This window comes from Tachypleus tridentatus, chromosome 11 (assembly GCF_004210375.1).
Source record: "Tachypleus tridentatus isolate NWPU-2018 chromosome 11, ASM421037v1, whole genome shotgun sequence".
NCBI lineage: Eukaryota > Metazoa > Arthropoda > Merostomata > Xiphosura > Limulidae > Tachypleus > Tachypleus tridentatus.
Window position 1 is genome coordinate 35,666,292 of NC_134835.1, and position 508,030 is coordinate 36,174,321.

Below are 508,030 nucleotides of genomic sequence, written 5' to 3' on the forward strand. Positions count from 1 at the left end.
TTTACGCACTCTTGTCTGTGGCAACAGTTGAGGAATTGTTCGTCTTTAAAGAATTAACACTTAACGTTTTGAGGCTAAGAACTAAAGAATGGATGCATCGCTTTCGTCAGGACTCATCTGGTTGTGTGTTTTAAAAAATATATATCTTATTCATAGGTTTGACCAAATGGCGTGAGCACTTATAAATAATACATATAATATTAAAGGTGTAGCGACACAACGTATCGTGAAGCCGTAATACGACTGTATCACTACATCGCTCCATACGATACAATTTTTCATAAAATTTGGCAACCATTCAATAAACGTTTTAAATCTTTTGTACAAAACAAGAACATAATTTCTAATCAAGTATTTTTGCTAAAAATTAATAATTTAATAAAGGAAGATGGATGTTGAATACTACATGTTGTCTTGTTTTATTAGAACATTACAGGCAAAGAATTTGTTTGTTTGTTTTGAATTTCGCGCAAAGCTACTCGAGGGCTATCTGCGCTAGCCGTCCCTAATTTAGCAGTGTAAAACTAGAGGGAAGGCAGCTAGTCATCACAACCCACCGCCAACTCTTGGGCTACTCTTATACCAATGAATAGTGGGATTGACCGTAACATTATAACACCCCCACAGCTGAAAATGCGGGCATGTTTGGTGCTACCGGGATTCGAACCCGTGACCCCAGATTACGAGTCGAACGTCTTAACACGCTTGGCCATGCCGGGCCCCTCACATGCAAAGAAACAACAAATTAGCAATAAAAAATAGACTTTTTTATTTTACTTCTCTTGCCAGCTGCCATTTAGTTTACCAAGCCTAAAAATTAAAAAAAAAAACACTGTAAAGTGTGAAGTACTTAAATAAGGTAATGTAGAGATTATAAATTACAGACACGAGTGTCACACTTTGTAACAAGTCGTTGGTAAAACTTTTGTATCTAGATACGTATCCTATCGTAACATCAGTGCCTAAATTCAGGACGGCTGGTATGGGTTAACCTGAAGATGACCTGAGAAGGTCGAAACGTTGTTCTCCGCTTAATTAGTAAAAGTGTTAATACCCATACCAGCCGTCCTGAGATACATTTTTACCTCAAGTGGGTTTCTCATAATGATGAATGCCTAGATTTGTATCGTATTGATTACTGTGATGAGATACGCACCCCTAATAAATAAATATATATGTATACATCCAAAACGCCTAATACATATGACAGATGACCACTCGTACTTTTTTCGGTTAGTGTACATACGCTCTGCAACAGAGTTCGGCAATCATTACACACAATGGTTTTTATTGTTAATTCTTTGCGTAATGCATTACGTTCGTGTATATTGTATGATACGCCTTCTCCAAAGCTAGACTTTGGAAGAAAATTTTGAAATTATGCGAAATGTTGTCACAAAATAGCACCAAAGTTACCTCGAAATGTTCATGTGTATGCGTGAAGTCATCTTCAAAAGGTTCGAAAATGTTTTTCAAAAGATAAACCGTTATATTCAGTATAACGGTGAAAAATCTTTATTTGACTAAACTTATTTCTCTTCTAAAAAATAAAACATATGGAGTATATCAAAATGATTCATTCAACAATAAATGACATTAAGTAAAAAATTTGAGTGCAAAAGCACCGAAACGTTACGTAATTATATTTAACGATATTAGGTTTATTAATACTAGATGGCACGCCTGTCGCAGCGTAACGTGACATATAATGACGATACAAAGTGCTTGTTGATCTTCTGTGAGCCTAAGAATGGTAAGAGCGCAGAGATATCTAGGACGTAAGTTGTTTCACTGCGACCTCTATCGTACTAGCAAGGATAGATGTGTTTAGGCTTAATGAAATATGTATATATACTCGATACCATTAGTAGAACGAAGGTTAGGCGCCAATGCATCGATTTTGTTTTCTTTAATGATGTTTAATTTTTAGATGAGTAATTGTGACACATCTGTAATAAATTCAGCATTCTGTATGTGTGATAGATCAGGTTCAAATATTTCTTATACGGGATTATGGAACACAGACTCTCTTGAAATAAACGTGTAGTGTGAGGAACTATATTTGAATAGTCATTTATAACCCGAATCTTTGTTTAAAGCTGTCCTTAAAAGATGTTTATTATGCACCATAAAAATGTTATATTTAAGTTCAACTTCGAGAGACAATTTTTAAGCAGGTATTTCTCATGAATTATTTTAAAAGATCTGTTTCTCAACTTAAGCAGATGTTCCTGTTGTTGGTAAGGGACTATATTTAACCGAGCGTTTTCGATAATATCTTAATGAAGATAATTCTAATGTAACACCTACTGAATATTAACTTTATGGAAATATTCCTGACACAGGATCCTTTGAGTATTTACCTTAAAACAGATTTTATTGATGTAAAATCTTACATTCCCATAGAGGAACCATTGACGTATCAACTTTAGTAAGATATGCTTAAGTCAGCTATTTCTTGTAGGAATACAGTATTGTAAAAAATTATGGAATCACTGAATGAAATGAGTATAGAATGTAAATATTGTAATATTGCTCCCCCCCCCTCCGCCCATTGTTTGCTAATTAAATGAATCAGAGTATACTCACATGTTTACAATTTATGTTGTGGTTTTGCCATGACAGTATAGTGCATATAAAAATGCGGTCAGTCATACTTTTCCCAACAGAAGTGTTGAGAAGGCACTTATAGTTCCAAAAATTAAGATTCCATTTTAACAAAAAAAAAAATGTATAAGTCAAAGTTTGGGCTGATGAAGGCTGCTTAATGGAAAAGATTGAGGTGGAATTTCAGTAGACTCAGTATAAAAACTCAAGAAATTACGTAGAAGAAAAAAGCCTCTCTTTAAAAGTGACATTAAGTAGCTCAGAGTATGTATGTTCTTAACATGATACGTGACAATCTAGAAGATGTCCTTTAAATGGCCAAATAGTAAGTAGAGATGTGAACATTACCTTCAGAGCAATAACATACACAGTAATGAGAAAGTAGTCTCAGTGTATCTCCACAAAAGCAAACGTTAAGAGGAAACAAGCCTGAAATGGGAAGAGCTAAACTGGAAGAGAATAACTTTTACTGATGCATCCAATTTAAAAATTTTTGGGAACAATAAAAAATAGTCTCTTAGATAGAAGAGAAGAGAACCTGAATGACGATCAGCGTACATTATCTACAGTGAATACTATGAGCAAATGATGTGGAGATCTACACAAAACTGATGGCATCCTGACTGCTGACTGGTACAAGCAGAAATGAGATCCGATGGTCAAGACAGCGATCTCAGTCATGCAGCAAAAAATGGTTGAACGATACCTAGAAAGAAAAAATAGCAAGGTCAAACGGCAATTGGACAAATAAATTGAATAACGGGAACTATTTAAGACCATTTGGGAAAGTATTTTATAACTATATATTGCCAAACTTATATTAGCATGAAAATTATATGTTAGTGGTGAGGCGCAAAGTTATACCGTGAGTTAATTGTGCTCTGCCTACCACGGGTATCGAAACCCGATTTTTAAAGACGTAACTTCCAAGAATTATTTCTGAGCCATGTACTGATCTGTTTAAAACAAACACGTATTACTTATGCATCATACAACTTGATGACGTTTATTTTGTATTTTCTGTAATAATGTATTGTATAAAAGATAACTTGCTTACTTTTCTTCATTTTATACGTTTCTATGATTAACTTCAATACCTGTTATTTTCTTAGTGCAAAGCTACACAATGGATTACTTGTATGCTGCCCATCGAGGGTAACTGAACACCGTATGCTTGCGTTATAAGCCCGTAGACTTGCTGCTGGTCCACCAGGGGGCAATTACAGTCCTTGTCAGTTTTTTTTGTTTTTTTTTAGAGAAGTGGATATCCTGGCGGAAAAAAATAAATGTCTACGGCTAGTCCAACTGATGATTGATTTTATTGTCTTTTTTTTAAATATGCGTTACTGTTACAAACTATTTAATGCCTTTTTTGATAACGAATTTATGAAAGTAACTTAATTTAGTAGGAAATATGACGTTTATAGCAGAACAATAAAACTGCAAGTGTTCGTATATGTATTCAGAACTTCTTCAGAGAAATGTACTAATCACGATTCGCTTATATTAACTATATAAGTCTAAAAATTCGAGAAGAGCGCCAATCAGAGTCCTTGCGTTAATTCACGTGCTTGGCTAGACCGCCGTAGTTTAGTGAAAGGTGCGAACATTTCTGATCCAGCGAGCATCTTGTGCAACCACAATGTTTCTCTGTGCCATCTTTATTTAGGTAACTAGAATAACCGTTGTCATGGTGACCGTGAGTGGATAGGCTAAGAGCAAACACGAAAAGCCAGAAGGCTAGTCGTTTCCTTTACATGCAGCAATCTTCAGTCTTCATGTCCAGTCAGAGGACTGATCAATTACCCTTTCCTTATAACGGCTGTGTGTTATTTCCTCGTTTGAACCCATACATATATGGGCTGTCTCTCTTGCAGCCTTACAATGTAAAGTACTCCGCGACAACCCTGTCCCAGCTTGGGTTTCGGGGTGGTATCCAGTCGAAGTCTTCTTCTATATATGATGCTATAACAGACAGTAGAGCCGTCATCAGTATGAGAAATGAACAGCCCATGTTGGCTCCCCAACTTCAGCCGAAATACAAATTAATGGTTCATTCTCCAAAGCCGACGGGGTCCGAGTCGTCTAGTCCTCTGCTTGTTTCTTGCCCGTCCACCCCAGAAGGATGCATAGAACATCCAAGTACTTACGAGGATAGCAGGAACTACTCAGGTAAAAATTTGTATGTTGAAAAGATAACTTTAATCTTGAAATCTTGAATAAAAAATAGACAAATAAAAAAGAAATCTGGTTAATCAACTATACCTATATGTATATATATAAAACTGACCTTACAAAACGTTTTCCTTTCTTTCGTAAACGTATAAATACAAAGCGAACAGAGAATACTTATGAATTTATTCTTTGTATTATCAAATGTTAATGTTTCTATATTTCTAGCAAATATATATTTTGAACGACAGAGCGAGGACTTGAAAACAGTGTAGAATTACGTTTGTTCAAAGTGAAATGAAACCTTCGTTTCGTCCATGACTAACGTTAGTTAGAAAATACCTTTTAGTGACAATGTTTGCTGTTAACCGTAAAGCTACACAAGGAACTATCTGTACTCTGCCCGCCACGGGCATTGAAACCCAATTTTTATCGCTAAACCGCCGCTTGAGGGCACATCTTTCAGTACTAGTATAAAGAACGTCATCTAGACGAGTTTAGTATTTTAACACATTATGTTTGCTTGTTTTGAAATTTTGTGCAAAGCTACTCGAGGGCTATCTGCGCTAGCCGTCCCTAATTTAGTGGTGTAAGACTAGAGGGTAGGCAGCTAGTCATCACCACCCACCGCCAACTTTTGGGCTACTCTTTTACCAACGAATAGTGGGATTGACTCTGAAATTATAACGCCCCCACGGTTGAAAGGGCGAGCATGTTTGGTGTGACGGGGATTCGAACCCATGACCCTCGGATTATGAGTCGAACGCCTTAACCCACCTGGCCATGCCGGGCCAACATGTTATGAAAAAGCAGTTGAAGAAAATGGTTTTCTCAATAAGTCAATAACACTTCACGTTTTAATATTCTTAACCATAATGATTTAATGATAGATATTTAATATAGCAAATTTTCATGTAAGCTAGTTATAATAAGAATATATAGGGAACTACAGCAAGTGTACAATTATTTTTATAAGAAAATGCAACTAAAATGTTGAAAAGTTCAGGTATTTATGAAAGTCAGTGTTAAAATTAGGATTTGAGATCACATTTGAACAAGTATCGTCGAATGCGTTATAATAACACGAAAGTTTAGATATTTTTCTATTGTCTAATAAAAGATATAACAAATTAACAACAAGGGGGCACTTTTTGTCCACCCCCTGTATATGTAACAAAACCACAAATCAGACTCACTTGTGGATACAATAACAAAACTACAAGTCAAACTCACTTGTGGATACAATAACAATATATTAGAATATCAGACTATTCTCTTTTTTTCACCTCCATTAATTTTTTCAACTGCTCAAACGTTTATATTTCCCTTTTTAAATTAAAATCTTATTTTAATTATATTTGTTATTGTTATCATTAAAAAAAAAACGCAGTTTATTTATTCTATAATTTCATGACTTCATAATTCCTATTGACTTTAAACAACCAGTTATTCTGTTCTCTGACTTCTACCTATTCAAATTAGGGCTAAAATTTATAAAATATTTTTATCGAAAAATAAACTTTCATGTTTTACATTCCATGCTCAAAAAAAAAGAAAATGTAAAAACATGGTTCTCTTACAATTTTGGTTTTTCAAAATATATTCATAAAAATGTTTGCTTGCAATTACTAGGCTTTTTTTTTTGGAATATCTAACATGGAATTTATCCAGGAAAACGAGGAATGTATGGTCTCATATAACGTAACGTCAACCAAAACAACAACGGGGAATATAAGTGAATTTATTTTTAATCTTAAATCACCAGTTTCATCAATATAGAGTTCACCCCAACTTGGTCCGGCATGATCAAGCGTGTTAAGGCGTGCGACTCGTAATCTAAGGGTCGCGGGTTCGCATCACGGTCGCGCCAAACATGCTCCCCTTTCAGCCGTGGGGGCATTATAATGTTACGGTTAATCCCACTATTCGTTGGTAAAAGAGTAGCCCAAGAGTTGGCGGTGGGTGGTGATGACTAGCTGCCTTCCCTCTAGTCTTACACTGCTAAATTAGGAACGGTTAGCGCAGATAGCCCTCGAGTAGCTTTGTGTGAAATTCCAAAAACAAACAAGACAATATTCTAGTAATTAAAGTCTTTACAAACTTTGTGTATTTTATTACAAACACAAGAAAGAGTAAAGATATCTTTCAACACCAACATTCATAATAAAGGAAAATGGGATTGACCGTAACATTATAACGTCCCCACGGCTGGGAGGGCGAGCATGTTTGGCGCGACGGGGATGCGAACCCACGACCCTCAGACTACGAGTCGCACGCCTTAACACACTTGGCCATGCCAGGCCCTTCTTGTTTTAATTGTGTATTAATAAATAAAATATCAGTGTGTATATTTGAACAATGAGCCACGACAAAAGGTATAATATTAGATTGATGAATAATTCGTGAGCGTTTTTAAATCATTTCATTCGAGCATTACATGCAAGGCTATACAATACTTCAATGCATGAACACATTACACCCAAAACATTTATTATGATACTTTATTTCATGTAATACCTAGGTATATAGTATGCATTGTTTTAAACGAAATTGCAAGAAATTAAATGCGAAAAGCAGATGGTGTCGAAAATGCTTGATTTTGTCCACTTGACATTCCATTTAATAAGCTGAAAATGAAAGCAAAAATTAAAGACATATGAAAATCAAACACACCATCTATTAGAGCAAAAAATTATCTACCAAATGACATGAAATATTTTGCGAAAGCGTTTCATTTATGAATATATTTTTTAACTTGAAAAAACGCTCACGAATTATTCCTCAACCCAATATTTTCGTTAGATTCACAAACTCTCTATTTAATTTTTTATTATTTTTAAATGTTATTCTTGTTAAGACAATTATATTATTTTATACAGTTACCTCATTTCTTTCAAATAAATGCGTTCTGCATCCATGTACTAACTCTATTAACAAAGTGCTTTTCAGCAAGTTACGACTTTAAGAAACAAAATATGACGTCATCCGCCAGCAGACCATCTAACAAAGCTAGTGTTTTCATTTAACTCGAATAATAAATAGTACACTTAAAACCAAGGTCTACTAATAGTACATCTGAAAGCTTCAAACGTTGAAGGGCAAGCAGACGTACAGAATACATACTTATGGTCTTTTCTCAGTAATGTTTATTTAGTCTAAAAGAACTACACATTTTTATTCTCAACTTTCAGTCCTACAACAAAACTGCTTTCGACGATTACCACCGAAGTCCAATATTATTTAAAACAGAAAATTAAACAAGAAACTGTTGTGTTTGATAATGTTTTCATAAATATGTCCCATAAAATTAACCAGAGAAAATGGATATAAAAATTAAATATGACAGTTGGGTAAAGAACTAGCTTACATTCAACCTCTTATCAAACTGAACTTGTAACCACAATGTCAAAATACTTTTATCGGTATAGATGCACAAAGGATATTATTGTTTTTATTCATTATTCTGTGATCAGACGGCGTTGCAGTGAAAAATATGTAATATATTGACTAATAGTTTAGTCATTAAATTAATACACTATACAACATCCCAAAACACATCCTTAAAACCACTTATTATAGCAAAATTTGTACTCAGTTATGCTGTTATTTGCGCAAAATTGCTCAAGAGACAAGTAGCCATCGCGGGAAATGAACCCTACATTTTAGCACTAAAGCTGTCTTCTGAGTCACCGGGGGGACATATAATTTTATATTTTGTGTAATGAATTTAATAATATATATCTATTTTAAAATCTATGTTTAAATGTTTATTGCAAAAGTTCTGCCCGTTCTATAAATGTGCAGAAGATTCTTGAGAGTGAGAATCAACAATATACGCTTTACATTATTGCCAGCTGAACTTTCGAAAACCTCACCTTAAAGTTCATAAATCAACCGCCAAGAGACAGTTTTCAAAATATTGTTGGTTTGATACAGTAGGTATACTGTAAGCCTCGCAAGATAAAACTGTGATAAAACTTATTAATTGAGAAACTACAGATATTTGACTTGGAACGTTTACAGATTTCGAACATTACAGACCATTTAATTTCAATGAATTAACTTCTAACGTTCGTATTTCTCAGAGGACTTTAGATATCTTCGTCGGTAAGTGGCGTAAGGCCAGCCATAAATAGAGAACTAGCTAGCTTAAGCGAAGTGTTTCAGTATCAACTCAAAATTAATTCGCTCATCGTGACCGTTGATAAAATTTGCAGTTTCAGACCAGGTAGAAGACCCAGTATTATTTGTAAGTTTTAAACCTTTTGTATACAAACCATTATTTATAATAACCGTATTGTTGTTTGTATATTAAGATATATTTGTGTTAAGAAAGAAAATTGTGTGTATCAGTCTTGCTAACAGTTGCCATAAATCTGATACATATCGACATTCAATTGGCTTCTACATTAAAACTAAAATTTCAGGCAATTTCAAATTTTAATACTTAACATAACAAAACACAGATTCGTCGGAAATAAATTATAATAGATATTAAGTGTCGTTGTCGTTGTTCTGCAGCAGTGAAACAAATAACTGTTCGTTTATTTGAAATAAAAATTATTTGAAGAAACATAAATAGCAACAACAACTTTCTCTAATTCTACATTTTAGATCGCAACAGCCTTATTTTGTACTTTTTCGCTAGTATAGAATAGTTCGCGAATATTTAAAGTTTCTAGTTAGAGGTATTTATGAATTTAATTTCAAGTAATACGTTTATGTTAGTTCTACAAACTTTTAATGGAAGAATTAGATACACTGCTGAAATGGAATAAAACTTTCAAACTTTCAGTAAGTGGCCTGGCATGGTCAGGTGGTTAAGGCACTCGACTCGTAATCTGAGGATAGCGGGTTCGAATCCCCGTCACACCAAACATGCTCGCCCTCCCAGCCGTGGACGCGTTATTATGTGACGGTAAATTCCACTATTCGTTGGTAAAAGAGTAGCCCAAGAGTTGGTGGTGGGTGGTGATGACTAGCTGTTTTCCCTCTAGTATTAGAGTGCTAAATAAGGGACGGCTAGCGAAGATAGCCCTCAAGTGGCTTCGCGCGAAATTCAAAACAAACCAAACAAACTTAATAAATGAGTCCTCGTGTAGACGCTTACGATTATTTTTATTTATTTTTCTAATGTATGTACAGCTTAACTTCTAAGTGCTTATACTGAACGTTTTTACGCCCTTTTCACCAGTTTCTTCCTCATGGTTAATGTCCAGTCAGATGCTCACTGCACGTCAAAAGTCTAACCTGTTGCCACCAGGTGGAGCTTCTGGTCATCTAAGGCTCAACGATGACAGCCCTCTTTCGCACTCATCATCAGGCTCCAAAGTTGGTGAAAATGGTCAATTGTGTATGTCCAAAAGGAAAGAACGACGAAGACGGACAGCTTTCACGAGCGAGCAGTTACTACAACTGGAAAAAGAATTTTACGCCAAGAAGTATCTGTCACTCACAGAGCGATCCCAGATTGCCAGATCGCTCCGACTCAGTGAAGTTCAGGTGAAAATTTGGTTTCAGAACAGACGTGCCAAATGGAAGAGAGTTAAAGCCGGGCTTGCGTCAGGTCGTCCAGTGTGTAACCGTGATGTCACAAAAATCGTAGTGCCCATCCCGGTGCACGTAAACCGAATGGTAATCCGAAGCCAATACCAACAGCTAGAGAAGTCCTCGACAAGGTAAGGAATGTTGAGGAACAGTTCACATTGTGTACAAAACTCACGGACCAACTGGTTTACTGGACAGATTAACGGTATATAACACAGATGAATCTTCACTGTTTTACTGGACAGATTAACGATATATAACACAGATGAATCTTCACTGTTTTACTGGACAGACTAACGGCATATAATGTAAATGAATCTTCTACTAAACGAATGGAAACTTACTTAAAGTGATTTTTTTACAGAGCTAATGATGTATTTTATGGAGTAAATATTTAACAGTATGCTATAAAGATTGAAACCTGTATTAAATTTCTATCGACAGGTCAACCCAATCATGACACATATCTGACCTCTGTGACCATTATTAATTGTTTTCTTTTTTAGTTTTATGTGTACAGTGTCATGGAATATATTGGTAACGCAAAGCTCATGAGTCTAACGATCTAATCCCTCTAATACAGTCATAATGTATTTCTAAATATACTAAAGTATCTGAATCAACAGGAACAAAACTACAATATATGTGTTCGAACACTTTTCTTGGTCTGTCTTTTCCACAGCATGAAAAACCGCAGGCTGTCGTCATCTCTGGAAGATCACAAACATTCCTGACTGGCTGACAGAAATAAAGTATTGTAGAACGAAGAGTTTACAACAGTTTCACTAGCTTTGCTATGACCTTATTTCATCATCTTATTCCGCTTTCTTGTATTAAAATAGACCCACAGTTAAAGAAATCCTCGATCAGTCTCTGGTTTAAAAGAAAAACTCCCACTTTTAGAAGGTTCTGTCGGTATTCATAAATGTGTTTTGTTTTAGTATCATAAGAAAACCGACTTCGACGAAAGTGCTGATACATACTCTAAAGTAAACAACTGTTTGTTTTGAATTTTGCGCAAAGCTATAAGAGGACTATCTGCGCTAGCCGTCCGTAATTTAGCAGCGTAAGACTAGTGGCAAGGCAGCTAGTCATCACCATCCACCGCCAACTCTTGGGCTACTCTTTTACCAACACATAGTGGGATTGACCGTGACGTTATAACGCCCCCACGGCTGAAAGGGCGAGCATGTTTGGTGCGACGGGGATTCGGACCCGCGACGCTCAAATTACGAGTCAAGTGCCTTAACCACCTGGCCATGCCGGGCCAAAGTAAAGAAATTAAGATATTTTATTAGATAAACAACAATGGGTGTGCTATGATTGGCGCCCTCATTGTCAAATAAATTTATTTCGGAAAATAATTTTATTTTTCACCAGCACCATAACCATAAGCAGTTTTCGAATGAGATCAAATTTGGGTTTCAAGCTATATCTTCCAGTTATATGTGTGTGTCAGTAAGTGAAGCAAAAATAACAAGAAAAAAAAAGGACCATGACCTCTATGTCTTCAGAGCTAGTTATGGTCACGTCTTTAACCTCCAATTGTTGTCCTATATCTGAATGTTAAACGCAATACATTTTTCAGATTTGATAACTCTACAATTTTCTCTTCTTGAATTGTTCATCAAAAAGCGTAACAAAATGTATTATCTACAAAAAACACCAGGCGGTGAATAACGCAATTGTCAACGTATGAAATGTAAAACAGGATTCTTCATTATTGCACAATCAACGAGTTTAGATTTTAATGTAAAGTAGCACAATTTGACCCAAAATAAAATAGACCTATGTTAGTACGTACGTTTGCGTGATGTTTTATTCACAAAGTGATTTGTGACGTGTGCTGAGACTGGTTCCGAAAAAAAAAAAGCCCAGAAATTTAAGTCGCTGTTATGAAAATATCAGTTCCTTCCAGACATATAAATTTTTTTTATTTTTTTTAATAAAGACAAAAACTGCCGTTTTTCAACAGTGCGTTAGGTCAGACGTTCTCAAATTTTCTTAGGACTAGATCGCCAGAACATTTCCTACCGATTAGGCTCTCCACCTAACTAATTCATAAATGCTGTGTACTTTATCGGTACTCTTCATTTGAAATGCTTACTACGCTCTCCCTACACTATTTTGCAGCCGACAGAATGGAAACCCCTGCATTGGATAACTTAGATTTGCACATCAGTTCACTAGAAATGCACAATACGTGATGAAGTGCAAATAAATAAATCCACTGCTATAGTTTTCAGGAACCACAGGCCTGGCATAGTTTGCTGTACCCAACTTATTATTTACGAACCACAGGCCTGGAATGGCCTGCTGTGTTCTGCTGTTGTCTTTACAAACCACAGGCATGGCATGGCCTGCTGCAGTCTTCAGCAACCAAAGACCGGGCATGGCCTGCTGTGCTCTGCTGTAGTGTTCAGGAACCACAGGCTTCACATGGCCTGCTGTGTTCTGATATAGTCTTCACGAACCACAGGCCTGGCATGGCCTACTGGTTAGGATGCTCTACTCCCAAACTGTTGATCGCGGGTTCGAATCACCTTCACCAAACATACTCACCCCCTTCAGCCTTGAGGGCGTTATAATATTTCAATAAATTCCACTATTCGTTGGTAAAAAGAGTAGCCCAAAAGTTGTTGGTGGGTGGTGATGACTAGCTGCCTTCCCTCTAGTCTTAAAGTGCTAAATTAGGGATGGCTAGCGTAGACAGCCCTCGTGAAGTTCTGCGCGAAATTAAAAAAAAAAATTTAATGTTCTAATTTTTCTACTTCATCTGTTTTAAGCTTTTCCAGATTAAACTTTTATAAATTAATTCTTTTATACTGAACAGTAACCTATTCCCAATAGCTAGGAATATATGCAAGCCTGCTGCAAAAAAAGAAAGAAAAAAAGGCACGTACTGGGGGTTCATTAGCAGTTTGCATGTTCGGGCTGTTAATCTAAATATTCATTGTTCCTGCCCGTTGCGGTGAAAACTCGCTTCTCACTGTGAAGCTGTGAATGAATTGTAACTTGATGTGAAATTCTGCTGTTCTATTATATTGTCCCAAGTGTTTATTGTGAGTGATGTTGACCAGCTATATTCACTCTAGTCTATCAATTTAAAATTAAGACAGCTAGAGCATGCTAGAAGCAGTCTTTACGTAGCTTTGCATGAATATTGGAGATAAACTCACAAACTGTCTCTGTAATAAGGTTAGGCATTCCTTCGAACATTTCATGTTTTGCTCATTGGTTGAACCTGTCATGTGATCCATATTTCGCACATATCGTGGTGAAAACATTTATCTTTACCCTGGTTTATCAATTTTTAGCTTTTATTTAGAATATATAAGGTAAATAATAACACAACTAGAATATAGACAGGGGCGTAGATCCTGGGGGATATACATCCCCCCCTTCATTTTAGGTGCGGGGTATGGTGCATACAATCCCCCCCCTACAGTTTGGTCTGTCGAATTGTTTTATTGCATCACAGGCCTACAAATTGTGTGTTTGTTCTTGTGATTCTTACCAATCGAATTACATAATTAGGCCTAGATGTAGGCATTTTTCTTAATATAGGCGTACTTCTAGGCCTAAGTTTACATGCAAATATTGTGGCAAAAAGATTACTCTGTGACTGCACGTTTACAGCTTTCAGGTTCACGTAATCAGAGATTACCAATCTGCAAATTGAACAGTCCACATAAAAAAATGGGGTTGCAAAAATCATCACCCCCCCATCGGGTGTAAAAAATCTACGCCCCTGAATATAGATGTCTCTGTGTAAAAGTTTAGGGTGTTGTGAATGAAATATCCATTCTATAAAAATATTTGGTAGCAGTGGTTGGGTGGCAAGCTTATGTATATATATATTTCTGTATACGAAATTACTGAAGTGAATAACATTTATGTTGAATGTAAACTTAGAGACGGATTACGGGAAAATATATATAAAAATAGCGTGAAGCTGTGTGTAATCTTGTAAAATAAACTATACAGTTCTACGGATGAGATCCGAGACCTTGTACGTATTTGTTATACCCCCCCCCAAGAGTTTTCCCCAGCAAATGACCATATAACACAGTCCTTCGGTTGGACCTCACAGTTGACTAAACGTCTATCAATTATCCGAAACTGTTGGAGGTGGAACTTTTCTCCTCGAAAATCTCGTTACCGCCACGACTGTCACCTCCCGGTCAAGCTGACACGTTAGGATAAATCTTCCAGTGAGAAAATTGGCCGTCGTTTAGGGAGAGAAAGTGTCACACTTAACTTCTGTAATCATTAGCCTCTCGAGGATAGTCGTTACGAAAAGGGCGGCTATTTCCCGCGTATCGTTATCACAGTACTTGGCAGTTGTTTCACGTAAAAATTGCAATACATCAACCTGACAGGTGTGCGTTTATCGTATCGTTCCCCAACACCCATGAACTCAATACTGATACTCTTTTTTATTTTTTAATGTGAGTGAAATTTTTGTCGGCCAAACCTGTTCAGAGAGAAACCAACTACATTCGATTTAGCGGTCAAGAAGCCAATGCTTAAGAAAGCTTATTTTTAGAAACATTTGACATATAGTATTTATTCCTTTCTATCACTCCAAAGACAGTGATTTACCATAACTGCTTTTAATCGTATCGCGTATTTAGATGTTCCAAGTTTTATAGTTTTAAGTGTTTTTAATTATGAATTTTACTTTTCAACACGTTTAAAAAAAACATACAAAAACTGCACGGTAAGCCTGATGAACATACAAAAACTGCACGGTAAGCCTGATGGACGATTAACTCCGGTACAACTGTATTGTTTATTGATAACTGTGTTGTATAACCAGAAAACCAAATAAATAAATACAAACTTGTAAGTTAAGCGATAATAAAAAAAAATGCCGAGATTACAGAAGTAAAAACACGAGAAAAGCGAATATCATATTTAAAGATGTGAAGTCATAAGAAAGTGAAGTGTTTCTGTCTTAAACGTGTGAAGTCATAAAGAAATGAAGTTTTTCTGTCTTAAATGATTGAAGCCTTAAAAAATGAAGTGTTTCCGTCTTAAAGGGGTGAAGTCATAAGGAAATGAAGTGTTCCTGTCTTAAAGAATTGAAGCCATAAGAAAGTGAAGTGTTTCTGTCTTAAAGGGGTGAAGTCATAAGGAAACGAAGTGTTATATTTAAATAGGTAAAGTCACTCTAAAAGGGAGTGTCTGGTTTAAATGGATAAAGACATAACAACAAGAGAGATGACCTTGAATCCATTCATCTGATTTTCCTATGTATTGTTTTGTTTAAAAAGGTACAAGATATATTTGCTATTCCAAGGAAGTTTCACCTGTGTACTTTATATTCACCGCCATATTTTCCAGTAAGTTTCACCTGTGTACTTTATATTCACCGCCATATTTCTCAGTGTATTCCTAGTGAAATAAAATGATACAATTTAAATAAAATTAGCTATCTATCGTGTTGATAACAAATTCTAGTAAAATATTTTCGTTACCACACTCACTAACATGTAGACAATCATAGATGAAATCCTTTTCGAGCAGTTTTTACTCTTGTCGCCAGACACCGCCTACACAAATAGCGTGACTTATTTAAGATATTGTGTTTGTTTGTTTTGGAATTTCGCACAAAGCTACTCGAGGGCTATCTGTGCTAGCCGTCCCTAATTTAGCAGTGTAAGACTAGAGGGAAGGCAGCTAGTCATCACCACCCACCGCCAACTCTGGGGCTACTCTTTTACCAATGAATAGTGGGATTGACCGTCACATTATAACGCCCCCACGGCTGGGAGAGCGAGCATGTTTGGCGCGACTCGGGCGCGAACCCGCGACCCTCAGATTACGAAGCGCACGCCTTAACGCGCTAGGCCATGCCAGGCCAAGATATTGTGTAGCACGTTATTGGTCAATTTAGGCCTTGATCTTCTAAGGACGATTTAGATATCAAGTTCAGTTCTTCCTGGTAAAGTTATATTCATATCTTTATTGCGAATTGACCACTCAAAGCACTTTAATTAGTAATTCATATTTCCTCCATTATAACAAAGAATCACCTTTTTAATTTTCTTGAGGCTTTCAAAAATATGTTGGAAAATATTTACAGTTGATTTGTTTGTTTGTTTTTGAATTTCGTGCAAAGCTACTCGAGGGCTCTCTGCGATAGCCGTCCCTAATGTAGCATTGAAGACTAGGGGGAATGCAGCTAGTCATCACCACCAACTCTTAGGTTACTCTTTTACCAACGAATAGTGGAATTAACCTTAACATTATAACGAGCCCCACAGCTGAAAGGGCGAGCATGTTTGGTGCCACCGGGATTTGAACCCGCGACCCTCGGATTACGAGTCGAACGCCTTAACCTACTTTGCCATGCTGGGTCGTTTTATAGTTGATTTGGAAAACTCGTACACATTAATGGACAACTAACTTTTCGGATAGTTAAAACATAGTGTAGAAATAATTATTATATAGGATGTAATTTTTTATATTTAATATATACATATTAAACAATATAAAGGATCTATAACATGGAAGCTATCTTTAAAACTTTGTGAGAAACAAATATAAATGTAAAAATAGATATAAAACTGAAATCAGTTTTTAAACTGTTAGACATATAAATAGTATAGTGCAAGATCTTATTTGTCTGATGTTAATTACAAACAAACATATTTACTTTTATTTTCAAATAAATCAGTCGATAATTAAAATCTTTCACATATTTTTACACAAAAGTTGGGACGCTTATAAGACTGGTTTGTTTTGAAGTTCGCGCAAAGCTACATGAGGGCTCTTTGCCCAAAGCGTCCCTGATTTAGAAGTGTAAGACTAGAGGGAAGGCAGCTGGTCATCATCACCCACCGCCAATTTTTAGGCTACTCTTTTACCAACTCATTTTTACATTATAATGCTCCCACGAATAAAAGGGCAAACATCTTTGGTATCACCGGGATTCGAACCCGCAACTGTCAGATTATGCATCGAGTGCCTTAACTGCTGGCGATGCTAGACTTCCACTTATCAAAAATAGAAACACAATTTATCGAGTTTCATGAAGTTTACATAATTTTGTAATTATTTGGCAGATATATGTGTAGTTATAATTATTATAATCTCGTGGCTTAATTTAGTTTTATTCGTAATTTAGTTTATGTAAAACCAGCACGACGTTTGCAGGTAAAATAAGTAACGTGTTTCCTTGATCAATATCTGTCAAAATTCTCAAACACAAAGATACTTATTCGTTTGTCAGGATCCACCAAGTAGCTCTAGAGAACGTATACTCACAAACAATATCGATTATCACGGCAATAATATGCTGCAAAAAGTTACCTCTCAGAATCGTAAACTATTTGTGTCTGATAAGCACGTGCATTTTACGAGCTTTTTTTTACCCCACCAAAACGAGTTATTTTGTATCAGTTCAGTTATATTTCGTATGAATAAGCTCACTACTTTGTTGAGAGTGATGGGTGTGGCCCACTGATTACTTTTTATGCGGTCAACATTGTTTGTAATTAGTGGGTACTGACTGGGCCGTACAGACCATGTGTCACTCAAGGTGCTGGCTAGGTTAAAAATACCAAATACCTTCGTTTCTTCTTTACGCAGTATGATTTATACCAGACAATGAATTCATAGCTTCAACATATCAGGTCCCCCGCTGTAAGTCTATAGATTTACAACGCTAAAATCAGGGGTTCGATTTCCCTCGGTGGACTCAGCAGATAGCCCGATGTGGCTTTGCTATAAGAAAACACACTCGGCATGTCAGCATTTGTACAGAACTTCTGGAATACCTTGATGCTTGAAATCTACCACAGGGCGTTCAGGGTTGGATTCATATCTCTTCAATTTTCGTCATAAACATTAAGAAATATATATTAAATTAAACTCATGATGTTTGAGTTGTGAAGTACAATACAGTAAGCGTTTTTTCCCTTAAAAAAAAAGAGTGGTTGTCAAGGAAACTTATAACTTATAGAGCCAAATAATCTATAGAAGTGTCAGCAAGTTTCGAGTAACAGTATCTTCTACAATTATGGCACTTTTCAGAAATATTTGGATAACCCCTTATTTCATGATGTCGTTAGAAATATATACCTGAACTTTATATATATAAGCAGCATAACAAATATTTAATTTTTCTCACTTGCTTATCCATGAAATGATTGAAAATTTCCAAGTACAAATTGTTATCTACACAAAGTATGTATTAAATTATAGGTCAAAGCATGGAGGAACTAATACGTGGCGCCATCTATTCGCTAAAATAAAAGTGCAAGCCCATTCCAAATTAAAATCTTATACTTAATTTCTAGTAATTCAAGAACACAACCTGGCTTTTCTAAAGATTAAAATTCAGAAACGTGGCAACATATAATTGTTAATACACAAAAGTGCGAACTGCAAGAAAGAGGCTTTAACAACCGAAATGGAGAAAGTCGTTTCGAAACGAAAAACGCTCAGCAAGGGTTATTATTTGATTCACACTATTAGCGTTAGGGTTAGCACAGTTTATAAAGAAGATTGAGATTCGTAATATCAGTTTGATTGTGAATTGTAATTGAACGCTTATTTTTTATAGTTTTCGTTTGTTATATAAATTATAACGTCACGTAGACTCATGTATAAAGTTATCCATTTAGTGTCGCCCAATTTAAATTGAAAATACCTTGAATCACGTATCGTGAAACTAAAATTGCATTGTAATTAATATGTTGATACAATCAAAACATTATTAAACACACAAATATGATTTGCATGCATATCCAGTGATGTATATAGACTTCTAAATAAAATTACCGGTAAACTGAATTTGCCAAGTAAAATAAAAAATAAATAAATAAAACGGTACATCACAGAGATATCTGAGCTCTTAGTGTTCACTAGATCACCGATGTGTTTTGTTGTTTTTTTCGGAAATAAGCAGTGGAAACTATCACGTGTTTTTTTGTTTTTTGTTTTGGAAACACGCAGTAAGAGCTATCACTGTAATCCACACTGGAAATCATTGACTTTTCTTGACAGGTAGCGAGATTTAGTTCTTTAGAAAAGACGATTATGTGCCATGGTTACTCAAGTCGTATTTTCTTCATCCTGGTGTTTACATATGGTTGAATATTAAGACTTCACTCGCGGTAGCAGATTGAAAAACAGACACGAAAATCGTAACTCTGAGATTAGTGCTGAGAAAAGGTTAGGTGTAAAAGTTTAATACACGATTGTAATATTTTTGTTTATAATAGTTTTTTGGTTTTATTTGTTACAGTAGTGTAATATATTATGTAGAACATTTTTCTAGCCAGGTTTTCGTAAGAATCGAATAAAAACATAACGTACAACTTCAGTTGGTGTCATTTTAAATTGCAATTGTATTTAAATTTAGTTATAAGATATATCGTTAAATTCGGTGATACGACAATTTTGTTTGTTGAGAGAAAGAACAAACCTGTCGTTATATTTAATTTCGAGTAATCAATAACACAACCTGGCTTTTCTAAACCAAGGATATTTGAGGTACAAAGTACGAGATAGTCATTAATTTTTCCCTTAAAAAAAACAAAAAACAGTGTTAGCAAGCAAACTTATAGAGCCAAATACTAGAAGTGTCAGCAAGTTTCGAGTATCAGTGTTTTCTATAATTATGGTACTTTTCAGTGACCTTTTTATTCACGATGTTCGTTCTTTAATTTATTTTCGCGCATAGCTACACGAGGGCTATCTGCGCTAGCCGTCCCTAATTTAGCAGTGTAAGACTAGAGGGAATGCAGCTAGTCATCACCACCCACCGCCAACTCTTTTACCAACAAATAGTGGGATAGATCGTTACTTTATAACGTCCCCACGGCTGAAAGGGCGAGCATGTTTGGTGAGACGGGGATTAGAACCCGCGATCCTCGGATTACAAGTCAAACGCCTTAACCCACCTGGCCATACCGGGCCTTTTCATGATGTCGGTAAAAATACTAAGATATGTACCCAAACTTTATATAAACACTATATAGAGAAAAAGATAGCTAAATAATAAATATGATTTACTTTATCAGATCTCTGGTTTTTATTTAGAAGTACAATAAACGTACTATTTTCAACTACTATTGCAAACAATTAAGAAACAAAAGAGATGAAAATGTCTTAGGAATTTTGATAAAGTTAGATTTCCTTGTGATATTATGTGATTAGTATCAGATTTCCTGTGATAACAACACCACAAGAAAAGTGCTAAACGTTAAGAGTAGAATTTAAAACTGTAACCCTACTTAGAAAAGCAGTACAAGGAAATCCTGTCGGTTTGTTTGTTTTTTTTTAATCTCGCGCAAAGCTACTCGAGGGCTATCTGCGCTAGCTGTCCCTAATTTAGCAGTGTAAGTCTAGAGGGAATGCAGCTAGTCATCACCACCCACCGAGCATATCGGTGCCGTGGGGGTGTTATAAAGCGACAGTCAATCCCACTATTTGTTGGTAAAAGAATATCCCAAGAGTTGGCGGTGGGTGGTGATGAGTAGCCGTCTTCCTCTAGTCTTACATTATTAAATTAGGAACGGCTAGCGCAGATAACCCTCGAGTAGCTATGCGCGAAATTCAAAAACAAACAAACAATGGCTACTTTCAGGGTGTTACGTAACTTAACAACACCAATATTCCTGAATTCTAGGAGGTTGATGTAGTATAGAGTAACATTTTTCGTGATTACAAGCGACCAGAAACCAAATAAGTAGGCCGAACAAACTTATTAAGATAAAAAAAAAACACGTAATGTCGCTGTTATACCTATTGTGTCGTGAAGAAAGTCATGTCAAGAGATCTGATGTTTAACTTGTCATCTGTTTCTAACAAACAGAAGAAATATTAAAATGAAGTATATACATATATCAGGCAAATATTTGTGTGTACGTGTTCTGAAGCAAAGCCACATTGGGCATTCTACTGTATCCACTACGAGGGATTTGACCTCAGATTTTAGCGTGTTAAATCCGCAGACTGACCGTTGCTCCATTAGGGGACATAAATTGATATTTAACATTTTAGGTAATTTTTAAATAAAACAATCTACGTAGTAATCTGCATATTTTACTTAACAAATCTTTGAGAAAAATAATTATTTTTATTCAGATTTCGTAGTATAACTTGGCCAGAAATTCTGCGTTTCATTTTTTGCGCAAAGTGTGACTGAGAAGTTTAGCTGTAAATTTAAGGATTGGTGGTTTTTGTCCCTTTGTCTCGTAAACGCTTCGAGGTCACGAAAGCGTGCGTTTTTCTTATGGTAAAGCCACGTTAGGCGCTCTGCTGAGTCCATCGAGGAGAATCGAACCCCTGATTTTAGCGTTATAAATCCGTAGACTTACCGATGTACCAGCGGGGGACGCCACGAAAGCACTGTTGGATTGATGTTCAAATTGCACATTTCGGTGTGAGAACAGTTGACTGTAGACGCTGTAGAATAGTAGCTGCTTTCATAACTACCAGTTTAGAACTAGTAACGGCTATGTGCAGATAGTTCCTGTGTAAATTTGCGCAAGAAATCTAAAACAAACAAATGTTATAATTTGCAGAGTTTTTGTTTTGAATTAAGCACAAAGGTACACAATGGGCATATCTGTGCTCTGCCCACCACGGGTATCGAAACCCGGTTTTTAGCGTTGTAAGTCCGCAGACATACCGCTGAGCCACTGGGGAGAGGGGGCAATTTGCAGAGACTAACACTGATATAACTAATTAGGCCTATTATCTTTAGTTATATACCCTCTCTAGTACTATATCCCATCCATTATATGAATGAAACAAGCCGATAGAACTTACTTCTGAAAAACGCTGAGTCTTTACCTAATATTTCAGTTGTGTAAAAGTATAATCTTCTTTGTTCTATCTTAATGACTGTTGCGGTTGCCGTTGCGAAACGTAACTAAATACTTCTTCTCCAGTTTTTTGTTTTTTTTTAATTTCTGAAAGACCACAATTCTACTCGTTAGATTCGTCCCAGAAATTAGACAAGGTTATAAATTATAGTTTTCGAGAACTGGCAACACTATTGATGTTTAGCAGGAATAGAATTCGTTAATTACATGTTCACTGCATTTTACTTTCAAACACAGCATTTAGAAATTTTCCACGATAAAACACGTATATATACATATCACTGTTGTTAGATATATAACACGCGCATGTGCAACTTCAAATAAAGCATATAATCTGTGTACATCCTCATACTTACAAACAAATACATTAATATTTATTGTTAACCATAAAATATAATTTGTATTAAGTTCTACATTTACAGAGTGCATAACATACCTTTTACGCTTGTAAATATGTTTTAGACAACCTTAAAAGTTATTATTAATTTAAATTTTAAATCTAATGTATTCATGGTCGAATTACCCATTGAGTTTACTGGGTCCTTAAAGGAGTTCTGATGAACATCCATTTGCGTTTTCGTTCACAATCCTACATGAATACATTTATTTTACAAATTCACCAAAAATGTTTTTAATCGAGTTTTATATCTTAAATAGTATAAAAGCCTGTAAAAAGTGACGGGAAACCAAAGTTTACCAAATCTGAATCCTCCAGTATGTGTTTGCAGATTTGTTTCTGTAAACAGACATTAGTAAAATAAAGAGCCCTCTAGCTTTGGAAAGCCAAAGTATATCATGAGCAATTTTCCTTTACTTTAAGAGTGTCTTTTCCCAACATTCACTGAATACTTATTTTTAATTGCGTTATTACAATAGTTTGGTTTTGTTTGTAAATTTCGCGCAAAGCTACACGCGGGTTATCTGCGTTAGCCGTCCGTAATTTAGCAATGTAAAACCACCCACCGCCAACTCTTGGGCTACTATTTTACCAACAAATAGTCACCTTATAACACCCCCACGGCTGAAAGGGCAAACATCTTTGGTGTGACAGGGATTCGAACCAGTAACCCTCAGTTTACGAGTCGAACGCCTTAACCACTTGGCCATTCCGGGCCCATGTAGATGTAGCTACCCAACAAATACCACAGCCGTGCTTGCATACGGTAATATTTGCAGTATGATGTTTTTACCAAGATAACTAATTACTTGTTTTTCAGCAGATTTGGTAATAAAATGGCTGGATCTTCAATAAACCTCCACGGCTGAAAGAGCAAACATATTTGGTGTGATGGGGATTCGAATTCGCGACCCTCGGATTACGAGCAGAGTGCCTTAACCACCTGGCCGTGCCGGGCCCCTAAACTGTGAAAGAGCTAATATCAGAAGTCTGAAGTGGCCTGTTGGTTACAACGTTCAATTCATAATCTGCAGATGGTGTTATCGAATGCAGGCGCCGAAAATGCTCTTTCAACTGTGAGCGCGTTATAATGTTATAATTAATCCCACTGTTCATTGAAAGAGATTTTTTTTTTTAGTTGTTAAGCGCAATGCTACACAAACGACTATCCTGCTTTGCCTATTGTGGGTTCCGAAACCCGGTTTTTACCTTTTATAAGCCCTCAAGACTCGCCGCTGAGGCAATGGATGAATGTGAGAAAATTGATCTAGAGTAGCCCAAGAGTTGGCGGTGGGGACTCTCGTTCAGTTGCTTTCAGTTCAGTTACAGTTCTGCCATAAATCAACCGCTAATTTCAGTTATTTTTGTTGTTTTTATTTTTCCTTAAAACGACTAATTTTTTTGAATCACTCAAAACTAACCATGTCAGTGTCTGATAAATTAATGTTTATCATGCTAATACTTGATTTTGTGACGTAATAATATGTGTATGTATACATTGTTTTGTTTGACACACCAACAGTCTATGACTTTTAATATATAGTTGTATAAAGTTGTGAATATAAGAGTTCATCAACATTAGTATGTGGGCCAAGAGTATACAGTATCCAGTGGTAATACATCCTATTGAATACGTTGTATTGAAACTAAATACGGGAAAAATAAAATAGCTTTGAAACAGGTTTTAGGCTGGTACTATAAGGACTGTAGTAAATATTCTACAGAAATATAAATAAATAAAAGTAGCTAAGGTAACTTGTTATACCAGTGTTTAGTTATTGTTTACTAAGAGGTAATTTTTAAAAAATCTGAGCTGTGAGATTTAAAACAGTCGACATTTTCATACGTGACAATGTATGCGACCCCAAACACCACAGTTATTGTGCAACTATAAATCCAACTTTAATAGGAATCGTTTCCCAAACGTTTCTCGCGTTCACGTAATTTGATAGACAAGTCTGAAATGTCTGAAAGATGCAAGTTTCGAAAATGTGGTTGGTTGGTTGGTTGGTTGATTTATTGTCTTATGGCACAAAGCAGCTAGGCTATCTGCGCCAAACGTCCGATAAAAAGGTAAAAGTAAATTTAGTAAAATTCACAAAAGGAAATTAAGGTAAAACAAAACAAAGTTAAAATAAATAAATAACTAGCATAAAACCAATGCTTACATCTAGTCTACAACGTCAAGAGAAAAACTACAGTAATTCAAGTTGTAAAGGACTTTCTGTAGCGTGACTGTAATAATCATAACTCACCAGGAAGACTAACAGGTAAGTACAAAAACCACGGTCAGTCACCTGAAGTTGATCTTTCCAGTTCTGGTTTCGAGTTATTTGACATTATGGTCATTGTCAAAATGTAAAGTAATAAAAGTTCTAAAAGACTTGTAGCAAAATTTTAATAACAACTTGCCAGGATGACTAACAGGCAGTTCAAACAGTAGCATTAGTCACCTGAAGTTGGTCTTTCCAGTTCTGGTTTCAAGTTACTTAATGTTACAGCCAGTTTCTAATTTCAAACTACGGCCTGGCATGGCCAAGCGCGTAAGGCGTGCGACTCGTAATCCGAGGGTCGCGGGTTCGCGCCCGCGTCGCGCTAAACATGCTCGCCCTCCCAGCCGTGGGGGTGTATATTGTGACGGTCAATCCCACTATTCGTTGGTAAAAGAGTAGCCCAAGAGTTGGCGGTGGGTGGTGATAACTAGCTGCCTCCCCTCTAGTCTTACACTGCTAAATTAGGGACGGCTAGCACAGATAGCCCTCGAGTAGCTTTGTGCGAAATTCCAAAACAACAACAACAATTTCAAACTGAACTAGATGAACCGTGATTTTTAAAATGGAGCCACATTAAAAAGGTGTAATGTATAAATTAAAAAACTTAAATGGCATTAAAGAAACTAAAAACATTACCAAGATGGAGAGTGTCACCATCACCAATAACACTGTCTAACGTCATGGACAAACCTTGGGACAGAACACGTTTAAAATGGTGCCGTCGTTGTGAATCATAACGATGACAATAAATTAAAATGTGGCTTACAGTGATCTGAGTGTTACACAAACTACACACTGGTGCATAAGTTCCAGATAAAAGAAAACGATGAGTTAAAAAACTGTGATCAATGCGTAGTCTAGTTAGAACAACTTCATCTTTCTGATCATTATGGAAGTTAGACGGCCAAAGTCCAATAGAGGGTTTTATTTGAAAAAGCTTGATTTCACATTGTTCAATCCAAGTGGACTGACAATTGGCACGGACCCGAGCCTTCAATATAGGATCATAGTCCATGTATGGAACAGGCACAGCAGTGATAGTGCCAGAGCAGATAAATTTAGCTGCGATGTCAGCAAGCTCGTTCCCACGAATACCAACGTGGTCCGGTATCCAGAAAAACTGGAAAGAAGTGAATGTTAAAGAGAAATGGGCCAGTAGGTTTTGAATATCAGCGAGAACAAGGTGTGAACCAACATGAAGGACCAGCAGAGAACTAAGCAAGTCAGTATAAATAGTGCAGTTTGAGAACTGCTTAGCTTCTATATGATCAAGGACAAAAGAAATGACGTACAATTCAGCAGTGAACACAGAAGCTGTTGAGGGAATTCTTCACGCAACCACCCAGCCACAACAAACCATGGCAGAGCCATCTGTATAAACAGGAATGGAAGGATAGTTCGAAAGATATTCAGCAAATAGCACACAGTATTTCCAATCAGGAGTGTCTACTTTTCTCAGATGACTTAAAGATAAGTCACAATTGGGGACTGTTAGAAGCCATGGTGGGATGGGCTGACCAGTGGATACAGCAATGTTATCGAAGAACAGACCCAATTCAGCTAACTGCGCCTGGATACGAAGGCCAAAAGGAGCAATGGCAGACTGTCTGGTCTGAAAAATTATGGCCCATCGAGGAAAGAAAACACAACCCCAGATGGGATGCTTTGGTAAGGAACGAAGTTTCGAAGCATATAGTAAAGATAGTTGCAAACAGCAGAGGTACAAAGAAGGTTCATTAGACTCTATGTATAAGCTCTGAACTGGGGAAGTGCAGAAAGACGCAGTGCATAACTGAAGTTCTTGATGATGAATAGGGTCCAGTATCTTTAAGGCTGAGGGTCTGGCAGAACCATAGACCAGTGATCCATAGTCGAGCACAATATATCTTTAACATAGAACGTCGATCCACTCCCAAAGTGGTCGTAGAGAGGACACGGAGGATGTTCAGTGCTCTTGTACATTTGACCCGTAGCTGTTTGATGTGTGGTATAAAGGTCAGCTTATGGTCAAATATAAGCTCCAAAAACTTAGTCTCATAGACAACAGGCACCAAAACTTCACCGATTCAAAGGTCAGGATCAACGTGAATACCACGTTGGTGGCAAAAGTGCATGCAAACGTTTTTAAAGAGAGAGAAATTAAAGCCATATGTTGTGGTCCACTTGAGTAAATGATTGAGGGCATTCTGTAGCTGCCGCTCAATATACCTCATGTTCGACGACTGACACGAGATGTGAAAGTCGTCGACATAGAGCCCGTTTGCGACAGTGAGAGGGAGTTGTTCAGAGATGGCATTAATTTTTATACTGTAAAGTGTAACACTCAAAACACAGCCCTGAGGGACTCCAAGTTCCTGTAGAAAAGAACGGAAAAGTGTCGAACCCACATGAACTTAGAATCTCCTGTCCATGAAATTTAAAAAAAAATCAGCAAATAGTCATGTAACCCACATATATGGAGGTCTCGCAAAATGCCATACCTCCACGTTGTGTCATAAGCCTTTTTAATGTCAAAGAATATTGATACAAGATGTTGTCATTTGATAAAGTCTTTTCTGATGGATGATTCATGTCGATTCAGGTGGTCCATGGTGGAGCACTGTCGTCGGAAACCACACTGGGTGGGCAAGAGGAGGTTGTTTGATTCAAAGAACAAAACAAGACGAGTATTAACCATCCTCTCTAAGGTCTTACAGAGACAGCTCGTCAAAGCAATTGGACGGTAGTTTGAAGGAATCTTGGGATCCTTCCCAGGCTTGGAGAAAGGAAAGACAATAGCCTGGCGCTGGGCATCAGGAAAAACATTCTCCCGCCAAATCGAGTTAAAAACAACCAGAAGGATAGCAAAGAAGCAGGAGATAAATGGTGAAGCATCTCATAATGTATATCATCAGGTCCAACAGATGTACTGTCAGACCAATGAAGGGCGAGTTTGAGTTCCACCAGTGTAAAGAGACGATTATGGTCACAGAGACAATCAGCTCGAAAGGAAAGAGGTAACTGCTCTGCCTGAGTCTTGATGGCTAAGAAGGTGGAAGAAGAGGCAGAAGTGCTAGATACCCGGCAAAAGCTTCCACCTAAAGTATCGGCGATGCTCTGGACATCAGAGAGTAAGATGGAGAGGGGGACAGAATTGTAGTGCTCACTGACTTTTCGAATCTTGTCCCAAATGACTTTTGAACTGGTGGTAGAAAATATGCTGGTTGTAAACTTAATCCAAGATTCCTTCTGGCTTTGACGTCTAACCCATCGAACATGTGCACGGGTCCGCTGGAAAGTGATGCAGTTCGAGAGTGTGGGATATCTACGGAAAGTATCCAAGGCTCGTTTTTGTGCCTTCCGTGCCACGTGACCGGCAGGATTCCACAATGGATGAGGATATAGTGGAAAACGTGTCGAGGTTTCAGAAATACATTGAGCAGCTGCTTGTATAATAAGTCAGTTACTGCTGCCACACAGTCGTCTGGCAGACAATGGCAGGATCAAGTTCTGCAAGAGCAGTTGAAGAGGGCCAGTTTGCTTGATCCAGCTTCCGCTGGGGCACGCGGGTCGGAAGGCATCGACCACAACCAGTTTCTCTCAAGATTATAGGAAAATGATCACTGCCTCGTGGATTATTGTTAATCCTCCATGGAAAATTGGAAAATAATAAAGAGGAACAAATTGAGAGATCAACAGCAGTAAAGGACTGACTAGGTGCATGGAAATAAGTAGAAGAACCAGAATTGAAATGAAAAAGGTTGTAATCAGAGAGCATACGGTCTACAGAGCGACCCCTCCTATCAATATCAGCACTTCCCCAGAGAGGTTGATGTCCATTAAATTCCTCCAGAATTAAAAAAAAAGGAGATGGCAACTGTTCAATGAGAGAATCAAGGTCTGATTGATCATGTTTCTCTCCAGCCAACAGGTAGAGAGAGCAGTGATGGTATGACCCAAGGAAACACGGATGGCTATGGCCTCCAAGGGTGTGTCGAGTGGCAAAGACAGGGTGGACACATGCTGATTAACCAACAGTGCCACCCCTCAGGTTTCAGAAATGTTTCCTGTAAGGAGAGACAAACAGGATGGTAGGAAGCAATCAGTGTTTTGATATAATCTTGATTAGAATGTAAACCTTGACAGTTCCATTGTATCAGGGTGGCCATTTTATTTACATGTAGACGGATTGGGCGGAGAACCCTTCTGTTTACGACCACGACTTTTTCCTTACTTTCCTTATTCGAGGGAGGTCTATCGACCTCCATGGATCCTGCCCTGGGTCGATTGGGCAGGTTTTTGCTGTTGAAAGGGGATTTCAGAAACTGAGAAAGGGGATGAATGATTGTTTTGCACCTTAGGGTGAGAGAGAAGATGGATCCGAGGAAATTCCTGTACCTGGAACCAAAGGATGTGGATCTTGGAGTTTGGTGGAACGTATATAAGGGTCAGAGATAGGTGTTAAAGTTGATTCATTAACTTTTTTAACCATGGAGATCAAAAGACTAATCATTTGTTTGGAGAATGATTCTTTAGGGGCACAGAGAGATCTGTCTGCACTCCTACACTAGCTGTGGAAAGAAGTGCAGCAGCATAGTCCGAGATGAAGCAATTTTCGATCCTCAGGATAGGTAATGTTATGAATCGTTTTCAAACGCTGCACCTCTTTTTCTTCCAACCATTTAGGGCAAGAACAAAAGTAGAACGAGTGAGAGCCATTGCAATTGATGCAATGAGGGTCTGTTTCATACTCGTAGGCATCATGGTCCTTACCACTGCAATGAGCACACGTCAAGGAACCACGACATGACGTCTTCGAGTGACCGAACCATTGACACTTGAAACATTGGAGAGGGTTAGAAATGTATGGCTGTACCCTGCAATTAAGATAACCTGCCTTGATGGTGGCAGACGGACAAGGTGACATAAATGTCAGAATGAGGGCATTGGTCGGCACCATAATTTCATCTTTGCGAGTGGAGATACGCCTCACTGCAGAAACTCTTTGGGTTGAGAAACCAGCGAGAATCTCCGACTCTGGGATGTTCTTCAAATCCATCTCAACAATAACTCCTCGTGATGAATTCAAAGTAGTATGAGGTGTAACCTCTATAGGTATATCCCCAATAGCCTTTGAATGCAACAGGAGTTCATTGTGTTGAGATTTGAATGTTTCCACCAATATGTCACCAGATCGAAGCTTTTTACTGACTTTGGAGAGCCAGCAAGTCCATTTTGAATGAAAAAGGGAGACATTTGCCATAAAGGTTTGTCTGAAAGTGAGTGCAATATAAGAAAATGAGGTACAAATGGTGCAGATGGTGAGGATTGCTGCTCAGAATCTTCAAGACGCGGTCGTTTACCTATAAGACTGTTTTTTCACTATTTTATTAAGATTATTAATTAGAGTATCCATAATAAAGAAAGGAAATTTCGATGCCCCCTGACCCCAACCACCATGGAGCCCTTCGAAGGGATGCACTACAATGTCAAACAAGGACACTGCAGCAACCCCATGGTTTCGTGAGCGCTATACCCAAACATCAGCATCAGACACAAAGTTCACAACACCTGTTGAAAACGTCCAATACTGGTCCGAGTGGACCAACCGATTGACTCAAGGGGAACCACCCCAAGGCCGCCCGTCTACAGGAATTCAAGGCCACAATGGTGTGTTAGGGATGGATCCCTCAACCATCAGGATCCTCTCCTCCCTTCACAGGTTGCCACGCACGGTAAACACGTGGGTGGATGTTTACATCCCAGAGGAGGTAAACTGAAAGAACAGAACCTTCCCTGGGAGGTGCCCTCACCACGTACAGAAATCCACATCGAGGTATCTAAAATGTGACGTAGAGAATAAATCAAACCTGGGAAGACTATAAAACCAGATAAATGGTCCTACGGCCCGACATAGTCAGGTGGTTAGGGCATTGGACTCGTAATCTGAGGGTCGTGGGTTTGAATCCCCGTCATACCAAACATGCTCGCCCTTTCAGTAGTGAGGGCATTATAATGTGACGGTCAATCCAACTATTCGTTAGTAAAAGAGTTGCCCAAGAGTTGACGGTGTGTGGTGACGACCAGCTGCCTTCCCTCTAGTTTTACACTACTAAATTAGGGACGGCTAGTGCAGATAGCCTTCGTATAGTTTTGCGCAAATTTCGAAAACAAACAGTTGGTGCATATTCGAGAATAAAAAACTTGTACATTCTCAAAATCACTGTGTAAGCCATTGATGTATCCCTCCATCCGATCTGTTTGTTGTTTCGTTATTAAGAATAAACACGCACAAAGGACTATTTGTGCCTGCACTCCTTCCACCACGGATATTGAAACCTGGTTTATAGCGAAACATGTCCGCAGACTGTACCACTGGGGTACCTTCACCACGCCCTTTATGATATAGTTAAAGAGAATGTTAGGACTACAAGCTGAAAACTTGCATCATATGTCACTTGAATATACCCGACTGAAATGTGTTCCAAACTGGATATTATAGGCTGAAATTAGTAGCTATTTCAACTTTCACATTTCATACACGTACAATAAGTTTCTCTTGTAACCACTTATTTACAATGTGTAAGTAATCCATGGTGGGGATGACACATTAACGTGTGAGCTTACATATAAAGTATGTGTACGGAAGAAACACTTGAGTAGTTGTTTTTATCTGATTTGCAAATCAATTGGAATAACTTATATTTTGGGAGCGCCATCTATTCTTCGTCATATACTAGGAAATAGGTGAGCCTGTTGTGAAAATATCCTGGTGTTAAAATACATCGACGTGTTTAACTAGTTTACTTACTAGCACGATTTCCTTCATGACGCCGTCCCTCAAACTTATCATCATTAAAAGTATACGAGATTATTTATTTGTTCTTCTAGATCCACGTCAGAAAATTCATGTAATACCCTTCCATTTACATCAATAATTAAGTAATTAGCATATTTCCATATTGCATCACATTCTAACTGATTACTATATTATAGAAAAAGACCCAACTCCTATAAAGACACTTGAGAAAGAATCACCTTGAAAATCGTATTTATATAAACCTGATGACATATTTATACTAACATTTGGCCGACAGAGGGCGTTTGTATCAATAGCTTTGGTGTATCTATATGCTTTCTTATTTAATTACTTACCCAGCTGAAGTGTATGTTGTATATCAATCATTACGTATACACATTTGTTTTTAAACCTACCAACCAAGTGTGTACATAAGTTAGGGATGTCATGACCGAGGCCAACTGTAGGAACCCTTAGCATACAAAATTACAATACTCTTATAACACGAAAGTGATCTTAATGTTTTGTTGGTTTTCAATTTCGCGTAAAGCTACACGAGGGCATTCTGCGCTAGCCATACCTAATTTAGCAGTGTAAGACTAGATGGAAAGCAGTTAGTCATCACCACCCACTGCCAACTCTTGGGCTACTCTTTTACCAATGAATGACTAAGTGGGATTGACAGTCACATTACAACGTCCCCACGGCTGAAAGAGCGAGCATATTTGGGGTGACGATGATTTGAACCCGCGACCCTCGTATTACGAGTTGAGTGCCTTAACCACCTAGCCATGACCCTAAAGAAGAAAGATCCACATTTTGAAAACGACCAGTTATAAGGTTTCGAATGTTTGTATTAAACTGATATTTTAACCTACGAATCGGACTCCGGGTAAGTGTTGTAGCTTTACGCAGAATACGACTTCAAAGGTTTTTGTGCTCCTTACATGCATATAAAATATAATAAAAATATCAACAAAACCCACTAAAAAGCAAGTTTTTGAGAATTTTATTAAGTTCTTTTTAATACAAATGAAGCATTTCGTTAATACTTTTCCAAAAACTATTTAATATTTATTATTGTGGAGTAATATTATGTGAACTGTCCCTTGGTAACTGAGCGGAACGTTTCACACCTTATAAAGCTAAAATTCGAGATTAGATCCATGCGGAAAATACATTTTGGGTACCCATATTGTGCAACATTGTGTTAAAATAAACACTGAAAACAGTTACGTAAGTTTAATTCGCAATTTTCAAGTTTCTTATCTATATTACAAAGTTTTCTCTTAAAGTCACAGTTCATTATCACTTTTTTTTTTATAAATTAATAAGTTTCAGATACAGGTTTACTAATATAATTAAAGTAATTATATTTTTACGCACGCTACTCGCAGATTTGTCAGAACAGCTTTCTATAATCGGCAATTAACGTCATGCACGAGTAGAGTTTTGGGTAAACAAACGGGATGCTTTATGATTCTTTTCTTCTAAAATATTTTGTAAATTTAGTGACATTAGCTCTATAGCAAAATAAGCATCTATAGTGTGCTTAGCATTTAAATTAACCAATTTAATTAAATCTTAATCATCAAAATTAAAAATTATCTTAAAATCACATATCATCCCTCAGAGATCATGACATAACGCCCTCTAGCAATCAACGCAGCCATATTGGTTAAGCCACACACACATACTTTATTGTAAATCGACTAGATGACAACACTGAAGATTTTTCCAAGCAGAAGAACTAGAATAAATACAAAACATATATTACAACAAGTTAAATCAATCCTTTTAGAATTGGCCAATTAGATACCCTTCTTTTTTTGCTTGTTTGTTGTTGTTGTTTTAGACATTTTTCACCGTGCTTCTAATTGCATGCGGTCGTGTGACGAAAATACACGTACTTTTCCTTGCTCTTTCCAGCAGTCTTGTAAAGTTGTGTGTCCACTCGGATCCACAAGGGTGGCTGGGCTTTCCTCGGAGGAAATCTTTGCATGATCTGCGCCATCTTGGACATCATCTGTTGGTTCAGACGAGATGGGCGTTTTTGTCGAGAGAACTGGGTTGTCTAGAATTCCGGACCGACGACGCTGCCTTTCTTTGTATCGTCCAGATCTTGACACTGACATCTGATTCCTCTGTCGATCAAAAGACGGGGAACCTTTTGAATGATTAGGGTCCTCACCGTTTCTTTTTCCATTCATTTCAGAACAGTTACCCAAGTGGTCCTTATGGGTCTTTTGCTTGGACTCCCAAAACTTCCAAAATGACATCTTAGTAGAACTGCCGAAATATCTTCACTCCTATATAGGAAACCGCGAATTAACAATTATATACCTTCAGTGTATAATCAAAATTAAAACACTTTGTAATCTTGAAACGTTAAGACATATTCCCTATTAATCGTATAGTTAGTTATATTTACGTTAATAAAAACTGTCTTTGACACGGAGGTTTCTTTTCACAGTTTCATAATATATTGATAATATTTACCCTTGAAACTCGTGTATCAGATGAAACCATCACTTGCACACATACATTCGTCATATTATCGAGCCTTTCCACTCGGTTTCAAATAAAATTCCCTAGTACATCTTGCCAAGGTCGTTCAAAATGCACACTAATTTAAATAACAAATACTGTCGTAGTTAGTACTGATTTCACAACTTCGAAAGATCAGCTCATAAACGTAACTTTTCTGAGGAGGTGCATTATTTTATTTATTCATCTGCAAGCGCAGTTTATCTTCAAACCAATTACCAACCGCTAAAAAGTTTCTCGTGCATTCCTCCACGTAAAACGCTTGAAATTTGTAACTATACGTTGAAGCGTTTATCACAGATCCACTTATAAAACTGACGGTACATTTCGCACCAATACGATAATAAATCGTCTACTGTTCACCGGGTTGGATAATAAAGTCCAGTCTTCCTGCACCAATGATTAAAATGCTGTCGCAACCTGGTACCGGAGTAACGTCCTCGGCGAGCGATATATATTGTCACGCTTTATATCTATATTATATATACACGTACCTTATTGAATACACACCAGGTGACGACACTGACGGTTTTTCATGCAGCGGAACTTGAGTAACTATAAATCGTGTACATTCAGAAGGTTTCTCTAGAACGGAAAATTCCAGACCAATTGTTTAATTTCTCGTGTAACAAAACCGGGGGGCGGGGTTTAGTTTTGCTTCTGATTTTTCCGGTACAGAAGGATGTAGAAAATCGGAAGAGAACAATTATAGCAGCCGTACGTTGTTCACCAGAGCCCAGGATTCCTCGTGAATCACGTGCTTCTTTATCCTGCTTCACAAAGTTGACTTTGATGCCACATCAAGTGTACATACGGGTAACAAAACGTCACAAGTGTATTAAGCCTGGAATTAACCTATTTCGACACGTACAACGTTATACAAGATAAAAAAAATGCGTAGAGAAAATACAACTAATCTGGCTTGACGTGGCCAGGCGTAATTTCATTCGGCGAAAATGGGTTGTCCAAGAATAATACAAATAATCAAAATCTCTTAATTTTAGCAAATGTCACATTCGACATAAATCTCATTTATCTAACGTCTCATCCGTTCGTCTTTTCTGAGTTAACCTCAACTGTCCAACCTTGAAACAATTCGTTTAAGTTTCTGTAAATCAAAACTGTCATTGATTCTTCGAACTTTTTTTAAGTTTTATTTTTCTACGGGAAATATATTGGTACATAAAGTATGATGCGGCAAAAGTATGTCCCTGCAGTTAAAGGGGCAGGACAAAATTGGTCTCGAATCATTACTACAATTACAGAGAAGTAACTGTAAGGGACTATTTTTTTATGCGGAGGGGGGCACATTTTGCAGTTGCGCCACTGCTTCCCGATTACATTTCTCACATATTAAACCGCGCTTTTTCGATTTGCTCCCTGTAGCACAGCGGAAAGTCTGCGGATTTACAACGCTAGATACCGGTTTTCGATACCCGTTGTAGACAGAGAACAGATAGCCCAATGTGTCGGTTTGTACTTAACTTCAAATATCATCACCGACTGTGCAATAAACAAAAGGTTATCTGTACTGTGTCCACATAGAGCCATCGAGTACGGATTTTAGCGTTACAAGCCCTTAAACTTGCAGTTTTAATCCAGTGATTCAGCTGTTTGTAGGGGTATAACGCTAAAATCAAGTTTCGATACCTGTGGTGAACATAGCACAGATAGCCAATTGTCTACCTTTGTGCTTAACTGCAAACTTCTCTCTCATAGGCACATCAGGTGGACCCGACTGCACTAAGTATCAATAACCTACTTTAAATCTGTACATATACGTGTGTGTTTCTCTTATAGCAAAGCCACATTAGGCTATCTGCTGAGTCCACCGAGAGGGGAATCGAACCCCCGATTTTAGCATTGTAAATCCGTAGACTTACCGCTGTACTAGCGGGGGCTGTAGATATATATTCTGTAAAATACATTCCTTTACAAAGTATCTTATATTGCTATCTAACAATAATAATTTATGTTGAAACCTTTAAATAATATTTTTTAAAAGAAAAAAAAAAACAACACGAATGAAACTTTTCATGTACAAAAGTCAGTTTTCCATATAACTGTTTCATTAAATTATTATTCCATATGACAACATTGTGGCAATTTCATCATCGAATGTTTCAGAAGTTTCGCGCAACGTTACGCAAAAGTATTTACTTTCCTAATTTTTCCACTGATAGAATAGAGAGACGTCAGCCGGTCAACAACAACACCTGGTTGACTTTTGTCTGAGCTAATAATACGATATCACTGTCCATCTAAAATATTTAATACAAAGTGCGAATTACATTTTCGTAAATCACCCGATTTACATACACTCCAATGAAATGACAGAGAGCCGGATTAACCACTTACAGCCAACCACCTAGGATTAAAATAACTGTCTTCCTAAATCATGACTTTTATCAACAACAAACTGATAACGAAACTCACCTATACTAAAACCAACATCACAAAACCAGATACTCTCGTTCACCTTGTCTCGCACTAGGCCTGTGCGTTCTCGAACAGGGCACTTCACCACAATAAAATTTGGTTGTAATTAAGTATAAAGCTACACAATGAATTATCTGTGCTCTGCCCACCACAGGTATCGAAACCTGGTTTCTAACGTTGTATATCTGCACACAACCTGGGAACCACCCAAATAAAAAGGATAAACATTTCTTTACAAAACGGTAAAATCATATAACAATAAAATGAAACTTTATTGCAATATAAAACAAAAAATATTCATTTAAAAATGTACGCATACCGTTTTTTAATAATTGCAATTGAAATACAAAACTCGGTTGAAACAGTTTTGGCGAAGGTTCACAAATGTGAACGAAGATCACAGTTCGATTTTTCTCTGGGAATCCTTTAGGACAAGAATCCAGTTACGGTAGATTTGTTTCTTCTTAATTACGAACTCACACAATGGACTATATGAACTGTGCCTACTACGAGCATCGAAACCCGTTTATTAGTGTTACAAGCCTTCAGACTCACTGCTCAGCCACTAAGAGCACTAAATTAGAGTGACGGCTGAAACAATACGAGGGCCACTCAAGACTTTCCCTTTTATCAAACGTTTGCACAATGTTTCCGAAAGATAGTATGAAACACTGGACCCACAGAAACGAAAAGTGACCATCTCGGTACGTTTCGCTCTTTTAAATAAATTAATTTTAAAATCAACACCTAGACAGTAGATAAAATACGGTTGTTGTGAATGTGCTTTATGGTCACTATAAGAAAAACCAATATACCAGTGATTACAGACACCAACAAGCATGTTCGATACTTTTCACTATGATATAGGTCCAGCTTATCTCTTCTTGGTTGTGTTCTGGGTTACTGACATGGAGTGGAATTCTCCTAAACTAGTATAAACCAAACAACACAAGTTGATTAAAGTGTAGATTCAACTCGATCTTCCCTGATCTGAAAGATTAAACGAATTTCGGAATATTAAGTTTACTTACTAGACACCTACATTAACACTAAATAAATCTTCAAATGCTTCATTGTGTAAACCAAACAACAACTGTCCGAAACAATGCATGTGTACCTTTAAATGTAATATACCATCTTTGGATAATAGTTCTAAACAAAAGATGTCGAAATTTTGCAATGAGCTGTGACTAGCGGAAACATTGAATAACTCGTCGGATCAAAAAGTGTGAGTCACCGGTGCAGGTGTTGTTGACATGAGACGGTAATTGTACCATTTACTACTACCAAGCAGACAAAGGCACGAACTCCTACATTTCCTCGTGCGTTCTGTTCCAACCTGTCATCTACTCCCGTGTAACGAATGTCGATACGAGAATTAAAAACTACTACTAGTAGTGTTAGCTTGACAACAACAACTTTCAGAAAAACAGAAATTATCCCTAACAAGAAACTAGATGCCACCATTTAGACGGCAGGTGTAAACTCACAATCAACAAACGTCTGACGTAATAGTTACCAGGGCTTTTGTTAACTAGATTTGGCTCAATGAATGTTACTGATAATGCAATTGTGCTAATATTATTCCGTTCATACGACTCCCAGTTTATAGAATTACAACACTAAAATCTGGAGATTCGAATCGCCGCGCTGGACAGAGCGCAAACAGTTTATTGTATGAATTCGCGCTATAACAGTCAATGTAACGGAGAGGGCGCGCAAGTCTTTTGTTCGTGTCTGTCACGTGTGGTTGGTCGCACAGTTGAGAAGAATCGATTCGTGCACACGACCTTTTGCAGTTTTTATTGCTATCCGCACGTGTTGTTTAACGTTTGAGATAGTGAGAGATAGTTTTTTCGGTGTAGCTTAACCTCTCCAAACCTCTCTGACGCATTGCTCCATTTATCTAAAATATGTAACAAATTATATGCAAGTCAACCAGTCATAACAGTGAGTGATTTTTAGACTAAATAACGTAAATTTCACAAACAAAAGTTTAACGAAGATAAACCTAAAGAACGCATGTATTTTAGTAAATTAACTAAACGCATCAGTCACCAAACAATATTAACCTAATCATAGGCCTACCGCGAACCAATACGAGAGTAACCGCAACCATCATTCTTACACGCTTTAAACAACAGCTGAATGGTTACTATTAACCACAGGAGTGGCAGCTAGCCAACACCACTGGCTGTAATAATAATAATAATAAAAGGCTGTGTATGGTTCCACCATCAAACGATGCGACTTACAGTAATACCCAGTGGTAGTAGCCTGGTGAATGACGTTAGGGATCCCTAAACTGAAATACCACATAACAGAGTGAAAGACAGAGTCAAAAGCTCGTATTCCAGTGGTGGAGATCCATGAAAATTAGTTCTGTTACTAATAGAAAAGGTCGAAGCAGAATGCTCAAACTAGTCAAAAGTAATATTGAACAATTCAGAGTATTTTTAGTTTCGCAAAAAGCTACACGAGGGCTATCTGCGCTAACTTTGCCTAATTTAGCAGACTACAGGGAAGGCAGCTAATCGTCACCACCATTGCCAACTTTGGGCTACTCTGTTACCAATGAATAGTGAGACTGACCAAAACCTATAACGTGCGCATGGCTGAAAGGGCAAGCATGTTTTGTGCGACAGGGATTCAAACCCTTCAATCTCAGATTACAAGTCGAGTGCCCTAACCACCTGGTCATGCCAAACCTATGCTTGCATGGAAACCAAGAAAGTCAAATGACAATTAATTCAGCCAAATTGTGAGGGCATAATACAGAAAAGTTTTAATAATATTCCACTTTTTTTTTCTTATAGTAAAGCCACAACTGCTTCCAAGAAAGGGTATCAAAACCCTGATTGTAACATTGTAAATATGAAGATTTACTACTGGGCAACTGGGAGAACTAAAAATATATGTTGATAAACTTATGCAAGCATGATAAACTAAACTGCTTTGTTTAAAACAAACATAAAATATTAATCTATCAGTTTATTCACTAGTATTTTCTGTAATAATGAATTGTGCTGATGATAAACTGACAATTTCATTACAAGTTATTCACTGTAATTCCTGTAATTGCATCACCTATTCAATTCCATACCCGTTTATAGTATCATGGATGAATTTTAGTTTATGTAGAAAAAAACTGGGAAAATTGAGATATACTGAAAAAAATAAAATGTATATATACATGACACATACAATTAATTCCAGTTTCTTTCATCCATTCTACTTTCCTTAAACTGAATTCATATGGTTTATATTTAACGTTGATACAAGTAGGTACTTCTTACAGCTTTAATTTAACTTCAATGTAAATATTTATTGTGGTTATTTCAATGCACAGAAGAGCTTGCTTGTTTGTTTTTTGAATTTCATGCAAAGCTACTCGAGGGCTATCTGCATTAGCCGTCCCTAATTTAGCAGTGCAAGACTAGAGGGAAGGCAGCTAGTCATCACCACCCCCTGCCAACTCTTGGGCTACTCTTTTACCAATGAATAGTGGGATTGACCATCACATTATAATGCCCCCATGGCTGAAAGGGCAAGCATATTGGTGCGACGGAGATTTGAACCCGCAACCCTCGGATTATGAGTCGAACGCCTTAACCCCACCTGGCCGTGTCAGGCCTCACAGAAGAGTTGAAGTGATACTATGCAGAGAATGTAATATATTACAAGCTATAAACAGAATATGTTGCTTTAATAATCCACAACCTTCATAAGGTAACACAAATCACCTGGCATCATAGTGTATCACCACTTAGTCACACCATACACCTATCTTTGTAGTGTTGCACACTGACTGTTCGTGTATCCACGAAAGTGAAGGATAAAAATTTTTTTAATCATGTTTGGCACAAACATTTATTATATTCACTTAGTAACCACAAACAAGATTACAAGAAATATGGAACAAAAGTACAAGAACAGAACTGACAGTGTTGAAAATCTCAACTCTTTGGTGTGGCTCCAGTTCTATTCAATTTGAAATTTTACAAAGGATAAAAAGTACAAAAAAAAAACTTGGCAAGTTTTAAATTTTCAAACATTTTTCTTTCTTTACTGCTACAGTACTGTAGGAAACAAACACAAATTACGGTTTAAACAGAATGCTATTCTAAATTCTACAAATACTACATTATCAACACATCTACTTTCTGTGAGGTAAATTTTGTCAAAAGAATTAAATGTATTGTTGAGATTTAAAGACAGTATTTTTACTTTTGAAACCAACAGTCTAGTTGTAATTCAAATGCACCAAATAAATAAATGTTAATCCAATCTGTAATAAAAAAAAAACTCCTTCCCAACTCCAAACTTTTTAGTCATTTTCCTAAACATTTCTATTACACTTAATTTGCTTCATAAAAACCTTTGCACAATTTCAAACTTTTTTTTTTACAAGGGGTAACACATCTGTAAAACCTTTGATATATATATAAATATAAAATTGTAAAAACACAAATTAAATGTTATGTTTATTTACAAAGATAGTATTGTATTCCTAAACTGCTAGCATTAATATCATCTATTCTATTTCACAAATTATATACAATTTATTGTTTAGTAGAAATGTTTTATTAAATTTTTGATAGGGTATATGGGCAATTACTTCAATCTGTTAAACCATAAAATTTAAATAGCACCTCACTGTTTCTGACAAATTATTACATTCACTTCTGACACAACCTTCAGGTAGACATTGAGTTGTTACTGGTGCTGAAAGATTAGGTGAATAATTCTATTAATTCCATTAATAAAATAAATTTATATATTGTATTCATAGAAAAGCAGTAACCTACATGTTACTTTAAAACAAACACCTGGTAATATCCCCATCCAGTAAGATTATAAACCCTTTTTACATTCATTTTCATGACAAGTTGAAATAACATCAACCTCTCGAGGACAAACAAATTTGCTTACCCCATCTCGTAGTTCATACTGACACAACAAACCCTGGTTCACAGAGTACTTTCATAATATTACTTTCACCATGATTCTTAAGATTTTCATACAGGTGTTCAAACCATACATAAAATTGTAATATTAACATTATCACTGACAATTACAAGAATATGTCACTGCAAGGTATGAAAAAATGTTTCAACTTAGCAAAGATACTTTTCATATCTCAACTGCACAGACTATTTCACTAATAATAGCTAATTCAACAGAATATTCTATTATACAGGGTGTCCTTATAGATTGACCACTTTTTTGTGTACAACTAAAATCCAACACTGTCTTTTAGGAATGATTATTTCATTGTCCTTAATATTCAAAATAATGTCCTTGGAGGCTAGCTACCTCTAAAATTTATAGTTAAATGAAACAGTTCTTGAAGACTATTAGACATCTTCTTGTCTACAGCTAAACTAAAATATATCTACATCTTGAGCCAAATTCAACACAATGTCCAGTCTGGTTATTCTCATGTCTATCCCTAATTCAGCAAAATCTTTCTATGGACCAGCCATTTTACTGTCTACTGATAAACTCAATACATTTATCTCTTTTGATCTAACCACTTGATACAATACTACTACTACTGGTAATTCCAAAGTGTGTTTCCCTCTAGACTAATCACCTCCATTATCTATAAGATAGATACAATAAAATATTTGTGTGGGTTGGTCAACTCCCTGCCAACAGCTAAGTTCAACAATTTGAACATTTTATTATGTTTAAATTCAACATTTCCAAATAACTTAACCGAACTAATAAATAAAGTTCATTCTAATGGTATTCCTTTATAGATTCACAATTATGCAATCTATAATTCAATTAAAAAGAATCCACTTAAGAACTGGCCATCGTAGTTTAAAGCCAACACGTACGTCACTGTTTTCTCACAATCAAAAACTTTCTAGAAAGAATGGCAAACATATAAAATGTAATTTTTTCCCATGTTTACAACAAATATTTAACATAAACCCTACTTTATAAACATTCTGAAGACCTGAAAGATACTGATTTGAATTACAAAATGAAACTTTTCAATAGGTATGTTTAAACGTATTATGTGATATTTTGAAAGTGAAGGTCGTCTAACTAAATCTGCTAGTTTTGACATTTCACTCACGGCTACTTCATAAATTTTATTATTAATTACAGACTTTAGATGAAAATTCAAGACCAAAAGGAGCCTATTAAACAAAGGATTTCTTAAAATTCTTAAATGTAAAGCATGTATGCTTGATTTTGGTTATAATTTACCACATATGCTTAGAGAAAACCAGAATCAGATGAAACATGGAGAAAAATAAGTACTGTTTTTGTCCTACTTTTGATTAAGTTTCACCTCAATCCAAAGAATAAAAACTATAATAAAAAAAATGCTTAGTAAGTCAAATTCACAGGGGCCATAGTAAGTTCAGTAAGCTGTAAAGATTATTATAACATCAAATTTGTGTGTGTGTGTGTGTGTGTGTGTGTGAGAATTATGTTTTTAGTTAAACAGGTTAGTATAGTTATAAATTTCTACATAATTAAATGGCTGGTAGATGCTCCAGAGTTAAAACAGTTTTGAATTTCTATATGAAAAAGTATTTGATCCAAGCTATATATTCTGGCAGCAAAATGGAAAACTTTCTCTGTGCCAACATTGCAGTTTTGTAACAATTTCTTATTTTGAGTCCATATATTCACATAAACTACCAGGTGATGCCACTTGTGAAATAGTCACTTCATCTTCTCCAATCTTCTTTGAGTAGATGGTGACACAATTCCTCAATTAATAATTCATTTCAAATGACAAGCCAAACAAATATTATAAAAATATTTAAGTAACTAAAAGCATTTCACTGTTCACATACTATTGTGAATTGCCAAAACAAAGCCACCACGAAATAAAGTTTATAACAGGAAAAGGTGTTAACATGATATATTTTACAAGAAACGTCCTGAAAGTCACTGACAGTTTAATAATTGAGTTTCTTGGTGGTGAGAAACCAATTTGAAATAAAAGTGCATCTCAGAACAAGTGGTATGGGTGTTTGTTGCAAACTGACCGGTATGTGGTACTGTCTAGGATTTTGTGAATAATTTGAGAATAGAAACTAAACACAAGTTGGCTTTGGGTGATGAGTGCCTTGGCAGGTACAAGTCCTTTAGCACAAAAATTGTGACAAACCTTGGTAGAGGCAAGAGAGTTCTCACCAGTTAAGTCTTAACATATGACTTCTCCTTCAGAAAGCTACTCTGATAGTTACTGAAACAGATTATTAATAACTTGTGATTAAGTCATTAAGACAAGGACTTTCATTACAGATTTACACCTAACTACGTTATTTATCACAGGTAGAAAAAATCGTTCCAGTTGAAACAACAGACGTTTGATGGTCCATGGAGATAAGTACATCAACCTCTTGCAAAGAAGCTGGAAATATACTTGTACAACTAATGCTAATGGTAGCAAAATAAAAGTCTGTTGAAAAGTCAGTGCTATCAGATGATAGATATCTTTATCCAACTTCAAAAATGTCTTGATTGGAGGCTTACATCTCCGATAGTTATGAAATTGCCAGTTCAGAAAAAAAGAGATATACACTATTATACAGGAATATAAGGCTACTGGCTAGAATTATCTTTTCATGCTTTGTCAGGACATGATATAGTAGCATATCATACTACCACTGATAAAGTAACTATGTTAAAACAGTCTGCATGATGGGTACTCTCTCTTTCTCTAATGGATAACATCACTACTAACACATCCATCATCACTGAACAGACAACCAAAGACATGACCGCATGTTATGAACAACAACAACAGAAAATGTCAAAAACCATTGGCAACAAAGAATGTCACAGACACTAGGCTATTTTGTCACCAATGACAAGTAGCCTCTGTTGAAAATGTAAAGATAGTCCAATTTGTATGCATTTAGAAACATGTTCTTGATTAAAACTAAGCAACAACTGAGCTAGTACAGTTTGGATGAGTACATAACGACAATTCCTACAACTTGCCAGTGAATATTACACTTGGCCATCCATATATTTTAAAATCAATCAAATGCACATGTGACGACACTACACCTTGTAAGTGTCTCAGATACAGCTGTAGTAGTGCAGAAACGTGATATTCTGTTCAATGTCTAGGAGGAGTGGGCTGTTGTAGTAACTTGACAAAATTCGTTTGTTTTGAATTTTGCGCAAAGCTACTCAAGGGCTATCTGCACTAGCTGTCCCTAATTTAGCAGTGCAAGACTAGAGGAAAAGGCAGCTAGTCATCATCATCCACTGCCAACTGTTGGGCTACTCTTTTACCAACGAATAGTGGGATTGACTGTCACATTATAACGCCCCAACAGCTGAAAGGGCAAGCATGTTTGGTGCGACCGTGATTCAAACCCGCGACCCTCGGATCACAGGTCAAACGCCTTAACACACTTGGCTATGCGGGGCCCAATTGACAAAATCAGTATGACACTTAACTGAAGAGACATTTTTATGTGACAACATCTGTAAATATTAACTTCAACAGATACCATTCATTAACAGAACCACCACTCTACTTAATTTTAACAATGCCAGCTAAAGTTCGGACACAGAGAAAGGTGAAGCTTCAAAACATCCAAATACTGAACTCAGAGTATTATTAATTAGGCAGTGTCATCAAACGAATGGTCCTGAGATACTGAATACACAAAAAGTATTAAACAGATACTAAACCTAACTTCACCACAATACTCCTCAACTAGCATATTATTATAATCTTGAACTTATAAACAAAACTATGTGTCTGGTGCAAGATGATAGCAACATACTGGTAGATGGTTGTAAAATATTTTATCATCTTGCTTTGGTAACAAGTGTAAAATATAAACAAAAAAAAAACAAAAACAATGACACTGATTTAACAGTCATTCCTACATTAGCGTACTTTAATATTTATAACCTGCAGTTGTCTTATTTCTTTTATCTGTTTAAAACTTTCTTACAAAGCTATACAAATGCCTATTGCAACTTTAGCATTCCTACTTTTGAGCTGGTAAAATACAGACGTCAGTTAGCAAATACTACCAACCATCAAACTTGGGGTATTATCTGCATGAATAGTAGTAATTAACTGTCATTTTCACAGCACCCCTACAGCAGTGAAAAGTAACACTGATTTTTTTTGGCAAAAAGACACAAACTGTGAGCCCTTAGATTTACAGTCTGCACAACTATTAGGCTGTGCCCAGTTCATTCTTTGTTGTTATTAAAAGTTATGTGCAAAAGTATTAACATTACTGATGGCTGCATGTGTATATACATCCATGTACACTGTTGCATCTGATAAGATAAATAAATAAATATGTGGTCTTGTTGTTCAGCCACATAAATCTTTACTTATTTAAGTAATAATAATAATAATAATAATTTCAAGAAAAGAAGGAAAACTAAAACACTAGTTACCATATGTTTTTCAACACATCTACATAAGCTACAATAAGTTAATGGTACTTCAAACTATGATTAACCCAAAGCAACTAAATCTTAAAGATGTTAGCAGTAATCTATGATCAGTAATTTGTCACTTTTGTGGAACCATTAAAAAGAGCTTTACCATTCCCATGAGTTTCAGACTTTCCATAAACATAGAAGAATGTACATACTACATTTTAATGCCTAAAACATTACAAACTACAAAAGAAATATTTAAACAAATGAACATTAGACAAAAAAATAAAACGTTCACACTCGGAGATTTTATCCTCAACTTCTCCGGATTGAAAATTTCAGATCAAGGAAAGCTAAAAACAAGTATCATCTCGGCTAATGTACGAGTTTCCACACCAGTGTGATCTATGCACATGTGTACACATCCACACTTACAAACACTAATTTTTATGTAAGACATAATCAAATCACTGAAACATAAATTCTTCGGTTATCAATTTGGTCAGACTTGAATACTTCCTTATTCGTTCAATCAAAATGTTTTCTATTTTCTTCCTAAAGCATAACTAAGTTCAACTACCACACTAATTAAGAAATTCCTCAACATTTATGTCGAAAAGCTAATACAAATATGTTATAATGGAAAAAAGATATATGTTAGAAATATACAGAAGAATAATAAAACAAAACTGGGTGTAACAGATCTATTCTGTACAAGAAAATGTCACACCTTTGTGTGAGAGCAGTACCATACAGATCACAGTTTAAAACCAAGCACCAAAGAAAATGTATACAGTTGTTTACAATCTAATATTTATGCTTAAAGAATGTTCTTCCAGAAGACACTTCAGGAATAGATTGACTTGGTTATTGTAGTTCAACTACCAATCAAAACACTTACAGTTCATGATTGCTTCTAAATCATAAAAGAACAGAAATGGATACCTCAAAAGCTTGGAATGTGATTATATTTGGTTAAGTTTGAGATTTATCATCCGTGTTCATGAATAAACGATACATTAAATTATTCTTCACGAACATATGGTAGCAAAAAAGCACCACTGTAGAATACATATGTAAAATATATGAAAATAAGTATTCAGTAATGTACAAATATCTATAAATATCACTCTTTCAACAAGAGATAAACCAAAACTAACACATTCTGGTTTACTATACAGTTAAATAAATGCCAACAGAAGCAATTCCAATTCACTTTAACAAATTAATGTAATGTATACAGATTATGTATATAAAAACCATAATTATAAAATAATCATATTAAAATACTTTAAACAATTATAATATTTTACACTTGCCAGTTTCTTAACAAGCAGATTACTGACCATGAAAAGAAAACAAGATTAGCTGACATAAACCACAGACAAGCTCATAATTAAATTATTTATTATATTGTTAACACCTTCTACCTGTAGTTCTGTAGTTTTTCATGGAATAATTTACTTATTGTATCTTAACTACTAAAACATCATTGTATAATTTTTCCATTACACACCCACATCTCCCTAACATTGTGGGACCAAATATACACAAAGAAAATTACTTTCCTTAAAACTGCTTGTGGGAAGATAATTTACTGTAGTTTTCTCAATCCAGTTGAAACTTTTCATAATTGTAAAAATGATTCAATATCATTTTAACTTCACGTTTTTTTAAACTATCAATACAATACTTTCTGCACTATTGTAAGTGCCAAAAAATAACAGATATTTTTATATTCTAAAATGCTCAAAATCTTTGTGTGTTATAGTCATGCCTTATAAAAAAAAAAAGGCTGATCAGAAACATCCCATTCAAAAACAGTTCTCTTAATCAATGAATTAAAGATTTTGAGTCCAACATTTCACAAGAAACTAAAATATTTTTATGCTTTTTGCCACTGAATATTTTCTACACTAATTTCAAAATGAATCAAATGTTAGGAAGAGTAAAACAAATAAACCTAACCTGATCAATAACAACATTTTCATGAATTTTCTATTAATCTCTTCTTTTGAGTTTAATTGTAAATATATGAAAACTTTACCTGTTGAATAAGAAAAAGGTTTGCAACTTTTCATTCTTAATGAACAAACAATTTGAAGAAATTTCCCAAATTCATTAATTACAATCACTTTATACAAACATAAAATGTCTAAGTTATAATCACTAATTTCAAACAAAATACAGGTACATAACTATATTATGTGATACATTATTTGTAGTAATCACTATATAAACACAGCACCTGAGTTACATTTCATTAATTGGAATGAATAAACAGTAACATAATTCTAAACCTAACATGTTTCACAGGTAACAGTTTTTCCTTGTTTCTTGAGAAACTAATTTGTTCAGTCATTCAAATAAGTATACAATGTGTGTACTCAACTGTGTTCTGTAAGAGTTAACAAATGGAGAATTTGTAACCAGCATCTTTACTCAGTACAGAACTTAAAATGTAACTAGCTCCCAAAGACTTCAAATACAACTGTTATGTTTGGATAATAATAATAATGATTCTTTACATTCTCTAGAATATTTTTTTATAATTGATGCAGATTTTTTAAAAATTCTCACACTACAGATATTTTGAATGGACCTATCCCATTCTTCTGTGCATAATTAGGGATCCTGGATATACTTGATGTATAAACTGCAAATGATATTCAAAATTAAGATAATTTTTCACCATTTTCTACTCACCATACACACAACAGCATGAATGATCTTTGGGAACTGAAATTGTTTTAAAAAATAAAACATGCTGTGAGAAAGAAATCTATCAAGAGATATGTTATTGGATCCAAGACGTGGACATTTGTCCAACTACTTTATCTTTTGCTATGGAACTTAAAATTCTATAGAGCCATTAACATTCAGAAATTTATAAAAACAAGTTAACTCTATGGCAATATGTGTGTCATTGCATCACATCACAATAAAACTAACATATAATTCTTTACAACTTCCAAGTAAGAATGAGTTCACAGCAGCACTTCATACCACTTTTTGTTGTATGCCATTGTCAACACGTTCCAGATCCGATACAATGACTGGATTACAACATATGAAGCATTAACTTCATTAACAAGACATCAAGTTTACTAGCTTCAACAAACTTTGTTGTCAGTCCTACTGTAATGTAGGGCCACACTTATCCAATGAGACCAACATTGCCTTTCATTCAATATCAGAGCTAATCAGGCTCACCTCATTACAAGATACACATTATTATGTAGAAATGCTAATTACAATATCCATTTACAAACCACTGGGTCTAGTTATTCATTTTAAAGTTTTTATACATTCTAATGCTATGTAATATCACACCTATTATCTAAAAAGGTATTACACTTTGTAGGCTGGTACATTCTGTATCATTAGATAAAATGTAATCTGTTTTGATAATTATTTTCCAAAAACAGATTAAATTAAGCTAACTGAAAAATAATTTAAATATCCTATTATTTATATTACAGTGGCTTAAAAATTCATTAACTATACAAATGTTTACTCATTTAATAAGGTGTATGAGCTAAACCTAAACCTACTAATTAGTCAGCTCATGAGTACAGGATGTTGAAGCCTTTACAGTGCCTTGTGGTTTGTATTAAAATTAGAGATTTTCTTAAAGTATTTTATAGAATGGCTAAACTGCTATAACCAAGCTCCCAGAATTAAAGAATAAGAAACACATCTTCAGCCTTCTTCCAAACGATGTTTAGCCCAGGCTACATCAAGTTTCTTTATAAAAAAATCATAATATTCATGTATCAGACTTTATTCTTCAGCACAGTACTCGACTCTTCTGGTATTATCACAAAATTTGAACAGATGTCAACATAAGAAAAAACACCAAAAACTTTATATTTCTTACCTTGAATATGATATGATTTAGTCTTACAATCCCATGACTCTTATAATCAAATTTTGAAGGAGGGGTTAACAAACAGAAAAGAGGGTAAATATTAAAATCTAGGAAGCACCATTAGATTTCTTTTAACCATATTCAAAGAGAACCCTTTGGTGGGAAATAAGAATCTCAATGACAAGACTTTCTTGGTGCCAGGCAGCAAGTTGTCCAGGCTGAGCAATTAAATCAGGTGTTCGCATCAAAGACGGACAAAACACAGTACTCAGGTTGTGTGGAGTCATCAAGTTTTGTTTCTGCTTTTCAGTTACTCTAAGATACAGAAAATGTGATGAAAAATATTAATATTTTCTTGTCCAATGACATATGAAATAGATTTCTACTTTCTCATGCCATTCAAATTTTCTTAATATGACAAAGGTTTTTTGGAACTAGTTGTAAAAATTCACTTGCTGACTATATACACTTACATTTAGATACATTTTTTCTTTTGTCAATTCCAAAGTTCAAAATATTAAATTTGTAAAACATAAAAATGAACATGGTTAAATTAGTACTTGGTCCTCATTAAAAAAAACATTTTTCAAAAAAAAACTTTTTATTAGTTAACCCATTCATAACAGTCTTGGTATAAAATACAAATTTTCATAAACACTTTGCACACTAAGTTTTTATACTATAACTTTGAATGCAGTATGTGTACCTTCACAAACTTTGGTGGACTTTTAATAAACATTAAAAGTATTTTGTACACAGAAAAATCATATTTTTAATGAAGTATATTTACTGAAGATTTGTTTGTGAAAAGTTTCTTTACTAGTCTGAGTGTAAAGTGATTTCATGTTATGATTAAGAAAACTGTTATTTGTTTCAAAAATCTCAAATATTTCAGTAATCTTTGAAACCTCCTAAATACATTTCAAATGTTTTTTTTCAATAAAACTTTATATTTTATCCATTATTTTCTCTACCTTAACTCCATATGGGATTAATTGATTTAACAGACCTTGTAACCACCATAAAAAAATTAAGAGATAAGTATAAGCTATGCTTTTATATATATATATTCCAGAAGGACCACATGACATGAAAATACAAATGTTTGGCCTAAATAACTTGAATCTCTTAATAATATATTTTGTATATATTTATTATTTTTCTTACATTAATCTTTTGGCCATGCCTGGCTAATATTACAGAAGTTATAATGAAGTAGTGCATATGCATTCACCTTACCATATCCACGAATACAAGACTGTGTTTTACAAAGTGAACTGTTTTGGCTGTGTTTTATTGGACTAGTGTTTCTAAAACAGTCATATTTAAGTTATAATACATTATATGTGTACATACATTATTACTATTTACAAATAAATTAAATATATTTATTATTAAAAATTGTATTTTCTAGCAACAATAACCTTTGTACTAATTTGCTGCTTCCTGTAGCTATCCGAGACTTAAAATTTTGCATGTAGAGAGTGTGAAATGATACAAACTTTTACAGTTATTATAAATACATTTGAAATAGCCAAAAAGTCATATTTATTACACAGAAGTCCATGATAATTTATCAAGCTGAGTAACTAAGCTGTATTTGGGTCTAAAAGAATATGGAATTTTGTACAGACTAAAGATTCAACCCACCTCCTTGAAATCTGGATTTTAAACGAGTTAACATCATGATATTTCAAAATGGCTGAGAAAGCCACTAGGTGGATATTCATATACAAAAGTAAGTAGACCTAAGGGACAATTCCCAATAATCAAAAGAAGTGCATGGGGCCACTGTATTTGATTCAGTACAAAAGTAATGCCTCAGCAAACAGAAAAGACAGGAGGTTTGTATTTTATATTCTAGTCTGCCAATACTGGTATTTTGAGTTTCCAATTCATAAGAAACTACAAGTTTTGCATTTGGGCATCACAAACAAAAATCAATATTCACATGTTTTTTTTTCTTTAATTTACTTTTAAAATAAGAAACTAATCTATCATACTAAAATCTGAATTATAATCTACAATTTGATACCAAATGTATTATAATAGATTCATAAAATAATAGTAGAATAAGATTTTGGATGGGAGTCAACAAATGTGATAACAAGGCCTTTAACCCATGACCCGTGTCAACAGGGTTAAGGAATTGGCATCAATGAAAATAATGTTAATTTACTTTTCCTATGTCTTTCATAACTTCTTATTCCCAGTTTCATCTGGTTATATGTAGCTTATACACTAAATCTACTAGCCCAAGAGCATTTTAATGAAGCAAACAACATTGCTGACACATGACATTTCACTACAAAATCTATAAACGACACACATATAGAATAATTTATTCATACAATGTTGAAATTCTTTTTTTTTTTCTATCCTCACTTTAACACACACAAACACTTCCTGGTTGCTAGAAAAATAATATGAAAAACAAAGAAGTTAAAAACAAGTACTAAGTAAACAAGCTATTAATTTACCTGTTTAAGTGTACCAGCAGATACTTCAGAGTCTGGTAGTGAGCTGGTGGTAGTTTATTAATAGCTTCTCTTAACCCTTCAAGCCTACCTTCTAGAGTTTGTTGTCCTGGAAAGAAAAAAATCATTTACAATCGTCACTTAAATTACCCTTCTCAGCATGGTTGATCAACAAAGATTGTTCTTTAGACTAGTTTATTCTGTTGTCTGGTGGGACAACCATAAGTTTTTGGAGTTGCAGTGCTAAAATCTGTTTTTTTTTATTCCTCTCAGTGGGCACGGCAGATAGCCCATTTATTATAAGAAATAGACACACTTGAGCCTATTTTAATCTTATAAGAAAGCGATTCATGAATTAATTGTTTTTTTAACCAAATACCATCTACGGACACTGTCTGTGGATCCCATAGTAACAGTAATAAAGATATTTTTCCACCAAAGGGTATTCCAAGTGCTCACATCTAGACTGTGGATATATACAAATTAAGTATTATTTTACATATAATATACAGAAAATAATCTTGGGCATTGCTTAATATCTGTTTTCATTAGTAATGTACAGTTCCTCAAAAGATGTTTTATATTTCTAAGGTCTATATTATTCACTGGATCATCAAATTTTGTCAAACTGGTAAATAATAGTCTTCTAGCAGTTATATTCCAATACTGAAACAGAATTGGTGGTTTGTTTCCAATTTCATGAAAAACTATTTAGGGGTATCTGAGCTTGTCATTCCTCATACAGCAGTGGTAGACAAAGAGAGAAGGTAGCCAGTCAACTGTCAACTCTTGGGTTACTCTTTTACCAACAAAGACTAGAATAGACTGTTACATTATAACACCCCACAGCTAAATGGGCGAGTATGTTTAGTGATGATCCAAATGGACATGTGACCCACAGGTTGTGAATCAATTATCCTAACCACCAGGCCATGTCATGCCCAACTTTTTTCTAGTAAGACAAAATAGATCTAATACAAAAGATTGAGTACAATATATTAAAATACTCCTCTTATACTTCATCTGAAAACTTTATATCTTGACAATGGTCCTGCAGTGCAGTATAATTTATATTATACATCCAAAGCACACCACTCCTCTCTAAGAGCTTTCCATAATGCATCTTAGTGTATGAGGATAATAGTGTCTGAGGGTCCATTTTAATAATAAGATTGGACAGAAACCTACAACTGCTGTGTCTGGTGCCTTAAAATGTATGTTTTTGTATGGATCAGCATGATACCTATCTCATTCTCCAGCTGCTTGAAGTACATAATTGAACAAATATGTCATGGAAGTAACTCATGTACATGCTGTGATTTGTACCCCTTCATGAAACACAGATCCTTCTTAATTATGTTGTGTACTGTTACCTGATGCACACGAACAACTTCTACTACTGACTGTGTTCCTGGATTCTCCCCTGCTATAAAACACCACACTTTGCTTACCACAGTTCAGGTATGATTTGCAGGTCTTTTTCTAGATGGTCCCCCTAGTGTCACCAGTTAATCCACATGCCTCTGTTGTCCAGTGCCATAAACCATACATCAAAAACTAAAGCAAAGTGCATCTACATATATAAATCAATTAACTTGGCACCACAACATAGTTTATAATTAAAATATTCATACTAACTAATGTTTAATTTCAAATAGATCCATAATCTGTCCTCTAGTGTCACATATCTGCACTCCAAATTGCTTAATTTAAATTTACTTTCTATTTTATACAATTTTTTTGTGCATCCAACTAATTACAAATACTGCAGACACCAAAAAAAAAAACAAATATATATTTGTACAAATATATATATATATATATACTTATATATATATGTATATATAAGAAATTAAATCCACACAACACAACCATCCAATGTAATACTCTATCAAAAATATGCAAATAATTCTTTCCGACATTGCGAATGGCTTATTTATATTCCATAAAAAGAACAGACGTTTTTTTTTTACAAGATTCCTTATAAGATTTATGTTTCATTGTAATACTCTTAAGTATATATTTAGCCTCTCATTCAGTGTTTGAAATTTGGTGTTTAACTTCGAGCAGCTAACAGAACTTTTTAGCCTATTAATAGCAATGCTAAAAAAAAAATAATTAAATTATACTAGTTTCAGGACATCTTATTCTAGTGTTTGAAATATTTTTTTGTATTATAAAATACATATTTCATAATTTCATAGGAAATTTTACTGATTTAGTGAACAACCAACATAGTACAAAAAAGTATGTAGCCAGTTGTTGTCAAAAGCAAAGCAGTCCAGACATAAATATTAAATTTTTCATTTCTTTTATACATATTAAAACAAAATAATTACTACATAAAAACTTAAACTTGTTAGGTTAGATAAGAAAACTTAAATTAAAAACAAATATGTTAAAATGTCTTGTAATATTCAATATTCTACTTCAAGGCAGCTATGCACACATAACTTGGCCTTATTGTAACTTGTTTATTTATACCAGGCAATCCTACTGTAATAAATGGTTATTCACACACTCCAAGATAATCTAAGAAAAGCTGTGAAGGAATAAAAATAAAGACGTGAAATGGCTTGTAGCTTATATAATTACAATTATTTATTCTAGTAACTTATTATAATGTGTAGTCATTCTAGAAAGAAAAAAGATACTTAAGATTTTATTCAGCATTTCATTTCACCCTATGCAAACTAAATACAAAACTTTATGACAAAGAGAAGTATCTTCATGACTTGCATGACCACAACCTTGCACTATGACTGACTTTGCAAAGGCTTCAAAATTCACAGACAAATCTTAAACAGAAATATTTCATTAAAATCTTTTGTTTATTCACAACAGACTTCCCAAAGATCCACTTAGTAAAATCAGAATTAAACATTAATATATACAATTAACTGATGCTCATTGAAAGAAAGTTAAGTACAAGGTGTGTCCTGGTCTTAGAATTTCAATATCCCCACCATGAACATATCTTTACAATATGAATGCACGTGCATTTTGTGTTGGAAAGAACTGTTGCACGGTATTTCTGAAAGAGATTAATTTTTTATAACGTTAACAGTATATACAAAGTACTAAACAATGACAAATTGTTGTTCTGACATGTGTCGTTCTAATGAGGCCTTGTGTCAATCACCACTTGCTGAACTGCATATCCAAAACCACCTTGATACACCTATTATGCCCTCCAAGGAAGACCTATAAATCTTACAACTGTTTTGTACTTGATGCACTAATGTTAAGCACTGGCCAGTTATTGTCTAAATTCAATGGTGAAACCTACTTTTCAAATATTTCTTTCTGGATGTGTCACTTGAACAAACTTCAAGTGTTAGATATAACTAAATTATTCAGAAAAAGATGAAAGATAAATTCATTACTTACTAACACCATTCATGAACAAAGGGTAGGTATCAAAGGTAATCAGAGGAATAGGTAAAAGACGGAAAAATAGCTTTAGGACTCCAGTAATAACATGAATATCTTCATAGGTACCAGGACTTATGTCTGCATGCAAGCCATCTATTGGAAACAAGAGTTTTATATAATTTACAAGATAAAAGTTGGAATACTTTTTAAAAAATCTTTGTTACAACAAAGTATGCATAAAACTGTTGAGACATAAAACATGAAAGAAATGCAAAGAAAGATCATGAATAACACGTCCTGAATGAAAAGATAAATTTAAGAGAAATTAATATTGGATCCTAATTTACAGTTTTGGTCTAAATATGATCATATCTTGGTCCTAAACTATATTTATATCTCACCTTTTTCAAAGCTCATTCTAACAGCCTCAACTTCATCACTAAATCCTGAGATCCTATACAATCCTTCAGCCTCTAAACCTATTTATTATTACATAAGAATTAGTTTCCTGAATACTTATAATATAACTCACAATGAAAGGCCCAAGTTTAAGATTTTTTTTTATTTACCTGTTATGGTCAGTAAAATAATTTTAACCTCAATTTTTTATAGAAAAGAAACAAATAATGTTCTCCCTTTTTATTTATCTTAAAAACTTCCAGCAAGATAAACAAGTTTTTTCTCCATGACCATGATTCAACTAAAACTAATAACACAGGGTTCTGATGACTTTATTGTCTTAAAATTTTTACATGTTCTACAATAAATCCTATATGCTAAGTGTGAAAATGACATCTAATTTTCCAATCATGCAAAGATTTTTCACAGAAGGTCTTGTAAACTCTGACATAAACAAATCGTTTTCATTGAAACTGGGTCTAATGCTGTTTTAAAATGTTGACAACCATTTGCTACAGACTTCACTAGACCAATCATGACATGAGACTTATTGATTGTTCTACAACACAAACAACAATAAAAAATGTTCATTGTGGTCAACAAAATAATTTGACCGAAGCGAGAATTATTTTTCTTCGCAATTTCTAAACAATCTTTACATAATAGAAAAAAATGAATATTATTTTTTAAATCTGTGTAGTTGAATTATGTAAAATTTATTACTAAAATCAAAACTTTTATGAAGTTTAAATTTGCCATTTTCTCATTGCAAAATCTGATTTATTCCTTAACCTAAGACATTTTACTTAAATTAAATTTTTCATCACAGATTTCTATTCCATATTTTCAAAGCAGTGATTTTACAAACTTTTTTTTTACAATTCCTTTTTATCCTTTGCTTAATTTAAAATTATATCTTATTCATTTTGAAAAAAAATTCACAAAAAACACTTCCTCCAGAGAATGTCTCCAAAACTTAAACATAAATACACATAAAACTATTTTCAGCCAAAGTACAATTATAAACAACTGCTAATTAGAATACGTCCAGACAAAACACAACACCAATTTGTAAATAAATCAACAAGAAGTTCAAACTATGCTTTAAAGAACAATCAGCCAAGGTAACCTACAGCTAAACAAAAATATCAACAACATGTTAAAAATTCAACAGTTATAACTATCTAAAAATATAATTTTCAACCTCTGCTTTCAATCTCCTTGATGCACATGTCAACAACAAATGGGCGAGGGGTGTTGTGGGCTTTGACTAGTGTTGTAAGATCAATTCCAAAGACTCTCTTGATGTACTTCAAGTCTGGTAGGCAATCATTTGGGATCTTTTCAGAACATTTTCGATGAGCACTAAAACCACAATCTGAAAAAAAAAATAAATCTAACTGTAATGTTAAGAATATATCTTTGGTCCAAGAATAAATACAGCTTTTGAGATAATAGCTTCTCATACAAGCTAACATTATGAATTTATTGTGCACATGTATAAATCTGTAATCAAAACATACATGATAAAGTGATGAAGTGACTAAAAAAACAGAATGATACCACTTTCCAGAAGGTGAAATATGTAAGGTTATATAATTTTAAACTTATCCATTTAATTATTAAGTTCCCTTAAGCACTGTTTTGTTATTGCATAATGCCTGGAAATACTGGTACAAGTTTTTCAACCATACCCAGGCAGAAATGATTTTTATATGTCAGGAAGTTGTAAAGGGTCAGAAAAAAATTAACACTTCCACGCTAGTGAGTCACCATAAATAGAATTAAAAAATCTCAAAAGATTATATCCCAGATGGGGTCATGGTCCAAGTTCTGCAATGGAGAGTAAGTTAACCCCCTTCACATACACACCCCTAATGAACATTACCTGCAGAAAAGAAATAAATCATCAGTGATATTTCATTCACTATTCCCTCTACAATAAACTCCCATTTCATCAAATTACAGTCCTTCAATACTGCTTGGGAGATTAAGCCAAAGGTAGTGACAGAATGCAAAAACAATGCAGGATTTGATGTAAAAGACTTTCCATCAAATTCTGTATGTCATTGCATAAATAATCAATAACTTTACATTGAGAATTATCTCTCACACTTTGTCTTTGTTGTGTTACTGATACAGGCAAAAACTGATATATGTGAATAATATACATGCATGCCATAGTAGTGAGCACAGTTCATTTAATTTTTCACAGTTTTGTTTTCATGTAAAGAAAGAAAATGTGCATTTTTGCACGTATGCATTTTATCCAAAGCAGTGCATATTGGAAAGCACATGTTGAAGCCATGAAGCAGAGATAATTCTATCCTTCCACCTCTATGTTGCAAGCTGAACTTTCAAGACACACTCAATAAAAAAAAACAACCCTTGGTTCTACTTCAAAACCGACTTCTGTCAAGGCTAGTTCCCATACTGAGAAAGATACATCAGAATTTGCTTAAGCATTTAGATGCTTGCAACAAAGAGTAGTTGCACTTCTCTTATCATATTAGCAGGTCCAAGTTACAGTGAACCATTGTACTTTAATACATTATACTTTGTTTTAAATATATTTCTACAATTTTGGGACAGATCACATTGTTATAATAAGTTCAATAAAACTAGCACTGACTGAAAATACATTTTAGCAAATTTTTTCTTTGATGGACATGATAAAAGTAATGTATGATTATATCTAGTACAGTTAATATTATAACTTATTTCCAAATCTCAAGCAACAACAATTAATGACTGGCTAAAATATTCATAACTTCATAATTATAACTATCAAGTAGTATACTGTTTGATAAAACTGCAATCAAAAGAAATCTGTCCAATGTAAAAGGTTTGACTGTCAATGAAAATGGTGAAAGGATAAAAAAAACCAAAAGGAAACTATGCAAGCTTTGTAGGTGAATGTTTAAAAGCTCACCTTGGTAGCACCCAAAAAGATAGTGTTAGCACTTCATACACTTATTTGTAATTTCATTAAAAGTAAATAATTTATACCAAAGTAATATATAAAATCTGTTCCTTTATGTTTGCCTAGCAATCTAAGAAAACATGTAATATGAGTAATATTTTTTGTTCTTCACTTGAATTACTCATTTTTCTATGTATCTCTTTCCCAGAATGAATATGCAGTCATTGTCACTGTACAGGACACAGTCAACACTTCATGGAAAAATATGGAGTTATAACCTACTGAACACATAAGCAGTACCCTGCACTATGTGGCTAAGTAGTCTGTATATCATACTGGTGCCACAAAATGTTTCCGGAAAGGTAAATTATTTTATGTTTTATTAAATAATTATGAATAAAAGGACCTTCCTCGAGATGAAAGGTTACCTACCACCTCTAGAAGAGGTAACTATAACAAAAGAGCATTGTAAATGAACAAGTTACTATCCATGGTCCTAATAAGTACTGTCCCATTTTTATTACAGTTCCAAGTTTTCTATTCATATAATAAAGGTGTTCTGCACAAGTATACTTTAAGAAAGAAATCAGTTAAACTACATTTATCTACACTAATTATTTAAAAGTTCTGTTAATCTGAATAAGCTTTTGTATAACATTTCAACTGCTAGCCAACTGTGTTTCTTCTTCTGTTTCATTATTTTCTGTAATTCTCAACTCTTTGTAATAATTCATCTTTACACCATCTGTTTATATTTTATGAGCATGTACCATAGTATTTTACATACGTTGCTAATATAGTGACAATACATCTTTGAAATATGTTAATTATTCTGTACCATGACTAGAGATCTTATACAAACTTTGGAAGGAAAGTGAGGTTCCATATTTAAGTCCAAATAGTCTTACATAAATGTTGTACATTATCATAGATAGAAAATATTCTGCAGTATTTAATAAAAAGCATAAAAATGATCTTTATTATCTCAGTAAAATGTGTTGCATATAAAATTCTCTTAAAGAGGCAAGATGCATCATGATATTTGTAACATACACAGTTTTGTAATAAGTTAGTTACAAATTTTTTATTACTATCTTTAAAACATTACCACAAACATAATAAAGCACATATAAAGTAAGATGTCTAAAGTTTATGGTAACATAACTTTAGATCTATGGTCTACAAATAAAGGTCTTGACTTATATAATTAACGAAACTTAAAAAAAAAAAAAATGGAAAAAACAAATATAAATCTTTGTACCAATACTTGCTACTTCAAATGGGAAATAATATTCACAAATTACTAAAACTGCCACTTATTAAAAGGCATTTCAGATACATTTATAAAGCAATATATTTTCACTAAATACACCAGCATTTGACACACTTTAGCAATTAGGAGAATTGATTTATTTCCCTTTTCATATCATGCACCAGATGGCTCAGTGGTAACCTTGACAGCTTACAATAATAAAAACAAAGTAAAAAAAGTAAAGGTAGCTCATTGTATAACTTTTGTACTTAAACACAAATAAAACACTTTCTTCTCTAAGGGAACTTCCACTATTTATCACTGAACAAATTCCCAACCAGGGGTGGATTTAAGCCAAAATGCCTAATCGGCTAAAACAAAATAGGACCCAGCAGGTTCTATTCATACCAATATTATAAGCCAATCAAAAGCAAATGGAGGTTGTCAGTCCAAAGAAGGGCCCAGTAAGCTTTAGTTGACTGTTAAGTCTGCCCATTTCCAACTTACAAATAGCTTAGTTACCTGCTGCATGAACTTAGTTAAAATCATTTACATAATTTTACTGAACTATGTGAACTATCAGATGTGAATCAGTTATTAGTTGGTTAAGTCAAGAAGGTAGTAAAATGGACATTGATTTGCTTACAAGATTTTATAAACCTAAAATATTTTGTGGTTGTATACAATTAGTTAATTAGTATTAACTGCTGATCAGAGTAAGCTCACAGCAAAACTAAAAAATAAAGCTGCCAGTCAAATCATACATTTCTTGTTATAAAGATTAGAATACATCACTTGAGTACTTTTGCTGTTAACAATATTTTTATACATAATTCCAATAATAGCTTAGAAGCTTCAGTCAGCTTAGGAAATTTTGGTTAGCCATAAATACATGTTAGTAACAATGCAAAATAATCTAATAATAGAAGTATACTAACAATAAGTTACATTAAAAAGTAATGACATTCTTTATACTAAATACTGTTAATGAAAGCAACAATAGGTATATAATATAGTATATCTTGCCTGAGGAATATGAACACACTGACTGTTGATTTGAACTACTACTATAGAAATAAATTTATTTGAAAAATATATTCAACATTTTTCTCAAATTCTGCCTAACATTACAAAAGAGTGATATCTGATAATATATTAAATATTAATGTTTAAAACTATAGTGAGTTAGTAGCAGTAATTTTCATAAGACAACCAAAATCTGATGTTTATAAAGATAAAAAAAAATACAAACTATCCATGAAAATATAAAAATGTTAAATACAGAAAACAGCATGTTAAACATAAGTGGTGTATCTAAAACATTAACACCCATACTTTAACCACTCCTAGCTACAAGAAGTAATATGTAACATTAAATCTCTTGTAAAAGCCCAAAACATGAAAACCTCTAGAAACTATAAAGATTTAAAAAATTATAACACTCGTTAATATAACAAAGATTATTAAAAAGCAATGTAACTAAAGACATAAAATCATATTACGTACATAATGTTGTTAACACTAACTATATACTATAACAAATAAGAGGTAAAAACCAGTAACGGTCAATAGACGAAATAGGTCAGTTCACTACTAGCCTAAAGAATTTTAAGAAATTAAAGTGAAAATTTTTAAAAGGTTGGGATACTCTGTAAAACTTCAAAACCCATAATATGTAGTCAGAATATCACCAAATTGAATTTCCTACTGAATTAAATGACTTGTGTTTAAAATGTGTAATAAGAAACATCATTTCTGGAAAATAAAGTAGGTTTACAAGCTCTATTCACAAGATCTGATAATGATGAACAAATTCTATTACATCTAATACAGTGATAGTAGTAAATATTGTAACATAGCTTATTTGGAATACTGGTGTTTGGAATGAAAAATTTATAAATTGAAAGTTGATGCTGGTATCTAAATCCAGATGCTGTACTCTGTTTCTAGTAGCAGATTTTTTCCCTAGTGTGAGTTCTGGTAGATAGATTTCTTCTATGTCTAGAAAACCTCATTAATGTGATAAAATAATATCATTAATATATTTATAAGCACAATGTGCAAAGCTTTAATATGGTCCTTCTCAGTAAAGCTTGTAATGTATGCAAATTCTAATCTCATTAATACAGACCTGTGTCTGTTTGAAAACATGATAAACAATTTGCATAAATGTATTAAAGTAAAATAAAATAGTAATAACTTTGGTGATTGTCACAGACAAAATGCAGTTGTATTTTACCCAAATAGTAAAATAACCTTGAAACTATTGATAAAAGTACTTCAATTTGTTTTTATCAAAAGGAAGACCAGTGCAAAAGTTACCGAGATCCAATTTCACTATTATAACACCTTTAAAGCCATAAGTTCTCTCTTTAATAACATTAGTTTTTCTTTAAACATTCTTTAATGGATTTCAGACAATTTCTTATCAAAAATGGTAAATCCTTTATTATAGTATGTTTAAGCCCACCAATAACCCGGTAATTGTATGATGTCTTAGGTAATTTGTGAACCCAAAACTTTTTAGCTGTAACATACTTTAACTGAATGTATATCAAAGTCTAATAAAAGTTTTAATATATTTATTTTACTGTCTATATTTGTTTTATGTATTTATTAACTTTTTACCAAAATGTTTTAATGTAAAACAAATTAAGATAATGTTAGCTACTTCATAAGTGAGAGTGAAGATTTATCTACTATACAAATAACTAAATGCTCAGTAACCTCTTTGTTACCCACATGTTCATTGTTTGTTGGTTTTGCTATAGATTGTTTATATACAGTATTAACAGTATTCATTGCTGTTATTAGTTCATTTCTTTAAGGATATTATTCATTTATTGATTATGTCTAACTTTACTTGTCCAGTTTCTAAACTGAAGTACTTTTTCACTACCTCTGTTTGTGTAAAACTTTACTGAGTGACATAGTAATGAGTTGTTTAAAATTAATGTTTGGATATTCCCAGATTATTAGCTGTAAATCTCCATCAGTGAATGAAATATAAAAAATCATATATTACTGATTTGACTGAACACTATTTTACACATCTTTCCCAGCCTTGATAATGATTTCCAAATTCTATGGTTTTCTGGGTTCTTCAGAACCTCTGAAGATTCTGGAGGTTCTTATAAAGAATCAAGCAAGTAGTGATACAACAGAAAATGAAAAAAATTACTTTTATTACACACACCTTCACACTTGACACCTTGAGCAATAATCCCCCACATGAAGTTGCCACACAGGTCACACCAAGGTAGCCCTTTGAAATTATGGGTCTAAATATAAAAAGAGTATAAACAAAATTATAATATGTTTCTGTAAACTAAGATTCAGCAATAAGTAATTCATACCTGAGCAATAAAAGTTCATTAAGTTCAGAAATAAAAAGTAACTCTCCAATAAATGAGTAAACGAAGCACACGATTCTCTAAACAGTAAAATAGGTCATATCAACCTTACAAAAGAACACTACAGACAAAAAATTTACTACTTAAAAACTGATGGCTCTCAGTACCAGCTAAACTTCATTGTATTACAGTAGATGTCAAATAAAAAGATAAATAAATACTCAACCACTTTTAAAATGAAAATTCTACTAAAGTTACTTTCCTTAAGCAATAATTCTAGATACTTTGTATCACTTAGCAATTCACATACAATATAAGACAAATAGATTGAAGGATTAGGAGAAAAAAGTGATTATTAACATATATTCAAATATTTTGTACAACTATGCCAACATAAATTCATCAGCTACCTTAAAGTTGTGAGTCTTCTCGAAGCGATGGACATCGATGTCACCTTCTACTGAATCTTCTTGAGAGAATATACCACTCTGAAAAAGAAACAAAACACACAATATTGTACACAACTATATTACATAAGCTGCAGACTTTAAAAAATCCTATTACTTCTTTACCCTATTCTTTCTTCACATAAGAAAGTCAATGAACGGATTAAGTTTGTGAAAGTCAAATGTTTCATTAGAGATGCCTTATGTCCTTGTGAGTTTTAAACACTGTACCTACAAATATTTAATGTTGCTTTACTTCACAATATAATTAAGATCATTTTTCTTTTCTTTCACTCAATTTTCTTTTATAAAACTACTATTAACACGGAAACAAAAACAACAAATCACGTATACATAACTAAGAGTTTTCCTTGTACTTACATCATCAGCAGGCCTGTCATACTCGTGAATGGATCGTGTACTGTTGCTTTCTTGGCTGGAAATACTTGATCGTTTCCTAATTCTCATTTTACGCATTTTCTGTTGATAAGAGTTCAACGTCATGTAGGGACTTTCTTCATATTTGATCTGAGCACACATCATAGATATATACTCTGCAGCATTGTATTCTAGGTAAAGCGTGATGAGTCCATCAGCAACTAAATCCTGCACTGTATCGAATCTTTTCTCACCCACGTAATGTTTTCCATCATAGTAGAGACGAAAATTCTTAGTGGCTGCCAGAAACCTAAGCACACGTATTAAATAAAACTCAAACAACAAATACATAAAAAAAATTAATAAACAATTTCAAAGCACATTAGTTAAGTACAGAACAAGACATACCTACGAATGGATACACAAGTTTCATGTCAGACCCTATTTTCTTGAACTCACAATACTAAAGTGTAATTGCAAAACTGACAAAATTAAAAGGATAACCTCAGCAATAAGTTTCACACAAATGAAATGCACATAAGACATTTTCAAAGTTTTCAAACTTTAAGCTTTCAAGTAGGAAATTTCTAATTGCCATTGTAAAAGCCTTGTATAGTACAACTTTAAGAATGGCTAATATAATGACTGGCATTAGTTGTATGTCAATTACTAATTACCAGTTCTCTGCAGATAAAACTAAGAAACATTTTGTTAACATGTGCCTTTAACCTACTCTACACTATCCTAACCAGTTTTGAATGTCATTTCAAAAACAAATTTTCTGATGTATTAAGAACCATGCAAACTACAGAAATACAAGTTTCCATCCTTCTCAGGCATTTTATAAACAAACATCATGAGAGGTTTTAATTTTGCTCTCAGTAGGGATTGAGCTTACATAGACAATCAGATTTTAATGACTAACAGGAAAAATAGATTCTCATGTTTTCATGGAGAGTCAGTATTAGCAGCCTTAACAAAGGTCTGACAAAAATCAAGGAGTGAAATAAAAAAAATGAAAACATTTCTTAACTCTATTTATTATTAATAAAAGTAACTAAAAATGTAAAAAATAGAAGTTTAGATTAGATAAGATTAAATTAGGTAATATAAATAAACATAATGATAATAAGGTTTACTTACAATTACTACTAACAGCTTGCAAGTGGCACAAGCTTCATGTAACTGGATTAGTGTAAAATTTGGTTCATGTTACCATATACTTTAATTAGAAACACCAAAGTAAATTAAGTGACAAGTGCTGAGTTTTTCAACTGTTGAACATCACTGCAATCAACAACAATCACTCTTGTTAATGTTTATCATAAAAAAAAATTCTTACACTGTAGTTTACTCAGATATTAAGTTTTTCTTTAAGTGGAGGAACCTCTTCAAGATAAACCAAAGTATTTGCTGTAGGGTTGTCTTGATTAGTTCACTTACAATAGCATTTTTGTTGCATAGTATGTCTTAATTTTAAGGACCGTACAACCATTTAAACAAAGAAAACTAATACATGCATCAAGGATCAAATGTCATACCTTATGCTAAGGGTATACTGTCTAGTCACCACATTTAATAAGGATCAAGCATTGTACCTCATGCTAAGGGTATACTGTCTAGTCACATTTAATAAGGATCAAGCGTCGTACCTCATGCTAAGGGTATACTGCCTAGTCACCACATTTAATAAGGATCAAGCGTCGTACCTCATGTTAAGGGTATACTGTCTAGTCACCACATTTAATAAGGATCAAGCATCGTACCTCATGCTAAGGGTATACTGCCTAGTCACCACATTTAATAAGGATCAAGCGTCGTACCTCATGCTAAGGGTATACTGCCTAGTCACCACATTTAATAAGGATCAAGCGTCATACCTCATGCTAAGGGTATACTGCCTAGTCACCACATTTAATAAGGATCAAGCATCGTACCTCATGCTAAGGGTATACTGCCTAGTCACCACATTTAATAAGGATCAAGTGTCGTACCTCATGTTAACGGTATGTTGCTCAGTTTACATGTTCAATAAGGATCAAACATCTCACCACATCATGTTAAGGATCAAGCATCGTATACTGCCTTCACCACATTTAATAAGCTCAGTTTACATGTTCAATAAGGATCAAACATCTCACCACATGTTAATGGTATGTTGCTCAGTTTACACATGTAATAAGGATCAAACGTCGTACCTCATGCTAAGGGTATACTGCCCAGGAGCCCTGAGACTTTCCCGCACTAAATAACAACCATCACACTCTTGAAGCAGCCAGTCTGTTTCAGATCTAGAGATCATCCCATGAAACCTGAAATATCATTCTTCTATCAGTATATAAGCAAACTTTGTAATAAAATCAATAAATACAGTCAAGGTATTAGAAAAACAGGGATTTAAATATAAATTATGTAGAATCTAAAAAAAAATGCATACCATGAATACACGCATAACTAAAAAGTGTATACATCTGTATTTCAATTAGTGATGATAAGCAAGGAAATAAACACTACATACACAGGTTGCCCGCTCACTGATTCAGAGAATCCACTTTCACTTATGCTTAATCTATGACTGGTTTGTCAATATTGAGTTGGCTGTCTAAACAGACAGTTATCAGATAAATGAGTAAAACTGGCAGAGTAATTAAAGAGCAAAGTAAATGACAGGTTTCAATTCTATGACCTGCAACTTGCAAGTCGTGTACCTTAACCACTAGGACAATTACCTACGAACATCAATTACTGTCACACAGAATAAGTGATTAATAAAATCATGACCATTTCCATCAGTGTAATGAAAATAATAACAATTGGTGTTCCCAGCTGTTACTGTCTTCTATTAGTACAACTGAACCCATTAGTTCATTTTCAGTTAAGAATTCTCAGCATAATCAATAAATGGCAAACTCATGAAAATAATCAACTAATCAAAATTACTAACACTGATTATTACTATTTTCAATTATTCCAAACATCCAAGCCTCACGGGAGAATAACTTAGATAACCGAGATGCACTTAATGATTAATCAATTAACAAATTCCATTAATCTTATTTCAATGTTCAATATAAAAAAGTTATAATAGGGAAACACTCATTAAAACTGGCTTTAAAAAGAATGTTGATTTACAAACAGTGAAGCAGGGACTTACTCTCGTCCATAATGAGGAGGTCGATGTGGAACCTAACACCAAGCAAATAAACAAAGAATTACACATCAAATAACCTAAGGGAACATCCAAGTCAACAGTAAATATTTTATATATATTAGAGTTAAATAGCTTACTTTTTTCTAAAATAAAACACAAAGGACTAAAAATTTATAACTGTCATCAACTGTAACTAATTTTAACATGTTACAATAACTTTAAAATTTAGATTTTGTAAGTATTAATTGAAAATGTAATGAATTTGAGTATATCTGTAACCTCTAACAGTTAATGACAAAACTAAGTTTGGAAGCCATAAGAAGTGACTTAGTACCAATGCAAGTTTTAGCTTGAATGTCAAGAATTGTTTTGTGAATTTTCACATACAAATCAGGTGTTTCAAAAACAAAAAAGGAGAAACACACATCACCTGATCCACTGTTGCATATTTTCAGTAATTATTTATAATTATTTCTTTTACCTATAACATGCAAAAAAAAAAAATTAATTTTATGAACTGGAAATACATAATCTTTACATCCGAAGAGGAGTACAGAACAAGTTACATTTAGAACATTTTACACAATACTGTTGTAGATAAAACATTAAAGTATTATCACTAATGTGCATCTAAAGAATGCAATTATGCAAAAACAACAACAACAAAAAAGTTCATCATGAGAGAAACTAGTTTTTAGAAAAATTAGATTACTAATTAATTCATTACTATAATTAAAAATAAACTTATTTGATGAAAATAATTTAACTGATATAACCGATTCACACATTTCTTTTTTTCCTACTGTTACATTTGCAAATACACAATACAAAAGTCGAAATAAGCACACATTCAGCTGTTGTAGGCCAAGAATAAACTCAGAAAGCTGAGTTTTCTGACAACTAATATTAAAATAATGTCACAGAAAATATATATTATTTCTTCATAACTATTATCTGTAAGAATGCTTACCTCACGTGAGCATACGATACGTTTTGGAGTCGGAGCTTGTTGCTGAAGCTGGTATACTATAAACAGACCACAGATTTTTTTTTACTTGAACTTATGGATATCTACTTACATACAAATTTTATCCAAATTTTGAAAAAATAAGTGCCATTTATGAAAATTCAAAATGAATCTGCAAGATATATATTTTCTTTCAAGTCTGAGGAAATACACTGTGTTTATACATTTTATAATCCTTACAGAAATTAGGGAAAAATAACTAAATGTTTACCATCATATATCTAAGCTTGAGACTTGATTGCCACAACTTATACATAAAAAAATTTGATTGTATCATACACAAAATGAGGTCTGTTAGAAAAGCTAAATATTTAAATAGTTTTGTTGCAGTCAAGTTATTGGTATCTCAAATTAAGAGTAGTTTTCAAACAGTAGTGAAGAAAACATTTTATTACCCTAATGCAGAAATATGTAACTACTAGAAACACAGAAAAACATAACTTGATCCTACAAGTTCCATAATAAAAATGAGTTATTTAACATCTGATTTCCATTTTATCTCTCTCAGAATTTTCTAACATCAAATATAGATTGCTGCAGTTTTCAACAAAATGCTAACAATATACCTGAAAACAAAAATCTTATATTTAATCCTCCTATGTTTTTAATTAACTATAGTATCAATAGGTTTGTCAAACCCAATCATTTCATAACTAACTTTCATGGGCTGATGGGCATGTTTATAACAAACACAAAGAACAAATTCTCCTCTACATAAATCTTGCAAGTCATGTATAGTTTTCCAACCATTAATCAGCAAAATTTATGTTCCCAATGCCAAAAAAAAATTTTTTACAGCTTGTTCAAAGAGCTGAATAAAATAGTTTTTTTGACATTCTATTCTATTGTTTTATATGTTTTTCTATGTTCTAAAATGTGTGTTTGAAAGTTACGTGAATTCCTTTTTGGACATCTAAACGTATGAAACTCAATAAAGTTTACAGAAGAATAGCTGAAACAAAGCCAGGTATGCAGAAAATATATTTTACACCTTTGTTCTTCTGTATATATTTTATTTACTACTGTATATTTTTTTAACAAAAGTAGCTGAAATGTAACTATTTTAAACTTTTCAGTATAAACTAATGAAACTTTCGCAACACATTTACCATTTTTGGATCATGAGCTATCCATAAGATATGACATCCAAACACATTGTTTAAGAAAGCTCTATGGTAAACCTCTAATAGGTTTCCACTGCTGTTTATTGATTTTGAAGTGAGAATTAATATCATACCACATGTAAAATTCAGCAATAAAACCATACAATTAAAATAAAACAATCATGAAAACTGTGAAGATAAATAACTTTGAACTATCTGAACAACACTGGAAACAACATATGAGAAAAAAAATGGTATTTTCTTTCATATTTTCAACTTTTCATTTTACTATACTTTGACAATTTCTCTACAGTTAGAGTTGGGTTAGAGAAAATATTAAGCTTTACTCCCCCACAAGAATCATTTTTACTCTAACTGAATCAGTAAAGGCTTCAGAAGTTTATAGATAAATTTTCTGTAGAAATACTTTTTACTTAGAATTTTAATTTTGGGGTACAACTAACTTTTAACGTTTACTAAAAGCTTTCTAAATTTTAGGAAGACACAGGAGTTCAGTGTTAGAGTAAAAGTTAATACATATAACATTATGTGGTTGATGAACTTAACCAAGCCTATTAACAAATGTTTAATCAATGGGTATTATCACAAAAAATTTCATTTTACTCCAAACTTTATTAGCTCACAATTAATTTTTTCTGACCACTTCAATTAATAGAATAGTACAAAAATATCATAAAAATAATAATACAATGAAACCAACCACCTGATCCCCTGTTAACTGCCTGTATGTTTCTCTGGTATTTGGCAAAGAGCCCTCTGTTCTGAATAGTTACATATAGTTAAGGTCTGAACTATGCCTTGTTATGCATACTTGAAAACTCTTTATACAGCATACAAAATAAACACATGTATGCTAATTGAACTTATCATGCAATAACCACTTAACCTATATAAGCAACTTTAAGAAAATACCTACAATTCTTCAATCTTAGAGTAATTTTAGTACTAGATGCTACGTGTTTTTAAAGAAAACTGTGAACACACAAAAAAAAATTAGATAGTTTACAAACATACAAAAGCTAACTAATATTTTTTAATATTTATTGTACTGTTAATCTGTACTATTTGTTTTGGAACTTATAGTTGATATCAATTGGACTTTATGTGCATGCCTACTGAACTGAAACCATATTCTAGACTTAATGTCTACAGTAATTCAGAATTTAATATTTGTATCTTCAAGAAATTTTACAAGCTTTTAGTAAACATTACAAATCTGTGTGTTGTAAACCAAAAATATATTTTACCACAAATTATTTTAATTAAGATTTATCTACAGATTTACAGAGCCAGTCTGAGTCGAATTCTGACTAGTATGAATGGAAGGTAATTTTCATATCAAGAATAAATATATTTTTTTTATAGTACAGTTTCCATATTTCATTAGCATATCCTGTAAAACCTCTTACATCAATATCAAAACTTTAATCTCAGTAAAGTGTATATTTTATATTTTCCCTATTTTAACGTCAAATGTAGCAAAATCAGCTGCTTGAAGTAAAATGGAAGGTTTAACAAAAATACAAAATAAAATGAATAATATTTTATTAGAATGACTGCTGACAATTACACAATTCTTTATCCAAACAACCTTACATCAAATCTTTTCACATCCACTTTCTTTAAATTTTACAGTTTTATTGCTGTACTTCTAACCCAATAAAAATCTGGCCTTTCCTATAGTTAGAAAAGTAGGTAAATAATCGATGAACAAATAGAGCAAGAAATGTTCTTTAAGATTTTCAATACTGTATATTTAGATATGATTGTAGAGATTCAAATTTGAAGACTAACTACAATAACTTTTTTTTCTTAACTGTAATCCATATGATACATGCAAGACTTGATAAAGACAGTTCATTTTTTGAGGCATCCATTTAACAAACTGTATGAAGTTCTGAAACAGCTATTTGTGGGAAAAGATTTATTTCCAGAGAATGCTTCTTCTTATAAAAATGAGACCCTATCACGTACAAAATTTAAGGTCCAAGTACCTTAAAAAAAAACAGGAAGTCAAAGTACGATATTCCTTGTTTTTCACGCATATTTTTTATTTACTGTTTCAAAACTAAAATATAAAAATTAGCAACTTATTATGTTAAATAACATTAGATTAGGTAAGTTAATGAAAACAATAATAATTCTTCATGAGGTGTGCTCACAAGAAGTTCTTACACATTTCTGAATGATTTGCAACTTGTAGGTGGGGTTTCTTAGTTAGACAGTATCAAAATAATTTCAGCAGAAATAGGTGTAGACTGTTATGAGTCTTAAGTTATTTAGGATAAACTGCAGTTTTTGGTAACAAAACAATCTAAAGTCATTCTAGAAACAAAAAAAAAAAGACAAGAAACTATTTTAATCATTTTTACTCAGTTGGTAATTTACCATATAGCATTACATTTTTTTTCCCTTCTTTTTAGAGAATTACCAGCCTTAGTTTCATTACCATTAGTAAAAACTGAATTTATCATCAAATTATAGAACACTTACTTATCAATCAAATGTTAAGTATTTCATATTTTCAAAAAACTCAAACAGTTTCAAAATATTAATTGGGCTCTCAAATAAAATCTGTGGAAATCTATGGCTGAGCACAAGTTGGTCACACTGAATGTTAGTACAAGATACTTAACTTTCATAATTTATAGTTACAATAGCTAATTAAACTTGTAAAAATAATATTTTAATATAAAAATTCTGTAATAATTACAACATTACTCACTGAAACAGTATGTCTAATACTTGGTCAATGAAATTACATTAATATAATGAGAAAAATTATTAATCTACAACCAAGCCAAGTTGCTGTCTATATAAAAGACCATATATATGCAAGTAAACTACATAATGCAGTCTTACTAAATGTTCTGGTTATAATTTTATACTTCTAAAAAGCTGTTGTAACAAGTCTTACTTGTTCAAATTAGGTTTTTTGTAATATAATGCAATACAAAAGATTTTCCACAGCTACAAGCATCCTTTTAAAAAAAAAATGTATACAAGTATCCACAAGTTACAGGTACTTAATTAACTTTGTTAGCCCACAGTGCCCAGCTGAAAACTGTGATTATGTTGATATAAAACTGTACAGTTATTTTTATTACTTATTCTCTAAGGTTTCATACCTTTTAAGATAAAGCTATGATAATTAAGTTTTATATCACAGAATATATTATCTATATTACCATTATTTTAACTCAGTTAATACTTATCTAGGTTAATTTATGGCTGTATAATCAACCCAGATTAATTCAAAATCCTACATTATATTCTTTCATATAAAAAATACTAAACATACAGTTATAGTGGTACACAGCTGTATTTTAAAAAATTGACATGTACAGTAATCTCAAAAATAAAATTTAATCAGTCAGGAATGATAAGTTGCAGTGTTGTTAATTTGATACGATAACAAGACTTTCTAGTTTTATTCAAATTCACTATGTAATGATTTTCAAACTTTATAAAATAAAGTTATAATTATCAAACATTTTGTTTAAAAAATAAATATACATTATTTTAATTCTTAAACTGACTTTAAATTTAGAAGAATATCCAAAATATTAGGTTCTTACTTTGGGTAAGTATGTATTTGTCTAATAAGTAAAATGAATTAAGATTATTTGTTTCTCTTGTTTGTTCAAACAGCTTTTGAGTAATTACAAAGTTATGATATTTAAGGTTCTAATACTGTCGTAAACAGGCTTATGAATGTATAAAACAATAATGAATTTTCTGGAATAATAACTATGTAAAAGTTTAAACAGTATCGTTGTAACAGGTAAATAAATTTTTCATTATTTCTTAATGTTCAAAAATACACAATTTTAAAATATCCAACATCACTATACTACTGCCAATGTACACAATGTCTGGTTATTACACATTGGGGATTGTAGCTGAAGCATTACTATACATGTCATCTCAGTTAACCTGAAATAATGTTGCCTCAAAAGACAGATAGTAATTTTGATGCAACATGCAAATAAGAATTAATAGTTGAAAACAGATTTTTAGAAAGCACCTGTTTAAAAAATGCAACTTTCTTTAAGTGCAAGCACGACCTCTATAAAACAGGGAAAATTTTAATCTGGCATGAATGTAAATAAACTTTGTTTTACTTGTACAAAGTATATTTACATTATCACATAAGAACAATGCAATATTCTAGTTTATGTAAATACATGGAAAACTAAACATTTAAACAACTGTTTTTCAAGCTCAGCATATAAAATATATGTCTTTTCACATTAAAAATAAGGTAAACAGCAGCACTGACAAAATTTAAGTATGTAATATTTATATGTCCATATAATAAAATTTAGGACACTTACAATAAGACTTCCAAAGCTGGGGAAAGTCATCTATCCTATCTGGTCTTCTTTCCTCACCTAGATCAGAAAACAAGCTTTAATTGCACACGTGCTACTAATTAAACGTAAAAAAAAAGTACACTTAGCTATAGCCCATTTGTAACTCTAGCTAAAGAATACTATGATGTAACTTTACAAGCACTTGCAGAGAGTCAGTCAGCAAAAGACAATAAGTGATTGCTGTGAACTTACACATGTGAAGGATTTGTGAACAAATATTAATTTTAAACAGCATTACTTATAATCTACAGAATTTCAGACTTTGAACATAGTCTCAAATAAAATGATAACCATATGGTCTTCCTACCTAACAAAAAATATTGAACAAGGACAGTTATTATAACGATATAATGAAACTAGCCTTCTTTCCTGCTTAACATAAATGCTATTTATAAAAGAGATATTTGTAAGTACAATATACAGTAAAGTGTATATTATTTATGTTCTCATAGCTTTTGCTTATGCATATTATATCATTATAAAAATTACTGTTATAATATCAACTCTGACATTACATGATGTTCGCTATTTCCTGTGATATGTTATGAAAAATTTAAATAATTTACTGAAATCTTGTGTATAATCAAAATAAAAAATAACCATCTATAAAAAGGCATACATGTAGCATTAAATAAATATGGAAATCTCACATAGTCGTGTATATCGTTACCTTAAACACAAATCACGAAAAGCATAAATCAAATATACAGTTTAGAAATAACCATATTTTAGTCTTCTTTTCAATGACAAAGCAACTTTATAAACAATTTGACACACTACTTGTAAAATGTTTGCCACAAATTTAGATACTACTGCTTAGTTGAAATACTTTCTCATAATAACTAATAACCAGCAATGTCTCCTTTTACAGTAAGCAGATATTCTAAAAGATATTCATGCAAAATTATTCTTTAAATCCATCTTTCTGTGCATTCTCTTTCCTTGAATTAATAGCAACTCAGTTATTTCTTCTTCACAGCAGTTTAAAGACATTTTCTTTCCTTGAATTAGAACAAGACAATTATTGTTCTCTAGATAGACCTAAATCAACCTTTGTGATTTTTTAATTGCTAACCAACTCTCTGCAGATGTGCAAGTAATGTACTCATAATTTTGTTGTCACAGAGACTAGAATATCTTGTTGAGTATAACTTAAGAAAACATAAATTAATGTGTATACATTCGTACGCTAATATTTCTTTAATGGACAGACAGCATAAGTTTTAATTTTAAGTTAATAATAAATCAGAATGCAATGATGTATGTGCAAACATATGAGATACTAGTGCTAGATCACACTAGTGTAACTGCAAGGAACCAACTTAAAATGTTTCTTCCAGAAATGGGAAAGTATTAGCAAATACTCATTTCCACTGTCATATTAAAAAATACTAAAAAAAAAATCACATAATATATGGCTTACAAGCTAACAACAGCTCACTACTAGCTGTAACAGGATGCTTCTAAAAAAGGTCTAAGCCATTAGTGCAAGTCAAATTGATTCAATAACTCAACAGTCCAGCCATGATGATATATTACCTTAAGCTCAACTCTGTACTGTATGCTTATCCTTTTATTCTCTTCAGCAAGATACCTAAAGTAATGTACTGTCATTCACATATTCCCAGATGAAACAAATACTTAATTGAGGGAATATAGAGAAAAGAATAATGAAATTAGGACATCTGTTCACATAACACTGTACAAACTATTATATTTAATAAGTCTCTGTTATTTTAAACAGTTCAAATAATTTGGATGTAGTGACTTAAACTTAATATTACAAATCACCATTTTTAATGCTCATCACATAAATTTCATCCATAATCCAGTCTTTATGAATTATGTATGTATGATATAAAATTAAAGAGTTCGTGGAAATTGATAAAATTTCTTATTCTCTCAAGGTAGGCAAGACTAAAATTGATGTTCTAATGCCACATCATTAATGTATGCCATTTGAATATGGTCACATCAAGTCTCTATTCCAGTTCCAGTGATATTACTACTTTTACTAATAGAATGCTACAGACATGGTAAAGCAGTATTAGTTTTCGTTGTTTTTTTTTAACTTACCTGCCTGACATAAATAATACGCCATCTTCAAGTTTAACTTTGTTTCCTTGTTTGAACGCTTGAATTTGAATATATTAGAATGAACAGACTGTTCTTTAACCTTTTAAGTTTCACTGTCTTAGGCCTGACATTAGTATAAATACAAAACACTACACAGTCAATGCTGTTAGTAATAGCAGTTCATAATCATAAAATCAGATTATTCTGCGACAGTACTTGGTCAGTGTTCCTTCAGCAATTACAAGACAAAACATTCATACGTGCTCGAGTTTTAAAAAAAAATTCATCTACATACATTTCACTTTCAGTAAAAGCGTACAGCGGCTCTGTAAACCGTTAAAATTTACAGAACCAACCTATCGTTGAGAGAACGTAATAATGTTAAGTCGGCGTTACTGCCGTTAATTCCTATACAAAAAGTAAAAGTGAATCTGAACAACGTTTTGTCATTACTCGAACTTCGATGAGAGAAGGGCGACTAGGCCTTAAGTTAAATTTTAATAAACTATTTAAACTCACTTGACCATTAAATACGATATACTTTAATGCCCTTCTATGAGATGTCAATAACATTTACAAGTTACTTCACTGGTGCTTAAATCTACTCTGACTATAAATATTTTTGAGGTTTGGAAAAAGTAAATTATGAAATTCCAGCGTTATCTTTACAACCATAACACAGCACGCTACTCTCGTACACAGTACGAATTGTAACATTAAATTTAGGAGATTATTTTTCACTGATAACTAAGATCCATTAATATTTAATATTTATATAATAAAACTAAGATATATTACGTAGAGGTTATAAGTGAAAGATAAACCTAATTTTATTCATAAAGTAAGTTCGAATTGAAAACCTAGATTTCACCTGAGCGCTCTCTACATAGAGGAATAAGAGGTTCGATTTTTAAACTCAAAACACTATTTTTAAGTAGTTATTTGCTCAATAAATAACAAAGTAGTCGTTGAAGAGCGCAATCAATAAAAATTGCAAAAACTAAACATTTTAGTTTTATATAAACTCAAAGTCGAGTGTGTGTGTAACTTTATGTAGAAAAGCCACTTCGGCCTAGCTGCTGTGTCCACCTAGGATAATCGAGCCCAGACCTGTCCCAGACATTTCTATTAATGACGAAGTTGCAGTAATGAAATATTGTGTATTGTGTTAATAAAGATACATTTTGGAGAAACGGGACATTGTTGTACCTATGGTAATAGAAATGATAAAGTTTGCTTAATTATATCTAATCAAAAATACCTTAAATACGAAAAAAAGTTGCGGCCAAAAACACGTTGCGTGCGACTAAAAGGAACAAAATCAAAATGGCGACTAAACTGGTAGTTACACTTATAGCATTAATAATAATTTTACAAACATTCATTCATTAGTTAGCTAGGCCACGTTTATCTTCAACTTGAAGCATGATGGAGGGTAAAACAAAGTACATGGCCTAGTTAACTAATGAATGGATATTTATTGTAAAATTATTTTCGGTGCTATAAGTGTGGTTACCATTTTGCTGCTAGTTTTATTTCATTCCTTTAAGTTGCACGCTAAATTCTCTTTTGCTCACACCTTTCTTCCACATCTAGTAACTAACACTAGCTTTGGGATCGCAATCCTATTATTCAGAATAGACTTATACTTTACAGAATCGACCAGATTATTTAAAATGTGTAGTGGTAGTTTTCTTCTCTAAAACACTATTAAAAAAAAAAACCTTTATAATATTGCCATGGAATCTAGATTAACAGTTTCTTGTCATCACGCAAATGTACACCCTTATCAAGTATCATTACGCGGATTGCTTCAGCTGATATCACATGATGCTAAGCATTCTTTTATTAGAATAATTTCATAAAATTTAGCAAATTTATCTTTAAAAGTTGGCAATAAGTGATAGCTGTCTACCGCATGACTCTTTTGAAAACTTGAGCTAGACACTGCTAATCTAGTTTGTCTTACTTAGCAAGTACTTATGTATTTGCATGTGATTTCATCCTATAGTTTGCTGCTCGAAATTAACCGTCTTTAATCCGATTGATAAAAATCTAAAAACATATTCTCTCAGGTGAAGCTGTAGTAAAAATTTTAGATTAATAGCTCACATGAATTTTCGCGTTGGCATGCGCAAAAGTTTGGTCAAAACTAAGTGGTTTTTTGTTGAATGACATTGCAAATGTGGCTTGTATTTAGACCAAGTTTAACACCTAATTGTATGTTATAAAAATCCATCAGTTTACCAAATTTCACTTTTTTTTTTGTAAAAGTGAAGTATGTTTTTCTATCAAGTAAAGTTTTTGTACTCTCGGTGCAAAGAGAAAAAAAATTTCAGTCAAAATTCAAGATTTTATATCTTCGTATTTCTTAATGAATTACTTTGAAATTTGATATGTAAAGTAATAATTCAGTAATATGCATCTACTGGCAATATGTTAAAATTTGGATTGCCATAGTCCAAGCTACAGAAAGTTGAAAATCGCTAAATTATTACTCCTGTTAATACCAACACAATGTGTCCTGCAGGTTATTTTGGCTGCACGACACACTATCGTGTATCTTGATTGTTTTGTTACTTGACTTTAAAGTAATGTCAAATAAAACATTTGTCCATTAGATTTCACTTTTACGTGAGCGCTTACAATAGAGGGAAGTTAATATTATCACTGAGCATTGATTTTTATCAAGTCGATCTTAAATCTAGAAATTGCAATTAGATCTATATGTTTAGAAAACATATCTTGTTTTTACTTGTAATTCAAAATTTTTAATTTGTGATAAATCGTAGGCTGTTTTTCTTGTTCTGTTTTCTTCAGTGTAAAGCTACACAATGGCCTATCTGCGCTCTCTCCATCACAGTCAATCACATCGCTGACTCATTACGGGACTTTTTGAAAATAAAACTCGCAAGTAATTTACATATGTGGATTTTATAAGAGCACAAATAAAATATAACAGTTAGTTTTTTTAGTAAACATATTTTAATTGAGAAATACATAAGATAAAACATGATGTTATAACTTACATATGAATTTCATTAACAACTGTATGTAGACTTTTCTTTCAATTTATATACAAGTTTATGGAATAATAAAATTTAACTTACGGACGACTCATTTTGTTAAAACGCTAGTTGTTGTTTTCATATGTGTGTGTGCGTGTTTTTATTATAGCAAAGCCACATCGAGGGAAATTGAACCTTTTATTGTAACGTTGTAAATCTGAAGTCTTACTGTTTTTATACACAATTCTTTTAAAGACTGTTTCGTTTTGCATGTTAGTTTAAAATTCGGTTTGTTTTATTTTTTACTATTTTTTTTTCCTTTCATACCCATCGCAGTAATTTGAATACTAAATTTTTAAATAATCACAAATATTTTTAAAAATTGTTCTCGAGTAAGTAATATTTGGATTTATCGTAATTTCTACACAGTGAAGAAAAACACATGCGCACTTCAGTATATGTGAGCGGTTAATTTACATACTTAAAACGCTAAAATTATAAGTTCGATTTTTCACGGTTGACAGAGAGCAACTGACCTGTGACGTAGCTTGGTACTAACAAACCGCACACAGTTAGAGTAACAAAGTGAATTTTATCAACATTGTATCTTTATTTAACTCAAAAATCTTCATTGTAATTGAGTTTGCAAATGCAAAATTCAAAACCACATTTATAGCTTGTGTTTGATGGCCGCAGTAACACAAATGTAATGTTACCTTACACTGTATTTTCCACTGCAACAAGGACCTGGCAGTTAAGGTGTCGACTCGCAGTTTGTGAGTCGTCGTTTCAACCGTGTAAGAATTATAATGTAATGATCAATCTTTCTATTCGTTGGTAAAATAATAGCCTGAAAAATAGCAACACAAAATTAGTTATTGTGGCAGGTAGCCGTTGTAGCTTTACCTAAAACCAAGAAACAAACAAACCATCGTAACAAGCTTCTGCGAAGGACAGTGAGTAAATCCTATAACACAATTCACACAGATCGTCTAATGTGAATGCCAACATCCATGTTTAGGCAAATCAAAGGAATAAAAGTTCATTGAAATTGCATCGAATAACTTGACAGATATGTGGTAGAATGAGATAACTGGGATTCGTTTTCTTCGTCTATCTTTCTCATGAAAGTAACCATTGATTCCTTGATGTGATTAAAAGCTCTTGAACATTAATTTATGAGCCTTGGCCAACTTCAATTCCTTTATTTTTTTAACAGTACTAGAAGATATGCTCAGCTCGGTCACAATAAAGATTTAGGTTAAAAGATTCTTTTTCGTGAAGGTAACTTTTATTTTACAGATGAGAGTATTTCTCTAGACTGGGCCGAAATATGGTTTTGAGCTCACTGATGTTTCAGGCATTCTGATAAGCGATTATTTCCGCTTCTAAGTGTTGTATTCTCTGGATCTACATCGCGTAATAATATCACTGTGCGGATACTTTCTCCAGCTGTATGTTTCTTCTTGGCGGTATTTTGTTGTGGAATTATCATTAAAATATGTCGATCCTACTTCAAAGAAAGTATGTTGTTTTTGTGTGTGAATGTAAACCAGGTATGCTAAACTTGTCATCCTTTGCGTTACAACTGGCATCTTCTACCACAAACCATTGTATCAGCATATACAAATTTGCAAATAAGGCACTATTAACCCTTTATTTGTGACAACGTAATATTATAAAATGAGCGAGCTCAAATGTTTCCTGAAACTTGGTCTAAAATAATCATTGTAACGAATCATTCTGTTTAAACCGAATTGTTAACAAAAGTGTTGAGATTAAAAACAACAACAAAAATCCACTGGCTGACTTAGCCAACATTTCAAAAATACTCCGATCCCACTTCAAAGAAAGTATGTTATTTTTGTGTGTGAATGTAAACCACATGTAGAAACTGTGTTAATTTTGTATGAATGTAAACCACATGTAGAAACTGTGTTAATTTTGTATGAATGTAAACCACATGTAGAAACTGTGTTAATTTTGTATGAATGTAAACCACATGTAGAAACTGTGTTAATTTTGTATGAATGTAAACCACATGTAGAAACTGTGTTAATTTTGTATGAATGTAAACCACATGTAGAAACTGTGTTAATTTTGTATGAATGTAAACCACATGTAGAAACTGTGTTATTTTTGTGTGTGAATGTAAACCACATGTAGAAACTGTGTTAATTTTGTATGAATGTAAACCACATGTAGAAACTGTGTTAATTTTGTATGAATGTAAACCACATGTAGAAACTGTGTTAATTTTGTATGAATGTAAACCACATGTAGAAACTGTGTTAATTTTGTATGAATGTAAACCACATGTAGAAACTGTGTTAATTTTGTATGAATGTAAACCACATGTAGAAACTGTGTTAATTTTGTATGAATGTAAACCACATGTAGAAACTGTGTTAATTTTGTATGAATGTAAACCACATGTAGAAACTGTGTTAATTTTGTATGAATGTAAACCACATGTAGAAACTGTGTTAATTTTGTGTGAATGTAAACCACATGTAGAAACTGTGTTAATTTTGTATGAATGTAAACCACATGTAGAAACTGTGTTAATTTTGTATGAATGTAAACCACATGTAGAAACTGTGTTAATTTTGTATGAATGTAAACCACATGTAGAAACTGTGTTAATTTTGTATGAATGTAAACCACATGTAGAAACTGTGTTAATTTTGTATGAATGTAAACCACATGTAGAAACTGTGTTAATTTTGTGTGAATGTAAACCACATGTAGAAACTGTGTTAATTTTGTATGAATGTAAACCACATGTAGAAACTGTGTTAATTTTGTATGAATGTAAACCACATGTAGAAACTGTGTTAATTTTGTATGAATGTAAACCACATGTAGAAACTGTGTTAATTTTGTTGATGTAAACCACATGAATGTAAACCACATGTAGAAACTGTGTTAATTTTGTATGAATGTAAACCACATGTAGAAACTGTGTTAATTTTGTATGAATGTAAACCACATGTAGAAACTGTGTTAATTTTGTATGAATGTAAACCACATGTAGAAATGAATGTAAACTGTGTTAATTTTGTATGAATGTAAACCACATGTAGAAACTGTGTTAATTTTGTATGAATGTAAACCACATGTAGAAACTGTGTTAATTTTGTATGAATGTAAACCACATGTAGAAACTGTGTTAATTTTGTATGAATGTAAACCACATGTAGAAACTGTGTTAATTTTGTATGAATGTAAACCACATGTAGAAACTGTGTTAATTTTGTATGAATGTAAACCACATGTAGAAACTGTGTTAATTTTATGAATGTAAACCACATGAATGTAAATGAATGTAAACCACATGTAGAAACTGTGTTAATTTTGTATGAATGTAAACCACATGTAGAAACTGTGTTAATTTTGTATGAATGTAAACCACATGTAGAAACTGTGTTAATTTTGTATGAATGTAAACCACATGTAGAAACTGTGTTAATTTTGTATGAATGTAAACCACATGTAGAAACTGTGTTAATTTTGTATGAATGTAAACCACATGTAGAAACTGTGTTAATTTTGTATGAATGTAAACCACATGTAGAAACTGTGTTAATTTTGTATGAATGTAAACCACATGTAGAAACTGTGTTAATTTTGTATGAATGTAAACCACATGTAGAAACTGTGTTAATTTTGTATGAATGTAAACCACATGTAGAAACTGTGTTAATTTTGTATGAATGTAAACCACATGTAGAAACTGTGTTAATTTTGTATGAATGTAAACCACATGTGAAACTGTGTTAATTTTGTATGAATGTAAACCACATGTAGAAACTGTGTTAATTTTGTATGAATGTAAACCACATGTAGAAACTGTGTTAATTTTGTATGAATGTAAACCACATGTAGAAACTGTGTTAATTTTGTATGAATGTAAACCACATGTAGAAACTGTGTTAATTTTGTATGAATGTAAACCACATGTAGAAACTGTGTTAATTTTGTATGAATGTAAACCACATGTAGAAACTGTGTTAATTTTGTATGAATGTAAACCACATGTAGAAACTGTGTTAATTTTGTGTGAATGTAAACCACATGTAGAAACTGTGTTAATTTTGTATGAATGTAAACCACATGTAGAAACTGTGTTAATTTTGTATGAATGTAAACCACATGTAGAAACTGTGTTAATTTTGTATGAATGTAAACCACATGTAGAAACTGTGTTAATTTTGTATGAATGTAAACCACATGTAGAAACTGTGTTAATTTGTGTTAATTTTGAAATGTAAACCACATGTAGAAACTGTGTTTTGTATGATTTTGTATGAATGTAAACCACATGTAAACTGTGTTAATTTTGTGTAGTAAACTGTAGAAACTGTAATTTTTGTATGAATGTAAACCACATGTAGAAACTGTGTTAATTTTGTATGAATGTAAACCACATGTAGAAACTGTGTTAATTTTGTATGAATGTAAACCACATGTAGAAACTGTGTTAATTTTGTATGAATGTAAACCACATGTAGAAACTGTGTTAATTTTGTATGAATGTAAACCACATGTAGAAACTGTGTTAATTTTGTATGAATGTAAACCACATGTAGAAACTGTGTTAATTTTATATGAATGTAAAACTGTGTTATGTAGAAACTGTAGAAACTGTAATTTTGTATGAATGTAAACCACATGTAGAAACTGTGTTAATTTTGTATGAATGTAAACCACATGTAGAAACTGTGTTAATTTTGTGTGAATGTAAACCACATGTAGAAACTGTGTTAATTTTGTATGAATGTAAACCACATGTAGAAACTGTGTTAATTTTGTGTGAATGTAAACCACATGTAGAAACTGTGTTAATTTTGTATGAATGTAAACCACATGTAGAAACTGTGTTAATTTTATATGAATGTAAACCACATGTAGAAACTGTGTTAATTTTGTATGAATGTAAACCACATGTAGAAACTGTGTTAATTTTGTATGAATGTAAACCACATGTAGAAACTGTGTTAATTTTGTGTGAATGTAAACCACATGTAGAAACTGTGTTAATTTTGTATGAATGTAAACCACATGTAGAAACTGTGTTATTTTTGTATGAATGTAAACCGAGTGTTTATACTTGTCGTGTCTTCTTTCCTTCTCATGCTCGGTATGGCCAAGTGTGTTAAGGCGTTCGACTCATAATTCGAGCGTCGCGGGTTCGAATCCCGGTCGTACCAAACATGCTTGCTCTTTCAGCCTTGGAAGAGTTATAATGTGATAGTTAATCTCACTATTCGTTGATAAAAGAGCAGCTGAGGAGTTGGCGGTGGGTGGTGATGACTAACTGCCTTTCCTCTGGTCTTATACTACCAAATTAGGCACGGCTAGTGCAGATAGCCCTCGAGTTCTTTGTGCGAAAATAAGCAAACAACCTTTCATCTCATTTTAAGCCTTTGTTGCGTAGAGTTAAGAAGAAAATTGTTAAATTATTTCTCTAAAATACTATTTTGAATTAAACATTAGTTAGTGCATAAGTATTGTTTGTTTCAATATGTGTCTGTAAAATTCAAATAAACACGAAAGCTGAAAAGTATTTATGTTGAGGATTATTATCGTTCCGACTGGTAGACAAAATCTTTCACATTTTCTTTCAAAAATTTTACCGTTTATCTAGTTGAATGTTTATAAGCCTTACACTATCAATAAAAATAATCAGGTTTAAACAATCCTTCAACAATGAAGTTAATTTTTTTTTAAGTGTTTAATTCTAAATAAGTTGTTGTGGCAAGATTTGGTGATTTATAATTAGGTCGGTTAAAGTTGCGTCAGCTACTGCGGTTAAACAAGGGACTATAGTTAAGTTGCCAGATTTTGGAAAATATGAGTAAAATTTTCAAAATTTGTTATACTGATATAAATATATCATAAAGATATTATAAAGATAGAATTTTTATAACCTAGGTCAATGAGTTTATTTCAATCTTTGAAGCTTCAATTTTAAACCAGGATTAGATACTCTGTTATTTTGAAATGCAAATTAGATTAGGATAGTAATCGTTGATCATGAAACACACACAAAAATGGCAATGCTTTAAGCTGTTCAGAGAAATCTGTTAGTGTGTTATTTTTATTTTTCATTTAATTTTTTTTCTTCTTTACTTTGGAGAGCAATCTCCTTCCCACAACTGTTTACAGAGAGTGAAGGGCGATATAGATGTGGGACTTTATGGGCACCCACATGTTGCTCACCTCATTTCTATCTCCATTACTTTAATTTCTATTGCTATTCCTTTATTTTTTCTTTATCTCATGCCTGGCATGGCCAAGCGCGTAAGGCGTGTGACTCGTAATCCGAGGGTCGCGGGTTCGCGCCCGCGTCGCGCTAAACATGCTCGCCCTCCCAGCCGTGGGGGCGTTATAATGTGACGGTCAATCCCACTATTCGTTGGTAAAAGAGTAGCCCAAGAGTTGGCGGTGGGTGGTGATGACTAGCTGCCTTCCCTCTAGTCTTACACTGCTAAATTAGGGACGGCTAGCACAGATAGCCCTCGAGTAGCTTTGTGCGAAATTCAAAAACAAACAAACTTTATCTCATTTCTTAGGGCCCGGCCAAACGTGTTAAGGCGTGCGACTCGTAATCTGAGGGTCGCGGGTTCGCATCCCTGTCGCGCTAAACATGCTCACCCTTTCAGCCCCAGGTGGTGATGACTAGCTGCTAAATTAGGGCCGACTAGCATAGATAGCCCTCGAGTAGCTTTGTGCGAAATTCAAAAACAAACAAACAATCTCATTTCTTTATGTGAGAGTGAGAGATGGTGTATACCTACCGCAATGTGGGTCCTACTTCCGCAGTCACCTCCAAAACCCATGGTACATTTTATATCCCCACATCTTAGGCTGTACCTTGAGATCCTTTCAAATGATTCAATGTTTTTCATGTTTTAATTTTGTATCGGCTTGTTTTTGGTTATAACAAACTAATATAATTAGTCAGAGGTTTGGATTTGCTGTTTCCAACGCAGTCCTTCCTTTCGATTTGTTTTATTTTACTTAATTCTGAAATATTAATGCCCTCTTTACATTCGCCAAGTGAGACTATTGAGTTGTATCGTTTTTATTACTAAATTTTGGTGAAATAATTAGAATTTCAGTTATTTAAAGGAAAGAACAGGTGACCGAAAGAATCATCAACTGATATCAAAGCACGGTTCCTTTCTCTGTTAAAACCAGTACAAAAACAAGAAAGGTAAAATCACGTTACTAACAGAAGAATTACAAAAAAGGAGATTATGTGATATAACAGTGATATGGATATTTTATTTTACTCACCAACGCTTCAAACCATATGCGTAGTATACGACATCGAATCGCATAAAACTGCTTATAATGTTGCTAACATAACCCTTTTTAACCACAAATTAGTATGGTAAACAGAGCATTGTAATAGTATAATTTTCGTATCAAATACTGACAACGTAAATTGTTGTTTCGCAAATGATACTACAGAAAATATGATGTCAAGGTAATTCAAATTCTAATATAAATAGTAATAATATTTTGTTACCTGTGAAGACAAGCAGCGCCGTTGGTGTGTTTATTTATAAAACTTATGTTGTATCAAACTAATTAGTATTAATCAAACAACGAGCTGGTTCTGTTGATTGTAAAATATATGTTCACACGTGACTTTTATACGGATTTTTTTTCAAAAACAGATAAGCATTTATCGATGCTTTACGAAATTGTGAACCTTAAAGTGTTGTAAATAAAAATATATGATACTTATATAATCTCTACAGTACTGCCTAATCTGTCGCCTGTCAATCGACCTGATGAACTTTGGCTTATTATTGGCACTGAATGTGGCACCTACAATATGCTTGACAAGTTAAAACATAATTTCTTTTGTTTTCACTCGTGGGTTCTCACAATCACTGATATGGTTTTACCCTATTCAGGCTGTGGTTGTTTGATCCGTGTCATGAAGATGAAACCTAGTTTGCTGGTTCGTCAGTTTTTGTGAATGATACAAAATTTATTCAAACAACAGTAACAAAAATTCCAAGATAAAAATAAATTACTAACTTATCATAAATATGTAATCAGTATTGAAATTTACAAATAAAACAAATAACGTTGTGTAATTCATTTTTGCCCTAAATATTTGTTATGTCAGTTGTTTAAGTCAAATAGATAATTACTGCAATCCGGTTGTTTAACGGCAACAGTTGTTCCTAATATAGTTTTTATGCCGTTAACACTGTAGTTGTTTAGCCTGTTTCGAGAACAAGAGGGTCCCGGCGTGGCCAGGTGGTAAGGGCGCTCGATTCTTAATCTGAGAGTCATGGGTTCGAATCCTTGTCACATTATAATGTTTCCACGGCTGAAAGATCGAGCATGTTTGGTGTGAATGGAATTCGAACTGCGAACGTAGCTAGTCTTACATTGGTAAATTAGGGACGGCTAGACAGATAATCCTCGTGCAGCTTTGCGCGAAATTAACACAAATAAATGAGAAAAAGAAAATTAGTTCGTTGGTTCGCAAGTTCTTGCAAATCATAGTAAAGTCAATTGAAAGATTAATAAAATAAATAAATAAAATTAATTAAATAATAATGAAACAAATAAACAGTGTTAGAAGATAGAAATAGGTTAATATTGTATTATTAATTCTACATTAAACTTTTAATCCGTGCACAAAAATCCTCATCGGCACTGACCTTATCAAATGAGGCCCGGCATGGCCAAGCGCGTTAAAGCGTGCAACTCGTAATCTGAGGTCGCGGGTTCGCATCCCCGTCGCGCCAAACATGCTCGGCCTTTCAGCCGTGGGAGCGTTATAATGTGACGGTCAATCCCACTATTCGTTGCTAAAAGAGTAGCCCAAGAGTTGGCTGTTGGTAGTGATAACTAGCTGCCTTCTCTCTAGTCTTACACTGCTAAATTAGGGACGGCTAGCACAGATAGCCCTCGAGTAGCTTTGTGCGAAATTCCAAAACAAACAAACTTTATCTTATTTATTAGGGCCCGGCCAAACGTGTTAAGGCGTGCGACTCGTAATCTGAGGGTAGCGGGTTCGCATCCCCGTCGCGCCAAACACTACGAAACATTTCGAAATCGTCTTATTAAATGAGGTAATGTTACCTAATTATCTAGTAAAACTGTTTTTCCTATTTTGAAGTTAAGCACAAAACTACACATAGAGTTACCTGTGCTCTGCACACCACAGGTATCGAAACCTGGATTTTAGCGCTATCAGTCGACAGACATAAAACTGTGCTAATGGGGAGTATAGTAAAACTACAATGGCTTGTAAATCAAGGCACCGTTAAATTGTATTCTACCTGTATGGTTTAATATACTATGAAAAAACGAAAGTTACTGTACAACTATGTAAAGAAATTTTATTCAATTTGAAAGACCTCATAAATGCAAAGGTTGTGTCGTTACAAAAAATAATAACATTAAATTATAAACCTATTTAGGAATGGAACTTCAAAATATTGAAAACACACAGTAAACAATTGATTTCTTATCTACATGAAATGTAATTTGAGTTTTTGCAGTTTGATACAAAATATCGAGTTTCATAAACACAAAGGAAAGGCCCCCCCCGCTAGCACAACGGTATGTCTCCGGATTAACAACGCTAAAATCAGGGGTACGATGCCTCTCGGTGGGCTGAGCAGATAGCTCGATGTGGCTTTGCTAAAAGAAAAACACACAAAGGAAAGGATTTCTTATTCTTGACGATTTTGTCTGCTTTCCTGATAATTTTCAAGACACCTCACAATTCTTAGATTCGATTTGTTATTTCCTATGGATGGAAATAGGAATAACAAATCTGCTAATACAAACTGTGCTAATACACGTTAGTGCTCTACGATAAAGCTGAAAAAATACGTTGGGAAAGCCCCCCAGTGGCACATCCGTACGTCTGCGGACTTACAACGCTGGATCGGCATGTCCAAGTGGTTGAGGCACTCGGCTTGTAATCAGAGGGTCGCGGGTTCTAATCCCCGTCACACCAAACATGTTCGCCATCTTAATCGTAGGGGTGTCGTAATGTAACAGTAAATCCCACTATTCATTGGTAAAAGAGTAGCCCAAGAGTTAGCGGTGGGATGATGACTAGCTGCCTTCTCTCTAGTCTTACACTGCTAAATTAAGGACGGATAGCACAGATAGCCCTCGTGTAGCTCGCGAAAGTTAAAAACAACGCTAGAAGCCGGGTTTCGATACCCGTAGTGAGCAGAGCACAAACAGCCCGTTGTTCAGTTTTGTGTATAATTACAAAGCAACAGAACATCGGTAAAATAAAATGTATCAACTTTAAACTGCTCCACGTAATTTAAAAACTCTTACAACACTTTAATGACAGATTAACATCAAAGTAGTGAAGGACGATAAGTGAGTTGAGACTCCTATTTGTTCAGGAAAAAAAAGAAAATTCTTCAATAATACCGAATGAGTACATGTTGTGATTTTTTAAAGTACTGTATTAATGTCGTGCATTTCTTAGGAAATCTATTTTTAAGCAAACAAAAGATCCTCTAAGAAAGTCAGCACATGAGTGTTTGTTTTTTGAATTTCGCGCAAAGCAAAACGAGGGCTATCTGCACTATCCGACCCTAATTTACCAATGTAAGACTAGCGGGAAGGCAGCTAGTCATCACCACCCACTGCTAACTCTCGAGCGACACTTATGCCAACGAATAATGAGATTGAGCGTTACATCATAACGCGCCCACGACAAAGATGGCTGGTGTGATGGGGGTTCAAAACTGCAACCCTCAGATTACGAGGGGAGCACCCTAACCACTTGGCCATGCCGGGCCCAACGCATGAGTGACGAAACAAGTTCATCTTCATAAATAACCACTATTTTTCATCAGTTAGTACGGTTTGCACTCAGATTTGTATACCATTAACATCTGAACATAAATGTGTAGCCAAACTGTCGCCCTTGAAACATGTTCTTTAATGAAAAAAGTGCAGATTTGAAAGAGCATTTTGAGTGAATTGGCTCCTTGAATAGGCATAAAGTTTTCCAAATGGTCGAAATGCTTGTTGTTTGTTGTTGTTGTTTTGTAGTAAGCACAAAAATACACAATGGGCTATCTGTGCTCTGCCCACCACGGGTATCGAAACCCGGTTTTAACGTTGTAAGTCCGCAGGCATATCGCTGAGCCACTGTGGGGTAAAGTACTTCACACATTCATCGTAAACTAGCTTAACAATAACCACACTGTTACTTTCCATGGTTAAATAAAAGTTGTACATTATTTATTAGCCGGCTCGGCATGGCCAAGTGGTTAACGCACTCGATTCGTAATCCGAGGGTCGCGATTTCGAATCCGCGTCACACCAAACATGCTTGTCCTTTCAACCGTCGGTGTGTTATAACGTGACGCTCAATCCCACTATTCGTTGGTAAAAGAGTAGCCCAAGCGTTGGCGGTGGGTAGTGATGACTAGCCGCTTTCCCTCTAGTCTTACACTGCTAAATTACGGACGGTTAGCACAGATAGCCCGCTTGTAGCTTTGCGCGAAATTTAAAACCAAACCTTTATTAGCTTTTTGATAAATACGTAAAATCCAAAAGTTGCGACATCACACGACACGTTCCATTTTAAGACAACTGTAAGAAAATACTTGCTAATATAATTTTATTAATAAAACTGACTAATGGTACGATTACATTACCAGTTTGTGTATGATTTGAAAATTACAAAAATTTAATCTCATACAACCAGACTTAAAATTATATATTTTTAGAAACGTAAAGTGATTGATATGTTACATAATTCACATTAAACACAAAAACACCTTATATATTTATTGATATATCCAAATCAGTTTGTAACCAATCAGCACTCTTCTTTCTCTCCTTTAAAAATGTTTTTCAATGAAACAGCAAGTCTACGGACTTGTACAACTAAAATGTGGGGATTAGATTCCTCACAGTAGACACGGTACAGTAGCACAACGAGATTTTGTTCTCAAACAAACATTTCTTAAGATGAATTATAAATAACTTAAGTTTGATTGCTAAGCCTATGTTTAAAAGAAAAACTTTGTTCTAGCTTACGAGGAATTTCTTCTCCTACTGCTCAAAGTTAATATGGTTTAGGTTTTAAGTGCTCGAACATGTAAATCAGATTGAGCTACAGAGCTAAAATGAAGACAAAAACTACATAACTATCAAACTATTATGATATGCTCAGGGTAAATGAAAATTACTTTTTATCAATAATACTCATGCATATAACCCTATGGTAAGTGGGTATAAATGCAATTCACTCTCTGAACAAGCAATAGATTGTCATTTCTCTTTTCCAGCACTTCAAGGTTTAAAAGTAATTATAAAACTAATCACATGTTACACCTCCGAATCGTCATTCTTTGCTTCGTCGATTTCAGCTTGTAATTCTTCAGGCTTTCTGAGATCAATTGCAAACTTTCTGGGTCTCTTTAGAAAACCTTTCTTCTTGGATGTCTCGCTGAAAGCTCGAAAAGCTTCAGCCAAGGTCATTGTGAGCTCTCGAGCGCTTTCTTGCTTGTCGCACACATAGGCGTGGCATTCAAAGGGATGATTTCGGAAGACATCTTTAGTATCGTGAACAATTATCATGGCAAAAACTCGAGTATACACCAAATCTTGAACACCATATGATATCGAATCAATCGGATAAGTATTATTATTAAAATTAGAATTTTTGTTTTGAGGCATTGCGCTAACTGTCACACCATCTAAAGATACCTCTAGTTGAATCAAAGGCAGAAGTGTATTGAACTGATTTGCACGCGAAGCTGCAACCATGTCGTCCACCGGTTTTCGAGTATTCTTGATTCCCCAAAGACCACGAGCATCACGCTTTCCTAGATACTTAACAATAAAGGTGCGAGGAAGTTTTACACCTTGTTCATCAAAGCTTTCGCTGTTGGTTGTTGACAATTTTGATTTCACTGAACTGTTGTCCACAGACCTGGAGCTGATGGAAGTTTTGTTAGACTTCTGGCCGCTAGGAAGTTTATCTGTTGAATATTTGGCTGCACGATCTTTCGAATCATTTATCAAACCAAAATCATCGTGTGAATCTACACAGTGATTGTGTTCATAAGATTCCATCTTTAGAAATTATAAGTTAAAAGTTTCTACAATTTAACAGTCAAATTTTAATTTGATAAGCAGACGGTCCTAGACTTCCCTAAGCTGAACTACTTCAAAATGGCGTTCACATATTGTTGAAACTTCAAGCATTAGCTAATAAAATTGTAGATAAGGTGTTATCACAAAAGAATGCATGTTTACGAACTTTGACCCTCCAGCGCCAGTGCAGCTAGTAATAGTGATATCGATGTCCTTAAGTTGTTCTGTTCTCACTTCGATTTTTTTCCCTCAAACACTAGTTACTTCTACCAGCGAATAGATGGCTCTTGAGATGCATATTAGTTTTCGAATTTGGTTGCCAAAAAGTATTTACGATTGGCTTAATAAAATATTAAGCACGTATTTGTTATCTCTGTTCTCGTCCTCTAACTACCGCGTTTTGCATAATATCAAACTTTAAACTGGTTCTTGTGAGTTTTTTGATAATTCTCCATTATATATCTTAATCACACCACTATCAACAATAATAATATTTTACAAGACGGTACCAGATCTTTTCTACCTGGATCAAACCCATTTTGAAGCGTGATACCTTTACACTCAGGGGCGTTATGCAGGTAATTTGTTTTGTTTGTTTGTCTTTGGTTTTTGGAGGCGTGGGGAGTATTTTTGTTATCAGTGGTGGGTTACCAATAATAATCATACAAATAATAATAATTAGGGTATATTTTACTTTAATGTTATTAAATTTCAACTGTTAATTTTTGTTAGCTTATTGGTTTCTGATACAGAAAAATATTTTGAAAATAATTAATCAAATGTTTGTGCATGGATTTAGCGTTATTAGAATAGTATCTGGAAAGCACATGAGAGGCTTGTACCCCTCTGTAGCATAGTGGCACGATTATCCTGGTCACTCTTTAATCTTGGGATAAAAAATTAACAAAACACTCTATACTACCTACGTGTCTCCCGTTCCCTTCCACAACAGAATTATTTAGGTGTGGGGTTAAGGTTCACTCAAGTATTTTATAATGCTACAGTGATGACCAATAGCATTGAATAAAATGAAACATTTTTACTCTGTAGTAAATTTTAAAGATAAAATCATATCTAACCATTAAGCCTAAGAAAAGTGATTGACCCTTCGTTTTGTGTTCTGGGCTGCAAATAGAACGATCTAAAGCTCGAGAAGTGATGATTTGAAATCTTTCGCTCTTATAGTTACTGGCGCGTTATAAATGTGACAGTCCATTCACCATTCGGTTCACAGAACTGAGCAAAGCGTTGTAGCAGCGGGTACTGCTGACTGCCTTCTGTCCTTCTGGTCAATATTTTAAACAAGGACGGCTATACTTCGTCCTTATGAATCCCAGGTTAAAAATTTCAATTTAACTTCCAAAGCCTAAGAAATACCAATCAAAATACCCACGACAGTTAATATAAAAGCCTTAACCACACATATTTTAGACACAGAAAGAATAAGAATACAATAAACAGAAACACATATTATGTGTGTTTGTGTGAGTGCAGTGTGGCGTTTCCGAATTTATTTTGTTTTAGAATATCAACAGGCTTAAGTGCTAAAGATCGAGTTATATATAAGTACAAACAATAGACCAGCGCAACTCCACATTTTCAAAAAAGCAAAGAAACATAATTTTATAATGAATATTTTTAGACATAGATTAAAAAAAAGACTCTGGAGCTAAGTTTCTTGAACCCGAGACCACAGCTAACAAGGCCAATATTTTAACCACTGAATTACCCAAAAGTACAACCAATAAATCAGCACATCTATTTATTTTTGAAAAAAAAACAAAAAAAAACACTCCAGAACTGAGACTTAGACTCAGGGCCTCTAGCTAACAAGATCAGCATTTACTCATTGAGTTACCAAGGCGTACAAATAATAAACTAGCACATCTTCGCTTTTCTCTAAAAACAATTAATAATAATAATAAAATAGAAACCCTACAACCCGAGCGCTTTCGAAAGGTCCACCTTTCTATCAAGACTTCTTGAACCTATGTGTTTTTCTGACATCATGAACAATTAATAATAGTTATTTTAAGTGAAAAATGACCTCATGTCCGAAACTTGGACTCAGAACTTCTGGTTAACAATGCCAATGCTCTGATCATTAAACTACTCGGCAATACAAAAGGTGGCTAAAGCACTGACCTTGATTGCCAAATATCCAAAAAATAAATGAGTCCAAGTCTCAGTCCTGGAGTCTTTTCTTAATTTAAAAATATTTATTGTTATTTGTTATGACATAAAAATATGACCATGAATTCCTCTTTAAAAAAAGTATCTTACTAAAAAAAATATAAAATCAAAGAAGTATCTATTTGTTTTAGGCCCGGCATGGCCTAGGGCGTAAGGCGTGCGACTCGTAATCAGAGGGTCGCGGGTTCGCGCCCGCTTCGCGCCAAACATGCTCGCCCTCCCAGCCGTGAGGGCGTTATAATGTGACGGTCAATCCCACTATTCGTTGGTAAAAGAGTATCCCAAGAGTTGGCGGTGGGTGGTGATGACTAGCTGCCTTCCCTCTAGTCTTACATTGCTAAATTAGGGACGGCTAGCACAGATAGCCCTCGAGTAGCTTTGTGCGAAATTCCAAAACAAACAAACAAACAAATCTATCTGTTATTCCTTTTGTTAAGATATAGGCCTGGCATGGCCAGGTGGTTTAAGGTGTTCGACTCGTAATCTGAGGGTCGCGGGTTCGAATCCCCGTCTCACCAAACATGTTCGTCCTTTAAGCCGTGGCGGGGTTATAACGTGACGATCAATCCCACTATTCGTTGGTAAAAGAGTAGCCCAAGAGTTGAGGGTGGGTGGTGATGACTAGCTGCCTACCCTCTAGTCTTATAGTGCTAAATTAGGGACGGCTAGCGCAGATAGCTCTCAAGTAGCTTTGCATGAAATTAAAAAAACAAACAAGCAACAAAACAAGACATTTGACGTACCCCAAATATGTACTAAAAATCTTTAGGCACAAAACATAAGATAATAAACACAATAGGACACCTGCTTGTTCGTGAAGGGTATCTTATGAGTGGTTAGCTTAATCATTAAAACTAGAAATTTATTTTATAGTTGATAAATGGGTTATTTGAAATTTTGCTTTTTACATATACATCAGTGCTATTCTTGTTTCCTCGTGTATAATTGCAGGTATTTGCAATGTACTGGTTTGATGGTTATTGTGACAGGTGTTGTCAAGTGTGAAAAAATAAGAGTTGCTAGAATTCATAACATTGTTTATATATTTAAATGACGGTTTTATCTATTCTCAACCTCAATCCTCACTAAAAAAAGATTCAGATCAGAATCGCTTTTCGAGATTAACATATTAAAAGTGGGTGAAACTAGAACCTGTGAAGAGTTCTAAGTAATTCAAAATTGGTTCATGGGATTCATACTAATTGTGAGAACCTGAATATAAGCATATATATTTATTTTTGATATTTATAAAATAATAACATTGAATATATAGTGGTTTTCATTCACAAATTTAACATATTTACTGTTTTATTATTGTTCTTTTAAACTGTCCAGTGAAAATAATTCAAAGTCCAGGCCGCTTGAAAATCACAAATTAGCACAGATTATTTAAGAAATTTCAACACTTCTACACTGTCGTAAACTGTTGTGAGCTTACGTTACAAATAGCGTTCAAACCTCTCCAGCCAACGTAAATTAAAATAAACTTCCTTGCACAACGTAATTCAATAACCGCAATAGTTAACATACAGATTGATTCACTATATTATCTTGAAAAATTATTTCTCATTAATTATATGTTCTATATGCTTCACAGAACCTTGTATTTATAATTTAGTTTCGAATATACGAGTAATCTCTGCGCCACGTCTTTATAGACTTTTCTAAATGTTCTATAGGTTTATGTGATTGAGGGATTAAACGTTTTGATCTGTCCTTGTTAAGACCCGCATCTCGCACTGACGTTTAAATTACAACATTAAAAGTGTTTCTTATACCACTTACACTCATTATAGAGCCTGTAGATTCCTTGAACTGAGATAAAATATACAGAATAAGAAAGTGTGAAAGAAAGGAAAGATGAAGGAACTATTATGTGGATTGTAAAAGGAAATATAATCATTTATTCATAAAGTAATAATGTTAGGATAATTGTTAATATTATCATTAAATACTGGCTTAGCGAGATACATTTAATTCTTGTAGGCCTATCTATTCACTAACAGCTCTTTATTTGTTTTAATAATAATGTAAGCAAAATTGTTAGTGTAATCAGTAAATACTAACCTGGATAGATGCTTTTGAATCCCTGTAGGTCATAGTTCGTTAATTGATTTAATAATTATATCAGCATAATTTTAATCTTATCGGGAAACATTGGTCTAACGAGATGCCTTCGAATTCCTAGAGGCCTATCTCTTAACTCGTAGTTTAATTGTTTTAAGAACGAATATGACAAGGAAATTGAAAGCCGTATCCAATATCAACTTTTCCTCAATAGTATGACGCTTCTATTGGCGATTTAGAATAGTATTTAGTATCTATAATTCTATAATACATATTTATCTATAAATGTAGACACCCATGATTATTCTTATCTTTGGACCTCTTCGGAAGAGTTTTTGTTGGTTTTTTTTCAGTATTCACGCAAAACTATACATGGGCGATTTGTGCTAGACATTTCTAATTTTGAACTGATAGAGAGCAGAGAAAAAAAAATTAGTCGACAGTACCCACCACAAATTATTGTGTTACATTAACTGAATAAAGAAATTTGAGTGTGACTCTTATAACGAACCCACAGCCCCAAAGTGCAGAACGTATTTTTATCCTCGAACCCACCAGGTCCACAATTTGGCGTGTCAACTATTGGGCCACACCCAGTGCTCACCTGAGCACTTTAGTAATTTGGATAACACTCTCTAAAATTGATGTCTCGTAACTACATGTCTGGGATAATTGTAACATGGGATTTATTATTCAACGTGAATGTATACAACTACTTATTTTTGCGATACGAACGCGATAAATGCACAAAACTCAAATTTTAATTTTTTTGATTTGGTTATTATAATTTATTCACTTAGTATTATTCATTCAAAAAGTCAATTTTAATCGATTTTGTTTGTCTTGATGCTGAAGTATCTAGCAAAGTGAAAAAAGGCATTTTTCTAGAGACGCTAATCCATGAGTTTCGCTTTCAAACTAAGTCTAATGGGTTTGGAAAATTTTGGCTGTTATCCAGAATAAATATTATCCTAGTTTAGGCATATGTCCGTGAGTAAACTAAGATAACTATAACAGCGTCCTACACGAAACACCAAAATAATTTTTAACGAACTTCTGCTGACACAGCGTTATGGTTTAAGCATTCTTATAAAGCAGTTGGCCCTCTTTACTCAGTTTACTTTAGGGACCAATCCAAAATTTCAGTATTTTAATTCCATGCCACTGAGCTATCAGAAGGGCTCTAGTATTTTAAGTAACGTGCTTTGTTTCAAGTGCTATCAATAATAAATTCAACCGGATGTTGTGACTTCATAATTCTGCGGCCCAGCATGACCAAGCGTGTTAAGGCGTTCGACTCGTGATCCCAGGGTCGAGGGTTCGAATCCCGGTCGCACCAAAACATGCTCACCCTTTAAGCCGTGGGGGCGTCATAATGTGATGATCAATCCCACTATTCGTTGATAAAAGAGTAGCCCAAGAGTTGACGGTGGGTGGTAATGACTAGCTGCCTTCACTCTAGTCTTACACTGCTAAATTAGGGACGACTAGTACAGATAGCCTTCGTGTAGCATTGCATGAAAATTCAAAAACAAACTAAATATTAATGGCATTAATCATTATTTTATTCTAAGGCTAATAAATCATCCAGGATTTTTATCAAGAAATTATTTATTCATAAGTATTTAATATTCGTGGTGGTTTGAATCCATTTTATTTCATCGTACAGTCGCCTCAATTAACTTCGGAATGTAATTAAAAAAAAGATAAATTTTTAACATATACGTAGTTTTAATATTTATTTTGCGCTGGTAACGAGAGTGTAACAAAACTTAAAACTCATGAGTAATCAGAATATTCACTTTCAATCTGGTCATTGGTCTTCCTCTCATTTTAATATTTTCTATTCATTCTGGAGTATCGAACTAGGAAATACGCTCAAATTAATACAGTGTACGTTTTACGTAATATTGGAATAACTTGGTGTCAACATAAAACTAAAAAAAGTACATTTCAATGAATGAATTAGAAGTAATTAAAGTAATTAATTCGAAAATTTAAAAAAAAATCACTCTGGAAACAGATTTTATTTGTAGAGAATTGTAATCCCGGCATGGCCATGTGGTAAAGATACACGACTCGTAAGCTAAGGGTCGCGGGTTCGAATCCCCGTCACACCAAATATGCTCGCCCTTTTATCCGTGGGGGTGTTATAATGTGACGGTCAATTCCACTATTCATTAGTAAAAGAGTAGCCCAAGAGTTGGCAGTGAGAGGTGATAACATTCTGCCTTCCTTCTAGTCTTACACTGCTAAATTAGGGACGGCTAGAGCGGATAGCCCTCGAGTAGCTTTGCGCGAAATTAAAAACAAACAGAGAATTGCATGTCTAAATTTTCAGTGTTTCTTGTGTTCTTACAAGAATATAGTTTAAATAAACGAGAGGTGTTCGGTTTGGAAATGCGTGAAAAGATGTTTACACTAATCATCCTTTCGTGTCAATAACTGTTCGATTTATAGGTCTTATACAGAGGGTTTAGTACGTTATATTAACATTATTTTGAACATACAAATGAAAGAGTCACGCCCCATGTATAGTCGCCATGTTACCTTGTGTGCCATAATTACATTATAACATCGTTTAACGTTTCATAAGTGGCGTGGTGCTGCCTACAGTTGATCGATTTTAGTAAGAGCACGTAACAACCATTTTCAACGCACAATATTCTGGCATTCCGGTCATAAAGATGTATTCACCTTGAATATGTAAACGTTTATACTTAATGGCATTGGATAACAAAGGAATAGAATCAACTTGGAATCGCACGACCATCCAGAAAGAAACTTACAAGAAGGTGCACTTAATCTGAGATAAGGAGAGTGCGGCGTTTTTAACAGATGAGGATCCATGAATACAGCTTTCAGCGGTAAAAATCGTCTACGTAATCAAGGCAATAGCACAGAATATAATCAAGAAAGATCTTTATCTGGTTACGAGACCAACAGATTAAGGATTTAAGAAGATAACGCTTCCAGTCATGTGTCCCATTCAATTGTCGCGTACCTCGAGCAGCAGGAAAATGACTAGTATTCATTCTGTTCTATAAGAAAACATGCTGGTCAAATTGCCTTTAGATTTCTGTGTAATTGGACTGTTGAAGCGTGTGTTGGGAAACCGTTACTGTTGTAAATTAGACAGACTATGATAGCCAACAGGGAGGAAGAGGGCGCTTTATATGTGACAGTCTTGCAACACATTCTTTTGCAATTGAAAATATGTTCCAGAACTGTCATTAAGATGCATGGTTACAGATAGAACGTGACCGAACTTGGTGATATGAACTGTGGCAACAGGGTGAAGTTCAGAAATTAGTTTAATATAACGTACCAAACCTCCGGATAATTTTCGTATTACGAAATTAACTGAAGTCTGAGTGTACACGTACTTTTGAAGTATCTGTCAGTACATACATATATATATACACTGCATATCCAAAAGTATGTGGGCACCCGACCATCACACCCATACGTGCTGGTTGAATATCTCATTCCAAAACCATGGGCATTAATATAAAGTTGGTTCCCTCCTTTGCTGCTATAACAGCCTCTACTCTTCTAGAAAGGCTTTTCACAAGATTTTGAAACATGTTTGCGGGGATTCGCTCCAATTCAGCCACAAGAGCATTAGTGAGGTCGAGCACTAATGTCGGATAAGAAGGCCTGGCTCGCAGTCGGCGTTCCAATTCATCCCAAAGGTGTTCGATAGAGTTGATGTCAAGGTTTTGTGCAGGCCAGTCACGTTTTTCCACACCATCCTCGGCAAACCATGTCTTTATGAACCTCGCTTTGTGCACAGGAGCATTGTCATGCTGAAACAAAAAAGGGCCTTCCCCAAACTGTTGCCACAAAGTTGGAAGCACACAATTCTCTAGAACGTTATTGTAAGCTGTGATATTAAGATTTCCCTTCATTGAGACTAAAGAGCCCAGCCACCAAACCATGAAAATCAGCCCCAGACCATTATTTCTCCTCCACAAAACTTTATCGCTGGCACTACACATTCCGGCAGGTAGCGTTCTCTTGGCATCCACCAAACCCAGATCCATGCATCAGACTGCCAGATAGTGAAACGTGATTCATCGCTCCAGAGAAAGCATTTCCACTGCTACAAAGTTCAATGATGATGTGCTTTACTCCAGCTGGTGCATGATGATCTTAGGCTTGTGTGCGGCTGCTCGACCACGAAAACCTGTCTCATGTGAAGCTCCCGACGAACAGTTCTGTGCTTGCGTTGCTTCCAGTCAGTTTGGAACTCGGAAGTGAGTGTTCCAACTGTAGACAGACGATTTTTACGCGCCACGTGTTTCAGTATTCGACGGTCCCGTTTTGTGAGCTTGCTTAGCCTACCGCTTCGTGGCTGAGCTGTTGTTCAGCTTTCCAACAAGTCAGTTCTTCAACTGTCTACCTTGCTAGAGCTTTTCTGGTCAACTGTAAGTGCTGTTATTGTGAAGTGGAAACGTAGCATCCTGTGACAGTGCCACGTTGAAAGTCACTGAGCTCTTCAGTAAGACCCATTCTACTGCCAATGTTCGTTTATGGAGATTGCATGACCGTATGTTTGATTTTATGCACCTGTTAGCAATGGATGTGGCTGAAATAGCCAAACCCACCAATTAGAAGGGGTGTCCACATACTTTTGGCCATGTAGTGTATATATATATATATATGTAGCATTTGGTACAAGGCAAAATCAAATATTTCACAGGCGTATATAAATCATCAAAAAATTAAATCAAAAGTAAATACTACATTAACATATAACACGATTCTGGTATCGTGAATGTTCAAAATTTAATCATTCTTAATGTGCATTAAGCATTAAGCGTTTTATTAACATATTACTCTTGTTAGTGTTTCCTATTAGAGTGATTAACGATATAACTTGGACGTGGTTTCTACAACGGCTTCTTGGTCATCAGAGAATTCTCTCCCAAATTATCAGTTAAGATAGTATACATTTTCAGCTTATCCGCATGACCAGGAATTGTTGGATTCCACAACGGCTTCTTGGTCATCAGAGACTTCTCTCCCAAATTCTTAGTTGAGATAGTATACATTTTCAGCTTATCCGCATGACCAGGAATTGTTGGATTCCACAATGGATTCTTGATCTCCAGATAATTCTCTCCCAAATTCTTAAGTGAGATAGTATACATTTTCAGCTTCTGCGCATAGTCAAGAGTTGTTGGTGGAAATAGCGGGGTAAGCTTGACTGTTGGAACATTGTTAGACTGTTACAATAGAAACGTAAATGACCATGAACAAGAGATCCTCTAGCGGTTTGTACAGGTACACACATGTGGAACATCTAGTTATGATGAACCAGACAATAAAAACTGTAGTTCACTGCAATGAAGTTAAAATGAAAACATTATATTCCTTAAAACGCTCTAAATGGATGTTATTAAAGCTGCTTTTAATTAATGATTTTGAAATAACTTGCACGTATTTCATAGAATACAATTTTTATGAACGTAAAAATTTGCTTTTAAGTTAGTTTAAAAATAACCGTGAGAATGATCTTCACAGGTAAAACTAGAAGCACTAAACAGAAGAGCAGCGCCATCTGGTAGAGGATAACCACGGTGTACGTTACCTTGATTTTTTTTTTCCATCTCATGCACCCCTCCCACAGTGACTCAACGGTGATTGGAGAGGTTTATAACACCAAAACCCGGGTTTCAATAACTTTGGTGTAAACCACCACAAATAGTCCTTTTCACAGCTATACGCTTAACAACAAACAAACAAAACTCCCTGATGCAAAACTGCGAAGTACCTTCGTGATGACAAGAAACCCACTTGAAGGTAAAATGTTTCTCAAGACGGCTGCTATGTGCATTAACACTTTTATCAAAATAAAGTAGAGAACGACATTTCGACCTTCTTAGGCCATCTCCAGGTTAACAAAGAGAGTTTGCAACATGTGCCCAGCAACGGTCAGTTGCAAATTCTCTTTGTTAACCTGAAGATGACCTAAGAAGGTCCAAACGTTGCTCTCTATTCTATATTAATACACCTACCAGCCATCTTGCGAAGCACCTTGTTATGTAAATAGCGACACCACTCGATATAACTTATTTATTTATTCACTTACGTAATCATATAAAATTTATCTGTACACGAAAGTATTGACTCACAACTTGTTTCACCAAACGTTTGCATCATCAGTGTATATTTTTAACAAACCATAATATACCGGCTATATTTATCAGTAGATGTTTGTGTACAGTGCACCATTTTCTTCGTGTAATTTTGTACCATACAACGTAGATCAGAAGTCACGTATTGTTAAATAAACACGTTTCTTCTACTTAAACTGATAAACGTTTATAACAAGAATCATGTTGATCCCGTAACGTTGCTCTTCTGATAACACCTTCTACAATATCAATTACAGCGATTTTATTCACTTGTTTGATTTCTCACTTGTGGCATGGTGGTATGTTCTGTGGGCTTACAAATCTACAAACCGGGGTCCGATGTCTGTGGTGGGCAGAGTACCAGAGTACAGATAGCTTTCTACATAATTCCAAATAAACAAAAGGTTTTTAAAATGTTATTTTCCAACATGACCGTTTAAACTTCACATAAGTAGCATTATTAGGCTGTTTTTCTAAATATACGTTCAGTTTTAAAATTTATTAAGTGGTTTTATAGATATATTTCTCTCTACCCATCCGTGTTTGGTTTGTTTCAAATTTCGCGCAAAGCTACACGACGGCTATCTGCGCTAGCCGTCCATAAAATAGCAGTGTAAGACTAGAGGGAAGGCAGCTAGCTAGTCACCACCACCCACCGCCAACTCTTTGGCTACTCTTTTACCGACGAATAGTGGGATTGACCCTCATATTATAACGCCCCCACGGCTGAAAGGGCAAGCGTGTTTGGTGTGACGGGGATTCGAATTTGCGAACCTCAGATTACAAGTGTAGCGCCCTAACCACCTGGCCATACAGGCCGCCTGCTGTAGAAGACGTTTCGTTAGTTTCCGTCTTGCGTTTTCCAATTCAACTAAGTTTCACCTTTTTTTATATAATTTGGCTTGATAAGGTATTACTTTCACTATCCAGAGATATTATACATGCATTATTTTGTCCCATTCGTGAGTAAATAAATTCGTGTATTTATACACGATGTACGGGTAGGTTTCACAGACAAAATAAATTAATTGTAGAAGAATATTTACTACATTACCGCTCGTGTTACGTGTTAAAAAGACAATCTGAAATTCTTTTACTTATGTATTAGATTGTCCAGAAATAAATGCCGTTTTTGAACTGCAAAGTTTGGAAAAGTATAAACCAGTGTTGTGAGACATGCTTTAATCAAAGTAAGCACCATTTGCTTCAACACGCTTTTGCCAACGTGTAATGATACTGTATACCGTTTTTATTCGTTTATAAGACGATTCGCTTATAAGACGGGTCCCAACTTCACCTGAGAGATTGTCGATATTCTGTTTAGACTCGTTTATAAGACGAAGGAAGGAAAGCAGGTAACGAGAGAAAAGTGAAAAAAAATGGAAATTAATAGAAACCTAATTTTGGGTTTCGTATACGATATTTCGATTTCAGATTAGAAGGAGAAAAATAGAAGAGATAGAAAAGTGAAAATAAATGAATAAATCCAAACTCGGTGTTCAAGCGTTTAATGGAATTTCATCAACTATTTTATTTACTGTATGATAAATATTCATATTTAAAACACATAACAAAGAACAATCTAACGCACAAAACTTATCACAACATATTTCAGTATCAAAGTACGTTTATGCTAACTTTTAAACCACATTTCTTCAAAGTATTAAAAGAGTTTACGCAAACTGCACTTTAATAGAACACAGCAAATCAGTATGCAAGTTATGAAATTCAAAAGCCTTCAAATTATTTGTTGTCGCTATCTCCAAACAGTTCATAAAACTGCTCCTCGGACAATCCATCATCGTAGAGGTCACATTCCTCCGTGTTCTCCACAATCACAGATCTAATAATAACAAGATAGCTCACTTCCCTATTTTCACTGTCTGAAATATCTGCACAGTTCTGAGTGAACTAAATTTATTTTCTATGTCTGTAGACCTCGCCTATAAGACGGGCCCCCCCCAATTTAGGCCCGAAATCTCGAGGAAAAATCCCCGTCTTATAAGCGACTAAACACGGTATGTCCCTGCTGTAGAAATCAGTTTCTATAGTCACTGAACTCCCTGAAAGCTTCTTCTGCAGCTGTCTGGTTTTGAAAGCGTTTATTATTCAAGAAGCTGTCAAAGTGCTTGCAAAAATGAAAATCTGTAGAGGAAAGGTCTGGGGAATAAGGTGGATGAGGCAGAACCTCGATCCCCAATTCGTTCAATTTTTGGAGCATCATCCTTGGCAGGTCTCATAACACCGATTTTGTTGATCTTCCGTCAGCTCATGCGGGTCTCGGCATGGTCAGGTGGGTTAAGGCGTTCGACTCGTAATCCGAGAGTCGCGAGTTCGAATCCCCGTCGCACCAAACATGCTCGCATTTTCAGCCGTGGGGGTGTTATAATGTTACGATCAATCCCACTATTCGTTGGTAAAAGAGTAGCTAAAGAGTTGACGGTGGGTGGTGATGACTGGCTGCCTTCCCTTTATTCTTACACTGCTAATTAGGGACGGCAAGCGCAGGTAGCCCTCGTGTAGCTTTGTGCAAAATTCAAAATATAAAAAAACTCATGCGGAACCCACTTATCCAACTTCGTCTTTCCAATCGCACTCAGGTGGCTGACAATGCTTGATTTGCTCGTGCCTAGCTTTTCTGAAAGCTAACCTACTATTTTGTGAGGTTCTGTCTCAACTGCTTCCCTTAATGTGTTTTCATATAAAGATGGCTTTCTTCCATGACCTTCGTGGTCTTCAAGACTTTCATCTTCATGTTGAAACCTTTATAACCAACGCTGAACTATATGTTCAGTAACAGATCCATGGTCGAATGCCTGGTTGATTTTCCGTGTAGTTTTGGTAACTTTTTGCCCAAGTTTGAAATCGTAGAGGGAAATCAAACGAAAGTCTTTCTTGCCCATGCTGCCTTGGGGGTTGCAGAACTTACACTAGGTAGAGTTGAAACAGCTAATAATTTGTTTGTTTGTTTGTTTCGAATTTCGCGCAAAGCTACTCGAGGGCTATCTGCGCTAGCCGTCCCTAATTTAGCAGTGTAAAACTAGAGGGAAGGCAGCTAGTCATCACCACCCACCGCCAACTCTTGGACTACTCTTTTACCAACAAATAGTGGGACTGACCGTAACATTATAACGCCCCATGGCTGAAAGGACGAGCATGTTTGGTGCGACCGGGATTCGAACCTGCGACCCTCGGATTACGAGTCGAATTACTTAACACACTTGACAATGCTGGGCCAAAGCAAATAATTAAGACACCTTGTAAGTGACAAACGTTGGATTAAACCAACCAACCAATGATAAGGTACTCAATATTCAACTTTATACGTCATCGTGAGAATTCCAACATTTATTTCTGGACAATCTAATCTTTTTGAAAAACAAACACTAACTACTGAAAAAGGAAGTAAACTGAGCTGATGTAATTACAGATAGGCTTAAAGAGATCATCTCTAAGTATAAGAAAAAGCTTTATTTATGGTGGAAAATACTGTATGTTTCACCAGAACATTAGTCTGTCTTTTTTTCCTTAAGCTTATAGATCACCGTTTGTTTGCCTGTTATTAAATACTAACTAAAAATAAAAATATGGTCCCTCAATACGTGAATGTTATTTTTTCTTAATTAAAAATATAACGATTTAAAAGGGTTTGTGTATTTTGTTATGCTGTTGTTTTGAATTAAGCACAAAGCTACACAATGAGCTATATGTGCTCTGCCCACCACGGGCATCGAAACCCGGATTTTAGCGTTGTAAGTCTGCAGACATACCGCTGAGCCATTGGGGGGGAGCATTTTGTTATGCACCAAACTCCACAATGGGAGTATCTGTATTGTGAATACCTTGGAAAATTTACCCTAATTTTTGCATTGTTTAGCCTCAAGTCTACCGTTGAATCATTAAGGGAGTGGAATCTCGACAAATGTTTTTTGTAATGTATTGTGCCAGGAAAATAATGATAAAACAATTTTAATTTTGTGTGTATGTGGTGTTCTCCATTAAACAAAATGAATGAAACCCTTTTTTAAGCTCAATGAAAAGAACATGAAATATTATTTGACAAATATCTCATCCACTCAAGACCGTGTTGTTCTCACGTACTTTATTTTTAACATTTAAATGTAATATTAACTCATATAAGTTTCATAAGTTCAAAAACTTTGTCATTCTAATATATTTCGATTTTTAACATCAAGATCTTTCAAAAATATGGTTTAGATTATAGCGGAAATTTCTCTCTTTGAAACATCACACAAATGCAGCCGAAAACTAGATTTTTTTATAGAAAAAAAAAATTATAGGCCACAGTAACAAATCACTAGCGTTCTGAGTTTATGTACAGTCACACTAAAACATCAGCACAGAATCTTTCACGTACAGCTCAACTGCTGAGAAGGAAAAATGAGCTGATAAGAAAAACACAATATTATGCTACATTATTTAATAATATTCCTGTATTTAGTTTTTTAAGAAAACAGGAAGGAAGTGTAATTTTTGTTCCTACATTTGTTCGTAATATTCTTGTCCTTAGGTTTCGATTTACAGATCATATACTAGTATGATTATCAGTGGAAGCAACAGTGTATTGTATGTTATTACAAAATAATTAGCAGTGAGGCTAAAACGTTTTTGTAACTTAGCATACCTAATATAATTAACAAACGAATATATTATGCGACTCGCAGCTAAAAATACAAAAAAATAAACGACGCAGTACATTAATAATAACTAATTAAAGTAAATATAGCGTTTATACAACAACCACGGGAAGCTGGAAACCCGGCTTCTAACTAGTTCAGGCCTTTAGCGACCACAGCCGTTCCACGATGTTCTCTACCGAATATTTAACCGTTTCTTGATAAAGGCTGCAGCGAGCTCTTGCGGGCGATGTTGCCACTCTTCAAGCTTAGATTTAGGAACCGACACTTGATCACCATGGAGACGATTCAGAAGAGTGACGCAAACAACAGCACCTACGTAATGTGATACAGACAAATAAGTTTTCTCCGAGATCCTGTAATATTTCATCTCTAACATCTGATCATAATAACTACGGGTTCATAACACAGCTGTATAACCCTTGCAATTAACACGTATAATAAACACTTCGGAGCAAATATAAAGTATTTCAACCGTTATTTGCCCAACATGTCAAAAGAGCGTACATGGCCAACATAATGTATGTCGTGCTTCTCTTTGTTGTTTTAAACAATATATCTTTATTTTATCTTAAAAAATATCTAATGATTAGATACAGTGATTTATTTTGAATTTTCGCACAAAGCTACGCGAGGGTCATCTGCGCTAGCCATTCCTAATTTACCAGTGTAAGACTAGAAGGAAGACAACTAGTCATCACCGCCCACCACCAACTCTTGGACTACTCTTTTACGAACGAATAGTGGGATTGAACGTAACATCATAACGCTCCCACGACGAAAAACACAAACATGTTTGGTGTGACGAGGATTCGAAATCGCGACCATGCCTTGCCCCAGGTATAGAGTGAGGTAACTCGAGAAAAACGTAAAATAAACAACAGCATAGATTTTGAGTTTTGCTGGAAACAAGATTTATATAAATACATGGCTCTACATAGCTAGATTTAACCACCTCGACTCGTAATCTGAAGGTCGCGGGTTCGAATCCCCGTCGCACCAAACATTCTCGCCCTTTCAGCCATGGGGGCGTTATAATGCGACGGCCCATCCCACTATTCGTTGGTAAAAGAATAGTCTAAAAGTTGGCGGTGGGTGGTGATAACTAAATACCTTCCCTCTAGTCTTACACTGCTAAATTACGGACGGCTAGCGTAGATAGCCCTCGTGTAGCTTTGCGCGAAATTCAAAAACAAACAAACAATATAAATACACCGCATTTCAATGGCTTGACCTGTAATCAAAGTTGTTAATTTGCCTAATGACTAATTGTAATTAAATATTATGAGATGCTGAGCTAAAATATACCTGTGTTGGTAAACTTGTGATCTACTGAGTACATAATGTATCCGTGATGGTAATCAAAGGGTAAAACTATTTTGAAAGCACGTTGTGTTAAATGAATATCATAAACGTTTAAAGTAGAGAGTGGTTCAAAATTATCCTTCCCACTTTAAAATTTAATAATTAACTAATTACGAAAATATAGCTATTTCACCATCTCAAACAGTTCTTATTGATACGTCATTAGACTTCTACGCGTGCACCATCAGTGGCTCTCAGCACATCTAACCGATATTCGATACAATCCACATTAAACTGGCGACGGCATCCGCTATCCTTGTCTTTAATTCCATGATGTTTACCGGAGGCATACGATACACGATATCCTTAACATACCCCCATGCTTCTCTCCAATAGTTGCGTCTGTAACAACCCGACACCAGAATCACTGACTTGGTCTCTGCAAGCCGAACAACCTCATGAGTCTTTTCTTGCACAGTTGCCATTTTAGGGGCTGACACTACTCGCTAAAATTGTTTAAAAAATCAAAAACATAAAATATGCCAATAAAAACTATTTGAGTTTGGCTACAAGATGATGAAAAATTCACGGTTGTATTTCCTAAATTATTAAATTTTAAAAGTGGGTGTATAATTTTGGGGCACCCTATACGTGTAGAAAAAAATCAAGTAAACTATACTTATATTCAAGATTATATGCATACTTCTAAAATGATATGGCAATACCTTTACCCTTTTCAAAGTAAATTATTAAATTGCCTAGTTGCAATAAAATTATATATCAAAATTTATATTTCTTTTTAATAGTACAGTAGGCGTCTAGTAGTGAAACGTACTGTTGGAATATTACAAATTCAAGTACTGTCGTTACCATTTGGATGCCCTGTATATAGGGTTTAGAAAGTATGTGCACTATCTTACAAACAAGTCACTGTTAAAATATCGTAGGAGAAACACAGATGTGCATCTTTGACAGCTGTAACAAAATTATCGATATTATCTAGGGGAAAACTGATACTGTTGTAACTAAAAGATATAAACAACACTGGTATGCAGATAATGTTTAGGGACAAGAAGGGACCTATTGGTTCATCTTGACTTCCCTTCCTCTAAACTGAACAAAAGCTATCAAACAAATATATTTAAAAACTTAAATTACAAAAGAAGAGATATTAACTGTGCCTGAAACAAATGTCAATAGTATCTAGTGTCTTAAAAAATAGGAATGCTTTAGCTGTCTCACGAAAATAAATACTGTTGGTCATCTTTGAAGTTTACTGAAGTAACTTCCATTTATTGCAAAAAGAGTAACCTAACAGCAAGTGCTCATCTAAAAAATATAATATTAATTTAGACCTTCAGTGACCATTATTGTCAGTCAGTTGAAGACAATAACAAAGTGTATAACTTTATCTACAAAACAAAAGTATTAATTCAATGCTACAGTGGCTGTTAGTGTTAACACAAACATCAGAGTCAATGAAATAGAAATGGTGAACACTCAGTTTCAAGAACCCAGAAAGTGTCAACAATGACTGGAAAGTTATGACCTACTTTCCTAGGAATTTGGATTTATAACTTATCTTGGTCAACCACCTATTTGTCTAATGGCAAAAATATAAGAACAATCACTGAAGAACTTTCTTAAAATAAAAAAGTGAAATTATAAGCCAAAAATAATGAAAACTTCAAATTATTTGTTCTTCACAACAACATTTTGTATTACACTATACCTTGATACCCAGTCTGAAAGTCAAAAAGACATGTTTGGTTAGTTGGTTCCCAAACAAAGATTTCTAAAACTCCTTTTCATTTTTTTTTTAATAGGCCTGACATGGCCAGTTGGGTTAAGGCGTTCGACTTATAATCTGAGGGTCATGGGTTCAAATCCCAGTCGCACCAAACATCCTTGCCCTTTCAGCTGTTGGGGCATTATATTGTGACGGTCAATCCCACCATTTGGTGGTAAAAGAATAGCCCAAGAGTTGGTGGTGGGTGGTGGTGACTAGCTGCCTTCCCTCTAGTCTTACACTGCTAAATTAGGGATGGCTAGTGCAGATAGCCCTCATGTAGCTTTGCACAAAATTCAAAAAACAAATAAACCCTTTTTCAAAAATTCTGAATTTCCCATACAAAATAGCAGCAGATGCTGCATAATACAAGATCTGGTTCCTCAGCTCTATGAAGCCTTTTTCTCTGCAGTTTTCAGGAGTTATATTGATAAGTGTGGTCACAAAAATTCAACAAAGCTTATTTGTTGCTTTAACATGTTGGCTCCCACACAACCTGCAGGTGGGTTGTGACAGTCTTCCAGTAAGCCCCACCAGTGATTGTGCCCTGCTTTCTTTTTAAAGGGTTACTTTTGGCTGGGACACAGTGGCTACATAAACACTCTTCCGAAAAAGTAATTATAAAATGACTAGTGGGACCCTGGAAAGTATTGTCAAAATAAGCTCAGGAGCCAATGTATTAAAATGACTCAGTACAGTGAGTACCTGCCTGAAGTGAACACTTCTACTATATGAGCTAGAATAACAGTCCAATTAATGCTCTAAACTCCACAACTTCAAGGCTAAATACTATTGAGAGGTGAGTTTGTTTAATAAAAAAATATGATTTTGGGGTTTAACAGTTTAAGCCCTTTATTGGAGTGCATCTGTTTTGGTTCTAATGTGACACCCTCTGTAGCCCACCCAATCCTTTAAATTCAGTCTCACTGAGTTTTAGACTGGGTATTAAACATAAATGAAAAAACTTCTATTGCTCAGACTTTAACTAAGATCTGGTTTATAACTTAACTTTCAGCAGTATTAGACTTTTTTTGTTTGAGATTTAGATTTTTCTTCATTCAGGTGCTTTCGCTGTATTTTAGAATTTTCTGGGTTTCAGTTTAACTTTCAGTAGTTTTGTTTTTCCTATTGTTGTTTTGTTTTTCTTTATGAATTTTAACTCTGGGTTTATTTGTATTTAGTAACCTCGTTTTAATTTAACTTATACAGTAGGCACACATGCTGAACTGGTTAGAAAATGCTCATGAAAGATTTACTTCATTTCTCTCTCTTGTCAGTCCATCATATTCACCACAGATGCATTTGCCCCTATTTTGTTTTATCTCGTATTTTAGTTGTGCAAATAAAGGTCATTCTTATGCAGTTCTTTCCTCCAGATGAACTCAGTTAAGAGACTAGAGAGGTAAACAGACACACATACTACAAACTGATATCCTTTGAATCACCAGTTAGTAGGTCCTAAATAACTTCTCTGATGGACATCCATGAACCAGACAATACCACACCTTTTATCCACTGCAATACACACACACACACACATATATATAATAAGACAATTTCACAGCTTGAAGATTACTATTCAATGACAGAATTTATCAGCTAAATGATCACCAATGAAAATACTAAAAACAAATCACCTTTTTTGTAGCTTTTGGACTTCAAATTTCCTAAACTGTATTTTAAAGCAGTTAGAACTTTCTGATATACATAAATAAGTGTAATAAAGGATTTTGGATATTTTTTGCATAAACAAGTATCACTTCTGTATAGCATGTTTATGACATGATAAACATACAAGCACTAGTTTTATTAGGGGGGAACATAGCACTTTGAAAACTGATATATACATCATCAGTGTACAAAAATACAAATATTGTCTCTAAAGGTCATTATTATTGTACAACATTGATTTCATAATTAATATTAGCACTCAAATTATATAGATCTCTGTAGTGGCTGTAGACAAATAATCATTTGGTACTTTGGTAATAAGTGCAATGTTATATTTGAAGCATGTACACTGAATATCTCAGAGAATACAAGCCATTTTGAGGTAAAATCAAAAATATATTTTAAGAACTACAGATATCATAGCTTTTTTAAATTTGTGGTCGTTAAAACACTGTTAATTATCTGAAATGGTTCAAATGTACCTGCCAGCTGTCTTACTTCTGTCAATAATTCCTGCCAAACAAGTATTTCAATATTTGCATTATTAGATAAACAGGAGTTGGAAATTATTGGATACTTGACAAATGTGACTATATAATTAAAATATAGCACCACTGGTGGCACTAGAGGGCTATCATCTCTTGGAACAACATACCCTTTATCTTTGCATAACTACACATTGCTGCAAAAGCCAAAGATTCCATTTCAATGTTTTTGATTCCCTCTTTGCATAAAACTTCCAGATGCATCAATTTATCCTCCTCTTTGTAGTCACAGAAAGCTCCATCAAGTCGCCCTTGACCTGAGAAAAATTAAAAGTTATTTCTGTATCAAACAGTGCCTACAACAAATTACACAACCTGTAAGTGTTTGAATTACATGTTTTTGAGAAACTGTTCCACTTTCAGGATGGGTTGATGCTCCTGTTCAAACTTTTGGTAGATGTATTATGGGATCATAAAACAAATATTAATTAGAGGTGTATCAGAAGGTCTTGGTTAGTGTAAGTCTTACATAATTGTATTGTTTTTCTCTAGTAAACTGTAACCTTGAAAAGTATGACATAACTTATCATTATCATTAACTTCTGATCAGAACTAAAAATTAACCATGTAATAAATACAACTAATTTAAAGTGATAGTCTAACTGGGGGTATGCAATATTACAAAACAGAAATTAAAGTGATTATAATGCATTAATTTAGTAGTAACATACTTTCAGTGTCAATGATACTGTCGGCCATAATCCTAGTAATACCTTATAAGGTTAGTCATCGTAGGAGATTTTGGTTAGACTCAATCCACATACATGTAGTAAGATAGCAATGCAAACGAATTACTACTACTAATAATAATATATATATATAAAATAAAACACATTTTTACGGCAAAACTGTTACACTTACGTTTATGAAGATAAAAATAGCTAATTATATGAATGATAAAACTGTGCAATAAATACTGCAAATATTAATACTTTTATTAAAATAACAGAGTTAAATATAATAAAAAGGATTGTTTGTTTAAAGTTAAGCACAAAGCTACACAATACGTAATCTGTGTTCTGTCCACCAGGGGTATCGAAACCCGGATTCGACCATTGTAAGTCCACACACATGCCGCTGTGATACTGGGGAAAAGATTGTTTGTAATTAAGCATGAAGTTACACAACAGATTATCAGTGCTCTGCCTACTACGGGTATCGAAACCCAGGTTCTAGCGTTGTAAGTCTGCAGATAGTCAATTTACAAAGCGAGCAGACGGAAGTAGTTAAACAAAATTAAACCCTAAAAGTCAAGCTAATAATAAGACAGGAGAAAGAAAACAAAAATGATAAAAAATGGAAATTAATAATAGTGGTAAATATGAAAATTGAAATAATTAGCGTGAACTATTATAACTAAACTAATGCGTATTGCTATGCAATGTAAAGAACCGATAAACATTTTACATGATGTATAATCAGAAGTTAGACTACCGATGACCGGTGATAGACATGCTAAAGCTGTTCACTATTGCCTCAGAAACTACGTAAGTTAAAGTTTTGACGCGAAATTTTTGAAAAGGTCGCGATTTTGAGTAAAATTATTACTCTCATAATCGGCAGCAAGAACATAGTTAAATTTAGAGAAATGTTTAATAAATCTTGTGTTCAAATACATGTACGCGTAAAACTTTCGTAAGGAAATAAGATTTAGGCTTCACAATTTACAAACAACGATTTTGTTTATTTCCAGTACGTTTCTTACCACTCACTTAACAAAATTATAACTTACAATGACGACGATCGTTATTTGTGTTTTATTCATTTTTATTTTCGTTCTTTCATATTCTGAAGAATTGAATAACGGTAGTTTACCCTCGTAAAAGTCATACGTGCACATGGTTGTCCCCATCACAATGTTATAGTCTGGAAGTTTCTCTTTCCCGACAGCCACCAGTTCTCCTGCTAGCTCTTTGTCTAACACTGCTGGTCTTTTTATTGTCTTTCCTAACACGTGCTACGGAGAAAATAAACTATTTACACTATGCTTATCGAACTCAAATGATTCAACTGTTATGAAATATGCATACAAAGTTTTAGAAGTAAATTGGTGACCACGTCATTTTATATACCGTTACGAATAATTTAGTCCTAACTTTCATAAGAAACAAAGTAAAAAATCTTTGAGATCTTTATTTCATAACGATATTTACTTACAGGTCTATAAAAAAGACACACATCATAACCAAGTAATCATTTTTAAAGCTACTCAAAAGTTTGCCTAGTTCAAAAGGCACCACGTGTCCGGGTCTTCCACTATTTATAGAATCAAAATTACGTCCTTTAACTTGTTTATATTAAATACACGGCTTACACCTTCGCAAACACTTTACAGCTTTTAAAGATTGGTTTATTAGTCTCAGAATACGAGTGTAATTGGTACAGTCCCATGTACAGATGACTCTTAAATGTGTTTGTAATGCGAAACTGTTTATACAAGAGAGAAACGTTTGTCCTCGCTTGCTACTAGAGGTGAACTTGCAAATACTGGACTGATACGAGTAAGGAGGCCGAACAACTTTGTTCTCATACATATACATATTCGTGACGATATAAAAACACAAATTATAACACACATTAAAGGAAAGTAAGTTTCGAACATTATCACATATTTTGGTGTTAGTTTGGAACAGCGAAACACAAATTTCTTTCATTTTTCCGAGAAATATCTAGATTTCTGATACAGTCCTGTTAGAGGTCGCTAAATCACGTCCACTAGTGGTACAGTGGTATGTCTGCCAGTTTATACTGCTAGAAACTGAGTTTCGATACCCATGGCGGGCAGGTCAGAGATTGCACATGGTGTAGCTTTGTGCTTAATTACAAACAAAAAAAGGTTAAATTATTATATAGTTTGTGATGGTCACTTGTTGATTACTGCTAAGTGACAAAATACTGACAAAAGAGATCTTAAAGTTGACGACGAGTGGTGCCGAATAACTACCTTCCCGCTGGCATGTTTATTCAAAATTAAAGACGACTAGAGTAGACTTGCACGAAATTCTTCAAGTATATAATTATCTGTACATTCTTTCATGGCCGGCATGGCCAAGTGTGTTAAGGCGTTCGACTCGTAATCCTAGGGTCCCGGGTTCGAATCCCGGTCGCACCAAACATGCTCGCCCTTCCAGCCGTGGGGGAGTTATAAGGTGACGATCAATCCCACTATTCGTTGGTAAAAGAGTAGCTTAAGAGTTGACGGTGGGTGGTAATGACTAGCTGCCTTCCCTTTAATCTTACACTTCTAAATTAGGGACGGCTAGGGCAGATAGCCCTCGAGTAGCTTTGCGCGAAATTCAAAAACAACAATTTTCACGACCCGAAAGGAGGGGTCTACTTGCTACCACTACTCTCTAAAATACAAGGATTCGTCTTCCTTCGTATATCGTGGCAATAAGTGTTCGGGGATTTGGATCCTAAATGGATAGCATTACCGTGCAAGAAAATAGCTTGGCCATCTCTTGAATCTTGCCAAACGCTTCCCCTTTAAACCCCCTGAACACATCTCTGTGACCCCCACGAAAAACATAAAATATTACATTTACTGACATGTTTTGAACTTCTAAGGGAATTATGTGAAGGAAGAAATATTAAAAAAAAATTATTTTACACGCGTGGAGAAATAGTAACATACAAACTAATGACCGCTGGCATTTCGGTGAAATCACAACTGTAACAAAATCAATAACACAAAGAGAACGATTAGCAGAATAAGATACCTTAAGAAATATTATAGTAATGTACATTTTATAGAATTCCTGCAAAAATACTAAATGTGCTTTTCTAATGTTAGGCTCGATTTGCAGGTCGTGGATTCGAATCCAGTCATCACCAAAGAGGTCGCCTTTTCAGATGCAGGAGTGTTGTAATGTGGTAAAAGAGAAGTGTTAAAGTATCAGTTCAGTCTCAGTTATACAAAAAATTATACTCGAGTGTAATATAAATCTGCGCACTAACATATATATTTGAGCTATAATTGTGTTATTACAACTCATTACAATAACAGAACTCATAATAAAATTTATTAAAGCACATTTTAAATGAAGAAAGGTCTAGCACAGAAAATGTACTGTTTGTACACAATTGTGAATAGTTATTGCTGTTGTATATTTTGGCTTGAAGTTATACAACTGGATATACACTTTGACCAACCGACAAAATCAAACCCCAGATTTTAGCATTGCCAGTCTTTAAAGTTATCCATTGCTAATACATCGAAGGACCAAGCACCTCAGGTTTGTTTCTTTTTAAATTTTCGAACAAAGCTGCACAAGGACTATCTGCGCTAGCTATCCCTAATTTAGCAGTGAAAGACCATATGGAAGGCAGCTAGTCATCACCACTTACCGACAACTCTTGGGCTACTCTTTTACCAACGAATAGTAGGATTGACCGTGACATTATAACGCCTCCACGGATGAAAGTGCGAGCACGTGTGGTACGACAGGGATTCCATCCCACAGCCCTCAGATTACGAATAGAGCGCCCTGAGCACGTGGCCTAAGGAAAATCTTCACTAAATTAGAGAAACTTCTTACTTTATTGTCAAGCCACTTCACTGGAAGAATAGTTGTATAAACCTCTGGAATTGTAGCACACCTGTAGATCACATTTTAACTGAAATTTTTACCTAAACTCTTTTGTGTCTCCTTTTACTCTCAGCTCACCAGATTACTAACCTTTATAATTAACGTAAGGGAGTAAATGTACCTCTCTGAACGGACAAATATGTTCCAGTAAGAAACAATCTACAGTAACCAACTCGAACTAAATCAATTGGTTTAGTTAAATAATTGCATTTTTCAACAAAATCGCTGTTCGGTGTACCTGGAATAGTTGGTTAAGAAACCTGGCTGACGAAACATTTTATGTCTTTATATTAGAGGCTGAACTATAACGTAGCCCGACATGAGCAGGTGGTTAGGGTGCTTGACTCGTAATCTGAGGGTCGCGAATTCGAATTCCAGTCGTACCGAACATGCTCACCCTTCCAGCCATGGGAGCGTTATAATTTTTCGGTCAATCCTACTATTTGTTGGTAAAAGAGTAGTCAAAAGTTCTCGGTAGGTGGTGATATCTAGCTGCCTTCCCTCTGGTCTTTCACTACTAAATTAGGGACAGCAAGCGCAGATAGCCCGTGTGCAGCTTTGCGCAAAATTCAAAACAAACAAAATGAATTGTACTGATAATGGTGTTTGTTTGAAGGCTCTAATTCAGTTTCATGTAAAGACAAAACTGCCCGTTTGAGATAAATTATCATTTTAAACATATTAATATATATATATATGTATTTATTTACTTTGTAACAGCTTCTGTGACTTAGTTCAATAATAAAAAAAAGAGTTGGTGGGTGTTGACGACTAGCTGCCTTCCCTCTAGTCTTACACTGCTAAATTATGGACGGCTAGCACAGATAGTCCTCGTGTAGCATTGCGCGAAATTCAAAACAAACAAACAAACAAGTAAGCATTGATTACCATTTCTAAGTACGGGCGCAGTAAACCGTCCACAACACTTTCTGTGACGACAAGTGTTCCACCAGGAAGTCCTTAAAAGAGTAAATAGTCATCAATTTCATATAAATAACTCAATAACTGTGGAGAAAGTTCACAATAATGTCTCGAAAACCTGAATAACAAATATAGGTTCAAATAAATAGTTAATAATCAAATCAAACTAAATATTGAAGCTACGTAACTGTTTCTTTCTTCATACCTTACCCTTACGATGCACGTTATTTAAACAAATTAAATGATCAAGTTACATAATATACATCTAGTATTTTCTCTGTGTTTTAGCTTTTATGAGTACAACCACTTTTCTAACGTTATTCTGTTTAATGGTGAAAATATATATATATTTTACCCAAAATATTAAATTCCACGACAAATATGGTGCATGTGGTTACTTTACTTATCCTAACATATTCGATTATATATACTTTCTGGGATCTCAAACAGATGAATAGATGGCACTGAACACTTTACCCATGCGACTTGTTAAACTTCAAATATTACTACATGTACTTTCGCACGGTCCCCGAAAGTGTTCTGCTTCAAGAGTATATAAAACCCAAATTAACAGTACCAAATATTTTTATTTCTTGCTTTTAAAGTTTATGTTCTGTATTATAGCCTATAGGGAGGCCCGGCATGGCCAAGCGTGTTAAGGCGTGCGACTCGTAATCTGACGGTTGCGAGTTCGCATCCCGGTCGCGCCAAACATGCTCGCCCTTTCAGCCGTGGGAGCGTTATTTTGTAACAGTCAATCCCACTATTCGTTGGTAAAAGAGTATCCCAAGAGTTGGCGGTGGGTGGTGATGACTAGCTGCCTTCCCTCTAGTCTTACACTGCTAAATTAGGGACGGCTAGCACAGATAGCCCTCGAGTAGCTTTGTGCGAAATTCCAAAACAAACAAACAAACAAAGCCTATAGGGTGCATAATGTTTCTCGTGATGGCATGTGCACGTTTTACTGACGCTACGACAGTACACAGGTGACCCCTTCAGGCAGCCTTTGCCTCCCTTCCGAGGAAATAAATATATGACCAATTTATTGCGTTTTTATATACACACACACCGAGTGCGTGTTTTCTTTATAACTAAAATTTGAAAAAAAGTATGGGCATAATATTTAGTATTTGTGTACATTTCGACACAAACAATTTTTATTTGTGGCGAAAACTATGTGTCATAAACAGCAATTTTAAAACTTCGGAAAATGCAAACAAGTTCATGCACAAAGACATGAGCTTTAGGTTTTAAATCTGATTCTCAACATTTCACAAGTGTTTTCTCAGGAAATTATATAATTTGGCATATCATAGCAGTTAATATATCGGGCTGAGGACCAAACGGTCCAAGGTTCTAGATGAGAAAAGGTAGAACTCGCTTCAAGTGTGAGTGCGTCATGCAAGTGAGTATTAAATCAATTTCCACGATAATGGCTTCTGTCAGCTGTTCAAAAATAAGAACGTTTAGTTACACTTGAATTTTTTGGGTCTCTATAAAACCTGGTCGTTTATTTCACGTGCGCATAAAGCTTGAAAATTCCGACTCCAATTTTTTTATCAATATCTAAATTTTAAGAGATTACACAGTACGCTGGCTTCACTAAATGCGTGGTTGTAAACAACCGTATATATTCAACGATATTCACAATTTTAAACTTCACTCAAGCTTCAATAGAAGGTTACTAAAAGATTGAGAGTCCAGTAATATAAATGCTTGATTTTTTGAAACTGAAAAATTAACCCAATAAAAGCTTTTGGATAAAAGTTTCTCAGCAGATGTCACCTGAGAGCAATACAACGTGTGAATCGGTGTTCTCAAATCGTAAGATGGCAAAAGACACACAGAACCAAGGAAGTACGAATATCTATAGTGACCATAAGCATATAAAATGTAAAGATAGGTTTAATAGTAAAATTACACAACAAAATGTTGTTAAAAACTGCAAAAATTTATCAATCATGATGGTAATGACAAAAATATTAAAGGTCATTTTAAGCAATCATTAAAATAATTAAATCCAAATAAGATACAAAAAAATAAGATAATATAGTAAGTTAAATAAGACAATCAATACAAGTCAAAAGTTTGTTGTTTTTTTTAATTATAAGGACTTCTAAGTCCTGATAGCTTTTCATTTATTTTAATGTTTTGACTGATACTAGGTGTCACAGGATTAATTTCACTAATTCATCTTAATATCAGAAGAATAAATAAATTAATCTTCAGCTTATATTTCATGAACATCTGAAAGCAACTCTCTGTCTCTATATGTTAATTAGAAATTCAAAGGATACACACCTATTCCACCACAAGTTCCAAGACGAATAAAAATTACATCCTTACATTTGGCATGATACATCAGTTTGATGACCTCATGTAACATGATGGACAAAGATGGAATCCCCATACCATGCTGAAAAGAAAGGGATAACGTACATTACTATTAAATAGATCAAGGATTACCGTTGTAATTACTTGATGGAATCCCCATACCATGCTGAAAAGAAAGGGATAACGTACATTACTATTAGATAGATCAAGGATTACCGTTGTAATTACTTGATGGAATTTCCATACTTTATTATAGCAAAGAACTGCTTTATTTATCAGTAATAAATGATATAAAAACCTCATTTGGAATTCCAATACCATGTTGCAACAAAGAATAATTCAATTTATCAACAATAAATAATATAAAAATTCCTAATTAAATTAATAAACTATATTATACTAAATAGTTCCAATTATGATCATAGGGCATTTAACTTCAGTTATATTACTAATACAAGTTAATCTCTTTCTATATAGAACACTCAAGAGGAACCTCACATTCAACTGGACACACAACTGTTATTAATGTTTTACAATACATCAACGGAGATATAATAATATAAGAAGAGCATTCTTACACTTATGGACAAGACAGGTCCGATCTTGTACATTGAATATCTGTAAGATCTCTTACTGATGTCGTCCAGAACTGTGCCTGTTGGTAGTTTAATATTCAGTTCCTTTTGGATAAAGTTAGCGAAACCCTCCATTCGTTTCGGTGTTCCTCCCATACACACGAACTACATAAAAACTCCAGAATCACTAATGTAAATTAATTGTGAACGCTAATAGGACGGCTTTAAAAACTGGTCATTTTGTCGACAGGATTTTAATAAAACCAAGGTCAGACACAAAAAGTTTTGTTTTTAATTTCGCGCAAAGCTACACGAGGGCTATCTGCGCTAGCTGTCCCTAATTTTACAATGTAAGGCTAGAGAGAAGGCAGCTAGTCATCACCACCCGCTGCCAACTCTTAGGTTACTCTTTTACCATCGAATAGTGGGATTAACCATCACATTATAACGCCCCCAGTGCTGAAAGGGCGAACATGTTTGGTGATACCTAGATTCGAACCCGCGACCCTCAGATAACGAGTCGAATGTCTTAACCCACCTGGCCATGCCGGGCCTCACAAATATTAATAGATGAATTCGTAATGTTATTTTACAAGCCCATGCAATATACGACATTAAATCCTTATTTCTTCAAAATCTATTATTCATTTATAAACGCTGCATTTTCTTAAATTATCTTCACAACATGAATCTTACATTTAAGACATATAAGATCGGTACCGGATAATCCTATAGCAAAATAAACATTTTTGTGACAGACTGCTGGCTTTGCAATAACTGATGTGCAAAATTAACTTGTTAAATTAAAAATTACGGTTATTTATAAACAGAAAGCAGAAAACAGTAACACGCTACAAAGCTTTATACTAGATATATGTCAGCAAAAAACAAACCTTGACGTCACCAAACATTTGTTGAAGGTCGTGAGACCCTGAACTAAGGGACAGGTGATATAACACATCTTCAGTCATGCTGGAGATGTGGGGATTGCGAAGTATAACATCACATTCACTCTCATTTAGGCTAGAAACAAAAAGGAAAAACAAATAAATAACTCAGTAATATGCATGAATTTAGTCAGTTATACTAATATAAAACATTGTCTGTTTATAACGTTGTTAGAGGCTATCTTATTCATTGACTACTTCATTCTGAAACACAAAATGACAAATATATCCCACCTGGTTCCTCTTATATCATAAACACTAAGAAATTCAAAACACTAATCAAGGTACTACGATAAATATCCATTCGCTTCCTACAAATTATACCCCCCCCTCCCCCCCAGTGGCTCAGCGGTATGTCTGCCGACTTACAACGCTAAAAACCGGGTTTCGATGTCCGTGGTGGGCAGAGCACAGATAGCCCATTGTGTAGCTTTGCGCTTAATTTAAAACAACAACCGACAAAGTGTTAATTCTGACGTCATTTTTTGATATAAATTTGTCAGCATTCACAAAGGATAGCTCGTACCTGTTGAAATAAAAAGGTGAAATGATTTTATAAGCTAATTGTTAAAAACTGAATAGAAAAAACTATAATAATCGAGCAAAGGTATAAGTTAATTCTGTAGGGTGCTTTTGATACTTATTACTTTCCCAAACCAGATTTTGTAAATAATCTCTATGTCTGGATTCAAGGATAAAATAACACTTTTAGTTTATGCGCGTTTTTCAAAATAAACTTATAATAAGTGCTACACACGAACTATGCGTTCAAATTAACTGGAACTGGACTCTTCATCCCGAGAGGTACTTTATGTGAACGTGAGCTAAACGACCAGGCCACAGATCCCTTGGATTCGGGTATAATTGTCCGCTGTTACAAGGGGTTTCCCCAGATCTTTAAACGAAATAAACGGGACTGACTGTCGTTTAGAGCCCGGCATGGCCAAGTGTGTTAAGGCGTTCGACTCGTAATCCGAGGGTCGCGGGTTCGAATCCCGGTCGCACCAAACATTCTCGCCCTTTCAGCCGTGGGGGCGATATAATGTGACGGTCGATTCCACTATTCGTTGGTAAAAGAGTAGCCCAAGAGTTGGCGGTGGGTAGTGATGACTACCTGCCTTCCCTCTAGTCTTACACTGCTAAATTAGGGACGGCTAGCTTTGTGCGAAATTTAAAACAAGCAAACAAGACTGTCGTTTTTGAAACGCACACACAACTGAGGGTGCGAAGAGCGTTCGGCAAGATCAGGTCTCGAAAGTTGAAATTTCCGACAATCAGCCCGAAACGCTAATCACTAGGTCATGCCAATCTCTTGTCTGTAGAACAAAAGCAGAGTTATGTATAGCAACAAAACTAAGGTTTCAGAAATGCTTCCTCTTTCATTTTTCAGTTATTACTCCTAATAAAGCATTTCCTTATCAGGCTAATTTGGAAATCTTATTAACCGACGTAGTAATAGATCTATTTAAGAAGAATATCACATTACATGTTTAAAAACGAAAGAAAGAAAGAAAATAACCTGTTAAACATATCCGCCTTACGTCCTAAGCTAAATTAAGGTTAGGACCAGTAAATGAGGTTTGTGATAACAGCGATCATTCTGAGAACACCCTGTCTAAACTTTGGTTCTGGTGGGAGTTATTTATAGCAGAGGAATTCACCTTTAGTGTTTATTGATACAACACAGAAGACGTGATGTTGAGGACCTTCTGCATAGTTCTTGAAATCTATCAGAACAGATGCGCTCGACTAAATAGGTTCAACCATACCTTTATTATATAAACCATGTCCCAGTGATATGTCTAGACTATATTAAAATATATTAAAATAATGTACTGATATTTTGTGATGTTTCTTATCGAAATAGAAAGTCAAAATTACGTGAATTGTCGACTTGCGTAACATTACATTTCGTAGGACACTATTATCAATAAATATATATTTGAGCCATTTTTAGCCCATCCTGGGTAATTGTAGATAGTTTTTTAGCACAAAAATGTCAACATAACTATACGAGATAACTCGTTACATTCGAATAAATAATATAGAAATTTTCGTTTATTTTTTTAAACTGGTGACGATTCAGTCGTAAAACGTTCGAGAAAGGAAAGTCACGTGACATATGTCTTGCTTTCTATTCGAGTTGGTTCACACAGCGCACGTTTGTGTCGGCTCTTTCACGTCAGGTGTACATTGTGTAGACGTTAGCACGTCCGAGTTTCACGTTGTCTTACCACACGAACACATTTCGCGATTTAATTTTATTTTGTTTTTCAATTTCGCACAAAGCTACACGATGGCTGTCTGCGCTAGCCGTTCATAATTTTGCAGTGTAAAACTAGAGAGAAGGTAGCTAGTCATCACCACCCACCGTTATATCTTGGGCTACTCTTCTACCAATGATACGTCATTGGGACGTCAATAGTGGGATTGACCGTCACACTATAACGTCCCCATGGCTGAAATGGTGAGCATCTTTGGTTTGATGGGGGATTTGAACCTTCGACCCTTGGATTACAAGTCAAGTGCCTTAATCACCTGGCCATGCCGGGCCTCCAATTCTGTACCACAAAGCACAAAATATTTAAGAAAATAAATACATACATCCACCACGTTTTAATTTTTGAATAATAACATATACACGTACTATAGACAGGTGTGCTATGGAAATTATTGCTGATGTGGCAAGTTTTGCTACCGCCTTTCGTACCGAAGAATAATATTTAATTTAACAAAACTAGTAAAAATGGAAGCTAGAAGGTGTGGGTAAAATAACTTTAATTTACTCACGTGTTTAAATAATTATTGGAAGTAAAAATGTTTATATTCTGTTTCGCTCCTGCTTTATATCCTTGAAGATTTTTACTTCTATCTCATTTAAAAGTAAAATAATATTTACTCATTCTTTGTACGTTTTCGAGGTAAAGTTTACGAAACTCCATAAACGCCCAGCAACACTGTAACCATCAGTCACACTACGATACTGCAGCGCTTAACGTTCCATCTAGCGACCGTGATAAAAGCTAAATACAAAGTATGCAGTGCTTCAGCACACAGTCCCCACTTGGATCAACGCTAAATCTACGGATTTGCACCACTAAAATCTGGAGTTCAATTCCCGACGGTGGACATAGCAGATAGCCCAATGTGGCTTTGTTCTAAAATAAACAGACAATTAAATAATTGCATTGATAATTAGAATTTTAAGTTTTATACATAAGTGCTTTAAATTTAAAAAAATTCTTTACCGCCTGTCATAAGACAACACTTCTATGCACTATTCTAGCAGCATTAGGCTATCAAAACACATCCTTTTGTAATGGGCGTTCTTGTATAACATAAAATAATTTTTGAACTACTGTACTCGCAATGCTAGTGGTATTTAGAGCTGACATCAATGAGCTTGCAAAATTTGTAATAAACTCAGTTTAGTTTCCCATGTACAAGGTACACGCTTCTACAGGGTGGTCCGTAAGTCTCTACCCATCCATATATATTATGTATCCAGTGTATCTGTGTGCTGTCCCTCATTCTCGCTGCATAATATTATGCGACGCCATGTTCTGTGAGACATTTTCCTCAACATAGCAGGGGTTATTGTTCCAAATGCCACGGTAACAGCTGCCTTCAACTCATCATTAGCATTATAACGTTGTTCAGACACAATGTGGATGGGTAGGGACTTACGGGCCACCCTGTAGATTCTCCGGTGTTTTGTTCCCTGCAAGTCGATATCACATATTTTTTTCAATTGTGCCAGAAACAAAAAACAACCACATCCTTCCCACTAATGGATGAATATAAAAAACTATTAAGATTAATAAGTTACATCTAGATTTTTCGTGTGTTTTTCATTGTGATGATTGGGTTTCTAATTAAATAAAAAGGGTTTAAATGAAAATCCTGACGTAAGCCTGAAAAAAGTTGAGAACCACTACTGCACCTGATATTTATATTTACCACAGAGCTTAATTTAATCTCGTGCTTAATATAACCTACTTAGAGGAAGTTGATCATCCTTAGTCTCTTTTCGCATTTCAATTTTCTATTATTTTTTTACGTTTAAAATTATATATAAAACAACTCTAAGTTTTTTGCCAAGATTGCTAGTTGTTCATAAATTTCTGGATAGTTAGTAAAAAAAGTAAAATTTTAACACTGGTCACATTGAATTAAATCTACTGCTACTAAAACCGTTGAAATTGGCGTTATTATTTCATATCCTTCCCTCCCTGGTACAGCGCTAAAAGCAATAAAACAAATCATCTGTCACTCTAATCATTACCTTTGTTTCTATCAGCAATAACGATTTTTTGGACTTTTTTTTTTTTAAAAAGAACCTTAATCACATTGGGAAATTGAGTACTGGGGCTGTAAGCTACATTTTCATTAATATCTAGTAAATTCGGCTAAAATGAAGTTGAATACATTAGTTTTCACCGCCAGAATCATTGAAGCATTGAGTTTAGTTTTATAATGCCAGTCAAACCGGGTAATTTAATGAGAGGTAGCCGAGTATTCAGTGAGAGATATCAGGTATGTTCTGTTAAATAAAGGTCGAGTTAAATTAGGCGTACGTTTACACTTAAACTCGAAATGTTTAGTTGTGAGGGTAGCGTTCAAATGTTGTTTATGCACTTAGGCCTACTACTTGTGTCAAAATGAAATAGGTGGTGTGAATTTTATAAGAGAAATAAACTAATTTGTTACTGTTACGTGGACTGAACTACGCATTATTTTCACCAAATAATTCAAAACAACTTGCCGAACGATAGAAGTGATAAAACAAGTTATAAGCTTACAGTAGTCACAATTTAATTAATTTTACTTTAATATATATTTTAAAATATTATATTACTTTTTCACGTCCCACAGACTTATTTTGCGTATTTAAAAGTTAGTCCCAATGTATTTATTACCTTGTCCTCACTGTTTGCTGGACTTCTGGTATACATTTTACCAAATAATCCAAAAAGAACCAAGAACCAACCCAGAGACAGATAAGAACAATAGGCTGACTCACGTATAAGTTGCACTTACAAACTAAGTTATAACTAAAAAGCAAATTACGAAAGTATGTACTTCATTTGGTGCAAACATACTATCATTCAAATTAACGATAAATAAATTGAACTTTACTATATAATATTTCTGGTAGTAGTTAATATTAAACAATACTCAAGATGAACATACATTCATAGTGTTTCATAACACTAAGCCTCAAACATATAACAGCTTTAAGCAGGAGTGCGCGATTTGAACCGAAAAATATACCTTACTGATGTATATTTCTTACTATTAAATATTTATTACGAATTCTGTGATTTGAAAGCCTGTTGTTTTTTGTTGTAACTCACAATTTTATGGTTTGTCTGTCGTATTTACCCACTTTAGTACTATAACGTGGAATCACAGTACGCGAAGTTATACATTCAAAGTTCCATAGTTTCGCAGTTGCTAAAGTTATTTCGAATAGCGTCGATTTGATATTACAAAATCGTTTCTTTTTAGTATAAATATATCTTTAAATTTTAAAAGTTTAATACAGGAACTTACAATTGTTATTTTTCCTTCAAACTACAGTATTTATACTAAGACATAATTTTTATTATTAAATTTATGGGTCAGTATTTATAACTACAGTTAACAATATCATAGTATCACATTTTGATATACGTAACATATTAACTAGTCTTAAAGTAATATAAAGAGCGTAGCTTTTCTCGGACACAAAACAGAAATAAACAGATAAGTTATTCTGTTAAAATAATGCTGCCAGTGCCCCGTTATTTAACACTAACACACAAAATTTATTTTACGGTTAATCTATATTACTGAAGGAATGTTGTTTCTCAAGACAATATAAAATGAAATTTTAGAAAAAATATAATAAAATAATAAACTGGCACGTCTAAATGAAAACATTTTTGTTATTGTTCCATTTTGTGCGACGTTTCAGGCAGACGCCCTTAATCAGGCAGGAAACGCTGGACAAGTTACAATGACTTTAAGCTCAGGAAAATTGTATTATAATTAAATTAGGCTCAGAAAGAACGTGTAAATCCCTAGTATGCACTACAAATTCTGAAAGACTTCAAAAGGAATCGCTGAAACGACTCTCGTGAGCCTGATTCCTTTTTGCAACACAATATTTACTGCCTGACCAAAAGCGTCTGCCCGAAACGTCACACGAAACTAAAACTAAAATAAATGAAATACCTTAGAAGTGTCGATTTATCATTTATATTTTACATACCGGTTTTGATTCTCTGTCATGTCAAAACAAAGGTATATCTACGTATTTCTCAAAAGCAGTAAAACTCAGAACAAGTACAGCAGGTTATATGTTGTTCGTGAAATCTATCTTGCAATATACTTCCGCCAAAACCCGACCGTAAACTAAACGTGACGTCCGTTGTTGATAGGCTGGCAAATTTAATACTGCGCAGAACAGGTGCGTTGTTTCGTCCTTTGAGCATATTTATCGAGCAAAAAAGTTTAAAGAAAACGTACGATGCTAACTAAAGTTACAGGGAAAGTTTTCCTACGTAGCACTAAAAAAATAAAATCCAATTTTTTTCTCTGTAATTGTCTGTTATTTCTTAACAGTATTTTTGACGTTTTCATGTTAATAATATTGTTGTACCACGCATTAGTATGCTGTTTATTTGTGAATGTAATTCATATAATATTGTGGCCGAGGTTAACCTAATTAAAACGCTGTTGTAATTTTCGCGAATGTTACAAGCAATTAAATAATTATTGTGTAAATTAAAATGTAACGTATTTTTTTAATGAAATCCATTACTAAAAGCACGTGCTAAACATCTTATATATTTATCAGTTGTGTAGTGCTATATATTTCAGCATATTTACTGTGGTGACAACATACATGTAATAGGACATTTATTACGGTATTTGACTCAACTCTTAAAAAATATGTTTCAATGAGTCATAGTTTGATAAGATAGAGTCATCAGAATGTATTTTTAAATAAATAGTCTGATATCACTGCGTGATTACAAACAAAAGTATTGAAAAATAATGAATACGCTAAGTTTTCAGTATCAGAAAACTTTTGTTGCACCAGTATACGCATGCCCGAACTAATCTGATAGCACATATGGTAAAGCGTAAGAGCAACCGCCCAGTGTTCCGAGAAAGAACAATATATATTACTAAAATGAATTAAGAAACCGAAAGTGCACGAATCACATTATTTTCTGTCTTTTCTGTGATAAACTATAGATCTGTGTCAAGTACATTCTGGTTTTAGGTGTCCCATGGTTTATAAGCGAGAATTTTATGGACTTTAAATGCTAAAACCCTGGGATAGAAAAATAATTATTGGCGAAAAAAATGTATATCTTCCTGAGTAACGGAATAAACTTATGGAGTTTTTAGAGACAAGAATAAGTTTGTTTTAGATTTTATTTACAGTACATAAATATAGAGTATATGCACTAAAGGAGATATAAGACTGAGTAGAGTCTTAAAACAAGAACCTTCAGTACAGAATACACCTCTACTGTTGATTATTTATAAACTCTGTCTTGGAGATGAAGAAATAAGATTAAAAACCTTACGTTTTTTGTTTTGTGTTTATTATATTTTATAAAAATCCTATTTATAAAGTGGTTTGGTATAAATTTCTTTCCTTATATGCCCCCCTTTAGTACAGCGGTATATCTCCGGATTTACAACGCTAAAATCAGGGGTTCGATTCCCCTCGGTGGGCTGAGCAGACAGCCCGATGTGGCTTTGCTATAAGAAAACACACACTCTTTCCTTATATATAATATAACACAAATTATATGTATAGCAAGATTGTATTGTATTTAAAACAGGGGACATTTGTTTTATGCATAAACTTTCTTTGATTAAGAGTTCAAGTCCAGAATTATCACTGCAAAAAATGGTGAATCCTGAGTTAGTTATCGGATTCGAGTTTCTTATTTGTGATTCCGGATTGCCGAATTGGGCTATTGAAAAATGTGTTACATGTCCTCAATGTTACTCCCACTTGCTCTTGGATGCGTGTGTTTTTGTGTGTTTTTCTTATAGCGAAGCCACATCGGGCTACCTGATGTGTCCACCGAGAGGAATCAAACCCCTGATTTTAGAGTTTTAAATCCGTAGACTTATCGCTGATCCATCGGGGGGAACTCGTAGGTGCGAACGCCAAAATGTCGTTTAGTATTCTCGATATAGGATTCACCATTCTTTGTAATAGTAATTTCGACCTTGAATTGTTAATAAATAAAGGGTATATCCATAAAAAAACTATCGCTTGTCTTAAACACATCACAGTTCTCCGAAATATTTAATTTGTTTTAAAGTAACTAGTACTATAAAAAAGAAAATTATAATAAACCACTTTATAAATAGGATGTTTATAAAATAAAATGGTATATATGCATAAAATAAAAAATGTAAAGGCTCTTAATCTTACTTCTTCATTTCCATAAATCGTGTTTGTAAATATTCAACAATACTTTATTAAAATTTACAACTATTATTCGATAATACTGTTTTTAATTTATTGTTGTTCATTCTTCACGAGATTAGAACATTGTATTAATCGTATTCTGGAATACAATTTTTACATTGCAGTTCACAAAATTGCTATTCAGAAATTTTCAATCGGAGTTATCAGCCGTTAACTTATCGGATATTTAGATCAGATGCTGTTGGATTTATAACATATTAAAAGCTCATCAAAATTTTTAGAAAGGTTGTAGAATAACATTATACGTTTATTTATTGATAGTATTAAGTACGATAAATTTTAGTCCTACCTAAATTAAAGCTAAAAAAACACAACAAGTTAGCGTTAATTGATCTATTTTATTAAATATAGGCCGTACTTAAAGGTGAATTTTCAACAAATTTATTAATTGCCTTAGAAACTGTACATTGGTTAGGTATAATTCCTGTGTGGTTGCCATATTTTTAAACACTTTAGTTTTGGGTAAAAAATGAAACAAAATATGCGGGTTCACGAACTCAAGTTTCTCTCGGTCTTTCGGCTGTTTCCGTGACGTTTTACAACTATGACGTAATAGTTGCCAAATACGTTTTGTTGCGCGCCGATCATTTTGTTCCTTTCAGTGCTGGTGTTTCATGTAAATCTATCGGTGCTTTTTTCGGATTACATACTTTGTGATACTATTTTTTTTGTTTTGATATTGCTACTTTATGTTTGTTTTATGATAACATGGTTTACTGCGTTGCTTATAGTTGTAAAAATGGTTCGGCATCGGGCAAAAGCTTCTTTTTGTTTCCGTGCAAGGAGAAGGAACCGGCAAGGTGGCGACAGTGGGTGCGGATGGTCAATAGGAAGAACTGTACTCCTTCACACCATGCAAAGCTTTGTCAAGGTCACTTTGAACGCTCATGTTTTGTGTCGGATCTCACTGTTTTGGATGACTTAAGATGACTAAGTAGGATCATAGTTTTGGATAAACAGTATCTTTTAATTGTAGGTTAAACTCAAATATACTATTTTAGGTTTAACTGTATCTTGAAAAATACACACTCGTGACTTGGCTCCTCATTATTCAAGTCAACAAATTCATAGTATGATGCTTCCAAGACATCGATATTCAGGCAATTTCCATCAAAGCCTCATGTCTGGGTAATGCACTCTTCATCTTTTAATCGGTTTGACACCTTGTCGTATGAGGGAGAACAAACGCACTCTCTCCTGGTTGGCATCTGCTCGCATAAACCACACCTTCACAAATATACGGAATATGTCATATAAATTATACATTTATGGTAAATATTAAATTAACTATTCAGACTGCTACATCTAGTTTAATTTTATAGACAGAATTATGATGTATAATTGAAATTCATTTTGTTACGAGTCATAAATATCCGGTACAATGATTGTGGAAGGGCCGAGTGTTAGTTACCATAGTCGGCAAAGTATAAATAAATAAAACCCAGTCTGTGATACCAATAATTTATAAACACCGGACAGGTTTCAAGATGCTTAAAATTGCACGTGAAATAATACAGACCATATTTGTTGTCATGACTTAGGCTTACCATTCTTACACTGGAGGTATCACCGACTCGCAACCGGCCTAGGCGCTATCAATGTCACTCACAAGTTCGCTACTCTCGCTAGTGGAACTGTCGTCATCACTAGAACTTGTCAGATCTGTGTCAAAAGTAACTGTTCTAGGTTCGTTCAGAGTAGGTTCGAATTGATATGGAGCTACTCAACACTGTTCAGAACACAAAGTCAAAACAGTATCCGCCTCTGTTTCTCTGTATGCACTGGCCATGTTTATTTACATTCAACGCGCTGGCGTTGGCGGTTTGTTTGGCAACTAATACGTCACAGTACTTTTCCTTCCGGCAGACGTGCAAACTAAAACCTTCGGATTGCCGCTCGGAAAGGATCTTTCTGCACCAAGTTCTATGTTTCATTTATTAGCACATATTTTTATAAAAAATGTGAACCTGCAAAATTAATTAGTATGAGTAGTTCTTTTGACTGCAAAGTTTTCTTTTTTCTGTAAAATTCACTTTTAACAAAAGCTCATAAGATTTCGGTACCTACACTTAAATTTCGTTTATATAATCCTAGAAATTGTATTTAATTTTTAAAGGAGTGCCGTTGCAAGTAAAATACCATCTTGACGCCAAATGTTCTGCGTGTCTGCTTATTTTGATTAAATAAGTACTTTTGTTTTCATAATTTAAAGAAGTTGAGTGTTGTATCTAGAATTTTTATTTTGGGAGTGGAAGAAGAAGGCGTCAAGTGTTAGTAGATACAAAACAAATAGGTTTTAATGCGTTGAAAAAAGTATATTTATTGCTTTTAAAAATCAAAAAAGCTGAAATTCTCTCAGGTTCTCATTATACAGTTTTGCGTGGTCTGATGCTGTTTCAAACTATCATCAAATCCACCCTTACGTCCGATGTTATTGAAGATACTTCTTTCGGTACAAGTTATATAGTGTTGTTGACGGATATTTTTAAATTATCTTATAAAAATAACTTAATATTAAGACCATGCAAAGTTGTAAACTATAACGAGTTAGTTTATTTCCTCCTTTTAACATTTCTTCAGACAACACTTGTACACTGCTCGAGGCCTTCGCTACAAACGACGTTAACTGTAGTAAAACAATTAACTTATTGGTACATATTACGACTAATAGCCACCGCAATAGATAACACTTGTTCATTCACTGTCTTGAAATGAAACTTTTATCTCAATTAATTCTACTACTTTCAGGGTATCGCTGATTCATTTCTATGACTAATCATTGTTCTAGAGAGTTTTACAATATAAAATTGTCATCAAAAACCACATATCCTCTAGTGAAAAACAAATTATAACAGTAAAAATATAATTTAAATAATAGTATGATTATCTTTATCGTTCTAAAAATAATACATTCACATCAGTGTAAATCACAATATAGGAAGAATTTAAAAACTTAAGTTTTGATATCGCAGGTTGGAAGGATGCTAGGAAGCAAAATTCTCCAATGCATATTTAGCCTCTTAGGCTACCTAGATGGACACGCTACTGGAGTTAAGTACGTTATATTAAAATTACTTTGTCAACATGTCACCATGCCCATTAATGCTCTATCTGATAATCTTGAATCTTAAAAATAGCCCTGCAGAGAGCTACGAGTAAAGAAGAGAGCTCTCTTCCTCAATCTTAGCCTTCACTTTGTGAATTAAGTCATTAACGTAGTGACTTAAAGTGTAATTTCCAAGCTTGTCCAAACATGCGCGCCCTTTGAGCCGTGGGGGCATTATAATGTGCAGTTAATCCCACTATTCGTTGGTAAAAGAGCAGCCCAAGAGTTGGCGGTGAGCGGTGCTGACTCGCTGCCTTCCCTCTAGTCTTACACTGCTAAATTACGGACGGCTAGCGCAGATTGCCCTCGTGTAGCTTTGCGAGAAATTCAGAAACAAAAACAAAATTTTGAGGCTTGTTCCTGTTCCAAAACGCTTTGTTGTGCAAGGTGAAGTTCCTACGCTTACATAAAGAACACTGACGAATCTCTTATTCGAAATGATTTTTGAGGTATATCATTTAACGAGCACACTGTATGAATATTTTTCATTAAAAGGTCAGGATATGGTGGTGCCAAAACTCTTACATACGGCAGCATGCGTACACTGCGTTACTGAATTCAAATTATTTTTATAAAGCACAAATAACTTTCTGTATAAAGGATTATTCAATAGTTTATTTTTTCTAGATCAAATTTGTACTGAAAAGATAATCAGCATATATGCGATTCTTTGAAGAAAGTATCTTAGATTTCGAGATGGCGTTACAGTTTCTTTTTAAAAGTTTGAATCTTTTTCTGTAACTGGAAGGACACTGTAACAGTTCTTAAATAGTTTATATTACAATAACACACTTTTCACAATTTGCTAAATAACATTGTGTTTTTTAATCAGAATTTTAAAACCATAGACAAATATAATCGTTTGAATTATCTTTGTTAAAAGCTTATGTAGTTAAAATAATAATAAACGTACCTAAATTGTCTCGAGCCTAAGTAAAAGAAAACATGACTTCTTTGTTTATTTTGCACAGTTGGACAGATGCTCTAATTTTAATTCTTGCATTTCCCCAACGGTCCCCCAATGGTAATTCGTTGTGCTTCGATACCCGTGGTGGGCAGAGCACAGGATAGCCCAGTGTTTAGCTTTATGCATAACTTCGAACAAGCAAACAAAAAAGAAGCTACCCAATGAGGGTTTAGGTTTTAAACAAAGAATAGCAAAATTAGAGGGAACACTGTACTGTGTGACTTGCATAGTTGTTGTTTTTTTCAAGTGAAATGTAAAGAGACTATATAATAATGAATCGTAAATATCAAACTCACATTGAGTTACTGAGAAACTGAGACAATTTAATATTTCTACTGTTTCTTCTTTCTTTCTTTCTTTTGTTTCTTTTGAATTTCGTGTGAAGCTACTCGAGGGCTATCTGCGCTAGCCGTCCCTAATTTAGCAGTGTAAGGCACTAGAGGGAAGACAGCTAGTCATCACCACCAACCGCCAACTCTTGGGCTACTCATGTTTAGTGCGATCGGGATTCGAACCCACGACCCTCAGCTTATGAGTCGGGCGCCTTAACCCCTGACCATGTCAGCCCTTGTAAGTGTACTGTACATAACCTATACTATTAAATATGTATTGTGAAATTCCCTCCTATTCACCAAAATTATGAATAAATGCAGTGAGATTTCATCATCTCAATATTTCACAAATAAATGTTCATAAAACGTGAATCATTAAGTTTGTTACGAGGTTATCTCACGTTTTCTTTTTATTACCATGTAACATACATTTATCATGACCATTATATTGCATACAGAAAAACAATTAAAATTATTGTTGACAGTGTTCTATGCAGACAGTAATTGAGCTGAATGTAACACAAATAATGCGCCGAAATGTAAAATTTATTATTTTAATGTCAGGCTTTAAGAAAAGGAAATATCCACAACGCTTTTAAATCGCGTTTGGATATCTCAGTATGTTATATTTGAGTTTCAAGAGTGTTTTTTAAATTTTTTGTTTAGCGTAGCTTGGTGGTTAGAGCACTTATAGCAATCAGTAGGTCACAGATTTCAAATTTTTAAACGAAAGTGTTCAATATTTTAGCATGAAGGCGTAATAATGGTGACAGTAAATCATACAATTTGTTGGTAAAGAAGAGTGTACACTGGCTACCATACCTTCTCTCTAGTCTATTTTTTTTTTCAAAATTAGAGACAGCTAGAGCAGATAACCATCGAGTAAGCTTTTCGCGAAGTAATCCGAGGGTCGCGGGTTCAAATCTCCGTCATATCAAACATGCTCACCCTTTCAGCCGCGGGGGCTTTATATGTGTGGGCAATTCCACTATTCGTTGGTAAAAGAGTAGCCCAGGAATTGTTAGTGGGTGGTAATGACTAATTGCCTTCTCTCTAGTCTCACAGTGCTAAATTAGACACACCTAGCGCAGATAGCCTTAGTGTAGCTTTGCGCAAAATTCAAAAACAAACAAATTTTCGCGAAATTCAACAAAACAAACTTTAATTTTTTGCGTATGAAATTTTATGTAATTTACACGATTTGGAGTACAGAAAAGTAGATTTTTATCTTATAGCCAATAAATCATAATATTTTATGTGTGAGCTTTTAAAAATTGTTGTGTTTTCAAACGTCATTTAAATGTTAAAATAAATAAATAATAATACTTTTTGTGCACAGATAAAACATAGTGTGTAAACGGATGCCTTTGTCCAGTTGTTATTTTCGAATTTATACATTATATTATATTATAGTTATGGTTTATACTACATGTAGCTTATCATCATTGGACAAAAAATTATTAGGTATCGAAATAAAATTATATTTCATATTAACTAGAAACAGAAAAATTAAGATGATAAAGATCATATGTTGTACTGATTTGTCTCGATATTTTGTTTCAGAATTACGAAACCATATTTCCTCTTTGACACAGGTCAATGGCGGGCGATGAAAGATGGTATTTCACAAAAGAACAGCTATTAAGTCCTCAAACAAATCCAACCCAAAAATGTGGCATAGATGCAGACAAAGAATTGTCCTATAGACAACAAGCTGCAAATTTTATTCAAGATATGGGCCAAAGACTCAAAGTGTATCCTTTAAATAATTCTTTATTGCATACGTAGCCTTAGTTGCGTCATTGACATCGTTTTAGGCCTCGCTGACGTTATAATTTCGAAACCAACGTTACTATTTAGGCCTAACGTTAAAATGAAAGTTTGTTTTAAATTTAATACTGAATATGTTTAATTATATATGTGTGTGTGTTTTATACACAGTCAAAGTTGTGTGATTTGCGTTTCAAAGAAAAAGGGAAATGTGAGAAAGGAAAGTATATTAAAATTATGTATATCATCCCACGTTTCCAGCTTTATTTTACCTGAATTTAACTTAATCAGTTATTGAGACTACTTAAAATCCATATATTTAAGTCATGATACAAAATTACAAGATGCGATGTACTTTTACCTTCCTGTAAATCAAACATTTATTGGGGTAATTCATTATTGATTTACTACCATGTGACTACATAATTAGTTAAAGGTAAGAGGTTTGGTGGTTACCATGATTTATCAACTATCACAGAAAATGACTACAGATATATTTTAAGAAAGCACCCTCTATAGGTATATATGATTTTATGACTTACGTAAAATGGCATTTCTTGATATACCATAGTATGTGTTTTGTCAAAGTCAATGAATGTGGTTTTGTTTTGAAAGTAGTGGCTTATGGTTGTGCATGCTTGACAATATTGCTCAAATTTGTATGAAGAAATATGGAATAGTTTATGTGCTATAAATATATTTACAAAAATTGCTTTTACTACTACATTAAAATGCATAAGAAAATCTGGTAAAAAAATTACATTTACGACAAAAAGTTGCAAGTTGAGAAACAATTTATTATGCCCCCAGTGTCTCAGTGGTAAATCCAGGTGCTTGTAACTCATAACTTGGGTTTTTATACTGATGATAGACACTAACTTTAGCATATTGCTTAATTTGAATTTCACTGCAAATAATTTACATTCAAAAGAAAAATAAATTATGAAAACTTTTGGGCCCAATGATATGGAACTGATCTCGATAGACAATGTAAACTGTTGCAACACTGGTGATACATCTTGATTGTTTTTAAAAGAACTCCATGGTTTGTCTTGAATGTGAGGAATTAAAGGGAAAACAAATGTTTTAATAATAGTACTTACATGGGAAACAGTTTTGGTCATTTAACTTATGATGGTAATTAGTATATTTTGTTTCCATTTTGTTACACTGAACTTCCTCTCTTTTGCTTAAAAAGGCCATTTTGAAATTGATTTTTTGAAGATGAAGTGTGGGAATGATTCAATTAACCCTTTTGCAATGGGTCACAGGTCAAAGGCCACATCACTACACCATCATAATGTTTGTATTATTATAATATTTCATTGGTATACCTATAATATGTAATAATAATGGTCGATAATTAGTATATTATCTTATTTTCCATGATTTGTTGATTGTATTTTTTGACATCTTTTATTTATAAATTCTAATACAATCTAGTGTTGAGTAACAGCAGTAAAATGTTACAAGAGCTGAAATTGCTGGACATTGTAATTATTTTTTTAAGCCAGAGTATGTCATCAGCATTAAAGTGAGTTAACAACCTTTCAGTGTTTTTTTGTAATACTTTTCAAAGTACAGGGAAAGTTACTAAGTGAATGTAGAAAGTGTAAGCAGTTATGTTCAAAATTCCAATTCAGTTTATAGATTCCCATGCATAAATACCACCCAAACTCTTTCATTAAATTAGTAACTAAGTAACTCAAATAGCAGTCAAACTTTTGTTAAATATACTTCAGTTAGGTAAATACAATTACCATTGTTTTACTTTAGGTTTCTTTGTGTTGTAAGTCAGTGTGAACATATTTATAATATTGTTTGATTTATTATCATTGAGTTGCATAACATGTTTCACAAACATTAAGTTAAATCACAACCTGAAATAAGAGTATCCAGTTCTGCAATTTGATCATATATATATATATATGTATGTGTGTGTGTGTGTGTGTGTGTGTGTTCAACATTTTTAGCTCATGAGGAGTTCACCTAGTCTATTGTAAATAGTGTCATATTCTTAAGGATGTTCAATGCTTAAAAATATATATTTCAAAATTTTATAAGCAAATGTAAAACTTGAATAATTATTAACATATAAACTTCCCTCTCTTTTGCCTAAAAAGAATATTTTGAAATTGCTTTTTTGAAGATGAAGTGTAGGAAGGATTCCATTAACCCTTTTACAATTGGTCACATGTCAAAAGCCATGCCATTGTGTTTGTTGAATTTAAAATTTTATGAATTTATGTGAATGGGTTTGGAATTAAATTGTAGATTATCATTGAAACCTAAGTATTGTGTATTAGTTAATTTAAAAGTAAATATTAAAAGAAACATATAAATATAGATTTTAGTGAGTCACATGTTATATTGAATGCAGATGTTTGTGATGTTAAAATACTAAGTCTTTAGTTTTATACAAATTAGAACTTAAATCACCAATATTAACAAATCTAGAATATAAAATAAGAACTGCGTATATTTTTATTTTGTTGAGAAATTGCTTTGTACTGAATCAACATAGTGGCACTCTTCACCTCTTTCTATTTTTGGAAATTCTTCCTTTTGTACATTTACTTCAATATATGATGTGTGGATAATCAATTGACAGCTTAGACTGCTCCTATAATGATTTTTTTGGTAATTTTAATCTGTGAAAATGGTGCAATGTTCTTTTGAACTAAAATTTCAAGAAGGCAGGTTGTGTCTTTTATCTGCTCGAAGTTTCATATTTTTTAAAATTGAAATACATCTTAATTACTAAGATTAATAAATTGTAGTGTAATTCTGTGGTATGAGTATGGTCATTCATGATTTTTGGTTATTCAGCTGTATTTATATATATAAAACTTAAAAAAAATGTTGATATCCTTCACATGCAAAATATTAAAAAGCTTGGGAATCTATGTCCAGCAGCAACAGAGTTCAAAGGTTGTAGCTAGAAGAGATAATTGTTTGCTTTACTTCTCGATTTATTGTTCTGTATTTTATGAGTAATAAGTTTATTAACTTATTTCAAAATAGTAATAATGTATATACATATGAAATGTGACTGTATATCACAAAATACTAATCAACTAAAAGCCAGGGAAGACTAAAGGTCAGTTTTATATTATAAGACATGTAACATGAGTGCACATGTACTGCATCAATGCATGCTAGGCATGACTGGAAGGTTAATATAATAAAAAATGTTTATGTAAATTTAAGCTATTTAGACAAAACACTTGTATATTTATGTTATATGTAGTCATTCTAGCACAAAAAAGCATAATTTATATTTCCTACGTTTTTTAGATGGTTACAAGGACTGTCAAATGAAAGACTTCACATAGTTAGGGTATATAAAATAACATAAAATATAAAGTCCTACTGAAAACAAACATTTGAATTCTATTTTGGAAGTTTGTAGAGACTATGCAAATAATATTTGAGATTTTAAGGATAATGAACGTTTTTTTAATCATGACACAAAATCACTTTGCACTCATATTAGTAATGAAAGAGACTCAATATTTTCACAAACAAATATTTAGAAAAATATTTCATTAAAAAAAAATTGATTTTTTGTGTACAAAAAGAATTGTGGTATTTACTAGAAGCCTACCAAATTTTGGGAAGATATACATGCTGTATTAAGAGTTTAAGTGCAAATACTTAACATGTGCAAATGTGTAGACAAACTTGTGTATATTATACTAAGCCCATTGTGAAAGGGTTAATATATCTTCAACACATTTTCAGATTTGTACTTATGTTTCTAAATCATAATATTTCACCAAGTAAAATTTGCATATTTGGTTCCAGGTATGGGCATTTCCTCGGGTACATCTTTCTCTCCAACTCCAAAATGCAAAAGGATCATTCATTCACGTCCTTATTCACTGGAATCCTCTACTAACAGCAAAGACCTGCCCAGTCTATCCATGGAGGTCAATAGACCTCCCTCGAATAATGACAGTAAAGAAAAAAGATGTGGTCGTAAACAGAAGGTCTCTCCACCCAGTTTGCCTATACAAAATAAAAATTGCCATCTTGATACAATGGAACTGTAGAGGTTTACGTTCTAATCTGGATGACATCAAAGCACTGATTGCTTCCCACTATCCTGTATGTCTTTCCTTACAGAAAACACTTCTGAATCCTACTGATACAATCACCTTTTGGTGGTTTTCTTTGTACAGAAATGATAAGCTGTGTGATGGAAGAGTGCATGGAGGGTGGCACTGCTGGTTGATCAGCATATATCCACCCTATCTTTGCTACTCGACACACCCTTGGAGGCCATAACTATCCGTGTTTCCTTGCGTCATACCATCACTGCTCTCTCTACCTGTTGGCTGGAGAGACACATGATCAATCAGACTTTGATGCTCTCATTGAACAGTTGCTGTCTCCCTTTTTGATCCTAGGGGATTTTAATGGACATCATCCCCTCTGGGGAAGTGCTGATATTGATGGGAGGGGTCACTCCATAGAGCATATGCTCTCTGATCACAACTTTTCTCTTTTCAATACTGGTTCTACTATTTTCATGCACCTAGTCAGTACTTTACTGCTATTGATCTCTCAGTTTGCTCCACTTCACTATTCTTCCACTTTTCATGGAGGGTTGACAATAACCCATTGTCAGTGATCATTTTCCTATAATTTTGAGAGACTGGCCGTGATCGATGCCACTCAACCTGCATGCCCTGATGGAAGCTGGATCAAGCAAACTGGCCCTCTTTTACTGCTTTCCCGGAACTTGATCCTGCCACATCTGTAAGCCATCAATAGAGGACTGTGTGGCAGCAGTAAATTACTGTATTATACAGGTAGCTGCTCAATTTATTCCTAAAACCTTGATGCATTTTCCACAATATCCTTGTCCATGGTGAAATTCTGCCTGTCCCATGGCATGAAAAGCTCAAAAAAGGGCCTGGGGTACTTTTTTGTAGGTATCCCACACTCTTGCACCTCATCGCTTTCCATCAGGCCTGTGCACCTGCTCGGTGGATAAGATGTAAAAGCCAGAAGAACTCTTGTATTAAGTTTGCAACCAAATTGTATTTTACCACCAGTTCCAAAGTTATATGGGACAAGATTGGAAAAGTCAGTGGGCAATATACTTCTGTCCCCCTCTCGATGTTGCTCTCTGATGGCTGGGAAGTAGTCGATACCCAGAGCATCACCAGTACTCTAGTTGAAAGCTTTTGCCAGGTATCTAGCATCTTTGCTTCTTCCTCCATACTCTTGGCCATCAAGACTCGGGCAGAGGGATGACCTCTTTCCTTTCGAGCTGATTGTCTCTATGACTATAACTGATCCTTTACACTGGTGGAACTGAAATTGGCTCTTCATTGGTCTTGCAGTACATCGGTTGGACTTGATGATGTACACAATTAAATGCTACATCATCAATCTTCTGCTTCTCTTGATATTTTTCTGATTGTTTTTAACTGGATCTAGTAGGATAATGTTTGTTTTTCCTGATGTCTGGCATCAGGCTTGTCTTACCTTTCTCTAAGCCTGAGAAGGATCCCAAGATTCCTTCAAACTACTGTCCAATTGCTTTAATGAGCTGTCTCTGTAAGACATTAGAGGGGATGGTTAATGCTTGTCTTTTTTGGTTCCTCGAATCAAACAATCTTCTTTCTCAGATGACAAAATCTTGAATCAATATTCTTTGACATTGAGAAGGCTTATGATACAACATGGAAGTATGGCATTTTGCAAGACCTCATTTATGTGAGTTATGTGGTCATTTGCTCATTTTAATTTAAAATTTTTTAATGGACAGGCAATTCCAAGTCCATGTGGGTTTGACACTTTCCCATTCTTTTCTGCAGGAACTTCAAGTCGTCCCTCAGGGCTGTGTATTGAGTCACATTTTTCAGTATAAAATTAATGCCATCATTGAACAACTCCCTCTTACTGTTGCAAAGAGGTTATATGTCAAGGACTTTTACATCTCATGTCAGTTGTTGAACGTGAGGTACATTGAGCAGCAACTACAGACTACCCTCAACCATTGACTGATGTGGACCACAGCAAATGGTTTTAACTTCTTTCTCTCTAAAATCATTTGCATGCAGTTTTGCCACCAACAGGGAAGTCATCCTGATTCTGAACTCCGTATCAGTGAAGTTGTGCTGTCTGTGGTCCATGAGACAAAATTCTTGGGGCTTATCTTTGACTGTAAGCTGACCTTTATACCACACATCAACCAGCTATGGGTCAAATGAACATCCTCTGTGTCCTCTCTTCCAACATTTGGAGAGCAGATCGATGTTCTTTGCTTGAGATGTATCATGTTCTTATTCGATCAAAATTAGACTATGGATCACTGGTCTATGACTCTGTCAGAACCTCAGCCTTAAAGTTGCCAGACCCTGTTCATCATTGGGGACTTCGGTTCTGTATCTGGGCTTTCTGTGCTTCCTCAGTTCAGAGCTTATACATGGAGTCTCATGAACTTTCTTTGCATATTTGCCCTTTGCAACTGTCTTTAACATATTCTACGAAACTTCGTTCCTTTGCAAAGCATCCCACCTGGTATTGTGTTTCTTTCTTCGATTGGCCATGCTTTGTCAGAACAGACGATCTGCCGTTGCTCCTTTTGGCCTTCATATCCAGGCACATTTAGATGAACTTGGTCTGGCCTTGGATAACATTGCTGTATCAACTGGTCCACCCATCCCACCATAGCTTATTATAGTCCCCATATGTGACCTATCTTTAAGTCATCCTAGAAAAGCAGACACTCCTAATTGGAAATACTGTCTGTTATTTGCTGAACATCTTTCAAACCACCCTTCCTATTTATACAGATGGTTCAAAATCAGGTGACTGTGTGGGCTTTGCCATGGTTTGTTGTGGTTCAGTGGTTGCTCACAGAATCCCCTCTTCAGCATCTGTGTTCACTGCTTAACTGTACACCATTTCTCTTGCCCTGGATCACATAGAAGCTAAACAGTACTCAAACTGCACGATTTATACTGATTCGCTTAGTTCTCTACTGGCTGTGTAATCGCTTCACATTGGTTCACACCCTGTTCTTACCAATATTCAAAACCAACTGGCCCATTTCTCTTTGGCATCCACTTCTATCCAGTCTTTCTGGATACCAGGCCACATTGGTATTCGTAGGAATGAGCTTGCCGACACTGCAGCTAAATCTATCTGCTCTGGCACTATCACTGCTGTATCTGTTCCATACATGGACCATGGTCCTGTATTCAAGGTTCGGCTCCATGGCAGCTGGCAGTCGACTTGGTGTGGGCAATGTGAAAACAAACTTTTCCAAATAAAACCCTTTGTTGGATTTTAGCTGTCTTGCTTCCGTAACAATCAAAAAGAGGAAGTTGTTTTGACTAGACTATACATTGGCCACAGTTTTTTAACTCATTGTTTTCTTTTATCTGGGACTGATGCACCAGTGTGTTACCTGTGTAACATTCAGGCCATGATAAGCCACATTTTGCTATCTTGCCATCATTGACAGTCATAATGACAACACCATTTTAAACATGTTCTGTTCCAAGGTTTATACATAACATTAGACAGTGTTATTGGCAATGGTGTCATTGTTGATCTTAGAAATGTTTTTAATGTTTTAAAAGGCCATTAATCTTTTTAATGCTATTTAAGTTTTATAATTTATACATTAGAGCTTTTTTAATGTGATTCTCTTTTAAGAATCAATATACATCTAGTTTGATTTGAAATTAGAAAATGGCTGTAACGTCAAATAACTCAAAACAGGACTGGAAAGGCCAATTTCAGGTGACTAATGCTGCTGTTTGAACTATCCATTAGTCATCCTGGTGAATTATAATAATTAAAATTTTGCCACAAGTATTTTAAAACTTTCATTATTTAATTTTCTAAAAATGGCCATAACATCAAATAACTCAAAATTAGGACTGGAAAAGTCAACTTCAGGTGACTAATGCTGATTTTAGAACTTGCCTGTTAGTCATCCTGGCGAGTTGTGATAATTACAGTTATGTTACATAAAGTCCTTTGCAACTTGTATTACTGTAGTTTTTCTTTTACCACTGTAGACTAGATATAAAAATTGGATTTAATGATATTTGTGTTTTTAATTCAAAAATTAACCTTTGACTAGATTTACCTGAATTTCCTTTTATGAATTTTAATAATTTTAACTTTTTACCAGATGTTTAGTGCAGATAGCCTTGTTGCTTTGTGCCATAAAACACCAAACCTACACAACTTCTTTTCATGTCAAAAGGTTACACGAGTTTATTTAATTACTTTAGAATTCAATTGACAAGACAAATTATTTTTTTTCTACTCTTGTCACAGTTTTATTAGTGAATAATTCTCTTACATGACCTTGTGGTTTATCACAGTTGTATTCTGAATCTTAAATAATTGCCTCCTTTTTGTGAGAGTCAGTTACTGTAGAATATCCTTTGGCAAGGCAAACTATTCTCCTTATCTCTGTTAAAATGTGAAGCTGACTTCAAAATGCCGGTACGACTTAACTTACAATCATGCAGTGTAACTTTACTTTCACTAACGTATAATTTTCTGACTACACTGTACTTTGTTGGTTATCACAGTTGTAGTTAGAGGTTTAAAGAATTGTGTCCTCTTTTTGTTTTTCGTCAAAAATCCACACAGGCTGGTTTAGTTACTTTAGACAAATTATTTTTCCTCTCTGTTGTTACAAAACAGCTGTGAAACACACAATAGAAATAACCCATTAAGGTTAATCACTTGCATGTTAGCTAACTTCATGTTTTTTCCACTAACTCTACTCTGACTAAACTCTTCTTGACTTGCACGTACTTGGACATCTATATATCTCTGTTACCCAACTGAGGCCTCAAACTTTCTGTAAGCTGTGATGTAAGTACTCAAATAATGAGAACAATTTAAGAGGTTTTTTGAGAAAGATGAAATCACCAAGACTACAACATTTGAACTACACACACAATGTACAACTTAGTGAAAATAGAAAAGTGTTAGAAAGATGAGAGTTATTTTCCAAGAAATGCTTGTTATAACTTCTTTGCTGGAGATTTAGCTATTAATCTGATGGTGTAACCACTTAGCTTATTGGCACTTTTTATTTATATTTTTTGCATATTTTATGTTTAGTTTGTTAATCATTTCCTGTATAGTTTTTTTCTTAGGTTTTAAAGGAAGTTCTATACTGTTTTTCTGGAATTGTTTGTAACGTACCTAATAATGATTGACTGTTGGTTAAACACAGGTGTTGTTGATGATTGTTTTTCACAGAGGAGAGAATATATGTACTTCTCTCATATGGTTAAAACTTTTTATTTTATTAGAAATCTACTTTATTTTTTAAAGATTTTTCTTAATAGTATTTCAGGACCCAACTGTGCATAAATACAGCAATTGTGTATATGCATCGATTTTACATGTTTCATTCATTCTCTAAATTTCATAGAAATGTGAGTATTTGTTTAGATTTTTTCTTTCTTAAATCTGTTATTTTTCATGGTTATTATTTATTATTTTGTAGTGTGTGTTTGTATGTATATGTACACACACACATAAACACATTGCTGTGTTATAAAACAGTTTCAAGAAATATATGACATACAAATCTTAATTATTGACTATTGATAAGTCATATATTAAATTATACTGGTATCTGAGTTAACTTGTCATAGTCTTTTAAAGTAATAAATTTACATTTTGTATCTTGAAAACTAGTTGAAGTTAATCACTATACAAGATGCTGAGATCTGAATATGCATAGTGAATAGAAATTTGTAAATTGAAAGGAGAAAATACATTTAGATTAAGCATTGTAATTACTAATAAAAACACTACACTCTGATATGAACTGTAGTGTTTTTATATATTAAAAGTGGTACCCTTTATTGAAAAAATACTTTTAATTTTTTAAGAACTCTATTTGTGGTACTGTATTTACAAATTGTATCAATAATGATATAATCAGATCCTTATGTTCAGCTCTAGTGAAAGTCATGTTGTTGTTGTGGGGAGAGTACTTTTATTTAAACTTGTATTATTTAATAAAGAAATGTTTGTTATGTGTAGCAGTTATTTTTCTAATGGGAATATTTTTTTCCTAGGCAATTTCATCATGTGCATTATTTTTGGCTGCTAAGGTTGAAGAACAACCAAGGAAACTTGAGCATGTGATTAATGTTGCTCATAAGTGTCTTCACCGTGATGTCCCTGCTCTCGATACCAAGAGTGAGGTATGCTGTTATTCAGCATGGATGTTTCCTGTATATAACATGTATAATTGTTGAACCATATTGAGTAATGGGATAGATTTTAATATTGAAGTGATTTTAACTGCTTTTCTGTAATGTATTTTTATACCTTTTGTATCTGTTTTATACAGATAGTAAAAAAAAAGTATGTTTTTTTTGTTATAAATTAATGCATTTATTATTAAAATAACCTTAGCTTGGACATACACTAAATAATTGTCTTCATGGAGTTGATGTTGGAGACCAACAGTGTAGCACTATTTTAACTTGAAATTTAAATCAATAAGTTTTTGAATTTCAACTTGTATGTTCTTTAGGACTGATTTATGCATCAATTTGTATTTCTTTACTTTCTTAAAAACCTGAAATAACTTTAATCTCAAGAAATCTTAGAAAACAAACTGAAGTAGCTTGGCTTACATTACACAGTGAATTGTGAAAATGTTTGAATTATTGTAAGTAATCAGTGTAGCTACATTTGTGAAGTTGATTAGATCTTTATTTTATTAGTTTAGGAACCACGTCACATAAAAATAAGATTATAACACTGTTCATATAAACATTAGTAAAATAAACTTTATTATAATTTTATTGAAAATAATTACTTCTACATCCACATGTTGGAATAGCTTTCAGCATTTTTTTTTTTTTCACAGACTTTCTAATTTGTATACTGAATGTTTTTGGATACACTGTGTTAGTCATAAAATAATCTTTAAGCAACCTGACTGGAAATATAGTCCAGTTGATTTTTGCTTGCTTAACATATTTATTAGAGAATTTTATAGGAGGCCTTAAAACTTGACTTCCAGATGAATACCTTTTATTTTTTACTTCTAGATTACATTAATGAAGACTTAAGTTATATATATTATGCTTTATGTCAGATCAGCAAAGGGCTTTCTTTGTTAAAAAAAGTTTCAAATTCATGTATGTTTCTGAAATCAACAAAAAAATGGACATGCACAGAGAAAAACAGTGATTTCCATATTTTTATTAAGAGTACAAGGATACATTTTTTTAAAAATATATAATGTTAGCAGGATTTGACTATACCAAAATGTCTGAAAATTATTTGCACAAGTCATGCCATGTCTGCTTGTGGGTGATGATGTCATGGGCTTCATGTTCTTATGGCTAGAGAACAGAGTCCTCTTGTATCAAGTTTTGTTTGCTTTTTTACTGGTTTTAACCAACTTAATGTGAAATTCTCAAGTTTTTTTTCAGTGATAAAACATTTTGGTAATGTTGTGTAAACATGCTTTGAAAAGAAATATATTTTAGAAAACTTAATAATTCTATTAGATTTTAAAATAAAATTTTCTAAATGTTGTGTTTCCAGTTACACTATCAAACTCAGCCTTAATTGTACTGAGTAAGCAGTGATAATTTGATTCTAAAAATGCATATGCTGTAGAAAATATAGCATATTGAGGTAATAAGACATATTTATGTGTATTTAGGCATACTTGGAACAAGCACATGAATTGGTTGTAAATGAAAACATAATGTTACAAACATTAGGTAAGTTTAGACAAATTATTTATTTTTTCTTTGTATGCACTATTAAATATTTTTCAGTATTGTTTATATAGCATGATTGTTTAAGATTAAATGCCTTACACCAAAAAATAATGATTTGTACTTGAAAATAAAAAGATTATAGTGAAGTAATTTTTAAGTTTTTAATTATATTTCTATAGTTCTTGTTTAAAATTTTGTGAATGCTTGTCAGCAGTAAACTTTTACATTTAGTAACTTCACTATTGTCTATTAATACATCTAGTTAATATCAAGTGTGTTCCACAAAATTTCAAGATTTGGTATAAATTTTGTATACATCTTCTAAAAATAACTACTGATTTTATTGTGTGGCAAAACGGTTTAAAAGATTAATTAAATTAATTAATTTAATAAAATTTAAATTCTGTGAAGATTGTTTGTTTTTCAAAATACTCCATCATATGTTATGTTAGAAATCTAATTAATGTAATTTAATTGACATTTTGTGGTAGGATTTGACATTGCAATTGAACATCCACACACTTATGTAGTCAAATGCTGTCAGCTGGTCAGAGGTGAGTTAACTGTAAAGCTGTTATGTGAACTTACATTTGGATTTAAAAAAAACATTTTGTAGTTGTTTTTTTAATTTTATAAAAAACAGTTTTGGTGAATTGAATTTGTTTGAGCCATTACAGGAGACAAAGTTAATGAAGTGTCAGATACCTAAGACCTCTTGGGCCAATCTAGGCCTCCAAGAGACATCTTAGGAATTACAGGTGGTCCTCTTTATCATGACTGGAGATGTGATTATTAGTAGTGATTTTGCAGTCAAGCTTTGATGTACAAACACAATTATATGATTACTTACCATTGATTACTTTTGGATATAATAAAATTATTGGAATTCCCAAGCATAATGTACCTGACATATTGTTATTTTTTTATGTTTTAAAGCCTGCTTGATAATTATTAGACTTGATAAATGTAAAACAAATTTGAAAAAAAATTACTCATTAGTTTTCATAGTTAAGTAAATCAATAAATGTGCAGTCAGTTTACAGAGTTAAATCCTTATAATTATTAATTAAAGTTATTATAACAATTGTATTGCAGTGAAAATTTTGAAACTGTTAAAAACATTATGTGAGAGTGGTACAGTGTTCATTCCAGGATGTAACATGATGGGGCCGTGTGGCCCTTTCAGGTATAAAATTTGTAGTTGTGTCAATGTAAATTGAATAAATTCTTTAAAAAAATCAGCTTAATGTTTGTCTTATAGCAGATACATCAAACAATGACACTTCATGTGAATAGAAGATTATAATAATTTCAATTCATGGTAACAGTTGTGTTTAAGTTAAAACACTGGAACTCAACATATACAAAAGTGAACAGTTCCAACTAAAAACGTTACTGGAATTCTCCATACTAACTTCTTTTACTTCACATTTGTTTTGTAACTTTCATATCACTTTAACACTTTTGCCCTTGATCCAGTCCCGTAGGTTAAGATGCACGTGTAAGACATTTGGAGCATTATTTCAAAATTTTTATTGGATAACATTTTTACTACTTATATCAATGAGATTGGCATCACAATGTAGTTTATAATTTAAATGTTAAAATTATATATGTTTTAATTTCCTAATTTAAAAGGAAATATGAAGAAAAAAATGTTAAGTATTGGTGCTTGTGTGTCGTATAACATGTCCACTTGTCTTATTGGTCAGTTTCTGTTTTATTACACCCACCATATAACATGTACAAGTATCTAACAAATTAGATACTCAAATTTGAGATATAGATGAGCTAAATATCAAACAAGAACCTCCTACTTATGATTTGCTGAGATATCACTGTATTTAGTAAATCTACTAGAGTGGCTCTGCCCTTCAAACCAATCATTTGAAAGTTCCTAACTAGTACCACCTACTACTGAGCAGCTCAAATGTATAACCAACAGAAATAGAATTTTCCCTTCTGCATAATTCTGACACTTTTTTTTTTTTTTTTTATTATAAGTGACTTGAAGACAAAAGAAAGAATTTTGCTAAAAACTGTAGATGTGTGAGCAGTGAGTCGTTTCTCTGAATTGGAATGGAATTTTCCAACCCACATATACTTTATTTAGAGACCTTATAAATTACAGGGATTTTGAAGACACTAATACTGTAATATGATTTTTTTATTTATTTTCTGCAAGTCTAAACAAGGCTTAGAATAGTATGTATGCCCGAGTGCAGAATTTGTAACATGGGTTAAAATCAATGTTTTTCAATGTATTTCTCATTTACTTTCTATGTTTTAAGAAATATAACTAAAATTTAAACTTTTTTTGGTAAATAGTGATATGTATATTTATACACCTGCGTAGCATACAGTAGCCGAAATGGTATACTTTTGTTGGATAATGCATAGTTAGGCCTACTGCATTTGTATTATTTTAATTGTCTAAACTGAGGTAAATTTAAAACCACATTTGAGGATAGTAAATTTTATAAGTATGCACCCAAATAACACCATACACGTGTTGTGAAATTCTACAGACATCAAACAGATGAACAGTAGTACTGAAACACTTGCCATGTAAATGGATCGGCAAGGCTCAGAACCTACATTGTTTATCAGACCAGCACAACTTAGAACCATATAATAAATGTTTTCACACATTGTGATTGCAATTTTATTATCTTTGGAAGTTTCTTTTGTAAGTGTTGTAGGAAATATGAGCCACTTAGTGCAATATTCTGTTCTTGGAGTAAGGGCATTTATGAATGACACTTTTCTATTTTGCACGTTCTTATTCTTGAGGGTGTTTTATTATGGGTACCGTGTGCAGTGACAGGCTGAAACATTTGCTAAGACAGTCCGTGATATCAGCTTTACTTACAGTGGGTTTAACTTTAGTTGTTGAAAATAAAATAAACACAGAAAATTTACGGGATATGTTTGACAATTAAAACTCTCTGGGTATATACTTTGAAATCTCATGGTTAAGAGGTTCTAGAGGTTATACAAGTGAAATATGAGATTCTTGAGAGAAATAAAAGTATTTTTATCTCAGAATGAAAATCACTTTGCTCTCATACTAGTTAAAAATAATTGAAAATATCACCAACAAATATTAGTAAAAATACTTTATTAAAAAATCTGAGTTTTGTCCAGTAAGCCTTGGCAGTGTTGGTAAAGTTAATATCTTGTTTTTGTTGTTGTTGTTTCCTCCTCTTTGCACTCATCTAGAGCTGCTCTGAAATTAAAATCTTTCAGTGTCAGAGCCATGAGATCTCTCCAGTCCTAAGCAATTTCTCTTTGTTGTTTTTTTTTAAAGAAGTTGTGGACACTAAAACCTCTTTTAAAATCAGCAGCATGGATAGAAGCAGTAGCTGCAATGGCAGATAAATTTATTGGTTTTGATATTCTTCTTTATGATTTTAATTGATCAATCCACATACTACACTAAACTTAATAACCTGTTCTTTTACTTCTGACCACTTTGTAGTTGTTTTCTTTGGATCTACTACAGCCTCTGCTGTGCTTATATTCTCATCATGCATGTGGTATTTTGCACTTCGAAAGTGGTGTATGAAGGTCTCAATTTTGCTGATATCTCAATCTGAAGGACCATTCTTTGATGGAAATATAATTGGTCTTATTTGAAATATATCGATTACATACGAGGTCTGAGAATCATCCTGTGAGAACATTACATTGAATTTTCTCACGTTTCTCTATGAATATGCTTTTCATTTCATTAATGTTTTTGCATCCCGAGAAACAACACGATTCTCTTTATATATAAGCGTATCCCCTTCTTCAAACGGACGATCTCTCAGCACTTTTGTACATTTCAGTGATCCTATGCAGTGGTCAGTATTTGTGTCGATGGCAGACATCTAAGTCCATTTTCTGAAAACCACTCACAGCTCAGTGAAAATAGGTAGTGTGTCTCTTATCATATGCATAGTGACTACAGGGTCATAATCTGCAAGATTTGCTTCATTTTTTCTATGTTGATTAATGTGACAAGAAAATCCAGGGATCTAAATATAGTATCTACTGCTTTATAGATGTAACACCATCTTACTTCATCTATTTCCTTTATCTTGGAGTTATCTTCTAGTAGCTGCTGTATGTTTCAACTTCTCACATCTATTTACCATTAAAGACATAAAACATTCCAGTCAGTGTCTTGATACTCCTTAAGATAAGGTATTTAACATTGGTCTGTGAGTTGACTAATGCTTACCTGTGTGCAATGCAGTAACGATAATTCAAGATCTGTTTGTTTTTTTTCTAAGGTGTCCAGTTACACCCTCTTTTGCCCCTGTACTATCTCTGACCTTAACATTTTTCACTGACACGACTTCATTCAAATGTTTCTAAATTCAGCACGCGAGCATGCACTACAGTTTTGTTTTTCCATTCCAATATCACAACTGTCACCATCTAACACACTGGTGAGCACATCAGTGTTTTCTCAAGGTCTTGATTTAACAGTGAAAAACAGTCCCATTGTACTCACGTATGAGTAGCTCTTTCAGACATATTTAATTTGTCCACATCAGGAATACCAAGTTCCTGTAGGAAGAGTACCACACTTTCAAACTTAATTAGGGGTAACTTCTTTCTCCACAGTCTTTATACACATGACCATACCATTTTTGTCATCATTCAACAAAATTCATTTTGCTTGTATTTGTATGGCTTTCCATACAGTTTTTGTTTTTTTTCCAATATGCAGCTTACAAAACGTCAAATTTTTTAATGAATCATAAGTTAACCAGGCATGCTGAACATTCACTGTTTGTGTTTGCTTTCACTTTTTTGGGCCATGGAAGTAAAGTTATTTTTGGAATCTTTAGGGCCATTACTTCGTTTTCATTTCACTTTGTAAGAGATACGGCTGCAGTTTTTGAGAGGGATATTTTATTTTATTATTTAGAGAAGAAATGAAAAATATTTTTTCTGATTTGAATGACTGCATTTAGTTTATATTTCAGTGAAGCTGTTGTCATAGGAAACAACCACTGAAGTACTGACTATAATTGTTCTATCAATATAACTGTGGTAATGACTATCTAAAAAAAAAAAGTTATGTCATAAGATAGTATTGGATCAATTTGTGCTCATGGATGTTAACTCAAGTAGTTTACCATGTTATTGAAAATGTACTGAATGGCTGAAATTAGGAATATTTCATGATGATGAGAAACCCACCTCAAGTAAAAATCTGTTCTTAAGACTGCTAGTATGGGTATTAAAACTTTAATTAAAATAAAGTACAGAACATTGTTTTGACTTTCTTATGTCATCTTCAGGTTGGGGTTATTGGTGAGAAATAGTTGCCATGGCTGCAAAGACTTGTCCTAAAATGAACACTAACAGTACTGTGTTTTGATTTATGTAGTCTTGCATTTTGTTAGGGGAACTAACTAAATGTTTGATTTAAAGATCTTATCTTATATTTATTAATATTCATAAATTTAACTGCATAGTTATCTATAAAATTACATTACTTACTTTAGCCTAATTTTTGATTCACAGTTTCCTTGGTATTTTGATGAATATAATGAAAAAGAATACACAAAGAACTCCTTCATAAATGTGAATGATAGCTCTTTATGTGAAATAATGGCAGTATTAAGGAATTTTTAGTGGAACCCCTTTCCAGAAATACATTTATGTGTATGTTTGGTTTGGTTCAAGGTGGACGAGTAAAAATGTATTTGCTGTGTCAGTTTCTCACTTGTATGAAAATCAGTGATCATTGTAAATCAAAGTATATGCAGGAAAAAAATTGTTTCAATTTATACTGTTTTAAGAAAAAATTAAAGTCAAAATTAATTAAGAATTAATTTCTTCTTCATAACTGCTCTTGAGTAATATTATTTAGCATTTATCACAAAATGTTCACTCCTTCACCAGCTGTTCATGTTGTCTAGTGTTTAACTTCTACAATAAAAATTTGTTCTTATAAGTCACTGTGTATGTAAAGAGAGAGAGAAAACCACCTAGTGGTTAAGTGGAGCAATTGTCTATTTTGTAGCTTTACGTTTTATAACAAGCAATTCAACAACAAGCACTTTCAGTAACTGTTTGTTGTATTCCAGCATTACACACATGTGGAGCTGAGTAAATTCAAATAATGTTCATTGTTAGGTTAATGAATCTGTTAACATCATATTGACATTTCTATTTAATTTGTAGACAAAAGAAAGAGACTGTTATTGTTTTGCAGGATTGTAATTTTTTAATTAACTCGTCAGTGAATCATGGGTGATATATGTTGTGTATAAAGTATTATTTTATAATTACCAAGTGCATTATCTTCAGAATATTATGTTACTAGCACTAAGGGAAAAAAAACAAAACAGGTTAAGGTTAATTATAAGTGTATAACTTTCCTACATTTCAAAACTAAGAAATGTTCACACTGTTGACTTAAACACTTTTCCAAAACCTGAACGTTGACTTTAAACTCTGTAAACAACATATGGTATATTTAAATCTCACATGATGTAATTTGTTATGCATACCATCTACTTTGTTACCATATTGTTTGCAATACAGTTTAAATTTTACTCCATATATTAAACATAAATAACATTAAATAACCCCACAGAGTTGTTGTTATATTTTATATGTTACATTAAAAGATTAGGAAATATAAGTAACTATGTATTAGTGGATGCTAATAACAAAGTTAATGGCTTACATTCACTATCTGAGTTAGTATATTTATTAAAGACGGTTATAGTAATTGTTGTTTTTGTTTAATTTTCCAATAAATTAATGAACATCTTGTAAAAAATGAAGTATAGAAATTGTTTTAAGGCAAATCGATTTACTAAATGTATATTGGTTATTTTATAAGTTATCTTTCAAAAATTTCAGGCTGTTTTTATCCTTTGATGCCAGTAATTATTATTAACATTTTTAGTATAATGTTCTGTTCCTAAATAAGTATGAAACTAATATATGCTCAGACTTCTGGTGGTTTCAAAGATATTAACATGCTGATTTCTTACCTTTCTCTTGTGCCATGTTTCTGGCTTTCTGTGTGTGTGGACTTCATTTTACCTCTTGAACAGCAAGCAAGGATCTTGCCCAGACATCTTACTTCATGGCTACGAACAGGTTTTTATCTCCTTCATTTTAGGATCATGATGTTGGAACATTTTATTTTCATTCTACTGTGATCATCACAGTTGAATATATATAAAGCATGAATATTTCACTAAATTTTGAATAGAAAAATTAAACTGAATCAATTTATGGGTATCCAAAAACTAACAGGTAAGTTTAGAGCTTTACAACATGTCTTGATTTATGTTATGATTAAAGATTATGTTCTTAAAACACTTTATGAAGCATTAAAAAATGGAGAAATATTTGACATAAATACAAAACAACTGAATTTGACTAAGAAAGTAGATAAAGAATTTTTTATAAAGTTACATAAAATTATAATAATGTCATCTACGCATTGATAGTTATAAATATTCTGCATTCAAAAAAGTAAAACAATGCTTATAAATGTTTAAGAATTGCACTGAAGTTACTTTTACACATGCAAAATAATATTTTGAACTCTTATAAAATTGACAGTTGTGAAAAAGTATAATTCATGTAATTGTAAAACAGTATAATTGACTTAAAGTAACTCTATAGTTTGACTTTTATTTCTTTCAGTTTGCACCTGACAACAATGTGTCTCCAGTACAGACCAACCTTTGTTGCCTGTGTTTGTATTCACCTAGCATGTAAATGGTCCAGCTGGGAGGTAATGTTTCAAGTCATTTGATTGGTTGGCTTTTGTTGTTTTGTTTAATAACCTTGTTACTGTCACTTACCCAATTAAATATGATGTGGAGCCATGAAAGAAAAATTCACCTAAAACTATAAGATACTCATATATTTAGTTAAGTAGTTTTACCATTTTGAATTCAGGGACATAAGAAATATAACAGAATGGCATTTAGTTCATAAATTGAAACCTGATAAGTAAAGTAACTAATTCTAATTTGATTTCAAGATTATTAGAGCACTGTGCATCCAGCATAGGTTTAACTTTCTGCTCTCTCTGTTTTTTGAAGTTAATATTTTCTTGTAATTGTTTTCATTCTGTCTTCATAGGTATTTATGTTTCTGTTAATAAAAAACATAGTGCTTTGCATTTTGTGTAAAAGGTTACATTGGTGATTTTGCTGTGTTATTATTAAGTTAGCATGGTGATGTGTAATAGCATAAAGTTAGCAAAAGATTTTGGAGATTTACTAACAAAATGGCTTCAATAGAGTGTTTGCTGTGGCCTAGTTTTTTTATTTTTTTTAGTGATTTTGATTGTGTAAATAGATTTAAATTTAAGATGGTAACACTAGCTAGCTTTATTCAAGTTCTTACTTTGGCTATACAACAACAGCATAATAAATTCACTTAAAGTTTAATTTAATGTTACTGTATGAATTGTTCATAAATAAACAAATAAAAACATGTAGGAACAAACTAATCAGCTTGGATACATATTTTCTTGATGCTTCAAGCTGTTTGGTGTCATGCCAGTGTAATTATATAAAATTTGTGTAATATGTAAACGTTATCATTTAAACATCCACAGCAGTGAATTACTGAAATTGTGACGTTTGTTATAACATCAAGTCTGTTTAAGTAATAACCAGTGCAGTTTTATGTAACATTATAATTTAAGTGGTATGGTAACAAATATGCATTGCATACAACTTTATTGAACACAGTCAGTGGCTTGAAATACCAATTCTGATACTGTCTTATTTCTTTCCACATAAAGATCTCTTGATCTTCTTTCTGCCCCTAAACATTCTTGTAACATTTTAACTCTTAGTGTCTCAGTCTGTGTATATACCCCATAAATTTCATACCACTTTCTAACATGTAATAAACCTCCACTAACTCCTCTAATTTTCCTGATGGATCATGACAGTATGTGATCAAAGTGCATGAGACTACTGTTTACAGTTCTACTTTGTTTATATTACCTTTTTCAACAGTTTTTTGTTTTTCTTACTGTGTTTGCATTCAGTTGTTTGAAAAAAAATTATATTTTCTTATGCATTTGTTTATTGTTACCAAATTATACAGTAACTTAGAATGAATTTTGCAACTCAATGGATCAACAACAGAAGTTCCTGTTATGGTAGACAGTGCTTCTGGTGCGAGTACCCAAGTATTGGGTTTGATTTTATTTGCAGAGGGAGTACTGGCATAAATTCACAGGGTGTTAGATTCCTATATCTGGCCAGTGTTCTTCAATCTGACAGTGTCTCTGATGATGAATAATATCAGGAAGAAAAATGGATTAATTTTTTCTGCTACCTTTTTATTTTGGTCTTCCACACTGTACACTTTTTTTTCAACAGCTGATTAAGCAAATGTGTTGTATATTATGTGTTATTTTCCTCCTGTTATCAATCAGACATTTATTACCTCCACCACTGAAGGTGACAGATGGTATATTTTCATCCCTGTATGCATGTGTGTTTGTTGGCAAGATTTCTCAAAATTGGCTGAGTGGATCTGGATAACAGTTGGTACGCATTTGGACTCGTTTAGGAATACATTTGGCATGCATTGACATCACTTAGAAGTAATTTGTTCTTGCAGGGTCAAGGTCACAAAAATTCAAGAAATCCATATCTATTAACATGGGACTGATTTTCACAATAGTTTTGATTTATAACTCTCTTAGAATGATTGGATTTTGATGACATGTAGTTAACATATTTAAATATTATTATTCATTGTCCTTTCAGAAATGTTCCATGTCTGTTGATGATGATGTATCTACACAATTTTGATTTTTTTTTAGAGCCGACTGTTGTAAGTACTGGGTACAATAGGTATGCACTCTGCTAAGTATTATTGTAGTGCTGTTGATGTTATTGTAATTCTTTTAAGGCATCCTAAGTCTAGACTGGTTCTTTCTCCCTAAAATCTCTGTTGCTGAGAAAGCCATTTGGCTTTCACACTCATTTCTTAACTTTTCTTCTCCAGCCTGTACTCCAATTCTAATCCTGATTGGCTTCTTTATTAGGTTTGCTCCCTAAGGTGTTATGTAGCACATAATTCTTTCCGAGTTCATGTTCTTAACCTTTAATTTCTTGAAACCCTTCTGATTCCTATGATTTAGCCTTTGTCATATCAACTGGTTGGGTTTGTCAGCTTCTTAGATTGGCACATTCAGACTTTTCCATGGTAGATTGCCATCTCCTTGACATTTTTTCTCCTCAAATCTGTCACATTACCATGTCTTTGAATGCTTGTCTCTTCTGTCCTTTGAAATAAATAGATTAGGCTGGAATGTCAGCTACTCCCTATTTCTTCATTAATCATTAGCTGGCCAAGCTATAATACTCACTATAGGGATGGGCTGTTCTGCAAGACCACTAGTGGCATGCCGAGCAGTAAATAATTATATGTCTCTAGGTATCTGTATGTTTAACTCAGTGGTCGACCATCACTCATAAACATCTGTGAGTAAAGCAGAATGGAATTCCTGCCCACCCCTGACAGTCTTTTGATTGTAGAAACCAGGGACAGCCTGCTTTTCCAACTAGGGGATCATGAACACCTACTGCACATTCTCCAGTGTGAGATTCCTCCAGACTTGCTGCTGCATTTTCTCTAAGTAAAGCATTGAAGTCCTAACCATTTCCCAGTCATTGGGATAGTGGTGGGTGGTTTGATGTTTTATGGTGCAAAGTAACTAGGCTATCTGCACCATGGAATGGTGGACCAAGGAGACTTCCTCCTGAGTGAGAAAAGGGAACTTACAATACAACCACACATTTATCCACTTACTAAGGAGGTGGCAAATCTGGATTCCCTTCTTCCATTTTCCCTGGATGCTTATTCCCAGGTGGACTGAACGTCAGTTGAAGTAGGGCCAGCACATGCAAAATCCTTCTCAAAGTACCAGGTTCACAATGACCGCATTCTGTTCCATAGTTAAGTGCAGTGTGGGCCCACTTTCTCATTAATTTCAGTTGCTGATGGTTTTCTTCCCTACTCCTGTGGTTGCTTTTGGGGTCTTTGTTTACCTTGTAATATAGGCAACAGGACATGCATATACTGGTCCGTTGTTGAGCAAATGTTCCACGTCCTCTTAATAATTTCAGTTTCTTGACATATGACACTGTGTTTACTTATGGCTGAGTTTATTTTAAATGTATCACATAGTCCACATGCCCTAGACTTAATGTTTATGTTACTCTAATTTCGTTTTGATGTTGGTGATTCTCAACCTCCTAATACCATGCCTAAGCATTGATGTGAGGGGATTTCCCAAAGAAGATTCTGTCTTTTAATTTTAGTTCCTCTAGGATTTAAATGTCCATCCACACGTTTGCTGTGCTTGGTGACCTGTGAAGAGGAGGAGGGGGGGTTCTGATGGTTGAGGGGTCTAACCCCAAAACACTTCAGCCTTGAATTCCTGTACATGACCAGCTTTAAGGTGGCTCCTCCCAGGATCAGTTGGCTGGTCCAGTTGGGTTAGGATCAACTGAGTACCAGTGTTGGGCATTGTCATTTGGTGTTGTGGACATTATGATTACTGCTGGTTTTCAGTATAGTGCTCACAAAACCTTGGCATTACTGTAATGTCCTTGTTTGGCATTGTAGTGCATCCTCTCATAGGACTCAGTGGTGGGTAAAGTCAATGGGCACTGAATCTTTCTTCTTTCATTGTGGACCCTTCAAATTTAAATAAATATAAAATAAAAATAAAAAACATCATTGGTAAATGACCATATTTTGAAGACTGGAGAGCAGTCTACATCTGTACCTCATTTTATCATACTACATTTTTTTTGTCAGATAAAAACCTTAAGGGCAAATATCTCCCTTTTTTATTCAGTAGGAGTTAGAGGGGCCTTCTGGCTTTCTGAAGTCAGTCAAGAAGCTATGTTCTAGGGACATCTTGGTGGAAACATGTTCCCAAAAACACAGTAAAGTCTCTTAAATTCAAAGGCCATTAGTGGTATACCCATTAAAGTTATTTCCCATATTACTTTGAATTTCTCACAAGGAATTATTGTGAGAGAGATTTAAAGAACATTTCCGAGCTAGAGATCCTCACTGCAGAAACTCCACCCGAGGAGTTTCTGCAGTGAGGCATATATATCTCCATTCATAAGAATGGAATTATGCTGCCTACCAATGTTCTAATTTTGTCATTTACATCACCGTGTCCACTATTCATTGCTTTCACTATAGGTTATCAAAACTGTAAGGTATGGCCATATATTCCTAGCCCTCACAGTGTTTCCAATGTTAGTGTCAGCAATCTGTCATGGTTCTTTGATGTGTGCTAATTGCAGTGGCAAGGACCATGACACTTACAAGCATGAACTGGACTCCTCACTGAATTTATTGTAGTGGCTTTCACTCCTCTTACTTTTGTTCTTGTCATATGAGGGGGGGGGTACAGTGTTTGAAAATGATTAACAACATTTCTTACCCTGAGGCTTTAAAGTTATTGTCCCAATTCCATCTCATACATATGCTACTACACCACATTCCACTGCTACCATGCAAGTGCAGACAAATCTTCTTGTGCCTCCAGTAGTCCTTCTCAAATCATATGAGGAATCTTTTTCCCTCTGTTGATAAGTCAACATCTGTTTCTGTCTCTGTCCTTACCATCTCTTCCAGTATCTGCCTGGGTCCACTTCCTTTGGTCCTGGCTTCTTGTATCTGCTCGTGTCCATCATCTTCAGTCCTGAGATGTAGAATGATTATTTGTTCATGCCCTCAGTTGATGGAATATCCATCTGCTGATAAGAAACTCCCTTTTAAACAGGGCAGAATCCATGGAAGTTGAAAAACCTTCTTCTACTTAAATAAAAATGGTCACTTTGATACAGTGAAACTATGAGATGTTCAGCTGTGTCTCCTCTGTCTTTTTTGCTGTTCTTCTGATTGTTTTTGACCAGATCTGGCAGGAGAATGTTTTTCTTGATACTTGGGATTCCAGGCTGTTGTCCTAACTTGCTCTAAGCCTGGGAAGGATCTCATGATCCCTTTTAACTGTTGTTCAGTTGCTTTAACTAGCTGTCTCTGTAAATGCTTTTGAAAGGATGGTTAATACTTGTTTGGTTCTTTGGATCAAACAACCTCCACTGTGGACCACCTGATTAAACTTGAAACGTTGATCAGGGAAGCCTTCCTCAAGCAGGAGCATCTTGTTTATGTGTTTGTTGACCTTTAGAAGGCTCATGACACTACGTGCAGGTACAGCATTTTGCAGGACTTGCACTCCTGTGGGTTACTTACCCATTTACTTGTTTTCATCCAGAACATTTTACTGGACAGGTGATTCCAAGTCCATGTAGGTTTGACCCATTCCCATTCTTTTCCACATGAATTTGGAGTCTCCAATCCAGAGTTTGTATGCTCAGTCCCACAAACCTCCTCTTCATCTCTGCCATTTGCAACTTTCTTTGTAGTATGACATTAAACAATGATCCTTATCACAGCATCCCACCTGGAGTTGTGTCTTCCTTCCTCATTGGGGTATGTTTTCTTGGAATAGATGATCTGCCATTCTTCCCTTTGGCTTTCATATCCAGGCACAGCTAGTTGAATTTCTATGTTAACTGCAGAGTTGTATGCTATTTCTCTTGCCCTGGATCACATAGAAGCTATGCAGTATGCAATTTGTCCTATTTATACCAATTCTCTTATCTCTTTACTGGCCATGGAAATTCTTAATATTAGTTCTCACTCAGTTCCTGTCGATGTTCAAAAACAACTAACCCATTTTTCTTTATCTTCTATCTTTATCCAGTTTTTGTGGATATCTGGCCACATTGGTATTTGTAAGAATGAGCATGCTGACACTGCAGCTAAGTCTGTCTGCTTTGGTATCATCAAAATTGTGCCTATCCCATATGTATGACTACAGTCCTGTATTTTAGGCTCACCTTGGAGTGAGCAGTATCGTAACACACCTTCCTTGGTCAAACCTTCTCTTGTTGTTTGGCCATTTTGTTTCCCAAATAATTGGAAGGAGGAAGTTGTCCTAATTAGGCTACTCATTGGTCACAGTTTTCTGAGACTGATCCACCGATGTGTGTCCTTTTTGTCACTCAAATTGCAGTCACCTACATTTTTCTGTCCTACTGTTGTTATGACCATACACAACAGCACCATTTTACTTTTCTTTTATGGGTTTACCCCTGATGTTTGACAGTGTTTTTGGTGATGGTGATACTATCTATCGTAGGAGTCTCAACTTTTAAGGAGTCGATGAATTTTGGACTTTGTTTCATTTTCACTCTATTTATTTTTGCAATAATTTTACATATACTGTTTTTACCAGTTGTGTGGTGCAGATAGCCTAGTTGCTTCGTGTCAATAAATGCCAACCAATCAATCTTATCCAAAGAATGTGTTGTAGAACCTTGTCTGTCAAGTTGAAGTTGGATGGACACCTTGCCATGACTAGGTGTTTTTGTCCATCATTATATTATGGCAGACTGTTCCTTGACTTTCCATTTCTGTTTGTATGAGTATTGAGTTTGCTTCGAGTTTTTGTTTCCAAGGGTAGCTCTTCACCTCTGGGATCCTGCCAGTTCTCAAGAGTGAGGATGTAGTGGAAAATCAGAGGGAACTAACTGCACCAATATAGGTGACACAGTACTATTGATGGAGGATGGTCACATGCTATAAAGATGTTGAGAAGTGGGGCAAAATTTCTCAGTTGTATAGAATGATGCACTGAATGTTAAAATGTTTTGACAGTAATTAGGGGGAAGTAAAAAGATTGAGACAGCTTTATTTTAATAAGGTACTTATCAGAAATACATTTTTACTGTAAGAACATTTTTACATTTCTAATTAACTTTATTTTAGTATATTGTATTACATTCAATGAATATCTTCCAATATTTTAAATATTCAATTCAAACAGTAATAGGCCCACAGTAAGAAACTTTAACATATAATGCCTTTATATAGAAGCAAGCTGACTTTGGTGTTAATTTTACTTGAATATGTTTTTATTTTAAGAATTGTATTGTTTTACATCAGATTCCTAAGTCTAGTGAAGGCAAAGAGTGGTTTTGGTATGTGGACAAAAGTGTTACCTCAGAACTTCTTGAAGGTTAGTAATGTTTATATAGTTTGTCAGTTCAGTTTGTTGTAGGGATTGAGTAAATGAAACTGGGTATCAAACTTTGGATACTAACTAAAGAAACATGATTGTATTATATAAGGAAATCAAATTGAACTTTGAAAGATGAAAAAGAATGGATTACCAATATAATTTTTTATGACCTTCAAGCATGTTTGTAGAGGGGGAGGGCTAAAATAAAAAAATTAATGCAATCCCATCATGCTTAGTTACTTAAAAAAATAGACATTTTTAGTTCTGAAAGTGTGGTATAAATCTTTCAGCTTAGAAAAACCTAAGTTATAGCTAAAAGACATTGATTAATTTCAAAAGTGATAAGTACACAATATAAGGTTAAGGTTTACCACATCAATTCACTTTTGGGGATTAAAAAACTTGTATCCTCAGTTCACCTTTACCAGTAGGTTAAGTTTTTACAAAAACTCTTAGTTGTTAAGAGTGCTGCTATTTTGAGGTATACTTTTCAGTTATAAATCATTATTGCTAATTTTATATTTTTGTAAATGTATCACTTAATAAAATCACTATTATTTATTATTGGCTTTTCAAAGTTAGTAGGTTTATTTAATATATTCTACTTGCATTTAATACACATATGTTTATGTTATTTCTTTTGAATGCTACAAAAGTTATAAATAGTCACTCTATGGGACAGTAATTTATTTGTTGTGTTAAAATCTGGGGTATGGTTCCCTACAGTAGACAGAACAGATAGCTCAATGTAGCTTTATTGTTAAATAAATACACAAACCCACAGATATTACCTTATGTAGCTCATGTTTCCATGATGCACTTCAGACTTTCACTAGCTCAATTTAAACTCCAGTTCTAATTGAATTCTTTGTCAGCTGTGCACAAATTTATAAATACTACATTTTGTTTAACTATAAACATTGCAACAGGTAATGAAATATTTCGAAACCATAGTGTAATGAGATTGACCATGTGTGTTCCATCTATGCTATAAACAGTTTTGGTATGTTCATGCTTTCTGGAAGTTATGACTCTATGTTAGGGTTCAGGGTGGTTTAAATATCTCCATAATTAGTATTGCTTTTTTTATCTAGCTTCAAGAATTAATTTTGGAACTTTTTACATAAAGAAGAAGGCCACTAAAAGACATATTATTTGTAATTAGTTACAGGAATTTTGAACTTAAGTAGTTTCATTACTTTAAAATATTCATAGCTTTAATTATAAGTTTTGAATATAGTTTTGCAGAGTTATGCTCTATTACAATTTATTATTGTCGATTTTTAATTATTTTAAATGTACTAAATATAGCAAAATATTAGAATTGATTTTGAAGTCATAATTTACATGATTAGCATATACAACTAGTTTTATAGAGCAATAGCAGTTAACGACCTTTTGGACAGGTGAGACGCATGATATAAGTAGCAAAGCAAACAGATGTGATCTGTGTTTCTTTACATTGAGAGTGCAGTTCCCTCTTATTTATATTAGGATCCTGGTGTAAAAAATTACTTACTTAAATATAAATAACTAAATTAGAATAAAAATAAATTAATTAACCCTATAAAAATAAAACTGACTTGACCATCCTTAGATCTGTGAATCTGTTCATACTGTCAATGAATTTACATACATGTATCTCTAAGAAAATTTTCAATGATTTTGTAACCATTACAAGTCTATTATTTGGAGGGAATTAGATATTGTAATAAAGTATCTGTCTTAAAGATCTGTCTGTGAATTTCAAAGATTTTACTGAATAAGTTGGTGTGAAAGGTGATTTTTATCTATGATTAAAAATACTTTTTATACTTTTACAGTTTTCTTATTATAGTTTCATAACCTCAAGAACCTTCTAAATGAACATCAAAAGTTTTTTAAAATAAAATGTTTTTTTTTACCCCAACACATGACTCTAGAAAACAATGTTCAGCATTCAGTGAAATAAAGGTTTCAAAAAATATGATATAAAATGTATGTTAATATTTTTCCTCCATAGTAATCAGAAAGTTCCAGATTATTTAACACTTTTAACTGTTAACCCTTTTCACTCCTGTTTTAACTTAATTTTATGATTTTATTACTATATTCAATACCACTGGAACAGTACTTCTATAAGAGAGTAACAAATCACAGCAAGAACCTGTTAAGTGTTTAACATATAGCTAAAGTGAGGTAATGTCATATTTTGTATGGGCAGTTCTACTACTGAAATATTAGTGATTTTGTTAGTTACACTAGTTAAAAAATTATATAACAGTTAGTAGAAAATATACATAAAAAACAAGGATTTCTCGTATTTGCTGCATATTCAAGCTATTTGTACTTTAGTGAAAATGTTTGATGTACTTTTGTAAGCCTCGTGGAATCTCACAAATTTGGAAGTAAAACAAAATCATATACACAGCTATCAAGTAGGTTTTAAAACATGTTTATCAGGCACTAGAATGTGATGCTCCAAGACTACACAGATTTATGTGGATTTTTATTAGCTATTTGGAGCAGCCATACCATGAGCCCATGACAAGAAATTTGTACCTAGTGAATACTTTCTCTGCTAAATTCCAAAGAACGGCTATTAACTTCATATAGAGGAGAACGTGTTCTTTCTGTTGATCGGCCATATAAATTCATAAAATTTTTAGGACACAAAAAGGATCTTATTAGCCCATCGTGGATGCCCCTCCCAGCTCCCAACTATAATCACCCCTCACTACTCCTGTAGTATTCATTCAATCTTTTCTTTAACTCATTTACATCTTTTTCGTCGACTATCCTTGAAGGCAGCTCATTCCAAAAGCCATCCACCCTGTTTGAAAAGTAATACTGTCTAAACTGCAGATGCTTCTCTGCTGCCTAAATTTGAATTTATGGCCCCCATCCTATTGTTCTCACTGATAAACGCAAAAAGGTTTGATAGATCTATATTATTAATACCTTAAAACACTTCAATCAAATCCTCTCTAACTCTTCTTCTCTCCAGTGAAAATAAGTTTAGAGATTTTAGTCTCTCATCATAGGGAATTCTAAACATTTCAGATATTATCTTTGTGATTTGTCTCTCAACATTCTCCAAAATTTCAACACATTTCTTAAAGAAGGGAGCCCAAACCTCTAAACAGTACTCTAAATGAGGTCTTACAAGTGGTCTGTGCAGTAAGACTGTTCCGTATCCTGTATTCAGAATTCTATTAGCCCTGTTGTTCTCTACAGTACACTGTTTATATAACTTGAGTGATTTTGTAAAGTCACAACACCAATATTTTTTCTTCAGGGACAGTATGTATTCCCATTTAACTTGTAACAGTAATTTGAATTGTGAAAACCTATATGCACAACCTTACATATTGGATAGTTTAACATAATATACTGGCTCAATACATAGTTATCAAAATCTCCCTGTAAGTCTGCAGCATCTTTGTTAAGTTAGCCACCCCAGAAATCTCAGTTTCATATGCAAAGTTCGATATTTAATTAGTCATTTCAGAGTTACTATCATTAATTTATATCACGTACAGTTTAGGACACAGCAAAGAACCCTGACACACCCTGTTTCTAAGTGATCTCTTCAGATCAAACTGCATTACTTCTCTGTGCTTCCTACTTTCCAAACAATTTTCTATTGAATTCAGTATTTCCCTCACACTCACAGATTTCATTTTTGTAACAAGTTTTTTGTGAGGCACTTTATCAAATGTTTTCTTAAAATCAGGATAATCCAAATCCATGGTATTTCCTTCATCAATTCTTGGAGTAACATCCTCATAGAATGCCAGACTTTCTCTTTGTGAAACCATGCTCTTTGACACTGTATCAAACTACTGTAAGTGACACTTCAATACATCTTGCACTACAACTACTGTTGTAAGAAAACATTAACCACCTTTCAGTCATCTAATACTCTTTCACTACTTATTGATCAATGAAAAATATTAACTAGCAGTTCAGAAATAAAATCTTTAAGTTCCTTTAAAATTCTATGATAAACATTGTCTGGTCCAGGGGATTTATCAACTTTGAGGTTCCCAACTTTTCTGTTATCACTTCAGAACTTAAAATGATATCTTTTACATCAGTATTTCCACATACATTAAGCACTCTGGTTGAGGTGTAATACCAGTATCTTCCTTTGCAGAAATGGAAGAAAACATATAATTTAGTAAATTTATGATCTTGTAATCTTCCGAGATCAGCTCCCTTGTATCATTTTTAAAACACCAACATTTTTCTTACCCATCACATACCTAAAGAATTTCTTATTGTTTAATTCTCTCAGCCAGCCCTCTTCAATATACAGTTTTTGTCCTTTGAACCAGCTCTCTTGATTTCCTATAGTCCTCCAAATCTCTGTTTCCAGTAAGTATTGCTGGAGAACATATAGCCAGTTGTGAAGCTTTGTGCTTAAATACAGACAAACAAATATTAATGTTTTAAATCTGTTGTATATGTTTTCATGTCAGTTATATTTCCTATTTTACTAATATCATAACCCTTACCTCTCTCTAGTCCTAGTATAAATCTACTTCTACAGCTGAGTTAACAGCTCTTTCTAACACACTAACCTCTGCCTTGCTTAACTGTAAGACATCCATTCCAAAAAAAGATTAACTTTCCCATTAAAATTAATCCCACAAATTCATCTAGCCTATTTTGATCCAATCTTGGCATTCAATCCTAGCGACCTTGTATTGTCTCATCCCCACAGTTTAATCTTGTGCAGTATCCCTGACAAAGTAAAGCTATGGGCCCTTTCCCTAAATGTTCTTATCAATAAGTATCAGATCCATCTTTCTTACATCAGTAGCCCCAACATGTACCATAAAAACTACATTGCTACTTACACTGTGAACTATCTCTCTGGTTCTGTCAGTTATTCCAGTACCTGTGCATAAACACATTGTTTTGTTTGGGTTTATTTTGCATGATATAATATCTACATGTCTGACTAAAGAATTACCTTCAACTATACATTCCCTAGTCTTTATACTGTTGTCCCTTTTGATACCATCAATTTCCCAAACCTACACCCCCCTCATCACTAGCAAGTGCTTCAACCCAGTTGCTTAACCCGAGCCCATTTTTGCACCTAAAGTTGATTAAGGATCATGAAAGTGTGGGTGGAGGCTTCTTTTGTGATATCTGAAACAATAAAAAAGTTAGATTTTAGAATATAGGTTTTATAATGCTTAGTGTGTGTTTCTGATTGCTTGGAATCTGTACAAGCTATTATAAAAGTTAGAAAACTTGAAGGTATAAACTCATCATGTGACACAGAAAAATAAAGTTTGACAGTTTTTTTAAGTACTTAGTTTTGAAATAAAGTATTTTAAGCCTATATAATATAGGAAGTGAATTAGAAACTATATTTTCTTTCCACTTTTACTGACGTGCATAAATAATAAAAGCTATATAATGTAGTTTTGAATGTAATGTGCCCCAGTTCTATGCAAGGAGTTAATAAGTATCTAAATATATTTGTACATCACAAATAGCAGTTGGTTACTGCCAATTAGTTGCCTCCTAGTGGTCAATGGTTCCAAATTAGAGGTTGGCACTATTCTACCAGAATTACAAAGTGGTAAACATGCTGTGATGAGGAGAAATTGTTCTTTGGTCAATACTGAAAATTTCTGTTACATGTAACCACAAAGTAATTGATCTGAATATTGTACATTTAGTAGTTTTAATTTATAATGTTTTAATCACGTATTAGTTTAAAATGATGAAGTGACTGTGTATAAAACATTTCAGCTTTTCCAACAAGTTGAGATAAACGAATGTTCATAACTTGTGTAAATGAAATCCTAACAAGATATAAAAGGATAGGTTGTATAATGCTTGTTATTTTTATGATTGGAAAATGTGTTATTTAAAAGGATGGTATTGTTAGTCATAGACAAAACTTCCATATCAACAGATAAATGTCTTGAAGTTTAGATTTTCTATGTCAAAGCATATAAAATAACTCGTAACTATTTGTCTTTTTGTATTTATGGTATCTAAGATATATGCTACTTTACAGTACATATATTTTTCCACTCTTTTCTTCCAGAACTAACATCAGAATTTCTAGCTATTTTGGACAAGTGTCCCAGTAAACTTAAGAGGAAAATGAGTTTAGCGAAAGTGAGTAAAACTAGGTTTAAAAAATATAAAAAAAGGTTCTTGATAAACATTACAACCTTTGGTGAACTAGTTTCTAAAAATATACAGTAGTAATAATTCAACTGTTAACAAAATTAAATGAAATATCTGAAAATATACTTATTTATACTCTTTGAATGTTGGTGAAAATATTCAATTATCAGAATTAATGTTGAGTACCTTACATATTTTATTTCTTGCTTTATATAGCTCTTAATATAATTTATGCTATAAGAAAAATTAGCTACATTAACCACTGGTTAATGGAGAAAGGGTATCTTGTGACTAAATGTTTTGAATATTACAACATTCATTTTGCACTAGTCATTTTTTGAGTTATAAGTTGTTTTTTTGTGTGTATTTCTTGATTGATACTGTAGTTCATTTTGTCTTAGTTAAAGCACAGTGAAGTTCAGATTTATTGTTGGAGTAACTCATGAGTTTAATAATAATACCTGGCCAGGCGGTTAAGACGCTTGACTCATAATCTGAGGGTAGTGGGTTTAAATATCCGTTACACCAAAAATGCTCCCTCTTTCAGCCGTGGAAAGCGTTATAATGTGACGGTCAATCCTACTATTTGTTGGTAAAAAAGTAGCCCAAGAGTTGGCAGTGGGTGTTGATGACTAGCTGCCTTCCCTGTAGTCTTACACTGCTAAATTAGGGATGGGTAGCATAGATAGTCCTTGTGTAGCATTGCGTGAAATTTAAAAACAAAGAATAATTATACCATTTTCCATTAGGTACCTTCTTTTTCTTGTATCATGATTCCTGCTTCTGTTATGTTAGAAATAAAATTTAAAGAAAAAGTTCATGAACTGAAAAGAAATAAAAAAATTGACATTTTTTTTTTATCATATATTGATAATTTTTCTTTGGAAACTGCCTTCATAATTGTGTGAATAAATTCAGCTTTTTCAGTGCAACAACTGGATATGTCATCATACTTTTAATGCATGTATTCATAGTTTTTATACTTTACTAATAAATGCTGTATTATGGTTTTTATTAAAAGATTTTCTTTTAATATTTAGGAACTTCTACCTGAAGAAAAGAAGACTAAAGTTGGAACATCTCAACCTTCTTCTAAGGAAGTCATCAAACAAAATCATGTTAATAGTCAGCAGTCATCCAAAAGTCACCAACTTAGGTTACCATCACCCAAAAAACAAATAAAAAAATCACCAGGCCAACCTTCAGTAAATGGAAAAGAAAATCCAGATCATTCATTCCACCTGCAGGTTACTTCTGTCCCCACACTGTCATCATCACCTTCAGAAAATATTTCTCCAAGTAAAAAAATTAAACCAGAGGGAAGTGTCACAATTTCTCTTGCTGCCTATAGGGAAATGAAAGAGAAAAGAGACAAAGAACGTCAAAGCCAGCAAGATGATGTTAGGAAACAGGTAGGTGCATCTGGATCAGAAGAAAAAAAGGTGGTAAACCACAAGCACACAATGCCCATAAAAAAGGATCCCAAAACATCAGATCATCAGAAGGTATCAGTGAAAGTTACGGTACAGAAAACAGTGAAAGAAAGAAAAGTGAGATTGTGAGTGCATTACTTAATGAGTTGTCAGATGGTGAACAGAATAGTCAACAGTCAAATGATTTTATTAGAAAACCAGAGAGTTTGCCTCACCCTCGTATGCCTAAAGATCCTTCACAATCATTCACAGCAGTTAGTACAAAGCATCAGGATGTTCTAGAGTTACCTCGACCACAGACCGTTAATAGTGATGATTTAGTAAAATCTTTTAATGAGAATTCCAAAGAGTCTTCTACAAAGCTGGTCATTAAATCTAATCGTGATCAAAAGCATCCTCCCAGTTTAGTCCAAAAATCCACAGAAAATTCCTATAAGATTTCTGGTTCAAATAAAAGTAGTAGAACTAACAAACATGCTAAAATTAAAATCTCTAAGAAACCTCATCAGCATTCTGTGTCTGAAGTTTCTCAGGACAAGACTCTCAATTCAAACAGGAAAAGAAAAAGTCCTCACTTAGAAACATTACCACAGGCTTCAGTAAATACTAATGCTGTGTCTAGACAGTCTGAAAATGGTGCTAATGGTGATGGTTGTAAAAGTGCAAAAATATCCACTTCTGGAGATCTTACTGTGAACCCAAAACACAAGCATAAACATGCAGTGAAAGAAAAGAGTTCTAAGTCAGTATTAGAACATCAAAACACTTCCATACCATCTCCCAGTCTTAAGATGAAAATTCCAAAAGAAAAAATTAAAATTAATCAACATAATCAAGACTCTAGTTCCAAGTCAAGCACACAGCATAGAGAAGATCTGAAAATTAAAATTAACCAACATAATCCAGATTCCAGTTCCAAGTCAAACACACAGCATAGAGAAGATCTGAAAATTAAAATTAACCAACATAATCCAGACTCCAGTTCCAAGTCAAACACACAACATAGAGAAGATCTGAAAATTAAAATTAACCAACATAATCCAGACTCCAGTTCCAAGTCAACATTACAGCATAGAGAAGATCTAAAAATTAAAATTCCTAAGCTGAAATTAGGTGTAGCAGAAAGTTCAAAAAGTTCAGTTATACCACCTGAAAGTAGTGCTTCTTCTGGGTCTAGTTTAAAATTAGTAATATCAAAAGAAAGAATTAATTCAGGTACATACAGTAAATCAAGTTCCAAGCCTGAAAAAGAATCCAGGAAAAGAGAACGTAGCCCAAAAGACTCGACATTAAACAAATCTCCAAAACAGTCAAAACTGGAGTGTCATGCCACATCCAGTCAAAAAGCTGGGCAATCCCAGGAAGCTAATTCAGTTTCCAACGTACATCCCTTAGGAAAGCAAGGATATAACCAGAATACTTCTGGTCATCCAGGAGTGTCTCATGGTCACCATCGTACTGATGGAATGGGTGGAATGTTTCAAGGAAAGAGAATGGCTCAACCAAGGCCACCACCTCCTCCTCAGTACATGATGAACTATGGAACACCCCAGGGATTTCCTTATCCTCAGTATTATCCATATACACTTCATGTGCCCATTCCTATGGCCAATTATCACCACCAAGCATTTCCACAACTTTTTGGTAATCCACCACCACCACCTCCTCCACAAGATCCGCCTCTACCAAGGGAACCTCCTCCACCATCACCCCCACCTCCGCCTCCACCTGAATAACAGTTAGGGTTTCAAATAAGATTAAGTGTCAGAAAGTTATGCCTTTCATAAATTTTGTTTAGTAAATTTGTACAAATAAAAAAATAACAAAAAATAACCATTTTGGTGTGGAGTGTCATACCTCACCTTAAAGATGGGCATACATCTTGGTCAACCTCTTTAACTGAGGTCCAAATTTTCTTTCTTGTACTTATTGTTTTGCGTATGTTTTGATGAATGATAAACTTGTGTCATCCATTTTTGTTTTCGATGAAAACAACTTGAAAAAAAATGTTTAAAGAAGTGATATTATGACTAAACTATAATGAATTGAAGAGTAGTTTTGATTTTGTTAGAGTTACTTATGCAGTACAATACACCTTGTACGGGTATTATCTTAACAGATATTATCTAAACCAGAAGAATAAAAGATATAATGATGATTTATAATCATTTACAGTTTTAAATTACCCATTTTTCCTTTGTTTCCGTTAACTAAAAATTTGTATTATTCATGATTTAGGTGTGACTGCAATGATAAATCTCATTTTTTTATCATAAAATTACTTGGATAGACTTCGTTTTCGTAAAGCTTGAGTAGTTTTGTAAAATTAGTTTGACAATCTGTACAGTATCCGTAACTTGTACATAAATTCATCCTTTGTATAAAGAAAAACAGTTTGTGTACAGATTAAAATGAAAATTTATATGAAATGAAAAATGTGTACGCGTTTTTGTTTAACTTCCAAAATAAACATGTTTTATATATATGTATATAAAACGTAACCACTTGAATCGACTTTTTTTTAAAAAAACGTATGGTGGCTCTAGGCTTTAAAAACAAAATTTCTTAAAGGTCTTACATAGAGTCAAAACGAAGAAGAAACAGACTACTTGGTTGTGTTATAAGTAATATATTTTTTAAATTTGGAATTCGATATATTTTGACTCGTTGGTTATAAATGTAAAATTATTTAAATCATTACTAGTTATAAACGTTTCTCTAAACATAGGGTACATTAGAAGGATTAGTAAAAGTAAATATTAAAACTTGCTATAAAAACATTTCATTAAATGAACCTACATTAGAGTGGAATTTGTCAAAGGAGAAAAAAAATTGTTTTCCTGTCCTGTCAACTGCTACAATCAAACTAAGAGTAGCAGAGAGTTTCTTTTACAGTAAAATTTGAAAAAAAAACATAAACGTTAAAGAATAGATTGTTATACAGGAAAGTTAATTATCAGGATGTTTATCAGATGAAGTTTTTAAAGGTTTATCTTGATGTATTTGAAGTAATACGCCTTATCCAAATGAACTACTTCCGAATTACAGCGTTTCGTCATGTAGCACTGATATTGACAAACTTGAATTACATCGACAAGATAAACGGTTATACTTTTGAATGATCTTAGGTTAAATTTAGTAAATTCGATAACTGTCATAAATTAAGAAATCATGATAATGAAAACCAAATTTAACCTCCATTTTTTTTTTGTCGTGTTTATCAACAAGTGCAGTTATAAATTAGGTGGTGTTTTACTTTTTTGCAACAAAGTGAACCAAGAAATGCGTCGTTTGTATTCATGCTTTGAAAGAATGGAATACCTCACGAAATAATAAAGACAAAAACACATGAAACTGTGCGTGTCCTAGAGGTATCAAACGTCCTGTGCTTTATACACAAAGTTACACTTTATGTTGTAAATTAAACATTTATTTTTAAGTGTGAACTTCACCAACTGCATGACGTGGTTTCAGAGAGAAAGCCGAAACTTGGTCTCTTACGAAGACACCAGCACTAAAAACCACAAGAAATATATCCCATAATTATCTAATCTAATTATCAGACAATATCCAAAACCAATGACATTAAACACAAAGAACAGATAGCGCTGAATGTTATGTGTATTTGAAAGAAAAAGAAATAGCTATAATAAAGCATTATTAACATGAAAAAGACGCGAAGTCACAAAAACGGTCCAATAAAGTTCAGTTATGAGAACACAAACCGTGTTATAAGAAACAATTGTAACAACAGTTTAATGTTACTTTTATTATTATTATAAGGTGTGCTATGACGTTGGAAATTAACTTATTTTCATCTGTGCTCGGTAGTAAATGCGGATCAATGCTTAATAGATATAAGACCTGTAGAAGGATCAAACACACTTATGGACCTCTTTCGTTGTTGAACCTTCTTTCTACGTTACACTGATTTTCAGGTAATAATTCACCTCGTTTCCTTATTCAGAGTAATTAATGTTTTTGGCGAATGTCTGCAGATTGTTGTTACCAGTGCACCATGTCTATTAATTGGGCACCATTAAGACATTTTTCCTCTTAATATGATCGCACATAAACCCTTATACTTACGATATAGTTCCATTAGTAAACACGAACAAATAATTATATTTCTTTAAGTAAATAACCCTTTTAAAATAAATCTGACTTTGTATCTGAAAATCAGTTTGCTTAGTACCAACTAGGTGGCCGTCTTAAATTGTTAACAGTATTTAAAAGGGACAGGTTCTTAGGACTAGGTTTGTCAAATAAAATGTAGATGTCCGAGTTACAAAACAGTTGATTTTTATCCATATCGTTCTTAAAATACTCTGAGAATGTTTGTTAGTAGTTAGTGTGATAGATCAAGGTGTTTGAGTTATTGTGAATGAATGGTGTGTTTGGTGATCCTAGAGCTGTGTATACTTTGGTTATTGTGAATGAATGGTGTGTTTGGTGATCCTAGAGCTGTGTATACTTTGGTTATTGTGAATGAATGGTGTGTTTGGTGATCCTAGAGCTGTGTATACTTTGGTTATTGTGAATGAATGGTGTGTTTGGTGATCCTAGAGCTGTGTATACTTTGGTTAGTATTGAGTTTGTTTTTGTAAACGTGCTGTTTGAATTTTTGTCAATTTATCCATAACAGACAGGCATATTTTATGATTTGTCTTATATATGTTTTGAGTATGTTTACTAGCGCTACACCCTCATAATTGGCAGTCAGACTCTTAAAACAAAATGTTCTTTTCCATATATAATTTTTAATATATTTGATGTGACATATCCAGATTAATTTTGAGTCGTACAGCAGACATAGAAATTTTACTGGTGTTGGTACCTGATGAAGAGTCCTGTTAAGGAATATATTATTTTAATTAATTTGATGAATAATATTAATTGCGTTACCGATTTATTGCAGTAGTTTCTGTTTCGTTTTAGAAGTTTAAGATACTGTTGTTGAGTTTGGGAAACTATTTCAGATACTAACATCGTCTATAAATTGAGAGCAGAACCAAGAATCTGGGTCTTAGAGAGGCCTGTCGCTGACCTACGTAAATAGTGTGGGACTAATTACCCCTCTCTGTGGGACACCCGCTTCTGGAGGAAAATGTACCGATTAGGTGGCTTCGACATTGATTATGGCATTCCTATACTCTTGAAAGTTAAACAACCAGTGAATAATAGTACTCGATAGCCTAATTTGGTACATTCTGTACCTTAGTCGTTTATACCAGGCACTGTCGAAAGTTTTCTCGGCGTCAAAGAAATATACGACAGTGTATTTTTTTTGTCCTTGTTGTTATTGAAGCTATGAATTATTTGTTCTGTGAACCGAATAAACTGGTCTATCGTTTGTATTGACCTGACGAATTCGTTTTATAGCTCCGGTAGCTTTTTGGTATTTTCAAAATAAAATGTTATTGCTATAAGCGTGCTTTATAGTCACCATGAGAAGAACCTACACATTGTATCGATGAAGTGAAGAAAAAGTGTCATTGGCCACTATTTAGTCTATCACGTTATATAGTCGCACAATAGCAGCTATCTATCTATATACATATACAATAGTACTGTCTGGTGTGTGTCCATGTAACTACTTCGCAGTGTTTTAAATTGAAAACAAACCGAACCATCACACAGTAACTAAATTTAAGTGTAAACCTTTTTTTTCTTCTACTTACAGTTTTTTTATGTAATCATTATAGTATTATATTTGTTGTGGTGAATGTGGTCTGTTTTTTTACTTCTGAGATTATGAATCGCCGATGTTTCTCAATCAAAAATAATATTTCTATTACTTTAGTTGCAAAACTGTTCGAAATATTTTAATGAACTCAGATATGAATGTCCTTCAGCTCTTTACTTTTCAGTTAATATATTTTTCAAAAAATTAAAAGGAACTGGTGTTTTAAAAAATCAGTAAAGTTAAATTAGGTCGTAAATGTAAACTACGCATAATTTTGGACTTTATAAACAAAGGTAGCGCTAGTTGTGGTTAGTATGCCATGCTACGAGTCGGTGTCAGATTTTCGAACCGCAAAATAGTCATTCGGTTAAGAGTAGTTATGTGGGAGATATCAATGACTGACTTTCTTTCGTAGAACCCTTCGTTTCAATCTTAGGATTTTATGGCTTGACTACTAGTCAGTCCATGTACTGTTCAGGTTGAAAATAACAATTACTACCAATCAAACAGGCGATGTTCTCCGTTTTTTAACGATTTGTATACCATTCATCAATTCTTACAACTTTGAACTTATTTTATTGTATAATTAGATTATTCGTTTACGAGATAGTATTTTTATCTCATAAGTAGTCGAGAAGAATTATATTTCGTTTGTTTTTTTTAATTAAACTGAAAAATAATAGCAAAGCTCATATAGCCTACATCACATGGTACATCGTATTGGTAGCAAACTTGGTAATCTAAAAAGAGGTAAGTATTGTAAGATTAGGCAGGCCGAATGGTGGTTAGGCTTAGCCGTTAGAGCTTCGACTAATACTATCTGTTACACACTCATTTATTTTATGTGAGGATGCAATGGGCGAATGGAACACACAAGAACTAACTCAAGGCTTTACAGTTAAATCAAAGAAGTCTGAGCCCAAGAATATTTCTTTATTAAGTTTTTTCCACATACTTAAGAGTTTACATTCAACATACATTTTCTCGGATAAGTTAAACTCTTTTACTTCAATTAACACTTTTACAAAACAATTACTTAAGTTAACTCTATCGTGCTTAATATGATACTTTTAATGGCATTAAAATACAAAGAGTTCAGGCGAGAAACGGTTGATTCAGCAGTGCAGGCCTGGTATGACCAGATGGTTAAGGCATTCAACTCGTAATCTGAGAGTCTCAGGTTCGAATCAACGTCACACCAAACATGTTCGCCCTTTCAGCTGTTGGGGCAATATAATATTACAGTCAATCCCACTATTCACTGCTAAAAGAGTAGCTCAAGAGTTGGTGGTGGGTGGTGACGACAAGCTGCCTTCCCTCTAGTCTTACACTACTAAATTAGGGACAGCTAATGCAAATAGCCCTCGTGTAGCTTTGTGCGAAATTCAAAACCAAAACCATTAGTGCAGAGGTCATGCTGATGCAAAGTCCAGAGACAGCTTTTTTTCCTGCAGGAGAACTTGTGTGGAATCTAAAGTAACTCCTTTTCTTGTGAAACAGCTGACTTTTTGACTGTCACATGAGGTTTTTTTTCGATTTAGTATGCACAACTACCCGCAAGTAATTCTGATACTTAATTGGTCAATTCTGTTATGATCGTGTACAACAGCCAACAACAAAAACAAATCTACTCATCCATTGCTATCTATACTTTATCAAACTGCCGGCTGACTTCTTTTTCAGGGAGTTTTAAGCTCGATAATTATCAATCATTTGCAGCTTTAGCACATATTGCAGCGTCATCAAGTGGTCAGAGATTCTTCCTGGTTACACTTAGTTAATGCAGCGTCCGTAGCTTACATAACCCTTTTACTGTCCTTGATAGCATCAGCTCGTTACACTATAAACAGACAGTGGAAAGTTTCTCAGCATGTTTATCCTCTCGAGTCATCATCACTTTTTATATACTTCTCTATCAACCTTTTCATTATTACACACAGTTATCCGAGGCGTTTAAAATATCCAGCGATGCCTCAGCATTATGTGTGGTTAAATGTCGTATTATAATAAATGCCTAAAATGACTGAACAATAAAACGCCAAACACTTGATGATAATCACAAGATTTTGAAGCATCACTGAGACCTAGATTATCACTTTTTAAAATAATTAACTGGCCAACTTAAAGTGACGATAAAATCAATCACTATTAACAGCGTATTAACAACAGAACCAGCCTCAACATAACATGATTTAGAGTCATTATTCAGTTTATTGAAAACATCAGTATGGTTTAAACTCATAATCCGAGGGTCGTGGGTTCGCATCCCGGTCGCACCAAACGTGATCGCCCTTTTAGCCGTGGGGGCGTTATAATGTTACGGTCAATCCCACTATTCGTTGGTAAAAGAGTAGCCCAAGAGTTAGCGGTGGATGGTGATGACTAGCTGTGCCTTCCCTCTAGTCTTACACTGCTAAATTAAAGACGGCTAGCACAGATAGCCCTTGAGTAGTTTTGCACGAAATTCAAAACAAACAAACTGTCCCACACACATCTAGTAACAAAGGGTCTCTTCGTAATTTGTGTTTTGTTTTGGAATTTCGCACAAAGCTACTCGAGGGCTATCTGTGCTAACCGTCCCTAATTTAGCAGTGTAAGACTAGAGGGAAGGCAGCTAGTCATCACCACCCACCGCCAACTCTTGGGCTACTCTTTTACCAACTAATAGTGGGATTGACCGTCACATTATACACCCCCATGGCTGGGAGGGCGAGCATGTTTAGCGCGACGCGGGCGCAAACCCTCGACCCTCGGATTACGAGTCGCACGCCTTACGCGCTTGGCCATGCCAGGCCATTCTCTTCGTAATTATCAGGACATCTTAAAAGTGACCGTTTATTAGCATTAACTTTTCTAAATCATCACCCAGTGGTAATCAAATATTCCCTGCCAAATGTGTCCCATAATGAGCCATGCAGACCCATTGTTGTTGCTTAAACTTGGCGTAATTGGATTTATTACCCTTGTTTTCGTTCCTATACCAAATAATATTGTCTATCAGCATTCAAACGAATAGTGGATCTAGTCCGGGATTACCATATTCATATTTAGACCATTTTTTTTGTGAAGCGAGTGAATGAGCTGAGGTACTATTTATCAGTCAAATATTGTTACTAATATTTCAGACTTTCATGTTTTTTCTTCTTCAAATGTTGGCTGTTGGTTTTTAAGTGACGGAATAGTCTAAGAAAATCAAAATTGAAGTAATCATAAAGATAATTTTACAAAACACAAAACTTAAATAAGAGCAAGCAGCATAATTAAATCCTAAAATATATATAACGTCGTATTGTTGTTCTATTAAACTATATATTGAAAACAAATTAACTTCTAATCCACGTAACACTAACAAATTAATTTTTCTTCTAAACACTTTTTACGAGTTTCTACACTTTGTAATCCGTTGTAGGCCTAAAGTTACATCCACATTTATACTAACAAAAAAGTCAGATTACTTATTTGTAATAAATTGTATAGAGTAATTTGATGAGTACAGATCCAAAAAGTAACTGATTCACTATTTCACTGCAAGCTTTATTTATGACCAAATCTTTATACTAGGTATTTCGCAAAGCCTCTCGTTTATTAACATTCTTGAATATTCTAGAAGTAAAACTAACTATGGCCAGGTGGTTAACGCACTTGACTCGTAATCTGAGGGTCGCTGATTCGAATTCCTGGTCACACCAAACATACTCGCCCTTTAAGCGGTGAAGTCGTTATAATGTTACAGCCAATCCCACTGTTCGTTGGTAAAAAAGTAGCCCAAGAAATGGCGGTGGGTGGTGATGGTTAGCTAGCTGCTTTCCCTCTAGTCTTACACTGCTAAATTAGGGAAGGCCAGCGCAAATAGCCCTCGTGTAGCTTTGCGCGAAATTCACACCAAATCAACATGGGGTCCATGGGAACTGAATTGAAACAATAATAAACAGCTTTAATAAAAAAAGAATGCACTGTCGCCTGCTTTCTCGACATTGAGAAAGCATTTGACACTGTATGGTACAATGGTCTACGGTTCCGTATGAGTGAAATGGAACTATCACGTGGAATTATTTGCTGGCTCTCTAACGTTTTGGAAAACATGCTATGTGGAGGGAACTTTTTCGGAGTTTTTCACTCCAGATGCTGGCGTTCCTCAAGGAGGGGTGGTTAGTCCTATTCTCTTCATCATGTATACGAACAATATGCCACTTAAAGATCCAAATCATGGATATTCGTCACAGTTCACTAATGATGTAGCAGTCGCAAACATACAACCTCAACTAAATAGAGTATGTGAATATTGTCAAAAATATAGAATCAATATAAACAAAACATAAACACAAGTAGTGATATTTGCAAAGTCAACGAAACATCAAAAAGCACAACCACAGATTTACATGAATAGAGCACTTCTCCAGACTGCTACATCTGCAACATTTCTAGGATTAACGTGTGATTATAAATTTACATGAACAAACCATTTAAATAATACAAAAACTAAAAATTAGCAAAGAACAAACTGTGCCAGGAGTATAGCTGGTAAAAACAGTGGAGCAACACCTGAAAACATCCCTAAAATATACAAAACCTATATAAGACCTGTAATAGACTATGTCGCTCCAGCGTGGATTAACGTTAAGTAAAGAACAACTGAAAACCAAATTACAATCATTACAAAATACACTACTTACGACAGCATATAGAGTACCCAACACCATCTCTTCAAAGTTTATGCATAAATATTAAAACACACAAACAATAGCAAATAGACGTCTACATTGTACAATAAAATATATTGATAAAAATTAGAGAAATAAATGAGCTATTATGCGAACTCGATAGATATTGTATATATGATTAAGATAGTCCTAAACACCTCTCCCCGATTAATCTATATACTAGATCATTAAGATAAAATTGAAAAAATAAATAACAATAATAAATAAAAAATATTATAATAATTACGTGATATAATAAAACACGCCACCTATGAGCTAGACATTAGGGAAGGAACTGATAATGCAATATACATGGACCAATATTGATTGCCCTGAAAGGTGCCAGTGTAAATGTAAATTACTTTTGTCCTCATGTAATAATTATTAACATACTAAGCAGTTCACACTAACAAGGAAAAGGAGGGAAGAAGAAGTCAAGTGTTCCCGACCCTCCTGGATATACACACATATATACCCACACAACACAAGAAAGAGTGAGAGGTTTTGGTTTAATTACGAATAATTTATAATTCATAAAGCTTTGCTTTTATTTATAATTTCTTAAATACCATTTAATCATGTAAGCCTAACCTCTACTTATCTATATGTATTTGCACTCATTACTAAAATGTAATTTTTCTTAAAGTCCACTTTGAGATTTTGTTGGTCTTGTTATAAGACTAAATAGTTTCCAGTTCTTTTGTTTGTTTGTAGCATGAAGCTACACAATGGGTTATATATGCTGTGCTTACCATGTGTATCAGAAATCCAATCTTCAGACTTGCTACTAAGAGGCAGAATCAATAACAAGGAGCTAAATGGAAAACGTGGGCTAAATTTCTCAAACAGAAAATAATGTATAAAACATTTTTATTACCATAATAAAAATAAAAAAAAAAGACTCAAATCTCCAGTTTAAACAAATACCCTATTTCGAAAATCATAAATAATCTTTATAAGGAAAATGTAAATGATTTTAAAAGATTATGCATGAAAAAAATCAAAGCATGAATTAGTTAGAGAGACTTAAAAACCATGACAAAGATAACAGAATAATTAAGTCCTTAAAATATGTGTCAGAAATATATAGATTTGACTTGAGCAATTTTGGTCTTTAAAACTATTTATTATAGGTTTTACTGGGATAAGAAAAAAACATTTATATCTAGGATCATCAGGTGACATATAGACTGAAAACTAGATGTTTGTTTTGTTAAATTTCACACAAATCTACTTGAAGGCTATCTGCACTAGCAACCCTCAATTTTGAACTGATAAGATGAGAAAGGAAGTGGCTAGTCGACACCACCACTGTTAACACTTTCCCAACAAATAGTGGGATTGGTCATTGGGATTATAATACCCCAATGAAAGGAAGAGAATTTTATTGGATTGGTATTAGTCATACATTCTAATAATCAGGCCTAACTAGAAGTTGAAAAATTCCACTGACACACATTACTTTGGATGTAGCAAGGCCTGAACATTTACTCGTGAATCTTACTACTAAGTAATTTGGGACTGAAATAAGCAAAAGCACATAAAGTACATCACTCACTTTTGACTGACAACACAGAGCCTTTAAACTAAATGAAGAACTTAGTAATGTTATGAAAAACTATTTTTTAACAGGCCTAGTAAAAAAGGAAAGTCCATCTTGATTTTTTTTGCACACATTTCCTTAACTATCAGTACTATACTCCAAGTTATCCAGCACAACAGTAGTATAAAACACACAATACTGTAGTTACCAAGTAAAAAAAGTAAAAAGTCTAGTAAGCGATAAGTATATTAACTATTGAAAATAGTCCTTTGCTGAACTTTGTCATTAATTTGCCCTAAAATACAAGAATATCTTTTCAAACTGAGAAACAACTTCTTACTCAGGATGATCACATATATTAACCACATTTACGTTTTTTTTCTGGTCAAGGAACTTAGTTTTTGTGCTTGATTTGTAAAACATGGTAATCAAACTCTGATTTTGTAATTTGTTAGAGGATAGAAATCTATAAAAAAATGACCCAAGTCCTCAAAGAATATACAGAGAAATTGTAGAAAACAAATTTTGATGACCTGATCACTTGTGTAATTTTCTTTAGCACAAATGAAACTGCATGAGGAACATTCAACTTTGTTTCCTCCAACTCACACTGTAGTAGCTTGGACCACTGTGGGAATAAGAAAATACACTTGTTGGTTTACAATTTCTTCAAATGATAGTAATTTAACATATTATAATAAATAAATAATTTGTGTTAAAGTAACCAAATAATATGTTATTAATTCTTACTCTGTAAATCTTGTTTGAAAATTACTTAAATGTTATTGATAATAATTAAGTTTAACTTCTGAATCTAATTCACACCACAGCAATTGTTTATAAACATTAATGATATAAATAATGCCTAGATCAGTAACATGCATGTCACTTCCTGCTGGTTTGACAGAACCATGGTATCAACCAAAAGGCCTTAACTGTTCTGGATCTTGGAGATGTAGTTTGGTTGGCATAACATTGTCTATTTTACTTTCATTCATTGATTCTTAGAATCTGTGATAAAATAGGATATGCATTTTTTGCATATTCATCTAAAGTGGTCCATTTCAGATCACAGGCATGTAAAAATAACTTTTGAGAGCTATCTCTCATCTGTCTCCCACAAGCCACTGCTTATGTGATCTTTCGTTCAATACCACATCCTTTCATCTGGGCTGAGCAGCAAGAAACAAGTTTATCTGAAACAATATTTACACATGAAATGTCCCTGGTACCAATGGTTTGAAACTGTTAGTTTTTCGAATTAAGGTGATTAATTATCTTGGAGTTAAATTTACAGATTTTAACAAATATGGGTTCAGTAATTTTTTGTAGATACCTAATCATACAATATAAAGATGAAAAATACAAGTTTTATTTGACATTCTTTCTTACATAAGATTTTATATTTCTTTCAAAACACTAATAGAAACAGTTTCATTCTCCAATAAGACTTCTCTAAAGCAAAATTAAATTGTTTATTAATATCAGAGTTCTATTTCTAATACTTAACACATGATCTTCAAGAGTTTCATCCCAGTTACTACATTCACCAAATATTAGACTTACTAATAAATAGCTTATATTCTTCATCCATTTACAATAGAAAAGTTTCTGTAAAAAATCAAAATGTTGTCAATAAGTTTTTGATACTCAAAACACTCAGATTCAGCAGTTTCTAACTAAAGATCAGGTCATCTGTGATGTTATCTATAAATTGTACTATACATAGATCAGTTTTAACACTCCACCGCTATTGAGAAGAAAAACTTATAAACAGATCCAATTAGCTTTTATAAGCTATAAATCCTGACAATTGAATTATTTTCAATGGTTATTGCAAATTTAAAAAGATTTTATTTTTACAAAAGTCTCAAAAAACTGAAGTTTCAAACACACTTTTTATACAATATCATTTAATTTCTGCTAAAGTTGACATTCTTTTTTAAATATTTGAAGACATCACAGCAGAAAGTGCAACAACTTTATATTTTCAATCTCTACCATTTATCTTTATTGGAAAACTATTTTGTTAAAGTTGTATGTAGTGACATGTTTCTTAATTTAAAAATTTGCAAGTGACATTATTATTAATGTCTGCCAATTGCTCCATTGTTTTTATATGCATATCAAACAGCGATTATTTTGTACAATTCTGCAACTTAATAAATACTTTTAAATCTGCTGTATAGTATGCTCTTGTAAGTGTAAGCCTATAAAATTGATTACAAAATTCATTTTAATGTTAACTTTACAATACTGTGAATTTATGTCAAACTGTGACAATTCTTTGTAACTGACAATATGCAAACATGATGAGTATACATTTAAATTTTACTAAGGATCATACCATCACAGTTTATAATGCTTAATTATGTTTATATAACAACTTCTCTTGCTTAATAATACTGTTTCTTGGGTATGGAGATATTTTTATAAACATGACTCTCTTGATCATATTAGGGGTTATGTTTTATCCTAAAACCCTGAATCAGACTAGAAATAAAAAGTCTTATGATCTGTGTCTTGTGTTATACTAACATGTTAGTCTAAGGTTTATGAAAAATGCTCGACTACTTTTTAATCAAAATATAAACAAAAACATGTAATAATCAAATTTTAAAAAAATTCAATATTAAGTAATTCAAAACATTTTTTTTGCCCAAAGATCATAAATACATTTTATGTAAAAACTTAAGTAATCTGGAGATTAAGCAAAGTTTGGAAATTTCCAGTTTTAATGCACCTGATGCATAATGCACAAGAATTTGGTAAGTCATGAAAAATTTAAGATTACACTTTATAAATGAACTTTATCAGTAATACACAGTAATCATTTTTTTTCCTTTCTGTTTTAACAATATTTTTATCAAAAATATGCATTTTTCTTAGTGTAGATTTCATATTATTATTATTATTACCCTAGTTCAAAGAAACAACATGGCTGCTTGTTACATGGACTGCTAAACAAGAATGTAATTTTTTAACATCTACAAAACACTACGTTTCCAAGTTGTCTGGGGTAACTTAGGACAGTAACTTAAAGAATAAAATAGAAGATATTTTTGCTCGTGTTAACACAATAATTTAGTGTGAAGTTAATATTAAAATTTTTTATAACAAGAAACCATTTTCTATCCACAATTTTGTTATGATTTTTACTTATGAATAAATATTAGCATAACAAAAATCTTCCACAGGAGGAAATACTATGTATTTCTTTTCGACAAAATTTCTTTTTTCCACAGCTTCTGGTAACACTAAAAACTGTTTATCCAAAGCCTTGTAACTGTACTTTAATCACAGAGAAATATTACCACAACAATGAATTACAGTGTCATGTACATTATCTACTTATTTTTGTAAATTCATAATGGCATAGAACTACAAACTTGGACATTTTAATCAATGTATTTTACATACTTTTCACAACAATAATGTTTTACTGAAGCAATAACTTCATATAGCAATGATACAAAATTACAGAATTCAGTGTTAAGCCTAAAGTACGTACACTTTTAGAACGGTCTTATGTGATACACTGTATACAATGTTCACGATACATTTAAAAATACAATTTACATGTTAAGTATCAATATTTTACTAGTCTTTAACCAACTTAAAAATGTAAAAAATCACATAAAAATTCATAGCTATTGAATATATTTATGCTTTCATATCTGTGTGTTTTTTACTAATGGTTCGGTATTTTTGTTTTCGAAGTGAGGAAAACTCGTGACAGGGAAGAATTTAATATAATTTTTCACCATTCTTTACATGTGGCAAAGAAACCACATTTTACACTGTCAAATGTTTAAATAAAATATGACATCAGTTCTTAAATGTGGCCTGAAAGCACATGATATTACCAGAGAAAGCACAATTACTAGCAATTACACTGAAATGTTGAAAAGTACACAACACTTTCAAGAATGCATGCAGCAAAATATTACCATATATAAATATTGGCTTAACTGTACGGTTACAGTTACAACAAAGTAAATAATGCTAGTTTAAAGGAGGACTGAAACTGTTAACAAAAAATAACACTTTTTTTTTTCTTTATATTATTTTCTGCCTTATGAAAGTAGGAACTCTCCATAAAAAACATTTATTTTGACAAGCCTTTAAAGCTAAGATCAGCAAATTTAATATCCAAGTTTTTCTTGTAACTCAGATTATATGTATAAAAGAATCTTTTTACTTATTTAATCACTTTCAATTGCATTGAATATTTTAACGAAAGACACACAGGTTTTTAAATATAAAAGTAAACACTCACATTAGTACTTCTAACTGTTTATAACTGCAGAACATCTATATGTTTATATTTCAGTTGACATACTATGTCAGAATTACTGTTGGAAGGTACTAGAGAGGGATCTGGCCAGATGAGACATTTAGTTGTATATTATATATATATATCTACAAGAAGTGATCATTCTGAATCAAAGGTTGTAACACCTACAGAGGAGGAAGTTTCATCACAAGAATGCAGAAAAAGAATTCGTAAGTCACTGATTTTGTGTACATTTACAGGTTATTTTCAGCTTTACCACAACCTCAGCTATCTCTATGTATTCTACAGCTGCACACCATTAGTCTTGAGAACAATGTTTCACTGCCAGGTGGTAGAAACTATACAAAAACATTTCAATCACAAAGAGTACTTGAGGCGAGTGGAATACATATCAATGGTGAAGAAAACAACCAAAACCACAGACAACATAGTCTCCCAGTCAGTCTATGACAGCTAGAATAAAGTGTGGTTTACTTGCCTTCTTGCATCTGACCTATTTTAGTGTCGTTAGGTCCTGGTCAACTACCTGTTTATAGAATACTTATTGTCACCTTCATAATAGTACACAGCACCGACAGTATCCTGGTCGTCCCCCACCAACAGAAGGAGGAGGGGTCACTGGGGCAAAATAAGCATGAACTTTTAGGTCTGGTAGGTGGCTCTGTAAAACAAAATCAATAATTTAAGAAAAAAATTTCAAAACACAGATTTAATTAAATGATTCTTTTGCTGAGTAAACAGAACTTCCAATAAGATACTAACTAGTCCAATAGGAAAATATCTATCCAATAAAATGTTTGGAACTTGAGTGAAAAAAAATGCAAAAAACTGAATGTTTAATTCAGGATAAGCAGATAAACTAAGATACAGTAAGCTTCATGCATTTCTTAACACTGTAAATAAAACAGAACTCTTTGGCCATGTCTTAGTATCTTTACCTACCAACTTTCACCATGTAGATGTTAATCGATTTCTTTTTTTCGCTCATGGACAATTTAATGTTGAATTTTTGGTTTTAATATTTCCTATTGAATAAAAAATCTAATATTGATTAAACTTTCATCTATCCTGTATTTTTAAATTCAAAACAAAGACAGTTGTAACATGCATAAAAAGCAAGCTTAGAGTACAATTTTCTAATTGTTATTCACTACTTATAACTGCTTTACCTGAAATGATATTCTTAATATTATCAATTACAGAATGTTTCCTCTATATTTTGTCATCCATAATCTGTTTCTTGCTCCTACTTTTTAACTGTTATCCAATCAAACAGTTATGTTCTTAATCAACCACACAGAAGTTATTCTGACAGTACTATAACAGCACCAGAGAGGTCGAAAAATACCAGCCACATCTGAGCCTACTGTTAGGTAAAAATAACACTGCACAACAAAGTTTTTGCTTCTTGAACACTGTTGGGTGTTCCTTATAGATTTATGGCTGCTGATCATAAAAATCACATCCAAATTTGCCCACCACGTACCGTTTCATCAAAATCTTGGTTTCACCAGGACATTGCTGCAATGCAAAAATGATATCAGGGCAACTGGAATCCATCAATGCTTGCTGACTACTGTTGGACACTGCAACGTGATGCACCGGTCATTGAATACAAACAAAAATCAGGAGCAAAACACTTTTAATTATGTTGAACTTAATAGCGTATTAGAAACGTAAACGCAATTAAATATGTTATTGTCGGTAAACAGTTAACTGTCTATTTCTCGGAGTTCCTACGTGATGAAGCAAAACCAAAACTATATTTGTTCATACCCACTAGGTACCTGTCACAATCAGCAAACACTTTTCAGGAAGCAAAACTTTTCAAAAAAATTGTTGTACAGTGTAATGGAATGAAGTTATGATTATATGGAATAACCATTAATCTTAAACATTCTTTTTAGCAACAAAGGTCTCTGTACTAAACATCAACAGCCAATTACAGAATACAGTCAAACTTTACACAGTAGTCACAACATACTCATCAATAATGAGTAACAAAACAAGATACTCTACAGTCCAACAATTTCAATAAATTAGATTCTTCCTCTTGAGGGGTGAGCAATAAAGTTTACATCTGTAAAATGCAACTTCCTTGGCGTGTTTTTTTTTTATTATGGCAGCTGTTCATTGACAACCACCTAACAGTTGATTTCTGCTATCACAGCATAACTTGTTAACTTTATCACCTCGTGGTTTGAAGAAATTCAGTTGTTGAATAAAACAAGTTGTAAGATCATTACATTACTGCATTGAGATGACGTATCACATAAGCTGATAAATACTTATTTTTCAATATAAATATCGTGTGTGAAGTAATAAATCCTAGTGTAGAGTATAATGTCACTAACAAACACAGATATCCAAGTATGGTTAGCGTAGAGTATAATATTACTAACAAACACAGATATCCAAGTATGGTTAGTGTAGAGTATAATATCACTAACAAACACAGATATCCAAGTATGGTTAGTGTAGAGTATAATATCACTAACAAACACAGATATCCAAGTATGGTTAGTGTAGAGTATAATATCACTAACAAACACAGATATCCAAGTATGGTTAGTGTAGAGTATAATATCACTAACAAACACAGATATCCAAGTATGGTTAGTGTATAGTATAATATCACTAACAAACACAGATATCCAAGTATGGTTAGTGTAGAGTATAATATCACTAACAAACACAGATATCCAAGTATGGTTAGTGTAGAGTATAATATCACTAACAAACACAGATATCCAAGTATGGTTAGTGTAGAGTATAATATCACTAACAAACACAGATATCCAAGTATGGTTAGTGTAGAGTATAATATCACTAACAAACACAGATATCCAAGTATGGTTAGTGTAGAGTATAATATCACTAACAAACACAGATATCCAAGTATGGTTAGTGTAGAGTATAATATCACTAACAAACACAGATATCCAAGTATGGTTAGTGTAGAGTATAATATCACTAACAAACACAGATATCCAAGTATGGTTAGTGTAAAGTATAATATCACTAACAAACACAGATATCCAAGTATGGTTAGTGTAGAGTATAATATCACTAACAAACACAGATATCCAAGTATGGTTAGTGTAGAGTATAATATCACTAACAAACACAGATATCCAAGTATGGTTAGTGTAGAGTATAATATCACTAACAAACACAGATATCCAAGTATGGTTAGTGTAGAGTATAATATCACTAACAAACACAGATATCCAAGTATGGTTAGTGTAGAGTATAATATCACTAACAAACACAGATATCCAAGTATGGTTAGTGTAGAGTATAATATCACTAACAAACACAGATATCCAAGTATGGTTAGTGTAGAGTATAATATCACTAACAAACACAGATATCCAAGTATGGTTAGTGTAGAGTATAATATCACTAACAAACACAGATATCCAAGTATGGTTAGCGTGAGAGTATAATATCACTAACAAACACAGATATCCAAGTATGGTTAGTGTAGAGTATAATATCACTAACAAACACAGATATCCAAGTATGGTTAGTGTAGAGTATAATATCACTAACAAACACAGATATCCAAGTATGGTTAGTGTAGAGTATAATCAGTGACAAACACAGATATCCAAGTTGTTGAGTAATTTATATGCAAAAAAACGGCTCTAACTGCAAGTCAAATAAACACAACATAACCATAGAAAACACTCAAATACTAAATAAAGAAACAAACATAAACAAACGTAAAATTAGTGTAAGCCTTACTTATACAACAACAAACCCAAAATAAACCAAGTAAAGGAAGCTTTATACCTATATTAATATAATAAATAAAATTATATATTCAAACATCTAATACCGGTCTACATTTCGACACACAGTTACACAACCCCTTTCAAACATGTGGTCAGCTTCCGTCAGTTACCTCTTTCTTTGTGAACCTGACGATGACCGTAGAAGGTCAAAACGTTGTTCACTAACTAAACACAGCCCAAACGAGCCGTTTTTGCATATAAAAGTGTAGAGTATAATATCACTAACAAACACAGATATCCAAGTACGGTTAGTGTAGAGTATAATATCACTAACAAACACAGATATCCAAGTACGGTTAGTGTAGAGTATAATATCACTAACAAACACAGATATCCAAGTATGGTTAGTGTAGAGTATAATATCACTAACAAACACAGATATCCAAGTATGGTTAGTGTAGAGTATAATATCACTAACAAACACAGATATCCAAGTATGGTTAGTGTAGAGTATAATATCACTAACAAACACAGATATCCAAGTATGGTTAGTGTAGAGTATAATATCACTAACAAACACAGATATCCAAGTATGGTTAGTGTAGAGTATAATATCACTAACAAACACAGATATCCAAGTACGGTTAGTGTAGAGTATAATATCACTAACAAACACAGATATCCAAGTACGGTTAGTGTAGAGTATAATCAGTGATGACGAGAAACCCACTTGTTGAGAAATTTATATGCAAAAACGGCTCGTCAAAAACTGCAAGTCAAATAAACACAACATAACCATAGAAAACACTCAAATACTAAATAAAGAAACAAACATAAACAAACGTAAAATTAAAGAAGCCTTACTTATACAACAACTTAAACCCAAAATAAACCAATATAAAGGAACGCCTTTATACCTATATTAATATAATAAATAAAATTATATATTCAAACATCTAATACCGCCCTCTACATTTCAAACACACAGTTACACAACCCCTTTCAAACATGTGGTCAGTATAAGTTACCTCACCTAACAAAAGGTCACAGATATCCAAGAGCCGCTTTTGGTTAGTGTAGAGTATAATATCACTAACAAACACAGATATCCAAGTATGGTTAGTGTAGAGTATAATATCACTAACAAACACAGATATCCAAGTATGGTTAGTGTAGAGTATAATATCACTAACAAACACAGATATCCAAGTATGGTTAGTGTAGAGTATAATATCACTAACAAACACAGATATCCAAGTATGGTTAGTGTAGAGTATAATATCACTAACAAACACAGATATCCAAGTATGGTTAGTGTAGAGTATAATATCACTAACAAACACAGATATCCAAGTATGGTTAGTGTAGAGTATAATATCACTAACAAACACAGATATCCAAGTATGGTTAGTGTAGAGTATAATATCACTAACAAACACAGATATCCAAGTATGGTTAGTGTAGAGTATAATATCACTAACAAACACAGATATCCAAGTATGGTTAGTGTAGAGTATAATATCACTAACAAACACAGATATCTAAGTATGGTTAGTGTAGAGTATAATATCACTAACAAACACAGATATCCAAGTATGGTTAGTGTAGAGTATAATATCACTAACAAACACAGATATCCAAGTATGGTTAGTGTAGAGTATAATATTACTAACAAACACAGATATCCAAGTATGGTTAGTGTAGAGTATAATATCACTAACAAACACAGATATCCAAGTATGGTCAGTGTAGAGTATAATATCACTAACAAACACAGATATCCAAGTATGATGTTTGATGAAACAGACAAGTACCAATATTCAAGTCACTCAGTGACAATGTAATGTGTATGTGGCATAATCAACACAATGGAACAAGTGACTCAATAATGATGTGATGCATGATACTGCCCACATGAGACAATTGAAACACAGTTTGAGGAGTGACATCATTAATACACAGCCCTTCATATCTGAATAATGATTTTGTTCCTGTATATAAACAGTAACTTATGAACAAGAACTGACCAGAATACATGCTCACAGTCTAAGCTTTTGCATTTAACTTGTTTTAAAAATTCTTATCTTCTAAAACCATGTATGTGGAAGAAATGAAAACTTATTAGGTAAATAGTAACTGTTTACAAGTTAACAGAAACTATCTTATATGAAATAACATATTGTAAAACTAACTTTAAAATAAATACATAGAAAGAATAGTTATAAATAGACAGATACTTAAAAGTAATAACAGTAATCAGTGGTTTATTGTACAATTTTGCAAACACACACAAAAAAAATAGTTGAGAGCTACCTGTATTAGTCATTAATAATACTGATATAGCAAATGGAAGGTAGCCCGTCAATGCCAACACCACTCATTGCCAACCCTTTGTTAAATGAATTGTGTTTGATCACTGAATTATAACAACCTCATGGTCTATAATGGGTTTCAATCTGCAGGCTGCAAGTCCAGCATCCTAACCATAAGGCCATGTTAAGCTCCTGTTACAAGCAGGCCTCAAGCAATGACTTAGTTGAGAAAACAGTTGGCATGTCAGATTTAATGTAATATATAAAAGATCAATTAGTAGACAATGCAAAGTGCCTACATGGAGTTCTGAATCTAGATAAAGTTACACGTAAGTTAAAAACTCACTCGTAGCCTACGAATACCAGCTCTTGTGATCAGTTGACAGTCATATAACTCAATTCTCTGCAGACTGTGGCATGAGACTAGATGGTCCAGGGAAGAGTCAGTGATCAAAGGACAATTGTCTAATTCCAACACCGTCAAGTTGTCTGCAGTACAGCCATTGGCCCCCAAGTGGTGAATCCCATCATCTGTGATCAGTTCACAATGAGATAAGCTCTGCAACAGTAAAATTCATTCTTTAATACAACTTTGCAGAAAGCAAGTAAAGTTTAATCTTTAAAAACAAAAAATGCTTAAGTAATCCTTTCAAATACCTGATATATTTTGCAATGATTAATTATCATGTACAAAAGTTATAAAAGCGATGACTTAAATCACAACAATTTTAGTGTTACGTTCAACCAGCGTGCAGAAGTGTTTAAAACAATATACGTGTTAAAATTTTAATCTGGTTACTATAATAATTACCAAAATAACAGCACATAACTCTTGGAACATGCAAATTAGATTCTTAAATAAAGCTTTAAAAAAAAAAAATTCTGTTTGCTTAATGAAAACATACAAATACAGCTTTATACTGCATTACAAAAGATTGTAAGAAGTTACTTACAAGAGTCTCTAAGGAAGGGCAACCCACAGCAAGATGACACAGAGCATTGTCTGTTATCTAAAGGAAGAAATGAAACTGATTGGTAATTAATAATCAATCTGTGATTTTCTTTACTGTAAATGAACAGAGGTTAAAATGAATCAATACAAATCCATCATGGTCATTAAAACGCAAACGATATTAAAGTTCTATCACCATGTCTAAACATGATACAGACTAAATACCTAAACATGATACAGACTAAATAAACATGATACAGACTAAATACCTAAACATGATACAGACTAAATCCCTAAACATGATACAGACTAAATACCTAAACATGATACAGACTAAACATGATACAGACTAAATCCTAAACATGATACAGACTAAATACCTAAACATGATACAGACTAAATACCTAAACATGATACAGACTAAATACCTAAACATGATACAGACTAAATACCTAAACATGATACCTAAACATGATACAGACTAAATACCTAAACATGATACAGACTAAATACCTAAACATGATACAGACTAAATACCTAAACATGATACAGACTAAATCCCTAAACATGATACAGACTAAATCCCTAAACATGATACAGACTAAATCCCTAAACATGATACAGACTAAATACCTAAACATGATACAGACTAAATCCCTAAACATGATACAGACTAAATAGACTAAATCCCTAAACATGATACAGACTAAATCCCTAAACATGATACAGACTAAATCCTAAACATGATACAGACTAAATCCCTAAACATGATACAGACTAAATCCTAAACATGATACAGACTAAATACCTAAACATGATACAGACTAAATACCTAAACATGATACAGACTAAATGATACAGACTAAATACCTAAACATGATACAGACTAAATACCTAAACATGATACAGACTAAATACCTAAACATGATACAGACTAAATCCCTAAACATGATACAGACTAAATCCCTAAACATGATACAGACTAAATACCTAAACATGATACAGACTAAATACCTAAACATGATACAGACTAAATACCTAAACATGATACAGACTAAATACCTAAACATGATACCTAAACAAATACCTAAACATGATACAGACTAAATACCTAAACATGATACAGACTAAATACCTAAACATGATACAGACTAAATACCTAAACATGATACAGACTAAATACCTAAACATGATACAGACTAAATACCTAAACATGATACAGACTAAATACCTAAACATGATACAGACTAAATACCTAAACATGATACAGACTAAATACCTAAACATGATACAGACTAAATCCCTAAACATGATACAGACTAAATCCCTAAACATGATACAGACTAAATACCTAAACATGATACAGACTAAATACCTAAACATGATACAGACTAAATCCCTAAACATGATACAGACTAAATCCCTAAACATGATACAGACTAAATACCTAAACATGATACAGACTAAATACCTAAACATGATACAGACTAAATACCTAAACATGATACAGACTAAATACCTAAACATGATACAGACTAAATACCTACTAACCAGCACACACTCTTCAAGATCCATTTTCTCCAGCTTGTGACAACCCTGCCAAAAATTTGTCACTGTTAGAAAAATGTATGTAAAAAAACAAAAATCACATGCAACAATTACCAAAGATAACATTTTTTTTTTTAAATATAGGCCAACCATACTATATGTTTCTATTAATTGTACATAATCATGAGTGAAAGCAAAGTAGAATATTTTGTAATGTGTTAACCACATTACGTAGACCATATCTAGTGCTGACAAGCCAGTGTTAACCACATTACGTAGACCATATCTAGTGCTGACAAGCCAGTGTTAACCACATTACGTAGACCATATCTAGTGCTGACAAGCCAGTGTTAACCACATTACGTAGACCATATCTAGTGCTGACAAGCCAGTGTTAACCACATTACGTAGACCATATCTAGTGCTGACAAGCCAGTGTTAACCACATTACGTAGACCATATCTAGTGCTGACAAGCCAGTGTTAACCACATTACGTGAGACCATATCTAGTGCTGACAAGCCAGTGTTAACCACATTACGAGACCATATCTAGTGCTGACAAGCCAGTGTTAACCACATTACGTAGACCATATCTAGTGCTGACAAGCCAGTGTTAACCACATTACCATATCTAGTGCTGAGCCAGTGTTAACCACATTACATATCTAGTGCTGACAAGCCAGTGTTAACCACATCACGTAGACCATATCTAGTGCTGACAAGCCAGTGTTAACCACATCACGTAGACCATATCTAGTGCTGACAAGCCAGTGTTAACCACATCACGTAGACCATATCTAGTGCTGACAAGCCAGTGTTAACCACATTACGTAGACCATATCTAGTGCTGACAAGCCAGTGTTAACCACATTACGTAGACCATATCTAGTGCTGACAAGCCAGTGTTAACCACATCACGTAGACCATATCTAGTGCTGACAAGCCAGTGTTAACCACATCACGTAGACCATATCTAGTGCTGACAAGCCAGTGTTAACCACATCACGTGAGACCATATCTAGTGCTGACAAGCCAGTGTTAACCACATCACGTAGACCATATCTAGTGCTGACAAGCCAGTGTTAACCACATCACGTAGACCATATCTAGTGCTGACAAGCCAGTGTTAACCACATCACGTAGACCATATCTAGTGCTGACAAGCCAGTGTTAACCACATCACGTAGACCATATCTAGTGCTGACAAGCCAGTGTTAACCACATTACGTAGACCATATCTAGTGCTGACAAGCCAGTGTTAACCACATTACGTAGACCATATCTAGTGCTGACAAGCCAGTGTTAACCACATTACGTAGACCATATCTAGTGCTGACAAGCCAGTGTTAACCACATTACGTAGACCATATCTAGTGCTGACAAGCCAGTGTTAACCACATTACGTAGACCATATCTAGTGCTGACAAGCCAGTGTTAACCACATTACGTAGACCATATCTAGTGCTGACAAGCCAGTGTTAACCACATTACGTAGACCATATCTAGTGCTGACAAGCCAGTGTTAACCACATTACGTAGACCATATCTAGTGCTGACAAGCCAGTGTTAACCACATTACGTAGACCATATCTAGTGCTGACAAGCCAGTGTTAACCACATTACGTAGACCATATCTAGTGCTGACAAGCCAGTGTTAACCACATTACGTAGACCATATCTAGTGCTGACAAGCCAGTGTTAACCACATTACGTAGACCATATCTAGTGCTGACAAGCCAGTGTTAACCACATTACGTAGACCATATCTAGTGCTGACAAGCCAGTGTTAACCACATTACGTAGACCATATCTAGTGCTGACAAGCCAGTGTTAACCACATTACGTAGACCATATCTAGTGCTGACAAGCCAGTGTTAACCACATTACGTGAGACCATATCTAGTGCTGACAAGCCAGTGTTAACCACATTACGTAGACCATATCTAGTGCTGACAAGCCAGTGTTAACCACATTACGTAGACCATATCTAGTGCTGACAAGCCCTTCTGCCAAACACCACAGCTCATCACACCTGCTGACATAAATAAACATGGCAGTGGTCTAGGCACGAAATGCATCACAAGTTTTTATACATTACAGTGTGAAATAGTTTAAGAAAGCAACTTACAAGTGTTTTCAAATTTTTTAGGTAATATACAAATCAGATTTTTCATGGTAAGAATTAATGACACAACACTATATTTTTCTTTAACACTGATTACTTATTCATATTTATTATTATTTTCTTAAAAAGTTTACAATCATTCATGAGAACTGAAAATCCAGTAAGGTAGGTCTTCATTTCTCTCAGAACAGATCAAGTGACCATAGCATCACTGAGAGAAAACTACTTAAGTAATTCTAAGAATTCATACATGAGTAAAAGTAGAATATATTATATCATGTCAACAATGCTACACCTGGTATATCCAGTGTTAACAAAACATATTGTCTGATACAAGGCTCATCAGGCCAGGTGAGATATGAAAAATACAGTAGCGGTCAAGATGCTGCTATATTATAATCAGTTTTCATGAACAAAATAGTTACGGTGTGAACCAGATAGAGCATGTGACTGACTGTAAAAAGCAATAAAAGAATGATAAATTTTTAAAAATAAGTATCACAGTAAAAGCATAAATCTACTTGTTCATCTAAGCAAAATTCCTTTACCATTTATAAAAATAGAAAGTGAGTTAATTTAAAAGTAACATAACACACAATCTCGAAGCAGCATTCATTAAACATGTACTCTAAACTCATACATTATTTTGTCAACAGTTACTTGCAACAAAGTAGTAAAACCACCCACAGAATAAACAAAAATTAAGCCAACTGACCATAAAAGAATTGTTGCATACACACATTGAAAACCTGAGAGACAAACATGTGAAAATATGCTGAAAAGATTCCTTTCAGACTAGATAGCTGCTTAGAGAACAACACTGATGTCAGGTTTGACTCAGACTGATTGATCTCTTTTAGATATTAACTGGAAAGATTCCTTTCAGACTAGGTAGCTGCTTTATGCAATGCTGATTTTGATCACTCATCTGCAATCTTAGATCCTGTTTATTAAACAGAAATTCAACCAATGCAGTTTTTGGTCAGTATGTTTAAAACAAACTGAATGTGCTAACTGCTCATTCACTTCCAGACAATGTTGTAGTGAAGAACAAGTTGAATGAATGGAATTGAAATACATCATTGTTATGTGGAAAGAAGAAATGCCCCTAGAAGTAAAAATGTAAAATCTATCTAAATCAGAGAAATGTTTTTGGGAACACTTTGGTATGAAGGACACCATGTTTCACTTCTTCCCATATATGATACAGATAGCTTTATGCATAGTGATTCTTCTTCTATCAAATATTTGCATCAATTCAATGTTTCAGTCATCTTATGGAGTCAGCATGTGCTATAGTCAAAGATTCTGTAAAGTGATGGGTACAAAGCAATAAAAAGGATATCTGGAAAGCTTTCAACAGCCGAGATCCTATGAATATCAAAGAAGTGTGTGAATTGTAAACAGGTATTGATTTAATAGACCACGATCATGTGGGAAAAGACTGAAAAAAAAAGCTGTATCTCTATTTTTACCAGCCAGGTATGCATAGAATGCTTTTCACTACAGTGCCTCAGACTAAAATGAAGAAAGTTAAACTTGTTCTCAATTATGTAATTAATACAATTATTTTGAAGAAAGCTTAAGTGTAGAACCAGAGTTATAACAATAAAGGTAAATACTATTTTAAGTTGTGTGTATGTGTTGTTAATAAAATTGCAATTATTAATATGAAAAGCAAGTTTTTGCTGGAAACTGCACCAGACTGTACCAAAATGCACTAATTTAAAAAAACTTTTCTTAATGTACCTCCTAATTTAAAACCTAACTAAACCTTGTATAAGAGAATGGTTTAATTATATAGATGTACTAAAACACTTAAAGATTATATACATACACACACACCTTTGCTAGAGCCTGGAATCCACCATCAGTAAACTGTGAACATCCAGCTACTTCTAATGTCCTATTTGATATGTAAAAAAAGAAACGTCTTAAAAGCCAAGTTCATGTTTATACAATTTTTAATAGCTTAAACATCATGATATAAACAACCGTTATCTTTGTAAAAACCAAGTTATAACATAAACAACCTCTTTTTTTAGAACAATACAGAATAAAGCAAGTTGTTTATGAATCATTTTTTTACTTAAGTGTTATATTGATACTTAAGTTTTTGGAATAAACAACAGTTCTTGGAGAGAATTTAAAGAAGTTGCTAAGATCCTTGAAAGAACTAAATAAATATAATACTTTTAAGTTTTACAAAATATATACACAAAGTCTAGTCATGAGAGAAACGTAACATATGGGCTTCAGCAAAGAATTTTTGTTTTAAAGAACTGGAAATGAGAAGTGGCTCTTGTCCATTTATCTTTATCTTTGGTAATATCATCCAATGTTTTATTAAGTGCATATATTATGTTTTAACCCTTTCTATATGATACCTCCCTTTTCATTCCCCATAGTAGAAATGCTAAACAAAATTGTACAAAACATGATACTGACTAGTATTCAGTTAAGGCTTTAATAAGACAATTTGATTCAGTATTTCTGTCAACTTCTTTTAAGTTATGAAATTTCCAAAATATATTTTGAGAACTTATTTAAAAGAAAATTCTTTCACTTTAGGATTTCCATTCTTCTATTATTAATAAATAAACCTCCATTTTATAGGCATACATAGCCTAGTTGCTTTGTGCCAAATCAAACATCCAATCTCCATATTATACTTCCAGTCAGTTTCACGATATTTACTGGAACATTCCTTTTCATATTTTATTTTGTTCAGATGTACAGATCATCACTTTTACTATTATCATAAAGAAACATCCTGTAAAACATTTATCAGTGACCTATGACCTCACCCTCCAAAATGACATCACCATAACTTTTGGTGATAATATTCCTGATCAAGATAATTTATATCTTATAAATATAGTTGTGTTTTTACAATTACCACAAGTTCTTTTACTTGTGTGCACTTTGAGTATAATCTAATAGCATTATTCAGCATGTAGTTGAGCCACTGGAATAATTTGCATCTTGCTTAGTGTCTTGGTCACATATAAAAATATCTGTAACTTTCAGACAGATATATTTATAACAATAACATTTTAGGGAATAATACAAAATGTAATCAGATCTGTTTTCCCCTTAGTCTTCTAAACTTTCCTTTAGATTACTTATGGAAGCTCTACTACTTGATATTTGGAAAAACTATAAAGAATTTACTTCATACATTGATGTAAATACTTTATAACGTGCTCTATCCAACTGTATTAAATGTTGGCTTCAACAGTTTTCAAAAGTGTTCTTTATTACTACTTGTTCAGCCTGCAAGCTATAACTGAGGATTATAGTAATAAAACCACTAAAAGAGAACAAAATTACACGAGGGAAAAAAAAAGAAGAAATGGACGATTAACAGATTCTTAGAATATCAATCTACATTCTTAACTGGCTGGAAATAAAATTTAGAAAAATCCACAAATGCATCATTAACAGGTGATACACAGATATTAAAGTCCATACATTTTAAAAATCTTTCTTTGGAAGTTACACAATGAGGAAAAAATATACCCTAAAATATTTTTAATACAGACACAAAATAAAAACAGCATATGAACTGTTATTATATTGAGAAATTTCATACACAGGTGTGCACTCAACATCTGAAAGGTGCTTACAAGTCTTGTGAGTAATGAAAACAACAAACAATTAGTTTTAAAATATGAAGTGACCATTAATTAATTTATAAATACCATGCTAAAAAGTAAAGTTATTATTCGAAAAGTAAAATCACACATTCTTTAATCATTGTGTTTCAAAAAGTAATGCTCTTTTTTTCTAACTAGTGTTAAATTTCATACAATAAGAAATAAAAATTAATAGTTTTGCTTTTCTTATTTGAACAAGACCAAATATAAATACCTGAGATTGTGACATCCTTGACCTAATGCTACAAGAGATGCATCAGTGAGCCTAGAGCAGTTTGATACACAAAGGTAGTAAATCTTCGGGCAGTTCTGGCTGATGAACAGAATACTCTCGTCACCAATGTTCTTCAAGAAATTGGACAAACCATTTGTTCATCACTTAATGATAAAAATACTCAGAGTACAATTTATTGTAAAAGATTTAAGAACTTACCAAATACAGCTACTCATACCAATTGACATGCACTATCCCTTAATTCATATGCAAGCATGAAGAAGTCAGAATATTCAAGAAAGTTTTTGTTCTAGAAAACATTTTAATTCCTCAACATTATAAACTGTTCTTTTAATCAGTGCTAAATATACTGGCTACTGTATATTTCAGTACAGAATCTAAAATATTATATGCACAAGTGCTACTAACAGCTGATTACGAGAGTGTGCGTGCACACACACACGCACACACACTGAAGACATATTTTTTATGTATTTCACACGTTTAAGTACAATATAAAAAGAGCATTATCCAAACAGGTTTCACTCATAAAAACGTTTTAAAAATAAATCCTACAATTACTCTGATGTATTTTCAGTTCCTGGCATACTTACAACACATCCATGTAGGTTAATCACCTGAAGATTATTACAAAACCTAGTTAAAGCACCAATTACTTCATCTGTGATCTGAAATGAAAAACTTTTATTACTAAATCATTCATATTTATATAAATGAAAAATATTTTAACTCATCATCATTTATGTTTAACATAACTTGTCTAAATCTATCCGTGTCGGTATTTTTATATTTGACTGATCTTGTCTAAATCAATCCATGCCAATATTTTTATATTTGACTGAACTTAACTAAATCTATTTGAGTCCATATTTGACTTAATTATTAAATTAAGTATATGGTTTCTGATTTTCAATTTAAAAACTAATAAACCTCATTAAACACTCCCACTACAAAAATATTAAATTAGTGTTCTTTTCAATAAACACCAGAAGCAGTCTTCAGGTTACATTAAAGTCCCCACTTTCCTGGCCACAAGATTTAACTCTTTTTACAAATGGGCTCACATAGAGTTATTATTCTTTTTTACCATCTTAACTAACCTAACCATGTCTAGCCTAATACATTCCTAAATACTATAATACATTATATTTATATAATGATAAATAAAAATTCTACTTTAAAAACAACAAATCTGGAAGTTACTTTCAATGTTTTCATTTTTTATAGTTTGTCAGCAATATAATTTAAGCCTGTGTGAGTTGGCTTATTCTAAATGTCCATAACTCAAAACTAATCATCATAATACTATATTTAGCAGATAAAGAAATAGTGAGAGAGATAATCCCAGTAATAAAATAATTATCAATAAGGACACTTTCATGAAATTTGAAAAAGTGAAAGTGTATGAAAAACCAGCCTCAAGTGTACCATGATCTACTCTGCCTTAAAAAAATGACACTTAAATGGTTGTCTTTGAATGCCAGAAATGCTCTTTCAAAGCATTACTAAAGAGATGGGAATAACACTGGTACAGTATTAAGATTCTATTGATGTATAAATGGTGAATGAAAAGGATCATATTGCTATAAGGCTTGTCAGAAGATGATGAAAATAGCCAAAATTTAACACATGACTGGGTGTCAGTGCATCTCAAAATGGTACTATGCAACACCTGTTGAAATTGTAACAGAGGTCAGACAAGTACTGGTTATAATTAGAAATAGAAATTATTCAGAGGAACACAGGACCAATCAAGTAGCTAAACACCTGATTCCTACAGTCATTAGTAAAACAGTGAGACTTTATTACCATAGATTACACTATATAATAAAATTTTACTTTTCCTTGTTCCTGGACAGAACGTGTTATTTCCCAATTGCTTATGCCTAAAGTAAATGAAAAAGACCTATTTTTCTTTTCAAACTTTGCTTTTGTGACCTGGGAGCATATAACGAAAACATGATGGAGGCTATATTTGGGGGCTGATACGTGAAAGTGATTTACATTACAGTCGTAAATCTCCAAAAACTACTCACTTCTAAACATTTTTGTATAACTTTAGTATAAATACATGTAAATCTTGATTCATATGTTTTATTCAGACCTTATGTAAATGAAAATGTGCAAATTTGCTCATTCTTACATAGTTAATTTCTAAATTTCATTATCCAGGTCACAAAAACAAAGTTTGAAGGGCCATTTTCTGTACTTTTACAACATAAGCAATTAAGAAATAACACATGCTATCCAGGAACAAAATTTGTGTTACATAGTGTTATATATCACATTTGAATTTTTGCTAGGAGATGCCCACAAATGGTTAGACTATGCCCTCAGACTTCTGGGTCAAGTAAAACTCAGCTACACTTGTTTAGACACATAATAAACTGATGAGGCTCACTGTTCTCTCCATGGACATGCTAACATCTGTAACTGTGCAACCCAAAGAGAAAATAATACATACACACTTATGAAATAGCCACTGTATGATGAAATGGTACATGGTGGGAAAAATTTAATAGTTCATCATTTGACCTCACATTTTTGAGGAACCTACAAATAATGGATTTACAACTGTGATTGCTATCAATCTACACTGGAACATGTTATTCCTTCACTTCAGGTACGAGTAATTTTGAATAACAGTCTTATTACAAGATGATGCTTCACCCCATGTTGCACAGTCCATCATGACTGGAACATGATTTCTGGGACTGAGTGATTAGCAGACATTTTCCAAACATGCACATACACAGCCACCATAATCCCCAGATTTTAACTCTTCTACTTTTTGGGTGCAGGATCTCCACAAATCATTTATTTAGTGTAGTACATCTGCTGCTTTGATAGTCATAAAAGATCTCAAATAACATCAAGTACAATGCAGCTGTTGAAAAATAACTTTCATTCAGTTGCGTACCTTTTTCTCTTCTGAGTGCAAGAAACAACAAACATGAATGATTGTAAACCTGAATACTGCTAACATGTGTGAAGTTTGTGGTCAGCAACCCAAAGGTATTACTTAGGTAGAGCAGGAAGAGACATCTGTCCCCTTGTGCTTAATATCATTGCTTATTTTGGGAACATCTGTGTGTGCAGATAGTTCATGCTATTTGAATAGTTATTCAATAATACACAAAATAATCTCCATAGCAAGTGCCCCCTAGTTGACTGATTTTTTTTACATTTCAATCTGAGCATCCAGTTAACCCCTGAATCATCAATAAATGTTACCTCCCACCCCCGTACTGAAATTTGAAATTACACATCTAAAACATCCACCTCCAAGTGATAATTAATTTTGGTAATGAAGTTTTAGTTCCATCATTAATTAAATTCACCAAATATTTTAGTTTTCTGATTATTAGTTTTCAAATTATGCCTTTTTGAACAGGACAACTAACTTTATAACCATGTATACACAAAATTTCAAAGTGCTTATTTAGAATCAAAGAATGTTTGACATTACTTACCAAATGACATCCTTTACATATGAAAACCAGAAGGTGTTGACAGCCTCTTGCCATACCTTCAACACCGTACTTTGACACCTGATCACACCAAGATATGTTTATATGTTCTAAGAGTGGACAGCCTTCCCTGGTTACCAGAAAATAAGAATATACCGAGAAAGAAACACGTTTTGGTAATAAGCAGTTTATAATCTTTAAGAAATAAAGGAAATGTATGCATACTATGTTTTAAAACATTCTCAACAACTCAAACTTCACTTAATTTTTTTCTCTCTTTATTTGTACAACAGTTATCTACATATACTGTTTACTATATACATATATATAAAAATAACAGATAACTAAGAATTAGGGTTAAAATGTTAGCTTAAAACTTATTTTTTAGACTTTTTTCCTTCAAGGGGTGAAACAATAAAGATTTACATCCCAAAAGTGGTCAGGTAGTACTTGTTTAATTTTTTGATTCATCTGATTTATCATCACATGTGAATTATTAACATCAGAAAGTTGGGAATTATGTTTTAATTTATCTATTATTAACAAATAACGTTTTATGAGGGTATAATCGGTTCATAGACGGACTATGTTATTAATAGCTGCTAACTGGTAGGTTTACTTGATCTTAAGACATCAGTATAATTTGACCTACTCTAAACATTTTAATGAAAAACAAAGTTATTTTGAAAGCACCGACTGTAATGCAAGTGCATAAATGTATGCTCGCAGTTGTAGAAATGTTGGTGTTTTTTCCTTCCTATGAAATTTTCAAAAGAAATTTAAAAAGCCTCAGACAGAAATTACATGGTTAGGATATACAAAAAGTAGGTTACTAGTGTCCTATTTAATTCACAAAATCTAATTACTGAAAAAATATGAAAAATATTAGCTACCCAAGAGCCTTCAGGGAAAGATCTGTCAGTTGACAACAGGAACCCAAGTCTAAATACAAAAGCCTGGAACAGTGCTTGCTTAAACTCTGACAGGTGCTATACAAAGACACTTAACTTAATTTGGATTTACTTCATGAATGAAAAGTATTCAAATAACAATAAAACTAAATTCTACCTCAAACATTAATATACAGATGTAACTATTTTAACGACAGAAAATATGTTTAGCTGAAGGTTTGAAACAGATGTTGGTTTCAAGAAAATACATATATACATACATACATATATTATTATTTATAAAGAAAATCTACAGTAAGTTCAGATGACTGTGTAAAAACATTTTAAAAATGAAGGTTTTTTGAGCTTTTTTATGACTACCCTAACTGGATTATTGAACATTTCAAATACTTATCATTGATATTTTATTTCATGTTAGAAATAATTTACAACCAATGAACTTTTGGAGAATGCCATAAATACAACAATTTTTTTAGGAATTTTGTGTGTTTAATATGTTAGAACACTTGAGTGTAAAAGATAAAATAATTGTTCGAATAACATACACTGCTTTTCTTACCTATCTGTCAGTTTTTTGCAGCCATTTAGGTTTAGTTCTTCAATGTTATTACAGTTTTGGGCAAATGTTCTGTAAAACAGAAAATAACTAGACTATGTAAGATAAAAACCTGTAACAAACAAACATACATATTTTTGAGTGATTTTAAAAAGACTATTACACATATTCAAACAATGAAATAGAAATAGGAGTGTACAATGTACTATTAAAAAATGTAAAGTTTTTAAAATTATTCCCAGATAGATAACATATTGAAACCGTAAGTAGATAAAAACATGGAAACTTCAAGTCAGTGATTAACAAAACATACAAATGTGCGAAATACTTAAACAATTTCTTTATCAACTCTTAATAAGTTTTACCATTTTGAGATTAATAAATATTAGCATAAGTATGACAAAACAGTAGAAAGAAACTACAAATGAGAAGACTGGAAGAAAATGTTTTCACACAAGTTTGCAGTGGGTTATGTATATTTCAAAGTAAATAAGTTAGATCTTATTTCTATAAATATTTTCCTAACTCTTTAATACTGCTGAATAATAACAATACTTATGAGCCACAACAAGAAAAAATAATTCTTAATAATAATAAGTTAATTTATTGTATAAAGGAACTTCCATACAACTTTTATTTGCTTAAATATATTACTAGTTACCAGATTGTCTCCCACAGAATAAGTAACCAGAGAAACATTTGTAATTTGTATCTAGTTTTGTCAATGGCTAACTCTAGCACCAAAGTTTCAAAGACATTTTTAAAATGTCAGTATTATATATATATATATATATATATATATATATTTTATAAATCTAAAAAGAAAAAATGTTCTCAGCACACACATTTTATGTCTGGTGTTTTTGGATTAGCTGAGGTACATATTTAAAACATTAACCTCTCCCCAAGAATGCCTTTAAAACTGGTATGAATCAACAGAACAGCAAAGAAATACAACACATATGGGCTACCAGAAGATGACATATGTTTTCAATGCTAACTCTATCCTCTATTCCATTGCCCCACCCTCAGAGAAGTGCACTGATACCCGCCAAAAAATGTGTAGGCTTAACAAATGAACAACACTTCCATTATATTATGTGTTGTTTAATACCATAGTCTTGGAACTGTGAAGTTAAAAAATCTGTAACCAGAACAAATACTTTTTACATGGAATTATAGAAATAGGATTAGTACAAGATTTATAATGGCATGTAAACGTCTACTGAAATTCTTTCTTTTTGATACTGTGCATTCGAAGTTTCAAGCAAATAAAATGTTAAAACATACTTTAGGGCACAATCTCCCACACTTTGGCAACCACGTAAGCTCAGTTTCCTGAGAAAACCTCCACACCTTCTAGAGATATTTTCAACTACAGGGCCCTACACAGAAAAGCACAATATTATAGTTATAACTAAAAATATTAAGCAAATTTATTCATATTTGATACAAATTCCATACCACGATAAGCTGAATATTAACATTTTAAGAGTTGTATCAGATTAAAAAACACAGCTAAAGTCAATGACAAGAAATGCTATCCAAATGAATTCTAGATACACATGTTTAAACATAGAAGATAGTTACTTACAAACATACATTTCTGTACCCTTTCATGCAAAAGAAATTTGAGACTATCTAACTTTAAAGCAAGCTTTGAGGTTTTAATTTATACGTACTACTACAATTCATGGAGTTTCACCAGAGTATTAGCATATATAAGTAAAAATAAGGCTTTATATAGAACGTCAACAAACTGTGTCAGATTATGATATATTGAGTAAGGTGATGACTTGCATACTTCAAAAGATAAAACATTTAATATTTTTTATGAATAAAAACTAATACTGACACACATTACTATACTACATAATTGAAAATAATTGACAAAATATGTTATGCATATATATTTCAATATAATATATAATCAAGGATAGCACTTTTAAACTACCAAACCCTCATGTGTTGAGGAAAGAGTTGTAAAGAATTTAGTTTACTAGCATCTCTGGCTTTTATTACTTACATTATTTATATTGATTAGGTATTCTTTTTTTAGTAGCGTATCTTAGAAATTTTCAAATCAAAAAAATTTTTAAATTTCCTCTTTCTGCTCCAAACAATGTCCAACTTATATAATAATAATAATAATAATAATAATAATGAAAAAGTGTGAAAACAAGAGACTGAGCTGGGTATACTGCACCAGAAATAAAATGATTTATTACAGCTGGTAAATAATAGTAGTAATTCCTAAAACACTAGGCCCAAAGAAAGTCGAAAGAAAACATATGAATGTGCAGTTTTAATGCTATTGCAAATTTAAAAGAAAGAAGCTATAACACAAAGTAGTTTAACAGTCAACTGCTCAAATAAATAATTCATAATAAAATACTCCATTATAAAATAATCTAACCTCTATATCAGTCTGGAAGTCAAAGAGATCAACTTTCTGCCAATTGCTCCCATCTAGAGCTAAAACATTCCATGCCTAAAGTCACAAAAATTAAAAACAGATGAAACTACAACTTCAAATTATTACACTATTGCCATACACTGATGCTGCAAAATGTGTACAAATCTCTAAACTGTTCTTAAAGTACAGTGGAGCACCATTAAGCCCCGGATCAGTAAACCGTGAAATCGCTTAAGCCGCTGCAGCAAGTCTTGTGAGCGAGGATTATCGCGGCTCACCGCTAATTTAAGAACGTGTAAAAATGCGGCTTACGAATTTAATCCTGGCTTTATAACTTCAAGGGGATATTTGAAAAGGATTTGCTTTAATTTGGGAAATAAATAAAATATATTACAATAGAAATCGACCGTTAATCTACCTTATCCGCTTCTCACGCCAGCTTTATGGAGGCCGCCATTGTTACCAATCACACCTCTCCATACATTAAAGTTAATCCGCAGTAAATCCGCGGAAAAAAGTGATCAATAATTAAAGTATTATTTTAATTCGATAATCCGATATTTTTATGGAATTGTATAAATATTGGCCACAAACCCAATAGAAATCACTTCAGTTTCTGAATTAATAGTGAGCATATCATACTAACAAATTCCTACCCCATGAGTACCAAACGTAAACATGCATCGTATGACGTTCAGCAAAAGCTGAATGTCATAGAAAGAATACGAAACGGCAAAACTCGCACTAAAGTTAGTAGAGAGTTAGGCATACCTGAGTCTACATTGCGTGGGTGGATTAAAGATAAGAATAAATTAAGAGCATTTCCTGATGAACTTGATGAGGGTGGTTTGAAATGCAAGAGAGCTAGAACAGCACAAGATCCTGAGTTAGACAAGGCAACGTTCAATGCATTTTGTGAAGCCAGAAACAATGGAATTCCCATATCTGGACCAGTTATTCAAGCACAAGCAGAGAAAATAAAACTAAAAAGTGTTAAAACAGCACTTGTCAATTGTATCTGAATAGTCTATACATTAATATTATAATGATCACGCAATGGCCCAGATGAGGCTTCTCGGCGAAGCTGTTGGCGACTTCGGCTTTTCAGTCACAAAGGTTTAAGCCGCGGTTAAGCAGGTTGACCCCCCAAATACCGTGGCTTAACGGTGCTCCACTGTACCTAACTGATGTAGAAATACTTTTTTCTTATCAAAAGGATTATTAGCATAATCATATAAATGGACTATGATAAAAATAAATTACACATATTACACTACCTTTAAATTCTGTGCAGTTGAAACAGAGAATACTGCAACCATACCTCACAGAATTATATGTGAAAGAATATGAAAAATATACAATATTTCACACAACTCAAGAGACTTCATAAGATTATGCCATTAAAGAAATCTTTAATTTTTGGCACTGTTCAAATAAAAAGCAATACTGTCATAGTTCCTGTATTACTTCGCTCAAAATATGATCAAAATAATATCCTTTACATTAAAAATTTGAAAATAAATTATGTTATGAAAAGCTGTATATTGAATAATCCACTAAAAATTACTTTTGCCTAAAGACAATATTTTGCAGTGAAAACAGTGTTGCATTTTTATGGCTAATGACAAATAAAACCTTTAAAAAAACTAAAATAATTTGTTTACACATATTTATTAGCTAGAGGTAAAAAGACTTCATTAAATTTTCACGTTAAAACAAAAATGTCATTACACAAATAACTTAAAGTTATGTAATTACTCACCTTAGCCACTTGGGCACATCGACATAATGATACAACATCAAGATAGGAGAAAATTCTGAAAGAAAAAGACACAAAAACAATTTAACGTGGACACAGTCAATTTCACACATGGCTGCTCATAAATTATCTTTTTCCCATAGAATATTCTGACCATTAGTTAAAAAAAACAACAAATCCCACATGACTATAAATTGTTTGTAGAATTAAATATCATAAAAATATTTTAATATCTCATGAAATAATATTGTATTAATTAAAACAAACAACGAATTTGTGACAAAAAGTAAAATGATTTCTCAATACTGCCTAAAAAATACTGTATAAAATACTGAGACAGCACAAAAATTAAACTGAAGTAAGATTAGTGCAGCTACTTTCCAGGCTCATACTTTTAAGTTACAACAGGGACAACACAAAATGCATTATATTAACACTGTCCAATTACATTTTTTTTCATGCAAAGAAATCTACTAGCCAATACACTTTCTGAAAGTAAAGCCAGCCTCCTCATGAACAAATGTCTATTTCCCACAAACATTGGGGTTTTCAGATTTCTTTATGATTTATTTGTAAACAAAATATTTTAGTTATAGTACAAATACAATACATCATCTTACATTACTATGCTTCATGACCATGTAAAATATTATAAAAATACATAACACTGCAGTAGCATTTAGAATGTTAGAATCCCCTAAATTAAGGAAATTATCTCTGATTACAAGAAATCATACACATTCACTATCACATCATATATTTACAGATTCTCTTCCACTCAAATACAGTTGAAACACTACTAAATGAAAAGGCATACAGTAGAACCTCATTTAATAGGCACTGTACCATTAAGAGCAGACTTTTTTAGTTTCTTTCTTTTTTATACTATTTTAAACCAAAATAATTCCTGCCATAATGCACACCTCAGGATTACAGATTGAGGGAAGTGTCTTTAGTCTTCCTCTCTATACAGATACTCAATAAAACAAGCAGTTACCTTTGTACACCTGTACAGTATACAAGTAAATTTCAAACATCCCAGAAGGATGATCAACATTCAAACACTTAACTTTATGGATAAGCTCTGAACCATATACTGCAATAAACATTTTCACAGGTTCAAAGTCCAATCTTATTACTCAGAGGAATGCTATTTATAAACAGGGTAAGAAATATAAACTAATAAATTCCACAACATTTTCGGAACAAGGGTTAAGTCATTTTATTTATGTGCACATGCTTTGTACCTCTTGAGATTATCATATTACAGTGTCATGTAAACAGTCTAATGACACAAGCAGTAATTTGTTGCTTTATTATCAAAAGATTTCTACTTCAGTCTTCACATGTAAACAAACATAGAAATAAATGTGAAATGTTTAACAGTTCAAAGTACTTTACGACTAACAACAAAATAAAAAAAAAAAACATACAGCTAATCCACCCTCTGAGACCTCCTATTAACAATGCTCCAGTCAAGGCAATACACAACTCATGAACATCCACATCCTGAATACATCAAACAAAAAGGCAGGCCTTAAAATTAAAGAAATTTAATGGTATGGTTAACCTAGAATCCAGCTTTTCATGACTAAGTTTTGTATATAGAGCACCTTGCTACAGAGGGTATTCAGTTGTAGTCAGAAGAGTGCCCTTAATAGAGATTTGACTGTATTAACCTAGAAAAAATTTAAGGCTTCTCTCTCCCCATTATTACAAGCACAATCCCAAGGACCAACCCTGTAACCATCTTGCACTTAACATAGTTTGCATGTATAATTTTTAATACAGTAAGCATATTTTTACAAAGTATCGAAGACTAACAGTAAAAACTGCAATACTTTCATATACAAAATATCAGATTTAAATTAAGTTTTGAGATTTCTTAAGTTATGTTTTTCTCATACCTATTTTATTTTTAAATACTGTCTATCCAACATGCAAAGTAACCTTGATTTTAAGATTAAAAATAATTTTATGTATCAGAATTCTTAAAACCTACACATAATTATCAACGTATTTTTTAGAAAATGCTTTATATTTCACCTGGTATTTCTACTACAGTATCCCTGCACAGGTTTTCCATTAATTGGACCAAACTCATCACCACCATTAAAAATAAAATATACATAAATTGTTTTATTTTCACCTGTTTGACAATGACAACAAATATAATGAAGACACTGATTTTATTATAAACAGTTTAAATCTTATAACATTATGTATTTTTATATATTTATTATTTTATTGACCTTTCAACCATGTCTAGCTAACAGTACAGAAGTTTCTGTAACATTGCACACGTTCACTCTCGTGTTACTGTATCCAATAATATAAAAATAGCCTTTACAAAATGATCTGTCTTAGCTTTGTTCTAGCAGACCAATATTTAAAAAAAAAATTAAAATCACATTTTGGTTATAATACATTACTTACGTACATCTATCGCAAATGTTTACAAGGAAGTTCTTAAATTTCACTTATTTGTCTTAAAACACAGGACAGTAAATAAGGATGTAGAGAAAATAATGATTTCTTCTGCTTATGAACTTCGTAACCATTTACTGCTTGCCATAAGTTGCTAATCCTTATTAAATTTTGCAAATGGAAGAAGTAAAACAAAATTTCTTCAGGTTTTATATATGCATTTTGAAATAAAATTCTTAAATTACTATATCAATACCACAGAATTCCACTATAATTTATCAAACTTTGTAACTAAACTGTATTTGGGTCTTACAAAAAATATTTTTACTGCTTGGAATCTATTATGAAAAGAAAATGTTTACCTTGCAAATACTTTGCATAGGCTGATAAGTCAACTAGGTGGACATTTTGAGCCTTTGATTGGTTAAACACATGTCACTGGGCAAAGTGAATGTATATAAGCATGTATTTTCACATAATGGAGGAAGTAGGTGGGGCCACTTATTCAATAAATACATTTATACCTCAGAAATTAGAAAATATAGAAGGCTTGTATATTCTACTGGTAATTTGAGTATTTAATTCATGAAAAACTAATTAACTTGTATTTGGACATCTAATTTGAACAAATGCTGCATTCAACATACCACATGACATATACAAATTAATATTTAGGACTTACTTTTAAGTTAAGGAATTAACTAATACATAATACAAAAACCTGAATTATAATCTACAACTTGATACCAAATTTACTGACATACGTTCATAAAACAGCAGTTCGATAAAATTTTGATTGCAAGTCTACAAATTGAGATGGCATGGTCTTTGACCTGTGACAACAGAAAGACTCATGTCAGTAGGGTTAAAGATGTCAAAAATATACTTAAACATTCTTTTATAAAAACATGTTTATAACATTTACAAACATAGCACTTTGTAACTTTATCTTTTTTCTTTAGTAATTTCATGGCATTAAAAATATTGTGCATAAAGAACTTTTGTAAAAATACTTAAATGTTTATTTTATTTAATCTAATGGATAGAATTAAGATAAGACATGGTACAGCATCCTAATTTTGCTAACATTCCAGTTTAAAAACAACATTAAAAGGTTTTTTTTTGTTTTTTTTTTTTACCCACTTATAAGAATACTCATTTTTTATTGCAAGTTCTGCTATGCTCTTATTACATGACAAAAATGTTAGAAAATCTAATATGAACCAGTTTAATTAGTAGCACTCAAAACTTGTTTTAACATGTACTTGGAAAACATTATTATTATTAAAATCATAAACAATATATACCATTTAATACATTTTTATGCAGTGTGGCCAAAAACACAAAACGTAACCAGAAGAGAAATAAATGTACGAGGAAACATTTAATACTGCTAATAATTACACTCATTATTAAAGTAAGTTCAAAACATCATTTTAGGTTTGTACAGCAAAAGCAACAATCTTATTTTCAAACCTATTAGAATATAAATCATTTCATAATCTTTACTATTAATATCCAATTTCAACTCACTCTAGCTATTACATGTAAAAGGTTTATTTTGAAAATATTTCAAAGATATTTTAGGTATTCTTCATGGCAAACTCTTCAATATTCTAAATATGTTGGGAACAACAGTAATCTTTAGGTCCTACCATGTGCTTTAAACATGTCTAACTCAAGAATTTTCTCCCACTTTCATAGCTGAAATCACATATAAACACCAGTGTGCTGTTTTTGCACAATAATAGATCTCAATGATTTTTCATTCAATTTTAAAGTCTTAACTTTCAGGAAACTAAAACCAGTCTCCAAGCATGCTTTTATCATCACTGTTTGCTACATACTATGCAATCTGAACAATTACAGTAAAATAAAACACACAAACAAAAAATGGGTAAAACTCTGCATAAAATCATGAATCACAGACATTCTGCTGATACATATGTAAAAACTACCTGAGCAGAAGTTCTTTTGGTAGTTTCTTGTTAATCAATGCCTCATCCTCTGGAGCAGTTCTTGGTACCTGCATACAGTAAGTTCTGGTTGAGTACATTCAACATAATGTGCTACTGTTTCAGACAATCATAAGTTTTCACTTTTCTTGCTTAAAATGACTTATGATATAGGACTTTGAACTGTAAAACATTACATGAAACATATAAATAAACGGTCTCAAGTTTAGTCACATTTGGAAAGTTCACACACACACACAGATGCAATCTTGTTTACGTGTAGATGCAATCTTGTTTACGGTACGTCTGCTTGAAACATATGTTCTAATCATTTTTTGCATTAATTCATTTATTTATTTCTCTTTCATTTTAAATTTCTTGTCCTTGCTAACAAATTGCATCACTTAAAAAAATATACTTAAATAAAAAGACTTTGTGATGACCCTATAAACTGCACAACTATCCTCTGCACTTATAAGCTGCAATACTATCCTCTTAAACATTCTGTCAGTTATTTATAATGGATACTTTTTTCATTCTTTCAAGAAAGGCTACAATTTCCTGCACAAAGACATCTTTCAGATGTGGTTGTGTAGACCTTGTTATTACAATAAAATAAATATCAACTATGCACTGATGTAACTGTGTGGTCATAGTAACTATTCCGCAACACGTTTATTTATGACCATGAAAATAAAAATAACACAATATTTGCTTAAAATATGCTCTGCACTTTGAGAGACCATAGCAACACAAGTATCTGAACATTAGTTTCTAAGTATCATCACTACAACAACAGCCTTTAACTACATTGTTATTATACAATGTTTCATAACGGGACCCTGAAAATACAAGTATACTTTGATATGCTCATCATTACTACCACATTGTGAAGAATTTATTGTGTGATCATAACAACAAAAGTAGGTTAAAATCAGTTTCTAAATTTTCTCTGTAAGGTTTAACAAAAAAAAAAACAAACATGGAAATTAAACAAGTACTATTTCATTAAATATTACGTACCTAATATATAAATGTCAGTACACAGAAAATAACCCAATGTCATGAAGCATCTCTGCACTTTATGTACACACATTATTCTAGTCCTGTTTAAAGGTTAACATGCAACCTACATGTAAATAAGATTTGTTTCCAGGTTGGTTTTAATGTATTCTATGTAAATGTATTCCACCAGATACCTTAAGATTACTTGTTTGTCCAAACTGTTGGTGGTAGAATAAAACACTGTAGCTCCAAGTCACAGCTGTAACTTTTCTCAGGTGCATACAGCTTACTTATCAGCAATTATATGTACATAAATACAGGGTGTTCAAAAACCCACTGTGCTCTTATATATTTATTAACCGACATGTTTCAATATAGAATACAGGAGGTAGATATGAATGACAATTATAAACAATGTTGAAAGTGACCCCCGTTGTCATCAATACAGACTTGGATCCTTCTTATTTTGTTTCTAAACACTGCTATCAGTTGTTGGCTTGAAATAGACTGAATAGACATATGTTTACAAAACTACACAATGACTTTCCGAACACCCTGTACAAACACACTGAAAATACAGAATTTCTAACCTTTTACACTCAAGAAAAAAGATAATTTCAATTTCTATATGTTAACATTGTATACTGATGCATAAGCCATCAATCAAACAAGATCTTTAAGCAACAAGTTGCATACTCATGCAAACAATATTTAGAAACACAGTGTGCTTAGACAATACATCCTGTACAGTGATACGTCATCACTGAAACTATAACTTGCTAATAAGATGTAAAGCTAATTCCATGGAAAAATCCAAAGGGCATATTTTTCTAAAAAAAAAATTAAGACTTTAAAATCTACACGTAATAAGTTAAGGCACAATAATTTCACAAAATATCTTGAACATACATTATAAATTACAAGTTATATTGATACGTACATTATTAATTACAAGTTATATTGATACGTACATTATTAATTACAAGTTATATTGATACGTACATTATTAATTACAAGTTATATTGATACATACATTATTAATTACAAGTTATATTGATACAACTACAAAAAAATAAAGAACTTACAAAGCTATGGTTTCAAAATTTTTTTTCTAATAAAATTAATATGTCAAAAGTGTAAGCATCTATTGTTTCAACCATCAAGTACTCTTGTAAGATCCATATGGATCTCATGTAATTGAAAATAACAAAAAGGAAAGAAAGAGGTTTTATAAATTTCAAAGAAATATTATTCATTATTCTTCTCCAGGTAAAGTCACCAGATTAAAAATGAAAATCTATTTCCATACTCAATAGATTGAGAATCACTTCTGTTTAGCTAAGGTCCATATTGAATTTGTATGAATATTTCAGGTTCAAACATCAAGTTTTATCAAAAGCTTGAAAAAAAAAAAAGTATAGAGTTCTAACCATAGTTTCTTCCATACAAATACTAAAATTATGTATCTAAAAGAATATTGTAAGTAGTTATTTATAAAAGTCAACTGTTCTTCAGTGAAGTATAGCCTATTTACACTCTGCAAAATTATATTTTGTCAACATGCTGTACTGAGCAGTCTTTTTGTGGCAACTATACCAGTAAAAGCTGGTGATCTCTCAAAAACTTAAACTTAGATGTATTCAAATTACATTATATGCTAAACCACTATAGATACCCAATTTGCAAGTTTTAACAGCTTATAGCTTACAGTTTTAAATTATTTACTTTACTTAATAACTTTTATTTTGCTTCTCACTTTAAAATTGCTTTGCCATTCTTTAAGCAAACAACATATCTCCCCATGATTGACTGCATGATGTTGAGATGTCCAAATCATAGATGTAACAGACTCCATTCCACAGATTGTGGATCAAACCTTGGAAACCAATTTTAAAGCAGATCTAGCTGGAACACGAATAACGGAATGTATATTAAGGAAAGCAAAGAGTAAGAGGCAGTTTAAAGTAAATGAACGAGTGTTTACAGTTGGAAAAGGTCATCGTTTTACAGAAGAAACTGATAATACACAAAAATCAAATAAAACTGTTGAGTTACAGTATTCGACATCAAACTATACAACAATCGTAAAAACTAAAAATATCGTTTCAATTCTTTAAGAAATGACCTTGCATGGCCAGGTGGTGTCAAATAATTAGTATTTTAAAACAGTCTAATTTACATTATACTAACCTGTTGGGAAATAAACTATAAAAATGTGTGACCTTACACGATAGCTACAGGCCTCTTCCATGAGTACAAAATCCTCAGCAGAGCCACTGACAAACAGGTAGTGACAGAAATTTAAACTTTCAGTTGTTTATACTTATTGACACTTCTAGATGTACTATTTAAGTATAAAATAAGTGCAAAATTGAATCTTACCTTCTGAATCACTTCTTTAGTGGTGGGTGAAAACATACTACCAAAATGTCCATTATGTTCTATCACTGGTAGTGGTATTGAATCTTACCTTCTGAATCACTTCTTTAGTGGTGGGTGAAAACATACTACCAAAATGTCCATTATGTTTTATCACTGGTAGTGGTATTGAATCTTACCTTCTGAATCACTTCTTTAGTGGTTGGTGAAAACATACTACCAAAATGTCCATTATGTTCTATCACTGGTAGTGGTATTGAATCTTACCTTCTGAATCACTTCTTTAGTGGTTGGTGAAAACATACTACCAAAATGTCCATTATGTTCTATCACTGGTAGTGGTATTGAATCTTACCTTCTGAATCACTTCTTTAGTGGTGGGTGAAAACATACTACCAAAATGTCCATTATGTTCTATCACTGGTAGTGGTATTGAATCTTACCTTCTGAATCACTTCTTTAGTGGTGGGTGAAAACATACTACCAAAATGTCCATTATGTTCTATCACTGGTAGTGGTATTGAATCTTACCTTCTGAATCACTTCTTTAGTGGTGGGTGAAAACATACTACCAAAATGTCCATTATGTTCTATCACTGGTGTCATAAATGTTGCTCCTATTTTTATCAAGCCAGGTGAACGAAAAGGAGAATGGTCATTACGATGAAATCGCCCAAAATGCTAAAATAGAATATTTAGTAAGAATATATTCTCTGTTCATTTAAAACAATTATTTATAAAGATAAATAAGCTTGAATTTTTTCTACAGGATAATTCAGAAATACATACAATGTAATTGAAAGAACCTAGCAAATACTTTACACACAATTAGTTCAGTCCAAGACATTGTATAATTATAGCTTAAAATAATAAATCCATTGTATAACTGAACAAATAACAACAACTATAATACAGTGAATACCAGCATATAATAAATAAAACACAATGTACACTTACTTTGGTTACCTAATCTTCTGTGATAACAGTATACTATAGTAAGAGTGTTTTTCTCATTTGACAAACAGTAGCAAAAATTCCAAATAAAACAATATTTTCAAAAGTGTGGAACATATTTTATACAATAATACTAACTTAAATTTCCACAAATTATCACTGAACAGCCCCATCCAGAATAAGTACTTGAAACTAACAGAGAAAGGTGCAGGCAGGTGGAACTAATTTTTATTTATAATTTTCAATGTCAAATTAATAAGGTAACTACAAAATATTTGCTTCCTTTTTTAAATGCATTTTATTTTGTACAGAATTATAGGTACAAGTTGAACCTAAAGAAATGTTTGAAATAGAGTTAATAGTAGGAAATAAGAGTTTTCAAAGTGCTATGAAGCAAGTTTGTTGTTAAATTAACAAAAGATGAGTAGAAGAGAATTATTGTTTGAATGTAACCATAAAAAGATTCCTAGCTATATTTACTGCTCTTATATTTACTGGATTTAGGTTTAGCAAGAAGTTAAAATTATTACTTTCTAGGTATGAAAACTGTTTTTTAAATTTTACAATAGTGAATAAATGTTGGCTAATACACCTTACGTTTGCATTGAAGTCCTAAAAGTTAGGTGGAAAGATCTTTAAACCCAGAGAAACAATCTAGATAAATCACATGCATGCAACATGTATTAGAACATGCATGCCTATCAAATATTAACAGGCTTAAATACAAATACTAACAAAACACACAAATATCAGCCTAAATAATCATAATAGAAATAACAATGAATGCTAGTATTATACTACAACAATAAATGTTTTAACTGTACACTGTAGAATATTTGTAATTAAGTCTGAATTTTGTAAAAAATAACAACTACTATTTCCAGATCACTGACCATAATCTTTAAGAGTTCCTTCTCATGTACCATTGATTACAAACAGTTTTCATCAATAAACATTCATTTGATACAAATGGTTTATTCAAGATTTACTAGAAAAACAATGAACAAAACTTGCATATCTTAACAACTAAGATATTACCAGATAATACCTAAGAAGTAGCAAGTTCAATATTTGTAATAAATTATCACTTTTTTTAACTCACTACTGACTGTGAATTTTTAGAAGAATAATTTCTATCTTTTTCATAGTTTTTTTATATATTAATGTAAATCTCAAATGTTCAACAAATACATTCACATGTGCATTGGTTACATATAACACTGAAGACAATTTTGACATAAGTGGTAAAATTAACAAACCAATTGTGTACTTTTGTGAAATAATTATGTGATTACTATTATTACTAATACAATAACTCAATATTTCCAGTAAAAGATACTTCTGGTTAACTTCACATAAATACAGATATTTCAAGAAGCATATCAGTTCAATGGGCATTACTTAAACAGTAAAACAGAGAGTTTTTGTTTTTACCTACATCCCTTAAGATTTATTTTGTTACTCTTGTATACTACATCATAAATCTGAATGGTATCTTCAAGGTGCACTTTGTTTGAAGTACATATATAAGATCTTAATATATTTAAAAAACTACAATATTGTTGAGATAGCATATATGATTTTTTTTGTTTGTGAATTTTGCACAAAGCTACTCAAGGGCTATCTGCACTAGCCATTCCTAATTTAGCAATGTAAGACTAAAGGGAAGCCAGCTATTCCTCATCACCCACTGCCAACTCTTACGCTACTCTTTTATCAACAAATAGTGTGATCAACTATCACATTATAACATCCCCACAGCTGAAAGAGCAAGCATGTTTGGTGCAACAAGGATTCAAACCTGCAACCCTCAGATTACAAGTTGAGTGCCCTAACCACTTGACCATGCTGTACCTCATATTGCAAGGAACCAAGGTACTGTTCCATACCGTAAACTATTAAATAAATAAAATAAATTTCACAGACAGCCCTTATCATTCATATAGTTTTCAAGCTTTCTCTTAAGCTTGCTCAAATTTACTGCCTCCACAACATCCAAAGGCCAATCACCCTAGTTCTATAATTCTGGCTGTTGTGTATGACTGTTGCATCAACATTATCAAATCCTTTTACAAGATTAAACACTTCAATCATATCCCCTCTAACTTCTTTTTTTCCAAGAGAAAATTTTAAGAATTTTAATCTCTCCTCATATGACAACCCCTCCATCCCAGGTACCATTTTAGTAACCCTCCTCTGAACCTCTTCTACCTGAAAAAATAAAAAATTCATTCAAGTTTAATTTAAATTTCTCTTACTACAATGTTAAGCCTAAAGTCATTTTAATACTTCATCAGTTTAGTTGTTTAACACCACTGCAGTGAGTTTTCTTGTTTCATTAATTTATTGCAGTTCCTTAGCAAGGTTACTGTGATAGCTAAAAAAAACTAAAATAATAAAGCAATTTAAATTAAATTGATTTATGGTAAAAAATGAATGCTATTTAAATAGTTTGTAGACTGATTAGTGGGCTTTTTCAGGCTTTTTTGTTTTAAGAACCTTAGTTCATTTTTATTATCATTTAAGTGATACTGTTAACAATATGGGCTGCAAATTATTTATGTCACCTTGCAAGAAAAATTACATTAAAAAGAGAGAAATATCTCAAAAGACTAAATGAGTACTCAAATAAATAAAAAATATATTTCCATACTGAAAGATTTTGATGTTGGGGGGGGAAGACTTGGATCTGAACATTGGAACAGCTTAAAGCTTTTAAATGGCTAGGATCACCAAAATGGAATTGGTTCCAATTTCTTTTCCTATATGATCCTAGATATAAAAATAAAGAGTATTACTTTTACATATTATAAAACCTAGTGGTATGTTACTGGAAGATGCCATATTCTGTTATGATTTTTTGTAGATTGAGAAAAGGATAACCATTTACTGTAAAGTATAGAAAATGCTATTGATTTATCACATTTAGAGTATCAGAAGATTTAGAAGAAGGCTCATTTATTGTGAGCTGTGTGACATCTTCTCTGTTCTGTTGAAAAACTTGAATCTTTAAATTCGTAAGTGTCAAAAGCTCAAAACACTAAATCAAGTATAGGGGCTTAAGACAACTAAGAAAATTGGAAAATGAATTTTAAGCATTCCAAGAATACCAGAAGAACATTCCAAAAAGCATGATTGTGGTGATTATAACTAGAAGAAATACTGTTCAGGTTATAATGTTTGTGGTTTACTTGTTTATTTTTTACCTAATAATGTTGGTAGCAGTGTTGTAAACAATTAAAAGAGATGAATGCTGATGATTACATTCATTCCATTTATTCATTATTATTTTCATTATATATGCTTCATTCATTAAGTACAGACATCCTTGGAAGGGTAAGATGAGAATCATACTAAACTCACATCAAGTCCCAGAGAAAACCAGTAAGAAGACTCCAGGAATATGCAGGGTTGCCTAAGGCCAGGAATCTGAGAATGAATTGTTCAGAATCGAAAGAAAGTCCAGTGTATGCACTCAACCCTTACAACTGTAAAACAAGCCCAAAATAGCCCAGGTTGACAACAACCTCATAACAACGAGGAAAAAAAAACATGGGACAGAAACAGAACATATCAAGAACTTCTGCAATCCACAACACATAAAAGCAATCACAAGGGAAAATGGACAACCCAAAATCCATGTGACTTGTATGATCAGTTCATTCAATCTCCAAAACCTCACTCATTGAGATATTCATGTGAGGATAAGAAAAGGGCACCCAGATCATAACCTGTGGTGCATGGCAAAAGAAAAAATTATCCCAAGCCAAACAAACAAACAGGAGTTTGAGAACATTGTTATGAAGATAAAATCTCCTCCACAAACCAATGATCTAAGATGCCATGGTGATCAACCCATGCATCCCAGCTTTAAAGGGGAGCCTCTGTAAACAAATAAAACTTTAAACTTAGGAGAAGGAAGAGGGACTCCTGCTAACTTATAGGTCTTGTCCAACCATCAATGTAGATCACAAATCCCCTTAAAATCCCTTCAGGTTTTTGAAAAAAATTCAGATAGGAAGAGGAAGTCAAAAAGTGGAAAAACAGAGCATAGGTAAGATGAAAAGAAATTTTTGTTTGGGACCTGTCCCCTCAAATAGGTAAACTAAGCCCATAACTGATGGTCTAGAATATGCAAGTTTGCCTAAAATGTTGCCAAGGCAGACCTACCTGAAGCTTGCAAGAGACAGGCATATCGAAAAGATGGCAAAAGCACAACGTAAACCCAAACAAAAGGAAATGTGGGTCAAAAGAAGAATAGCAAAAGGTAAAACATCACATATCTGAAATATACTTTCCAAAAAAGCTAGTGAGGGCTGAACACAATCTTCAGGAAGATATGGAAAAACACAGTAAACTCCAGACAGGATGGGAATAATATTATCATCAGCCTGCACCTTTCAAAGACTCAAAAAGTATAGAAAGAAGAAGGGCACAAACAGGAGATAATGTGCATTCCCTATTATACTCCATCTCCTTACAAAACCCTTAATGGGTTGTCTTCACCTGTGGGCAAAATTGCAGTACTAGATGAGTGATATGTACCTTAAAATGGTAACAGCGACTTCAGAATTCATGTTAGATAAAAAAAAAAAAACAGTGAAAAATGCACAGTAAACACAAGTAAATCATACAAAAAATGAAACAAAACAAAACTGAACTAAATGAAATAAATTTTTAAGACTTCTGCAATCAAGTAGTGCGAAACAAGAAGTAATAATTTGGTTGCAACACACAGAAGGAGTCACGTGTCACCTGCTGGGAGTGCTCTCCTATTTTTTGAAAATATCATACAAGATGATTTTACATGAGAGACATATTGGAACTTTGGATTCCAACAGAGGAACGATAAAAGTTTGTGGCATAAATTCAAAAAAGTTTGTATATAGAGGGAAGCACAAGATGAAAAAGCTAATTGTTGAGCTGAAGGAGAGTACCATATTAGAATTACTTTTATATGTACCTCTATGACAATATATACTTAACTTTAATATAATACTTTGTTGATACACTGAACAATAGTGGATTCTTATCATATACTGGTTTCTGCTGAAACTTTAAAATTTCTAATATTTTTCCTTTCATCAACATTATGCAAAATTTTTAGTATCAATACTTCATTCTTATATTCACTTTAGTTTATATTGATTGGTTTTGCATTTACATTTGACTTAATCTAATTTCTCGACATCACTGATCACTAATCTAATTTCTGTTCTCCATATGTCAAAATTAATTTTTGTAGCTTCTATTAAAATGATTCATGTACCAATAATAGCAAGCTCATAATTTTATTTCCAAAAACATTCAAATACAAAAGTTTCTATCATGAATTTAACAGATTATTTTACCACACTTCAGGTTATTTCATTGAAGTAGATTTGGATATGATACCAATAATTCTTGTTTTTGAAATTAATTCCTCCTCAAGTAATTACAGTAATGACAAAACCAACCCATATTGTAACTTGCAATAATCTATATACAACATAGCAAACATGTAAGAGTGAAATATGTAGAACAACTCTAGTTTTTACAACACATATGAAGCTAAAGATGAAATTGCAGATTTAACAGTTTCAATCCATGGTTCTTAATTCACTGTCCTTTGACCCATAGGTGTCTGTGATGGTAAAGCTCAAGAATCCACATTTTAGTTTTAAAAAACAACATTACACTCGATTAAACAAAGATACTTTACTTGAAAATAACATCAGCAACAGTGAAAATCAGTATTTGAACAGTTTAAGAGGGGTATCAATGATTTCTAGAAAAGTAAAGGATGAGGAACAAAGCAGGACTTGAGTTAAAATGGAAGATATGACATTATTGGAATTGCTGAAACTTGAGTTAGATTTGATAAAAACTAACAATGGGAATAATTTTGAAATCCCAGGTTATAATGAATTTAACTTCCTCTAAAGAGGGATTGGAGGTGGCTCTATATACAAACAATGAACTGTAGCTTATTTGGAGTTGATGATAAAAAAACAGTAGTCAAGAGGTTGATACTATATGAAGATAATATATATCCCACTCCAATTATACAACTTGTATAATTATTGACATTATATAAATAAAGTATAATATGTTTATATTAGAAACTATTGTAATTTTGCTTACTAATTTGAACCCTTAGATTTATCAATCAATAATGCATATTATTAAGTCTTCACCACATTAAAAGTAACTGATTCAATTATCTCTATGTCTCAATAATTTGGAAGATCTTTGTTTCATGGTATTTTGGTCTGATGTAAATATATAAATAAATTGAAAAACACAAAATGATTTACTTTTACTGAAATCCAATAACATTGAAGAGAATAATCAATGAAGATCTTCATTTGTACATTTATCTTTGTCATGTGATGTTTGTAAATATAATCATAACATGTAACAAGTTATTTTTGACATTAACTGTAAACACAGTTTTTAATTATAAAATTTCTTAATAAAATCAATAATGTTAAATGAAATATCCTTGTCACTGAATATCTTCACAAAATAATACAAATGTAATATATTTTTACAAGAAACTTATTTTAATGAAAAAAAGAAAAAAAACCTTTAACTTCAGTTTTTAACTATTCACACTTTTCACACATCTTAAACATTTAAATTATGCATACTTCAACCAGTGTTAAAAACTGCACAATATACTGCATTCTAAATAGTTAAATTTTCAATGTACATTGTTCCTTAAATGTAGTAATGTACAAGAAATTTTTACTAGTAAACTGTGCATTATTTTAATATATTTTGTCATGTGATAAAACCTGGTTAAGAGGAACAGTCAGATAAAGTACTGTCATGAATCACTAAATCTCTAAGTAGCCACAAACTTTTTTCATATGACCACCTGTATTTAACAACATTTTTATTCAGTACTACAAATATATAAAACCAACTTTTCAATTTATTATTAACCCTTTTAGCATTCTAAGGCTACAAACAATTTGTGGAGCCTGTAAGGAAATAAATGAAACTGAATATTTCATATTAATCATGTGCACTGATGTAAGACAAGATGTACATGTTAATACCTTTTACAGAGTACCACTTGACATGGTATTATGTATTTGATGTCAGAATTATCAACTATTCATTTTACCTTTCTAGCTGATTTAGTGACATTTCATGGTTTAGGAGAATAAATACCAGATACAATATATAGGAATACCAAAAAACAACTGTAGTTAATAATTCTGGAAGTTTTAGAAGTTATGAAACTGCAATATATAAGCTGTACAGTGGACAAAAATATTTTATTATAGTATGAATACCACCTACTCTGGTTTGTCGAGAATCTCATTCAGACAATCAAGAATCTATAGGCATATCTCAAGTTGAAATAATAGACGTACATTTGACTGAAAATGTGCCACATTTCTTATAGATATATGCAACAATTTTTAGAATTATAGTCCAAATCTCTTTAATAACACAGGGTCAGTCCAAAGGTGATTTTTTGTACACTTGACTAAACAGTAGACAGTCCTACATATAAAATGTTTGCTAATTAAGTAAATGAAATAATATGTTCAATCATTTACCGACTGCAAATGTTTGGTATCTATACCAAACCGTCTGACAAGCAAAGGTACAATGTACAAAGTTTATACAAGTTTCAGAATAACTATCCTAAGTTTTTTTTGTCTCTTTTTTTTTTTTTAAATCAGTAAGTAAACTCAAAATAATCACAAATACTGCTAAATCTTTACATTTTGTTTTTTGTTTAGACAGAAATATTAATGTCTACATTACTATGTTAAGTTTCACCAATGTAACTTACAAATATTATTTACTTATAGTGGTAAGTTTTTCTCTATTAAGTACTAGTTGGTTAACATTGTAAGTTGAGAATTAACAATAAGTCATTATTTCATCTGGCTATAGATTCACGTTAGGAGTCAACGTGAATAAAACCATTATAAATATTATATGATTTGATTACAGTAATACTGGATTTATTATTAAAAGGTATTTTATCCTAATTTGAAAGCTTTATATGGAGACAGTACTTGTGAAACAAATTTTATAAACACTTCCAGAAATTCTTGTCTGAGAGTTTCTTTTCAAAGATATGGTAATGTTACTTGTAAAAGTGTTCATTTAATTTTGTTTACACAGTTTTTCTTGATTCTTTATTTAAAAAAAAAAACAAAAGTTGTTCTACTTTAATAATTATCTTGCAGTCAGTACAGGAAATCCAGTAAGTACGAATGATAAAGCTGTCAAAAGTTATAAGTACAATCAAAACATTTCACAACTGCAATTGTAAAGTGTTTTAATATGAATTATATCCAAGAAAACCATATTTCAGATACAAGCAACTGATACTTCAGAAAGGAAGCATATTGTGCCAATATAATAGTAAGTTCTGGAAGAATGATTTACAAGCATAATGAGATGATTTATTTTGAGGGGGACGTATGTGTTTTGACAGAATGTCTGTCTTCTTCTGTGAGATAATCCCTCAAAAGTAAATAATGTCATTATGCTTATAAATTGTTGTTTGCCAATTTATTATAATGTGTAACTGATAGTAAGAGATATTTTCTATGAAGTATTTAATGTTTAGTTATATCAACTTTATTTCTTCAACCTGAAGCATTCTAAGTAATATACAAAAATCAATTACTTTTATCAAACAAAATACCATAATCTGAACATCACGATCTGAAACTTTGTATATGTTCAATTGTCATATTTTTGTTTTCTTTTCACTATACAGTAAGATATCAACACACACACACACACTGTCTCTGAACATTTCAATTCTATTTTAGTTTCACTTTTTTTTCTAAACAAGCTAAACTATAACATGTTAATCAACCTTCCATGCATTTACCTAAGAATCCAGGTGTATAAAAGGTATCTAACTTTACAAATAATTTCAAAATTCAGTATACTAATGGAATTTTCACAATTTAAGGAATAATCTTTCATTAAGTTTTTCTTTTTTTGTTATAAACTTCATGGTAGTATCCAACTAGATCTAAAACATCCACCTGGTTTGTTATAAAACTTTAACATAATATGCACACATGTAGTTCATATTCCAAATTCTCATGCTACATGACTTGAAATGTACATTACTTTACTAATTACACTGTTCATTCTTACCTCTGTCACCTCAGCATACATATGTACTTCACATGATATTTAACATTTCTACTAACTCTGTACATGAGCATACATGACACACCCTCTCATACTGTAAGCAACATACATGTATAATAATCACAATTTTAATTTTTTAATGACAGTGCAAAACTAACTGTATAAATGACACAGAGATAAAAGTTTTGTCCAAGTGTGATACACCTCAGTAAAATAAAGAAAAGTTATGTGACCTTTTTCTAATTCAAGTTTGAAATATTATTATATACAAACTGTTACACTAGAACAAATTCCAAGCGTTTTAACACATACAACTGAAATATATGTGTGAGGAACAACACCTTTTTCTTTTAGTTTCAAAATTTCAATCTGGTTTCAAATTATTGTCTGCTACGCACTGATTTGGAAAAGCAAAATGGGCTTCTACATTACAGAATAATAACAATATTACTAACGATAATGATTCAAATAAAACTATACAATTACAAATATGAATATTCATCATGTTTCTATTATTAGATTTAATTTATTCAATATTATAGTCAATTACAATAAGTGATCTTATACAAGTTATAATAATTTAAAACCATAAACCTAATAATGATCGTAACCTTTATAAAATAATGACAAATTTATTTCTCTAATTCATCTGACATATAATATCTCACCCTTCTTTGCCATGTCTTTGTTTTCTTTTAGTCACTCAGTCTTTGTGTGATGGTTGCATTTTAGGCTTAATACGTATTAACTTCTAATCACTACAGCAGTACTTCTTTACAAACACTATGACTCATGATACATTAATACAAATAAACGTACCTCAGGCTTTGCCCTGGCTGTCAGGTTCATGGTCTTCAGCAATCACAGTTTATTACCCAACTTCTCAGCTGGATTCGTAAATTCATGTAAACAACTTCCAGTTAATATTGATGTTTCTGGTCTCAGCTGTTAGATACAAAATATGCTTGTATTTGATTGGCTAAAAATGATGGCATTCATAGTCCAGAATATTGTGGTATTGGCGCCTTAAACCACTACTATATATTCTATTTTGCATTAGTTGCTATCTCTCCATTTAGGTACTGTGCCACTGAGAATTTCTGTTTATTGTCATTTCATAATAATACTACACAGATTTGCATAGCGCATTCCTAAACAAGTTGTGGCGAAAGGCCTTAGAAAATGAAGAAGAAAGTTTTATAAGTTATTTTCATACCACTTCTTGATTTCTCTGAAAACTAAAAATCGAAAAGTTTCGAAAATATTAATCAATTTAATAAAGTTACAAAATATTCTAGTGAAGTTACCTCCCTGTTTGCTACCTTTTGGTTATTTATTAGTTAAAAAGGTAGTCGTGGCTACCTGCATTAGCCTTTCCTAATATAGAAGTGATATATACACGAAATGGAATTTGTCAACATCACCCACCACTAATTCTTGTATAACTCTTTTACCAACGAAAATTGGGATTTACTATCCCGTTGTAATGCACTCATAGCTGAAAGTGCGAGCATGTTCGGTGGTAGTGGTTTTGAATTAAGCACAAAGCTACACAATTGGCTATCTGTGCTCTGCCCATCACTGGTATCGAAACCCGGTTTTTAGCGTTGTAAGTCTGCAGACATGCCGCTGAGTTACTGGGAGGGGAATGTTCGGTGACAAGATTCGAACCCACAACTGATGATATAATGAAGAATGTATTGTTTCTGATAATCACTTTGTGTTACATTACAACGTATAAAAATTGTATGATTTCCAAATACACAAAGCTGCTTGCCCCGAAGACTGAGCGGCAAGTCTGAAGGCTTATAGCTTTAAATATCAATTTTCGATACCTGCGGAGAGCAGAACCGCGGTAGAATATTCTGTATCTCTGTGATTAACTGAAAAAACAACAACAACAACAAAAATTGCTTGGATAAAATACTTCCTACAAGCAGATACTTAATAATAATAACAAACATGTACATTACTAAATATTATGTAGGTATGTAAACTTTTATATATATGTCATAGATAAATGTCTGTCGTTAATGTTTTGTTTATCCTAAATGGTTAATCGTATAATACATATACGAGGGCTGTTCAAAAAATACGCGGACTGACGTCATAAAACAAAATGTACTTTATTTAGAAGTTATAAGTCTGGGACCCCTTCAAAGTACTCTCCTCCCCAACGCACACACTTATCCCAACGGTGTTTCCACTTGTTGAAACAGTCCTGGTACGCTTCTTTTGTAATGTCCTCCAGCTCCTTCGTCGCATTTGCCTTAATCTCGGGAATCGTCTCAAATATTCTTCCTTTCAAGGGTCTTTTGAGTTTGGGGAACAAGAACAAATCGCAAGGAGCAAGGTCAGGTGAGTGGAGGGGTGGTGGTGGGGAAGAACAGTGATCGAGTGTTTGGCCAAAAACTCACGAGTTCTGAGGGCTGAATTTCGCAGCAACATGGTGCATCTTCAATTTTTGGTCAAAATCTCGTAACAAGATCCAACTGATATTCCACACTCTTCAGCAAGCTTCCTGACAGTCAGACGTCGATTTGCCCGCACCAGGGTGTTGATTTTGTCGACGTGTGGGTCGTCAGTTGACGTGGAAGGACGTCCAGGACGCTCATCATCTTCAATGGATTGTCGACCATCCTTAAAACGTTCATGCCACTTGAAACATGCCGTACGCTTCATAGCAACATCACCGTAAGCCGTGTTAAGCATAGCAAAAGTTTCAGTCGCAGATTTTCCAAGTTTAACACAAAATTTCACAGCAAGTCGTTGCTCCTTCAGGTCATTCATTCTGAAATCCGCCAAACGAAAAAATCGCACTTCACTTAAAACTGCGTAGCTAATACACAAATGAAGATATCTGCAATCGGGAAATGGCGTCGTAATCAGCTGATCTGTGCAAACCTAGCGACACCAAGCGGATTCCCCTGGAACCAACTGGAGCCGCGCAATTCAAACAGTCCGCGTATTTTTTGAACAGACCTCGTATATATACACCAAAACGCTTCTTTTCAAGACCAGAGCACAGAAAATTACTAATTTATTACAATTCATAAAAGTTCATACCAGTATTAACATCAATGTGCTGAATGTGCAACTTCAGAGAAAAAACATTTATTAAGAAAAACTTCTTTTCATGAGTTTGGGTTTTTTCTTATAGCAAAGTCACATCGGGCTAACTGCTGTGTTCACCAAGGAGAATCGAACCCCTTATTTTAAGCATTGTAAATCCGAAGACTTAACGCTGTTCTAGCGTAGGACTCTTTTCGTAAAGACATTAAAAAAAAACGCGACTTTCTCTCTCGACTGATTGAAAAATATATCGAATATATATGAAGGAAAACATAGACACAAACACACAAAGTTACACGATGGGCTCTCTGTGCTCTGCCCACCACGAGTATCGAAACTGTGATTCAAGTGTTGTAAGTCGGCAGACATACTGCTGTGCTACTGGGGGTCGCATAAAGAAAAAAACGTGTTTGAGTATATATTTGTTGTTCTTTTTCTTCATGTCAGTATTATGTTCATGCATGATTTTATTGTATCATGTCAAATACATTAAATTGAATATCTTCCTTTTGATATTCGTTATAGGAATGACAATCGCCAAAAATCATCTACTTCGGTAACGATCTTTCCTTGCGCTCAATAAAATGACAAAGAACGACCTCTTAGTGTCACAGTGGTATGTCTGCAGACTTACAAAACTTCGCCTTCATTTTGCCACGCCTACCAGACTCGCATTAACCAGATTCGTGTTAAACTTATCAGTCCTCTTAGCCCAAATTATCAATAGTCATGTAGTCAAAATTCTTAACTTCCACCAAGTGCGGGGTTGAAGGAGGATTGTTTAGTCTTCGGGAGCCCCTGGGGGTTAATATTTCCTCAGTAATATTAATCTTATTCCCAAACAACTGCCAGAATTGTGTGTACAGGTGATCAGACATGTTTTCCCATTTTATATTGTATAATTAGTAGATTTGAGATTGGAATTCTTGAGCAGGTATGGATGTGTTGTGGCTGGTTAATCCTTGAAAGTCTCACTTCAGTATACAGATATTATATTTTGACGTTGATTGGACTTTTTACTTCGTCTGTTTTGTTGTACTAGTGGTTATTATTTTAAAGTGTTTGTTATGTACTTACTTTTTAAATCTGAGAATGTTATTTTGAACACATTTTGTTCGTTCACTGATATTGTTTCGTACCTTTATATTTTGTGTTTTATCCACGTCCTTTTGAACATTTTCTGTGATTCCCTTAATTAAAAGAATTTTTTGTTCATAACTCTTCTATAACTTTTATAGCCTGGCATGGCCAGGTGGTTAAGACATTCGATTTGCAATCTGTGGGTCGCAAGTTCAAATCTACGTACTGAACGTACTCGCCTTTCCAGCCATGGGGGTGTTAGAATGACACAATGAATACCACGATTTGTTGATAAATAACAACCAAAGAATGAGTGACGAGTGGTACTGACTAGTTGCCTTCGATTTCTATCAAGGACAGCTAATGCGAGTTGCCATTGAGTAGCTTTGTACGAAATTACACGAGCAAGCTGTGAATCGTATATCTATATCTTGTAATTCCTTCTTTCCTGATCTTGAAATAATTGTTTCTTTTTTTATATTACCTGTCGTTCAATTCTTGATCTTCTTTTCGTTTCATTTCTCTTTCTTCATGATTGTATTTACACTATTTGATTAATTCAAGCAAGAGTTTCATCTCAATGTGCCATAATGTTTGGTCTGGATTAAATTTTATTTTTATCAAACTAACCCCACTCCTGACACCAATACTGTTATGGATGAAGCCTTTTAGATTACTCAGTAAACATAAATCGTTATATTTACTGAAATTAAAATTTCATGGGTTATCTTCATTACTGTTCACTGATAAACTAATTTGGTTCTCGTAGTTTACCCTGACTTTTCTCAGAGTAGCATGCAAGAACAACAAAAAAACAGGAGGATTCTTCACGTTTACTCTGCCCTGACTAAGTCTGTATGAGGAAGAAAGATATTATACAGGGATATGAAAACAGTAACAGTAATTATTAAACCACATTCAAAGTCAAGTTATATTTCAACAACACTTGTGCTTGTGTATGTGTGCTCAAATGGAGATTGACAAAAATGTACTGCTGCTCTCTAACAAGTTAAATTCTTACTCACAAGTTCTAGAGTGAAAAACTTTGATACATTGTTTATATCACAATACAGTTCCCAAGTCTCTGTGAAATAGGTATCAGTATTCTCAAGCATTCTAACAATATGCCTTAAACTCACAGTGTTTGAATTAATCTATGATACTATGAAGTATGGTAGACGTATCTTTGATAAATTTCACCATAATAATGATAGTATATGTAAATATACATACACACACATATTATAATAAACTAAAACAAGCTTAAACAAAAAACGCTGTACAAATTAAAACGATTCCCAGGATACAGGTTAGGATGTGGGATATAAAATGTACCTTAGGTTTTGAAGGTTGCTAATGAGGTAGGACCCACATTGCGGTGGGGATACACCGTCTGTCTTAACCTCCGTTCGCCAGTCTTACATGAATAAATTCATAAAATTATAATAAAATTAGCAAAATAAATAAAGATTAGGAGAGCAAGATGTGGGTGCTCAAGTCTACAATGTCCTACCTCTAGATCAACCTTCATTGTCTGCAAACAGTTGTGGGTTTGGTTTGTATTGTATTGAATTTCGCGCAAGGCCACACAAGGGCTATCTGCGCTGGCCGTCCCTAATTTAGAAGTGTAAGACTAGAGGTAAGGCAGCTAGTCATCAACACCCACCGCCAACTATTGGGCCACTCTTTTACCAACGAATAATGGTATTGACCGTCACATTATAACGCCCCCACGGCTGAAAAGACAAGCATGTTTGGTGTGACGTGGATTCGAACCCGCGACCCTCGGATTACTATTCGAGTGCCTTACCCACCTGGCCATGCCGGGCTGACAGGTGTGGGAAAGTGACTGCTCTCCAAAGCAAAGAAGAAGAACAAAAAATAATAATAATAAGGTACTAACACTTGGGGATAAGTAAGATGAACCTACATCCTGAAGTTAGCACTCAAGCCCTCATATGGTGGTAAGGCACTTATTAGTAGTCCAGTAGACAAATTATTATAGTATAAAGAGTCCCAAACAGTTACATAAACTAATTAGTAAACTCTCAACCACCACCCATTAAGTCCACTATTACTGCAATTTTTTAGACTCTAAAGAAGCCATTATATGCGATAAGGTGTTCATCCGCATAAAAATTTGTTTGTTTTTGAATTTCGCTCAAAGCTACTCGAGGGCTATCTGTGCTAGCCGTCCCTAATTTAGTAGTGTAAGACTAGAGGGAGGGTAGCTAGTCATCACCACCCACCGCCAATTCTTAGGCTACTCTTTTACAAACGAATAGTGGGATTGACCGTCACATTATAACGCCCCCAAGGCTGAAAGGGCGAGTATGTTTGGCGCGATGGGGATGCGAACCCGCGACCCTCAGATTACGAGTCGCATGCCTTAACACGCTTGACCATGCCGGGACGTCTAATGGTCTTACTAACAACTAAAAATTCTCATCGGTAACTTTACTTCTTTATATTTATTTAATACATTCTTATATTTATCACAAAATATTTTAATAATTTTATTTAGAATTTCTGTAATAAATCCATTAAATATTAATTTTTGTGTCAATGTTTCAACATTAGTAATAAAATATTGTAATTTACTACAGATTTTACAAACTTTAAATAATGTGTTTTTTCTTATAGCAAAGCCACATTAAGCTATCTGCTAATTTCATCGAGGGGAATCGAACATTCTAATCTTAGCTTTGTAAAACCTTAGATTTACCACTGAACTAGCAGATTACACTTTAAACAATTGTGAAGTTACAATACTTATAACAGAAGAGTGTGGAACATTACAATTATAAGGGGGAAAACCATACATTGGAAAATAAAAATATTTTTTTATAAACAAATGTTTAGATTAATATCATTAATAATTATTTTAATTTCTAAATCTAAATCATGTGCCTCTACATTAGAAATTAAAGTATTTTCAATGTCTAATTCTACCGGATAAATAATGTTAATACCATTATTTATACTAATTAAATCATCTATATACCTGTGAGTTAAAGAAAAAATGTGCCGGTTTATGTAAACATGCTCGCCCTTTCAGCCGTGGGGGCGTTATACCATTGCGGTCAATCCCACTGTTAGTTGATAAAAAAGTAGTCCAAGAGTTGGTGGTGATGACTAGCTGCCTTCCCTTTAGTCTTACACTGCTAAATTAGGGACGGCTAGCACAGATAGCCTTCGAGTAGCTATGTTCGAAATTTAAAAAAACAACAAACAAATATGCAATTTTCAATAAAGCTATTTTCTTAAAAATAAAGATAATTTGCAATACAAGTAGAATAGTTAGCTCCCACTGGAAATCCTATTACTTGTTTAAATATCTGGTTATTGAAAAATATACAATTATCATAAGTGCAGAAAGTTAATAGGTCTGTCATGTTTTGGCACCGGCATGGCCAGGTGGTTAGGGCACTCGAATCGTAATCTGAGGGTCGTGGGTTCGAATCCCCGTCACACCAAACATACTCACCCTTTCAGCCATGGGGGCGTTATAATGTGATGGTCAATCCCACTATTCGTTGGTTAAAGACTAGCCCAAGAGTTGGCGGTGGATGGTGATGACTAGCTACCTTTTATCTTGTTTTACACTTCTAAATTAGGTACGGTTAGCGCAGATAGCCCACGAGTAGCTTTGCGCGAAATTCAAAACAAACCAAGCTTTTATGTTTTTGGAGCTAAGTTTTTGTTTTTTTAATACTTGACTGTTGGGTATTAATATTTAATTATTCTATGTATATATACAAACAGTTTCCTGTCTATCTGTATGTGCTAATTATGTGACCTTGGGTTACTCTCATTATCAGCAAGGGGGTTACACTTTTGGACTGTTAGGTGGTTCACAACCAGGAAAGACTACTGTTTTAGCTCTGAAGTATTTCATGTTATAGTGATCTCCCCAAAGGGAGAATACCTGACGATTTTGGTGAGACATCCAGCCCCATGAATAACTAAAATTCAGTCAACTGGTTTTCTTCCCTCAAGACGTCTTCCCATCAAAGAGTTCACTTGAGATCCCATATAGTTCTATTTAAATATAACGTTTCTTGAAAACGTTATGTAAACTCACAGTGACTATAACTGCTCATATGACTGATCATTCCCATTCAACACAGGGATGATTATAACCTCAAAACGTCATTTTGTCTATTCTCGAAGCACTCCGCTGTTAACATTCTTACACAGTGTACAGGGTGGTCCGTAAGCCCCTACCCATCCACATGTTATTGTGTTATATTCAATTATGCAGGTATTATAAATGTTTCTTTTCTTTTCAGAGAAATATGGCCGATGTAAGACCATGTACACTTGAAGAGCGTATTGTGACAAGTACGTGGGTACATGAATGAGGGACAGCACACAGATACACAAGATATATGGATGGGTAGGGACTTATGGGCCACCCTGTACAGCACCACAGCAACATCTCCTATACGAATATCACGTATTAGCTTCAGAAAATAACAAAGGCAGCTAGGGTGAAGACAACATCTCTTTTGGATCATGTGCTGTGCAAATACTGCATAGCCTTAAAATAATAAAAAAAACAACTTTTGTACAAGTTTATTTTATAATTAATAGCAGAAAATGCAGAATGAGAGATTGAACACTGATATATATTGTGGTATACTAGATGTAACTGGAAAATCACATCTATGGCTTTGTGAAAGAAATGTCACTCACCAAATGATTTCAGTTCTTGCACAGAGATCTTTAGTTTAGACAGACTATATAAATTATTGGTCAATCTAGCCTAGGCAACTGGTGAACTGATAATCAACAGGGGAGTTATTTGATGTCAGCGAGGTTAAGCCAAGAAAGAGAGTGTACTCCTTTTACATCATTCCTTATACACAGGTGTGTATAAAGCTAACCACGGACAAAACCTAGTGTGTCAGTACCTTTTTATGCATTTATACATCCAATACATGAAATAACTAGTTTCATGTTCCAAAAAGCTAGCAATACTAGCTTGAAAAATTAACTGTTCAAAGAGAGATAGTCCTATTGTAGTCCTGTAATTATGGGCAATCAGTTAACCAACTTTCTGGTGGAATGTGGTAAACAAAGATGAAATGATCAAGGCTAGAATTGATGTCAGGGTTGTATAATTAAACTCCATCCAGAAATGAGTACGCTGTTACTGAAACACATTAGACTGCTAGTTGATGAACTTGTAAACAATTATGACTGAATGCAGCGTGAGAAATTTAGTGACTTATTGCCTGAAAACACTGATGAACTTGTTGGACCAGACAGCCATAGAATCATACAAAAATAACTACCACTACTCATATATAAGTAATGGATGTTTGATCAAGTAATTAATATGCTGGCTTTTCTGAAGCACGAAGGAAGTTCGTTTGTTTGTTTTAAATTTCGCACAAAGCTACACGAGGGCCATCTGTGCTCGCCGTCCCTAATTTAACAGTGTAAGACTAGATGGAAGGCAGCGAGTCATCACCACACACCGCCAACTCTTGGACTACTCTTTTACCAACGAATAATGGGATTGACCGACACTATATAACGCCCCACGCTTGAAAGGGCGAGCACATTTCGTGTAACGGGGAGTCGTATTCAAGACTTTCATATTAGGAGTCGAGCGCCCTCACCATCTGTTAAATGGCGAAGAGTAATTGGAAAATAAACAAAAAAAAAATTCAATTATAAACTTTTATTTAACAAAACGGATTGTTTGTTTGTTTTGGAATTTCGCACAAAGCTACTCGAGGGCTATCTGTGCTAGCCGTCCCTAATTTAGCAGTGTAAGACTGGAGGGAAGGCAGCTAGTCATCACCACCCACCGCCAACTCTTGGGCTACTCTTTTACCAACGAATAGTGGGATTGACCGTCACATTATACGCCCCCACGGCTGGGAGGGCGAGCATGTTTAGCGCGACGCGGGCGCGAACCCGCGACCCTCTGATTACGAGTCGCACGCCTTACGCGCTTGGCCATGCCAGGCCCAACAAAATTGAAGTGCGCTCCGAAATTATCCCTTGTGAAGTGTCAGTATTAATTAAAGGTGTGGCGATGCGATATCCGAATTGTAACGTACGATTTTTATATCTTCACGAAGTTTGGCAGGCTTTCAGTTAACATCTTGTGTCTTTTGTACAAAAAACAACAGAATTTCTAATAACGTATTTTTGCTACAAGTTTGTGATTCAATAAAGGAAGATAAATATGGTTGTCATTTGTATTATAAAGACAACTGGTATGGGTATTAAAACTTTAAGATAACGTACAGAACAACTTCAAGTACATTCCTGTCATCGTGAGAAACAGATATTAACGTTTTTATATTTTACGTCTCTTGCCAGCTGCCACTTAGTTGATTAAACCTAAAAATCTGATAAATCACTGTAAAGTGTGAAGTACTTAAATATTACAATGTTAGTAATATAGATAATAAATTACAAAAAAAGACCTTCAAACTTTGTAACAAACTCTTGGTAAAACTTCTGTATCTAGATAATTATCGTGTCAACTACTATAATGAGATACGTACCACTAGTATTAACATTTAGTACCCTCATCAGCTAACTCAGCGTTAAGTTTGAAAATTTATAAGGCTAAAAATTGGGTTTCGATACTCGCGTGGGCCTGACACAGCTTGGTGGTTAGGTCGCTTAAATATGAGAGTCACAAGCTCGAGTCCTCTTCCCGCCAAACATGCTCGCCCTTTCAACCCAGGGGGCGTTATAATATATAATACAATATAATCCACTATTCTTTGGTAAAGAATAGCCCAATAGTTGGTGGTGATGACTAGCTACGTTCCCTCTAGTTTTTCACTGCCAAATTAGAGACGGCTATCTGCGCTAGCCGTAGTGCAGTTTTGCGCGAAATTCAAAAACCAAACAAGCGATACCCACAAGGGGTATAGCACAGTTAGCCTAAGCAATATTTGCTAAAACTTTCTCTTTCGTTTTGATTTTATTCTACACATTTATTTCTCACTTCGTACAATTTATGATTTCTTATTTCGAAAAAAAAAAATGTGTAAGATTAAATTACTGGTGTTAAGTTTAAACTCTTTTACTTATTTTATCTGACCTACAATTTTACAAATCAGTACACATTAAGACACGCTAATAAACTTCAGGCAACCCCAATCTCACCCATAAATCGTTGACCCAGAGCCTTCACAGATATTACTATTTTTATCTATACATTTGAAAAACTAAAGTTACTAGCACAGAACTACATCCATATTGGTCTACGAAGTTTGTCGAATTTCTCATGCCAAACTTGCTCCAGTATAACTGTCACGTGACAAACCGCTGGAAAAGATGCCAAACATAATCACTCTCTCCTCTTAGCACCAAAAAGGTATGTCTCGTGCTGAATTTTCTCGAATCTGCGTCACATCCGTTGCTAGTTACAAACATAAAGCTATTTAATCTGTCTCGCTTTATTTGGACATTCGAACTTCAGTGTATCGTTAGGCGAGGAATCTGAAGGGTAGAACCGTTTTCTGATTTAAACTAAATTCAGAAGATAGTTACCAACCCAGATTAGCCGTGTTTGCTGTTAAATAACTGGTGTTCGAACGCCGTACCATTGTCAGGTATTTTATGAAACAAAACCTTTAATTCAAGTGAGTTAAAATTTAAAGTTAACAAAACCTGTGAATGCTATGGCTAACTTACATATAAAAATATTTTAAAATGACATCTGTCTTCCAGAAATGTTAATCTTAAAAATTACACTTCACTCAACGCTACATAATCTGTAGAAACGATACTTTACAAAAAGTTTCTTTAAACAGTGTGTGCCAGTTTATTATCATGATATACTTATTGTAAAACAAAAATAATAAGTCGTAATGTAAATATATGATCCACATACTTTCAAAAGGTACTTTTTTCACCAGGTGCATATTAAATTTCAAAAAGGCCTACCTTTCCAAACGCAGGAGTTGTAGGATTTCTTATTTTTGATATTCATTAATTTTTGAACTTGTGTTTTCTTAATTTTATAAACTTGTCTTAGAGCGTAAGTCTTGAATTAATAAATACAGTAATAATGAGAGTATCTTTAACAGTATTTGATGTACAATAAAAGCTTAGTTCTAAGAATCCTTGAATGAACGCAGACGATAATGTTAATCTATATTCTAAACATCCTAGAAAACCTAATTTATGCAGTACTGACGAGATCTTTCATTAATACCGGGGTTTATCAGTCCGGCTGGAATACAAAAGATATAATACTGGTCTGAATGTTATATATCATCTGTTTTTGTGAATAACAATTTAAGTAATTTACAAATACTTTAATTTCGCCTAGTATTACCATTAGTTTTTGTTTATAGAAAATTTAACTCGTTAGTAATTGAAGCCATAAGTGCAAGTGGAAGGTATCTGAAGCATTACATATTTTGAAACAATCTCTTGAAGTATCAGTGAGTATACTCCACTGATGAAACCAAGAAAGAGTGGTCATGGAGGCTTTTATGATATTTTTAATTGTAGATCTTAGTGATTGTGCTAGTAGAAGTTATTAACCAGAAAAATATCAAGTGCTGGAAAATGGGGGCCATCAAATAATGTCTTAATTGAATAATTTATTCAATAGTGTTGGCTGTTATCTTAAGCAGTTTCTCTGATTCCAACACTATAACCAGCAATTTGACTCCTTCTGAGCAGAACTTAGCTTTGTAAATTATTTATCTTGTTGGACACTTTCCTAACAACAGCAATCAGTTGAAATGCAACAAGCATGCTATAAATAAATTAATTTATGGTACAGTACTTGTTATATTGTATTGATGATACATCATTTTAAAATATTAATTATGATAACATGTTAAAATACATACTTTTAATGTTGGATGAAGCTCCTAAATATTTGCTAGAATCAGGACTAAGCCTTATTTAAGTATGACTCTTGATATAGGGTGTTGTTGTTTTTCCCCTTCAAGATTATGGCAAAAGCAACAGCTATTGGTATTGATTTGGGAACCACATATTCTTGTGTTGGAGTTTTCCAGCATGGTAAGGTAGAAATTATTGCCAACGATCAAGGAAACCGCACTACTCCCAGTTATGTTGCATTTACCGATACAGAAAGACTTATTGGAGATGCAGCTAAAAACCAGGTTGCAATGAACCCTAATAATACTGTATTTGGTAAGTATGAAACATAAAACATAATTGAGCAAACACTAACCTTCAGGTTGAACTTCTAAATTTTTAGTTTATTTTATATTAAATAAAATGGTACTAGAATGATTAAAGTCCTTTGTAACAATTTTCTTGATAGTGACAAAATATAACTGTATATTATATAAAGTAATTATAAATATATTAAGTTAAAAATTTCACTTTTTTTTTAAAATTGATTTTATATATGATTGCTAAAAAAGATGTTAAAGTAATTGAACTGTCACTTTTGAGATAGTGTTTTTAGATACTTGTACACTGTGTATGTACTTCAATATTTGCACAGTGTTTGTATTACTAAAACATTTCTCTACCTTTTTACCTTTATTAAATAAACAGATGCGAAACGTCTAATTGGCAGAAAGTGGGATGACCCAACAGTTGCACAGGACATGAAACACTGGCCATTTGAAGTAATCAATGATGCAGGGAAACCCAAGATTAGGGTAGAATACAAAGGGGAGGTTAAATCATTTTACCCTGAAGAAATTTCTTCCATGGTTTTAACTAAGATGAAGGAAATTGCAGAGGCATACTTAGGGAAGACAATCTCAAATGCAGTAATCACTGTACCTGCCTACTTCAACGACTCCCAGCGGCAGGCCACTAAGGATGCCGGAACCATTTCTGGAATGAATGTACTTCGTATAATCAATGAACCTACAGCTGCAGCTATTGCATATGGCCTAGATAAAAAGGTGTCATAATTGGTGATTTCTACTTTTGTGTTTATAATGATGTATCTAAAAAGAAAAAAAAAATAGTAGTACAAAAAAAAATGTTTGGGTCTCTGGTTACTCTTGTCATGATAAAGTATTTAGTACAGTTTTCTTTTGCAAAGGAGGATTTTCTCAAAGTATACTACAGTTTTGAAGCAGTGTAGTGTATATAAAGCTAGAGCTCAGATTGGAACAATTGATATGAATTTTGTGGAGATAAATCATAGCTTAATTTTAGGAAATGAAGATGACCTGTTTTCCTTCTTACACAAATGTGGTAGCTTATAATGTTGACAGTGGCATGCCTGAGACATTGTTAGTTGGGCACCAAGAATTAGTTTGGAACATTAAGGGTGAATACTACAATTTGCCACTTGGTGATTGTCATATTACAACATATTTGTCATCGGGCCCCTGTCGTCAACAAATTCTTGAGGTACAAACATGTTGGTGTATAAGTAAAGTAATGTGTTTAACTCTGAAGTTTAACACTTTTTATATTTCAAGTGTCAGAAATAAATCTGAATAATAATCAAAGAAGTGATTATAAAACAAGGGGGGGGATATATCAACAAATTAGATTTATGGTGCAGATTTTGGGTTACAGAGATCACATTTTTTTACCTCACCACCTGATATGAGGTTTCTTCAGGTGTATTAGCAGTCATATTTATGTATGATTTAATATAAGAGAACCTACTCACTCAAAAGGTTGAGCTTTGAAGAGGTTTATATAAAGCAAACTGAATAAATATTTATCCTGATAAGGAATTTTAACACAGTTACAAGCTTTGTTTATCTTACATGGATGTTCTGAAGACTATTTTATTTCTCTTCAGGGTACAGGAGAGAGGAATGTTTTAATTTTTGATCTTGGAGGAGGAACTTTCGATGTTTCCATCTTAACCATTGAAGATGGAATTTTTGAGGTCAAATCAACAGCTGGGGATACTCACTTAGGTGGAGAGGACTTTGACAATCGCATGGTCAATCATTTTGTTCAAGAATTTAAGAGGAAGCACAAAAAAGACCTCACCACTAACAAACGAGCTTTGAGAAGATTAAGAACCGCCTGTGAACGAGCCAAGCGAACACTCTCTTCCAGCTCTCAAGCCAGGTTGGTTGTTTTCTTTCTTGTGTGTGTGATTGGAGTCACTAAATATTTTTCTGGTGTGGAATATCATAAGTGTTTTTATCTAGATGTGACTGAGACAAGTAACCCTTGGTTGGTTTCATGTAGATAAACCAAAATTGGTATTGCTGTGTAAATTGGAATGAAATCTGCAAGAAGGTAACTTGTCCTTTAACTCATTTTTTTTTTTTCGGGAACATCAAACTAGCTTTATGACGAATCTTTAATAATCCATTTCATTGCATTGTCACTTAATCTGGCCTTAGGTTAATTCTAACAAAAGTGTAATATACCACTGATGAGTTAATACATTCAGTGAAGCATGCATTGTTTCTAATCTAAATTACTGGATATAGAACATTAGACATTATGTAAATCTAGTATAAGTAGTAATATAGTTCTTTTACATGCTGTCCCTTATTGTAACCAGAACTTGCTGCATTTCAAGAAGAGTGAAGAAGAATCTAAAAAAATGGAAGATTGGTTAGAGACTAAATTAGAATACAAGTTGTGTTTCCCTGATACTGTTTTTAACACAAAGAAATAATGCACAAAATTCACAATATTTAAATCAAAAACCAACCCAAACTAGCATTTGTGTATAAGAGAAGTTTATTAGGCCTCTGGGAACAGTTTAATGAGAGCCAACTCTGAGAAGCTAAAACTTGCACTTAAAACAACAAATCAGTTACAACCTCAAAATAAAATCTGTATCAGGGAAACCTGAATTTTTATATCCGAAAAGCAAAACAAGTATAAAGATCAGTGCCCCAAAGCATGTTTAAAACACTTCTTGCTGCTGCACATGGGTGGACCACGTCTCTGTGTATTACTTGCTGAAAAAAAAAAGTTCTTTTGGGACATTACAAATGAAGTCATGGCCACCTTTAATTTTTAATAACCAGTTGCAGTAATCTTGGTTCCATGCAGGAGAACTTAATTACTCTAGGATGTTGAAAATAAACAAAGAAAAAAAAATTGAAAGATGTTGCATATTAAGCAAATGGCACCATCCTGAACCGTGCAGGTGTTTCTGTTGAAACGTAATCATAATTCAGCTGTTGAAAAGATCTCAGGCTGGCAAATTTACATTGTCCTCCTCCAAATACTCTTATCATTAATACTGGTAATATTATTATTATTCACGAAATTGGTTCACAAAACATTCTGTACTATAGTGAAAAAATATTAAAAAGTGGCTGTCAGAGTTTCTATGTAAATTTTAAATTATCAAGTTATTTTACTAGGGTCAAGTGTGGCACTTTGGTTAAAGTGCTTGGGCTGTGGATTTGAAGGTTTAAGGTTCCTGTCCCACTGCTGCAATGTAGGAGTGGTCAAACCACACTTTATGGTCACACATGAGGCAGTGGTGGTGGGGTTTTTGACTAGCTAACCCCCCCCCCATTGTAGTTTTATTGCTTTAAAATTATGGATGGCACTTTCAACATATGCTGTGTATTATGGTAGTGGTAGTTTTTAGTTATTTGTAATTAATTTAATGTTTATTTTTAGCATTGAGATAGACTCCTTGTTTGAAGGGGTTGACTTCTATTCAACTATAACCCGAGCTCGTTTTGAAGAATTGAATTCTGACCTCTTCCGAGGCACTCTTGAACCAGTTGAAAAATCCTTGAGAGATGCAAAGCTAGACAAAAGCCAAGTTCATGATATTGTGCTTGTTGGTGGATCTACCAGAATCCCCAAAATCCAAAAGCTACTTCAGGATTTCTTCAGTGGTAAAGATCTAAACAAGAGTATTAATCCTGATGAAGCTGTCGCATATGGTGCAGCGGTTCAAGTAAGTTTTTAGTTCTCTTAAATACATTTAAAACAGTTCAAGTTCAAAATAAAATTCAACAGGAACATACAAAGCAAATAATATTTTAAAATGTATAATCAATGTTATTAATTCACTAAAAGAAAAAAATATACACACACCTATAGTAACATAATTTATCTTAAACTAAAAAATGTAATAACTTATTAGAGGGTGCTATTTGCAATTTACTGATAAATGGAGCATGTCTTTGTCATCATAAGAACTTGAACTATTGTCACTTGTATATTCTTGTTTGAAGCAAGTGGCAAGTTTTAATGTAAATATCTTATGATTTTTGTTGTAGATAACTTTTACAAAAATAATGCATATATGTATGTCTAATGTAAGTTCAAAGATTCTGTTCTTAACAGTTAGGTGTATATCTAAGGGAGTGGTCAAAGTTGTGTGTTCTTTGGAAAATGTTAAGCCTAAAGTTTCCACACTACTAAGTACAACAGCCATTTATAATATTAACCAGTCCAGTCATTCAGCTCATTTATGCAACCATTCATTTTCCAGTAACATATTTAGTTGCTGGTTAAAAAGTAACATGGCATGGTTGACTTTGACCCATTTAAATTACTTTTTCAGGCTGCAATCTTAAGTGGTGACAAGTCAGAGCAGGTCCAAGATTTATTGCTTCTTGATGTCACACCTCTTTCCTTGGGTATTGAAACAGCAGGAGGGGTTATGACCACTCTTATCAAACGTAACACCACCATCCCGACTCGACAAACTCAAACATTTACAACATATTCCGATAACCAGCCAGGTGTGCTTATACAAGTGTACGAAGGTGAACGTGCCATGACCAAGGACAATAACCTGTTGGGCAAATTTGAGCTAACAGGTATACCACCAGCACCTCGAGGAGTTCCTCAGATTGAAGTTACTTTTGATATAGATGCCAACGGTATCATGAATGTCACTGCTGTGGATAAGAGTACAGGAAAAGAGAACAAAATAACTATTACTAATGACAAGGGTCGTCTGTCTAAAGAAGAAATAGAAAGGATGGTAAAGGAAGCCGAAAATTATAGAGATGAAGATGAAAAACAGAAAGCCAGAATACAAGCCAAGAATTCTTTAGAAAGTTATGCTTTCAACATGAAATCTACAGTAGAAGATGAAAAGCTGAAAGACAAGATTTCTGAGGAGGACAAGAAAAAGGTTTTGGATAAAGTTCAGGAAATAATTAAATGGTTGGACAGTAACCAAGTAAGTCCAATAGAAAGTTTAACCTGTAAAATAATAATGTTTACCTTTGTCATCTAAAAGATGCATAGGTTCTAAAAAACATGTTTTATTGTTATTTTCAGTTTTATAATTATTTGTTTGTTCTGTACGCTCAACTTTTTTAACCTTATTAAAAACAAGTATTTTAAAATATATGAATTCCTACTTTAAAATCATAATTCATGGGTAAAAATAAAGATAGAATTACAAAATTTACATAATAAAAATCCTTTTAGAATTCTAATAATTTGTAAAAAGCTGAAAATTAAATTTTTTAAATTATATATCAAACCCTACCTTTATCAGTGTTTGTCATTATTTATTGTTACATAATCTTTTTGGTATTTCTTTTGATTTTTAAACCAAAGCAATAAAGAATTGATAAAAAGTTTTCTTATAGAATTAATTTTTAAAATCAAATTCAAATCAGATATTAATCTTTTATTCTTCCATTGTTGTCACAGTAAATATTTTTTTGTCTCTTTCTCTCTGTCATTAAGTAGTCCCTATATAATCATGTGATTTTTAATAAAATATTGAATAGTGTAATTAATGTTGTAAGAATTAATTTCAAGTGACTCTCCTTTCATCTTAGCTGGCAGAAAAAGACGAATTTGATCACAAGCAAAAGGAACTGGAGGGAGTGTGTAACCCAATCATCACAAAGCTGTATCAAGCTGGTGGGGTTCCAGGTGGAGGCATGCCTGGGGGTGGAGCAGCTCCAGGGAGTGGAGGGGCAGCTGGTGCTGGTCCAACCATTGAAGAAGTTGATTAAGATATTTAGCTGCATTGAATTTCTAGTGGCTATTTTTAAACTTATATTTTGGCTTTTGTTTGTAGTTCAAGCTTATTACTTCTTTACCACTTATCCTTGCTCAAAGCAAATTAACAAGTTTTAAGCTTAAAATATCTTGTATTTTGCATTGAACTACTTGTAAAAAGAAATATATATTTCATATAACTTCATTTATGATGAAATAAAGATATTGTGCCTTCAGGTAGTCTGATTTTCCTATGTAATATACATCTCTCTAAGTATACTCTAAGATAAACTTCAAATCATGTATTTTGTTGGTAGGACAAGCATGCTTTAACATCTTGCATTCAGTAGGACTTTGAAGCCAAACCATTAAATCCTTAATACATTCTGTGGAGGAGGGATAACTTGTTAATAAATCAATCCCATAACTTTGTAGCTATTGTTCATACACTATGGTACTAGTTTTCATTTTGAACAACTGGAATATTTGTAAACTCTTATATTACAACTGGGTTAAAAAGGATGTAATCTAACTGCTATTACCTAAATATCTGGTATATTTGGACAAAACTTAACTAAAAATATTCTGTTAGCTAACCAACGTTTTTTTTAGTTAGCATACCTTGTGAGTATCTCTAGAATATTTCAACTAGGGTGAAAACTTTTTACCTAGTAATGGCTGGTAAGGGGTAGAGAAAAACTGTAATTGTGATAAATATCACTAATCAGAGTGAGTTGGCATAAAAGGTAATAACACCTGAAATGGAGGAAGAAAAATTATAATATAAGTTAATGTTTTAAAGAATATATGGTATCCTCAGGTTAAATAGATTTTTACAAAGATCAGTAGTAGGGCTTTAAAATTGAGGGTTTAAAAAGATAAATCATGAAGTGATAATGAATTTCTCTGAAATGGCTAAATTAAATCTAAGTAAAAACTGGACATCATGTGTAACACAAAATAAGAACAATATATATCAAAGACTAAACTGTGCATGCTTGCCTTTTACTGGACTGTAGGAGTTATCAACAGATTTTCTTCCCTCAAGATGGACTCTCATCAACCAACTAATAGGACAGCCTTTCTAGACAGTATACACCAAACATTTCTTGCCAAACAGCAAACATCTGATTCATTCTTGTCGAAGTGAGCCTACATCTTTTTACCTTGCAGCGAAAGGTCCTGCTATCATTTACATTTTTGGTACAATGTGCAGTGTTACATCATACCACTCACGGGTGGAACGGTATTACCTTTAGAGAACAACAGATTTGTATGTTAAAACAAGATGGTAAAAAATGCATAGTATACCTCCTTGCCACACTTTTCATTTTCTCTCTGTTTCAGCGTGTCCTCAAGTTGACAATTAAACACAAAATCAAGTAACCTTCCACATGTGATATAATCAAGAAGGATATAAATTACACCCCTGTAAATATTTACAAGCAACATGGATGGCACAACCCTTAAACATAAAAACCCTAAATTTAAATAGATTTAAAAACGTAACATAATATGGACAAGTAACAATAATATTCACATTTCATTTACACAACACAACCCTTAAACATTTTGCAACAAAATAATACCTAACAAAATATTGCAGATACACATAAAATGTCCTTCTTCACAGAAAATTATATGTATAATACCAAAGTAACATTAATCATAATGTTTACATGTATTACAAATTAAATCCCTTAACCTCATATGTAGGGGGTCTGATAAATTGAATTGACCCCATGTTGGAGAAGGATGGTAGATGTAATTCCAAATTTACTACACACATCTATACAAAATATGGCTAACTTTGAGAAAAATGTGCAAGCCTGTTGTACACAGAAAATCAGATGTGTTAGAAAATTATTTTTATGTGTTTCCTTATAGTAAAGCCACATTGAGCTATCTGTTGTGTCCAACAAAGAGAACTGAAACCCTGATTTTAGCACTATAAATCCTGAGGTTTACCCTGTCCAAAGGGAAGTGGACAAAGTATTTGAACTCAAAGTATTTCTGCCAATAGATGATGGTAATCTAATTCACTCGTAACAAGCTGTATTTCAAGGTGACATTCATGTGAAGAACAAAAGTAATTTTGTCCATATTGCATTAGTCTAACTTCTATAACCAGTGAAATACATCTACAATTGTTTTCAGTATTCCTGTTTATTGTATCTGGTGTTTACCATTAACTGTTGTTAAATCAGCAATGTATAGTATAGTTAATGCTTGAGAACTCTTAACATTGAATACATAACATTATGCTTAATGGGATTCTGTAAAAGGTCCTGGGACGTACACATTGACCCCCACCAATGCACACTGAGTTAACATTAATTAAAACTTTAATTTATTAATAATGAATTACATATTAAGCCAAAGCCAGTTCACACCAAAATACATGGAATTAAGCCCTTCAATAAAGGTAAACATAAAAAAAATGAAAACTTTTTAGCAAAGTTAATAATTACAGTTTAACATAACACAAGCAGCAAAAATTACTAAATGAAATATCTGACCCTTAAAAAAAAGTAAAGTTGTTTCACAAGAAAATATTAAAATGCACAATAATCAATTTAAAAAACAACAAAATGAGCCCTTCAAGGGTACATAAAAAAAACTATAAATTACCCTTTCACTTGAACAGAAGTGAAACACAATCAAAATAAAGACTACAATGTTTCATGAAAAAAGATATCAGGTTAATAATGAAATAAATAAAAATACATTATGAAATTAATTCAATAATAGAATTAGGACATTAGGTAAAAGCAAAAATATATCTATAAATCAGTGGGAATAAATTTTCCATTACCTTAATCTCACCATTGTTATGATTACCCTATGTGGTGGTTTAAAAAGTATCTGGCTGTGGTCCTTCTGACATCCATTGTAAAGTGTCCAAGCTTCAGTCCTGTCAGTTACCATCTTTCAACAGTGTTATTTGTATATTCAAACTTGATCTATTGAGGGGTGGGACAGTTAAAACTTGGGTAGTTTGGTTTGGAACTTCACTCATGATGGTATCTGGGCTTGTTCCCAAGGTCATTTGATACTGTCTCATGAACTTTGAATGCAAATACCTCTTCCTTGTTTGGATGGTGTAAGTCCTGCTATTGAAACTGACAACCCCCTTCACTGAGAGTAAAGGCTCCTGGTGGTAGAGAAGATGACCTACAAATCAGTTAGCTCTTCTAGAGTAAATGAGATCACTGTTGATGGTGCTCCTTTCATGACTGGTATGACAAGTGGAAGTCAAATTAATTTAGTGAAGAAAATATTGTACTAATATTAAAATAGATACATAAATGTATTTAAAAAAAATTACTTGTGAAATAAAAAAAAAATTCATTGCAGGTTAATTATACTTCTTAAACTGGCAAAGGAAGAGTAACATCTATTTGTGAATTATACAGGAATGTTTTCCTCACAAGGTAAATCTTAAAGTTGGGAAACAAATCAGTGTTCATTGATATGATATAGAAATAAGCCTGTAATTAAGAGTTTTTGTCACAAAGAATTTTGAATGGAATTTATAGCTCACAGGCTAAAAAAGCCTGTTAATCATCAAATTAAAAGATATTTCACTCGCTAGTTCTTTTGTTTTGAAATGCTACTGAATTACTTTAGAATGCAATTGTAACTGCTTTTGCTCAATTGGAGTACATGAAATTGTGAAACTATGTAGTTACACTAAAGGCATGAAAATATTGTTGTAACAGTCGTAATGTTCAAACCGCTACAATAAATTTTTGTGATTTTTAATTCTAACAAATTTTAACTGTTTCTATGCAGGATCAATCACCTTATGACCAAGTTGATTGAAGTAAAAATATCTTTCCTTCTATGATTACACAAATCATAGTAAAAACTTAATAGGTGTTACCATAGTTACCATTCTTGCAAAACATGTAGCCTAGGAACAATGATACATTATGATGTCTTTGTTATTTTCATGTTATCTTTTTGTCCTGTTCTCTGCAAATACATTTTGTTGGCCAGGAAATTACTAGTATTCATTAACAAATGTGTTATATTTGTAAACCTACTGACATATTATGAGTCTAACACAACATAACACTGTCTCTACCTTTTCTTTAAGTTGTGAAAATGAGACATAAAAACTTCATACAAAATTTATTCCTTATAATATAAACATTACATATAATTGAAAAATGAAAAATAAATTTCAGACATGTTGAAAAATAATTGTTTTTACACTTGTTATAGGTGTTTGAAAATTACATTATTTATTTAACTTTGATCAATTTCATGAACCTATAAACAAAATTCTTATTCAGACTATTATTCACAATCACCTTTTTTTGTTTAGTTTAGTGAAGAGAGGAAACTAATATTCTGATTATAATACACTCATTTTCAATGACTATCACCTAGACCAGAGGAATTTAAGGAATATATCATATTCTTTTAAATTTATCATGAGTTCATCTGAATTTTATATTTACCATTCAAAAGGTGCAATCTTCCAAAATTAAAAAAACAAATATTATGCAAAATGACTATGAGTAACATAGAGTAGTAAATTTAGTACTGATTACTGTTGCATTTAACAATAAATGTCTAGCATTTGAATAGTTGTAATACTTTAACAATTTCACAATGAGTATTCTAAAGGGCACCCTATCTGGAACTTCTCAACATCTGAATAAAAATGGTATTGAATCACCCACAGCTTAAACTTATGTTAACAATTTCTAAAGTTTTCATAACAATATTAATACTGTACCACCATAACAATAACTGTTTTAGAGAAACAACTGATTTCAATCACTTCAGATATTTTATTTCTAAGTGAACTGAGTATCATATGAAATGCTTTAAAGGAGCTATTGCTTAAGGAGATGGGGGGAAACAAAACAGACTGAAACAGAATATATTATTGTAGATACAAAAGATATAGACTATTTGAATAAAATCATTTTTCACAAAAAACATCAGTTTTACAAGTTAGGCCACAATATTCAAAGCAACATCTTTTGACCACTATTATAAAAAAACAAAAAGGCAACTGCTACGTGAAGAAGTCTACACCAACAGTTCATTTTATTACTCATGTAAGGATAAAAACTAATTTACTAATTATATTAGTTATTCAAACCCTGATATATCTCAGGCACACACTTAAGACGTCATCACACAAATCACCTGTTGTTCAACACAAAAGTGAATAAACGACGCTGGTGATAAAAAATTTAAATTACAGCAGGTATTATATATATAGAATGAATTTATGTTTTCTATATTGACATAACTGAGAACAACTTTTAAGAGTTGAATTTTCTTATTTAACTATGTTTAATAAAAAGAAACTTTTTTTTTGTAATACTACAAAATTTACTGTAATCTACTGGCTAATACTTGTCAAGTATGTTTTACAAAACAAAATTTACTTTAAAGGGAAAGAGTGTGAAAAACAGTTGTACCAATCATACAATTTAAAATCTGTGCAATATTTCTTAGGATTGCATCTGCTTGAAATGTTCAAGTTTATGAATGTTTGGCCTCTGCACTGACAAAGAGCAATCACATTTAGATGTTTAGATCTGATGAGGGCCTCGGCACAGAGAGCAAAACATGAAACAGTCCAGCAAAATATTATTCCACCTAAACATTTTTATAAATCAAGTCTTTCTCAGTACAAACAATTATCTTAAGATGATTTATGATTTTTCACTTCCCTAAATAGTTATATCAATTTTATTATTTTATTACAGTTCATAAACAGATAACACCACACAAAATGTTGGGTAATACGCACTTAAAATAACCATAATTCTATAATTATACTGTATCACATGTTATGAATAGATATTAGTTAACCATCTCCCCATTATTTATAGCAAAGTCTATAATGCAGGTTATTATTATTATTATTGTTACAAGTTCTATGAAACAAACATTTTTCGTCTAGATCGCACATGATTCTCTCAGAACTGGAATGATAATATCAACACTTTTTTTCTATTTCCTTCTACAACTTAGCTTGAGGAGAAATCAGGTTTTGCAACTTTTCTGCCAAAGCTATGTTTCCACTAACTTCCAGTTTTCTAGCCGTTATTGCCTGTAAGGACAAAAATATGATACAAATTTTTATTATACTTTATTGGTCAGTTTATGTGATTTGATAAACTTTCATCCAAGCAGCATATAAATTAAAATTGTGTTTGAGAAAAATTCATCAGCAAAATCTTATCTAAAAAAAATATATATATCTTTCATAGTTTAATAGATTTTACCACATGATGACTTGCACTTGTAATTGGAATTTATAGTATAGATATCAAGTTGATTGTGTCACAAAACTTCCTAGATAAAGGCCTCATACTTCTTTATACATTCACAATGATTTGTGTTTAAATTATAAATTTATTGTGTTTGACAAAGAGATTTGTTTGTTTGAAGTCCATAAAAATACCATTGTGCCACTAGGGGGTGTCATGAGAAATAAAAAATTTACTGAGTTTAATTAATCTTTGATTAATCTTTAATAGTTGCAAGAATGCAACTCACATGATATATTAAGAAATTCCATCATATGAAATTATTTTTTCTACATATTAATTAATTATTGGAGATAAAATTTACTGAATAAACAAACTTATTTAGAGATTTAGTTTGCATTGAATTATAAATAACTTACTGATGGAAGACAATTCTTCATAACCAGCAAATTATTTAAGTTCTTTGGACCTTATTGAACATCAAATTCTTAAGTAGATTAAAGTCTGATACCATCTGTTAAAATTAGTTATAAAAATATAAGAAACTGTTCATTTCTTTATGTTAAAATCTCTGGAAAATTGGGATGACAGAAATATGAGATGAATTTTTTTTACTGCAGAAATGACAGACAATTGAAACAAAAATATTTAAAACAAACTTGTTACTGAAAAAGATTTATATCAATGTCTTTGGCAAATGGGACCAACATACATAACAAAACAAATGTCTCTTTGTGGATTCTTGGATCTTTTTTCTCAGGAGTTAAGTTTGATTTTTAAAACATTACAGGATAGGAAAATATGAAATAAAGTTAAATTATCATTGTAAATTTTCTGTGACAGAACATAAAACAGACCTTGGGTAAAATGTTTTTTTAAATAATAATAGTAACTATGAAATAGCTTAATAAATGCACATTCAGGACAGTTTGGGATCAGAAAATATGCAAATTCTAACCTTTTTTGGATCCATTCCACCTGCAACTATCTCAGTCAAATCACTGTCTTCCAAGGTTAATGTACAATCAGCCTTCCCAGTTTTAGGAGGTCCCCTATATATAGCTCCAAAACCATTCTTTAAATCAGTTGCTAAAAATGAAACATGATCACACTTTAATAGATCTGCACAAACTATTATTACTGCAGTAATACTCACGTCCTTACTTTCAATATTTATAGTTTACATATGATTCACAAAATGAGTTTCCTCAAAAGTTATAAACATTTACTATAAACATTCTATTTATTTTTCTCTTTAAAGAAAATAACTTTAATAAATCATTATACAAATTCAATAACAGTGGTCACTTTCTAACAATAATTTCTGTTATTAACTCTAAACAAAAATAATTAAAAATGGGTGAATATAACTTTGAAACAATACAATTTGCCAAACACAGAACATTCGGTAATAAGATGTGTGTGAGAGGAAGGGATATGCTACATCACAGTAGACTATTGGTTAAATCACATTGTTCTCTGCTGGCCCAGTATGGATTTTCAGTTGCAAACATGTATGAACACTGCTATTTCAATTCAATATTGGGCATGATATTCTATGGCATACATTTTGTTTTTTCATGAATTACAAAATAAATAGAATTTCAATTACAATCCTACACCTTGAAAAAGTCCTGATGAAGTCCTCTTTAGAAACAACATACAATAAACAAAGCATAATTATTTTAATAAATTGTGATAAACCAAAACTGTGTTGGTAAACGTGTGTGATATCACATTACAGTAATACTGTAATTTGCATCATCATTTATTGATCCAATTAGTGTTTTGTGTAAAAGAAATTTGTATCAGTATCTTGTTAAAGCATTATTTTCAAACCAGCATATTTAGTTGTTAAAGTACTAGAGATTTATTAAAATAATTATGCTTGACAGCACATAATAACATTAATAAATCTCTAATACTTTGACAACTAAATAAGCTAGTTTGGCAAACAAATTAATGCTTTTAGAAAATACTGAACCTTTTCTTGCTTGCTTTTATGTTTCAAACTCAAATGTTTAAAAATGGATTTTATAACCTGCATTACTGAACTGGAATATGTTTACATATAAATATATATAAATAACCCTAAGAAGTTGAATTCCTTCAAAAAAAACAAAAAAACAAACTTGTATGCTAAGTTAAAGCATCTATTAAGACCTAATTGAAATTTATTTTATATCAAAAGACGCACCATAATTATAATCACAAGAAAACCATCTTTAACACTGTTACACTGTTTCCTGACAGGCTGTTTATACCAACTTGAATAAATTTCACAAAGATACATATAAATATATATCATTCTAAAGAGCTGAACCCTTCAAAATAAAACATACATTAAGAAAAGCATCTATCAAGACCTTATTCAAATATATTATGTCAAAAGATTCACACTACTTATACTGTCACCAGAAAAATACATAGGTTCAAGAAATCTTGTTAGAAATGAAAAGACCCTATAATCCAAATGCACTCAAAAGATGGATCTTTTAAAAGTTCTCAGGTAATAGGGATTTTAGCCATTACTCTCACTAGAAAATCACCTTTACCTCTATCACATTGCTTCCCAACACATTACCAACTATATTGTAGAATAACATAAAACACTGTGAGAACAAATTATCTGATCAACTACTAGGTATTAACACCACTGCTTACTCCATTGGGCTGTTGGTGATCCATTTTTCAAGATATTCCATTCATACACTGTTTGTGTCTTAGTAACAATGGCTGGAGTTCTTCCAACTCTTTTGGCAAAATCGAGGAAGATGTAATCACTCTTGATGTCTGTACGAAGAGGCTATTACACATATGTAAAATGTTATCATGATAAAACACTAAATAATTAATATAATAAATTAAACCTATCTTTAATCTACCATAGTGTTTGCTCCTATCTATTGCACCCCTCCAAAAAACAAACTGTTAGTACAAGTTTAATCTAATAATTACTAACTTTATAACCTTGCCATGAATTTATTCCAGTTATTAAAAAAAAAACTCCCAAAAAATCTTTATTCACTATGAAAAATTCTGAATAGGAAGCACATGAATCAGCTATATGAGTATTGTTATCTGTGATCCAAATAAGTAAATACATAACATAAGTAAAATTGGTAACACAAATGTTCACACTTATTAACATTATGCTTAAAAATAGTACTTTTAATTCTATATTGATTTCCAAGTTCTGCATTTCTTATCATTACTCACTTTCTCCCAGTAAAATTAGAGCAACAAGTGACATTTCTTATCATTACTTACTTTCTTCCAGTAAAAAACTGTTAAAAACAAGTGACATTCCTTATCATTAGTCACTTTCTCCCAGTAAAATTAGAACAAGTGACATTCCTTATCATGACTTAATTTCTCCCATTGAAATTAAACAAGTGGCATTTCTTATCATTACTTACTTTCTTCCAGTAAAAACTGTTAAAACAAGTGACATTTCTTATCATTACTTACTTTCTCTTCCAGTAAAATTAGAACAAGTGACATTCCTTATCATGACTTACTCCCATTGAAATTAAACAAGTGGCATTTCTTATCATTACTTACTTTCTTCCAGTAAAAAACTGTTAAAAACAAGTGACATTCCTTATCATTAGTCACTTTCTCCCAGTAAAATTAGAACAAGTGACATTCCTTATCATGACTTAATTTCTCCCATTGAAATTAAACAAGTGGCATTTCTTATCATTACTTACTTTCTTCCAGTAAAAAACTGTTAAAAACAAGTGACATTCCTTATCATTAGTCACTTTCTCCCAGTAAAATTAGAACAAGTGACATTCCTTATCATGACTTAATTTCTCCCATTGAAATTAAACAAGTGGCATTTCTTATCATTACTTACTTTCTTCCAGTAAAAAACTGTTAAAAACAAGTGACATTCCTTATCATGACTTAATTTCTCCCATTGAAATTAAACAAGTGGCATTTCTTATCATTACTTACTTTCTCCCAGTAAAATTACAGCAACAAGTAGCATTTCTTATCATTACTTAATTTCTCCCAGTAAAATTAAACAAGTAGCATTTCTTATCATTACTTACTTTCTTCCAGTAAAAAACTGTTAAAAACAAGTGACATTTCTTATCATTAGTCACTTTCTCCCAGTAAAATTAGAGCAACAAGTGGCATTTCTTATCATTACTTACTTTCTCCCAGTAAAATTACAGCAACAAGTGACATTTCTTATCATTACTTACTTTCTCCCAGTAAAATTAGAGCAACAAGTAGCATTTCTTATCATTACTTAATTTCTCCCAGTAAAATTAAACAAGTAGCATTTCTTATCATTACTTAATTTCTCCCAGTAAAATTAAACAAGTAGCATTTCTTATCATTACTTACTTTCTTCCAGTAAAAAACTGTTAAAAACAAGTGACATTTCTTATCATTAGTCACTTTCTCCCAGTAAAATTAGAACAACAAGTGGCATTTCTTATCATTACTTAATTTCTCCCAGTAAAATTACAGCAACAAGTAGCATTTCTTATCATTACTTAATTTCTCCCAGTAAAATTAGAGCATCAAGTAGCATTTCTTATCATTACTTAATTTCTCCCAGTAAAATTAAACAAGTGGCATTTCTTACCATTACTTACTTTCTCCCAGTAAAATTAGAGCAACAAGTAGCATTTCTTATCATTACTTACTTTCTCCCAGTAAAATTAGAGCAACAAGTAGCATTTCTTATCATTACTTACTTTCTCCCAGTAAAATTAGAGCAACAAGTGGCATTTCTTATCATTACTTACTTTCTTCCAGTAAAAAACTGTTAAAAACAAGTGACATTCCTTATCATTAGTCACTTTCTCCCAGTAAAATTAGAACAAGTGACATTCCTTATCATTACTTAATTTCTCCCATTGAAATTAAACAAGTGGCATTTCTTATCATTACTTACTTTCTTCCAGTAAAAACTGTTAAAACAAGTGACATTCCTTATCATTAGTCACTTTCTCCCAGTAAAATTAGAACAAGTGACATTCCTTATCATGACTTAATTTCTCCCATTGAAATTAAACAAGTGGCATTTCTTATCATTACTTACTTTCTTCCAGTAAAAAACTGTTAAAAACAAGTGACATTCCTTATCATTAGTCACTTTCTCCCAGTAAAATTAGAACAAGTGACATTCCTTATCATGACTTAATTTCTCCCATTGAAATTAAACAAGTGGCATTTCTTATCATTACTTACTTTCTCCCAGTAAAAAACTGTTAAAAACAAGTGACATTCCTTATCATTAGTCACTTTCTCCCAGTAAAATTAGAACAAGTGACATTCCTTATCATGACTTAATTTCTCCCATTGAAATTAAACAAGTGGCATTTCTTATCATTACTTACTTTCTTCCAGTAAAACTGTTAAAACAAGTGACATTCCTTATCATTAGTCACTTTCTCCCAGTAAAATTAGAACAAGTGACATTCCTTATCATGACTTAATTTCTCCCATTGAAATTAAACAAGTGGCATTTCTTATCATTACTTACTTTCTCCCAGTAAAATTACAGCAACAAGTAGCATTTCTTATCATTACTTACTTTCTCCCAGTAAAATTAAACAAGTGGCATTTCTTACCATTACTTAATTTCTCCCAGTAAAATTAGAGCAACAAGTAGCATTTCTTATCATTACTTAATTTCTCCCAGTAAAATTAAACAAGTAGCATTTCTTATCATTACTTACTTTCTTCCTGTAAAAAACTGTTAAAAACAAGTGACATTTCTTATCATTAGTCACTTTCTCCCAGTAAAATTAGAACAACAAGTGGCATTTCTTATCATTACTTACTTTCTCCCAGTAAAATTACAGCAACAAGTAGCATTTCTTATCATTACTTAATTTCTCCCAGTAAAATTAAACAAGTAGCATTTCTTATCATTACTTACTTTCTTCCAGTAAAACTGTTAAAACAAGTGACATTTCTTATCATTAGTCACTTTCTCCCAGTAAAATTAGAACAACAAGTGGCATTTCTTATCATTACTTACTTTCTCCCAGTAAAATTACAGCAACAAGTAGCATTTCTTATCATTACTTAATTTCTCCCAGTAAAATTAAACAAGTAGCATTTCTTATCATTACTTACTTTCTTCCAGTAAAAACTGTTAAAACAAGTGACATTTCTTATCATTAGTCACTTTCTCCCAGTAAAATTAGAACAACAAGTGGCATTTCTTATCATTACTTACTTTCTCCCAGTAAAATTACAGCAACAAGTAGCATTTCTTATCATTACTTACTTTCTCCCAGTAAAATTACAGCAACAAGTAGCATTTCTTATCATTACTTACTTTCTCCCAGTAAAATTACAGCAACAAGTAGCATTTCTTATCATTACTTAATTTCTCCCAGTAAAATTAAACAAGTGGCATTTCTTATCATTACTTACTTTTTCCTGTAAAATGTTAAAACAAGTGACATTTCTTATCATTAGTCACTTTCTCCCAGTAAAATTAGAACAACAAGTGGCATTTCTTATCATTACTTACTTTCTCCCAGTAAAATTACAGCAACAAGTAGCATTTCTTATCATTACTTACTTTCTCCCAGTAAAATTAGAACAACAAGTAGCATTTCTTATCATTACTTACTTTCTCCCAGTAAAATTACAGCAACAAGTAGCATTTCTTATCATTACTTAATTTCTCCCAGTAAAATTAAACAAGTAGCATTTCTTATCATTACTTACTTTCTTCCTGTGAAAAACTGTTAAAAACAAGTGACATTTCTTATCATTAGTCACTTTCTCCCAGTAAAATTAGAACAACAAGTGGCATTTCTTATCATTACTTACTTTCTCCCAGTAAAATTACAGCAACAAGTAGCATTTCTTATCATTACTTACTTTCTCCCAGTAAAATTACAGCAACAAGTAGCATTTCTTATCATTACTTACTTTCTCCCAGTAAAATTACAGCAACAAGTAGCATTTCTTATCATTACTTACTTTCTCCCAGTAAAATTACAGCAACAAGTAGCATTTCTTATCATTACTTACTTTCTCCCAGTAAAATTACAGCAACAAGTAGCATTTCTTATCATTACTTACTTTCTCCCAGTAAAATTAGAGCAACAAGTAGCATTTCTTATCATTACTTACTTTCTCCCAGTAAAATTACAGCAACAAGTAGCATTTCTTATCATTACTTAATTTCTCCCAGTAAAATTAAACAAGTAGCATTTCTTATCATTACTTAATTTCTCCCAGTAAAATTAAACAAGTAGCATTTCTTATCATTACTTAATTTCTCCCAGTAAAATTAAACAAGTGACATTTCTTATCATTAGTCACTTTCTCCCAGTAAAATTAGAACAACAAGTGACATTTCTTATCATTACTTACTTTCTCCCAGTAAAATTAGAGCAACAAGTAGCATTTCTTATCATTACTTACTTTCTCCCAGTAAAATTAGAGCAACAAGTAGCATTTCTTATCATTACTTACTTTCTCCCAGTAAAATTAGAGCAACAAGTAGCATTTCTTATCATTACTTACTTTCTCCCAGTAAAATTAGAGCAACAAGTAGCATTTCTTATCATTACTTACTTTCTTCCTGTAAAAAACTGTTAAAAACAAGTGACATTTCTTATCATTGGTCACTTTCTTCCTGTAAAAAACTGTTAAAAACAAGTGACATTTCTTATCATTAGTCACTTTCTCCCAGTAAAATTAGAACAACAAGTGACATTTCTTATCATTACTTACTTTCTCCCAGTAAAATTAAACAAGTGACATTTCAATAGTAAATCCAAATTTTGTGGCTTTTGACTTGTTTAAATCATTATCTTCTCCTGTGATAAGACTGAGACAAGTAGTACTTTAATCACACACCCGGTAATTTCAAGCTTAAACCACGTAACTATTTCTTACCTTTTCCTCTGATAAGATGGGGGCAACAAGTGGCAATTCAACGGCACGCCCAGATTTTATAATTTCCTGCCACAGTTTGTTCATTCGTTGTGTCAGCATTATATTTCCTTGTAACTTTAATCTTCCTGTCATAAAAGCCTAAACAAAAACAGAAACTACCTGTCATTATATTCAGATAGCTACTCTACAATAAATAAATAAATATGGACTTCTGAGAAGAGTTACATACTTAGGTCAAAAAGCAAAAATTAACCCTTTACTTGTTTACTTTCTATTGAAATGTTTCATATGTAGCTTTTAATAGTTTTTCTAAACATGTATGAGCAAAGTTGTTGTTTACGAATACAATAAGCAAACATTCATAACGCTTTTTTGGTTTCTCTATTTCAAGATGATTATACACATGGAATATGTATCATAATAGACTTAAAATTTCTTTCTCAAGCTTTGTTTCTCCTTTAGGGTGAGCGTTATTATAATCATATTCTTAAAAAAAATTCTATTGTCACCATATTTCAGAAGCAGCTAATAGTTTATCATTTCTCAAAAATTTTATAAATCCTAGAAAAAAAATCTTCCATTTCACTTATTACTTGTTCTTTTTACACTACCTGTTACTGGTTTTGTTGTTACTATTAAAAGTATGTCGTAATAATGTTTATATGACATTATATGGTCTTGGTCAATTTGACTGACCATGTAACCTTTTTGTACTTGTTTCAAATTCTTTTTAGATTTAATACTTCTAACTCTCAATATAGTGTATATGTCTTCAAAACGTTTTGTAGTCTTATAAGTCTTTCACATACAAAAAATCATATTAGCAAAGTAATTTTAATAAAATAAAATATTTTCCATGAATATATTGAGTATTTGTTTCAAACAATCTGTATGCAAAGTAATTTTTACGTTAAAATTAGAAATACTTTTCCTCACCTTAAATATCTAATTTCCTTTGTGTAATCCCTAAAACCTTCTAAATACATTTATAGTTGATTTGTTACTTTCTCTACCTATCTCAAAATAAAATCTGTCAATTTGAATGACCTTGTAACCACCATCACAAAAACATGAAATGCATTTAAATTCCCATTTCTGGAATGACTTCAACATGAAACTACATTTCTTCACTCTACGTAGCTTTATGTTTGTAATAGCATGCATCTATTTATAATTAAATGTTATTGTTTAATTGCCCTTTGAACTGTATTTAACCACTATCTACACCATTATAAGTTGTAACTAACTTGTGAAACGTGAAGCTCACATTATGTTAAGAAGTATTATTACCTATATACTATTACAAGGTGTTTACGTGTGCCTTGTGAAACATTTTTATTATATTATTATTATTTATTTTAGCTAATTTAATCTTAACTAACCTAAAATGATTCCTATTGTACATTGATTGATTGATTTAGTGTTTTATGGCACAAAGCAGCGAGGCTATCTGCGCCAGACATTCGGTAAAAATGTAAAAAAAAAATAAATAAATAAATAAATGTAGTAATAGACATAAATGGAACTGAAGGTAAAACAAAAAAGTATAAAACCAATGTTGACACCTAGTCTACAATGTTAAGATAAAAGGTAGAGTATAAGAAGTTGTAAGGTATTTACTCTAGCAAAAAGGTAATGATCATAACCCGCCAGGAAGATTAACAGGTAAGTTCAAGAACCACCGTCAATCACCTGAAGTTGGCCTTTCCAGTCCTGGTTCTGGGTTATGTGTCATAGCAGCTATTATCAAAATGTAAAAGAAAGTAAAAGTTTTAAAAGACACTCCATAAAATCGTAATAATGAGTAGCCAAATGTCCAGTAAAAGGATAAAGTCAAGTAAATGGAGTAAAATTTGTAGAAGTAATTGAAGATAGAAGCAAAACGGCAATTAAGACAGAAAATGGCGTAAAAACCAATGTTGACATCCAGTCAACAAGGTTGTAAAGAACTACCTGTAGCAGAATGGTAATGATCGTAACCCCAGGAAGACTAACAGGTAAGTATAAAACCACCGTCAGTCACCTGAAGTTGGTCTTTCCAGTCCTGGTTCGGGTTATGAGTCAATATGGCCAGTACTAAAAAGTTAATTAGTAAAAGTGTGAAATGATATGCAGTAAAAGTATAATAACAACTCGCCAGGATGACTAACGAGTAGTTCAAACGGATAGTTCAAACAGGAGCGTTAGTCACCTGAAGTTGGCCTTTCCAGTCCTGGTGTCGAGTTATTTAATGTTCTGGCCATTGTCCAATGTCAAATTGAAGGAGAAAGATTAAAACTGTAAAAAAGGAACCACAATTAAAAGGTGTAATGAATAAACATGCAACACTTAAATGAGATTAAAAGGTTAATGGCCATTAAAAATTAAAAACATTATCAAGGTGGACAGAGTCACCATCACCAATAACTCTGTCCAATGTTACAGATTGACCCTGGGAAAAAATATGTTTAAAATATTGCCGTCGTTGAGAATTGTAACGATGGCAAGAAAGTAAAATGTGGCTGATAGTGATTTGAGTGTTACACAAATTACACATTGGTGCATCAGTTCCAGATAAAAGAAAATGATGAGTTAAAAACTGTGACCAATGCGTAGCCTAGTGAGAACAACTTCCTCCTTCCGAACTTTACGGAAGCTAGATGGCCAAAGTCCAATTTTGGGTTTGATTTGAAAAAGTTTGTTGTCACGTTGCTCACTCCAAGTGGACTGCCAGCTGGCACGGAGCCGACCCTTGAAGATAACACCATAGTCCATGTACGGAATAGGCATAGGAGTGATGGTGCTGAAGCAGACATATTTAGCTGCCATGTCTGCAAGCTCGTTCCAGCGAATACCAACATGGCCTGGTATCCAGAAAAACTGGATTGAAGTAGCTGCTAATGAGAAACGGGCCAGTCGGTTCTGAATATCAGCGAGAATAGGATGTGAGCCAACGTGTAGCGATTCCAAGGCAAGTATAGAACTAAGCGAATCAGTATAAATAGTGCAGTTGGAGTACTGCTCAGCTGCAATATGATCCAGGGCAAGAGATATGGCATACAGTTCAGCAGTGAACACAGAAGCTGTAGAAGGGATTCTGCGTGCAACTACTGATCCATAGCAAACCATAGCAGAGCCCACTGAATTACCTGATTTGGAACCATCTGTATAAATAGGAACTGAATGATTGTTTGAAAGATATTCATTGAATAAAAGACGGTACTTCCAATCTGGAGTATCTGCCTTTTAGGTGACTGAAAGAAAGGTCACATTTGGGGCTGTAATAAGCCATGGTGGGATGGGCGACCTGTGGAACATGCAATGTTATCCAAGGACAGACCCAATTCATCCAATTGCTTCCGGATGCGAAGGCCAAACGGAGCAATGACAGATCGCCTGTTCTGAAAAGTACTGCCCACCGAGGAAGGAAAACACATTTCCAGGTGGGATGCTTTGGTAAGGAATGAAGTTTCAAGTATATTGTAAAGATAGTTGCAAACGGCGAAGGTGTAGAGAAGGTTCATGAGATTCAATGTATATACTTTGAACTGGAGAGGTACGGAAAGCCCCAGTGCAGAGTCAAGTCCTTGGTGATGAACGGGTCCAGCATCTTTAAGGCTGAGGGTCTGGCAGAGCCATAGACCATTGATCCATAATCGAGTTTCGATCTAATAAGAGCACGATATACCTTTAACATTGAACAGCGATCTGCCCCCCAACTGGTAGAAGAGAGAACACGGAGGATGTTCAGTGCTCTTGTGCATTTGACCCGAGCTGCTTTAAGTGTGGTATAAAGGTCAGTTTACGATCAAAGATAAGCCCCAAGAACTTGGTCTCGGGACAACTGGCAGCAAAACTCCACCGATATGAAGTTCAGGATCAGGGTGAATACCCGTCGGCGAGCAAAGTGCATGCACACAGTTTTGGAGAGAGAAATTAAAGCCGTTCGCCATAGTCCACTTCCACACAATTGAGGGCGGTTTGTAGTTGCCGCTCAATATATCTCATGTTTGACGACTGACATGAGATGTGAAAGTCATCGACATACAGCCCATTCGCAACAGTGAGAGGGAGTTGTTCAGTAATGGCATTTATCTTTATACTGAAGAGTGTAACACTCAATACACATCCTTGAGGGACTCCAAGTTCCTGTACAAAAGAACGGAAAGTGTCGAACCCACACGAACCTGGAATCTCCTGTCCATTAAAAAAATTTTTAATAAACATGGGTAGATGGCCACGTAACCCATATGTATGGAGGTCTCATAAAACGCCATACCTCCATGTTGTGTCGTAAGCCTTCTCTATGTCAAAGAATATTGATACAAGATGTTGGCGGTTGAGAAAGGCTTCTCTGATAGATGTTTCAAGACGAATTAGGTGGTCTGTGGTGGAGTGCTGTCGACGGAACCCACACTGGGTGGGCGAGAGGAGGTTGTTTGATTCAAGGAACCAAACAAGACGAGCATTAACCATCCTTTCTAATGTCTTACAGAGACAGCTTGTCAAAGCAATTGGACGGTAGTTTGAAGGAATCTTGGGATCTTTCCCTGGCTTAGAGAAAGGTAAAATAATAGCCTGGCGCCAAGCATCAGGAAAACATTCTTCTGCCAGATCCGGTTGAAAACAATCAGAAGGACATTAAGAGAAGCAGGAGATAAATGGTGCAGCATGTCATAATGAATATCATCAGGTCCAACAGACGTACTGGCAGACCGATGAAGGGCCATTTTTAGTTCCACCAGGGTAAAAGGACGATTATAGTCAAAGAAACAGTTAGTTCGAAAGGAAAGAGGTGATCGCTCCGCCCGAGTCTTGATGGCCAGGAAGGTGGAGGAACAAGCAGAAGTGCTAGATACCCGCAAAAGCTTTCACCTAGAGTGTTAGCGATGTTCCGAACATCAGTCACCTCCTGACCATCAGAGAGTAAGATCGAGAGGGGATAGAATTGTAGTGTCCATTAACCTTTGAATCCTGTCCCATATGATCTTGGAACTGGTGGTAGAAGATATACTGGTTGTGAACTTAATCCAAGATTCCTTCTGGCTGTGACGTCTTACCCACCTAGCATGTGCACGGCCGTTGGAAAGCAACCGGTTTGAAAGTGTGGGATATCTACGAAAAGTATCCCAGGCCCGCTTTTGAGCCTTCCGTGCTAAGTGGCAAGCAGGATTCCACCACGGACGAGGATATCGTGGAAAACGTGTCGAGGTTTTAGGAATACACTGAGCAGCTGCATGTGTAATACAGTCAGTTACGCTGCTACACAGTAGTCTATTGATGGCTGATTTACGATGGCAGGATCAAGTTCTGCGAGAGCAGTGAAAGTGGACCAGTCTGCCTGATCCAGCTTCCACCGGGCACGCTGGTAGGGTGGCATCGACCACGGCCAGTCTCTCTTATAAGGATTGGAAAATGATCACTGCCTAGTGGATTACTGTCAACCCTCCATGAAAAATGGGAAAATAATGAAGGGGAGCAAACTGAGAGATCAATAGCGGTAAAGGACTGACTAGGTGCATGAAAGTAAGTGGAAGAACCAGTATTGAAAAGAGAAAGATTGTGATCAGAGAGCATCCGCTCTACAGATCGGCCCCTCCCATCAATAATAGCACTTCCCAGAGGGGATGATGTCCATTAAAATCCCTAGGATTAGAAACGGAGATGGCAATTGTTCAACGAGAGCATCCAGATCTGATTGATCATAAGTCTTTCCAGGGGACAGGTACAGAGAACAAACAGTGATGGTATGACCCAAGGAAATACGGATGGCTACAGCCTCCAAGGGTGTGTTGAGTGACAAAGACAGGGTGGGCACGTGTTGATCAACCAACAGTGCCACCCTCCATGTACTCGACCATCACACAACCTGTCATTTCTGTACAGAGAAAACTGCCGAATGGAGACAGTATCAGCAGTTTTGAGAAATGTTTCTTGTAAAGAAAGACAAACAGGATGGTAGGAAGCAATCAGCGTTTGATATCATCCAGATTAGAACGTAAACCTCGACAGTTCCATTGTATCAAGGTGGCCATTTTAAGAACGGGTAGGTGAAGTGGCTGGAGAACCCTTCGGTTTACGACCACGTCTTTTTTTCTTTACTGTCTTTAGTTGGAGGAGGTCTATCAACCTCCATGGATCCTGCTCTGTGTCGGGTGGGCAGGTTTTTGTTATTGGAAGGGGAATCTAGTGACTGAGGACGCGAACGAATAATTGTGTTGTCTCTTGTGGTGGGAGAAAAAGATGTATCAGAAGAAATGCCTGTATTTGAAACTGAAGGGCGTGGATCTTGAGGTGTGTTGGAAGGTATGGGAGGGACAGAGATAGGTGTGGTAGTTGATTCATCAACCTTTTAACCACGGAGGTCAAAAGGCTTTTCATTTGTTTTGAAAACGATTCTTTTGGAGGCACAGAGATCTGTCTGCACTCCCACTGTAGTTGTGGAATGAAGTGCAGCAGCATATGTCGAGATGGAGTTGTGGACAGCAATTTCCGAGCCTCAGGATAACTAATGTTATGTGTCGTTTTCAAGCGCTGCACCTCTTTTCCTCCAACCATTTTGGGCAAGAATGAAAGTATGAGGGGTGAGAACCATTGCAGTTTACGCAATGTGGGTTCATGTCACAGTCATAGGCATCGTGGTCCTTGCCTCCACAACGAGCACATGTCAGGGAACCACGACAAGATGTCTTTGAGTGGCGAATCTCTGACATTGGAAACATCGAAGAGGGTTTGGTATGTATGGCGAACCCTGCAAATGAGATAACCTGCCTTGATAGTGGCAGGTGCACGTGGTGAAGTAAATGTTAAAACGAGGGTATTTGTTGGCAGTGTAATTCCATCTTTGCGAGTGGAGATGCGCCTCACTGCAGAAACTCCTTGAGTGGAGAGACCAGCGAGAAGAAATCAAGAAATAAAACACATAACCACCCTTTTTTTCTTGCTCTTGATTGTTGAAGAGAGTTAACCCTAAATATTTATAACAATGATAGTAATGCACTTAATTTTTATTTAAATTAATAATGCACCAAACAATGCAGGCTAAAAAGGTGCAACAAGTAGACAAATTCCCCAACCTCTAAAAATTTTCCTGGCTTTCTAACTATGCAACAAAAGTGATTACAAATTCATCCAAGCTAGTTGTTAACTTTCTCATCATAATGATGATGGTATTCTGAGTAAAACTGACATTTAACCACTCAAAACATAATGTTACATAATACATCATTAGATAATACACATTTAAACATAAGAAAGAACAACTATTACAAAATTATTAAAGAGAGGATGTGAATTGTAGGTGTGGTCTTATTTTCTATTCGATAGCTCTGTAATCAAACATAATATATGGTTTGTCTGAGCAACGACAATTTTATAAGAGTAATTTATCTTTAGTTTTATACTTTTTCAATGAGTGGTGGATAAAATAGAAAAGATCACAATAAGAGAAAATATATCATGTATGTTATACCAAGGGAAATCCAGGATTTATTTAATACTGTCTTGTAGAAACTTATATACTATTAAAATATCGATAATTAGCTAAGATTTTATGCTGTTATAATTGGTACAACACAAACAAAAAGTAGTTTACTAAAATAAGGTAAGACAATAAAACCTTGTGTCACGTGCAACTAAAACAAAACCTACATTTAAAACTGATTACAAGGAAGTAACGTTCCAGTGTTAGGCTAATGAACAAAATATTACAAATAGAAAAGCAACAACCTTACTCAGCAATACTGTAAAAAATCTCCAAGTTACGTAAAAATGGAATCTTGTCAAAAATATTTTTTTAACTTGCTTTTTGGTATTTTATACATTAATTTTCCTGCATTTTAAAAAATAAATTAGCAACAGGCTCTTGCAAAAAAAAAGTGTTCAAAACATTTGAATTTTGCATCAAGTACATAACTTTATTTCATGTTTGTTCCAAACTTCGAGTGCTACGACAAACTTTGAATTGTGATTTTTTTTACAAAATTAATGCTTCAACAGCTTTTTTGTAAAAAGATAATATGAATATGTCACAGTTATTCAGTGACATGATACTAACGTTATGGCACAAAATGTTATTGGCATTATACTATGATTACAGTACAAAATTTTAATATCATGATACAGTACAAAACTAAAATAGAATAATATTGACACTGTAGTATTTGAGCAACATGATACAAAAGTGCTAATGATGAGAGCCTCTCACAAATATGTAATTACCCTTTGGGGATTCATTTTTCCTAACATGAGCTTTATCAAGTCTTCATCTTCCAATGTGATCGAACAGTCTGGTTTCTGTTTTGGAGGTCCTCTATATATATGACCCTCTGCTGTCTTCAAATCAACAGCTGAAATGATTTATATATCACTTCATAAACGAAACTGAACTAAGTTTTCACATTACTTACTTGTATGGACTTAAACAAAATTAATAGTTTTTACTGAATGGTTGTTAGACTCTCAATATTATTAATTAATACTAAGTTTGGAGGAAACACACAAACATTTTTTTCTACTGTCAAAGATAGAACAAAAACCATTAATTTGATGTACTCTCTTCCACAGAATTTCTCTATAGGTTGGGTAAATTTTACTAATATGAAATACACAAGAACAGTGGTTCCCGAACTCTACCCAGCTCATGCATAACTAAAACTTTGTCTACAACCATTGAGGGAGATGGATCACTGTACTAGTATGTTTTAGTAAACTCTACTAATGCTGTTATCTGCGAGTAATGTTTTATTTGTACAAAGACAGTTTAGGATTGTTATTATTATTCTACTAATAATTTTGCAATAAAAGTATGCATATATTTTACTATGTCTTAACTGCAACCAACCTCAATATTTCTTGAAACCCACAATTTGAAAATCTCCATGTTAAAATGGCTAAAAATTCCAGTTTCCTTCCAGGTAAAGTAAGTCTTCAATACTTACTCCATTCTGCTGATTTCTTCCCTTGTTTCAATATGATCCAATGAAAAACAACCTTAATTTTTTTAGCTAGTTCTGGTTCCTCTGGGATACGTTCAGCAAATATGTTGAAAATAAGCTCACTTTTCAAGCCCAAGAGAGGCTGAAAGGAAGCATGGTAAGTAAACTTTACCTGCACTTATATTTCTAGCACAAGTAGAATTAACTGATATAAGTGATTTATAAGATGTGACTAACTACATCATAGTAAGAAATTGTAGTATGAACTTATACAACATATATTATCAAAGCATTAAAGAAACACATCTGAGTATGTTTTTGCACTACTTTATTTATTATTTCCAGTTTTTACATAGAAGAGCGAACAACGTTTCGACCTTCTTCTATGTAAAGTGTTTTCTCAGCCCAAACAAGCCGTTTTTGCATATAAATTTCTCAACAAGTGGGTTTCTCGTCATCACTGAATATGTTATTCAGCTTGTCACTAAAGTAAACATTTATGCTAAAATGTGTAAAAATATATAACAGATAGTAGTTTGACTATTAAAATAAGAAACTTGGCTAATGTTCCTGACTGAAAACAATCCAAATATCTCAGATATATAGCCCACTAGGAGCTATACAAAGTCATTGCAGGTGGAAATAGAAATAACAAAATATTAGGGAACTTTCATTACTCATAAAATTATCTTCCAGCAACACCAACAAATCAATGTTACTCAAACAAATATATTCAGTTTTAAAGGATTTTTTTGTACATACACAAAAAATTTCAATATACAGGTAGTTTAAAAAACATTTCCAATTTTGGAGCAGAGTCAGAGCATACTTAATGTACTTCAGGATTTAAAAACACCTTTATTTCCCTTACACACATATATATATATATAAAGGGCGCTATTTGAAAAGAGAAGACATCAGAGAGAAGAAAGCTAAGTTCTGATAATATTGTGGAATTTTGAATGTTATTTGGTTTTATTATTTTCATCTTTAGAAATTAGAGTTGAATAACAAGAAAATAACTAGATTTAGTGAGATTAATGACTAAAATATTAGGTACAAGCTTTTAATTTAGATTTTAGTAATGTAACATATAATATAATATTAAGCTTAGTACATGTAATGGTTCTTTAAACTTAGTTATATTTCAACTTGCAGTGAGATTCTAAGACAAATTAAATACATTGTTTTATTTAATAAATACAGTCTAAAACTGCATGACTGTCAAATTAGGCTTAACAGTGTTAACAACAGGCTACTGGTATTTAATCATAGTACTGAATGTTTACTTTAATTCTATAAATAGTACAATGGATAAGTCTAGTTACATGCAACAGATGCAACAAATGGGTTTTATTTGGAAACTCTAGACTATTATCCACTTTTAAGAAAGCTAGTAGTGAGGATGTTCAGCTTATATCTGGAGTTGGAGGCTATCTTAACTGAAGTTGAGGAAACAGACAAAGAGAAGTATGAACTATGGGAAATAACAACAGGACTTCGAAAAGAGCTTAAGGTTTTGCACGCAAGTGAGGCATCAGCTGAGATTAACAATGACATTCAGGAAATTAGAAAGGGTAGTATTAGGGTTAGCAACAACCTTTGTTTATGTAGATGAGAAATTACTGGAGTGAAGGGAAGCAAAAGGAATAGAGAAGGATATGAATGATTAACTTAAAGAGAATATCATTATAGGTGACTCCTTGATAGGACACATGGATAGAATAGTTTGTGGGATAAATAGGGAGAAAACAGATTATGCTACCCTTGAGCACAGGTGGAAGACATAACAGATAGAGTAAGAGATATAAAGAAGGGAACTTGAAATGATGCAATCTTTGTTGTGCACACTGGTGCTAACAATATAAGGAAGAGTAAGTTAGAGGAGTTAATTAATTAGTAAAAGATATTGATAAAGGCATTTAAAAATAAAGGCACTAAATTAATTGTGTCAGAAATACAGCCAGGAATTAATTGTAGGGACGAAATTTTGATTAGATCACTAAGGCTGAATGCTCGGCCAAAATTAATATGTAAAACGAGCAGGTTACTAGATTGGACCATTGGGATCAGTTCAGTGAGAGGAGGAAACTTTTTGGATTGGATGGTTTAAACAAGAGATATTAACTTAGCTGTAAGGGAAGTTTTAAACTAATAACATATAGTGGTAAGGGCAAAGATAAACAAAATTGAGATGTAGAGGAAAGTTTAGCATAGGAAATCAGTATAAAATTAATTATAAGAATAGGCTTAATTGTTACTATTGTAATGCTAGAAGCATAAGAAATAAAATAGATGACTTTATGCCACTGGTAGAAATAGAAGATATTGATATAATGGGAATAACTGAAACATGGTTAAATGTAGATGATTTTGAAGATAGAAATTTCTTTGAAATACATGGTTATATGTTGTTTGATAGTGGACACAGTAGTAAAGAAAGGAGGATGAGTGACTCTATATGTAAGGTGTGAGATACATCCCCCTGAAGTTGAGAATATTAAGGATAATAGCAAGGAGAGTGAATTCATTTGGGTTTCAAATGTTAGTTGTTATCAATGGAAAAGTTATTAGCAGGCATCTGTTACAGATCACCAAATGAAACTGATGGAATCAGTGAGAAACTTTACAGTGAAATTAAGATTTCAGCTGTTTTAATGAAGTCATAACTGTGGTTGATTTTAATTTCAAACATATTAATTGTAAAATACTAGAGCCAATCCATGAGGGAGGAAGTTTCCTAGAAACTGTTCAAACTGGTCAAGAACCTACTAGAAATAATACTATTTTAAATAATACTATTTTAAATTTATTGTTAACTTCTAATAGAAAAATTTCAAAAAGCAAATTTTGAATGAATGCAAAAAGAATTAACTGTTGTGAATTAGGCAGCTGAGGTAAAATTAGAGACACTGTAGAAAATATTTTTTTGAAAAATTTTCAATATTCAAAACAAAGAAATGCATAGCTTAAAGTACAAAACCAAATAGGCTCCCACAGGTGTAAGAGATAAAGCTGGAAAAAAGGCATCACAAGTTTAAGAAATTTAAATTGACTGGTATGACAAAAGATTTTGAAGATTATAGAAGATCGTGAAAGTTGGTCAAATGGAAAATTGAGACAATCAAACAGATGTATGAAAAAAATTTGGTTGAAAACAAAAATTAACAGTGAGTAATTTTTTTAATGTACATTAGAAATAAACAAAATGTTAGGATAGGGACAGGACCCTTGAGGGGTGACAAAATCTTTTTATCTGATGATTCTGAAATTGTCAGGTTATTAAATTCTGCTTTTTCCTCCAGTTTCACGAATGAAGATTTAGCAGTATTCTTCATCTTGAACAATTGATAGATGGAAACAAAGTTGAACAAGACAAGTACATAAATTCTGAGCTTGTTAAAATAAAATTGGGAAATTTAAAGAATAATAAAGCTCCTGGGCCAGATAATATTTAACAAAAACTAGTCTCAAATCTAAAACTTATAACATAACTTACTTCTGTAAATTTAGTTAGCTTTGGTTTAGTTGTTTTTGATTTTTGGTTTTCTCTCTCTTCATCTTTTTCCCATAAATCTTGGAGTTTCTGAGAAGCCATGATATCCCCAGAAATCTTCAACTTTCCAGTCATAAAGGCCTAAAATAAATATAACTAACTGAGATAGATGTTTTTCTGCAATTGCTTTAGATAAGTTAATTTGTAAATAATGTAAATTATCCTTATTAATAAAACAAAAAGATTACTCTTAAAAAATAACTCAAAAATAACAAATCATAAGACAGGATTATAGAGAGGGAAAGGGAGACCAGTTTTTCTTCTACTCTGTTTTTCTGTGGGATACAGAAATATACACAACATTACCAAAAGTAAAATCATAGTTAGTTTTCCCTCCCTACACCTCAGAACTTCAGATAAGTTAATATGTGCATAATGAAAATTGTCCAAAGTAACATAAAAGGAATGAAAATAACTGAAAAATTCACACACCAGATGATAAATCTTAATCAGCTGATCAGACATACTTTTTATAGAGTATATATCACTTTTTTTTTTTAAATCCAAAGTATTACTTAACAAAACAGCTACAACAAAGATAATGCTCTCTTTACAACAGAATAAACTAAGTTGACTTAAAGAAGGAGTTGAATTAAGGACCACTTTTCCCTTTATGACTCCAGATAAGTTTTAGTGTAACCTACAAATTAAGTTTTACTGTTAATCTTACTTCAATCTTTTATGGTAAACTTAAGATTTCAAGATGATAATAACTGAGCAATAAATATTCAGTGAAAAATGTCCATACGATTAATTATCAGATGAAATTTTTTTAAATTGTAAACCCAAAAACACCATTTTATCATCAGAAGTGGACATAACAAAAGTAAAATTCTACACTATCAGTTTCTCTTAAATTCCCCAAATCTTAATAACTAACCTTCTGTGGATCTAATTTGCCTGTCACAAGTTTGTCAAGTATGTCATCATCCATTGTTAAGATACAGTCAGCTTTTCCTTCTTTGACTTCACCCTGGTACACAGAGCCCTTCCCATGTTTTAAGTCAGTAACTATAACAAAATTATAAAATAATGATTATTATTTATTTTACAAGATGTTTAAAAAAATCCAGTTTGTTTCCATTATATTTTATAAACTAACTGTCCTACTGTTGAAATTATGAAATTTCTAAATACATATATCCTACTGTGCTTTCTTAACTAGAAATTCTCATGTACAGTTTGTACCTAGTTTTCAAATGCTATTTTTATTTCCTTAGATATATATCAGTAAAATCTACACGAACACTTCAAGCTCCTTCCATCCACAATGTATTAAGGATATTTAGATGAAAACCATAAATAAAAAATTGTTATTGAAAGAGACATCATAGTCAGAGCCTAGAACAAATTTTTAAATAGCACATTTAAAACAATCAAAAATCTTTCAATGCATACATGCTTAATTTGCTTGAGTGATTGTTGCTATATACATACAATCTGGAACTTAGAACTGTGTATCCAATAGTACAGTCTTGACTGAAAATACAAGTTAATTTTATAAAGTGGCCACAATCACAAGTTCTTTGATTCTACACCACTGGTAAACACAGCTTTTTAAATACATATAACTCAGTTTTTGTGATGTACTCTATGGAAGGTCTTTGGCCTATTTTTGTTAGTTTCACAAGTAGAAGAAAAAAACAGCAACAACAAATGAACCGAGGTACCTTCCGGAAAATAGTATACTAAAGTTTTCTAAGATTTCCATTTAGTGTCCTCCATCTTAATACAAAGAAGTTCACATTAATATTTACAATAACTTACATTACAGATGAAACACTTACTCCATCTTCCAACTTCCTGTCCATCTTTTGTGATATTCCACTGATACACTGTGTTGACTGATGAAACTAAATCGGGATTCTCACTCAGCTTACGAGCTACAGCTTCAAACACTGCTGTACTTTTTAACTATATGATAAAACATTGATGTATATAAATTAACTCTAACTACAGAAACTTGTTGCAAACATTTCAGAAAATACCAATAGCTACCATACAGAAATAATAATCACTGAAAGTAACATGTTTTTTTTAATGTTGACTGAGGATTTCAAACATTATTAACTATTCAGACAGAAATATCTTAAAAACATAAATTACTTTATTACTTTTAGTAGTCAAATGAAGTCAAATATTGACTTTTTACTTGCCACTGACAGCTAATGTTACTAATTGTTTACTTATTTTTAGAACAAAGCTATACAGTGGGCAATCTTAACTCTGTCCACTGCAGGGAGTCAAACCCAGGATTCTATATTTGTAAATTTATAAACTCAGTGCTGACACACCAGGGAACAGTGTCACTGAAGGAAAACAGCTCATGTAATGTGTTCATAACACACTTTTGGAATTTGTTTTCTATATAAAAGTACAGATTTTCATTAATTTGGTGATTTAAAGTTTTCATCTTTGATGAAAATGCTGTAAAAGATTCAGATATATCAATTCTGGTAACAACAATAAATCTAGTAAATTACATAACAGTTATGACATAACTGACATAAAGTTATCTCATAAGTTATCTCATATTTTGAAAACTATTTTTGATTATCAACTGTTAAAATCTAAAACACTTCAGGAATTAATCAAGTAAAGTACATGTTAAAGTTTACACAAAAACTAGTTTGAAATCTAAAACCTATAACATAACTCACTCTTGGTTTGGTTGTTTTTGATTTTTGGTTTTCTCTCTCTTCATCTTTTTCCCATAAATCTTGTAGTTTCTGAGAAGCCATGATATCTCCAGAAATCTTCAGTTTTCCAGTCATAAAAGCCTGAAATTAATAAAACTAAATGAGATAAGCACTTTCTTATAATTACTTCAAATAAATAAATTTGTAAATGGTGTATATTATCCATATTCACAGAAGAAATATTACTTTTAAGAAATAACTCAAAATAAAAACAATAGGTGAAAGGAAGTATTATAAGGACACAAAGGGACCAGTTTTTTTTCTACTCTGTTTTTCTGTGGGATACAGTATATATACAACATTCTCAACAGGAAAATCGTATTTTTTTCCTTCTCTCCACATGTTTGGTCTCAAGTTTCACCTTCGCAATGAAGTGTAGCATAATCATTTGAATGGAATATATATATACACTTTTCATAAAGAATGCACCTTTCCTTTTACAAAATATCTAAAGTACCATTTAACTAAATGACCAAAAATAAGGTAAAGCTGTTTTTACAACAAACTTTGATGGAACTTGATCAATTTATATAATGAGAAATTCAACTGTGAATTAATTTTTCTTTTCTGTCTGTGGGGTTTTACACACCACTTTATATATATATACAGTGGGACCCCTCTAAAGCAGCCACCTTTGGGACTAAGACAAACTGGCCTGATTAGAGGGGTTCCACTGTACATAATTAGGGATTATGTACACAAAAAAGGGACTGTGATTGAATGACGCCTTCAAGGGGTGACTGAATCTAAGGGTTTCCACTGTATATATATATTAACCTGCAAAATAAATGAAATAATAAACACTACCTGGCATTAAAATTTTATTACAAACTAAAACTGTACTTTTATTGATAATTTTACTGTAATCTTTCACTTCATTGAGTTTTACTAAAAAGTATAATTTAATTTAAAAACCTATATCCCACTTTTACTGATAAAAACATTTCTTCAAGATGAAAACAATTAAGTAATAAATCTTGGCTAAAAATTGGCATACAATTAATAATCAGATAAAACTTTCTTCAACTTTAAATGAAAAAAACATTTTTCATCGTTAAACGTGCATATAATAATAATAACAACAATAAAAAAATCTACATTATTAATTTCCCCTTAGAATCCCCAAATCTTAATAACTAACCTTCTGTGGGTCTAATTTGCCTGTTACAAGTTTGTCAAGTATGTCGTCATCCATTGTTAAGATACAGTCAGCTTTTCCCTGTTTGGCTTCACCCTGGTATACAGAGCCCTTCCCATGTTTTAAATCAGTAACTATAACAAAATTATAAAATAATAATAATACAACTACATTATAATAGGCAATAGTTTGTGGTCAAGAACAATTTTTTAATATTAGTTTAGAATTTTCTAAAACTTTAAATGAGATGTTTAACTACTTAGATTTTACTATTTCTTCTTCATAACATACTAGAAATTCTCATGTACAGTTTGCATTTAATTTCCAAATGTTGATTTTTTATTTCCTTTCACAAGTCAGTAAAACCTACACAAACACTCCAAACTCCTTCAATCCACAATGTTTTTAGGATACTGAGATGAAAATCACAAGCCAAAAGAAATTTTTAAAGTAACCCAAAATCTTTCAGTACATACACACTTAATATCTTTGAATATTTGTTGCTCTATACATACGATCTGGAATTTTGATTTGTGTATCCAACGCTGTAGTCTTGACTGAAAGTGCAAGTCAGTTTTGTTAACCCTTTTGCAATATTTATTTTATGGGGCTTTGTAACCACCATGTAGTCATGTATGCATACTATAACTCTTAAGCTTCACAAAAATTTGGCAAGCTTTCAGTAAACGTTACAAGTCTTTTGTAGAAATAAAATCAGAATTTTTAATTACATACCTTTAATAAAATTGTGTCAATAAATATACAGTCTTCAGTGCAAAGTAATTTTCATGTTAAATTTGAAAAAAACCTTTTCTTTATCTGGAAATTTTCAGTTTCATTTGTGTGATCTCTTAAGTACCTCCTAAATAAATATTAAATGTTTTTTAAAGAAAAATAATATTTTATTTCTTATTTTCTACACCATTACTCTAAATAAAGTTGTTTGATTTGATTAGTCTCAAAACCACAATATAAAATTAGGAAATATATGTAAATTACTATCTTCTTTCTAGAATAATTATAATTGTAATGGGGAATCACAATTGTTTATTCTAAGTTGCTAAATTAAAAACTTGCAACAGTATATGCCCTTTTCTACCTATTTTTATTATTTTATTCACCTATGCACCATGTCTAACTACTAATTCCTCAACACAAGTTGGAAATCATTAGGGAAATGTGCAGTTAAAATTACCATATCAAATAATGTAAAAAGTATGAGCAGCTGGTAAGCATACCTTGTCATGATTTATTATCATTTTCATTACCTTAGTTAATGTAACTTAATATAAGTTTTGATATTTTAGTTACTTTTAGAATAGTAAAGAACACACATGACAATAAGTACAGTATTTTCTACTGGTCTTTTCTTTTGCTGTTGAATGCCCATGAAGTTTAAAACCCAGCTTTCTTAAACTAATGGTACAAGTACACAAATTTTTTATTTAATAAATAATGCACTTAAGGATATACAGGTGACCCATAAGTCCCTATCCATCCATATATCTTATGTATCCAGTGTATCTGTGTGCTGTCCCTCATTCTTGTTGCATAATATTATGCGACGCCATGTTCTGTGAGACATTTTCCTCAACATAGCAGGGGTTATTGTTCCAAATGCCACGGTAACAGCTGCCTTCAACTCATCATTAGTATTATAACGTTGTTTAGACACAATATGGATGGGTAGGGACTTACGGGCCACCCTGTAGAATAATAACATGCAAAAGGCAAACAATGTCCTGTAGCTATCACAATTTTTATGGCTTTCTAATTATACAATAAGAGCTTCTAAAAATTTAACTAATCTCATCAATGTGATCTCCATTAGAAACAATTTGAAAACAAATGACAAAGTAGACAATACTCTGTACAGAAAAGAACGTAATATAATACATTATTTGATAAATTAAAATTCTGGGTTTCTATTTGTTATAAATAATATAATATAGTATAAAATGTTAGAGAAACTATTGACAGTTTCAAAAAGAGATGATGTAACACATGAACATGGCAAGTGAGTCTGATTTTCTAGTTTATGACTCTCTAAATAAATAAAATTAAAACCTATAAAAAATATGTCTTGTCTGAATGATGTCTCCATTATAATGAGTACTTTACATTAAGTTCTGTACCTTTCAGAAGGGTAGTCAAAAAATTAGAGAAGAAAGAAGACCTATAGAGCAAATGTTACAATTCTCATACTAGAAGAGATTGAGAATTTTTGAAAATATTTTATTATAAAATTACAAACTGAAGATTTAAATAATATTACATCTCGATTCAATAACTATGGTTTGTTGAAATGTTTATTCATACATGTTGAGTAAAGTAGATTAACCAAATTTTGGATAAAACTAAAACATTGTGATCTGCATTTTAACCTACTCAATACAAAGGAATCGAGTAGTCATGACGACAGGTTATTTGATTATACGATATTGCAGCACCTCTGATAAAACATAAATATTGAAATAAATAACTGTTTGTGTGGTTTACTCAATGGAAGTTTTCAATCCAGTTTTGCTATTTTCGAATTAAAAAACAACAACACCACCAAGTGAAATGAGGTAGGTTTCTGAATAGCTTACTGAAACTTTCTCAGATTTCCCTCATAAATAATTCACTTTTTCCCATCTAAATACACAGAAATTTATATTAATGTTTACAATAACTTATATTACAGATAAATCACTTACTCCATCTTCCAACTTCCTGTCCATCTTTTGTGATATTCCACTGATACACTGTGTTCACTGATGAAACTAAATCAGGGTTTTCACTCAGCTTACGAGCTACAGCTTCAAATACTGCTGTACTTTTTAACTGTGTGATAAAACATTGGTGCGTATAAATTAACTCTAACTACAGAAACTTGTAGCAAACATTTCAGAAAATACCAATAACTACCATACAGAAATAATAATTACTGAAAGCAACATGTTTTTTTATTTTGTTTGCTAAGGATTTCAAACATATTAAATATTCACACACTTAAACTGCTTCATGATTTATAGTAGATGACGGAAGAGGATAAGAAGCAAAACATTTAGCTTGCCACATACAGCAAGTGTCACTGATTGCTTGTCTTTATCTCGAGGTTACACAATGGACTGTCTGTGCCCTGTCTACCACAGTGAATTTAATCCTGGATTTCTATCATTATCATTCCATAAATGTATCAATGTACCACCATAAGAGTGTCAAGGATAGCATTTTATGTAATGTGTTTATTGCACACTCCTGTAATGTTACTGTACAAAAGGACAGATTTTAGTAGGTTTGTCAACAAAGTTTTCACTTTTGATCTAAAATAATGTTGAAGTTTTAAATACATTCATTTCAGCAACCATAAAAAAAAAGATAAATAAACTAATTATACTTTTTTCCCATACCAACATAGTCACTGGACATAAAAAGTTATACTTAAAAACAAACAGACTGGGTTTTTAATAATTTTTTCAAATACTTGACAAACAAAGTTACAAACTAATGGCAGTTTTGAAAATTAAGTATTACAATGCTCTACTTTAAATGAGAAGAAATACTTAAAAACAAGGTGTGTTAACCGGCAGAAAACATATAAAAAATAACTAAATATATCAACTGTTAAATTACTCTTTTTTTAGCAAAAGAAGTTACAATTAAAATTAAGGCATAATTTGTAAATCTAAAACAAAAACATTAATATCTTAAAATTTATTAAAGAAATACTAAAGTCAAAAGCAAAAAAAAAAGTGTTTTGCTGTTCGTGGCAAGCTGTCTGTAATTTATTTTAAAGATAATTCTCAAATATAATTTTAGGAAAACAAAACTGAGATTAAATAATTATATCAAGTAAAGAAATTTTGGTCTGCAAGGAAATGTGGTATAATCTCTTGGTTTATAATTTAAAAGTAATAAAAAATTGTTGAACAAGTCATCACATAAAGGCATGTTCTTTTTTGTCATTTCACTATTTTGTGCTTGATAAAATATTTACAATTTTTACAGCAGATGTATTTTCTGTTGTTAAATGTTTGGTTTATTAAGATGAATACTTTCTCCTTCTTGTTTTCATTCAAATATACTTCAGGTAAACTAGTATTTACACCATGTATTGATTTTCAATTTCCAAAGTAGAAGTAACTAAATTATATAACTAAATACTTTTTTTTAAATTCTCATATGTACTACTTACTTCTTGAGTTGGTTTACTTTCTTCTGTATCTTCCTTGCTTTTTAAGTTCTTTTGTTCTGGAGTTGGATTTTCACGTTCTGCAGCCTTTAGTAAAGTCCGAAGCTTCTGAGTCAACATAATGTTACCCTTGATTTTCAGTTTGCCTGACATAAAAGCCTACGAAGTAGATATTTATTTATTAAAAATGTTCCCAATACAGAGTTTAGTAAACAAAGAGACTAGAGAGTGGAGGGTTTATTAACTAAAGGTGTTCTTGATGTATATACAAGTATTTGGACATAAAAACCTACAATGTAGATATTTCATTACTTTCAGATAGTCTCAATATAAAGAGTGGAGGTTTTATTTATTACAGATATTCACAAGTCTAGAGTTTACTAAGCATGATGTCCAGTTATACTAAAGGTTTTATTAACTAAAGGTGTTCTCCACATATATATATATGTTATTGGACGTAAGAGCCTAAAACGGAGATATTTTATCAACTATAAAGTGTTACAATATAAAAAACTGTTTAGTGTAGACATTATTAAGTTGTGTGTGAATATTTTACAATTGTTTAGTTTTGCTCATAACAAGAGAGCTAGAAACATATATTTTGAAGTAAATGTTATGACAGTTTCAGTTACTTAACTTGGTAGGTTGTATATATATTGTGTTTATAACTCACTATTATTGAGATTATAGAATATCTTATACAATTTATTGATGGTAAGAATATATAGTGAACAGACAATTTAGTAACAAACATACAAGTAGTATAAGATGAGCTGGAAACAGCAGAAAGACAAAAACAGAGCAGACGAGAAACGAAGTCACGTAAAAAAAGAGATGTCCAGGCAGAGAAGAAAGGCTTAACTATTAGTACACATTAGAGTAAGTCTAACTGCATTAAAAGAGATAAGAATAGTTTACTTCATCAAGGAGAGTTCTAAGGTAATTGAGCCCGCTTATGTGGACTTTGAAAAAACCAGAAAACATTGATTAGAAGTAGGGCTATATATCAAAAAGGAGCAGACAGTTTTAGAAGTCTAAGATAACAGTGTGGTAACTCAATTAAGCATAAGTAAACTATGCTCAGATAGTTTAATAATAGTAACAGAAAAATAGTTTAGCTTGTCAACTAATATTCTAAAACAACTGAATAGGCTTAAGTGGACTTTTGACAAGAAAACTATATAACATCAATGATATGCTATTGAAAAGAGTAAGTAAAATAAAAGCCTTTAACTGACAATTGCTGAAAACAAACTTAACATCTGACATAGAAAGTCTCAATATAAAGAGTGGAGGTTTAATTACAGATATTCTCAGTCTAGAGTTTACTAAACATGAAGCCCATTGAGTACAAAGGTTTTTAACTAAAGAAGTTCTTAATATAAACAGGTTATTTGACAAGAAAAACCTATGATATAGATATTTCATTATTTACAGTGTGCAGTTCATCTGACGTGAACACCAATGAAATAGAAAATTTATCCCATTATAGAGCTTACAAAGCAACAAGCCCCCTTGAGAGTAGAGGGTTTATTAACTCTCTGTATATAGGATTGGTTATTTTGACTGACCTTGTAACCAAAAAACTATACATATACTATAACTTTGAATGTAGTAAGTACATCTTCACAAAGTTTAGCAAGCTTTTCATAAATATTACAAGTGTGCTATGTACAAAAAACATTTTCACTAAATATCTGTAAAATTCTGAAGCCTTTACTGAGTCAGTCTGAAAATAGATTTTCATGCTATGAATAAAAATGCTTCTTTTCACATTACAGTTGATGTTACAAGTAGCAAACCAACTGATAGGATAGCAAACAAATAGTTCTGGTTACTGCATGATGGTAATGTCAGTACCACTGATGTTGGAACTTTATTTTTTTCACTTAAGTTTTCTTATATAACCTAATAAGCTTTTAATTTTCACCTTTTATTTACTTTCACTAAAATATATATAACAATGAACACAAAACACACATTAAAAACAAGAAATTTAGAACTTAACTTTCCTCCAGTCTGCACTCAGTCAAAGGCTATGCCTACTTTCTTAACCCTAATTTTTATAACTACATTTTTAACAATATTTTCTAGTTTACAGTGTAAATAACATAATTTGATTTTATGAATTTTCCAACAGTACCTTCTGAGGATCAAGTTTGCCAGTAACCATAGAAACCATGTCACTATCTTCCAAGGTCAGAATGCATCCTGCTTTTTCATTTTTTGGAGATCCTCTGTAGACTTCACCTTTACCATTCTTTAGGTCTAGTGCTAAAGTGATACATAACTTATTAATTCAAAATCAAATTCTCCTTTTGTTTCTCTGATCTTCGTTAGAAACAACAAACTTTGAGCACAAAAGATACACTGATAAAACTGTATTTATTGCATACATAGCATTTTAATTCATTAGCAGCTTCAAATGATGAATTAATAAGGGACTGGTAAGAGGTTAACACTACAATTTTTACATCTTTCTTGAAAGAATAATCTTTATATTATTAGTATAGAAACACAAAGTAAACTCATCAATTTACAATTCAACCAGAATCTTATATTTACATTAACAACACAACTAAAACCCAAAGGAATTTGAATAAATAATTAATTCCCAAGCAAATCTTACTCCACTGAGCAGCTGGTTTTCCATTCTTGGTAATATTCCACTCAAAAATGGCCTGAACTTTAGCTGCAGCATCAGGCATCTCTCCAAGTCGTTTACCAAGTTCTTTAAACACCATGTCACTATTGATGGTTGCAGGAAGCTCCTATTGAAAGAAGCAGGGTAATATTACATGAAGTTGTCATAAAGTATCAGCACAAAGAAACTTATAATTGAAACTTTGAATAAAAAATCTCAAAACTTTGGCAACTTTCTGATGATTTCTTAGTTTGTTTGTTTTTTTACAACTTTTGTAGAACTAGATAGCTATGAAGGTTATTCATGATGACGAGAAACATGCTTGAAGTAAAAATGTATTCTAAAGATGGCTGGTATGTGTATTAAAACTTTAATTAAAATAAAGTAAAGAACAACATTCTGACCATCTATTTCTGCAAACTGCAGTTACTCATCGTTTGGTCATTTTAGACTATTAAGTCTCAGTTATAAACTGCCCTGACAATTTTTGACTTAATGACAAATACTTTCATCTTAAAACCTCTCAAAGTTGAGACCCAATTACTTCGTTAGCTTTTGCACATTTAATAAGTTCAAAATTAGATTTTTTTTGCTTTTCCTCAATTTCACATTACTCTAGTTATCTTTTCCAAACTATATTTTCAGAAGTGGCTTTAAACATTATCAATATGAAGTACCAGAAACTTTGATAACTCATTTTATTAAGTGTAATTAAAAATATATGAAATAAATAGGGCAATAAATAGTTCAACTAATTGAAAACTTACAGTATGCACATCAGAGTGGGACTTTACAGATATTACAGGATCATTTAAGTCTACATAACCTCCTGAAATAATCACTTTTCCTGTTTCTTCAACCTGTAGGAGAAAATAGGTTGAAACTAACAACTCCAGGAGAAAATAAAAAAAAGTTTCACTACAAAATCCTTTAGTTAATTATTTAAGTTTAAATTAATAGCAGAAGAATTAGTAGACGGACAATACTTGCAAGAAAAACTTGAGAATGACTAATTTGATACAACTGACTAAATATATTTAAGTTTATAAGCAATAAGTAAACCACTACATTTTCTATTTTAACTTTTATATATGTACACTGCTTACCTGAGACATCAGATTTTATTTGATTACAAAATGAAGGCTACTGTAATAGCCATTCACACTAGACATGCTAAGATTGGAGATGGATGGATGAAATACCATTTCAACTGAAACTTGTTGACAGAACAGCAAGATTTGTTATGCCATTTATAACAGCTTGCACCTGATCATGTACATTAAATAAAAATGGCTTTATTTTTTTAAAGTGACACACTAGATTTCACATAAGCTGTTTTTACTTGTGCAAATATCAGATAATCCCATAAGTAATGTCCAAAATTTAATACAGAAAGTGCATCATAATTTCTGTCTTTGTAGAAGGCTTTAATGACTAAATTATGTGGTAGGATGTGCATAAAAATGTTCAGACAAATAAAACAAACTAACCCAACTCCACTTTTTCAGATCATTAATCAAATAAACCGTTATGAAGATGGATGTGTCTGAGGAGCACATAAGGCAAATAATGCTTTATGAGTTTAAAAAAGGCAGTAGCACAGCAGAAACTACACGAAATATTCAAGATGTTTATGAGATGGAGTCTCTAAGTGAAAAAAAATGTCGAAGGTGGTTTCAGAAGCTCAGATCAGGTGATTACAGCTGAAGCGAAGTGCCACATTCTGGTCGTTCTGTTGAGTTTAATGATGACTCGCTGCTGGCCGCAGTTGATAAAGATTGTGCTGTAACAGTTAAAGAACTAGCACAGAAGTTTAATTCAACCCATTCAACAGTTCACTATCAACTGCAACAGCTTCAAAAGGTATCAAAACTTGGAAAATGGGTCCCCATGATTTGACAGAAGCCAACCTGAGAGCAAAATGGACATTTGCACTTCTCTGCACTCTCTTGAATGTAACTGACATTTTTTGAACAGGTTAGTGATCAGAGATGAAAAATGGATATATTATACAAATGTTAAGTGCTACAGACAATGGCACAGTGCAGGTAAACTGGCTAATGCCCAACCCAAAATGAATCTTCACCCTAGGAAAGTCTTGTTAAGCTTTTGGTGGGATATTGTTGGTGTGATCCACTTTGAGTTGCTGCCATTCAAAGTAACGATTACATCATATTTTTCTACTGTCAAAAGTTAGAGTGCTTGAATGTTATACTGAAAGAAAAGAGGCCTGCTTTGATCAATTGTGAAGGTGTTGTGATACACCAGGATAATGCACAGCCCCATACAGCAAGTATTACATCTGCAAAGATTGAAGAACTAGACTGGAAAAACTTCCACATCCTCCTTATTCTCCAGACCTTGCTCCAGTTGATTATCATCTGTTCCAAAGTTTGCAGAACTATCTTGATGGAAAAGAGCTTGGAACACACGAAGATGTCAAAACTACCTTCTCTACATTCTTTTCCTCCAAATTCCAAGAATTTTATAGAAATGGCATTCAGAAGCTTGTGAATTGTTGGCAAGAACTAATTAATAATAATGGAACATATATTATTGATTAAATAACATTAAAAGCATTTGAAATCCTTTCTCTTTTTTTGAACCTAAAATTGGACATTACTTAAGGGATGACCTGATAGCTGCAAGACAAAAGATTTATAAAAACAACTTTAAAGTGCCTAAAGGTAAAGTTCAAAAACATTCTTATTGGTTGTTGGTATCAACAGTTTTAAATTAATAAACGATGAAAAACTAAAATATTTTCTAGTGTATAAATCTTCTTGAGGTTAAAACTAATGCATCTTGGTTAACTCTAATACTTCAGATTTGAAGATAGCTAAAACTTAATAAAAAAACAAAACATTAAAAATATTCAAATCAAGTTCAAAGATCCTCTAAATTGTCCAGTTTTTACCTCCTATGATAAAAACGAGTTTTTAATCCATGTTGGTTCATTCTAACATTTCAAATTTGAAGCTGTTAATGAAAAAAAAACACTCTATGATTAATTATTTCATCAAAACATTTAGTTTTGTTCAGATATATACATATAATTCTGTTTGATAATATTTTGATCATTAAAAGAGTAAACTCTTAAAAAAAATCTTCAGTACCAACTTATGTTATGTCATTGTGTGTGTGTATGCACTTTACCAAAAACATTAACTATGTTATGAAACTTTGTAGAATAGAAAGCAACTGCCTGTTGTGGAGACACAAGCATAGAGGACAATGTTTAAAAAGTCTTCAGGTCAGTGTGTGTGTAAGTGTTGTTGGTCTTGTATAGTGTCCTGGTGAATTGTTGAGAGCATGTTATGACTGGTTGGATTATCAATGTTTCTGATTGGAGGAGAGATTTCCTGTAGATTCAACCTCTAATCAAAGAAAAATCAAAGAATCATTTTATATCAACACTATTAAACCTTCACTAAATAGAGATTCCGGATTAAAGGTGAGTAACCTGTGGCTGCCACTAGTTGAATCTACAGGAAATCTCTCCTCCAATCAGAAACAGTGATAATTCAACCAATCATATCATGCTCTCTGCAATCACCAGAACACTATAAAAGACTGACAACACCCACACACACACACATACTGACCTGTAGACAAAAGGCAGAAGACTTTTGAAACATTGTCCTCTACACTTGTGTCTCCACAACAGGCAGTTGCCATCCATTCTACAAAGTTTTATCATGAATACTCTGCCTAAACAATCTATCAAAAAATTAAGTACATTAATTTGCTGTGCTTCTCTATATTAATTGTCACTTGCATAACATGGATATAAAAACAAACTAACTGATATAATGAAAGATTCATATTCAGCTAATCTTTATTTGTATCATACACACTTATACTTCAACAACATTCATTGCACAAATGATGTGTCATTCACATTAACGTTAATTTAGACTTTAATATTAAGTAATCAATTTTTCACACAGTTAAGTCAGAAAACACTCACTATACACTGAAAATGAATACGATTTCCTTCCTTCCACATCTGTGTCTGAATACTTTCTCCTGGGATTAGAGGCCCGGCAAACCTTGCCTAAGTAGGAAGATTAATGTTCAGTTCTCTTTCTACTTTAGTCACAATAACAAAAGGATTACAACATATAGGGTGATCAAAAAATGGTGCATTACATTTACCTTGCCTTCAATAATGATTTCTTCAACTCACTTTTCTTTGCTTCATAATAAAACTGAGAAACAGCAACAGATATGAATATCTATAGATAATATACTCACATACACATTACTGAAAAGGGGTACCAGTTTAATAACCCACTTTAATAATATAATTGTGAAAAAACTCAAAGTATGTCATCTTTAGACAATATAGAATATACTGTTAATGTTACATATCTGTTAAATTAATTCATACATTTTTAAATATGAGTAAATAAATGTCCACAACAAAGCCAAATCACCTTAAAAGTAGTACTTTTTTCTTAAACAAATTTCCAAAAACCAAATTTTTGTTACATGCATGACCATATGACTATTATAAACTAACTTGTATTGAAAAGATGCATAAATAACAACAGCCTGCAAATTTGTGACAATGAACTACAACTCAAACACATTAAAGGTGTTTTAAGATATTATTAAAATTGTATACTGTAATAAATGAAGCAAAAAAGGCTGTTGTAATGTATCAACCTATTTCATTAACTAATAAATATAATCATTTAATCAACAACTTTATATAAATTTCTAGTTTTCATGTAACAACAGAATTAGGAATTGTGAAAAATTCAATGGCTGAAATCAACTGTCTCCTTAACAGAAACACAACATAAGAATTTGTTACCAGGTATTTTTTGTACCTTAATTTTTTCCAATTTTGTTACATCATTCCCAGCAAATTGCTTAAGAGCATGACGAGCCGCGTATCCAAAAGTGCACAAGCCATGCATAATTGGTTGAGGAAATCCTGGTAAAAGAACACAAAACATTAGCACTGGAACATAGAAACTGACCTATAATACATGTAGTTTTATACAAGTCTTACACTTGTTAATTTACCATTACAGCCTATAACATAATGATAACCCAAAATTGTTTAACTGTTTTCCTTTTTGCCACGCATCTTTGGGAGAAACTTTAAAATATAATTGAAAACATTTGTCAACTATCCAAAAATTTAGTTACAAACCCTGCAAAGTTATTTTTGTAACATAATTGAACAATTTTTTTCTGACTTTACATTGGAGAAACTTTTTAGTTTTTCAGCACTAGTTTTCAAAATTTAAAAATTAATGCCTCAGAAATTTAAAAGAGTATAAATAGGATGCAATGCTAATCTTGATGCCATCCTGAATAATTTTAACTTTTACAAAAATAAGGGAATAAACTGTAACAAAATCTTATTTTGCAAAGCATCATATGAATGTTAAGCTATTATTTTGGTTCTCACCTCCCATAGCAGCAAAGGAAGGATCAATGTGAAGAGGATTACCATCTCCCATTAGACGATATAAAGCAGCCTAAGATAAGGAATCAAAAATAATTTTTCAATGAGCATCTGAAACATGGTTATAAATGGAAGTAAATAAAAATAATATAAACATTTACTGTTTTAAGTCATTAATTTTTCATTTTGTTTTTTAGCCAGATGGAGTTGTAGATTACTGGTGATATTGTTACGTTTGAGAAGTTAAGATAGGCCTAGAACTTCTAGAAACCTCTACTGATACAACATTAAATATTTCATCTTATTCAGATGTAGACTATGTGTATCAGATGGTTAAGAAGGTTTATAGAGTGGTTTTTCAAGATATAGAGAGAATTCACCAATATGTCAGCTATCACGGTTACTTTAAACACATACGTTGGTTCATCCTAATTAATGTCATTTGTGATGTACACTTACAGAAAATTTGCCAGAGATCCAATTTATAGAAATGTTAAATATGGAAATAAACTTACTTATAAAAGCTGATGCAGACTGGACCTAGAATTAGTTTTACCAGGTAATTATGAAAATATATAAATTATAATAAAAAAGTAAAAGGGTAAAAACTATGGCTGATAAAGTGTGAAGGTAATTTTTTGTGTTCTTTGAATCTAGTTTCCATTTTTCTGCTTGTTTCTCCAACACAGAAGTCGTGGCAGTTGTTCCATTGTATTTTATAAATAATGTTGGTGTTGTGTTTGTCAGTGTAGTTTTTACATAGTATGGACTTTTTAGTTTTGTACCTGGTTTTGAATAAATTTGGTGTTTACTGGAATGTTGTGTTTTGTTAAAGGTTTTTTTCCAAATGTTGGTTATTTTTTCGTTGATGTCGGGAACATATGGTATGTAGCAGTACAAGGTTTTGTAGTTTGTTGTATCCAACAATTTATTGTTGTTTGTTTGTTGTTGGTCTAGGTGTGTGCATATGATTTTTTCCATGGTTTTTGAGGAAATTTGTTGATGTTAATGAAGTGTTGTTTTATTTTGTTGATTTCATTGTTGATTTATTGGGTGAGCACAGTTTTGTGGCTGTGATTATTTGGTTTCTTAATATGTTGAGTTTTTCTTGATGACGAGAAACCCACTTAAAATAAAAATTTATCTCAGAACGGCTGGTCTGGGTATTAACACTTTTACTGATAAGGAGAGAACAATGTTTCGACCTTCCTAGGTGATATCAGGTTAAGAGAGAGAGAGAGTGTTTGAATGTGAACATTGATGGACACTTGTCTTAGGGACGAGAGTATAAACAGGTATTGGATTGTAGGGGGCATTGAAGGTGGATGTTAGGTTATTAATTAGTATAGGTATAAAGGTATTCCTTTATATTGGTTTAATTTTGGTTTCAGTTGTTGTATAAGTACAGCTTCTTTGATTTTGTTTGTTGTATCTTGGGATTTATTGTTGTTTGTTTGTGTGCTTGTAATTTTTTCCACAGTGTTTTGAGGAGATTTATTGATGTTGATGAATTGTTGTTTTATTTTGTTGATTTCATCATTAATTTTATCAGATGAGCATAGTTTTGTGGCAGTGTTTATTTGGTTTCTTAATATGTTGAGTTTTTGTTTCGTTTCATGTGCTGCATCACATGGAATGTATAATCCAGTATAGATGATTTTTCTGTGGATTTCTGTTTTGAATTGTGTATCAGTTCTAGTGATTTTGAGGTTAGGAAATGCCATTTGGTTAGCTTTTTCCTGCTCACAGGTGAACTTAATGTCGGGGTGTATCAAGTTAACGTGATTGTAAACACTGTGTGTGTTCTGTAGATGTAAATCCAGCTATTGTATCATCAACATACCTGTACCAGTATAGTGGTGGATGCAAGGTTGAATTAATTGCTTGTGATTCAATTTGTGTCATAAAAATGTTTGCTAGAACTGGTGACACAGGATTCCTCATACTTAGGCCAAATATATTATTTCTCTTCAATCAAACAAATATAATTAAATAACCTTTATGTTGTTTCATGCATTATAATGGATCACCAAGCTAACAAGTTACCTAATCATTTTAATAATAAACACTTGTTCTTTAAGTTACCATGCTTTATAGAGTAAATAATACTGTTAGAAACTGATAGCTACAAAAGAACAAATTGTTTACATATGAAAGATCTGCATATATGTTTTCATAATCTCTCTTTAATGCAATGTGCACAGGTATGGATCAAACTGTGGATGCCATGGTCTTGTGCAGTGTCCTTCTATTTGGTATTATGAATTTGATATCAGTTATTAACTTTTCATGTTACTCTATATTACAACAGTTCAAGTAAAAAAAAAAAAATAAGCAAGGATACTGAAAAAAATTTATATATGCATTTAGTAAGTCACAAAGGTTGTGCAATGTGTATGATAGACATAGGTATTTCTGTCACATGAAACCTCACTTTGCAATCTGACATACATGGTTTATCCACAACAAACATCAATTAACAACTTGTTCTAAGAATTTACCTGGTCTACAGATGTTTTTTCTGTAACGAAGCAATCCGGCTTACGATTTGGAGGGGAAATAATTGACTTTATTTTATCTGAATCTCGCTTTCCTCCAAAGTTCCCTGCTCCGATGAAGAAGACACTCCACTGACTATACATTACTTTCTCTCCAGCATCATTGAAGGTGTTAACTGTGAAAGAAGTAGTAAAAGATTGGTTTATTCATTTTTAAGGTAATTTATATAAAAATGAAAAGAAAAAAAAACTGTATCAATTATTTACCTGAAACCAGGAAAATTAGGTGTAACATGTAACTGATTTGTACATAATAAAGATTATTTTTACTTTATCATAATTGTTTATGATTAATGTGGTATACTTGTACAAGATACTGAAATAATATATCTTAGGACTATCTTTTAAAACATACAACTAAGTAAGTGGTGTGAAAATCTTAAACTGTAAGTATATTTAATATGCAACAAATTAAAGCTGGTGTCTAAAATTTCCAGTCAAATATTATTAAATGTTTAATCGTGTATTACACAAATAAAGAGTTCTTGAATAACAACTATTAAGTTTATTGTCCATTGATGACATAATGATTGAGGATACAGTACTTGGTTACCAACAATAAATTTTGCAGTCGATTAATGAAATAAAGTTCAACAAACAGAAGAAAAATATCTAATATATCATTTAACATCCAGTATTAAAATAATGGTTAAAAACCTGTACTTGAAAATTAACCACAAAATTTACTGTTCATTTATGAAATAAAGATTTGACAATTGGACTATAATACCCACTGTGAAATTTAACATTCCTCGATGAAACTTTATAGAATGAACAGCAACTGCCTGTTGTGGAGACACAAGTGTACAGGACAATGTTGTCTCCACAACAGACAGTTGCTGTCCATTCTACAAAGTTTCATCATGAATACTCTGCCAAAATAATCTATTAAAGAATTAACATTCCTTATTAACATGATGGTTAAATAACATGTAAAAGTTATTGTATATTTATAACATGGTGGTAAAACATACTGTACTGATTAGCAACCAAATTTATTGTTTATTAATAGCATAATGGTTAAACAAACAAAAAATGAATAACAACTATGAAATTTACTATCCCATAATAACACAATGGTTAAGCAAAAATACGTGAATAAGATGTATAAAAGTTACACCCATTTATGAAATATTGATTAAACATACATTACATAACAATCATCATAAAATTTATTGTCTACTGATAGCATAATGGGTAAACAAACAATACTTGAATAAGAATGATAAAAGTTGCATCTATTTCTAAAATGATGGTTAAACATACAGTCCATGAATGCTCACTACAAAACTTATATCAATTAATGACAAATTTTTCATCATGACAGAAATTCTGATAAAAGTAACAGAAACAAAAAGGTTTTATCATAGTTGAGATATACATCAACATGATTATCTGGATAAGACTTGTTTAATTTGCTAAGATAATCAGCATTTGTTATGGTGAAAGTAACATTCACTCACCATCTAAAACAACCAATGCACCAGAACCTTTGTCAAGTACATCTATCACCTCTACAACAGAATTCAAAACACCTTCTGGAGGAAATGGTTTTAATATCTCCAAATACTGTTCTCCATGTACCATCTGTGTGAACCAAGTTTGAAAATATTACAAATAGACATTATAATAAGCATGCCATTTCAATTTTTTTTGTAGCATATTTTCAATGGATAGAAAATCTCTCTTTGGAACTACACAAATAAAACAAACTTTTTATGTTCCACAGTTATTAGTTTTTTAATTAATAATCATCCTGATTTAACAAAAGCCTCATTTTGAAAACTTTTTTGCAAATAACACATTTCATGAGTGTTCATTAACAGTTAGAGAACAGCAAACTTATCATCAGTTTTTAAATCTGTAAACATCTCATTCATGAAAAATATTTTTAGAATGAAATTGGGTTAGTCTTTCAAAACATCTTAGAAAAACTTGGAGCTGTCCAACAACTGCAAGTGAAAATAACTTCAGTGTTCTAGAAAACAGAGTTGCAGGTTATTTATGGTTAATTTTATCTTGCAAATTTCTGTGGACAAGAGAAATGTTCACAAATGAATGTTAGGCTTAATATTACTTTCCTTTTTTTTTTCTTATTATTATTTTTAAGGATTTTACTGTAAAAGTATTGATACCTGTATTCAATGCAGGCAGATCAGATCTAATCTATCTGCATATTATAACATACCTGCATCTCATAAAAATAATTAACCATTAAAAACACCAAAGGAATCTCATTTGGCTAAGAATTATTTTGGCATTTAGCCTAAGTTATTGCTAATTTAATTAAATAACATAAATGCCTAAGTTGACCTATTGGGTTAGAATTCAGTAGAAGGGTCATTGCTTTTAAATCATTTTTACACTGCTATGCATGTGATTATATTTCATTATTCTCAAGTAATGCACTCGCTAGAACAGCAGTATATCTCCAGATTTACAACGCTAAAATCAAGGGTTCGATTCCCCTGTGTGGGCTGAGCAGATAGCCCGATGCGGCTTTGCTATAAGAAAAACACACACACACTCAAGTAATGATTTATATGGTTGATTTAGTTAAGTTCGTTGGGGACAGACTTTTCTTGGTGATAAACAATGTTTGTAAACATTTGTGTACATAAATTAGGGAGTGTTTGGGGGCAATAACAATAGTTGCGACAAACGTTCCATTTCATACAAGAAATCTGCTACTCTTTTTGGCTTCAGATATATGCATATATATTCAGGTTTTACTCAGATGTTATATACTGGTTAATTGTGTAAGAAGAACAAGTTCATATAAAAATATATATGCAACGTGAAGATTATAAAAATTAACGTGTTTTTTTTGTCAAAATAGTCTTTGTACACGTTTTAATGTTATGAAACCATATAACACTGCTCGCACTTTAAATCCTGATGAAGCACTTCTTTCAACTGTTATATAATACTAATATTATTATTACAACCATTGGTTGGTTGATTTGGTGTTTTATGGCACAAAGCAGCTAGGCTATCTGCACCAAACATCCAGTAAAAACTTAAAATTAAAGTAAATTTAGTAAAATTCACAAAAGGAAATTAAGGTAAAACAAAACAAAGTTAAAATAAATAAATAAATAGCATAAAACCAATGTTTACATCTACTCTACAACATCAAGAGAAAAACTATAGTAATTCAAGTTGTAAAGGACTTTCTGTAGCGTGACTGTAATAATCATAATTCACCAGGAAGACTAACAGGTAAGTACAAAAACCACAGTCAGTCACCTGAAGTTGGTCTTTCCAGTCCTGGTTTCGAGTTATTTGACATTATGGTCATTGTCAAAATGTAAAGTAATAAAAGTTTTAAAAGACTTGCAGCAAAATTTTAATAACAACTTGCCAGGATGACTAACAGGTAGTTCAAACAGCAGCATTAGTCACTTGAAGTTGGTCTTTCCAGTCCTGGTTTTGAGTTATTTCATGTTATGGCCATTTTCTAATTTCAAACTGAACAAGATGAACTGTGATTCTTAAAAGGGAATCTCATTAAAATGGTCTAATGTATAAAAAACTTAAATAGCATTAAAAAGATTAATGGCTTTTAAAGAACTAAAAACACTTCCAAGGTGGACAGTGTTACCATCAGCAATAACACTGTCTAAAGTTATGGACAAACTTTGGGACAGAACATGTTTAAAATGATGCCGTTGTTGAGAGTTGTAACAATGGCAAGAAAGTAAAATGTGGCTTATTGTGATCTGAGTGTTACACAAACTACACACTGGTGCATCAGTTCCAGATAAAAGGAAACGATGAGTTAAAAAACTGTGACCAACGCGTAGTCTAGTTAGAACAAATTCCTCTTTTTGATCCTTATGGAAGCAAGTTCACCAAACTCCAACAGAGGGTTTTATTTGGAAAAGCTTGTTGTCTTGTTGCTTACTCCAAGTCGACTGCCAGCAGGCACGGAGTCAAGCCTTAAATACAGGACCATAGTCTATGTATGGAACAGATACAGCAGTGATAGTGCCAGAGCAGACAGATTTAGCTGCAGTGTCAGTGAGCTCATTCCCATGAATACCAACATGGCCCAGTATCTGGAAAAACTGGATAGAATTAGATGTTAAAGAGAAATGGGTCAGTCAGTTTTGAATATCAGCAAGAACAGGGTGTGAACTAATGTGAAGAGAACTAAGCAAGTCAGGATAAATTGTGCAGTTTGAGTACTGCTTAGCTCCTATGTGATTCAGGGCAAGAGAAATGGCCTGATTTCAAACCATCTGTATAAATAGGAATGGAAGGATGGTTCGAAAGATGTTTAGAAAATAACAGACAGTATTTCCAATCGGGAGTGTCTGCTTTTCTCAGATGACTTAAAGATAGGTCATATTTGGGGACTGTAAGAAGCCATGGTGGGATGGGCTGACAATGGATACAGCAATGTTATCCAAGGACAGACCTAATTCATCTAACTGTGCCTGGATATGAAGACCAAAGGGAGCAATGGCAGACTGTCTGTTCTGAAAAAGTATGGCCCATCAAGGAAGGAAAACACAACCCCATGTGGGATGCTTTGGTAAGGAAATATTTTGAAGCATATAGTAAAGATAGTTGCAAACAGCAGAGGTGCGAAGAAGGTTCATGAGACTCTATGCATAAGCTCTGAACTGGGAAAGTGCAGAAAGACCCAGTGCAGAACTGAAGTCCTTGATGATGAATGGGGTCCAGCATCTTTAATGCCAATAGTCTGGCAGAGCCATAGACCAGTGATCCATAGTCGAGTTTCAATCGAATAAGAGCACAATATATCTTTAGCACAGAACATCAATCTGGTCCCCAAGTGGTGGAAGAGAGGACACAGAGGATGTTCAGTGCTCTTGTACATTTGACACATAGTTGCTCGATGCGTGGTATAAAGATCAGCTTATGGTCAAAGATAAGCCCCAAGAACTTTTTTCTCAGGGACCACAGGCAGCACAACTTCACCAATATAGAGTTCAGGATCAGGGTGAATACCCCGTTGGCAGTTAAAGTGCATGCAAACAGTTTTAGAGAAAGAGGAAAGTTAAAGCCATTTGTCATGGTCCATTTATTAAAGGATTGAGGGCAGTCTGTAGCTGCCACTCAATATACCTCATGTTCGTCGACTGACATGAGACGTGAAAGTCGTCGATATAGAGCTCATTTGCAACAGTGAGAGGGAGTTGTTTGGTGATAGAATTAATCTTTATACTGAAAAGTGTAACACTCAAAACACAGCCCTGAGGGACTGCAAGTTCCTGTAGAAAAGACAAGGAAAGTGTCAAACCCACCTGAACTTGGAATCTCCTGTCCATTAAAAATTTTTAATAATAATGGGCAAATGGCCATGTAACCCATATATATGGCAGTCTCACAAAATGCCATAACTTCATATTGTATCATAAGCCTTCTCAATGTCAAAGAATATTGATACAAGATGTAATTGTTTGAGAAAGGCTTCTCTGATTGATGTTTCAAGTCGATTCAGGTGGTCCATGGTGGAGCGCTGTCTTCGGAACCCAAACTGGGTGGGTGAGAGGACGTTGTTTCATTCAAGGAACCAAACAAGACGAGCATTAACCATCCTCTCTCAGGTCTTACAGAGATATCTCATCAAAGCAACTGGACGGTAGTTTGAAGGAATCTTGGGATCCTTCCCAGACTTAGAGAAACATATGACAATAGCATGGCATCAGGCATCAGGAAAAACATTCTCCTGCCAGATCCAGTTACAAACAATCAGAAGAATAGCAAGAGAAGCAGGAGATAGATGGCGCAGCATTTCATAGTCTACATCATCATGTCCAACTAATGTACTACCAGACCAATGAAGGGCCAGTTTGAGTTCCACCAGTGTAAAGGGAAGATTATAGTGCTAGAGACACTCAGCTCTAAAGGAAAGAGGTGATCACTCTGCCCAAGTCTTGATGGCTAATAAGGTGGAGGAAAAAGCAGAAGTGCTAGATACCTGGCAAAAGCTTTCACCTATTTCCTGGCTATCAGAAAGCAAGATTGAAAGGGGGAGAGATTTATATTGACCTTTCGAATCTTGTCCCACATGACTTTGAAACTGGTGGTAGAAGATATGCTGGTTGTGGACTTAATCCAAGATTCCTTCTAGCTTTGCAGTCTTGCCCACAGAGCACATGAGTGGGCCTGCTGAAAAGAGATGCAGTTTGAGAGTGTGGAATTTCTACAGAAAGTATCCCAGGCCCGTTTTTGAGCCTTCTGTGCCATGTGGCAGGCAGGATTCCACCATGGATATCGTGGAAAACGTGTCGAGATTTTAGGAATACATTGAGCAGCTGCTTGTGTAATACAGTCAGTTAGTGCTGCCACACAGTTGTCTATTGGTAGCTTACAGACGATGGCAGGATCAAGTTCTGTGAGAGCAGTGAGAGAGGGCCAGTTTGCATGATCCAGCTTCCACCAGGAAATGTGAGTCGGGTGGCATTGACCATGGCCAGTCTCTCTCAAAATTATAGGAAAAGGATCACTGTCGCATGGATGATTGTCAACCCTCCATGAAAAGCAGGAGAATAGTGAAGGGGAAGAAACTGAGAGATCAATAGCAGTAAAGGACTGACTAGGAGCATGAAAATAAGTAGAACCATTGTTAAAAAGAGAAAGGTTGTGATCAGAGAGCATATGCTCTTCGGTGACCCCTCCTATCAATATCAGCACTTTCCCAGAGGGGATGATGTCCATTAAAATCCCCTAAGATTAAAAATGGAGACAGCAACTGTTCAATGAGAGCATCAAGGTCTGATTGATCATGTGTCTCTCCAGGCAACAGGTAGAGAACAAACAGTGATGGTATGACCCAAGGAAACACGGATGGCTATGGTCTCCAAGGGTGTGTTGAGTGGCAATGACAGGGTGGGCACATGCTAATAAACCAACAGTGCCACTCCTCCATGCACTCGTTCATCACACAGCCTGTCATTTCTGTACAAATAAAACTTCCATAAGGTGACTGTATCAGCAGGTTTCAAAAATGTTTTCCATAAGGTAAGACATAACAGGATGGTAGGAAGCAATCAGTGTTTTGATATCATCCAGATTAGAATGTAAACCTCGACAGTTCCATTGTATCAAGGTAGCCATTTTTATGTATGTGTAAGCAAATTGGGTGGAGAGCCATTCTGTTTACAATGTCTTTTTTTCTTTACTGTCTTAATTCGAGGGAGGTGTATCGACCTCCATGGATCCTGTCCTGGGTCGATTGGGCAGATCTTCGCTGTTGGAAGAAGATTCCAGTGATTGAGGATGTGAACAAATGACTGTTTTGCATCTTGGGGTGGGAGAAGAAGATGTACTTGAGGAAATTCCTGTACCTAGAACCAAAGGATGTGGATCTTGGGGTTTGTTCAAATCTATGTTCAGAACAGAGATGGGTGTGTTGATGTTGATTCATCAGCTTTTTTAACCACGGAGGTCAAAAAACTTTTCATTTGTTTTGAGAATGACTCTTTTGGAAGCACAGAGATATCTCTCTGCACTCCCACTGTAGTTGTGGAAAAAAGTGCAGTACCATACATCTGAGATAAAGTGGTGGACAGCAACATTCGAGCCTCAGAATAAGTAATGTTATGAATCGTTTTCAAATGCAGCACCTCTTTTTCTTCCAACCATTTAGGACAAGAATGAAAGTAGGATGGGTGAGAACCATTCCAATCAATGCAGTAAGGGTCCGTTTCACATTCAAAGACATCATGGTCCTTGCCACCACCATGAGCACACACCAAGGAATCATGACATGATGTCTTTGAGTGACTGAACAGCTGACACTGGAAACATTGAAGAGGGTTTGGAATGTATGGCCATACCCTGCAATTAAGATAACCTCCCTTGATGGTGGCAAGTGGACGTGGTGATGTAAATGTCAGAATGAGAATGGTGATCAGCATCGTAATTCCATCTTTGCGAGTGGAGATAGGCCTCACTGCAGAAACTCCTTGAATGGAGAAACCAGCAAGAATCTTGGACTCAGGGATGTTTTTCAAATCCCTCTCAACAATAACTCCTCCTGACGAATTCGAAGTAGCATGAGGTGTAACTTCAATAGGTATGTCCCCAATTGCCTTTGTAAGAGGATATGTAAGAGGAGTTCACTGTGTTGAGATGTGGATGTTTCCACCAATATGTTACCAGATCAAAGCTTCTTTACTGACTCTGGAGAGCCAGCAAGTCCCTCTAGCCCCTTCTGAATGAAAAAGGGAGATATTTGCCCCAAAGATTTGTCTGAAAGAGAATGTAGGATAAGAAAATGAGGTACAACAAGTGTTACAGATATTGAAGATTGGTGCTCAGAATCTTCAATATGTGGTCATTTACCTATGGACTGTTTTTTCACTATTTAAGTTTTTATTTGGAGGATCCATAATTAAAAAAGGAAATTTCGATACCCACTGACCCCATCCACCATTAGCCCTATGAGGGATGCACTACAATATCAAACAAGGACACTGCAGCAGTGCCAAGGTTTTGTGAGCACTATACCCAAACCCAGCATCAGATACATTCCACAACACCTGTTAAGAACATCCAATACTGGTACTTGGTTGACTCTAGCCCAAATGGACCAGCCAACTGACCCAAGGCCACCCGGCCACCTGTCTACAAGAATTCAAGGCCAAAGTGGAGACCAAAGCATTTTGAAAAAAAAAAAAAAAATCAGGTAGTTTCTCATCCTCCAATGAAGATTCCTGAGAGGAAAAAGAATCTTACTCTACAAAGAAGAAAAGTAGCTTCTTCAGTGAAGTGAAGCATTTTAATATATATAAAGAGGTTTGAATTAAGTATGCTTCAGTTTCATTATTTTTTAACAATTATGTGTGAATTGTGATTCAACAAAATATTGAACAAGATTGTTTCTTTTAGAGATTGCACTCCATCAAATTAATTTACAGATTAGATAATGATGTAGTTATTATCCTAATAATAGTTGATCGAGAAAGAACCAGAAGTTCAAACATTCTCTCTCACAGCTGATTTTTCTTCTTCGAGAGTCAACTATTTCAAAGTGCTTGAGCTTCCAAGTCTTTAAAAATATACAAGAATTGTTTTGATAATCCATTGTACTAGCTCTAATTTTAATAATAATATAATAATATTGAATCAATCTGTTACAGTTTTCAAATATAATTGGTTTAAAAAGACACAGTTCATTCCTACTCTTGTAAGGCTCTGATGATGAAGGTTTAACATGTTTTATTAACCTAGAGACCTATACTATGATAAATTTCAATTTAAACTCTAACAAAATTATTGAATTTCAAAATATGATTAAAAACTATGTAAGCACTTCAACATTATCATAAAATGCCTTTGTTTCCTTTAATTTAAATTCTTTTCCTTTTGTATTATTAATAAAATATGGTTCTGATACATATATCCACTATTTTGCATAAAAACATCAATAAAAAATTATCATTACATAAATAATATTCCTCAGAAAGATGTTATTCCAGACCTTGCATGACAGGAAGATGTTCCCCTTTCACACTCGACTTCACTTGTCATGGCTCTGCTATGATATATTGGGAACACCTCTCCATCTTGTTAAATAATAAGACTTCCAGATCATTATGAACTGATGCTTTTACAATTTATGTAATTAATTAAAGAGTGATGCAGCTTATTAATCACTATATGGAGAGATGGGAGACATTGCAAAGAGGATGAGATAAGAAAAAAGGACAACTTGATGTGAATAACAAGGTAAATAATTTTGACCTTGAACATTTTCATTAGAATTCAAAGTCATTTCATTTATTAATCAGTATAGGTAACCTTATTTCAACAATCCAAACTGTCATAATTAGATCATACCACTTAGTATTTCTATGTATCAAAAAAAAACATGCATTATATATATTCACTTTACTTTTTTTTATCCTCCAATTTTGTCAGTTACTTAGAATCAAAGTGAAGGTTATCTGTACAAAAGTCTAACAAGAATGAGAGAGAAAGATCATACAGTTTGAAACAAAATGAAAGCCAGAAAGAATATCCTAAGACAATATTTAACAAATACATATTATTAAGCTTACCAACTAAAACAACACTTTATTGATAAACTTCTGACCTTTGTTGGGTCAACTTTAAGTCTTTGAATCTCTTTTTGTAAAGCTTCAGATCTAAAGACTGCTTTCATGGCAGGGATGCATCCAAAAGTTGGTAAGACACTGAAATCTTCACTGCCTTCATATAGGAACTTCAAGTGGTCAGGGTCCTTAGTTGACATTCCAACTAACCAGTAAAAAATAATCAATGAATGATGGTCAATACAAAGTTCTGTAAAGTGGCTGTTCCCATCCACTGGCCCATGAGTCAACATGCAATAATGTTGAAAAAAAAAAAGTTTTAAAATACAATTACTGAAGCATATTGTTTAACAAAGTTGTTTAGAAAGTTAATATTGTAGGAAGAAATCCATGACATCTTGGTATCAGAACTAGGTAGCCTTTAGTTGGAAAAAAGGTTGGAGTTTTCCAACAAATAAACATGCAGAAGAACAATTGCTGTCTATTTTCTGAACCTATGAAGTATGGCAAAACAGACTGAAAGAAACCCATCTTTCAAGTGACCAGAATAAGTGAATTTTGTTTGACCAAGACATAATTGAATTGAAAATTTACACAAGATGACTACCAGTCCAAAATGTGGAATTAAAGTTTTTTCATAATAATAGGATACAAACCATGGCACACCAACAAGTATTACAACAACATACTTTTTCATAAATAATTCCTTCCACTAAGAGTAATTCTATTGTAGAAAAAGGTGTAAATATATATATATATATATAAGTTGATTTAGGTAGACTTTTATCCTACAATTTAGACCAGTAATTAAACTCTCACAGATTTAAGTGTCTGCACTTTTTAGTGATATCCACATAGCTTTGCAAACAAACAAATAAAACCAGCTAAACATCATATTTAACTTGTTTTGTGTTTCAGTCAATTTCTCTTCATCAAGTTATAACTACAAAGAGAAGCCTTGTGTGTGTGTCTCAGTTCATTTTAAGTGTAAGCAGTCAATATTTTTAAGTCAACTTTTCAGTAATTAAAAACAAGTTTTAATCTACTGTTTCTTGTATCTTCTAGTCATTAATAACATACTAACAACAATGTTAATTTTTAAGTCCCATTTGTACCCAATTTAATTTTCAGTTAAATAGCTCTGAATAAACTGATTTATAATATTTAAATCTTTCAAACAACCACTGCATATATTCTATTCAAATATGAGGGAGAGAGCAATTTTATTTATACAGGAAATAGGCTTATTGTATTCAAAGCCACAAAGAGAGCCCTTCCAGATAACTACTGTTGTCCTTCAGTTACCCAAAAGTGTTTAGTATATGTAAGGGTATCTAGCTAAAAGAAAAACATGTTAAAACACCCTAACTACAAACTTAGACCAATGTTCTAAACACACTTTGGTTTGGACTAGCCTAATATTAACTGTGAGTAGTGTTAACAGAAGCCACTAATAACCAGAGTAAAAAGAGCTAATTGTTTCTCGTCTAATAATGTAGAAACATTGAAACATCATACATTTTGTAAAAATTAAAACACAATGAAACAGAAAGTTGCAATAAGAATTTCATTAAACGCATTTGAACTTACCTCCCAATGCGTATAAAATTACATCATTATAAGAATAGCTGTAACCTTCATTATCTTTACTAGACTGCTGAGATTCCTTTTGCTTTCTTTGGTCAGTGACATTACCAGTCAAAGCTTCGACTAAAAGTCCCATTTGCTCTACAAGAACAAATATCAAAATGATATGTCTAAGAAATTTACTATGAAGGTTTAAAACCAAGGATTTAAAACTTTTAAAAATTTGATGAAAAACAAAACAAAAATTTAAAAGATAATATTTTATTTCAGCTGCAAACGTGGGTGTTTCAAATAATTAAAGAAAAACTAATGAAATTTCTGAAGAACTTTAAACAATCTTAACAATGCTTTTATTACATTTAAAACTCAAATCAACATGTTACATAAATGATATTTTCTTGCTCACCCTGAACGCTGGAAGGAGTGTTACAGTTGCTTACCCTGAATGCAGGAAGGAGTGTTACAGTTGCTTACCCTGAACTGGAAGGAGTGTTACAGTTGCTTACCCTGAATGCTGGAAGGAATGTTACAGTTGCTTACCCTGAAAGCTGGAGGGAGTGTTACAGTTGCTTACCCTGAATGCTGGAAGGAATGTTACAGTTGCTTACCCTGAAAGCTGGAGGGAATGTTACAGTTGCTTACCCTGAAAGCTGGAGGGAATGTTACAGTTGCTTACCCTGAAAGCTGGAAGGAGTGTTACAGTTGCTTACCCTGAACTCTGGAAGGAGTGTTACAGTTGCTTACCCTGAACGCTGGAAGGAGTGTTACAGTTACTCATGTCTGTAATCAAGTTCCAGTTATCTCGAACTGTAAAGATAACATCACTATTATTCCTTATGTCTTATATATGAACTAACTTTATCTTTTAAGTAAAATTAAATTAGCAAATCTTGTAGATATGGTAAAAAAGTAAAGGAATCGGAACTGACTGATGTACATTCTATCAAAACAAAATGTTTGACGACCAAATAAAGTATCACTTGTAAAAAATATTAAATCTTCAAAGTTCGGAAAAATACATATTTCTAAAGTATATTCAAAGAAGTAACAAATATTTAAACTACTAATCAAAATCATCTTAATGGATGCACTTCATAATCCAATGTAGTTATGTTCAAAATCATTTTCTTTCATTCTTCTTGTGAGAACACAGATGGTAACAGTATCATCAGTACTATGAGACTGTAAATTAGTATTAATAAAAACACTGAAAATAGGTACACTAATGAAATATTTTTAAATATGTCAGAAAGTTCAATGAAAACAATTAGCATTAAACACATAATGGGCAGGTGTGAGAAATTTCATGGTGTTATTGCTCTAACTCATATTTGAAGGCTAAAGATAGAGAAAAGATTTCATTCATTTAAACACAGACCAAGGTAAAAGAATTTGTTGTTAGTTACTGAACCAATATTTTTCACACTGTAATAACCTGATCTTTTCACATTCATGAAAAAAAAAATCTAACCATACATTTAAAACTTCAACACTAACAAAAACTATTTTTTTGTTTCTTCATACTCACCAATTTAAAATATATTATACAACAGTTATATAAATTTCAAAACATTTCTCACTACTTTCTGCAGTAAGTTTTTCATTGGCTGGAAGAAAAGCTTTTCCTACAGATCTCTGCCACTGATCTACAAAAAATATGAGCAACAAATACACTTGTTTGATCATTTTAAAAAATATTTTTTCCACTTACTGTAAAATCAGATGATCTCTTACAAAGCTAAACATACCTGCTACAAAGCTAACTACAGAGCAGCTAAGTATAGCAACTTGTATTTATAGTGAGAAAGCTAATAAGACTATATTTAACAGCTAAAAAAGAAGTTGACAAGAGTGTTAGAAACTTTTACTGATTCTTTTCTTAAACATGTAAAAAAAAAACCACCAAACTAATCTTTAACCTAATATTCTAGTAGGTATAATAGGGGGAACATTAAAAAAAATTATACTAATGTCCACATGGCAATAAATGCTTACAACTCTTCCCTAAGTTCTAGAAACTGAAACAAAAACTTCAGCATAATTACATTTGCTATAGGGTGAAGGATATATATTTTATCATTGTCAAAGTGAATGATTTGTAGCCACAAGCTTTTAAAATATATTATAACTTACATTTTCCTATCCAACTTCCTGCAGCCTCAAACACTCCACCTGTTTCTGGGCAACTCTCATGACACAGCCAAACAACCAGAGGGCTCACATATTCTGGTTTTAGCTTATCAAAAAATTCTGCAGGAATACAAGTTTTGTATCATCATCACTTTGTACTTATGGGGTCTTATTGTTAACTAGCAAGATACTATTTTTGCTTTTTACAATAAAACTTTACATGTTTTACAAAACTAAGGAGGATAAGTTTCACTTAACACATGGTAATGCAGTGGTATATTACCATAGATGCACATAGTCACACCACGGGTAACATGGTTCTTGACAAATTTCTGAATAAGCAAAAATACATGGCAGATTTATGACGGAAGCTATAGTTGCAGACTTTTTAAGGAAGAATATTCGTGGACTAAGATTACTAAATGATGTACAGATAAAAGACATATTTAAAAAAAAGGAGGCTTCAATATTCTGTATGGAAGCAGAAAAACTCAACAGCTGAACACCTAAGAATAAATAGCTCCAAAACATAATTGAAACCAATCTAGAGCAATGTCCTCATTTATTTTATGAAAGCTAAGAATAAATTAAAGGAACCTCTAATTAATTAAGAGTTATTGCAAAGAAGCTTAGCATATCTTCTAGCACTGTTAACAACATTATAAAAAGGATTTGAAATACAAGAAATATCAAAAACAATATTTCATAAGCTTGAGCCACACCCCAAAATCAATGGCTGTTTTTAAGAAAAAGATAGCTAAATAACTGATAGGAGCAATTATATTTGATCACTTAACTGATAAAGCCCCTGATGCATCTCTGAAAGCTTATTTGTGCCTTTGTTTATATAGTTTTAGAAGCCAATACTTGTGTACATTGGAGGGTTTTTAGATAACTTGTTAAGCTACATGGTTTAAGATTGAAAAATGTTCTTCAATAAAATCTAACACAATAAAATACAACTGTGGCCACCAAAGATAGAGACAAATAATTTAACTGGCAACAAAGAACCTTGAATATCATTCTTATACGAGATTAACGTCAATAAATATTAAATTGTAAAGTTTAAAATAAAGCCATGCTAACAGTGGTAAACAATTTTTTTCCCTCAATTTGTTTGAGGGTTATTTAGCTATATCATTCAAGATGTGTTTTTTGGTCTTGACCAAGCCTTTAAGTTTCCATAAGAACATTTCTGATAGAACAAAGAAAATGCAAAAAGACACCTTATGTTAAATAAATAATGAGAAATTTCACACTCTTATTATCATAACTTCTATTTTCAGGCTAAGGATAGACAAAAGATTTTCATTCAAATGAGTAGGGGTCATGGTTTAAGACTATGTTGGCAATTGTTAATTCAGTTCTTTTCACATTAGAAGGGCCTAATCTTTTCAAACTCATGAAAAAACACCTAACCTAACTACAAATTGAAAGTGTCTTTGGAAATAAAATTCCAACAGATTGCTATTCATATCATGAATAACAATAAGATGACTCTCCAAGTTCAGGTGCTACCTATATCACTGATTGTCACAGGTGAAAGTATGGAGAGTTCTGTCCCTAATATTTTCAAACTTAAATACAGTGATATTACTATAGAATTACAAATAGATATCCATCAATATCATCTTTAAGAAAGGTTAATGTAAATCTAATAATCACATTAACCATACTTCACTTAATGCTGAATATTTCTAACTTCATCTTAGTGCACTGGGGCTACTTTCTCAAATTTACACAAATCAGTACCTTTTTTGCCTTTTTATTTTACAAAAACTGTTGACTATTAAGAAAGAAACAAACATGTGTAACACTTCTACAAGACAAAATGGCTGCTAAATTATAATTCAAATATGTCTGATATTAGTTTATTAACAGCAATGGCTAGGTTCAAATGATGTAAAAAATATTTGTTACTTGTACTGATAGCTATCGATTCAGTTACTCATATTTTTATAATTTTGTGAAAATTCCATGTTTCATAAAATACAGTAGTTTTATTTCCTGAAAACATCCTTAGAAAATTTTTTAATATTCGATTTCTTAAAATCTACATCCATATCAAAAACTACACCTTTACATTTCATTAGAACTTAAGGGTTTAATGATAAATATGTATCACAGTCAATCAGATGTACATATGTTACCAGAATCTATTAATCACTGCTATAAAAACTAATTACCAGGAGGTAGAATGTCTTCGGTTAGACGAGACCCTGCCAGTGGAATGACAGTATTGCAGTGGATACCATACTTTTTACCTTCAACAGCCAAGGTATTGCTTAAACCCAACAAACCTAACTTCGCTAGAAAAAAAATTGTTAACATATTACTTAAATATCATAAAACTATTTTCTTTCTCACATAAGATATATTTTACATACATAATTATATATATATATATTTAACTTATATTTTTAAACTTTACAAACAAATTACTGTGTAAGAAAAAAAACTTTGACATTTCATTAACTATATTTATGCTTATAAGAGCTGGAAAACTACACAACTACCTACACTAGCCATCCCTAGTTTTGAACTGATAGACTAAAAAAAAGGTAGATAATCAACAGTGCCTACCACCAATTCCTAAACTACTCTAATAAAATAACTGGATCTGAAGGTCAATCTTATTATGAACCCATGGGCCAAAAGTGCAAAGTTCAATATTAAGGCAAAGAGTCATGAACCATGAACCCTCAGACTCACAGTCTCATACATTAACCAATATGTCACACAAATATCATCCCAGAGATAAGCAAATAGAAGCCTACTGAACTGTGTAAGGTGAACTACAATAACTAAACACTTTTAAACAACATATTTAGTACATGTAACTTAATTTTTCTCAATATAAGTTATTTTTCTTTCTGTAATATGTGCCAGAACCTTTTCAACCACTTTTAAAATAAAGATATATATATATATATAGGTATTTCAATAACACAAAACAATTTATCATTCTTATAACAACATGATAATTTGTAAAGAGTAAAAACCTGCACTATAATTAGCCTGCCCAAAATTTCCATAAATCCCTGCTCCAGAAGATGTCATAATAATTCTGGAAAAAAAACAAAACAGACTATTTAATAGTAATTCATTTTGTCATTAGTTACTTATTATTCAAACATTTAATTTAATTCAAACAAGAAAGACAAATAACTTACAATTTTACAGCTAGCCACAGCCTTCCATAATATATTACAAAAGCAAATAACCATCAAATAATAAACCGTTTCAAACATGCAAGACTAGCTCCATTAATAGCTGGAGGTTTGCCAGAAAATGTTACAGAATTTAAAACCAAAACCTGGCTCAACTGAATTACTGAAACAGAAATTAAACACAATAAAAATCAATATTTATTTAAAACAATACATCCAGTCAAAAACTGTGTAAGTAGTACACTCCTAGACATCCTGAAGATATTTTCTCAATAAAAAGAATTATCTTCTACACAAAGAGGATGATATTACACACAGAGAAACATCATCATTTCTCATTCACAGCGCAGGTGCTACATACGTCACTGACCGTCGCAGGTGAAAGCAGGGAGTACAACTTCTAATATTTCTAAACTACAGTGATGTACTACAGAATCCCAAGTAGAGCTCCATCAGTATCATCTGTAAGGAAATTCTAAATATACCTTACTGAGACACTTGCCTTAACCATGTGTATTCAGATAACCTACTCTGTATAAATATGAAGCAAAATCTAGCTTAATCTATAAGCAGGATTTACTACTATTTTGGCTAATGTGTGTACATGTTAACTTAATAAAATAATACATAGGCTTTATCTCATTCTCATACATTATCTGAATATTTTCTTTTTGTTACAGTATACTTATGGATTGTCTGTTATGAATTTTGCACAAAGCTACACAAGGGCTATTTGCGCTAGCCGTCCTCAATGTAGCAAGGTAAGACGAGAGGGAAGGCAGCTAGTCATCACCACCCACCGCCAACTCTTGGGCTACTCTTTTACTAATGAATAGTGGAACTGACTGTAACATTATAATGCCCCCACAGCTGAAAGGGTGAACATGTTTAGTGCAATGGGGATTTGAACCCGTGACCCTCATATTAAGAGCCGAATGCCTTAACCCACCTGGTCAACACTTATGGAAGTTACATAAAATAATCATTTTGGACATTAATAACCTTTCAACTGATTTCCTTTTTATCTCCAGGAAATAAGAATAAAAATATCATACAAACACACCTGCCATACTTCTGTTCTCTCAAGTATGGCCATGCTGCCTTGGTTACCAGAAAAGATCCTTGTAAGTGAACTTTCAAAACAATTTCTGTTTTGGAATAGAGAAAATGGCAATATAAGAAAAATCTATCAACTATCTATCTATCTATCTGTAAATGAAATTTTTAAACTAAGAATTTACATACAAAAAGAAAAAAAAAAGGAATACTAATAGTTTGAATAAGTGCTGACATTTGAAAACTGGTTATCATGAATTAATTGTTATAAACAAGTATCTACATCTAACTATCAATTCTTCAAGACTCCATCTAAAAAAAACACAGATGCTACAAAATAAAACCACACATAATTTCCTACATTTTTATAATAGACATTTTGTTAAAATGTAAAGAAGCTTTCTTTCACACTTAACAAATAATTAAGTTTAATGAATTTTCTTTCTTCTATTTATAGTTTCTTTGTCATCTCAAGAGCTAAGGAATACATTATTCATTTAGACACTGCATTACATGTAAGAACTTACATTATTTTGATTTAATTTTTCCATTACAATCTCAGTCATTTTGATGGACTTCACAACCAAGTAAGCATGGAAGTACCATACTATAACTTTTACCGTGGTACACACACCTACATAAAACTTGGTATGCTTTTTACACATGTAAAAATTAGGTTTTTAAATAATTATTTTAAAGAGTTGTCTGTTAATAAATATTGTGTCAGTGTTAAACAGTACTTGCAGTTCTGAAGTTTCATGTACATAACTTATTAAACAACCAAAATGAATATTAAACATTTAAAATTTTGTAACTTATCTGTTACTTTCTCTACCTTACCTTTGTATTGACCTGCTCAATTTTACCAATATTGTAACCATCATACAAAATAACACAAGATAAATCAAAATTAATCTCTTTTTTCTTTCTATATGGACTGCAGATTCTAACAGAAAACTATAACTATTTCTCCTAAAAAGCTTAATGGTTGTTCCAGGCTATTACACACACTACATTTTGCTGTTTTAATGCTATTTGAGCTGTGTGTAACTAATAATTGTGTGATACAAGCTGTATATCACTTGACAAATTTACCATATTGAAATGAGATAGTATAAGAACAACTTGCAAGTATACCTTGTGAAAAAATGTTTTTATTATATATTTTTTCATCATCTTACCTAATCTTTAGTTTCTAATTTTTACACTTCACTCATTACTATAACAATAAGAAAACTACATACAAAAAAGAAGTAACATAGTTTTACGTTTGGCATCATTTTTTGTTCACAGCCCATTGATGAAATTTAAAACTATTCCTTTTTGGATTGATATTACTAGTATATTAAATAATTTTTATTCATTTGAAGAATGTAAATAAGGGCACAGAATAGTAATATTTACAAAGCAAACAACGTCCTACAACTTAACAGACATTCTAAATAAGACATAAGTGTCTCAAAATATTTCCCTTATTTATCTGATCTGAACTTGGGGAAAGCAGCGTTCAATACGCAAGCAAAATAAGTAATAATCTTTACCGAGAACAAAGTATCATTATATGTCAGTCACTGAGTCGAATGTTTGTCTTTCTATTTGTTACAAATGATGCAAAAGACAATGTCAGAGAATTATTGGTAACTTGTAAAAGAGAGGATGTAACAACTTAGTGTAGCAAGTGGGTCTGACTTTGTACTTTTGTCTTCGTAAACAGAGAAGATCAATCAACATAAAAACAGTTTGTTTTAATAATATCTAAACTCTAATGAGTAATTTAGATTAAACTCAGAACATCAGAGATGAGCACTGAAATTACCTAGCAGATTAACGAGACAATGTGAAAGATGGATTCACTTAAATATTTTTCTGCTAAAATTAAGAAATTAAAACTTATATTAAAATTTAATATATTAACTACATTATAATGCCACATTTATTCACACACATTGATAATAATTTAATTAAATTTAAAATATAACCTTAAATGGTCGTGACATGTGCACTTTGACCTACCTATGTTGTACATAGTTTTGATGCGCTATAACCTAACAGATCCATGTGTTTCTTTACGAGGTCAAAGAACCATAAACATTAAAAATGAGCTCTGTGTGTTATGACATTTTCTGAAATATTTCATGTTGAAAGTTTCTGAAGTGGAAGAACATGCTTTTGTTAATTTAAGAAATACAAAAATATAGTCCTATTATCTCTTTTGTATCTGAGCATCTTAATGTCTGTTTAGTCTAAATACATTTTGTAAAGGTTTCTGTTTGTTGTTTTTGTTATTTAATTTTGACTTGTTCAGTTTGATAAAGGACTTTTATTTTTATTTCCAACTTTAGATGCCTTTGACTGTATACATTTCTACTCAGCCTCACAGATTTTTACGTTTAAGTGTTTATTTGTATTTCTTAGTGCAAAGCTACAAAATAGGACATTTGTACTCTATCTACAATGAATCTGGTTTACTGCTAATCTGTGTCTTAGTACAAAAAACACAGTCAATGTGTAATGACAAAAACTTGAATGACAACATTATAATTTCCACACCTTACCTTAAAATAACAAACTAAAATAAATGGAAAATAAAATATATTTTTCATTTCTGAAATAATACTTTCAACTTTAATTACAAAACCATTTCAAATTAATAATTTACACTATTATTTTATTTACTTATTGAGCAACAAAAAAAAATGTAAAATGTTCCAGATACAATTACAAAAAGAGTTATTTATAGCATTTGGTATTTACTACATAGAGTATGAGAGACATAATGCAAATAAATAAAAAATGATTTTATAATATATGGAACATTTGTTTTAATACAAAATATTTCTTTGCATATGTGCTAACTGAAATACTGCATGTTCAAAACAAATGTTGTCTAAAGGTAATAAATAGTTTCCTTATTTTGGATAACAGCATTTATTGTATAAAAAAATACCATATATACTTACCCCAGTCTTCTACAGAAAGTTTCATAAATGACTTGTCCCTCAAAATTCCAGCATTATTTATTAGTATATCTGTAAAAAATTGTCAGAAGAATTATTTTGAAATTCCAAACAGAATCCATATTGTTGTTTAATCTTTTATTTCAATAAAATTTAGGCTTAGAACTTAACTGATATGCTAAATAAGTGAGGATGTTTTCAAAAAAATAAATTCTAAAAATGTCAGGTCATCAACTTGTTTTTTTTTCATAAGCAACATTTTCATTTTAAGCCTTAATTTATACACAAGATGTCTTCAAAATACAAGTACATGCATGTACTTTTTGTTCCTAAAACTGTAACATTAAAAGCTTTTTTAGAAAAATTATAATACTATTCATAAAAGCAAACAAACTGTTGTAATGGACAAAAATTGTGCATCAAACTATTCAACAAATGTTCACATAAATTCTTTTTCTTTGGATACACATACGTATATATACTAGCCAAAGTACATACCTTCACTTGGGTTACCAGATTGATATTCTCCTGGTAAAATGTGTTTGTGTGTTTTTTAACCTATTTTAAATATGAGACACAGCCAAAAATCTTTCAAAGATTTTGTTTTTCCCAGAAACCTATAGAATTCACCATGACAAATAATGTTGGCCTTTTATCATCTGGTTCCAAGATAAAAAGGTTCTCGTCATTACCAATCTGGAGCAACCAATGTAAAGCTGGCTGTGAGAAAGGCATGGACTCTACACGTTGAGACCAACAACCTTCAGTGACTGCCTCTGCACCTTATTTATATTCATGGGAAAGCTAAGTAGAACTGAGAAATGGAATTGTTCAAATTGAAATTACAAGCCAGGTGGCATGTTTTTTCACCATTTTCTTCGTTTTCAACAGTATTTGGCAAAAACAAAACATGTTGGTCATTCAAAAAATTAGAATTAGAAAAAAAACAACAAAGATACTTTTCTATAAAACTCCAGGAAGCAGAATTAGGGGGCTTAAAGAAAACATAGCAAAAACTATAGTGTGAAAACAATTGGTCAAATTTTTTTTAATGTTTAAGTTGAATACAAAGCAACACAATGGGCTATCTGTGCTCTGCCAACTGCAGGTATCAAAACCCAGGTTCTAGTGTTCTAAGTCCACAGGCATACCACTGTGCCACCAGGGAACAGTTTATTTTAGTCAAATCTAAAAAAAAATTAATAATACCCTGGTGAACACCCTCAAAATCTCCTTAGTATGTGTGTAAAGTTACAGGTCTGTAGGTTCTTTACTCTTGAAGCTAAGGTGGTTTCACACACATATTCATTTATTATTATAAATAATAAAGTTTCTTCAACATATTAACACAATCAATTTACAACTCATGGTTATGAAAAATAACCAATGTTTTTTTACTATAACTAAATTATCAAGGTCTTTACTGAAATCTTATAATTTTTACTTGTAATTATATTTTAGTATTAAAAACCTTCAAATAAATATGTCTTTAATTACAGTTATCAAGCATTATAAACTATTTTAGTTTGACGAAAACCGTTAAATGAAAGAGACCTGAAATTCCCACAAAAGGGGGATTTTCAGAACCCATTTTAAAACTACTATTGAACTTATTTTAATCATCCTTAAAACATAACTCAACGAAACTTGTATCCTCATAAAGAAAATTGTTCAACAAAATTTTTATTCTCTTAAGTACACAACTTCATTCTTCTTCTTAAAAAATTACTCAATTAAATATTTTCATCCCAAATATTATTCAGCTAAATCTGCACCATCTTAAAAATAATGCAAATAAATTGGTACTTTAAAAAAAAAAAACTGTTGCTTTCTAAAAATATAATAACTAAATGCTCATCCTCCTAGATTTATTAGATCTTTATGTTGACCCAGGATCGTTTGCTATTATTAATCTATATATGATACCATTGTTTTTCATGTCTCTAGAAATGAGGTAACTGCCAAAATGGGTTGTAAAAAAAAAAGGGAATATTGACACATTTTATGAGCAAAAACAAAATTAACTCACCAATATGACCAAATTTGTCTATTGCTGTTTGTATTACTTTTTCCCCTTCTTCGACAGAATCTGGTTTAAAAAATAATCTATTTAGTTATTTGTCAGGAAAAATATAATTATACATATATATACATGAACCATTACTTGGGAGTGAAGCAAATCAATTATTACCAATTGCTTTCATATGACGAAAACTAGCACAAAAATTATTTTATTGTCAGGTTTTAGCTTTTAATATGAAGGTTTATACTTCCTTATGCAATAAAGAACAAACATCAAAAAGAAGTTTTATTTGTGTGACTACATTATTATCTATTATATAAGAACATTTCAAATTAAAAAAATAGCTTAAATATTGTATCTAATTCACATCTAAAAGTTTCTTGTATTGTACATCATAATATACAAGGAGTGAACAAAAAAAAGTGGCCCTCTTTAAAAATGTTGCAAATTTGTTACATCTTTTATTAGATAACAGAAAAATATGCAAAATTACATTTTTAGAACACACTCAACAAGATTTGTTAAAATATTATGTCAAGTCCTAATTTTAACACTGGCTTTTGTGAACTCCCGAACTTTTCATGATTTTAGTAACATTTTCTCATAAAAGTGTTATATATTCTTACCTGCTGATAGTTCCTGCAATTGTGGATTGTTATATTCTTATTACAATTAGACTCAATCTGATGTAATGGAATGGCCAAGTCAGTCACTTGAAAATCTGATCAAACAAGTCAGTCACTGCAATTGTGGAATTGTTAACAGATATTTTAGAAATAAGAGAACTGATGTAATGGCCAAGTCAGTCACTTGACATCAATCTGATGTAATGGAATGGCCATCAATCTGATTTATGGAATGACCAAGTCAGTCACTTGACATCAATCTGATTTATGGACTGAGTTAAACTGATTAAGAAAAGATCACAAACCAAACATGAAAGACAAACTTTTTGAAGTACTCAAAGAAGGATGGCAGTCAATCACTTAGGAATATCTGTAGAAACTCATTGAAAGCATTCCACATGGACATGAATCATTACTGAAATCCACAGAAATGTCAATTAAATATGAAATTGTGAAACTGGTTTGTGTTAAAGTTTCATTTTCATATTCAATCATCACAAGGAAACTTGTTTGATCATTTTGTAGGCTAATTGGAATAAGATGATCGAAGAAACTACAGCAGGTACACAACAATTTTTATAAGAAAATGTAACTAAAGTCATGAAAAGTTCAGGTACTCACAAAAGCCAGTGTTAAAATTAGGACTTCAGATCATATTAGAACAGATCTCATTGAGTGTGTTCTAAATACATAGTGTTTACACATTTTTATGTTATCTAATCAAAAGGTATAACAAACTAATAACATTCTCAAGGGGGCCAGTTTATTTTGTCCATTCCCTGTATAGATACACTTTACCTGTCCAACTGAATACAAGTATGCACAAGAATATGTAAATAAAGCTTACATTAATATAGTAACAAGGCATAGAAAAATGGAAAGGTTTATATTAGTTCCAGAAAAAAAGGAAAAGAGCAGTTACTGTAGTCAGCTACAGCTTTTCCTCCTCTGGATATAATCTCCTGAACAACCTTGTCAGCAGCACCAGTATTTTTTCCTTGTCCACTTCTGGTCCCTCCAAGGTCATTCACTGAAAATATACAAGGTTCTTTCCTGGTTAGACTTGGACATTGTGACTATACATATTACTGCAGTAATCTGTACCAGCAAACAGCACAAAACACAAATTTTTAAATAACCTTTCCTTTTTGTGTGAAAGGCTGGAATTTTGTAACAAGAATTTCTTATATAATCAATATTTTGTGTATGATAAGTGATAAAAGGAATATTATTTATAAGAAAACCATAATATTTTATAAACATTGTAATGTTGATCGATATCTACAAAAACTTAATTTTTTTAAGCTTTCAAATGTTCTTCTATGTGTTACAACTGTGTACAGCACAAAACATTACATACAAAAGAGCAGAAGGTAAATCATGGGAATAACTGTATAATTCATAACAGTATAAGTTAATTGAAATTTGTTAAAAGTGCTAACTAGATACTACAAACTGAATAAATTTCATGCACACACATTTATAGTTTCCAAAAAAATATTTCTACAAGAATAAATATATATATTCCAACACTACCTACAAATTCCTGTATAAATATTGCAGTTTTTATGTACTTTGAGATAATCAGTATTTCTATACTACTGATAAATAACAGAAATACAATGACAGGTGGACATTTTTCTTTTCAAAAAGATGTGATTGTTGTAATTATTACAAAAGTGTAATTCAAGTTCTCTTAATATGACATGTACTTGATCAATGTCTGTTACTTAACCTTTGCCTCCCATACAAAACTAATCACAGCTGGTTATTGTAGTTCTAAGATAATGAGACAATTATCACTTCCACATTGTTTATGTTTTTACAATCCTTTGCCAAATTTTAATCTTTTCTCTGCAAAATCTTTCCCTCTACGAACAAAATTCATGATCTGAATTCACGTATTTCATTACAATATGAATAATCTTATTTTTACTTAACATTATGCAACATACTTAACACAATAAAGGGAATATTTTACAAACAAGTACGTTTTATTGGTCATATTTTATAGAAAATTACTGCATCTCAAACAATCAGACATGTGAGAATTTTATTAGCAAGACCTTGAAAGCCAAATAATTTGTTTTTTCATAAGCATGTCATAATCATACAATGTAAAATTTGAATAAATACATAAATTTATGTAAAATATTATTATATTGCAAATGCATATTAACCTCAACTTCTTGAGAAGCCTGATTTTCATTCTGCATAAAACTGGCAGTTTAACATAAGCCAAAGCAACTGTAAATCAAAACTAAGAAAATGAAATAAAGTACTATTAGAGCTTACCCACAACTGAAGCTCCTCTATCAGCAAGACTGATGGCATATTCACGACCTAAGCCTAAAGAAAAATTTTAACCATTCATTACAATATTAACAACATAAAATAACAAAACTAGAAACACCATAAAACAGAGTTGTCATAGCAACTGTGAAAACGCTGAATGAAAGACACAGTAATTTAAGCATTTGATATTTTAAACAATTTTGTGACACAATTTTCAGCCCAAAGGGGTAATCTATCAGTCATTCAGAGAACTCATTATAGCCAGAAAATACCAAGTTTCTAAATCTGTGTTCAAAATTATAACTAAAAAACAATACTTTAAATTCTCAAAATACATCATGTTCATTAACTGAAAAATTTTGACAGTAATTTTGTTATAATAATACTCAAAAGGAAAAAGGATTGCTCATAATGTTCTTATCAATTTGAAAACTTAGCTAATGTTCCCCCTTCTTCTAAATCCAAGGAGACAAAATTCTATTACTGCTTATTTTCTTGTCGTCTTAAAATTTATTAATTTCTTTCCCCAAATTTTTCTCCAGCAAATCCATATTTTCGGTCTAAAATACAACAGCTGAATAAAATATTTAGCAAATCTAATATGTTTGATGAACAGAAAAATCACACTTGAGTCAAAAGAAAAGTTTAGTTCTCCAAACATCAATTTTTGTTTTGTTTTTTATTCAATGACAACAATATTTTGAAAATACAAAAAAAAATTAAAATGTCTAAAAGCATGAATTCATCTATCATATCCTGAATCATAGCATTCATGAACATATTCAGATAATTATAAATTACACTATTAGTAAATTAATGAATGATTTGTGATTTTAGTTTCCCTTTTAATATTTTGTTAAATAAATATAAGGAAGAGAAATATGTATTTGGCTTTGATACTTTGGTTATTGATTTTGTAGATTTGGAAACATAAATAGGTTGAGTGGCCTTATGTTACACTATTTTTTTATATTCTGATGAGTTAGGTTTTTATCAAGTCTGGTAAAATAGCACATGAACTTCTTGTTGTTAGGGGAGAAGACTTCAATGAACCACAAATTGTCAGGTATTATGTACAAATGAAAAGTATTGTTACTAAAAAAACAAGTGACACTATAGTATGTGTGTATATATATATATATATAAATGTTGCATATTTTATTGATTTGAAATTTAGATAATTTTAATGTAAATTTTACTGTTTTTTAAGAGGCCCATATGAATTCTTTTACCTTATAATAAAGAACATAAAGAACTGTAAACATTTTTATTTACTGATATAAACACCATCCCAAGAGTGGCTGTTATTATGTTAAGAGTGCTAGTATTTATACACTTAATTGAAACAGATTTAAAACAAGTCAACATTTTATTAATTTTTTTTTTTTCAGGGAAGTACTATATGGGAAAACTCTTTGAATTGTGCTGATATACAAGTATAATTTGGATTGGCATAACCTTAACAGTGTTATAAAGGAAAGGAAAATCTTAATATAATAACTGATTGGTTTCTAAAGCCACACAAGCAGTGTGCTGTTCGTTGTAGTAGAGCAAATAGAATTTTAGGTTGTATTTACAGAAATATTAAATACCAGTCTAAAAAGGTTATAATTTCTTTGTAAAGGTCACTGGTTAGTCCACATTAGAAATACTATGTTCAGCTTGGGACTCCTTACCTGAGAAAAGACATCAAATTGTTGAAAAGAGTTTAGAGAAAAACTACTGAAATGGTGCCCAGGATGGTTTGGTTGTCATATCAGGAGAATCTGAAATCTCTCAAACTGTATTTTTCTTGAAAAAAAACGAAGAGCTGTGGGGATCTAATTGAGGTGTTTAAGATTGTAAAGGGAATTGATATGTTTACCTATCTTTTTTCATACTTAACAGTGAGAACAGTAGGATTAGGGGATACAAATATAAATTTTGGCAAAGTAGGAGTCATCTTAAGTTAAGACAGTTTCATTTCTCTAAGAGGGTGGTTGGCTTTTGGATGTTGTAAAGGCAGTAAATTTAAGCAAGTTCAAGAAAAATCTGATAGGTATACAAATTATAAGGAGTAATTCTAATATTATTTATTTTAATTTACCTTCGAGGATAGAACAGCTGAGGTGAACCAACAGATTTGAATTTGTTTCAAAAACATTCTGTATGAAAAGCAGCACCCTTTATTGACAAACTAATTCTTAAGAACTGCATTTTTGGTACTGTATTTACAAATTGCATCAATATAACATAATTAAATCCTCATGTAAAATCCTAGTGAAAATTATGTTATTGTTGTTTGAAGGGTATTTTTATTTAAAATTGTCTTCAGTGATAAAGAAATGGTTATTGTATATACTGTAATTATTTATTGACACTAAATGATGTGAATTTCCAACACTTTAGTAGCTTGTTACTGTTAGCTTTATTAATGAAGCATATACTCTACAATATACATTTGTCAGTTATTAAATATAAAAGTCTAAGTCTGTTCTGTACCATAGATGTATGCATTTTTGTCAGTGTGTTTCACTATCAAGAACTGTATTTGTAAATTTCTGACCCTTCTTAAGCAAGACTAGTAATATGTTTATAATATACTATTCTGATATGCAGTATAAACTGCAAAAATAAGTAAAAAGTAGTTAACAAGTACCAATGAGGACGACAATACCAACTTAGTATAATCTTGATTATATCATATTCTTCACAGGCTACAGTGTCACTGTATCAGAATAATGCATACAACCAAATGGTCATACAGTTGTACATGATAATACTACTACTATAAATTTGATAATAATACTTACAATAAGCTATAAGAATAACATAGTTATAAGTAATATAAACCAGTTCTTTAGTGGTTTGACTGAAGATACTTAACCTCAAGTTACCGTGTTAACATCGTAAGGATAATACTAATGTAGTTATAACCATAACAACTTACAAGTTATTGTACTTTATGTTGATCAACATATGTGTATTAAAATGTTTCTAAATATTTTGCTCTAAGTCACCCACAGCTGATATAAACTCAAAATTTAATGTGTTAACATTTTTTATTCGTTCTTACCTCCACCAGCACCTGTCACTACCGCTACTTTTCCATCAAATCTCATTTCGCTCATTTTATTGTCTGCCATGTTGGATTACCTATACCCGACCTCTAGTGAAAGGAGGAAATCATTAACTTATTTCAACATGAAGGAGCACTCAGGAGTATTAACCTTTCAAAATTAAGTGTGCCTTAGGCATCCAGAAAACAGAACACAAAATGTATGCGCTAACTATTCTACAGAAAAATAAAATCAAAGCGAAACAGTCTGTAAATGATCAGTGATGACGAGAAAACCCACTTGTAGAGAAAAATAAATATGTAAAAACGGCTCGTTTGGATTGAGAAAATTTTTTTATGTAGAGGAGCGAACATCGTCAGGATGTATATGCTCCTGTTTATAATTATTCAATATTTATATTACACACATGAAAATATTTTTTTATATTTCATTATATATTTATTACAGTATAAAAAGGACTATATTAGGCACAAAATGATGAGGAAAAAACAAACATCACCAAAGTACGAGCAACATGTTTGAAAGTATAATATCTGTTTGACTATCAGAGGTAAATAATGAGAACTATATTATACATCATATTCCATATTTACTCATAAGCTTCACATATTGGATACAAATAATTTAAGTTTGAGCAAGTTTAGGTCTTATATCTTTGTCATTTATCTTTGAACACCACACTTACTCATAAAATTTAATTTTTTTTTTCTTAATTTCGTGCAAAACTACTCGAGAGCTATCTGCGCTAGCCATCCCTAATTTAGCAGTGTAAAACTAGAGGGAAGGCAGCTAGTCATCACCACCCACCGCCAACTCTTGGGCCACTCTTTTACAAACGAATAGTGGGATTGACCTCATATTATAACGCCCCACGGCTAAACGGGCGAGCACGTTTAGTGTGACGGGGATTCGAACCCGCGACCCTCAGATTACAAGTCGAATGCCTTAACCCACCTGGCCATGCCGGGCCCTAAACTTTAAAATGTCTTTACATATAAAGGCTTACTAAAATGAGATTAAATATGGTTGTTTGTTTTTGTGTGTTTTTGAATTTCGCACAAAGCTACTCGAGGGCTATCTGTGCTAGCCGTCCCTAATTTAGCAGTGTAAGACTAGAGGGAAGGCAGCTAGTCATCACCACCCACCACCAACTCTTGGACTACTCTTTTACCAACGAATAGTGGGATTGACCGTCACATTATACACCCCCACGGCTGGGAGGGCGAGCATGTTTAGCGCGATCGGGCGCGAACCCGCGACCCTCGGATTACGAGTCGCACGCCTTAACACGATTTGGCCATGCCGGGCCGATTAAATATGACAAGATGCTCTTACCTGTATGCAAGCTCTGTATTTTCAAATACTTCTAACACCAAAATATATCTTTTAATTAGAATATTGTAATTTGTTTCTTGGTTTAATTTATTCTTTTATATGAGTTCTTGTTGATGACTTGAATGTTTTAAGCATTTTTAATCAAACATATTGGATTTTCTAATTTCAACGCTATGCCCACTCTTTGTAAGTATTGTTCCCCGGTGAGACAGTGGTAAGTCTTCAGATATATGCTAAACTCTGGGGTTTGATTCTTCTCAGCGGACATAGTAAATAGCCCGATGTGGCTTTGCTATAAGAAAACATACACACTCGATATAAGTATTAGCACTAATGCAAGGGTTTCTGAACATTTGTCGCTTGAGACTCTCTAAAACCTCAGACACTACAGCTACGTAACTCATCCAGGGATTTTATAAAAACAATTAATATAGCTACTCTGGGGTATTATTTGTATTGCAATTTGTCATTCGAAATGAAATCTGAGGCATAACTAAAGACACTTAGTCATATTTGTTACCAGATAAATTTATTAATAAAACATTACTTTGGTAGTGTTAGGAAGTTTTAAAGAAAATATTTTTATACAAGCTAAAGCCCTCTGAAGATATTTCACGAACCTCAGTTTGAGAACACTGATCTAGTTTATATCCTTGTGGCTCAGCGTTAAGCTTTAAGTTGAGAACTTATAACTCTAAAATTAAAAGTTTTGTTCCTGTGGTAGGAACCTTTATATTTAACCAAACAAATAAAAAGCAACCTACTGCTTTATTTTAGCTGCTCATAAAAAACATTTAGAAATATTTATATGAGTTCTTTAATATATCTTAATACTAGCAATTAGTTCTTAAATATTCTTCTAGATATGTTACTAATCTCTGTAGCACCTGCGCCTGGCATGGCCTAGCGCGTTAAGGCGTGCGCTTCGTAATCTGAGGGTCGCGGGTTCGCGCCCGAGTCGCGCCAAACATGCTCGCCCCTCCCAGCCGTGGGGGCGTTATAATGTGACGGTTAATCCCACTATTCGTTGGTAAAAGAGTAGCCCAAGAGTTGGCGGTGGGTGGTGATGACTCGCTGCCTTCCCTCTAGTCTTACACTGCTAAATTAGGGACGGCTAGCACAGATAGCCCTCGAGTAGCTTTGTGCGAAATTCCAAACAACAACTGTAGCACCTAATTTGTTTTACCTTACCCACACGCCGTATTTGACTGCATTCGAATTGGTATTAAACCGAACGTCAGAAACACCTAAAGAGTCGTCACTATGCGAAACTACTTTAGTTTATATATATATATATATATGTTCTGCAGGTTGAGTATGTTATATTAAAACAATTTTATATGTTCAGGTCACTAATTCACTTGACAAACACTGACGATATAAATTCGTGATGGGACGGAATTTATCAGAACTGCATTTTACATTACTTGAAATTCTTAGGTATTGTTATGTCGTCGCAAATTGACCACTTTTTTACTGAAGCAAGATATTGATACAATTAGATCGTTAAGATTGGAGATTTGGAGTTCCCCTACACTTAATGACTTTAGATAACAAAGTAATACGGATCACTTTCGATATCAGGACCATCTAGAAAGAGTTTGTATGTTTTTTTAATTTCGCGCAAAGCTACTCGAGGTCTATCTGCACTAGTCGTCCCTAATTTATTTGTGTAAGATTAGATTGAAGGCAATTAGTCATCACCACCCACCGCTAACTGTTGGGCTACTCTTTTACCAACGAATAGTGAGATTGACCGTCACATTATAACGCCTCACGGCTGAAAGGACGAGCAGTTTGGTGCGACCGGGATTCGATCCCGCGATCCTCACATTACGAGTCGAACGTCTTAACCCTCCTGGTCATGCCGGGCCCCATCTAGAGAGTGAGTGAAAAAGTTGCAACAAGTGTGTGTGTTTTCTTATAGTAAAGTCAAACTGGACTATCTGCAACAAGTCGTACTTCAGACATGGTAAGTAAAATGCCACGTTTAGTAGTAGGTGAAAATCTATAAATAAAATTATCGGTGGTAAAAGCTGCTTTCGGGCACCTGGGAAGAGTACACAACACAATCAAATAACGTACACACAACAATCCTCCTTAGTATATCAGTCCAAAGGTAGCATGTCTTAAGCAACTGGAAAAGTACTGGCACTAGTTTGTATGTGCAAAAAAAAGCCTCAGTATCGTACCACAGCCGCAAAAATCTTTCAATTTTCACTATGTTATCTTATTTATATATATATACTCTTCAAAAAAAGAAACGCAAAAGGCAAAATATGAGACACATTGTTAACAAGTTTATTCCGGGTAGTTCTGTATGACATGTGTGAAACTTTGCACATTCACTGCTGAACATCCAAAGTCTGCAAAGGCGAAGTCCACGCTCACTAGGTGAAATTTAACGTCACTCAACGTCAGTAACGAGTATGCCCCCGTGAGCATCAATAACTGCTTGGCATCTCCTGCCCATGGAAGCGATGAGATGACGAATCACATCCTGTGGAATGGCTGTCCACTCAGCCTGCAAAGCTGCTGCAAGCTGAGGTAGAGTCTGCAGTTGAGGTTGTCGCCGTCGCAGACGTCGGTCCAACTCGTCCCAAAGATGTTCGATGGGGTTTAAATCTGGTTATTTGGAGGGCCACGGAAGAACGTTGATGTTGTGGTGTCTCAAGAAGACAGCAGTGAGTCAGGCTGTGTGAGGACGGGCGTTGTCATGTTGAAAAACGTCGTTGACGTTCACCATGATGGGTTGCACATGGGGCCTAAGAATCTCGTAGACGGTTGCGTACGGTCTGATCGGAAGTCCTACGCAGCCCTGTTATGGTTGAAGCAGTAGACGTCGCAGTGGTGGTCCTATCCCGAAGGTGACGTAACCGGATGGTGCGATCTTATGCCGGCGTGGTCACACGAGGTCTGCCAGATCGTGAACGGTCACGAGTTGATCCATGTTGTTGGTGACGATTCCATAGCCTTGTGACATTCACAGCTCTGACAACATCTGATCGAGATTCGCCTGCTTCCAAGCGACCAATGGCGTTGTTGCGTTGTGCTTCAGTCAGTCTTGGTGTAACTGTATTGCGTGTCGGTGGCTTAACACTGAGCTATGGAAACCGAGAACCCGTCACTTTTATAGGGATTTTGCACATGTTACACTTGCAGAACATGCAGATCTCTCAAACAAATTTATTGGACACGCATGCGTTTTGGCGAAAAATCCGATGTTTTCCTCCGTTTTCAAAGTGCACAACTTTTATTGTCATTTTGGTCTGACAATCAGTGCCTTAACACGTGTAACATCACATACTCTGAGCTTGTAACGTTATTACATATATTTCTCTTTAAAATAACAAAAATATCCCTTTTGCGTTTCTTGTTTTGAAGAGTATATATTAACAAAGGCTTAGGGAACCCCGTTGTAAGTACCAGGTCTACATATACTATATTGATTATAAAAATATGTAGGAAGAAGTAGTGTTTGTTTTTTTAATTTCGCTCAAAGCTACTCGAGGGCTATCTGCGCTAGCCGTCCCTAATTTAGCAGTGTAAGACAAGAGGGAAGGCAGATAGTCATCGCCACCCACCGCCAACTCTTGAGCTACCCTTTTACCAACGAATAGTGGGATTGACAGTCACATTAGAACGCCCCCACGACTGAAAAGGCGAGCATGTTTGGTGTGACCGTGATTCGAACCCGCGATCCTCGGATTACGAGTCGAACGCCTTAACACGCTTGGCCAAGCCGGGCCCTTGTGTGTCTCCCTTTTGCTGTAATAACTGCAAATAGATCTTCAGGCATTATTGAAACATACTTAATCAAAGTGTCCTTTGAGATTTTTTCTCCAAATGTCTCTAATATACTCTTATAAAGGTTTTTTTTTTATGGAAGTAACGTTTGCTATGTCAAGTTTCTGATCAATCAAATTCCAGATTTGTTCAAATGAGTTAAGATCGGGACTCTGCGGGGGCAATTGCATCACTTAAATAACTCTAGAGGCTTCTTTCTTAGTTAAGTAGTTTCTGCATAGGTTAAATGAGTGACTGGGGTCATTATTTACTTGGTAATGGAATTCTTTACCAATAGTTCACAAACCACTTGAAATACCATGATGAATCAGCATTTGATGGTACTTGAGCTGGTCCACTAGTCCATCTATTTTGCGAATATCTCCTCTCGCCTTCCCATGCTTCCTGGTAAGTTTGTTTGTTTGTTTTTGGAATTTCGCACAAAGCTACTCGAGGGCTATCTGTGCTAGCCGTCCCTAATTTAGCAGTGTAAGACTAGAGGGAAGGCAGCTAGTCATCACCACCCACCGCCAACTCTTGGGCTACTCTTTTACCAACGAATAGTGGGATTGACCGTCACATTATACGCCCCCACGGCTGGGAGGGCGAGCATGTTTAGCGCGACGCGGGCGCGAACCTCGGATTACGAGTCGCACGCCTTACGCGCTTGGCCATGCCGGGCCCTGGTAAGTTTTGTGCATTAAGGTATCTTTTACCTTTCTTCTGCAGGATGCAAAACCTTCATTTTAAACCAGATATTTCAAACATGGATTCATCCATCCATAACAACCTTTTCCAATCATCAACAGTCTAATTTTTTACTTTTTAGCAAATTTCAATCCCTTGACATTATCTGGAGGTCAAAGTAAAGGTTTTATTTTTTAGCTGCTTCATGTCCAAATATTCCATTCTTGTTGAGACTTCTTAATACTGTAAATCTGGAAACTTTTCCCTCATTTGGTACATGGTTGTTTATCTCATGCTTGAGATCAGTGGTAGTCTTCCTTCTGTCCCCGAGACTACATAAATAAAGATACTTAACATCATATCATTGTGTTTAAGTGTTCTGTCTCTTCCTTTCCCATTTTCAAATTTATCTGATTCAGTCTTACGACCTAAAGTGTATTTGTCAGTGTTTGGGGAGTATTTCAAATCTGCAGCAATCTGTTGGAGAGCCCAACCAACATCACGTAAAGCTTTTATGCAAACTCCCTCTATTTACTGACAATTCTCTGCACTTTTTGGGCCGTGACATGACAATAAAACTTAATATATGCTGCTAAAAATTGTTTTTATCAAGGTTTATTTCTGGAGAGCTATAAAATCGTTTTATTTTAGCATATACCGATACCATATGCCAATTCCTTGCTAGCTTCTTTCTATACAGTTAAGACACTGTATGAGGTACCATGATAGTTATTTCAGACCCTATATTTCTTTAAAATGTCAATCCAAGCAGAACTCTTATGACATGCCCTTGGTACAAGTATATGGGAATTCTAAAGTAAGATAAGTATTCTCACCATGTCTTATTCAGTTGTCAACAGTGGTGAAACATTACCATTGTGTTGAAATTTAAATTCTGTAATGGCACGGAACAATTTGCCCCATAAAATGTAACACTTGTCCTAACACTTTTGCAGAGTACTTCATGCCTCAGTCGAATTCAATCAGAACCTCACTAACTCCCAATAAGTCAGAAGTAAGTCTGTGGATTTACAATGTTAAAATACGGAGTTCGATTTCCCACAATGAACAGAGAGGAAGTAGTGTAGCTTTGGGATAAAATAAGAACAAAACTTCATTAAGAAACTAAATACGATATCCAAAAGGTTTAGTGACATTTGGGCATAAATTTTGAATATTGATAAAGCCGATAAATATTAATTCTTCTTTATTCATTTAGTTAAGTGACTTAACTTGTCATATTAAAGTTACTTGTTACAAACATGATGCAAATATGTTCTCACGTATTAAACTTCAGAATAACTTACCTGCCTCTAAGTTTACGATATATTTTGTTCCATGAACAATAGAAAAATAAAGAGAAATATTTTCTTTTAATTGGCTCTTGCAAAAGCACTTTAAATTAAATTATGCATAAATTTTTTTAATAAGTAGGTCTTTAAAAATTAAGTTAATGTGTTCCGTTTTGCCATTGGAAAATTGGTTCAAGAAATAAAATACTTGAAAATAATGCTATTGTAGGTATTCATCTATGAATATTGTAACTGTCTTTGTAATCTGACATATTTTATGTTAAGGATACTCTGTTTATAAACATATTTAGTTTGGTTTGTTTTGAATTTTGCGCAAAGCTACACGATGGCTATCTGCGCTAGCCGTCTCTAATTTAGCAGTGTAAGACTAGAGGGAAGGCAGTTAGTCATCATCACCCACCGCCATTTCTTGAGCTACTCTTTTACCATCGAAAAGTCACATTATAACGCATCAACGGGTGAAAGGGCGAGCATGTTTGGTGTGACGAGGATTCGAACCCGCGATCCTCGGATTACGAGTCGAGTGCCTTAACCACCTGGTCATGAACAAGTGTCAAGTAGAATTAGGAAAATACACTTTCAAAATTTCAATGTGGAGTTAAAATTATTCCGTGTTCATTTAATCCAACATTTTGGATCATTTGAACTCTATAGGTTGGTTTGTTTGTCGATCGAAGATTTACAAAAATGGAACGAACAATCAAGTTGAAACTACTATTTGTGAAAATATGACGATTAACGTTACTATTATTTATTTAGTAACAAAAATTGTTACATTTTGTGGAAAGTTTTGTACCAATATTATACAACTTTTATTGTATTCCTTATATAAACACGTAACTGTTGATTCAATATGAATAACATTATAATTTCCACATATCAGTCAACAATATGTAACATCAGACGAGTAAGTAAATGTATCTGATGTTTTATTAACAATTTATGATTAAACATTAATATTAACATTTTTATTACAAGTTTAATCTTTAAGAAAACTTACATATTATAACCTAAATTTACTTGTTCAAAATCACCAACAGGAAGCAATTTAAAAAAATTTAAATTTGAAATTTATTTTAGTTTTTCAGGATTGTAAATTGTTTTCAACAGATTATTACTTCTTACGTGAAGTCACCGGTAAAACACGGAATAAAATTCAAATTTATGGCGTTTCTAAAACGCAAGGCAGAGCCAATAAAATTATATATTATTCAACCTATGTCAAGATATTTATGTTAAGTATAGTATCACAAGGTGAGAATGTTCAATACATTAGTAATTTGATCTGTTAAAGCCATTTTCAAATTTAGTAAAAGTATATAATTATCAAGTGACTCAAATAAAACAAGAAACGAGGAAATTCTGGAGGAAAAGAATGAAATTTTAAATATCTTCTGTAAACCCAGTTTAATAAGTTCTCAGGACACAATTTCATGTGAAGATGGCACAATTTATATTTATGTATAAAGACCTACTTTTATATATTCTGGCAAACAAAAACATCTCTATTTTATAAACTTGTGAATAAAGTACCACACTGCACATGAAGTTCACTGCTTTCTTATATTAAGTACTTCAATCTGCAAAATTACACTTAATTCAATACAAACAATTTCTTAATAGTTCACAAGGCACATATTAACACAATACCTTTATATAAACATAAAATTAATGAGTTATTACTCTAAGAAAAAAAAATTAATACGTTCCTCAATGACAATTTCAAATGGCACTATTAGGAAGGTGTGGTGCTTGATATAAGTCTTCAACTTGTGCTTTATACAAACTAAAATCATTTATGGAAAAACAGTTTTCTTATATTCAACTTACTTACAAATAGATATACAAGATATTGAACCTAGTATACAATTAACTTTCAAAAATGCTACATAGTTTACAGAACGTTTGTAAGATCTTAATAGCTTCAATAATACATTGTCATTCTTTACTTCTAGTGCTTTAATACATCATTTTGTACACACACAAGGAATAATGAAACAAATTCATATAAATTTAAATACTGAACAAGTAATTACTCTACCAGTGTTAGATTAACTAAGAAACATAAATGAACAAAATACATTCACTGATTATAAATGAAATGAAAGTACAATAGGAACTTCCCACAAAGGTGCTTCTTTATCCTTGTAAGTATATTTTTGTTTCAATGATCATAAGAGATAAAAACAGCTTTGATATTATGTATTTAATTTTGTGTGGTGTGTATCAAAAACACATTGCATAGTACAGATAAAGAAAAGTATATTATTCTCATAGCTACCAGATATTCTGTGTTATTATGCAACATGGAGTTAGTGTAAGCTTAAATTTTCAGAAGTCTGTAACTTTTACTCATTCTGAAAACTTGTGTTTAAGACAAATTTATGTATTCTAAATTAACACCTTTTTCTTTAAGAATGTGTTATTTAGTCATTTTCAAACTAGGGAGGTTTGTTATAACAATGGCTATTTATGAAAAAAACATTTATATAATAATGGGATTAAGTCAGGAAATAAGTTTATTCTATGACAGTAAAAACCTACTGGAATAGGAGTAAATATTTTTCTGAAAGATGTAGTTAAAAACAGCTCAGATAATTAATTAATTATCTGTTTAATTAATAATTAAACAGTGTAACATACACATTTAAATAAAAACTTTGTATTTATTGTTCAATTATAATTTTTGTATATTCTAACTCAAGAATGATCTTTCTTAGTATACATTTCCTGTAACATGGTATATACTATTTGACCATTTACGTGAAACATCACAAAAAATATAAAACATTCACTCAGATATCTGCATTAACCTACTTGTACATCTTCACTGGATGATAGTTATACTCAATATAGCTTAACCTGCTCAGTGCCGTAGACAAGATAACTCGTCCAAGCTGATCGGTAACACAGTGTCATGGACGAGTTAATTCGTTCTCAATAATACCTCACTTCAACGCTAGATGTCAGCACCATACATAAATTTGACCTACTAACAAACTGTTTCACTTTCGATCCAAAATGGCGTCATAAAAAAGTTACAACATGAAGAAGCATTAGAGTTGTATTGTAGCAGCTGAAATACTTGGCAGTCAACAGGTTAAACTAAATTTATTACATATACTGACAAATTAATTTTAGTCGTTAATTTTATAAATTAATATATAATAATGACTATGTAAAGATATTTTATGTTTTAAAAGTTACGGTTCAAATGCCAAAAGTTGGTCAAGCTTTAAAAGTCAATAGGCTTGAAAGTTGTGATAAAAGTTGATTTAACTGTATGTGTATTTTGTTTCACACATTCCTCTTAATTTGTCCATTCTGGATTCAAAATCAGAGGCATGCAAAAACAACATTTCAGATCAATCTTTTGTCTCCCATAAATCACTGCCCAAGAGGCCTTTCATTCAATACCAGAACTTATTAGTTGGGCTGGACAATGAGAGAAATTTATAGGGTTATGTTAACATTATAATAGTATTAGCACTAAAACTTTCAAAGAAATGTAGAAAGAATAATGCAAATCCAGTAACTTAGATAGCTATGGCATTAGCATATATTTGATCTAAGTTTTCAGTTTTTTTAAACTAATTTTAAGACAAGTTACATAAATATATTGTTAAAATTTTCAATGCTAGAAGAATCAGTATTTATAATTGACTAAATAATGCCCTCTACATGTTGAACTACTAAATTGATTTTAAGGAAAACATGATTAGTCTTTAAAAATCTCAAATATAAATCAATTTTATAAATTGCAAATAATTAAAATTTGTTATTTTCTGCACTGAAAATGGTGTCAAATGGCATATGTTTTTAATCAATATTGCTGTAAATACTCAACATTTTGATCTACTTGGTTAATTTTCCAATACAAATTACCTTTACAGACATACCCATAAGTTAAAATGGAAATTTTGAAAAATTCAAAACAATGTACAAAACAATTCTTGAAACTAAATTACATCAAACTTATAACCTGAAGTAAGTTCTTAATTCACAGCTAACATTCAGTTGGTTGCAATGATTGTAAACACAGCACATGCATGCCGATGCAGGCTTTAAAACTAACTGATGAATTAGAATCGATGTCAGATATAAATTAAGCATTTAACTTCAAAACAATTGATGAAACTTTTGAAATATTGGTCTACATTTATATTTATGCCAAAATTCAGTTTCTGTTTAGCTCAACTGACAGATTTTACTTGGTATCATATGAAAATATCTGATAATAAAGGCTGTATAACGAGAAAAATCTTTGTGTAGTTCCATTGATAAGGTTAGATACATAAGAATAGGTCAAAGTAATCAAAGAAACTAAGAATTTTTGCCTCATTAATTTTTACTTTCATTTGATTTTTCTTTATGACTTTATAATGTAAATACTTTATATTTGTTTCTTTAACACTGATAAATAAGTATTATATAGAAAACAAAAAATTCATGTTTCCTAAAAAAAATTTTGTTAGAGCTCAGTGCTCATTTCCAAATTATTTTCAGACATTGGCTTGTCTCCACTTGTAGCTTTTGAAAGTTCAGTGGTTATCTTTGAGTTTGCTTGGCTCCTTGGGTAAGGCTGGCCAAAAGACTAGATAAGGAAAAAAAAAAAAAAACTCCAGTAATCTCAGCGTAACTTAATAGTCACTTGGCTTTTTTAATTTTATAAAATATTGTCTTCATTGCATCAAACAAATCAAATACTACTTTAGAAATTTCTTAACCTTGATTCTACTGATTCTGGTTTGTGATATAGTATCATTGTTCATTAAAATGCAATGGATTTCTCATTACTAAAAGTAGCTTACTTCATACATCGACTTCAACAAAGTAAAAGAGAAAAGTCTGCAGTTACTTTACTATTTACTGAGATGTGACTCACCTTACCAACAACAGACTGCAACGGTGTCTGAAAAGTGACTCGTGGGGAAGGAGTTACTGGTGTGGAGTTTATGTGTCCATTAATAAGCATGTTTCCATTGTGTGTTCTGTGCATGAGAAAAACTTAGGTGTTATTACAGTAATAACATTTCTATGGAATAATAAATCAAATGAGATCATGAAAAACACAAAATACATAATCTACGCCTGAAGTTTAGTGATGTAATAATTTCTTGATTAAATTATAATTCATAAACAGATCTCTAAGCTATCACCCAAGGTGCATGAGATATGCCCCCCTCGACTTACAATGGTTTCGATACCCTGGTGAGCAGAGCACAGATAGCTCAATGTGGCTTTGTGTATAACTTTATATAAACAAGCAAGAGAGAGTTTATTAGATTTAAATGTTATGGAAAATGTATTTATATTTTCAGAGATTTAAAATTGATACAGTTGTAATGAATGAAATAGTCATTAACTTCACCCTTCCCTAAATGGTGACTCTGATGTACAGCCCTCCACCAACAGCAGAGCTACTATAGTGTCCACACAAAAAGGTGGAATGGTCTTTTTGTGTAGTAGCTGATGCATGAAAACATGTACAGTGAATAGGGATAAAGTGGAAGTGTGTCATAAGAAATGCTGTGACAGTACAACAACAAAACAAAAGTTTAAGTTGTGGTTAGCACTTGAAATGCAGAAATAACTTAATTTTAGTTAGACTGCTCCATATCTTGTCTGTTGACAGCTTAATCAGTTTCATTTATAAGTAACAGTGATCATTTGACAGATGTGTGCACATCCAATCCACAGACAAGCTGAAACTACACATCATTGAGGAACCTCTTATTTAGGAGATGGAGGTCAACGAGTAAGCTGACATTGATGATAAAACTATTAATGTAATATGATTTCATCCAAGATGACAGTACAAATCCAGTTGTTGCTGAGGGGTCAAATGAAGAAATGCTCATGATGGAACAGTTAGTTTGCTCCAGTATTTGGTTGAGATGACAACTTCATAACTGAGCTTAACCAGCAACTGGAACTATAATTGTTTGGAAAATCAATGATAAAAAGATGTTTCATTCCTTGCTTTCCAAGCTATCAAGCAGTTTTTATGGTACAATGTATAAATTGTGTGATTGCTATTTGGTTATATAGACTGTCACTTGACCAAAAGGAATTGGCATGTCTGATTTATCAAATGGTATTTCACAAAAGGAGGTATATCTAGTATGTAATACTATGGTAATTTAAATATTTTACAATTAGAAGAGCTCACTGGTTGAAAAATTGGCAACTGAAAGGGTGTAGTGACTATCACTTTTTAAACTATTGAGTGTTATTTAGTACTGAGATGGTGGTAAAATATCTGGTGATAATTATTCAAGTCTATCTAGTGAGTTGTAGCAGAGTTTATGTAGAGCAGACTGTGTAAAGCCCATTAGATACAAGCTAGGACAGTTTATGTTGTTAGATGCAAATCCTAGGATAAGTTACAAAGGGATTCAGCTGTTATTAGATATAAGAAATTCTGACAAAAAAGCTGAAAGGAATTTTGCAATCTTTTCATTTCTAGCACTCAGATTTTGTGGCAAATGTTGGTAGTTGCCTGTTATAAAAAATTTTATCAAGTTCCTGACAGAGAGCATAAGCTAACACAACTTTATGTTGTATTGCTGACTGCATTGGAAAGTCTGGTTCTAATACATACTAGTCTTCCCAAGATGCAATTAGAAAAAGTTGGATATAATATAGTATGATGAGTCAACTGTATAAATGAAGCAAAATGTACATTATTTTACTAAATTTTGTGCCCACTTTTTGTGTGTGTGTGTGTGTGTGTGTGTGTGTGTTTATCTTATGCAACAGTTTTTTTTTTTTTTTTTTTTATAACCCCTAGATTACTGGGATAAACATGACAATTTACACTGATTCTATATTATGACAGCAAAAGTAATTTTACTTGTGTCTCTTGTGTGTATATGCATGTTTTAGGCAGATGATGACAGAAAATGTGAGCTGGATGGGACAGTTATGGTTATTTCTGTGGGTGATAATTTATTTCCATAATATCATTCAAGTTAGAGTAACTCCAACTCTTAAACAAGGAGCTTGGTATTTTTTATGTGCCCATGGAAAGTTTTAATGAGTGCCATGAATACCAGATTAGCTGCTAAATGGTACACTATGTCACAGTGTTACATATTTAAAACACTTTGTGCATATTTAATTACATAGATAAATGTATAAAAGAGTACAATGTTTAAGGATAATAAAGAATTGTGAAATACTCATATGTTTGCCATACATTTTAAACTTAGTATATTTAAACTTTTTGTCAATTTGTTTGTTTTGCATTTTATTTATTATTACTAGTTTTGTTGATTTTACAAATGATTTTTACATTTATTTGGTGCTTTTGATTTCTGTTGCACATTATTATTATTTTGATATATTACATATAACCTGTCAGCACTCTTTCAATTTTTAATGTATTTCATTTTGCATTGAGTTTTGTTTCATGATTCTGTTTAAAATACAGGTACCTCTAGATTTTGTTTACTTCATGATAGTTTTGTGCTAATCTTTTAATTATTTTGAGTTTTAATAAGATCATGACTTTCACTGATTTTCTGTTTGTTGTGTCTTAATTTATTTAGGTGGTAATTTATTTATAGATGTACAGTTTCATTTGATTTTGATGTCTGTTGGTTTTGGTTTGTTTTGAATTTTGCGCAAAGCTACACAAGGGCTATCTACACTAGCCTTCCCTAGTTTAGCAGTGTAAGACTACAGGGAAGGAAGCTAGTCATTACCACCCACTGCCAACTCTTTGGCTACTCTTTTAACAACAAATAGTGGGATTTACCATCACATTACAATGCCCCCACAGCTGAAAGGGCGAGCATGTTTAGTGTGACAGGGATTGAAACCCGCGACCCTCGGATTACGAGTTGAGTGCCTTAACCACCTGGCCATGCCGGGCCCATGTCTATCAGTATTAATGTTAATGAGTGCTAGTTCAACTAGGATTTTATTTTATTTTTACTGGAGTTTCTGTGTGTTTCTTTTATGTCTTTGTGTAGATGTCATGCCATCCAATGAGTACAGTAATTTGTAACCTATAGTTAATTTTCTAATTTAGCCTGCACTAATATTTAGTTTTAAAATTTGTTGCAAGTATTTTTCCAAGACAAGGAAGGGAAGATTTACACACCTAAAATAGAAATAAACTTCACCTGTGCATAATTATAATTCATGATATATCTTTATTCATGTAACTGTTTCTAAATGTTCTGTATATAATATGATGCTCTTATTGATTAGTTAAAACAAATCATTTTACCCAATCAAACTTGTATATACCAATGGCTAGGAACCCATAACATTTTGCTTCTGTGTCTGGTGATGGAGACAAGCCCATCTCAATGGGTGGCTCAAATACATGTAAATTTGGAATGAGTTATTTGAAATAGTTGGTTATATATGCAGTGTTGGATTGTTATACCATGCACTTTTAACTTTTAGTCTGAATCTTATACAGTAAATTAGAATTAACTGTTTTTGCCCTGCACAAGCGATGCGTATAAAAACACTCCTTTCAACCCCATTAGCCACTTACACAGAGGTGGTCAAACCTCGACTCAAGAGCCACGTGCAGCTCTTTAACATATAATGTGTGGCTCGTGAAAATATGTTGGTTGAGCTCCTTTTTGCATCACAACTAAAATAAAAGGTAAATAAAAAATTTTCAAACTTTATAATTATTTACCGGGTATAAAGTGAAAGTCCACTGGATTAAAATGTCACAGAGGAACCGTGCTGTAGAATCAATCAGTGATCGTACGAGCAAGGATCACAGAGGAACCGTGCTGTAGAATCAATCAGTGATCAGAGGGATCACAGAGGAACTGGAGAATCAATCAGTGATCGTGCGAGCAAGGATCATAGAGGAACCGTGCTGGAGAATCCATAAGTGATCGTACAAGCAAGGATCACAGAGGAACCGTGCTGGAGAATCAATCAGTAATCATACAAGCTAGGATCACAGAGGAACCGTGCTGGAGAATAAATCAGTAATCATACAAGCTAGGATCACAGAGGAACCGTGCTGGAGAATAAATCAGTAATCGTACGAGCAAGGATCACAGAGGAACCGTGCTGGAGAATAAATCAGTAATCGTACGAGCAAGGATCACAGAGGAACCGTGCTGGAGAATCCGTAATCGTACGAGCAAGGATCACAGAGGAACCGTGCTGGAGAATCCGTGATCGTACGAGCAAGGATCACAGAGGAACCGTGCTGGAGAATCCGTAATCGTACGAGCAAGGATCACAGAGGAACCGTGCTGGAGAATCCGTGAATCGTACGAGCAAGGATCACAGAGGAACCGTGCTGGAGAATCCGTGCACAGAGGAACCGTGCTGGAGAATCCGTGAATCGAGGATCACAGAGGAACCGTGCTGGAGAATCCGTAATCGTAAAGGATCACAGAGGAACCGTGCTGGAGAATCCGTAATCGTACGAGCAAGGATCACAGAGGAACCGTGCTGGAGAATCCGTAATCGTACGAGCAAGGATCACAGAGGAACCGTGCTGGAGAATCCGTAATCGTACGAGCAAGGATCACAGAGGAACCGTGCTGGAGAATCCGTGATCGTACAAGCAAGGATCACAGAGGAACCGTGCTGGAGAATCCGTAATTGTACAAGCAAGGATCACAGAGAAACCGTGCTGGAGAATCAGTAATCATACAAGCCTGGTGCCGACAGTGTTAGTTTTAGTGAGAGTGGCTTGCGATCCCGTGATTGTGGCATGTGTGGCTGTGTTGCGGGCAGTGAGAGTAGCAGTATTAGTGTGATACTTGGTGCTGTAGAGTTTGGATGCGTTGTGCATGTTGGAGTTTATTGTTTCTTTTCACTTTAATTTTTTAGAAGTGTCTGTGAAAATTTTGTGAAGGAAGATGGCACCATCAAATTATAAAAAGCAAAAGTATGAAGATGAAAACAGAAATGTTAAGCCAAAGTGGGAAGAAAATTTTGCATTCACCGTTAAAGGAGGTAAACCTTTGTGTCTTATCTGCAATGTGTTACTCAGTCATTAAAAAGCCAGTAACTTGAAACACCACTACAAAACAAATCACAAAACCTTTTTGTCTGATTATCCACCTGAATCAGAATTATGGAAAACAAGTAAACTGTGTTAAAATCATCACTAAATAGCCAGCAGACACTGTTGACAACATTCAATAAAGAAGCTTATACAATGACTGTAGCTAGTTTTGTTATATCATGGAATATTGCTCGTGCTAAATGCCCATATTCTGATGGTGAATTTGTCAAGAAGGATATAGCTAATAGCACAAACACCAGCTTCACATCACACTTCAGAGAGACATACCTCCCAGATCAGTGCTGATGTTGCAGGCAAAATGCAAAATGATTTAAGAATTCCCTTGCATTCAGCTTAGCTCTTGACAAATCTACAGACATACAAGACAACCCACAACTGGCAGTATTTGTTCGTTATGTTTCCTCTGGTGTAACTGTGAAATAAGAGATATTGGACAACTTGTGGTGTTGACATTAAAAATGCACTCAAAAGAGCTTTAACAAATGCTAATATTCCACTGGATAAACTCGTTAGTGTTGCAACAGATGGAGCACCTGCAATGGTGGGGAAAAATGCAGGATTAATTGCACTTATGAAAAGTTATCCCAGCTTTCCAGAGTTTCTCCCTGTTCATTGTATTGTTCATTGTGAACACCTGGCAGCCAGATACTTCAAGTATGAAGATGTTATGGAATTTGTTCTTGAAATTGCCAATTTCATATGCTTAAATAGGGAGACCAACTGACGGTTAAAAAATTTTATTGAAGAACTAGAGCTTGAAGATAAACCCAGTGACATCTCTTTCTACTGCATTGTGAGGAGACTGTCAACCAGCAATGTCTTAAATAGGTTTGTGGATCTGTTAAAGCCTGTTATTATTTTTCTTGAAGAAAAGAAAAGATTCTATTCTCAACTGGGAAATGATGAATGGATGCAAGATGTAATGTTTCTCACTGATATAATGAATCATCTTCAAAAACTCTCAGCTTGGCACTCCAGGAGAAGGATAGGATTGTTTCTGATCTTACTCAGACAATTTTCAACTTTCAGAACAAAATAAGACTTTTAGAAAGAGACATATTGTCAAGAAACTTCAGTTACTTTCCCAATCTCAAAAGGAGAGTAAATACATTACCTGATATTGAAATAAAAGACCATAATCTGGAAGAATACAAAGCTAAATTACAAGTACTGCTTTTAATTTCCTAGACAGGTTTAGGGACTTGCAGAAGCTGAAGCCCTGCTTCGCCTTTCTTGTAAATCCATTCATGGTTGATGTTATCAATGATGGTTGTCCAATTATCGCACCTCTTGTTACAGAATCACCTGCTGTGGAAATGGAACTAATAGATTTACAGAGAGGGCCTGGATCTAAAGATGACCTATATATCTCATTCTACAATTGAGTTCTGTAAGCAAGTTCCAGAAATAAAATATCCTGAAGTGAAGAATGCCAGTGTGTGGCTCATCTCACTCTTCAGCACAACATCTGCTGTGAATCACTGTACTCTGTAATGAAGTTTGTAACTTTGAAGCATTGTGCAATCTTTACAAATCAATACCTGACAGAGTAATTCATACAGCTTTGACAACATATCAGGTAGAATTTCAACAACCCAGATGGAAACTCACAAGACCTCTACTAGCAGTAAATAGCCTGATAATTGTATCAATGTCTGTTTGTATCAGAAAAATATTATGATAAGATTAAAATTTTTGTAAGGTGGTATCTGATTAAAATATCTCTAATTTCATTGTTTTACATATTTTACTCCATGCTTTCACCAGATATTTACTAAGACAAATAAATATAATTAAAAATATCCGTTTTTACCTCTTTTATTTTTATTCTTGAAAGTTTTATTTAATGTTAATGAAATGTAAATTTCCATATTTTTCTTAGATGTTTTCAAAGTTCCTTATCATATTAAATATGCTCGATATAGTTAAAACAATAATCAGCCAGGATTTTGAAAACATTTGGTATATGTATATATATATGTATGTATGTGTGTGTGTGTGTGTGTGTGTGTGTGTGTGTGTGTGTGTACTTTGTGATTATTGAAACTAATACAAATTAACAGTTTAAAAACTCTACATACAGGCATTTATTAATATTTATATAAAATTTATGTTGCAAAACATACATGTAACAATAAAACGTGTGTAATATTTGTTCCTGTCTTGTGGCTCTCAAACATCTGAAGTTTATCATATGTGGCTCTTACTTTAAGCAAGTTTGGCCATCCCTGAGCCAGTATAATCAACCTGTAATAAACAAGGAAGCTGACCAGTCTATGAACAGACAAATTACAAAACAGTTGTGCATGACAAGTTTGTTTATTTGTTAATTTAAATTTAGGTGTTTTGTTTTTTTCCCTTTGGCTGTCAAGTTAAAAATTAATTTCTGCAATTCACTTCCTGAACTTTTTGTGGATAGTTTTGAACATAAATGTTATAAAACCATGTTCCTGAATACCAACCATATAGTATCTGATACATATTTGTTTAGGGTGGGGGGTGTTTCAATATGAATTTACCAATAAAGTCAGTTGTTTTATTAACACTAAGAGGACTATTTAATTCACTATGAAAGAAGTTTATACACTGATTTGGTAATAAGTCCTTCTTAGTTGGCTCTGTAAAACTAAAGTTTCAACATTTATACAAGTGGAAATATAATCTACACTTAATTCTGTTTCTAAATAGTTTTAGTTTTCTCAAAACAAACAATGTTTTTTATTTTCTTGCAATCTTATGTCAAAATTACACATGAATTTTCAGAATGTATGATTTCTTGAACATATAATTATAAAAATGAAAAATTGTTTTCTATAAAAAACATCTTTATTTAGGCTTTGTAACTTTGACAGACTGCTATTATAGTCAGTTTTTAATATAATTCCATTGTTTTTTATGTGCAAATTTCATTTAAGATTAATTTAAAATTCTAAGTATAAAAATGCAAAACCAGTTTCCTATAAAACATCTTACCTTAGGTTTTGTAACTTTGATAAACTGCTATTATAGTCTGTTTGTAATATACTTCCATTGTTTTTTTTGTCTGAATCCTGTTAAAAATTCAATGAAAACCATCATTGAAAGCTCTTGTTCTCCCTGTTTCATAATTAGTTATTTTAAAACTTTATACTAAAACAGAAGGAATGTAAAAAGCTAATACTAATATGAAGTAAAAACCATTCAAGATATGTGTTGAAACACAGAACAAGTTTAAACTAAGACAATTTTAACTACGGATTTTAATTGAAAAGGACTTCTTATATTCTGAAAAATTCAACTATAATAAATTTTCATGTTAAATATAACAACAACCAACAAACAAAACAATGAGAAATTATTTTTCACTTCTTTGATTATACATACATATATATATAGACACACACACACACAGAGAAAAATTAATAGCAATGTTGGTTTAAATTAACTAACTTCCATTTTAAGTCACTTATGTTGGAGTTCTCTTGACAGAAGAAATAACTGTGATTTCGAGCTCACAGAGTAAGCAACTACTACAGTGACACCACCACTGAACTACTAGCTGTTTAGCAGGAACCAACTGGAATTTAAGTTAATTTTATTTATTTAACAGTTTTAGTTTACTTTAGAGGAAGAGACAGCTGAGATGGATAAATAGGTCCCTTGTTGTCCCTGAACATTATGTTAATTTTAAAATATGCATCCATTTGAACTTTTACTAGTTTTGTAACTAAAATTTTACTTTTAATAACGGTTTCATTGTATTGAAGATATACTGTTTTTTTTGTTGTTTTTTTTCAAAAATCACTGACAGTTCTGAAGCTATTAAGGAAACATGGGATCCAGTGGAGTCACACTAGTGTGACTGCTCTAAAACAAATATTGTGTGTGTTACCTTTATTGTCACCAACCAAGTAACATAAGGAAAAAAAAAAAAAAATCATACATATATTTATCTAAATAATGGGAGATGTAAGATATATAATAAAAAGGAGAACTGATATTACAAAACTGTTGTAACATCTTTCACATGTAGCATTACATCATAAAAATGTATGGGCTTTACCATCTCTATCTCTCTATACAGATACAGAGGTGTAATGGGGTCAAAATGTGTGGGCATGGCTTACCTGAATTTATTTTTTTTCTGGTCTACCACACTTGTTACTGTTTTGAATGAATTGCACCTTGCACAATTAACATGTTCTAGAAATTCTTTATTTAACACTACATCACTGTAGAAAAACAAATTATGAGGAATAAAAATTAAAATTATAATAAAAAGCTTCTTACCGGGTTTTGTTCAAAGGAATGATTAATTTTAGGTGGAATCATCCGAGCTTGTACAAATCCTCCTCCATTGTGAACCAAAGAAGCACTTGTTATTCCTGGTACTGGGAGAGATAGACTGACCCTACAGTGTCAATATAAATATTAAAACATATGGTGAGAAAAGAGACGTTATTCAACAGATTTATTATTCTTTGTTATACCTATATTGTGTTTTAAACATACAAGTTCAAAACAGTTATTGAAATCCAAATTTGTATAAAACATAAATAACGTTTTTGTTAACACTCAACACATTTATTACTCTCTTAAATCTATGCTGCATTTTCAACGTAAAAGTTTAAATAGTTATCAAATAGCTTGTATAAAACTAAAACTTATTTTCATTTACTTCCTTTTAGTCTCCTGTTGGACAGAAGTAAGTCTATGGATTTAGAACACTAAAATCAGGGGTTCAATTCCCTTTGGTGGACACAGAAGATAGCCCAATGTGGTTTTGCTTCAAGAAAAACACATACACATTTTTCCTTTTAAACACAAAGTTACACAATGAGCTGTCTATGCTTTGCTGACTAAGGATATTGAAAACTGATTTTTAACATCATAAACCTGTAGGCTCATTGCTGAGCTAGTGGGGGGCTAAAACACGAATAAAAAATATTTGCTAATACCTTTGCATTCCACTAGAAGGCTTGGAATTTGTGATGGCTTTACTGTTGTTGCTAGATACAATATTATCACCTAGTTGAGTTGTTATGGCATAAGAAGCACTTGTATATAAAGATGGTTGAGAAGCTCCTTGAGGCATAGAACTATTTTCTGTATAAGGAGGTGGTGGACTGTCATCATCCCCAACTGATGTTTTGTTTTTTGTTTGCTCTGAAGAATTCCTAGAAGTTTATTGGATTCAAAGAATTATTTAAATATATTTCATGAAACTCTGTTATTGGATAATGTACAGAACTATCATATATTACACCGTTTAAAAGTTTAACAATGAATTATCAAAGGTACCCATGTCAGATGTGCATTTGTTTCATTGGCCTTACAGAGCCAGAATGCGTGCGTCATTTGATTGCAGAAGCAGGGGGAAAAAAAGAAACAGAAAAGAGGTTTTGAAATCCCCCTGGGGCATCCTTAATACCTTAATAAACATTAAAAGTTGAAAGTCAGGAAGTTGGGAAAATGTTCATTATGGACAGACAAACAGATACAAGCTCTTTTGTGGTATTGATGCAAAACATTTACATTGGGAATTGCCTTTAAGATTTTCACATGATCAAAGTATTAAGAACTCTTTCAACCCTGTCTTGTCCTAAGAACACATTTAAACATCACATTAAAATAATTTTCAAACTTACAAAGTTAATTTCTTTCCTGAAAATGTATTTCTGATGGATACCCACCCCCTAACTAAATGTATGAGAATTCTTCTGATTTGCACAACTGCATAATGACTTTATTATCCAAGAAATGTCCTCCACCCATAGGAGAGTGACACATCTTCCCTGCACACTACCTCCCTCAGTGCTTTTGCACTTGTGACTTCTTCATTCTATGATGAGGAAAGGAATATTAAGATGCATTGGAAGTGCAAGGAAAAGGTGGGTAGTGTGTCAGCAGGTAAGTATCTATCAGAAATACATTTTCAGACAAGGAAAATGTTAATTAAAATGGGGTACACACCTCTACACACAGAAAGCTAGAATCCCACATTAAAACTGGTGAAATCACTGGTGCTTACCTAGATCAGCTTCCTTCAGAAAGTGCTCAAAGAACATTCATGTTGTGTAACACACAATGGCAGGAGCTCCATTGGGACATATTCATGGGAGAACACATCTCATCCTTCCAGGGTATACTCTTCACCCAGATTGGAAAGAAGAAAGAGGCAAACAAGCTCCATGTATTGTAAGTATGGGTTCAATAAGAACATGGCCATCTGAGGAGTTGCACAGAAAAAGATTGAAGAACTAATATGTGTAATTTGGTTGGAGTGCATTCAGACCATACAGAGTGCTCATCTAAACTCCACCATCAGACTTTTAGACCAACATTTGTTGGGGTGGGAACAGAAAGTATTAGTGCATGTTGTTAACAACTTAACCATCAGACTCCTGGACTGATACCAGTTGCAAAAGAAGTGCAGAGAATGCATGTCATTGATTATATAATGGTAGTGTGTGCATTGGTCCAAAAGAAGTCATCTGCTGCAAGAAGAAATATTCACCTCCAATCAACTGAACAGGAGATAATTGCAGGTATTTGGCAGATCAACTTCAGTTAAAAAAAAAAATTAGGCAGCATTAAGAATTTTTTTATTCAGACCAAAGTAGGAAAAGGATCCCTATCAACCACATGTGTGAGGGATTATGTTGGTCGATCTTATGCCAATGCAACATCAGACCACCAGGGAACCAACAACACGTGGCAGTAGGATGGGAGATACTGGCATGCTACGAGTATCATTATAAAATGGGTTACCTGTGCTAAACTGACAGTGTCACCATTTCACACTTGTTGGCACCTAGGTCTCAATTAGTGAGGGTTCTGCATGGCTCACCATTCCAGTAATTAAAAAATATTAAGTGTTATGGGTCTCCCTTGTTCCACTCAATGAAAAAGAGGGGATGAATTTGTGGTGGGGAGACCCAAAGAAAATGTATGAATCCCCATAGGACACCTACCAGAAAGGTCGTTTACTGAATACTGCACAGCAAGAACACCCAGCCCTTATCACTCAAATATCTATCAAGCTTTCTCATAAACTCACTCAAATTTATTGCCTCCCCAACATCTGAAGGTAATGAATTCTATAGGTAACATCTCTATTTGAAAAATAAAATTGTTCTAGCTGAGGAAAGCTTCTACCTTGCCTAAATCTATATTTGTATTCTAGTTCTTTAATTCTTGCTGTGAGTATGAAAAATGTTAATATATCAATATTACCAATTCCCTTTACAATCTTAAATTCTTCAATCAGATTTCTCTAGCTCTTCTTTTTCAACAGAAAACAATTTTAAGAATATTAATCTCTCCTCATATGACAACCCCTCCATCCCAGGTACCATTTTACTCACCCTCTTCAGAACCCTTTCCAACAATTCAATGTCTTTCCTAAGGTAAGGAGCCAATTACTCCAAATGTGGTCTAACCAGTGACCTACACAATGAAATTATAACATCTACAGATTTGTATTCAATATTTATGTAAATACAACCTAAAATCCTATTACCCCTACTACTATCAACAGTACACTGCTTGGATGGATTAAAAGACTGATCAACTATTACACCAAGATCCTTTATTTCATGACACTGTTAATGTTATTCCAATCCAAATTATATTTATAAATTTAAAGTATAATAATACTTTTGAAATATCTCACATTTATCATAATTAAAACCCATCTTCAATTTAGTTGCCCAACTCACTAAATGATCAAATCCTTTTATAAAGTAGCAGCATCATCCTCTTCACAGCCAGCAACACCTAAGACTTTTATATCATCAGCAAATGTAATTTATTGACCATTCCTTCATCTTTGTCATTAACGTAAATAAAAAAGAGCAATGGTCCTGATTAAATCATGTTGACTAACCTGAAGTATTCTTTGCAAAGTATCTCTTATCAGGAAATAAAAATCTATTGAAGTCCTAACAAATAAAGAATGAAATAGAAGGACATGAGAAAGGAAAGAGGTAGAGGTCTCCTCACTGTGTGGCTGAAAACCGAGAGAGGAAGAACCAAACAGAAAAAATAAGAATAACAGGATAGTGAAAAGGGTAAAAGGATAAGCTGTGAGTCAAAAGAGGTGAATGGCTTTGATCACAAGTAAAAAAAAAAAAAAAAGTCCAAAGAAAAGGCAGTATAAGTTGCCAGTTATGTCAATGGAAAGAGCATACAGGATAACAGTGAAGTCCCAGTTAGGCATGGGAATAGGGCAAGTGTGTGCATGGATAAGGAAGCTGCACAAGATGATGAGAACAGGGAAAGAAACACCTTGCAGTACTGAGCAGGCAAATTTATGAATACAAAGCCCCCCAAGAAATGGCAAAAGTGAAGACAGCAGAATCCTATAGAAAAGCCTGGTAAAGGAAAGTGAGATATCGAACTGAATGATTAGGAGCAAAGTGGTGACAAATGGACTAATTTTAAAAACCACTCCTCCAATATGGGTAGGTACAATGATGAACAGAAAGGGAAAGAATGATGAAATGGTAAAGTTGGCAGATGTATAAGTATTAAAAAGTATAATTGGCAGGGAAAGATAGATTTGGGTTAAGAATATGACAGAGAACCAAGGTTACACTTGCCAAAGGGTAGCACCAAGCAGAAACTGCAAGAGATGCCTCAAGGCAAGGCTAGAACTCAAGGTAAGAACTAGAAAAGTGGGTGAGTATTATGACAAGTAAAAGATCACACCAGAAGGCTGGAAAACAGATAAGAATAGAAGAAGCATAAAAATTAAAGGACTGGTGAGAGAACAAGGAACAGAGTCTTCAAAAGAGATCTCCTAATGGAAATAGGGGAAAAGATATATACTGTGGGCAGAACATGGTCTGAATAAGAGAGGCAATCCACAACCTAATCATAATCCTTGTACATGGCAGGCAAGGAAACCAATCCATAAATCAAAGGTTGAAAGCAAGAGATACTGGATCATATAACCCCATGGTTAAGAATTTAGGATAAACCAAGGAGTTGTTCAAATGAAAAATAAATAAATGATAAACTAGGAGTGGTAGTAATAGTATCATGGCCAACAATGTACCATAAGTTCAAGCATGTGGATATGGAAAAAGGATGCATTTTAGGTTCATATGTTGGATGTAAAATAAACAACCAGGGATGATCCTCAACAAAAACGGTATGCATAGTGAAAAGTTGTAGGTCTACACCAGATAGAAATAACAGAAAAATCAATGGAGACAGGAGTTCAGTACAGCCACCCACACAAATATTAGAATGGAAGAAGAGACAGGAGAACCACTGAAGAATTCAAAGAATTCTGTGAGGTGATGTACTGGTCATGCAAGGATCAAAGGAGAAGGTGCATATGCATATGATTACAAAATATAACCAGCTTCCATGAAGCCATGGTCACCAAACACAACCTCACACCCAGAATGAGTAGGACAGACACATTTTAATGACAGCTGGTCCAATGCACAGATACAGATGGAAAAAGGTTAATCCCAGCTGATAATGAGCTGAAAAATACTCTCTCGATGAATAAGATTATTGATTAAAGTGCAAAACTGGTAGAAGTGATGATAAACACATCTTTGAAGGGATATTGGACATAAATGGGAACGGAAGTAAAAAAGGAAACAAAAGAGGGCTAAATTGAGAAGGTTAAGTGAAGAGAAGAAAAAGTTCAAAAGGTACAATGTAGAAAAATCCCTAAATGAATGAAAAAAAGTGTGCCAAGAGGAGTTCAAAACATGACAGTGAGACACCCACAGGACCCAGAATAATGGAAATGTGACCAATGAGTTCAGTGGGACTGATGCCAAGTATAAGAGGAAGTTGAGAATAAAAAAAAAAAAACACAGGGAACTAATGATGAAGAAGAGGTACTATGGTGGAGAGTAGGGTTGGAAACAAAGCAGAAAACAACATATGGAAGTGAGGATTGATGATGGGAAGCCTCAGCCCATGATTCAACCAAATCAGGAATATCTCCAGATGTCAGGGGTGAGGCAAAAGACTTAAAGAATGGAAAAAGTTGGTCAAACTTAAAATAAGAGAGTAACTAAAATCATAATCTCCAGTAAGAAGGAGACAAATGAGCAAGAAAGGTACAGGGATCTGGCTACAGTGGAGAAGCAATGGGAAAGAAAATTACCCACAAAATGCTCTGGAACATGGTGGAGCACATCGGACATAAGGTATAGAGAGAAGAAGTAAAAAGGATATGGGAAAGACAAGATTACTGGGTAGTGGAGGGCAACACTGACCCCAAAAGTCTGCCCACCCCCTCCCAAGACAAGAGGAATCCCAAACAGGAGAATCTTGGAAGGGGATGCAAAATTAAAGGGAGAGAAGTCCCTAAGCCTAAACAGGTGAAGGAACAATCAAATTTGTCCTCCTCATTCACCTCACAAATGAGGGTAATTAACATCTGATGAAGGAAATGGAGCTGAAGTACCTGACAGCATAAGGGAAGGAAACTATTATCCTATAAACAATAGCCACTTCCAGGGAATGTGCCTTCATTATCCATCAGTATTACAAAACCTGTGTAAGGACGTTACTCATTCTCACAGGTAGCAGAAAACTAGGCTGAACAAAAAAATGATGTAAATTAAGTTCTGTCAACATAGTAAATTTCAATAAATTTAAAAACAAACAACAAAACACAGTGTGTGTTCAGTGCCATTGAACAGAATGGAGATCTTGAATACAAAAGCACAGAGGGAGCTAGTGCACAAGAAGGTTGTGTTACCCATCCACTGAGGGCTTTTGCTGAAATAATGTGTATCACAAGAAAGCTTGCAAGTTTAGGTGTTGTCTAAAGGCCAGTGGCATGCAAATTTAAGGCAGACTACACTCACAGTGACGATAGATTTCTATATAAAAAGGTGTGTATAACCTCAGAATTAACAATTTTATAAAAAATATATTAATGTCATTTTTCATCCCAATGTAGCTGAAAACCATAAACGTTTTCTTTATGAATAGAAGATTATTTCTGACACACACACACACACACACACACACACACATGCAAAATGTATATTAAATAAACACAAAGTAACCTTTGAAATGCAATTATTTAGGGGTAGGTTGTTTGAATAGTTTATTCACTGTATTTCAAACAAACATAAATACATATAATTTAGAGGGGGGTATAAAAGATAAATTCTAATTTCAATGAAGTTTTACGTTATTTCTTTTATCAATTAATGCAATTTTTACTCAATTTTCAATATCTAGTAAACTGAGGAAAAATATGACAAAGGTGTTGAAATAATTTCATCCACATTTTAAGTCTAATACTTACTTTGATGGTATTCGCGTAACTCGACGGTGCGCTTGACCAGTAGAAGGTGAATAACGAATTTTGAACAATCTACTGTCAGTTCTGGGGAACAATGAAAACAAACAACAAAGCATAAAGGTATTAGTTGCCACAGAGTTCAAATTTATACAAATATACATCGATAAATATTCAAGAAAGCTTAATTTAAAACAAGCATAGTATAAATTCATAAATTTTTAACAAAACAAATTAATAAAATACCAAATACACGTGGATGAATAACACTGAAACTTTTTACTTTCATCCTTAACTGTAGTTTCCAGTACATATATTTATAAATGGAAAATCATAACTACAACAATCTCAAATTGTATAGTTTTTAAAGAAGTTGATAAAGTTGAGAAAGCTTATTCTAGAACCTTAAAAGTTCTTTTTACATACAAACCATCACTGTGGTATGTTTAGCTGAACAGAATTAATTTTAAAGTTATATTAAATAAGTCCACGAAACAGTAGATTCGACAAAGATATGGTATTACAGAACAGTGCTACACATTTACTTGTTGAACTTAAATTAAGGAGAAAACAGACTGGACATGGTGAAATCAATGTTTATTCATACGAGACAACTATACAATGTGTATGGGTTTATTTCATATTAAATAATTTTTTTTTGTTCAGATTTTCTAATCCTGGATTACCTGTTAAGCTCACTAAATGAAAGATTTCTAGCACTGAAGAAGTCTCATATTTACTCAGAATGACATTAATTTTTTCAATCACATTAACGCTATACATCCCAACATCAACTTCACATGTGAACAAGAAGGAAGCAATCAAATATCATTTCTTAACCTCAAAATTACAAGAACCGATACACAATTTAAAACAGAAATCCACCGAAAAGTAACCCATACTGGACTATACATTCCTTTGGACTCAGCACATGAAACAAAACAAAAGCTCAACATACTAAAAAACCAAATAAACACAGCCATAAAACTATGCTCACCAGATAAAATTAACGATGAATTAGACAAAATAAAACAATACTTCATCAACATCAATAAGATTCCTCCACAAACCGTAGAAAACATAATACGCACACACCTCGACAGAAAGCAAAACCAACCAACAAAAGTAAATATATCTCATGAATCAAAAAATCAGGAAACCATCTACTGCTGCATACCATATATTCCTGAAATCAGCAGAAAAATAACCAACATTTGGCAAAAACTAGTAACAAAATATGACATTCCAGTTAATACCAAATTTATTCAAAAACCAGGCACAAAACTGAGGATTATACTATGTAAAAACTACACTGACAAACATCACACTAACATTATTTATAAAATACAATGTGATAACTGCCACGACTTCTATATTGGAGAAACAAGTAGAAAAATGGAAACCAGATTTAAACAACATAAAAAAAGTCACCTTCACACGTTTTCAAACACTGCAAATCAAATAAACACAACATAACCATAGAAAACACTCAAATACTAAATAAAGAAACAAACATAAATGCAAAATTAAAGAAGTCTTACTTATACAACAACTTAAGCCCGAAATAAACCAATACAAAGGAACACCTTTATATCTATATTAAAATATAATATAATAAATAATAATAATAATAAAATAAAAAATAAAAATAAATAAATAAACAAATAATATAAAATTGTATATTCAACATCTAAGCCCGCCCTCTACATTCCGACACTCATTACACAACCCCTTTCAAACACGTGGTCAGCTTCCGGTCAGTTACCTCTCTCTTTCTTTGTGAACCCAACGATGACCGAAGAAATGTCGAAACGTTGTTCACTGCTCTATGTAAAATATTTTCTCAACCCAAACGCGCCGTTTTTACATATATATTTCTCTACAAGTGAGATTTCTCGACATCACTGATTATTATGTCACTGTTTTGTTACCCCTTTCCCCATCAATGACTACTTTTTAGATTTGTGTCAGTATAAAACAAAAACTATATTTTTACAAATTCATTATAAAAAGGCACAATCGAATGGAGTTATACTGTAAAGGTCCCAAGACTAACAGAACTGTTTTCTCCCTCAATTTTAATGTTTGGCTTATGTGATGAAAAAATCCTGGCTATGTTCTTGTATACTGTTGAGACTTAATTGTCATTACTTTAATAATTGATAGACTTATGATTATATACTTTGATCTAAACGTTTTCCTATTACTCAAATTCTTTAGATGGAATGATCAATCAGTTGACTTTTAAATTCAACTCTCAGTTTTGTCTGTAGAGTGAAACAGCATTATAACCAGAATCAATATTCTTGTGAGATCAGACCTGTATTTCAAGCTATAAGTTAAATTATATATTTGATTAAACAATTAACAAAATTAAAAGTCAATTAATTGACTGATCATTGACTAAACTGAGAAAATGAGTATTAGCTATGAGGACTCCAAGGACTCCCTTAATGTTTGTGTTTTAACTTTCTTTGCCTTCTCAAATATATAAATCAATATATATATATATATTTAGATATATAATTCTAATTAGGGACAATTAGAACAGATAACCATCCAGTAAGGTTTTTGCAAAATAAGCCTGGCGTGACCAGGTGGTTAGGGGACTCAACTCGCAGGTTTGAATCCCCATCACACCAAACATGCTCGTCCTTTCAGCAGTGGGAGCATTATAATGTGATGGTGAATCCCACTGTTCATTGGCAAAAAAGTAGCCCAAGAGTTGGCAGTGAGTGGCGATATCTAGCTGCTTTCTCTCTAGTTAAGTCAGGGACAGCTAGTGCAGATAACCCTTATGTAGCTTTGCATAAATTTGAAAACAAACAAACATACAAACTAACCTCTTAAGAATATTGGTTCCAAGTAAGATGCTGTTTCACTCTACAGAAAAAAATAATATTTCTAGAGGTAGAAGCTTTTAAAAAATTGCTTTATTCCTTGGAAGTAAAAATAAATATGATATAAAATGGAATGTTTTGTGTGACAACTAATTTTATCACATGCTTGGCAGATTGATAATAGTTAAAAAGTATCAACTGTAATTAAATACAATGGTAATGGATATAATTTGAATCAAGTCTTTAGAAAAATTACATATTTTTTAATTATATCCTGTGTTACACAGGCATAAAACTTGTTTTTAAACTAAACCTTTTAAAGTTGGTGCATTTTGTAATTTACTTGTAGAAAACTTGGCCTTCACTTACTCAACCTTGGTATATCTTATATTCCGTTTCTCCTCTTCTGTCATGTTTTCAGGATCAATCAAAGAATACCTGAAAAAAGAAACAGCAAAGCAACACATGATTTTTCATGTATAAATTATATTTGTCAAACACGTTCCAAGTGGTAAGTCACTTCTCGAAACTCCAATTGAAAGAACTGTACTTTTTAAATTAATAAAAATATGCATTTTTGTTAATATATATATATTTGACATCACAAACACATTTTACCTCCTCCGACATGCCCCCCCCCGCTAGTATGGCGGTATGTCTATGGATTTACAACACTAAAATCAGGGGTTCGATTCCCCTTGGTGGGCTCAGCAGATAGCCCAATGTGGCTTTACTATAACATAACACACACACACACTCCTCTGAAATTGTTTGAATTTGCTCACTTAAGTTGATATAATTAAAAATTTTTTTCCTAGTTAATATATATATATATATATATATATATATATACACACATACATACAATTTTGTAAAAAACATGCATCTCATTATTGTCTATTATACTATCCTTCTCTTCATATTCATCTTGGGTATGTAACTTTTTGTCCTAAAGTTGTTTTTTTTAAAGACGTTTTCAGCTAAAACTATCACAACTATTTTTGTAAACAAAACAAGAAATATTTTACATTTAATCGGTACCTCTAACAGAAATACCATTCTTATGTTATCCAACTAAACGTTAACTTAAGGTTCTTTAGAGCCAGTATATAACTTTACATGACAGGGTGAAAGGTGTTCAAGAAAAGGTTTCATGATAATCTCAGTTCAATTTTTTTACTTGCCAAGGGAAACTCAATAAAACTGAGTTTGTTGTGCTTTTGTATATTAAAATGTATACATGCTTTTACAACTGCAGCAGAATATTTTGTATTGAATGAAATCTTGGTAACAAAATTATATTCTAAGAATACAGTAGAAATACATTTTCAACATAAATTTAATGACCAATAAGTTATTATTATCAATATTCATTTTGCAATCAATTATATTATTAACAAAAATTTTTTTCAGAAGAATTCAATTCATTGATGAGCAGTCTTATCAGGACAATTTAATTCATCAACAAGCAGTCTTTTTAGAATAATTTAATTATCAATGAGCAGTCTTAAATGTTATTTCTAACAAGTTTACACAACAATCAACTATTATTATTGTTCTATGTTATTACATTTTTTGTAAGTACTTTAGTGCTATTTAATTGTTGGATATTATAACTGTTTGATATTTAAATAACAACTGAAACTGGTTTTCTGTAGCAGAATTCTTGGTTGTTTATTTACTTCTTTGCATATTTAAGATTTAGAGTATAAAATATGAAAAACAAAATTAATAATGAACTGTGATAATAAAGAACCTGAAATAGATGAAATACTGAGAGTTTTTCTACCATTTCATTCATAGTTTTGTTTTGTCAAGTAATCGTCTGTAAAGGTGTAAACTTACCCTATGTGTTTCTAAGTTCTTCTGACAATCCTGTAAAGATGTAAACTTACCCTATGTGTTTTGTAAGTTCTTCTGACACTCATGTAAAGATGTAAACTTACCCTATGTGTTTTTAAGTTCTTCAGACAATCCTGTGAAGATGTAAACTTACTCTATGTGTTTTTTAAGCTCTTCTGATAATCCTGTAAAGATGTAAACTTACTCTATGTGTTGTTTAAGCTCTTCTAATAATCCTGTAAAGATGTAAACTTACTCTATGTGTTTTTTAAGCTCTTCTGATAATCCCTTCTTCTTTTCTGGAGATTTGGATCTTGATCTATGTCTATAGTATGGAAACATGAACTTAAATGTAGTTTTATTACATACTTGTAGAAAATATATACAAGAAGAACCACCACATGAATATTTTAGGAGAACGAGTTTTGAATAAAGCTAATATGGCCATAGACAAAAGTGAAAAAACAAATTATAAAACAGCAAAGTAAAACCCATGCTGAGGTAAATATAAGCATATAGTTTCAGACAAAACTTCTAAATGTATTTCTTGGTCATATGATTACTAAATTTTATACACATACACAAAAGCATTTATGATGGGCTGAGGGTTGTTTTGATAATGAAGGGGAAGGTTGCCTGTGAAATCCACAAAATAATTTGATTTAAAGTGGTTTTGACCACTCATACTGAGAACATCTCTAAAGTTTATTACCTTTTCTGACTACCATAAGGTAACTTTTCAATCAAAAATATTAGGTATAGAAGGTTCAAAATAAAGCACCAAGAATGATATGATAATTAACTGATCTCCAGAGGTTATAGCATTTCTAGCTCTTATAAGACTCCACAACATATTAAATACATAAAAGATAAAAAGCTAAACAACCAAAAGTATATAATTCTACAAAATGAAGACCTCAGTTACACAAATAATCAAGATTTCCAATAAAACGTATAACACTCATTTTATTGAGAACCTACACATATAAAATCTAGTTAGTTTATGTAAATGTTTGCACAGAAGCATTGCACAAAAACAGACAGCTGGAAAGTAGTATTTTATTTATATCCATCTTTCCTATAGACAGGAAAAAAATAACAGCCCACAAGTTTTTACACTGTACATAAATTATTTTGTTTACTAAACATGAATCATTTATGGTTGTTTTACTTGTGTAAAAAATTCAAATAAGTGGAGAAAGAAGTGATTTTGTTATATAAAAGGTTCATGCTCTATTTTAATACATTTCAAAATAAACCAAATCAGTTTTGAAATTAATGTGACTGTCACTGGTGATGTCTTTCCTGAAAGCATAATACAAACACACCACAATGTTGGATGAATAATTCTCAATCATACATTTAGCAATATGTCAGTTCTGTTTCTTTTTTATTTAGATTTTTAGCCCTGAATAATTACCAACAGCATTACCTCCTATGTTTTTTCTTATGCATAAAGGTTGCTTCAGATTCTGTCTCCATTCCAGAATTGTGGTACCTGAGAGATAGAAAGGGAAAAGTAATTACAAGGATACAAATTTCTTTGAAAACATATGATTATATAAGTAACTAATCGCTCATAATTTAGTTGAGAAAAAATATGCACAAGGAAGACATGTGAGAATAGTTCATTAATGCATCACCAGGAGTCTCTTTAGCTGGTTTTAGTTTCCTTCCTCTACACAGGTAAATCCAAAGACCCTATATAGTTAAGATAGTTAACACAGCTTAAAAGTTATAATCAGATAACCAAACAGTAGCTCTGATAAAAAACAGTGGTTCTGTTGCTAGTGGTTGCTCTTCAAACAGATGATCATATAGAGAACTTCTGGATGTATATATACATACAATATGCTCACTACTTTCACAAACAAAAGCTAAATAAAAAGTCAGTGACATCATTTCCATTTCGGTTTGTGTTAAATAAAATGTACTAATTACTCAGTTCTCCTTATTATAAATCATGATCATTCCTCTATTTCTTCCAAATAATTGTTTCATTTCCCAAATTGTTCTATACACTTTATAGCAGTTCACTACACTAACACAAATTCTTCATCAACAGAAATCATGATAATTCAGTTTAAACACCGTAAAAATATGTGTTATGAATAGATACAGGGAATACAACACAATAGTCTCCTTGGTGTTTTATTCTCAGTGTTTAGTGTTATTGGTATTTCATGTTCATCAGGACTGTACAGAACTAGCAAAGTATAAAGTAGGAAAATGTTTCAGATAGGGTGTCTACTTAGCCACGCTCTCTACAAAGATTTAGTTTTCTCAATTGTGAAAGTTGTCCTGGTGAGGCATGGAACTGTAAGATTTTGAATTTAAAGAAATGGTACAGTATATGTTACATGATAAATGTTAGTTCTTTATCATATTAAATGTTTTACTGTGCATTTATTCTGTGTTTCAACAATTTCTCAGTTGTACTGCTTGTTTGCATTTATAAATTTTAATATATTTATAACTTCATAAACATTACTAAAAGGTATTGTCCTTCTTCCCGTGTTAACTTCAGACAGGTTTAAACACTTCTTCCTGTACTATATTCAGTTGTTATGATAACATGAATTCATATTATGAGTACCAAATTTTCTCATGAAACATTTACTGTTAAAAGTTTTGTACAATCTCTATCAATATTGTTACATTACACACTAAAGTGTAAAAAAGACCCCAATTACTAGATGTAAAATAAGAAAACATTTTTATTTGTAAACTACAGTCTATAGCATGAAGTTAGATAAGCAGGATGGCAAATACTATCAAACCAACCATTAGATGAGACACTTCAAATTTCATTATTATCACAGAGGTGAGAAATGGGTGCCTCAGAGATACACAGTCTTTAAGAATCTCATGACAAAATTACAAAGTTAAAATCCAATTTTCCTCGTACTAAAAATTTGCATTACAAAAAAGTTTATAATTATCACAACCTTTATGTTTTAAACCACATCACCAAGGACTGATGAAATTTTTAGTGAATGTTTAACACAAATTTTAATACAAAAACTAGCTTTTTCACAAAAAAAATCAATAACTTCCAATCAATAAAAGTACAGTGCAAAACCTTAACAATGAAAATAAACAATATAAGGTTTTAACCAACTATACTCAATCAACAAGATTTCATTACTACACTGCCATTCATTACACACGGACCAGTTTGAATAAACAGAAGAAAATACATAATATCACTAGACTACCTAAGAACAATATGTATACATCAATATGTATTAAAAATGAACTATAACTAAAACAAGGCAAAGTTACGAGTAAACATATAATTAAAAACTATATCATAAGACAGATTTGCATGAACCTAATTAACACAGAATACATGCTTTTCTAAACTCTTTAAAACTAGTACAGTCGAAAAACGTCTTTGGCTTAAACAAAAATTAAGCTAAGATTCACTAGTTTTCAAATCAGTTATGGGAAACTATTCAAATATAATAATAGATACACTGTATTATTTTAATTTGGTTTCTGTTAAATAACTTAACACAAAATAAATGTTTTTTTGTACTTTTCATTTACATATATTGTACACATAGTAAGTACAGTTTAGTTTTTATCATTTAAAACAACAGAATAAAATAAGCAGTTACCAATTTTATTTTCTTATAGATTCTAATAATTCTTTCTCCTATCATGCATGAGACTTACCCACTTTTTCTACTTGACAGATCTCTAACAACAGCATTTTGTGGCCTAAATGTATATAAAAAAAAAAAATTCATTGAGCATTTAACAATTCACTTGCAAGGGGGATTTTCTTCACTTTTTGGCTAGTTATTTCTGTGTTTATAATTTATACATTTTACTCTATCATAGTAGTTCAGCTATATTTTGATTTTCTGTGCATGATACCAGATTTCTTACATTAGTTAGTTAATTTTAGCACAATTTTACAGTTATGCAAATTAACTGATATTAGGTGGCACTGAGGTTTAGGTTTCAGTAATACATAAATATTCACCAATTAGTTTGTTGCCACATTTAAATAGATTAATCAGATGTTCTTTCAACAATCTACAGTAATCATGTGTGTAATATAACCTTGTAAGTAAGATAGATGTTTATAAATAAGGAAACGAGTTAAATGTTAGGTTGTTGGGAATTACAATTAGAGAAACATAAGTGTTATTAAGCAAAGTTTTTGTGATAATTTCTAAATAAGTTATTACTTTTTTTTTATTCTTTTCCCTAAATTGGCTGTTTTTAAGTTATACTTTTCAGTTGACATCAATTATTTGGATGATTTAAAAGTTTTGTAAGTTTCAAATATATTGTTTGTAAATGTTTAGGTATGATTTGTTCTTGAACTGTGAGTATATTCTGTTTTTAAAAGTTAATATATATTTTTCTAGAGATTACTCACAGCAACATTTAATTCTTTTCTTAGCCAGAATGAAAACAAAAACATGATTGTGGAAGTTAAGTCAAAAAATAATAAAGCTTTCAAATAAAGGCAGAATATCTTAGTACATACACAAAACTCTTAACAAAGCAATGCAAGCTATTATTTTAAATTTTAGGACTCATTATTAGACCCTGAAGTATATTTTCTTGTCCAATGTTGTGTACAAGGTGTGGCTGGATGGAGTCCAGCCTCGGTCTTTTCTGTTATGCCCAGAAAGTGCACTTTTTTTCTTAGTCATAAAAAAAAGTCCACAACTACTAAAAGATATGACTGACTAAACACCTTGCTTGATGCAAGTTACCATGAAAAAAATTTAGCTTTAAAATTAGTGACTACAGGAACTTGTAGGTCTTTAAAGTAAAAATATAATTATATATATTATTAAGTGTTAATACTGGATAATTCACTGTTTAGTCATTGGCACAGGAAGCATTTACGAAGTGATCAGATCACTGCCACAGTTAAACAATGCGACATATGACGTGTGCAGAGCACACTATTGGCATACAAAGCATGCCCCCCTTAAGGAAATGTTTGAAAATTTAATGTTATGGAGATTGAATACAGAGCCATTTTATAACCAAATGTACTGGATACACACAACGTAATATATTGAATTAAAAAAACAAGTGTTACTACATAAGTCATAGTCATACATGCCATGAATGAGAACAAAAAAAGATTTGTCTGCTTTTCATGGTTTTCAACTCTACGTGTACCAGCAGAACCTATTGCCTCCATAGTCTCCTTCAACACCTTTCCCACCAAAACAGTCTTGATGCTTGATAAGTGTCAATGGGCTCCTGCCCTTTCAAGATTCCTCTTCTCATCAGTAGTAAATGTATTTAAGTGTTAAAAACAATCTTATACATCAACAAACTTATCCAAGAAAGGCACCCACCAAATTAACTAACATGGTATTTATCTTGTCTGAAGCTTTTATTGTCCACAAATAGTTAACACCAGAAGTTTAAGTAGTCTATATCACACAAGGCCCATGCCCCAATTCTAACTGACAGAGCTTTGAATCCCAGTTTACATCTTTAAAAATCAAAATAGAAAACCATGATTCATATCATGCTGAAAATTATCATGCCTATGGGCCCGAGCCCCAAATCTTTTAAGTACTTATTAAGGCCACTGGTTGAAATACCCTCAGTGTAAGGTTTTAGATCACAAGTACATAAATTTTAGAGCTATATTATAATTTTTGAAACTTCTAAATTTAGTTTAGTTATTGCTTATTTAAACAAAACTGTTTAAATGAGAAATGTTACTTATTTGGTTTCAAAAAACACATTAAAATAACTTTCACAAATTCATTATAAAGATGTATAACAAAACTTGAATTAATTAAATTCATTAACAATTTCAAAGCCATGAATATATGTTTTTTAAAACCAATAATAATCACCATGTATTGCTACTGATAATCAATCCTAAATAATAACAATTAATTTTTAACTGGCAAAACAACATCTGTTATTCATTAGGTTTGTCTGTTTGTTTGGAATTTCACACAAAGCTACACGAGTGCTATCTGTGCTAGCCATCCCTAACTTAGCAGTGTGAGACTACAGGGAAGGCAACTAGTCATCACCACCCACCACCAACTCTTGGGCTACTCTTTTACCAACAAATATTAGGATCAACCGTCACATTATAATTCTCCCATGGCTGAAAGGGCAGGCATGGGTGGCAGGATGAGGATTTGAACACAAAACCCTTAGACTGCAAGTCGACCATTCTAACAATATGGTCATAAACTATATACAACCATATCTATTATATCTTGTATCTTTTGTATTATTATGACACCACTTTTGCTTCTCGGAAGGCATATCTACAAATTCAACTTTTGTAGATAATGAAAAACACAAAACATAACACCACCACCATCTGGCCATGCCGAGCCATTTATTCATTAGGTAAAGGAAGTTGCAACTATTATACAATACCAAAAGCTGAGTAAATTATGTAAAATTAATTAGTTATACAATTTTCAAAGAAAATGTTAATTATAAAACACGAATAGAAATTCCATGTTAAAATAATAATAAAATACACATGGTAATGTTGTTGTTAAAGGCATTAATCTCAACATTAATGACTACACATACTTTAAATACTTATTTTCCTGTTGTTGCTGCTGCACTAACTTCCACTGGGCCTCAGAATCAACCAGCACATACGTACTTCCTGACCTAGAATATGTTTCTAATATAGACTTGTTTCATACAAAAAATTTCCAAACTGAAAAAAAATCCTCCTTTTTTTTATATATACAAAAACTGGTCAACCTCAAATATGGCTTAACAAGTAAAATTGAAATGTTATGTGCATAAATTGACATGACATAAAAACAAAAGTTAAGTAAGAAAAAATAAAAACGTGGATAGTTCGTAATTTTTTTTTTTTCACAAAGTAAGTCATGACAAATTAACACTCTCATTTGACAGTCATAAAACTAAATGAATTACAAATCAGTTCCACTACAAGAATGGCTGAAAAGAAGTTAAAAAGTTTTAGTATTATAAAGACATAGAAATATACAATTCGAATGTTTTCTATACAGCGTATCAACTATTCAGTTTATTGTGTTTTCCTTTTATGTATGCTTTTCTTTAACTTTATCATCTAGATTTAATCTTTTCAAACCAATGAAATGTTTATTGCATTGACACTGTAAACAGACCAAATGACATTACTTAATATCCATTTAACATATTTATACTATTTCTACAATTAGATCTTCCGAGTGTTTGGTAATACAAATGTTCATTAAATCATCATAATTGTAATTATGACTCACTTATGTCTCCTGTGATGTTTTTTGTGTTTCTTCTGGCCTTCTGACTCACTACCACTACCTCTACCACCACCTCTATGATGTGGCCTATATAAACAAAAAAGAACTACAAATCAGTAAAACATTATTTGATATGTACTATTTAATAAAAATGTTTTTATCTCGTAGGTATATGTTTACAATAGTTTTACTATTGCACATGGTGGTAAAAGTAACATACTATTCTTAAGCTTTTGCTCTTAACAAAAAAATTTTTGTATCTTAAAAAATACAATACCAGCCAGCCTGATTACAAAATTAGTTACTTCTTCTATATATAGTCCGTATAATCCATGAATATATATATTTATGGACTATATTCATATAGTTTTTTACTTATTACATCATTTTCTTTAAATCTTGATTGCTGAGTTAACAGTAATAATAACTTTTTTTAATGTCTTCTAAGACACACCTTCTGTTCGAACTGCTGTTTCTCGATGACTTTGAGGCTTTGGATCCTCTGGATGACTTTGAAACTTCACTGTCATTATCTGAACTTTTTCTGCTGCGATGATGCCTTCAAATGAATGAACACCAACAGATTCATTAACTGAAGTACAATGTTTACTGAGCTTTATAGAAGAGTGGAAGATAACTGACAAAATTCTGAATGCACACGTTACATTTTAATAAGGTGCAGTACCTTTCTGTGAACATGCTGAATATAACATATCAGAATACTGAAACATAATTACCGTCTTCTCCTTGAATCACAACTACTGTCACTTTCTATGGAAGCATTTCGCTGATGAAGATGGAAGCGAGATGGAGAGTAACCACCAGCACTTTTCACTGATCGAGGTGAAGGGTTAGAGGTATTTGAGTACATACCTCTATCAAATAAATAAAACAAACATGGTTAAGCTGATTAGTACAAGATAATAAAAAAAACATAAAATTAATCTAAAGAGAAACTACTGTGTAGGAACTGAAATACGAGAGAAGCTAAAATACAAATGTATCTCAGAATGGTTTGTATGGGTATTGATAAATACTTTTACTAATAAACCAGAGAACACTGTTTTGACCTTCCTAGATCATTCTCAGGTTAATAAAAATAAACTGTTAACCTAAAGATGACCTAGGAAGGTCAGAACATTGTTATCTGATTTATTAGTAAAAGTGTTAAGACCCATACCAGCTGTTCTGAGAGACAGGTTTAAACATAATTTTAGAGACAGGCAATCATGTATAAAACAAGTTGTTCCCTCCAGATGTTGCTGTAGCAGTAATTATTAGTATCTCAGAAAACAAGTTAACTTCCTTAAAATTGTATTAAAGTTGTAAAATAAAGAATGTTCAAAGTTTTAAAAATATATCATACTTTGAAGATAAACTAATATTAATTATTAAAAGCTAACTATACACAAAAAAAGACACCACTGAAGTATCTTTTTTTGTTATTAACCTACAACCATCATACAAAGGGCCACATTAAACAAAAATCCTTTTATTAACATAAAACATATTTTTATTTTTTCCACAAGTACTGAAAAGCAAGAGTTTATTTTTTTTTTATTAGTAAACTGTTTTTGTAGTATTGTAACAAAATAAAAAAATCAGGCAGTAAGAAAAATATTGTTAATCACTATGAGCTTAAAAGACGTAATTTTACACTACATTTGAAATTAGTTTACACAAAAAATGTGCAGTCAACACTTTTGTGACATAGCAGTAAAATAATACAAAAACAAATGTACAAACAAAAATTTAAACAAAGGACTAAATGCAATATAATAATATGTCTGAATATTATTAAACTGAACACAAAACCTTTATTATATAAGATAGAGTGATAAACCTCCATTATACTAAATTATTCTCGAATACAATTCACAAAGAAGCATCATAATCTCACCTGTGCTTACTATCCACCCAAGGAGAAGCTCTTGCACTGCAAGGTGAATCGGAAAATGGAAGAGCAGAAGGAACAGATGTTGATCTATACATGGATGCCAGGCTGAAAAACCGAATAAAACATATAACCTTAACTTTCCTTGTCCAAAATGATGAGTTAATCTGTTTATTGAAAGCAATCTATCAGCATTCAAGAAAAGTCTGTTTATACATTAATATACTGTTGGTATTAAAACAATGATGAACTTTCTTTTCATATTTGTACTTACGGAGTAATTACTTGAGGAATTGAAATATTTGACTTTGTTTCTATGAGACTGTTTTCATACTGTTCTTCTTTTATTTGACTGCCAGCTGTACAAATAAAACCACACATTAGAATATGATTCTTGTCAGGTTCCCAATGAAAACAGACTTGGATCTAACTTCCTTAACACAAATTTTAACTTAAATGAAAACAAATACATTGTAATCACTACAAAGTTATGCAGAATTATTCATGTATGAATTGAAAGTATAAGTCAAACTTTTAATGAAACACAAGTATATTAATTTCAAAAATTAACAGAAATTAATAAAATTACTTCAAATGTATAAGGAACCACCAAATTGCTGCACAAACTGTTGATACTCTTTTGTTTTCATTAATTAACCAAAAAGTCTTTTATATCCATTTATAGTGTGAAACTCAAAGTAACATCCTTGTCGTTAAAAGAAATTACTGTATTTCAAGCACTGGTGTCACATACTTTAGCTAACTTCGAGTTCTTCTTATCAAATTGAGATTCAATCCAATAACGTAATTTAACAATTAGCTTATTTATGCATGCATTAAAATCTTTTAACTAAGCTATATGTAGAATTTCCAAATGAACTCACCATCTGTACCATCTGGTTGACCAAGACGTTTCTGGTAACGCCTGCTTGGAACTCGAGTTACTGTCGGTGGTGGTCTGTTTTGTTGAAGGTCCAACTGCATCTGCTTCTGTGTTCTACCACTGTAAAATGCAAAACATGAAATAGAAAAGATCTGCATGTGCACAAACTAAAGTTAAATTGTTCATCTGATATATGTGCTATGAAAAAGGGACAGGTTTGGCACTATGGACCAGAACAAATATAAAAACATTTGTTTGCTTGTTTCAGCTTTTTGTACAAAGCTGCACAAAAGCTACCTTGGATAGCTATCTGTAACTTTAAGTCCCCTGGTGGGAGAGAGGGAATACTATGGACCTACAATGCTAAAATCCAAGGTTCAATTTCCCCATGGTGGATACAGAGGATAACCCAATTTGCCTTTACTTTCAAATAAAAACACAAAAACTCTTAATTTTAAGCTGAAAAACAATGGGAAAAGATCTATTCAACAACACCCAATGCCAATTCTTGAGCTCCTCTAAGTGAATAATTGAGTTTGATCATCACTCCTATAATGACCCTAAAATAAAGTGTAGAGCATGAATTTGAAGGAATAGGAGGAAAAAACCAATAACAATGTACCTAAAAAAAAAAAAACATTAATTAGCACCACCTCATATTTCTCATGTTTTAAGTATCATGGACCACAAGAGCTGTTTGGCCAAGTACACTCCAACTTGATGTGCATTTATTTTCTACAGTTTAAACCCATAACATTTCCTATGTGTGTTTTAAAACGTGTATATTATTTCAAAATCAATTATACGTATTAACATATATTATATACAAAGGTACATGTAAAAATAAACAAAACACATTTCCAAAAAGTAATGCCTATTCACTTCTATCCACTGGACATTACCCTCAGTCCAGACCAACGTATTAGCATCTGTAATACAGAACTGTACCAAAGACAGTTCTTACATGGGTGTAAAATAACTATCTTACACTAAGCACACTTTTCATAAAAAACAGTTTCCTTAGATATCAAATATTGTACATATTGCATAAGAGAAAATTAACAAGTACAAGCAATTAGTAGTTTTCAAGTTACATATAAATGAACGATTAATAAAACTATGAAGACAATGTGAAAATCACATTATTTGTGTTATAACACAAAATGTTATATTAATGAGATAGTATAAGTGGTCCACTGTTTAATCTTTTAATAAAAGTTTTTTTATATTTGTATTAAATTATGTGGTAGGGTTATGACAGAATACAAACAAAATGTGCAAACATATCAATATATCAGTAATCTAATCAAACTCATTCGTTGTCTTAATTTTAGGTCTACAAACAGAACTAGTAAAAAATGTGAAAACACACATTGATATATAAATGTACTTTACACTATTTTGCAAATATTACCTGTACCGAAATCTTGAACTCAAACTAAACATTTTCCCTGAACTTCCTGGAACCTCCCTTACTTGAGTTAACCTAAATATTAAAAGGAATTCTGTTATTAATGGTTCTCAAGTTAATTTTCTTTAATATGTTATTTGAAATACTTAATTTGATCTTATAAGGTAATTCACAGTCCAAAACTGTTATAAAGAAACACACATGAACCACAACTAATTTATAGAATACATAACAATGATTGAAAAAAAGTCAAATTTGCTTAACACTTTATAAGTGTTATCAGATCTCTAACTCTTATCTTTTGTACCTAATGCAATATTTCTTTGTCTAAGACGTTATAACAACTATCGTATTTTTTTTATTACAGCAATCTACAAATTACACGGAAGATTAAAAAAACTATTAAAAAAAGATGGATGTGTGTGTAATTAGGAGATGATGTGTAATACATGTGGTTTTAAAAACCCTAATAACCCAAAATCTTTGTTTTCCTGCCACATAACATTTTAATTTGATTGGTCAAGACAAAACTGTCATTGTTATTTTTATTCAGAAACGATAACATAAAAGCCACTAATCAGTTACTGTTTCTCTGTTATACAATTTGCAAATTCAGAGTATATCTTTTATGTATGTTGTGAAAAATAATAATACTGAATTGGAATAAAATGTGCTACAAAACACAATAAACAAAAATAGGTCGTTTTATAATACTTTGATAGTAATTCTATACAGTTTAGAAGAATGATTACATAGAAAGTTCTAGAAATATGCAAAATTGAGATTTTCATTAGTAAGAGTTACCTGAAGAAAGCATGATGTTCAACACAGCATTTCCATAAATGCTTACAAGCCTGTTTACTTGGAAGCTCAAATCCATATGTATTTTCATCATTCTAGAATAAATTAAAGGTAAAGTATCAACTGTGAATAAAAAAAACCCAAAAAATCTAGTACAAGCAGATTCTAATTTTAGTATGGCTAGTATTGTTACTGTAGGGTATGTGGCAACACTGATGGCACAGATGTAAATATTAACATGCATGACGACAAACCTTTTTGCAAGAAAAATCAAATCTTCACCTGTCTATTTCAAAATTCAAGAATTCATTCTACCTATAGCTCTCTATAAAAATTCTTCAATTTACATCACTGCAGTCAACCCACCACTCCCTGTCTGTTGAGTAGTTTCATGGTAAGTTGGATGTCAATGTTTTTGAGTTTCTTAAAAGATTTGTATATGTATCAAGTACTGAAAAATAAATGGGTAGAAACTGCATTTTCTTACCTTAGGAAAGAGCCACTAGAATGGTGAAAAGTTTCTGGACCAGGTTTGGTTCAGTTTTTGAATTTCACACAAAGCTAATAAGAACTATCTGTGCTAGCTGTCCCTAATTTAGCAGTGTAAGACTAGAGGGAAGGCAGCTAATCTTCACCACCCACTGCAAACTCTTGGGCTACTATTTTATCAATGAATAGTGAGATTGACTGTAACATTATAACACCCCCACGGCTGAAAGAGCAAGCATATTTGGCGTGATAAGGGATTCAAACCTGTGACTCTCGGATTACGAGTTGAATGCCTTAACCACCTGGCCATGCCAGGCATTCTGGACCAGAAAAGACTTTCAAGCACTGGGGAAAACTTAAAGAAACCTTAAGCAATTTGTAGCCAGTGCCTACTTGTGTTAGTCTGTTACAAATATGTTACAACTTTTCTTGAAGGTAATATACTTCATATTATTAACCTGATAATAGATTAGTAAATTAATCTTCTGGGATTGCTCCTATAGTGGAAGAAGTAACCTACTAAACCTCCTCAGAAAATTAAAATTATTTTTTCTCGAATCTCTAGAAGCTGACTGAAAAACTAACTAAACTGACATAATTAATTCAAACACAATAGAAATAAATTTATCCACATTCAAAAACTTTTGATCTCCAAAACGCATGCCAAATTCTAACTAAAATAAGGATTCATAGAATATATGCTCACATATTTCCCAGTGTATTTTTACTTTTGAACATAGCAAAATGACATGAAAATAAATTAATATATCTCACAAAGATTAAAGGTAACTTTTATAAGAGAAGTGATGTTTCAGCCACGGTAACCTGTTAGAATAGATAAGTATACAAAATACGAATATAAAAACCAGGAAAATTACATTGTTCTATAAGCATTTATTTATATTGTATGAAAACATAATATACTCACATTTTTGTCTCTGACTCTCAGCATGAAATATTTGCCCTTGAAATAAACCTTTGTTATTCTGGGCCTACATGTTAGAAAAAAAATAATTCATACATTAAAAAAAACACAAAAAAACATTATAACACCTTCATTTAAGTTTCCTTAGATTAGAAATAAAAACTTGCAAACCAATCTCTTTGGACTAATTGTAATTATTACATCAACTTCTTAGTGCATAAAAAGGATAAAAATTTCAATGGCATATTTTCCATAATTTTTTTATGCCCAAAACGATTCATTACAAGAGACAGAGATAGGAGAATGAACTTAAAATATCACAAAAATAACAATTATAAAAAAGGAAAAACAATTAAAATAAATGATTCTGATAATAGCTTTTGTTTCAGCTTATTAATAATAAAAAATTAAGATATGTTTTCAGTAAAGTTTCAGCTGTTACATAAACTCACCAAAAATAATTTCCAACTTTGATTTTGTTTCGTAGAACAATAACCCCACTTGGTGTGAGACCAAGAAAATATTCAATGTTGTCCTCTCCCTTAAAATGTGAAACAAAATTACATTTTTTTTTTATCTTACTAATAATGAACATATAAGTTTATTGTTATTCTTGCTATAGCTTAGTTTTTTGTATTAGCAGCTTTGGAATAATAAAACAACTGTTGTTACATAAAGATGTTAAATTACAGAAATGATTTTCAATTTAAACATTCATCACAATTATGTACTTGTGATTTTATTGGTAAATATTTAGACAATAAAGCTCATGGTATTTGAGTGTAAAAAGACACATTTACCCTTTAAGAGTAAAATTACCTAAATCTGAGTTCTTTGGGTGGTAATTATGTTGATGTGGCTGCTCACCTGTTGCTTTATAACTCGCAAAGCCTTTAGGGAAGAGCAGAATGTTACAGCAGTAAGACATGTAGAGGATAAATCCTCCAATGATACTTACCATTCCAACACAGTTAATAAAACACCCTTTCTGGTTTTAAGATTAAAACCATTATGTAAAGACCACACTATGTTTATTAGAAATAGATGGAAGCTGTAGAAATACTGATATCCAATTAAGGTTCACTAGTATGTTATACATGGAACTACCAGAAACAAAATAGAAAAATGCTATTTAGATTTTGTGGCATGTATTAATTCAGAAGTGTAAAGTAATTAAAAATTTTGATAATGTGACAAAGCAAAGTAAAAATGTAATTCAAATTATTTTACAGTGAATGTGGATAAATACATAAAAATGTTTGTGCCTGGATTTCTATACAAGACACTCATTCTAAGTTTTCTTTTTATAATCAAATAGTAGATAAGCTCACAAAATGAATTTCATATGACAATGTTTTGGGAAAAGTAAAAAAGAATGTACAAAGATGACACAATGTTACTGAAAACAATGAATCATACTCATAATGGTATGAAGTGAAACTTCAATGACATGAATCTTATTTAAAAGTATGAATAAAAATGTTTCATAACCCATATATACATATTTCCTTTATAAATAGTACAGTAATATTATTTGCGTTTGCTACCTATGTAGGGATTGTCAAAATATTTAAGGTAATTATGTGAAAACTTGATAAACATCCGAATGATAAGGGCTAATTTTGAAACGGTCCCTTGTTGTCCTTAAGTGTTATAGTATGTATTTTCAGTCATAAATGATGTTTTATATAAAAACTGTAACTAAATACATTAACTTGTAATAATATATTCTGGTGTTTAAGAACATAAATAATATTGAAATAATATATTATGGTACAGGATGGGACTATTAAAAACAAACAAACAAACAAGTAAAGGCGTATTCAACATATTGTATCACTTCACAGTACTCACCAATACCAGATGAAGATCAACCCCATACATATCCAGCCACCTAACCCTTTCTAAGAAATTAAGTTCTGCTGTTGCTGGTACTTTTCCTCTGTGTATTATAAAACGAAATCGTAAGAAAAATACATTCATCTTTACAAGACAATAACATAAAAAAATCCTGACCACCAACCTTACTACGTAATTTCTTTACACATGTTACTTGAAATATTGAAAAAAAAAAAAATTCTACTTAGTAATTTTGAGTTTGAGAAAAAAAAAAAACCAACAACACTTTTAAACGTCATGAAAACTGTAAAACTTCAATTAATTTTCACTGGTGTGTTATACGTGAAGTCATGTCATGAAGTTTCTCTAGGCGTGGAAATACATATCTCTTTAATTTTACATACTATGTAAGTTAGTACTTACGAAAGGTTCTTATGTAACTCCGCAACTTTAGCTTCCAAATTTGGTGTCTGATTCGATATAAATCGGAACTCTGAAATATACCCAGGCTGATGTCTTCTATGGTCATAATCACCCAATTCAGCTGTAAAAGCAAATTCTAGGCTTTATGAAACCAGAACAAACATAAAATTAAACTCATATTTTCGTGATGTCGAGAAAGCCACTTGAAGTAAAAAATTTATCTCAAGACGGTTGATATGGGTATTAAAACTTTTATTAAAATAAAATAAAGAACAATGTTTCAACTTCACATGTCATCTTTTGGTTAACTCTTACTTTCAGTTGAAATAGGAACATTACACCAGCACCTCTACGTGTAACGGTTACTTTAGTCGCACTTACTAATCGGCTCACGAGGTTTTAAACATTTTATTTTCTGCTTAGCATGGATTTATGAATTATTTAGTAAATAGATGAGGAAAAGTATTCCATACGGGGGGGGGGTATTCTATCGCCAGTAATTTAAAACAATCAACAATCTAAAAGCGACTGGGAAGGGGCATTGATCTAGATGTGCAAGTCATAGTTTGTAGGTTGTCCAATGATATAAAAAAACCCGCACGTGAGACGTTTACTCCCATTTAGATTCTCCCATCTCCAACAGCCAACAATAAATTTGAATATTTAAAACGCTAAAAATCAGATTTCGACACTTGTGGTGGACACATCACAAATATCTCATCATAAAGTTTTTTTGCTGAACTAAAGACAGGTTTTTTTGAATTTCGCGTAAAAGCTACTCGAGGGCTATCTGCGCTAGCCGTCCTTAATTTAACAGTGTAAGACTAGAGGGAAGGCAGCTAGTGATCACCCCCACCACCTACTCTTCGGCTACTCTTTTACCATCTTTTACAGTGGGATTGACCATCACATTATAACGCTCCCACGGCTGAAAGGACAAGCATGTTTGGTGTGACAGGGATTGGAACCCGTGACCCTCGAATTACGAGTCGAGCGCCGTAACTAAAGACAGAGAGACCAGTTCAGATAACTGATCGGGTGTATTCTAACTCCGTTTTTAATTTAATTGTTAAATGGTCGATATTAAAAAAACAACAAAAAAAAACTGAATATACCAATATAAAAGGTTTTCTAAACTCTCTAACTAGCATTTTCGTCTTGCTCTTCGCAGTAGAATAAGCCAAATTATCGAAATGTAAACAAAACAGCGAGGTACAGATTCCATGACTTGATGTTGCTGTACTGTGACAAATGACTAGCGTTTAACAATACAGTTTAAAAAAGGAAAGGTCCACCTACAAATGTACTCACTGGGTGTTGGATTTATTTGTATAACAACTCATGACTAACTTTTTTAAATTGTATCTAGATTTCAAAACTTTCTGACGAGCTTTTTAGTTTGCACTGATCGAAATAAAGCTGTAAAATGCCTAACAAATATTAAAAACAAACAGTGTCATCAAAATTGAAATATATTTAATCAATGAGGGAAAGTTAATCAAAAACAAAATATGTGTTAAATTTCTCACATGACTTATTGCATAGCATGATACATACGTTGAATCAAAATTTTAACAAAGAAAAAAATTTACTTGTTTATGGTAGTTAAACCACGGAATAAAAAAAGAAGAAAACAGAATAAAACTACTTCACTCGCTTGTCTAAAACGATAGGGCTTTATAGGCTACCTTGAATATATCTTATATTTTCTAGGCGGTATTAAAATCATATTTGAATATGTTTGTTGCTGAGCGCAAAATCACAGCACGAGTTATCTATACTCTGCCCACCTCGAGGATCTAAACCCGATTTGTAACGTTTTAAACCTACAGACTTTTCGCTTTGCACTGGAGACGGAGGGACTAGGCCCATTCATATATGATCGAGACAGGTAATGAATGATTCGTCAGTCCATGTGTGAAGGTCAAATGTTTTATATTTTATAATTAACCATGACAGTTTCTAACTGTAAATACGAAACAAGAAATCAGTGATTTGTCACTAGAGCTCTTTTAAATATATCACGAAAGTAATGGAAACTTCTAGAATCTAGATTTTATCTGTCCGTGGATAAAAACAGTTTTACATTAAACACTGAAACATTAAATTAAACATATATGTTAAATTATAATATTTAGTTCAACGTTCAATAAGAATATTCCAATATCCTTTCTGTGTAACCAGACAATAATTATGTTACTTTCCACGGCTGACTGCAGCTACAGTCGTCTGTCTGGGTCTATGTAGGGCCCCAATACCGTTATCCTAGCATGAGTCGACTACACATCAAAGTAATTTTGGAATATGTTGCATCGGGGTGCAAGCAAACCCATAAATTGTGATCATGTCAGTTGGAAGTACATATAGTTCTGAAGTGTCATGTAGGGAGGAAGAAATTATTGGAGAAAATCTATACTAAGATTTTACAGAACTAGACCATATTTTATCTTCCACTCCTACGTGCGTGGGAACGTTAGCCACGCGCCTACGCTGGTGAACAGTCCTGCCATTGATTGTGACTCCACTCCGCTAGTTAATCTGTGAATTACAAAGAGCTCAATCCATGTGAAGTCAAGCATCCATTGAAAGTCATAAAACAAGACTTTCACAGGATGCGTTACAGTAAATACTTATGTCTTCTTCGTCTTTATCGAGAATACCACTTGGTTTTAGAAACAAGCTAAATAAGTTTTATAACTCGATTTTATCTTACTACAAATTACAGTTAACCCTATATCTTATTATATATTTGGTTTTGAATTCATAGTATCATATAAAGTTTTAATTAGCTTGTAAAATTAATAACTCGTCTGATTTTCACAAAATGTAAATATATATGGTTGACTGTTAGCAGTTTCAGTACACAAACATATATTTTAACAAACGAGAGACATTTTGCTACAGTAATTACAAATAAACGACTTTATTGGCAATAAGTTAATGGTTAGTTTGAGTGGTTTGTTTTGAATTTTCGCGCAAAGCTACACGAGAGCTATCTGCGTTAGTTGTCCTTAATTTAGCAGTGTAAGACTAGAGGGAAGGCAGTTAGTCGTCACCACCCACCGCCAACTCTTGGGCTACTCTTTTACCAACGAATAGCTGGATTGACCGTCACATTGTAACGCCCCCACGGCTGAAAGGGCGAGCATGTTTGGTGTGACAGGGATTCGAACCCGCGCCGGGCCATAAGTAAATGAATATAGCATATGTTGTTGTGAATATTTTAAAATTATCTATCTTCTCTTTTTGAAACGATGATTTTCCTGACAAACTAAATACACTGATAATAATCTTACACAAGTTTGAGTGCATGAACAAATAAACTTTGTTTAAAGTTGAGTAGATTTGCTTGACAAACAGAATTATGTAATATCTGGCTATTTTGTTATTATCTATGTCTTGTTAATGTACCCACTAATGTTTGAAATCTAAAATCTAGAGTTATATATATCATAATAATACACAATTTGTAACTACCTTGAAAATGCACGTGCACTTAATTCACCGGATGTAAACAAAAGACAGATGTAAATATATATTTGCATATATTTTGTCCAACAATATATTAAAAGCTTCTCAAATTAAAAAATAAAAGTTGAATGTTAGACAGTAGAATAATATAATAAATTCATTTATTCCAGTTATTGTAATATTAAGCATAGTAAAGTTTAGCCCTAACTAAACTAAAGCAAAAAATGCACGCAAGTTAGAATGTTAATTTATCGAATATAGGCCATACGAGTACTTAATAATGTTAGGCCTAATGAAGGTGGACTTATGATTTGGTGTCTGCGATTGAAATTACTTTGCATTATTTTAGCAATCTTCTATTTAAAGAAGTACTGATATAATAAAGACACTAATTCGACTGCAAATATTTTGCGAATCTCTGTTAGTAAATATATAGAACTATAAATGATTGAGAAATAAACATTCTTCACTCAACATTCTGATTGATTTTTTTAATACACACCTTCGGCTACTTTACAGTTGTCGTTGTCAGGCGAATTTAAAGAAAAACTCAAATAAAAATGAAACAAATGGAACAGATTAAGTTCAATCAAACGAAACACATGGTTCGCACACTGCTCTTGGAGAATAATAATAAGGTTGTAATGTTTCAAAAAACAAAGAGGAAACTTAAATTTATGACAGTACAGAATTTGTTTAAACTAATTATAACGTCTGTTACGAAAAACGTTATCGTCAAATGATAGCGACGAAAGTTTCTTTGTATGTATTAACTATTAATAACTTAAAACCGATAAATATTTCTAGAGTACACTCAATCGAAAAACCAAAATACATTAAATTGTTCAGAATTGAAAGACATTTTTCAGATTAATGCAAGGCAAAATAAAAAAGAAAAAGAAACGGCTGAATTTATAACTATATTTACAGATAAACGAGATAAGAAACAAAACATGATGTTTCAGCTTTTATGGAAATATTTGCAGACTAGTCATACACTGAATATATATTGCAAAATTTTGCGGTTAATTGTGCATCTTTTTGTTTTATTAGGTAAATCCGGATATTTCACAAGAGAAAATCCTAATTTATTGCTTAATAATTATCGTAAATATTTGGACAATGCCCTGCAACAATCTGATGTGGTACTCTTACATGTGGCGACATCTATACGCATATATTTTCTGAAAAAACAAACAAACTATTGTAGGCAGTGCCAGTAACAAGGAGCTGGATATAATATGCATCGATACTAAAATTCAGAAGCGTCGGAATCACGCCCGACATGGCCAGGTGGTTAGGGCACTCGACTCGTAATACGAGGGTCGTGGGTTCGAATCCCCTTTACACCAAACATGCTCGCCCTTTCAGCCATTCTGGGGTTATAATGTGCTGGTCAATCCAAATATTCATTGATAAAAGAGTAGCCCATGAGTGGGCGATGGGTGAAAATGACTAGCTGCCTGCCCTTAAATCTAACGCTGCTAAATTATGAAGGCTAGCGCAGAGAGCCCTCGTGAAGCTTTGACTGAAATTCAGAATAAAAAAAAAAAACACGTTGGAATGAGGGTTGCTCTAGCACCTCCACTTTTATACAATTGGCTTGCATCACAACAATTAATTATGTTATTGTATTAATTTTCTTGGGGGGTGATGTCCCAGATCCCCCAAGACTGAGTTTGACAGCAAGGGAGCTGCTTGTAGCAGCTCCTTATACTTTCAATCTTATAAAATCTGCATGTTTATACAAACATCCCCACTTCGAAACTCCTTCCTACACCGCTGAAATAGTATTTCTTTCAGTAGGTTCTAGTGAAGTTCTCGATATAACAAAAAAACTGAGGTTTTTAAATATCAGAAGATATATAAAGAGAAATCTAATTCAATTTAAATGCATAGAAATAAAACGGAGTCGATGAAGTGTTTGCACTTCAATGCTTAAAACAATTAATTCTCTCATTTTCAATTATGCCTCATTATTGATTGAATGTTATAGATTAATCAAATATACTTTATAGCATTTGTCAAAAACAATGAGTTGTAACTCTGTACAAAACTAGACTATCTTTAGTGTTATAAAACAAGTGGCAACTAAGTGTCCCCACTGGTGCCAGACGACAGAATTTCCTCCAACTTGGAATCACCACCATCTCCCCAACCTTTCCTTGAAAAAACGAGCCTTCATGAAGAAAATCTTAACCCCATGTCTACTACTCCTCGGTCCCTCCTCATACTCACGACAATCCATTCTTCGTCTGGGCGATGGTCAGGTAGATTATTTGGCGCTTGATCAGTTAAAGTGGGTTTTCTCGGGGCACTCTGTCCTAAGTTAAAATTTCTAGGCATAGGATTTATAGATCTCCAGACCATCGAAGAACAAGACACTGAGTACCAAAGACTCAACATTTAGCCAACGACAGACTCAGTCACCCTACATTCCATTGCTCCACCCTCAAGCACGCTCCAGAAACCCTCCGACTATGATATTGACAACTCCGACGATGACCACGACGTCTTCTTCCTTGTCAGATAATCCAATCGGATATTTGGTAGTCCTATTAGATGTGTACAATTCTCCTCATGTTTCATTGTATTATTAATCTTGTTTTCTGTTTCAGCTACAACCGGGGATGGTCAGGGCACTTCATTCGGCTCCCTGTTCGTGAAGTGAGTTATCACGGGGTACTCCTGCAGCAAATTTATCGCGTTGAACCGTTAGATCCTGTGATCTCTGCCCTGAAAAACTGCCTTCTCATTTAAAGATAAAAGAAAGTTAGAAGCAAGTTAAAAGCGATGTCTAGGCAAATTGTAAATCCAAAGTTCTGTCCTAATCAATCACAGCCTATCTTTTGCGTCATAATCCCTTAACTTATGGACTCGTTACTTCATCACAGACTTGGTCTCCATTGCCTTCCAAGGACCACCAAGCCATTCTACAAGCTAACACTGCCGACCAGTCAAGCCAGCTCTCTTTCTCTATTTTCCTTCTTGTTTCACAGCTTTCCCCATCCGACTTTAATGTTAATTTAGGCCCACCTCAAGTAGTTCGGTATCTATCATAACCTCCAAGTAATATCGTTATTCTTTTCTAGTAGAACCAAACCTTAATTCTGTGAACGGGGCTGAAGAGAAACGAACATTTCTGAGCGCCCCTGGTTGTCTCACAAGACCCTTGTGAGATATAAAACCAAAAATCACTACCAAGATATACTGACTGACTTTATGGATCCCCGCCTCCCTGAGGAACCATAAGTTCAACAGAGCCGTTTGTTTCAAGATTGACGAGACATATTTTCCCTGCGATTTTCCAATCCACCAAGCTGCATCAACCTTTACCGACCTTCTTCCGGCTCATAACACTAATAGCACAAACCAACCTCCATTCACTATTGCCTTAAGCGTTTTACAAATAATGCTTTACTCCATTACCATGTGCAGGGCGAAGAGAAGTCATAGTTTCTGACCGCTCTTGGTTGTTCTTCTAGAGGGCTTGAAATATTTTAAACGAAAATACTTACGAAAATTGGTTTGGATGCCTCCCACTGACCCAACCGTTAAATCTGTGGGTTTATAACGCTAAAAAACAGATTTCGATGCCCGCAGTAGGAATAGCACAGACAGTCCATTGCACACTTTTGTGTTTAAACACGAACAGACAATTTTTTTGTATGGATATCAAACTCAAAGAGACTAACTGGTAATTTAATTATCAGTTTTCGAAAGTTTTTATTCAGGCGGTAACATAAAACAATGCTAACGCAACACTGTACGAGTGTTGAGATTAGTTTGAGTAAGAAATGACATTCTGTGTTGGGATGATAAGTTTTTTTTAATGGTGTCCTTTCGTCAACAACAACACAAAACATCCTGCAGGTCACACTGTGTGTTACTGATAGTAGTGACAGTTTAGTGATTTTCCAACTACTGTAGCTCGGACTGTGGTAATCCAAACTAGCACCTATTTTCAGCGGACGTGTTTTACTGGACTCGTACTTTACATACCAAAGTTCAAGGCAGTCCATTACAATATACCTAACATATAACATCTCCATTTTTTTTATTGAGTTTCTTCCTATTTTTTCCTCGCACCAAAAATTAGAAAACTTTATTTGACAGTGAAAATATTTAAGTTTTATGAAGTTTTGTTTTATATATATATATGGTACATTTAGAAATCTTTACAAACAACAACGAGGTGACAAACCTGGTCTAAATATAATTAATATGTGCAAAGATGTTCAGCAAAGAACATTCAAATTTAACGAACCTTTTTGCGCATGCTTACACAAAAAGTTATGTAAGCTATCGATCTAACACGTCCAGATACATAATTATTGGTCAGGCTAAGCAAACTAGATTAGTAGTTTCTAGTTCAAGTTTTCAAGATAACCACACGGATGTTATGATTGATTATTCATTGCCAACCTTTTAGCACAAATTTACTAAATCTCATGAAGTTATCCTAATTAAAGAGCGTTTAGGGTCACATTAGTTTAAACAATTAGCCTAAATAATGTTTGTTTCTTTGTTTGTTTTTGAATTTCGCGCAAAGCTACTCGAGGGCTATCTGCGCTAGCCGTCCCTAATTTAGCAGTGTAAAACTAGAAGGAAGGCAGCTTAGTCATCACCACCCACCGCCAACTCTTGGGCTACTCTTTTACCAACGAATAGTGGGATTGACAGTCACATTATAACGCCCCCACGGCTGAAAGGGCGAGCATGTTAGGAGCGACCGGGATTCGAACCCCGTGACCCTCGGATTACGAATCGAACGCCTTAACACACTTGGCCATGCTGGGCCTTTTTAGGCTGAAGTAGAGAACAATAAGTTAAGTGTTCCGTTTTCTCATGAAATACTAACATTTTCTAAAAGTCAGAGTGACTTGGACTTGCCATGTGGATTTATGAAATAAACTATATACAATCAATTAAATATATAAGTGAAATCGGTAGAAACTTAAATACAGCTGAACATAAACAGTTTCTGTCAAATGTCAGTCAACACACTAAATATACAGAATATTATAATAAAAATAAAACTGTTAAAATTATTTCTAGAGAACCCAATATTAATAAACGTGAAATAAGAAAGCCATTTTAACAAAGAATTACAAACCTTTAATAAGTAAAACACAAGGAGCAGGTTTATATATATGCTAGCTCAAAATTACATGGTTGACGTCACCAACTGGGTGTACTTGAGTGTCGTGCACAATTGTGTTGAATGACTAATAATACCACGTTAACAGTGGCGAAACGTTCTTTTTAAATGATGTATTTCTATTCAGTCTTAGCTGTTTTTGAATTTTAAATACAATTGAATATTTGTTATATTATTATGACACCATCACAGTTTCTAGAAGTTTTGATAAATCAAATCAAACCCATAAAAGCAAATTCAAAAATCCAACTTCTGTGTAATACGACAACAACAAATTAGGGGTGTATTAGTTAGGTGTTCATAAATTAGTGGTATACTAGTTAAGTGTTCACAAATTAGTGGTATACTAGTTAAGTGTTCACAAATTAGTGGTATACTAGTTAGGTGTTCACAAATTAGTGGTATACTAGTTAGGTGTTTATAAATTAGTGATACACCAGTTAAGGGTTTATAAATTTATTTGTATATATATCTACTGATATATATCAGTGCATTCTGTAAGTAAAGTTAATAGTTCGAACAGAATTATGTAAAGGAAACGAAATAAAGTTAAAACGAAGTAAATTATACTGACACATGAAACCATTTGAGAGCTTACACTCAAATTTGCTTTTAAGAAGTTTACAAGATACAGTTATTTAAACAAAATTAAACTAATACGTACAGGCAGAGTCTTGGAGCTCTAAGTAAGATAATAATTCTTAAGAAATCTGCGTATCTCGCAGAACTCTAGAACAAAAACAACACTCGGTGAAACTACATTAAGTCATCAATCATATGCTTGTTACCTAGAATTATGCAGATAAATAAATTTAAAAAATAAATTTAGTAAAACTACAAAAATATTCGCCTCGAGAAACAGTAAACTAGGCTTAGAAGACTTGGAATGGAAGCGTATGATAAAAATATAAAAAGGAAGATTTCAGCCCTGTAGCAGTTCTTGATGTAATCTCTTGAAGAATGTCACGGTATACACCACTTTGTCATTATAATGGTAGTAACTACAGCTTTAAAAAAGGCATAGGTCGATTCTGTATGTACATACATACATATATATATATATAATATATATTCACGTTTAATGATAAATATACGTACACACATGTATATTTCAGAATGGTTATTCGAAAGTTCTATATTGAAATCTAGGCCATTACGTAAAGTGGTAACACAAAGTACACTCAATTACTTAGCAATAAACAGCGCAGTAGATTACAATTTTATCCGGGATTTTTTTCTGTTAGCAAGTCTTTTGAAAGTATTAAAACACATTACAGAATGAAGTTATAACACGATAGACAATCTAAAGACCGTAAAAACTAGTACTCACTTTTAACGTATTATAAAAAACAATAACAAATATTTAGTACTTTTAATTATGTCGTATACAAACTGAAAGAACTATTAAACCAAATGTTAACCTTAGGCGTTTGTTTCTACAGTTTTTAGACAGTAATGTTTCGTATAAAAAGGTAGCAAAACTCAGAGTTTTCCCTTTATACCTAAATTAATGCAAGAAAAAAATAACACAATATCTAATTTTAGTGTTTATGGTTTTTCTGATGTCTCGCATTTACCTTATCTTATATTCTCACTTGTTGTGACTTATATCTTAGTTGTTTCATGTTATGTGACCTCTCATGTACATTTGCCCTAGTTTATGCCTTATATTTGCATTATTTGGTATTTCCCACTCTTATATCATGTCTTACGATGTGCTACTTCTATATCCAATTTGTGTATTAGTTTACACTTTATAATGGCTCCGCCTTAAGCCTCATCTCTGTTCTGTCTTATATACTCTCTGATGTAGTAACTATGCCCTACGATATGCTCTATTTAATTTTCCAATTTACTGCTTAATATACAAGGATTTTTCATCTTGCAACCATCCTCAATAACTTCTACGATCTTTAAATAAACAATATAAATATATCGCCCAAAATGTTACTTACACTGTACGCTGTAAGCGAAGAGTTCTGCGGCTAGATCAAACGAAACTGGTAACCGTCCTTGTAAAATATCTTGTTTGACTTGTAAAAAAAATTGGTATCTGTGAAAACGGAACAATCACATTAAGGTATGCAAACATATGTATTTATTTGATTTTATACAATAAAATGCAACAAAAGTTTCGTTGTTGAACATCCAGTCCCTCAATGAAAGCTGTGAAAAACCGTCGTAATAAGATCAATCAAAATGTAACCTATTAACTTCTGATCAAACCAAGTTATTTATAGAATATACAAATTCGTCAGTTGGATACTTTAGCTGATAGCGATTATTTTCGGCTGTAAACCTAATAATAATTTATCAGATTCAGAAAACTTAGGATCCATTATAACTATTCTCTAATTATCAAATGTTGTGGGGTTCGAATCCCCGTCGCACCAAACATGCTCGCCCTTTCAGCCGTGGGGGCGTTATAAATGTTACAGTCAATCCCACTATTCGTTAGTAAAAGAGTAGCCCAAGAGTTGGCGGTGGGTGGTGATGACCATCTGTCTTCCCTCTAGTCTTATACTGTTAAATTAGGGACGGCTAGAGCAGATATCCCTCGTGTAGCTTTGCGCAAAATTCATAAACAATCAAACAAACAAAACAAATGTTATACGCCTTTTCTTTAGTGGTTTTATCTAACGATTTATTTACAGTTTTTTTTAATACTTTATTTGGCGATGAATACGCAGTCTCGACATCATTTTAAGAATAATGAAATATTGAGTGGTCACAATTATTTAACAATCACAGTGGTGTGATGCATAAGTTGTTCTAACTTAAATTAGTTTTTATCAGGTAAAATTAACTTAAGCCATACACCTGATATAACTATATTTAAAACAAAAAGAGTTAAAACAATTTTATTAAAATCCAAATGGTTACATAAAACCTGCCAATCGTTATAACTCTCCGTGTTTTAACCGTAATTTTTATCTGGCATGTCACTTTAAAAGCAGTTTCGTGTATATTTAACACTGTCATTTTCATTAAACATTTTGAAAGTATTATCCTACGAAGCGCACAAGTGGCACATCAGCAGGTCAGCGGGCTTACGATGGTAGAAACCAGGTTTTGTGGTGGGCAGAGCACAAACAGCTCATTGTGTAGCTTTGTACCAAAAATACTCCATAAAATTTATCACTAAAAACATTAAATTATTTTTCTTTAAAAAAAAGGGTACATGTACTTTTAACACGCTTTTGACTAGATACTAGCGCTACCTTATGGCAAACACACACAAAACATATTTGTATAAATTTATAAAAGTTTACCAGACAGCAATAAATGCAAACGTTTTTATGATTCAAATAAAACAGATTCGTTACCAGTAAATTCATGACTGATTTCAATCAAACATCTATTCATTCGTTTCTTTAAAAAAAACAACACTTGTTTATTGTTTTATTTGATAAACAAGATTAAAAAAAATCTCATTTTCCTTACGGCGGTAGATGGTACTAAATGGTAACTACAGGTTCATTTATCATCCATTTGTCAGTCGCCCTTTGGCGACTGCAGGGGTCGGTCAGTGCCCAGCCCTTGCCGACGGGTAGAAAGGTAAAGGACAAAGTAGTTAGTTATTAATGAGCCTCTGGGTTATTACAGATCCACAGTAACGCCAAGAGCACTTTCACACGCTTTTGTATACTTGATCGACTTGCAAGGCGTGTTTATTAACTTGCCTCCGTAATTAACCGGATCTGACAGAGAATTATGCTTTCTTGAAACCCCGAACGGATCATCAGTGAACTTGACCGTGAAGACAAAAGATGTTAGAACTAACCTGTAAACTTTTTATCTTTTTAACTTTCGGAATTTATCCGCAGTTATTATTGTTTTTCGTATAGATACACACGGTGTGGTGAAAACGAACAATGCCAGTGGTTAATGTTCGATTAACATACAAATATTCCGTGAAATAAAACTTCGATTCTTATCTTCCATTTGTTTTTCTTTAGAATAATAATTTACGACACACGACCTTATAAGACAATCATTTTATAATTGAAATTTTTCAGGCTATTGCAGTTTTGAAGTTAAGCACAAAGCTCTGTCCGCCACGGGTATCGAAACCTGGCTGTTAATGTTATAAGTCCACAGACGTACCTCTGTGCCACTGGATGCGATGCAACGTTTAGAGTTAACCATTATTTATCATCGCCCATTTATTAATATCTGTAGATGCAAAGCATTACTATTTCCAAGTAATGCCTTCAGTTTTAAATAAGACATTGTACTCAAGAACAGAAGTATCGTTAGGCACTGGTACATGGGGTCCGCGCCCCGATTCCACTTAACAGTGTTCCGACTCCCCGGGGCCCAGCATGGCCAAGCACGTTAAGGCGTTTGACTCATAATCCGAGGGTCGCGGGATCGAATCCCCGTCGCACCAAACATGCTCGCCCTTTCAGCCGTGGAGGCGTTATAATGAAACGGTCAATCCCACTATTCGTGGGTAAAAGAATAGCTCAAGAGTTGGCGGTGGGTGGTGATGACTAGCTGTCTTCCCTCTAGTTTTACACTGCTAAATTAGGGACGGCTAGCGCAGATAGCCCTTGAGTAGCATTGTACAAAATGCAAACAAACAGACAAACTCCGACTCCCCAGCTGGTGTCTTGAGAAGTCAGAATATAAAACCATGATCGACATCATACGGAAACACCAATAATTCTTTCGCCTACGGGCTTGAGCCAGGATTCTTTTAAGCACCTAGCGACACTTCTGTTCAATAAGGTGTTCTGGTGTCCTCTGAGAAACAAGGTTTTCAATAAAATCACGATAATGAAGCTTATTAATTCCACGTAGTTCTGTGCAAACGCCATTAAAATGGCAGATGGAAAAAGACCACTCTTTAAATATTTTAAGGCAAGTTTTTTCGTGCACGTGCGCATGCGTGCGTATGGGGTATTAGAGGGGACTATGGGTTGCTTCTGGTACACACAGATTAGAATAAAAAAACAAACAGATCCTCTTTTATTCCCATCTAATTGCCCCCCCCAGTCGCACAGGAATATGTCTGCGGTCTTACAACGCTAGAAACCGGGTTTCGATACCCGCGGTAGGCAGAGCACAGATAACTCAATGTATAACTTTAAGCTTAATTACAATCAAATGAAAAACTTATTTAATTGGCCTTATAAACACTTTTATGATCCAAAACTTAACACTGACTTTATATGCACATTAACATTTAATATCACATTAACGTTTCTTTAATGTAAAATCCTACAAAAATAGTGCGTTCCAGTTATTGTAAAGCCGAGATCCTATTTTCTTTCCTAACAACTTGCACCGAGCATGGAGTGGAATCAAGTGTATATTTCCGTAGTTGCTGACAATTTCTACGTCAAAGAAAAAAACACTTCTGGGGCAGGAAGGCAGAGCTAACCTCCTGTACACGACACTGCTTCCAGGAGATGAATTTGTAGTGTTGCTTGTCCCGGTTTGTTGTAAATTTTCGCACAAAGCTACACGACGGCTATCTGCGCTAGCAGTCCCAAATGCAGTGTAATACTAGAGGAAACTCTTGGGCTACTCTTTTAACAACGAATATTGGAATGGGATTGACCGTGACATTATAACGCCCCCACGGCTGTAAGAGCGAGAATGTTTGGTGCGACGGGGATTCGAGCCCACGACCCTTGGATTACGAGTCGAGTTCGTTAACCACCTGGCCACGCCGGGCCTTACTTGTCCAGGACAGGACGTAATGTTCAATAAGGATAATGCAGTAAAGCATATCCTTTCATAGGGTTGATAATATGGTCAACACTCTTGAGAAAAAACCGTTCATAACGATCTATAAAATAGTGTAAAATTACTGATAAACAAGGAGTTTTAAAACAGAAAGAAATGGTTTTGTTTTGGGAATATACTATATATTTAGGCCCGGCATGGCCAGATGGTTAAGGTACTCGACTCGTAATCTGATGGTGGCGGATTCGAATCCCTGTCGCACCAAACAAGCTCGCCTTTTCAGCCGTGGGGGCGTTATAATGTGACGGTCAATCCAACAATTCGTTGATAAAAGAGACGCCCAAGAGTCGGCGGTGGGTAGTGATGACTAGCTGCCTTTTCTTTAGTCTTACACTGCAAAATTAGGGACAGCTAGCGCAGATAGCCCTCGTGTAGCTTTGCCCGAAATTAAAAAAACAAAAACAAAAAACAATACATACACATTCAGAGTAAGAGAAATATAAGCAAATCATTTATGGACCGTCCAATCAGACGCATTACTTTGATGGAGTATATCTTCTGGATGTGAAAATCAAGTCATATGAGATAGGCAAAGAAACAAAACAAAAAAAAAAAACTTTACCATTTGTAACAACAGCAACAAAACATGTCTGGATAATAATATATCCAATGGCTTCGTATGATAGTCTCCTCAATGAAAGAAATGGAACACATTAAAATAATAAATCGCGAATAGAAAAAGTTCTCAGAGGGCTATTCATCATATCCACGCGCTTGTATTTATTTGTCCTGTGGTGGGACAGCGGCAAGTATTCGGATTTACAACGCTAAAATTGGAAGTTCGGTTCCCCTCAATCGACACAGCAGGTAGCCCGATGTGGCTTTGCTTTAAGAAAACATACACATGAAAACACACTCACTTTGTATTTATTTATTTTTGTTGAGCTGTTCAGTAGCCCTCCTTAGACATGAGTAATGTGTATCAAGAATTTCTTGTCTTTCTACCAGTTTAACATAGAACAGTTAAAAATATGCAGATTTAGAAAACGATATTTTGTTCCTCGCAGAATGAGACAGTAATGCAGTTTGATGCTGAAATTGGCAGACACACACAAACGAACATGATGGTTTATTCCTTGTTACGTCTTATCATCTCTCAAAAATTTATCTAATAATAATTGAACTTATGTTGTATGAAGTACTTATTACCTCTGTCACCGAAACTGGACGGAGGTTATGTCCTCAATCCCTGTATGTTTATCAGCAAGAGTTTTCGAAAACGTCTGAATGGATTTGGACGAAGATTGGTATACATTTGCACTGTGATCCGACTTTATAGCGATTAGTTTTCGAGGGTCAAGGTTAAAGGTCACGAAAATCCGAAAAAGTCTCTATCAGTTAATAGGGGAACCGACTTTTCACACAAGTTTTGCTCTATAGATCAGTCAGAAATCATTGGAATTCGATCAAACTTGGTGGGCATATATAGAATATTAATCCTTGTTGTCTATGTCAGTTGATAACGACGGACAGACGGGCACACTTTCTTATCCTTTTACAGCCGAATTTGATCAATGCTGAGTGGCGGAGGCACAGGATCTCGTGAGTTTTCCTCTAGTTCTATTTATATTAACCCGAATGTTTACTGGGTTTAAATTCCAAAAGAGACAATTCGTGAAGGTGCTTTGTGCCACAAAACTACAAATTTCACTGCCATAAAATTTACTGTTGTTCAGATATTGTGATTTACCCAAATACTTCACCGGATCTCAAATATTTCACGCAAATCTAATGTGTTATACATTATGTGCTCCAACGAAAATCTACCATAGTGCGCATCGAATAATGTACTTCAAACACTTCGCTGTAAATCTACCATAGTGATAATCGAATATCGTGCATTAAACTTTTCGTTGTAATATTTACAACTATGCAAACCAAGAACATTTCAAACGTTTCGTTGTAATATCTACAACTGTGCATACCGAGGACATCACTTCAAACGTTTCGTTGTAATATCTACAACTGTGCATACCAAGGGCATCACTTCAAATGTTTCGTTGTAATATCTACAACTGTGCATACCAAGAACATCACTTCAAATGTTTCGTTGTAATATCTACAACTGTGCATACCACGGACATCACTTCAAAAGTTTCGTTGTTATATCTACAACTGTGCATACCACGGACATCACTTCAAAAGTTTCGTTGTAATATCTACAACTGTGCATACCAAGGACATCACTTCAAAAGTTTCGTTGTAATATCTACAACTGTGCATACAAAGGACATCACTTCAAAATTTTCGTTGCAAAATCTGCCATTGTGCAAACCAAGAAGTGCACCTTAAAAATTTCACACAAAAGTCCACCATATTCATTCGAAGGAGTGTACCTCAAACTTTCACATCCAGCCCCTACCGAAAACATACCAAATAAAGTTTTACACTAAAATTTATGGAGGTACATTTCATGAGTTGATAAACAAGTCCCTCTTAAATATGCGTTGTAATAGCAATTATTATCGTATAGTAAAAAAAATATTCTTCTGATAGAACTGCTTAAACGAACTCGAATTTCGTTCTATGAGCGTGTGTTTCTAAGGCCTATAAAAGTTCTATTGAATTTCGAGTGTCATTCACTGAAAACAAACTAAGCTACATAAGTGTAACAGTAAACCACACACACGCACACAAATTGGTTTATAACATTCTGTTTCAATTGCTGTTGTCACAACCACCTTTTTCCAACAGTACAACAAAATCTGAATATTGTATATCCTTGAAAGTTTAGCGAAAGGAGTGAATATTATTGACTCGAGAAAACCATGGTGATGTGACATCTCGCACATATTCGTTCATACGCGATTTTACGTTGTTATGATGTTTCAAATTTCAGTAATACTAACGTATTTTTGTGTATTCATGTACCTGACCGGATTTGCTAATTTTATTTACACTTAAACACCCCACCTTTTGTTCTGTTCAGTTACGGTTAGTTCATTGTTCGAAAATGTGCACTTGTGTCTGAGAAACAACGCAAAGGGTAACGACATTCCATGCGTTCAGAAAGACCTGGCTCAGCAAGGGGTGTTGTAAAATGAGTCTGTAACTCGGGTTCAACTCAGCTTTACACATCATCTCACGTGGTGACTTTCTAAGGGTTGTTTAGGTGAAGCATGTTAAAGATCTACAACGTAGATTGTGCGTGTCTACTGCACGTGAAGGTATACGTGCCGCGAATTAATGATCTGCGAAGCCATGTGCTAGCATTTTTATATTTACGCACTCACACGACAAGGACCTGTGAGAGAGAGTCGTTTTATTAACAAATATGATGACATCTGAAGTGATATTTTTCAGTGTTTATCCTTCCTTTTTTTTTTTGTTAGGTCAAAGTTAATGAAATTGACCACGAACAAAATCCTTTCATTACAGCGTACGTGCACGGCTTTGTTTTATCCCAATCAGGATGGTCATGAATTTTAAAACTTGGGTGGTGTTTACGTACCATGCTAGTTACTCTTATAAAGGAGAACAAACGGTCAAACCACAGGTCACTTACGGTTGTGTCATTGACCTATGCACTTTGCTACTATAGTATTGAATTCAAGTTGAACTGTGAACCATCTTAAGAATCGAGGAAAGAAAAGATACGTGCTCGCATCACGCATGCGCAATTTATACTTTAAGTTCTATGAAGAAAACGTATTGCTGTTTTCGTCACCGAAAATATAAAATGTTATGTAAAGTGAATAAAATACTCATTAACAATTGATGGCTTATTTTTATTCCATTTCTATGAATTACTGCCCCTCCCCTCTTATCTGCCTCATCGGTAAGTCTCACGGCTTACCTTTGTAAAATTCTAGTTTCGATACCCGCTGTGAGAAGAGTCTAGCTTTGTACTCGGTAAAAACTAAACTACATTAATGTTCTATAATTAAAATAAAACTTAGTTTCAAAGGATATATATAATTACCACGTACAAGTGTAAGTCTATCTACCGCACATACTCATATGTGAATGGTAAAAATCTATGTGATCTGAATATCTTTTATGTACATAAATACAGATATAGATTTATCAATTATAGACATGTTCGCGATTACACAACGCGTATTAGCCATTCTTTAAAAGTAAACAAAACACAACAAAATTATACTGATAGATATAGGTTTTCGCCCCGGGTACAAAACAGTAAATATTTGCAAATATCGACTTCAAATTATAATGTTTTTTTGTAGAGGGGGCGTTTTCCAGCACACACATATAATGTCCGCGCGTTCCGCTCTACTTCTGATTCGTTACATACACTTCCACAAATACGAAGCTTTTTTTGTCATCGATATTTGTTTCACATTACAGTCCTTCCATATTTGTCACAAAGGCTAATAAACTCGTTTCTCCTCTGAATAATTGGAACTCCATGTTTTATTTGTAATAAAAAAGTTACTGCAGTTAAGCCCGTACACATATTTTAGTAGTACAGTAATGTACGTCTCAGATTCTGCCCATAGGTTTCACGTTATTACGGTACCCCGCTGGGAGAGCGGTAAGTCTTCGGATTTACAACGCTAAAATCAGGGGTTCGATTCCCCTCGGTAGACACAGTAGATAGCCTAATATTGCTTTGCTGTGAGAAAATACCCACCCACCCACCCACTTTATTACCTTATCGATTTTAGCTCAATAAGCATTTCATACAGATTGGAAGGTTTGTATAAGGCTAGGTCTCTACTGCTGCCAGGCGCTCGACTCGTAATCTGAGGGCCGCAGGTTCGAATCCCCGTTATACCAAAGATGTTTGCCCTTTCAGCCGTGGGGGCGTTATAATGTGACGGTCAATCCTACTATTCGTTGGTAAAAGAGTAGCCCAAGAGTTGGCGGTGGGTGAGGATGACTAGTGCCTTGCCTCCAGTCTTACACTGATAAATTAGGGACGGCTAGCGCAGATAGCCCTCGAGTAGCTTTGCGCGAAATTCAAAAACAAACAAACTGCATCAGTTACAGGTAATCCTAGGTATGTTCGAGTCTCATTTTTAGAGCGAAACGATTTTCCGTCTTGCACTGTACACAAAGATCTTCGAGTAAAACTGTAAAAGATCTAGAAAATCTTGATAAAGTTATTTTGTATATTAAAAAAGAAAGACTCATATATCTTGATCCTTTAGTGTGAAACACAGAAAAACAATCTTTTCATAGCGGTAAGCCTAAAGGCATATAGCGCTAAAAACTGAGTTTCCGTTCTCGTTTTGGGCACAAAACAGATAGCTTATTGTGTAGTTTCATGCTAAACTACAAAATACAAGTAAAATACGTACTTAAAAAATAAACTATTTGTAGTAGTAATGTTTAATATTTCATCTTACAAACGCAGTTTTATTGTCGTAAGATACAACTGAGAAGTGCAGTTCTACTGCACAACAGAATGTAAGTTTCATTCACTGTTACTTTAAGTGCTTTGGTTAGAATGCTCATTAATAAGGTACCTTTTCATCCGAATTGGTTCCGCGAGCGCTTGAAAAGTACAGGCAAACAAAAGAAAAACTGCTCCTTTAAGAAAGTAACAGGGTTATAATATATAAAAAAAAAATGTTTAGGTTATGGTACAAAGGGATGTTCATATAATAGTACAGCGGTGTGTTTAGGTAATGATATAATAAGATGCAGGTAGACATATAACAGAGATATATAATATACATATAGTACAACGAAAAGATGTTTAAATTAAAATACAACGAGATGTTTAGATGACTATACAGTTAAGATTTTTTTTTCATATCATAAAATACAGGGATGATGTCTAAATAAAGATACAAAGAAAAGATATTTCAATAATGCTACAGTAAAGAATTATTTAGATAAAGATAGAGTTGGGAGATGTTTACATAATGATAAAACAAGAAGCTTTTATACAATGATACAGTTAAATGGTGGTTAAAGATAGTTAGTAGATGTTTAAATAATGATATAACAAGAAGCTGTTTATATAATGATACAGTTAAATGGTGGTTGAAGATGGAGTTAAAAGATGCTTAGATAACGTTACAATAATAGGATGTTGGGATAAAACTATAACCAGGAAATGTTTATAGCAATACTCAAAGAAGTATTTAAATGAATCTGACCTTAAAATGAATCTACACAAGATACACTTAAAAGTACCAGAATATACAGTAGACTTTAGGTCTAGTTTTTGTATACGTAAGAAACAGGGTCGTCGAGAGGTAGGTCGGGCTCGGGGGACAGTTATGTTCCCGGGTCCCTTTTTGAAGTCTTCATAAATTCGTGGTATAATCAAGGCGTATGAAATTTTTTTTCTGGTGGGCGGAAGCCAAATGTTGAAAATTTACAATTTTTGAGGGAAACCGATTCTCCGCAGTACTGCAATATTTCCTTAAGTATATTATTATATATATATTATGAAAATGAGAATTCATTATTCTTTATCCCATATTTCCCCGAGCCCTAGGACTGTAGCCCCCCTGATCTCCTCTCTCGTCAGGCCTGGTAAGAAATAGCCTAACCAGAGTAGGGGGATGGTGGTGGTGGTCGAGATGAATCACACAAAGTATTTATCAATTTCTCAGCATATATACCCTAAACCATAGACATATTTAGATGGTGGCATTTTGGTAAAGGTTTCGTGGGCATGAATGTGCTGTGAAAATATTTAGGTGGTTATATTTCGATGTTCCATGAACGAACACAGTGGAAATACTTAGGTGGTTATATTTCGATGTTCAATGAACGTTTGAACTCAGTGGAATATATCTAGGTATTTATATTTCGATGTTCCATGAACGTTTGAACACAGTGGAAATATTTAGGTAGTTATATTTCGATGTTCCATGAACGATTGAACACAGTGGAAATATCTAGGTAGTTATATTTCGATGTTCCATGAACGTTTGAACACAGTGGAAATATTTAGGTAGTTATATTTCGATGTTCCATGAACGTTTGAACACAGTGGAAATATTTAGGTAGTTATATTTCGATGTTCCATGAAACTTGAAGTAACAACCACGACTACAGCCAAAGGAAAACGTAGAATGGGTTCAACTGTTAACTGATCTATTGTTGTTGAAGTTACAATATCATTAAAAGAAAGTAAAGTCACGAATAGAAAACTTTACATATTCTTTATACAAAAACTTACAGAAATATTTCAAGTAGATTTCTTATAATTTTCTTGTTTTCTGATTTTTTTTAAAGATGTAAATATTCATTTCGGTCGAATTCCTTAACATTATTACTTGTAAGAAAACGCACACAAGCGCAGAGTTAAAACTAGAAAGGAAGAAACCAAGATGGTTCCTTTCGCAGGAGAACAATTAATTTTGTTGTGTGTAAAGTGCGATAACTTATATCTCTCCACCTAGCGAAAGAAGCAGCATTATTCAAAGAACCGGGGCGGAAAATCATCTGACGTCACCCCCGCCCTCCTGGAGTGTAGGAAGTACCACTAAACTAATGAAACTCGAAGGCCGGACTTAAGACTTAGATAACTAGTGGTATTGCATGTAACACAACGAACTACTTGTTCCTAATGGCAGTCTATGGCAGATGTTAACTCCCACGTGCTAAGTAAGGCTCAGAAACGATAACTATACATAATGGTTTTCTTTCTAAAGAGGAAAAATTCTAAAATGCAAGAAGAAAGAAAGCGACCGATTAGACACCCATTACACGCGTACAAATAGCGCACTTTCAAGATGTCGAGAATCGGGGAAATTTGAAGGTTCGCGGCTGTCTTTGTTCTCTGTATATCGCGGGAATCTTCCTGATGAAAATATTGTGCATTACGCCAACCCTCCCACGTAATTATGGAGGGATAAATAGGAAAATTTTCTGGAAAATTACATACGATGAAGAAATATTGTTACATAAGTACATAAACAATATATATTTACAGACAGAGACGGGGGGGGGAGTATGCCGGTGATAAGTTATCAATATAATGTATGTGTTTCCTTATAGCAAAGCCATATGGAGCTATCTGCTGAGCCCATCGAGGGGAATCGAACTCCTGATTTTAGTTTTGTAAATCCGTAGATTTACCGCTATACCAGCGAGGGGCTTCAGTATAATGGGAGAACGGTACGAATTTCGGGGATCTAACAACTTTCCTCGTTTTCAACTATACAACTATACGAAAATACCCATAATTTTAAAATTTGGAATCCTCTGCCTTTTAAGTTATATCGTGCTACGGTGAAAAAAAAATCACAATTCATACAACAGTTCACGTCTTACCATTTTCTACTACGATAGATCCGTAATAATAAACACAAAACATAATTAAAACGTAGAATCTATTCATGAAATCATGCACATGGTAATTCTGTTGTGAGACGAGTTTATTTGTTTTTTGAGTTTCGCAGAAGGTTCTTCGAGGGCTATCTGCGCCAGCCGTCCCTAATTTTGAAGTGTAAAAAAACTGGAGGGAAGACAACTAATTATCACTACCCACTGGTAACTCTCGGACTACTCTTTTACCAACGAATAGTGGGATTGAGGATCACACTACAACACTCTCACGGCTGAAAGGACGAGCATGTTAGACGTAACGGGAACGGGGATTAATAGTACAAGTGTCAGTCGTAATTTTGGCGGAATTACAAATAGAAGAAGTAACAACTAGGAACTCGGAATAGATTATTACAGTGAAAGCAGACATTTTGATCTTAACTGTATTTATTCCCTAGTTGCACAGCGGTATGTTTGCAGACTCACACCGCTAAAATCCGGGTTTCAATACCCGTCGTGGGCAGATCACAGATAGCCCATTATGTGACTTTGTGGTTAATTCAAACTGTATTTGTTCTTACAAACTTTACGTTTTTTGTACATGCAATAAAACAACAACTTGTAAAACAGTACTATTTTTACTTGCATTAAGCTTGCTTAGTTTTTAATTTATTTTATGAGCAGCCTCTGAATGTTTTTACTAAATGGTATGTTCTAAAAAACGTGGCTTACTATCACGGAAAAATGGGGTTTGAGTCCGTTTAACTTTACCATATTATAATCTAAATTAATTTGGTATGTGAATAATACTGCAGCATTTTGTCGAATTTATTATTCAATGTCTCCCGGATTTATAACGCTGAAATCAGGGGTTCGATTCCCCACGGTGGACTCAGCAAACATCCCAATATGGCTTTGTTATAAGACAACACATACATTATTCAATATGATACAGCGAAGTGACTGTTTAATGAATGTATATATAAGTTTTAAAATTTTCGTATGACAACGTTTGCATTACCTGAGGCGAAAAATATTAAAACAAGGCTTGAAACTCAACGGTACATTCCCTATTATGTTATACAAACAAACAAATAAATATTCTTGCCGACACTAATAGCACCATCGAATGCCACGTCCGAAATGATCGGTAGATTTTTATAGACCTGTATGTCGATGACGCAAAAGTCTTGGTAGGTCAAATCCCGATAGCTTGTTTGTTTGTTTTTGAATTTCGCGCAAAGCTACACGAGAGCTATCTGCGCTAGCCGTCCCTAATTATGCAGTGTAAGACTAAAGGGAAGGCAGCTAGTCATCACCACCCACCACCATCACTTGGGCTACTTTTTACCAACGGATAGTGGGATTCACCGTCACATTATAACGCTCACGGCTGAAAGGGCGAGCATGTTTGGTGCGACGGGGATTCGAACCCGCGACCCTCGGATTACAAGTCGAACACCTTAACCCACCTGGCCATGCCGGGCCGATCCCGGTGGTATTTCTCTTTGTGTAGGCAAGATCATGAAGCCCTTTCACTGTTACAGAAGGTAAAACACAAATTATCGAAAACACATGTTTATCAGTATATAACGGTTCAGTTCAAAGAAAGTTAAAACAAATTAGATTTTGAAACGTCTTATACCCCCGTAAAGTTTTCGAATTCCAGGACCTTTGAAAAAAAAAAATGTAATTAGACGTTTGTAAGAGTGTGCTTGTAAATAAACGTGTTAATCTATAGATGAATTATCAACCAGTAATAAACTATCCAAGCGTCAAGGAATAGAATAATTTAGACAACTGAAATAACTTACGTTTGTATACTAGTCACGATGTCTCACGCAGGTTTAGAGCAAAGTTGGTAATAATATGGATTCGGGTTTGTTCTTGTAATATTAGTTAAAAACAACAACAATAAATAAACTTAATTAATATCCGAGGCAGGTAACTAGTAAACGTCTAACATAAATAACACTTTAGCAATTGTTAATAATACCTGTGGTATTCCATACTTGATTTGTAAAGGCACTATTAAATAACGACTGTTCTACGAAACCTCGTCAAATTAGTTTTTACGAGGACTTACGAGGACCTACGTATACTGTAAATTTAATCAAGGTACAGAACTAATTTAAACAAACTGGGGATTTAGAAGAGGAAAAGCTGCAGTCATGCGTAATAAATAAGTCTGTGCGTGTCATTAATAGTAGAAATGCACGTGCAACAAGCCACATGTTGACATTAGATACCAAATAAAGCAGTTTTAATCAAATACTGCTTTAATTGCAAACAAATGCTGTACGCTAAAACAGAAATAATGGGCATCTAATAAGAAAAAGATTTTATATATTTCTGAATGTAGAAACTGAAACAAAATAAAAATACAAAACAAAACAAAAATTATTTCTAAGTGACATGTTTTGTGGAATGATTTCAGTCTTCAAAACACCGCATTTAGAACGTTTCTTTGAATGGAGAGAAAGAAGAACATCTAATATTTGTTACTTCCAAATCATTTGAAGACAGCCGTGTGATACGATAATAATTTGATTTCTTTGGTTTGTTTTGAATTTCGCGCAAAGCTACACGAGGGCTATCTGCGCTAGCTATCCCTAGTTTAGCAGTATAAGACTAGAGGGAAGACAGCTAGTCATCATCACCTACCGCCAACTCTTGGGCTACTCTTTTACCAACGAATAGTTGGATTGACCGTCACATTATAGTGCCCACACGGCTGAAAGGGCGAGCATGTTTGGTGCGACAGGGATTCGAATCCAGGACCCTCGGTTACGAGTCAAGTGCACGTACGTTCGGACTATTTGACAAGACAAACACATAAAAGTCCCTCTAATAAAATGATACCATACACATAGATAGATGTAAACACAAATCTTCACTGATATTTTCTACTTGAATGTCAACAAAATCGGCGTTATGAGACCTGTCACGAATGTGGCTCCAAAAATTGAACGAACTGGGAATCGAGATTCTACCTCATCCACCTTATTCCCCAGATCTTCCCTCTATAGATTTTCATTTTTTTCAAACACTTTGACAATTTTTTGAATAATAAACGCCATCAAAACCAGGCAGTTGCAAAAGAAGCTTTCAGAGAGTTCATTGACAATAGAAACTCTGATTTCTTCAGCAGGAGCATAAACAGCATCATTACATATTGACAAAAGTGTGTTGAAACAAATGGTGCTTACTTTTATTAAAGCATGTTTTACAGCACTGATTTATACTTTTCCAAACTTCGCAGTTCGAAAACAGTATGTATTTCTGGACAACCTAATAATTCCATGAAGTTAAACAGTTTGTAATGTTTGAAATCGATAAACATTCCTGGTCAAATTCTGTTGTTGTCTTATTAATAAGCGTTAATCACGATTATAGCTTCCGAGTATTGTAGGATATTGAATGTAGTGACCAAACAACATTCTTTAGCTGTCTTTCGGCTAGCTTTTATACCAATTAGGCGATATTTTCGAACGTTCAACACTGTTCAAAAGTACGCTAGTGTTTTCCTAACACGTATATTGTTGATTCTTACTTTCAAAAATCTTCTATAAATTTGGAGAACAGGTGAAACTTCTGCAATACACATCTTGCAATATATATCACATGAATCAAACTTAAACAAACGCAGATATTAAAATAAATATTAAAAGTAAATCCGTTACAAGTTATATGGTATTTTCTTTAAAAAATGGATAAAGAAGGGGGCCCCATTTGTTTGTACTTTGCTCAGGGCATACAAGTGTTTATACAGATTACAGAGGTAAAATAATATTAAAAAGCGTTTACGTAAACACATAAAAGGTCCTCAGATAAAATGATCACATACACACAAACACACATAAAATTTCGTGTTCATTAGATTAGATCACACCTGAAGGAAATTATTTAGATACTGGAAAAAACTTCCAACATTCTACTAGTTCAATTCAGATCTTGTAACATTAAAACAACAACAAAAAACAAATTACCGAGTGATTTCCTCAAGCAGCTTACAGGGATCTGAAGCGTAGAACTTGGCATTGAAGTACAAGGTACATGGGGTCGTACCTGAGAGGGGTAAAAAAACAGAGCAATTCAACTGTAACCTCTTAGAATATTTAATAAAATCGACCTTGATTAATACAACAAAACTTTAAGCAAATAGGTACAAAAACAAGTGAAAATATGTTTTTATAATAAACCTGTACAAAGAAATTTAATATTATATAAGGTATTTTTTAAAAAAAAGTTTTTATATTTGGCGTTACATACATTATGTTCCATAAAACGCACTACGATTTTAAAACGAGAGAAGGAAAGATTGACGAAAATAAATTATTTTGCTGCTTTTATTACTTTGCAGTAATTCTTCAGAACAAAGGATGAAATTCTGAATATATTTTACGAGTTATGTGTCTAAAAGAAAGTAACGTACGTTTGTTGGTTTTTGAATTTCGCGCAAAGTTACACAAGAGCTATCTGCGTTAATTGTAATTTCGCAGTGTAAGACTAGAGGGAAGGCAGCTAGCCATCATCACCCACCCCCAACTTTTGGGCTTCTCCTTTTACCAACGAATAGTGGGATTGACCATCACTTTATAACGTCCCCACGACTGAAAGGGCAAGCATGTCTGGTGTGACGGGGATTCGAACCCGTGACCCTTGGATTACGAGTCGAGTGCACGTACTCTACATAGTTTTTATGTTCATAAACACACTTTGGTCTATAAAGTTGTCTTACATTAATACAAATGTGAATAGCGTTCAGAAAAATCAACAGTTGTGTAAAATGAGAAGCAAAACGAATGGTTAACGTGCTCGAACTCTGACTCCAAGAATTCCTTATTCGAATCAGGCTCTCTTAAAAAGCATTCGGCTCGTCGAGTGTGTGTGTGCGTTATACGTATGACGACAATCAAATCTCACTATGAGGTTAGATAGTTGGCGATTGGTGCTGTTAACGAGTTGTATTCCTTCTGGCCGATAAATTCAATTTTAGGGGTAGCTCAGATATTGTTGGTTTAGCTTTGCATGAAATTTTAAAACAAACAAAAGGGAGAAAAACAAAAATGGTTCTCTGAGTGATCGACCATTAAAAATCAGAAAGTGAGCGACCAGAGTTTAATAATGAACGCGTTGTGCGACTTGCACGTTATATTCCTCAGTGTCTTCCACGAACAGTCGAACGAATTCGTCACGACGGTGTAAACAGCTGGCTCACGATACTTTTCAAATCAGCAAGAACACTCACGTGATCATGCTCATCTTAAATTATCCCAATAAGGGGGGGCTAGGTCGTCACCACGATTTCACGGTTAGGGACGATAGAAACTAGACATCTGATTTGTCTAAAAATTACTATACACTAACTGTAATATACAATAACGTTTAGTTATCCTATTAGTCTGAATTGTATATAAAATTGTACACCGAAAATTAAAATCTCGTTTCACATATGGGTGTCCTAACAAAGCTAAACTTTTTTTTTTTTTTCCTCCATAAGACCAAATCTCTCGTAGGCTCTACCACAGCGGGATACCCTCACGGCAATCTCACCCTCGTATTTAATGAACCATGAACTCACAGATCAGTTGCAGCTAATCAGCTTCAGACGTGAATGGAGACGAATGAAGTAATATTAGTTAATTTATTTCTGTAACGTTGAAAAAATAATTAAGATCTGGAAAAAGGAAGATTGTCATTTACATTGCAGTAAAATCAGTAAGGTCGTAACAAATTCAACAGTCGTGTATACGATACATTAATCATGCCCAGAGGACTGAGCAGCCAATTTTCTAGGCGTTATTTATTAGCAGTGTTTCAGTCAATACGTCAAAGTACAGACAATAATATCAAACGTCATCACCCACACATAAAAGACCTAACAACGCTTTTAAAAATGTAGAAATACGCCATAACAGAAGCCTAAACAAGTCTGAAGGAATTATTTCACAATTGTATTTCGAAGCTAGACAACTTGAGATCTGGTGTGAGGTGTATGGAATTTACGTTGGTTATCACGAGCCCAAACTCAATTCTATGTAGCTGTTTTAACTCGAATGTGTATTTTTGTTCGTTTGTTTTAAAATTCGCACAAAGCTACTTGAGGGCTATCTGTGCTAGCCGTCCCTAATTTAGCAGTGTACGACTAGAGGGAAGGCAGCTAGTCATCACCACCCACCGCCAACTCTTGGGCTACTCTTTTACCAACGAATAGTGGGATTGACCATCACATTATAACACCCCCACGGCTGAAAGGGCGAGCATGTTTGGCACGACGGGGATTCGAACCCGCGACCCTCAGATTACGAGTCGCATGCCTTAAAACACCTGGCCATGCCGGGCCTCGAGCGTGTAAACAGTACTTCGAAAATGTTCAAGTCAATAACGGAACGTACATCATTTCAAAACAGTATAAATGTTTACGACGATCTCTTACTGTTTCACGATTTCGTTTTTATATTCTTATCATTGGCCTAAATAAAATATTCGACTGCGTAGGTGGAACAGCTCTGCTGTAGACATTATCTCTTTTTACTTTGGTTTCCAGCAACTTTTCAATGCCAAATTAATTGTGGACGCAAAAAGATACAGTTTGGAATAACAGCTCCGGTAAAAGTAGTTTCAATTTTTAAAGAAAAATTAAGACGTTTCTTACTAATTAACAAGTTATGAGCAGTAGGTGGCGTCGCCTAGAGATGATTATCACGTACCTCCAAACTCGTACTGACCAAAGAAACAACTACATGCATCTATTTTTCTAATACAGTTTTATATATTCTGAAACACCTCCTTCTAAGCCAAGACACTACAGGAGACAGTGACATCATGTTTTGAAATGTATGAGGGTTTTGATTTTCTAATACAGTTTTATATATTCTGAAACACCTCCTTCTAAGCCAAGACACTACAGGAGACAGTGACATCATGTTTTGAAATGTATGAGGGTTTTGATTTTCTAATACAGTTTTATATATTCTTAAATACCTCCTTCTAAACTAGGACACTACAGGAGACAGTGACATCATGTTTTGAAATGTATGAGGGTTTTGATTTTCTAATACAGTTTTATATATTCTGAAATACCTCCTTCTAAACTAGGACACTACAGGAGACAGTGACATCATGTTTTGAAATGTATGAGGGTTTTGATTTTCTAATACAGTTTTATATATTCTTAAATACCTCCTTCTAAACCAAGACACTACAGGAGACAGTGACATCATGTTTTGAAATGTATGAGGGTTTTGATTTTCTAATACAGTTTTATATATTCTGAAACACCTCCTTCTAAGCCAAGACACTACAGGAGACAGTGACACCATGTTTTTAAATGTTTGAGGGTTTTGATTTTCTAATACAGTTTTATATATTCTGAAATACCTCCTTCTAAACCAAGACACTACAGGAGACAGTGACATCATGTTTTGAAATGTATGAGGGTTTTGATTTTCTAATACAGTTTTATATATTCTGAAACACCTCCTTCTAAACCAAGACACTACAGGAGACAGTGACATCATGTTTTGAAATGTATAAGGGTTTTGATTTTCTAATACAGTTTTATATATTCTGAAACACCTCCTTCTAAACCAAGACACTACAGGAGACAGTGACATCATGTTTTGAAATGTATGAGGGTTTTAATTTTCTTCTTGCTAAAGAATTCAGAAAGAAAAACACTGACGAATTTCTTCTTTTTATTGTATTATGTTCCTCAGAGATCCAAAAGCAAGTGTGAGGGCTTTCCAAAGCTATAAATTGGGTTCGATCCCTGCGGTGGCATGGGACAGCTAGGTCATTATTCAGCTTTGCGTTTAATTACAAATAAATAAACCTGCATGTAACCTTTCTGCAACATTGTACCAGGATACACGTTCGAAGACCATTATAAAATGGAAACGTGTCTTGTTTCGGTTAATATACACAAGTCTGAAGCAGCTACTCTTATCAGAATTATCTGGATAATAGAGCTGTTTTAAACATTTAAAATAAAGTCGCTTTACCTTATCCATCGCTAATTCCAGTTGGATCTTTTTGTTCAAGTGCAGCAACTGATAATTAATGGTAAAGAACCAGTTTTCTGTGGATAATAGCTTCATCCAGAACATGCTACGGAGTTTACAGAAGGTCTTCTGTACTATGTATGAAATCTCACACAAAACTGTTTATATAAGACAAATGTTCACAAAACATTTCATATGTAACAGGTTTTCAGACGTATTGAGTACGGTAGAATGATGCCGTATTTTCTTGTTGGTTGCACTTGTTTGCAGTAAAACGTTTTTTTTTTTCTCATTTATTCTTATCATTCTTTGGTTGCAGAGGGGTCCAAAGTGCATAAGGACAGTGCGTTCAACCTTTTTTTATTCCAAAATTCCACGTGAGTAACTCAGCAGGAAAGATAGTTACTTTCGCCTGGAAACCTCTGGATTAGTTACAGGTCAATTTTGCCTCTGTTCCGCCTATCTGGCACGACTTGGACAAACCTAAAACATGCACACGGTTAGCTAATTTACTGGAATTTCAACACAAGAGAAACAAGCTACTGTAACTTAAATAGATGTCTGGCTTTCTTATCTAAATACTGTCATGTAACACACGCCCTGCAGATTTATGGGAAATGGAATCCGAAAACGTACAAAATAAATTGGTGGTGCTATTATAGTATCTGGTTCGAATAGGCTGCAGGCTTGCTTAAGTTTTAAGGCGATAAGAAATCCTCGCCCACGAAACTGTAACAGTTAAACAAACAAAACTTACAAAACTATCAAATTAAGAACAATTGGCGTCTGCTTGACGTGGGCTGAAATAGACAAATTTTACATTTCAGAGATGATAAAAATGGCGGCAACATAATAAAGAAATCTTTAATATTTTCATTGTGTTTTAATACATTTGTACCTACAACATGCTAAGTGAAACTGGTACAAAATGGAAGATGGTTTTGGTCGTCAATGTATTTCTTCACTGGTCCATGTAAGTGAACTAAAACGTCGTCCAATTAAGTATCATAGCTTCCCAGGTAAGTTGTCGGTTTCGTTTGTTTTGAATTTTGCGTAAAGCTACACAAGGACTATCTGTGCTAGCCGTCCATAATTTTGCAGTGTAAGACTAGAGGAAGGTAGCTAGTCATCACCACCCACCGCCAACTCTTTTACCAGCAAATAGTGGGATTAACCGTCACATTATAACGCCCCCATGGCTAAAAGGGTGAGCATGTTTAGTGGGACGGGGATTCGAACCAGCGACCCTCAGATTACGAGTTGAGTGCTTTAACCAGCTGGCCATGCCAGATCGTAAGTTATCGGCACAAAACTTTGGGAGCAACCGATTTTCAATGGCTAAAATATGGAACTCAAACAATTAATTGTAATTACTCAAAAACTCAAGTAAGAATATACAAATATTTATCAATCAATACAGTTTCGCCATATAATGATATTTAATAGATACTAACAAATATTTCAAATGCAACAAACTGTTAAGAATTATATAATAATTAGAAGAAAATCGAACATATACGGTTGTTTGCTTGTTCCAGTTGTTGTTTTTTTCGTAGGGCAACAGGAAGGACTATTTGCTTCTAATTCTGAACTGATGGACTAGCGAAAAAGCAGCTAGTTAGAAACACAAATTGAGAATTTTTCGACTTGTCTGACCGAATAATTTGGATTTGACTTCACTTTTATAAGACACCCTTAGCCCCAATGAGCGGAGCTCGATTTTGCAGCAAGGAAACACGAATCATGATTCCTCTGATTCATGGGTCGAGCACACTAACAACTCGGACACATCCGACCCAATGGATTATTCATGTTACTTAACTGGAATTGAATGATATTTTGGTATTATAGTTTGTTTATTGCTTTTTACGCAAAACTAATCGCGGCTGTTTGGGCCAACCATGCATAAGTCAGAAGTGATAGACTAGAGGGAAGGCACTATCCACCGCCTACTCTTGGGATACATTTTACTGACGAAAAAGTAGAATTAATCATCACGTTATAATGTTTACACAGCTGATAAGGCGAGCATATCTGGTGACGGGATTCGAACTTGCGAGCCCAAAGTGTAGATCAAGAACCCTGACCATCAGGCTACGTCAAGACTACCGAAACAGTGACACCTTTCAGGTTCATAACACATACACATATTTTCGCCAGATTTCTCTATAACTACTAAGTACGCAGTCATCGCACGTGGAAACTATTAGCTTGTTCTTCTTTTCTCGTTTGAATCCACTTACTTTTCACCTTCTTTTATGGAAATCGCGTGTTTTTATGGCAATTTTCACAACACCATGGGGGCTAACATCGCCTTTTCAGATAACCATATCCTCCAGAACATGCATGGAAACTTTCTACATTGTGAAGGCTAAGATTCTCTGTATAAAAAAAAAAATCGTGATCGTAAATTCCCTGATGGTCTGTTTTTGGCACACCTAAACAAAGCGTGGGCTAAACCGCCCGTTTTATGCGTTTGAAATCATCATGGGAGTTTGTAAGAATTAACTTTTATTTCGGGTATGTAGTGTTAGTTAACAAGTGTAGACCATATGGAAGATCCTACGTCATACGGTGGCACACTCTTAAGGCAAACGACCTCAATCATAAAAGTACCGACTTGTTTTTATAACATTAACTGTTGGTGGGGTCTCCTTATTTTGTTTGTTTGTTTTTGAATTTCGCGCAAAGCTACACGAGGGCTATATGCACTAGCCGTCCCTAATTTAGCAGTGCAAGACTAGAGGGAAGGCAGCTAGTTATCACCACTCACCGCCAACTCTTGAGCTACTCTTTTACCAACGAATAGTGAGATTGACCGTCACATAATATCATTCCCGTGGCTGAAAAGGCGAGCATGTTTGGCATGACGAGGATTCGAACCCGCGACCCTCAGATTACGAGTCGGACATCTTAACCCACCTGGCCATGCCGGGCCTGACTATTCTGGTTTGTTTAGAACTAAGCACAAAGCTACACAAATAGCTGTCTGTGCTCTGCCCACCACAGGTATTGAAACCCGGTTTCTAGCGGTGTGAGTTCGCAGATATGCCGCTGTGCCACTGGGGTGTGTGTCTCACTGAGTAATGTTTTTGTCTTATGTTACAGCACTCAATATAAAGCACTGATACACACACATAAAAGAGAGGATGAAATTATCCATGTTCTTTAGAAAATACATTAAGGACCGAGCAATAAAAAAATGTAAGTTTCAGTTTCGTTGCAATATTGGTGGTAATTTTGTATATTCTTTTTTGCGATTTAGAATTAAATAAGGCATACAAGGACTCAGCAGTTTGGAGCATAAATAGTTTAGAAAAGAATTGTTTTAAGAAGCTGATGACGGTAGATTTACGGGTTAGCATCGTATAAATGTTTATTATTTATCTTTGAAATATGTGTGCGTACGTATATATAAATTTTAAAATAATTTAATTGGTAAAACAGAAAATTATAGTAAGTGATTGATACAAGAGTTTCTGTTTCTGAATTTCAAGATTCTAGTGGATTGGTTTGTGTTTTGAATTTCGCACAAAGTTACACGAAAGCTATCGCGCTAATAGTTCAGCAGCGTAAAACTAGAGAAAAGGCAGCTAGTCATTACCACTCACTAAAAACCCTTGGGCTACTCTTTTATCAACAAAACGTGGGATTTACTGTTACATTATGACGTCCCCACTGCTGAGAGGGCGAGCATGTTTGGTGTGACGGTTATTCGAACCCGCGACCCTCAGATTACGACTCAAGCCGGACTTCAAGTGGATTGGAAACACCATTAGGCATCCATCATTACAAAACTATGATTTTTGGACTAATTTGTTGTTGTTTTTTTATTTCCTGGCAATTCTGCACATGTCTAGCAAAATATACTATTAATCATAAATAAAGATCAACGTGTTTGCGACCTTCACCGCCCCTAGTGGCATAGAGATATGCTTACAGCGTTAGAATCCTGGATTCGATACCTGTGATGTGCAGAGCACAAATAATTCACGTGTAACTCGTGCTTAATAACAAACAAAAAAAGCGCCCTTCATCATACTCTGAACTATCAAACACATTCCCTTCTCATACAGACAAAAATATTATAATTAATTTTCTCCTTTGAGCTTCGATGTTGATAAAGCATTCCGTGTCTAATAAATGTTTCAAGTTTAAAACTCCAGGATTTAATATAACTACCTACTAGTTTTCGAAGGGTTTGTTTGTTTTGAATTTCGCACAAAGCTACACGAGGGCTATCTGCGCTAGCCGTCCCCAATTTAGCAGCGTAAGGCTAGAAGGAAGGCAGCTAGTCATCACTACCCACCGCCATCTCTTGGTATACAAATAGGGGGATAGCATGTTTGGTATGACGGGGATTCGAACCCACGAACCTCGGATTACGAGTCGAGCACCTTAACCACTCGGCCATGCCAGGCCTTTTCGAAGAGGGAAGAACGAATAAAAACTGATCTGTCAAAATTTCTTTCGTTATTCACGTGTATCTATATAACTGTTCTCAGTCGACAAATTTATTAACTGGAACATAATAACTTATATAAACAGGAAAGTAAACATATGTTAAGCATCAATTCATGTTTGGAAGAAAAGGAAAATTCGTTATGATATTAGTTTTAGATAAATGTTCAAGAAGAAGGAGACAACTACATATAAATGTTCCGTATGTAATATTTTTAACTTTTCAATTAATTTTTACATGTTAGGAATTGGAATTTTAAGTTTCAGTGCAAATGCTCGTGTACAAGCAAATTTATGAATACACAATTTTGTTAATAACCTCTTAGATATAAGTCGGGAAAAACCTTTGTTGTGACTTCACTACTGCTCACGGTTTCATTTATAAGGCATTGTTCAAAGTTAATAAAGATATCTCGCGTACAAACAGTATCGTTTTGAGAACAAAAAATGGGGGAGGGGCTATGAAAATATGGACAGATTTAACAACGTTTTATAGGCTGCGAGTTGACCATTTGTCAGAACATACTTCCTCTTGTGTAGGCCATTGTAAAGATATACAGGGTTTCCCAGAAGTCGGGATCTATAAGAAAAATAGACCTTATATTCTTAAAGTTCAGCATACACATTTGTACATATTTCAGGAAATAAAATACCCTGTTGGCAAAGTATACCAAAACTTGACACGTGTGTGGCTATTAGTAGAATGCAATTTGAATGATAAATAAATAGAGAATAAATTGTGCATTTTTGCGAGACACCCTGTGCAACACTACACCAAAAGTTTCCAAACCCTTACTTATTCAAGTCCTCTATATCCATAAAATATTATAGCAAAATATGCATTTAAAAAATGAACACGAATTAACTGTTGATGAGATTGGGTGAGCTTATATTAATTATAAAAATAGAAGATTACAAATACTTTATATTTTTAAGAACATTTGCTAAAGAAATGACTCTCACGCTTGTAACGCACCCATAGATTAAAAAACAGAGAAGATATTTTTCTGGTGTCGCGCAGATTAGAAAGTTATAGCATTTGGTTGTTAAGAAAAGCTAATTCACATACGACCTAGAAGCGTAATTATATTATAAGCAAGTCCCAGATACGTATGTTGATTCATCAATGTCACCTTCGATTGCCACACACACACAAAATTACATTGGTACATACATAAATAACGCTTTTTAAATGAAAGAATGGATAATACCAAATCTTAAAGCTTACCAACTTGAAATATATTATATCTACAATTTGCGAAACGTGAACAAAGAAGACTGTCAAAAAGGTTATTTAAACTGTAGCATTGTTAAGAGCACATTTAAAACAAGTACCAAGCCAATAAAGCATGCTTTCAAAAAGGTTATTTAAACTGTAGCATTGTTAAGAGCACATTTAAAAGCCAACAAAGCATGCTTTCAAAAAGGTTATTTAAACTGTAGCATTGTTAAGAGCACATTTAAAACAAGTACCAAGCCAATAAAGCATGCTTTCAAAAAGGTTATTTAAACTGTAGCATTGTTAAGAGCACATTTAAAACAAGTACCAAGTCAATAAAGCATGCTTTCAAAAAGGTTATTTAAACTGTAGCATTGTTAAGAGCACATTTAAAACAAGTATCAAGTCAATAAAGCATGCTTTCAAAAAGGTTATTTAAACTGTAGCATTGTTAAGAGCACATTTAAAACAAGTACCAAGTCAATAAAGCAAGCTGTCAATGAGGTTATTTAAATTGTTGCATTGTTTAAAGCACATTTATAGCAACTACCAGCTTACCCTTTAACTGTTTCGCCACGTTCTTGGTTGGATCTAACCAGTGCTGAAACAGATAAAAAAAAAAAAAGAGAAATGGAATGAAAGATCTTATCACTCCAGAATTACTTAAATATACCTTCAGAAAACGAAGGACATAGAGTAATTACATATATTAAGAGAAAAGCTATATGTATTACATGAAATATACGTGTATTTAAAGGTATTTGGGGCATTGTGTCGACTAGTTCATATTTTAGCTATAACTTTAATCATAAATTTACAAAAAAAACGTAAATATTTAAGGAAACATTTACGTTAAAGTAAACAGATTCCACCTGTTCAAAATCGGTGAATCAATCGAAAATTTAAAAAAACACACACGATTTTTTATGCTTTCTGATTATCCAAAATAGAGCGTATATACAGTTCCCAAGCGTTTTGATAATAATTATTTGTTGATGTGATTAATCTTTAAAAAAAATGTGGAAATGTACGAAAAACGATCGTGGTGAATAATATAATATAAGAAATTTATTCCAGGGATACAATCTTTAGTAAACATAAGTGATTGGGTTTTATATAATTTTCTATCACGATGGCCTTGGTTATGAACTATTAATCTCCACAGTAATTGCCACTGCAGGGGCGTTTACGTGGTTTAGTGGGGCCTCTTCCTCTTTTTATCAACTGTGAGCGGGCGGCGACTTTCGAGGGCGTGCTTGAACAACCCCAAAAGCACAGCAGTCTGTAGGAGATGCGTCTGTATGTGGTATACTAGTGAACTTGTGTAGTTATATTTTGTCACAGAAACATTAACTTGGAAGTGTGTCTGGAACGTTTGTCATGGTGGAGACATACCTCACTGACATACGTTTTTATTAAGAAAAGTTTATTACCTTCTCGTTTTCTCAATCTCCAGGTGTTTAACTCACAATTATAGCTGTCAACTGCAACCATCATAAATGTCTTAGATAAACTTTCAAGAAATGTTCTGTAATATTTATCTAATCTTGGAAGGGGCAATATTCGGTTCTTGTGTTATTTTTTGTAGATGCAAACACGCGTGCATTTCTTGTTTACAATTCAAAGTAGTTTTTTATTTTAGCTGCAACAAATCAGTGTGTGTTGAAATTACTTCCAAAAACAAGATGTTTAACGTTTTTCACTACCTCTGGTGTGCGACTGGTAGTCTGTTGTGCAGTAACCATTTTTTGCTACTGGAAGCACACTTTTTAACTACAGTTTTACATCTCTTCAAACTTCCAAACGTTTGTGCATTACGTGTTTTTTTTTTTTATAATCACAAAGTTGGAAAACTTTGCATTGCAATGTCGTGTGATGTAACCCTTCCAGAAAAAAAAACCCTTTTAGGCATCACCGACACTTGCAACTCCTGACAAAGTTAACTCTATTATAATCCACCTAAAACACAACAACAAACAGAATATACACATACAATGATTACAGTTCTAAATGACAAATAAAAATATATATACATTTCACTAAGCGGGAGAAAATAAATAAAAGAACTTCATATAAATCTTGAAATTATATTCATTGTGATTAATGATAACATTGTCAAATACCTGTGATAAACAAAGGTAAAAAACTATCCCACTGTACGTGTCATCAACAATAAAAAAAACTTTATAGAAACCCATTGATCAATCTATAACAGGTGCAATTCCAATCTACGTACATTTTTAGTATAATTAATCAATCTACATCAATCTTTCCACTGACTTATCTGTGGTAAACAACCAACCATATCTTTAGATACCACTCACAATAACCTGTTCACCCATGACACATTTTCTATCGAACATCCGGTTTTCTTGTATATTCTATCCGAATAATATCTATATGATTCTAAAAAGTTCCGACGACTGGTACAGAATGCTGAGATTCAGGAGTACTGCTAGTATCTTGACAAGGGCTTTGAACCTCTGCTGTATTTGGTTACTAGAATTCCATTAGATCAAAAGAAGTACATTGCAGTATGTATGGATTATAATTACAGCTCGATATGGACTTGTGAAGTGCATTAGGACATTTATAATTAAATGTGAATACATGTTAACATACATTCCAGACATCCTGTATACTCATAAAACCTCCAAAAAGTTTTATTTCCTGAATAAGAAAAACAACAATGATGTTATCCATAAGTCAAATTTCACCACATGGTTTAATTTTCAAGCAAGCTCTTGGGCCAAGGAAACATTGATGACAAGTCTTAGGATATAACTAAAATAATTTGTTTTTAGATAACATATATATATTTAGTTTTTCTGTGAACAAAAGTAAATGTCACAAGCTTTTTCGAATGTTTATGAAACTCATTTCATTGCATGGTTTAATTCTCACTAAAGCACCTGTTAAATAGGCCTGCCATACTTTCTTTAACTTAAACAATCACGACATCTGGGAGCAAAGCAGGATAGGAATTTACAGGTGTGACATTTCAGTATTGTAAAATGAAATTGCAATCTACCTCATATACAAGCTCATTGAAAATATGATAAATAATAATGAAATAAATAAAAATATCAAAATAAGTAAGCCGTAACTCTTTCCTTTACCATCTATTTATCACGTAATTTGGTAAATGCAAAAGAAAATTAAATATATCTTTATAAAACGGTAGTCTGTGAGCTGGATTTCCTACTGAGCTGATCTTTACTGATAGTAGCAGCTAATCTCAATAAACTAAAATCACGTTTTCAGCTCAAGGATAAAGTGTTAAACATATCTATTCTTTCATTAAGTTTTTGAGGGGTAGGTATTATTAAAGTTGTCATTGAACTTACTATACTTACCGAGATAACAATGGAGCAATATGATTAATTTAGTACTGTGTATAATTACTAACAACTTCTGAAAAGGTATGGTAGTTATAGATATGGGAAATAAAAGTTAATTATAAATGAATAAATCTAACCCTATATTATAAACTGACTAATTACAGTTATTGAAATTGAAAAATAGCTTATAAATGAATAAAACAAATATTTTATTACAAACTGAGTAATTATAGATAAGATAACTGAAAAATAACTTGTAAATAAATAAAGCTAATACTTTATTATAAATTGATTAATTATAGATATTGGGATTGAAAAGTAACTTATAAATTAATAACCCCAATCCTTTATTATAAACTGACTAATTACAGATAATATAACTGAAAAGTAAATTGTAAGTAAATAAAGTTAATACTTTATTATAAATTGACTAATTAAAGATATAGGTACTAAAGAGTAATTCTTAAATTAATATCAACAATCCTATATTATAAAGTAATTAATTATAGATGTTAGATTTAAAAAGAATTTATAAATTAATAACCCCAATCCTTTATTATAAACTGATTAATTATAGATAATATAATTGAAAAGTAAATTGTAAGTAAATAAAGTTAATACTTTATTATAAATTGACTAATTAAAGATAATGAGATTGAAAAGTAATTTATAAATTAATAACACCAATCCTTTATTAAAAACTGACTAATTAAAGATATAGGTACTAAAGAGTAATTCTTAAATTAATAACAACAATCCTCTATTATAAAGTAATTAATTATAGATGTTAGATCTACAAAGAATTTATAAATTAATAACGCCAATCCTTTATTAAAAACTGACTAATTAAAGATATAGGAAGTAAAGAATAATCTATAAATTAATAACAGCAATCCTTCATTATAAAGTAATTAATTATAGATCTAAAAATAATTTATAAATAATTAAGGCTAATAATTTATTATAAACTGACGAAACGTTACATAACGTTAGAAATGAGTATATAAGAAAACGAAAACCTGGTAATAATAGACCATATTAAGTCATCACGAATAAAGAACAGCAAATATTATTAGCACATGAAAAATGTACATATAAATTTACACGATCCTTATTATTAGGACTCACAAACGTACATAATTCTTATTATGCGTTTTATTTTTATTCTGATTCTGAATGCTTTATTATTTCTCGGTAACGTTTCGCATGATTAAATCAACTTTGAAGAACTGGGCTTTAACACATTTTTACATTTTGTTTAATGCAGTTTGGGTATTCTGTGTTTATTAAAACACCACCACTTTCCTGAGGATAAAGCTGATAAAACATTAATGTGACGATTCACACACGTACATTTTAGTACTCTACAACAGGATCAACTGATTACTTCAGAATTTCAAAACAATTTAAATAAACCCAAGTTAGGAAAGCAATTACCACCCACCCCTCTACACGGTTTCATTAAATCACTAATAAGTTTTCTGCAAAACAAGTTTGGGCTTTTATGTTTGCAGTATGAAGTTTCAGGATATTCTAAAGACAAATTTTCAGCAACATGCGTCGCAAAAAAGACTTAAACATCATTTTAAAGAGTAGTTGAATTCCTTTATTTACGTTGTTGGGAACGTTTTGTTTTCAGAGAACTGGAAGTTTTTCTTTGTTTCTTTAAAATATATTACCAATGTTTTATAGAGATTCCAATATACTTGACATGATCATCAAGTAGAAAAACAAAGCGTGCTCGTACAGAATCAATTTCATACTTTTACACGAAGTTAACGCTAGAAAACAAAGTAAGAAATCATGACTTGATTGTCAAAAGCACCTGAGGTAAAATATGCGGGACTGATTTATGTTGTTCAATCGTATGGACATCTTAAATCAGAGAGATTTAAAAAAAAATAAAAATATGAAAGGGTCATTGAAACAATAGGTTTACAATTCCTGGAAAAGAATAATATTTAGTCCTCAATTTTCTAAACTTAACCTATTATTATTTTCATCTTTGCGAATATATGTTACTATGATTGATTGCATTGTAATGGTAGATATTTCAATCAACGTATAAGCTAATAGTATATAGCGTCTCTTTGTAATGAAGAGATTTCTTGTAAATATGAAAAATCACTTAGATAATACAGTAAAGACACAACCTACTATTAAACTTTTTACATCTTAGATCTCTCTATTTTAGTCACTCACATAACTGAAAGTAAATTACACGATGAAAAATTTAAACAATTCTAATAATTTATAATGTTTCCTAATCTCGAAATTCAACCACATAAATATATTATGTTATCTGGGTTTTGACAAACTGTTTGCCTTGTTTTAATATATATTATTAGCATAAACAGTTTTTTCTTACTGTCTGTATTACCCGACCAGACATGGTATTACCTATTTTGTCGTATCATGCATGTTTCTAGTCCTTTACAAGTTTACATTTACATCAAATTAAATATATTTATTTATTTATAAAATTCTGGAGAACTTTTAAGAAACACGCGATTACCGAGCCAGTTCAGGTTCTTATAATTAGAGATTTTTATTTCATTTTATTATGACTTCAAGTCCTATTTATTTACTTTATCAAACTGGCACCAGTTAAGCCTGTTTCCTTTGTGTCATGGTTGATACCAGGTATGTTTTAATCAACCTAAGCTTGGAAATGTTTTACTCTCCACCAGTAGAGTCCTCAATGCCACAACGGTATATTCAGCTGACTTACAATGCTAGAATCCGGGTTTCGATACTCGTGATGAGCAGAGCACAGATAACATATTGTATAGCTTTGTGCTTAATTAAAAACAAACAAACAAACCACAAATTCAGCAGAATTTTCACTGCGAGAAAAGTGTTGAAAGACTACGGTGTTATCACATTCTTTCCCAAGAGTTGGCGGTGGTTGGTGATGACTAGCTGCCTTCCCTCTAGTCTTACACTGCTAAATTAGGAACGGCTAGCGCAGATAGCCCTCGTGTAGCTTTGCGCGAAATTCAAAACCAAACCTTCCATTGCGCTTACCGGTCACTATTGTTTGAAACGCTCGACAATTGTAGAAACACCGCCAATCGTTGAGTTGTTGCTGAAGTATCAAAAATGAGTTCAAGGGGCTTTATTAAAACACTTCGTGAATTTTTATATTGGTTTAACAGACGGCGAAACAGTTGGTGTCAATACAGTATAATTCTGTGACGAATGTCTATTAAACAAAAATTGACCTTGGATTATCGAATAAAGGATATGATTACTTCAGCTCTTGAATAAACATCCTCCTTATATGAATTCATCTGTTTTGTTTGTGAAAATTTCCCAGTGACTTCAATTTCTTCTGCATGTTTCCTTGCACCCATCAATATCTTTTCAAAACCTTCAACAGTCCTGAGCTGCTGAAAGAAATGAGTTTTTCTTGTTGCGAAATGACTCCAGATGTATGAATATCAGCATCCTTTCATTACCTGCTGCCAAACGTTTCATGTAGCTAATTACTACACAAATATTAAACACAATCAAATAATGCAAGACACTTCAAGCAGAAATTTGGTTTGTTTTGAATTTCGCCTAAAGCTATACGAGGGCTATCTGCGCTAACTGTCCCTAATTTAGCAGTGTAAGATTAGAGGAAAGGCAGCTAGTCACCACCATCCATCGCCAACTCTTGGGCTACTCTTTTACCAACGAATAGTATAACTGACTGTCACATTATAACGTCCCCATGGCTGAAAGGGCAAGCATATTTGATGTGACAGCGATTCGGTAAGATCCGAGGCCATAGACAGCCACAAACAACCATCCAATCTGCAAAATTATAGATGGTGAAAATTCTTCTAACTGATTCAATTTGGAAGGAATGCAGGAAATGGAGCCACCTAGCCTGTTTAAACTAAGCTTTATGGATATATTTTATTTTTATGGTATCAGTTTCAAGATATTTCAAATAAGTTTCTTTTTCAAAGAATGTCTCTAATTATTGGATCGAATTGACTAATAACAAAATTTTAAGAAAATAAACTTTAAAAAATTTACCAAAGCTAGTAAAGGAATATCACCTTTTATTCTTCCGTTGTCGAAAATAAAACATATAAAACAGTTTGAATTTCGCGCAAAGCTACTCGAGGGCTATCTGTGCTAGACGTCCCTAATTTAGCAGTGTAAGACTAGAGGGAAGTCAGCTAGTCATCACTACTCCCCGCCAACTCTTGGGCTACTCTTTTACTCACGAATAATGGGATTGACCGTCACATTATAACGCCCCCACGGCTGAAAGGGCGAGCATATTTGGTGCGACCGGGATTCGAACCCGCGACCCTCAGATTACGAGTCGCACGCCTTAACCCACCTGGCCATGCCAGCCCGCGTATGAAATAGAACCCACTATTTTGAGATATAGTATCAGATGACAAACGCCAGGTGGTTCTGTAAATAGAAGTAAGCAGATCTTTTTGTTTTTATAAGAGAATTACACAGGAATAAGCCTAAAACGTGTAAAGTTGAAGAAATACTTCAAACAACATGGCGTACAGACTCGTGTAAGTATGAGTTCGGTGCGACATTTATAATATTTGACGGCGTATGTTTATTTTATGGAAACACATTTCTATTGAATTATAAGAATTTACAGTTTGATTCAAAAGTTTCTAAAGAAATAAAAAAAATGATATTTATGGGCGTAATCGAAAGTTCTTTGCTTTACCGCTAGTCGAACAAATTTATATGTAAATCATTGACACGTAAAAAACTGACATGTGAAAGCACTTAGAAAAATATATTCAAGTGATATTTATCGGAGTTGTTGGCAAATAAGATGAAACGCCCATTTTGGTGCCAGGAAACCTGGTGACTAGAATGTATACTTACAATCATTGATAATTTCATGATTCTAGCAATGTAAAGGTAAATCGTAAGTATGTGTTTTATGGTGGATACAGTTTGTGCAATAAACATGAACATTCTACAAGCACACGGATATTATTTAATACTGATATTGAGGCTATGTATTGAACAAAGCTATTGTTATAATTTCCAAACAATAACAACAAACAGAAATCCGTATACATAAGTCAGATACAAAATAGGCAAGTAGAAAACTAAGTCCGATTGTCAATGACTGATCACTTCAAAACTGGAGATTTTACAAATGTTAAGGTAAGGGATTTACAACGTTAAAATCCGGGGTTCAGTTCCCCTCGCGATAGATAAAGCACAGACCTACCCTTTGACCCGACGAATCAACGAAACGTAGACCAAAGTAGGCCGTTTCCAACAAATTCAGATGTCTGAAGACAACATCTAGTAGGTCCTGACCTCTGGTGGTATCCTGTTAAAAGAAAGGGCAGATAAAAATTTCGATTAACATAAAATTCAGTCAAATCATAACTTCGTGCATCATGCTGAAGACTCGCTTAACGACCATTTATTATCATTAACTTACCATTCAAGGCATGCCAGCCTGGTCTATTCTATACACAACAGGCGTAAATCAAACAGCAGATGAGACAAACCAAAATATGATCTGCATTATAAAAAAATCTGTATGCCAATCAAGTTACACGCCCACACAGCAGATAAGCAGGACGGCTAATTACTACAAATTGTATTCCTAAGTTCTGAACGTAGGCTACGAAGTTATATTAACCAGTATAAATGGTTCTTGCGTAGGGTGGGACATGAAAACAGTTCGTCAATGTTACCAAATACACGGGGAAAAATACACACGTTAATGTTAATAATTAGGTTACATAGAGATACTTACAACTGTGTATTATATATTCATAAAATGCTGTTCTTATTTCACGAAAACAAAGAAAATCTCGTACGCATAAATTAAATGTGAAATGTAGACCACATAAAGCATCGTCTCCTTGGCTAATATATACTTACAATATCGGAGACGCTTACCATACAAAAACAATATATATACGAGTGAGAACCGCTTTAATTAGTTAATGGAACCGCTGAGGAAACATTATATGTTGTTCACAATTGTCTATCGCAATAAAAGAAAACGTATCACAAATATATGAACACAATAATGATAACTCTGAGAGACGTCAACGTCTAGTTAGTAAATACGGATTTTTCAACACTATTTTTATGTTAAAAGGGGTTTATTTGGTCTTGGGAGGGAATATTATGGAAATAACAGTTCTTGGTATTTTCTTACGTGATGGGCCCGGCATGGCCAGGTGGGTTTAAGGCATTGGACTCGTAATCTGAGGGTCGCGGGTTCGAATCCCCGTCGCACCAAACATACTCGCCCTTTCAGCCGTGGGGCCATTATAATGTGACGGTCAATCTCACTATTCGTTAGAGTAGCCCAAGAGTTGTTGGTGATGATTAGTTGCCTTCCCTCTAGTCTTACACTGCTAAATTAGGGACGTCTAGCGCAGATAGCCCTCGAGTAGCTTTGCGAGAAATTAAAAAAACAAACAATCTTAGGTGATGAGCGGGGAAAGCAGTCATTAAAACCGTTGAAATCGTGCGTTTTCTCACAAATAAATTAGTTTTCAGCATATCGCATTCTATTCTTTCCTTAACATTAGTTACATTAATATTATTGGCTAAAAACATCAATAGATAAACGTGGTTGGTTGATTACGATATAGTGTAAAGCTTTGCACGCCACAAGTAAACTCGATTTTTAGCGTCGTGAGCCTGAAGATTTATCTTCGAGCCACTTGGGGGCTGTGAACAACGTTTGTGTTACTTTAATTAAAGTGATTTGTTTGCCAGAACAAGTTTATGTACGATATAATGATGTCGTATGGAATCTAGAAGCTTTGCAACTCTTCAAGTCTTACATTTTCGGAAAGTTTATGATTTATAAGAACAGGAGTGAATTAACGAATGAATCAGACAATAAGTCATTCAGTTAGTGAATCTGTGTTATCGATTACTGAGTGTCTCATTCAGGAAGTTTAACAACTAAGAGACTGTTAAATTTTATTCGTGGGATAGGCTTATCAACCAGCACTTTGTATCGCACAATCAAAGAAATAAATCGCTTTTCTCAACATCTTGTGGACTGGAACTTTCATTATTGATATCAAGCAATAAAGCGATAGAAAACATTACAACATCGGTGATAGGAGTGGTATTAATTTTGTGTACCCACTGCCAAGGATTGACCCTATCTTGGATGATTTATCTGAAACAAAATGTATTCAACATTGAATATAAAGAGTAGTTGTTAGAAATTATACGTGGATGAAATAAGCAGAGAGAAGAAAAACCTCCACTGTACCTTGAAAAATTGGTTGTGGCATTTATTGTGTTTCCATTTGTAATATGTAACGCACCAACTATATCTCAACAACAAATGAATCAGCTTCTCTTTGGATTACCCTGGAATGTAGCACTTACCTGCTTCAGTGACATACTCAAACATAGGAATACCTCGTATAATGATTGTGGTAAGTTCAGAAATGGTTTGGTTTGTTTTAAATTTCGCGCAAAGCTACAACAACAAAGAACAGTCACATCTGGCACACTTCTCACCCCAACCTTTCAAGCCTTTGGTGTTAAAAACACATTGGAGAGAATAAGATAATGCTTCTATTGAGTTTGGTGTTACAAACTGGCACAACTTGTGTCAGCTGTGCTGCAAGAAAAAAGACCGATCAAAGAATCCGCATAAACAACTACAGCAATGCTGTTTTGAAGCACCAATGGAAAAGTTTCCGTTATTGTGCTGTGTCTTCTGCCACAGAATAACAACGGGAATAAATATATCAAGTTTTAGATGCATTATTTTATCAAATGACCTGAAACAGGTAGCAGACACTATAATGCGAAAATTTGTCAACGAATTTGTCTCAAGATTTAGAGTGGTCATGGAACTTTTCTCAGATCAACGGTGGAACTGTGAATCAGTACTATTTGTAATGATGTGCAAAAATGCTTGAAAAAAAACAAAACACATCTGGACGGCTGTTTATCCATTTTCTGACGAAATGTTTGAGAAGTACAACGATACACTTTGAAAATCAATTACCTATTTATACAAATGAACATAAAAAACACTTGGGACCAAGATCCTTCCCTGACACTTATGAGTTATCGAACATCAGTGTATGAAGCTAAGGGCAGCACATTAGCATCACTGATGTTTGGGAAAGAACCCAAAGTTCCATTGGAGTATCTGTGTCCACATTTAGAGCTGACCATGCAGCAGTCTCCACGAAACATGCATATACATATTAAGGAATTCTTTTAATGTCATATATGACTTTACTCGAGAAATAAGGAAATACGCTAGGGATATGATGAAAGGTCACAATGATATAAATGCTTATAGTAGTTATTTCATTGTGATTATAATGATATGGTTGTACAATTCTTAACACAAGAAAAGACGCCCTCTGAAGTTAAGCAGGTGCTGGAAAGGATCTTATGATGTAGCAAAAAAAAAAACCGAAATCAGAAGAATGGGTATTTCACGAGTAACCTAAGATTGTCTGAGCCTCGTGACATGTTGTTGGATTCACAATAGAAAATATCGATCAATAGCGAGATTACCTATTTTAGTCATTTTGCCTTTTTTTTTTTTAACTTTTAAATTGTGGTATGACATTATATACTCCAAGTTACACTACTATACAAAATTATCCACATTTACTAACTCATTGGCCCGGCTTGGCCAGGTGGTTAAGGCATTCGACTCCTAATCCGAGGGTCGCGGGTTCAAATCCTCGTCACACCAAACATGGTAGCCCTTTCAGCCGTGGGGAAGTTATAATATAACGGTCAATGGCACTATTGATTGGTAAAAGAGTAGCCCGAAAGCTGCCGGTGGGTGGTGATGACTCGCTGCCTTCCCTCTAGTCTTACACTGCTAAATTAGGGACGGCTAGCACAGATAGCCCTCGAGTAGCTTTGTGCGAAATTCCAAAAAAACAAACAAACAAACTCTAGTCTTACACTGCTAAATTAGGGACGGCTAGCGCAGATAGCCCTAGTGTAGCTTTGCGCGAAATTCAAAACAAACAAATAATACTCACTCATTATTTTTTGATATGTGCGTTTAGCTTATTTCTTAATTTCCCAGTGTCTAAGGCAAGCTGAGAAGTGCGTATATATAATTTGCACTACTTTATGTTGCGTTTTAAATTTGTGATGCTTGTTTTTGTTTATTATAAATTATTACTAATCAGAGTTTTGGATTTGCTGTTTTTAACGCTGTCCTTCCTACTGATTTTGTCTTATTTTACTTGAATATTCAGTATTAATATTCTCTCTCTCTATATATATATATGTATTAGTAGTCATGTATATGAGTATGTCAATTGGAACAGAAAACTAGTCTTGTATCGAAAAACCAAAATATACTGAAATACCTAACCTGTAATAGTACGGAAGTACATGACTACCAAGACAACCACAAAAGTCAATATTACGATGTTTTCTTCATACTTTACTTCACAAGGGCCGGCGTGGTCAGGTGGATAAGACAAAGCTACACGAGGGCTATCTGCGCTAGCCGAACCTAATGTAGCAGTGTAAGACTAGAAGGAAGGCAGCTACTCATCACCCCTCACTGCCAACTCTTGGGCTACTTTTTTACCAACAAATAGCGGAATTCACCGTCACATTACAACACCCCATGGCTGAAATGGCAAGCATGTTTGGTGTGACAGGGATTCGAACCCGCGACCCTCGGATTACGAGTCGAGTGCCTTAACCACCTGGCCATGCCGGGGCCCAACACCTAGAACGTTCACAAATGCTAACTATTGTGTCCAGCTCTTAATAAAGAGTGAAGTAGCTTGTACATTTGGCAACTCATCGGCAGTCACTTGTATAACTTTCGTATTTAATTTAAGAACGGATTATTAGTTATACTGATTCTGTCGCAACATTACCATATGTGGATAGAAGGTAACCGTATCATCTTTATCCACAGTCAAACAACTGAGAAAGGTTGGAGATACGTAGTACATAAGTGCCCGAGGAAAACTAATGACACGGTGCCTACTACAGATTTTTTTTCTTTCTTTTTAGTTTGACGATTCCCATTTGAAAGGCATGGAGTGGGTTGTAAAACACTAACAAATGATACAGCTGACTCACAGAGGTATACAGCGCCACATAAAACCGTCACAACGCCTACGTAAAAAAAAAAAAAAATGTATGTAAGGATAGAACTTATAAGCTCAACTTCAATGGCGAATAAGTATATGACACAGCGACATGTATATCAATAGTCAATACCTTAATCTGGGATTTCAATCATGATAAATAAAACACCGAGGACTCTAAATTCCCTTACGGGTTATTTAATAATAACACTAAAATAAATAAATAACAAAAGGCCACGCTAAGAGGATGCGAATTTCTTTCAAGTGAAATATATAGCGACATGGGATACATCGTTGAAATCGTTTTCAATCGCACGAATTCTAATAATTTATGCAGTGAACGTTGGTTTATCATGTAATATGCACGTGATCACGCAGTTTGTAGTGAAATAGAACGCAGATTACGGTGAAAACACAACGAAGCGTTTACATACTTCTAAAGTTCACTTGAAAGTTAAAAATCACGTTGCTAATTAACACTGTTGTCCTACATTTTACACAAATAGTTGTTCATATAGAGATATCCGTCATTTTTCTAATTACAGAATTAAGTTGTGGTTTCAGACGTAAAATGTCTTATTCGTAAACAATGAGGTACTTCAATTTTTCGAATTATCCGACTTTAATATAGTTTTGTGTGGGTTTTCCCTATAGCAAAATCACGTCGGTCTATCTGCTGTGATCACCGAGGGGAATCGAACCCGTAATTTTAGCGTTGTAAATCCGTAGACTTAGACTTACCGCTATTCGGCTATAAGCCACTTCATCCCTCTGACCACGGAGCTTGATGAGTTTGTCCTGTTTTAATTTTCTAACTTGTAATGTTTACATACAGACAAACAAAGGTAGGTACGGTTATATGCTTCACGCGTAGAGTGTTAAAACAGTATTTCATCATGAATTATTTATGTAAGATATTTATATATTACACGATACTCAGGCTTACCACCAGGTGTTCAAATCAGTAGATACTTTCAGTATGAAGGAAAGAATATTTTAAGGTTAACCTTCGACCTAATATCTGAATGACAGTCATACACACTATCTACACAGTAACGAGTAATTTTCGTTTTATTAGAGCTCGCCTGTTACACATATACATATATTTATAATTAGAATACACTCGTTCATGAGTTAGGAAAACCGGTTTAAAACCTTAAACATGGTCTATAAATCTTTAACGCTATCATAATTGTACTTGGAGAAGCATATTAATCACTGAAAACGTTTTTTTTTTTGGAAAACAAGAAACCTTGTACAGAGAAGTTTGTATGGAAACACGACTGGTGTCACAATCATCTTATTGTAAAATTGGTTACTTATTCCAAATGAACTAACAACAATATTCTATTTTTTGTAATTTTATTTCTCTTTGTGCAGTATTTCCACCTAAAAACAATGTTCCTGGTCAGTTTTTTTCTACACCCACACAAAGACTAGCATATATATATATATATATATACACACACAAAGGCAAAAAACGTGAAATAGTCCACCCACTCTTCTACAGGGTGTTCGGAAAGTCACTGTATACTTATATATTTATTAACCGACATGTTTCAATATAGAATACAGGAGGTAAATATGAATGACAATTATAAACAATGTTGAAAGTGACCACCGTTAGCATAAATAGACGCCTGGATCCTTCTTATTTTGTTTCTAAACACCGCTATCAGATGCTGGCTCGAAATAGACTGAATAAAATATAGTTACAAAACTGCACAGTGACTTTCCGAACACCCTGTATTTTCGATATTCTATGTGTTTATATTGGTCAAGCTAACTTGGCAACTTTTTCTGTCAAAACTACATTTATAAGAACATGGGAAAAAGATGGCATTTTATACATATCTTAGAGAAAGTTTACACAGGACTACCAACAGAAACGATACATTTTCATATTTCTTTGTTTTTGAATTTCGCGCGAAGCTACACGAGGGCTATCTGCGCTCGCTCTACCTAATGCAGCAGTGTAAGACAAAAGGGAAGGCAGCTAGTCATCACCCCTTACTGCCAACTCTTAGGATACTATTTTACCAATGAATAGTGGGATTGACTGTCACATTATGACGACCCCACGGCTGAAAGGGCGAGCATGTTTGATGTGACGGGTATTCGAACCCACGACTCTTAGATTACGAGTCGAGTGCCTTAACCACCTAGCCATGTCGGGGCATCATATTTGTCTATACAAAGAGAGAGTATGACAATATTTGTCTATACAAAGAGAGAGTATGACATAAGTCTACCACTGCACGTACTGTTCTTCAAAAGACAAAACTACCACAGCGATTTGAAAGTGTTTTTTTTGCAATTTCTCAAATGTAGCAATAGTTGATAGAAATTTAATGATAATAAATTATATATATAAACCTTAACTTGAAGACTTGATACTAAAGAACTGTAATATTCATACGGAAATTCTGACTGATCGTCAACAGCAAATAGCTTGGAATTTCTGCGAAAACAGTTGATACAGTTTAATGCACTGCTGTAAAACGCCAAAGCTGGGAAAACAAGAACCTGTAGGCTTAATAAAAGTGATTAAAATCACGTTTGACTTTAAATAATTTTTACACGTTAATTGACTAATTAAGAATAATGTCACTAGAAAAAAACGTTATCCAGTCGTCGGTCATTTCTTTTGTACGTAGCGTGTGCATGTAAATAAAAAAAACAACAAACAAACGATGAAGCCACCTGGGATTCTTCTCACGCACGCTCACAAATATATGACGTCACATTTACTTATATAATAAGACGCGGACTTCGATAATATTAAAACATTCAGACTGTATCGTAGCACTGACAATGGAATGAACGTACATGATAAACATAAAAGCACTACTGGTAGGCTAGCGTGAATTGGTGATCATGGAACTCGACTGATAATCTGCTAGTCGCGTGTTTGAAACCTATCACTAAACACGCTTGTCCTTTCAGCGGTGTATATATTGTAATGTAACAGTCAGTCCCTCTGTTCGTTGGTAACCAGTAACCCAAGAGTCGACGAAGGATGGTGTTGACTAGCTGCTTTCCACTGATCATCCACTTTTAAATTATGGACGATTAGCGATAAAACTCTCAACGAGTAGTGTTATGCAAAACTCGGCAAACACACTAACATTTAGAGTACCCTGTCGAACAAATGATGTACATGTATAAGTGATCGTGGTTACTACAATCGAATAATTTCTAGAAAAGACACTTCGATTTCACCGTAAGAAATTACCACCATTATTTTCGATTATCGCGCCCATCCTGAAAATGGTGTTAAATGCTACGTCAAGAACACGCCTGAACAATTTTTTTAGGAGTTGTCAAAAACTCAGTCGCAAAGGAATTTTTCACTTGGGCAATGGTGTTTGGATTTTGGCGGCAGACCCACATCTTCAGAGAAGCCAATAACTAGTTTTGAGCACGGATGAGCTCAGCAGGCATGATAGAAGTGGTGAGGAACGGGTTTCCACCGTCCTACAGACAGTCCCAAATAACCATTCTGATTTCATAATCACCCTCTATTACCATAGCAACTTGTAATACATTTGATAAGATTAAAGAGCAAAGGTAATTCTTAAAATTCACACCCGAAAAAACAACATGACATGAAAAACATTTATTACGACTGCTTTTGCCATGCCTTATGAAGATATCACGACCCCTGGTGAGAAAAAAATAAATAATAAGACTGTAAATGTTATAGCCTTCAACATTTAACCATGTATTGCAACTCTTCTTTGTGCATGTGTTCTCAACCCTCTCCCATTCTACCAGTAGGTGGCCACTTTATAAATAAGAAATTTATAACTATCATTAATATTCTAGGTGAACTATATTAAGCAAATATTTTCCAAGTTCAACGTTTGCACGATTTACATCGGAGGTTTAAGAAATAATGGGTTTTGGTTTTTATCAGACAAAAGTTGTGAAGGAATAGTTTCTTTCGTATAATCTGTGAGAAAAGCAAAAATAATAGCAGAGTTTTTGTTTTGTTTTGAATTCGAATTTTGTGTGGTGCATTTTACGCGTTGTCTGTAAGTTAGGACAAATGATACTTTTAGTTTGGCACTCCTTGGTGGCACACCTGTAAGCAGCCATTTTGACCTGAGCTCTCCATCAGTAAATTACAAACTCTAATAGAAAACAATCTATTTATTTAACTTAATACCAATAAAATTACTTACGAGGAATGAAAGAACAATGATCCAGATCACTGACCTCCGTTTTATATGGACTTAAATGGCATCACAAAGAAGAATGGATATAAAAAATGTTACAAAACAAACACCATACATTCTATACAAATAAGCCTTTTTTATTTATTTATTTAGAGTTTGCTATCTGGGCTTTAGAAGGCAATGCATACATAAATATCGGCTACTGACCGGGACATTTCGAAACTTAAAAGGTACTTCAATATTACCTCAGACTAATCGTTATGCTGACCACGTTCCAAATTTATATTTTACGTCCTGCGTATGGCGTTTTGATGACTGTAATAGTTTTAAATCCCAACAGGGGTAGCTGCCTTCTCAAACTACACTTATGTTTTTATCGCCACTGTATTTTTTTCGCGAGCGCTTGAATGCCTTAGTTCTTGAGAGATCTTCACGTTCATAGCCCGTCTTAACTGAGTTGAGTTTTCGCCTGTTCGATACACATACTGCGAGTTGCATTTTGCAAAGTAACATATTTATTGCATTTTCTTATGGTCAGGTTTATCTTGCTATTTATTGGTAAAAGGATAGCAAAACAAAGTGTGTTCAATTCTATCCATACAAATTTGAATCATAGATTGAACAAATAAACAATATTATCATACAACAACGCAATGCATTATTTGTATCACTTTGTAATTATTATTGTGTCTAATAAAAATAATACAGATTATAATTTAAAATTTACTGATAATTTCATTTACTACACGTTTTACAGCTAAGTCGTATCACTCTTGTAATTCTGTAAGCTATGCAGTATAATTCAAAGAAACTTTGGGTAGTTAGTTTTAGAGGTTTTACAGAAAGGTCAAGTTTTTAAAAAAAAGAGCAGATAAAACATTCTCATCTCTTTTAATTATAATTTTGGTTTGTTTTTTTAAATTCGCGCAAAGCTACACGAGAGCTATCTGCGCTAGCCGTCCCCAATTTAGCAGTGTAAGAAAAGAGGGAAGGCAGCTAGTCATCGACACCCACCGCCAACTCTTGGGCTACTTTTTTACTGAAGAATAGTGGGATTGACCGTCACATTATAACGCCCCCACGGCTGAAAGGGCTTCCGTCATGCAGGTGACGTCTTCAAACAAAATACGCTTGCTAGGGTGGTTATTACATTTATAGAACAAAATGTATGATTATCAACGCTTGTTGATGAAGCAGATGTATATTAGAGCATATTTTAAGCTGTCAAGGAATTATGTGTTGTTTTAAGTTCAAAACCTCCATATTTGTGTCAGTAAAGCTTTTTTTTATGCTGTACCGATAAAACAAACAAACGAATACATTATACGTCCGCACTAAAAAGTTTAAGAGTCGTGTTATGTGTGCGACAAATCAATGCGACGTGAGGTTACATTTACTGAGGTTTTTTTTTGAATGGCTTATCAGGTGGGTGCTTCAATCACGTGATTGTATGTAAAATGTCAAAGTTCCTGATATCTCCATGTGACGGTCAAGTAGAAGATCCTTGTATGCTTTAGTCCCTTTGACGTCTAATCTTAGTTTCGACAAATCGGTAGTGATATCACTAACAAAAGCTTCATTTGCCATTATGACGTTCTCGGTCATCGCAAACTTCCCAGCTCCATTATGCACTATATTACTTCCACAGCTTTCAGTCCCCCCTACGAAGTGTTCATAATATTTTAAGCCTTGCTGTGCCTGAAAATTAGTGGAGATGTCTGCTCCTGCCTCTTCGGCTTAGCAAGCACGTGGTTCACAAAGCCAAGAAATTGATGGAAGTTTGTACTTATGTGGGGGGTCTGTCTCTAACTGCGTTAGTATCTGCTCAGCAGAAAGTTTGTGGGACTTACCAGCTACGTCACGATAAACAAAAACACCCAAGAAGCTGGTAGAAGGGTTTTTTTTTTGTTTTTTTTACATGTTCATAGAACTGGAGTTCCATATTGTTGATATTGCTTTGTACATGCATTCTTCACAGTTGTTTTTTTTTCACTCATGGTATGATTTGGACCAATTGTGTACAATTTTAAAAGGCAATTAGGTACACCTTCAAAGTTGGACAAGTTGGCTGTTCATATTGTAATGTAGTGACGAAATATGTTGGACAAGATGCAACGTACAACTACAACAACAGAAGTATTCTGCAGTCTAACATGATTATTATTTATATAAATATAATACCACTGTCTGTTGTATGTTCATTTAACTACGTCGCAGGGTATGGGTGGATCTTCATCATTTTTGACATGGAGGTTAATTGGATCCATACAAATGTTCAGTTTTGTAGATTTTATGGATTTTTCCACTGGGTTTGATTATTTAAATTTTATTTTATTTTCAAACTTAGATTTCTTTTAAGAAAAGGTAATAAGAGGTGCACTAAAAATATCTCACTTGTCAATAATATTATCTACTTTGAAAGTGAGGAAAGACTGACACTCCGAAAAATTTCCTCTACTAGTACTGGAGTTTCCTGTATTCCTCTTATAATCATTCAGAATTTCATCCTATTTCTGTAACAATAATGATAATACTATTATGACTGGCCCGGCATGGCCAGGTGGTTAAGGCGTAATACGAGAGCCGCAGGTTCGAATCCTAGTCTCACCAAACATGCTCACCCTTTCAGCCGTGGGTGCGTTGTAATGTGACGGTCAATCCCACTATTCGTTGATAAAAGAGTATCCCAAGAGTTGGCGGTGGGTGGCGATGACTAGCTGCCTTCCCTCTAGTCTTACACTGCTAAATTAGAGACGGCTAGCGCAGATAGCCCTCGAGTAGCTTTGCGCGAAATTCAAAAACAAACATACTATAATAGTATGTTTGAGATAATTTTTTCAATAAATTTGAAAGTTTTCTTTCACGCGTAACAATAATATATATATTTCTCTGGAATGACTACCAACACACCTCAAAATGTCTTATGACCGTAATATAACATTATACACATACTACTGTTTACGTTACATAAATACCTCAATGAACGTTAGGCCTACGTGTGTAGTTAGTTGTTTTTACGCTCAGTTTTCGGAAATTAAAAGTATGTATAAATGATGTGTGAAAAAAGAAATCCCTCAAATGACTGACACATTTGAAACCGAATTACAATTATAGAATTAAATTGTTACTAGTTATGAATATAAAGCTTTTCTCTCTGTTTGTCCAATACATGCTAGTAACGACTGAAAGCACACAGACTATGTATGCTACTTCAAGTAATGAAAGACGAAACTGGAGAAATCACTTCAGTGTCTCTAGTGGCCAAACCACTGAATGATCTATATTGAGTCAACACCGAAGCTATGAACTATATGCATTCTAAAATTAAAAAATAACTTCTTTACACATTTCTAATCATTCTTAGTTAATTAAACTATATTTGGCAACCTCAAATGCAAAAGTATATAGAAGTTAGGAGACAAACACAGAAACATTACAGTTGGACTGAAGAAAAACTTTTGGATCTCGGGATATCGAGAAATGACAGACTAAACAATACGGTGTAAAATGAAAACAAACCAGAACATTTTGTATCTTTTTCTTTTTAACATTTCTCTTAATTGAATATTTTTGTGATTTACTTGCGTTTAGACATTGCATATGTATGTTTTTGGACCCGGCCTGGCCTGATGGTTAGGGCGCTCGACTCGTAACCTCAGGGTCACGGGTTCGAATCTCCATCACACCAAACATGTTCGCCCTTTCACAAGTGATGGTGTTATTATGTGAAGGTCAATCCCACTATTCGTTGGTAAAAGAGTAGCTCAATAGTTGGCGGTGGGTGATGATGACTAGCTGCCTTCCCTTTAGTCTTACACTACTAAATTAGGGACGACTAGTACAAACGGTCCTCGTGTAGTTTTGCACAAAATTCGAAGCAAACGTTTTTTTTCATAGTCGTGTTTATACGAATAATTAAGATATTCAAGCGAAATCGGAGATCGTTCGACGGATGCTGGGCACCTATTACAACGTATCATTTTATAAGTTCTGAAATTTGAGCTGATTGTTTTGTAGATTTATAATCAATTCTTAATCTAACAAATACTGTGTGAAACCAACGTGTTTGACAAGATTTCAGGCATCGTATCTGACAAGGCTGAACAATTAATGTTCTAAGGAACCTGGGCGTAGGAACCGACATAGCCTCGTATGAAACACATATACGTTTAGTGACAAAACATTAATCATCCTTGTCAACTAGGAAGTCAATTGTAAACACTGAAACATGAAGGTTTTCAATCACATACTGGTATAATAAGGTTATAATTCGTCATGACACGTTAGTTTCAGTTCGGTGCAACGCCTCGCACGTGCTGTGTTACACCCTTGTGTGGATCTAGACAAGCTGAAATCGATGGCTTTAACCAATGACAAATGTTAACTGTCTTTCAAAATAAAAAAAAATCATTTTTCAATCACTGAAAATATAAATACGTTTGCGTATTAGTGATTGAAAAGATTAACATTTTGAGCTAAGTTCCTCATTTCTATCACCGTAATATCTCTACTTTATGCAACCGTTGTATCTCCGTACAAATGGTAAAAGCCCGTGCACATAACAACCAGTAAATGAGAGCAAACGTCTCAGTTAAGATTCTCTACGCTCAAACGATAGCTCTCACATTTGTATCCCAAGGTTATTTCCGTAAGTAATAATTACCTAACTTGAATCATTGTAAGAGCTACACCTAGATCATGTACACATTTGTAGATATATATCCAGATTAGGCGTTTTTTATATTTTTTATTTGGTAAGTAGTCGAAAAAGTTTAAGGATTTCCCATTAAGTCCAGTCGTAAGAAAGTGTATATTGTATACAAATGTTCAACCAAACATACGGGCACTTGCAAAATATTTTAGTTTTTCTGTTGATTCTGGTTATATTGTCGTTAAGGTTGTTTGTTTTTCTTAATATTAATAGCTAACGTACCCGTTCAACGCACGAGAAAAGCATAGAGCCCTCTGGGTACAATAAAGGGTCAGATCCGAACGCTGACACCCCTATGTCACTCCTTATGGCCTCTAAGTGAAGATGCCAGACTTGGTGACAATCAGTCTAGCGGTTCGCCAGTTGTGAGCGGTAACCACACACAGCGTCATTTGTCAAATAATAATTCAGATAAACGGCAAGGAGAAAAGCATAGGGCCCCCGGGGCGCAATAAGGGGTCAGATCCGAACGCTGACACCCCTATGTCACTCCTTATGACCTCTAATGAACATATTAGATTTGTTGACAAGCAGTATAGCGGTTCGCCAGTTGTGAGCGGTAACACACACACGTCATTTGTCAAATAATAACTTAGATATACAGCAAGGACACTAAGTTACTCAATAATACAATCATCTTTTTAACCGCTTCACCTTTTCTTAAAGAGGTGTTTTCACGTCTTCACCCTATCATTAAATCTACGAATATTTTGTTTTCGGTTTTCAAATGCAGTTTTCAACGGATCATTTTACCGACAAGTTTATACATTTTATGATTCATCTTGTGAACAAGGTTATAAAATGGAAGCATCAAAGCATTGCCCTCTAAATAATTACTGCGTACTTGTGTTTTATTCTATTAACGTAGGCCTTAAAGGCGTTTCATAGATATCTTAGTGTCAAATAACCGTGCAAGTTGATTTTTATCCTATATTCATCAGAAGTTATTTAATATTCAACAGCGACACCTAACGACATCAGAACGAAACGTTCCATGGACATCATTCTTTGTTTTATAATCACTTTTAACATTTAAATCATGATACGTTTTGTTGTGTTTTTTAACGTCTATTGCCACGAAAAAGTTTATTTAAATTTCGCGCAAAGTTACTCGAGGGCTATCTGCGCTAGCCGTCCCTAATTTAGCAGTGTAAGATTAAAGGGAAGGCAGCTAGTCATCACCAGCCACCGCCAACTCTTGGGCTACTCTTTTACCAACGAATAGTGGGATTGACCGTAACATTATAACGCCCCCACGGCTGAAAGAGCGAGCATGGTTGGTGCGCCGCGGATTCGAACCCGCGACCCTCAGATTACGAGTCGAACGCCTTAACACGCTTGGTCATGCCGAAGAAGTCAGGCGACATATTCACCACCAAGCAATATTTTGATAACATCTGTGGACTCCAATTCTCTAACCTTTACATTAGTAAATGGAATTGATGAAAGTAGTTTTAAGATAAGCTTACAAAATGTAACGTATATATTTCAAACGACCTTAATAGAAAATTCACTCTTTCGAAAATCAACTGTACTTATGTACCAACATCCTGGCGAATTGTTTATAATGTTATCAAAATAAAATGTTCTAAGAGGATGTCAGAAGACGGATATAAGTAGGTGATTAACAGTTACCTAAAGTGAGAAATGACAAAACAACTACAACTTACCGACGGAGAATAAACTCATTAACAAATTGTAATAACTCACGTCACGTGCACGATAACATTGTCAGACGTAAAAAATTTTGGCCATCAGATTTTATGCTTTACGTGCCATTACGTAATCTTGTCTCGTGGGGTAAGGGGGGGAGTAAAGTTTTCTTCTCTAAGTGAGTAGCAATGTTTTTGAATAAATTGCAATTGTTCCAGCAAGATTGTACAATCCTGCTAAAAACAACAACAACATGAAATACCTAAAAGGTACAAGGGCGAGATGTACGAGCTGAGCAATCAAAAATTCCATTTCAATTAACAAAACAGAGCTGTGGAATCTTGTGAGTAATTGTGATGGCTCACAGGAATAACAAGTGAACTAGTTTGTAATCAAATAAAAAATGCGAGATTTCTTGACTTCTTAATTATCACAGCCGTGGAAGAAACAATAAAAGTAAGGTTTTTTGTTTTGAATTTCGCACAAAGCTACTCGAGGGCTATCTGTGCTAGCCGTCCCTAATTTAGCAGTGTAAGACTAGAGGGAAGGCAGCTAGTCATCACGACCCACCGCCAACTCTTGGGCTACTCTTTTACCAACGAAAAGTGGGATTGATCGTAACATTATAACGCCCCCACAGCTGGGAGGGCGAGCATGTTTAGCGCGACGCGGGCACGAACCCGCGACCCTCGGATTACGAGTCGTGCGCCTTACGTGCTTGGCCATGCCAGGCCCCAATAAAAGTAAATAAAGGTTAGGTTTGCTTCGAACTTTTGTTTTCGTGATTTCATCGTTTTCTGAAAGCGTGTGGATAAAGTGGTGACGCTTGTAGCAACATTTTTCTGGCCCGGAATGGCCAGGTGATTAAGGCGATCGACTCGTAACCTAAGGGTTGCGGGTTTGAACCCCCACTCACATCAAACGTGCTCGCCCTTTCAACCGTGGTGGCGTTATAATGTGATGGTTAATCAAACTATTCGTTGGTAAAAGAGTAGCCCAAGAGTTGACGGTGGGTGATGATGCCTGGTTGTCTTTCCTCTAGTCCTTACACCGTTAAAATAGGGGATCGGTTAGCGCAGATAGCCTCGTGTAACTTTGCGAGAATTTAAAACCAATCCAAACATTTTGCTCAACTAGGACAGGTAGTTAGGGCGCATGACTCGCGATCTGAGAGTCGCGGGTTCGAATTCACAGCTCACCAAACATGATCGCCCCTTTAAGCAGTGATGGCATTGTAACGTTACAGCCAATCCCGCCATTCATTGGTAAAAGAGTAACCCGAGAGTTGGCTGTGGGTGATGATGACTAGCTGACTTTCCTCTGGTCTTTCACAGTTAGATTAGGGATGCGCGAAATTTAAACCAAACCAGCGACATTTTCGAACATTTGTTATCAATAAATAGGGTACTGGGGAACAGAAAAGAGGTATTACACTTACATTTTTCCCGAAGTTGCTGCTGCTCGATATTTTTTGGAATATATTTATTGATAACGAAAAAAAAAAGAACATTTTGAATGATCCGGAAGTGTTAAGATATTTTTGAATTTTTTTTATTTCCTAGAAACTCATAATTTCAATGACACAAACTATAATTTCGATCACCAGGTTGCTACGTCAGAATCTCTTTTATTATTACTTCAGCTGTAAAAAGAAAGAGAGAGAGAAATTTAAGTGTTTTAAACAAGTGTTGGATGTATAATTAGCTCCACCTATCTGTATTTGTTTTGTACCCCATGTTTCGATATCGAAGATCTGGATGTGACTGTAATTTCCAATACGAAAGATAACTTATGCGACATACGGGCTAAAGGGCTAAGTCAAAGTAAACCTTGAAATGCAAGTATAGCCAACCGACTGGATCATCCTCACCTGCATACGGAAGTGAATATATTGCAGTCTAGTCCATGTGTGTCTGTTTGTGTTTCCGTGCGCATATCTCGAACACTAATGAACCTATGTGAACGAAAATTGTATCAAAACTGCCATAGAACTCTCTTCCCTAAATTTGGTAAAAAAAAAAAAAAAAATCCGGATCCAGATTCTGGATCACTTTCGGACATTTCTGTAATGGGAATATAATGCATTTTAGCGGTTTCCGGTTAATAACACTTTAATGTGTGACCGGATTTGCACTACATTTCGTGGGCACGTTAGGGTTAAGACTCCTGACATACTACAAGAAATTATCCGAATTGTTGATCATTCTGGATCTGAGAATATTCTAAGTTTTCCAAGATGAAACTGTACGTTATCTAATAGAAATGCACACAATCTCTCTGATTGCTCCTATTTTGATCTACTGACCAGAAGGAGGGCAGCCAGTTAACAAACTCTTAGCAGAAGGGAAATTCCTGACACTCTGAACCGAATTGCAAGGTTTTACTGACATTTTTATAAAGTATTCACAGCTCGACCCTGTCTGATCTGCAGATCGGCACACTAACCACTGTCAAGTAAACAAAACGTCTTTCTCTGAAAGGTCAAACCACATTTCTTAATCGAATAGTTATTTTAAACACGTAACACCATATCTACCTAAACAGGAACCATACTGTTTATTAAAACAGTCGTGAACTGACACATACTTAATATATTTTCCTATTGTTTCTCAATGGTTAAGATAACCTATTATAAATACTCACCAATTTCTTTTTAATCTCTTAAACATTTATTAATTTTGCAGAACAGATCTTTCGTTCAAGATCATTCTGTACGTTCCTAATTACAACTTTATCTTCCTACTATAAGACCTGGTGTGGTCTGGAAGCGCTAGACTTACAATTTGGGGGTCACGGGTTCGAATCCCGTCAGTGAACGCACTTGCTTTTTTTAGTCTGAGGGTGTTACAGTTTACGATTAATTCCACTTTTTTTGGGGGGGGATGGTGGTAAAAAAGCGACCCGAGAGTTCTAATCCTTCACTTTTGAATTAGTGATGGCCAACACAGATGACTATAGAGTAGCTTTAGGCGAAATTCAGCAAGCAAACAAACGCATCATTACTTGAGCACCGATATCGAGATTTACTGTCACGTAAGTCTACTTGAGACATATATTGTTAATATCATTGTTGGAGTTTGAAGTAAGTTAACATCCTTAAAACACTACAATCAACGGCCCAATTCCCCGCGGTAAACAGAGCATAGCCACATCATTACTCAGCTTTGCGCTAATAACCATTATTGGAATTTTGTATTTTGCTCATTTGGACTGAATTCAGCAAACAAAAACAACATACTGCAAGTACTCTGTTAAACTTAAAAAAAAGCTCACACAACAATAACAAACTACAAATACTGTCACAATTAAAATAAGTTCACAAAACAAAAAAAAACTGCAAGTACTATGCTACAATTACAAGTTCATACAACAACAAGAAACTACACGTACTATGTTACAATTACAATAAGTTCACACAACAAAATCAAACTGCAAGTAGTCTGCTACAATTACAATAAGTTTATACAACAACAACAAATTGCAAACACTGTTATAATTACAATAAGTTCACACAACAATAATAAACTGCAAGTATTTTGTTACAATTAAAATATGTTCACAAATGTTTCCTGTAATTAGATATTAATATCAGATTTTAGTGCGAAAATGTATCATTTCTGTCTTATCATCTTTATACCTATAAAACTTGTATATTTCATAACTAAAGAGACAAAACTCATGTGAAGCTTAGGAACAACATATAATACTACATACTACAATACTAAATACAATACTAAAATACTACATACTACGATACTAAATACAATACTAAAATACTACATACTACGATACTAAATACAATACTAAAATACTACATACTACAATACTAAATACAATACTAAAATACTACATACTACAATACTACATACTACAATACTAAAATACTGAGCCCGACATGGCCAAGCGCGTAAGGCGTGGGACTCGTAATCCGAAGGTCGCGGGTTCGCGCCCGCGTCGCGCTAAACATGCTCGCCCTCCCAGCCGTGGGGGCGTTATAATGTGACGGTCAATCCCACTATTCGTTGGTAAAAGAGTAGCCCAAGAGTTGGCGGTGGGTGGTGATGACTAGCTGCCTTCCCTCTAGTCTTACACTGCAAAATTAGGGACGGCTAGCACAGATAGCCCTCGAGTAGCTTTGTGCGAAATTCCAAAAAACAAACAAACTAAAATATTACATACAATAAATACAATAAAATACTACATACTACAATATTGGCTATTGATCGAGTTAGCATTTCTCAATTTTTAAAAAATAATTTCAGTCATATAAAAACTGCGCTGCTAAATTAAAGACCAGATACACGTAGATTTATTTACGTAATATTGCAATAATTAAACTGAGTATTCATCTGAATAATACGTAGAAATCTCACAACATAGAGTCTTTCACAATAGTTTAAATGTAAGGAGAGAGAATTATGAAGGGTGTGACACAGTAAATGTGCTTTATATTATTTTTTATTAAATCACTTGTATGACTTCTAACTAACTTTTGTGTTTATTTGGAAACACATAAAAACACAAGCCAAACGACACGATAAAGAATGAAGAAGTCTTTTACGTAGGCAACCTAAAGGAAGGAGTAACATTTCTGTGCCCCCTTCACAAAACGTGCGGAGATCGCTTTATATAGGGCATGTCCTCTAGACACATTAGTGCAACACACACCCAGACGTAATAATTATCGAGAGACCCAAGGTTGAAAAAGCAACATTTTGAATATTAAAGTGACCCTCGTGACACAACTTGCACTCAGTGAATTCGTAATAAAGCAATAAACGAACAATGAGGAAAAAAAACAAAACAAAATTACTTTGAAGTAAATTGAAACAAGAACAAACAACATAATGCACTATTTAATTAATAACAGCACAAATTGTTTTACGCTTTTATAATTACTTCTACGATATTATAACCCACAGGCATGTAGCATGTTATGTTAACTTTTCATCTATCTGTGTGGCATTTATGTTAATTAATTTTAGGAGATAAACTAAAGTAAAACTGGAGAATAACAGAATAGCGTGTTCTTCCTTTCCTTGCATGGTTTTATAAAAACGAGTCACATCTATCGGATATTGCGAAAAATGTATCGACTATAGTGGAGGAATTGTAAGATATACTTTTATAAAACGGGTATCTGTAAATAGATATCAGTTAATTTGGATAGAATAAATAAAGAATCTTCTAAAGTGTTTTTCTTCCTTTCCCGACGGGCCCGGCGTGGCATAGTGTGTTAAGGCGTGCGACTCGTAATCCGAGGCTCGCGGGATTGAATCCCGCTCGCACCAAACATGCTCGCCCTTTCAGGCGTGAGAGCATTATAATGTGACGGTCAATCCCACTATTCGTTGGTAAAAGAGTAGCCCAAGAGTTGGCGGTGGGTGGTAATGACTAGCTGCCTTCCCTCTAGTCTTACACTACTAAATTAGGGACAGCTAGCACAGATAGCCCTTTGCGCGAAATTAAAAAAACAAACAAATCCTTTCCCGATTAAGTCGAATAACATAAGTTTATTTTAATTCTTCAATCAGAAGTGAAATATAACCACGGTACTTGTATATTTTTAACATGTTAATAACAACAAGCATGGGCAACAATACATTCACGTTTTGTTCTTGCAAGAATTGAATATACTGACTTCACAGCCTGATATGGAACAAAAGATTGCCCAACGCACAAAAGAAAACAACTATGCATACAAAGTACTATCACTGAGATAACCCAAACTTGATGGGGGGGGGCGTCAAGGTTTTAGTCATTTTAAAGGTATGTTCCTTTGTTTTAAGGGCAAACAAACTCTTGAAATACATAGATCCTAAACAGTTGCTCGTGGGAATCGACATTGGCGAGTGAGGTCATGAAACATCCTGAAAAGTTAATAAATGTGTATTTTTGTGTCTCGGATTTCTATCTCGAATGAACAAACACACGCGCAATATTTACATTCTGTATGTGCCTGAAATGAGATTTTAAAACCTTCGAGAAATAATATGTTTGATCCAATATATTAGTAAATGTTTTCACAATAATTCACTTATGAGTAAAAGATCGCCTCCTAGTGGCACAGCAGTATGCCCGCGAACTCACACAGCTAGAAACAGGGTTTCCATCGCGGCGGTGGGTACAACACAGATAGTCCATTGTGTAGTTATGTGCTTAATTCCAAATAATCAATCAATAAATCATCACTTTGTTTTAAAGTTTGTCTTTTTTTCCGATTTTTGTTTTTGTTTTTACAGAAAAGAAGCAGTGGACTATATGTTGTAACGATCACGGGGAATCGAATCCCGGATTTTAACGTTGTAAGCCCGTTGCCCCACCGGAGGACAGGTTACATTTAACTAGATGTTGTTCCTTCCAGAGAAAATTAAATAATTTTCGCTCTTTTGAAAATAATTATAAATGTGAGAGGGCAATAATCACTTATGAATGAGGTAATTTTAGATATCTTTATTATCATTACTTACAGATGTATCGAAATTAAAATAAAATAAATAACGCGAGAGAACAAAACAAAAACACACTGATTTTATAAATCACTTCTTACGAATGAAAGCTAACGAGCGACCTCCAGTGAGAATATCATAAAATCATAGCCACACAGAACCATCGCCATCATAAATTATAATCTGGTGGTTACATTGAATTCTACGAATAGAGATCTGCTGCAGCTTTAGTTTTGATTGTATAATGATACAACACATTGTGTATGTATCATTCTTTTCTTTCTTAAGAGCAATAAAATTTCAATGCTTGATTCAAGTAACAATCCAAAAAGCGTGCTCGCCAGGAGGCCTTTAACGATTACGCTATTTACCATGAAAGGAAAGGGGGAAAGACTTGTTGGTAGGTGGAATAAAAATATGCTTACACATATTCTGGAAGAGGTTTTGAAATATAAAAATAAAATAAAATTTCTACTGTGATAAAAGTATACTCGATTTTTTTTTTATATATGTTGGATAATGTATTAATGCTGATTGTGGTGCTATGCCATTTCCCCGAAGGAAATTAATTGCGCTATAATGGGACCTATTCGCGTTATTTTGAATGTAGGCTATTTATAAAAACATCACGACACATGCACACATAAGTAGTGCAGAACCCATAGAAGCACTTCCAAAGATCAGACATTTTTAAAGGCATAATTGCAGTGCAAAGCCAAAGTTAGTGGACATGGCGAATCAGATGCAAAGATTCCGAACAGGCATCAATAAGAATACAAAGTTATACGTAAAAAATAATTATATATAAAGGTCAAGGTGCTGCCCTCTCCATGTGCCATTAAATACAGTATGAAACGCGTAGAAAAGAGAAATAAAAATATGTATGCATAAAAAAAGCCATCAACAACTAAATACATTGTTAGTCTATTAGTTAAGAAATAAAAGACAGCTTTTTGTTTTGTTTGTAACTACGTTCTAAACAATGAAAAAAAATTTGTTCCATTGTTTGTTTTTAATTTGTTTTGTGTTTTTGAATTTCGCGTAAAGCTATTCGAGGGCTATCTGCGCTAGCCGTCCCTAATTTAGTTGTGTAAGACTAGAGGGAAAGCAGCTAGTCATCACCACCCACTGCCAACTATTGGGCTACTCTTTTACCAACGAATAGTGGGATTGACCGTCACATTATAACGCCCCCACGGCTAAAAGGGGCGAGCATGTTTGGTGCGACTGGAATTCGAACCCGCGACCCTCAGATTACAAGTCAAACGCCTTAACCCACCTGGCCATGCCGGGCCCGGTAAGCCTGTTGGTTTATAATTCTAAAATATGAGTTTCAATAACCATGAAGGGCAGAATACAGATATCTATTTGCGAAACTTGGCGAAAAACAACAAACAACTTATCAATGTTGAAACAAGTAGAACTTGTACCATTTAGCGAGGTAGAAAAACAAGTTTTACGAGTTTCGGTTAACTGTTTAAAGTTATTAAAAACATGATCGTTGGCACCAAACTTGTTTGCTGTGGGTATTTATCATAAAAATAATTTAAAAAAAATAAAGTAAGCCTTTCATAATCCTGAACCAAATCACTCTTTGCTCCTAAGGTCATTTTTTATTGTTAATTTGTAAAATTGAAACTAACTTTGTATGTCAATATAAACGTTTCACTAATGAGATCACACGGCCTATGTCCATTTAGTACTTGTGTATAAATTGTCAGTTAGCTTCTGTGTCCTGAATTACAAAACGAAGTTTCTCTTTGATTTCAGGAATTTTGTTTAACCAGTTTCAAAGTGATACATTTGGTGAAGTTCTGGTTTCTGTATATCTGTGCTGATAACATGTATATAAGCTAAAATGAGTGACTAGCCCAGTCTAAAAAGAAATATGGATTGTTTGTTTGTTTTTGAATTTCGCGCACAGATGTTCGCCGTTTCAGCAGTGACGGCGTTATAATGTAACGACCAATTTTACTATTCGTGGTAAAAGAGTAGCTCAAGAGTTAGCGGTGTGTGTCGATAAGTAGCTGCCTTCCCTCTAGTAATTCCAATGCTAAGTTGGGGACGACTAGCGCAAATAGCATTCTTTGCGCGAAATTCAAAACAAACCTTAAATTCTGCTACAATAAAACACAGTTCAGATTTTTTTTTTATTTGGTGAGAATTCATTAACGAATAATATAACTCAAACTGGACTAAAAAATTCAAATACATCTTAACTAGTTTTTAAGATCACAAATCTTACAGAGAGGGTAAAATTGTTGTAAATATTGTGATACAATCAACTACTTTTGGCGTTTTTATTCTTGAAACTATTGTAACGTAATAATCAGCTCTCCCTCCAACTAGCCTCCTAGCGGCACAACGATTTATCTACAGAGTTATACCACTAGAAACCGGATTTCGATACCTGTGGTGGGCAGAGCACAGGTAACCCTTTGTGTAGCTTTGTGTTTAATAACAAAGAACAATCTCTCCAGCTAATATGTGTGATCTGTAACAGTGAGTTTTGTCTGAATATTTTATTATACTTAATCTATTGACGAATTGTATGGATATTTTATTATATTTAATCTATTGATCAACGAGTAATCGAAACAAATGTTCTTGATTAGCTAAACAAGCGATATTTAAATACTTCGATGTTACACTAAACAGGCCCGGCACTCGACTCGTAATCTGAGGGTCGCGGGTTCGAATCCCCGTCACATCAAACATGCTCGCCCTTTCAGCTGTGGGGCCGTTATAATGTGACAGTCAATCCCACTATTCGTTGGTAAAAGAGTAGCCCAAGTGTTGGCGGTGGGTGGTGATGACTAGATGCCTTCCCTCTAGCCTTACACTACTAAATTAGGGACGACTAGCGTAGATAGACCTCGTGTAGGTTTGTGCGAAATTCAAAACAAACCAAACAAACAAGCTACACTAAACAAGATTAGGGTAGGTTGAACATTTTAGGGGAAAACAGTTTTATCGTGTTATTTCTTACTTTTTACATACATATAATAACTATCTAAATATATTAGTGATTGATTATCTTATTTTAAATCATTTGTCTAACGCTCTTTATATGATTCATTATTTGACTCTGACTCATCTATTATTTTCGTACACAACATGGCCTCCTTTTGACTTGTCAAGAACTCTGGACTAGTAGGACTTTTTTGTATTTTTGTTTATCGAATAAGCAAAATTGATTACTACGCACAAAAAGAAGTGCAGTGTACACACAGAAGTGGAACTAGAAGAACTAAACAGGTCATTAATAGTCATACACCAACCTCGGTACATTTTTGTATTTCGGTAACTAATACCAAAGAAATATGGATAACAAATGCGTTAACGACTACAAGTCAGTTATTTTTTGTCACTACAGTTACCGAGTTGTTTCTTTATCCTAGTGCTAAGTAACAATATTGGTGCAGGTAATACAATACTTGAACAGTTATTATTGAAACTAACAGCTGTAATTCATGTGACACAAAATATTATAGCAGTCTTTGTTGGAACTCAGCTGCTCCTTTATAAACAAATAGTGGGATTAATTGGAACATATAACACCCCCACAGCAGAAAGAGCGAACATGTCTAATGAGAGAAAATATTCTAATTCGCGACCCTACACTGGGTTTGTTTTGAATTTTCCGCAAAGCTACACGAGTGCTAGCCGTCCCTAATTTAGTAGTGTAAGTCTAGAGGGAAAGCAGCTAGTTATCGTCGCCCACCGCCAACTCTTGGGCTACTCTTTTCCCAACAAAAAGTGGGATTGACCATAAACTATAATGCCCCTACGGATGAAATGGTGAGCATGTTTGATGTGACGGGGATTCAAACCCGCGACCCTCAGATTATAAGTGGAGTGCCCTAAACATCTGGCCATTCCATACTGGTCTCACATTGAACGTCAAGCATCCTAACCACCCGGACAACGCTATAAATAAGATATAATAGATAAATTACAAAAGAGTGGCCATTAAAAACCACATAAATGAACCTTACATTTACAGACAAGATCATTATTGTCTAGCGTATAAGGTGTAAATAGCTAAATATTTCACAACGAATATACATGTCATACACTAATTCAGATTACAATCAGTTGAGTGAAACAAAAAGTAAATAACATGATAGCAACAGTGGAGGTAGTTAAAAATCACGAGAAACACACACTCACACTGTTATTATAAGTTTGTCAATGTTTTTCGGTAGTGATTCTTCGTGATAAAATTTCACCGCTTTCCAAAAACAAAAATTCCATCATAAAACTTCAGCGCTTTCCATTAACTAAATGAGTGACACATTGAAACATGAGAAAAATACCTAAATGTGACGTGTTATTTAGTTTTAGTGTTATAGGTATTTAACATCGCTAAAAGGTAACAGTTGATTAATATTTATATGATCGTAACTCATAGAAACCTGTCTTAAATACCATCACTAGCCAAATGTCCAACCAAAAGTAAATTACTTTTCAAAACCAATATCTAAAACCATTCATTATCTTCAGTTTGTTACTTTCCTTTAGTTACAGGTGACAGTTTAGTTGTGGGTAACAGTGAATAACAGTATGTAAAAAAAACACATTTCAGAACTTACCTCAGAACACTGAAACAGTAAACGATCCTTCAAACTTTTTATTCACCTAAAGAATAATTAACCTTTCATTATAGAAAGATTTTTGGACGACAGGTTAGGTGACGCGTTAGTCGTTGTAGGGGGATTCCCATGGTCGCTGAAAGAATCACTCACATGCGTTCGAATTCATCTTGTCGCTAGTGTGCTACGGCCACCGTTACAAGCAATAAAAATGAGCTCTAATTATTCCTTATGCACTTTTTTTTTTTTTTTGCTCTTCTGTGTAACAACTTTTGTCTCGCGATATATTTTGAAAACAAGAAGAGCTCCAGGTCAGGCCCAATTTTGCTGTATTTGCAGTTTGTCTGTAAGATTATGACATACAAGAAAACTTAATACGAACGTTTCCGTAAATGTCTTTTTTTTATTGCTATATATTTAAACTTTTTCTTTTCAGCTCATGGTTTACATTTACACAAATGGTTGTTTTTTGTTTTAATTTCGCGCAAAGCTACTAGAGGGCTATCTTCGCTAGCCGTCCCTAATTTAGAAGTGCAAGTCTAGAGAAAAGGCAGCAAGTCCTCACAATCCACCGTCAACTCTTGGGCTACTCTTTTACCAACGAATAGTGGGATTGACCTCACGGTTGAAAGGACGAGCATGTTTGGTGTGACGGGGATTCGAACCTGCGACTCCCAGATTACGAGTCGAGTGCTTTGACCACCTGGCTATGCTAAGCCAAATAGACATTTCAAGATCATAAAATATTTGGATCTTTTCTTATATTGCACATACCACGAAAAATCAACATAAAATATTTTATATTTTTTTTCCGCCAGGTCAGGTTAAGCTGTGGTAATAATTTTCTTTGTTTTTTGGAATTTCGGGCAAAGCAAATATATTCCTAATCTATATAAGTTTCGACTGTTCGGAACTTTTCTCGCACATTTCTCGTTTAAACGCTACAAATTTCATAACATTAGAAAGGCCTTTGAATGAGGAATTTGGATTGTACATTGGCTTTCCAGTTTAGTGTCATTTTAACTGTTTCTTTTTTTTTTTAAGTAACTTTCTTCAATTGCAAAAAGTCGGTACAAGATAACAGTTCGTTGTCATCATGTGTCGACTGGCTCCAATTCCAACATTTACTTTACTTTGCATGTCATAATTTAGCTTCAGTTCGTTTCATAAATGGCTACAAACACTTTTTTAGCTACTTGTTTTTGTTTACTGCAAGTCTTATCCTTTGTTTTTGATAATTATTTGTGTCACTTAGGTAAACGTGTCATTGTCGTAATATGACCACGAGCTTCGAGTTCAACTTCCGTTTATTTATTGGAAAACTATTTCACATAAACAACACTTACCCCACGTGTAATTTCCTAAAAAGTGAACATTACAATACAATTTCTGTGAGTTGTTTGTTTGTTTTTTTAATTTCGCGCAAAGCTATTCGAGAAACAAAAATAACAGTTTTATATAGAAAATAAAACTGAAACTACTTTGTTAAATCTTTTTTTGTAAACGGATGTGATAATAATCTTATCCCCGAAAAACTATTTGTTAAAACTGAGAACAAACGTTACTGTCACAGTACTCCGAAGACTCCAAAATATACATGTTAAAATACAAATTTTGGCCTGTTTTAACAATTCATCACACCGCATTTCCCCTTATGATCATCCCTTTCTCATGATATATAATGATACCTTGAGTGGTAACAACAGTAATTCATCACAAAATCCTCAACTGTAATCTACTTTATTACTGTAGTTTAATAAACAAAATATTGTTATATGTAATTAACTTTTGTTAAAGAAACATAAACATGTATCAGTATTGAAATCATCAAATCACATTTCTGTGTGTGTGTGTGTGTTTTTCTTATAGTAAAACCACATCGGGCTATCTCCTGTGTCTACCTAGGGGAATCGAACCCCTGATTTTTTAGCGTTGTAAATCCATAGACTTACCCCAGTCCCAGCAGGGTACAAATCACATGTGAAAAAAACATAATCCAGAATTATACAAATGTCATAATTAGCACTTACACCCTTTTACAGTTTGCAACTCCCAGGGTGCGTTCATTTGGGGGCAGTGCGGTAAGTTAATGATTATTTAAATGACAATCGGGCAAAAAATAGTTATATACGATTAAATATATCGTTAAAGTACAAGTTCTTTGGAAACAAAGCCAAATAACATCTACTGTACTTTTCTTTGCTTCATGATGCTTGGCATGACTTAGTGGTTAAGATGCTCAACTTGGTAATTTGTGGTTCGATAGTTCAAATCCCATCACCGAACAGGATGGGAGGTATAATTTACCAGTCAATCCCAGTTTTAGTTGATAAAATAGTAGTGCAAGGGGTTTAGTGGCGGGTTATGTTGAGTAGCTGCTTTCCCTTTAGTCTATCACTTCTGTGCTAGCAAAATATTTGCAGTAGTTTTCATGGCTTTTGCTTTCGTTTTCCACATTCTATCTTTTTCAACCAAGGCATTTAAGCTACGCTTTCTTGCAAGCATTATGTATTAGATCGACAAATCGTGGTCTATTTCAAAAACAATTACGCGGTCAGAAGAACAGATTCACGTAGACGAACTTTATATAATAAAACTACACGTATGTAACCTTATTTGATAAAAATACACGTACGTGACTTTATTTAACAAAGTTACACGTTAAGTAAAGAATAACGTAAAGTAACGGTATTTTTAATAGTTTACAGAGAATGAAACGCGTGAGAGCATGCAGTGTGCCACACGGTTTACCGACGTGACACAAAGAAAGTCACAAAAATGAAAAATGAGACTCATAGTAAAAATAAAACAACTAGCTTAAAAGTGTTTACAGCAGTCTATGAAACGAACCGAAGCTAGGTTAAAGCAAAATATAGTAAATATAAAGTTAAAATGGAGGCAAACGTAAGCGGAAACGTCTGAATGTGTGTTGACAATGTGATAGGAATATGGTTTTGAACGAACTGCGCATGCATATTTTAGACCGAAGTTTTTGTTTTTTATTTCGCGCAAAGCTACTCGAGGGCTATCTGCGCTAGCCGTCCCTAATTTAACAGTGTAAGGCTAGAGGGAAGGCAGCTAGTCATCACCACTCACCGCCAACTCTTCGGGCTACTCTTTTACCAACGAATAGTGGGAATGACCGTCATATTATAACCTCCCCACGGCTAAAAAGGCGAACACGTTTGATTCGACAGGGATGCAAACCCGTGTCCCTTCGATTACGAGGCGCACCCCTTAACCCACCTGGCCATGCCCACCAAAGTAAGTCGAAAAATGTCCATAGATAATAATTGCTTGGCGTGGCCTGGTGGGTTAAGGCATTCGACTCGTAATTTGAAGGTCGCGGGCTCGAATCCTTTAGACTCAAATGGCTTAGACCCATACTTATAGTAAGCAGTAATGGGCCGGCATGTCTAGGTGATTAGGGCATTTGTCTGGCAATCTAAGGGTCGCAGGTTCGAATCCCCTCCACACCAAACATGCTTACCCTTTCAGCCTTGGGAGCATTATAATGTGGCGGTCAATCTCATTATTCGTTGGTAAACGAGTAGCCCTAAGATTGACGAAGACAGGCTACCTTCTCTCGAGTCTAACACTGCAAAATTAGGGAGGACCAACGCAGATAGTCCTCCTGTAGCTTTGCGCGAAATTCAAAACGAAACATGTAAACTAACCAAGTCTTTCATCTCTTATCCATTCTGTAACATATTATTGTACACGAGCTAAGGATTTTAATGTCACTCTTACCAAGCGATTTTATTATTGTCCTGAAGAGGATTTCACTTTCTTAAAGTTTTTACAGGAAACATCTACTGCCAGTAATAATACGTTCTGAAACGTTGTAAATTTATAGGATAGCACATACAAAATGAGTGTCCCCCGGTAGAACAGTGGTGTGTCTACGGATTTGCATTGCTTAAACAAGGGTTCAATCTAACTCGGTGGACAAAACAGATAGCTTAATGTGGCTTTGTTATGAAAATACACACGCATTCAAAATGTCCCCCTGGTTTGAGCTGTATTTGTTAACCTGAAGGTGATCTAAGAAGGTCGAAACGTTGTTCTGTACTTTATTTTAATTAAAGGTTTAATACCAGTAGTCTCAAGAACAGATTTTTACTTCACATGGGTTTCTCGTCATCATGAACTCATAACTAATCTAAGACCTCAACACACACGTTTCCAAATCATTTCTAAGTTGGCGAAATTTAAAAATTTGTAAGTGTATTAGATTTCAACATGAAAGTAGCGTGTCACAGGAACAGAAAGGAAGCAGTGCACGTTTCAATAAACGAGCCGTGAATATTAAATCAACAAAAACGCATGTGTGAGTTCATTCGAGCGGATACAGCGATAGCTTCGCATGCCACATTCAAGTTACCAAGGCCACTTTTTGGTAAGAAGACGACCAGGCACCTCTTTTTCGGGGTCTTAAACACGAACATAAAGAAGACATTTAAGATAAACTGTCGAACAAAAATGTATCAAATTAACAAAGGCTGACATATCTGTACAGTAACTTTCGCTATTTGAAAACCAAGTGGAATTGACCGAAGGCGCCTCTAATTAAGTGAGGAGGATTTCTAGTTAAAAGGTAAACCTTTATAAAAACACACAAAATACGAAACAATGATCACAAGCTGCCCTGCATCTTAGTTTCTTTTTCTTTTATGGATGACAAGAGCGAAATAAAAAGAACTTTTTGAGGAACAAAGATAAGTATTTTTGTCCACGTCTCTGTTAGACCTGGTTTATGTCCGTGGAATTTTTTTATCCCATGCTTTATTTTAACCGCCAGGCATGGCCATGTGGGTTAAGGTGTTCGATTCGTAATCTGAGGGTCGCGGGTTCGAATTCCCGTCACACCAAACATGCTCGCTCTTTCAGCCGTGGGGGCGTTATAATGTAATGGTCAATCCCACTATTCGTTGGTAAAAGAGTAGCCCAAGAGTTGGCGTAGGGTGGTGATGACTAGCTGTCTTCCCTATAGTCTTACACTGCTAAATTAGGGATGGCTAGTGCAGATAACCCTCGTGTAGTTTTGTGCGAAATTCAAAACAAACCAAACCATGTAAAGTTTGTTTCATATATTTTCGCAAACGACTCAGTTTTGAACTGATAGACAAGAGGGTTGTTTGACTGATTGTATTCGAATCAAACACAAAGCTACACAATTGGCTATCTGTGCTCTGCTCATCACGGGTAGCGAAACCCGATTTATAGTGGTGTGAGTCCGCGGACATGCCGCTGTGCCACTGGGGGAGGAGGGCTAGACTAGGGGTAGAACAGTTTATTAACAGCACCTATCGCCAGCTCGTGAGCACGAGCCTCTACAGAATGTATTCAAAGCGTCGGTAAGCCATCTCAGAGCGCAGATTATTTGCTTTGAAGTTTGAATACGATGATCTGGTTGATTACGTCTTATTTATGCAAACGTAATTTTGTTACTTATATTTAAACATTATGAGTGTTCCGAAATTCCAGAGGGGGAGTACATCCCCGTACCTTGCCCCATACTCCGGATGTCCATGCTCATGAACTAGTTTAATCAAATTATGGAGTTTGGTTATTACTCCTAATGTACCCATGATCACAAGGCGCGTGGAATTATTTTTGCAGTTGCAGACCGAGAACCACAAACTCTAAGATTAACGACTTGAGCATCTCTAGGCCAATGCTCGGCGCTCTTCACTGAGAAGACAAAAATACTGGAAGAGTTTGAAATCACATTTGCATCAATAATCAAGTTGAAAATCTAATTTCTCTTTCAAAACGTCCAATGTTTTCTTATTATATGCATGTTTGTAGCTCCTACTGTATTTAGCTGGCCCCCCGCTAGTACAGCGGTATGTCTCGAGATTTACAACGCTAAAATTAGGGGTTCGATTCCTCTAGGTGGGCTGAGCAGATAGCCCGAGATGGTTTTGCTGTAAGAAAAACAAACAAGTATTTAGCTGCGAAAAGAGAGGCCCGAGTTTCTGTCATAAAATTTACAACTACAAGAAACATGATTACAAAATTGTGTTTTGCTTTGTTCTACATGCACAAAATATTCTGTAAGATAAAACAAACTGACCCGATATTCTTGGTTATTTATAAGTATTTGAATAATGAAAAACTAATTTTTATACCACACACGATTAACGCCCCGAAACTACTGATGTTACGGATTATTTTATGGGTGTACATAATTTACTACCACGCTCTTTTACACATTTCACCACAATAAAATTGAGGGTGTTGGTGAAACATAATGAAAGGTAAACCTTCAACAAGTTCTCAATAAATGCAAATAAACCTCCTGTAAGTCCACCTACCAAAATTTGTGCGCTTGCTTCCTTTCTGGCCGATTTTGCTAATGAGTATAGCGTGAGCGCAATAGAGATTAAGCATTTTTGCATAGTGGGCATGTTGTTACGAACCGGTGACTTATAGTACCACTATATGCTGTTATTTTAAAGTAGTCGGCATCTATAACAGTCCCTAAAAAAAATACTTTAAAATTCCGTACTGTTCACTGCTGTCTTACAAATCTGATAAAATTCCTGGCGAATGCGAGTTGACTGTTAAGGTACCAAAAGACTGTTCTCAACCCGCATAGTTCTTTTGTTTAATTCGCCACGTCTCCAGTATTTGTCTCAATACAGGTTTGAAGACTTACAAAGCAAAACGTTAAGTGAGACAACAAATTTATTTACACTGGGGAAGGGGAGAGCATCGCTACTTTCGGTAATTAATATTTGCCAACAAAAGAAATAATAACAAAAAAAAAGTTCATGTGAACAGATGCAACTTATAAAATGATAATTTATTTATACGCAAAACAAAGAGATTTCTATTTTTTCTACCTTGTAGTTTTCATTATTTAACTATGACAATGTTATTGTTTTCATTATTTAACTATGACAATGTTATAGTTTTCATTATTTAACTATGACAATGTTATTTAATGTCTTTAATGACCCACGCTAGTACAGCGATATGTCTACGGATTTACAACGCTAAACTCAGGGGTTCGATTCCCCTCGGTGGGCTCAGCAGATAGCCCGATGTGGCTTTGCTGTAAGAAAAACACACACACACACTTTCCAGTGCCACTGTGATACGTCTGTGGATTTACAATGCTAGAAACCGCGTTTCGATACCCGTACTGAACAGAACACAGCCGGTATGGCTTTGTTCTTAAGTGCAAAAAAAAAAATTAATTATGAGAAACAGCTAATTAACAAGGATTTGTGTACGTACATAATCTGTATCATTCGCTGCCTTGCAGGATAGAAAGTTATTCATTATCAACAAGGCTTCTAACGGAAACTGACCCAGTGAATAATGTAACTAATTTAATATAAAGGTCTAACTAGGGCAAGGCAATGTATTGCTTCTTTGTTTTTGAATTTCGCGCAAAGCTACTCGAGGACTATCTGCGCTAACCGTCCCTAATTTAGCAGTGTAAGACTAGGGGGATGGCAGCTAGTTATCACTACCCACCGCCAACACTTGGGCTACTCTTTTACCAATGAATAGTGGAATTGATCGTAGTATTATAACGCCTCCACGGCTGAAAAGGTGTGAGAGGGATTCGAACCCGCAACCCTCAGATTACGAGTCAAGTGCTTTAACCACCTGGCCATGCCGGGCCCAAAGCAATGTAAAACATGACATGTCTTGTAATGATTAGAATACACTGTTTCTTCAGTGAGGAAACATCGCTCTTAACGATATATTCAGTCAATAATTCGAATAATATCTTTCGAGGTCTGGCAAACTTTGAACACGAAGACTGAACTTAGAATCATAAACAAAATACAAAAGAATCCTTAAAATAATGCTTGTTATTATATGTGTAAACACATACACGCATATGTAAATATACAGTAAATTATAATATTAAAAATACATAAAAACATGAAAGGCTTAACAATTACTGTTAATAAGATTAACGTTATGGAACGAATAACATAATCTAAGACTCTAAACTTTCTGCTTGTTTCATTCACTATCAGATAGTAACTCGAACAGCTTAGAAAAATTATTCTAAAGTGCTGAGCCGTTGCTAAGTTGATGAAACAGCTGATAACTAATCATATTACTGTTCTGGTGGGCTTCCTTTGAAACAAGCAAAATTGTCAAACAACAACAAAATAGGTGGAATCCTCTGATGATCTATTCAGTCGGTTTGGTTTTGTTTATTATTTTCCTTATACGGGGGATTTCCCTTTTGGGCAAAAGAAAAAATAGTTTTATGATTAGCAATTGAAATTCACAAAGTACCCAAATCTGTTGTGGATGTTGCACAAAAACGGACGAGGTTGGTGTATTTATAGGTCGAGATCTGAGCTGAGCCAAGAGTAGAAGAAATAACGTAATTGTAACTGCATGGCAGAATCATAGCGCGGTCCTCGTAGAAGCACCATGTGGTGTGTGTGTGTACGTGTTTTCTTATAGCAACGCAACATCGGACTATCTACTGAGTCCATCGAGGAGAATCGAACTCTTGATTTTAGCGTCGTAAACCCGTAGAATTACAGTTGTCTCACTGGGGGGGGGGGCATGTATTTCCAAAGTACGGAAGAATAATGTGCTAATTGTCTATGTTAGAAATTACCATAAACAAAATAATATGGATTTTTTTCTTTTAATAAGCTGTAGCTTTGTAAAAAACATACTAAATTAGTAAACTTCTGGTCTTCCATATTTTTAATCAAACTTCTTTAAAATTATAACATATAAAAACAATAATTTAAAAATGAAATTTGTTCCTGGTAGGTTTATTTGTCTGAAATTCGCGCAAAGTTACTCGAGTTCTCTCTGCGTTAGCCGTCCTCCCTAATTTAGCAGTAATAGACTATAAGAAAGGCAGACAGTCAACGCTACTCACCGCCAACTCTTGGGCTGATCTCTTACCGAATAATAGTGGGTTTGACTATCAGATTATAACCCCCTTTCTAAAGTTAAGTGTTTACAATGCTAAAATAAGGAGTTCGATTCCTTACAGTGGACAACAGAGAAGAAACAACTCACTGTGCTGCTTTGCAATAAAATAATAACAACTGGCAGTTAGGGCATTCGAATCGCAATCTGCGGGTTCGAATCTAATTGAAAAACTATCTGCGTTTGGCACTGTATAGTGATTTACAATTGTTGTTTAAATTTCATTTCACAATTTGATCTAAGCCTGAGCTTTCGCGCAAAATAGTCGAGGTGGACAATGGAAAGGAAAAGAATGAAACTATTCAAATAAGCGTGATTTCAAAGTTATTATGTCCATGGTTAATGATGTGCACTTGGCATGACCTTTATTAAAATCATTTCGGAGCTTCGTCCACTCTTAAAATAATGATCATGAAAATTTAAGCTTTAGAAATAAAACAGGTTATCAGACAGTTCCAAGGTATTATTTTTTATTGTTATGAAATCACAAAACTTCACTCGAAATTCAAATTTGATTTCTCGCTAACGCGCACATATATATTTCAGAAAATTGCATTTTTTATGTCATTTTATTTTTTATTTTTGGCAATAATATCAATTCTCCAAGATATTAGACTGTTTAAATAACAGCTTTATTAAACGGATGGATCGTTCGCGCGAGAAGAAATAATAAAAAAAACAACAATTTCTATTCGCAGTGTTATACTCTATTACAAACTCGTACTATTAAGGTATTGAGGCTAATGCACTGTTGTTATGAGCCCAAGGTCTGTATCTTCTTGGAATCTGAGGAAGGATAGATCAAACACACATGATAAAAACGTTCGAAACGTAACTTTTAAAGCCAATCACATATAGAGGATGACGTATCATAGACATCTGTCTGCATATCTTACATTTTGAAGTAAGGGCACCATTACTTCCCACTTATCAATTTGATAAGCATGGACAACCTTGTATATACTTTATCTTACGTGATTTTATGGGTGTGTTAATTCGAAGCCACAACCATTCGATTTTTTATAAATTTGCAGATAACAAGCCACTTGTCATAATATAATGTGTATGCTTTTTGACAGATACATATATAACCAAGCATAACTGCATATGTTATACAACAAAAACTAATACAAAACCTGTGTTTTGTAAGCCAAGAAGCATTATTACGGCAGAACGAAATCAGAGGTTTTTAGATTTTCAGCGTGAGTGTCTGATACACTTCACACCGGGTTCTGACAGTATAAAAAAATCGTTGCCCGTGTTTCAATGGTATATTGCTGTGTTATCTAGTAAACACATGAAAGATATACAAGTTGTTACAATGAAACACAGGTTACTTGTAGTGATACTTCGTAAACACAAGTAAACTATACAAACTGTTAAAATAAAACACAGGTTAACTGTAATGATAGTTCGTAAACACAAGCAAGCTATACAAGCTGTTAAAATGAAACATTTGTTAACTGTACCGTTTCAATTCGGTCCAAGTTTTAAGACGTTTCATTACGAGCTAAAATGAACTGAATTACATGTTTGATTTCACTCTTTCTTTTTATCTGTTTTTTTTTTTTTATTCAATCGACACAACTGGCGGTGAAACTTTTGAACCGATAGATATTATTATTTATAGAAAAGAAAATAAATAACTGGAGAAGTAAATATTATTCCAATAAAAAACATGATGCCAGTGCGAGAGGCATACTTCACATAATGTAACGTATACTTTAGTATAATTGCAATGATTTATGCGAAGAAGTTGAATACACATATGCACACACACACACAGAAACAGTACTGCGTATTATATTCTCAGAAAAACGTTCAACAAACAATGATCACGTGCATTAGCCATGGTTTAGCTGCACGACGCCGAAGAATAAAAAACAAACAAAACCAAACACCTTATTAATTGCAAATGCATTATGTATGAGACATACTGATTTGAGAGGTCGCTAAATTTGATCGCTAAAAAGAGAAAGAAGAAAAAAGGAAGGTTGTTTCGTATTTCAGGCACTTACGTAGTTAATTTCGGGAACGACTATAAGGCAGCTTGGTTATTATTCTGTCATTACAAGGCACGATCTAAATCTAATTATACAACATACGACGATACCTTAAATTATAACAAAACACCCAACGTTGCGTGAGCTATTTGACGCATGTATACCAGGTATTATAAGCGACTCGGTCTCAACTCGGGGCCGAAACGAACCATCTCGTCTTTAATAAACCTTTCACACAACACGTCGGTTTTATGATGTGTAATAACTCACTCTTTAAAAATATCAAAAGACAATAAACTTAGCTACTGCTAAGTTTAAGCCGTATATAAACAACCGTTTAATGCCTTAACATCTGAAACGACGAGTTTTAACTGGTGCTAAGATAAAACAGTATCAGTTTCAGTCTCCCTGGTGGCTGAAAGTGGCGAATGATCTGTTAGTTGGCTAAAAATCGCGAATGTACAAAAACAGTATTTTTTTGCGTCTGTCGAAAATGAAAACTACTTTATTCTATACGGCAAAACTCAGACTTTTGATGTTTCTGAAAGTCCAATCTACTATAAATTAAGTGCAGTTACCAGTTCATATTTTATTTCACTAAATATTCTTACAGCCATTAGAAACTTTGTCCTAACTGTTGTGTACACATCACGAACTACGTGAACACCACCATGATGTTTCAGCTTTCAAAATTCAATTCGAAATTTTAAGTAGAAACTACGGGTTTTTTTTTTCAGAATTTCTTTGCATGGTACACAAAGGGTAGCCTGTGCATAGGCATAGTAACAAGAAGGCAGTTAGTAAACAGTACCTACTTTTGTTTGATTGAATATCGGCATATTACAGTTGTTCTAAGTAGCAACTGTTCGCCATCACTACAGCCATACTAACCATTAGATCACAACCATCCTTCAAAATGTTTTCCAATCCCAAAGTGATCTACCTGATACATACGTGTATATATCTACACTACAAGTAATGATAATATTTCATATATTTTTGTAATATTAGAGGAATGGATGCATGAAGTGGTGAGGTTGTCAGTAGAGCTGTGAAGCGTAGCCCGAGATTCAGGTGGAACTCTCTATATACTTTCTTGCTCTAAAAAGTATTCTATAATGCCCCATGAGGAAGAACTTTCTTTGGTAAACATAAATACGTATATGAAATGTCGCAAAATATTTTAAACTTTCACTTTATTAGACCCATCTATGTTTTTTGTTTGTTTTTTTGGAATTAAGCACAAAGCTACACAATGGTATGTCTGTGCTCTGCCCACCATGAGTACCGAAACCCGTTTTCTAGCAGTGTGGGTCCACAGACACGCCGCTGTGCCACTGAGGAGGGGGGAGACTTAGTTCGTACCTCACACTGGTTAGATATATAATAACTTCATTTTTCTTCTTTTCTCTACAATGTGTTGGTTCTTAGTCTTAAATTAACCTTGATTATCTTACACTGTGTCTGTGAACCGATTTTTTTTCTAGGTTCATTTGTTTGTTTTTGAATTCCGCGCAAAGCTATACGAGGGCTATTTGCGCTAGTCGATCTTAATTTAGCAGTGTAAGAATAGAGGGAATAGTCATCGCCAACACTTGGGCTACTCTTTTACCAACAAATAGGGGGATTGACCGTCACACTATAACGCCCCCACGTCTGAAAGGGCGAACACGTTAGTTATGGTAAAATTTATATGGAACATTTATTTATTTATTCACTCGAATCTATCCACTAAGTCTCTCCCCCAGTGGCACAGCGATATGTCAGCGGACTTACAATGCTAGAAACTAGGTTTCGATACCCGTGGTGGGCAGAGTACAGATAGCCCTTTGTGTAGTTTGGTGTTTAAGTTCAAACTGACCGTTAAACAAAGCCTTTACTTCTTTCCCTCTGGCCAAGAATCCAAACAGTTACACCTGAATCCCAGGGATCTGTAACCTGGCCCTTTTAACCCCATGTTCGCATAACGTTTAAGGTCCAAGATTAAAATTCCTGATATAAGTAACTATTCCAGTTTTAGTTTTCTTCTAACAAGGTCATAAGCAAGAAGATTTTTTCATTGCTTTAAATGTGAGTCAACCACAGAACAAACTTACCTAGAATGATGGGACCAAACATTTACATCTTATTTTGATAGACCCAACGTGGCCAAGCGTATTAAAGCGTTCGACTCGTAATCCGAGGGTCGCGGATTCGAATCCCGGTTGCACCAAACATGCTCGCCCTTTCAGCCGTAGGGGCGTTATAATGTGACAGTGAATCCCACTATTCATTGGTAATAGAGTAGCCCAAGAGTCGACAGTGGATGGTGATGACTAGCTGCCTTCCCTCTAGTCTTACACTACTAAATTAGGGACGGCTAGCGCAGATAGCCGTTGTGTAGCTTTGCGCGAAATTAAAAAAACAACAAAGATATTTTGATTTGATTTTATCAAAAAGAACTAAACAAAACTGTCTAATTCAGTTATTGATAAGTCCGATAAGTACATGATTTAGTTAAGAATATACGAATATAATATAGTAGAGGCGGCGTGAAAACCAGACAAACCTTTGAAAAGAATATAACTCTAATAATAGGCAGGCACAGAACGACGTTAAGTATAAGGAAGGGTTTTATTGATGGTGGCAGATACCACATGTTTCAACCGATAACTGGTCTGTCTTGTACCTGACGAAGAGAAACCGATGATCTGTCGAAACATTTAGAATCTTCCACCATCAATAATCTTTTCCATGTGCTTAGAAACTGTTGTTTGTCTTCTTATTATTAGAGTACCACAATGCTCTTCCCGATTAAAATTATAATTCTTAACATGCTAGGCATAGTGACAACCAACTTTAACGTGTTGAATTAAGAGATAGTTTAAAGACTGGATTAACAATTTGGGACAGGTACAGAAAGTCCACGTAGTACAATGATAGATATCTTTTTACACTTAAGATTGATTTGTAATGCTTATTATACAGAATAGTTTGTACTGTGTCCTACTTGTTTGTCTGCCGGACTGAATTCATGGTTTGCATCTCGATATCGTATAATCGCACTTAACTCTTTATGACCTCGGTTTTATTACACAAACAGTAGTCAAATCCAATCCTTCAAATAGAACAGTCCAACAGATGGCGGTGTGTGCTGTACACTAGCTGTACTTCCTTCTAGATTAACAGTTCAAAATTACAGATGGCTAGCACAGATAGCCGCTTTGCGGCTAAGCGAGAATTTCCGAAACAAACAAATCTATTTTTTGCCAGCTTATTGTGTTAGCACGTGACGTGTTTGACATCAGCACGTGACCTCAACAGTAAGTAAAAGCAGGTAGCAGTCGCTAACTATTAATTAATCTTTAAGCCTATTTGCTGACAATGGAGAGAACATCGTACTTTTTCTGCAAGATAGAAATGTAACTTACTTTTTATTTTCTATTTTCAATTGTTTGGCAACATATTCGACATAATATTCACGACTTTTATTATTTTTCATTATATGTTTATAACTTTCATTATATCAGCAATAGTGGAACACTACGTTTTTATTGCTACTGTTGAGTTCCGGGTTCGAAGAAAACACCTTGAGCCCTCTAGTGGCAGTATATTAAATACTAACGTCCATACAACACGCAATAGGGTGGCACCTATTCATGACTTCAGTAGAAGCTTACAGAAAGTCTGTGATTATTATCAGAAAATAATTTCTCAAGAAAGAACAAGATGTAAAAAAAAATGAAACAATTAACGCCTGACAATCGAATGGATCCATCTATGGAATTTTTTATTGTTTTGGTGTACCATATCTTGTTTTCTCGTAGTCACGAGCACTTAACATGATATTGAGATATTTTTTACTTGTTTACTCAATTAGTCAAGCAGGTGGTATTTTTGACAATGCTTTTCAACAAAAATAACGAAACACGTTTTTAATTAATTTTACCAATATAACTGTCAAAAAAATACACAAATTATTCTATATAACACGATATATATTTTTTCATATAAAAAAATTGAAACTTACTTATAAAACTGAATACACTTGATTAAAAATTTATTTATAACGATGTTTTAATCACGTTCATTTGTGGAGTTTCGAATTTATTTATGAGTTCTCAAGTTGATGTAAACATTTTCGAAATGAAATGTATGAATGTTGATAAATACATTCAACTAGGATGACCGTACACATAACTTGGCCCGGCCTGGCCAGGTGGGTTAAGGCGTTCGACTCGTAATCTGAGAGCCGCGGGTTCGAATCCCGGTCGCACCAAACATGCTCGCCCTTTCAGCCACGGGGCGTTATAATGTGATGGCCAATCCCACTATTCGTTGGTAAAAGAGAAGTCCAAGAGTTGGTGGTGGGTGGTGATGACTAGCTCCCTTCCCTCTAGTCTTATATTGTTAAATTCGGACGGCTAGCGCAGATAGCCTTCGAGTAGTTTTGCGCCAAATTCGAAACAAATAAACAAACACACAACTTCCTGTGGTTGAGTGCGAAGAAAAATATTTTTTGCTTTTTATGGGGCTCGGCATGGCGAGTGGTTAGAGCGCTCAACTCGCAATCTCGGGGTGGCTGGTTCAAATCTTCGTAACACCAAACATGCTCGCACTTTCAACAATGGGGCGTTATAACGGGACCATTAATCCCACTATTTGTTGGTAGAAGAGTAGCCTAATAGCTGGCGGAGAGTGGTAATGACTAGCAGCCTTCTCTCTCGTCTTACACTGTTAAATTCGGGGCAACTATCGCAGATGAATCTCGTCTAGCCTCGGGCAAAATTAAAAATAACAATAACAAAACATTCTGTTATGTTTTTAATGTACAGAGAACATGATTTATGATAAAAATGTATGAAACAAATACAAGTGAAGGTGTTGTATGATTTTTTGTAGGCCCGGCATGGCCAGGTGGATAAGGCACTCGGCTTGTAATCTGAAGGTTGCAAGTACGAATCCCGTCACACCAAACATGCTCACCCTTTCAGCCGTAGGGACATTATAATGTTACGGTCAATCCCACTATTCGTTGATAACAAAACAGTCCGAGGGTTGGCGGTGAGTGGTGATGACTGGCTGACTTACCTCTAGTCTTACAGTGCAAAATTAAGGACGGCTAGCGCAGATAGCCTTCTTGTAGCTTTGTGCGAAGTTCAAAACAAACCAAACCATTTTCTGCAATTTCCTGTCATTTGTTGAATAATTAGTTTTAAATCAGATGCTAAATTAATCAAAATAACGTAACCTTAATACCGATTTTTGTTTATTATTTGAACAGTTAATAGATAACGTTATCTTAAACACAAAGGTTTAAGATTATTCAATATTTCATTTAACTCCGACATATACAGTATTGGTTTTTAAATTTCGCGCAAAGCTACACAAGGGCTATCTGCGCTAGCCGTCCCTAATTTAGGAGTGTAAGACTAAAGGTAAGGCAGCTAGTCATTACCACCCACCGCCAACTCTTAGGCTACACGAGATTCATTTGCGATAGATGCCCCAACTTTAACAGTGTAAGACTACTTTACTGTAAGTTTATATTCTCCTGTCAGAAGCAATGCTCAGAACTGTTCTCGGCGAAAACTCTGGATGACAAATTATATGTACACATATTTCTACACAAATACTCGGTGTTTACATTGATTTTCAAATTAATTTGAAAGACAAAATTTAACTACAAAACAAAACAGAAAGGTTAAAAAGCAACTTGATTAACATAAAAGATGGCGTAATCTAAATCTCTTCGAAATAATATTTTTTAAGTAGAACCAACAATCCCAGCAACTGAAATTCTCGGTTGTATTTATAATGGCCCGGCATGGCCTAGCGGGTAAGGCGTGCGACTCGTAATCCGAGGGTCGCGGTTTCGCGCCCGCGTCGCGCTAAACATGCTCGCCCTCCCAGCCGTGGGGGTGTATAATGTGACGGTCAATCCCACTATTCGTTGGTAAAAGAGTAGCCCAAGAGTTGGCGGTTGGTGGTGATGACTAGCTGCCTTCCCTCTAGTCTTACACTGCTAAATTAGGGACGGCTAGCACAGATAGCCCTTGAGTAGCTTTGTGCGAAATTCCAAAACAATTATTCAGTACATTACATCTCTGAGTCTTTAACAATTAAAAAAACAATGAAAGATGAAAACAATATTACTGGCTCATAATATTTCATAAAACTGATTTTAAATTAATTTGTTTCTGTGTGTTTTCTTATAGCAAAGCCACATCGCGCTATTTCCTGAGTCAAGCGAGGGGTATCGAACCCCTGATTTTAGCGTTGTAAATCCGTAGACTTAACGCTGTACCAGTGGGGTACAGTTCGTTTTTAAACTTCCATTTATGAAGAGATAACTGTCTAGTTTGAAGATTCTACTTGAACTGGCCAGGAACATAAAATAAAAGTGACATATATCAACCTGGAAATAAACTTGAAGTAATACACTGATAATAAACTTGAAGTAATACACAAATATACGCGTTTTCTTTGTTTTAGAGTAGCTAATAAAACCGTTTTAATGACAACTTCCTATTCTTTTCCTTTTCCGTAATATTTACCAACTAGGCAAACAGATGTAGACAAATAAATTTTGTGAAAAAAAAAAGGCACTTCCTTCATGCGTTAAGCGCTTACTTTAAAGGCAGAACAATGAAATAACAAAACGCCGGGTAAAAACTAACAATGACGTAATACTCAAGCTATGCAAATTGCTGTAGCCAGGCGGATCCATTAAAACAAATATTAGGCCTCGCACGAGTGTCGCTAGGAGAAATAAGGCGGAAGTTATTAACAAAACAAATAAAAATTAGATACGATCTGTCGTAGTATTTATTTTTCGTCGTCTTATTTACATAGAAAAGAGACATTCTTTCACCTCAGTGAGTTACTCTGGAACTCTGACCCTTGATTTTAGCGTTATAAATCCGAAGACTAACCGCTGTACCAGTGGGAAACAGGAGGTGAGTGAACTACATAAATGCCTTTTTCTAGTACGAAAGTGTATTTTTGCTTTCAAAACTAAATACGTGTCATTCAAGGCGTTGATATTTACTTTTTATATAAAGCACACCACTTTTAAAAAAGACTCAATAAGCCAATCAATGTTCAGTATCTCATGTCGCGGTAAACATTTAGAATGTAACAACAAATAATGTGAGTTTAAAGTTTCTTAAAAACTATTTATTAAATTTATGGTTTACTTTTTTTATACTAAATACAGATATTACGGATACAATTGTCAATTAATACGCAGGGTCACTTGGTGTATGCCCGGCATGGCCAGGTGGGCTAAGGCGTGCGACTCGTAATCTAAGGTTCGCATCCCCGTCGCACCAAACATGCTCGCCTTTTCAGCCGTGGGAGCGATATAATGTTACGGTCAATACCACTATTCGTTAATAAAAAAGTAGCCCAAGAGTTGGCGGTGGGTGGTGATGACTAGCTGCCTTCCCTCTAGTCTTACACTACTAAATTAGGGACGGCTAGCACAGATAGCCCTCGAGTAGCTTTGTGCGAAATTCAAAACAAACAAACAAACATAAATGGTTTACCTGTCCATCACTCCCCGTTTCAAACTACGTGTACTCTAATGTAAGGACAGTTTTTTTCTCGCTTCGTTATTTTTATGTGATTGTTCCTTGTCAGTTAACTAATTAACATAAGTATTGGCCAACGCAGACCAACACTTAGTAACCCAATCTCTTTTCAGTATTTTTACTTTTTAAGATATAAACTATTTAGAATTATTACAACAACAACAACAAATTTACGCAGTGTAAAAAATCTAGAAATTATAGTCTTCCTAAAGTTATTTCACTTAAATCGAAATTAAAAGCAACGTTAATGATAAGACGATGGCGTCAGGAAAAGGTTTTTTTTTCTTGTTTAATTGTTTGGATACGAAGGATATTAAATTTTATACGTGTTATTTATAGATGTCTCATAGTGACATCATACAGTCACGTGGTCTATTGTTTACCCCGCCATATTGAACATAAAGTGCTTACATTTGTCTCAGGTGAAAAATGACAAATTTTCCTTCTAATATCGTCTTATCTGACTCTGCAAATCATCTTAACAATACGTACAGACGAAGATATATTGCGAAACTAAATAGTCGTAAAGTTTCGGATCCGTATCTCTTGCCAAAGGCGATGTTTACGCCATTGACTAAATGTAGTTTTTGTGTAGTCTGAACACGAATGGAAGACGGTCCCTTTTTTTGGAAATTCCACTTTCAGCCCAACCTTGGTTTGTCTCCCTAGATCCACCACTCCCCTCTGGGTCCCAGGCCATAAAACGTTGCAGCTGATCGTTGTAGTGGCGCTGACTTAGATTAGAGGCTCCCGACTGAGTCGCTGTGGAGTGGCAGCACCGTCGGAACTCTGACATGTAGGTCTAATCCTCAACACAGTAACCCCTCTTCCCCCAAACAGTACCAATCTCTTAGCCTAATGTTTCTGAAGGTCATTTCATAAATCTAACATTGGAACTGTTTTGATTGTAATCATTTGACTGCAGATGTAATCCTAATACTTAATGCTGTGAGAACTACTAGAACTACGTTATGTACTTCAAATCAGGTACAATCCATGATTATAATTTATCAAAAGTAATAGCAGTATGTTAAATAAGTTTTTTTTATTGAATTTTACACAAAGTTATTCGAAGGCTATCTGTGCAAGGCGTCCCTGATTTTGAAGTGACAGACTAAATGGAGGGCAACTAGTCAGCACCACCCACCGCCAACTCTTGGGTTACTTTTTATCAATGACACGTTATAACGCCCTTGGCTGAAAGGGCAAGTATGTTCGCTGACGGGGTTCGATCCCGCTACCTCAGATTGCGGATGGAGAGCCTTACTGAAAGGCTATACTAAGTTACAATAAGTTCTGTGCTGTGAAGCTATATAAATTGCATGCGACGAAAAAATGACACTCCAAAAGCAAACAAAAATCACGAAACATTGTCACAAAAGCAACTGTCAACAAATCTTCGTTATAAATATTTTTATGCATAACGTGAAAAGCTTTAGAATTCCGTGAGATACGTCCTACTTTAGTACTACTATATGCAAATTCTATCTCTGTTCTTCATAATTTGGCCCGGCATGGTCAGGCGGGTTTAAGGCATTGGACTCGTAATCTGAGGGTCGCGGGTTCGAATCCCTGTCGCACCAAACATACTCGCCCTTTCAGCCGTGGGTCCGTTATAATGTTACGGTCAATCTCACTATTCGTTGGTAAAAGAGTAGCCCAAGAGTTGGCGGTGGGTGATGATGACTAGCTGCCTTCCCTCTTGTCTTACATTGTTAAATTAGGGTTAGCTGTCCCTACTTCTTTACTGGTGTTTTCACTGGTTTACCGAATAACTGAGATGGATTTAGCTTTGTTTAAAAACGGACTTTTTATTTCTAAAAAAAAAAGTTTTCCATACAAATGAAGAAGACTTTTATCACTACGTAATAGACAATGGAACTGAACAAAATTAGTATTACATTTTGTCTGTTGTTTAAATAAAGAAACCGTTCTAGTATTTGAAAATATCATATTAGGTGTAAAATAACATTTCTTAGAAATATTACATCAGTGGTTTGCTTCCAATTTAATATTTTGAGATTCTTATTAAAGTAACATCAAATCAAAACATTAATATTTTAGTTCTCTGTCCTGAACATACAACTTTTATGTTAAGAGTCACTGGCCTTTTACTAACACAGCAGAAAGTCTAAGGACTTGTAACGCTAAAAACCGGGTATCAGTAGATGTGGTGGGCCTAGTACAGATAGTCCATTATGTAACCTGTGCTTCACTGCAAAAAAAAAAAAAGTCTCCCGCTGGTACAGCGGTAAGTCTACGGATTTTTAACACTAAAAATCAGGGGTTCGATTCCCTGAATGGAGTTAGCAGATAGCTTGATGTGGCTTTGCTATAAGAAAACACACGCATACCAAACAAAGTGAATGTAATTACAAAATCATAACACTGAAGTTGTTATATAAATAAATCCAATGAGAAATTTTAACGATATATTTAAAATGATTAAATATTAATTGTTTGTTTTGGAATTTCGCGCAAAGCTACACGAGGTCTATCTGCACTAGTCATCCCTAATTTAGCAATGTAAGACTAGATGGAAGGCAGCTAGTCATCACCACCCACCGCCAATAGTGGGATTGACCGTCACATTAAAACGCCCCTACGGCTGAAAGGGTGAGCATGTTTGGTGCGACGGGGATTCGAACCCGCGACTCTCAGATTACGAGTCGAACGCCTTAACCCGTGCTGTACCGAATATTAATGAATTCCCTTTTGAAAAGAATGAAAAGCAAAACCTAGCAACGTTCGAAGAAACATAGACAAAAGGCTGATGAGATGAACCAGCTTAAGGGTACGAAACCAGTTTAATTAATTAAGCCTTGTGTGTTTACGTCGTAACCTGTGTTGAGATATGCAATCGAAATAATATTTAGTTACGTTGTTTTTATCTTTCACAAAGTTGATATTTGTTTCATTTCTTTCACCTTCCTTCACTAAAATTTCGATTTTTGATGTGGTTTAATGTGTCGAAGGTGACGTCTGCTGCTACACAGCGTTCTTGACACAAATGACCTTTTTTTAAAAAAAAATTGTTTATATGTGTGTGTGTATATATATGAGAAACGAAACACAATTTCTAAACGAATAGCGTTTTTCTGAGCCACCTAAACTGTTATATGGGCAAGATGAAGTTTTCTACTATGCGATTGACCGTTTGAACGATGGAACAAATCATGGGATAATGCAGGGTTTCGGGTAGCCCGAGGGATCCAGTGCCCTTCAACGTTCTTTAAGTATTGCTGGGGCTCTAAGCTTGAGAACGCTGACCTGGCTATTACAGCTTCAATGGCTATTTTAGCTCCGCCCGCTAGAAATCAAAAATGAACGTCTCGATGAATAGTCTGTGAAAACCAGTGAGAGTTGGTACACTGGCGAGACACATCATTTCGAGTCTGACCTGTTTTTAATGAAACTAGCAGTTTTGTGAATACTTTAAACGTTGATAGACGTTTGTTTCAAACCATTACTTTCCAAAAAAAAAAAAAAACACCAAAAAACCCACACTAACTCCACACTTAGTGTCTCTCAATATACGCCAAGGATCAATGAAATATATTAATAAACATGATTTTCTTTAACGGTCCCATTAATTTATTATTATTATTTTCCCTGATAAAATGTATTACCTCAGGATACTAAAGCAACATATGACCCTCACAAGCCTCTCCACCCCAGTGGCGCAGCGTTATGTCTACGGACTTACAACGCTAGAAACCGAGTTTCGATACCCGTGATGGACAAAACACAGATAGCCCATTGTGTTGTTTTGTTCTTAATTGCAAGCAAACAAATCTCAAAAAATCTCTACGTGCGTAAATATTTCATAGTACCTAATCACTCAGATTTAATCACAGGCCATCATAAAAAGTCGAAACTAAAACAGACTTAACAAGTGGAAATGCTTTTTGGCTTGTTGTTAAGCGTAAAGCTATTCAATGGGCTATCTATACTCTGCCCACCTCCGATTTTAGCGTTATAAATCAGCCCCCCCCACCAGTAGCACAGCGGCATGTCTGTGGACTCACGCCACTAGAAACAGGGTTTCGATATCCATGGTGGGCAGAGCACAGGTAGGCCATTGTGCAGTTTTGTGTTTCATTCCAATACAAACAAGAGCGTTATAAACCCTCAAACTTACAGCTGAACCATCTAGAGGCAATTGGTAATGCTAGAGAATAAAAACATACAGGTGTGAGAGTTACCAATTCGTACAGTAATGTTATTACAGTGTTGTGAAACATATATGCAATGTGATTTTTTTGTTAAATAACTTCGTTTTTTCTTCAATGCCAACTCGTATATCTCTGACTTGTATAACTCATACATCAGAGTTACCTTTATTTTTTAATTTATATACTCGATATTTCTAGCACGTACACCGTAAGTAAGACTTGTTTACAAAATTCTGTAGTGACGTTTCGTTGGGACAAGGTTCGACTATTCGCAGTGGACTCATTGTACAGTTTAATCTTACGTGGACAACCATAACAACGTAACTAACTGACAGTCTGTCATACTTATATTTTCTTTAGAGGTTAAGCACTTGAAGAAAAACACATCTGTTTAAAACTGTGTTTTGGTATTGGTTATTTTTGTGTTTTTTTTAAAGTATAAAGATTGTAATTCAAACAAACAAATTACACTAAAATTTTGTGCTCGAAAATTTTTGTCACGATATAAAAAAAAAACAGGATTGATGTTTGTAGAAGATTCCTATCTGAGATATCAACACAAACAAAAAGTGTTGTCACATAGTGTTTCCAAGTTAGGACATGAAAGAGAGATAGCCCTAAATCCTCCTTCAGATGTAAGTGGTAAAGGCCAGGTTCTGGTGTGGACATACGTTCTATTATGAGAAAACCACCTCTAATTTTTTTCATAGGTACAAACTCCAGTTATATTCCCAATCTTGTACCTATTTCGATATTATTTTTAGTTCTTTCTATAAATTAAAAGAAAAAAAAAATATCAATGTTGCATCTAGCTTTAGACCACCAAATAATTTAAATGAACAGAGACGTAAGGGTATTTAAAAACTGGATATGATTTTTTTTTTGAGGCTGCCACTTTCACATAATGATTTGTTTTAAATTGGTATTTATATAGAAGGATCCGCTCAAAGTAATAAATTCGACTTTAGAAAATTTTCGTGCGACTTTTTCTATGAGGGTCATGGGAGTTTTAACAGCTCTCAGGGTTGAATTCGAGGAAGTACATACAACTTGACAACAAAATTTTCGAATTCTTCATTATGGGTTTTGTTTTGAATTTAGCGCAAACCTACTTGAGGGCTATCTGCGTTAGTCGACCCTAATTTAGCAGCGTAAGACTAGAAGGAAGGCAGCTGGTCATCACCACCCACATTATAAGGCTCCTACGGCTGAAAGGGAGAGCATGTTTTATGTGACGGGGATTCGAACCCGCGACCCTCAGATTACGAGTCAAACGTCTTAACCCACCTGGCCATGCCGGGCCTTTCATTATGGGACCACTAAATGAGGACCAAAAGAATTTGGGATAGCTTTCGGAGTTAGTTGCAAGAATTCACATGAAAATTGGTATGAATGTGGTTTCTACATGATGTTTTGAAAATGTTTCAATTTCCTCACCCATATGGGGAACCAAGAGTTATTTGGTGCTCTCAGGATAATGGTGTCATGGATTTAATTAAACATTAATAAAAACACATATTTGTTCTTTAAAAATAATGTGTGTAAAACTGTTTATTTAGATGCTGTTTTTGTGAGTTTTCACAGATAATTTACAAGTCTATACTATAATTCTGAATTGTACCTATGTATTTATGTTTCATAGACTTTTGAGCTTTTACAGTTTTGAATAAGAAAGTGGATGTCGGCTCTTGACCACCACAGGATATAAAGGACTCTTTTTTTTCCGAATGTCTTTAGGGAATCTTCTCATATTTTTTTTTTTTTTTTGAGTGGTGGTAGGGAAGTAAGGAAGTCGAGTTTAACTGAAAGGACTTACTTCAAATTAGGTGTAAAAAGCTGTTTGTTTTTAAGCGAAAAGCTACTCAATGGGGTATCTGTGGCGTATCTAACATGGGTATTGAAACCCGGCATTTAGCGTTACTAAACTTCAGAATTCCCGTTGAACAAATGGGGAGCAAAAAGCTTTTCAAGCAAATAATATAAAATCCAATTTTGAGGCTATTTTAAACCTAAGCCCTCCATCAAGAAGTCAAAACGTTTGGGGGCTCTCAAATAAAGAATCACGAAATTTATATTAAAATTAAGATGAGCATGTGTAATAAAATAAATATTTATATTTAGATTGTTGGAGTGTTTATACTAGGGCTTCTAAGTAAAAAAAAATTAAAATTTCCAAAAATATCTGAAAAAAGGTGTAGAAATTAATAGTAATTTATAATTTATAATGTATCCAAACGGCCAACTGGTTCAACAGTGTATTAATGCCAATACCTACAGTGAATAAATCATTATTTACTGTTGACCGATTTTAACGTCAGTACCACGTTATAATTACTGTAAAAATATGTAATCAGTAATAACTTGATTCTGTTTTGGGAACTTGGTAAATTATTTTTGTTTTAAAAGAATTACATATACAATCCTACATCCGTCTGTACACGAATATGCAATACGAAGGCCATTAACTCGTATATTACTCACTTTAAGAATTATGTTATATTACGAACACATTATTTTAATCTATTTCTAGCCAGGAGAAACCAATATACAGAATAATAAAAGCATACTTTGAGTAACTTTTCATAGTCAGATGTTATTTATGTTTTGTAAGATCTCTATAAACAAATTAAAGTTTCGGTATGTGATTTTGTATTCTTAATGAGTTTACGCACACACACATATATATATGTATACACATACTTTTTCCATTGTCTATATTTATTTCACAAAAGTGAACTGTAAGTCTTGGGTAACGTTGAAAACAATTTTATCTCTAACCGTAAGTAAACTATCCCCAACACTAGAGAAGCAGGTTAGTCCATATGATAGGAGGGATGGCTCACGTTATGAGAATGATTAAGGAGCGGCACGTACCTCAAACCTCCACCTTTTCCGGAGGCACCACTAACCCGATATCGATTTCTAGATCATGGTACTCTTTCCTTTTATCTTTGGTTACTGCCGCTCAAGATAACCCGATTTTACACGATGCGGGATTTTTTTTTTTCTTAGTGTGTGTGTGTGTATGGGCTCTAACGTAGGACTGATAATCTCAGTTACTACACGCACGATTTTCAATTTTTATTTTTAAATTCCTGATAAAGAACAAGTGGTTGGTTCCTTCTAAAAAAAATCTTAAAATTTACCTGGGTGCTGCAGCATAAGCAAAGTACACCAACGTTAAATCTTGAAAACAGTTTATAAGCCTAACGGCAGTCAATACACTTGTGGACACGTCACTGCTGCTCATCCATTAGGACGAGGTTTAACCTATCTGTTGCTTTGCTTGTTCAGTCACTGGAACTGTAACGTAAAGCTAGCTGAATAGCTCAAGCTAGATGTACCTTTACATACCCTAATCACCTTGTTGCTAAAATCGTGGTAAATAAACCTTGAACGTAAGATTTACAGTGAAATCACAAATACACTGAGACCGTACGTCGGGCTAACGTTCCCATAAAAAGTACGTCATGCCGATGCGTAGATCTGGTCTCCATCTATGTAAACCAGTAGACAACTATCATAAACAAATCTAATAACATTTTTCTTTTATCTCTGTCACAAAGGTTGAAGAAGCGTTTAATAGGTTTGAGATTGAATATATATTCATAAACTAATTTGTATATATACAACGAATATACTATTTATACTATTTTATGCAAAAATTTCGTGAATTAATTATTAAAGTATCTACACAAACAAAATATTTTATATGAAAAATGTAAATATAATTGTAAAATGATGTAAAAGTATCACACTTTTCATAGAACTATCTGAAACATATGATTCAATAATAAAAATCATTATTATGTTTAAAGATGAACATCAGCCATAAATGACATTTTCAAAGTACACGATTAGGGTTACGAAATAATTGCGCAAAGGAAAAAATAAATAAAAAAATAAATAAATGGAGTTCCGTAGGCGTATGTGCGTGTGTTGATTAACCTTTCAAAACCTTATTCGAGAAACATACCGGAGAGGTTGTTAGGCACAAATTTACCCAATAGAATATTATCTGTAATCTGTCGATTTTTTTGTGTTGAAAACCTAAACATTTACTACTGAGGTTCGGTGGACTCAGCAGATGGCTCAATGCGGCTTTGCTATAAGAAAACACACACACGCTACTTAGCCAACGAAAATTAAAAACAAAACAAAAAACAATAACTATTATTCGCTTATATTTTTTGAGGACATGACGCTCTTTCAAATATGAGTGAAAGTAAATAACTTTTCTATACAAAAACTTGTGTGTGTATGGGGAGAGATATGTCTCTTTATAGCAGCCGCAATGCCCCTCATTTTTCAACTGCTGACTATAATCTTTAGTGATAAATTATGTCATTAAAAACATACCAAGTAAGTCGTGGTTGTATTGTTTATTTATACTACCTTATTTTCACTATGACCTTGACCTTAGATCAAAACGTCAGACAAGATTAATGATACATCATGCCTTAATGAAGAGAGTAATGCTACACATTTCTTGATATTCTTCAACCTAGCCTTCTGCATTCCATGGAATCCTTATCCTGCATAACAATCTTTTTAAATGTGTTATCTTCGTGCGTTGCAATACATTCAAAATATTTTACCTTTTTGGTCTTAACTCGTTCAAAAAAGTGATACTATACGGCCTCCAGGCAACTGAGATTCATTGGACGTATGTTTATTTGTTTTTTGTTTTACAAATTTCTGTTTATTTACTTCATAATTTCATACAGTAATTTAGTTTGAAGTTTTGTGTCAAACTACGTGAGGGCTATCTGCGCTAGCCATCTTTAGTTTAGCAGTGTAAGTGTGTGTGTTTTCTTATAGCGAAGCCACATCGGGCTGTCTGCTGAGTCTAGTGAGGGGAATGGAATCCCTGATTTTAGCGTTGTAAATCCGAAGATATACCGCTGTACTAGCGGGGGGGCTAGTGGTGAAAGACTACAGAGAAAGCAGCTAGTCATCGCCAACAAATGGACTACCCTTTTACCAACGTATAGTGAGACTGATTGTCATGTTATAACGCCCCAACGGCTATAAGGGCGAGCATGTTTGGTGGGACGGGGATTCGAACCCGCTACCCTCAAATTGTGAGTCAAGTGCCCTAACAACCTGGCCACAATAGCCCAATTTCGTGTAGTGTTACACAAGGATTATTTGTGCACAGCTTCCTTAATTTTGAACTGATAAACTATAGGGAAGAGCAGCTAGTCAAGAGCATCCAGTCAAACACAGGGCTACTCTTGTGTGAGTCTAGTCTGATTGAATAGTGGGATTTGACTGTCACATTTAGAGTGGAAATAGATCGTATTCACAGTCCGAGCACAATACCCTTAAGCCACGTTAGCCCATGTAATTCTGCAGAGCCACCAATATTTTCTCAACTCAAAATCTTCCTGTACCGGACTATCCACTTTCTTCAATGTCTTTACTTCGAACCCGTGCGTTGAAAAACGCCACTTGTGAAGTCTGTGAAGCCTTAGTTATATTTGTAGTTTGTGTAACTCTTCCAGAAATGTGCTGCTCTTCTAATTTTCCAGATCTATCTGACAGTCTTCCTGGTGAACTTTTCACAGTTTAATAGGTGTAATAATTATTCTGGGAAGTATACAAGTGAAAGGTTGGATGTAACCAACTGCAGCGTTTGTAAAACGCCACAAACAGCTAATGTTTATATATATACATATATATAATTAGAATTAATGAAAAAATAAATATTAGAAAATCATACCTGAATTTCTTGAATTAATTCAGTTTCGTCCAATAATATGATTTTGCAGTGACGAGTCTTCGGCTTTTCTCCGAAACACTTCATAATTTCACTTTTCAAAGTATTTAGTTCTGACAACAAGGTTGATTTCTACGTAAACAAAATCTTAAAGAAAACAACAACAAAAAACAACTAAAAATAATGGAGTTTAAATTTAACTAAAAGAAACAACTTATCGGCTATTGCACTCTGTGTGTCATAATCTTTCAAATTTTCAGTATTAGCTGACACTAACTTTTACACTGAAAAAAAGTAGGGTTATGAAAACAAAATTCTTATATTCCTTTTTTAGTTTTTAGGTTCAAATATTCTCCCAGTTTGATATACAGAGCAGCTGATCTGGAAATGATAATTTCTTGTTTCTTACACTTTCATAACAGTAACCAGGTCAGTAGTGAAATTCAACTTAATGGATATTCGTGTTTGTCCTCTCAACCTCTTGATACCCATGAACGTACCGTCATCACTCTCAACTCATGGCCTGGTAAGTCCCGTCAAGTTTTCTGCTTGTATGCTATTTAACCGCGAGGCTTAATGCTCTACAGGTGGGCCAATCACGCTTGGCACAGAAATGTATTTATCAATGTTACTATTGCCATCTAGTAGCAAAACTTTGAACTTTAAGTGAAGGTTTTAATCGGTAGTTCGTGCCTTCGGATTCTTTTAACGTAAAACTGCAAAACTATTATCCAACTTCTAGCAACCAGCTAGAGAAAATAAATTAATCAAAAAGAAGAAAGCATGTTTATTTACGTTTTTACATATCAATGAGAAACAACAAAAACTAAATGAACTACCAGAAAATATAGTAAAAATTACTTCGTTAAGTACTTATACTCTTCTGAAATATATATATATTAAAAGATTGTGTATTACGTTTACAGTTCTTTGTTACATTAATAAAAAAAGTCATGGTAATAAAGTACTTGCATGTGTTAAGTACCAACTTTATGTCACTGGTTCGAGATTGTAAGGTAAAAATAAGATATAATATTTTATTAATTTTCGTATTAATCCTGTTCCCTGCTGGGACAGTGGCAAGTCTTCAGATTTACAACCTAGAAGCAGGGATTCGATTCCCCTCGGTGGACACAGCGAATAAACTGATAAACTTTGCAAAAAAGTAAAAAAACAACAACAAAACAAAATCAAACGTATTAATCCTTTCAACTGTTTTTTCATGTAGTGGTTTAATTATGCAAGATAACGCTTATTACCATAATGAAAAGATAAATATTTACTTAAAAGTATTATTAAGCTCTACTTAACATAAAATTATCATGTAGGTCACGAGGAAACAAACCTGAAGAACATTTTTTTACCCTTAATGATATTTGCTGTTGTCCACGTATGTGACATTACAAATAGTTACCATAGATGTAGATAAAAATTGTATTTAGCGATGTTTATAACTTGTGACACATTCAAAGATTACGATTGTACAGTGCGTAATAGGTATTCCCGTTCTCTTGTTCACATATTTTAAAGCTAAGCCGCTAACAGTAATAACGTGATAACTTGAAAAATCCATAAAAATTGCATATATTGTTTTTCAAATCAGATTATTATTTCATCTACAAGATATTCACAGTAAAGATAAGATTTTGTAACGTTTCTCATTAGAATAATTCGAAAAGCTGCTTGTGTTGGCACAAACAGACAGATTAATTGAATATTATTTTTCGGTAAAGTTTTGAATTTCGCGCAAAGCTAATCGAGGGCTATCTGCGCTAGCCGTCCCTAATTTAGCAGCGTAAGATTAGAGTGAAGGCAGCTTGTCATTACCATCCACCGTCAACGCTTGGGCTACTCTTTTACCAACGAATAGTGGGATTGATCGTAACATTATAACGCCCCCACGGCTAAAAGGGGCGAACATGTTTAGTGCGATGGGAATTCGAACCCACGACCCTCGGAGTACGAGTCGAACGCCTTAACACGCTTGGCCATGTCGGACCTTTATCGGTAAAGATGCCAGCTGTATTATAAAGGAGTGGAAAAGTGAATTTTTCTCCCCCACCTCAGAAATTCAAACTGAAGATAATATTCAGAACTAAATTAAACTTGGACAAGGTAGCACAATTCCTAGCAATCTATGTAGACTATGAAAGCTTTTTCCAGTACTTGTTCTTTCTTAAAATTTTCTCCCTAAGCTACTTGAGGGCTTTTTGTGCTAGCCGTCCCTAATTTGGAAATGAAAGACCAGAGAGGAGGTAGGTAGTTAATATTTCCCACCGCCCACTTTTGGGTTGCTCTAATTGAACGGTGAAATTGATCTTTTCGTTATAACGCCTCCACGGCTGATAAAGAGACCATTTTTAGAAAGGAGATTCAAAGGGACGACTTACAGATTGCGAGAGGAGCAAGTTAACTACAAGGTCACGTCAGGCACTTCTTAGTGCAACGCTACACGATGTGAATATCTATCCTCTGTTCATTACAGGAAGTGAACTCTGGATTTTAACGTTGTAAGTCCATAAACTTATCGCTGTCCAAATACAGGACTGCTACACTGATAATGTTATTCTGAATTAACAAGGAACTTAAGTATTGAGAGAATGATTCCTCGTGAATGGTTCAAATATCCCGTTGTAACAGTATAATTGTTTTCTTAGCTCGTTTGTTTTGAATTTTCGTACAAAACTATACGAGGGCTATTTACGCTAGCCGTCCCTAATTAGCAGTATAAGAATAAAGGGAAGGCAACTAGTTTTCACCACCCACCGCCAACTCTTGGGCTACTATTTTGCCAACGAATAGTGGAATTGACTGTCGCATTATAATACCCCCACGGCTGAAAGGGCGAGTATGTTTGGCGTGACGGGGATTCGAACCCGCAACCCTCAGATTACGAGTCGAGTGCTTTATCCACCTGGCCATGCCGGGCCAGTAAATAAGGTAAAACAAAATAAAACACCCGTCAAAAATTAGTCTTTAAATCAAACAAGAGATTTATTTTTCCAAAAAAAATATTACATGTTTGATATTTCCGCTATAAGATGGTGCCGTCGTTAAAAGAGATACAAAAACATTATGCGTAATTTTACTTGTTTGTACATTTTTGTATATCCCAACTTGTTGAACGATAAATGTAAACCAATATGCGCATTTGTTGGTGTACTTATTTACATCAAAAACCATAGATAATAAAGAATCGAGTATGAAATAGTTTTATATGAGTTAAACTATATTATACAACATAAACTTCATAAACTTCCTGTCATCTCGAAAAAAACAAAACAAAACTTTTTAGTTAATGAAAAATACTTAAAACTTTGTTTATGGTGAAAGCAGCAAAATATTTAATATAATTGTTAGTACTGTTTCAAGCTGAAAATTAACAGTACGTGAAAGAATCCTGTGTTAATAAAAAACATGACAAAATGCGTTTAACAGTATGTAACTTTACTTATGCGTGAACTTTACACACGATGCATTATTTTAGATGTAAGAAAACTAATGAATTGTATAACACCACTACTTAATTTAATGGGTGATTTTTATTCTATCTATAAAAAATTGCAAAATCTTAAGAAAAGCGTGCTTACAATAGTTGTAATGCCAACTCACGTTTCTTCGAATAAAATTATCAATCTTCTTTTTAATTTTATTATTTTGATATTTCTGTTTTATTACTGTTTTGCAATTCTCAACTTTTCTTTTTATAAAGTGAATGTTAAATGTAGCAAACAGGTTACTTCTAACAGTTTTTTGGACAACACGGTTTGAAACAGGATAAATAAATCAAATAAAAAATGAGTTCCAAAACATTTAAGTACCATTATAATTTTAATAATTATGCTATACTAATTTTTATTTTTGTTTTTTTAATAAAACTGTTTATTTATCTTTTATTATTGTGATTGTTTGAGAAATATGTTTTGTTTTTGATGTTTGGATGTAAAGAGTATTCGACAATTTATTTAGTATTACAGAGGGCTTTGATGAATTTAAAATCGGGTTGATGTGACATCTGTTGGAGGGCTTGGGGATCATTGACAAATTATCAAACCACTTGCCCATGCGTATTGATCATGACAGGCTATGGCTCCGTCGATAAGGTATGTTTTTTTTAAATAACAATACTTAAAGAAGAAAGTGTTATTTAAGCTTGTGGATCAACACCCTCATTCTTTAATTTTCGTTCTTACGATCACAAAGATAGATTGAAGTTTAACTCTTACTTAAATTACATATATTAGATTACGTATATACTTTACACTGATAGTATCATTCTGCAAGATAGGGTATAAGCTATAACACTGCTTTGCCCGAAACGATACGGCGCTACACAAGTATGTAGTACATTGCCATCGTTAGACATTGGTAAACCTTAATATTGCTAACGGTATCGTAGATCAGTGTATAATATTAGTTTCGCATAACTTCTAGTACCATTAATATTAGTACTACAACTACTAGTATAAGTAAGTTAACATTTAGATTTAAATAAATAAAGAAAACCATGATTGAAATTAATATTGATAACGTTTAAATTTTAACATGATACAGTATGAAATGTGTAATTGTCGTGTTGTTAAAACTTAAACTGTTAGGTTAAGGATTTCATTGTTATAAAAATTATTCTCATGCTACTAGTAGCAGTGTTAATGAACAGTGGTGGATTTAAGGTTGTGTGGGCCCAGGGGTTAATAATTTTTGTGGGCTGTACATGTAATTTTTCATAGAATAAAATTATTAGTGGAATTTCATTAAGATCACGGTTCCTGGGGGCAGAGTATACTCTGGCTTCTACCTAAACACAGCACTGTTAATGACATTGGACACTGTTTGCTTGCTTTGGTGCAGTATTTCATTAAGTTTTAATAACCAAAATATACTGTTTAACTTAGTAGGCTAGCTCATTTACACTTGCTTACTTATTCTGAGAACCATCATAACCATGATCTTGTATGTGAAATATTTTTTATTATTTAATAAATAGTTATTTCCAATTTCTGTGTATATTCTGAGCAGTAAGTTGTCTACTGTATGTAGATTAAATATAATTCAACAAATGAATAATGAGGTATATGGTTGAATTAACAAAACTTTAACTGATAGAATTTTTTGTTAAATTATTTTTCTCTCAACTCTTGTATAGTTTTTTTAAATAATGTTTGTGAATAAGTGTATTTCTTGAGATTTAAAAGTTGACACCTGATAATATATATATATATATATATATATATATATATATATATGACCTTTCTGATTGACATATCCCCAAATGCCAACCTGCTTTATAAGTTATTGAAAGTAGTTGAAAATGTGACTAAAAGGAATTGCATGAAAGATGTGACAATATATTATAATTTATTTAAGATGGTTAAATATTTCTTTTTTAAAATATAATTTAATTATTGTTTTGTATATTAGTACAATCTTTTTTAAACCATATTTGTCTGTAGTCATCAAATGATGGTACTGTTTACTCTTAAGCAATATAGACAAGATGGATTTTGCATTATTTTTGTGATACCATTCTTTATGGCTTAGGCCCTGTGTTCTTGGCAGTTATTTTATGTCACCTTTGTTCATTTTTATGCATTTATAGTAGCTGTAATGAAGTTGAGGAATGAGAAGAGGCAGTCAGTTCACTTGTTACCATACTGGTTGTACAGTATGTTCAGTTTTGTTCATATTTAAAAAAGAATGTTGAGTTGCTGGAAAGGGTTTAGAAAAAAAGACACCAGGAAATTCATAGGTTGGAAAGGGGGTAATATATTGGAATAGACTGAAATCATGTAACAAGAGTTTGCTGGAAAGAAGGGCTGAACAGGGGACACACTTTAAGTTTTTATTATTTTGTTTTCATAAAAACTGCGTGTGTAAGAAATGGAGAAAAATTACAACAGATAACAGAATGCTACTTTAATAGAGTGGTCAGCTGGGGAAATAGTTTGCCTTTATGTGAGATAAAAGCTGAAAAACTGAAATATATTAAAACATTTTAGAGATCAAAACTGGATATAGGAAAAGAGTTTCTGGGTGTATTTTGTTGGAGATAAGTAGTAAAAAGTGGAATAGTCCAAACGAATTGGCTTACCCCTTGTTATCCATTGAAAATAAAAGATTACCATACCCAATATATCTGTAAATACAGTTACATAAACATGCTTGAATGTAGGATAAAGTTTACATAATTATTAAAATAATTATATAATAATATGTATTAAAAATTGCTATACTAGTGTAATTTTTATTCATTTTTCTTTTGTAAAGTTTGTGTATTAAAAGTACATGTTACCTATCTGAGAAGTGCATATAAGTGTACTGCTTTCAGAAAGGAATTTTTCTGGACTTCATTGATGCATAGTTTCTATTATACATTTAAGAACAAAATTAGAGTTAGCAAGGGGTATATAAATCTGTGAAGTTTCCCATTTAGTATATTTAAGTAAAATAGTGAATATTTGTAATTCATGCAAAATTAGTTTTAATATGTCATTTTCATATTCTTTACTCAGAAATATTAAAAGTTATATTGCAGTTTCTCACTTAAAAACAAAAGGATTTTACTATTTTTATTATCTTGATTTACAGATAATATTATTTATGTTAAGGTACCACAGAAATGCTAAAGTGGACTTGTGAAATTGTTTAACATTTAAGAAAGCCAAAGAGTAAATAGAAAATTGGCTAGTGGCAGAATAAAACTAATATGCCTGAGAAAAAGTGACTAATGAAGTTCTTCAGAAGTCTGTTTTGGAACTTTACTTATTTGGGCCATTTTTTAGTAATAGTGTTTTTGAAGAATAGGGTCTGTGGAACATTTTTTTATTGTTTAGAGATGGGAAAAACTGTTGCATGTGATTTACAGCATTCTTTGTAATTTTGAGTTTTGAAATACGTTGGTTAATTTTGAGTTGTTTGAAGTTTTATTAAATTACTTTAAACCGTTAGAATTCAGTTTTAATCTTGAAACAAGTTACCTCTGGTCCTTCTTAACACCAGAGGAGATAACTCAGAATTGTTAAGCCTTTTTTTTTTTATAATATTTTTCTTAAAATAGTGTCATTCTATTAACCTGTTTTGTTGATGTGTGTTTCTTTCCCCTTGCAGTATGTCTTCATATGAAGATAAAAATAAATTACTTTGAACAAGTTTATTTAACATCGTATAGAGTAAAGTAATAATTCTACTGGTAGTAGTAACCATCACATAATGTCTAGTTAGTGAAACTGGTATATATTATTATACCATTGTAAACCTAAAGATCTGTAATAATGTTTACGACCCTTACAGTTCCACAGTAAAGTTGTGGTGATCAGATATTGGTAATTGTTATGATTCCTAGATTTTGTGAGTATCTCAAAATAATTGTGAATTATTTGTTGTGTTTTTTTTTAGTTCTAATTACTAATTAATGTTTTATCCTACATTTTTGGTGCTGGATTTGAGTAAATCCTGAGGGGGATTGCTTCTGTGTTGGTTGTGGCCAGGATTCCATTCTGGCTGGAAAGCTATCATTTGTTTATTTCAGTCTTGTAAGGCTAATGATCTTTTTAGTGATTCTTGTTTTAAATTAAATTATACTACATAATTGATTAGTTTTTTCCAATTTTGGATCCTACCATAGTCACTTAACACTTTAAAATAGGCCACCGATTCTAGGTTGTTTTCATTCTGGGGTTGTTAGCTGTTGAAGGATGTCTACTTTAATTCACTTGGAATTCATCCTCGAATGAGTGGTTTGATTTCTTTTGACTGTTCTACCATTATACTTATATCAACTGTTAAGGTAATACCTGGTGCATAAAGTTGTGTTATGTCTCTTCAGGGTTTGACAGTTTTTCTTTGCTTTACATTTTTTAGACTACGGAAAACAGATTTCATTATTGTATCCCATTCATATTTTATCTGCAGTAGGTCACTTCATCACCAGATATTTTCATATTCACTCTCACTTTATATATCCTACAATGAATACCTTTCCTCAGTCACAGATCCTTCTTTCTTCTGGTCATAACTTCTAGATTCTTTACATGATTGTGCTTGGACAGAACTGGCAGATTTGTACATTTTCATCTTTGATACCTGGTTCATTAGACTAGTTGAAGTAACAGTTTTACTACTAGCTAATTTTAAGTTTTTGACGTGATAACTTAAAACTTCCATTGTTGGTTGCCAAGATGAAGCTCAAACCTTTGTGTATGTGTGTCTGTATAAAGTTTAGAAAATTGTTACTTACACATACTGTACATGTATAGTTTAGAAAATTGTTACTTACACATACTGTACATGTATAGTTTAGAAAATTGTTACTTACACATACTGTACATGTATACCTACTTATAGTGCATGAACATTTCTTTGTATTTCTGAATAGTAAGGAAGAACTGATGCGCAACTCTGACCCGCTGGTGTGGGGTCTAACTGGTGATGCTTCATTGGATGATGATGGACCAACTAGGTGAGGTTATTGCCATGTGTTATAAGTATTCAACAAATAATCTAATTCACTGGATTATATTAGGAGAAAATTTCGTCTCGCATGTGATTTTACTTATGAATTAACTATTGTAATTTACTCATAGTTGCACCTATAATGATGTTTAGCCATAGTTTTGAACGTACATGGAATAATATTTTATACCATCTTGGCTTTATACTGTGTTGTATTTTATTAAGTCTTGCAGAATTACTTTTCTTTATTGTGTAATGTGAGAAAGACATATTTTTTTAGTGGGTAAAAATTTATTATCATAGAAATAAGATTTGTTTGTTATAGTGATAAAGCTTGGTTGTTTTTAGTGTTGTACAGGTATTATGTTAATAGTGTAAGAGGAGTAAGTTACTTTTGGTTTTATATATGTAGAACACATTTGTCTTGGTTCGATAGATGTATATTTCATTTATGTATCAAAAATATACTTGCTAATGGTAAGATGGGGTTCATATTTTATTGATAGAATTATAATATTTTTAGTGTTTTAGAAGTATATTCTATTGCTAGTTTAAAAAAAATGTTGATATTAGTGTGATGGAACTGCATTATCATGTATATATATATCTATATGAATGATGTAACCAGTCAAATAGAAAATGTATAGGAAATATAGCCATTAAATCATAAGTAAAAATAACAGATTGTATTAATTGATCTTATCTGCTATTTAGTGTATACATATAGATAGGAATTGCATTATTGTAGGAATTGGGCAGTTTACAAAACAGTGTAACTCCTTAAACCCAAGCAGATGCTGCACTAGTTTCTCTGAAAATCCCGATTTACCAATTGGATAGTGACAACACTTGATAATATTTGTCTCTATGGTTATAAACTAATCAAGACCCTGTTATTAACCTCTTTTTATAAATAGATTGGAAGAACTGTGAAACATTGCCATTTGTTCTGAAACAAGTTTCAGATCAGTGGCAGAATGTGCAGAAAAAGTACAAGTTCAAAAGAGTTTGGAGTTTTGTAGATTAGTGTGGTAAAACAGTCAGATTGTATGGTAACAAAAGATCAGTCTTATGAACTTTGTCTTGAATATGTTTTTACAGAACAGATAACTAATATTCAAGCTTTTTATTTTTATTTTACACCTGTGAAGCTTCAGTGTAAGTTATATCATCTAAAGTTCTTCATGTTGATATATTTCTTAAAAATGCAGTTCTAATATTTAATTTTTATAGAAAATTACTGAAATGAAGCTTTTAAAAGGATAATTTAAAAATTGTAGTTTTCCATTGAATTACTTTTAATGCTAGTTTAGTGCTAAATTTAACATTATCCTTTTTAAATATAGCTGGAGCACAGGATTGTAATTTGAAATGGTAATAATTCAATAATTCTGAAAAATTAATTAATTATTATGTAGCAGTATGTGATTCTTATTATTGGGCAATTTCATCGATTAGTGTATATAATTTAACCTACGAGCAGTGATTGTATCATAGTATAACATGCACTAAGCAATTAATCAGAATTGATGTTTCTGACTGTTACTATTTTTGATTATTCAATAAACTGATTAATTGAAGTTACAAATAAATCACATGTAATGAAATTAATCAACTCATTTAAGTTAGGGTTTTTGATTATTACTACATTGACTTATTCAGATCATCCAAATAATCAAAATACTTGCTGTTATGTTTGTTTGCCCAAAATTTACAAATCGGGCTACCTGTGCTTTGCTAAATTTTAACATCACAAGTTTTAAATTTTTTTAACTTCAAGTTTGTATTCAGTGTCATTGAATGGGGGTAGAATGTAATGGCTCACCCTATCCTTGTGACAGCAAAACTAAGGTCAGTCTTCCATTGCTACTAAATTAGAAATGTTCATGTGTAGTGATAACAGTGCTTTAAACCAACACCTATCAGAATTCATACTTGTAATAACCAACCACATTAAACCAAATGAGATTGAATTGGGTTATTTTTGGGATAGTTTCATGTACTTCAGTAGTTCTCTAATTTTGTCTTTATTACTTCTTACCTTAAATGTAATGTAATTTTTTTTTTGTTTTAAGGTTTGACATTAGTTTGTAAATGACTGTGTGTAACATCCAAATATATTGAGGTTTTCCTCCTTTTATTTGCAGGTTATGTGAAAAGATTTGGGCTACTGTGAATGGGAAAGTTTTCAGTGCTGTGATTGTGACATTGGTGTTTGTTGAAGGCCTAGTCATATTCTCAGAGTTGCTCATTGATTTTGAAGTTGTACAAGGTATGTTTATATATTGTACACTTGTAATAAGTTTCCTTCTTTTGCTGGCACCATATGCCAACAATGTGTTTTAGTTATTTGATTTAGGTTTTGTATGTGTGTACAGTTTTGTTAAAGTTTTGTGCATCCATTTTGTGATCTCAGGGGAAGATTCTTTAAACTTGTATAGTTCAATTTTAATAGACTTGTTCTTGTAATATTAGAAATTATATTTTATTACATAACATAAAAGAAGTGGGCTGTTTTTAAATCTTACATTTATCATAGAATGTATAGAATTAGTTAAAACTGTTACATTATATTAAATTATACAATCAGATACATTTTCATTAACAACTGGTGAGTAAATGTGTTTTTAACAGTTGATAGTTAAACTGACTTGTTCATATATAAACTTAAATGGACTTGCTTTGCATACTTCTTTGGTTGTATAGATCCACAGTGGAAGACAGGTTTAAACTGTTCTGCCAATGTGTCTGGGCTTGTTTTTTCTTCAACAGGGGCCAACAGTCCAAAGCTTAGGATGGCTAAAGACATTCTGTCATATACTAGTATTGTTATACTAATTATTTTTGTCTTTGAGGTATGAATCTAGTTTTCTTAATAATGTTTATATGTATTTCCTGTGCATACATTGCATATAGGTAAACAAATTACATTTCGTTACAGACTAAGCATTAAAATGTATTAGGCTTTGTCAGTTCTATGTATGCAGATAAGATCAGATAACTTTAAACTGGTTCTATTAGGTTTGTTTGGCATTTTATGGTGCAAAACAACTGGGCTATCTGTGCCAGTTCTATTGGGATAAATGTGAAAGGCAACATGTTTAGAACTTGTGCACCTGAGTCATAAATAGATGTTCATTGTTATGTAAGAATTTAATAATAACTTTTCCTAAAAGTATTAAGACATATAGTAAAACACATATTTGAAGATATAAATTATTTTCATAATACACATCTCTAGTATACTATTGTTATGGTGGAGATATGAATTTATAAATGTTTTACCTGTTAGTATGCAGTCTAATATATGAAAATACATAAAATTTATTGTAAAAAATACATTTTTCATTATAGTTTCTACTATTACTTCATTACATTTATTGTGAAAACTGTCTGTGTTTTTCATTATAGTTTCTACCATTTATTTATTGAATTTATTGTGAAAACTATCTTTGTGTTTTTCAATATAGTTTCTACCATTTCTTTATTGAATTTATTGTGGAACTATCTTTGTGTTTTTCATTATAATTTTTACCATTTTTTTATTGAATTTATTGTAAAAACTGTTTTTCATTATGGTTTCTACCATTTCTTACACTCACGTTTCTCGTATTTTGACTTAAGACTTGTTTTAGCTTTATTTGAATATTTTCAAAACACTTGGTGTGTTTAGATGTTGTGTAATGGGAGTATTCTAGCAATATAATTAATTTCATTCAAATCAAACTGTATATATAATTATTTTTGCAGGTAGGCTTTAGGCTAGTTTCAGGAAGAGCAAGATATCTTATTCAGGGAATGGAGGTAAAGGAGTATTGATTAATCTTATAGGAATAAATTCAATGCAGGTTAATTATCTATGTTTTATTAATTGAATTTTAATTCATTTTGAAACTTCTGTTGTTGGTAAAGAAAAAAAAATATCCTTGTGAAATGTTAATTTGAGTACAATGTTTAGTTTTAAAACAACAATATACAACCAGAACTGGACAATAAAGCTAGGTGATTTAATCAGTTTAATTATGAAAAGTAATTACATAATTTATTGTCATGTAAACTAATTAATTAATTAAAAATTCTGATAAGATCAAATGATTGTAACTATGGTTTTTTTTTTATTGTTGCTCTTTTTGAATATTTCAAATATCAAAGTGATCAGAAAAGTTCCACAATGTTTATTCACCATGTCTGAGGCTATATGCTTAACTGCTGATTAGGGGGAAGGTAGTTGGCTGCAAGAATTTTGCAACCAATAACTTTTTTTTCTTTTTATTGTTGAACTTCTGACTAGAAGGAAGGCAAACTGTAGCAACACTCACTACTAAATGTTTTACTTGTGTATATATTTTTGTCTGTACGTACTATGGGTAAGGAAACACTGTATAATTGATCGGTGAAGCCACTGAGCAGTTGATTAACAAATACCACTAACAGTTGTTTTATGTTGGATATAGTTTGTGCATCATGTCTGTCTATTTACTAGATAATACATAATAATGAGAGCTGTGTTATAGTAGGAGTTTTGTAGATTAACGAATTCTGTATATGGAAAACAGTTGTGTTGTGGATACTTCAGGACTTGTACTTCGTAACACCAATCTTGTATTTAACCAAATTCTAATATCATTTCATGGACTTTTAATTTTTGATCTGTGGACTTTGTTTAAGTGAAACACTCATATTTCTGGGTTTACAGAACCCAAAAAAAACATTTATTTTTTGCTGAATGTAGTTTTTAAGGTTGAATTCAAAATGTACAGTTACGCATTTTGTTTTGGTCATTTTTGTCTATCCAGTTAAGTCGTTAGGTTTGCCAATTATTACTCAAACTTTAATGACTTTTAGACTTGTTAATGTATTTCCACAGTTATAAATCAGTTCATATTTGTATAAGTTTGTTGCAGTTGTAAGGTGGTGAGTTTATTTTTGTACCAGCCAAGAACATCTTTTAAACTGAATAAGGAAACTTTGTGGAATTGTTTTAAAATAAATACTTAATGATGTATGTGCAACATTGTATTTGAAGTTCACGATTCTTGTTATTAAATTTCGCACAAAGTTACATGGGGACCATCTGTGTTTGCCGTCCTACTGTAGAAGCGGTAGACTAGAGGGAAGGCAGTTCATTCCCACCACCCACCACCAGTTCTTGAAGTACTCTTTACTGACAAATATTATGATTGACTGTAAATTATAACACTTGCACAGCTGAAGAGATGATCATATATAGTGATGGAGTTTCAAATGATCACCCATCATTAAGCACAGTAGTGATGGAGTTTCAAAATGATCACCATCATGCCACATTAAGCACAGTATTGATGGAGTTTCAAAATGATCACCATCATGCCACATTAAGCACAGTAGTGATGGAGTTTCAAAATGATCACCATCATGCCACATTAAGCACAGTAGTAATGGAGTTTCGAAATGATCACCATCATGCCACATTAAGCACAGTAGTAATGGAGTTTCGAAATGATCACCATCATGCCACATTAAGCACAGTAGAGATGGAGTTTCAAAATGATCACCATCATGCCACATTAAGCACAGTAGTGATGGAGTTTCAAAATGATCACCCAACATGCCACATTAAGCACAGTAGTGATGGAGTTTCAAAATGATCACCATCATGCCACATTAAGCACAGTAGTGATGGAGTTTCAAAATGATCACCATCATGCCACATTAAGCACAGTAGTGATGGAGTTTCAAAATGATCACCATCATGCCACATTAAGCACAGTAGTGATGGAGTTTCAAAATGATCACCATCATGCCACATTAAGCACAGTAGTGATGGAGTTTCAAAATGATCACCATCATGCCACATTAAGCACAGTAGTGATGGAGTTTCAAAATGATCACCATCATGCCACATTAAGCACAGTGGACTTGTTTTTTTAGTTACTCTTGTGACTAAATGATTAATATTAATTTTTTCTAATTCAACAAATTTCCTAGTTTTAAATGTGCCCAGAGTAAATTAAAGTTAAATTATATTAAAGGATACACTTAAAGAAGTAAAATAATATTTTATTTTGATGAAATGTTTTCAGTTTTGAAACCATTAAGGTGTGTAATGTATTGTTATTTTAATGATTCAGTTTCTTTTATTCTCCTCTGGTTTGGGTCTGTGTGTGTATTTAGGTTTTTTTTAGTGCTCATTTTTGATATGGTTGCTTTTGAACATATTTGTATTTAATAGTCAGAAAAGTGTTAGTGGATACATGGAAAATGTATACAGTCAGCATTGATGCTTTTTACCATTCAATAAGATTTAGAATTTTAGAATTTGGATAAAACTAATATAACACATGTTATATTTTTACAACTCATATTTTCTTGGTGTGACTTAAAAGTGAATTCTTGGGTGTGTGTATGTATATATTTATTAGTAGAATATAATACTTGTGATAAATTAGTTAGAAATAGCACTTTATATTTGTCTCAATTAGCATTACCTTAGTTTCAGTATTGTTTAATGTCTTGAATTTCCTTTTCATTTGAATTTAGATATGTGACGCTATTGTCGTTCTCGTGGCATTTGGACTTGACATTGCATTTTTAACGACACCTTCTAAAAAAGGAGCTGGAAAAGAGGCAGCAGTGCTGATAATTCTTCTTCGATTATGGAGGATTAGACGAATCTTGCAGAGTAAGTAAATATACTTTTAAGATTCAGTGAAGAAAAACCTTGGGCCTCTCAAAGGGTACTTTCAAGACATAACGAGAAACTTGGACTTCTTATCCTTTGATTCTAGTTTTTGTAACTTGAAAATGTGTGTTAGTTGTTTTAATTGTGTATAACATAAAAAAAAATGTGGATAATATTTTGTATTAGGTGTATTTTAAATATTTGTTCTTTTGCTTATGTTTGAGAACTTTATTAATTGTCTGTTTTAAACATGAAAAGTGGTTACACATAGGTAGTTACATTTTAATAATACTTTAGGATGACAAATATTTCTTCTGTTCATTTGAGAAAATGAAACATTTAGCTGGGTTCTTTTATAGCTTGGAAAGTGGGTAATTGCTACTTTCGTCTTGAAGATTAGGAGACAGTGTGGTTAGAATGTGTTTTAAGTGCAAATTTTGGTTGATACTTTGTGTTTGAGTACATTGTTTTCATCATTTAGATTTTCAGTTACAACTAGAATTCACAGACGTATGTGCATCATGTTTCTCAGTCCTTTAAATTTGATCAAAGATATGTTTTTTTAAAACAAGATAACATACTTGCTGAAAGTAAGGAAAAACATGTGCTTTATAGTATTTTAGGACATGTATTTTGTTCCCACTAAAAAAAAAAAAAATATTGCAAGTGTTACATTGATTCAATTTACTGACAGATCTTTTAACTGGAGGTGTCAGCTCTACAATTTGTATAAAAGGTTGTTACTGAAAATTTTGCTCAAGTGTCACTTGAGTTCTTGTGTTGAGTATTATGTATCATCTATACAGCCATGTAAAGTGAAATTAATTAACAAGTCTAATTTTTTTCAAATACAAGTCAAGGAAAAGGAAAATTATATTGAATAATTACTCATTCTTGATCTAGGTGTCGTAGACAACACAAGACTAGAGATGGGCCATTTTCTGTCTATTTGTGAGAGAGAGAAAATTCAAGCTGAGCATAAAGTGGACATACTAATCTTGAAGGTTGAAGACCTTGAGGTATGCTAAAATTAAAGATAACGTATTTATAAAGACAAAGGAATGAGGATGAATCTTTAGTAAAATAAAATGTATACATATTAGAAATTTTTGATTTAAATTTTTTTTCAATGAACGTGAGTAATTGATTGATTAATTAATAATTTTTCAATATTTTTTTTCTGTATTAGGAAAGGAATATTTGTTTCAAAAAGTTGTTTCCCTTCATGATGCAACTAAATTATTGTATTGAATTAAACTTGTGTTTTTATTGATTCTAAAGAAATTAAGTATTGAGTGGTATTAAAAAAACATATATTAAAATGTGTATTAAGTTTTAAATCTTTGTTTGTCTTCAAATTTATTATAAATAAAATAATTGTTTTTTCTATTACAGCAATTTTAAATATTATGCTTGCATTTTTATGAATTAGAATTCTAATTAGGTTAGTTAATATCTCTGCTTTAAAATTTCATACTTCTAATGTAGAGAAAATTACAGAGAAAAATATCAGAATACTATACAAATCAGGGTTTACTAGTGGGAAAAAAATAAGATGGTTACTCTGAATATGCCAATATATTACTTTCTTTTTTGTAATTCCTTGAAGACAGTTTTGTAGAATGTATTGTTCAGTTTTTGTTCGTATAGGGTGTTTGGAAAGTCACTGTGCACTTATATATTTATTAACAGACATGTTTCAATATAGAATACAGGAGGTAAATATGAACGACAATTGTAAACAATGTTGAAAGAGACCCCCATTGGCATCAATACAGGCCTGGATCCTTCTTATTTTGTTTCTAAACACTGCTATCAGTTGTTGACTTGAAATAGACTGAATAGACATGTGATTACAAAACTGCACAGTGACTTTCTGAACACCCTGTATGATATTAAAATTACCTTTAAAAACTGAAAGCAGTTTTGAACTTGTTGGAAAAGCTCTATTTTGCATCTTGGGTGTCAGTATTAACTGGGACCGTTGTTTAGGGAAGGGGACAGCTCCTCGTCTTGTGTTTTGAACCACTTGTTAATTTTAAGAACATATATAAAACATAGTTTGCATTATTTCAATGATTATTAAATGACGTAGAAAACAATCAGTTGTTAACTTCAAGGTATGTAGTAAATCAGCTTTGACCATGTCATGTAAGCTTCCATTATAAAGATCTCTGAAAGGGCTAACATTTTTGCGATGGGTCACGGGCTAAAGGCCATGTTATATAAGCTCCCATTAGAATCTCTGAAAGGGTTAATATAAAGTCCTCAACCTCTGTTAGTAGCTTTCAGGGGTTTATCAGTCATACTTTCTGCAAGCCTTTTATAATTATGTAGTAATTTAATTGACTAAAGTCATCTCTTTAGTTACAAACATTGATTTCTTGTTAATATTTTACCAGTTTTTTTGAAGGTTGTAGTTTGTGTTACGTTTGTTTTCTCTCATGAAGCACGAAGTTGCATATCTGAAGGAGAAACTGAAAAAGACTGAAAAGGAATCGTTGTATGCCAAGAGACAGCGTAAGAAAGATGGATATTCGAGTACGCAACATAAGCATCCAACAATAACAATAGGCGTGGAAACTAGTCCTGCTCATCGTCCGTGTACAGGGACTCAGACAGCGGTAGTAATATGTGAGCACTATGTTCCAGAAGAAAAAGGTGACTAGTAAAGCTAAAAAAATGAAAATTAGGTTTGTCATAAAGGCTATGTATTAGGTTGGCATGTTAAATTTTCTAATTAGTACAGATTTAAAAACAGTTTAATATTGAGACCAGGATTTAATGCTAGTTTTATAGAATAAAATGAATGATGTGCACATCTTATTGAAGATTAATTATATATATATATATATATATATATAAAATGTAATATAAGATGATTTCACTTCAAGTAGAGTATTTATAGGAAAATTGAAATCTTTCTTACAAAAGTTTGATAAAAACAAATAACATTTCTTATATATATATTTGTGTTGTTGTTTTCTTTTCACTCAGTAACCAAGGAGCAGGTAATGGACATGCAGACACTTGCCAGTGTGATTTCTGCTCGTATCATAGCAGAAGCTCTATGTGTGGTTACAGGCAACCCTAATCAATTTTTAAGATCCCCAATCACTGGAGGTTCTACTGTAAAGGACGGAACAACCTCTCATTGCAGAATTGCTGGTGATTTTGAGAATAGCTACATTTCCAGTGTCAGTGGAATGACCTGGGATAAAGCTGCTAGTCGTATTCCAACCCTGGGAACAAGAACCAGCCTGAAATGTCCAGAAAGTAGCCCAGAAAGCGGATATGGCTCGAGCAGCTCAGCTCGTAACCCTGCTGCATCTAGTGTTAGTCCTCTGGACACTGGAACAGAGACAGCGAGCACATCAACCGGAAGCTCCAAGCACACAGACACCGTGTTTCTTTTTCCTGACCCAGCAGGCCAGCGACGAGAAATTGAACTTGGAGTTGAGATGAATATCTTGGAGGAAATTTCTGAGATTGAAAGAATCAAACAAATTGAGTTTGATCCAAATAAACAGGACCAGGTAAGCCAGAGTGAACTTTAAAAAAAATATCTATTTACTGTATAAAACATGAATTTATACACAATCTTGGCATGAAACTTACTGTTTGCTTTTAAGGAAGTTTTTCCAGTCGTCTTTTGGTTTACCTTTTGTTCCTTGTTTTTGTCATTACACTTTTGTTAAGGTGTTATGTTCACTATTCAGATCCACACGTGGCTAGAAGAGACATTGGAGTTATGTATCAAACAATACAAGTCTTACAAAATACGTGATAAATTGTAAGAAGTGAAGCTTTAAGCATGTTAAAAATATCAGAAAACTAAATGTAGTTATGTGTTCCTACAATTTTAATGTTAACGTAATTTGCATTTTTATATTTGTTGTATCAATCAGTTTGTTTCAATTTGTTTTTGAGAGGAAAGGATGGTGAAGGTTATTCTTGGGTTATTCTAATAATATTAGCTAAATATAAACAGTTTTATGTAACAATTTCAGATAGGATGTAATTTTTGCTTTTATTTGTAGAAAGTTGTATGTTCAAATACTAATTAATTATCTAAATTCTATATTAAATATTTTCAGATTACAAGTGATTTAACTGAAAAAATACTGTAACTAAAGAGTTAGATTTCTTAAAGCTGTATCATTTTCAAAATAACTGTATTAATAACCAACTTCAGTACTGAAAATTCACTGAAATTTGGTTTAATATTCTCCAGTAAAAATTTCTACAAAACAATAAGCTGTTAATTTGTGAACAAACAAGATTAAAGATATAGATTGTAATATTCAATTTTAAATAATAATGAAACAACTTTACATGATTTTAAAATAGTAGCAGAGAAAAAAAATACTGTTTCATTATATATTCTGATTTTTGATTATATTTAAAGAACTGTCATTGGTTAGTTTTCAATTGTTCATCGAACTTTTAAAACTCTTAATAATAGAGAATAAAGCTCTTATTAGTGTCTGTATTTTATAATAATTGATTGCATTTAAAGAAAGTTTACGAACAGTCTGGTATTGTGCATGCTAAATAATTTCCTAATGTTTTTAACTTTTATTTTTGTGGAAGTTTGCTTTGTAAAAAAGTCCTAAAATTCAGGTTTATTTACAGATATGTTAGTGAGTTAGTTTGAATTATTACTAACCATCTCTTCTAACTAGGAAGTAGAAGATAGCATATGATTCTTTTGATGTATTAATGAAATTCAGATAGAAAAGCATGCAGTAGTTTTGTTGAAGTAAAGTTTTTATTGTCAGGCATTTTCTTGCAATATTTGTGAACTTCATTCTTCTAATAGTAATATGCTTGGATGTTTATACACAAATTTCTATATTTGAAGAATTTATTATAAATTGAATTTTTTTTTCTTATGATTAATATGTGTAAACCTCTTTTTTTTTTTAGTTATAAGACTAGAACTTAATAGATTTCACTGACATAACTTGCTTCAGTTTTTAAATAGTTGATAATTGTTATAAAATATTACTCAACTTAAATTATATTAGAAAATCTTTTATATTGGATTATCAAAATTGTTGACAATATTAAATGTGTAATTTTTGTTTTAACATAGGTTACTTCAAAGGCATGTTTGTTTTTGTATTAATCATGTGCTGAGTTTATTTTTGGCATCTAAAACACACGATTCATAATGTAATATGACAAGGGTGTACTTTAAGTTCATCCATTCAACTGAATGCACACTTTAACAACATACCAATTTGAGAAATTACTAAATGTTTTATTGCCACATTTTAAATGTTTTTGGAGGGAGAATTCAAATTTTAGTTTTTTAATAGAATTATCAATATTTAATTGAGGCATCTTACATTTTTTCAGTGCTGTTTGTGTAAGTAATTTGCTGTCACTGTATTTGAAATGCAAACTTCAGAAAATAAGTCATTTATGACCCCCCCCCCATGGCGATGGGTGGCGATGACTAGCTGCCTTCGCTCTAGTCTTACACTGCTAAATTAGGGATGGCTAGCACAGATAATCTTCATGTTGCTTTGTGTGAAATTCAAACCATACCAATCTTCCCAACATGTTGGACTTTCAAATAAAATTTAAATCTGATAGACAGTGCATATCTACTGCTGTTTGAGTTACACATATGCAAATGCCCTCCTCAATAAAGATAATTTTGTTGTTTTTATTTTTACACAGTGTAGTTTAATCTCAGATTTATTCATCTGTATTTATGAATGTTTGTTGTCTGGAAAGAAGGTATTAAAGAAGCTGGTACTTGGTCCTCCTTACTAACTTTTAATTAATAAAATGTGTAATACTTATCAGTAATTACATGTATATGTTAATTATTATGCAGATTAATTAGATATTTTTTTGCTACAGTAAACCAGCCAAACTTTAGGGTAAAGTAATGTAATACACCAACTATAGTTAATAAGAAATTAGAGCATTATATCTGTTACGCTCCTAATTCTGAATTGCATCTCTGTATTGGTTTGATGTCACAGGATTGACATGCATTTTTTTCTATATTTTTATTGTAAAAATGTAAGAGTGTAAACAATTCATAAAAATATATATCCAAGTTGTAAAAAAACAACGTAATTTTTTGTGTACAAATATCCTAAATAGTAAAGTAAAAGCCAGCTGTGAAGGTAAATGATATATAGTTTTACTTGTTTTATTAAAAATATTTTATAGTATAATTGATTTAATTGCAAATTAAGCCATTTATTAAACCTATCTATTCACCATCAGTATCTGTTATGATGGAAGCATGAGTATATTGGATTCTGATACCATTACAACCTTTTAAACATTCTAGGACATCCCCATGACATCTCTTTGATGAAGCCATTTCAAGGCACAATCATGAAGAAGGCAGCTCTCTCTTATTCTCGGCAGTGCTGGGAAAGAGATCTTTGTTATTATAGTAAGGTTTGTAAGTCCTATATCACCAGAGTTATTTAATGTGAATTTGATCCTGAAGCAACAGCCCAGATATATTTGTATTGTAATTTTACTGCCATTAGTCTTTGTATTATGCTTAAATGTAAAATGTTTAATCCCATACAGCCATAAAAAAAAATGAGATGTGTATTTTTATCTTTTATCTACAGTCTTTTAATATAAAAAGAAGAGATTGTTTTGGAATGAAAAAAAAATTCAAGTGTTAATAATTATTGTGAAAGGATTGAAGTGGGAAAACATCCACTTTTTGATGTTTTTTTCTCATTGAAGTTATACTTTGTTTTAAATTTATGTGAAACTGAGCTCAACGTTAAATGTTGAAATCATTGTGATCCTTTTTTAATTTGTCAGCTGTTAGATAGGCTTAGCTATCAAGGAGCTCCTCCTACAATTTTGATTTAAATACTAGGTCACTTAGTGCTTTCTCAAAGACCTGATAACTGAATACATTCAGAAATTGTTTAGCTACATGTTGCATAGAAGTTGTGTTTTGATTTTATGGTGTATATCTTCTTATGTTACACTATTTATTTGCATTTCAATACAGAATACAACATTTGTGTAGTTTAATTTCATTTAACATATCTGTTTATATACCAAATATTTTGCAAATGTTCTACTATTTTAATTTGAAGAAGAAAATGTTTGATTGGATCTGTAAATAACACCTGGCTGTTGGTTTGTGATTACTTAGTTATAATGGGTATAACATATTATCAAATATGACGAGAAATGTCATTCATATGATCTCAGTTTAGAATAACAGATCTTGTGCACTTTTGGTAGGAGTTGTGTTCTATGGTTGCATGAATATATTTTGATTAATTATTAAGGTGGAAAAATGTCCTACCAAATATATGGTTGTATATTGATTTATGTTTGTACTATTTTGTTAAAAGCAAACAAATTTTATTATAAATGCAATTTTTTTTGCATGCATTATTTATTTTAACTTTGAACCAGTTGTGGCACCATGTGTGTGGGGCACATTTTTCATTTTATATTTAAGTTGCATTTATTTTTAACAGTATTATATTACTTTTGAACATGTTTAATGTAGTATTTGTGAGAGACAAAAGTGAAAAGCACTGAATGTAGTGTGACTTAGTAATAAGTAATTTGGACTGTGAATTCAAGAGTTTATGGTTTGTGTCATGTTGCTGCAAAATTGCACTGCATTTTGGGGCAATGAATACGAAATTAGAGTGACAGTCAAATACTACTACTCGATTAGAGTAGCTTAAAAGTACCATTGATCAACAGCTTTACCCTCTAATCTGTTAGTCTGTAACTAGGGATGGGAAGCAACAGAATATCCAAAACGAACAAATAACATTATTACATTTTTATTGTTACTGTTGTATTACTTTTGAATAACTTGATAACACTATGTAACAAAATTTTTACTTTTTCTTGTTCCTGGGCAGAAAGTATTATTTCCCAATTGCTTATGCCTAAAGTAAATGGAAAAGACCTATTTTTCTCTTCAAACTTCACTTTTGTGACCTGGGAACATATAACGAAAACACGATGGGAGACTATATTTGGGGCTGATACGTGAAAGTGATTTACGTTACAGTCGCAAGTCTCGAAAAACTACTCACTTCTAAACATTTTTGCATAACTTTAGTATAAATACATGTAAATCTTGATTCATGTTTTATTCACACCTTATGTAAATGAAAATGTGCAAATTTGCCCATTTTTACGTAGAAAATAGGTTAATTTCTAAATTTCATTATCCAGATTACAAAAGCGAAGTTTGAAGGGAATAATGGCCATTTTCTGTACTTTTACAACGTAAGCAATTACAAAATAACACATACTATCCAGGAAAAAAATTTGTGTTACATTGTGTAATAAGCAAAGAAAAGCTACAAGGAAATGTTTTAAATTTTTATCTGAACTCAAAGGAAATCAAAATTTATTTTCAATTATCATAAATAAAATTTTATTTTTATAATTTTTACCATTACTCAATGATAGTTTCTTTTTTTCTCCCTTCTTTGTGTAGGAACTGTATAACTTAAAACATTTTTGTCTGATTTTGACCAACTCTGGTACACAGTGTGAGAGTCCTCCAAGAACCAACCAATGAGCTTTTTGTGACAGTAGGTCATAGGGCAAAGGTTAACCACATTCATTATAATAGAAGCAAATGGTGATTTTCAAAAAAGACTCAAAAAATGTTAAGGAATGGTTTATAGTATATTTTAGATTAATTACTGAAAAAATTCCAAAAACATTTTGAGGCGAGGTTTCACTCTTAGTGCATTTATAATCACACTTTGTTTTTGATAAAGTAATATTATTTTATGAAAACAGCATACCTTTGATTTTGTTAATAATAACTTACGAGCTGAAGATGGAAGTGTGGAGAAATCTGCTCGTTTTGTTAGGAGATGCCACACAGAAAGGTTTGGTGTAGTTCTGTCAAGAAGAATTTGTTTTCTAAATATTCAGTCAAACAATGGGGAAAGAACAGTTGCTTTAGCTCAGGTTACAGTAATGATATTTTGAAGTTTTTCTTCACGTGAAATTGTTACTTATTCTTTGCTTTTGCTTTCTCTACTCTTTGAAAGTCTCAAGAAATAAAGGTTTCCAGACATGAAATGTTTACTTGAACTTAGTAATAAAATCTTCTAAAATGTAAAAATATTCCAAAGCTGCCTCTTTTAGCCTGTGTACAATCATTAATTTTTTTTGTTATAGTTATTATTTAACGATTTCTTTACTGTCTAATATTTCTAATATTTGGGCAAAGTGTGACCTAGTGGTTAGTGTGTTTGGTTGTGGTTTATGTGGCACAAAGTTTGAGGCCTGGTGCAATTTGAACCTACTATATACACTCAGTTGTGATCATGTTGTTATTAAGTGACAGCCAGTCCTGTTTGGTTTCAATTGCTGGACAGAGCTACTGTGGTGGCTGGTTGTTTGTCCTATTTCTGGTGAGTAGTTCAAAATTAATGATGGAAAAGCTTGAAGTATAGGGGGCTTATCCTTCTGACTTAGCTGTTTGTTTAACCCATGTGTATGTGCCATGCCATTCAGATTTATTATTCCAGTTACCCATTTGTTATTTCTGAGCTAATGAATGTTTGTTTTATGAAAGGGTAAGATGATTGAAAGTTTTTAGATGTCTGTTTTATCTTAGATAAACCTGTTTTCACAAGTTTGAAATTTTGGTAGTTTAACTTAATGTACTTTAACAATACAGAATTGTAGTTCACAACAAAAGAATATCAAACAAAAGGTAACTTCAGGAACTATTTTAATACATATTTATGTATTATCTTTTGATGAAATATATAATAGGTTTCATTCATTAATGATATGTTGGCACTCAAGAGGTTTAACAGTTTTTTTTCTTCAACTAAATAAATGTCTAAATAATTAATCTGTGATATTATCCAATATTGAACATTGAATTACTTTACGTATTTCTTCAAACCTTAACATGTCGTACATAATGATCTGAAGTTTATTGTACTAAATATATATATGTGCTCAGTATGTTAAGAAATTATTTTACGTAAATGAAGATATATAAAAAGTTTCATAGATGTACAAACTAGTTATGTGTCAAACATAGATTCTGAGGTGGGACAATCAGATCTGTTTATTATGGTTTAATTTCCAGTATAAAATGTCTTTGTGTTTCTTGGCTAACTTCATAGAAAAATTAACATTGAAGAATAATCTTGTTGTTTGCTCGAATATTAAGGATCCATTGAATGTTGATTTGGTAAGAATTATTGTACTCCTACAAAGTTATAAGATGTTTTTGGAATTGGGTAACTGATAGCTTGAACTTTTAAAGTAAGAGCAAATATGTGCTTTGCTGAAAAGGTATTTTATGTGAAATTTAGTATAGTGATTTTAACTGAAAAATTCTTGTTCGTATGAGTTAATATGGAGTACGTACGACACGCTAAATGTGTTTTAGCAAAAGAAATTGGAGAATGTTTAAGCTTTTTTACCCAACTTAATGGAATTAAAGTGGGGTAAGATTATTTTACATTGTTCGGCCATTGCAAAGGTGACGGAGTCAAATTGTGACTGTGCAATTGATGAACTTTCAAACGAATAAAATTACTGCGTGATACATAGATGTACTATTGACACATTACAAAACAGAAGGAATTGAAGTGTGATTAGGTTTTACTGTTGAACCACAGCAAAGCAAATGGAATTTTAATGTAAATTAATATTTTTTCAAGTAACAAGTGGAACCAAATTAGTCTTCATATTGTAGTGAAGTAAATTAATGTGATGCGTGATGGATAAGTAATTTTTTTTATGTCGTCGTATAAAATAAATAATAGATAAATCTGTGACTAAGAAAGCATTTTTATTGATGTAAGTTAATTATCAGTGAGGAACTTAATCAGGTTGTGAAGTGGCACCTAAGTAACTGTTTTGTTAGTGGGAAATAGTAAATTTTCAGTTAGAGAACTGTTAAATGTATTCTTTTTTTTGTGGCAATATTTAATTACTAACCCTTCTAACATTTGTTTTTCTTGTGTGAAAGGTTTTCCATCTTTGGAAAATTCATCTTTTATGTGTGATGTTTATAAGTCCCTCGACCCTTGTCAGTATTTTAAGTCTTTTTGGGACATAGGAAGTAAATTTATACCTGTTATATGAAAGTCTCTATCGAGAAGTTCTGTCACTCTGGTATGTAAGTCATTCATTCTAAAAGTAAAAACAAGTCTTTTGAAACATGGAAAAGTTTTTATCTGAAAGGACGATGTATTGAAAGGGAAGCAAAAGGAAGTTCAGTATATTTTTATAAGCATATTTTATCATTGCTAGTATAATAACTTTATTTCTAGGTTTTTGTTGTATACTGTTATTTTATATTTTTCTGTTTGTTTGGTAAATCCTGTATTTATCTATATAACTCAGGTTATTTAAATTAGTGGTGTAGCCTTTTCATCTTTTCAATATTATAGAGTTATGGTACATATCAATGAAAGATGGTTGTCTAAATACTGTAGCTGTAAAAGGTCTGAAGTACTGTATATTGGGTGAACTCTATCTCATTGTTTTATAACTCATAAGTTATTTATTACACATATCATGATGCGAGACAAAATCAGTTGGAGTGATTGGGAGAGATAAGTTGATGTATTAAGTTTTATGTTCTGTGTTTGTGTTTACTTTATGGTTTATTAATATGTTTTTAGTAGTATTTGAATACCTTTTAGTCACTAGAGATGAATGTGAGATAACAACTGATTGTTGTGTTAAAAGTCAAGGTTTTGTGTAGAACTTAAAGCTATTGTATTGATCTCTATCAGAACCTGTTTACCTTGAGGAAAAATAACCTTTTTTTTCCAAAAACTTTGGTAACCTGTAATTCATTACGAGCAAATGCTTCATGTGCTAGTGATTTATTATAATAAAGGTTTGCACAAACTACAATTATTTTTACTCTGTTTTACATACCAGATATGATTATTACCTATTTATGTTTATATATACTTAGTTTGGAGAGTGAATTACACACTTGATCTTTACATATGTTAGTTGGCTGTGTGAAACATTGTTACTTACAAAGTTAGTTGCTAGTTGTGTATACATACTGCAGCTGGAAATGGCCTGAGTTTTTTTTTTTTTTTAAATATTTTATGAACTAGATTTTTAATGTTGAAGCTACTTGCATGTTTAATATTCAGAATTTAATTACTGGGTAGGCCTATCTTGTTTATATTTGTGTATAAATCAGACATGCATGTACACAAATGCACATCATATGTAGGCCTACACAATATTCCATATTCTCATGATGGATTGATAATATATTGATTAGAAACAATAACTAATGGAAAGAGATACATACTGAAACATGTCTGTATAAAGCAATCTTTAAAATGGTTAATTATCTGCTACTAAAGTGTAAGTAATCAGAAACTGTATATGTCAAAAGGAATCTTTCAGCAGTTTTACACGTTTTGTATGTTTCAGTATTAGGCTTACATTATAATTAAGCCATATGCAGACTGTTGAATATTTGGTTATAGTATGGAGGTAACTACTTATTTTACTTCATTTTCATAATAAAAGTTGTACCTTTTTCTGACAGCAGTATGCATAATATTTGAGATTTTGGAACAGTATTTAGATTTTAATAAACCCTGGTTTGAGATACTGGTGTATTTCTACATATAAAGTAAGTGTTACATTTCAGGACTGTAATTACAACTGATAAATAACCTGGGAACCAGGAACACTTGCAGTGCTCTTTAATGTTATGTATTGCTAGTAACTTAATAACCTGAAAAGCATATTATCTTTAGTTTATGTTCAAGTACTAATATAGATAGGCCAGTATTTTATTTGTAATTTGATCATAAGAGATTACTTTGTACGTTTGTTAGATAAATATCAGTCATTTATTATTAAGTTAATCGGTAACCATTTCCAACAATGATTTCTTGTTACCTGGTTACTTGTTCAGTATCGGTTTTTGTGGTTTTCATCTTCCGAAATATTTGTTTTTCTCCTGTGAACAACAACAAAAGCATTCAAGATTACTCCATGTTCATGGATTTCTATTCAGTAATTTGAATTCCACTGATGATTAGATCAGTTCATCAAGTCTGACCCTCTCAAAATTACGATCTCCACCTGATCATGAGAGAACAAATTTAAATTGTGTTTAAATTATAACCTTAATGGTTCTGTGGCTTTTATGAGTGAATGGTCCAACTAGTAACATAGGTAGTCTGAAACAACCTGCTCAAGGTCACCTTGGATGATCATGTGACTAACAGTTTTTTTGTTTCTGTAGTGTTTTAGTTTGAAGTTGTAACAAGTTAATGAGATTAACCAGTGTGGTTACAACATGGGTAAACTCATTCAGAACCTCACGTAGTTCAGATTAACCAGTGTGGTTACAACATGGGTAAACTCATTCAGAACCTCACGTAGTTCAGATTAACCAGTGTGGTTACAACATGGGTAAACTCATTCAGAACCTCACGTAGCTCAGATTAACCAGTGTGGTTACAACATGGGTAAACTCATTCAGAACCTCACGTAGTTCAGATTAACCAGTGTGGTTACAACATGGGTAACCTCATTTAGAACCTCACGTAGTTCAGATTAACCAGTGTGGTTACAACATGGGTAAACTCATTCAGAACCTCACGTACTTGTTTGTCTCTAGTTAATTCTCACTGCCCCTTCAAAAATAAAAATATTTATATTTTACTGCACAATTATGATTAAAAATATATACTTTTTAGTCACATGATGTTAGAGTAGGACATACACTTGCACATGTTTTGGTTTGACATTAATATTTTGATATTGTGGTAATGATGTACGCTTATTTTGAACATTACATGTTGTTTTACAGAGATTGTCTTTATTGAATTTTGAGGTATTTCAAGTAATTAAAGATGTCGTGCCACATGTGGAAACATTGTTAGAAGAACTGCAACAAATATCTGAAATTGAAGTAAGACTGATGTAAACATTGTATGATTCATATTATTACCGTTTGATTTTAACTAAAGTGATTTTATTTTACAGATTGTACTGTTTTGTTAAAAAAAAACACAAGAGGTTAAAAGTTCAGGATGTCTAGACATTATGCTAACAGTTTGATATAAATGAATAAAAACCCTATAACTCGAGTGCTTTAGAAAGGTGACCACTGAAGAAGAAAGGCCCACCTCTTGAAAGCCCTCGGGTTATAAGGTTTTTATTCATTTTAATTAATACTTCTTGAACCTACGTATTTTTCTGAGATCGTGAATGCTAAGAGTTTGTCTACTTGTGTGTAAAGTTAAAGTAATTTTTGTAAACCCTGTATATCAGTTCTCCTTGAGGAAATACACTGCATTCTATATATGTATTAAGTTATTGCAGTGTAAAGTATGTAGACCACCATGTTTGATTTAAAAGTGTGTAATTTGTAAATATCCTATAGACTCTAGCATCGATGCTTTTCAAACGAATTGAAGTATTACACATGATTCTTGCTAATTATTTAACCTTTCTCAAAGGTTAATATATATTTTTTAACCAAAGAAAATTTTTCATTAGTTTTCTTTCCCCTAATTATTTACACTTCATTAACATTGCTTCTAAAGTCATTCGTGTAGTTTTGGAACATTTTTTAGGTTTAATTCAATGCTGTAATTACAAACTGTATATAACTTTACAGTTTTAGAATCTAGGTGTCACCATATATTTTATCTATAAATCTGCGAGTTGCTAATGTAGGATTTGAAGCTCCATAACTCGTATTTAATTCTAAATATATAATTTATTTTACCTTGAAGTTACTACCAAGGGTGTTCTTGTTTTGTTTACAATTACTAAGACCCACAAACTGCGTCATATTAATAATTACCGTTTTGTTTTTCTTTGGAAAACAACCAGAAATTGTACGTGAAATAATTTTCCGTGTAAAGTGTATATTCAGCAGTAATTGTCTGGAGCAGTTGTAATACAGACTGTTTTTTTTTTTTTGTGTGTATGACTGTTAGATACCCTGTAACTTGTAAAGCCACAGACTGGTAATGAATTTGGTTTAAGAATACTTTAGAAAAATGTGTATCAAAAGCCGTTGAAATCCAGTGATAATTTTAGGGTTAAAGTTCGTTGGCATGGATACTGGTTTCTCTATACTTCGTATACTCTGTATTCAAGAATATTTCGTCAAGTGCAAACTTGTGTAGTTAATAAAAGTTTGTATTAGTCGTAAAATTGTTTTTTTATCTCTCCAAAAATATAGATGTTAAACGGCGTTGTTTGAACCACTGTGTAAACGTTTAAAATAAGTTTGTAAAGTTTAAAACAGTATTGAACGTTTGGCTTATTTTATCCAGTTGGCTGTGGTACGGTAAATTGCCACTAGGTGGTGGTTCTACAGACATCAGCTGGCATCTGATATGCCACAGGAATGCTTGCTTGTGATTCTTAATTTATTTTTGAATTTGGTCACCGGCAACTCACAGGTAAGCGTCAGAGCTTATCGCGTAAATTCGGGGCTCGATCCCAGCGACAGAGAGTGCAAAAAGCTCATGGTGTAGCTTTCTTTAAAACATTTAAGTTAATTGATAGAAATATTTCTATATATCAATCGTTTGTTCAAAGAACAAACAGGAAAATTGCACATGTACATTTACAGAAGCAAGTGGTTTTTTTGCAACGTCTTCTAGAATTCAGTGTTAGGTCTTTAGGTTATAATTTTTTTTTGTCTTATTCGACGTTGTAATGGACGTATCAGAGAAATGTGTTTAGATACTCTTAACCACTTAGTTTTTGTTAAGATGTTTTTTTTATCGCAAACGTATATTTTTGTTTCACATGCTCTGAAGAATCGCTTATTGAGAAAAGATTTTTTTGAATTTCGCGCAAAGCTACACGAGTGCTATCTGCGCTAGTGAGAAAAGTCCAGTAAGTACCACAATTCGGGAAATAGTGCGCATACTAGCAAGAAACGATTGAAAGAAATCTATATTCCTTCCGTACAAAAGAAATAATAATGTTATTTAATTACAGTCTTGGGTGTTGTTTGGTGATCTGACCCGCTCACTAAGCACGTATTGGTACACTTAGACATGGATTCAAATGTTTACAAAATATTTTATAGCATTGTAGCAGATGAGTTAGCAAGAGTACTTGATATTTAAAAAAACGAAAATTTCTTTATGATATTCAGTATTAACTAGCGATAATTGTAATCGGACTGAATAACGTTCATTAATTTTGTAATTCGTGTAATTTAGGATAGTTGAATGTAATTGCTTTTGAAATTTGTTTTATAGTGGTTTCGTTATTAATATCTTTGACTATTTAAATATGAACGTATAAAATAGATACATGAGGAAAATCTGGTGTTTATTCAGATTTTAATTTTAAAAATTATTCAAAATTGTAACTTTTAAAATTTGTTCAGTGATCAATGTTTGACGTAGCTTCTTAACGTGTGTTGCACATTATGAATTATTCGGGTTGATTATACTTTGTTCATTGATAAGTTTCTAAACCAATCGCTAGATGGCAGTAGTTATCACCCATAACTTATTCTCGTACAGTGATTCTTGACCTTTTTCATGTCTTACCCCCTGAGACTCTCCAGGGTATTACCGTGACCCCTATAATAATTTTTGTAATGATGAAATTTGCGTAAAGGTAGAATAAAACAAAACTATATAAAGATCCTAATTTATTGAAAATGTTACAAATAAATGACCTTGAGAAATGCTACAAGTGCTAAACAAATGTAAAATCCATGGAATTACTGAATATCATACAAAATCTGCTTATTCTCAGTGTGAGGGTTGATATAATATATATATATATATAATATATATATATATATATATATGAGAAAATATACTAAATACGATGGAAACTTTGATATTTAAGTTTTAAGTTCGATGTATTAATATTATATAGTTAAAAAAATTTAGGCAATTCAAAACGTAATATATGAAAATTTTTACTCAAAATTAGACAGGTGGTTGCGCAACAAGCATCTCGATGCGGTTCAACTGCCGCACTTCAGCGTGTTTCTCATTGGTGGGCAGTTCCAGGCACTTGCCACAAAAACTACAAACTGCTCCATGATTTTCCCAATAATTCCCAAACCATCCGTGACCCCCCGAGAAACTTCAAACGACCCCCCTGTAAGCTGTGGGAACTATTCCTAGTTGTGTTTACCTAAAAATTGTAAATTACAGGTTGTTGTTCCATATTTTCTGCCTTTCGTTTTTAGCATCAGGTGGCGTTTAGCAAAGGACGTCGAAAACGTTTTACTTAGTACAGAGCGTTAGAACTCGCACAAGACTGTCGTGTGTATATATATATTTTCAAGTTTTATTTAAAGCTATTATGTAATTGATTCTGGGTTATATATTATCGTATCTAGTCTGAAGCAATACAATGTTGGTTTTCCTTTAAATATGATAGTTTCTAGACACAGCCTCTCTGTGGCATTAGTTATTTCTAGATTTTTCCTTAACGTAGAGTAAGATGTAATCGTCGCATTTTTACCTTGTGAACGTTAGTGTTTCTACACTTTCGCACGAAGCAAGTATTTTAGTTATTTGAGTTAAATAAAACTGAAACCATTTCACACGTTGTTGCTACTGCACAAGTTTGAGAAAATAGTCATTGACGAAAGAGCGGTATTCACAAGTTCCTGTTAATGTTCTGACAGTGTTGAAAAGGATTTTTTTTTTTTACAAGAAAAGTCTAAAAATTGGACATCATAGAAGTGGAACAAATGTTCTATGTTTTGTTTAGAAACGTGGTTTTGGATATCAGTGTTAGTAGACTTCAAATCAAGCCTGATCTTTTATTACGTAAAACTAAGGGAAGATCGTTTCGTTAATAGCAAATAAATGTTCTCGTAACTTTTAAGAAATAGGTAGTTGTATTTGTATGGCATAAAGACCAAACAAGTCATTTATGTGTATTGCATGTTTCATCTTGCCACCACCAGGTTTGACATCATTTACACTAAATGGAACGGGGCCTGTATCATTTAGTAAATCATCTGAATATCGCCTGGAAATGCTGTTTGTATGTAAAATGTAAGAAAGCCCAAATGCTTTGCCGCGTTCAAAAACGTAAGTGCCAAAATTTGTAGTAGAGAGTGGAGACAGTACAAGTCAGATTTAATTTTGTATTTTTTTTGTTATTATTACGATGTATTTCATCGATTTTGAAGATGTCAAATGATGCTGTTTTTAAGTGTTTTAACAGCAAAATCTGTTTATTACACTATCTCGACATATTCAGAATGTCGAAGGTTAGTTTAACAGAGTTGAAAAGAAAAAGAAAGGATATCGTAATATACAAGTTGTGTATAAATTATTCTCAATGTCTGTGTATTTTTTTAGTATTTTCAAAATTTTTAGGATGTGTACACGATATTTAATATCACTTTATTTTAAAACACGTTTACTAATGTTATGAAAAGGAATGTTTTACCGACTTGTATCCGAGTGACATCTTTCAATGAAAGCGACGACGACTCTCTAGTTTTTCCTGAAGTTATAGATTAACTTTTTATTTTACTTCTACGTCCTTGAAGTTAACTCTGTACCTCCTGTGATTATAAGTGTAATCCTAAATAATTTGAGAAATTTTTGTCGCTGAACATGAAAAAAAATAATTACAATTAAGGAACGCCATTTTGATGCTTTTGTGTTATCTTGTGTTATATTCTTGGACGTTGTTTTTTTTTTTTTAAGTGAAATACGACAGATTAATATATGATGTGAAACGTATTTTACTGCACAGTGTTTGGTAAATTTGGTATTGCACATTTTGTGAATCGCATCCACTACTGAGCACAGTGTCCCTTGTAAATTTATGTCAACGATTCATTGTCACTATGAAGCTCAGTTAATTCAATATTTTCTGTCTCGTTGCACGTGTGTCTGTATTATTCTTGTATTGTTTTTGAAATCTTGAATTACCGGTTACTGAAATGTACAGAATTATTTTCCCGTACGAAATAAAGAAAACTTCCCATGACTATGAACATTTTGCAGCTTGTACTTATGTGAAGTGTTTGAGAATTGTGATATAGAAAAACATTTGTTATAAGTAACACACACACACACACACACACACACACACATAAATAAATAAATAAATATATATATATATATATACGTATATATATATGTAAAATGTTTAGCGTATCACCTTTACTTGTGATATAATGTAATCCGTTGGCTCAGTAGTAAGTATACGTGTTCGTAACGTTAATAATTGAGTTTCGACACCAGTGGTTGACAGAATGCAGGTAGTCCATTGTGTAACTTTGCGTTTGAGAACAAACAATACGTGTATCATTGTTTTAAGTGTATAAGAACCGTGACATTTTGTGTAAAATAATTATTATTAGTGATTTATGTAGTGGTGGCAGCACCTTCGAAATTTATTTGGTAAAAACAAGTTATTGTTGAGTTTATAGTGGTAGAAGAATGGGAACAAAAGTGGGTTAGCTTGAAAACTGTAATTTATGCCAGGTGGCGCTCGACTCGCACTCTGACAATCACGGATTCGAATTCCCATCCCACTAAAATATGCTTGCCCTTTCAGCTCAAGAAGTCCAAAAGTTGGTGTTGGGTGGCGATTAGTAACTGCCTTCCCTCTAGCGTTACACTGCTAAATTAGGGATAGCTTGCGCAGATAGACCTCGTGTAGCTTTGTGCGAAGTTCAAAACAAACCAAACCACTTGAATCTTTTGACATTGCGGCTGGCGTCTATACCGTTTGGAATAGCATGATTATCTGATTCATTCTCCAGTTGTTTAAGGTGTACGACTTTGTCTACACGTGATTTGTGTCGTTTTGCCAGACAAAGACACTTCTTGAATAGGGTACGTACTGTTGTCTGTGGAGGGTCCTGGTACCCCAAATTGATTAATAATTATCTGTTTTGCCAAACTTCTAGTGCACAGCAATATGTCTGTGGACTTACAACGCTAGGGATAGGGTTTCGATATCCGTAAGTGGGCAGATCACAGATAGCCCATTGTTTTGCTTTGTGCTTTGTACTTACCTTTCCCAAAAGCGAGGTAGTTTTAATACATCCTGTCCCACTGCAACTTTATCGGCTGTGGTTGTCACGTGACTTTCTAATTTCCATATTAAATCTCCGTAATTTAACGTATTCATCTATCTATAATCTAGAAAATTCCTTTAGAAACTGATCAGTATGGATAGTTACAGGATTACGAACAAGAATACTTACAACATTTGCGGGAAAATAGTTTCAGAAGTTGGTATAAATCAGTTAAAAATTGACATCAAAAATCAAAGTCTAGTGTCGGTATAAGGGTCAGCGCTAAGATTTCGGATTTATAATCAGGGGTTCGATTACCCAAAGTGGACAGAGCATTCACTTTTATAATCTAAATATCTTTCTTCTTTTTTTTGGAAGAAAAAACCAGATCTTTTGATATGGTGTTTAATGCTCTTGACTCACAATATGCAGACTGCGGATTGAACCCCGTGACGGAGTATACTCGTCCTTTCCACTGTAGGGGCGTTCAGATGTGACGTTTAATTCCAATATACGTTGTTAAAGAGTGGCCCAAAAACTGTCGATGAATGTTAAGCTGTAGGTGCATACCTTTAGTCTTATTTCAAAAGTAGGGGTTACCAGAGCAAATAGTCCTTGCAAAGTATGTGCGAAGTTCAACAAGTACTCATTTATTTTGGACCTTGAAGCGAAGTACAGCTACTAGCAAGTAAACGAAAGATATAAGGCTGTGAATACATAAGGCATCAAGAAGTTAATATAATTTCTCATATTATATACAGTAATGTTTTACTCTTGGTCTTATATTTGCGAAGATTAAAACCAGTAACCAGTAAGAAAGTGTCCGACGTAGCTTGTCAAGCACTGTTACACTGGTGATTTGTGAAGATTACAGGACATATGCTTTAAATTATGAGATTAGATGAACAGTTTTAAATATTTTTTAAAATACAATATACTACTGGTAAGGAACTAAAACCAAGAATTTCGATAGGCTAAAAATTTAGCTCGGATATAAAACTATTTCAGTTATATGGTAAAACATACAACTGATTGAAAGGTAGATGTTATATTTGCAGTTGTGCTAGGGGAAAAAAAAACAATGGTGAAATATCTTAATTTTTATAGTTTTAATAGATATTTATACATACAAGGTATATGTGATATAGAAATAGAGGGACAATAAAAAGGAGCGCGTGCTTTGGAAGCATGTTTACCAATGATTGACGCACATGGCTTCCATTTCAATAGGGAACGTGATTGCAATGACAGTTTGTGATACTAAGGGGCGGGCACCCCTCCTGCCCCTAAATTAATGCTATTGCAGAAACATCCTATCATTCTATCCATCAACTGCTGTTTGTTTAATCGACCATGTTTCACGGTTTTCGTCATTATTCAAAAACTTCCACACCTGTTTTATTGTAGGATGCTGAAGGATTGTGAAAGAGAAGAAGTTGTGGAATTATTGATCGGTAGCTTGTGTGACGTGACGTCAGTGGTAATAATTTTTATGAAACGTTTATTTGCTGCTCCAGTAATATGGGTTTACAGTAAGAATAACCTAATAGTATTTTGGCTCTCCACATGATTAATAACGGAACCAACAGTAATTTACTAGTAGTTTAATGATGCAAGCCGGTTAGGTCACACTACTAGAGTTATGGCGAAGAACACTAGTAGGAAATTCGAGGCACTGTTATGTTTGTCTTTTCTGTAACTCGTGTTATGCAACCAATAAAGAAAAATGAGTTAAACATTCTTGTCAGTCTTACTGTGATATAGGGTCTGGCATGGCCAGGTGGTTAAGGCACTCGACCCGTAATCCGAGGGTCGAGGGTTCAAATTCCCATCGCACCAAACATGCTCGCCCCTTTTAGCCGTGGAGGCGTTATAATGTTACAGGCAATCCCTCTATTCGTTGGTAAAAGAGTAGCCCAAGTGTTGGCGGTGGGTGGTGATGACTAGCTGCCTTTTCTCTAGTCTTATACTGCTAAATCAAGGACGGCTAGCACAGATAGCCCTCGAGTT

The 508,030-nt window shown here is 33.5% G+C and overlaps 10 protein-coding genes across 36 annotated transcripts; 4 read left to right on the forward strand and 6 right to left on the reverse strand.

The window, feature by feature from the left end:
- Positions 1 to 3,725: 3,725 nt before the first annotated feature.
- On the forward strand, positions 3,726 to 34,078 carry LOC143231925 (uncharacterized). Of its 2 annotated transcripts, none has more exons than XM_076466780.1 (3): positions 3,726 to 4,779; positions 9,974 to 10,457; positions 33,550 to 34,078. In XM_076466780.1, the coding sequence occupies exons 1-3, from the start codon at positions 4,365 to 4,367 to the stop codon at positions 33,800 to 33,802; spliced, it is 1,152 nt and encodes a 383-aa protein (XP_076322895.1). In that variant the 5' UTR covers positions 3,726 to 4,364; the 3' UTR covers positions 33,803 to 34,078. The 2 variants fall into 2 exon arrangements, with proteins under 2 accessions (XP_076322895.1, XP_076322896.1); XM_076466781.1 differs by lacking the exon at positions 33,550 to 34,078 and adding an exon at positions 11,009 to 14,325.
- On the reverse strand, positions 32,615 to 77,068 carry LOC143231924 (N-chimaerin-like). 6 transcript variants are annotated; one of them, XR_013017292.1, is made up of 14 exons: positions 76,234 to 77,068; positions 74,119 to 74,175; positions 68,601 to 68,656; positions 67,634 to 67,665; positions 66,678 to 66,791; positions 64,483 to 64,789; positions 64,066 to 64,143; positions 63,499 to 63,583; positions 57,332 to 57,505; positions 56,130 to 56,207; positions 55,744 to 55,881; positions 52,357 to 52,462; positions 34,662 to 50,191; positions 32,615 to 33,929 (listed from the first exon to the last, which is right to left on the reverse strand). XR_013017292.1 is itself a non-coding variant. In XM_076466778.1 (14 exons), the coding sequence occupies exons 6-14, from the start codon at positions 66,779 to 66,781 to the stop codon at positions 50,008 to 50,010; spliced, it is 1,254 nt and encodes a 417-aa protein (XP_076322893.1). In that variant the 5' UTR covers positions 66,782 to 66,791; positions 67,634 to 67,665; positions 68,601 to 68,656; positions 74,119 to 74,175; positions 75,697 to 75,797; positions 76,753 to 77,067; the 3' UTR covers positions 32,615 to 50,007. The 6 variants fall into 6 exon arrangements, 4 of the variants coding, with proteins under 4 accessions (XP_076322893.1, XP_076322891.1, XP_076322892.1 ...); XR_013017291.1 differs by having other exon boundaries at positions 34,120 to 50,191; XM_076466778.1 differs by adding an exon at positions 75,697 to 75,797 and having other exon boundaries at positions 32,615 to 50,191; positions 76,753 to 77,067.
- A 14,385-nt stretch (positions 77,069 to 91,453) lies between these two features.
- Positions 91,454 to 92,462, reverse strand: LOC143231931 (uncharacterized). The gene has a single exon (XM_076466791.1). The coding sequence runs from the start codon at positions 92,346 to 92,348 to the stop codon at positions 91,599 to 91,601; it is 750 nt and encodes a 249-aa protein (XP_076322906.1). The 5' UTR covers positions 92,349 to 92,462; the 3' UTR covers positions 91,454 to 91,598.
- A 14,378-nt stretch (positions 92,463 to 106,840) lies between these two features.
- Positions 106,841 to 128,521, reverse strand: LOC143231930 (uridine phosphorylase 1-like). Of its 2 annotated transcripts, XM_076466789.1 has the most exons (8): positions 128,363 to 128,521; positions 122,053 to 122,182; positions 121,163 to 121,324; positions 120,552 to 120,666; positions 118,218 to 118,288; positions 114,556 to 114,697; positions 112,851 to 112,997; positions 106,841 to 107,745 (listed from the first exon to the last, which is right to left on the reverse strand). In XM_076466789.1, exons 1-8 carry the CDS (start codon positions 128,380 to 128,382, stop codon positions 107,606 to 107,608), a joined length of 927 nt encoding a protein of 308 aa, XP_076322904.1. In that variant the 5' UTR covers positions 128,383 to 128,521; the 3' UTR covers positions 106,841 to 107,605. The 2 variants fall into 2 exon arrangements, with proteins under 2 accessions (XP_076322904.1, XP_076322905.1); XM_076466790.1 differs by lacking the exon at positions 121,163 to 121,324.
- Positions 128,522 to 136,584: 8,063 nt separating this feature from the next.
- On the forward strand, positions 136,585 to 173,680 carry LOC143231929 (cyclin-T2-like). Of its 2 annotated transcripts, XM_076466787.1 has the most exons (10): positions 136,586 to 136,774; positions 146,143 to 146,224; positions 146,876 to 147,004; positions 148,486 to 148,546; positions 149,038 to 149,100; positions 155,620 to 155,665; positions 156,221 to 156,311; positions 163,595 to 163,667; positions 169,726 to 169,799; positions 170,852 to 173,680. In XM_076466787.1, the coding sequence occupies exons 1-10, from the start codon at positions 136,620 to 136,622 to the stop codon at positions 171,371 to 171,373; spliced, it is 1,296 nt and encodes a 431-aa protein (XP_076322902.1). In that variant the 5' UTR covers positions 136,586 to 136,619; the 3' UTR covers positions 171,374 to 173,680. The 2 variants fall into 2 exon arrangements, with proteins under 2 accessions (XP_076322903.1, XP_076322902.1); XM_076466788.1 differs by lacking the exon at positions 149,038 to 149,100 and having other exon boundaries at positions 136,585 to 136,774.
- A 10,852-nt stretch (positions 173,681 to 184,532) lies between these two features.
- Positions 184,533 to 230,084, reverse strand: LOC143231932 (uncharacterized). Of its 7 annotated transcripts, none has more exons than XM_076466792.1 (16): positions 229,820 to 230,084; positions 219,452 to 219,601; positions 215,540 to 215,607; positions 211,158 to 211,212; positions 209,396 to 209,470; positions 208,270 to 208,364; positions 206,983 to 207,069; positions 206,406 to 206,501; positions 205,516 to 205,642; positions 202,636 to 202,710; positions 202,022 to 202,152; positions 199,994 to 200,054; positions 196,026 to 196,070; positions 194,476 to 194,532; positions 193,869 to 194,081; positions 184,533 to 188,131 (listed from the first exon to the last, which is right to left on the reverse strand). In XM_076466792.1, the coding sequence occupies exons 1-16, from the start codon at positions 229,847 to 229,849 to the stop codon at positions 188,024 to 188,026; spliced, it is 1,473 nt and encodes a 490-aa protein (XP_076322907.1). In that variant the 5' UTR covers positions 229,850 to 230,084; the 3' UTR covers positions 184,533 to 188,023. The 7 variants fall into 7 exon arrangements, with proteins under 7 accessions (XP_076322907.1, XP_076322908.1, XP_076322912.1 ...); XM_076466793.1 differs by having other exon boundaries at positions 206,983 to 207,051; positions 229,820 to 230,080; XM_076466797.1 differs by lacking the exon at positions 229,820 to 230,084 and adding an exon at positions 229,669 to 229,812 and having other exon boundaries at positions 206,983 to 207,051.
- A 10,415-nt stretch (positions 230,085 to 240,499) lies between these two features.
- On the forward strand, positions 240,500 to 248,244 carry LOC143231928 (heat shock 70 kDa protein cognate 4). Of its 3 annotated transcripts, none has more exons than XM_076466786.1 (7): positions 240,500 to 240,638; positions 242,101 to 242,308; positions 242,681 to 243,039; positions 243,900 to 244,177; positions 245,705 to 245,990; positions 246,603 to 247,229; positions 247,843 to 248,244. In XM_076466786.1, the coding sequence occupies exons 2-7, from the start codon at positions 242,104 to 242,106 to the stop codon at positions 248,020 to 248,022; spliced, it is 1,935 nt and encodes a 644-aa protein (XP_076322901.1). In that variant the 5' UTR covers positions 240,500 to 240,638; positions 242,101 to 242,103; the 3' UTR covers positions 248,023 to 248,244. The 3 variants fall into 3 exon arrangements, with proteins under 3 accessions (XP_076322901.1, XP_076322898.1, XP_076322899.1); XM_076466783.1 differs by having other exon boundaries at positions 240,587 to 240,744; XM_076466784.1 differs by having other exon boundaries at positions 240,594 to 240,774.
- Positions 248,245 to 252,130: 3,886 nt separating this feature from the next.
- On the reverse strand, positions 252,131 to 322,504 carry Mfe2 (peroxisomal Multifunctional enzyme type 2). Of its 2 annotated transcripts, XM_076466782.1 has the most exons (34): positions 322,192 to 322,504; positions 319,137 to 319,190; positions 317,764 to 317,871; positions 316,222 to 316,281; positions 314,196 to 314,264; positions 311,243 to 311,327; positions 310,012 to 310,076; positions 309,196 to 309,318; positions 307,013 to 307,129; positions 306,460 to 306,525; positions 305,624 to 305,686; positions 304,883 to 305,020; positions 303,334 to 303,497; positions 294,722 to 294,845; positions 293,202 to 293,374; positions 290,704 to 290,773; positions 290,114 to 290,220; positions 289,246 to 289,332; positions 286,043 to 286,135; positions 285,261 to 285,402; positions 284,775 to 284,905; positions 282,635 to 282,790; positions 281,154 to 281,280; positions 278,458 to 278,588; positions 277,278 to 277,397; positions 276,405 to 276,531; positions 275,498 to 275,628; positions 274,561 to 274,698; positions 271,065 to 271,203; positions 270,346 to 270,473; positions 262,147 to 262,284; positions 256,918 to 257,059; positions 255,212 to 255,342; positions 252,131 to 254,093 (listed from the first exon to the last, which is right to left on the reverse strand). In XM_076466782.1, the coding sequence occupies exons 1-34, from the start codon at positions 322,259 to 322,261 to the stop codon at positions 254,004 to 254,006; spliced, it is 3,807 nt and encodes a 1,268-aa protein (XP_076322897.1). In that variant the 5' UTR covers positions 322,262 to 322,504; the 3' UTR covers positions 252,131 to 254,003. The 2 variants fall into 2 exon arrangements, 1 of the variants encoding a protein (XP_076322897.1); XR_013017294.1 differs by lacking the exons at positions 252,131 to 254,093; positions 255,212 to 255,342; positions 271,065 to 271,203 and having other exon boundaries at positions 257,047 to 257,059; positions 322,192 to 322,501.
- A 7,859-nt stretch (positions 322,505 to 330,363) lies between these two features.
- On the reverse strand, positions 330,364 to 471,439 carry LOC143231934 (band 4.1-like protein 4). Of its 9 annotated transcripts, none has more exons than XM_076466802.1 (30): positions 471,304 to 471,432; positions 470,898 to 471,007; positions 416,034 to 416,138; positions 408,036 to 408,078; positions 406,785 to 406,838; positions 397,781 to 397,859; positions 381,794 to 381,891; positions 371,207 to 371,327; positions 370,799 to 370,886; positions 369,397 to 369,485; positions 368,948 to 369,011; positions 367,534 to 367,625; positions 366,733 to 366,804; positions 365,320 to 365,438; positions 364,710 to 364,794; positions 364,442 to 364,543; positions 363,279 to 363,416; positions 362,996 to 363,100; positions 362,545 to 362,628; positions 361,853 to 361,936; positions 358,976 to 359,020; positions 356,727 to 356,792; positions 355,551 to 355,619; positions 353,822 to 353,890; positions 350,619 to 350,699; positions 344,281 to 344,499; positions 343,613 to 343,733; positions 342,317 to 342,393; positions 334,202 to 334,307; positions 330,364 to 333,910 (listed from the first exon to the last, which is right to left on the reverse strand). In XM_076466802.1, exons 2-30 carry the CDS (start codon positions 470,979 to 470,981, stop codon positions 333,788 to 333,790), a joined length of 2,682 nt encoding a protein of 893 aa, XP_076322917.1. In that variant the 5' UTR covers positions 470,982 to 471,007; positions 471,304 to 471,432; the 3' UTR covers positions 330,364 to 333,787. The 9 variants fall into 9 exon arrangements, with proteins under 9 accessions (XP_076322917.1, XP_076322916.1, XP_076322915.1 ...); XM_076466801.1 differs by having other exon boundaries at positions 470,898 to 471,026; positions 471,304 to 471,429; XM_076466800.1 differs by having other exon boundaries at positions 470,898 to 471,041; positions 471,304 to 471,429.
- A 3,438-nt stretch (positions 471,440 to 474,877) lies between these two features.
- Positions 474,878 to 493,570, forward strand: LOC143231935 (uncharacterized). Of its 2 annotated transcripts, none has more exons than XM_076466810.1 (10): positions 474,878 to 474,997; positions 479,269 to 479,352; positions 481,493 to 481,617; positions 482,052 to 482,200; positions 483,096 to 483,149; positions 485,865 to 486,006; positions 486,910 to 487,025; positions 488,457 to 488,667; positions 489,004 to 489,542; positions 492,326 to 493,570. In XM_076466810.1, the coding sequence occupies exons 1-10, from the start codon at positions 474,981 to 474,983 to the stop codon at positions 492,347 to 492,349; spliced, it is 1,461 nt and encodes a 486-aa protein (XP_076322925.1). In that variant the 5' UTR covers positions 474,878 to 474,980; the 3' UTR covers positions 492,350 to 493,570. The 2 variants fall into 2 exon arrangements, with proteins under 2 accessions (XP_076322925.1, XP_076322926.1); XM_076466811.1 differs by having other exon boundaries at positions 482,118 to 482,200.
- The last annotated feature ends 14,460 nt before the right edge of the window (positions 493,571 to 508,030 follow it).

What these genes read in the sequence shown, in the direction of transcription:
- LOC143231932 (XM_076466792.1), bottom strand. Translation starts at nt 229,849, where the DNA reads ATGAACCTGACAGCCAGGGCAAAGCCTGAG. An exon ending in GATGTGCCCAAGTGGCTAAG is followed by an intron (nt 209,471 to 211,157) that starts GTGAGTAATTAC and finishes TTGTGACTTTAG; the next exon opens with GCATGGAATGTTTTAGCTCT. An exon ending in CTTTCCCTGAAGGCTCTTGG is followed by an intron (nt 205,643 to 206,405) that starts GTAGCTAATATT and finishes TCTGGTAACCAG; the next exon opens with GGAAGGCTGTCCACTCTTAG.
- LOC143231928 (XM_076466786.1), top strand. Translation starts at nt 242,104, where the DNA reads ATGGCAAAAGCAACAGCTATTGGTATTGATTTGGGAACCACATATTCT. An exon ending in CCCTAATAATACTGTATTTG is followed by an intron (nt 242,309 to 242,680) that starts GTAAGTATGAAA and finishes TTAAATAAACAG; the next exon opens with ATGCGAAACGTCTAATTGGC. An exon ending in CATATGGTGCAGCGGTTCAA is followed by an intron (nt 245,991 to 246,602) that starts GTAAGTTTTTAG and finishes TTACTTTTTCAG; the next exon opens with GCTGCAATCTTAAGTGGTGA.
- LOC143231929 (XM_076466787.1), top strand. Translation starts at nt 136,620, where the DNA reads ATGGCGGGCGATGAAAGATGGTATTTCACAAAAGAACAGCTATTAAGT. An exon ending in CATAATGTTACAAACATTAG is followed by an intron (nt 148,547 to 149,037) that starts GTAAGTTTAGAC and finishes ATTTTGTGGTAG; the next exon opens with GATTTGACATTGCAATTGAA. An exon ending in ATGCTGTCAGCTGGTCAGAG is followed by an intron (nt 149,101 to 155,619) that starts GTGAGTTAACTG and finishes CCTCTTGAACAG; the next exon opens with CAAGCAAGGATCTTGCCCAG.
- LOC143231924 (XM_076466776.1), bottom strand. Translation starts at nt 76,258, where the DNA reads ATGGCGTATTATTTATGTCAGGCAG. An exon ending in ATGACAGGCCTGCTGATGAT is followed by an intron (nt 64,144 to 64,482) that starts GTAAGTACAAGG and finishes TTTCTTTTTCAG; the next exon opens with AGTGGTATATTCTCTCAAGA. An exon ending in AGAAGACTCACAACTTTAAG is followed by an intron (nt 63,584 to 64,065) that starts GTAGCTGATGAA and finishes TTTTATATTTAG; the next exon opens with ACCCATAATTTCAAAGGGCT.
- LOC143231930 (XM_076466789.1), bottom strand. Translation starts at nt 128,382, where the DNA reads ATGACAGAGAATCAAAACCG. An exon ending in AAATGTTTGGTGACGTCAAG is followed by an intron (nt 121,325 to 122,052) that starts GTTTGTTTTTTG and finishes GTTTTTATGTAG; the next exon opens with TTCGTGTGTATGGGAGGAAC. An exon ending in TGCGCCCGTACTTAGAAATG is followed by an intron (nt 114,698 to 118,217) that starts GTAATCAATGCT and finishes TTTTCTCCGTAG; the next exon opens with CACGTGTTAGGAAAGACAAT.
- LOC143231935 (XM_076466810.1), top strand. An exon ending in TAATTATTTTTGTCTTTGAG is followed by an intron (nt 482,201 to 483,095) that starts GTATGAATCTAG and finishes TTATTTTTGCAG; the next exon opens with GTAGGCTTTAGGCTAGTTTC. An exon ending in CTATGTTCCAGAAGAAAAAG is followed by an intron (nt 488,668 to 489,003) that starts GTGACTAGTAAA and finishes CTTTTCACTCAG; the next exon opens with TAACCAAGGAGCAGGTAATG.
- LOC143231934 (XM_076466802.1), bottom strand. Translation starts at nt 470,981, where the DNA reads ATGAAGTGTTTCGGAGAAAAGCCGAAGACTCGTCACTGCAAAATCATA. An exon ending in CTGCTTGAGGAAATCACTCG is followed by an intron (nt 381,892 to 397,780) that starts GTAATTTGTTTT and finishes CCGTTTTCACAG; the next exon opens with ATACCAATTTTTTTTACAAG. An exon ending in AACAGCAGTTCGAACAGAAG is followed by an intron (nt 362,629 to 362,995) that starts GTGTGTCTTAGA and finishes TTGTTTATATAG; the next exon opens with GCCACATCATAGAGGTGGTG.
- Mfe2 (XM_076466782.1), bottom strand. Translation starts at nt 322,261, where the DNA reads ATGGCAGACAATAAAATGAGCGAAATGAGATTTGATGGAAAAGTAGCG. An exon ending in AGGAAGTTGGATAGGAAAAT is followed by an intron (nt 306,526 to 307,012) that starts GTAAGTTATAAT and finishes TATTTTTTGTAG; the next exon opens with ATCAGTGGCAGAGATCTGTA. An exon ending in AAAACTTACTGCAGAAAGTA is followed by an intron (nt 305,687 to 306,459) that starts GTGAGAAATGTT and finishes TTATCTTTACAG; the next exon opens with TTCGAGATAACTGGAACTTG.
- LOC143231925 (XM_076466780.1), top strand. Translation starts at nt 4,365, where the DNA reads ATGCAGCAATCTTCAGTCTTCATGTCCAGTCAGAGGACTGATCAATTA. An exon ending in GGATAGCAGGAACTACTCAG is followed by an intron (nt 4,780 to 9,973) that starts GTAAAAATTTGT and finishes CCTTTTCACCAG; the next exon opens with TTTCTTCCTCATGGTTAATG. An exon ending in CTAGAGAAGTCCTCGACAAG is followed by an intron (nt 10,458 to 33,549) that starts GTAAGGAATGTT and finishes TGCTCTTTCCAG; the next exon opens with CAGTCTTGTAAAGTTGTGTG.
- LOC143231931 (XM_076466791.1), bottom strand. Translation starts at nt 92,348, where the DNA reads ATGGAATCTTATGAACACAATCACTGTGTAGATTCACACGATGATTTT.